Source organism: Salvelinus namaycush, chromosome 19 (genome assembly GCF_016432855.1).
Source record: "Salvelinus namaycush isolate Seneca chromosome 19, SaNama_1.0, whole genome shotgun sequence".
NCBI classification, from domain to species: Eukaryota; Metazoa; Chordata; class Actinopteri; order Salmoniformes; family Salmonidae; genus Salvelinus; species Salvelinus namaycush.
In genome coordinates, this window is record NC_052325.1 from 46,254,976 (window position 1) to 46,831,691 (window position 576,716).

At 42.6% G+C, this 576,716-nt stretch overlaps 4 protein-coding genes across 5 annotated transcripts; 1 reads left to right on the plus strand and 3 right to left on the minus strand.

Moving 5' to 3' along the window:
• Window positions 1–4,268: 4,268 nt before the first annotated feature.
• On the minus strand, window positions 4,269–8,082 carry klf5b (Kruppel-like factor 5b). Its single transcript, XM_039014349.1, has 4 exons — window positions 7,383–8,082; window positions 7,221–7,307; window positions 4,857–4,916; window positions 4,269–4,447 (listed from the first exon to the last, which is right to left on the minus strand). The coding sequence occupies exons 1-4, from the start codon at window positions 8,080–8,082 to the stop codon at window positions 4,269–4,271; spliced, it is 1,026 nt and encodes a 341-aa protein (XP_038870277.1).
• A 147,347-nt stretch (window positions 8,083–155,429) lies between these two features.
• Window positions 155,430–451,456, plus strand: dachd (dachshund d). The gene is made up of 10 exons (XM_039014350.1): window positions 155,430–155,974; window positions 330,430–330,545; window positions 345,105–345,257; window positions 375,705–375,877; window positions 376,249–376,384; window positions 376,845–376,985; window positions 425,133–425,278; window positions 431,129–431,276; window positions 444,861–445,004; window positions 451,380–451,456. The coding sequence occupies exons 1-10, from the start codon at window positions 155,430–155,432 to the stop codon at window positions 451,454–451,456; spliced, it is 1,779 nt and encodes a 592-aa protein (XP_038870278.1).
• An 83,239-nt stretch (window positions 451,457–534,695) lies between these two features.
• gpr18 (G protein-coupled receptor 18) lies at window positions 534,696–539,172 on the minus strand. 2 transcript variants are annotated; one of them, XM_039014183.1, is made up of 2 exons: window positions 539,047–539,172; window positions 534,696–536,971 (listed from the first exon to the last, which is right to left on the minus strand). In XM_039014183.1, the coding sequence occupies exon 2, from the start codon at window positions 536,937–536,939 to the stop codon at window positions 535,893–535,895; it is 1,047 nt and encodes a 348-aa protein (XP_038870111.1). In that variant the 5' UTR covers window positions 536,940–536,971; window positions 539,047–539,172; the 3' UTR covers window positions 534,696–535,892. The 2 variants fall into 2 exon arrangements, with proteins under 2 accessions (XP_038870111.1, XP_038870112.1); XM_039014184.1 differs by having other exon boundaries at window positions 535,339–536,968.
• Window positions 539,173–542,204: 3,032 nt separating this feature from the next.
• On the minus strand, window positions 542,205–554,297 carry LOC120063868 (G-protein coupled receptor 183). Its single transcript, XM_039014185.1, has 2 exons — window positions 554,190–554,297; window positions 542,205–544,152 (listed from the first exon to the last, which is right to left on the minus strand). The coding sequence occupies exon 2, from the start codon at window positions 544,117–544,119 to the stop codon at window positions 543,019–543,021; it is 1,101 nt and encodes a 366-aa protein (XP_038870113.1). The 5' UTR covers window positions 544,120–544,152; window positions 554,190–554,297; the 3' UTR covers window positions 542,205–543,018.
• Window positions 554,298–576,716: the final 22,419 nt, after the last annotated feature.

The following is a 576,716-nucleotide window of genomic DNA, read 5'->3' on the forward strand; positions in this document are numbered from 1 at the left end:
GAAAACCTTGTGCAGACCTCTTCTGAATAGCGTAAGAAGCACCGGATCGTTCCATCTGATGGATGCTGCTACTGTCCGGAAGGTGAGTGCGTACTCAGCAGCCCCTCTGCCGTAATTGGAGTCGGCACTTGAACCTCTCATATGAATCTAGCTCCTCCTCTCCTCTCTCCCAAATGGCTGTGGCCCATTCCAACGCCCACTCTGTCAGCAGAGAAATAACCATGGCAACCTTGGACCTCTTTCTTTCAGTAAAGAGGCAGAGAAATTATTTTTAATAAGAATGACCCCTCCACCACCTCTACTCGGTCAGCTCTGAACACATTATTACCCTCAATATTAATATCAGAGTCCAGAATGCCCCCAGAGATCCAAGTTTCAGTCAACACCAGAATGTCCGGATTCGTCTGCACAGCCCAGATCTTGATGTAATCCAGTTTAGAAACTAAGCTCCTAATGTACAGATGCATCAACCCAAGTCCTTTACGATTTTTTAAGTCACATGGAGTCTCCAAATCAAACAAGCTAGGTTCAAAAGGCAGTTGCAGGCCCTGTCTGATGGTTGATGGAGATGGAGAACTGCACCATTTGGTCTATCCCTATTAGCAATAAAGGAAGGAGTAGAAATTGCAATTAATTTTCCAAGGAGCACCATAGGGCCTGAGGCCGCAGCCAATGTCAATATGAGTAACCAATGATGGAATGTTATAAACTGACTTACGTGGCCTTTGGTTGCTATCGTGCAACAGCCCAAGCCCTCTATATGATTTGAAAACCGAGGGGGTATTCAAAGTTATGGAATTCATATTTGAACTAAAAGCCCACAGTGGGGTCTCTTTACAGCTAACAATATCAGATGTAAGAGCGGAGTTCCAACAACAGTACAACAATAACGCTTAGAAAGGATGGGAGGTATTACCTGAGCAGGGCTTGGTCTTTCTCTGAGTCAATATCTTAAAGCAGTGTTGAAATGTGAAGAGAGGGTCCAGGCTCTTAGATGCAATGCCTTCAGAAAATATTCGTACCTTTTTGACTTATTACACATTTTGTTGTGTTACAGACTGAATTCAAAATGGATGAAATAGATTTTTGTCTACACACAATACCACATAATGACAAAGTGAAATGATGTTTTTAGAAATGTTTGCAAATGTATTGAAAATTAAATAGAGAAATATCTAATTTACAGAAGTATTCACACTGGCAACCTGTGGGGCCAGCAGGGAGCTACAAAGGAAGGAGCAGGACCATGGTCAGCTCCAGAGTGCTCGAGAGGCCAAGGTGAGTCAGCACCATGGACAGCTCTACAGGCACTAACTGGGGCTGGTTATTCAACACCAATACTGTGGAATAAGTCAAGGGGTATGGAGACCTTCTGAAGGTTGGGATAAAATCATTTTTATGGCCATATAATTACCAAACAGCTAGGTGGAGTTTGCGAGGGTGTGGCAACTTCAGAATGATTTGTACTGTACGCAAAGGTATATCAATCGTAGGGTTGGCATTGCTCTATGAGAAACCGACAGAAGGCATTTAAAACACAATAGTTCATGTTCCAATGAAAGCGCAAATGTCTTGAAAGGGTATTCTTTGTTAAATGTCTATGCGGATCATTGCTGTTCTTTTCTCACAGAGCAGTGTCAATACAGTGGGTGTGAGGTTCACAAATGCTTTGTTTCTATGGCAAGAGAATACTACAGTATATCAATCCACACATCCCACATGTACCTTGAATACTGAAAACACAACTTTTTCTATGGTAAACACACAGTTTATTTAAATGTTCTGTTGCTCACATAGCAATCTTGGCACAGATTCGCCATTATAGCCTACAAGTATGTCATCTCAAAATGCTGAACCCGAACATTTTTGAAGGACTACATACAAGTATCCTTTAAAGTCTTTGTGAACTTGACGTTTAAAGGTGTAAGAAACAAAACATTTACAATAAAATCAGAAATACAGAGGATATAAAATGTACATTTCAATAAATTGTCACGCCTGCTCCCGCTCCCCCTCCCTGGCGCTCGAAGGCGCCAGGCTCCCCAGCGTGACACAATCCGGCCACCATCATTACGCACACCTGCCTTCCCCCTGTCACACGCATCAGCGATTATTGGACTCACCTGGACTCAATCACCTCTGTCATTACCTCCCCTATATCTGTCTGGTTCCCTGCTGTTCCCTGCTTCAGCATTAATGTTCGTATGACTTTGTATACCCGTGTGCTGACGCTGGTCCTGTTACCTGTCTGTTATGCATTAAATGTTAACTCCTGCTTCTCAACTCCGGCATCGGTCCTTACAGAATGCAGAAGCCATCATACGAAGCATCGGGGAGTACTGGCGTTCCGGTTGGTGGTGACGTCGGGTCCAGGGGCCGCCACCGATGGAACCGGGGGTGCCTAAGCCAGCTCGTCGGGCTGTCACGCCCTAGCTGGCACGAGAGGTTCTTGCCTCGGTTGGCTCGGAAGGCGCCCATCCCACGTCGGGACTCAGCCGGATCGTCAGGTTTTTACGCCCAGCCAGCTCGTCAGGATGCTATGCCTCCGCCGGATCATCGGGCTCCCACGCCTCAGCAGGATCGACAGGCTTTCACGCCCCAGCCGGCTCGCCTGGCTCTCATGCCTCTGCCGGTTCGTCGGGAGTTTACACCCAGCCGGCTTGTCCAGCGCCCATGCCTCAGCCAGCCCGTCAGGCTCGCCCAGGTGGGACGCCGGGTGGCGCCCCAAAAGAGTGGGGTACTGTCATGCCTGCTCCCGCTCGAAGGCGCCAGGCTCCCCAGAATTACACACTCCTGCCACCATCATTAAGCACACCTGCCTTCCCCCCCATCACGCGCATCAGCGATTATTGGACTCACCTGGACTCAATCACCTCTGTCATTACCTCCCGTATATCTGTCTGGTTCCCCACTCTGTTCCCTGCTTCAGCATTAATGTTCGTATGTCTTTGTATACCCGTGTGCTGACGCTGGTCCTGTCCTGTTACCTGTCTGTTCCGCATTAAATGTTTAACTCCCCGTACCAGCTCCTCATCTCCGGCGTCGGTCCTTACATAAATATTGGTAACCTGAAATGATAGCTCTTATTAAATGTATTTAATCAAATTATCATGAATAAATAAACATTTTACAACACACATATGCTGGCTCCTTTCCTGTTTCAAAGTTGTTACGGGGAACGTATATATTTCCCAAATTGACCTTCTCCTGTAACATACAGTATATATATGTAACACATGTAAGCCCTTTACTATACAGTATCTTACATTTTTGTATAGACAAGAAAGGCAGTAATCAAGTTATTTTTACAGTGTACCAGACTGTCTTTTACTTCATCTTTAATTAATTTATAAAACATTACAGGTAGAATCTTTAATTAGACAATAACAAAGCGTACTCCTGCTCGTTTTGTTAGAAATCGAAGGGATGGGGCTGGAGAAATGCACCCACTCAAATTCATAGACATAGATGTAAGGACTGACCATTCATGACATCAAATGTATAGTTTTAACCATGTTTGGAGGCTACATACAGTGTTTCACATTTATGCTGTTTACAAACATTGGAGTAAAACAAGTTGAACTAAGCTCATGAGGCATTTATAAGTTATATACCTCAAGAATCAATGGTTATATGTCATTCATTTATGAGTCCAAAAATGGATGTAGCAACTAAGGAGTCTAGCTTTAAAAGGCACTTAGAAAATCAGTATAATCAGTATAATGTGTGATATTATTTTTTAACTTAAACGTCAATAGCAATACATTGTCAAATAGTGTCTTTCAGTGCCAATACTCAGTAGAAAAGGAAGCGATGATGCAGTAGATCAGGGTTTACATTTTCTAAACCTCTCATTGAGTACCCCCAACTGTTACACTTGTTCGATATATTCCAGTATTAGCACACCTGATTCAACTGGTCAACTCATCATCAAACATGATTCGTTGAATCAGATGTGCTAGTTCCGGAATAGATCAAATACGTGGAATGGCTGGGGGAACTTGAGCAGAGGTTTGGGAAACACTGCTGTAGATAAACCATAGAGATACTAAAAGTAGCTCGTTTGTCATTTCAGCTTGACTCAATCCACCTTTGAGCTCTTATTAAAAAAAATCGAACCATGGCAGTATTTACTCAAATAAATACATGGAAAATCTACACCCATGTTACAGTCACAATTGTATTGTGAAATGTGTTGAGATGTACTTAAATATAATGTTTCATTTGACTTCGATCTAATAAAAAAAATACGATTCATGTAGGTTTCCCTATCTCTGGTGCCTCTTCGTGTGTAGAGCCAGGTGGTCAGACCGGGAGAAACAGCGGTTACACACACCACACTGGAAGGGCTTGGCCCCTGTGTGTTTCCTGAAGTGGCGAGTCAGCTCGTCGGAACGAGCGAAGCACCACTCGCACCCCTCCCAGGAGCATTGGTATGGCTTCTCTCCTGGAATGCAGCACCGAATTAGATTATACTACAGCAGCAACAGGGACGATCATGTTACATCATAAAATGTACAGTAGTAACTAAATCATTTAACTATACTACTTATGTTGATAGGGTCAGTAAAGATAAAATGTCAATATTAACATCAAAAAGTATCTTGAATGAATTAGAATCCATAATTTAAAAAAATAAAGACTTAAAACACAAACCGGTTTAGTTTGCTTACGCTCTTTAAAAAAGCTTTCCCATTCGACAACATGCAGCAACATTTGGCGGGCCATATTTCAGTCAGCATAAAAAATGAAAAAGCATTCTTCTGCCTAGTAACATAACATACTGCCTCCTCCCGAAAATAAAATATGAGTCACCCATGACAGGACTTTTATAATGTTACCAGTTAAACACTTACCCGTATGTGTCCGCAAATGGGCCTTTAAATGGGAGGACTTGGTGTAGACTTTCTTACATGCTGATGAAAAAGAATGGAACAAAATGTATGTCATTACAACATAACTATAATTGATTCATAAGCTTTTAACATCCTACATCTAACAGAGTGGAGTTAATGGTCACGATTGAATTATAAACCACACATTGCATTAGTGACATCCCACTGACCTCTAACACTCTCCTGTGGAGCCAAAATGGAACCCACACGCTATTTCTGTCTCTTAATTTGTCGTGTTTTTAAAGTTTTGTAATGTGCAAAAGTCCAATCTAAGTCTCAACAATAGTTAAATAACATTGTAATGGAAATGTTGTGAGTTTTATGACAATTTAGTCATGTTTATTGAATGAGTTGGAAAACATATTGACATTGTGCCAGTGCCTAGCTAGCTACCTAGCTACATTAGTGAATAATGCTAACTAGCTAGCTAGCTTTACCACCCTGTGTTTGTACATTTTACTAACTAAAATAGTTATTGCTTTGAGTCTGAAATGTGGAATTGAATTTGAATGGTTTGAATCTTTGTCAAATCCATCAATGAAAAGTCCAACTGAAAATGTTTCCTTATTGCTCCTGGTAAGCCTAAGCCAATTGTCTGCAGAGGTTGTTACATTGTAACTACATAGTAATTATAAAGGTTATACCTTACTGAGTTTTACACTAAAGGGAAACTTCACAAGTTTTCAACTTCATATTCATAATCTCCAGCACCCCCCCCCCCAACATCAACAGATGTGAAAATGGTGTGTTTCTATGTTTTGTAGTAAAAAAAATAGAGGAAGATAAGTGTTTCCAATGATAACGGTGTGCATTTTGTGATTTTGACCAAATGTGACTAGGCAGTACCTACTAACTGTCTACCAATTGGGTGATAATGTCATTGGAAACACGTATCTTTTTGTATATTTTTTCACATATGTTGATGTTGGGGTGGTGCTGGAGATGATGAATATAAAGTAGAAGTAGTTGTTTTAAATTTCCCTTTAAGTCGCTTGCTCCTGGGTAGGTACATGATAATTACAAGTATATCCTATGTAACTAAATTGTTCTTACATTACACTTCATTTGGTATAGCATTTGAACCAGGTCATAACATAGAAATAAATCATTTTAAAAGGCTGGTAGTTAATAACAGGGTCTGCCATATTCCAATTGTTGTTTGTGTGATCTTTACGATTTAATTCCATGGGTTTCAAAAACGTCATCATCTAATCTGCTCCTAGTTTTTGACTTAACAGCAAACCAAAGCCTCTCTCCCACTATATGTTCCTTTTGAAAAGCATATTGGCAAATGTAACTCCCATAAGTGAGGCGCATGACCCATAGACTCAAGGTAAGGAAACATTTAAGTAATTCTCTAAATGAGCACCTAGACTCTTTCCCCTAGACACTAGTGTAGCTCTGAGACTATTGGACAAGTGTAAGCAAAATGGATCCTCCATCTTCCCCTCTGATAGGCCAGGTGGAATTGTTGCCATATTAAATCAAAATGTCGATCCAATCCTCTCATATCTCCTAGGGGTTGATTTGGGATTCAGGAAGTTTGTCATCCCTGCAATATCTATCCCTGTAAGCAGGGATGCAGTGCTGCCGGAGCACGAGGGAGCACTCCCTCACTGTTTTCAATTTGAGAATCCACGTAGCTGGTAACAACATTTCGGGAAAATTATTTCCCGCAACATCACATAATGATGAATGACTATTTAACATAACAGAACCGAATGAAATAGCATAGTAGGACTGTAACGTTACTGTGTTACACCAAAAACACCTAATTTCTCGTGAGATTTTAGGATGGTTAGCTGAAGCTGAAGTCACACTTCTTGTCTCATGTGCCCAAAACTCAACAGCGCGTGCCACTATGTATGCTTTGATTGAAACAAAATACAAGAAGGCTAATAGTTGAACACCATCTTCTCTAATTCACTCACAAAACAATAATTAGAGAAGATATAATTGCACATTCCCATGAAACTGATTGACATTCAATGATTGGCATGCAGACGCAGTTCGTACATTTCACCGGTAAAACCTTGATGATTGCCTATTTAGAAAACAAGTATGCCTGACTTGGTGTTTGAGGGTATTAAAAATATACTATTTTCTTGAGACAATATGTGTTGGCATAGGCAGACGTTACATTGGGACGATGCGTTTTATGCATGTTCTATAATAATATTCAATAGTCTACATCTGTCAGTACAAACTTTGATTGAGAAATGATGAGGTAATTATTTTTTCAAAAATTCACACTCCCGCACCTAAGAAAATATCACTACACTATTGCCTGTAAGTGTAATGAGACTCCCTGTCAGTTCTTCTCACCTGGAACATCACAGTGATGTATCCTCCTTCTCTCCAGCTCAGGGTTATTCCTACGGTTACACCTCCCTGGACTTGTCTGGGCCAACGCTGGGGACATTGGCCCAACACTAGGGCTCAGGCCTGCTCCAAGACTAGAACTTTGGCCTTGTCCAAGACCTGGACTCTGAACAAGTCCTGAGTTTTGGACTGGCACAAGATCAGGACTCAGATTCGAGGCAATCCTTGCTGCATAAAATGGAGGCAGAAACAGATTCTGGATCAGCTCTTTCCCTCTGTCCGGGCTCCCTGGCTTGGAGTTGGGCGGGGACAGAGGAAGATAGGCTGGTCGCTGCTGCGAATGGCTTGCGAACTGGGTTTGCAGAGTATAGCCACCATTTTGTGGGCATCCCATAGATTTGACAGCACTTTGGGGGGATGATAAGTGGACGTTGCTGAAAGGGAACGACATGGAGGACACGGGGACCCCGCTGTGGAGGTCTGAGTTCACTGGATGGCTAGGCACCAGCTGCTCTAGCTCAGAGTTCAATAGCTGGAACAACGGAACATCTGGGAAGTCCAGGGTGTGCATTTCCTGTTTGATGAACATGCTACTTCCGGTGTCTGTTGAAGCACCAAAAAGCCCAGGGTGTTCTGGAAGTGTTGTTGGAACAAGGTTGCCGTGGCAACTGGGGTGCATGAGGGAGTGGGAGAGAGACTCTGTCTTGATGGGTCTCATAGGCCGACATATGCCCGGGCTCAGGTAAGTGACGTCAGGGAAGAGAAGGCTCATGTTGATGCTGTATGGGGAACTAAGGTCCTCTGTGAAAGATGTCTGTCTGGAGTCTGGGACTTTCTGAGGATAAGGGGACAGATATTTGTCCATCTCAGATTTACCCTGTAATGAAAAAATAGATAATGGTGAGTGTTCAATATGAGTATTTGTAAGTTACATTTAATACAGTTTTGTGTTAAATCATTAACTTGTGAATATCCATGATTCTATCATTGTAACATCATGAAAAGCAAGGAGGACTATAACTTAGTTCTAACAATCCAATCCTTCACTGAAATGGCCTATAAAGTATTCACAGGGCTATCACTGAAATAGACCCATGTGAAGGAACATGGTGTGGCGTGGGTCATCGCTTAATCTCTGTTTATATTTTTTTTGCAGCCCTACCAGTGCTCATAGGAGTGAAAAGAGAGAGTGGTGACCATGTTCATATCAACCAGTCTGCAGTGAAACATTTATCATGTAGGCTACACTGTACTCCACAATGGCCTTATGCTACATTCACCCTTCTCCCGTAAAGCCATTCATTCCACATCCCTAAAAAGACTACGCTAGCCTCCCGGATGGTGCAGTGGTCTAAGGCACTGTCTAAGGCACTCTGTGCCACCAGAGACTCTGGGTTCGAGCACAGGCTCTGTCGCAGCCGGCCTAGCATCGTCCGGGATAGGGAGGGTTTGGCCGGTAGGGATATCCTTATCTCATCGCGCACTAGCAACTCCTGTGGCGGGCCGCTAGGTGTACGGTGTTTCCTCCGACACATTGGTGCGGCTGGCTTCCGGGTTGGATGCTCGCTGTGTTAAGAAGCAGTGCGGCTTGGTTGGGTTGTGTTTCGGAGGACGCATGGCTCTCGACCTTCATCTCTCCTGAGCCCGTATGGGAGTTGTAGCGATGAGACAAGACAGTAACAACTAGAAATTGGGGAGAAAAAGGGGGTAAAAAAAAATATATATTTTTAAAGACTACGCTGACCAGCGCAAAACAAGATCACATTGCACAATGTTATATCTGTCTCCATGTGTCAATCAACTGATATTGAAACATGTACAGTATTTGGATAAAACAACTGGAACCGGGCTTCTGAAGAGTAGCCAGGCTTCTGAGGAAGGCCTAGTGCTCCAACCTGGTCACAGAGCATTTCGTATTATTATGTAGTCCATTTAGGGTGATATGTTACATTTCGTATGGAATGTATTAATCTGTGGATGTCCATTTCGTATGACATGTTACAAATTACAATTGGTATTATATGTAACGAATTCGCTAAACGTATGACATGTTACAAATTCTAGCTAGGTGGCTAACGTTAGCTAGGGGTTGGGGTTAAGGTAGGGTTAAGCTTAGGAGTTAGGTTAAAGGGTTAACGTTAGGGGAAGGGTTAAGGCTATGGTTAGGGGAAGGGATAAGGCTATGGTTAGGGGAAGGGTTAGCTAAAAGGGTTATTTCAAGTTAGGGTTAGCGACATGCTAAGTAGGTGCAAGTAGCTAAAAAATGGTAACTTGTTGAAAAGTAGGCTAATTAGCTAAAATGCTAAAGTTGTCCAAGATGAGATTCAAACTCACAACCAATGGGTTGCTAGACGTTTGTGTTTATATGCCACTCTACTTTCGTTTTTGCCTTATTAAGTAACAATCTGTCTTATATAACCATACCAAACATAACATATAATACAATTGTGGGTTTTTCAGATTGACATTTATTATGTTACGTCTAGTCTATGAAACCAGGCTGGGTGTCCCTGTCTAGGCGATGGAACTCTATGACTGATTTTAGACTGGCCAGCTGCTGCATGCGCTGCACATATCTATCCTAAGAGATGGGGGGAAACGTTTCATCTCAGTCCACTATCTACCTGTCTGTACATGTAGGCTATTTTGCCTGGCAATTAGATATCAGAATAGTATAATATAGCCTAAATATCAAAGTGTTCCTTTGTCAGTTCAGTACGAACCAGGCTGCAGGGAATTTTGCATACCACCTAGACTACTGTAGACCGACAACCTGTCTTTACAGTGATGTGGGTGCATAACGTCCCGTACTATTTTACAAAAATCACATGGGTTACATCTACGTACGACTATCAATACGAATACCCGAGGCTTCGATACACTCTTTGCCGCTACGCTTCTCTTCTAAAACGGGGTGTGTTGTTGTGGCTGTGCGCCAACGATTCCATGCAATCTACTTGCTCAAACTGTAAACTCGCTTTCTAATTGAATAACGTACCAGATTGTAGTCGTGAAATGAAGCGCTGCCACTGATTGTATTCCTTATGTTGTAGAGGACTTGTCCATGTCTATGACCTTCTCCTTCTTCTCCTCCTCCTTCTCTTCTCAGCCAGTGTGCCAGTGGTGGTGCAGCGAGTTTATGGTTGTCGAGAGCGTCCTGACCCAGAGCATACCAAACATTATTCGTTAACAAGTCAGTGGCCATAAACGCTGATAATGTTACGTTCAGTATTCCGCGAAATTAGGCAAAATGAATAATTTATCATCGAATAATTCCGATTTCAACAAAAAGCTCAAGCCAGGCAGCTGTCAAATTCTGCATATGCTATCTTGTTTTGTGTATGTGCTTATCAAATTACACAACTGCATGATAGCAGTGTCGGCGGAGCTGGACATGTATTGGCCATATACCACGAACCCCCTAGGTGCCTTATTGCTATTATAAACTGGTTATCAACATAATTAGAGCAGTAAAAATAATTTTGGGGTCATACCCGTGGTATACGGTCTGATATACCACGGCTGTCAGGCAATCAGCATTCAGGGCTCTAACCACCCATTTTATAATGCAGAATAGACAGAACATAAATCTTAAAGTATTGAGTAGCTTTGCCTTTAGATTACATTTCAAGGAAGGGAGGAGTGAAAAGGAAAAAGACAGCAACGTGATTGTGGGATGATCAACTTGTCAAGTGGGGAAACCTATTAATTAATTCAGTTACTTATTAACAGCCTCTTAAAATAACATTGTGACACATAAAACATATTCCCCTCCAGCAGTATATGAGAATGACAATACCTTCTTATTGACCTAAAATAGGACACTTGAATGATTCAGCAGCACATTGTTGTTCCTTTGTGACACCAGGCTTTTTGAGGGCCAACTGTGGATGATACATTCTATACAGGCCCTTGGAATCAATCCCACAAGTTCCTATTCAAGTAATATTGAACTTAGCATCAATATAATTTACCAGATACAATGCTTTTTTTTTTGTCCCTAGCCTACTTAAAAAGTGTCTAGGAAACCGGGCCCATGAAGTTTGACTTGATGATGAATGCTTTGTATATTTAATGTGTCAGTGTGTTTGTTAGGAGATGTTCTTGTGTTTCTAACTGTTCCTCCTGTCCAGGAAACTGTCCCTTATGTCCGTCTTAGTTGTTCACTCTAGTCTTGTTTATACCTGGTGCTAAAATGCATAATTTGTTCTGAACTTGTCTACATTCTGATTGTGCCCACATTTTCAGACATGCATCTACACATGGTATTAAAATGGGTTTCGTATCTGTCCACTGTGTCCGCACTGTGTCCACATTTCCCTGTCCCTCCCTGTATGCAAATTGTTTGACAGTCATTCTTTCAAAATAAAATATATGTATTTATTTTAAGATACATATTTATGATATACAGTGAGCTCCTAAATTATTGGCTCTGTACCACAGCACTTTGGATTTGAAATTATACACTGGCTATGATGTTAAAGTGCAGACTGTCAGCTTTAATTTGAAGGTATTTTCACTCATATTGGGTGAACCGTTTAGAAATTAAAGTACTTCTTGTACTTTAATTTCACATTTTAGGAGACCAAAAGTGTTTGGACAAATTAACTTATTTGTGTATTAAAGTAGTAAAAAGTTAAGTATTTGGTCCCATATTCATAGAATGCAATGATTACATCAGGCTTGTGACTCTACAAATTTAATTGCTGCATTTGCTGTTTGTTTTGGTTGTGTTTCAGATAATTTTGTGCCCAAAATAAATGAATGGTAAATAATGTATTGTGTCATTTTGGAGTCACTTTTATTGTAAATAAAAATAGAATAGGTTTCTGAACACTTCTACTTATTATGGCTGAGATCCCGTTAACGGGATCGACTTGACAACAGCCAGTGAAAGTGCAGGGCGCCAACAGAAATCTGATAATTATACAAGTATTTTACACCATTTTAAAGATAAACTTGTTGTAAATCCAGCCACAGTGTCCGATTTCAAAAAGTCTTTACGATGAAAGCACACCAAACGATTATGTTAGGTCAGTACCTAGTCACAGAAAAACACAGCCATTTTTCCAGCCAAAGAGAGGAGTCACAAAAAGCAGAAATAAAGATAAAATGAATCACTAACCTTTGATGATCTTCATCAGATGACACTCATAGCACTTCATGTTACACAATACATATATGTTTTGTTCGATAAAGTTCATATTTATATCCAAAAATCTGAGTTTACATTGGCGCGTTATGTTCAGTAATGTTTTGCCTCCAAAACATCCGGTGATTTTGCAGAGAGCCACATCAATTTCCAGAAATACTCATAATAAACATTGATAAAAGATACAAGTATTATACATGGAACTTTAGATAAACTTCTCCTTAATGCAACCGCTGTGTCAGATTTTAAAAAAAACTTTACGGAAAAAAAACACCATGCTATAATCTGAGTACAGCGCTCAGAGCCCAAACAAGTCATACAGATATCCTCCATGTTGTGGAGTCAACAGAAGCCAGAAATAGTATTATAAATATTCACTTACCTTTGATGATCTTCATCAGAATGCACTCCCAGGAATCCCAGTTCGACAATAAATGTTTGTTTTGTTCGATAACGTCCATAATTTATGTCCAAATACCTCCTTTTAGTTCGCGTGTTTAGTACATTAATCCCAATGCGCAGGCACTAGGTCCAGACAAAGTCAAACAATTCCATTACAGTTCATAGAAACATGTCAAACGATGTATAGAATCAATCTTTAGGATGTTTTTAACATAAATCTTCAATAATGTTTCAACCGGAGAATTCCTTTGTCTTCAGAAATGCGATGGAACGCAGGTCGCTCTCACGGGAGCGCGTGTGGTCAGCTCATGCCAGATACCTGACTCAAAGAGCTCTCCTTCCCTCGTTCTTCACAGTAGAAGCATCAAACACGGTTCTAAAGACTGTCTACATCTAGTGGAAGCCTTAGGAAGTGCAATATGACCCCAAAGACACTGTATATTGGATAGGCAAACCTACAAACCTCAGATTTCCCAATTCCTGGTTGGATTTTTTCTCAGGTTTTTGCCTGCCATATGAGTTCTGTTATACTCACAGACATCATTCAAACAGTTTTATAAACTTCAGAGTGTTTTCTATCCAAATCTACTAATAGTATGCATATTTTAGTAACTGGGACTGAGGAGCAGGCCGTTTACTCTGGGCACCTTATTCACCCAAGCTACTCAATACTGCCCCCAGCCATAAGAAGTTAATGTGGATGCTACCTTGATGAAGGATAATCCTGAATGAATCGTGAATAACGATGAGTGAGAAAGTTACAGATGCACAAATATCATCCCCCAAGACATGCTAACCACTCACCATTACAATAACAGGGAGGTTATCATTTTGGGATGGGTGGGTGTATGATAAAACACTCTGAAATGGAATGAGATGGGGAGGTACAATCTGTGACATGTCAGAATCAGTTCCCACACTTGACTTGTGGCAGCGTAACCACTGAATAATGGCAGGGATCAGTGTAACCTGTCAAAACAGGAAACACAGGTATGTCCATGTGTTGGCACAGCATACAAAACATCAGGTTAAGGGTTCAGTTAATTGCCCAAAACACCCAAACAAACACACACACACACACACACACACACACACACACACACACACACACACACACACACACACACACACACACACACACACACACACACACACACACACACGCACACAGACAGACACACTAGTGGCGGTCAGTGCCGTTTATGATGACAGAGGACAATTTTAGTTTTTCATGAGCATGGTCTTATTTCTATCACAGCATATTGGATGACTGTCATTCATATCCCATTCATCCAGTTCAATGTAACATCGATAGGTTTAGGCTACTACATGATACTCACATTTTCCCTATACCCATCATGAGGTTGCTTCAACCTAGCCTATGAATGAAAGTTTACATTGTAGGTAGATACAGGTCGAGAGAAAAATTTGAGACGACAAAAAGTGACACATGGACAGACAGTGACACATTAAATACCGCCTTGCACATTCTTGCCTGCATCTAGCTTATCTAGGGTGTAATCATTAGCCCAACAGTTGCAAACAAGAGTTTCTAATGGATGAATTGTGATATTTCTATCCCCGTTTCATTGATTTATATTTTATTTAACTAGGCAAGTCAGTTAAGAACACATTCTTATTTACAATGACAGCCTACCCCGGACCAACCCGGATGACACTTGGCCAATTGTACGCCACCCTATGGGACTCCCAATCACAACTGGATGTGATACAGCCTGGAATCAAACTAGGGACTGTGGTGACGCCTCTTGCACTGAGATACCGTGCCTTAGACCGCTGCGCCACTCGGGAGCACTATGCTTCCGTTTAAGAAACGTTATTCAACAGAATCGGTGTAATGAATATACCCCTGACCATGCATAAACACAGTTCACTTTCATAGCAGCCACATTGTATTCCTTCTCGCCTCTATGCACTCTCCTCCTCTCACCTTTTTCCATTTTTTTTGGACTTCAATGAATAACACATCAGCTGTATGTGACCAGGCGAAAAACCTTTCCAAGACAAACCATGTCATAACCGCTACACACAGCCTACATTGTTGTCGCCATATTAGCTAAAGTAACGTTCTAGTCAACATAGCTAATAGAACTAATGTATTAGTAAACCCGCTACAATCTTTCAGTAATGTTACAGTGTATAGTCAGTAAGCAGTTACACCGGCGGGCTCCGGTGGCAATACATTAATAAAACTAAAAACGTACCTTTACTCAGAAGAGTTTCAGTGAGTTGGATAGTCATAGTCAGCTAGCTAACATAGCATCCCTCTGTTTGAGCCGGGTGTTTGAGTAACTAAACTAGCCAGCTGCATTTGCTAGCTAAGTAAGTGAAACTGAAAGTGAAAATGACAAAATCTCTTTCTCTTGCTTCTCCTCCATTTTTGAAGAAATTAATTTGTTGAAAACTGTTCAACTATTGTCTTTCTGTCTTAAAGTCAACTACTCACCACATTTTATGCACTGCAGTGCTAGCTATCTGTAGCTTATTCTTTCAATACTAGATTTAATCTCTGCTCCTTTGATTGGGTGGACAACATGTCAGTTCATGCTGCAAGAGCTCTGATAGGTTGGAGGATGTCCTCCGGAAGTTGTCATAATTACTGTGTAAATCTATGGAAGGGAGTGAGAACCAAGAGCCTCCTAGGTTTTGTATTGAAGTCAATGTACCAAGAGGAGGACGGAAGCTAGCTGTCAGAGTGCTGTTGAGGCTACCTACTGTAGACCATTGCAAAACAGTGTGTTTTAATCAATTATTTGGCGACATGTGAATATATTTAGTATAGTTTTATCTAAAAAGGATAACTTTTTCAATGTTTTACAATGTTTTATTTTCATGAAATTCACTGAGGAGGATGGTCCTCCCCTTCCTCCTCTGAGGAGCCTGAAACACACATGCATGCATTCACAAATGCTCAGAAAAAGTATATTTCACCATTCTGTCTGCTCAAGCAAATTTGCAAACTGCTAAACTTGGAGCCAATCAGAACTCCCCTACATACCCTTTGTGATGAAGGCAGCAAGTGGTCTGCTTCTATCTAATATGTAAACACAGCCTCACATGAAATTGTGATCTGCTCTCAGTGTGTTAAGCGAAACTAACGTTAGCTCCCAAAGACTGAAATAAGATAAATATCTGTTTTCGAGTGCACTTGAAATATGCAGCATGCAATACGAATGGTCCTGATCATATGAGAAGGTAAGTCTGTTGACCATTTAGCCAATTTATTGAAAGCTAGCCAATGTTACAGTTGACTAGCCTAGTCAGCTAATACTGTAAATGTCAATGTGCCTGCTCCGGAAGCTAGTATTTCGTTAGCTATCTCTCTCTCAGTGAAATCAATTTTGAATCATGTCTCACTTAAAGTAACTAGCTGCAGGCTTAAAGAAACACTCAATAATATAATTTGCATAGAAACCCAAATAAAAACATATAGATAGAAAGATGTGTGTGTCATGTATCCTAGAATGGAGGTTTAAAAATTGGATGCATATTAGACAATTGGATGCTTAACAAACTGCGTATGCATATTAGCCAACACATATGGCAAAGCCTACACATATAGCAACACAATCGTCTCTGAAAAGAGTTGTACAATGTGCTCTGCAATAAGTTTGATTTCCAAACCAGATGAGTTCTCAAATAGCAGCTGCACAATACCATGGCGGGCATGTATAATGTTGGATGCAGTGGAATAAGGTAAGGAGAATGATGAAGAGCCTGTAGGATTATAGAAAAAGCAGTTGGTAAATGAATGTTTGAGTTTCAAGGTTCAGTTAATGTGAGTATATTTAGGTGGTTTAAATGATGAACTTTCCTGCTAACCTTTTAAAAGTGAACGTTGCCAAAATCTTGACTAAGTGTGAGACATGTTTTCCATAATATAGGTTCCATGCATATACATTAGAACAAAGAACACCATCACAAATAGTTTCAACGTGTATTAAGTAGGGAGTCAAATAGCAAAGGTGTCTCAGGCAGTATTTGAAGTATCTAAAGTGTAAACTACCAATCAATGTATATAAAGAGCCGTGGAGGGAACAATCTTACAATGTTGCAGTCCAGAAATGAGAGCATTACTATCTATGCCAAAAGATTGGGCCTCTGATGGAGACTGTAGAACTGTCATCAACACATGCTTCAGTGTTCCTCCTTCTCTCTAGGAGCGTTTGTATGCTCAGCACACATAGGCGTATCGAAAGGATCCCACTATGCTCCGCAATATAGCTGACCGATGTAGTGAGAGACCAGTGCCTTAGCTGAATGCAATCTAAGCTGGTCTAAATAGTAACAGCAGGGCTTTGTGAATAGATCATGAGAGACAAAGTGAGGGACAATAATAAAACAAATATGCTCAAACAAGCATGTGTATCTGTAGTGGGTGTTCTTCAACTCTAAAATGCACTAGACTGTGTAAGACAAAATCCGCAAAGAAAAGACTTGCAAGTGTATATGTGGCCCCAATGTCTAAATAGTGATGTCAGGGCTAGTTCAAACTGCAGTAGGATGGTTCTCCTCACAGGTGAGGGAATCAGCTCATGCTAAGTGATCTTCCTGTCCGGGTTGGCGCCCGCCTCGGGGTGGTGCCGTGGGGGAAGTCTTCGTGGGGAATACTCGGCCTTGTCTCACGGTAGTAGGTTGGTGGTTGAAGATATCCCTCTAGTGGTGTGGGGGCTGTGCCTTGGCAAAGTGGGTGGGGTTAAATCCTGCCTGTTTGTCCCTGTCCGGGGGTATCGCCGGACAGAGCCACAGTGTCTCCCGACCCTTCCTGTCTCAGCCTCCAGTATGTATGCTGCAATAGTGTATGTGTCGGGGGGCTAGGGTCAATCTGTTATATCTGGAGTATTTCTCATGTCTTATCCAATGTCCCGTGTGCATTTAAGTATGCTCCCTCTAATTCTCTCTCTTTCTCTATTTCTTCTCTCGGAGGACCTGAGCCCTAGGACCATGTCTCAGGACAACCTGGCCTGATGACTCCTTGCTTTCCCCAGTCCACCTGGTCATGCTGCTGCTCCAGTTTCAACTGTTCTGCCTGCAGCTATGGAACCCTGACCTCTTCACTTGACAAGCTACCTTGTCCCGGACTTGCTGTTTTGGACTCTCTCACTACCGTACCTGCTGTCTCTAACTCTGAATGAATGGCTATGAAAAGCCAACTGACATGAATGATCGGCTATGAAAAGCCAACTGACATTTATTCCTGAGCTGCTGACCTGTTGCACCCTCGACAACAACTGTGATTATTATTATCTGACCCTGCTGGTCGTCTATGAGCGTTTGAACATCTTGGCCATGTTCTTTTATAATCTCCACCCGGCACAGCCAGAAGAGGACTGGCCACCCCTCAGAGCCTGGTTCCTCTCTAGGTTTCTCCTAGGTTCTGGCCTTTCTAGGGAGCTTTTCCTAGCCACCGTGCATTGCTTGCTGTTTGGGGTTTTGAGTTTGAGTTTATTTTATTTTTACAGGGACAGTGCACATTAATCAACGTTTCAGTAAAAGTGCCGGTTTTAGCCAACCGGCAAATTTTCAACCGCAGTCCCTGAGAAGGTTATTAAAAACAATTACAATATAGACAATCATTGAGCAGTGAGCACACGCAGAGCAACATAGGACAAGCAAGACATAGCATACGAACAGAGCAACATAGGACAAGCAAGACGTAGCATACAGACAGAGCAACATAGAACAAAAAGCAGCAAGACAAAATTCATAAAAGCAACAAAGTGTTTCCACACCTCACAAGCTACAGACAACAGACAACATGGAAAGTGGCAATACACAGCTAGGGATTATGTTCGCAAATCTGATTGACCTTTAGCCATGTCTTCATGCATTTTGTGAAAGTGTGATATGTGGTGCAGTTATGTGTGTCTGATGGCAGTGTATTCCAGACATGGGAAGCTCTCACAGAGAAAGTGGATTTACTAAAGGTGCTTCTCCTCAACTTCTTATGGCTGAGGGCAGTATTGAGTAGCTTGGATGAATAAGGTGCCCAGAGGTGCCCAGAGTAAATGGCCTGCTACTCAATCCCAGTTGCTAATATATGCATATTATTAGTATATTTGGATAGAAAACACTCTGAATTTTCTAAAACTGTTTGAATAATGTCTGTGAGTATAACAGAACTCATATGGCAGGCAAAAACCTGAGAAAAAATCCAACCAGGAAGTGGGAAATCTGAGGTTGGTCGTTTTTCAACTCATTCCCTATTGAAGATACAGTGGGATATGGGTCATGTTACACTTCCTAAGGCGTCCACTAGATATCAACAGTCTATAGAACCTTGTTTGATGCTTCTACTGTGAAGTGGGGCCGAATGAGAGGGGAATGAGTCAGCGGTCTGGCAGAATGCTTAGAGCTCGTGACGCTCGTTCACGTGAGAGCGAGCTCTGTTTCATTTGCTTTTCTGAAGACAAAGGATTTCTCCGGTTGGAACATTATTGAAGATTTATGTTAAAAACATCCTAAAGATTGATTCTATACATCGTTTGATATGTTTCTTCGGACTGTAACGGAACTTTTTGACATTTCGTCTGCTCCTAGTGACTTTGGATTTGTTTACAAAACGCGCTGACAAAAGAAGCTATTTGGACATAAATGATGGACATTATCGAACAAAACAAACATTTATTGTGGAACAGGAACTTGATGGTGTTGGAGTCGTGCCTGGCCATGCAGTTATGAGTGAACATGGAGTACAGGAGGGGTCTGAAGGGGTAAGCAGGGTTGGCTCTAGAGTCTAGACGACAACGGCTATTCAACTCTTACTCTATGAGGTCCGGAGCCTTCTGGTTTTCTGTTGTCAGGGTCGGCCTACCACAAAGCAAAAGGCCTCCTGCAGGGATGGGGACTGGGATTAAAATTTTTAAATAAATAACATCAACACATCACGACAAGAGAAACAACACAACACTACATAAAGAGAGACCTAAGACAACAACATAGCAAGACAGCAATACATGACAACACAACATGGTAGTAGCACAAAACATGGTACAAGCTATATTGGGCACAGACAACAGCACAAATGGCAAAAAGTTAGAGACCATAATACATGACACAAAGCAGCCACAACTGTCAGTAAGAGTGTCCATGATTGAGTCTTTGAATGAAGAGATTGAGGTACCCGATGATTGATTACACCGACCTTTCTAAATCAGTGTCTGATTAAAGCGGAACAATGGGTGGAACTGGCTTCGAGGTCCAGAGGTCCAGAGTTGAGTTTGATGGGTCTAGATGATCCTATCCACCAATGTAAATATATTAAAATGTGTATCAGACGGAGCATTTCAATGGCAAAAGGAGACTCAGGGAAATAAATTACTACAAATATATATTTGGAATTATATTCATGAAATAAACACACAGTGATTTATTAGACACGGTGATGATTTAAAATGTTTATTAAAAAGACTGCACGGGGGCTTTAAGAAAGGCCACTGGTTTGTGGATAATAATGTTAAGATCTTTGATAGGCTGATGCGGAATTTGTTACAGGAAATAATCACTTCCACCTGGTGAGGTTAGCATGTGGCTAAATGTTTCAGGTTATGTAATGGGAGCAGCTAACATGTAGACTTTGATCAGTTGCCACTATGTAGACAATTTGAATTGCTTAAACTTAAACAAAAACTTAAAATTGTTCTAATGTTCGCAAGTATGGCCCACTACATTTGCCAATTAAAAAAACTTCAAAACAGACATCATGCCATTTCAGAGACATACTGCACAGTATCATCTTGACATGCCATCTAAAAGCACTGTATCCAATACCATGTGTCACGTTCTTGACCTTATTTCCTTTGTTTAGTCTTTGTTTAGTTGGTCAGGACGTGAGCTGGGTGGGCATTCTATGTTTTGTGTTTCTATGTTGGGTTTGTTGTTTGGCCTAATATGGTTCTCAATCAGAGGCAGGTGTTTGTCATTGTCTCTGATTGGGAACCATATTAAGGTAGCCTGTTTTCACTGTTTGTTTGTGGGTGATTGTTCCTGTTCGTGTGTTCATCTGTTCTGTGTTCCCATGTTCAGGACTGTAGCATTTTCGGTTCCTTCTGTCAGTTTCTTGTTTTTGTTCGTCGTTTAAATATCCTAATTAAAATATGGATTATCATCACGCTGCATTTTGGTCCTCCTCTCTTTCCTCGGAAGACAGCCGTTACACCATGTTAAAAACCTATGGTGCTAATTGTCCCAATCCACACTTGCGGTTGGCCGTATTAGTCATGACCACGAGAGAGACAATGATTGTATATGGGTGGTTATGATGTGATCAGCACATTCTGGCATTCCCTCTGATCTATGGTCCAGTTGCTAAGTATATATTTGAAGTTTTAATACTGGGGATCTGTGGGAGGGATCGGCTCACATTTGCAGTAGAAGAAGACCCAGGGCCAAGTACAACAGTTGGTCCGCTCGGGTGCTGAGTTGCTCCGGGATTTAAATAGCATCAGTAAAGGTCACCCTCCTTTGTCACAGTCAAGCCTTAATGAGGCAATCACCATTCATATACATTTGAGATTTCGATAACCCTTCATAATAATAATTTCCAAGAATAAGCTATGCTTATGAATGTTTATACATGCTTATAAGTGCTTCATTTTTTTATTACATTTTAATGTAACCTTTATTTAACGAGGCAAGTAATTTATACATTAATACAAATGCAATGAATTGTAATGATTATAAATGTTTACGAAGAAATTAGTTAGCATAAAGTATTACTGTGGTTTTAAACATAGCTATATTTTTGACCAGTAAAGAAATGTAAGCAATTCATAGATCTTAAAGCTTTGATCAATATAGGTGTATATTTAGACATCCATGTGGCATGTACATACCATACCCACCAGATGGCAATGGTAAGCTGTAGAGTAGAGGCATCTGTGCATTTTGTATGTCTGCATTAGAGGACAACTGTGTTGTATGTCGTCAGTAATAAAAGTATGGACACATACAGTATCTGCAAATATGCATGTCGACCACACTTGACATTACCAGTGGAATTACCTATGTAGTTAATCTGTAATAGACCAATAAGTACATACAGTTATATAATACATTTATTTGTATTTACAGTACAGTATTTACAGTATTTACATACCTGGAATTCAATCATTACATAAGGTTATCCAGTTTGGTTACTCCTACAGGGGGATATGTATAGACCTTTTTTTATTTTTCCTTTATTTATCGAGGCAAGTCAGTTAAGGACAAATGCTTATTTACAGTGACAGCCTACCCTGGACCAACCTGGACAACGCTGGGCCAATTGTGCGCCACCCTATGGGACTCCCAATCACGACCGGATGTGATTCAACCTGGATTCAAACCAGGGACTGTAGAGACACCTCTTGCACTGAGATGCAGTGCCTTAGACCGCTGCGCCACTCGGGAGCCTTTAAGTAGCCAAATATTGTTTGATTTAATATGAGTTTTGATTGAATCTGAAACTCTGTTATTTTATATTGTATGCAAATATATACCAAGCATTGAATATAATATTTAATAAACTGTATTTGAAAACTGTACATACTCTGTAGTACAGACAAAGCAGGTGTTCAGTTGTAAAGAAATAACTAGCAAACAATATCACTTTCTAAGAAATGTTTCAATAAGTGCACTCTTAGAAAAAAAGGTGCTATCTAGAACCTAAAAGGCTGTCTCCATATGAGAACCCTTTGAATAACCCTTTTTGGTTCCAGGTAGAACCCTTTTGGTTCCAAGTAGAACCCTTTTGGGTTCCATGTAGAACCCTTTCCACAGAGTTCTACATGGAACTCAAAAGGGTTCTACCTGAAACCAAAAATGGTTCTACTTGTTCTAAAAAAGTTATCCTATGGGGACTCTTTTGGAAGAGTGTAGAATGGGTATCCTCACCAAAACAAACAGGCTCCTGGCGAACTTTGCGGCAAGCTCATAATTTCACACTCAACATTTTTTGGTGGCAAACTGTTGAGGAATATTTGCGGCAATTTGTGAACTTCTGGCACACATTCTACTGTTTGCTGCAAATTTGCTGCAAAGTCATTATGAATATGCAAATTAGATCATGTTTTTGGTAACTTAGTTTATTAACAACGTTGAAATGTTGTATTTACATCAAACAAATCACATACTGTATAACTTTAAATGAACTTGCTTCTCACAGAGGGGAGAGATATGGATATGGCGGCTCTGTGGTATCCGGAATCAAGGTAAGACACAAGTGCAGACTGTGTGAAGTGGCAATGGTTATTGTAACCACAGGGGCAGGTAAACAACAGGTCAAGGCAGGCAGGGGTTGATAATCAAGAGGTGGAGCAAAGGTACAGAACAGGCAGGCAGGGTCAGAAACATGCAGAGGTCAGGCGGGCGGGTACAGGGTCAGGACAGGCACAGGTCAAAAACCAGGAGGACTAGAAAAAGAGAGACTAGGGAAAAGGAGCTGAGACAAACCGCTGGTAGGCTTGAACAAACAAGATGGACTGGCAACAGACAGACAGAAAACACAGGTCTACGTAGCCAGGGGATAATGGGGAAGATGGACGACACCTGGAGGGGGGTGGAGGCAAGTTCAAAGACAGGTGAAACAGATCAGGGCGTGACATGTGGAAGTCTTTAGTCCAAATGCATACACCGAAACAGTCAGAAAACACAAAGCAAAATCAACTTTAGGATACTGAAAACAGTTACTTAAAACATTTTCTATTTTGGCATCTTAAAAGGCAGACTCAGTGGCTAATGGATAGATTTAGCTTGGGAAAAACGGAGTCAGCTGTTGCAAAGTTGCCTTGATGTTGCTATGCTTCTCATTGAAACTGTCATTCTATGTATTTGTCAGCAAGGAAACAATGTTTCTGATTTGTATGTATGTTATATAAACAGACAATGTAGCTAACATAAACTTGGCCTAGTAAATCTACCTTTACATGTGTGGCCAACTGTTCCTAGAGAGCCAAAGTATACAATAGTTTTCTCCAGCCAAGCCTCAACACAATTGAATCAAACTAATCAACTAATGAGGACGTCATCATTAAGAGCCAGTCGCCTACTAGTTGTCTCTTCTTCCTGACTCAGGTGTATAAGGCTTAGGTGAAAGAAAAACCAAATCAAATTGAGTTATACCTAATACGGCAATTCATGTTATTTCTCCAATATGAATTATTGTTAACTTACATCTCAAAGCCATCCATGCAAGAAGCACACATAATTTATCTGTCTTCAGTTTGATTAAAGGCTGCAATTTGTCTTTTTGCCTTATAACTGATTGCTTCTAGAAAGATAGAGAGAAGGAGAAACACATGTTTAATATGAGCTAGCTACTAGTTTAAAGCAAAAGAATGAATGAGGCTACATTTATGAGAATAATACATGCATTTGCTTACGTTATCAAGCTTGAAGACGATACAGTCATTTATCACTCAAAAAAAGTGTTACGAGTGAGTGCACCACAAACATCTTTCCAGGGTGTTGATGCATCATCTTCCCAATGCAGCATCTTCCAACATCACATGTAGGGGAAGGCATAATGTTGCTGCTACCGTCTCTTATTACCGAAAAGAGCTTCTGGACATCAGACCAGCGATTACTCACCTCGAATTGGACAACAACAAAAAATTATTTAATGATCGGACGGGAAGGATATATTCCAAACACCCGTACAGGCCCTTATCCCCGTCATTCGCTGGAGAAAGAAACTGAGATTTCGCGGAAAGAGATCGGAGTGCCTTGTGAGGATCAGGCGACAAGTGGCTAATCTGCCTTTGCCATCCGCACAGTTAGCCAACGTTCAATCGCTGGAAAATGAATGGAATGAACTGAAAGCACATATATCCTACCAACGGAACATTAAAAACTGTAATATCTTATGTTTCACCGAGTTGTGGCATTAATGGCATACAGCTGGCGGGTTGTACCCTCTACCGGCAGGATAGAGCAGCAGCCTCTGGTAAGACACAGGTTGGGCAGCTGGTGCACGATATCTGAGGAAGTCTCAAGGTTTTGCACGCCTGTGGTAGAGTATCTCATGATAAGCTGTAGACCACACTATTTACCTAGAGAGTTTATCTGTATTTTTCGTAGCTGTCTACATACCACCACAGACCAATGATGGCACTAAAACCGCACTCAATGATTTGTATACCACCATAAAAACAAGAAAATATTCATCCAGAGGCGGCAATCCTAGTGGCCAGTGACTTTAATGCAGGGAAACTTAAATCAGATTTACCTAATTTCTATCAGCATGTTAAATGTGCAACCAGAGGGGAAAAAACTATTGACCACCTTTACTCCACACACAGAGGCATGCCCTCCATTTGGCAAATCTGACCATAAATCTATCCTCCTGATTCCAGTTTACGAGCAAAAACTAAAGCAGGAAGCACACGTGACTCGGTCCATAAGAAAAGTGGTCAGATGAAGCAGATGCTAAACTACAGGACTGTTTTGCTAGCAAAGACTGGAATATGTTGCGGGATTCTTCTAATTGCATTAAGGAGTGCACCACATCAATCACAGACTTCATCAATAAGTGCATCGATGACGTCGTCCCCACAGTGACTGTACGTACATACCCCAACCAGAAGCCATGGATTACAGGCAACATTCGCAATGAGCTAAAGGGTAGTGCTGCCGCTTTCAAGCATCGGGACTCTAACCTAAAAGCTTATAAGAAATCCCGCTATGCCCTCCGACGAACCATCAAACAGGCATAGCATCAATACAAGACCAAGATCGAATCGTACTACACCGGCTCCGAAGCACGTCGGATGTAGCAGGGCTTGAAAACTGTTACACGCTACAATGGGAAGCACAGCCAAGAGATGCCTAGTGACATGAGCTTGCCTAACTTCTATGCTTCCTTCGAGGCAAGTAACACTGAAACATGCATGAGAGCACCAGCTGTTCCGGGTGATTGCGTGATCACGCTCTCCACAGCCGATGTGAGTAAGACCTTTAAACAGGTCAACATTCACAAGGACGCAGGGCTAGACGGATTACTAGGATGTGTACAACAGTGGTAGGCCTTATCACCGACAACGATGAGACAGCATATAGGGAGGAGGTCAGAGACCTGACCGTATGGTGCAAGGACAACAACCTCTCCCTCAACGTGATCGAGACAAAGGAGATGATTGTGGACTACAGGAAAAGGAGGACAGGGCACACCCCCATTCTCATAAACGGGGCTGCAGCGGAGCAGGTTGAGAGCTTCAAGATCCTTGGTGTCCACATCACCAACAAACTAACATGGTCCAAGCACACCAATACAGTCGTGAAGAGGGCACAACAAAACCTATTCCCCCTCAGGAGACTGAAAAGATTTGGCATGGGTCCTCAGATCCTAAAAATGTTTTACAGCTGCACCATCGAGAGCATCCTGACAGGTTGCATCACTGCCTTGTATGGCAACTGCTCGGCCTCCAACCGCAAGGCACTACAGAGGGTTGTGCATACGGCCCAGTACATCACCGGAGCCAAGCTTCATGCCATCCAGGACCTCTATACCAGGTGGTGTCAAAGACTCCAGCCACCTTAGTCAGTGACTGTTCTCTATGCTACTGCACGGCAAGCGGTACCGGAGAGCCAAGTCTAGATCCAAGAGGCTTCTAAATAGATTTTACCCCAAAGCCATAAGACTCCTGAACATCTAATCAAATGGCTACCCAGACTATTTGCATTGCCCCTCCCCCCTATTATACGCTACTGCTACTCTGTTATTATCTATGCATATTCATTTTAATAACTCTACCTACGTGTACATATTACCTCAATTACCTCGACACCGGTGCCCCCGCACATTGACTCTGTACCGGTACCCCCTGTATATAGTCCCTCAATTGTTATTTACTACTGCTCTTTAATTATTTGTTTTTCTTATCTCTTACTTTTTTAGGTATTTTCTTAAAACTGCATTGGTTAAGAGCTTGTAAGTAAGTATTTCACTGTAAGGTTGTTACCTGTTGTATTCGGCACGTGACAAGTCAAATTTGATTTGATTTGAAGTTTAATTAATCAGTTAAACACTCACCAGACAACTTCAGTCGATAACTTGGTTTCCATTTTCCAACTGATTTTTCATCTCTCACTGACTGGTCGCCAACAGTTACTGGTCTTGGAACTCATGTAATTACCAGAAACAGCTTTTGGTAAACTGTTTGCCGCTAGTGGTAGTAAAGATTTTTGCCCCAGATTCAAATAGCGTCTTCAGAGAATTGTTTGCCAGAAAAAAACTTTGGCAAACTGTTTGCCACTAGTGGCAATAAATATTATTGTTGCCAAAGGTTTTCTGTAGATTCACCACTAGTGGTAAACATTTGCAAACATTTTGTGGAACACTATTTAGTTTGGGATTCAACCAATTGCAGATTGTGGAATGCAGGGGATGGACACTTGATGAAGAAATTGTTAGCATGGATGACTTCTCAGCCGATTTGCTTTCAGAAGGAAACGGGTCACGCCACTGGACTAACAGTTCCTAAAGCCCTTTTTATACCTTGCGCTAACATGTGGTCTATGCAGATCACACACACAAAAACAGTGCTCTCTGGGAAATCCCCTATCTGCAATAGATTTGTTATCAGCCTTTAAGTCTATTCTTGAAATAATCAGGAATTTCCATTTTAGATTTACTCACTTCCACTGACAATTGGCGGAATAGTTATTAGGTATTTATCTCATCTAACACCATATTTTTGACTTTAGTTTCCACGCACGCGCGCGCGCACGCACGCACACACACACACACACACACACACACACACACACACACACACACACACACACACACACACACACACACACACACACACACACACACACACACACACACACACACACACACACACACACACACACACACACACACACACACACACACACACACACACACACACACACACACACACACACACACACACACACACACACACACACACACGTTACTCAAGCTAATGTTTGTAAAACAGCAGATGAGGCTAATGCCGTTCTCTAAGGAAAAGTTCAATATAGTTTGTTAATTAAATTGAATAATTGAATTACACTAACTCCAGAAGTATTCATCAATATAATTGTTTCTGGAGCCAACCGATCTAATTGAGCTCTAAGTGAAAACAACTCTGTTTTCTAATATTGGTAACGCGCCGACTGACACAGTAATCTCGCCCTGCATTCGGTCTTTGCTCTGATCATTTTACCATGCCTTTCTATCTACGCTGTGTTCCGTTTGATATCCAGCTATAGCACATCAGTGATACCAAAACAGTTATTACAGCCATTTAATTTAACCTAAAAAGGTGTAGACAGAGGGGACCCAAATGGAACGCTATTCCCTTAATAGTGCACTACTTTTGACCAGGGCACATAGATCTATTGTCAAAAGTAGTGCAATATATAGCGAATAGGCTGTCATTTGGGACAGGCCTGATAGAACTTGTCCTAATAGGCCCTCGCTGTTCACTTTCTAATCTGATCCTCTCTCTTGCCTTTTCATAAAGACTGGCCCCCGAGTATTACCCTATACCTGGACTCCAAACATACCTCCACCACCATTTAAACTGTCTTGGATTTCACCACAAAGACGAGCCAGACAGGCCAGATAAAGTCCAATTCATCCTCCAGGGGCCAAAATAATAAAACATAATTTTGCCTCATCTGCCTGAAGAATGTGTGCTGTTTGAAGTTGATAATGTTCATAATCTTCTGAGAGGGAATAATTGCATATTGACTGTAACCGTAGTGCCCACTGAGGTAAGCCTCTCTGGGGTCTCCACCTTGCAGGTGTGCCCTTGGACAGACTGCTGGCTCCTTGTTTGAGAAAGGGAGAGAGGAGGAAAAAAATCCTTGACTGAAAGAATACATCTGACAGTTGAAACTTTGCAACACGAGACAAGATTCAAGAAAGGATCTAAGCCAAATTGAGCTGAACAAAGACGTTGGTTCTCTGTCATTCTTCCTGTCTGATGCAGCTGCAAACGTCTTGTTAATAATGTTTTATCGGTTTGTTTGACAAGGTCTCCAAAATGCTCTGGGTGTAGTCTGTTTGATTTGGGCACTGATATTTCTGGTGAGTGTCACGCCCTGACCTTAGAGAGACTTTTTATTTCTCTATTTGGTTAGGTCAGGGTGTGATTTGGGTGGGCATTCTAGTTTGTATATTTCTGTGTTGGCCCGGGTATGGTTCCCAATCAGATGCAGCTGTCTATTGTTGTCTCTGATTGGGGATCATACTTAGGCAGCCCTTTTTCCCACCTTCAGTTGTGGGATCTTGTCTTTGTATAGTTGCTGTTTAGCAATACAGAGCTTTACGTTCGTTTGTATTTTGTTGTTTTTGTGGTGTCATTTAAAATAAAAGGAAAATGTACACCTACCACACTGCACCTTGGTCTCCTTCTAACAACGGACGTAACAGTGAGAGAAAAACAACTGGAAAAGAAAACATTTTAACATTATTTTACAGTTCCCTGTGTCGTGTCTTTGGCTATGCCGGATTAAGTGATATGACATGCTATTCTATAAAATCCTTTCTCCGTAATTAATATTACCTGATTGAGCTAATCATGTAAATGTAATTACCTAGAAAGTCAGGGCACCACAAAATAATATTTATAGAGCTGTTATCTTCCGAATAAACTCTTAAAGACCTAGTAATATTTTACATCAAAAGCAGTCAATATTAATCGTCACCTTATTTCAGTATCATCTGAAAGTTGTAAATTCTTGGTTATCTTCACGAACCCTGGCTAACAAGTTGAATCAGCAATACAAAATTGGGTTTAATTATTTATTTACGAAATACCTAACTAATCACACAGAATTACATATACACAGAATGAATCATACTGTAACGTCCTGACCAGAGTTCTTATGTGTTTTGCTTGTTTAGTGTTGGTCAGGACGTGAGCTGGGTGGGAATTCTATGTTGTGTGTCTAGTTCGTCTGTTTCTATGTTCAGCCTGATATGGTTCTCAATCAGAAACAGCTGTCAATCGTTGTCCCTGATTGAGAATCATATATAGGTGGCTTGTTTTGTGTTGGGGATTGTGGGTGGTTATTTCCTGTCTCTGTGTTTGTGTTCTGCACCAGCTAGGACTGTGACGGTATGTTCTTTTGTTGTTTTGTATAGTGTATTGTTTTGTGTTGATTAAATTCATTATGGAAAATTACCACGCTGCGTATTGGTCCTCTGATCCTTCTCGCCTCTCCTCGTCTGAGGAGGAGGACGAAGTAGACTGCCGTTACACATACCTTGATTACAAATTACGTCATAAGGAAAAATATCCCTAGCGGACGGAACAGATATGACAGCTGGTTACACAAAAGAAAAGGGGGCTGGGTTTGAGTGAAAGAGCGGGAAGATTTGAGGAACAAAGGGAGAAGCCATGCTATCGTAAATACAGTATCTTATGCATTCTAAATTACCGCCCATTTGGAAAAGGAAAATGCAATAAATATTTACTCTGACCTGGTAGGTTGGTGGTAGATGGAAGGCCGTGTTGCCCAATAGAGTCCTTTGTCCTTTGAAGAATGTATCTGCTGGTAAATTGAATACGTTGTAGTAACATCGTTGTGTGGTAGACGGGATACTCTGTCTGTTCTTTCCTAGCCCACGTTTGCAGCTGCTGTTGCTAACTCAACTCACCAATGCTCTGGATAACATGAAAACAGCCTAACCAGCTCTGCTAGGGTGACTAAAATGGTCAGAGTGGGGTGTTCTCTCATTATGTGTCTGGAAGTAGCTAGCCAATGTTAGGCAGTTAGCTTGGGTGCGTGACTGTCGTTTTGAGGTCAGAGCTTTCGATCAACCCTACTTATTGGCCAGAGCGTCCAGCGTGCGCTCTGAATGAAATGCTCTGCATTTACAAACGGACAATCTGACAGCACAGTTGCAGTCACCAATGCTCTGCTAGGGCGAGTAATGTTCAGTGAGCTGTTCTCTCTCTCTTAAATGGCTGGAAGTAACTGGCAAGTTGGTACAGAATGCTCGGATCAACCCTTAAAGAGATGGGTGGGGCTAGGGCTTAAGATGGTGTGATCAATGCTGAATGTGTGTAGACATAGAAGGGCTCTCCAATAGTTTTACCAAAACATTGAAAGACAGTTTTCTCAAAAGTGAGTTTACAAGTTGATCAACTTTCAAAGCAGAATTACTTTCCAATTGTTTCCTCAAATGCAGTGTATGATATACTGGACTGGGATATGTTCCGCATAGCGTCGGACAATAACATTGATGAATACACTGAACCGGTGAGCGAGTTTATTAGCAAGTGCATCGGTGATGTTGTACCCACAGCGTCTATTAAAACATTCCCCAATCAGAAATCATGGCTTGAGGACAGCATTCGCGCAAAACTGAAGGCGCAAACCACTGCTTTTAATCAGGGCAAGGTGACCGGAAACATGACCGAATACAAACAGTGTAGCTATTCCCTCAGCAAGGCAATCAAACAAGCTAAGCGTCAGTATGGAGACAAAGTAGAGTCGCAATTCAACTGCTCAGAAACGAGAGGTATGTGGCAGGGTCTATAGTCAACCATGGACTACAAAAGGATAACCAGCCTCGTCGCGGACCACGATGTCTTGCTCCCAGACAAACGAAACAACTTCTTTCCTCGCTTTGAGGACAATACAGTGCCACTGACACGGCCCGCTACCAAAACCTGCGGGCTTCTCCTTCACTGCAGCCAACGTTAACACGTTTAAAACGTTTAAACGTGTTAACCCTCGCAAGGCTGCCGGCCCAGACGGCATCCACAGCCGCGTCCTCAGAGCATGCGCAGACCAGCTGGCTGGTGAGTTTACGGACATATTCAACCATCCTTATCCCAGTCTGCTGTTCCCACATGCTTCAAGAGGGCCACCATTGTTTCTGTTCCCAAGAAAGCGAAGGTAACTGAGCTAAATGACTATTGCCCTGTAGCACTCACTTCTGTCATCATGAAGTGCTTTGAGAGACTAGTCAAGGACCAGTCTCTCAAAGGGCACTGTGCGCAATCGCAATCACACACAGTGCCCTAACCCATCTGGCCCAGAGGAATACCTATGTAAGAATGATGTTCATCGACTACAGCTCAGCATTTAACACCATAGTACCCTCCAATCTTGTCATTAAGCTCGAGACTCTGGGTCTCGACCCCGCCCTGTGCAACTCGGTCCTGGACTTCCTGACGGGCCACCCCCACATGGTAAGGGTAGGTAACATCTCCATCCCACTGATCCTCAACACTGGGGCCCCACAAGGGTGCGTTCTCAGCCCTGTCCTGTACTCCCTGTTCACCCATGACTGCGTGGCCATGCACGCCTCCAACTCAATCATGAAGTTTGCAGACGACACTACAGTGGTAGGCTTGATTACCAACAACAACGAGACATCCTACAGGGAGGAGGTGAGGACCCTCGGAGTGTGGTGTCAGGAAAATAACCTCACACTCAATGTCAACAAAACAAAGGAGATGATCGTGGACTTCAGGAAACAGCAGAGGGAGCAGCCCCCTATCCACATCGACAGGACAGTAGTGGAGAAGGTGGAAGGTTTTAAGTTCCTCGGCGTACACATCACGGACAAACTGAAATGCTCCACCCACACAGACAGCATGAAGGTGCAGCAGCGCCTCTTCAACCTCAGGTGGCTTAAGAAATTCGGGTTGTCACCAAAAACACACAAACTTTTACAGATGTACAATCGAGAGCATCCTGTCGGGCTGTATCACAGCCTGGTACGGCAACTGCTCCACCCACAACCGTAAGGCTCTCCAGAGGGTAGTGAGGTCTGCACAACGCATCACCGGGGGCAAACTACCTGCCCTCCAGGACACCTACACCACCCGATGTCACAGGAAGGCCAAAAAGGTAATCAAGGACAACAACCACCTGAGCCACTGCCTGTTCACCCCGCTATCATCCAGAAGGCAAGGTCAGTACAGGTGCATCAAAGCTGGGACCGAGAGACTGAAAAACAGCTTCTATCTCAAGGCCATCAGACTGATAAACAGCCATCACTAACATTGAGTGGCTGCTGCCAACATACTGACTCATCTCTAGCCACTTTAATAATGAAAAAATGTATGTAATAAATCACTAGCCACTTTAAACAATGCCACTTTATATAATGTTTACATACCATACATTACTCATCTCATATGTATATACTGTACTCTATACCATCTACTGCATCTTGCCTATGCTGTTCGGCCATCGCTCATTCATAGATTTGTATGTACATATTCTTATTCATTCCTTTACACTTGTGTGTATAAGGTAGTTGTTGTGAAATTGTTAGGTTAGATAACTTGTTGGATATTACTGCATGGTCGGAACTAGAAGCACAAGCATTTCGCTACACTCGCATTAACATCTGCTAACCATGTGTATGTGTATGTGATTTGATTTGAATTGATTTACCAATTTGTAGCTCTGAGTCTCTGCTTTTATCCAAAATAAAAATCAGAAAATCAAATGTTGCTACATAAGACCGAATCTAGGTGGTGAGTCACAATTAAGGTAATCGTCAGTCAGTGTCCGAGTTTACAAGCGACGAGGCTGCTGGTTGGTTTGGTGTCCATGAGGCCAGTGGTTTGTTTTTGAGTCTTGAGTTTGGGCATCCTTGTTTGTAGTTTCCTATTTGTACATATTTATGTTTCGTGACCATCTGAACAAATAATAATCTGCTTGTACTGGCTGAGCCAGAGGTCAAGAGACATAGATGGCCCTGGACCAAGTTAAGGTTGCTGTCTCCCTGGGCACATGTACATTCAACACCTAGGCGTATATGCTTATTTATCACTAGATGCACATCTTGAAACAGATTACAGACCATTTAACTAGGCCTACATTAGGACCCCTAGACACAATGAGTGCAGAAAAATCAGTAGGCTAGTTATTGGTTTCTTAACACTTATATCTTTCTTATTGCAAGAACAGACACATTTTCCACCACCGTCTTTAAGACAAGCTGTGCGTGAGTCTGTATCATTCGTCAAACCTCCCCCTGACTTTCATGGGGCCTATTAATTGAAAGTAGAAATATGTTCCTCTCTAAACATGGCGAACAGCTGTCCCAGCCCCGGAGAATCATATGGAAGAATGCATTATCGGCCTTGTTTGAATATTCCCTCCAATTTGGAATAATTATGCAGCTATTCAGTTGGTGCGATGGGCAACACAGATGCCAAAGCACAGCTGAGGGGAATGGCTAATGCTGTTGCTGTGCCACTGACTCACCGAACACAACCATGGGACACAAGAAAGGAAACAAGGAACCAAACAGAGGTGTGCTCCATTAAAAACGGTACACTTATTGGTACAATGTGTAGACTCCTTGCTTCCTACTCGCCTACATACTGTACCTAGAATCATAAAAGGTTCTTCAGCTGTCGCTGTAGAAAAATCTTAGGTAGAATCTTTTCAACAATGGGTTCGTTCTACCTGGAACCACAAAATGGTTATACTACAGAGACAGCGGAATAACCTTTTTTTAAACCTTTTTTCGAAGAGTTTACTTTCCTTATTTTCTTCCTTACTTACTTGTTGACTTTCCTCTGTTCCTTCTTAAAAGATTTCCTTCATGTCTTCCTAACACCTAACAAGGTGATCTATAGCCTGTGCCTTCAGAAAGTATTCGTACCCCTTGACTTATTCCACATTTTGTTGTGTTACAGCCTGAATTTAAAATGGACTAAATATATTTATGTTGTCACCCATCTACACACAATACCCCATAATGACAGTGAAAACATGTTTTTAGACATTTTTGTACATTTATTGTAAATTAAATACAAAAATATCTAATTTACATAAGTATTCACACCCCTGAGTCTAAACTTTGTAGAAGCTCCTTTGGCAGCGATTACAGCTATGAGTCTTTCTGGGTAAGTCTCAAATGGCGCCGACAGATATAGTCGCCTCGCTTCGCGTTTTTGGGATACTATGCAGTATTGAATTTTTTTTATGTATTATTTCTGACATTGTTACCCCAGGAAATCTTAAGTCGGGAAGAACTATTGGATATAAGAGCAACGTCAACTTACCAACGTTACAACCAGGAATACAACTTTCCCAAAGCAGATCCTCTGTTCGGACCATCACCCAGGACAATGGATCTAATCCCAGCATCTAACCGAAAACAACGGCGACGAGGAAGAGGAAGACGGAACGGTCTTCTGGTTAGGCTTTGAAAACGGGCACATCGCTTTCCACTCCCGAGTATACTACTCGCCAATGTCCAGTCTCTTGACAACAAGGTAGACGTAATTCGAGCGAGGCTTGCCTTACATAGAGACATCAGAGATTGTAACATTCTCTTTTCACGGAAACATGGCTCTCTCGGGATATGTTGTCGGAATCGGTTCAACCACCGGGCTTCTCCATGCATCGTGCCGACAGAGATAAACATCTCTCTGGGAAGAGGCAGGGCGGTGGTGTATGCTTCATGATTAACAACTCTTTGTGCAATCATAACAACATACAGGAACTCAAGTCATTCTGCTCACCCGACCTACAATTCCTTACAATCAAATGTCGGCCATTCTACCTACCAAGATAATTCTCTTCAGTTATAGTCACAGCTGTGTACATCCCCCTCAAGCGAACACCAAGACGGCCCTCAAGGAACTTCACTTGACTCTATGTAAACTATATATCCGGAGGCTGCATTTATTGTAGCTGGGGATTTTAACAAAACAAATTTGAGAACAATGCTACCTAAATTGTATCAGCATATTGATTGCACGACAGGTAGGGCTGATACTCTCGACCACTGCATCTCTAACTTCCGCGATGCATACAAAGCCCTCCCCCACCCTCCCTTCGGTAAATCCGACCACGACGCCATCTTGCTCGTCCCGGCTTATAGGCAGAAACTCAACCAGGATGTAGCAGTGACGAGAAACATTCAACGCTGCTCTGACGAATCGGAAGCCAACTTCCAAGATTGTTTTGATCACGCGGACTGGAATATGTTCCGATCAGCCTCAGAGGACAACATTGACCTATATGCTGACTCGGTGAGTGCATTTATAAGTAAGTGCATTGGAGACGTCGTACCCACTGTGACCATTGAAACCTACCCTAACCAAAAACTGTGGGTGGATGGCGACATTCGCATAAAACTGAAAGTGCGATCCAATGCATTTAACCGTGGAAAGAGGTCTGGAGATATGCCTGAATATAAACAGTGTAGTAATTCGCTCCGCAAGGCAATCAAACAAGCGAAATGCCGGTACAAGGACAAGGTGGAGTCGCAATTCAATGGCTCAGACACGAGACGTATGTGGCAGGGTCTACAGGAAATCACGGACTACAAAAACAAAAACAGCCACGTCACTGATACTGATGTCACGCTTCCAGACAAACTAAACACCGTCTTTGAGGATAACACAGTGCCACCGTCGCGGATCTTTAACCAAGACTGCGGCCCCCCACCCCTCCTTCTCCATGGCCAACGTGAGTAAAACATTTTAACTTGTTAACCCTCGCAAAGCTGCTGGCCCAGACGGCATCCCTAGCCATGTCCTCAGAGCATGCACAGACCAGCTGACTGTTGTGTTTACAGACATATTTAGTTGCTCCCTATCCCAGTCTGTTGTCCCCACATGCTTCAAGATGGCTACTATTGTTCCAAGACCCAAGAAAGCTAAGGTAACTGAACTAAATTACTACCGCCCCGTAGCATGGGTTGAGTCACTGACGTGATCTTCCTGTCTGGGTTGGCGCCCCCCCCCCCCCCCCCCTTGTGTTGTGCCGTGGCAGAGATCTTTGTGGGCTATACTCGGCCTTGTCTCAGGATGGTAAGTTGGTGGTTGAAGATATCCGTCTAGTGGTTTGGGTGCTGTACTTTGGCAAAGTGGATGGGGTTATATCCTGCCTGTTTGGCCCTGTCCGGGGTTATCGTCGTGTGGGGCCAAAGTGTCTCCCGACCCCTCCTGTCTCAGCCTCCAGTATTTATGCTGCAGTAGTTTGTGTCTGGGGGCTAGGGTCAGTCTGTTATATCTGGAGTATTTCTCCTGTCTTATCCGGTGTCCTGTGTGAATTTAAGTATGCTCTCTCTAATTCTCTTTCTCTCTTTCTTTCTTTCTTTCTTTCTTTCTTTCTCTCGGAGGACCTGAGCCCGAGTTCCATGACTCAGGACTACCTGGCCTGATGACTCCTTGCTGTCCCCAGTCCACCTGGCTGTGCTGCTGCTCCAGTTTCAACTGTTCTGCCTGCGGCTATGGAACCCTGACCTGTTCACCGGACGTGTTACCTGACCCAGACCTGCTTTTTTCAACTCTCTAGAGACAGCAGGAGCGGTAGAGATACTCTGAATGATCGGCTATGAAAATCCAACGGACATTTACTCCTGAGGTGCTGACCTGTTGCACCCTCGACAACCACTGTGATTATTATTATTTGACCCTGCTGGTCATCTATGAACATTTGAACATCTTGGCCATGTTCTGTTATAATATAAGCCAGAAGAGGACTGGCCACCCCTCATAGCCTGGTTCCTCTCTAGGTTTCTTCCTAGGTTCTGGCCTTTCTAGGGAGTTTTTCCTAGCCTCTGTGCTTCTACACCTGCATTGCTTGCTGTTTGGGGTTTTAGGCTGGGTTTCTTTACAGCACTTTGAGATATCAGCTGATGTAAGAAGGGCTTTATGAATACATTTGATTTGATTTGATGACACAACAGTAGTGGTTCTTGATCACCAACAATGACGAGACAGCCTACAGGAAGGAGGTGAGGGCACTCGGAGTGTGGTGTCAGGAAAACAACCTCTCACTCAACGTCAACAAAACAAAGGAGATGATCATGGACTTCAGGAAACAGTAGAGGGAGCACCCCCTATCCACATTGAAGGGACATCAGTGGAGAAGTTGGAAAGTTTTAAGTTCCCCGGCGTACACATCACAGACAAACTGAAATGGTTCATCCACACAGACAGTGTCGTGAAGAAGGTGCAACAGCGCCTTTTCAACCTTAGGCTGAAGAAATGTGACCTGTCACCCAAAACCCTGACAAACTTTTACAGATGCACAATCAAGAGCATCCTGTTGGGCTGTATCACAGCCTGGTAGGGCACCGCCCACAACTGCAAGGCTCTCCAGAGGGTGGTGCGGTCTGCACAACGCATCACCGGGGGCAAACTACCTGCCCTCCATGAAACCAACAGCACCCGATGTCACAGGAAGGCCAAAAAGATCATCAAGGACAACAATCACCCGAGCCACTGCCTGCTGACCATGCTATCATCCAAAAGGCGAGGTCAGTACAGGTGCATCAAAGCTGGGACCGAGAGATTGAAAAACAGATTATATCTCAAGGCCATCAGACTGTTTAATAGCCATCACTAACTCAGTGAGGCTGCTGCTCACACTGAGACCCAATCACTGGACACTTCAATAAATGGATCACTAGTCACTTTAAAACCTGTTTGGGAAAGGCATGCCGCTAGCGGGACACCTCGACAACATCCGGTGAAATTGCAGAGCACCAAATTCAAATTACTATAATTTTTTTACTTTCATAAAATCACAAGTGTAATACATCAAAATAAAGCTTAACTTGTTGTTAATTCAGCCGCAGTGTCAGATTTCAAAAAGGCTTTACGGCGAAAGCAAACCATGCGATTATCTGAGGACAGCGCCCCACATACCAACACATGAAAAACATTTCAACCAGGCAGGTGCGACACGAAAGTCAGAAATAGCGATATAAAAAATGCCTTACCTTTGATGATCTTCTTCTGTTTGCACTCCAAAAGGTCCCTGTTACATCATAAATGGTCCTTTTGTTCGATAATGTCCTTCTTTATATCCATAAAAACTCAGGTTAGCTGGCGCGCTTCAGTCAATAATCCATCCAGTTTCCCTCCATCAAAATGCATACAAAATGAATCCCAAAGGTTACTAATAAACTTTTCCAAACAAGTCAAATAACGTTTATAATCATACCTTAGGTATCCTAATAAGCAAATAAATTATAACATTTAAGACAGAGAAATTACCGGAGATAAATTACCGGAGATAAATAAGAAAGAACGCGCTTTCTTCCACGCGCTTGGAAACACTACAGCCAAAATGGGAGCCACCTAGAAAAACTACATTTTCTGGGTCATTTTTCCAAAAACCAGCCTGAAACTCTTTCTAAAGACTGTTGACATCTAGTGGAAGCCCTAAAACGGCAATTTGGGAGGACTTGGGCTTATAATTATAGTACTAGCCATTGAAAATAGTGGTAAACTGAATTATTTTGGGGGGGGGGGGTGGTTTGTCCTTGGGGTTTAGCCTGCCATATCAGTTCTGTTATACTCACAGACATCATTTTAACAGTTTTAGAAACTTTAGAGTGTTTTCTATCTAAATCTACCAATTATATGCATATCCTAGCTTCTGGGCCTGAGTAACAGGCAGTTTACTTTGGACACGCTTTTCATCTGGACGTTAAAATGCTGCCCCCTATCCCAAACAAGTTTTAAGACTGTTAATACATATATGAAGCAACTTTTTATAGAGAGGGTAGAGTTGAGATTGCGTAGGACTTTTCTTTCTATTCTGTATATATCAACTTGAAGTTTATATCAATAAATGCCAGGGGGATACAACACCTGTTGAAGAGAAAATACATTATTTTTCTGCAATGCAGATCTTGTATTCATTCAAGAAACACATTCATGCAAAGAGGACTGTAATTCTTGGAAAAATCAGTGGGGCAATGCCATTTTTTGGCCCACAGGACTAATCATTCAGCTGGGGTTGCAAGTTTAGCACATAATTTCAAAGGGAAATTTTGTTTACTCAAATGGACTCCAATGGACATTGGCTAGTAGCAGTCATCAACCACATGGACAGATTATTTGTGTTGTGTAATGTATATGGATACTGTTCTAGTCCTCCAAATAACTTACTTCTAGAGGAAATTGAAGAAATTCTTAAAAGTCTTCTGAGAAAATATCCATCCAGTCAGATTATAGTTGGTGGAGATTTTAATATGGTTTATTCTAATGAGACTGATAGATTGCCTCAGAGGCCTAACATTGGTGTGAACAAGTACTCTGCCAAAGCCTGGACTTAATTGACATATGGAGAGTTAAAAACCCTGGAGAGATACAATACACATGGAGTAATAGAGATCGTTCTATACAATCAAGAATTGACTTGTGGGTGATAACCTCTAGCCTTGAGCCCAACACTGTAGAGGTAAAAATACTGCCTGCAGTCCTGACGGATCATAAAGTCATATGGTTGACTGTAAGAATGTGCAGTAATGATGGTAAGAAATACTCGGGTGGTTATTGGAAATTAAATAACTCATTGTTATTGCATGATGATTTAAAAAATGTGATTAAGAATCTAATTTCTGTTTACTGGAGTTTAGCTACATCTAATGCAGGATATGGGAAATATTGGGAACTGCTGAAATTTAAAATCCGCTCAGCCTGTATTACTTATGGAAAACGGCTTGCTTTAAGAAGGAGATGTGAGGTAGCTGAACTCTCTAAGACAATTGCGGATATCACAGAGATTGAGCATCTTGATCTTAATGAGAAAGCTACATTTAATGATTTGCAGAATCAACTAGATACATTTTTAATGAGGAAAAGGCTAGAGGAGCCTTCATAAGATCCAGAAAACAATGGCTTGAAAAAGGTGAAAAGAACAGAAGATACTTTTTTAATTTGGAAAAGAGGAGAGGGGAACTCAACACACTTCGGAAATGTAAGATTAATGGGGTAACCACTGAGGATAGAGAATTGTTATCAGACTTTAGCACTAAGTTTTATGAGAATCTTTACTCCTTAGATAACAATTTGAGTGACACTAAGGATCTCCTTGATTCTAAAGAGAATGTTAATTCGGTTAGTGAAGAATTACATCGGTCTTGTTGTCAAGATTTATCCATTATGGACATCCAGTATGGGGTTTCTCAGTTAAAAAAATAACAAATCTCCATGTTGTGATGGATTAACCTCTGAATTTTACAAAACCTTCTCTGAAGAAATAGCACAAATTTTTACTTGAAACCTTTAAGGGGGCTATAAAGAAGGGAGAAATACCTGCCTCTCTGAAGCAAGGGGTTATTAGTCTTAAACCTAAACCACACAATTATCTCTTAAATATTGATAATTGGCATTCAATCACACTCCTAAATAACGACTACAAAATTATAGCCTTAATCTTTGCGAAAAGGTTAAAGTCTTGGTTGAATGATCTGATTGATGAAGGATTTATGGGTTTATGAAAGGGCGCGATATACAGTTGAAGTCGGAGGTTTGCATACACCTTAGCCAAATACATTTAAACTCAGTTTTTAACAATTCCTGACATTTAATCCTCGGAAAAATTCCCTGTCTTAGGTCAGTTAGGATCACCACTATTTTAAGAATGTGAAATGTCAGAATAATAGTTGAGAGAATGATTTGTTTCAGCTTTTATTTCTTTCATCACATTCCCAGTGGGTCAGAAGTTTACATACACTCAATTAGTATTTGGTAGCATTGCCTTTAAATTGTTTAACTTGTTTCAAACGTGTCGGGTAGCCTTCAACAAGCTTCCCACAATAAGTTGGGTGAATTTTGGCCCATTCCTCCTGACAGAGCTGGTGTAACTGAGTCAGGTTTGTAGGCCTCCTTGCTCACACTCGCTTTTTCAGTTCTGCCCACAAATGTTGAATAGGATTGAGGTCAGAGCTTTGTGATGGTCAATCCAATACCTTGACTTTGTTGTCCTTAAGCCATTTTGCCACAACTTTGGAAGTATGCTTGGGGTCATTGTCCATTTGGAAGACCCATTTGCAACCAAGCTTTAACTTCCTGACTGATGTCTTGAGATTCAGCCGTCGTCTTGCTTCAATATATCCAAATCATTTTCCTTTCTCATGATACTATCTATTTTGTGAAGTGCACCAGTCCCTCCTGCAGCAAAGCAATACCACAACATGATGCTGCCACCTCCATGCTTCACGGTTGGGATGGTGTTCTTTGGCTTGCAAGCCTCCCTCTTTTCCTCCAAACATAGTCATTATGGTCAAACAGTTCTATTTTTGTTTCATCAGACCAGAGGACATTTCTCCAAAAAGTATGATCTTTGTCCCCATGTGCAGTTGCAAACCGTAGTCTGGCTTTTTTATAGCGGTTTTGGAGCAGTGGCTTCTTCCTTGCTGAGCAGCCTTTCAGGTTATATCGATATAGGATTCGTTTTACTGTGGATATAGATACTTTTGTACCTGTTTCCTCCAGCATCTTCACAAGGTCTTTTGCTGTTGTTCTGGGATTGATTTGCACTTTTCACACCAAAGTACGTTCATCTCTAGGAGACAGAACGCGTCTCCTTCCTGAGCGGTATGACGGCTGCGTGGTCCCATGGTGTTTATACTTGCGTACTATTGTTTGTACAGATGAACATGGTACCTTCAGGCGTTTGGAAATTGCTCCCAAGGATGAACCAGACTTGCGGAGGTCTACATTTTATTTTCTGAGGTCGGCTGATTTCTTTTGATTTTCCCATGATGTCAAACAAAGAGGCACTGAGTTTGAAGATAGGCCTTGAAATACATCCACAGGTACACCTCCAATTGACTCAAATTATGTCAATTAGCCTATCAGAAGCTTCTAAAGCCATGACATAATTTTCTGGATTTTTCCAAGCTGTTTAAAGGCACAGTCGACTTACTGTATGTAAACTTCTGACCCACTGGAATTGTGATACAGTGAATTATACATTAAATAATCTGTCTGTAAACAATGGTTGGGAAAATGTATTGTGTCATGCACAAAGTAGATGTCCTAACCGCCAAAACTATAGTTTGTTAACAAGAAATTTGTGGAGTGGTTGAAAAACGAGTTTAGATGATTCCAACCTAAGTGTATGTAAACTTCTGACTTCAACAGTATGTCTCAATATGTCTTCCCTGTTAAAATTAATATTGAACCAAGCATTCCTTTAGTAATTTTCCTGTGCTTAGCTCTATTACGTTTTTTTAACAAAATGTGGAAAAAGTAATGTAATGTAAATGCAGCATGTAAAGTTTGATGTCAACATTGTGAACAGAGTGCCCCGTGGTACCGGTAGGGTTATGGTAAGTCAAGGAGTAAGCTACAGACAACGAACACAATTGCATTTTATTGATGGCAATTTGAATGCACAGACAAACCATGACGAGATCCTGAGGCCCATTGTCGGGCCATTCATCCCCCGCCATCAACTCATGTTTCAGCATGATAATGCACAGTCCCATATTGCAAGGATCTGTACACAATTCCTGAAAGCTGAAAATGTCCCAGTTCTTCCATGGCTGGCATACTCACCAGACATGGCACCTACTGAGCAAGTTTGGGTTAGTCTTTTGTTCTGTTTGCAACATTCTTTACTTTGTTTGGGAAGCACTGTTACACTTTTACTTTATTCCTAGCAACATAACTAGGGTTGTTTTTAAATCACTGCATTGTCCCTGGCGTTCCCATTTATGTCCTCAGCAACTGTATTTGATATTATCATGACATTATTTGGCTCCAACATCCAACACACCAGTCAGCTGTAATGGTAATCACACACAGTCTTAAGAAGACAACAACTCAAAAGGTTGTAGAGAAATGGATATCCATATCTTGGGAAGGGGCCCGGGGTGAGAACATAAACAAACAATATGTACTTGCTGTTGCCTCTCTCTCTCTCCATCTCCATCCTCCTCTACTAAACAACACAATCACACAATCAAAGCCTTTCGCCGCTTTTTTCCCCCTCATTGTTTAATTTTCTATCTTCGATATCTCTAGCTAGCTGTTCTTATCTATGACCTTCAGCTTGTTGCTCTGTCGCCTCTTCCACCTCCTACTCAATGCGACCTTCACATGGGTGTCATTACTCCCTGACCCCATTTGACAGTCCCCTCATGTGGAATGTGCATATGCCCGAATCACAGCGAATCGGCGCAGCATGGGGTGAGGTGAAGTACTTACAGAAATATGACTTGACATGCTTTATCAAATCGGAAAGATGAAGACGAAACAGCTGCCGTTGCTGTCGCAAGCAATCTGGCCGTGATTGAATAAAAGTGTCAGGAAAAGGTCTGCTTGATGGTCTTTTGTTCTCCCCATCCACCTTGATGTTAGTTTGAGCTGTCAGATGGGAATCACAGCTGGGTGATTTATCAATACTCGGAGTGACCTTGCAGCCACACTGCTCTGGTGTGTGTGTGTGTGTGTGCGCGCTCGCAGGCAGCCAAATTAAAAATAGCTAATCAAGAGAACATTCTTAAACAGTTGGCACACACACACTCTCAGACATGCCATTGGGTTGACAAAGTCATTTTTCTTCTAAGACATAGTAAGTGGATTGTTCTGCCATCACGATAAGAGAAACATTTTGCTTTGGATTTTTCAGCACATCAATGTGCTCAGAAATACCACAGCGAGATCAAATGTTAACTTTGACACAAGTATCTCCTGAAACGAAGAGGTATTTTTCTGTCTCGCACAACCTTTACATCTATTCCCGGACCGGCAGATGCCAGACATGCACTTTCTTTGAGATGGACATCTCCTTTCATTTAAGACAATGTGTTCCTTCTGCTACTAGTAGAGACGAGCTCTGTTGTGATTAAACAGATGTTATATAGTAGTCTGGCACAGTTGTTACTCCCATAAACCCATCTGTGGAATTACTTTTTATGCAAATGTGAGAGGAATCTGCATAAATAAAGTTATAATTAATACCTTTCCGCAAACCTCCAGTCTCTTTAATTCTAAAGTGTTTATACTTGTTTACACACAGGTAAAAAGTACAAATAACTAGTAATTATGAGCATGTGGTTCATTTGTTTTTTAATCAGAGCAATAGTGATTAGGGAAAAGAAGTATGTTCATGTTTGTTTCGAAAACGCCTTCTTAGCCATAATTCTTAAAAGCATACTGTAAAAATCTTTAAACTAGCACAATATCATGCTAAATCAATCCTGTGAAATTATTGACCAGATGAAGTCATCCATCCATCCTCATTTATTTATCTCAATATCTTTAAGCAGAAAAATATTTATATCATGGTAACATTTATACAATATAAACTTGAAGTGAGTTTTATTTACAACCCATTGTTGGTTGGGTTACAAGGGAAATGAAATAAAAGCTGCTGTTAGCTGCTGGTTGATTGGGAACTAGTGAAGAGTAAAGTGTCCCTGAGAACATTATGCTACTTTATAGATCCCTTTGTTGTGTGGGTGCCAATGGAAGCTCGTTAATTTCCCCAGGTTACTTTACGAGGAGTGTAGAACATGTGGCCACATATGCCTTCGGAGGACCCCGGTGATTGGCAGGCCCAGCTTTGCAAGGATGCTGAGCACTTTCATCGTGAAGGTGCCCCCTTTGTTTAGCCTGATTTCACTTCACAGCCTCAGACAAGAGGATTGTAGTGTGTTCTGTTAGCTAATATTATCTGGAAATCTAAAGCATATCTTTGTTTGTGTACAAATCATGAGTGGCCTCGTAACACCACCAACTGTTACTTTATGGGTCCCCCCTCCCCCCCTTTTTTTTTTTATAAAATAATTTGATTAGAGGAATTAAATGGGAGAAGGTTAACAGAGACTAAAATAGCTTTTTATTTGCAGATTTGTATAGTATTTCTACTACCTATTACGTTCTTTCTTGTAAATTCAGCATGGAAGTACATAAAAAAAATTAAACCAGATTAGATTAACAACAAGGCTGGTATTTACATGGTATTACTTAAAAAACGATGTGGTACCAATGGATACTTTCCGGAATTTACCTTAAATAATTCAAACAAAATTGGTAACTACCTCGTACTAAATGTCGATGGATCTTTTTTTTAACCTGGGCAAGTCAGTTAAGAACAAATTCTTATTTACAATGAAAGCCTAGGAACAGTGGGTTAACTGCCTTGTTCAGTGGCAGAACGACAGATTTTTACCTTATCAGCTCGGGGATTCGATCTAGCAACCGTTCGGTTACTGGCCCAACTCTCTAACCATTAGGCTACCTACCGCCCCGGTTATCTTCAAGAAAATAACAAAATAATTTTTAAGTAACTACTTGGTAAGTAGCAGGCTGTAAAATAAAGTGTTACCAACTCATATTTTATGTAGTCATTTTACGGACAGACGTATCTAGGGCGACCATATAATACAGACCATGTACAGTGCAGAGTGTATACTTTACTGTAGATTGTCCCTTGCTTGTGAAACCCAATTATTTCTCTGAAGGTTTCTCACCAGTGGGTGGTGCTGGAAGACAGAACCTAAATCATCTTTAATGGAGCAGATGCTCTGGTTTATGAGGGGAATTTGTTTACTAAAGCTAATGGAAACATACAGGGGAAGTTAAACACTGCCAATGTAACTCACTGTTAACCTGTGTAGCATCATATTTCCCATCGTAGTTCTCTTAGTGGTTGTTACGAGATTGTAGTTGTTCGGAGAAGGTTGTGATCATTTACGGTAATATGGTCATTTAGCTTTTGTCCAAAGCGACAGAACTATCCACATTGGCATATTATTCAGTATATATGGCCCATGCAGGAATCAAACCCACAACCCTGGCACTGTTGTGTTTGCCTATAGGGGTATCACATCAATCTGTTGTAAGTGTTTAAAACTTCTTCTCAATAGGGGGTGCTATTTGCACTTTGTAATAATTTCGTTCCCAAATTAAACTGCCTCGTACTCAATTCTTGCTCGTACAATATGCATATTATTATTACTATTGGATAGAAAACACTCTAGTTTCTAAATCCGTTTGAATTATATCTGTGAGTGAAACAGAACTCGAGTTAGAGCATTTTTCCTATGAGGATGTGAGAATGCAGAAATCTTCTTGCTGTTCTGAGATCTGTTTATAAATCTGCCTGTCTTCTATTGGTTGAGATGCACTGCATACGTCTTCCCCTGGGTGTCAGCGAATAGTGAGAGTTGAAATGGGGTTGCTAGGCAGAACTGAGAGCTTATAAAAGACCTCGGAACAAAGTGTCGGGCCTTTTTTCACTTCGCTCTGACGCATGGAGGACATCTGGCTGTGGCTCTAGAACGCTCCGGTTATAGGCCTTTAGATATATCCGGTCATGTTTTTATTCGTTATAGGTGTTAAAGACATCATAAGGTAGTTAATTTAAACCGACTTATAGCAGTTTATATCAGTTTATTGTGATTTTCTGGAATTCTTTGTCACGCGCTTTCACGAGTTGGACACCTCTCCAGCACATAGCTAGCGTTAGCTGCTATTTCTACAGGAGAAGAGGACATCTTTCAACCAAAAGACGATTGTTCTGGAGAAAGGACACCTTGCCCAAGATTCTGATGGAAGCTCGTCAAATAGTAAGAAGTCTTTATGCTGTTAATTCGTATTTATGTTGACAAATGTTAAACAATAATTCCGCCATGAATTTCGGTGCGGTCTCGCTTTAGCGCACGCTGTATTGCGCAGTAACGTTAATTTTAAAAATCTAACACAGCGGTTGCATTAAGAACTAATGTATCTTTCATTTGCTGTCCAACCTGTATTTTTTAGTCAAGTTTATGAATAGTTTTCGATTAGATTAGGTGCCTCTCCAAGATGGCGCCGGACAGATTGCTTGAAGTTTTGGCCACTACTGTCACACCCTGGTCTCTGTTATATTGATTTTCTTTATTAGTTTAGTTAGGTCAGGGTGTGACATGGGGGATGTTTGTGTGTTTTTTCTAGTTTAGGGTGTGTGTATTGTTTAGGGGGTTTTGTAGTAGGTATGGGGTAGTGTTCAGTGTAGGTGTTTAGGAAAGTCTATGGTTGCCTGATTTGGTTCTCAATCAGAGACAGCTGTTTATTGTTGTCTCTGATTGGGAGCCATATTTAAGGCAGCCATAGGCTTTAGGTGTTTGTGGGTAATTGTCTATGTCTAACGTTAGTAGCTGTGTGTGCACTTTCGTTTGTAGCTTCACGTTCGTGGTTTATTGTTTTTGTATTAGTTTGTATAGTGTTCGTTTTGTCTTCGTCTCCAATAAAAGAAGATGTATTCATATCACTCTGCGTTTTGGTCCGATCCATGCTCCTCCTCAGACGAGGAGGAGAACGAACGTGACAGAATTACCCACCAACAAAGGATCAAGCAGCGGTGTAACGGGAGAAAACAACAGGACCCACCTACACAGGATTTTTGGACATGGGAGGAAATACTGGACGGTAAAGGGCCATGGGCTCAACATGGAGAATATCGCCGCCCTCGTGAAGAGCTGGAGGCAGCTAAAGCCGAGAGGCGGCGGTATGAGGAGGCAGCACGGAAACAGGAGAAGGATCTGGGCTACACTACGTGGGAAGAGATCGACAGATGGGCGATCGACCCTAAGAGAGTGCCGGAGCCCGCCTGGGATTCTCTGGCGCAGTGCGAGGAGGGATACCGGCGAATGGAGGCAGCACGGCGAAACGGTAGGAAGCCCAAGAGACATCCCCCAAAAATTATTGGGGAGGGGCATTTGGAGCAGTCGGCGAAGTTGAGGGGTGAGTCTGAGATTGTCGAGGATTTATTGGACAGATTGGAGGAGAGTGAACGAAGGGGAGATTATGAGACATTCGAGGAGTTGTTGACGAAATTGGAGGAGAGTGAAGAGAGAGAGCTGTTGATTTGGCAGAGTATGCATGGCATTCTCCCTGAGGAGCGTGTTAGCTGTCCGATGCCACCTGTGTCAGTTCCTCGTACTCAGCCTGAAACTTGTGTTAAAGTTCCGGAAGATTTGATGCCGGCTATACACACCAGGTCTCCAGTACATCTTTACAACCCGGTGTGTCCTGTTCCTGCTTCTTGCACTCATCCTGAGATGCATGTCCCCAGCCCGGTACCACCAGTTCCGGCACCACGCACCAAGCCTCCTGTGCGTCTCCAGAGTCCTGTGCGTCCTGTTGCTGCTCCCCGCACTAGTCCTGAGATGCGTGTCTCCAGCCCGGTACCACCAGTGCCGGCACCACGCACTAGGCCTAATGTGCGTCTCCAGGGTCCAGTATGCCCTGTTCCTTCTCCCCGCACTAGCCTTCAGGTGCGTGTCCCCAGCCCGGTACCACCAGTTCCGGCACCACGCATCAAGCCTCATGTGTGTCTCCAGAGCCCTGTACGCACTGATCCTTCTCCCCGCACTCGCCCTGAGGTGCGTGCCCTCAGCCCGGTACCACCAGTCCCGGTACCACGCACCAGTCCTATAGTGCGCCTCGAGAACTCAGTGTGCCCTGTTACTGCTCCCCGCACTAGCCTTGAGGTGCGTGTCTCCAGTCCGGTACCACCAGTTCCGGCACCACGCACCAAGCCTCATGTGCGTCTCCAGAGCCCTGTACGCACTGATCCTTCTCCTCGCACTCGCCCTGAGGTGCGTGCCCTCAGCCCGGTACCACCAGTCCCGGAACCACGCACCAGTCCTATAGTGCGCCTCGAGAACTCAGTGTGCCCTGTTCCTGCTCCGCGCACTAGCCTGAAGGTGTGTGTCCTTAGCCCGTTACCTCCAGTTCCGGTACCACGCATCAGGCCTACAGTGCGTCTCAGCCGGCCAGAGTCTGCCGTCTGTCCAGCGGCGCCTGAACTGCCCGTCTGCCCAACGGCGCCTGAACTGCCCGTCTGCCCAACGGCGCCTGAACTGCCCGTCTGCCCAACGGCGCCTGAACTGCCCGTCTGCCCAACGGCGCCTGAACTGCCCGTCTGCCCAACGCCGTCTGAACTGTCCGTCTGCCAAGCGCCGCATGAACTGCCCGTCTGTACTGAGCCTTCAAAGCCGCCCGTCTGTACTGAGCCTGCAAAGCCGCCCGTCTGCCATGAGCCTTCAGAGCCGTCCGCCAGACAGGAGCCGCTAGAGCCTTCCGCCAGACAGGAGCCGCCAGAGCCTTCCGCCAGACAGGAGCGGCCAAAGCCTTCCGCCAGACAGGATCGGCCAGAGCCTTCCGCCAGACAGGATCGGCCAGAGCCTTCCGCCAGACAGGATCGGCCAGAGCCTTCCGCCAGACAGGATCGGCCAGAGCCTTCCGCCAGACAGGATCGGCCAGAGCCTTCCGCCAGACAGGATCGGCCAGAGCCTTCCGCCAGACAGGATCGGCCAGAGCCTTCCGCCAGACAGGATCGGCCAGAGCCTTCCGCCAGACAGGATCGGCCAGAGCCTTCCGCCAGAGAGGATCGGCCAGAGCCTTCCGCCAGAGAGGATCGGCCAGAGCCTTCCGCCAGACAGGATCGGCCAGAGCCTTCCGCCAGACAGGATCGGCCAGAGCCTTCCGCCAGACAGGATCGGCCAGAGCCTTCCGCCAGACAGGATCGGCCAGAGCCTTCCGCCAGACAGGATCGGCCAGAGCCTTCCGCCAGACAGGATCGGCCAGAGCCTTCCGCCAGACAGGATCGGCCAGAGCCTTCCGCCAGACAGGATCGGCCAGAGCCTTCCGCCAGACAGGATCGGCCAGAGCCTTCCGCCAGACAGGATCGGCCAGAGCCTTCCGCCAGACAGGACCGGCCAGAGCCGTCAGCGAGCCATGACCGGCCAGAGCCGTCAGCGAGCCATGACCGGCCAGAGCCGTCAGCGAGCCATGACCGGCCAGAGCCGTCAGCGAGCCATGACCGGCCAGAGCCGTCAGCGAGCCATGACCGGCCAGAGCCGTCAGCGAGCCATGACCGGCCAGAGCCGTCAGCGAGCCATGACCGGCCAGAGCCGTCAGCGAGCCATGACCGGCCAGAGCCGCCAGCCAGCCAGGATCCGCCAGAGCCGCCAGCCAGCCAGGATCCGCCAGAGCCGCCAGCCAGCCAGGATCCGCCAGAGCCGCCAGCCAGCCAGGATCCGCCAGAGCCAGCCAGCCAGGATCCGCCAGAGCCAGCCAGCCAGGATCCGCCAGAGCCAGCCAGCCAGGATCCGCCAGAGCCGTCAGTCAGCCAGGATCCGCCTGAGCTGCCCTCCAGTCATGAGCTGCCCTCCAGTCATGAGCTGCCCTCCAGTCATGAGCTGCCCTCCAGTCATGAGCTGCCCTCCAGTCATGAGCTGCCCCTCAGTCATGAGCTGCCCCTCAGTCATGAGCTGCCCCTCAGTCATGAGCTGCCCCTCAGTCCGGAGCTGCCCCTCAGTCCGGAGCTGCCCCTCAGTCCGGAGCTGCCCCTCAGTCCGGAGCTGCCCCTCAGTCCGGAGCTGCCCCTCAGTCCGGAGCTGCCCCTCAGTCCGGAGCTGCCCCTCAGTCCGGAGCTGCCCCTCCGTCCAGTGGCGCCCTCTGGGATGGTATTCAGTCCGGGACTCGCCGTTCCAAAGGCGCCACCAAAGCGGTTAGTGACTATGGTGGAGGGGGGTCCACGTCCCGCACCCGAGCCGCCACCATAGGAAGGCCCACCCGGACCCTCCCCTTCTGTGTCAGGTTAGTAGCTGTGTGTGCACTTTCGTTTGTAGCTTCACGGTCGTGGTTTATTGTTTTTGTATTAGTTTGTATAGTGTTCGTTTTGTCTTCGTCTCCAATAAAAGAAGATGTATTCATATCACTCTGCGTTTTGGTCCGATCCATGCTCCTCCTCAGACGAGGAGGAGAACGAACGTGACAACTACTCACATTGTATAACCACGATTTGTGCCGCTACATATGCACATTTACGAACAAACCCTATATGCATTGTGTAATATGATGTTACAGGACTGTCATCTGAAGAAGTTTATGAAGGTTAGTCAAATTATATATCTTTTGCTTGCTTGTTACGATCGCTAACCTTTGCTGCTGGTAAATGGTGTTGTGTTTCTGGCTATTGTGGTAAGCTAATATAATGCTATATTGTGTTTTCGCTGTAAAACACTTAAAAAATCTGAAATATTGGCTGGATTCACAAGATGTTTGTCTTTCATTTGCTGTACGCTGTGTATTTTTCAGAAATGTTTTATGATGAGTATTTAGGTAATTCACGTTGCTCTCTGTAGTTATTCTAGTCGCTTTGGTGAGAGTTGTGATGGTGGCTGCAATGGTAAACTATGATTTATACCTGAAATATGCAAATTTTTCTAACAAAACATATGCTATACAATAAATATGTTATCAGACTGTCATCTGATGAAGTTGTTTCTTGGTTAGTGGCTATTTATATCTTTATTTGGTCGAATTTGTGATAGCTACTGATGCAGTAAAAAAATGGTGGAGTAAAAAAAGTGGTGTCTTTTGCTAACGTGGTTAGCTAATAGATTTACATATTGTGTCTTCCCTGTAAAACATTTTAAAAATCAGAAATGATGGCTGGATTCACAAGATGTGTATCTTTCATCTGGTGTCTTGGACTTGTGATTTAATGATATTTAGATGCTAGTATTTACTTGTGACGCTATGCTAGGCTATGCTAGTCAGCTTTTTTACTGATGGGGGTGCTCCCGGATCCGGGTTTGGGAGGAATTAGAGGTTAATATTGGTTACCATTGCACCTAGTGGCAGCCTTGGTAGTTTACTTTTGTAAACTTGTCCATCATTATTTATTTGAAGTGTTTTTATGTGCTTTGTTTTTTATCTATTTTGTGTTTTTTTTATAAAGTTAAACAAGTATTGAACACAGAAATCTAGATAGTTTTTTTTCAACAGCATTAAATAAGTTAACATATTTGATTACTTTTCCAATCAACAAGCTAATTGTTTGGATTCAAATACCAGCTCAGATCCTCCTAGATCCTCATCTCATATATACTGAACCAAAAGCTGGACCAAAATATACAGAAATGGCAAGAACTATTACTCACTACACCCAATCATTCCTCAGAAGTTTTGAATCTGTCACGATCGTCGTAAGAAGCGGACCAAAGCGCAGCATGGTTTGAATACATTCTTCTATATTTAATGAAGAACACTTAAACAAAAAACAACAAAATGAATAAGACGAACGTGACCGCTATATAAACACTGTGCTAACATGCAACATAACATAGACAATAACCCACAACCCACGATACAAAACAGGCTACCTAAATATGGTTCCCAATCAGAGACAACGCAAAACCCCTGTCTCTGATTGAGAACCATATCAGGCCAAACACATAGAAATAGAAAAACCAGACAAACAACATAGAATGCCCACTCAGATCACCCTGACCAAACAAAACATAAAACATACAAAGCAAACTATGGTCAGGGCGTGACAGAATCACCCTATGCAGGGAGCAGAAGAACAGTCTGTTGCAATACGGGATCCTCTGGTAAAAATGCAGACAGGGAGGACAACGGGTGACTAGTGAACAACCTTAAGTCTATTGTGTGCACTCGCAATGCAAGCAGTACATCATGCACACCTGAGGTGGATGATAAAGGACAGTTCTGCAGGCTGCTTCCAAAGTAATTCAACTGGGGCATTTAAATGCAAGATCCATAAACAACATACATACAACATACATGTCGACTCCCCCGACTGCAGTCTCTCTACCGGCCTGGACTTTCCCACCCACAACAAAGGCCATACACTGGACCTGATCTGTACCACATGCGTGGATATTCACAAATTGAAAGGAAATGTGTAGGGGCTGTCCGACCATAAACCCGTCATCTTGCTATCACCCTTGCAATTCCTCTACATTCTCGGCCCAAGAAACACTCAATTCAGTTTAGGAGTTTGAAAACAATAAACACCACCCAGCTTACTGAAGCCATCTCCTACCTGCCAGTTACAGTGGCTTACAAAAGTATTCACCCCCCACGGCATTTTTCTTATTTTGTTGCCTTTCAACCTGGAATTAAAATAATTTTTTGTGGGTTTGTATCATTTGATTTACACAACATGCCTACCACTTTGAAGATGCAAAATATTTTTAATTGTGAAACAAACAAGAAATAACACAAAAAAACAGTAAATGTTTAGCGTGCATTTTTTTCTGGCCTCTCTTCCGTAAAGCCCAGCTCTGTGGAGTGTATGGCTTAAAGTGGGCCTATGGACAGATACTCCCATCTCCGCTGTGGAGCTTTGCAGCTCCTTCAGGGTTATCTTTGGTCTCTTTGTTGCCTCTGATTAATGCCCTCCTTGCCTGGTCCATGAGTTTTGGTGTGCGAAACTCTCTTGGCAGGTTTGTTGTGGTGCCATATTCTTTAAAAAAATGTATAATGGATTTAATGGTGCTCCGTAGGATGTTCAAAGTTTTGGATATTTTTTAATAACACAACCTTGATCTGTACTTCTCCACAACTTTGTCCCTGACCTGTTTGGAGAGCTCCTTGGTCTTCATGGTGCCGCTTTCTTGGTGGTGCCCCTTGCTTAGTGGTGTTGCAGACTCTGGGGCCTTTCAGAACAGATGTATAAATACTTAGATCATGTGACAGATCATGTGACACTTAGATTGCACACAGGTGGATTTTATTTAACTAATTACGTGGCTTCTGAAGGTAATTGATTGCACCAGATGTTATTTAGGGGCTTCATAGCAAAGGGGGTGAATACATACCGTATGCACGCACCACTTTTCAGTGGAAGAATAAAATATGCCTTCTGGAGTGGCCCAGTCCTAACCTCAACCCAATTGAGATGCTGTGGCATGACCTCAAGAGAGCGGTTCACACCAGACATCCCAAGAATATTACTGAACTGAAACAGTTTTGTAAAGAGAAATGGTTCAAAATTCCTCCTGACCGTTGTGCAGGTCTGATCCGCATATACAGAAAACGTTTGATTGAGGTTATTTCTGCCAAAGGAGGGTCAACCAGTTATTAAATCCAAAATTTTGCATACTTTTTCCACCCTGCACTATGAATGTTTAAGCATGGTGTTCAATAAAGACATGAAAACATATACTTGTTTGTGCTACAGTATTAGTTTAAGTAGACTGTTTGTCTATTGTTGTGATTTAGATGAAGAACAAATTTGATGACCAATTTATGCCGAAATCCAGGTAATTCTAAAGGGTTCACATACTTTTTCTTGCCACTGTAAGTTTACAAACATTGGTTGTGGTAAGTATAAGTGAAACTTGGGGATCATTATGGTAAGTGTGGAAATAAGTATAGCCAGTTATAATTGTAATGCCTTAGCAGATCATAGCAAAATAGGATTCATTTTTACCTGGCTAAAAGAGAAAGAATATATCTATTGTTTACAGGAAATTCACTCAACAAATATAGATAAGTTGAGTGGGAAAAGGACTGGGAGGGACAAATATATTTTTCTCTTGAGAAAAAGAAACTCAAAAGCGGTGATTATATTAAACAATTATGATGAAATTGTGTAAACAGATCCTTAAGGAAGATGGATCCTTTTAAATATACTATTGGACCAAAAACAGATCTGTCTAATTAATCTATATGTGCCAAATAATAATGATCAACACTTCTCTGAAAATATATACAACAATCTATTGACTTCCCAAGCAACAAATACATCTATTATTATGGTGTGAGATTATAAAACCGATTTCAATACCTCAATGGATTTGAAATATTTGTATATTTTTTTAACCTTTATTTAACTAGGCAGAGTCAGTTAAGAACTAATTCTTATTTACAATGACGGCCTACACCAGCCAAACCCTGGCGACGGTAGGCCAATTGTGCGCCGCACTATGGGACTCCCAATCACGGCCGGATGTGATACAGCCTGGATTCAATTCACATCAAATTTTATTAGTCACATGCGCCGAATACAACAGGTGTAGTAGACCTTACAGTGAAATGCTTACTTACAAGCCACCAACCAACAATGTAGTTAAAAAAAATACGAAAAGGACATAAAAGGAACAAGTAATTAAAGAGCAGCAATAAAATAACAATAGCGATACTATATACAGGGGGTACCGGTACAGAGTCAATGTGCAGGGGCACCGGTTAGTCGAGGTAATATGTACATATAGGTAGAGTTATTAAAGTGACTATACATAGTGAGTAGAAACGGTGTAAAAGTGGGGGGTGGGGGTGGGCAATTCAAATAGCATGGGTAGCCATTTGATTAGATGTTCAGGAGTCTTATGGCTTGGGCGTAGAAGCTGTTTAGAAGTCTCTTGGACCTAGACATGGCGCTCCGGATCCACTTGCCGTGTGGTAGCAGAGAGAAAAGTCTATGACTAGGGTGGCTGGAGTCTTTGACAATTTTTAGGGCCTTCCTCTGACACCACCTGGTATAGAGGTCCTGGATGGCAGGAAGCTTGGCCTCAGGTACTACTACCCTCTGTAGTACCTTGTGGTCGGAGGCAGAGCAATTGCCATACCAGGCAGTGATGCAACCAGTCAGGATGCTCTCGATGGTGCAGCTGTAGAACCGTTTGAGGATCTGAGGACACATGCCAAATCTTTTCTCCTGAGAGGGAATAGGTTTTGTTGTGCCCTCTTCACGACTGTCTTGGTGTGCTTGGACCATGTTAATTTGTTGGTGATGTAGACACCAAGGAACTTGAAGCTCTCAACCTGCTCCACTACAGCCCCGTTGATGATAATGGGGGCGTGCTCCACAATCATCTCCTTTGTCTTGATCACATTGAGGGAGAGGTTGTTATCCTTGCACCACTCAGCCAGGATTCTGACCTCCTCCTTATAGGCTGTCTCATCGGTGATCAGGCCTACCACTGTTGTGTTATCGGCAAACTTAGTGATGGTGTTGGAGTCGTACCTGGCCATGCAGTCATGAGTGAACAGGGAGTAGAGGAGGGGACTGAGCACGCACGCCTGAGGGGCCCCCGTGTTGAGGATCAGCGTGGAGGATGTGTTGTTACATACCCTCACCACCTGAGGGCGGCCCGTCTGGAAGTCCAGGATCCAGTAGCAGAGGGAGGTGTTTAGTCCCTTAGCTTATTGATGAGTTTTAAGGGCAATATGGTGTTGAACACTGAGCTGTAGTCAATTAATAGCATTCTTGCAGAGGTTTTATTTTTGTCCAGGTGGTAAAGGGCCGTGTGGAGTGCAAAAGAGATTGCATCATCTTTGGATCTTTGGAGTGGGTCTAGGGTTTCTGGGATAATGGTGTTGATGTGAGCCATGACCAGCCTTTCAAAGCACTTCATGGCTACGGGTCATTTAGGCACTTTCGCTTAGGTGTTCATGGGCACAGGGACTATGGTGGTCTGCTTAAAACATGTTGGAAATGACAGACTCGGACAGGGAGAGGTTGAAAATGTCACTGAAGACATTCGCAGTACATGTCCTTGTAGTCCGTCTGGCCCTGCGGCCTTGTGAATGTTGACCTGTTTAAAGGTCTTACTCACATCGGCTGCGGAGAGCATGATCACACAGTCATCCATAACAGCTGGTGCTCTCATGCATGTTTTAGTGTTATTTGCCTCAACGAGAGCATAGAAGTAGTTTAGCTCTACTGGTAGGTTCGTGTCACTGGGTAGTGAAATGGACACGGCGGTTCGAACCAGGGTGTCTGTAGTGTCGCCTCTAGCACGGAGATGCAGTGCCTTACACCACTGCGCCACTCGGGAGCCCAGAAATTCTAACTAAAAACTATCACCCTCATGCACTTAAGGAGATCACGAATATCATGGATACATTAGAACTAATGGTTGTATGGATGCTGAAAAACGCTGACCTAGTGAGAAATACATGGAGGAGGCTAAATCAAACTAGCCATCTTGGCATACAGTACCAGTCAAAAGTTTGGACACACCTACTCATTCAAGGGTTTTTCTTTATTTTCTATATTGTAGAAGACATCAAAACTATGAAATAACACATATGGAATCATGTAGTAACCAAAAAAGTGTTAAACAAATCAAAATACATGTATATTTTAGATTCTTCAAAGTAGCCACCCTTTGCCTTGATGACAGCTTTGCACACTTGGCATTCTCTCACCTGGAATGCTTTTCCAACAGTCTTGAAGGAGTTCCCACATATGCTGAGCGCTTGTTAGCTGCTTTTCCTTCACTCTGCAGTCCAACTCATCAAAAACCATCTCAATTGGGTTGAGGTCGGGTGATTGTGGGAGCCAGGTTATCTGATGCAGCACTCCATCACTCTCCTTCTTGGTCAAATAGCCCTTACACAGCCTGGAGGTGTGTTGGTTCATTTTCCTGTTGAAAAACAAATGATAGTCCCACTTAGCTCAAACCAGATGGGATGGCGTATCGCTGCAGAATGCTGTGGTAGCCATGCTGGTTAAATGTGCCTTGAATTCTAAATAAATCATCACCGACAGTGTCACCAGCAAAGCACACCCACACCATAACACCTCCTCCATGTTTGACGGTAGGAACCACACATGCAGAGATCATCCGTTCACCTACTCTGCATCTCATAAAGACAGAGCGGTTGGAATCAAAAATCTCACATTTGGACTCATCAGGCCAAAGGACAGATTTCCACTGGTCTAATGTCCATTGATCGTGTTTCTTGGCCCAAGCAAGTCTCTTCTTCTTATTGGTGTCCTTCAGTAGTGTTTTCTTTGCAGCAATTTGACCATGATGACCTGATTCACACAGCATCCTCTGAACAGTTTATGTTGAGATGTGTCTGTTACTTGAACTCTGCAAAGCATTTATTTGGGCTGCATTTTCTGAGGCTGGTAACTCTAATGAACTTATCCACTGCAGCAGAGGTAACTCTGGGTCCTCCTTTACTGTGGTTGTCCTCAAAGCCAGTTTCATCATAGCGCTTGATGGTTTTTGTGACTGCACTTGAAGAAACTTTCAAAGATCCTAACATTTTCCATATTGACTCACCTTCATGTCTTAAATTAATGATGGACTGCTGTTTCTCTTTGCTTATTTGAGCTGTTCTTGCCATAAATGGGCCTGATCTTTTACCAAATAGGCCTATCTTCTGTACACCACCCCTACCTTGTCACAACATAACTGATTGGCTCAAACGGATTAAGAAGGAAAGAAATTCCACAAAAAAACAAGGCACACCTGTTAATCGAAATGCATTCCAGGTGACTACCTCATGAAGCTGGTTGAGAGAATGCCATGAGTGAGAACCTGTCATCGAGGCCATAGGTGGCTACTATGAAGAAGCTCAAATATAAAATATATTTTGATTTGTTGAACACTTGTTTGGTCTCTACATTATTCCATAGTTTTGATGTCATCACTATTATTCTAGAATGTAGGAAATAGTAAAAACAAATTTAAAAATCCTGTAAAGAGTTGGTGTGTCCAAACTTTTGACTGGTACTGTGGGTACAGCAGATCCCCTTTTAAATGTACTTTGAGAGGCCTCACAGTACAATACTCATCATAAAAAAGCAGTTTAGTTAAAAAAAGATTAGACTAATAAAGGAAATAGAAGAAATAACAGTGCAGGTAGATGGTAATGGAACTGTACTATGGAGGCACAAAATAAGTTAGAGGAAAAACAAAAAGAATTGGAGGAACTTATTCAAGAACGACCAAGTGTCATTTATTCCAAAAATAAAGCGATTTGGAAGGAAAATGGTGAAAAAAGCTTTGCTACCAAAAATAATTCACAGAAACTCGTTACGAATGACGTCATCCATGATTCTTCAGATGACACTTTATAAGACGAAGCAAAAAAGGAAGCAATATACCATCTCCACTGAATGATGTTAACTGTAAGCATTTTTTCTTCATAATAATATTATAAAATGTAACAAATATACAGAAACTCCTGTGTGAACGCCAACTTACAGAAGAGGCAAATACATATTTTCAGTCTGGAAAAACACTAGGACTTGATGGTTTCCCAGTAGAGGTATAGCATACCTTTTTTATGTACTCAAAGATCCATTATTAGCATGTTTTATTTACTCCTATAAAAATGGTAGACATTCAGGTACTCCACAAGAAGGTTTGACACAGGAAACAGGTGGTAAGTATAAAGATCCAGTCCATTTAAAAAACTGGAGGCCTCTTACACTTCAGTGTTATGATGTGAAAATCCTGGCGAAATTTGGTATTTTTGGTATTTTATTAGGATCCCCATTAACTGTTGCAAAAGCAGCAGCTACTTTTCCTGGGGTCCACCGAAACATGATATAATACAGAACATCAATATACACGAACAGCTCAAGAATGGAACTACGTAGCACATATATACACACTGCTCAAAAAAATAAAGGGAACACTTAAACAACACAATGTAACTCCAAGTCAATCACACTTCTGTGAAATCAAACGGTCCACTTAGGAAGCAACACTGATTGACAAGAAATTTCACATGCTGTTGTGCAAATGGAATAGACAAAAGGTGGAAATTATAGGCAATTAGCAAGACACCCCCAATAAAGGAGTGATTCTGCAGGTGGCAACCACAGACCACTTCTCAGTTCCTATGCTTCCTGGCTGATGTTTTGGTCACTTTTGAATGCTGGCGGTGCTTTCACTCTAGTGGTAGCATGAGACGGAGTCTACAACCCACACAAGTGGCTCAGGTAGTGCAGCTCATCCAGGATGGCACATCAATGCGAGCTGTGGCAAGAAGGTTTGCTGTGTCTGTCAGCGTAGTGTCCAGAGCATGGAGGCGCTACCAGGAGACAGGCCAGTACATCAGGAGACGTGGAGGAGGCCGTAGGAGGGCAACAACCCAGCAGCAGGACTGCTACCTCCGCCTTTGTGCAAGGAGGAGCACTGCCAGAGCCCTGCAAAATGACCTCCAGCAGGCCACAAATGTGTACTGGCCTGTCCTCCATATTCTGACCTTTGTTCCTTTTTTATGTCTTTATTTTAGTTTGGTCAGGGCGTGAGTTGGGGTGGGCATTCTATGTTGTTTTTCTATGTTTTGTTCTGTTGTTATATTTCTATGTGTTTGGCCTAGTATGGTTCTCAATCAGAGGCAGGTGTCAGTCGTTGTCTGTGATTGAGAGCCATATTTAGGTGCCAGTTTTCTATTGTGTTTTGTGGGTGGTTGTTTCCTGTGTCTGTGTTTGCACCATACGGGACTGTTTCGGTTTGTTGTTTGTTTGTACTTTTGTTAAGTGTTCTGTTGATTTATTAAATATCTCATTATGGACACTTACCACGCTGCACATTGGTCCGATCCTTGCTACTCCTCTTCAGACGAAGAGGAAAACCGTTACAGCCCAATCGATTGGCAAACATACTGCAAATTAAGAAATCATGTGACTAAACTAAATAAAAATAACAATAAAGTACACTATGAAACAAAAATAAATTATATGAAGAGTGATAGTAAAAAGCTTTGGAGCACCTTAAATTACATTTTAATAAGCCAAACTCGAAGATCAGGCTGCCTTGTGAGAATTCAAAGGCGAGTAAGTAAACTTCCACAACCGTCCATACTATTGGCCACTGGAAAATAAAATGGATGATCTACGATTTAAGAATATATCTTACCAATGGGACATTAAATACTGTAATATATTATGTTTCCCCCGAGTTGTTGTTGAACGACGACACGGATACTATAGAGCTGGCGGGTATTCCATGCATCAGCAGGACAGAGAAGCTACGTCTGGTAAGACAAGGGGCGGGGGTGTGTGTCTATTTGTAAATAATAGCTGGTGAGCGATTTCTAATATTAAATTTTTCTCCAAAATTATGCTCGACTGCAGTAGAGTACCTCATGATAATCTGTAGACCACACTATCTTCTGTAGACCACAGTATATTATTACAAATAATATTTACCGCCACAAACCGATGCTGGCACTAAGACCACACTCAACCAGCTGTATAAGGCCATAACCAAACAAGAAAATGCTCATCCACTAGCGGCGCTCCTAGTGGCCGGGGACTTTAATGCGGGCAAACTTAAATCCGTTTTACCAAATTTCTACCAGCATATCATATGCATGCCACATGTACAAAAAGTCTAGACCACCTTTACTCCACCCACACAAAGACGCATACAAAAATTTCCCTTGCCTTCCATTTGGCAAATCTGACCATAATTATATCCTCTTGATTCCTGCTTACAAGTAAAAACTAAAGCAGGAAGTACCAGTGACTCGCTCAATACGGAAGTGGTCAGATGACGCGGATGCTAAGCTACAGGACTGTTTTGCTAGCACAGACTGGAATATTGTCTGGGATTCCTCCAATGCCATTGAGGAGTATACCACCTCAGTCAACGGCTTCATTAATAAGTGCATAGACGATGTCGTCGTCTCCAGTGACCGTGCGTACACATCTCAAATAAAAGCCATGGATTACAGGGAACATCCGCACTGAGCTAAAGGCTAGAGCTGTCACTTTCAAGAAGCGGGACACTAATCCAGATGCTTATAAGAAATCCCACTACGCCCTCTGACGAACCATCAAACAGGCAAAGTGTCAATACAGGACTAAGATTGAATCCTACTACTCCGGCTCTGATGCTCGTCAGATGTGGCAGGGCTTGAAAAGTATTACAGACTACCAAGGGAAACCTAGTCGCGAGCTGCCCAGTGACATGAGCCTACCAGACGAGCTAAATGCCTTTTATGCTCGCTTCACGGCAAGCAACACTGAAGCATGCATTAGAGCACCAGCCGTTCTGGATGACTGTGTGATCACACTCTTGGTAGCCGATGTGAGCAGGACCAATAAACAGGTCAACATTCACAAAGCAGCAGGCCAGACGGATTAACAGGATGTGTACTTAAAGCGTGCGCGGACCAACTGGCAAGTGTCTTCACTGACATTTTCAACCTCTCCATGACCGAGTCTGTAATAGCTACATGTTTCAAGCAGACCACCATAGTCCCTTTGCCAAAGGAATTGAAGGTAACCTGCCTAGATGTTTACCGTCCAGTAGAGCTCACAATGGTTGCCATGATGTGCTTTGAATGGCTCACATCAACACCATCATCCCGGAAACCCTAGACCCACTCCAATTCGTATACCGCCACAACAGATCCACAGATGACGCAATCTCATTTGCGTCATCTGACAAAGGAGACAAAGGAGCTGATCGTGGACTACAGGAAAAGGCAGGTTGAACAGGCCCCCATTAACATCGGTGGGGCTGTAGTCGAGCGGGTCGAGAGTTTGAAGTTAATTGGTGTCCACATCACCAACAAACTATTGTGGTCCGAACACACCAAGACAGTAGCGAAGAGGGAACGACATCACCTTTTCCCCCTCAGGAGACTGAAAAGATTTGGCATGGGTCCCCAGATCCTCAACAAGTTATACAGCTGCATCATCTAGAGCATCCTGACCGGTTGCATCATCACCTGGTATGGCAACTGCTCGGTATCTGACCGTTAGGTGATACCGAGGGTAGTGCGTACATTACTGGGGCCAAGCTTCCTGCCATCCAGGAGCTATATATTAGGTGGTGTCAGAGTTATAGACTGTTCTCTCTGCAAGTTATAGACTGTTCTCTCTGCTACCAGAAATATCATCAGCCGGTGATTGTCAAGCAAATAACTGTTGGACTCATTTGACCGTTAATTAACATAAACAAATTGATCCTGGCTTCCACACACCTAAAACATAATAGCATACTCTGAGTTGTCCTTATGTTACAGTGCCTTGCAAAAGTAGTTACTCCCCTTGGTGTTTTTCTTATTTTAAATAGATTTTTATTTGATTTCATGTAATGGACATACACAAAATAGTCCAAATTGGTTAAGTGAAATGAAAAAAATGACTTGTTTCAAAAAAGTCAAAAGAATAAAGAAACGGAAAAGTGGTGTGTGCATATGTACTCACCCGCTTTGCTATGAAGCCCCTAAATAAGATCTGGTGCAACCAATTACCTTCAGAAGTCACATAATTACTTAGATTGCACACAGGTGGACTTTATTTAAGTGTCACATGATCTGTCACATGATCTCAGTATATATACACCTGTTCTGAAAGGCCCCAGTCTGCAACTCCATTAAGCAAGGGCCACCACCAAGGAGCTCTCCAAACAGGTCAGGGACAAAGTTGTGGAGAAGTACAGATCAGGGTTGGGTTATAAAAAACTATCAGAAACTTTGAACATCCCATGGAGCACCATTAAATCCATTATAAAAAATGTAAGAATATGGCACCACAACAAACCTGCCAAGAGAGGGCCACCCATCAAAACTCACGGACCAGGCAAGGAGGGCATTAATTAGAGAGGCAAAAAAGAGACCAAAGATAACCCTGAAGGAGCTGCAAGGCTCCACAGGAGAGATTGGAGTATCTGTCCGTAGGACCACTTTAAGCCGTACACTCCACAGAGCTGGGCTGTATGGAAGAGTGGCCAGAAAAAAAGCCATGGCTTAAAGAAAAAAATAGACAAACACCACTGGTGTTCGCCAAAAGGCATGTGGGAAACTCCACAAACATATGGAAGAAATTCATCTGGTCAGATGAGACAAAAATGTATCTTTTTGGCCATCAAGGAAAATGCTATGTCTGGTGCAAACCCAACACCTCTCATCACCCCGAGAACCACATCCCCACAGTGAAGCATGGGGGTGGCAGCATCTTGCTGTGGGGATGTTTTTCACCGACAGGGACTGGGAAACTGATAAGAATTGAAGGAATGATGGATTGTGCTAAATACAGGGAAATTCTTGAGGGAAACCTGTTTCAGTCTTCCAGAGATTTGAGTTTGGGACGGAGGTTCACCTTCCAGCAGGACAATGACCCTAAGCATACTGATAAAGCAACACTTGAGTGGTTCAAGGGGAAACATTTAAATGTCTTGGAATGGCCTAGTCAATTCCCAGACCTCAATCCAATTGAGAATCTGTGGTATGACTTAAAGATTGCTGTACACCAGCGGAACCCATCCAACTTGAAGAAGCTGGAGCAAAAATCCCAGTGGCTAGATATGCCAAATTTATAGAGACATACCCCAAGAGACTTGCAGCTGTATTTGCTGCAAAAGGTGTCTCTACAAAGTATTGACTTTGGGGGGGTGAATAGTTATGCACGCTCAAGTTTTCAGTTTTTTTGTCTTATTCCTTGTTTATTTATTTTTTTTAAATGTGTATCTTCAAAGTGGTAGGCATGTTGTGTAAATCAAATTATACAGCCCCCCCCCCCAAAAAAAACGACCCGTGACTCTATACAAAATAGTGCAGACAGGCAACTAAACATAGTCAAGATCCCACAAACACAAAAGGGAAATGGCTACCTAAATATGGTTCCCAATCAGAGACAGCTGTTTATCGTTGTCTCTGATTGGGAACCATATCAGGCCAACATAGACATACAAAAACCCTAGATGACCCACTCTAGTCACTATCACGCCCCAACCAACACAGAGAAAAAACAGCTTACTATGGTCAGGGCGTGACACAGCTTCATGAGGAAGTCTTTTCAAACAGACTTGAAGGAGTTCCCACATATGCTGAGCACTTGTTGGCTGCTTTTCCCTCACTCAGCGGTCCAACTCATCCCAAACGATCTCGATTGGGTTGAGGTCAAGTGATTATGGAGGCCAGGTCATCTGATGCATCACTCCATCACTCTCCTTCTTGGTCAGTGAGTGGCGCAGCAGTCTAAGGCACTGCATCTCAGTGTTAGAGGAGTTAATACAGACCCTGGTTTTATTCCAGGCCATGATTGGGAGTCTCATAGGTTGGCGTACAATTGGCCCAGCGTCATCCGGGTCAGGGTTTGGCCGTGGTAGGCCGTCATTGTAGATAAGAATTTGTTCTTAATTGCCTAGTTAAATAAATTTAAAAAATCACCCTTACACAGCTTGAAAGTGTGTTGGGTCATTGTCCATTTGAAAACAAATGATAGTGGGACTAAGCGCAAACCAGATGGGATATTGCTGCAGAATGCTGTGGTAGCCATGCTGGTTATTTTATTTAACTAGGCAAGTCAGTTAAGAACTTATTCTTATTTACAATGATGGCCTAGGAACAGTGGGTTAACTGCCTTTTTTCAGGGGCAGAACGACAGATTTTTACCTTGTCAGCTCAGCGATTCGATCTAGCATCCTTTCAGTTACTGGCCCAACGCTATAACCACTAGGCTACCGGTGACTTGAATTCTAAATAAATCACCAACAGTGTAACCAGCAAAGCACCCCTACACCATCAAACCTCCTCCACCATGCTTAAAGGTGGGAACCACACATGCAGAGATCATCCGTTCACCTACTCCGCGTCTCAAAAAGATAAGGCGATTGGAACCAAAAACCTCAAATTTTGACTCATCAGACCAAAGGACAGATTTCCACCGTAATGTCCATTGCTCGTGTTTCTTTGCCCAAGCAAGACTCTTCTTCTTATTGGTGTCCTTTAGTTGTGTTTTCTTTGCAGCAATTCGACCATGAAGGCCTGATTCACACAGCCTCCTCTGAACAGTTGATGTTGAGATGTCTGTTACTTGAACTCTGTGAAGCATTTATTTGGGCTGCAATCGGAGGTGCAGTTAACTCTAATGAATGTATCCTCTGCAGCAGAGGTAACTCTGGGTCTTCCTTTCCTCTGTCGATCCTCATGAGAGCCAGTTTCATCATAGCGCTTGATGGTTTTTGTGACTGCACGTGAAGAAACTGAGTGAATGAGTAGGTGTGTCCAAACTTTTGACTGGTACTGTAGATGTTTTAGTTACCCATCATCTGCTCTCTTTCTAGATGTACTAAGTAATGTCAGCAGCTATTGGATTCATTACTGAAAATACCAAGAGAGCTGCAAATTCCAATGAAACTACATCACGTTTTGAAGTTCATTTTCTTTGCTTTGTCTAACAACACTCATGAATGTAGCAAAGAAGTTTTGTGTGTCAGAGTACATTATCTATATAGTTTCAAAGCACAAACGTACTGTATGTTAGCATGTTTCTCACATTGTCTTTAGCTATGGAGCGAGCAGGCCTGCCAAAGCAACTGTTGCCTAGCAACACATGTTACTCCCCTTCATATTTCACCCAAATCATCACACGCAACAACTGTAGTTTAGACAATGAACACAACTACTGACAACCACACAACTACTGACCACAACAGCACAACTACAGACCATAGCTACTGACCACAACTACTGAACATAACTCCTGACTACAACCACAACTACTGTGCTTTCAGAAAGTATTCAGACCGTTTGACTTTTTCCACATTTTGTTACGTTACAGCCATATTCAAAAATGTATTAAATAGTATTTTTCCCTCATCAATCTACACACAATACCCCATAACGACAAAGCAAAAACAGGTTCATAGACATTTCTGCTAATTTCTTATATATAAAACGCTAAAATATCACATTTACATAAGTATTCAGACCCTTTACTCAGTACTTTGTTGAAGCACCTTTGACAGCGATTACAGCCTCGTGTCTTCTTAATAAGTATGACACCACAAGCTTGGCACACCTGTATTTGGGGAGATTTTCCCATTCTTCTCTGCAGATCCTCTCAAGCTCTGTCAGGTTGGATGGGAAGCGTCAATGCACAGCTATTTTCAGGTCTCTCCAGAGATGTTCGATCGGGTTCAAGTACCGGCTCTGGCTGGGCCACTCAAGGACATTCAGAAACTAGTCCCCTAAGCCACTCCTGCTTGGTCTTGGCTGTGTGCTTAGGGTCGTTGTCCTGTTGGAAAGTGAACCTTCGTCTCAGTCTGAGGTCCTGAGTGCTCTGGAGCAGGTTTTCATCAAGGATATCTCTGTACTTTGCTCTTTTCCTCGATCCTGACTGGTCTCCCAGTCCCTGCCGCTGAAAAACATCCCCACAGCATGATGCTGCCGCAACCATTTTTCAACATTTTTCCTCTAGACATGACGCTTGGCATTCAGGCCAAAGAGTTCAATCTTGGTTTCATCAGACCAGAGAATCTTATTTCTCATGGTCTGAGTCCTTTCACTGCCTTTTGGCAAACTCCAAGCAGGCTGTTGTGCCTTTAACTGAGGAGTGACATCCGTCTGTCTGTCCACTCTACCATAAAGGCCTGATTGGTGGAGTGCTGCAGAGATGGTTGTCAATTAACTTCTGGGCCACATCCTGACTGATGGAAGCCCAATCTTGCATAATCAATGCTTGGAGTTTGTCAGAATTTGTGGGTTTTTGTTTGTCCACCCGCATCTTGAGGATTGACCACGAGTTCTCAATGGGATTAAGGTCTAGGGAGTTTCCTGGCCATGGACCCAAAATATCGATGTTTTGTTTCCCGAGCCACTTAGTTATCACTTTTGCCTTATGGCAAGGTTCTCCATCATGCTGGAAAAGGCATTGTTCGTCACTAAACTGTTCATGGATGATGGGAGAAGTTGCTCTCGGGGGATGTGTTGGTACCATTCTTTATTCATGGCTGTGTTCTTAGGCAAAATTGTGAGTGAGCCCACTCCCTTGGCTGAGAAGCAACCCCACACATGAATCGTCCCAGAATGCTTTACTGTTGGCATGACAGAGGACTGATGGTAGCGCTCACCTTGTCTTCTTCAGACAAGCTTTTTTCCGGATGTCCCAAACAATCGGAAAGGGGATTCATCAGAGAAAATAACTTTACCCCAGTCCTCAGCAGTCCAATCCCTGTACCTTTTGCAGAATACAGTCTGTCCCTGATGTTTTTCCTGGAAGTGGCTTCTTTTCTGCCCGTCTTGACACCAGGTCATCCTCCAAAAGTCTTCGCCTCACTGTGCGTGCAGATGCACTCACACCTGCCTGCTGCCATTCCTGAGCAAGCTCTATACTGGTGGTACCCCGATACCGCAGCTGAATCAACTTTAGGAGATGGTCCTGGCGCTTGCTGGACTTTCTTGGGCGCCTTGAAGCTTTCTTCACAACAATTGAACCGCTCTCCTTGAAGTTCTTGATGTTCCGATAAATGGTTGATTTAGGTGCAATCTTACTGGCAGCAATATCCTTGCCTGTGAAGCCCTTTTTGTGCAAAGCAATGATGACGGCACGTGTTTCCTTGCAGGTAACCATTATTAACAGAGGAAGAACAATGATTCCGAGCACCACCCTCCTTTTGAAGCTTCCAGTCTGTTATTCGAACTCAGTCAGCATGACAGAGTGATCTCCAGCCTTGTCCTCGTCAACACTTACACCTGTGTTAACTAGAGAATCACTGACATGATGTCAGTTGGTCCTTTTGTGGAAGGGCTGAAGGTGGGCTCAGAGTCCGGACAGGCGAGGGTCAAAGCAAGGAGGGCGAGAAGAAGAGAGACTGGGAAAAGCATGAGGTGAAACACAAAAACGCTGGTTGACTTGAGCAAGCAAGACGAACTGGCAACAGACAAACAGAGAACACAAGTATAAATACACAGGGGATAATGGGGAAGATGGGCGACAACTGGAGTGGGGTGGAGACAATCACAAAGACAGGTGAAACAGATCAGGGTGTGACACTTTCTTAGCTAGCAAATGCAATTAGCTAGCTAGTTTAGCCTACTCAAACACCCGGCTCAAACAGAGAGGGCTGCTATATTATCTAGCTGGCTATGGCTATCCAGCACTGGAACTCTTCCAAGTCAAGGTAAGCTTTTGGTTTTATAAATGTATTTCCGCCGGTGTAACTACTTGGTAACTGTACACTGTACTGAATTAGAGTATGTTGTTGACATGACGTAAGCTAGTATGGTGACAACGATGTAGGCTGTGTGTAGCGGTTGGAAAGGTTTGACTTGGAAAGTTTTTTTTGCCTGGTCACAGACAGCTGATGTGTTGTGCACTGAACTCCACAAGAGAAGGTGAGAAGAGGAGAACGCATAAATACAAGAATGAATTATACAACGATCTGGCTGCTATGAAAGTGAACTGCTTTTGCGTGTGATCAGGGGTGTATTCATTCCGCTGATTCTGTTGAAAAACATTTCTTAAATGGAAGCAAGCGGACGAAACGGGGTTAAACATACTTGAATTTATCCAAAAGAAACTCTAATTTGCTACTGTTGGACTTAATGATCCTAGATCAGCTAGATGTAGACAAGATTGTGCAAGGCGGTATTGAATGTGTCAATGTCCTTCACCTCGATGACGCAAATGTTTCTCAACCTGTGCACCTACAGTACGTTGTAAATTTTAATTCATAGGATAGGTTGTAGCAACCTCATGGGTATAGGGAAAATGTGAGTATCAAGTAGGAAGTAGCCTGAACCTATCCATGTTACATTGAGCTGGGTGAATGGAATATGAATGACAGTCATCCAATATGCTTTAATAGAAATAAGGCCATGCTCATAAAAAATAAAATCATCCTCCCTCATCTTAAAAGACACCAACCGCCACTGCTGTACCTATTAAATGAACTATTATTATTATGTTTGAGCCCTACTTGGATTTGATATCATGCTGCATGGTGCCAACACTGAGTCAAGAATATAGGTTGTTGCTTTGGAGGCGACAAACACCTTCAGGTGTCAGGTAAGGTGCCCTAATGCCCGCCACAAGTGTAGCCTAATAGTTTAATGTAGGTAGCTAAACAAGGTACCATCTCCCTTTGGCATCATACATGATCATATAAGCTCCGCAAGGCAGTCCAAACCTACCAAATGTTCTGTGAATAAGACCTTGAAATCTGCTGAAAAATGGATGCTTATATCAAGACCAGGACAGCTCACTCCAACTCGGCGTTAGCCGAGCTCCCAGGAATGCAGTTAGCGAGCACACAGTCACCGCCTATTCACGGATGCACAGCTGCTGTGGACTTCTGTTCTCCACTAAAGGAGGATGACTTCAGTAGGCCCACCTTGCTCAGGTTAACAGATGAATGGCACACACACTCTCTCTCTCTGTCCCCTTTTGTGCTTGTCCAATAGCTAGATGCCCTATGCAGAAATCGCTCCACCATTTCCTGTTTGCTAAAATTCTAATAGTTTGCCTAATTTCAGGTATAGTGTAGAGAATCATTGTGAAATATATTTTTCATAACCAAATATTTTGTATTTTCAGCTGTTTGAAGCTGGTGTACAAAACTGAAAGTAAAAGATGCAAAAACAAAACATAAGAACGGAAAGCATAGAAATAGCGTACATAGAACAGATCTACCGCTTCTTAGAATTGCTTCAATGAGAATGACAGATTTCTGACTCACATTTCTATGTGAATTTGGTCGGGTCGCCCAAAAAGTTGCATATTACAGCTTTAGGTTTCCATCAGAATGAGGTGGAAATACTAAACTTGTTCACTCGTCCATGGCAGATTGGATAAAGGTTAGAAGTTTTTTTTTGTCAATTCACATAAATGGGAGTGGGTATTATTTGGATATAAAAATGTAAACTATTCTGTTGGATTCAATCTCTATTTCCCAATGTGCTAATAGATCTGAAAAGTATGCTATATGATATGCAGCTAATGTCAATCGTTACTCATTAGATGAGCAATAGTGAGTTGTCACATTGTTTCAGCGACTAGCTTGTCATCTAAACACTTCATGTTTTTGGGATATTACTGACAAAAGCTGAGCACACACTGTACACCACATGTCCATTGCCTTTGTATTACAGCAAGAGCATATTGCTTTTCTTTTTATTCATATCCTACTGTCATAATGGAAAACTGCAGAAACCGAATGCCCACGTTAGAATTTTCCTTGGCTGTCATTTGACAACATCATATATTTTTCACAATCCATTACTGACTGACTAACTTGAGCATCCTTGGACAGCTGGAAAATAAGAAAGTGTTGAAATCATCGAAACGATGAGCCCAAGGATCTGTGTGCATTCGTTTCTGCCTATCTCGCATCTTCTCTGGGCTTTATGAAAGGAGGTGAGCGGGGTCAGCTCAATATGCAATTTGGGGTTACAGACAATTAAAAGTTTGGGTCTAAGCTCCTTGATGAAAGACGGCTATGAATAAATGTAATCTTTCCTCTTCATTTCTGGTCATTTGGAGCCCCAGGCTGGGAACAGATCTTTGTTGGCTCTGTTAAACGAGCCCTAAAATATGATGATTGCTGTAGTCTACTTCTGAGACAATTGGAATATGATATGACGGTTAGAAATTGCATTGATTTCATGCATCTTATTTGCATTTATGCATATTATTTGGGTTGAATCAATTGCCAATTTAAACAGAAAAAAATGATTTTACAATGCAAAAAAGTTAAACAGTGATTTACTGGTGAACTTCACACACATCTTCGCCAGTTAAAGGCCCATTGCAGTCAAAAAATGTGTTTTACTGTGTTTTTTATATATATATTTCCACACTATGAGGTTGAAATAAAATACAATTATGATAATGGCTTAGTGTAAAGGGTAAAAAAAATAGGTCAAAACTGTGAAACCCCACACTACAGTGACAGGGCATTATCCCCTATTTGTACATATACATTTTCCAACCATTTCTACAACTGCAACCAACAGCTCTACTGAGACAGCCTTTACGGAGCCTCTAAAGGTTGTTCTTTGTAACGTTCACAGCAAGAGACCCTAGAGTCACATGGCTTAAGCTCTCCATCATCGCAACACTTATGGTGGATAATGGTTCCCAGTGATCCCAAAACATTCTCTGACTGAGTAAGCATTACATTTCCTTTTCCCCCTTATTCCTATTACCGTGCCCTAATTAAAGTGTAAAATATGAGCAGATCCCATATAAGTGACATATTTATAAGTGGAGTATAACTCCATGATGTATTCATCAGACCAATAAATGCTTTTGCTGACCATAAATGCCTTGGGATTGACAATGTCTGTGTGACATGGGTTCGAATCCCGGGTCCACCGGGCAGGGATGGACCACGATACAGTGGTTAATTGAGAGGTTGCTCCGGTGAAAGGGGACGTCCTGAAGTACTGTCTGTCGTCATCGACCCACGTCTTATCGTTTATGTGTCAACGGTATTGACAGTGCTTTGCGTGGGAACACTGTGTTGTTGTGACATGGGTTCGAATCCTGGGTTTGCTTTGACAGAGGTGACACTGCCATTGTTGTTGAAAGAAGCTTACATTTATGAATGTTTACGTAATGTTGGTCAATGTGTTATAAATGTCATATGTAACTGTTGGATCCTTCCTTACTCTACCATACCATTACCATCCCATCGAAATCCACCATCAATGGAGAGAGAGGTGAACACTGAATTTCATCCCTCAAACCAAATAGAAAACTATTGCAAAGTAACTAGACTAGACAGGGACTGTGTATCCTGTTTCAAGCTGTTAGGGGTTTTAGCTGCAGGAATGTCTCTTTCTCTCTCTCTCTCTCCCTTCCTTCCTTCCTCCCTTCACTCGAAGAGATATAATGATTTCCCAATTAGAGTTTTGAGACCTGTTTATTAAGGCTAATTCATCTCTTCATTGTGCTGAGCATATCAAATGTAATACTGGAGAATTGTCAATGTGTTCATTAAGGGCTGCATTTGTACTGGGCACAATGAAATCTTGCATTTCACAGATGACTGTGAGGCTCTTCAGATAAATTAATTAGCAGGCAATGGTGTTGGCATTATTCATTCTAAATGTATTTTCAAAAGCCAGTCTAAGTCGACTATAACTCACAAAATGCATTGTTGGACGTTCCTGTTTCTGTATGTTATATTGTAAGTAAGAGTAGAATAGAACGTACGGTTATGAATATAACTACTGTTCCCTGAAGGAGGGAACAAGGTATAATATACTAGGGGGAGTCAACGACCAATCCTATTAACCTGAAGCAAACTTCCTGGCTTTAATACAGGGGCTCACATCCATTTCCTCAATTCAGTACTGTTCTTCAGCGAGCCCAAAACACCTGAAAGCAAGGGCCAAAATATGTTATACCTTGTTCCCTCTTTCAGGAAACAAGTAGTTATATTCATAACTGTATGTTCCCTTTCAGTCGGTCACTCGGTATAACATAATATGGGGACGTACAATCACGCCCCAAGCATATATATGTATACAACCCTCACATAAAGGGCGCACGTGCTAACTGTACAGTCACAATCACGTTCGAGGGTAAACCCCTAGCCGTCAAATTCAATTACGACAATTCGCGCACTCATGATCGGCCCTGCCGAACCGGTCCCATAACTGGGCCACCACTGACAGGGTGCAGTCTCCACTCAGACAAGATAGGACCCCCCTCCCTCTGGAAAGTATCTCCGCAACCAAGATGTTATTATTATTTAACCTTAATTTAACTAGGCAAGTCAGTTAAGAACAAATTCTTATTTACAATGACGGCCTAGCAAAGGCAAAAGTCCTCCTACGGGGGCTGGGATTAAAAATAAAAAATAAATAAAATATAAATATAGGACAAAACACACATCATGACGAGAGACAACGCAACATTACATAAAGAGACCTAAGGCAGCAACACATGACAACACCGCATGGTAGCAACACAACATGACCACACAGCATGGTAGCAACACAAAACATGGTACAAACAATATTGGGCACAGACAAATCAAATCACATTTATTTATAAAGCCCTTCTTACATCAGCTGATATATCAAAGTGCTGTACAGAAACCCAGCCTAAAACCCAAAACAGCAAGCAATGCAGTTGTAGAAGCACGGTGGCTAGGAAAAACTCCCTAGAAAGGCAAAAACCTAGGAAGAAACATAGAGAGGAACCAGGCTATGAGGGGTGGCCAGTCCCCTTATGGCTGTGCCGGGTGGAGATTATAACAGAACATGGCCAAGATGTTCCAATGTTCATAAATGACCAGCATGGTCAAATAATAGTAATCACAGTGAACAGGTCAGGGTTCCATAGCCGCAGGCAGAACAGTTGAAACTGGAGCAGCAGCACGGCCAGGTGAACTGGGGACAACAAGGAGTCATCATGCCAGGTAGTTCTGAGGCATGGTCCTAGGGCTCAGGTCCTCCGAGAGAGAGAGAGAGAGAGAGAGAGAGAGAGAGAGAGAGAGAGAGAGAGAGAGAGAGAGAGAGAGAGAGAGAGAGAGAGAGAGAGAGAGAGAGAGAGAGAGAGAGAGAGAGAGAGAGAGAGAGAGAGAGAGAGAGAGAGAGAGAGAGAGAGAGAGAGAGAGAGAGAGAGAGAGAGAGAGAGAGAGAGAGAGAGAGAGAGAGAGAGAGAGAGAGAGAGAGAGAGAGAGAGAGAGAGAGAGAGAGAGAGAGAGAGAGAGAGAGAGAGAGAGAGAGAGAGAGAGAGAGAGAGAGAGAGAGAGAGAGAGAGAGAGAGAGAGAGAGAGAGAGAGAGAGAGAGAGAGAGAGAGAGAGAGAGAGAGAGAGAGAGAGAGAGAAAGAAAGAAAGAAAGAAAGAAAGAAAGAAAGAAAGAAAGAAAGAAAGAAAGAAAGAAAGAAAGAAAGAAAGAAAGAAAGAAAGAAAGAAAGAAAGAAAGAAAGAAAGAAAGAAAGAAAGAAAGAAAGAAAGAGAGAAAGAGAGAATTAGAGAGAGCATACTTAAATTCACACAGGCCACCGGATAAGACAGGAGAAATACTCCAGATATAACAGACTGACCCTAGCCCCCTGACACAAACTACTGCAGCATAAATACTGGAGGCTGAGACAGGAGGGGTCAGGAGACACTGTGGCCCCATCCAATGATACCCCCGGACAGGGCCAAACAGGCAGGATATAACCCCACCCACTTTGCCAAAGTACAGCCCCCACACCATTAGAGGGATATCTTCAAACACCAACTTACTATCCTGAGACAAGGCCGAGTATAGCCCACAAAGATCTCCGCCACGGCACAACCCAAGGCGGGGCGCCAACCCAGACAGGAGGGGGCGCCAACCCAGACTCAACCCACTCAAGTGACGCACCTCTCCTAGGGACGGCATGGAAGAGCACCAGTAAGCCAGTGACTCAGCCCCTGTAATAGGGTTAGAGGCAGAGAATCCCAGTGGAGAGAGGGGAACCGGCTAGGCAGAGACAGCAAGGGTGGTTCGTTGCTCCAGTGCCTTTCCGTTCACCTTCACACTCCTGGGGCAGACTACACTCAATCATAGGACCTACTGAAGAGATGAGCCTTCAATAAAGACTTAAAGGTTAAAGCCGAGTCTGCGTCTCTCACATGGGTAGGCAGACCATTCCACAACAGCACAAAGGGCAAGAAGGTAGAGACAACAATGCATCACGCGAAGCAGCCACAACTGTCAGTGAGTGTGTCCCTGATTGAGTCTTTGAATGAAGAGATTGAGATAAAACTGCCCAATTTGAGTGTTTGTTGCAGCTCGTTCCACTCGCTAGCTGCAGCGAACTGAAAAGAGAAGCGACCCAGGGATGTGTGTGCTTTGGGGACCTTTAACGGAATGTGACTGGCAGAATGGGTGTTGTATGTGGAGGATGAGGGCTGCAGTAGATATCTCAGATAGGGGGGAGTGAGGCCTAAGAGGGTTTTATAAATAAGTATCAACCAGTGGGTCTTGCAACAGGTATACAGACCAGTTTACAGAGGAGTATAGAGTGCAGTGGTGTCTTATGAGGAGCATTGGTGGCAAATCTGATGGCTGAATGGTAAAGAACATCTAGCCGCTCAAGAGCACCCTTACCTGCTGATCTACAAATTATGTCTTCGTCATCTAGCATGGGTAGGATGGTCATCTGAATCAGGGTTAGTTTGGCTGCTGGGGTGAAAGAGGAGCGATTACAATAGAGGAAACCAAGTCTAGATTGAACTTTGGCCTGCAGCTTTGATATGTGCTGAGAGAAGGACAGTGTACCATCTAGCCATACTCCCAAGTACTTGTATGAGGTGACTACGTCAAGCTCTAAACCATCAGAGGTGGTAATCACACCTGTGGGGAGAGGGGCATTCTTCTTACCAAACCACATGACATTTGTTTTGGAGGTGTTCAGAACAAGGTTAAGGGTAGAGAAAGCTTGTTGTAGAGCATTTAACACAAAATCTGGGGAAGGGCCAGCTGAGTATAAGACTGTATCATCTGCATATAAATGGATGAAGAGCTTCCTACTGCCTGAGCTATGTTGTTGATGTAAATTGAGAAGACCTAGGATCGAGCCTTGGGGTACTCCCTTGGTGACAGGCAGTGGCTGAGACAGCAGATTTTCTGACTTTGTACACTGCACTCTTTGAGAGAGGTAGTTAGCAAACCAGGACAAAGACCCCTCAGAGACACGTTTTCCAAAACTTTTGATAAACAGGGCAAAATAGAAATAGGCCTATAACAGTGAGGATCAGCTTGAATAAAGGATGAACCGTGGCTGCCTTCCAAGCAATGGGAACCTCCCCAGAAAGGAGAGAGAGGTTAAAAAGGTTGGAGATAGGCTTGGCGATGATAGGGGAAGCAACCATACAGAAGAAAGGGTCTAAACCATCTGACCTAGATGTTTTTTGGGGGTCAAGTTTCAGGAGCTCCTTTAGCACCAAGGACTCGGTGACTGCCTGCAGGGAGAAACTTTGTAGCGGGGCAGGGGAAAAGGAGGGAGAAGCATCAGGGATAGTCACATTAGAAGGGAGATGAGGAAATGTTGCATGGGCAAGGAGGCATGGCTGAGTCAAATAGGAATCCTGACTTAACTTCTTTGGGATAGGGGGCGGTATTTTGACGTCCGGATGAAAAGCGTGCCCATAGTAAACTGCCTGTTACTCAGGCCCAGAAGCTAGGATATGCATATACTTGGTAGATTTGGATAGAAAACACTCTAAAGTTTTTAAATCTGTTAAAATAATGTCTGTGAGTGTAACAGAACTTAAATGGCAGGCGAATCTCCGAGTACAAAATATCGTAATTTTCTTTTTTTTAATCATCCTACCACTGATTTCAATGGCTGGCAATTTTATAATAGGGCGAAATCGTGCCCGATTGCAGTTCCTAGGGCTTCCACTAGATGTCAACAGTCTTTAGAAAGAGTTTCAGGCAGAATTTTAGAAAATGTAGTTTTTCTAGTTGGCTCCCATTTTGGCTGTAGTGTTTCCAAGCGCGTGAGTGAAAAAGACAATAATGATTCTCCGTCTTAATTTTTATTGTTAATTTACATATTAGGGTACCAAGGTTTGATTATAAACGTTGATTGACTTGTTTGGATAAGTTTATTGGTAACGTTTGGGATTCATTTTGTATGCATTTTGAAGGAGGGAAACCGAGTGGATTATTGACTGAAGCGCGCCAGCTAAACCTAGTTTTTATGGATATTAAGAAGGACTTTATCGAACAAAAGGACCATTTGTAATGTAACTGGGACCTTTTGGAGTGCCAACAGAAGAAGATCTTCAAAGGTAAGGCATATATTATATCGCTATTTCTGACTTTCGTGTCGCAACTCCCTGGTTGAAAATGATTTGTTATGCATTTGTGCTGGGCGCTGTCCTCAGATAATCGCTTGGTTTGCTTTCGCCGTAAAAGCCTTTTTGAAATCTGACACGGCGACTGAATTAACAACAAGTTAATCTTTATTTTGATATATTGCACTTGTGATTTCATGAAAGTGTAATATTTATAGTAATTTAATTTGAATTTTGGCGCTCTGCAATTTCACCGGAAGTTGTCGAAATGGGACGCTAGCGTCCCACTGATCCGCAGGAAGTTAATGAAGTGGTGAGAGATCTGGGAAGATATGTCACCCTGAGCGACAGGAAATGTGCACTGCTCCACAGCAGATAATGGGCCAGTGTCACGATCGTCGTAATCACATTCGGACCAAAGCGTAGCGTGATATGGGTTCCACATGTTTATTGAATGAAACGCACAAAAACAATAACGAACGAACGAAACGTGAAGTAACTGAAGTGCTCACAGGCAACTACACATAAACAAGATCCCACAAAACACAGAGGGGAAATGGCTGCCTATATATGATCCCCAATCAGAGACAACGATAAACAGCTGCCTCTGATTGGGAAGCATACCAGGCCAACATAGAAATAAACAACCTAGATTACCCACCCTAGTCACACCCCGACCTAACCAAAATAGAGAATAAAAAGGCTCTCTATGGTCAGGGCGTGACAGCCAGGTTAGGAGAGTGAGAGACCGTGTCCATCCCTGCCTGTTGATGTACACCACCACCATCCAGACACATCAAAAGAAGCACCAGAGCTATCATAGAGGCCATCAGATCCAATAACCGCAAGCTAAAGCGAAATGGCACTTAGTGCCACAGCTGAAACCATGCCAGACAGAGCCCGAGTGTGACCGTCCTCTGTTCAGACAAAAATGCATTATTACAAACCGAGTCCAGAACAAGACCCAGAAACTGAATGCGCTGAGCCGGAGTCAAACAACTTTTCTTGTGATTCACTATGAACCCCAGAGACTGAATATGGGAAACTCCACCTGTTCCCTCGACAACGCTACAACCAGCCTTATCGTCGAGATAGGCCAATACTCTGATCCCCTGGCAATGCACCAGTGCCATAGGGAGATGCATTGTACATGAATATAATGCATCCTTCAGATCTATGGTAGTGAACCAATCGCTGGGACGCACCGACTGCAATAGCCAGCGAAGTGTGAGCATTTTTAACTTGCAACGTTCCATCGCTTTTGGGAACTACGAAGTACCGGCTGTACCAACCAATCTATACTTCGGACACAGGGAAATCTCCTCTCTCAAGACAGGTTCTGAACCTCGGGGATCATTGACGTAATGACACCACAAAAACAAGAATGATGCACAGCGAACTGCAGACCGTACCCCCTCATCACCGTCCTCATCACCCATGGTGAAACTGCGCATGACCACCACTGGATGAACACTGCCAGTCTCCCATATATTATCTCCTGAAGGGGCTGGGAGGACTGGGATGGGAAATTAAGTTGTCATGCTTGTTTTCATTTCCACCACTCTTGACAACCGTGTGTCTGATCGTAGGAAAGGAACTGTGCGTTCTGATACCCGGCCCATACCACATTCGGGGAACTCGGCAACCAGTAACTTGCCCCAATTGACCGAGCAATTTGGGAGCATTGTTTTCACAGTAAATGCTTGGGGAGGAGGGCCCCGGGGCAAACAACCTTTTTGTCAAAACTGGCTCATCCAAATACATCCGCCTATCCTTCTCAGGAATCCCGATAACTATCGCTGTTTATTCAGAAGCACCGTGCTAGGATTAGCTCCCTTGTTAGCCTCTGGAGCTAAGTAACTCGCCACTTATCAGTGAAATCTTTAAACAGGGATAAGCACTTCATCGCTGCAGGGACAGGAGGTAAATACTTTCCCCCAAACCTGGAGGAATTCCGAACACCATCAATGGCACTTTCACCCCTAATGGTAAACTCTCCCCCGCCAAAGCCGGGGCTTCAAGCTGCCCCGGACTCATATCATCCGATTCACACTCTGAAAACCCTCCAGAGCCAATCAGGGATATTATACAGTATCATCCCCGGAATCCGGACTCTGAACACTGCCAGAGAATGAGCTTTACTCTGCTGGGATTATACTGCTATCAAGTCCAACCACCAGTCTTCCTAACAAAGTCAGCCCGACTCCCAATGGAAGTCAAACCCGTCCGGAGACAATGGTCACACAAACTGGTCCAAGCCAAGTCATCCTGAGCATGTTTCCACCCCAGGCAACAGGACAGCACTTGTGATTACTTTTTTAAATTTTCATTGTAAAACCACATGCCCTAGGGCACTGTCGGAGGTTCAAACTCGGCTGATTAGCCTTTTTTAAACTTATTCTTACCACTGGCCATCTTACTCAAGCAAGGAAACACTGGCTACACAAGCTGAGCAGAAAAAACTATACCAAGACCCTATTAAAGCCAGTAAGGCAGGGCTTCCGAGGGCGGGCTCGGCATCCATTGGCCCGTTGGATATGATTTCAGTTTGCTTCAGGTGAATAGGATTGGTCGTTGACTCTCCATTGTATATTATACCGAGTGACCAACTATATTAACTGTTGTTTCAAGCACAGGAATCTATATGGGGTACTAAGTAAATGCCAACCTTATAAATGTAAAAGTGAGTATGATTAATCACGATGACATGATGGGAGGTTTTATGGTAAAACTAACATTTTGGCAGTTATTTTCCATCGATAAAGTTGCCCTCTTGGCAAATCTCAAAATGCCACCCATCTTTTAAGGCAAACGAGACAATTTGGCACATTTCCCCAATTTAGGAACCGACAAAGCTGCTGATAAAGAGAAACTATAGGATTTTATAAGACATCTAAGTGTGATGGACTAGGAACCTAATTTCCTATCCAGCCAGACCAGACCCTATTGGACACATTACTATCTCCAGCAATGACTTGTGCAACACTAAAGAAGAAAAAAAACTAAAATGATTACAAAACAGTGGAAAGGAATGACAAGTATTATCATCCCAAAAAAATTCATGAACTCATATAATAACGTGAAACAACTGCCTCTTTTTTCACCCTTATTTTTCTCCCCGGGAATGAATTAGTAGAGAGAAGGTCAGGCATAAGATGCTGACATCACTCATCAGACCGTTATGGCAGTTCTAATTATTTGTCTTCCAGGCTTGTCTGATTAAAAATTACTGCCATACCTGAGCAACATTTAGAAGGGGGGGGGGGCACTATTTTGTTTTAATTAGACCTGCTATTTGATTAATGCATTATAAGCATTCGGGATTGGCCTCCACATCAGCTTTTTCTGACAAGTTTTGCGGGGTATTGTTGTGTGAAAGACGTTTCATTAACGCTAACCGACTGTTCAGTATCTAATTCGTTCACTTTGCTCACAATTAAAAAGCTATTTACTGACGAGAACTTGATGATATTAATAAAGATGTTGTAAAATTTGACAAAGCAGCCTGTATCAATACTTGAGCAAGCCACCAGTGCATTAAAGAAGGTGGTAATGACACCAAAATAAACCCATGCAGGGTATTACTAGTTATCCTGTTTGTTCTCGTGATACATTGTTGTATATGTGACTTGTTCCTTTAATAGAATAAAAACAGCCATAACATGTTACACCATCCTTGAAGACCACAACCCACCAACGTTTGATGACAGAAAACCACCAGTGGATATTATATTCCACAAACTAACTATAATAAGGTTGATTTGAAACCTAACTAGACAAACACACATTCTGTAGCCTCAACTGCACACATTGGTCGCTTATACTCGGAATGAGCGAGTGTTGCTTCGAGTTTGTCTGGCCCTCTGCAATGTATTACAAGCTGTAATTAACACCATTGAACAGAGATCATTTTAATCCAACACAATTACCTAACCCCTGTTTATAATATCAAAGAAAAGTCAACATAAAGTAACTACTGTGGCTCTTATTCACACGAGGGAAAGACATTGTAAGCTATGATAAAAGTCGTATTTTGTATGAGGTATGTTGGCCAATAGCTTATGCATACAGGCCTGTAAGTGTAGCAGACCTGGGTTCAAATAGTGTTCTTCTTTCAAATATGTTGTGTTTTAATGAGCCGGCCTGGAGTGCCAAATGGGTGAGAACTGCACGTTTGGGTCTATTTCATTGTTCCTACTGCAGGCAAGCTCGATCAAGTGCAGCTAAAGCATTTGAAAGTACGGAAATACTACTTGAACCCAGGTCTGTAATGTAAGCCTTCTGGCACACAACTGTCTCCACGTACTTTCCCGCTGGGCTGCCTTACAGTGTCACCCGAAGTATCTCCAACAACCCTAACTACATCAATTCCCATTACCTGCCAATTAGCAAAGTTCTACTTCTCCAGCGTGTAAAGTCAGTTTGATCCAAATAGACTCTAAATGCCATTTCTCTTCCTATTAACCTGCAGATCGGTGTGGCAGATATTTCCACGATGTTCCCGGGGAGAAAACCTGAGGCTAATGGCTTGCTTGTGACAGGGCTATTCATGATGATTTATGATTCTGTGTTTAAGTTGATTACTCCCACTGCTAACTCAGAATACTATTTCAATCAGTGCAGGTCACTATGTAATCCCTCCATAATCTATTCCTATTAACAGTAATGCGCTGACTATCCATATCTGTTCACCCTTGTTAATTCGAATCATCCCTAGTCCTAACGGCCGGCTTGTTCACCAGTTTACTGGTTCGGACGTATCCTGGGCTCAAGCACAGTTCAGACGCCAAACTTACGGCGAGTCAAACTGAATAGAAATGAAGAGGACGCTGGCATTGTTGAGAGCTTTCCCTTGACGTATCGATTAGTTTAATAAAACCACTCTCAACACTGCAGACTTCCTTGTTGGTTTTGGATCGAATTGAGACATAACGACCTCGTCTGTATTAAAGAAACTAAGTTTATTGCACTAAAAAGGCAAAGAAAGACGATTCACACACCTGTACATTTATGGAACAGCGAATATGATAGGTTTAATGTTTCTCGGTTAACGTAACGTCTTGCCTAATATAAACCACGAGATATGATATTGCTGTGCAACATAGCCCATCAGTTATTATTGTTTCAATCTCTGTGTTGAGAAGTTGTGTTTTTTACCGGCAGTTGCTGGTTTCAAAGAGCACCAAAAACGAATCATTAGCCATGGGTCTGTTTCAACGTGTCCACCTGCGAATCCAAGGCCACGATTTTGCTTCTGTTGTGGGTGTGGTAGCCAAGCACCTTTATTTGCATCTAATTAATATATATTAATATGCATTACCATATCTCCCGACAGTGGAATAACTGCTCTGGCGTGCTGCATGAAACAGAGGCCTGATTCACCCCCGCCGCATCAAAAGAACGGCAGAGAATGCCCTCAAAAGTCCGACAAGGCGCATTGTGTGGTTTCAGATGGCACTCTTTCCCCACTTTTCCAAAGAGAAAGGAATATATTTTTTAGTGCGGGGATGGAGCGGTGTTTGAAATAGGGCTAAGATGGTAATTTTTCTTGAAATCCTTGCTGGATCATTAATGTGTGCAGTTTTTATATTGATAGGAGGGACATCTCAAAAGTGTGTGTGTGTGTGTGTAAGTTTCGCTAATGCTTTACTTTAAGTTCCCCCTATTACTATGTAACTACACAGTAACAACTGTAGTAACAACATAGGCGCTACTGTGTAATTACATGATTATAAGGTTATAGCGCCTATCAGCTATTACACAATTGAAACAAGTAATGTGTAATTACACCATTTGCTGAAGGTTATTCCACATGTGTAATTAATGATATTCCACATGTCCTTGTTCCATTATGTAACTCATGTTTTTTGTTATTACACGTTTGAAAGTCACCTGTGAATTACCATGTTAATAACTCAAACCAAAATCTGACCCTGTTACATGTAACAAAAGGTGCCACTACCATCAAATCCACATGTAATGTCAGGGTTGATAAATGGGCTAGGTACCTGGTAACAACAATTGTAACAAGGCATACCCTGCCGTTAACCACTGGTTATTTTCAATGTGTTTATTTCTATGTTATGTCCTGGCTCAAAGGCTATACTGAATCAAGTGTAAAGTAAGAACAATGTAGTTACATAGGATATACTTGTAATTATCATGTACCCACCCAAGAACAAGTGGAACTGACAGTGTTGTAATTACTTTGTTTCATATCTGCAATCATAATATCAGCCAAAAATATAAAATTCCCAATTTATGCTACAACACCAACTTCATAAGAGGTTTAAAAACTAGGTTTTATTTGACTCAACATTCCATGACGTAGAGTAAGGCATTGTTGGCAGAATATATGCAGTACAATGCATGATCAATATAATTCACCAAAACATTTCTTGGTAGTCCAACAAATATTGCTGTCAGGTTGTAAATCACAGCTGTCCTGGTACTGTAACGATTGTCGTCGGGAGAAGGAGAGGAGGACCAAAGTGCAGCGTGGTACGTATCCATAATACTTTTAATCAAGACGAATACACGAACAAAAACAACAAAACGACCAACGAACAGTTCTGACAGGTGCAACAAACACTAACCAGAAAAGAATCACCCACAACTCAGTGGGAAAACAGGCTACCTAAATATGGTTCTCAATCAGAGACAACGATAGACAGCTGCCTCTGATTGAGAACCACACACGGCCAAACACAAAGAAATAAACAACATAGAACACCAGACATAGAATGCCCACCCAAACTCACGCCCTGACCAACCAAAATAGTGACATAAAAAGGATCTCTACGGTCAGGGCGTGACAGTAACCCCCCGCCCCCCCCCCCCCCCCCAAAAAAAAGTGCGGACTCCGGCCGCAAAACCTGAACCTATAGGGAAGGGTCTGGGTGGGCATTTCACCGCGGTGGCGGCTCTGGTGCGGGACGTGGACCCCGCTCCACCTTAGTCTTGGCCCACTTAGGTGGGGACCCTTACCGCCGACCCCGGACCGGGGACCCTCGCAGGGGGCCCCGGACAGGAGGGAGACTCTGGCTGCTCCGGACAGGAGGGAGACTCTGGCTGCTCCGGACAGGAGGGAGACTCTGGCTGCTCCGGACAGGAGGGAGACTCTGGCTGCTCCGGACAGGAGGGAGACTCTGGCTGCTCCGGACAGGAGGGAGACTCTGGCTGCTCCGGACAGGAGGGAGACTCTGGCTGCTCCGGACAGGAGGGAGACTCTGGCTGCTCCGGACAGGAGGGAGACTCTGGCTGCTCCGGACAGGAGGGAGACTCTGGCTGCTCCGGACAGGAGGGAGACTCTGGCTGCTCCGGACAGGAGGGAGACTCTGGCTGCTCCGGACAGGAGGGAGACTCTGGCTGCTCCGGACAGGAGGGAGACTCTGGCTGCTGCTGACTGAAGCCCGTCGCTGGAGGCTCCGGACTGAAGCCCGTCGCTGGAGGCTCTGGACTAGAGGGCTTCGCTGGAGGCTCCGGACTAGAGTGCGTCGGTCCGTGGATCGTCGGTCCGTGGATCACCACTGGAGGCTTCTTGCCATGGATCATCACTGGAGGCTTCGTGCCATGGATCATCACTGGAGGCTTCGTGCCATGGATCATCACTGGAGGCTTCGTGCCATGGATCATCACTGGAGGCTTCGTGCCATGGATCATCACTGGAGGCTTCGTGCCATGGATCATCACTGGAGGCTTCGTGCCATGGATCATCACTGGAGGCTTCGTGCCATGGATCATCACTGGAGGCTTCGTGCCATGGATCATCACTGGAGGCTTCGTGCCATGGATCATCACTGGAGGCTTCGTGCCATGGATCATCACTGGAGACTTCGTGCCATGGATCATCACTGGAGACTTCGTGCCATGGATCATCACTGGAGACTTCGTGCCATGGATCATCACTGGAGGCTTCGTGCCATGGATTATCACTGGAGGCTTCTTGCCATGGATTATCACTGGAGGCTTCTTGCCATGGATTATCACTGGAATGGAGAGACACACAGGAGGCCTGGCTCTGGGAGAAGGCACAGGACTCGCCAGGCTAGAGAGACATGCAGGAGGGTTAGAGCTTAGCACAGGCACAGGACTCACCAGGCTGGGGAGACATGCAGGAGGCCTTGTCCTTGGCCGAGGCACCGGATGCACTGGACCGTGGAGGCGCACTGGCGGTCTCGAGCGCAGAGCTAGCACAACTCGTCCTGGCTGGATCCCCCCTGTAGCCCGGCAAGTGCGGGGAGTTGGAACAGGCCGCACTGGGCTGTGCTGGCGAACCGGGGACACCGTGCGCTTCACCGCATAACACGGTGCCTGCCCAGTCACTCTCTCGCCACGGTAAGCACGAGGAGTTGGCTCAGGTCTCCTACCTGAGTCCGCCAATCTCCTCGTGTGCCCCCTCCCAAAACATTTCTGGGGCTGCCTCTCGTGCCCGTTACCTCGAGCCAATTCCTTGTAGTGTCGCCGCTCTGCTCTAGCTGCCTCCAGCTCCTCTTTCGGACGGCGATACTCCCCCGGCTGTGCCCAGGGTCCCTTGCCGTCCAATATTTCCTCCCATGTCCATTTCTCCAGATCGCGCTGCTCCTTGTTACCACGCTGCTTGGTCCGTTTGTGGTGGGTAGTTCTGTAATGATTGTCTTCCTCTTCTGATGAGGAATAAGAAGGATTGGACCAAAATGCAGCGTGGTAAGTGTCCATGTTACTTTAATATAACAGAACGCGAAAAAATACAAAAATAACAAAGTGAATGACAACGAAAACCGAAACAGTCCTGAATGGTGAAACAAACACAAAACAGGAAACAAAACATAGAATGCCCACCTCAACTCACGCCCTGACCAAACCAAAATAGAGACATAAAAAAGGAACTAAGGTCAGAACGTGACAGTAACAATTAAATATACTTAGTGGATTAAATAAATATCAGTCATCAGATTAAGAAAATGACTAAAATATGTTAAATCCCTGTGGATTGACGAGGAATTAAAAAATTGTATGGTTGAGAGGGATGAGGCAAAAGGAATGGCAAATAAGTCTGGGTGCAAAACCGATTGGCAAACGTATTGCAAATTGACAAATCATGTGATCAAACTGAATATAAAGAAGAAGAAACTATACTATGATGCAAAGATAAATGACAAAGTATGACAGTAAAAAGCTTTCGAACCCCTTCAATGAAATGTTGGGGGAAAAGGCAAACACAGCTCATTCATTTCAAAACAGCCTGTTATTGCCAACTAATGTAATGATTTTCATTTTCAAGATTAGCAAACTTAGGCTTGACATGCCAGCAACAAACGCTGACACTACACAGCGTTTGTATATCTGACCAAATTATGAAAGACAATAACTGTAATTTTGATTTCCGTAAAGTGAGTGTGGAATGACAAGCCACCGGGGTCTGACAACTTGGATCAAAAATTACTGAGGATAATACTGGATGATATTGTCACTCCTATTTGCCATATCTTCAATTTAAACCTACTAGAAAGTGTGTACCCTTAGGCCTGGATCGAAGCAAAAGTCATTCCGCTACCTAAGAATAGTAAAGCCCCCTTTTTTGGCTCAAATAGCCAACCAATCAACCTGTTACCAACACTAAAAAAGGTTTGTAAAAAGGTTTGAAAAAAATTGTGTTTGAACAGATATAATGCTATTTTACAGTAAACAAATTGACAATGGACTTTCCGCACGCTTATAGGGAAGGACATTCAACAAGCACAGCACTTACACTGATTACTGATGAAAAATGTATGATAAAATTATTGTAAGCGCTGTTTTTGTTAGACTTCGGTGCAGCTTTTGACATTATCGAACAGTCTGCTGCTAGAAAAATGTATGTGTTATGGCTTTTCAACCCCTGCTATATTGTAGATAAAGAGTTACTTCTCTAACAGAACACAGAGGGTGTTCTTTAATGGAAGTCTCTCCAGCATAATTCAATCTTTGCTAACGACATGCCACTGGCTTTGAGTAAAGCCAGTGTGTTTATGTATGTGGATGACTCAACACTATACATGTCGGCTACCACAGCGACTGAAATGACTGCAACACTTAACAAAGAACTGCAGTTAGTTTCAGAGTGGGTGGCAAGGAAGACATCAGTCCTAAATATTTCAAAAACTTTGTACAAAGCATTGTATTTGGGACAAATCATTAAAATCACTAAACCCTAAACCTCAACTAAATCTAATGTGGAAATTGAGCATGTTGAGGAGACTAAACTGCTTGGAGTAACCCTGGATTGTAAACTGTCATGGTCAAAACATATTGATACAACAGTAGCTGAGATGGGGAGAAGTCTGTCCATAATAAAGCGCTGTTCTGCCTTATTAACAACACTATCAACAAGGCAGGTCCTACAGGCCCTAGTTTTGTCGCACCTGGACGACTGTTCAGTCATGTGGTCAGGTGCCACAAAAAGGGACTTAGGAAAATTACAATTGGCTCAGAACAGGTCAGCACGGCTGGCCCTTGGATGTACACAGAGAGCTAACATTAATAATATGCATATCTATCTCTCCTGGCTCATAGTGGAGGAGATATTGACTTCATCACTAATTGTATTTGTGAGAGGTATTGACATGTTGAATGCACCAAGCTGTCTGTTTGAACTACTGGCACACAGCCCGGACACCCATGCATGCCACCAGAGGTCTCTTCATAGTCACCAAGTCCAGAACAGACTATGGGAGGTGCACAGTACTACATAGAGCCTTGACTACATAGAACTCTATTCCACATTAAGTAACTCATGCAAGCAGTGAAACTAGATTTAAAAAACAGATAAAAATACACCTTATGGAATAGCAGGGACTGTGAAGCAACACAAACATAGGCAAAGGCACAGACACATGCATACACACACACGATAACGTATGCACTACACACACGTATACATTGATTTTCTGTTGTAGATATGTAGTGGTAGAGTAGGGGCCTGAGAGCACACACTTAATATGTTGCGAAATCTGTTGTGAATGTATTGTAATGTTTTTATTTATTTTTTAAATGCCTTAATTTTGCTGGACCCCAGGACGAGTAATGGGGATGAATAATAAATACAAATACAAAAATACAAATACTAAGGTCCTTCGGCAGGAAATGCAAACCATAGAACTTTGGCTGTGGAGGCATGTTCAATCCATATAGGGCCTGTGATCCTTTGAACGCGTTGGGGGGGGTGAAACGGAATGTAGAGAAGCGGAATGGGAGGAGGGGCAATTTGCACGTGGAGCTTGGCAAAAGGGGGCATGATTTGTTGACATTGTTATCCAAACCCAACATTCATTTACTCATTGTGATGCACTGGGGTTTTAGGGGCACCTTTTTAAACCTTTATAAACACAACAAATTAGTGTCCAATAAAAAATGCATATTTTGAGCAGTGGGTAAAATAACTGTCCAAACATAATGCTATCATAATCCGTTCAGAAGTTAATTCTGTTTTTATGTTTTTAAGATTGCCAAAATTAGGGGGACTAAATCAATGGAGGCCTGAGAAAAAAATCTGGAAAATTTCATCTCAAAAATAAGACTAAACATTTTTGTATGCACTGTAATTTGCATGGGGTTTATTGTAATTCAGTAAAACAATATAGAATTGTTTTTATTACATTGTGTAGAATATCAATTAATCAATTAAAATACAATATGTCCCAAAGAAAATCTAAATGGCTGACAATAAAACTGCAACTGCAACACGAAAGACTACAGGGTAAGAGCTGAAAAGTTATATTCATCAATATCTAATTATACATTTATACAGTGTGTTTTCATGTCTAAAAGCAATAAATAATTCAAGGGGCAGAAAAAGATGACTTGTGTAAATCGGCTCAAACCTGCGACTTCTGCTTTACAAATACACGTGACCGGTTGCACCACTCAAAAGCAGCACAAATGTGGACACTTAAAGGAAAACTCCACCAAAAATGATATTTTGGTATTTGTTTCATTAGTCCATTGTTGATATAGCCCCAAAATGTTTTGCTTGTCAGCAATCAAGTTTTCAAGATATGTAACTTTCAAAATACAGAAATATGGCCCATATGATGCATTTTGCGTCACATATTTTTTGTGGTATTTTCCCTTTAAAGGGTTTGATCTTTCTACATTGGTCCTTTCAGCATACACTCAAACCGGTGTGATTAGAACACTTTTTTAGAACGTCCAGTTCTGATTTAGTATTTGTATTTGGTCCCATGTTCCTAGTACGCAGTGATTACACCAAGCTTGTGTCATGAACCGGCTCAAAGCGCGTAACAAAAGGGAGACAACGCGGAGACAAGGAATACCAAAATATATTTATTAACTTCTCTAGGGTAGGGGGCAGCATTCGGAATTTTAGATGAAATGCATGCCCAAATTAAACTTCCTGCTTCTCGGGCCCAGAAGATATGATATGCATATAACTGGTAGATTTGGATAGAAAACTCAAAAGTTTCCAAACTGTTAAAATAGTGTCTGTGAGTATAACAGAACTGATTTGGCAGGCGAAAACCTGAGAGAAATCCAGTTTTTTGGGGGGGGGGATTTGTAGTTTTCTATTCAATGCCATTACAGTATCCATTGACTTAGGACTCAAATTTCAGTTTCTATGCTTTCCACTAGATGTCAACAGTCTTCAGAAATTTTTTCAGGCTTGTATTCTGAAAAATGAAGAAGTAAGAGCAGTCTGAATGAGTGGACCCTGCCGTGTCACAGAGCTTTTTCTTGCGCTCGACCAAGAGACTGCGTTTCTTGTTTACCTTTTAAATTGACAACGTTATTGTCCGGTTGAAATATTATCGATTATTTAGGCTAAAAACAACCTGAGGTTTGAATATAAACATCGTTTGTCATGTTTCTATGAACTTTACGGATACAATTTGGATTTTTTTGTCTTCCTGTTTTGACTGCGTTTGAGCCTGTGGATTACTGAAGAAATGCGAACAAAACGGAGGTTTTTGGGTATAAAGAGACATTATCGAACAAAAGGAAAATTTATTGAGTAAATGAATGTCTGCTGAGTGCAACCATATGAAGATCATCAAAGGGATTCATTTTATCTCTATTTCTAAATTGTGTAACTGTTCTACCTGGCTGGCTACTGTTTGTAATGATTTGTCTAGTGGGCTATGTTCTAAAATAATGTAAGGTATGCTTTCGTCGTAAAGCATTTTTTAAATCTGACACCGTAGTTGGATTCACAAGAAGTTAATCTTTAAACCTATGTAAAATATGTTTTGTTTTCTGAATTTTTATAATGAGTATTTCTGTATTTGAATTTGGCGCCCATCAGTTTCACTGGCTGTTGAAGAGGTGAGACGCTACCGTCTCACGTCCCCAAGAGAGGTTAACTAAGGTAACCTAAGTGCAATTAACAATGGTGTGTGTAATCAGTAATGTAAGTGAGTGTTTTGCTTGCATAAATGTGATAATGCGGGGTGTTGAAAGGTGCCAAAGCAAACAACCAAAAGGCCACAAAAATACCACAACAAAATCTATGACGTGTCTGCATGGAGAGAGTCTCCCCAATGAATGTGGAAGAGGTCTATTTATCCTGGGACACACCCGGGCCCAGGTGTTTCCCATGTAGCTGACGACCCTCCCAACTCCGCCCACCGGCATCCTAATAAGGAGACAAGAGCAAAGAGAGAATATGGCAGACAGAGTGGGAGGGTCGTCACATTTGTGACTCTACAAACTTGTTGGATGCATTGTGCGTCTAACTTTCACACTCGTCATTATTCACGATTCATTCAGGACTATGCGTAATCATGGTAGCATCCACATTAATGTAGAAATGTTTAGAACCATATTCTATTCTTATTTACAATAAAAGTGACTCCAAAATGGCACAATACATTTTTTGCCAATCATTTCTTTTGAGAACAAAATAATCTGAAACACAACCAAAATAAGCAGCAAATGCATCCAACATGTTTTAAGAGTCGCGACCTTGATGGGACCAAATACTACACTTTTGAATACTTTAATAAAGATATAACTTTATTTGTCCCAATACTGCATGGCAACCTCAAAGGAAATTTGCAGGTTACGTTTTTTTTATGACTGTTGTCAGGACCAGGAGTCAAACATTTTTAGCACTCTCTTACTTCATTTGTATTGCGACCATCCTCACAGGTGGATATCAAGTCACTTTCTGTGAGGTTGATGGCAGACTGTAGTTCTGTAATTGTGCTTTCTAATCTCTTTCTCTATCTCTATTTGTGCCGTCTCGTTTCCAGTAGTATCTCTCCTCTTGTGCTTTGAAAGACGTATCTTGCCTTTCTCTGTTTCTTTTGCATCTTGTCCCGCACTGTCTTGTTCTCTTAGCTTGTTACTTGATCCAGAAGTTCATCTTTCTCCTCTGTAGCTTGTTGTATAAGATTTTGAAATCCTTCAGTGTGGCCCTCAGACATTTTATTGTGTTATCATTTAAAAGTCAAGTGCTCTTTTTCTAGATTTAATATCAGACATCTTTGATTTCAATTGCACAATGTTTCTCACAGCATGATCAGATTGTTCTGTTAGAAGAGAGTATTCCTCATCCACGTCTGCAAGTTGTTTCACACATTTATTTCGATCCTGCATAGCATTGTTTGATGCTTCTATATATGACAAAATGATTGTGTCACATCGGGCTTGCATCTCAAACTCTCTCCTCCAAGCTGGAGCTGCAGTGCAGACTTCTGATAATTTCCTGTTTCCAGTTCCTTTTCAGGGATTTGTTTCCTTTGTTAATTTATTTAAGATGTTAAGGTTGTGTTTGTGTTGATTAGAAATCCTCTGATAATAAATAAGCTAGTTCCTCACTTTTATTCTCTCAATTTTGTTATTGTGTCTGAACATTTATAGGCCACTGTTTTAATGGGACACAATTCATATTTCTTGTCATTTATTATAAGTGCTTGGGCAATGTCCATCACTTTCTTGCCATGCTGTGTCATTTAGGAGTTACCCAGCCATTTTGTGACACATTTACTTTATGACTGATTGATTGCTCTGTCCCTGTCACTGTGTGCATCTGACATGTTTTCACTTTTCACTCATTGAATATTCCCCTGCAAAGAAATGAACAAGTAATAATATCACAGCAGCAGGATACAAAATGACCTGTATGAAGTAGCCTATTGCCTATATTTTAGGACATACTATGAACTACTTAGTTTAAAATTGAATCCAGCTCATGTGTCTTAATCTTTAATAGCAATTAAGCATATTACACCAATGAGCGACTAAGTTTATATCCCCAATTAGATATTAGTGCAACTACTGTAACTCTTGTCTATAGCATATACAGTAGATATCAATAATGAAACATATTCTAGTATAAGCTTCATATTATTGCGAAATTCCTGTTCTATTTCGAATATTTCTTACAAAAACAGGCATATCTCTGTGAAATGTCAACCCGAGCACTGAGCTTTTTATATTCAAAGCCTTTCATATTTAATTCAGCTTGGGTCATGCAAATGTTGCTTTTTCCAATCAGCGGAAACAACTTCGCAGACGACCACCGCAGCATGTAAAATCCTCAAAAGTTGCTGCGAGAAATCTGTACCGCTCTGTCAAGAGGTCAGTGCTTATTATCAGATGTATTAGGTTACCAAATCTGACTTTTTTGATATAATGTTAATGATATTTTAGAGAAAGACCCCAATGAATGATTCAGAACATGAAGAATGATATTTGTCTTGGTGAAATGTATTTTATGACATACAGTAAGTGAAATGTCATCACCAAAGCTCGTTTCTGTGTAGTTGGACACCCTACAAATTAAGAGACAGAAATAGTATGTGGCTTCCATTTTGGCTGCAGAGGAGAGGGTGAGAGATCAGTGTGACGTCACTTACTGACATCACTTCACTTCTCACCTCTGCCAAATAGTTAAACCTTAACCTTTTTCGTTCACTATTTAGTGACTGACATTGTACAATTGCACATTCAAAAGAATAAAAATAAGAAGCCCGAAGAACATTGTGGTGTCGCCAGGAAGTGACATCACACTGACTTCACCCCTCAGAATCTCCTATGCAGCCGAAATGGAAGCCACAAGCTATTTCTGTCTCTTAATTTGTTGTGTTTATAAAGGTTTGTAATGTGCAAAAGTGCCATGTAAGTCTCAAAACATGTTTACCCAATTGTTTCATGAGTTTGTCATTTTTGTCAAGTTTATTGACTGACTCTTCTTATTCAAACTCGTTATTTCTCCTGGTTAACCGATTATCTGCTTAGGTTGTTACATTGTAACTACAAAGTAATTACAAATGTCACTTCAAATTAAGTTGTTTGCTCCTGGGTAAGTGCATTGAAAATACATGTATATCCCTTGTAACAACATTGTAATTACAAAGTTGGTTGTTAAAGATTGTTACATTGTAAGTGCAATGTAACTAAAAGGGTTATACCTTATGTTCTAACGTCTCCTAATTTCTCCTGGTTAGCCTATTGCCTGCAAAAGTTGTTACATTGTAACTACATAGTGTAATTATAAAGGTTATACCCTACTGGGTTTTACTTTAAGTTGCTTGCTCCCGGTTAACTAGATGATACTTACAATTAAATTCGATTTAGTATATTCGACCGTATTACCTCCCAAGATAATTATTTTCGGTTATAGTCACAGCCATCTATATTCCCCCTCAAGCCGATACCACGACGGCCCTCAAGGAACTACACTGGACTTTGTGCAAACTGGAAACCACATATCCTGAGGTTGCATTTATTGTAGCTGGGGACTTCAACAAATAACATTTGTGTAAAACGCTACCGAAGTTCTATCAACATGTCCATCACTTTTGACTGTAGTACTTGTGCTTCAAAAACTCTCAACCACTATCAACTCTGCTTTACATGTGGATTCGATGGCAGTGTCACCTTGTAGTTCAGGAATTCTTCAAAGACGGGACAATCTCAATATTTGAAATATATGTTTTGCTCGACCAACACATCAGCCTTCACACCATGTAAAAGAACAACCTCCTATTATTCATTTATTTCAGTAAATGCAAATAACTTGTCAGACACTGTAAAAGGCATTGAATTTGTTTTTATTTATGTCCAACAGTCCTTAATTGTTGAATTCGAACATTATTCAAATATGTAATACAAATCTCCAAACTTCCTTTTGTTTTGTTTTATAGCACTAGTAAAGGAACATTATCCCTAATTTCGTTAGCATTTTGGCATGTTTTTCTAAATGTAGAACATAAAACAATATTTATGATGCAAACATTATCCCTTAGGTCTAAATTATTCATTTGAAAATCCACAATAAAAATACATTTTATTAAAACTTTCGGCACTCTGACGGAGTTGACGCTAGACAACAATCTAACGGAGTTGATGTTTTACGGAGTTGACAAAAATATTTTTCTCTTCTTCATTCAAGTGTTATACACAGTAGCATTTATATTTTTCCTCAGTTGCTTAATGACTCTAAAGCCTAATTAAATGTAACATATTTTAACCAAAATGCTTATTATATCAGTCAGATGAAGTTGACAGTGTATGGTTGTTACCATGGTGATTCTAATACTGTTTGTTTAAATCCATCAAAAGTAGAGAACTTTACAGAACATGAATGGTCAATACAGTACATTTAATGAGGGCGTGAAGGGGTCCTTATGGTACAGGGGACACTGCTCATACCTGATTAATTCAGGGTTTTAAACAAATCTGACAGTTGACCAAATCTCTGGACACAGATTTAAGGAATCACAGTTTTGAGAAATATTCTTAAGTCACAGAGGGCTATTAGAAGAAACTACATGAGATAATTTTTCAGTTAATATTTTGGAGGGTTTGAAAATTGGATACTTTGCTGAGAACAAGGACATTCCAGGCATAGAGCAGACATGGAAATTAGTAATATTGAAAGTATAAATAAAAAATGATGTCCCTTCACCTAAATGTAATTGTTAAGCTTAAATAATGCAACAACATATATATTTTTTCCTGTAAAAATAAAGTTTCCCTGCCGGACAAGGATTGTCTCGACATTCAAGAATTTTAGATATTAACGAGGCGGCAGGTAGCCTAGTGGTTAGAGTGTTGGACTTGTAACCGAAAGGTTGCAAGATTAAATCCCAGAGATGACAAGGTAAAAATCTGTCTTTCTGCCCATGAACAAGGGGCCATCATTGAAAATAAGAATGTTCTTCTTATAGATCAAATCCCGTTAGCGGGATCGATTTGACAGAGCGCCAAATTCAAATTAAATTATTCGAAATATTTAACTTTCATAAAATCACAAGTGCAATACATCAAAATGAAGCTTAACTTTTTGTTAATCTAGCCACCGTGTCAGATTTCAAAAAGGCTTTACGGCGAAAGAAAACCATGTGATTATCTGGACAGCGACCCATCATACAAATGCATGACAAACATTTTTTCGATATAATTCATGCCTTAGCTTTGAAGATCTTCTTCCGTTGGCACTCCAATATGTCCCAGAAACATCACAAATGGTCCTTTTATTCGATTAATTCCTTCGTTATATCCCCAAAATGTCAATTTATTTGGCGCGTTTGATTCAGAAAAATACCGGTTCCAACTCGCCCAACGTGACTACAAATGATCTAATAAGTTACCTGTAAACTTGGTCCAAACATTTCAAACAACTTTCCTAATCCAACCTTAGATATCCTAAAACGTAAATAATCGATCAAATTTAAGACGGAATATACTGTGTTCAATAGCGGATAAAATGAAAGTGGAGCGAGCTCCAGGTCGCCCGCCCCAAACAAAACAGTCCACTTGGCTTGACACCCAGAAAGGAAAGGGCTACTTCTTCATTTCTCAAAGGAAAAACAACAACCGATTTCTAAAGACTGTTGACATCTAGTGGAAGCCATTGGAACTGCCACCAGATGCCTCATAAATCTAGTATCCCATAGAAAAACACAGTCATCTCAAAAAATGTTTTTCCTGGATGGTTTGTCCTCGGGGTTTCGCCTGCCAAATAAGTTCTGTTATACGCACAGACATGATTTTAACAGTTTTAGAAACTTTAGTGTTTTCTTTCTAAATCTACCAATTACATGCATATCCTAGCTTCTGGGCCTGAGAAATAGGCAGTTTACTTTGGGCACGCTTTTCATCCGGACGTGAAAATACCGCCCCCTAGCCCAAAGAGGTTCTTAATTGACGTGCCTAGTTAAATAAATGTAAAATATATATTTTTTTAAAACATGGTAATTTACAGGTGGCTTTCAAATGTGTAATTAAAAAACATTAGTTAAATAGTGGAACAAGAATGTGTAATAACATCAGTAAATACACATGCGGAATAACCTACAGCAAGTGGATGTGTAATTACACATTCCTTGTTCCAATTGTGTAATAACTGATAGTTACAATCTTGTTATCATGGAATTACATAGTAACAACTATGAAACTGCATTGTTAGTACAGTTATTATTATGTAGTTAACTACAAATATGGGAAACTTAATGTAAAGCGTTACCTATGTTTTTTTAATGGCTTTTATTGTTTCTAATTTGTTTAACAGATCAAGTTTTACTTATGCTGAATGAAATTGATACTGAAACCCACGGTAGGTGCGAGCGGAATTGGTGCAAGGTATACAGACACCTCGGTTGACTTGTCATCATGTGAACTAAAACCATGTGTTTGATATATTTGATATCATTCTACTAATTTCGCTCCAGCCATTACCACGAGCCCGTTCTCCCCAACCTCCTGTGGTATCAGCCCTTCCTGGATATAATGGTAGGCTTCCAGCAACATTCCTCACTCTGAAACCATCAGTCCAACTAAGCCAGGTCAGCTTCTATGTTTTGGGAGCAATTGCTTAGGGAAGGCAACGCCACTGTGTGAGTTCTCTGGCTATGACTATTTTACCACTATGTAGCAGTGGTGGTCCAGACTCCAGAACCACGTGAGGAGTAACTTAGTTTGATTTTCTGGGCTTTAGATCAGATCTTCTATTGTAGAGAAAGAGTTGACATAACTTTACATGTGCATCTCAATTCTGATATTTGTTCTTAATAAGTATTCAAAAGTCATGCCAAAGCAAAACTCTTCAACTAAGTGACCTCCTCATGAAAAAAGTTTTAAAAACCAATTTTACACTTAATGGGCCTAAAGGGGACAAACAGCCTTTTTGAAGAGAAGGATAAAAGTGCTGACATTGTCACAGGTTGATGGGACTCTATCCGTTGGATGGGTCAAAACACTTTGGCATGACGACACCAATTTTCAACATGATTTAACAACCACGCTAGTGCGTTGAAGGAGAAAAACACCAGAACCCTGATTTACCTCCCATGACAGCCCACGCAGCCTCACCGAAACAATGTTTCCAAGGCTACTAACGAATGACGAGTGGTCACATCTGTACAGCTGTCCCCCATTGGCTTGATGGATGGGCCGGCGATCCAATAAAAATGGCAATCAAATCAACCCAGCCACTTTACAGGTAGAGGGGCTGTCTGATTAAGTTGTCTAAGGCATGGCTGAGGCTCAGAATTATTATTCTGTGGGGAAACTGAGAGGGGGCCATCTTTCTCGCTAACCAACAAGGACACCATACATCTCTCCCTCTCCACTGTGAAATGTATCCAAAATAACTGCAAACTACCACTCAACTGCCTGCCTCCCCTTTAGTGAAGGTTATTTGTCGTCAAGTGAAGGACTCCACCTGTCAGTGTGTGATAAATACCATGTACACAGACAAGGGGGAGCGTCTATAGGACTAGAGCAGGATTAGCCCGGAAAACTCACTGATCTGTGAATAACCTAAAAAAAAAGAGGAAAGCTGAAAGATTAGAGCTGGCGCTTTTAGGAATGATCCATCAAACTCAACTGCCTCAGTCACTCAAATGAATCATCCCACTTGATTCGTTCACCGAGGCAGGAAGTGGCGCGCGACTGTGGCACCAGCACTAGGTCACGGAGATCATTCCGAGGATGTTTATTAAATCGAGCTATCAATTCTCTCCCTCTGATCATCTTTCATCTGTCCTTGACTGAACAAATGAGGAAAACCAATGATGTGAAAGGTTGCAATGTTAAACTTATGGGTTTTGTATTCCTGTTTCGATCACAAGAGCAATATTTATTAATAATAGGCTACAAGCAATAGGCCACAAAAGGACCAGTAGGCTACATTGCAATATACTGTAAGAGCAATGTTGACAGTGCTGAAATAGGCTACATTGTAATGCCATTGATATAAAGTAGGTCTCTGGAATATGACTTGTGGGAAGACCTGTAATTTGTGTAAACTCGCTTCTGTTATCAGAGTCATTGTACCAATAAAATGGTCTGACGGGGATGTGGACGTTCTCGGTATACATATCCCCGAAAGAAATGATCTCACTACAATACATTTTAATAGAAAGTTTGCAAAAATAGATAAGAGCTTGCCATGGAAGACCATGGAAAGGAAAAATCACCCTGATTAACTCTTTAGTCATATCCCAGTTTACCTATTTGCTTATGGTCTTGCCTAAACCAAGCGACCTGTTTTTTTAATTATATGAGCAAAAAAGATTCCATTTTATTTGGAATGGCAAGTCAGACAAAATTAAACTGGCCTATTTATATAATGAATATGAGTTCGGAGGAAAGAAATGATTAATTATTAAAACTTTAGACCTCTCACTAAAGGCTTCAGGTCATATAAAAGTTATACTTAAATCCAAACGGGTTCTCGGATTAGTAAGAATGTCTCACCCCATGTTCAAGAATGGCCTTTTTCACTTTATTCAGATTACAACCTCACTTTCGGTTACATGAAATTAAATCACCAACATTTCGCTATTTTTAAAACAAACCATAGAAAGTTGTTTGCAATTTCAGTTTAATCCACAAGAAAAGACAAATGATACAAAAAAATATTGTGGTTAAACTCAAATATACTAATTGATTAAAAAAGGTATAATCTCTGTAAATTATATTATAAATAGGACTGGTGGAGTTATGTCACACATGCAGCTTACAAAAATATATGGAAATGTCTGCTCTACCCAAAATACAACCAATTGCAGCATTTCCGCAAAAATGGAAGAGGCAAGTGGAAGGGGGGAAAAGTAGGGAACTAATGTTGGCCCTGCATTAAAGATCAAAATTGGTTAAAGAAAATTGTGATAAATAAAAAAGTATACCAGTTTCATTTAAGGACCAAAACATTGACAGCTGTGTGTAACGGTTGTCATTGGTGGAAGGAGAAGAGGACCAAAGTGCAGCGTGGTATGTATTCATAATAATTTAATAAAGAATGAATACTGAACAAAAACAACAAACCGACAAACGAACAGTTCCGTAAGGTGCAAACAAAAACACTAAACAGAAAATAACTACCCACAACCCATAGTGGGAAAACAGGCTACCTAAGTATGATTCTCAATCAGAGACAACGATCGACACCTGCCTCTGATTGAGAACCATACTCGGCCAAACACATAGAAATATAACGACTAGAACAAAACATAGAAAAACAACATAGAATGCCCACCCCAACTCACGCCCTGACCAAACTAAAATAAAGACATAAAAAAGGAACTAAGGTCAGAACGTGACACTGTGCCATATAGATTCCAAAATAGTTGGGAAGAGATTTTCACTGTACTGATTCCATGGCACATGGTTTATGAAGTGATATGCAAAACGACACCGGATTCAAAACTTTGAATTTTTGTATTTAAATTATTAAACAAAATTCTTGCAACCAATAGAATGCAGATTTTGCTGCGAAGAGACAGAATCATTAGGTCATTTGTTTTGGTACTGTCCATATGTAGGTGATTTTGGTCACAGGTCCAGGAATGGCTGTAGAATTGCAACATTTACCTGGAGCTAACTCTGCAGATAGAACGACTGGGTGATCTGAAAAGTCACAGTCTATCAATCAATAATATAACAATACTTTTAGAAAAAAAAATCTTTAATTTACAATCTGTAGAAACTCTGAGAATAGAAAGGTTTTGAACTTTTGTGAAACATCACAGCACAGTTAAACTATATGCCACATAGAAGTCCAATATGGATGGTGTTAATAGATAGATGGGAGGGGTTGTGTAGAGCTGAAAGGTGGGACTAATAACAACAAGATAACTCATGTAAAATATATTGGGTCAGTAAAATGTATTTAATATAGTACCAGTTAAACGTTTGGACACACCTACTCATTCAAGGGTTTCTCTTTATTTTTACTATTTTCTACATTGTAGAATAATAGTGAAGACATCAAAACTATGAAATAACACAAATGGAATCATGTAGTAACCAAAAATGTGTTAAATAAATCAAAATATATTTTATATTTGAGATTCTTCAAATTAGCCACCCTTTGCCTTGATGACAGCTTGGCACATGCTTGGCATTCACTCAACCAGCTTCATGAGGAATGCCGCCGCCAATGGAACCGAGGGTGCCTCAGCTGGCTCACCGAGCTTCCTTGCCTCAGCTGGCTCACCGAGCTTCCTTGCCTCAGCTGGCTCACCGAGCTTCCTTGCCTCAGCTGGCTCACCGAGCTTCCTTGCCTCAGCTGGCTCACCGAGCTTCCTTGCCTCAGCTGGCTCACCGAGCTTCCTTGCCTCAGCTGGCTCAAAAGGTTTCCTTGCCTCAGCTGGCTCAAAAGGTTTCCTTGCCTCAGCTGGCTCAAAAGGTTTCCTTGCCTCAGCTGGCTCAAAAGGTTTCCTTGCCTCAGCTGGCTCAAAAGGTTTCCTTGCCTCAGCTGGCTCAAAAGGTTTCCTTGCCTCGGTTGGCTTGGCAGGCTCCCATCCCACGTCATGCCTGATATTGACTTTTTGAATGTTGCACACTCCCTTCTTCTGTATTCCCCCTCAAACATTGCCTGCCCCCCTTACCTCTTCCCTGTCTACTGTACCCACGTGGAAGAGAAAAGGTTACTGAAAAATTGTCCAGTGAAATCATAATCAATCCTATCACTTATAATGAGTTTATATGGTCACTGACAGTGTTTCATAATGGTCTCCCACCAATATATTGGCATATTTCTGTATTTCAGTCATTTATGAAATTTGTATCTGTTGATTTGTGAATGCTGTACATGCTAGCTAGCTACTGAACTTTCTGTAGGCTACATGTTGTCATTGAGCTAGCATCGCTATTCATGTCCCCTTTGTCAAATGTGTACTTTGCAGAGGAGTTAGGAGTATTATGGCAGGACAGTATTTGTTTAAGTTTTTCGTCATTATCATGTGTTTGTTTGTCAACTTACGTTGATGATATTTAACTGTTAGTTTGCAAGTGCACATCATGTACTGTACGTAACACCTGGCTGTTATAGAGAAAATTGGCTAGCCTAGGCCTATAGGTTATACTGTACATTAGCTACATTTATACTGTACATTGCATTACTTTGTCGTTGCCAAATTAGATTACTGTTATTGTTTCCCTTTCTACTGTACCCATGTGGAAGAAATTAGTTTGGCATATTAGGGAATCACAGTATTTGTTCATGGAAGTCTTTCCTCTCATTATCAGAGAGTAAAAGATCAACACCAACTCTGATCCTTTGGTCAAAAGCCGAACAAAACAAGTTCTAGGTATTCGTTATAAAATGACAACAGTGCATGATGTAGTAGTTAAAATGCCACTCAGAAACAGCGATACAAGGATTTGGGCACTCAGACGCAGTGTAGGGGCGGGGGCACTCACAGAGGCCAGAGGAAGGGTTGAGACACTCAGAGGCCAGTGCAAGGGCCCTCACAAAGGCTGTAGACAACTTGGCTGGGCTATAGACATCTTGTGTCTACAAAAAATATGTAGTTGCTTTAGGATTATTGAAGATTATACCGTTATAAAAACAGACCAGCTTGCATTTTATTTACCTGAACAGGCTTCCGTGCCAAGTTAAGGTTTGGTCTTGCTGCAGACACACGAGAGCCCCCAAACCTTTTCTTAGTGAACTGCAAAAGAGAGAAAAAACCTAATAGTCACAATGAATCGAGGATGAATCCAAGTCACCTGTCAAAAGGATTATCTGAATCGGTGTTCTATTATGGCAGCAGCGCCATAGTAATTGAGGGAAAATAATGTGACAAAAATTCAATATTTACTATTGACGAGTTCATTGCAGTCCTCAATGGAGGAGTCTAAACAGCAGATGCTGGCGGAGTTGTAGGTGCTGGCCCAGCAGGACCACTAATAGAGACCTGCTTAAAATATAGAGGGTGAAATACAGAGACAACACGAGAGTACGATATCTCATTTCAGTAAATCAGAAAAGAGATTGCATGTTGTTTTAAGCTTAATTCATTTTACCTCCTGGGGTTAAAATCCACAGATACATCTCTGAAGCTCCGTGAGCAGAGATGTCCAAAAACCTGCACTGGACAATTCTATATCTGTAACAATACATAACAAGGCCTGTGTTAGGAAGTCCCCTGCTGGTGACGTCACGATCTCACAGCACTCTCAAGCAGCTCATCCCCCATACCCGAAACTGGGAGTGAAGGCAGCAGTAGTAGCAAGAGCGGCAGGTAGCCTAGCGATTAAGAGTGTTGGGCCAGTAACCGAAAGGTCGCTGGTTCGAGTCACCTAGCCGACTAGCTGACAAATCTGTCAATGCACTCTTCAGTAAGCGTCTGCAAAAATGTGATGAATTCTGGCTCTCTGGTACTTTCCTTAACCTGTTGTGATTTGTTGACAAGATCCCAGCTTGGGACTTTGACATTGCGCACACTCTCTTTGGCAATCCAATTGTCTTTGCATGTTGTTACAATGTTATAAAGATGCTGTTCATTACATAGCCTAGTTTTACATTACATTTGCTAATACAGTCAGCCTACAAGAATACATGGTGTTATTGGGAAATTAGTAGGCTAATCAAACATGTCAATTTAGGCCAGGGGTTCCCAAACGTTTTGGCCCACGACCCCATTTTGATATTTGAAAATTCTCGTATTCCCAACCATGTGAAAAAAAATCATTAAAAGTTTACTTTTTTAATTACGACTATGGCAGTCAATTGCAAAACATTCTAACAGTATTTCTGATCGTATTTTCAACTCACCATCATATACTTTTAATGTGGGGCTATGACAGTCAATTGCAAATTAGTCTGACTTAATTTATCTTATCTCACCACCACTAATGAGATGGGTGTGCTTGATGCATGTCACGTCGGAGCTTCTCAAAGTCAGAGGGCGTGGTCAACAGTGCACACTTCATCTTTGTCACATCCAACCTGGATTTTTTTGTTTGTTATGCAGTCGAGAGCACTGAATCAGCGTACCATGAGTTAAGGATCGGAGGGAGACGGCACAGTATTTTTTCCCTTTGATTCAGGAACCAAAACTCATCCATAGTGACCCGTGAATGCGTTGTCTGCAACAGTTGGTCACACGACAGCTCGATCAGCTGTTTGATTTCCCTTACTGGCATGTCAACTGTACCAGACTCATAGTCAAAGGGATTTTGCTGATTCGATCACTCATCTGTAGAATGTTTTTATATTTCACCTGCATGCTTGCGTTCAGTTCCCCAAATATGTCTGTTGCATAGGCAAGGAGACACATTGTCATTACATTACACAGAATGTCTGTCTTTTTTTACATCCATTGCGAATTACAACAGTTCCTCTCTCAATTGAATTTTTTTTCCAGCACTCCCCCTCGATAACCACCAGGTCTCGGTGTGAAATAGAACAGTTTTGCAAACAGGCATGTGCAATGTGCAATGTTACCTGCTGCATAACTCAGAGTTCTGTGCTCAGATCTTTTGCTGCCAGTTGCTCTCGGTGTCTCCATTATAGCTCAGTGGGTATATCATACAGTGTGTCCATATGGCAGAGGGAGACACATTTATAATTAGAGTGCAGAGGCCTGCCCGCCGTCCCGTGATAGATGGAGCCCCATCTGTGCAAAAGCCTGACATTTGAGCCCATGGAATCTGTTTTTCGTCTATATAGCCACGCAGCACACTGAACATCCCCTGTGCCATTTCATGCTCTGGAATCGTGAGACAGAACAATATGTCCTCATGAATAGCATCACCCGACATGTAGCGAACAAAAGTCAATGCATCTCGGCCCTCACAGCTAACGTCCATTTGGAGAGCATGAGGCGGGGAGTATGAGTCGTTCAGTCAGAGCTTCCTCTTGACTGCTAGCTAAAGCATTAATTCTTAGTTTCACAATGTTACCTGTCAAATGTATTGATGTGAGTTTCTGTGCCTCTGCCTCCCCACACATTGTTCTCACCACACATTGTTCTCACCATATCAATTGCAGCAGGTAATATAAAAGTCTCTGAAATAGTGTGTGGTTTCATAGTGTAGCTGGTTTATCCATTCACCGTGGGAATGATTCAAGTACAACGGTCAAGTGCGGCCTTTTTCCACGATCTAAGGGCGCGCTCTAGTTTTGGATTTTAATCATTTGTATTTAGATCTTTAAGGTTAACCACAGTGCAATGATTGAGAGACAAAGACAATATTATCTTTTTTTTAACCAGGATTTTGGAAATTCTCCTGCGACCACATTTTCATATCAGGCGATCCCACATGGGGTCGAGACCCATAGTTTGGGAAATTAGGCTATATCATGGACTGACTGATTTTAATTAATAAACAAATACATAGTATATACAGGTAACGTTAGCTATGGCTAGACATGTTTCTAACAAGAGAAAAAGTCATCCCCTGGATATCAAATTATCTAACTTACCTGGCATAATAATATAGCTACATAGCTAAGTAGTCAAAAGAAAATCAGGTGAAACTAACTCTGAAAGCTCCCCCTGTCACGGCCGTCGAATGAAGTAGACCAAAGCGCAGCGTGGTGAGCGTACATATTCCTCTTTAAAAACAACAATAAACAATACAAAAACAACCGTGAAGCTTAAGGCTATGTGCCACAAACAAAGTTAACTTCCCACAAAGAAAGAAGGGAAAAGGGCTGCCTAAGTATGGTTCCCAATTAGAGACAACGATAGACAGCTGTCCCTGATTGAGAACCATACCCGTCCAAAACATAGAAATACAAAATCATAGAAAACAAAACATAGAATGCCCACCCCAAATCACACCCTGACCAAACCTAAGAGACATAAAAAGGCTCTCTAAGGTCAGGGTGTGACACCCCCATTGAAAGTGAAGGCTACTGTAATGTTACCAAATGATACTCGTGACCGTACTGTAAGCTGTTTAGCTAGCTATATAGCTAGAAAATGTTAGCTAGATAGCTATCAAACTTAGCTAGCTAAATAGCATTTACTAAAATCCACAATAACTTATTAACTGGTAACGTTAGCAGATTGCATTATATTTTAGATCTCACCAACTTCGTCAGTTCTCTTACCTATGAATATTTATGCTAGAGCTACGGTAACATTAATGTACTGTTACCATGCTAACTAGCTACCATTGATTGATACAAGTTAGCAGTTGCTATTTAAATTCTACTGTTGGAAAACAAGTTGGCTCTGGTTAATATCACCATTGCAGTATAATTCATGTTTTTAATCTTACCTTGTAGTATGAAAAGCTGATAGTCTAGGAGAAAGTTGAAGAAGGTTGACTAGCTAGCTACAGTTCTGTCTCAATTGTGCACTGTCTGGACGTCTGTAACATAATACGCCGGGAGTCAAGAAGCAGGTGCAGAAGGTGAGTTTAATAACGAAGCTCTGCAGATGAACAAAACATGAGGTATACAGAATGTAAGAGGATAAAACAATACCACCTAGTGATTGCTGTCTACTGAGAGCTAAATAAAAGGGGAGTAATCAAGGAGATAATGATGACCAGGTTTACGTAATGATGGGGAGCGGGTGTGCGTAATGATGGGGAGCAGGTGTGCGTAATGATTGTTGCCAGTGCTGGTGGTTAGTAGACCGTCGAGGTCTGGAGAGAGGGAATGGGGGATACAACTGAATGCATTCAACTAAAATGTGTCTTCCGCATTTAACCCAACCCCTCTGAATCAGAAAGCGGGAGTAGGCATGACAACATCACCCTTTTTTTTACCCCAGATGGTTGGCTGAGTCAACCAATAGCTTCACACCCCTCGATCTTTTAAACGATGGAGGTGTGCGAGGCTATTGGCTGTGTCTTTCTTTCAAAAGCTATACATGATTGGCTTATGAAAGATGGACAACTGGATGGTGATTGGACATGTTTAACAGCCTTACATGAGTTAAGTGGTGCCATGCTCTACCATCTGAGCTACAGAGGAACACTATATGGGTAGTGGAAAAGTGCACACTTCAGGAAAAAGTATGGAGTATTGAGATGCATAGCCAGCAGGGAGCTCCAACCCTCCAAAAGCCCAAACATTAAAATTATGTTTGGACCATACATACTCGTCTATAAAGGGCTGTATTGTAATGTACTTTACACAACAATACTGTGCTCTAATGTACTATACCGTACTTCCCTATACTGTACTGTACTCTACTGTATTCCACTATAGAGTACAGTACACTCATAGCCAGCAGGGAGCTCCAACCCTCCAAGAGCCCAAACATAGATGCATATTTGGCCCAAACATACACGTCTGTCCAATCCTATACTCTACTCTGCTCTACTGTGCTGAACTTTACTGTAATGCACTGTACTCTAAAGCCCTCTTGCATAAACTTCCGCCGTACCTTACCTCATAGTTAACCTTCAGTTACCTGCATAAGTTACCAGACCCGTACTCAGGGATAGCTAATCCAATCAATCTCCCTTCAATCTCCACTGAGTAGTTTTTTTTGCACCTCTCATATGAAATTATCACCAAAAGTCCTTACATTTTCTAGTTTTGGTACCTCTAGGGCAATTCGGATGGATTTTAGAGGGCTTTTTTTACTGAAGAATGTGTTTGTTTCATATGATTGTGTTTTACATCTCGTGTTTTCTGTTTGCATTTTATGTATTGTGTAATTGATGTGTTTAGATACAGTTCCTACAGAAAGTTACACCTCCTTGAACTTTTGTCACATTTTGCTGCCTAAAAATGAATTCTAAAATGTATTAAATACATTTTAAAAATCCCAACAGATGTGAAAAAAAGTTATAGAAACTTTTCTGGAAGCACCTTTGGCAGCCATTACAGCTGTGAATAATTTTCATTATACCAACTTTTCACAATTCTTAGGGTAACGTACAGTGCCTTTGGTAAGTATTCAGACCCCTTCACTTTTTCCACATTTTGTTACATTACAGTCTTATTCTAAAATGGATTAAATAAAACAATTTCCTCAGAAATCTACTTACAATACTCCCATAATGACAAAGTGAAAACGTGTTTTTAGAAATGTTTGCAAATTTATTTTTAAAAAATGTGAGTTTGCCGAAAGTCACCTAAAGACTCCCAGACCAAGAGGATAAAGATTCTCTGGTCTGATGAAACCGAGATTGAATTCTTTGGTCTGAATACCAAGCACATAGCCAAGACAACGCAGGAGTGGCTTTGGGACAAGTCTCTAGATGTCCTTGAGTGGCCCAGCCAGAGTCTGGACTTGAACCCGAATGAACATCTCTGGAGAGTCCTGAAGTCCTGAAAAAAGCTGTGCAGCAACACTCCCCATCCAATCTGACAGAGCTTGAGAGGATCTGCAGAGAAGAATGGGAGAAACCCCCCAAATACAGGTGTACCAAGCTTGCTGCGTCATACCCCAGAAGACTTGAGGCTGTAATCGCTGCCAAAGGTGCTTCAACAAAGTACTGAGTGAAGGGTCTGAATACTTATGTAAATGTGATATTTCCGGTGGGGCGGGGGGGGGGGGGGGTGGGGGGGTTGTTGTAAGTTTGCAAAAAGTTCTAAAAACAAGTTTTTGCTTTGTCATTATAGCGTATTGTGTGTAGATTGATGAGGGAGGGAAACGATGTAATACATTTTAGAATAAGGCTGGAACCTAACAAAATGTGGGAAAAGTCAAGGGGTCTGTATCCATAATTTTGTCAAAATTGCTCAGGCTCAGTAAATTTGGTTTGGGATCATTGATGGACAGCAATATCTAAACCTTGTCACTGATTTTTTTAAAGAAGATTTAAGTCAGGACTGAGATTAGACAAATCAGGAACACCTCTTGGAAAGCCATTCTGGTGTGTCTTTTGAAATCACACATTGTGTAATTGTCCAGCAGAGAAATAAAACCCCATCCCAGGGTTTTACTCTAACTTTTTACCTGGGCTTTGCTCCTTTCTTATTTATTTTGATCCTAACAAACTCCCAAGTCCCTGCCGGTGACAAGCATACCCATAACCACAATAGTTTAAAATAAAAAGGGATCCACAACATTGCATTCAATCCATAATACTGGCCTGTATGACAAAGTGAAAAGAACGAACCCTGTGTTGAAAACAACCACTCCAAATCATCCATTCTGTTTGCAACAAGGCTGATAAGTAATACTGCATGACAACACGGCAACTAAATAAACTCGTTGGCCTAAATTAAAAACTACAGGGTTCGGTCAAATCCAGGAAAACACAACACTGAGTGAAACCCTCTCTATTTTCAAGAATTGTGTTGGCAGCATCATGTAATGGGTATGCTTGTCATCGGCAGGGACTGGGGAGACATGAAAGGAGCAAAGCCCAGATAAAGAATTTGAGGAAAACCCGCCTCAGTCTTCTTAAAACCCTGGGGAAGAGTATTTTCTTCAGCTATGCAATTACACAAATTTGAATGCCAAAGACACACCGGAATGGCTTTCCAAGAGGTGTTGAGTGGTCTAGTTTCAGTCCTGACTTAAATGTGCTTGAAAATCAGAGACAAGATGTGAATGTTGCTGTCCATCAATGATTCCCAATCAAATTTACTGAGCAATTTTTACAAAAACTATGGATATATGTGGCCCAGTGCAAAGATGATTCACAGCTGTAAAGGCTTCCACATGTGCTTCCACCAAGTATTTCACCAACTATTAACACAGGAGGGTGGAGACTTGTCCAATTATGATACACTACATGACCAGAAGGATGTGGACACCTGCTCGTCAAACATCTCATTCCATTAATATGGAGTTGGTCCTCCTCTTTGCTGCTATAACAGCCTCCACTCTTCTGGGAATGCTTTCCACTAGTTGCTGAAACATTGCTGTGGGAACTTGCTTCCATTCAGCCACAAGAGCATTAGTGAGGTCGGGCACTGATGTTGAACGATTAGGCCTGGCTCGCAGTCAGCGTTCCAAATCATCCCAAAGGTGTTCGATGGGGTTGAGGTAAGGGCTCTGCACAGGCCAGTCAAGTTCTTCCACACTGATCTCGACAAACCATTTCTGTATGGACCGCGCTTTGTGCTCGAAGGCATTGTCAAGCTAAAACAGAAAAGGGCTTTCCCCAAACTGTTGCCACAAAATTGGAAGCACAGAACCGTCTAGAATGTCATTGTATGCTGTAGCATTAAGATTTCTCTTCCCTGGAGGGAAGGGGCCTAGCCCAAACCATGAAAAACAGTTCCAGGCCATTATCCTTCCTCCACCAAACTTTACAGTTGGTACTATGCATTCGGCAGGTAGCATTCTCCTGGCATCCTCCAAACTCAGTTGTCCTTCGGACTGCCAGATGGTGAAGCGTGATTAATCACTCTAGAGAACGTGTTTCCACTGCTCCAGAGTCCAATTGCGGTGAGCTTTACACCACTCCAGCCGACATGCTTGGCCATGGAAACCCATTTCATGAAGCTCCCGATGAACAGTTCTTGTGCTGATGTTGCTTCCAGAGGCAGTTTGGAACTCAGTAGTGAGTGTTACAACCGAGGACAGATTATTTTTCCAGTTGTGTGAGGTTGTGTGGCCTTCCACTTCCCAATAACAGCACTTACCGTTGACCAGGGCAACTTGTTGGAATGGTGGCATCTCATGACGGTGCCACGTTGAAAGTCACTGAGCTCTTCAGTAAGGCCATTCTACTGCCAATGTTTGTCTATGGAGATTGCATGGCTGTGTGCTCGATTTTATGCATCTGTCAGCAACGAGTGTGGCTGAAATAGCCGAATACACTAATTTGAACAGAGGTCCACATACTTTTGTGTATTTAGTGTATTTATGTTTTTCATTCAATAACTTTCTTTCACTTAGGAAATGTGGAGTAGGTTGTGTTGATCTGTAGGACCACACCCTAATATTACATTTTTATGTTTACTTGTTGAAATACTAATATTAATGGACCAACATTTTATTTTGGCCTGTGGTGACTGGCCTTAAGGCAAAACATTTGAAAAAGGTTGAATGGGGGTGTAGACTTTTTAATGGCACTGTATTGTATAATGTAATTGTTGTTTATTGATATGTTTGACAGGTCATCATCGTAAGTAAACGTTTGTTCTTAATTAACGTACTTGTTTATAAAGGTGAAAAAAATACTGTACTGTACCTTACTGTACTGTACTGAACTATACTGTACCTTACTGTACTGTACTATACTCTACTCAACCGTACTATACTTTACTGTACTGTACTATACTGTACGGGACTATACTGTACTGTACTATACTGTACTGAACTATGCTGCGCTGTACTGTACTGTACTATACTGTACTGACCTATACTGCGATGTACTGTACTGAACTATACTGTACTGAACTATACTACGCTGTACTGTACTGTACTGACCTATACTGCGATGTACTGTACTGTACTATACTGTACTGAACTATACTGCGCTGTACTGTACTGTACTGAACTAAACTATACTCAAGTTTACTCTACTGGATCTTGTTTTTTCCCATTTAAACTGGTCTTGGCCTGGTCATGGTCTCCATATGTTGTTCCTTGGTCTGGGTCTCAGAAAGTCTTGTCTTGGTCTGGACCTAAAGGGTCCCGGTCTTGATTTAATCTCTGGTACTCAGTCCAATGTATACTTTTGAATCCATGTGGGTAGTGGACAAGTGCACGCTTCAGGAAACTTTGTAGAGAAATGAGATGCATAGCCAGCAGGGGGCTTCATTCCCTCCAAGAGCGTTTGAAAGACTTGAATTGTCAGGCTCAACCCCTTCATTGGCTCACAGCGGCCATGACGTTGAAGAAATCAACTTAATTTATTATACATATAAAGATCTTGGTCTATAGATGCTGTACACCAAGTTTCTGAGAAATCGGCATAGCGGTGACTGAGGAGATGTTTAAAAATCTACACCATTTTCAAAATAGTCGATGAACCATCATGGTGACATTATCATTCCAGGAAGCAAATGTGTTCCTTTGGTAGAGAGGAAACGATGTACCAAATTCCGGAACTCTAGGTCAAACGAGGCCGCGGGGCTGACATTTTCAAGTCAAATGTATTCAGCCACCAGTTTACACCATCCCATCCAGATTGGTCTCTGTAGGTCTTACCATTTTAGAGCTATAGCTCTCCAAAAATGGGAAAATAATCATAATAATCCCTACAATAACAATAGGGTTCCAGCCCCTTTGGGGCTTGGACCCATAATAATAATAATAATCCTAACATTTATAATAAGGCCTTCTATTGGGTAAACCTGTCATTTGTGTTAATGTGCTTCTGTTAACAAAGGCATTGTAGCCTCCACCAGTCTACATATTTAATCGCCAGAGCAATGTTGACAACAGTGAATTATTACCACTGATATACTACAATGCAAATTAGTATCTGAAATTGTCATATGCCATTGGGGTAAACCTGTCATTTGTGTGAATTCGCTTCTGTTAACAGCCATATTGTACTGTACAACCCAGCCTAGCAAAACAAATCGAGCAAATAATCATGTGAAGTATTTGCTTTGGCTTTGAGCTAATGAGAGCATACTTAGACCTGTTTACTGTGCATGAGGAAGCACACATTCAGGAAGCAAATTGGATCAAAGTACAAGCATCTGCTTAAGTACTTACTCGCTCCGATAAGCAGAGCGAAATCACCATCATTGTTGCATTAGAGTGACTTGTCTCAGTCACCAACAGGAAGAGTTGCAGGAAGAGGAGAATCGAGGAGCCTGGTAGTAGAGCAGCTCCATGTGTCATAAAAGAATGCCTGGAATGTCGCCAACATGGACGAAAACAATTGAACGCCAAGGAGGCCAAGGCTTTTGGGGATGGAAAACCAGGCAAGACAACAATCACCTTCAAGGAGTTGGAGAGTAATGCATTACACAACAGGTACAGACAAGTCCTCTTGGGCATTTGCCAAACACATGAAATTAAAGAAGTACTGTTGTCAATCATTTTTTTGAGAAATAGATATGCCACAAGTGGGAAACATTGCAGTATAGACATGTACTTAGGTTTCGAACACACCGACAGCGTCAGTGCATTTTGGTACACCAGAATTACATTCATTTCCAATGAAACGCTGCGTTTTCCTTGCAGCATTGCGTTGCAGAGGCAGTTGCAGTGCGTTCGGTGTGGTGCATAAGTTGGATTTATATGCGTCAAACTGTACGAATAGACGGCTTGACAGGAATGGTAGCAGAAGGGGAATGTTGGACTGTTGTTGCACACATATCCAGATGATGCCGCGAACTATTTTGCTCAATGATGTTGTCGGTGTGATCGAAGCGTTATTAATTGATGTAATACATGCACATGTAGGCCTAAGTGTGTGTAACAGCATGCATCCGACATGTTTTGTGTGATGTTTATTGCCCCTCCCTGTTGATTTGTTAAATCACACACCCATACAATTGAGCTAAACTTAAGACAAGAGACTGGGGAGTAAACTGGATTACTGTACATCAACTACTGTAATGCAACATAGTAGACTAGGTAGGACAAATGGTATAATGTAACCTAATTTCATAGCACTAAGTGCTATTTCATCTACTGCTTGTAAAGGTGACATACATGTGTTATAGAAAGTTTACTTTCTTGTCAGCCCTAGACTATGGCGATATAATCTATGTGAAACCACCTGCCTCTCCTATTCAAGGTATTGGATGTTGTTTATCATAGCACCGAGTTTGCACACATCACTTTGATCTGTGTCAGAAAGTGGGCTGGCCATCTGTCACATAAAGTAGGCCAGAAGGCTAAACTGAAAAACCTAACCTCTATCAAATAAAAAGATGGCAGAGCCGCAAAGGTACTTCTGTGCTTCTGGGGGTTTATTTACATAGTGAATCCGGAAGGAAAACAGTACTGCCATCCAAAGTATACATTATGGGGACAACTTAAAAACTATTCTGCCCCATCAACAGCTCAATCCAAAATGGTCCCCCCTTTGAACTGAAAGAGAGGCTCCTTTTGTAGGGGAAGCCCCTCCCATCAGAACATATCCAGCACTAATTAATTAAGCAATTACCTTCAACAAAGCCTACATTTCCCACTCAGCTAAATTACTGTAGCTCTGGTCCTTATCCCAGCATACCCGGAAGCTACAGAGACGGAGAGAGAGGATCAGAACCAAACAAACAACGTGCTCATCCATAATAATGATAAGTACAATAAACGTTGCTTAAATTAAACACGAACGCTTGTCTGTAAATTCTTCATGCCATAAACTGTTACTGACGGGAAGTAAGAATAGCGTGTGTAATGTATGTACTAAGATAGGGAAGTTAACTTGTGTGATAACGGAGCAGGGAGGCGCGATGAGTGTGTGTGTTCGTGTACCAAACGCTACCCGCGGCCAGTGACGGACTTCTCCGTCACACCATCTCTGACGTCATTGCCTTCTGTTCATTTACAAAGCTATCCTGCAAAAAACGACCATGTTGTCTCACATCACTCCTAACCTACAGATTTACGAAATACCTTACTCGCTCTTAGGAATGGCTAACCCTTGATATTCCGTTTGTCGCTACCAATTTAGCAGAAACGGCCTTCAGATTCACTGTTGACATTGAGACTGGTGTTTTGATGGTACTATTTAATGAAGCTGCCAGTTGCGGACTTGAGGCGTCTGTTTCTCAAACTAGACACTCTAATGTACTTGTCCTCATGTTCAGTTGTGCACCGGGGCCTCCCACTCCTCTTTCTATTCTGGTTAGAGCCAGTATGCGCTGTTCTGTGAAGGAAGTAGTACACAGCATTGTACGAGATCTTCAGTTTCTTGGCAATTTCTCGCATGGAATAGCCTTCCTTTCTCAGAACAAGAATAGACTGACGGGTTTCAGAAGAAAGTCTTTGTTTCTGGCCATTTTGAGCCTGTAATCGAACCCACAAATGCTGATGATCCAGATACTCAACTAGTCTAAAGAAAGCAAGTTTTATTGCTTCTTTAATCAGGACAACAGTTTTCAGCTGTGCTAACATAATTGCAAAAGGGTTTTCTAATGAACAATTAGCCTTCTAAAATGATAAACTTGGATTAGCTAACACAACGTGCCATTGGAACACAGGAGTGAACAACGACATGGATAACATACGGCTGGGGTTTACGCTGCATTGGCAAGATAGAACAGCTACCTCTGGTAAGACAAGGGGTGGCGGTCTATGTATATTTGTAAACAACAGCTGGTGCATGAAATCTAATACTAAGGAAGTCTTGGTTTTGCTCATCTGAGGTAGAGTATCTCAAGATAAGCTGTAGACAACACTATTTTCCAAGAGAGTTATCTATATTTTTCTTAGCTGTCTATTTACCACCACAAACCAATACTGGCACTAAGTCCGCACTCAATAAGCTGTATAAGGCAAACAGGAAAACGCTCATCCAGAGGCGGCGCTCCTAGTAGACTTTAATGCAGGGAAACTTAAATCCGTTTTACGTCATTTCTACCAGCATGTTAAATGTGCAACTAGAGGGGAAAAAAGCTCTAGACCACCTTTACTCCACACACAGAGATGCGTACAAATCTCTCCCTCGCCCTCCATTTGGAAAATCTGACCATAATTCTATCCTTCTGATTCCAGCTTTCAAGCAAAAACTAATGCAGGAAGCACCAGTGACTCGGTCAATAAATAAGTGATCAGATGACGCAGATGCTAAACTACAGGACTGTTTAACTAGCACAGACTGGAATATGTTCCAGGATTCTTCCGATGGCATTGTGGAGTACACCACATCAGCCACTGGCTTCATCAATAAGTGCATTGATGACATCGTCCCAACAGTGACTGTACGTTCATACTCCAACCAGAAGCTATGGATTACAGGCAACATCCGCACTGAGCTAAAGGGTAGAGCTGCCGCTTTCAAGGAGCAGGACGCTAACCCAGATGCTTTTAAGAAATCCCGCTATGCTCTCTGACGAACCATCAAACAGGCAAAGCGTCAATACAGTACTAAGATTGAATCGTACTACACCGGCTCTAACCCTCGTTGGATGTGTCAGGGCTTGCAAACTATTACAGACTACAAAGGGAAGCACAGATGCGAGCTGCCCAGTGACATGAACCTACCAGACAAGCTAAATTACATCTATGCTTTCTTCGAGGCAAGCAACACTGAAACATGCATGAAAACACCAGCTGTTCCGGGCAACTGTGTGATCATGCTCTCCGTAGCCGAGGTGAGTAAGATCTTTAAACAGGTCAACATTCACAAGGCCGCAGGGCCAGACGGATTACCAGGACTTGTACTCCGAGCATGTGCTGACCAACTGGCATGTGTCTCCACTGACATTTTCAACCTGTATCCGTGTAATACCAACGTGTTTTATGCAGACCACCATAGTCCCTGTTCCCAAAATCACTAAGGTAAACTTGTAGCGGTATCAATTAGAGAAAGGTAAAGAAGATTTTGTTCGGGCGCCAGGCAGGTATTAACCCTGCCGAAAGGAAAATAGTAGAACAGCGAGAGTACCACTACCAGACCCACACACATCAACAGAAGAGACTGCCTAGAGTGTAGCCTGTTGACCAGATAGCCAGCGGAGAGAAAAAAGAATACACACCCTATAGATCCCACATCACATCAGTCCTTCCACAATTCTTGGTAACCCCACCAAACATACCTCATATAACAATAATGGCAGAGCAAATAAACAGCAACTTCATACAATAATGAATGAACCCAGTCATCACACAGAGGATTTGCAATAGTTTGTATTTTCTTCCTGGGAAGGAGTGCAGAGGGTATGAATGTGTGGTGTTCATATACACACTAGTCCAGCTCCAATGAAACTTCAATGTATACTTAGGAAATAGAGTCGGTTTCAGTGTAAAGCACTGGAACATAGCGTGAAGAGAAAGAGAGAAAGAGAACAAGAGAGGGCTTAGCTGTGGTCTTGAGGGTGCAGGTATCCGGTCTGACTGTCCGATGGTATGTTGGGTTGTAGTTGAACGCTTCGCAACAAATGTTGCTACTAATCCATTTGATCCATAACCATCGCGGTCCCAAATGAGAACAACCACGTCGTCGAGCGATCACACCGAGGATTGATCCAAAAAACTGTACAACCACATACGGTGAAGACAAACAAAAAAACCTCTGCAGCATAGCACACACAAACCAAACTGTCGCGCCAACAAGAGCTCCTCCCCAATAGAGCTTAACGAGCTCTTTTATCTCCTCCTTCCTACTGCTCATGCGCTCTTAAAGTGGCAGCGCACTAAAGTGCAGGATTTCGCCACAAACTGCTTAAATGACTACCGACCCGTAGCCATGAAGTGTTTTGAAAGGCTGGTCATGGCTCACATCAACACCATTATCCCAGAAACCCTAGACCCACTCCAATTTGCATACCGCCCCAAAAGATCCACAGATGATGCAATCTCTATTGCACTCCACACTGCCCTTTCCCACCTGGACAAAAGGAACACCTACGTGAGAATACTGTTCATTGACTACAGCTCAGCGTTCAACACCATAGTGCCCTCCCTCTGCAACTGGATCCTGGACTTCCTGACAGGCCGCTACCAGGTGTTAAGGGTAGGTAACAACACATCTGCCACGCTGATCCTCAATACGAGGTTCCCTCAGGGGTGCATGCTCAGTCCCCTCCTGTACTCACTGTTCACTCATGACTGCATGGCCAGGCACGACTCCAACACCATCATATGTATGCATGCGTGTATGTATATGGATATATATATTTACCCAAAACATATATGGGGGATTGGAAATGATGCAGACAATTACATTGATGGAAGCAACATTCTTTCCGCAATAGTAAACTGATCCACCCCTTAAATAAATACTTTAAAAAAAATTGGTGGTCATCAGCCTGTTTCAACCCCTCTCAGATCAGGTAGAAGAAACAGCCACATACTGTTTCAACCCCTCTCAGATCAGGTAGAAGAAACAGCCACACACTGTTTCAACCCCTCTCAGATCAGGTAGAAGAAACAGCCACACCCTGTTTCAACCCTTCTCAGATCAGGTAGAAGAAACAGCCACACACTGTTTCAACCCCTCTCAGATCAGGTAGAAGAAACAGCCACACACTGTTTCAACCCCTCTCAGATCAGGTAGAAGAAACAGCCACATACTGTTTCAACCCCTCTCAGATCAGGTAGAAGAAACAGCCACACCCTGTTTCAACCCCTCTCAGATCAGGTAGAAGAAAGTTAAACTGTTACATTGATGCTGTTGACCCGGATCACTGGTTGCTGCGAAAAAGGAGGAGGTCAAAAGGGGGGTGAGTGTAACCGATGTGAAATGGCTAGCTAGTTAGCGGTGATGTGCGCTAATAGCGTTTCAATCGGGTGACGTCACCCGCTCTGAGACCTTGAAGTAGTTGTTCCCCTTGCTCTGCAAGGGCCGCGGCTTTTGTGGAGCGATGGGTAACGATGCTTCGTGGGTGTCAGTTGTTGATGTGTGCAGAGGGTCCCTGGTTCGAGCCCAGGTAGGGGCGAGGAGAGGGACGGAAGCTAAACTGTTACATATTCAGACGATAGGCATGCGTATTAACCTTTATCTATTTTTCATTGCATTTGAATAAACGGCACCAGAGGTCTTTTTACGATGGTTGCTATCAGACTCTAACATCACAGTGTCGTTATGCAGAGCAATACAAAATAAAATGTTACAATCTCAACAATTTCTCTACTTTCAGTTATTTTACTTATTTTTGTACATCAAAAACTGTATAATATCCATGTTAACAAATTGCAAATTAATAATATAGTAATGACTGCATGACCCCTGGGGGTTGAGAACAAACAGTAATGACCCCTGGAGGTTGAGAAACAAAACAGCTTTGTACTCTTTTGAGGACTGACACATCTTTAAAGGGGCACTCTGTGATTGGTTCATAATTTTTTTAACTTTCAAATTAGTGATATAGAGTGCCCTCTGTAGTTATTGAGACAGTGAAGCATCTTTTCTTCTTATGGCTCTATACTTCAAAAGTGTGGATTTTAAATCAAACAATGAGAAAGTTACATACCACCCTCCAAAATGCTAACCTACCCTGTTATTGTAATGGTGAGAGGTTAGCATGTCTTGGGGGTATGATATAAAATGCTAACCTACCCTGTTATTGTAATGGTGAGAGGTTAGCATGTCTTGGGGGTATGATAATTGTGTGTCTATAACTTTCTCACTCATCATTATTGACGATTCATTCAGGATTATCTGTAATCATGGTAGCATCCACATTAATGTAGAAGTGTTTGGAAACATATTCTATTCTTATGTACAAAAAAATTACTCCATAATGGCACAATACCTTATTTACCATTAATTTCTATTGGCCACAGAATGATCTGAAATACAACCAAAACAAACAGCAAAAGTATCCAATAAATGTGTAGTCACAAGCTTGATGTAGTCATTCCGTGCTATGAATATGGTAACAAATACTTACATTTTTACTACTTTAAGACACTTAAGTGAATTTATCCCAATACTTTTGTTCCCCTAAAATGTAGACAAAGTGATGGAATTTCTAAACAGTTTAACCGATATGGATGAAATGAAAGCTGAAAGTCTGCCCTTTAACCTCATAGTCATTGAATGATTTTAAATCCAAACGTTTTGCAGCCAAAAGAAGAAAAAGATGCTTCACTGTCCCAAATATTACGGAGGGCACTCTATACCATAGCTCTGTCAATGAACATCAGTGGTTACATTTCCCCATTCCGCAGCTGTTTACTGTTTACAAAAAAAATAACAACATATTGCCCCTTTAATTGTGTTACACTGGTGGTATCTGGTCCCAGAGTTGAACTGGTAAAAGTGAAGTCTCAAACAGATTCTCAGCACTCGGCCTGTTTAATATTCAAATGGTATTAGCATTCACCCAATCAATACGTAAGATTTAAGTTGTATTATGCGTCCCGTTCACATGCATGATGTAATACACCAACACAAATTATTCCTCATTTTATTGCCAGCCATAAATTTACATTAATTATGCAGATATTGTCACACTTCGTTCTGTTACACCTGTCTTTGTGCTTGTCTCCACCCCCCACCAGGTGTCTCCAATCTCCCCTCATTATCCCTTGTGTATTTTTATACCCGTGTTTTCTTTTTGTATGTTGCCAGTTCGCCTTGTCCTGTCAAGTCCTACCAGCGTGCTCCCGTGGTTCCTGTGCTCTAGTTTTTGGTTTTCTTCATCTTCCCAGTTCTGACCTTTCTACCTGTCCTGACCCTGATCCTACCCCCATCCTGTACCTGCCTGACTCTGATTTGGATCAGTACCTGCCCCTTGAACAAAAAATCAACTCTGAGACTTGTACTATCCGCATACTGTGTCTGCATCTGGGTCTTAGCCTGAGCCGTGATAGATATCCACAATTAACAATGACAAATGCAGATTCTTATAATTACTTTAGCATTAATATTGTTTTCAGCCCAGGATCAATGTGCTCTGTTTATGCTCTTCAACATCTACTAAAACACACAGACAGCTTCATTACATTTGATTTGCTTTAGGGGGAAAAAAGGGATTGACAAAAATACGCAGCTCTTTTGGAATCTCTCACCATGCATAGTTAAGCAAATTTGATTGGAATTAAGCATGACTTCTTTTGGTTGGGTTTTAATGAATGCAAATCAGCCATCTACATCCCTAAGATTAATTTCAGCCAATTAAAAAACAAAGCTTGTTGGAAAGGGTAAAATGTTTCAAAGCAGGGGTAGCAAAGCAGTTTCTCTCTCTTTCTCTCTCTCTCTCTCTCTCATTCTCTCTCTCTCCTCATCTCATCTTCGTAACTTGCACTCAGGAGATCACCCCCCCTCAACTTTGATCATTAGCATGAAGTTACAGGCAAGCACTATGAATACCAATGTAGTGGAAAAGCACTGTCTCTTTTGCTGTTTGAATCTTAAAGTTGCCCCCATCACCCCAAACACGGAGACGCACATTTGAATACATTCGTAATGTATTATGTAGCAATACACTCCAGTGATGCATAAACAGTGATGCCTCAAGAGACAGGTGTGTGCTAAATATAGTGCCAAATAAATGTATGGTACCTTCTTGGAATGTCGCCTTTTGAGCAAGGTCGTAGGATTGAATCCCTACCTTACGTAAGTGTTCACAAACTCTCATTCAGTCTGACGTAAACCTTTATGACGGCTCATTGCGATATATTGGCCGTACAACAATGTCATAGTGCCATAGGACACAATGCCACATGCAGGAGACAAAGAGCTTATAAACGTTAACAAATGTCAACGTAAGAATGTGTCTCTGTCAGGCTCACTCTATCATTACGTACCGTTACGACAACCTTATTCGTTCCCTTTCACTTAAAACATAAAGGTGTTAGCGAACCATTTCCAGCTGCACCTCGGTCACCGCTCTCTTAGTAATGAGTAAATCTGGATGTTTTTAAGAGTCCGATGTAAAGGCTAATGATTAGTGGGGTGAGGCAGTTAGGCCACGCTAGGCTAATGCTAATCGGTTCGTGCATCTCTCGCCGAGAACCTTGTTCATCGATTTGATCTCACACATCAAAAGACAAACAGCCATGCCAGTCAGCACCTTGCTCCGTCAATGTCACTCCTTGAAGTGATTCCTACCGCATGTGAATCTTTGTGGAGGAATCCCAGAGCAGGGACAAAGGTAAGGATAGAGGGATGGAGGGAGGGGAATGGAGTATTAGACAATCAGATCTATTGATATTTTCTGAAGGTGATTCATGTACGGGAGGAAAGAGTGAAAGTGAAAAAAAAGTGTTTCTCCCCTGTTCCTGCACCTTACCGAGCAGCCGGAGAGCATTGATGCTATAATTCCACTGTTTCTCCCTGCTATGGGCCTTTCATTACTGTTGTCTTTTCAATGAATTCTCCTGAAGAGTGAGGGGATAAGTTGAGAGTGTAATCAGAACTCTGCTGAAAGTTCAAAGTGCCACGAGAAATCCTTTGTGCTCCTTCCCTTAATCATGCCACTTGCGTAGATCTGCCACCCGTCGTACGATGGCGAGAATTAATATTTGGCCTCTGATGCATTCTTTTTGAAAGAATAAAGGAAAGTGAAGGAAAAGCATTATCTATTCAAGGAGCGCAGGGAATACTCCTTCTCTCTCGTTCTCTCTATCGGTGTGAGCCACACATTTCTGTTGTAGCTGCTGCATCTCATTTTGTCTAGTGAAGATCACAGAGTCGCATATTTCAGAAAGGAGAGTGGAGATTGAGGAGAGTGGGAAATTGTTCTCTTTTATTAGAACCCTGTGGGAGAGTTTAGTAGAGAAAAGCACGCTATTGAGCCTATTTGCATCATGCAGCGGTGAATAGATATGATTTTATATGATGTTACCTTTAAATTAGCTACTGTACTGTAGCTACTCATACAACTAGGCCTAGTTTGTGTCATATTTTTGTCTAACTATCTTGATTTTTTTTTGTGCAGTAAAAATGTACAGTCATTATGTGATAGCATCAGAGTGATGATGTCCACATTGACCATTTTTATAATACCACTTCATGGTACATTTGGCATCAGAGAAAAGCTTTTAAAGTGTTTCGTGAATACTGTAATGTAAATGCCCAAACTGTAGCGTAGTTGTTTCAATGCTCCCCTCTGTCACATTCTGTATGTATTTTCATTCTCTCTGGCCCTGTTTAAATAATCTATTAGCTATGATGCCCTAGGCTCTCTCCATTTTGTTCGGCAAAGGCTCATTGCGATACAGTTGGCCTTATGCTTACTTTATGCACCACGGACTACATATTCAAGTTCACCAGAGCAGAAGGGTGCAGCCTTTTGAAGCATTTTGACTGAGTCATTATGAAACGAATGGCGTTCATACATTTGTAACACTGCAATTGCAACCCAGCCATCAGTGCAAAATGTGCCTAGCCCGAGTTCCCTGAATGCAGCAAGACAGAAAGTGCAGAGCAAACACATGTATCCCTTTATTTCCACACATAATGCTACAACAGATGTTTATTATTCCGAGGGTGAAATCAGTGAAAGGCTATTCAGGCCATTTGTTTCAGGCCCGGCTTGGTTTAACGACATAAAAAAAAGAAAAGAGGAATAATTTGCACAGTCTTTGAGAATCCACACAATCAGCCTCAGTGGCTTTAAAAGCATTTTAATTAATCTTCTTCAAATTGCGTTTGACTATTTAAAAAAGAGGGCGAGCGGAAGGAGAAAGAGAGACCGAGAGTGAGAAAGATAATCTTTTGGGTGTTGGGCTACATTGTGCGACCGTGAAGAGATGCGGAGGAGAGATGGCGAGCCCAGGGGACAAGCGCAAGGACAATACTGTCTCATGGGAGGATTTGATGCTGCTGAACAGAATTTGAATACGTAAAGAACAGGGAAAAGGAAAAAAGGGCACAACATAGTCCTGTGTTCTTCTCATGGTCCATAGAGGAACAGAAAAGGGACAAATTATAGGACATTTTGTGCCAGATCTGGGTCCTGTACTCAATTGGTACCTGATTTTGTATGGTTTCATGAGTTTAAGGACTAGACATGAATATTTACTGAGGAAATGGAATGGATGTGAGAATGAGGACCAGATGAAACCAAGGGCTGCAGATGAAGGATCCGGCGGGGTTAACTCTGTAGGGTTTGGCTTGGAGTCTCAGGTAGACCTCGCCATCAGGTCATGGCAGTTAGGCTGCTGTGATGAAGGCAACCCCTCCCCAGAAGATCCTTGAAGGAACCTAAGTAAAAAGGAGAAAGAAGGTGGAGAAGGGGTGTCATGCCATGATCTGTTTCACCTGTCCTTGTGATTGTCTCCACCCCCTCCAGGTGTCGCTTATTTTCCCTGGTGTATATATCCCTGTGTTTCCTGTCTCTGTGCCAGTTCGTCAACCAGCGTGGATTTCCCGTGCTCCTGCTTTTTCTATTCTCTCTTTTGCTAGTCCTCCCGGTTTTGACCCTTGTCTGCCCTGACTCTGAACCCGCCTTCCTGACCATACTGCCTGCCCTGACCTTGAGCCTTCCTGCCACTCTGTACCTCCTGGACTCTGACCTCTCTTGCCTGCCCCTTGGATACTAATATATATCAGAGACTAACCATCTGCATCTAGGTCTTCCCTTGTGCCCTTATAGTACAAACTGGCCATGACAGACCCAGCAGACTTGGACAAGCTCCGCCACGCTGTCTCCCTGCAGGGAGCCACCATTGGGAAGCGTGAGGAGCTACTACTGGACCTTTTGGAAGGTCTTCGTTCCCTGACGGAACGCTACGACCAAGGGTTTAAGGCTAATATGGAGCAAATCAGGGAATTAGCTCATAGGCAGCCTGCCACCTCTGAGAACCCCCAACCACCCAGTAACCTTTTTTCTATTATTGGTGAGTTTGTACAGCCTACCCCGGCTCCCCGAGAACCCCGCGAACCCCTGGAACCTGCCGGGGTTTTCTTTCTCAGTGCTCCCTTATTTTTGATCTACAGCCATCTTCGTTCCCTTCGGACTGATCGAAGATAGTGTATATTATTACACTAATGTCAGGAAGGGCACTCTCCTGGGCTACGGCAGTTTGGGAGCAACAATCCGCCATTTGTCGTCATCTAGAGGATTTTTTGGCAGAGGTGAGGAAGGTGTTCGCTTCTCCAGTATCCGGGAGAGAGGCGGCCCGAAAACTACTGGAATTAGTGTGGCAGACTACGTAGTGTGGCAGACTACGCTGTAGACTTTCGCACGTTGGCCGCCGAGAGTGCCTGGAATCTGGAATCCCTTTCGATACCTTCCTCCACGGATTATCAGAGGTAATAAAAGATGAGCTAGCTGCTCGGGAATTACAGGTTGACCTCGATTCCCTCATCGCTCTCACCGTTAGGATTGATGGATGTCTACGGGAAGGTAGGAGTGAGAGGAGGTCTGGCCTAGGTCACACTCGTCCATCCTCTGTGGCTCGCTTACCTCCGAGGGAATCCGGAAGTCCCCGAAGACTCTTTTTCCGAAATGATCCGAAGCCACACGAGCTCCCTCAAGAATCATCAACGACGGGTGAGTCGAATAAACCGGAAACTATGCAACTGGGAAGAGATAGATTATTGCCTAGGGAACGATCACATAGGCTAAGCTCCAATAGTTGTCTGTATTGTGGTGCTGTCGGGCATTACATAGCCACCTGCCCAGTGAAGAGACCTAAATAATTGGTAGGTACAGGTACGCTGGTGAGCCAGACTGGGAACCCTCTAATTTCCATTATCCAAACTCCTTTTCATGTGATCTTGCTGTGGGAGACCAGTCTAAGTCTCTTCGGGTGCTCATTGACTCTGGGGCTGATGAGAGTTTCATGGACGCTACCCTGGTATCGGAACTAGGTATTCCCACTCAACTCCTCTCCTTTCTGTTAGAAATGTATGTTATTCTTCAATAACACAAACTCCAAAGCAAATCAGGGGGAGAAAGATAGGTTTATTCAGAGAGGACAAATCAAGATGCTATGCCGGGAGTCAGATGTTCAGTCTCCCTGTCCTCAGCTTTCCCCCCAGAACAAAGGACAGGACAGGACAGGATGCCACTTATAACACCCCCCCCCCAGCCTGGGATTGACCAAGCCGAAGTCCTTGCAGTACAACTTGGCTAATGCCCAAATAACAAGTATCCCACTCCAGACTCAATGTACAGACCAATGAAAATGTGGCCCACGTAGCACACGTCGCTCTGAGTTTCTGACTGACATTCCACTGATTCTGAACAGATGTTGAACTGAAACCAAACTCCTATTTACAACTCGCTATTGACCATTAGTTCTCTAGTTTTTAGTCCTCTCATCCTCTCAAACTCTCAAAATCTTAAACTCTCAAACTTTCATTCTCTGCGTTGTGTATTTATCTTCAAAATATTCTTATAGTTCCCATGGATGCCAGAGCACAGGACGGCTGTTCCATTGGTAGAGTCACGCACAGTTCCCATTAGTCTGCCTATATCTGTTAATCACAGTGAGTCAATACAGCTTCTCCTCATTGAGTCTCCTCACATCCCTGTTGTTTTGGGATTTTCTTGGCTCCAGAAGCATAATCCCGATAATGACTGGACCACAGGTTCAAATCTGGGTTTGAGCCTGTTCTGCCATTCACACTGCCTAAAGATGGCGCAGCCTTCCCCGGAACGTCTGCCTCCAGGGTTAAGTACGGCCTCGGATCTCTCTGCCGTTCCCGCAGTGTATCATGACCTCCGAGAGTTTTCAGTTAGGCTTGTGCTACCTCCCTCCCTCCACATGGTCCTTACGATTGTGCTATTGACCTCCTCCCGGGCACCACACCACCACAAGGCCGGCTATATTCCCTGTCTGGCCCTGAGACCAAGGCCATGGAGTTGTACATTGAAAACTCTCTGGCTGCTGGGAGCATTCGCTCTCCTGCCGGCACAGGGTTCTTCTTTGTGGCAAAGAAAGACAAGACCCTGCGTCCATGTATTGATTACCGGGGCCTCAATGACAACACGATCAAGAATCGGTACCCGCTACCACTCCTCGGCTTTCAAACCTCTCCAGGGGGCTACCATCTTTTCTAAACTCGACCTCCAGAATGCCTACCACCTTGTTCGGATACACGAAGGGGACTAGTGGAAGACGGCTTTCAACACAGCAAGTGGACACTATGAGTACCTGGTCATACCGTTTGGACTCACTAACGCTCCTACTGTCTTCCAGGCCCTGGTCAGCGATGTGCACTGGGACATGTTGAATTGATTTGTTTTTGTCTACCTCGATGACATCCTGTTTTTTTCCCGTTCTGCCCAGGAAGACGTTCTCCATGTTCGACAAGTCCTTCAGCGCCTCCTGGAGAACCAGTTGTTTGTAAAGCGGAAAAGTGCGAGATCCACTGCTCTACAATCTCTTTTCTGGGACACATCATCACTGAAGGGAATGTTCAGATGGATCTGGAAAAAGCCTAAATCCACATCCAGAGTGCAGCTACAATGGTTTCTGGGGTTTGTTAATTTTTACCAGCGTTTCATTCGGGGCTACAGCAACCTGGCGGCTCCCCTCTCTGCACTCACCTCTCCCAAGGTACCATTCACATGGTCCCCAGCAGCGACAAGGCTTTTGTGGATCTGAAGCAACGATTCACCACGGCCCCCATCCTCATCCATCCGGATCCGACTCGTCAGTTTGTGGTGGAGGTTAACGCGTCCGACGTGGGAGTATGGGCTGTCCTTTCCCAGCGATCCGTCCAAGACCAAAAGCTTCATCCCTGTGCCTTCATGTCCCATCGTCTCAACTCGACGCAGAGGAACTATGACGTTGGCAACTGGGAACTCCTAGCGGTTAAGATGGCTCTGGAGGAGTGGAGGCATTGGCTGGAAGGGGCGGGAACATCCATTTTTGGTTTGGACAGACCATAAGAACTTCGCACTGCCAAGCGCCTTAACTCAAGGCAAGCCCGTTGGGTCTTGTTATTTACCAGGTTTAATTTCACCATCTCCTACCGCCCAGGGTCCAAAAATGTGAAGCCAGACGCCCTTTCCCGCCTGTACAGTTCCGCAGCCACACCCTCGGAATCAGAGACCATCCTCCCTGCCTCATGTTTGGCGGCTTCGGTTGTCTGGGGTATTCAGGCTCTGGTCCGCAAAGCACAACGTTCCCAGCCGGACCCTGGGGGGCCCCGGCTAACCGGATGTTCATTCCTGATTTGGCCTGGCCTCGAGTCCTGGAATGGGCTCACTCCTCCAGGCTTACCTGTCATCCTGGTGCTCATTGTACCCTGGCTTTCCTCCGACAACGCTTCTGGTGGCCCGACATGGCTCCTGATGTCTCGGCCTTCGTCGCCACATGCATGGTCGCTCAACGCAACACTCCATGGCACGCTCCGTCTGGCCTCCTTCAGCCACTTCTTGTTCCTCATCGCCACTGGTCCCATATTTCCCTGGATTTTGTCACTGGGCTTCCTCTGTCAGATGGCAACACCACCATCCTGATGGTGGTTGACAGGTTCTCTAAGGCCGTCCATTTCACCCCTCTTCCTAAGTTATGGGCCGTCAAGGAGACGGCCCAGCTCATGGTGCAGCACGTCTTCCGACTCCATAGACTCTCGGTCGACATTGTCTCAGATCGGGGTCCTCAGTTTTCGTCCCGATTCTGAAAGGCATTCTGCACCGTTATCGGGTCGTCGGCCATCCTGTCCTACGGGTTTCAGTCCCAATCCAACAGCCAGTTGGAGCGAGCCAATCAAGACATGGAGATGGCACTCCAGTGTCTCGTGCAAGTAACCCCACCACCTGGAGTCAGCATTTGGTCTGAGTGGAATATGCCAGGAACACTCTCCCCTGCCCGGCCACGGGACTCTCCCCCTTCGAATGTTCCATGGGGTATCAGCCTCCGCTCTTCCCAGCGCAAGAACTTGAGGTCAACATACCTTCAGCCCAGATGTTCATCAGCTGCTGTTGGCGTACCTGGAAAAGAGCTTGGGTGGCTTTTCTCAAGACCCCTTCCAGGTATCGTCGACAAGCGGATCACCACTGGACTCAGGCTCCCCGCTATTGTATTGGGCAGAGGGTATGGTTGTCCACTCGTGATCTACCCCTCCGGGTAGAATCCCGCAAACTTTCATCTGGTTTCATTGGTCCTTTCCCCATTTCTTGAGTCCTTAGTCCCAGCTGTTGCCCCGTACTCTCCGTGTTCACCCTACTTTTCATGTGTCCAGGATTAAGTCCTTGTCTAACTGTCCTCTGTCTTCTGTTTCTAGGCCCATCCCTTCCCCCCGTGTCATCGATGGCCAGCCAGCGTATACGGTGAGACGCCTCCTGAGGGTTCGCCATCGAGGTAGGGGTTTCCAGTACCTGGTTGACTGGGAGGATTATGGCCCGGAGGAGAAGTAATGGGTTCCTGCTAAAGAGATCCTGGACCCGGCCCTCATTGCCAATTTATACTGCCGAAACCCTGGTCAGCCAGGTATGCGACCAGGTAGGACGCCAGGTGGTGTCCCTATGGGGGGTGTACTGTTACGCCCTGATCTGTTTCACCTGTCCTTGTGATTGTCTCCACCCCCTCCAGGTTCGCTTATTTTCCCCAGTGTATTTTTCCCTGGTGTATTTTCCCCACTGTATTCCCCGCTGTGTTTCCTGTCTCTTTGCCAGTTCGTCTTGTCTTGTCAAGTCAACCAGTGTGTATTGCCCATGCTCCTGCATTTTCTATTCGCTCTTTTGCTAGTCCTCCCGGTTTTGACCCTTGCCTGCCCTGATCTCGAGCCTGCCTGCCACTCTGTACCTCCTGGACTCTGACCTTGTTATGATCTTTTTGCCTGTCCACCACCATTCTCTTGCCTGCCCCTTGGATACTAATAAATATCAGAGACTCAAACTTTTTGCCTCCCACGTCTGCATCTGGGTCTCGTCCTGTGCCCTTGTAAGGGGAGGAAAATGGATGCGATGTAAAACAAAACGGGTTTAAATAGGGTGGTAGTGGGGATTAAGGGACTGATGCGGTAGGTGGAGAATAGTAGGGAGGGGAAGGGGCCAATCATTGTGGTGTGGTTTTCATATAAGCCCTTGGGCTTCCAACCACACCTGCACACTGTTTAAAAAAATGTTTTATCTGTATTGTCTATCACTTGTTTTCTTTGGTATAAAAAAAAAATAATAATCCTAGTCTTCTCCCTCCTTGGCCAAGAGGGAAAATACCACTTCTGTCTCGTTAAGTGCAGAACAGAGGTTTGAGCAGAAGTGAGGAGTGCTAGGAGTAGAGATGAGGCTGGGAGAAAAAACTAAATGCAGGCTGTCAAGCAAATATCGGACAAATGAGGGGTCAGGGTGAAAGTCCAAGTCCGCAGCCATGGCAGTAACATTGATGGGGGTGGCGAGGTTGGCCAGCAGTCATTTCTCAGCAGAAAGAGGAGTGGGTTAACCTGTTATGGCTGCAAGGGAAAGTATTGAGTAGCCAGATAAAAGATGCCCATTTCAAACGGCCTCGTACTCAATTCTTGCTCGTACAATATGCATATTATTATTACTATTGGATAGAAAACACTCTCTAGTTTCTAAAACCGTTTGAATTATTTCTCTGAGTGAAACAGAACTCATTATGCAGCACTTTTCCTGACCAGGAAGTGGAATGTCAGAAATATATGCTCTGTTCAACTTCCTGCCTATACATGGTCATGATACGTAAGAGTCTATGTACACTTCTTACGCCTTCCTCTGGGTGTCAAGAGGATGTGAGAGAAGAAATGTTGTGTTTATCTTGGTCTGAGGTGGAATAAAAGCTATTTCTTTGACGTGACCGTCCACTTCCGGTACTCTGAAGCGCGCGACTTGGACATGGATATGCGTTCTGTTTTGCTCCCGTTATGGACGACTAACATCTCCGTCTTAGATTTTATTTGATACATGTGACCATATCATAGTAACGTATGTTTTTTCAATATAGTTTAATCAGATTATTGAAATTTTTTCGGGAGTTTTGCCGTGTTCCGCTCTCTTCCGTTTGTTTACATGGAGAGATCCGTGCAACCCGGCTAGCACGCTTGCTAAATGGAGAGAGAAAGTTGCCATTCTGAATCCAAACAACGACTCATCTGGACAAAGGACACCTTGTTCAACATTCTGATGAAAGATCAGCAAAAGTAAGACCCAATTTATGATGTTATTTCATATATCTGTCGTAGTCGCCGGCGCCCAAGTGTTTCTATTGTGCTAAGCTAAGCTAATATAACGCAACATTTTGTTTTCGCTGTAAAACACTTAATAAATCGGAAATATTGTCTGGCATCACAAGATGCCTGTCTTTCATTTACTGTACACTATGTATTTTTCAGAAATGTTTTATGATGAGTAATTAGGTATTTGACGTTGGTGTCTGTAAATATTATGGCTGCTTTCGGTGCAATTTCTGAATGTAGCTGCAATGTAAACTATGATTTATACCTGAAATATGCACATTTTTTGAAAAAAACATATGCTATACAATAAATATGTTATCAGACTGTCATCTGATGAAGTTTTTTCTTGGTTAGTGGCTATTTCTTTCTTTATTTGGTCGAATTTGTGATAGCTAGTGATGGAGTAAGAAACTGATGGAGTTAGAAAAGTGGTGTCTTTTGCTAACGTGGTTAGCTAATAGATTTACATATTTTGTCTTCCCTGTAAAACATTTTAAAAATCGGACATGTTGGCTTGATTCACAAGATGTGTACCTTTCATATGCTGTATTGGACTTGTTAATGTGTGAAAGTTATTTCGCGCCCTGCACTTTGAGCTGGCTGTTGTCATAAGTGTACCGGTGTCGGGCTTGCAGCCCAAACAGGTTTTAATTGGGGCAGGAGGTGTGGGCGTTGGCACCACTACAAAATGTGCAGATGTGGAGGAGCAGGCATGAGGAAGAGCTGAAGCCATAGTTATTGACATTTTTGCAGATAATGCTACCTCTGGAGAAGAGCATGGTACGACCACGGTGGTCCTTCCTTCTGGAGGAGGCAGCGAAGTCAGAATTTTTTCAAGGAGGAAGAGAGTAGGGAGGAACATCTGCAGAGCGAGAGCAGAGGGAGCGTCAGGGGCTGTTGAGCGTGGGGCAGAAAGGGTGCAGGTGATGGCAGGGTGGAATGGCCAGCCACAGAGTTCGCAGGTGAGGGACACTTTACCGGCAACAAGCTTCCACATCGAGGGCACCCCAGTATGTCATGATGTTCCACTGCAGGAGCCTGGAGGCAGTGGCAGCCGAGAAACAGCGATGGTAGACGTAAAAGGTTGCACCACCAAAACGGACAGCCAGATCCATGATGATGGATTGGTAGTTGTCCAACTCATGCCCGGCAAGAGCGATGGGCTGAGCACATGACATCTCTGTAGTGGAAGAAAGCCAATCAAAAATCTGGGAGAGTGAAAACCCTGAAACCCTGGAGTGGTGAGGGTCAGTGGAGCGCAGGGGCACCTTGAAGAAGCTGCAGTCGATGATGCAGGGTAAGACCTGTGCGGGAGATGGAGTGAGGAGAGGGGCTAGAGACTGGAGGCGGATGGAAAATGAGGGAGTTGGGTGGAGGATGAGCTGGGGTGGCTGTAGAGAGGGAGTGGTGGGCCAGAGGGCGGGTTGGGCTGTGGCCGGCAGCGAAGACTGGAATAGAAAGGCAGTCAGTTCACTGAACTGGTACAGGGTCGCAGCTTGGAGGGAGGTGGACCGGTAACTGGCTGAGTCAGTGGGGATGTGAGGTCGTTGCTGGCAGAGAGAAGGTGAGACACTGCAGTTGTGGCAGCGGGACCTGAGAGAACAAGAGAGGTCAACACCGGCAGACACTGGCATATGCTGGAGCAGTGGTCACGGGGCCATCAAGACCTGAGATGGGGAGGGGAGTCGGAGGCTCTTAAGATAGAGCATGCAGGGTGGCCGGGAGGTCAGCAAGACCTGAGGGAAAGAGAAAGGTTGACACTGGCAGATATAGAGGGTGTTCCACCCACACGAGTTAGTGGCTCCAGGTGGTGGGGTTGGCGGAGACGAGGCAACGAAGGGCCGTCTCCAGATCCTGATTGACTCACTCCAACTGGCCGTTAGATTGGGGGTGGAAACCAGAGGACAGGCTGGCTTGACGACCCAATGATGGTGCAGAACGCCTTACAGAACAGGGATGAGAACTGGGGACCCCGATTGGAGACCATGCCGAGCAGAAGTCCATAGATCCAGAAGACGTACTGCACCATGAGCTGAGCTGTCTCCTTGGCTGAGGGTAACTTGGGAAGGGGAATAAAATGGGCATCTTTAGAAAACCTATCCACCGCCGTCAGGATAGTAATGTTGCCTTTTGACGGGGGAAGCCCAGTAACAATGTCCAGGGATATATGGGACCAGGGCCGGTGAGGAACAGGGAGTGGTTGGAGAAGGCCAGCTGGAGCTTGCCACGTAGTCTTATTTTGTGCACACACCGTGCAGGCAGCGATGAATGCGGAAACATCTGTCACCATGGAAGGCCACCAAAAGCACCGTCGGACGAAAGCCAGGGGCCGACGGGAGCCTGGATGACAGGTCAGTCTGAAGGAAGGTGCCCATTCCAGAACCGGGGAACGGGCAGAGTACAGAACAAACATCCGGTTAGCCGGAACCCCTCTGGTCTCTCTATACCCCAGACGACTGCAGCCGCTAGACAGGAGGTAGGGAGGATGATCTCGGTGTCAGACGGAGTAACAGCAGGTCAATACAACCGTGAAAGTGCATCCGGCTTTTAAGTTCTTGGTCCCCGGGCAGTAGGAGAGAGTGAAATTGAACCGGGTGAATAACAGGGCCCAACGAGCCTCCCTAGAGTTGAGGCACTTGGCGGTGCGGAGATATTCCAGGTTCTTATGATCAGTCCACACTAAGAATGGGTGTTCCGCACCTTCCAACTAGTGCCTCCACTCCTCCAACGCCATCTTGATGGCGAGGTGTTCTCGATTTCCCACTTCATAGTTCCTCTCAGCAGGGGTAAGATGATGGGAGAGGAAAGTGCAGGGGTGCAGCTTTTGGTCCTGGGCAGAATTCTTGGACAGGACAGCCCCCACTCCGATATCTGAAGCATCGATCTCCACCACAAAATGACGGGACGGGTCGAGATGGACTAAGATGGGGGCTGTAGTGAATCGATGTTTGAGGTCCAAGAATGCCTGGTCAGCTGCTGGTGACCATGTGAAGGGAACCTTGGGAGAGGTGAGTGCTGAGAGGGGGCAAGCCAGGATGCTGTAACCCCGGATGAAGTGGCGGTAGAAGTTAGCAAACCCCAGGAAACGTTGCAGCTACACTCTGGATGTGGGTTGAGGCCAATCCACCACCGCTCTCACCTTGACTGGATCCATCTGTATATGTCCTGCAGCGATGACATATCCAAGGAAGGAGATAATGGAGGAATGGAACTCACACTTCTCCGCTTTAACGAAAAGCTGGTTCTCCAGGAGACGCTGAAGGATGTGTCAGACATGGAGGACGTGTTCTTGAGATGACCGGGAAAAGACCAGGATGTCGTCGAGGTACACAAACACTAACTGGTTCAGCATGTGATACTCGTAGGTCGATAGGAATCGTATTGCGACTGACTCAACCAGTAGAGCGCCCATAAAGCGCTCTGACGTCCATGGGAATGGAGAGGGGCTGAGTGGTGGTACCAGGCTCCGACACCAAGGTAGCATCGATAAAGCTTTCATCGTCCCAGAGTCAATGAGCACCCGGAGTGATTTGGCCTGGTCACCCCATAACAGGGTGGCATGGAGAGGGGTGTGAGTAATGGGACATTGGAAAATCCCCGTAGTGCTCACCAAAGTACTTGTGACCTACTGACGAGCCTGGTATTTTCAATGAACAGGTGGAAATATAATGTCCTCAAAACAGACAGCCCCTGGTGTTCAGTCTGCGTAAACGTTCATCCGGAGACAATCAAGCCCTTCCCAGTAGCTTGGGCTCTGGAGGAGGCTAGTAGACTGCCCTCGGCAATTCCCTGAGCACTCAGGTGACGTCGGAGTCTCTCGGGAAATGCCTTCGGGGGTTTCCGGGATTCCTCGGCATCAAGGTGGGAATCGAGGGCGAGCGAAGGCGACAGGGGACAGATTTCCTCTACCTCCTATGTTCTCATAGCCACCCATCGATCCGAATAGCTATGAGGGAGTCGAGGTCCATGGGAAACTCCCGGGCTTCGCGCTCATATTTGATCACCAACAATCCGTGAAGAAACATATCGAACAATACTTCCAGGTTCCAGGCACTCTCAACCGCCAACGTGCGAAAATCCACCGCGTAGTCTGCCAAACTGCGGGAGTCTTGACGTAGCTGGAGCAGCTTACGAGCAGCCCTCTCCCAGACAACGGAGAATCGAACACCTTCCATACTTCCACCAAACAAACTCCTCCAGACTGAGTCAGACGGCGGACTGTTGCTCCCACATCGCCGTAGCCCAGGCGAGTGCCCTCCCGGACATCAGCGTTATGAGGTACCCTTTCCTCGAGCGATCCGAGGGGAATGAAGAAGGCTGCAGCACGAAGACGACGGAGCACTGGGAGAGAGAGGCCCGGCAGGTTCCAGAATCTCCAGCATAAGGCTCGGAGGTAACCGGGGTACTCGGGACCCTGGGGGTAGGCTGGGAAGAAATGCTACTGGTGGCGGGGTTGCTGAGAGTCTGGGGAATTACTGGTGTGGTTTGCTGCCTTGTAAGGAATTGCAATCCACGGAATTGCAATTGACAACATGGGAAAATCAAAAGAAATCAGCCAAGACCTCAGAAACAAATGTGTACACCTCCACAAGTCTGGTTCATCCTTGGGAGCAATTTCCAAACGCCTGAAGGTACCAAGTTCATCTGAACAAGCAATAGTATGCAAGTATAAACACCATGGGACCACCCAGCCGTCATACCACTCAGAATGGAGACGCGTTCTGTTGCCTAGAGATGAACGTACTTTGGTGCGAAAAGTGCAAGTCAATCCCAGAACAACAGCAAAGGACCTTGTGAAGATGCTGGAGGAAACAGGTGCAAAAGTATCTATATCCACAGTAAAACGAGTCCTATGTCGACATAACCTGAAAGGCCACTCAACAAGGAAGAAGCCACTTCTCCAAAACTGCCATAAAAAAGCCAGGCTACGGTTTGCAACTGCACGTGGGGACAAAGATCGTACATTTTGGAGAAATGTCCTCTGGTCTGATGAAACAAAAATAGAACTGTTTGGCCATAATGACCATCGTTATGTTTGGAGGAAAAATGGGGGAGGCAAGCTAGCTGAAGAACACCATCCCAACCGTGAAGCACGGGTGTGGCAGCATCATGTTGTGGGGGTGCTTTGCTGCAGGAGGGTCTGGTGCACTTCACAGAATATATGGCATCATGAGGGAAGAAAATGATGTGGATATATTGAAGCAACATCTCAAGACATCAGGCAGGAAGTTAAAGCTTGTTCGCAAATGGGTCTTCGAAATGGACAATGACCCCAAGCATACTTGGCATAAGGACAACAAAGTCAAGGTATTGGAGTGGCCATCACAAAGCCCTGACCTCAATCCCATAGAACATTTGTAGGCTGAACTGAAAAAGCATGTGCAAGCAAGGAGGCCTACAAACCTGACTCAGTTACACCAGCTCTGTCAGAAGGAAGGGGCCAAAATTCCCCCAATTTATTGTGGGAAGCTTGTGGAAGGCTAGCCGAAACGTTTGACCCAAGCTAAACAATTTAAAGGCAATGCTACCAAATACTAATTGAGTGTATGTAAACTTCTGACCCACTGGGAATGTGATGAAAGAAATAAAAGCTGAAATAAATCATTCTCTCTACTATTATTCTGACATTTCACATTTTTCACATAAAGTGGTGATCCTAACTGACCAAAGCTCCACAGCAGAGATTGGAGTATCTGTCCATAGGAACACTTTAAGCCGTACACTCCACAGAGCTGGGCTCTACGGAAGAGTGGCCAGAAAAAAGACATTGCTTTCAGAAGAAAATAAGCAAACACGTTTGGTGTTTGCCAAAAGGCATGTAGGAGACTCCCCAAACATATGGAAGAAGGTACTCTGGTCAGATGAGACTAAAATTGAGCTTTTTGCCATCAAGTAAAACATTATGTCTGGCGCAAACCCAACACCTCTCATCGCCCTGAGAACACCATCCCCATAGTGAAGCATGGTGGTGGCAGCATCATGCTGTGGGGATGCTTTTCATAAAGCAACACTCGAGAGGTTTAAGGGAAATCATTTAAATGTCTTGAAATTGCCTAGTCAAAGCCCAGACCTCAATCCAATTGAGAATCTGTGGTATGACTTAAAGATTGCTGTACACCAGCAGAACCCATCCAACTTGAAGGACCTGGAGCAGTTTTGCCTTGAAAAATGGGCAAAAATCCCATTGGCTAGATGTGCCAAGCTCATAGAGACATTCCCCAAGATACTTGCAGCTGTAATTGCTGCAAAAGGTGGCCCTACAAAGTATTGACTTTTGTGGGGGGTGAATAGTTATGCACACTCAAGTTTTCAGTTTTTTTGTCTTATTTATTGTTTGTTTTACAAATGTTGTGTAAATCAAATGATACAAACCCCCCAAAAATCAACTTTAATTCTAGGTTGTAAGGCAACAAAATAGGAAAGATGCCAAAGGGGGTTAATACTTTCGCAAGCCACAGTAAATGATGGCCTGGTTTCGAGAGAAGAACTGCTGCTTGTCTTTAGAGTAAGTCAGAGCCATGTCCAGTACCAATCAAAAGTTTGGACACACCTACTCATTCAAGGGTTTTTCTTTATTTTTACTATTTTCTAAATTGTAGAATAATAGTGAAGACATCAAAGCTATGAAATAACACATATGGAATCATGTAGTAACCACATGTGTTAAACAAATCAAAATATATTTTAGATTTTAGATTCTTCAAAGTAGCCACCTTTGCCTTGATGACAGCTTTGCACACTCTTATGATTTTACACATTTGCTACTAGAAATGTGTTCAACATCCACTGAAGTAGCTAGCAAGTTTACTAGATAGCTACAGTAGTTGTTGTGGTAACCAAACAAACAGACTTTGATAAATCAAACCATCAGTCGTAGCTTTTGAAAATGAAATTCAACAATGCCAATAATGTTTTGCAATTCGACTTTTACTTTCAAAAGCAGCTCAAACATAGAACATGTAAGAAATCATTGTATCCATTGAATTCTACCGTGCAAATATACCGTGCGTTATACGGAAACAACTATGCAATAATGCCATGGTATAAATACAATATGTACTGTATATGGCTCTGGAGAAAGCTGGGTAGCTTCCATGATACACATGTACTGTATTCATATAATTCCAACATAATCTACAAGGATGGTTCAGTTTGCGTAAGTTTTAGTCTACACATAGGTACTGTAAATATGATATAGAGTGATCGAGAACATAAAAAGAACATACAGTGTGCAGGTGAAGCATATATGTGCATTAAGACACATAGCTATGGTTAAATAAAAGTAGTAGATAGACTGCTCACAGGTACAGTCTTCAGTACTTTCAGTTTGAAGTCATATTACTGTCATACAGCTAGCATTGAAACAACACCGTTGATGAACAGGCCATGAAGAGAAAATGCTACCGTGTCCCTGGTATCGACCATATAGTATGGAAGACCAATATCCATGGGTCGCTGGTTCAAATGATGGAGCAATACACTACTGTAGTGCCCTTGAGAAACACACATATGCTGAATAGCCTCGGTGAATAGCCTTCGGCATAACGGCTATTAAGATGTATTCTGTAGCTCTACTACCGCCTATGTTGCTTTGCATAAAGCTATTGGCTGAGCAAAGAAATTATTAAATCATATCATTATGTATTGGATCTATCAGATAAGGCAAATGTCCCTGTCCCCATGTGCATTCCCTCCCTCCCCCACCCTCTCTTTCCTACTCTCTCCCTCTCTCCCACTCTCACTCTCGCTCTCTCTCTCTTCCTGTGTGTTTGCTTTGCTCATACTGAGCTTTATGTATGCCAGCAGAGCTGATTTCTTGATTCCAAAAGGACAAGGCATCTCATTTCTTGTCACTTGTCTCCTGAATTCCTAAAGGTACAATTAGCATTTTCTTTGATGAAATGTTGAAAGGTTCATAGATTGATATTTGCAAAAATGCAGCAAGATGTTTTTTCAAATGCTAATGCTGACATTTATTAACTTGTATTTCAGGAATGCCGTACTACAACAACTGTGTTTATGGATTGTAAAACTACTGCATACATTTAATGGAAATAAAGTAAAAATGACATTGTTTAGACACAATCACCATGCGATAGCTGTCACGCCCTGACCATAGAGAGCTTTTTATTCTCTATGTTGGTTGGGTCAGGGTGTGACTAGGGTGGGTCATCTAGGTGTTTGTGTGTCTATGTTGGCCTGTTATGAATCCCAATCAGAGGCAGCTGTTTATCGTTGTCTCTGATTGGGGATCATATTTAGGTAGCCATTTCCCCGTTGTGCTTTGTGGGATCTTGTCTATGGATAGTTGCATGTCAGCACTATTATTAGCTTCACGTTTCGTTTGGTATTTTGTTGTTTTTGTTCGGTGTTCATTTAATAAATGAAAATGTACGCCTACCACGCTGCACCTTGGTCCATTCCTTTTGACGAGCGTGACAATAGCCTATGCACTGAGTGTGTAATTTAGTGTTCCGTGGCAGTGAAATATTTTTACTGGTCTTGATTTACGTCCTGTACATGGCATTTATAATGAGACCGACCAACCAGCGTTCATTTCAGTGTTCCAGGAAACTACATTTGTTGCAGCTCTGTTTTTCCCTCCCTGCCTCCCTCCTGACAGTTTTTCCATTGTGAAATAATGTCAGCACTTTCCCACCTTCAAAGTCCTTTTGTTTTCCGATCTATTAACAATTCTAATTATACAGGAACACTTGTTAAGTAAGCCCTGGTAAATAAGGCAGGAAACACATTATTTCCTTTTAGTGCAGATTAAAGGTATTGTGTTGTGCGGTGTTGAAGCTCGTTAATGAGGTAGTTTTAAATATAAATGTTGGCAGCAGGGACTTTAGTACACCGCTGACTGCTTTAACGGTAGTCGCCTACGCAGTTGATTTGCCTTGATGTTTTTAATTGGGGAATGTTATTTCTCTCCCGTAATAATAAAATACATCTTTCCATGGTCCTATCTGTTAATTAAGCTGTTTGTGTGAAGAAAGAAAAAGAAAAAAACAGGATAAAATCACATTCTATCTGATTAGAGTAAGTGATAGGCTACATAATAGCTTCCTTGTTTTTCTTGTGTCCTTCTGTTAATTAAATAGCTTCGCATCGTTCCTTGGAATGTTTTCCCCAGTCACAACACGCGCTTGCCTCGACTACGCTTCTTGGGATAGGCTCGTATCTTAATTGTGGATCGGTTTTCCAAATGCGGTTCAATTTCCTCAACAAGACAGCTTCTTTTAACCGCTGGTTTTAAGGCCAACAACAACGTCAAAGCTGGGGATGATTAAAGCAATTAAAGTTTCCCTTTTGTTTTCCCAGCGCAGTGAGATAGCGGACCGCTGTGTTTGTACAGCATTTATTCAACATTTACTAAATGGAATTGAATCTGTCATTGGCAAACGTTTTTCAGAGACAATTACCTTTTAGCCTGGCAAACACTGGTTTCACTCAGCCTCGCGTCTCTCAGCTGGTGGCTGTTTCTCATTAGCCCTTCGATGTCATCAAACTGAACTCCAAAATCCTCCAGCAAAGAGAGAGGGCGAGAAAGGAAGTAGCCTAGCTTAAGCATAATTTTACTGTCAGAGTTTTTCAATTAGCATAGCACATTTTCCCCATTAGATAAACTGCCTTCAGAGAGCTGACTGGTCTAATCGGTTTAATGTCCGTGTCAACTGTAATCTCCCGATTCTAAAAAGAAATCCCTTAAGGACATCACTCGCATACACACTCTATCATAAGATAGTTTTTTAAAAAGACATGATCAAGAGAAGCTTTTAAGGAAGGACTGAATGGTGATGAGATGTTATGTATGTGTGTGGTATATTATGTTTTTTCTGGCTTTAAACCTTCATGGAGTGTGCAAGTGCAAGTGGGGTAGGCAAGTTGGATCAATTGTTCTCCAATGTTACCCCACTCCCCCTCGCATCCACTACAAGACCATGGTACTTGCCTATGGCGCAACAAGAGAAACTGCCCCTTCCTACCTTCAGGCTATGCTCAAACCCTACACCCCAACCTGAGCACTCTGTCCTGCCACCTCTGGTCTCTTGGCCCTCCCGCCCCTACAGGAGGGCAGCTCCCGCTCATCCCAGTCAAAGCTCTTCTCTGTCCTGGCACCCTGCCCATCTTCCGAAAACATCTGAAAACCGCACCCCAATTTCTTTTAAATAATAATTTAACGAAATGCCTTTCGCGAATTAACACTCGCAGTCAACGTTCCCCCCTGCCCACTAGACTTGACTTTGCTGATAGCTACTTTACTGAGGACAAATGTACTTACTATGACTGAGATGTGTTGTTGTCCCATCTAGCTCTCTTAAGATGAATGCACTAACTGTAAGTCACTCTGGATAAGAAATTACAAAAATGGAAAATGAAAATGTAGGCTCCATCCATTCTCCAGGATCTATCTATCCATTCTCAATCCATTTTCCATCCTCCATCCACCCCTTTCCTTCAGGCTGTCACTTTGTTCACTGTCACTCCTGGGCTACTGGACTCCTAAATGTTTTACGGTCGTAGAGGACAGGTTAGTTCTTTTTTTTTTTTTACAAAATCTTTATTTTTGATATAAATGGCATGCTATAGAAATGTTCAGAAACTTTTTTGTGTGATTTTACTCGGTTTGGAGAAACTTACCCCACAAGCGATAGACATTCTTAGGCTGGTTCGGCAGTTCGTTTGTCTGCCGGCATGTATACGACACAAACAAGGGCTCAAAAAACACCCCAAAACGTCCTTTAAGAAACGGCAAAGTTCCCAGTATAGTAATGCAGGCCTTAAAAAGCTATTTTTCTATGGCGACCATATTGCCTACATGCCTAGCTTGAGACAGTTAGCATGTAGCGACTATACAATATATACAAATCACACATTGTTGCCCTATTGAACGATAAGGAGAGCAGGAATCAGACCATTTAAATACAGCTCATTGCCCCTATCATACACTACTTGAGACTGTATGATTTAGGGTCTCTTCTATCCAAGGACTCATTGTCCCCTCTCTCTCTCTCTCTCTCTCTCTCTCTCTCTCTCTCTCTCTCTCTCTCTTTCTCTCTCTCTCTCTCTCTTTCTCTTTCTCTCTCTCTGTCCACCAACCCTCTCTCTCGGCATCACTCTCAAAGAGTCACTCCATTGATTACCCTTCCTAAGGCCCGGGAAATGGCTCATGCATCTTGTGTACATTATAACAAATGTTCTCTTTGCATTACAATTGAATTGTGATTGTTATGTTCAATCAATGGGGAAAGGTCACGGGATCGCTCCTGTCAGCGCTTTAATGGAGAAGTCGATGGGGATTCATTTTAATCACTGCGGCTGTGGCAGAATGAGCACAACACCACGAGGCTGTCGATGGCCCGGTAATTACTGCTGTTTATACAGGTTTTACCTCCTCGCCACCGCGATTTAGGTCTCCACAGATCTCTCTCTCTATGTAAGCGTAACTGTTTTAAAGGTGCATGGCATCCAATTCAGTAGGTTATGGAACCATTATGAGTGTTCTAATTCTGGCTCTTACCTCCTTGCCCACTGCTATATACACTGAGTGTACAAAACATTAACAACAGCTTCCTAATATTGAGTTGCACCCCCTTTTTCCCTCGGAGCAGCCTCAATTCGTCAGGGCATGGACTCGACAAGGTGTTGAAAGCTTTCCACATGTTGACTCCAAGGCTGGATGTCCTTTGCGCGGTGGACCATTCATGACACACACGGGAAACTGTTGAGTGCGAAAAACCCAGCAGCGTTGCAGTTCTTAACACACTCAAAACGGTGCGCCTGTCACCGACTAGCATACCCCGTTCAAAGGCACTTAAATATTTTGTCTTGCCCATTAACCTTCTGAATGGCACACATACACAATTCATGTCTCCAATCCAATTGTCACAAGGCTTAAAAATCCTTCTTTAACCTGTCTCCTCACCTTCATCTACACTGATTGAAGTGTATTTAACAAGTAACTTCAATAAGGTTCATAGCTATCACCTGGATTCACCTGGTCAGTCTATGTTATGGAAAGAGCAGGTGTTCCTAACGTATTGTGTACTCAGTGTAGCTATCCACAAATCAATCTCTCTCTCTCTGTCTCCCAACCCTCTCTCTCCTGGACTTTCTGATGGGCCGCCCCCAGGTGGTGAAGGCAGGAAACAACATCTCCACCCCGCTGATCCTCAACACTGGGGCCCCACAAGGGTGCGTTCTCAGCCCTCTCCTGTACTGCCTGTTCACCCATGACTGTGTGTCCATGCACGCTTCCAACTCAATCATCAAGTTTGCAGATGACACTACAGTGGTAGGCTTGATTACCAACAACGACGAGACGGCATACAGGGAGGAGGTGAGGGCCCTCGGAGTGTGGTGTCAGGAAAATAACCTCTCACTCAACGTCAACCAAACAAAGGAGATGATTGTGGACTTCAGGAAACAGCAGAGGGAGCACCCCCCCATCCACATCGACGGAACAGTAGTGGAGAAAGTTTTAAGTTCCTCGGCGTTCACATCACGGACAAACTGAAATGGTCCACTCACACAGCGTGCTGAAGAAGGTGCAACAGCGCCTCTTCAACCTCAGGAGGCTGAAGAAATAGGCTTGTCACCAAAAACACACAAACTTTTACAGATGCACAATCGAGAACATCCTGTCGGGCTGTATCACCGCCTGGTACAGCAACTGCACCACCCTCAACCACAAGGCTCTCCAGAGGGTAGTGCCGTCTGCGCAACGCATCACCGGGGGGCAAACTACCTGCCCTCCAGGACACCTACAGCACCCAATGTCACAGGAAGGCCAAAAAGATTATCAAGGACAATAACCACCTGAGCCACAGCCTGGTCACCCCGCTTCCATCCAGAAGGCGAGGTCAGTACAGGTGCATCAAAGCTGGGACAGAGAGATTGAAAAACAGCTTCTATCTCAAGGCCATCAGACTGTTAAACAGCCATCACTAACATAGAGAGGCTGCTGCCAACATACAGACTTCGCGTTCCTTGTGTATGTGTATGTGATGTGTATGTGACCAATACAAATTTAAATTGATCTCTCTCTTTACATGTGAACCTGAAAATACAATTCTCACATGATTGATTTTCACATGTGATTGATTTTCACATGTGAATGTTTTTCACATGTTAAACTGCATATCCGATTCTCACGTGAAAATGTTGTGTTAACATTTGAACAGGGTGGACAGGCAGTAGCTCGGGTGGTTGTTGTCCTTGATGATATTTTTGGCCTTCCTGTGCTTCTACACCTGCACTGTTTGCTGTTTGGGGTTTTAGGCTGGGTTTCTGTACAGCACTTTGTGACATCAGCTAATGTTAGAAGGGCTTCATAAATACATTTGATTTGATTTTAAATGTAATACATTGAAAATATAGTTTTATGTGAAATTTCAGCTTTACATGTGAAAAAAAGGGTGGCTATACAAGGGTGGCTATATTAATCCTGGGTTCAAAATACTATTTGAAATCTGTTTAGCATTTGCTATACGCTGCCCCTTGAGTGCCAGTTGGGCGGGGTTTTGCAGTTTATTTGGTTCCATTGCGCCAGTCAATCTCAATAAAGCACAGCTAAAGTATTTTAAATTATTTCAAATAGTATTTGAACCCAGGCCTTAGATACACTATATATACAAAAGTATGTGGACACCCCTTCAAATTAGTGGATTTGGCTATTTCAGCTATTTCAGTGTGCTGAAACGCGTAGCACGTAAAAATTGCCTGTCCTCGGTTGTAATACTCACTATCTAATTCCAAACTGCCTCTGGAAGCAAAGTCAGCCCATGAACTGTTCGTCGGGAGCTTCATGAAATGGGTTTCCGTGGCCGAGCAGCAGCACACAAGCCTAAGATCACTATGCGCACTGCCAAGCGTTGACTGGAGTGATGTAAAACTCGCCACCATTGGACTCAGTGGAAACGCGTTCTCTGAAGTGATGAATCACGCTTCCCCATCTGGCAGTCTGATGGACGAATCTGGGTTTGGCGGATACCTGGAGAATGCTACCTGCCCCAATGCATAGTGCCAACTGTAAAGTTTGGTGGAAGAGGAATAATGGTCTGGGACTGTTTTTCATGGTTCGGGCTAAGCCCCTTAGTTCCAGTGAAGGGAAATATTAACGCTACAGCATACAATGACATTCTAGACGATTCCAACTTTGTGGCAACAGTTTGGGGAAGGGTTTTTCCTGTTTCAGCATGACAATGCCCCGTGCACAAAGTGAGGTCCATACAAAAATGGTTTGTCGAGATCAGTGTGGAAGAACTTGACTGGCCTTCACAGAGCCCTGACCTCAACCCCATCGAACACATGCAAGTCCCTGCAACAATGTTCCAACATCTAGTGGAGAGCCTTCCCAGAAGAGTGTAGGCTGTTATAGCAGCAAAACGGGGGACCAACTCCATATTAATGAGATGTTTGACAATCATACAGTGCATATTAGTAGAATCTGCATGGTGTCCAGTGAAGTATAGTTGGATGTGGGTTAGAGGCTGGAGCCATTATGAGTGTTCTAAAGTGTAGGTCGGTTCTGTATCTGTGGGGTCGGCCTCTTCGAAAATGAAATGAGTTGTCTCTTGGCTTGTTCTGTTCTCCCAGAGGGGTTGTGTTTGTGTGTGCCAGCCAGCCAAGCTCAAAAGGCTAGATTCTCCGGCTCTCTATATCTTTGTTGTCTTGTATGGATGGAGATTTGTAGATGTGTTTTCCATTATGTGCAACCACCACCTCTTCTATAATGTGATACCTTGAATACAAGTGATTGTATGGTGTCATGGATGATGATGAATGGGATGAGTGTGATGGGCATTAACACCCCTCTTGATGCAGGTGATCAATGACACCAAAGGAGCAGGTGGACTTCACTTCAGGCATCTGCTTCCCTGAAGGCCCCCAGGATCTGTACCCATTCTCTTTAATGGTCTTCCTTCCTTATCTCCTTTCCTTATAAAACTGCTGATCAGTGTGGACCAGGGCTCTCCAACCCTGTTCATGGAGAGCTACTGTCCTGTAGGTTTTCACTCCAACACTAATCTAGCACACCTGTTACTAATCATTTGCGGGTTGATAAGCTGAATCAGGTTAGTTACAACTGGGGTTGTATTGAAAACCTACAGTACTCTAAGAACAGGGCTAGAGAGCCCTGGTGTGTACTATATGGATAAGGTATGGCCAAAACTGTCACTTGAACTGAGACTAAGCAATATGATGTGACTATGAGCAGCAGTGAAGCCAAAGATATTGCAGAGAAAGTTTGAGACAAGAGGCTGAACTCTTCAGCATACTTATAAGCACCTGTGCATGTGTTTAGGAGTTCTTTCCCCTCTCGTATAATGTACTAGCTGTGTGAAAAGAAATGCTGGCGAGTCTAGCCTCATGCTTCATCCTCTTTGTTTGTGTTAGAAGTTGCATCGCTTCTTGTGGTAATGCCATATCACTGAGTCTACCTTTAACTTCAAGTGCTATATGCTGGATAATATTTACAGGAGGTTGGTGAGGGGAGGACGGCTCATAATAATGACTGAAATGGAGTAAATGGAATGGTATCATGGAAACCATGTGTTTGATACCATTCCAGCCATTAGTATGAGCCCGTCCTCCCCAAATGAGGTACCACCAGCCACCTGTGCTGGATATCTATCATACAACTTTATCTTAGCAAATTTGTTGTATTCACAGGAGAGAAGGTAAAGAAAATAAGTTATTGAAACCTAACCACAGCCTTTGACCAGTTGGCATGTTTGCGTTGGGTGGTGGTGGTGGTGGCGTTGCAGAAAAGATGGGGTCAAGCCAGTGTAACCTTGGAGAAACAAATATTCAAGATCAATACCGGCCTTATTCCGAGCATCTAAATGTTTGAAGCTCTGGAAGCACCTTCTCCCTCATTAGCCTTGTGTAGAAGAATGGTTAGGTGATTAATGGATGTTGGGTGAAGGGACATTTAAAAGACTACACAATGTCCTGCATCCCAAATGGCACCCGATACCCTATATAGTGCACTAGTTTTGACCAGGGTCCATAGGGCTCTGGTGAAAAGTAGTGCCCTATATAGGGAATAGGATGCCATTTGGGATTAAGCCCATCACTTCGGCTTTCAAATGTCATGTAATCATAGTAGGGGAGAGTGGTTTGCCACCAAGTGCTAAGTGATGTTGCCGATAATAAATTGCGGTGGAAATATAATATATGGTGAGTATGATTCTTTGTTCGGCTGCGTACACCAACTCGGCACAATTAAAGTTATTCATCTCCCCGTTTTTTTTTCATCAATTATATTGTGATACACTTAATGTCCATAAAGGGATGATATATGATTGGTCTAATTATTTCTTATTTACCATGCTTTCTAAAGCATATCAATTATGTTAATACCATGTAATTAAAACACGTTAGCGCACTACAAGTTGCTGGCTGTATTACTGACTATGAAAATTGTTTTAATTAAATAGACAATTATAGAAAAATCCTAACCATGAGAATTGACATTTAAATTAATTTAATTTAAATTGCTTTTCAACATTGTTTTATCAACGCTTTATGGGGTGAATAAATTATTACATCAAACAATATACAGTGTCATTGATCATGCAGAAGTCTTGTCTCATATCTATACATATTTAAATACTTGGCTGATGCCATGCCATACATCAGTTTTGGGGTGACTACAGTTGGACAGTACTCATTTGTTAGCAACACTCTCATTTTGTCGACGTTCATGTACTTGTTGAAACTCAACAGAGTATGTAGAGACTGGCAACCAACTACACACCATGACGGTTGTCAGAGTTGATCATTTTCTACCTGCTAGTTGTGGTAGGGAGAAATGACAACATTGACATAATATTATGCTTTCCACAATCAATTACTGTATTTTAACGCTGACAAAAACAGTTTCCATCTTCTTTCAGCCCACAAAACACTACTTGCCAAAGAGAATCATGATCGACTGGCACTTATAATACATAAGAAGGAAATTCATTGTTGTTGTTCAACATACGGGAGAAAGAAATATGTTATGTTTTTTCTGCCAATGTGCACTCATACATTTCAAGATCCTGTACAACTTTTCAAGGCTTGACATGAAGAAAATATACAGAGAAACCATGTTTTCTACAAGTGGTAAGTTGTCCATGTGAGCTATTTTGGCGGCGTGTAAGGTATGATGAGGCTACACACAAAACACCACAGTACATACTTCATCTGGACAGCTGCATTGGATTGAGAGTAACAGTAGGTATCACACAATACATGTTTATATATATATATATAACAGTAGGTATCACACAATACATGTTTATATATATATAACAGTAGGTATCACACAATACATGTTTATATATATAACAGTAGGTATCACACAATACATGTTTATATATATAACAGTAGGTATCACACAATACATGTTTTTATATATATATAAAACAGTAGGTATCACACAACACATGTTTATATATATATATAACAGTAGGTATCACACACTACATGTTTATATATATATAACAGTAGGTATCACACAATACATGTTTATATATATATATACCAGTAGGTATCACACAATACATGTTTAAATATATATATATATATATATATATACACTGCTCAAAAAAATAAAGGGAACACTAAAATAACACATCCTAGATCTGAATGAATGAAATATTCTTATTAAATACTTTTTTCTTTACATAGTTGAATGTGCTGACAACAAAATCACACAAAAATTATCAATGGAAATCAAATTTATCAACCCATGGAGGTCTGGATTTGGAGTCACACTCAAAACTAAAGTGGAAAACCACACTACAGGCTGATCCAACTTTGATGTAATGTCCTTAAAACAAGTCAAAATTAGGCTCAGTAGTGTGTGTGGCCTCCACGTGCCTGTATGACCTCCCTACAACGCCTGGGCATGCTCCTGATGAGGTGGCGGTCTCCTGAGGGATCTCCTCCCAGACCTGGACTTAAGCATCCGCCAACTCCTGGACAGTCTGTGGTGCAACGTGGCGTTGGTGGATGGAGCGAGACATGATGTCCCAGATGTGCTCAATTGGATTCAGGTCTGGGGAACGGGCGGGCCAGTCCATAGCATCAATGCCTTCCTCTTGCAGGAACTGCTGACACACTCCAGCCACATGAGGTCTAGCATTGTCTTGCATTAGGAGGAACCCAGGGCCAACCGCACCAGCATATGGTCTCACAAGGGGTCTGAGGATCTCATCTCGGTACCTAATGGCAGTCAGGCTACCTCTGGCGAGCACATGGAGGGCTGTGCAGCCCCCAAAGAAATACCACCCCACACCATGACTGACCCACCGCCAAACGGTCATGCTGGAGGATGTTGCAGGCAGCAGAACGTTCTCCACGGCGTCTCCAGACTCTGTCACGTCTGTCACATGTGCTCAGTGTGAACCTGCTTTCATCTGTGAAGAGCACAGGGCGCCAGTGGCGAATTTGCCAATCTTGGTGTTCTCTGGCAAATGCCAAACGTCCTGCACGGTGTTGGGCTGTAAGCACAACCCCCACCTGTGGACGTCGGGCCCTCATACCACCCTCATGGAGTCTGTTTCTGACCGTTTGAGCAGACACATGCACATTTGTGGCCTGCTGGAGGTCATTTTGCAGGGCTCTGGCAGTGCTCCTCCTGCTCCTCCTTGCACAAAGGCGGAGGTAGCGGTCCTGCTGCTGGGTTGTTGCCCTCCTACGGCCTCCTCCACGTCTCCTGATGTACTGGCCTGTCTCCTGGTAGCGCCTCCATGCTCTGGACACTACGCTGACAGACACAGCAAACCTTCTTGCCACAGCTCGCATTGATGTGCCATCCTCGTTGAGCTGCACTACCTGAGCCACTTGTGTTGGTTGTAGACTCCGTCTCATGCTACCACTAGAGTGAAGGCACTGCCAGCATTCAAAAGTGACCAAAACATCAGCCAGGAAGCATAGGAACTGAGAAGTGGTCTGTGGTCACCACCTGCAGAACCACTCCTTTATTGGGGGTGTCTTGCTAATTGCCTATAATTTCCACCTGTTGTCTATTCCAACAGCATGTGAAATTTATTGTCAATCAGTGTTGCTTCCTAAGTGGACAGTTTGATTTCACAGAAGTGTGATTGACTTGGAGTTACATTGTGTTGTTTAAGTGTTCCCTTTATTTTTTTGAGCAGTGTATATATATACAGTATATATATATATATATATATAACTGGGGTCAGATTTATAAGGAAAAGCCCACCCAGTGTGTTAAAGGGCTTTTGAATAACAAAAAATTACAAGCATCCTGTGGTGCTTTTAAAGGTTTTAAATGTATTTAATTTCATATTTTCCACCCTATTTTTTCTCCTCTTCAAGAACGCTAATGGGAGTCATTTTTCAGATATTACAAGCGCAATGATTTGCAGTTAACCCATGCAAACATGAAAAATAGTGGGCAAGCTGTTGTGACATTCATTGTATATAATGAAATCTTAATATGGTGCATATTTAAGCGAAAGGTTAGCAACATAAAGGGCAAATGGATTGCCTGGCGTTGAATTTTAAGTAGCTATTGATTTTACACTACAAGCCACCTCTTTCTCTGAATGATAATTTGTAAATGGCACACAGCTTAACGCTGATCTGACACACAACAAGGATGCACTTGGTGTTAATTCAGAGTATGTTTAATAAACTAATTACACATGTCCTATAAATGATCTATTAATGGCTCATGAATTAAAGTTATTCATGTGTTATCGCAATTTGTTAGTCAATGATGATTTTGAATTGCATGTATACATGAGTATCAGTGCAGTTTGCTTATGATATTATTGTTACAAAATGTAATTAAATCAAAATACATACAAATACGCTAATGGTTTTTGGTTGCCCCAGTGGAACACATTCATTAGACAATATGCTGCCTGGCTATTTTATTAAAGTTATGATATAAGGCTTGGAAATAAAGTTGGCTGTACCTAAATATGAATACCAACATACAAAAGGAGAAAATTGGTGTAGCTAGTGTTAACTCCTGATTATTTAATAATAAATAAATGTAGTTTTTGTAAATCATTAACACTAGAGATTTGTTATTAGATATTGTCTAACTTTTAAATGTACAGCTCTGCTCTCCATCTCTGTCTTACAGTTAAGTGTGACACACATTGGCCTGACTTTAACACATACAACCCTGTAAGAAAAACAACAATTTAATCATAACACTTGTGTCTGCTCTTCAGAGCATGAATACTATTTATTATTTTAAACTGTTATCCCATTCGTCACATTACACTTATGCGACACCTGGTTACCAGCATGCATTACTAGCTTCCAGAAGCACCTCTTTAAGAGGTGTTGAGTTTAGGGAAGTGAATGCATGGGAAGCAATCCATTTTATCAGTCAATTTCACACTTCACCTGTCACAGAGTACTCACTTATGACAACCGTCTTCATATTCAATGAGTACCTAGGCCTATGTGTATCTAGATAGCTGGTGCAGAATTTAATTGAGATAATGGCACTAAACAGTTTGCAAATATAAACCAATCTAAAAAGGGTGGTATGTTTTACGGACTTCATTTTGTTATGTGTTAAAATCAAAGTTGGAGAATTTTTTTAATTTAAATTTTCGAATTGAACCTTTATTAACTAGGCAAGTCAGTTAAGAACAAATTCTTATTTACAATGCCGGCCTACACCGGCCAAACCCGGACGACGCTGGACCAATTATGCGCCGCCCTATTGTTACCCAATCACGGCCGGTTGTGATACAGCTTGGATTTGAACCAGGGTGTCTGTAGTGACGCCTCTAGCACTGAGATGCAGTGCCTTAGACCGCTGCACTATAAATAAAATTGTATTTTACTTAGTCCTGTTCTTTAACTTTGATTTTTGGTTGAGATGGAGAACTGAATCCAACATATTATGTATTAATTTGTAGACAAACTGGAATTAAAGCCAGACTCAGTCAGTGGCACAGATGGAACTATCCAAGCAGAAGATACATCTCCTTCACATTTTGATACAGTATTTGATTGCGCTGACAACCAAACACAATTCAATACCACTAAATATCATTACATTTGAAATCAACCAGAACTTGAAACCCTAGGCCTATTGTATATGTCTATTTTTAGTTGAATTCTGGGTTGAATTCAAACATTTCCTGTTGATGACTTTGCAAGTGCCTTCAGAAAGTATTCACACCTCTTGACTTTTTCCACATTTTGTTGTTACAGCCTGAATTTAAAATGGATTAAATGTCGTTTTTGGTAAAAGATCTACACAAAATACTCTGTAATGTCAGAGGAAGAAAAATGTGAACATTTATTAAGTATTTATGAAAAATAAAATATGAATACATATTGATTAGATCAGTATCCAACACCCCCTTGAGACAATAAACGTTAGAATCACCTTTGGCAATGATTACAGCTGTGAGTCTTTTTGGGTAAGTCTCTAAGAGCTGTCACACCTGGATTGTACAATACTTCCCCATTATTCATTATTCTCTAACCACTATCATTGAACACAGAATGAATCCATGCAACTTATGTGATTTGTTAATAAGCACATTTTTACATCTAAAAGGATTTAGGCTTGCTATAACAAAGCGATTGAATACTTATTGTCACTTGTCAGTGACACAAAATCTCAATTTAATCAATTTTAAATTAAGGCTGTAACACAACAAAATGTGGAAAAAGTCAAGCGTGAATAACTTCTTAAGACACTGTGGTCCTAAATAGCATCATTGATGATTGATAAAGTAAGGTCACATTTCATTTGCTCTGCTAAACATACCCTTTGGAATGACAACAGTGACTCTATTTCATTTTTAAGTGGAGCTCTTCGCAACAATCATTCTCACGATGTCACATCGGTAATAGTCAGTGACAATTATCATAGCTCAGCAGGGCTGGGCTTGGTTAAACCTTGGCTGGGAGAACAAAGGGTAGCTGTAGTTTCATTCTCAAATAGAAGGTGCTGACGTTGTTTTAAAGGTACAAATTCAACATATTTTATGTTGGTTACCGTGATGACATAATCTCAGGCACATGCACAGATAGGGCTCTACCTGTGCAAAGCACAGGCCCTTTGCCCTTCCAGCCTCTAAGAGCCTTTTTGGATGGTGGTATAATTCTTCCACAAATATTTTGGGGGTATTTCTACATATTCTGTAATTGTTGTCCACTGCCCGCAAGTTGTCATCAAGTTTTCCACCACCCACCACGTCCTTTGTTTGCCCGGTTGTGCGATTTTCCCAGTCTGCCCTGTATGGAGATTGGTTAACGCTGGTATCCAAACATGCATGGCTTGAGAGATGCGGTCACCGGTCAAGTGTGTGTAGCTACCTACCAGGGCTGTAACCAGGGTGATTCTCATTGACACGTAGCAACAATGACGAAAACGTATGACAATTTTAGAACAGTATTGTTTGCATTTTGATTGCATTTTAATGTAGGACTAGGTCTATAGGGAAGATAGGCCATGTGGATATGTTCATATAAAAACATATCTTATTTTCTTTAAGTTCCTAACTTGTTTGATAAGATTAGCCCCGACCCCAAATTTGGGAACCACTGCTCGATTCCTCTCACTCTCTGTATCCTCTGCTTCCTCCTGCATGCATTGCAGCCTGCCTCAGCCTCACCACTGAGCCCCACATCATTGTCTGTCTCAGCAGCCTACTCTCTGTAAAGCAAAGTTATTATGAGAACTTAGTAGTGTATTTTTTGCTGCTGATGAGGTAGGCTCCATTTAACATTATCTTCTTAATTCATCCTTCAAACTGGCTAAGTAATACTAGCCAGAGCCCTTCAACGACTACTGCAATAGAAGTCTCTGCCGGCAGCAAGTCACCTGACTGACTGTCATAAGCAACTACGCTACACGGCCACTGCTCATCGAACATCTCAATCATGGGCATTAGTATGGAGTTCGTGTTCAATGGGGTTGAGGTCAGGGGTCTGTGCAAGCCAGTCAAGTTCTTCCACAGGCTGCTCGGACACGGAAACCCATTTCATGAAGCTTCCAACAAACAGTTATTGTGTTGACGTTGCTTCCAGGGGCAGTTTGGAACTTGGTAGTAAGTGTTGCAACCGAGGGTTTTTACGCACTACCCACTTCAGCACTCGGCGGTCCAATTCTTTGAGCTTGTGTGGCCTACCACTTCGCGACTGAGCTGTTGTTGCTCCTAGATGTTTCCATTTCAAAAGCAGTGATTGATGACATAGCGCTCACAAAATTTACTTTTTCGATCATATACCGAATAAAAATCTAAGGTTCAATTGCATTTTCAACTCTACCGATTAAATAGCAAATGTGCCTGATTTGGTCTTGGCATGTGTCCTCTAGCCAACAGCTTGCAGATACAGTGCAGGTAGGCTAGTCTAGGCCACATGATGGATAAGCGCAAGAATATTTTTTGTTGTCAAATGGCAGTCAAGCATCAATCATCATGTCACCAGAATAAGATCCTTGCTATTCTTCGGCTGTCCCCATAGGAGAACCCTTTGAAGAACCCCTTTTGGTTCCTGGTAGAACCTGTTTGGGTTCCATGTGGAAAGAGGGTTCTACATGGAACCAAAAAGGGTTCTCCTATGGGGACAGCCGCAGAATCCTTTTGTAACCCTTTTTTCCAAGAGTCTAATCCTGTATTAGCGGACCGATATAGCCGTCTGTAGAAAACTGATATAGCCGTCTCATAAAAACTGTTGATGGAAACGTGGTTACTGTAAGCAGTGTCTCTATTGCATACTTGCGAGCTTGGGTAGTTCGTTTCACGTCTCAGGCCCTCAACCTGTGTCACGTGAGGGCGGAGTTAGTCTTTTGAAAGAATAGTGAAATTGCTGCTAACAAGCGAATCCATGAGGCAAATCCAGGGGACGCAGGCAAACGTAGCGAACAAACTACCGTTCAGGATGCCACGTGTTTGCAACTCCGTCAGATCAAGAATGGTCCGTGCTATCTGGGAACCTTGGGACGTCCCTATCCCATTTAAGTTTACATTTAAAGTAGTTAATCTAAAGGTTAAGGTTAGATAAGGGTTGTGGTGAAGGTTAGGGTTTGTGGTAGGGACATCCCAAGGATCCCGGATAGCACTGATGATCAAGAAAATAAGCATTCTGAGCATTGAGCAATGCTGGGAGCAATATTTAGACATTGACCCATAATTAACTTTCTTTATTGTGTACAATATATATATATTTTTTATTTATTTAGTTTAAAATTAGAAAAAATTACCAAGGTCCGGACATCAGTGTCTTCATATGTAGTTATGGCCATGCTAGCTACCTAGTTTAAATATCAACAGTACTGCCACAGCAGCATAACATTTAATTAACACTTGATTTAGCCTACATCATCATCAATATTAGGTCTGGTTGGCTGATATAGGCAGCAGAGGCAAAAAGATAGCGTTCAATCAAAATCAGTAAAAGAAATTGAGCTAGCTAACTAGCAGATTTACATAAATCACCAACATCAATGATCAGCTGATAGCCCCCCTCTTTTCCCAATGTCAATCATGTCTTTAGGAGGTACTGTAACTAGCTTACTTACAATTTGTGATGATGAGTGTGTTGTTGCAGAAATAATTGGCCTATGCAACAAAAAATGTGTTTTTTTGTTGCTAGAGGCATTTGGTATGCTATGAATTTCGAGAGTATTTTTTTTCAAGAGGGGAAGGGGGTGCCCTTTTTATCATTTTGAGCACCTGCCCCCTGAGAGGTAATCCTTTGGTTGAAATTTCACCCTCAAAACAATGTTGATTACTTTTTTCAAATCCAATGCATTTTCCACGTAACGTACACTCCACGTCACAATACGTTGACAAATTATGTTGAAACAACGTTGATTCGACCAGTTTGCGCCCAGTGTTGTCTGTCTGTTCTTCAAAGGTTTCCACTGTCCCCTAGCTCCTCCCTCTCTGTACCTTGTGACAACAACAACTCATCCATAGAGCTTAGCGGTCTAGTGGAGCCGCACTTTCCAGCTCATTCTCCTCCGGTCATTCCTCCTCCTATCTTTGATCATTGTCTCTCCGTGCTCAGCCAAAACCCTCATTCACCACGTCTTTTCAGCATATCATTCTACTCCACAACTCATCAGAGGAGCTAAACTCCCGTGGATTATTTCATTTGGAAATTCTCGACAGCTGCACTTTTTTTTCTGCAGGACTGGGTTTTATACTTTGAACTTACTCTTCTTCCCCTAGGTGACCATGGCCGTACCGGCTGCTTTGATCCCGCCAACCCCTCTGGTCCAGCCGCCTTCGATCTCTACTCCTTCAGCGACCACCTCCCCGCCGTCGACAACTTCACCCCCGTCTCCCTCAATGGCCCCCTCCGGACAGAACCTGTTCCGCTCGGAGCTCCTCGGCACCAGTAGCCCCGGCATCCTGACCCCGACCGGGGCTCTGCCCAGCAAGCCAGTATACTTGACTCCGTCGCCTGTTGAGAACACCCCGCAGAACAACGAGTGTAAAATGGTGGAGTTGCGGGGGGCGAAGGTGGCGTCTTTCACCGTGGACGGGTGCGAACTCATCTGCCTGCCCCAGGCTTTCGATCTGTTTCTGAAGCACCTGGTCGGAGGACTGCACACCGTGTACACCAAGCTGAAGAGACTGGAGATCACGCCGGTGGTCTGCAATGTGGAGCAGGTCCGCATTCTGCGAGGGCTCGGAGCCATCCAGCCAGGAGTCAACCGCTGCAAACTCATTTCCAGAAAAGACTTCGAGACTCTGTACAACGACTGCACCAATGCCAGGTGAGTGGAGACAGGAGAGATGATAATGTCATCAAATGATTTATGCTAGTTGAAGTTTAGCGCGTCAAGGTAGAAAAGCAGTAAACAAGGATGGGGGAGACATTTTCCATTGTGTGGAAGTCAATGTTTGACATGTCATTTAGCTGTAATGACTCAACTTTAGCTCATATTTTTTAATGCTCTATTGGGCCAATTATGACTAGAGGCCCATGTCAGCCTTTCTTAAAGTATGGGTCACGGCCGATCTGTTAATAGTGAGTCGCGACGTGTCAGAGTAAATGTATAATTCTTTCATGAATCACTGGAATTGATTTGGCCAAGTGCTTCTGCGCTCTCGACTTATCAGCGGTCTCCGCTCGGGTTGGCAGCTGTGTGAGAGGGAGATGCCCATGTGCTTCGCGGTTCACCGGATCTTTTTTCTGCGGGTTTCTGGAAGATCACTCCGCGACACACACGACGCAGCGCTGTCGTTCAGCAGCAGATGATGCGCTGTCAATTACCGACTTGTCATTCACACTCGCTGTCACTCACCGCTGTCGTCAAGTGGACAAGTTCTGACTGAGCTCAATTGTCATGAAACGAGTTTCTCTCTCTTTCATACAAACTTTGAGAAATAACGAGGAGCGCACACAATGTGTTTTGTGCGGGGAAGTGCTTAATAATGAATCTCTCAAAACGAACAACTTAATAAAACGACACGTCCTGACCAAACATCCACAGCATGATGGTAAACCCAGGGAGTTCTTTCAGAACAGGGCAGAATGCTTCAGGAAAAGTAAGTCAACTAGCAAGGCATTGTCATTTTATAACAGGAATAAGGGAGTACTAACTCTCATATTAGTCGATGTGAGTTTCTCTTTCAAACAATCCCCAGGCCTTGTAACGTTACACAGCTAATAGCTAACATTAGCCAACGCAAGCTAGCTAGTTACTGATAGTGCAACCCATAGTAACAGTATAGATGAAGATGAACAATGATCAGGCCTACTGTACATCTTACTGTAGAAATTATTGTTGAAAACTAGTCTACGTTGAAACTGTTAAAATACAAGTAATAATTTGGATTCTGAACTGGAATAAATTGATTGAGGCAAGGTGCTTTTTGAGGCAAACACACTCACACAGTCCAGGGTTTCTCATCTACAGCAGGAAGCAGTCTCCTGCCTGACAGAGAAAGCAGTAGATGTTCTGGTCCAGTTTGGCACCACATACCTATGTCAGTCAGGGTTCTCAACTCTGACATACTTAAAACAAGTACAGAAACAGTGTCAATGCTGAGCTTGACCTCAGTGTTACACTGTCTAAAGCAGAGCCCAGAATAGACATGCTTGTTGAAAACTTCAACCAGTCACACACCTCTCATTAGGACTGTGTGTGTTTTCAGATCTACATCTGTGTGATGTGACCAATCAGTTTATTCCAGTTCAGAATAAAACTTATGTATTTTAACAGCAACAGTTCCAACCTAGACTTTATTTTAACAATAATTTCTACAGTAAGATGTACAGTAGGCCAGATCATTTTTCGTCTGTACTGTTAATTAGGGTTGCACGATCAAAAAGCCTGTGTGTGTGTTCTGTTATACATCTGTGTGATGTGATCAATCTGTTTATTCCAGTTCAGAATTAAAATTATTTATTGTATTTTAACAGCAACAGTTCCAACCTAAACAGATATGTAAGAGTGTTTTTAATGGGGGAAAATAAACATGAATATATGTTTATATGAATATTTAATTCATTGTTATTTGTTTTTGTCTGTATTGCATTTGTTTTAGGCATACTGATAATGCATATTTTCTTAAGTTTGGGTCCCAGGAGAACACAACATTTCTAATTTGGGTCCCAGGCTGAAAAAGTTTAAGAACCCCTGGCCTATGCTGTTATGCAGTTTTTAGTAGGCTCAACAGGAAAACATGGATGGACATGTTTGGGGCGCACCCCTCGAAAAAGTTGTGGCAGGTTGATGGCAATTGCATTCATTCCTATTGCTAAACGTTGTGTCAGTGACTTGCTCAATCCAAACTACTGTTAAAACGCAACAGTCACATGTGAATCAGTTGAAAATGTCACTAAATTAGGCTATGTGAGGAATTTCACAGCCTGAAATTCAAGTGCTCAAAACGCACAGCAAGTTGAAAACCATTGCCTGAAGGGAAAGCTCTCATCCACTGTGTGTGCGGGCCCAACCGCATTTCCACTCTAAATTAAGCTCACTATTAACTCTACTTTATTTTTAAATGACATTGAAATAAAAGTAGGTTATCCTAAATCCGCTGTCCTAGCCATAGGGGCAGTAATTTCAATGATTTGAACTATAAATTAATTAAACAACATCTTAAAACATGAAACCATAGTGAATTTAAATAATTTGATTCAAATTGCTTAATATACAGTACTGTTTGTCTTTAGATAGATAAATACTTTTCATAGGGAAGGCAGTTGTTTTTTTGTCCCTAGTTCAAATTACACCTGATCCAACCTTCTACTGTCATTGTTGGTAGATATATTATGTTTACTTATTGATTTGAAATATATAATGTGACATATATATATATATATATAGATATTACTTAGATATCTGAAATATATGACAAATGATACATTTAAATACCAGCTTCACATAAACACACATGATGGAATGTTTGTAATTAGTAATAGGCCTAATGTCTCCAAACTCTAGTTCCACCCAACATTTTTATTTCAAAGGCCAGTAATTTATCCATTTATTACTCAACGCATTATCTCTCATTACAAAATACACTTGGGATTTTATCCCAGCCTTGCTAATATGTAGGATAATTTTATAGGTGAGAAATGTAGGTGCAGATCAATATTTGATTCAAATACATTTCTAGTGTCCTGTTTCTCATATGCTGTGATGTATTGCTCAATCTGATAGGATGGGTTGAGTCTGGTCAAATATGCCATTTCATCTGTCATTATGATTGATTTAATATTGATCTCCCATCGCAAAATGAGGCGGAAATGCAAATATGATGGAAAGTATAACATGAGCGGAGATCGATCTTTTAGTGGGGTTATAATAGTCTGTTAGGTAAAAACAAGAGAATCTGTGCACATCGTTAGTCACAATGTTACTGGTGAATTTGAGGATGATGTTGATTGTGTAAGTTAATTGTTTTATTACATTTTGCTGTAAGACACACACACACACATTTATTGTCACAGACAAATTGGAATTTATGGGTGGGTTAAAATGTCTGAATACACATATTCAGCTATTTGCAGTATAGTAAAACAATTTTTTATTTTTCTGCTGCTGTTAAATCAATATACTGAAATGAATGTACTGACATTTTATTTATTTTTTCTAAGTACATATGAATGAGCCCACAATGAATTTTGAGGAAGACACAGCGATGTTTGCAATGCATATAAAGCAGAATAGGCAGACATGACATTTTGTGACATTTGACCATATGTATGGGCCCCTGTTTCCTTAGTTATTTATTTGGATGGAAAACGCATGGCTTTTATACAATTATATTATTAGCTTTCATCAGTGTTTTGAGACTCTTTTCAATTAGCTATTCAGATATGCTGTGCATGCATACACGTTGATACCTATGGATTCATAAACTACTGCATTTCAACATTTGATCACTACGTCTGACCGTGACCCTATTTTTAGTAGCACACAATTATCCTACCTCTATTACCCTATTCTCATTCGCACACTGCGTCCATACAATTCACTTTTACCCCCTCTCCCCATGCAGCATTTACACCACCTCTCCCCCACGACCTCCCGTTGAGAAAGAGAGTTCTAGAGCAGCTCTAGAGCAGTTCTAGACCACTGTAGTTCCTCTTCCCAATGAGTGTTCCACCTCTTTGCCCTGTATTCTCCAGGTGACTGAGTGTGTGGGTTGAACTCCCCGGGTTGTGAGCGGCGAGGTAGGGAACAGAGGGATGGCCAGGGGAATCCAGGGTACCCGGGGGGGTTAACGGATAATGCAGAGCTTCGCGTCACTTTAATGACGCTAAAGTGGCGGGCTATTATGGGCACACAGAGAGCACTGTAATTGTCTCGGAAAGCAGACAGGTTCTTTCTTCCGCTCCACACAGAGGAGAGACACACACACACACACACATACACACGTGCACGCATACAGATGGGGATACACACATGGACAGACATAAGAATACACACACACACCATCATCATAATCGTCATGGTTTTGAAACACTGGATGTAGTCAGGTGTTCAACTTCTAGAGAGGAAGAGTAGCTTGTATCTACAGTACTTGGTTGATCTATTTCTGTTGTTTGGAGCTCAGTCAGGGAAGTTGTAATTCAGAGCAATCAGGGCCTGACTACCGCATTGTAAATCAGCGAACTTACTGCATTTCAACACATTTTGCCATGGTGCAGAGAGAAACATTTTCAATTTTATAATGCTATTCTTCAGGCTAAGAGAAAATGTTGCAGTTTAAAGCTAAATTCCTTCAATTTGACACATTTTCCTATCATATGCTATCTGGTGGCCCCGGGGCACGTGCCCTGCGTGACCGCTTGGTAATCCATGCTGAAAAGTGAAAATAATATCTCCCACATACGCTGGGTGATTTGTGGGCTTTTTATTTAGTGAACAAAAAAAGTAGCCCGTGTAGGACAATGATACAATTTACTCGACACTAGTGCTGTTGCCTGACATAGTTCTTTTTCACAATGATGTTCTACTCTTTTATACAGTGGCGGTTTTTGTTGACAATGGAGCACATAATACTCCTGTACAATAGGTCTTACTATTTCACATGGCTATTTTTCCCTTTCCAGGGCCTATTGTGTTAAAACAACGGCCAATCTCATTTCAGCCACTGTGTGAATAGCGACACGGTGTCACTGCTAGGCCCATGCTTTGTTACAAGACCAGGCCAGGCATTGGGTGGAAATGTTGCAACTATTTGTATTATGCTCACTTTAGATTTCAACATTTTGAATATGTTAGAATATGTATTGGGTGTGTAACTCGGTGTGAAGCTTTCACTACACACTGGTTTTGTTGGTGGCACTTTTTTTGACAGGTCACTTATTACTTGGTGTTTACTTCAGATTTGTATTAATTTAAGTAGGTAATATGGTAATTACTCAGCAGTTGATAGATTATTGGTGTGCTTACATCACTTTGTGATATCCTATAGGTCTGATGCTTCTCGTCCCCAATGTCAACGTCTAGACGAGCTGCATAGGCTACTGTAGATGTATGTATTTCTGTGTTCAGAGTGCAATGATTTATTATCCCCTGCTGCTTCATGCACTTTCAAGGGACAATCTCAGCAGATTATCTGGGTTGCAGACACATCCTGGGTCTCTCCCCCTTCTCTTTCACAGTTCCTGGGTCAGTAATGATACATCCCTACTGTCACCCCTGCTCCTTCACACATACACAGACTCTAGGTCAGTTATAATGTCCCTATTGTCACCCCAGAGTACCACTCCTTCCCTTTCACACATACACAGACTCTAGGTCAGTTATAATGTCCCTATTGTCACCCCAGATTACCACTCCTTCCCTTTCACACATACATTTAATTTATATGCGGATGATACTATTATGTACGCAATTGCCCTGACTGCTGACCTGGCTGCGACAAGGCTACAGTCCGATTTTGTAGCTGTACAGGAAGCCCTTACTGATTTAAAACTCTTACTTAATACAGGCAAAACTAAATACATGTTGTTTTCAAGTTCTCGTAAGATTGTTACAGATGGATTACATCTTCACTCATTGGATGGTTCCTATAATTGAACGAGACCCTGCATACAATTATTTTGGTATTTGGATTGACAATGATTTATCGTAAAAAAAAACATACGACTAAGCTTGTTAAGAAAGATTTAATTGGGCTTTATTTGACAGAAACAGATCTTGTCTCTTTCTAGTCAGCAGGAAGCAGATTGTGCAGTCAACATACCTGTTGTTGATTATGGTGATACTATTTATCAAAGTGCATCTGCCTCTACTCTTAAACCCCTGGATGGTATTTTTCAAAGCACCCTTTGTTTTATCACAGGAGACAGTTTTTCATAGCGCCCTTTGTTTTATCACAGGAGACAGTTTTATTACTCAGTCTTTACTCAAAGGTTGGCTGAACCTCTTTGAAGTCACATAGATCACATCATTATGCTCTTTTTGTTTACAAAGCCCTGCTCCACAAACGTCCTACTTACCTAACATCACTGTTAAGATTTAAAAGGAAAGTTATTGGTTAACTCTGGAGACTCCTTTGGTTTCCTTGCGCCTTGCGTGTGGAATGATCTACAATACACTTTAGAATGAGAGGAATTGGTTGCTCTCAGGCATTTCAGACAGTTGTTAGGGGACCTTTTTACTGAAGAATGTGTCTGTGTTTTATGATTGTGCTGAGCTTTTTGTGTATTGTTTTGTGTATTGTATAACAACTTGTATATGAATCCGCTCATCATTAAGCTCGAGGCCCTGGGTCTGAACCCCGCCCTGTGCAACTTGGTCCTGGAATTTCTGACGGGCCGCCCCCAGGTGGTGAAGGTAGGAAACAATACCTCCACTTCGCTGATCCTCAATACAAGGGTGCGTGCTCAGCCCCCTCCTGTACTCCCTGTTCACCCATGACTGCGTGGCCACACACGCCTCCAACTCAGTCATCAAATTTGCAGACGACACAACAGTAGTCGGCTTGATTACCAGCAGACAGCCTACAGGGATGAGGTGAGGGCCCTGGGAGTGTGGTGCCAGGAACATAACCTCTCACTCAACGTCAACAAAACAAAGGAGCTGATCGTGGACTTCAGAAAACAGCAGAGGGAGCACCCCCTATCCACATCGACGGGACCAGAGAAGGTGGATAGCATACACATCACTGACAAACTGAAATGGTCCACCCAACAGTGCCTCTTCAACCTCAGGAGGCTGAAGAAATTTGGCTTGGCACCAAAAACCCTCACACACTTCTAGAGATGCACAATTGAGAGCATCCTGTCGGGCTCTATCACCGCCTGGTACGGCAACTACACCGCCCTCAAACGCAGGGCTCTCCAGAAGGTGGTGCGGTCTGCCTCTACGCATCATCGGGGGCAAACTACCTGCCCTCCAGGACACCTACAGGCCCCGATGTCACAGGAAGGCCAAAAAGATTATCAAGGACAACAACCACCTGAGCCACTGCTTGTTCACCCCGCTATCATCCAGAAGGCGAGGGCAGTACAGGTTCATCAAAGCTGGGACCGAGAGGCTGAAAAACAGCTTCTATCTCAAGGCCATCAGACTGCTTAATAGCCACCACTAGCACATTAGAGGCTGCTGCTCTACATACATAGACTTGAAATCACTGGCCACTTTAATAATGGATCACTAGTCACTTTAATAATGTTTATATATTTTGCATTACTCATCTCAATGTATATACTATATTCTATTCTACTGTATCTGTGCCTCTGACATTGCTCGTCCATATATTTATATATTTTTAATTCCATTCCTTTACTTAGATTTGTGTGTATTGTGACATTGTTAGATATTACGTGTTAGATATTTCTGCACTGTTGGAGCTAGAGACACAAGCATTTCGCTACACCTACAATAATATCTGCTGAACACGTGTATGTGACCAATAAAATTTGATTTGATGTGTAGTTTAATGTGTTTATTGTATTTTGATGTGTATTGTGGTGCTATACAGGGCTCATCTGGAAAAGAGACCTTGGTGTCAGCATTGACTCCCTGTCAAAATAAAGGTGAAATAAAAAATAAATAAAACACAGACACAGATCCTAGGTCAGTAGTAATATCCCTTATCTCACCCCCATCTAACAATACCACTCCTAATCCTTCACACAGACACAGAGCCTAGGTCAGCTAATATCCCTTTCCCCGTACTGTACATTATTATGACACCAGGCCCACGAGAAGAAGCCCCATCATACTTCAGCGACTTGTTTTCCTTTTTGCGTCCACCCTTGGGGGAACAGAGAGGGCTTTTCAGTACCGACTGTGACACTTGAACTCTGGGAAAAGGTTATTATAACACAGGGGATTTGGCACACTGCCTATCACAGCTATCACAGCTCTCTCATTAGATGGTTCGGTTAGAGGCAGGCTATCCGGTGGCAGGGCAGAAATGCAGCGGTTAATTGACAATCATTGTCTACCCCTGAAGGTTAGACACACTAACACTCCAGATGACGCTTTGGTCCACCGTTGGGAATGGGACTTGCTTTTCACTTACACACCATTTTTAAATACATTTTCCCCCTTCCCTTTTAAAGTCCAATTTTTCCTCTTCTTTTAAGTCTGAGATGTTAGATATGGTGGTGAGGTTTAGGTTCAGTGATGTGGTAGAGTGGCATTGATGTGATGAACAGACGTCATCCCTCTCTCTCTTAAGGTTCAATGATATGTTACAGTTTTATTGATGGGATTAACAGACATCTCTCTCTGTCTTATTTTGGGGTGTTTACGCCTAAACAAACATATTTGCAAATGACCGTAATTGTTTTGGTTAGTGCTCAGTGTGAGCCTGGTATTAAGGGTACCAGCTTGTCTACCCTCTCTCTCCTTTCTCTCTCTTGACTGAGCTCTCTCTTCTAATATATTTGTTTTCGACAAGGCACGGGTGTGTTTACAGGTACTCAGGGGAGATTTCTGGATGCGATTCAAATCACTCCCCAGTCTGAGTGGGTGCTAAGATACCCGTCACCCGGCAACCACATCCAACAGGGAGCCGAGGCGATAATAACTTACAAAACAGCAGAGTGACAGATGCCTGATGAGAGAGAGAGGTTTAAAGGTTTGTTAAAAACACAATTGAAATTCCACTCTCGCACTGTGTATTTTCTGCGTTATTAATTAAGTACCTTAATGTGATTGTTTTCAATTATAGTGGTCAAAAATAAACAAAAATTGCTTCTTAGCAAGAGCAATTTCTCAAGCAACAATTTTGCTAGGAGTGGTCTGAGTGGGGAGGGGAAAATGGAAAACTAGCTGGCAGAGAGGTTTTGAACTCTGTTGGTCTATTAACTAATTTACCACCTGGTGATGTCACATGGCAGGCCAAAAGTCCATTCCACCAAAACAGGCTGAAACTTCAGGTGGTCTTTTCAAACAGCTCTTACACTAAATGGGCATAATCATAATTTTCACAATTTTATAGTATTATTCCAACTGCATAGTGTGGAAATATACAGTTGAGGTCGGAAGTTTACATACACCTTAGTCAAATACATTTAAACTCAGTTTTTCACAATTCCTGACATTTAATCCTAGTAAAAATTCCCGGTCTTAGGTCAGTTAGGATCACCACTTTATTTTAAGAATGTGAAATGTCAGAATAATAGTAGAATGATTTATTCAGCCGTTATTTCTTCCATCACATTCCCAGTGGGTCAGAAGTTTATATACACTCAATTAGTATTTGGTAGCATTGCCTTTAAATTGTTTAACTTGGGTCAAACGTTTCGGGTAGCCTAGTGCTTTTTCAGTTCTGCCCACAAATGTCTATGGGATTGAGGTCAGGGCTTTGTGATGGCCACTCCAATACCTTGACTTTGTTGTCCTTAAGCCATTTTGCCACAACTTTGGAAGTATGCTTGGGGTCATTGTCCATTTGGAAGACCCATTTGCGTCCAAGCTTTAACTTCCTTACTGATGTCTTGAGATGTTGCTTCAATATATCCACATCATTTTCCTCCTCATGATGCCATATATTTTGTGAAGTGCACCAGTCCCTCCTGCAGCAAATCACCCCCACAACATGATGCAATCACCCCCGTGCTTCACGGTTGGGATGGTGTTCTTCGGCTTGCAAGCCTCTCACTTTTTCCTCCAAATATAACGATGGTCATTATGGCCAAACAGTTCTATTTTTGTTCATCAGACTAGAGGACATTTCTCCAAAAAGTACGATCTTTGTCCCCATGTGCAGTTGCAAACCGTAGTCTGGCTTTTTTATGGCGGTTTTGGAGCAGTGGCTTCTTCCTTGCTGAGTGGCATTTCAGGTTATGTCGATATAGGTCTCGTTTTACTGTGGATGTAGATCATTTTGTAACCGTTTCCTCCAGCATCTTCACAAGGTCCTTTGCTGTTCTGGGATTGATTTGCACTTTTCGCACCAAAGTACGTTCATCTCTAGGAGACAGAATGCGTCTCCTTCCTGAGCGGTGTGATGGCTGCGTGGTCCCATGGTGTTTATACTTGCGTATTATTGTTTGTACAGATGAATGTGGTACCTTCAGGCATTTGGAAATTGCTTGTAGAGGTCTACAATTTTATTTCTGAGGTCTTGGCTGATTTCTTTTGATTTTCCCATGATGTCAAGCAAAGATGCACTGAGTTTGAAGGTAGGCCTTGAAATACATCCACAGGTACAGCTCCAATTGACTCAAATTATGTCAATTCGCCTATCAGAAGCTTCTAAAGCCATGGCATAATTTTCTGGGATTTTCCAAGCTGTTTAAAGACACAGTCAACTTAGTGTATGTAAACTTCTGACCCACTGGAATTGTGATACCGTGAATTATAAGTTAAATAATCTGTCTGTAAACAATTGTTGGAAAAATGACTTGTGTTATGCACAAAGTAGATGTCCTAACCGACTTGCCAAAATTATAGTTTGTTAACAAGAAATTTGTGGAGCGGTTAAAAAACGAGTTTTAATGACTCCAACCTAAGTGTATGTAAACTTCCAACTTCAACTGTACACTCAGTGGCCAGTTTATTAGGTAAACCCATCTAATACTGGGTCGGACCCCCGCTTTGCCTCCAGAACAGCCTGAATTCTTCAGGGCATGGAAACGTTGCTCAACTGGTATCAAGGGACCTAAGACGTGCCAAGAAAACATTCCCCACACTATTACATTACATCACTGCCACAAGCCTGTACTGTTGACACCAGGCATAATGGGGCCGTGGACTCATGCTGCTTACGCCAAATCATGACTCATTCATCAGAATGATGCAACAGGATCTGGGATTTGTTGGACTAGGCAATGTTTTTCCACTCCTCAATTGTCCAGTGTTGGTGATTGCGTGTCCACTGGAGCTGCTTCTTCATGTTTTTAGCTGATAGGAGTGAAACCCGGTACGGTCGTCTGCTGCAATAGCTCATCCTTGACAAGGACCGACGAGTTGTGCGTTCTGCGATGGTCACTCGTTTTGCCCATTCTAACGTTCAGTCAAACAGTAACTGAATGCCTCGATGCCTGTCTGCTTGCTTTATTTGGCCAGCCATGGCTACGTGACTCACTGTCACCATTTTTGTCAACGAGTTGGTGTACCTGATAAATTGTCCAGTGAGTGTGTATATAAAACACAGGAAAGTCACTGGGCCTTTTAAAAATACAAATTCATATGTGAACATTTATCCAAGTTGTACATGTTATCTTTTCAAAAGGAAGGCTTTGTTTGATATTTGGCTAATATCATTGCTGGATTTATGCTTATATGCATGGTGAAGTGGCTTGCATTGTTTATTTGCCTGTTGGATGCAGAAGCTGTCCAGGCGCTTAGTCTATTTGCATGCTTTCACTGGATGGATGGGCTTTTGTTAGTAGCACAATTACCGTTGTGTCCAGGATGCTAGATCCTTTTACAAAATTACTAAGTACTGCTAAAAATTGATGCATCTATACCTGTTTTAATATCATGATTTTCCATTCTGAATTTGTGAATACATTGAAGGAATGCAACTTTTCTCTTTCTAAGTTGAAATCACTCGAAAGATATTTAGACACCAGGAACTGTTTTTATTAAACCCATCCATCGAATTGAATTATCAAACTGGATTGAACTAGTTTCGTTATGTGATATTTCACTCTCTGATCCACAGCTGAGACTGACTATCTCTTTTTTCCCCTCTGAGCTCTGCTCAGCTCAGTACTCTCTGCCTCTCTTTAGGCAACATACTCATCACATTACTGGTACATTTAAAGAGCCATGGTAGAAGTCACTGGTGCTTGTTCCAGGATGCTAAATGCTAGTGACAGAAGTTAGAGGAGAGCAGATGAGATTTCCAGATTGGAGAATGAATGCCGGGGCCCTAGCCTAGGCTCTGTCTAATATGGTCACGTAGAGAAATTGATTTTCCTGCAAAATTAATTAATTTTTCATATAGCCCAAAGCTGAAGAGTTTAAAAAGATTGTGCACTTGCTGCTTTTCTCCTATTTCCTCCCTTTAAAAAAATATTTATTGCCTAATCATATTAATACTTTGCCCTAAGGATGTAAAGATAATTGTACAAATGCATTTGGATATATGTATCACTGAGTATTTAGGATTAATTTATGCAAATAAGCGCACACCCATCCTTCGCGGGCCCAGATTGTCTAATTAGGATTGATATGAGGAATAGATGTAGTGGAATCTGAATACAAGCATGTCCAAAGAGCAGAACATTGAAAATGACAAGGCTGGAATGCTTAAAAAGTGTGTAGCGTTGGTTGCCTTTTTTTCTTCCCCTCCCTCTACCTTTCCCTCTCACACACATACTCGCTGTCTCTCTCTCTTACACACACACACACACACACACACACACACAAACACACACACACACACACACACACACACACACACACACACACACACACACACACACACACACACACACACACACACACACACACACACACTTTCTCTCGCTCTCTGTCTCCCCCCCCCCCTCTCTGTCTAATTCACCGTGGCCGTATCAGGAGTTAATTTCTCCGGCTTCATTTCTCGTCTGACTTGACAGGAAGAAGAACCCATTAGGGATGGAATCTCAGATGGGATTCTGCAAATTTCCTCTTGTTTTTTTCTTTCTCCCCCCTCTTTCTCTTCTCCTCCCCCTCTTCAATTCTGCAGAGGGGCTATCAGGTACGACTCTTCTCCTGAATAAACACTCCAATTTTATTCCTGCAGTATAGTATCAATGTTTCTATTTTCACCCTGCGCTGGATACTAAGAATATATCCCAAATGACATCCTATTCCCTATACAGTACACTACTTTTGACCAGAGCCCTTTGAGTCCCAAATTGAACCCTATTCCCTATATAGTGCAGTTCATTTGACCAGATCCCATGGGTCCCAAATGGCACCCTGTGTAGACGAGTACTACTTTTGACCAAAGTAGTACACTATAAAGGGATTTGGGTGCCATTTGGAACGCATCTTAAGGGTCTTCCCCTCCTTATTAATGTGGAGTGTAATAAGGCAAGAGAATGTCATCGGACAAAAAGGCCCTTTGTACTGGTTAGAATTCTGTAATTCATTAATGCCATTTTAATTAAGATCATTTTATTATGTGTTATTGTGGTCAGAGTAAGCTTGTGCATATAGGGAGGGTGGTAACATATATTTTTTGTAAATTAAAAGTGAAATTCTCTGGTATCATAGATCTGTATCTTACTATACAGAACACTCATTGTCAGCAATCTAATTATTATAATTCATTATTTACTGGTTTGAGTTATTTGCCTTGGATGTGCTTATTGCATGTCTACCTTTTCCCCACTACTTTACTCAAATGTCAGGTGACTTTTGTGGTTGTTAGGTTGTTTTGATTTAGGGCGGTATTCAATGGTGGAAATTACCTTTAAATTGTGCGTTGTCCAAATCTACAATTAGGTCAGGAAATTAGTGAAGGACAAGGCAAACTCCTCCTACTCAATCATAACACCATGAGCTGCAGGGAGCCCTCCTCCCCGCTTGAAAAAAACAACTTTCAGAATTCATATCTGGAAATTCAGAACATATTTGTAGCGATTTTTTTTGGGGGGGGGGCCTAGTTATTTCTGCAACAACACACTCGTCATCACAAATTGTCAGCAAGCTAGTTACGGTGCCTCCTAAAGACATGATTGACATTGGGAAAAGAGGGGGGCTATCAGCTGATCATTGATGTTGGTGATTTATGTAAATCTGCTAGTTAGCTAGCTCAATTTCTTTGACTGATTTTGATTGAACTCTGTCTTTTTGCCTCTGCTGCGTATATCAGCCAACCAGACCTAATATTGATGATGATGTAGGCTAAATCAAGTGTTAATTAAATGTTATGCTGCTGTGGCAGTACTGTTGATATTTAAACTAGGTAGCTAGCTACACACTTCACCGGTGACTGCATCTCTCAAGACATGCATGTGTGGATACCGGCATGCACAATCTCCACACTGGACAGACTGGGAAAAAGGTGCAACCGTCCGCGCGTGAGCGCCGTACAGGGCAGATCAACAGGCTCAACCAACGGACAGGGTGGGGTTGGTGAATTTGATGACTACTTGCGGGCAGTTGGTTCCGAAGAACAATCACTAAACATTTTTGGGGTAAATTATACCACCACCAAAAAGAGCACTTTGGAGACTGGAAGGGCAAGGGGCATGTGCCCACAGGTAGAGCCATATCAGTGCAAGTGCCTGATGAACCGTCTAACTGTCCTAGTAAAAAAAAAAGAAGGAGTGGCTGCAGTTCCGGAGACTTGTGTCTGAGGCCAGCTCTCGACCCTAACCCGCAAATATAGAAAATGCGCTGTAGGCTACAGTCAGAGACGGTGAAACGATTTGGACTAATTTAGACCTATTTCTGCTTATAATTTACGATATTTCGGTAGGCTATTTGTTAGTCAGCTTGTCTATAATCAGATACATGCAGCTTCTCTTCTGTCATTATATGTTGCCTTAGACTAAATACACCCTTAATCACCAGAATAATGTCATAAATGATAGAATGAATGCTTCAATCTAGTTGACATCGGTAAAGCTCTCGGTCATCTCTGCTTCTTTCCTGGAGCAAAGATGTTAGGGACCATTTTAGAAAGTGCAATTTAAAAAAAATCCAAATGACATCAGTTTGATTGTTGTAAGGAAATAGAAAGCTTTGAAAATGACCCAACATGTTTCTGATAAGATTTCATTTTGGCTTGGATGCATATTTTATGTGGTTGAAATACTATCATATTTTATGATGCTGATAAAGATTGTACCTCTACAGATGGTCCCTAACTGTGCATTCGCATAAGATTCTGAAATAAATAAATACTATTTCTGTTAATCATATTTCTGTTATCATATTTCTTTCCTGAGTCAAAATGTACATTTGGTGTATCAATTTACTGCAAGAAATGATTAATTCTGCAGGAGTTAGTCTTTATATTATGTGAGAGGTTATAGACCTACAGTCAGTGTCCAGATTTCAGTTTCCATTTAACCCATCTGAACAGTAGGCTACAGTTCCCTTTACTTGCCATAGGCCTATTTGAAGTCCCGGTCTTGTGACTCAAATTTGTATAGCACCTCACAATCATCACTCCAAATATTTCCCAAACATGACTTTTCTTGCCCTACCTTCTCTTTATTTTCAACTCTCCATTTCACAGCTTTCCTTTTATTGAATTAAACTCGTCCTTTTTACTTCAGTGGAATGGATCGACATGAACTTTTTCTGCCAGTTCCCAAAAGCATTTGGCGATTGGCGTGTGTAAAGTTAGGCCCCAAAGCGTAGGCTGCCGCACTAATGCCAGATAGTCCGAAAAAGTATGAAAGCAAAACCTAGAGATTTAAAAAAAAATCCTGCACATTAGTGATTTATGTAGCTGCTGCCCACTCTGCTGCTGCCTCGGCCAAGTCCCCAACAACCGGATGTTCCGGTTTTCAGGGGAAATGGAAAGAGAGCCTGTGACTTCCGCTTTTGGATGTTAACAAGCTGACACTCCATCTTAACTCCTCCATGTTTACTAGATTGGTTGAACAGTGCAGAAGAGAACCTCCCTAGACAGTGTTTTTTTCTTCTCGTCAAGACCAGTATGTAGGGGGATCTAGTTTCAGGTGTTTGTTTTACGCCTGTTACTTTAGGTTGCTCCCACTGCCTTTTCCCCCTCCTTGATATGGAGCGGGAAACTATGCATTCCATGCCTCAGGCTCGATTTCATGTTCTTTTTGTGGAAGGCTACCCGAAACGTTTGACCCAAGTTAAACAATTTAAAGGCAATGCTACCAAATACTAATTTAGGGTATGTAAACGTCTGACCCACTGGGAATGTGATGAAAGAAATAAATGCTGAAATAAATCATTCTCTCTACTATTATTCTGACATTTCACATTCTTAAAATAAAGTGGTGATCCTAACTGACCTAAAACAGGGAATTTTTACTAGGATTAAATGTCAGGAATTGTGAAAAACTGAGTTTAAATGTATTTGGCTAAGGTGTATGTAAACTTCCGACTTCAACTGTATCTTGTGGAAGGATGAAATAGTCTGAATAAATTCATAAAAATAAAAATGTTGTATGAAAATATGTTCATCATTATTTGAATATCTTGGTAACAGTTGTATACAAGTGAAAATGCCCGATACTTTCTCTCGGGCCTAACAACACCCGTGCCAATATATCCTCCAAACAATGGCTTCTCTGGCATTACCATTTAAGTATCTCTATGGAACCTTGGGGAGTCTTTTACCACACACTACAGAGTCTCCTGCCAGCAGCTTCCATAGAGAATCATCATCTCCACCAACCAAAACATTTGTGAACGTCATTAGTTAACACCCAAATTGAGTTGAATAAACTGTTTTGAATCTGCGGTCTAGGCGGATTTGAGTCTTCACTCTTCACATTAAGAGCTTTTCTTGGTGTGTTTTTTCTTGTTTTCGTCATGAGGTATTGAGTGAGCAGATCCTTTGAACAACCATAGGATGTGGTCCATACGAGTGCCAGGTAAAGGTTAAATAACAATCGATACTGTCGGAGGCAGTGGAGGCATTAAATCATCTTTAATAGATACTGTTGGAGGCAGTGGATCCTGAAGCTAACAACAGAAGAAGAGAGGAGAGGAGAGGGCGGAAAACGATGTCATCTACTATGTAGTTTTCACTGAGCCCTAAAAATGTGTTTGTTTCAAAGTAGTGAATAGAAATGTAGAACTAGACTCGGCTCATACACTAATTTCAAATCTCTTCATTTTGTTCAGCAGCAAATCAAATCCTGAACGAAGGTTTTGAGATAAAAAAAAAAATGTAATACAAAATAATAGTTGGGTAGCAACATTCACAGCCAAACACAGCACTGATAGAGAGTAAACATCATCCAATGGGTTACAATGCTCCAAATGAACAGTATGTGACAAACAACATGTACGAATGATAATTAGGAAAATGTTCACATCTGCAGCCAGTCAGTGATGTTTTCCATACAGCTAGCTATCACCCAAAGCTGCCTCCTGACCCCACAAGGGACACCTGTAGCTATTATGAACAGGGCATCCATATACCGGGTCAACACATTTTCACCTATCATTGACTCTCTCGCTCTCTCTATCTCTATTTACAGTATCTCTCTCTCTGACACTCGGTCTCTCTGTCTCTCTTGTCTTCTCCTTTCTATCCCTCTCTCTTTCTCCCTTCTCCCCTTTGGGAGTGTAACTTTGTCGTTTTAGCTGCAAACCCTTTTTAAGAAACGCCTGTGCCATCACTACAGTACAGTAACCATGGCGCCCGGCTATTGTTACCCTCCTCTTAAAGAGTGACTGTCGCGTCCTCGGAGACGTGACACCCAACTCTGCTGGAGGAACTCTAGAGCTGCGTCAAACCACACGTCCTTGGCCAATCAGATATGAGGATTCATGCTACTGTACACCTGGTTGGATAGAAGGTAAACGGTGCACAGAAAATGTGTTCTTTAGTTTAAATTGGTTCTTTCAACATACTGGTATTAGTTATGGAAAAATGTGATGTGTGGGTGCTTTTGACAGTAATCACTAATATCCTATGTACAGTATATTACAGGCTGTTGAAGTTGGTCCCTAGCTCTGCCTACTGTGTGTGTTCAACATAAGTGGTCAGTAGCTCGTTTTTCTGGTATTTCACAGTAGAGCAGAAAACACACAGTGGTGCATGTTGGCTCTGGAAATAAACAGGGTTATGAAAATACACTGCCTTTTGGCTGAAATGGTCCACATTTAATGGTTTCCTCCTTTCACATTAGGAACTTGTGTGTGCGTGACACCCCTCAACCCACAACTTCATAGAGATTTATTGCATGATTGACAATTATAAGAAGCTGACCCGGTTCTTAGTAATGGAACAAAAATGTTGCAGTCTGTTGTGTTGTACATTTGGCTAACTTCTTTGGAAGGAGGGCTTCTGTAGTCCGTGCAATGAAATAATTTTTTCCTTCTCCCTTCAAACTATTGAAACTCATACGTTTTCGCAATGGCTTCATATATTTTGCATAGCATCGTATTGCACAGTATGTCTGTTTTCAGGCACATGAAAAAAATTGCATTTCTTACCCCATTAACCCTTTAGATCCCAATAGAATTCTGGAATGCTGCTGTAGATTACTGATCATTTTCAAGATAAAGCTAATTTTCTCACACATTTCAAACAGACATACAGTGCATTCTGAAAGTATGCAGACCCCTTTTCCACATTTTGTTACGTTACAGCCTTATTCTAAAATAGATTAAAGTAAAAGAATCCTCATCCATCTACACACAATACCCCATAATAATAAAGCAAAAACAGGTTTTTAGAAGTTTTTGCAAATGTATATAAAAAAACAAACTGATATCACATTTACACAAGTATTCAGACCCTTTACTCAGTACTATGTTGAAGGACCTTTGGCAGAGATTACAGCCTCGAGTCTTCTTGGGTATAACGCTACAAGCTTGGCACCTGTATTTGGGGAGATTCTCCCATTCTGCGTAGCTGCACAGCTATTTTCAGGTCTCTCCAGAGATGTTTGATCGGTTTCAATTCCGGGCTCTGGCTGTGTCACTCAAGGACATTCAGAGACTTGTCCCGAAGCCTGCATTGTCTTGTCTATGTGCTTAGGGTCGTTGTCCTGTTGGAAGGTGAAACTGTCGCTGAAAAACATCCCCATAGCATATGGCTGCCAACAGCATGCTTCACCGTAGGGATGGTGCCAGGTTTCCTCCAGACGTGACGCTTGGCATTCAGGCCAAAGAGTTCAATATTGGTTTCATCAGACCAGAGAATCTTGTTTCTCATGGTCTGAGAGTCCTGTCATGTCCCTTTTACTGAGGAGTGGCTTCCGTCTGGCCACTCCACCATAAAGGCCTGATTGGTGGAGTGCTGCAGAGATAGTTGTCCTTCTGGATGGTTCTCCCATCTCCACAGATGAACTCTGGAGCTCTGTCAGAGTGACCATCGGGTTCTTGGTCACCTCCCTGACCAAGGTCCTTCTCCCCTGATTGCTCAGTTTGGCCAGGCGGCCAGCTCTAGGAATAGTCTTGGTGGTTCCAAACTTCTTCCATTTTAAGAATGATGGAGGCCACTGTGTTCTTTGGACTTTCAATGCTGCAGAAATGTTTTGGTGCCTTTCCCCAGATCTGTACCTCTACACAATCCTGTCTCGGAGGTCTATGGACTAGTCCTTCAACCTCATGGCTTGGTTTTTGCACTGTCAACTGTGGGACCTTATATAGACAGGTGTGTGCCTTTCCAAATCATATCCAATCAATTGAATTTACCACAGCTGGACTCCAATCAAGTTGTAGAAACATCTCAAGGATGATCAATGGAAACAGGATGCACCTGAGCTCAATTTCGAGTCTCATAGCAAAAGGTCTGAATACTTATGTAATAAGGTTTTAGTTTTTTAAATGTTTAATACATTTGCAATAATGTCTCAACCTGTTTTCACTTTATCATTATGGGTTATTGTGTGTAGATTTATGAGAATTTGTATTTATTTAATCAAGTTCATGATATGGCTGTAAGATAACAAAATGTAGAAAAAAGGAGGGGTCTGAATGCACTTTTGCTCAAAAACAAAGAACAAATTACAGTTAGTTTAAAAAAACAAAAACTTTCATCTCTGTAAAGATGCTCACTGTCAAAAAAACATAACAATCAATGCAACAAAATACTTACATTGTTGTACATTTCACCAAATTACTTACTATATATTATACTATATTTACATAATCATATTCAAAAATGTATTCAAAAATGTAGAAATGATTTCATAACCCACACAAAGTATACTATTGGATTGGCAAAGATTCTTCCTGCTGTTACAATGTAAAAATGCAAACAACTATTCAGATAACCTCTATCAATACAATTTAGTAAAAAGCAGGCCTGACACAAAATGTAGAAATAGTACTTTGACAACAATTTACTGAATGCAACAAGTATTAGACAGAGAAAGATTCAAAGAATAAAAGAATCATAGGCATAATTATGGAGTAAGTCCCCCCCTTGCTACAGGTTCCACACTTCTGGGAAGGGTTTCCAATAGATTTTGGAACATTGCTGCGGGGACTTGCTTCCATTCAGCCACAAAAGCATTAGTGAGGTCGGGCACTGATGTTGGGCGATTAGGCCTGGCTCACAGTCGGCGTTCCAATTCATCCCCATTTTGTTTGACGAGGTTGAGGTCAGGGCTCTGTACAGGCCAGTCAAGTTCTTCCACACTGATCTCGACAAACCATTTCTGTATCGACCTCGCTTTGTGCACAGGGGCATTGTCATGCTGAAACAGAAAGGGCCTTCCCCAAACTGTTTCCACAATGACATCATCTAGAATGTCATTGTACGCTTTAGCGTTAAGATTACCCTTCACTGGAACTAAGGGGCATAGCCCGAACCATGGAAAACAGCCCAGACCATTATTCCTCTTTCACCAAACTGTACAGTTGGCACTATGCAATGGGCAAGTATCTTGTGCTCTCCCTCTTCCTCCTCATCCTCATCTCCCTCTCCCTGCCCTCCGGGTACCGTACATCGCAAGTAAAGGGAAGGAGAGGGGGAGGGAGGGAGGCCATACAGACTTGTGCTAGTTAGACAAACTTGTAGATTCCATAGGTTATCTGTCCATCCTATCTGGTAGTGCCTGCCTAGAGCTCTAACAGAACAGACATTTGACTATTTGACTTGTTGGATAGCATCCTGTTAAGGTGCCACGTTGAAAGTCACTGAGCTCTTCAATAAGGCCATTCTACTGACAATGTTTCTTTATGGAGATTGAATGGCCGTGTACACGATTTTACATCTGTCAGCAATGGGTGTAGCTGAATCCACTAATTTGAAGGGGTGTCCACATACTTTTGTATACAGTATATAGTGTTCCAAGTATTAGCTGGGGACAGTTTTAAAACATTAACAATTTGCCTATAAGATTCGTAGGACAAATTCATGTCACACTGTCAATTGAGTATTTGCATTTAGCCTACAACATGTCATAGAAGCATGTCCACATCCTACAAAGTGGCACAAAATGTACAAATAATACTTTGACAACAATTCAGTAAGTGCAAGTATTAGAAAGATAAAGAGAGAACATAAACACTGTGTTAGGCTAGATTCAGATACTTTTTTTGTTGTTTTTAGTTTACAATTTGCCTATGAGATTTGTAGTACAAATTCCTATTTTACATTGTCACTTTAGTGTTTGTATTTAGCCTACAACATGTCATGGAACTTCTGGAAGCAAGGCACCACCCTGCAAAGTGGCACAGAACATGTAGAGCACCCAAAGGAGGTTTCTACACAACTCCCACTGTTTGCCCTTCGTCCAATCCGGATCACACTCTCTTGTGCCCTTCGAACTTCACCAGGGAGTGGCCTGCTTTCAAATGATGAGTTACAACTCTGTCCACAACCCCTGGTGCCACACTCGTAGCTCCCCGCTTCCTGCCACTGTAGCCATCACAAAGCGAATGCACGAATTGTATTTTGAATGCCTTCAGGGTCACGTGCCTGCGGTTCCCGGGAAGGGGCCTTTGCAGGGTTCCTCACACAATGTAAGCATTGATAATAGCAATTTTGAGTGTCCCCAAAACACATACTTCCACCATTTTCTGCCTGTGCGTCCAACATTGTAGTGGCTCCTGAGCTGGTTGAAATGGTCCCCACCTGTTTTGTTGTTTTAATCCTGGAGCAGCTCTGGAGCAGATATGAGTTCATTCTGCCTGTATTTTGATCCGGGTTTACGATGTCATTCCCTGAGCTGGTTGAAATGGTTAACCCCATCTGTTTTGTTGTTTTAATTACTTGCGATGTACTGTACCCTGAGGGCAGCGTCCTTGGACCAGTAGTCGATGAGAGGCGGTAGGCGGATGCCCATGAGAATATTGATTCCAATGAAGCATTCAATCTCAGCTTCAAATGTGTCAAACCATGATTGGGAGTCATTGGATCAAATCAAAGTTTATTTGTCATGTGCGCCGAATACAACCGGTATAGACCTTACAGTGAAATGCTTACTTACAGGCTCTAACCAATAGTGCAAAAAAGGTATTAGGTGAACAATAGGTAGGCAAAGAAATAAAACAAAGGTAAAAAGACAGGCTATATACAGTAGTGAGGCTATAAAAGTAGCGAGGCTACATACAGACACTGGTTAGTCAGGCTGATTGAGGTAGTATGTACATGTAGATATGGTTAAAGTGACTATGCATATATGATGAACAGAGAGTAGCAGTAGCGTAAAAGAGGGGTTGGCAGGTGGTGGGTGGCAGAACACAATGCAGATAGCCTGGTTAGTCAATGTGCGGGAGCACTGGTTGGTCGGGCCAATTGAGGTAGTATGTACATATGTACATGAATGTATAGTTAAAGTGACTGTGCATATATGATAAACAGAGAGTAGCAGCAGTGTAAAAGTAGGGTTGTAATAGTACAGGTAGCCATTTGATTACCTGTTCAGGAGTCTTATGGCTAAGGGGTAAAAACTGTTGAGAAGCCTTTTTGTCCTAGACTTGGCACTCCGGTACTGCTTGCCATGCGGTAGTAGAGAGAACAGTCTATGACTGGGGTGGCTGGAGTCTTTGACAATTTTTAGGGCCTTCCTCTGACACCACCTGGTGTAGAGTTCCTGGATGGCAGGCAGCTTAGCCCTCTGTAGTGCCTTGCGGTCGGAGGCCGAGCAATTGCCGTACCAGGCAGTGATGCAACCAGTCAGGATGCTCTTGATGTTGCAGCTGTAGAACCTTTTGAGGATCTCAGGACCCATGCCAAATCCTTTTAGTTTCCTGAGGGGGAATAGGCTTTGTCGTGCCCTCTTCACAACTGTCTTGGTGTGTTTGGACCATTCTAGTTGTTGGTGATGTGGACACCAAGGAACTTGGAGCTCTCAACCTGCTCCACTACAGCCCTGTCGATGAGAATGGGGGCGTACTCGGTCCTCCTTTTCCTGTAGTCCACAATCATCTCCTTAGTCTTGGTTACGTTGAGGGATAGGCTGTTATTCTGGCACCACCCGGCCAGGTCTCTGACCTCCTCCCTATAGGCTGTCTCGTCTTTGCCGGTGATCAGGCCTACCACTGTTGTGTCATCTGCAAACTTAATGATGGTGTTGGAGTCGTGCCTGGCCATGCAGTTGTGGGTTGACAGGGAATACAGGAGGGGACTGAGCTTGCACCCCTGGGGAGCTCCAGTGTTGAGGATCAGCATGGCATACGTGTTGCTGCCTACCCTCACCACCTGGGGGTGGCCCGTCAGGAAGTCCAGGATCCAGTTGCAGAGGGAGGTGTTTAGTCCCAGGATCCTTAGCTTAGTGATGAGCTTTGAGGGTGTTTGGTGTTGAACGCTGAGCTGTAGTCAATGAATAGCATTCTCACATAAGTGTTCTTTTTGTCCAGGTGGGAAGTGCAGTGTGTAGTGCAATAGAGATTGCACCATCTGTAGATCTGTTTGGGCGGTATGCAAATTGGAGTGGGTCTAGGGTTTCTGGGATAATGGTGTTGATGTGAGCCATGACCAGCCTTTCAAAGCACTTCATGGCTACGGATGTGAGTGCCACAGGTCTGGAGTCATTTAGGAAGGTTGCTTTTGTGTTCTTGGGCACAGGGACTATGGTGTTCTGCTTGAAACATGTTGGTATTACAGACTCAATCAGGGACATGTTGAAAATGTCAGTGAAGACACCTGCCAGTTGGTCAGCATATGCCCGGAGCACACGTCCTGGTAATCCGTCTGGCCCCGCAGCCTTGTGTATGTTGACCTGTTTAAAGGTCTTACTCACGTTGGCTACGTAGAGCGTGATCACACAGTCGTCCGGAACAGCTGATGCTCTCATGCATGCCTCAGTGTTGCTTGCCTCGAAGCGAGCATAGAAGTGATTTTGCTCGTGTGGTAGGCTCGTGTCACTGGGCAGCTCGCGGCTGTGCTTCCCTTTGTAGTCTGTAATAGTTTGCTAGCACTGCCACATAAGACGAGCGTCAGAGTCGGTGTAGTATGATTCAATCTTAGCCCTGTATTGATGCTTTGCCTGTTTGATGGTTCGTCGCAGGGCATAGCAGGATTTCTTGTAAGCTTCCGGGTTAGAGTCCCGCACCATTAAAGCTGAAGCTCTGCCCTTTAGCTCAGTGCGAATGTTGCCTGTAATTCATGGTTTCTGGTTGGGGTATGTGGGGATGTCGTCCTCGATGCACTTATTGATAAAGCTAGTGACTGATGTGGTGTACTCCTCAATGCCATCGGAAGAATCCCGGATCATGTTCCAGTGTGTGTTAGCAAAACAGTCCTGTAGTTTAGCATCTGCTTTATCTGATCACTTTTTAATAGGCCGAGTCACTGGTGCTTCCTGCTTTAATTTTTACTTGTAAGCAGGAATCAGGAGGATAGGGTTGTGGTCGGATTTACCAAATGGAGGGCGAGGTAGAGCTTTGTACGCGTCTTTGTGTGTGGAGTACAGGTGATCTAGAATTTTTCTCCCTCTGGTTGCACATTTAACATGTTGATAGAAATTTGGTAGAACTGATTTAAGTTTCCCTGCATTAAAGTCTCTGGCTACTAGGAGCGCCGCCTCTGGGTGAGTGGTTTCCTGTTTGCTTATTTCCTTATACAGCTGACTGAGTGCGGTCTTAGTGCCAGCATCTGTCTGCGGTGGTAAATAAACAGCCACGAAAAGTATAGCTGAAAACTCTCTAGGTAAGTAGTGTGGCCTGCAATTTATCACAATATACTCTACTTCAGGCGAGCAAAATGTAGGGACTTCCTCAGATTTCGTGCACCAGCTGTTGTATACAAATATGCACAGACCCCCCCCCCGTCTTACCGGAGTGTGCTGTTCTATCTTGCCGGTGCAGCGTATATCCCGCTAGCTGAATATCCATGTCGTCATTCAGCCACGATTCCGTGAAACATATGATTTTACAGTTTTTGATGTCCCGTTGGTACGATATTTGTGATCATACCTCGTCTAATTTATTGTCCAATGATTGCAACTAATATTTACGGTAATGGCAGCTTTCCCACTCGCCTTCTGCGGGTCCTCACGAGGCATCCCGCTCTGTGTCCTCTATACCTGCGTTTCTTCCTCTTGCAAATAACGGGGATGTTGGCCCTGTCGGGTGTTTGGAGAATTTCCTGTGCGTCTTGCTTGTTGAAGAAAAATTCTTTGTCTAATCCGTGGTGAGTGATCGCTGTCCTGATATCCAGAAGCTCTTTTTTGTTATAAGATAGTTGCAGAAACATTATGTACAAGATAAGTTACAAATAACGTGAAAACCCCCCACAAAGTAGCACAATTTGGTTGTGCGCCCGTAAAACTGCTGCCATTTCTTCCGGCGCCATTTTAATAATGGGGTGGCGGACAGGTTGGTGTTAAACACCAGATCAGAAAAAAATAAATACTCCAATACTAAATCAAATCAAAGTTTATTTGTCACGTGCGCTGAATACAACAGGTGTAGACCTTACAGTGAAATGCTTACTTATAGGCTTAAACAATAGTGCAAAAATGGCTGTTAAGTGAACTTTCCAAAACAACTCCAAAACACCTGCCACTGTCACTTTAGGCCCAGGCTGTGTGGTGTGAGGGTTGATGGTGGGACTTAGGGCAGACGCACTCCACGGAAACGTAGGCTGGGCTGTTGCCCCCATAGATACCCTTTTCTTGTGGGCTCTCCCTCTTCCTCCTCATTTCCCTCTCCCTCTGCCTCCTCCTCTCCCTCTCCTAATTCCTCTTCCTCTCCATGCTCCTCTTCCTCCACTCCCCTCCCACTCCACAACTATCCCTCCAATCATCTCCAACTCCTACCCCTTGTCTTCTACTGCTAGCAAACAATGTAAAAAAAAGTATAATTTCGTATTTGAAAAATACTGTATCAACAGGCTCTGCATTTCAGGAATCACAGTAGCAAGTACCTCTGGTGCACTGTTAAATGATTTAGCCATTTAAACATTTTGTTTTTGTAATGCCCTCAATGGCTTCCAAATGTTTCAAATGTTAGCTTGTTGGAGGTGTTGGACTTGACAACAGTTGCTATCCATTGGAGCGCTGCAATTGGTTGCTCAAAATTCAGGAAGATAATTTTTCTCTCCCTCTCACCTCGTCTCTCTCTCCCTCCCTCTTCCTTTTTCTCAACCACACACACACACACACACACACACACACACACACACACACACACACACACACACACACACACACACACACACACACACCACACACACAGTATCATCATGATCTATACAGCACTTTCAATCGATCAATCAAAATTATTTTATGAACCCCTTAGTGGCCAGATTGTTTCTCAGTTCATGGTGTGCATATGTATATCAGACTGATGTATATTCAGACAGCACAAAAAAAGACGTTCATGAATTTGTTCATAGATGGGTCAGATTATAACCATAAGGGGCGCAGCGGTCTAAGGCACTGCATCTCAGTGCTTGAGGTGTCACTACAGACACCCTGGTTTGAATCCAGGCTGTATCGCAACCGGATGTGATTGGGAGCCCCATAGGACGGCGCACAATTGGCCCAGCGTCGTCCGGGTTTGGCCCGTGTAGGCCGGGATTGTAAATAATAATTTGTTCTGAACTGACTTGCCTAGTTAAATAAAGGTAATAAAATTAAAAAAAAGTCTAAATAGGGTACTTCACACACTCAAGACCCATGGTCAAGATAACTTTTCATCGATGGTAAGAAGTCAAAGTATGTGGCACTGTTTACAGATTCAACACATCATCAACTGTTGTTAATGTATTTAGGATGTTGAAAGTAAAAGATTTACTTCAGCCAAACAAATTTAGAATATTTCTTAATGTATTTCGATGGGCGAATTGGGGCGGCAGCTAAATGCTGGTTGTTTTTGTAGGGAGGGAGTGAGATGATCAAGTGACAGCGTCGCGAGCGAAGCACAATGTTGCCTACAATCAACTCTGGTTTTCTTGCCTGACAGACTAACTACAGGGTTTGCAAATGCTAGTTGATTAGTTATGAAGCTGGGACAGTTTCGAAACAGGACAAAACAACACATTTCTTAGCTGGCTTTGCAAACTAATATCACTGCAACTCAATATCATATCAATTCCCCCTGTACCAACCAAGTGTTCATGACAGGGTTTGCTAATCTGACAGCTGTTCCCCAAATTTCACAGCATCAATTATCGACAACACCAAACATACACTGAATGCACAAGACATTAAGAACCTTTGCCCTCAGAACAGCCTCAATTGGGGCGGCATGTAGCCTAGTGGTAAGAGCGTTGGGCCAGTAACCGAAAGGTTGCAAGATCGAATCCCCGAGCTGACAAGGTAAAAATCTCTCTTGCCCCTGAACAAGGCAGTTCAGTTCAGTTCACTCTTCCTAGGCCGTCATTGTAAATAATAATTTTTTCTTTTCTAAACTGACTTTCCTAGTTAAATAAAAAAATGTTGACTCCAATGCTTCCAACAGTCTTGATACACACGGGAAACTGTTGAGTGTGAAAAACCGGCAGCGTTGCAGTTCTTGACACAAACCAGTGCCCCTGACACCTACTACCATACCCCAATCAAAAGGCACTTCAATCTTTTGTTTTGCCCATTCACCCTCTGAATGGCATAGAGTATATACACAATCCATGTTTCGATTGTCTCAAGGGTAAAAAAAAATCCTTCTTTAACTTGTCTCTTCCCCTTCATCTACACTGATTGAAGTGGATTTAACAATTGACATCAATAAGGGATTATACTTTGGTAATGTAGGCTATGTGGACACCTCGTCAAACATCTCATTCCAAAACCATGGGCATTCATATAGAGTTGCTGCTATAACAGCCTCCACTCTTCTGGGAAGGCTTTCCACTAAATTTTGGAACATTTCTGCAGGGACTTGCTTCCATTCAGCCACAAGAGCATCAGGCCAGTCAAGTTCTTCCACAGCGATCTCGACAAACCATTTCTGTATGGACCTCGCTTTGTGCACGGGGACATTGTCATGCTGAAACAGGAAAGGGCCTTCCCCAAACTGTTGCCACAAAGTTGGAAGAACAGAATCGTCTAGAACACAGGTGTCAAACTCATTCCACGGGGGGCCGAGTGTCTGCGGGTTTTCGCTCCTCCCTTGTACTTGATTGATGAATTAACATCACTAATTAGTTAGGAACTCCCCACACCTGGTTGTCTAGGGCTTTATTGAAAGGAAAAACCAAAAACCTGCAGACACTAGGCCCTCCGTGGAATGAGTTTGACACCCCTGGTCTAGAATGTCATTGTATGCTCTAGCGTTAAGATTTCCCTTCACTGGAACTAAGGGGCCTAGCCCAAACCATGAAAAACAGTCCCAGGCCATTATTTTTCCTCCACCAAACTTTACAGTTGGCACTATACATTCGATCAGGTAGCGTTGTCCTGGCATCCGCCAAATCCAGATTCGTTCATCGGACTGCCAGATGGTGAAGCGTGATTAATCACTCCAGAGAGCGCGTTTCCACTGCTCCAGAGTCCAGTGGCGGCGAGCTTTACACCACTCCAGCCAACGCTTGGCATTGCGCATGGTGAATTTAGCCTTGTGTGCAGCAGCTGGAAACCCATTTCATGAAGCTCCAGACAAACCGTTATTGTGCAGACGTTGTTTCCAGAGGAACTCGGTAGTGAGTATTGCAACCGAGGACAGATGATTTTTATGCAGTACGCACTTCAGCACTCTGCGGCCCCATTCTATGAGCTTGTGTGGCCTACCACTTCGCGGCTGAGCCATTGTTGCTCCTAGACGTTTCCACTCACAATAACAGCACTTACAGTTGACCGGGACAGCTCTAGCAGGGCAGAAATTTGGCGAACTGATCCTATGACGGTGCCATGTTGAAAGTCACTGAGCTCTTCAGTAAGGCCATTCTACTGCCAATGTTTGTCTATGGAGATAGCATGGCTGTGTGCTCAATTTTATACACCTGTCAGCAACTGGTTTGGCTGTAGTAGCCAAATCCACCAATTTTTACGGATGTCCACATATTTTTGTGTATATATAGTGTATCTTTCATCTGGATTCACCTGGTTAATCTATGTTATTGAGCAGGTGTCCTTAATGTTTTGTACACTCTGCTGTTTACTTATTTCACTCACCTTGACATCATCATCGCTTTCAAAAATGCAAGGACGTGTCCAAATCCGTATCACCAACCAACATAGATACAGCCTCTTCCACAGTGAAAAGTCGTGGCCACTTCGGTGCCGTTATTTTGAGAAATACGACGACAGGTTGTTAGCAAGTAAATTTTGTGATATTGACACAGATATTATTGTTAGAAAAACAAGGTGGTTCGCGGCCGCTATAGTAGTTTAAAGATAGGCCGTCAACAGCCGCTATATGGTTTCTAAAGGCTTAAGCAATATAAGGTGTCCAAGTGTATTTCGCTCTCTCTTGTCATTTTCTTATGTATGTGCTTTAATTTCCTGTCTTTATAGAATGTATTTTTAGCACATTTTCATCACTGCACGTCTTCAGCGCGTGAGCAGTAGTTAGCCATTTCTCAAGTGCTTGGTTCACCAAATTATTAACCACCAATGCCCCACCATCATATTTTGGTCATAGCCAAACACAGTTTTTATTTTTATTTTATTCATTCGATATTTAACAGGTGAGTTGACTGAGAATACGTTCTCATTTACAGCAAAGACCTGGGGAAAGTTACAAAACATAGTAAAAATACATAGTTAATAAACACAAATGTGACTCGTTTCAGGAAACTGGGTATATGTCTCACGTCACTACTTCACAGGAGCAGCATTGGAACGTAAACATTTCATTTTTATCAAAATCCGTTTTTGGGCAGAAATGCCTTCTGGAACATGTGAACTTTCATTTGCCTTAATAACAAACTTGTGTTCCATCCATAAATACGAATAAAATTGTTAAATTACGAGCTTCGTTAGCTTAGCTGTTGAGAAAGCCAGGAACCTTCCCGCTAGAAAATGGATGGGCTGGACATGCCGGGAGATGAGTTTGAAATGGTCTGCCATGTACCATGCTTCTGTCTATAACATGAGCTTTTGAGTGTGTTGACAGTCCTTTCTACAGCGCCATTTTTGAAAGATTTAACGTTAGCCATCGAGAACGACAAAAATGTTGCTACTTTTCTCAACAACATTGATGCCCTGAATTTAGCAGGCGCTATCGACAGATCAGTAGGAAAAAGTGAATGGCTACTTTCTGCACATGCAACGGTCAGTGTGAACCAGAGTGACTTGACACAATGCTGGCCAAACAAGATGTAGCTACAAACAAAACAGTTAAATAGTTAAATAGTTCCAGTCTGCCGTGAAGCGTTCATCCATGTATACGGGTAAGAGTCTAGCTACAATTTCCAGATATAAGTCATTTTTATTGCAAGTTAAAGTGTACTGTTAGTTAGCTAGTTACGTGTATGATCTGTGTAGTAATATGATTTGAATCAGAAATCCGTTTGCAATGCTAGTTATAGCCTAATGTTAGCTAGCTAACATTGAACCTAGTTTGTTAGATTTAGCTACCTGCCGATTCATACTATACAGCTATGACAATGTTTGTGTTGGCAGTAGTATGAGTTGGGATTACGCCGGTTAATTGTTCATCTAGCTAGCTGGGTAGCTAGCTACATGTCTAAACCAAAGACTCCACTTCGCATTGATTATTACATGACCCATCAAATTAGCCGGGTGTTTCTGGGGGTGATTATGGCCTCTTATTTTATTTCATGAAGATATCTAGACAATAGTGACCCATCCACTTACCTAAATTTGGCTTGGGGGTGGTTATAGCATTTCCTTCACATGATCCATCCATTTAGACAAGTGTGTCTGGGTAAACATATTTGTACAATATTTTTTATCTGGACACTTACTGTTTTTGATAATGCTACTATGCAAGTAACCGTTTACACCTTCTGTATCCTGTGCACGTGACAACTAAACTTAGATTGTATTTGATATAGGGTGTGTTTACCACATGGCCTCACATGTGAATCCTAAAAGAGATGGGTGGGGCTAAGGCTTAAGAGGGTGTGAACGATGCTGAATGGGTGTAGACAAAGGAGAGCTCTCCACTAGGTACCAAAATATTCATGTGCCATTTTCTCAAAAGTGGGGTTACAAGTTTATCAACTTTCAAAGCAGAATTACTTTCCCATTGTTCCTCAACTGCAGTGTGTGATATACCATTTTCTACCTCTAAGTCTCTACTTTTATCCAATGTAAAAAACACAATTTCAAATTTTGCTACATAAGACTCGAGGCAGTAGGTCACAAATAAACAACAACATTAGACCAGGCATAGAATCATAAGAAACAAAGACATTCTTCCTTAAAATGGTCCTCACCAATTCATCAATAGTTTTGCAAACTCTGTAGATCATTACACAAGAAAGGTGCAAAATAGCTAAAGGCAGATTTACCTAACTCTGTCGAGATCGAAGGGATCTCCAGAGTTGGCCATCCCTGAGACCGTGTCTCACAGCTTGTATTTCTGTAGGTTAACAAAGAAGTGAGATACGGTGGTGGATTATGCAAGAGTGCTTTATAAACAAATAGTGTGCAATGCATCGATCTTCAAGACTTCAAATAGGGCCAGCCTACTTTCTGATAACTCCCAAGTAGAACCTATTTAAACTATTGTGATTTTTTTCACTATCCCTTCAATGGTGGCTAATATCTCTACCGATTCTTCCATGGTGAAATATGACCTGTCAATTCTCTCTCTTTTCTCTTTCTCTCTCTCGACCCAGTGAAGCCTATATTACTACCACTGTGAGTGGGAAGAACCTCTCTCTCCAGGCTCTCCTGGGACTCCTGCTTGACTGGCCTCTCAAATGATACAAGCTCGGGTTTTAGTTGGGAGTTAATATCCTGCAAAATTGTCCTGCGCTGGCCCCAGTAGAATGGGGATGATTAAACGACACGAGCATATCAAAAACATTTTTCTCTGACTAGTGGGTGTTAAGTGTCGCACCGGTGCAGTCCTTCTCCTCCCAAGGTTGCTATTAAACAGAGAATAGGGATTCATAAGGTGGGGGGGTGGGTGTTATTGAGCTACGGTGCGTGTCGGTGCGTGCATGCGTCCGCTGCTGTGTTCAGTGTTTCATAGGTTTAGTGAAGAAGAAGATCTTCAGTGCTTCATCCATTTGATCCTTTTTTCTTTCAAAAGATAAAACGTCATGTTTCTCCATATGCTGGACAGGAGATGAAAGGTGGTGCAATAAAGCAAAACTTGCTTTTTGTGTCTAGCAATGCCTTCTCACTCTTGGCCTTTGAAATGCCACAGTAGGACTGTGAGATGATTCCCGACACACTGATCTAATTGCTAGGATCAGACATCCATTGGGTACTGGCTGTTCCATTAGGAAATCATTTTGGGACTGAAGACAGTGCATCATCAACCTTGAGTTTTGTTACAAAGTGGTCAATAACACAGCGAAGACTGGTCACCAGCAAAACCACAGCGAAGACTGGTCACCAGCAAAACCACAGCGAAGACTGGTCACCAGCAAAACCACAGCGAAGACTGGTCACCAGCAAAACCACAGCGAAGACTGGTCACCAGCAAAACCACAGCGAAGACTGGTCACCAGCAAAACCACAGCGAAGACTGGTCACCAGCAAAACCACAGCGAAGACTGGTCACCAGCAAAACCACAGCGAAGACTGGTCACCAGCAAAACCACAGCGAAGACTGGTCACCAGCAAAACCACAGCGAAGACTGGTCACCAGCAAAACTACAGCGAAGACTGGTCACCAGCAAAACCACAGCGAAGACTGGTCACCAGCAAAACCACAGCGAAGACTGGTCACCAGCAAAACTACAGCGAAGACTGGTCACCAGCAAAACCACAGCGAAGACTGGTCACCAGCAAAAACAGCACTAGTCACGAGCAAAAACAGCACTAGTCACGAGCGTATGCTGGTGACCAGCATGACCAGCCTATGCAATGGTGACGTTCCATGTCATCTAATTTGCAGTCACGCTGCACAGATTTCACTAACCCTAACCCTAACCCTATACCGATCTTCAGAGATGTGTGGAGCGATGAAGATGATCTGGAACGCCACCAATAAGAATGTCAGACAAAGAGGGAAATAAAATCAGGTCTACAGTACCCTTTTCACCATCAGACTGAATAGAAGGACAGGCTGGGATAGCCCATAGCAGAGCGTAGATCATCTGGCTGTAAAGATTTTGAGAATGTTTTTACATCAATGGATGGAACCTCTTGAGTCAAGATTGAGAACAAGTTGCTCTGGTCTATGTTTTTCCATGGCTGTTAGAGGCCACTATCAGGGTCAGGTCTGCTGACAGCCCCTTGGCACTGTTGTCTCAGCAGGAAGCAACAGTAAGAGAAACAGAGAATGGGGAGGGCGGGGAGGGGTAGGAGGAGAGTAGAGAGGATGCAGTAGTAGAAGATTTGGAGTCACCCCCAGGCCATTGGGTTCCCAGGGCAAGCAAAAGGCCTGGACGGACGGACGGACGGACGCACGCACGCACGGAAAGTATTCAGACCTCTTCACTTTTTCCAAATTTTGTTACGTTACAGCCTTATTCTAAAATGGATTAAATAAATAAAAAATGATCATCAATCTACACACAATACCCCATAATGACAAGGCAAAAATATATATATTTTTTTTGAGCAAATGTTACATAAGTATTCAGAACCTTTGCAATGAGACTCAAAATTGAGAAATTGAGCTCAGGTGCATCCTGTTTCCATTGATCATCCTTGAGATGTTTCTACAACTTGATTGGAGCCAACATGTGGTAAATTCAATTGATTGGACAGGATTTGGAAAGACACACATCTATCTATGTAAGGTCCCACAGTTGACAATGCATCTCAGAGAAAAAACCAAACCATGACGTCGAAGGAATTGTCCGTAGAGCTCCTAGACAGGATTGTGTCGAGGCACAGATTTGGGGAAGGGTACCCAAAAAATTCTGCAGCATTGAAGGTCCACAAGAACACAGTGACCTCCATCATTCTTAAATGGAAGAAGTTTGGATCCACCAAGACTCTTCCTATAGCTGGCCGCCGGGCAAACTGAGCAATCAGGTGGAGAAGGGACTTGGTCAGGGAGGTGACCAAGAACCCGATGGTCACTCTGACAGAGCTCCTGAGTTCCTCTGTGGAGATGGAAGAACCTTCCAGAAGGACAACCATCTCTTCAGCACTCCACCAATCAGGCCTTTATTGTAGAGTGGCCAGACTGAAGCCACTCCTCAGTAAAAGGCACATGACCGCTCGTTGGAGTTTGCCAAAAGGCACGTAAAGGACTCTAAGACCATGAGAAACAAGATTCTCTGGTCTGATGAAACCAAGATTGAACTCTTTGCCCTAAATGCCAAGTGTCACATCTGGAGGAAACCTGGCACCATCCCTACAGTGAAGCATGGTAGTGGCGCAGCATCATGCTGTGGGGATGTTTTTCAGGGACTGGGAGACTATTCAGGATCAAAGGAAAGATGAACGGAGCAAAGTACACAGAGATCCTTGATGAAAACCCGCTTCAGTGCGCTCGGGACCACGGACTGGGGCGAAGGTTCACCTTTCAATATGGTAAGGACCCTAACCACACAGCCAAGACGATGTAGAAGTGGCTTCGGGACAAGTCTCTGAATGTCCTTGAGCGACCCAGAGCCCAGACTTGAACCTGATCGAACATTCTGGAGAGACCTGAAAATACCTGTACAGCAACGCTCCCCATCCAACCTGTCAGAGTTTGAGAGGATCTGCAGAGAAGAATGAAAGAAACTCCCCAAATACAGGTGTGCCAAGCTTGTAGCGTCATGCACAAGAAAACTTGAGGCTTTAATCGCTGCCAAAGGTGCTTCAACAAAGTACTGAGTAAAGGGTCTGAATACTTATGTAAATGTAATATTTAAAAAAATTATACAAATCTAAAAGTAACTTCTATTGCCATTGCCAAATATGTAAAAATAGACGACATAAAGCCAACAAACAAAAACTGTCATTCCATAACACATTGAGGAACTTTTGTCATTCTCAAGTAATTTTTAAAACAGACTTTGTTTATTTGCTGTTTGAGGTGAAGATGTTTGTTTTTAGAAGCTCCACAGCTCATTAGTGGTGGTGAGTTAAAACAATCAGAAATACTATCTAACATCCCCAGTTGGGCACATTGATAGGCCTACATTTGCATTTGTGACTGACCAGCTCGATTCGGTCTTATGTAGCATCATTTAAATGGTGTTTTTTACATTGGATAAAAGTTGATCTCAGAGTTAGTATATCATACACTACAGTTGAGGAACAATGGGAAAGTAATTATGCTTTAATAGTTGATAAACTTGTAACCCCACTTTTGAGAAAATGGCCCTTGAATGTTTTGGTACCTACTAGAGAGCTCTTCTACACCCATTCAGCATTGTTCACACCCTCTTAAGCCTTAGCCCCACCCATCTCTTTTAGGATTCACATGTGAGGTCATGTGCTAAACAGAGTGAGCACGGTAGTGTACTAAACAACAAAGATTTATAGACTAAAGGCTGGTTTATACTACGTCTATCGACATGTCTGTAGACAGTTGTCTCAGTGACATCATGAACATTCTATTGTGGTACGACATCTAACTTGTCGTTGTTGTTAGGAAAAAGTATAAACACAAAAATGACAGGCTACATGACATCAGCAGTCTGGTGGTCCAACATAGCATAACTGGTGTATATATTATTATTATTATTATATATATTTTTTAAAGTGTTTATTATTTCAATTCATACGATACATTTATAGATATATATATATTTTAAAATCCCACCCACCCCCCACTGGCAATCTGATAGCATGTAAAATAAATCATAAGAATAATTTTTTAAATAATACTACATAGTAAATCTACTGAAAAATACATAATCTAGTCTCAGAAATAGTGACAAATTATTGATACACATTCATAGATGTAAAGGCCCATTGGTTTAGAGTTCAGAAATGTCCGCTCCTGCTTTTTTCCATGTGTCCAGAGTGCACACCTTGGTCCTGTGGATCCTGGCCATGGAGAGCTCCATAATACAATTTTCTTAAATGTGAGCAGCCATTGTTGCAATGGTAACTGATGAGGTGGAATCCACCTTTGTACAATCATTTTCTTAGCAGCTGTGGTTCCTGCCAACCACACTCTGACAAATGCAAATCGGAGTCATCAAGGAGCAACATTACTATTGGATCTAATGGCAGCATTGTATTGTACAGAGCATTGTACAGAGAGGACATGGTTGACTTTCCCCCAGAATTCAACCACCCCTGGACATTTCCACAGCGCATGCTGAAAAGTACCAAGGTCCCCTGTGGTGCAGAACTCACATAATGGCGATGGACTAATACCCATGTCATGTCTTTTTTTAGATGTTAGATAAGTTCTATGGCAAATGTTTTAATGAATTAATTGGTGATTTGGGTTTCTAGATAATCCAAATTGACTATAGATATAAGAAACAACTCCTTTTGAGGGGTGTCTGTCCGTTAGAAGTTTGAACAATGGGTGTACTGCTAGTTCTGCTCCCCAGAGGACCCCATATAGGCGGAGTTGAAGGTTAAGACAATGATGAACCTGGGACATTAAAACACTGGCCGATTTCCTGGAAACTGAGTAGTCCATTCACATTGAATATGTCTTTGAAAGTATAAATACCCTTCTTACACGCTAAGAATTCTTTATTATGCCATATTGCAGAGTATGAATGCCATTTAAGATTAGATCTCATATGCTTCTCCACACATTTACTGAGTGTGCTATAATGGGTCCAAACAATAAGGCACATGTTTTAGGAGTCAATACAGAAAATTATAAATCTTGTAATCTAATTGGTGAAACGATTGACTCTTCTATAGCACGTCAAGGAACAGAACACTCTGGGTTTAACCAGGTCTTCGGGAAATTCATTTGGAATGATAGGTGATAGCATTTTAAATTTGGAACTGCAAGTCCACCTGATGCTTTTGTTCTCTGTAGTGTTGCATATTTAATCTGTGGTCTCTTTCTCCCCCAAATGAACCTCTTTATGACAGAGTCAAGTTTAGACCAATAGTCTATAGGAGGAGGCAGTGGTGACATGGAAGTCATAACATTGATACGAGGGAGGACATTCACTTTAATAATTGAGATTCTAGCATGCAAAGAAGTGGCCATAGCGGACCATCTTTTTATGTATTTTTGGATCTTTTGAAAGGATTCTAAGTAGTTCTTCCTGCAAGTAGTGTGGAAAGAAGGGGATATGGTGATGCCTAAGTAGGTGATTTGTTTCTTCACTGAGATCATGAGTGGTAGTTGCACGCTTCCCATAGCTGAGTTAAGAGGTAGTAGAGCTGATTTAGACCAGTTGATCTTGTAACCAGACCATTAGCTGAATGCTGTGAAAAATAGACATTATTGGCTGGAGGGATTTATGAGCGTTTACGACGTAGAGCAGTATGTCATCTGCATACAGAGAAATTGCTTGTTCAGTTTGTTTGATTTTGATATGTGAGGAAGCCGAATTTTGACGTATACTTTGTGCCAGCGGTTCAAGAGAGAGCAAATAGCATAGGGGACAACCGTGTTTACATCCTCATTGTATGGTAAATGGATTAGAATGGGTAGTGCCAGTAGGTATATCAGAAGAAGGATTCACATACATGATGTGGATCATATGTATAAATCTAGCCCCAAAATCAAAATGTTCAAGAACAAGACATAAATATTCCCACTCTAAGCAGTCAAAGGCTTTCTCTGTATCTAATGATAACATGGGGTTTCCAGATTGGAAGCCTCAGCAACCACATGAACCAAGCGGCCCTTAATACACCCTGTTTGGTCAGGATGTATGAGCTTGTTAATAACTTTCTCTAGGCGCATGGCTAGAACTTTGGCATACATCTTAATTTCTGTTCCGATTAAACTGATTGGCCGAAAATTTGCACAATTTGCAAGGTCTTTTCCTTGATTAGGGATTTAATAGCTGTATTGATGTCTATGTGGAATTGTCCTTTTTCGATAGCAATGTTTAGCGAGTAAAGAATAACTTGTCCTAGCTCATCCCAAAAATTGAGAATGAGTTCAGGAGGTATTCCATCAATACCAGGCGCTTTATCTTTCTTCAAATTAAAAATAGCAGCTTTCAGTTCAGATAAAGTGAAAGGTTCCTCTAATAAAACTGTTTCTTCTTGAGAGAGTTTGGGCAACGCAAAGTTCTCCAGGAACTTCCGACAAGCAGAAGTATCAAAGCTATGTGAGGAACTGTAGAAATCGGAATAATATGCTCTAAAAGCTGCAGGATCAGATATCAGTCCCTTAGTAGGGGATCTGATCAGCTGTATTGTTTTGAAGTCTATGGACATTACCCTCTAAAAGATGTGTCTCTTGCAGTAGAGCAATGCCATCTTTATTCCTATGTAATAAGTCAAGACATTTAATTAGCTTATTTGGCTCATTAGAACCCCTCAGATTACAGGAAATGATCACTGAATTAGCCATGATCCATCTGTGGTGAATACCAGTTTGATGGATAAAGGGGAGAAATGTAACTTATGATAGCTAAAAAATTACTATTCAGTTACCAATTAAATAATTGTAAACCAGATGTTCCAGAAAAAAACAGTAAGCATATCCATTGTTGGATAAAATTATATATAAAATTACCTTCAAATTGCCATTCCACCCCAATAACCCTGCAAAATGTATCAAAACAATTGAGACAAATTATCCCTCCCCTCCCTGACAGGTTAGGACACAACGGTCCTTCCTCTCCACTCAATGTTAGAACCCTAACTGAACCCAGCAGTGTCTATCACTAAACCCTTCCAATACCCCTGAATATCTCACTTCATTTCCTAAATATCTTGCATTAACTGACACAATGGAGAAATGAGAACGGCAAGAAATGCTCAATTGACTGAATGATTAAACCTTGACGTAGCACAAACATGGAGAACTAACTTGCTAAATAATTCAATGGTCATAGTGATAGTTGACTTCTTTAGCTATGCAGTTGTTGTCATAGCAACATGAGACAAGCTAGCTAGCCAGCTAACACTACTGAAGAGATAATCAGTTAGCTAGTTAACTTGCTGGTGTTCCGTTGTCGAAGTTCATAATGATCTCAAGTATTTTGATCATATGTTCCTCAAAACTCCTTGGAGTTGTGGTTAAATCCACTTGACCAGTTCACTTATTCCATAGGTTCCCTGGTGCTTGCATGTTCCCATTGTTGAGTTTTCCTCCTCACATCAGGACCAGTGGAGTGGTGCTCACTGCGGTGCTAGTGGTTGTCCTCTTCTAGTGATGCCACAAACTCCTCTGCGTCTTGTGAATGACAGGCGCTCTCCCCTGTGTGTGGCCCGGAGCGTTGCTGGATAGACGAGGAATGACTGGATGCCCCTCCGTCTGAGTTTGTTCCGGACCTCGTTGAAGACTTTGGTGTTGGGAGGTGTGCATGCTGTAGTCAGGGAAAAACCACAGTACCTCACCGGCATGGTGAATGAGCTCTGCTGCTCTGGGTCCTTGTAGAATGTCTTGGCGGTTGTTGTACCGGAGGACCCTGAAGATCAGCGTCCTCGGTCTGTCTGAAGCATTACTGGTCCCAGGTCTTGAGTAGATGCGATGGGCTCTTTCTATCTCAACCTTGTGAGATATGGATGGGATCCATTTAGGGATCATTCTCTGTAGGAATTTGATTTGATCATCAGTCTCATCTCCTTCTTTTAAATAAATTAATCTTACATTTGAGCGACGTGAATGGTACTCCATTTCAGCCATCTTGAGCTGTATCTTCTCCAGTTGTGAAGAACAGTCATTGATTTTCGTTTGCTTTCCTTATTTTCACCTTGCAGATTGTCCACTTTAGGAGACAGATTCTTCTTTCAACGCCAATTGTAAGAGCTTCAACAGCTGCAAATTTCTCTTGAGATGTTTTCTTTAAGACATGTAGGTAAGTCACTGTGGAACATTTCAGGAACTTTGAAAGTTTCTACAAGTGCAGTCGTAAAAACCATCAAGAGCTTTGATGAAACTGGCTCACATGAGGACCGCCACAGGAAAGGAAGACCTCTGCTGCAGAGGATAATTTCATTAGAGTTAACTGCACCTCAGATTGCAGCCCAAATAAATGCTTCACAGTGTTCAAGTAACAGACACATCTCAACATCGACTGTTCATAGGAGACTGCGTGGATCAGGCCTTCATGGTCAAATTGCTTGAAAGAAGCCACTACTAAAGGACACCAATAATAAGAAGAGACTTGCCGGTGCCAAGAAACACGACAATGGACATTAGACCGGTGGAAATCTGTCTTTTGGTCTGATGAGTTTTTGGTTCCAACAGCCATGTCTTTTTGAGAGTAGGTGAACGGATGATCTCTGTATGTGTGGTTCCCACCGTGAAGCATGGAGGAGGATGTGTGATGGTTTGGGGGTGCTTTGCTGGTGACACTGTCTGATTTATTTACAGTTTAAGGCATACTTAACCAGCATGGCTACCACATCATTCTGCAGCGATACACCATCCCGTCTGGTTTGCGCTTCGTGGGACTATAATTTGTTTTTCAACAGGACATTGACCCAACACACCTCCAGGCTGTGTAAGGACTATTGGAGAGTGATGGAGTGCTGCATCTGATGACCTGGCCTCCACAATCACCCAACCTCAACCCAATTGAGATGGTTTGGGATGAGTTGGATCGCAGAGTGAAGGAAAAGCAGCCAACAAGTGCTCAGCATATGTGGGAACTCCTTCAAGACTGTTGGAAAAGCATTCCTCATGAAGCTGGTTGAGAGAATGCCAAGAGTGTGCAAAGCTGTCATCAAGGAAAAGGGTGGCGAGAATCTCAAGTATAAAATTTATTTTGATTTCTTTAACACTTTTTTAGTTACTGCATGATTCCATATGTGTTATTTCAGTGTTTTGATGTTTTCACTATAATTCTACAATGTAGAAAAGAGTAAAAATAAAGGAAAACCCATGGTTGAGTAGTTGTGTCCAAACTTTTGACTAGTACTGTATATATTTGTGACTGCTCTACCAGAAAAATCTTGGTCGACCAACAGCCGACCAAACAATCGACCAGTTGACTAAATGGGGTCAGCCCTAATATACACACACACACACACTAGGCTTCGGCGATATACTCTTTATACCGTATACCGGGGTATTCCGAAATACAGACGTTAAGATTTTCAATACCGCAAAAAAATTATATGCGGGGGTGTGTGCTGCCGCTGTAGTTAAATATAACTATAAAACATTTTAAGATGTATCAAATTATATCCAGCTCAGGGCTCCAGCTATGTTTTTGGTTTGCTAACTGTAGACCACACTATCTACCAAGAGAGTTCACACCTATATTATTCGTAGCCTTCTATTTACCACCACAAACTGATGCTGGCACTAAGACCGCACTCAACCAGCTGTATAAGCCGTAAGCAAATAAGAAAATGCTCATCCAGAAGCGGTGCTCCGAGTGGGCAAAGACTTTAATGCAGGCAAACTTAAATCCATTTTACCTCATTTCTAACAGCACGTTACATGTGCAACCAGAGGAAAAAAACTATTGACCACCTTTACTCCACACACAGAGATACAAAGCTCTCCCTCGCCCTCCATTTGGCAAATCTGAACATAGTTCTATCCTCCTGATTCTCGCTTAGAAGCAAAAACTAAAGCAGGAAGTACTGGTGATTTGCTCAATTCGGAAGTGGTTAGATGACGTGGATGCTAAGCTACAAGACAAGAATATGTTCCGGGATTGAGGAGTATACCACTTCAATCATCGGCTTCATCAATAAGTGCATTGACGACGTTGTCCACACATTGACCGTACGTACATATCCCATCCAGAAGCCATGGATTACAGGCAACATCCGCTTTGAGCTCAAGGCTAGAGCTGCCACTTTCAAGGAGCGGGACACTAATCCGCACGCTTATAAGAAATCCCGCTACGCCCTCAGTCGAACCATTAAACTGTGTGATAACGCTCTCGTTAGTCGATGTTAGCAAGGCCTGCTATGTAAAAGAGACAGAAGAATGCACAATCAAGAGGGATAGAGTAGAGAGCAATTGCTTCACGAGGTATCTCTTCCTGAAATTCATATTTCATGTTGCTGCAGGATTATTTTCTGCTGTAGCAAACTGGCTCAAATTAAGATGTAGCAGACCTGGGTTCAAATACTATAACGAATGGCGCCGGAGGGGATGGCTGCTGTTTTACGGGCCCCTAACCAACTGTGCTATTTGTTAGTTTTTTTCACATTGGTTTTAACTTGTTTTTTAACTTATTTTGTACATAATGTTGCTGCTACAGTCTCTTATGACCAAAAATAACTTCTGGACATCAGAACAGCGATTACTCACCTCGAACTGGACAAAGATTTTTTCTTTAACGAGTCCGACCCGAAGGATATAGTGCAAGGCCTTTAAACAGGTCAACATTCACAAAGCCGTGGGGCCAGACGGATTACTAGGATGTGTTCTCAAAGCATGCGTGTACTCAAAGTGGACCAACTGGCAAGTGTCTTCCCTGATATTTTCAACCTCTCCCTGACCTAGTCTGTAATATCTACAGTACATGTTTCAAGCAGACCACCATAGTCGGTAGCCATGATGAGCTTTGAAAGTCTGGTCATGGCTCACCTCAACAGCATCATCCCGGATACCCTAGACACACTTCAATTCGCATACCGCCCCAACAGATCCACAGATGACACAATCTCAGTCACACTCCACACTGCCCTTTCCCACTTGGATAAAAGGAACACCTATGTGAGAATGCTGTTCACTGTCTACAGCTCAGCGTTCAACACCATACGTCCCACAAAGCTCATCACTAAGCTAAGGACCCTGGGACTAAACACCTCCCTCTGCAACTGATTCATCCAGGACTTCCTGACGGGCAGACCTCAGGTGGTAAGGGTAGGCAACAATACTTCTGCCACACTGATCCTAAACACTGGGGCTCCTCAGGTTTGCGTGCTTAGTTCCCTCCTGTACTCCCTGTTCACCCACGATTGCGTGACCAAACACGACTACAACACCTTATTAAGTTTGCTGACGACACAACAGTGGTAGGCACAACAGTGGTAACTGATTAACGACAACAACGAGACAGCCTATAGGGAGGAGGTCAGAGACTGCCAGGACATCAACCTCTTCCTCAATGTGAGCAGGACAATGGAGCTGATCGTGGACTACAGGTAAAGACGGGCCGAACACGCCCCCAATAACATTGACAGGGCTGTAGTGGAGCAGGTCTAGTGTTTCAAATTCCTTGGTGTCCACATCACCAGCGAACTATCATGGTCCAAACACACCAAGACAGTCGTGAAGAGGGCACGAAAAATTTGACGAACTGACTGGAAGGTGGCATCCTATGACTGTTCCACGTTGAAAGTCACTGAGCTCTTCAGTAAGGCCAGTGTTTGTTTAGGGAGATTGCATGGCTGTGTGCTCGATTTTATACACCTGTCAGCAACGGGTGTGGCTGAAATAGCCAAATCCACTAATTTGAAAGGGTGTCCACATACTTCTGCATATATAGTTTATAACATTTTAAAGGTGCAATGCAGATGTTTCTATCTGTAACGGCTGTCTAATTCCTCCTCCTCGGATGAGGAGAAGGAGTAAGGGTCGGACCAAAACGCAGCGTTGAATGAAGACATAATGATTTAATTAAATTGACAAGACGAACACTGACATGAAATACACTTGAATAAGCTACAAAACAAGAAACGATGTGAACAAACCTGAACGAGATAACATAACGCACGAACAGGAACGAACACATACACGAACACAAACGAAACAGTCCCATGTGGTGCGACATACACAGACACAGGAACAATCACCCACCAACAAACAGTGAGAACAGCCTACCTTAATATGGTTCTCAATCAGAGGAAACGTCAAACACCTGCCTCTAATTGAGAACCATATCAGGCAACACATTTAACCCAACATAGAAACACATAACATAGAATGCCCACCCCAACTCACGTCCTGACCAACTAAACACATACAAAAACAAGGAAAACAGGTCAGGAACGTGACAGTATCTCAATATCAAATCATTTCTGGGTAACAATTAAGTACCTTAATGTGATTGTTTTCAATTAAAATGGTAAAAAAGAAGAAAGAAAAAAATCCGGAGCAAATAGCAATTTCTCAAGCAAGAATTCTGCTAGGACTAGTGATGCACCGATATTACATTTTTGGCCGATACCGGTATCCAATATTTTCCTTGCCAAAAACCCCCCGATACCGATAACCAATATTTAAAATTTTAGCGGCCTTAAGCATTCTAGTACAGTTAAATAGTTTACACATGGACGCAGCGGTCTAAGGCACTGCATCTCAGTGCAAGAGGTGTCACTACAGTCCCTGGTTCAGATCCAGGCTGTATCACATCTGACCGTGATTGGGAGTCCCATACGGCGGCGCACAATTGGCCCAGCGTCGTCCGGGTTTGGCCGGGGTAGGCCGTGATTGTAAACATAATTCTTAACTGACTTGCCTGGTCGCAGTTGCAAATGAGAACTAGTTCTCAACTAGCCTACCTGGTTAAATAAAGGTTAAATTAAAATAAAGGTTACACTCACACACACACCACACTGACTTAAAAGTAATTTTATTGTCATTTACATATGTCCCCATTACCAGTAAAGCATAATCAAAACCTATTTCTTTCACTTACTTGCTGTGCTGATTCGTTGTTCATTTGTTCAGTCGTTTCATTCTCAACCAGGATTTCTATGGAACGCATTTTGGGCCTTTGCTATGGAACGGCGTTTGGTCTTTGCGTGTCAAAAAAGGTACTATTTAACACTGGTCAACTTGACACGCCAAATAATCAGGACCTGAATTTGACTGCACGTCACATAATAATTTAACACATTCATACATTTTTTACACATTGATTACACTATCACTCGTATTTCATATGTCACAATGATTCATCGATACGTATGCTACATTGTTGGTAAAGTTGTCTCGCGCACCTACAGTGCTGCTCATTAAAAAAAAGCTAGCTAGCTCATGGATGCAAACAATGTTATGACATAATGACATAATCTGTTTCAGTAGCTATAGTTAGCAAGGTGTCATCATCTAAAATAACCCTAATTTATAAGACAGTTCTTATTTGATTAATGGTGGTTGGACCCATCTATGTGAAGCTAGCCACAATAAGGATTAGCCACAGTAGTGGACTTTGCAGTTGGCCTTCAAAATAAAAGTATGGCATAATTCTACTATTTGTATTCATCTGCATCACTGTCAATTACATACTTTTGTTTTGAAGGAAAAATAGCGCACTTGGTAGTGTGTACCGGTGCTCGACTCGTCAACGAAAGCCAACACGGCAGAGAACAGTTGATTGTCAAGGGCAATGAATACCATTATCTTGGCTTGAATGGATTTCGCCTTTGAGTTGTCTCGCTAAAATTTTGTTACTCTTTCAAATGACTGCTCGACTTGTTGACTGCTCGACCCATACAGCAGACATTGTGGGCTAGTTTAGGAATGCTGTGTTGCACGTATTGCACCAAATTTTACATGGCGTCATTATGTCATGTACCTACGTTATATAGGTATGCACGTTAGCTTTAACGGTTTTGCACATCCGCGTTAAACTAGACATCAGCCGATACCGATGTTGGCATTTTTAGCTAATATTGTCCGATTCCAATATGTTCACCGATATATCATGCATCCCTAGCTGGGAGTGGTCTGCGTGGGGACGGGAAACCTTGTAGTTATTGGCAGAGAGGTTTGGAACTCTATTTCTTGTTGGTCTATTAACATTTTTAAACTACTTACACTAAAAGGACAATATCACAGTAAAATTCCAACCTCATAGTTTGGAAATGGATGTAAAACACAGGAAAATCTACTTTTGACTGCAATGGGCCTTTAATGTCCTACTTTACACTATCTACCAAAGTTCAAGTTTAAGTTTTTTTAATACCCACATGGCAGTCCTAGGCAGTGAAATACATGAACATGGAAAAACATCAAAAAATAAACTAACACACAATTTCCATGAGACGATTTCAAGGGACAGATAATCCCATCATGCTATTTCAAAGCCCTCAGGTTGGTTTCCTCATTCAACCTTTTCATTTGTGTTGTGATACTGCCGGCTTGCACTGCCAGTCACTGCCAGTCATATCGGCCTATTGATGTCAAATGAATCAACACATTCATATCAACTCACTGGATAATACTTATGTATTGTATTCATAAGGTCGACTGATTCCCAACACACTGGCTGGCACCCAACACAAGTCTTTCTCACCTCAAGTGATGACTGGGGTCAGGGATGTGTTTGTAAAGGAAACTCATACGGTAGATACATATAGCGTTCCATCTGTGATCTGTGAGGTTGGGTGTTCGATATCAGTCGTGGACACTGTTTGTTCATTTTGGTTTTTAAACCTACCCCAAACTTTAACCCTTACCTTAACCATTCAGAATGAGTGCCTAAACATAACCCTTAACTTAGAAATTTGACATTTGGAGAAATGGAACGATACAGAGCAGCAGGAGTAAATAAAAGCACTTTGATGTTTGGAGAACGTGGATGAAAGTCTAATTCTGCAGTGAGACTGTGAGAGCTTGTTGCGTATAAAGCAGCGGTGTGACACTTTCCCTTTTGTCTTTAACGGCTAACTGTATTTAATTTCACATCTTATCGGGCCCAGGCTTTGTCTGTCTGTGTCTGCCGCGCGGCTGGACGGCAACGACCCCGGGCGATAAACTCTGTCAGGCTTCAGGGGTGATTTATTAAATTCTGATTTCTGTGAAGGACTTTAATGTCGAGGGGTGTGTGCTTGTGAGGGAGAGTGTGTGTGGTTTGTGGTGTGTGTGTGCATTTGAATGTCTGAGGGGGAGTGTGTGTGTGTGTGTGTGTGCTTGCGTGCCGAAGGGATAATGTGTCTGTGTCTAAGGGATAATGTGTGTGTGTATGTGTGGAAGAGAATCCATTGCAGGTGTCTCTTGCCAGCCCGGGCACTGTTTTTGTTCTCCATTTTCAGCGAACTATGTGAAGTAGAGAGATACAGAGGCAGAAAAGAAAAGCGAGAAGTAGGAATCTATGCTGGCCTTCCTGTCTTTGTTGTAGCAGAACAGAGGTCTCCTCCTATTCCAGGGCAGAACAGCGGTATCAAATCTCTCTCCCTTGTTTAGATTAGAGATATCAGGGGGAAGGTGGACCTGTTTTAACCACACACATACACTAGAGCTGGGTGATATAGACATCTATATCGGGATAAATTGACAAAATAATTTACGATAACGATGAAGCAGCGGTAAATTGCAATAAATACTTTTGGGGGGACGTGCTAGAGCTGAGCGATATGGACAAAAAATCATTGTGATAAATGTAATTATTTTGCTTAGAAAAATGTTTTAATGGACTATTACTTTAAATTAGCGGTAGGGCTCAAGACAATTTTTTTCCCAATTAAGAGAAATGAGATGGTAGCCTATGATTTAGAAGTAAGCAATTTCACCTAACATATCCAGTGAATGAATGATTGATATTTTGGTAACACTTTATTTGACACCCACTGTCATAACACATTAGGACACGGTCATAACCGTGTCATAATATGTTATAACAGCTGACATAACTTGTCATAACCTGTCATAATATGGTCATGACACTGTGATGACCCATGTATTTACACCTGTTGTGACATATATTGAGTTATTTTATGGCTGGTTATGACACCTACATAAGAGTGTCAAAACCCACATTTATTAAAATGTGTTTTTTCCTGCCAAGAAGTTTCCTTTCGTTTGGAAGTTTGTTCCTTAAAATACACACTGTCAAGAAGCATTATGACCATCATAATGCCAGATAGGCCTATCACGTACATGCTCTTATATCATTCATCTGTAAAAAAGGATCTGGAAAAATGTTGTATGGAGGAATGATCTAAGATCCCTCCCAATGTGTTCTCCAATCAGATTATGTATGGTGGAATGGTCTAAGATCCCTCCCAATGTGTTCTCCAATCTCATCAAACTTTTTAGAAAAAGGCTCAGTGCTTCGCAAGGAGAGGTATTGAAAACACAATAATTTTGACCTGTATCTTTTTGAGGAAAACAGTATTACTTGTTAAACAAAATATCTTTCTCTGAGTAATTGTGTTAGTATAAAATATACTTGACCAATTTCTTTGTTGCTATAACTTTTATACAGTATTTTTTGCTCATCTTTATGGTTCGGGTTAATTTGGGACCTGACTGTATATACACTGAGTGTACAAAACGTTAGGAACACCTGCTCTTTCCATAACATAGACTGACCAGGGGAATCCAGGTGAAAGCTATGATCCCTTATTGATGTCACCTGTAAAATCCACTTTAATCAGTGTAGTTAAAGGGGAGGAGACAGGTTAAAGAGGGATTTTTAAACCTTGAGATTATTGAGACATGTATTGTGTATGTATGCCGTTCAAAGGGTGAATGGGTAAGACTAAATATTTAATTGCCTTTGAATAGGGTATAGTAGTAGGTGCCAGGTGCATTGGTTTGAGTGTGCACAACAGTTTCCCGTGTGTATCAAGAATGGTCCACCACCCAAAGGACATCCAGCCAACATGACACGTGTGGGAGTTAACATGGGCCAGCATCCCTGTGGAACGCTTTTGACACCTTGTAGAGTCCCTGCCCCAACGATTTGAGGCTGTTCTGAGGGCAATAGGGGGTAGAACTCCATATTAGGAAAGTATTCAGACCCCTTGACTGTATCCACATTTTGTTGCATTAGTGCCTAAAATGGATTTAATACAAAATGTTCCTCATCAATCTACACACTACCCCGTAATGACAAAGATAAAACATTTTTTTTGTAAATGTTTTAAATCTAAAACATAAGACTTCAGTTGCTATGAGACTCAAAATTGAGTTCAGGTGCATCCTGTTTCCATTGATCATCCTTGAGATGTTTCTATAACTTGATTGGAGGCCACCTCCGGTAAATTCAATTGATTGGACATGATTTGGAAAAGCACACACCTGTCTGTATAAGGTCCCACAGTTGACAGTGCATGTCAGAGTAAAAATAAAGCCATGGGGTCGAAGAAATTGTCCGTAGAGCTTTGAGACAGGATTATGTCGAGGCACAGATCTGGGGAAGGGTACCAGAAAATTTCTGTAGCATTGAAGGTCCCCAAGAACACAGTGGCCTCCATCATTCTTAAATGGAAGAAGTTTGGAACCACCAAGACTCTTCCTAAAGCTGGCCGCCCTGCCAAACTGAGCAATCGGGGGAGGAGGGCCTTGGTCAGAGAGGTGACCAAGAACCCGTTGGTCACTCTGACAGAGCTCTAGAGTTCCTCTGTGGAGATGGGAGAACCTTCCAGAAGGACAACAATCTCTGCAGCACTCCACCAATCAGGCCTTTATTGTAGAGTGGCCAGACAGAAGCCAATCCTCAGTGAAAGGCACATGACAGCCCGCTTGGAGTTTGCCAAAAGGCACCGAAAGACTCTCAGACCATGAGAAACAAGATTCTCTGGTCTGATGGTACCGAGATTGAACTCTTTGGCCTGAATGCCAAGCGTCAAGTCTGAAGGAAACCTGGAACCATTCCGAAGGTGAAGCATGGTGGTGTCAACATTATGCTGTGGGGATGTTTTTCAGTGGCAGGGACTGGGAAACTAGTTAGGATTGAGGGAAAGATGAACAGAGCAAAGTACAGAGAGATCCTTGAAGAAAACCTGTACCAGAGTGCTCAGGACCTCAGACTGGGGTGAAGGTTCACCTACCAACAAGAGAACGACCCTAAGTACACAGCCAAGACAATGCAGGAGTGGCTTCGGGACAAGTCTCTGAATGGCCTTGAGTGGCCTAGCCAGATCCTGGACTTGAACCCAGTCGAACATCTCTGGAGAGACCTGAAAATAGCTGTGCAGCAATGCTCCCCGTCCAACCTGACAGAGCTTGAGAGGATCTGTAGAGAAGAATGGGAGAAACATTCCCCAAATACAGGTGTGCCATGCTTGTATACCCAAGAAGACTCGATGCTGTAATCGCCGCCAAAGGTGCTTCAAGAAAGTACTGAGTAAAGGGTCTGAATAGTTATGTAAATGTGATATTTCAGTTTCTTTTATTTTTAGTACATTGCAAACATTTCTAGAAAACTGTTTTTGCTTTGTCATTGTGGGTTATTGTGTGTAGATTGATGAGGGAATAATTTTTTTTTTTTTTTTTTTAGAATAAGGCTGTAACATAACAAAATGTGGCAAAGGTCTAGGGGTCTGAATACTTTCAGAATGCACTGTATATGCTGTATAACAGCACAAAACATTCTAACAAGAATTCAAATAATACACATATACTTTTTTACTTAAATACTTTGTACTTAAAAAACATTCCACCGTGTTAAACACATATCTCAACTGCATATTAATTCAAACAATACCTGCTTTCTCTACATGGACGTAGCATGTGTTGTTTTTGACTGATTGTACAAAACCTGACATCCTTGGTTTGATTGAGAGGGTCTTTCTTTGGATCTTCTCTTACCATTGTTTTCAGCTAGTCAGCATCTTTTGTCTCTCCACTGAGTTGTCTTTTGAACTGCATCAATCAGCATGGAATCATTTTTATCCTCCATCCCCTCCAGGACATTTGGAATGAGCCTGGCCTAACCTTGCCAGGACAAACAAAAGCCTGCGAGCTTATCTAATGTATTTTGATGCAGTTTTCCTGGTGACTTACAGAGGGGAAAGTAGGGGGGGAAACAGGGTTGTCCATGAAATATACCTTTACTCCAATTCCCATTATAAAAACAATATTCTCTCAGATCTACATTAAGGATGGTTAGGACCAGAAAAAAGGACCAGGAAAAACTCTTAGCTCTTATGAGGTACTGTAATATGGATATATTTTTTGACTGCCTAGTATTTTTCTATGTACCTCACAAAATGAATATGTAATGGACAATAAACCTCTCTTATCATAGACATATACTTCCAGTACTTTCACCCTGTCTAGTACTCTACACAGAGGCCCTAGTAGTAGCCCTCTCCCACATGCAGTAGCTGAGACCAGCAGAAGACTGGTGGTGTGCTTGGCCAGGGACTGTAATATCTCCCGACTGCAACCGTTTTTCCTCTGTTTGCCTGTTTGAAAGGGAGGGGATTGGAGTTGACAACCATTAGGGGATAGGAACTGTTTGCCTTGTGTGTTTTTTCCCCCAGTCCGCCCTCATATGCAGCTGTTAAAATCTCATCCCAGCTGCTGAGATAGAGGGAACATGAGAGGGGGAGGGAGAATGTAAACACAGGCACTCAACACATGCTGCCCCGTGGGAAGAAAAGTTATACCGGAGGAAAGGAAAGGGAGAGAGGGAAAGAGGAGGATGCTATGCAGGTAGGCTCAGTCCTGTACATTGGTCTGAGAGATATTGAGAAAGAATGGGAGAAAAGGGATGTAGAATTGGGTAGGTAACCAGGTAGGTTGGTAGCCTAGGTAGGTAGGTGGGTACTGTAGGTACAGTACCAGTCAAGTTTGGACACACTTACTCATTCCAGGGTTTTTCTGTATTTGGACTATTTTCTACATTGTAGAATAATAATTAAGAGATCAAAACTATGAAATAACACATGGAATCATGTAGTAACCAAAAAAGTGTTAAACAAATCAAAATATATTTTAGCCATCCTTTGCATTGATAACAGCTTTGCACACTCTTGGCATTCTCTCAACCAGTTAGGTAGGTAGTTACAGTGCAGGGTTATCTAAGTCAGTTTTAACTTTTCTTACCTACTTATCCAATAAACAAAACAGTTGAAAAATACTACAGTGTAATTTGAGTGTTTTTTTTTACATGGGATAAAAGCAGAGACACAGAGCTACAAAATGGTATATCATACACTGCATTTGAGGAACAATGGGAAAGTCATTCGGCTTTGAAAGTTGATATAATTGTAACCTCACTTTTGAGAAAATGTCCTTTGAATGCTTTGGTCCCTACTGGAGAGCTCTCCTTTGTCTACACCCATTCAACATTGTTCACGCCCTCTTAAGTCAGCCCCACCCATCTCTTTAAGGATTCACGTGATAGTTAGCTTGAGTTCCATTGCATTTCTGAAGACAAAGGAATTCTCCGGTTGGAACATTATTGAAGATTTATGTTAAAAACATCCTAAAGATTGATTCTATACATCGTTTGACATGTTTCTACGGACTGTAACGGAACTTTTTGACTTTTCGTCTGGACCTAGTGATCGCGCCTCATGAATTTGGATTATTGGGCTAAACGCTCAAACAAAAAGGAGGAAATGTATATGGACATAAATTATGGACTTCATCGAACAAAACAAACATTTATTGTGGAACTGGGAGTCCTGGGAGTGCATTCAGATGAAGATCATCAAAGGTAAGTGAATATTTATAATGCTATTTCTGACTTCTGTTGACTACACAACATGGCGGATATCTGTATGGCTTGGTTTTGTGTCTGAGCGCTGAACTCAGATTATTGCATGGTGTGCTTTTTTGAAGTCTGACACAGCGGTTGCATTAAGGAGAAGTGGATATACAATTCCATGCATAACAGTTGTATCTTTTATCAATGTTTATTATGAGTATTTCTGTATATTGATGTGGCTCTCTGCAAAATCACCGGATGTTTTGGAGGCAAAACATTACTGAACATAACGCGCCAATGTAAACTGAGATTTTTGGATATAAATATGAACTTTACCGAACAAAACATACATGTATTGTGTAACATGAAGTCCTATGAGTGTCATCTGATAAAGATCATCAAAGGTTATTGATTCATTTTATCTCTTTCTGCTTTTTGTGACTCCTATCTTTGGCTGGAAAAAGGGCTGTGTTTTTCTGTGACTTGGCTCTGACCTAACATAATCGTTTGGTGTGCTTTCGTCATAAAGCCTTTTTGAAATCGGACACTGTGGCTGGATTTACAACAAGTGTATCTTTAAAATGGTGTATAATACATGTATGTTTGAGAAATTTTAATTATGAGATTTCTGTTTTTTGAATTTGGCGCCCTGCACTTTCACTGGATGTTGGTCAGGTGGGACGTTAGCGTTAGGTTAAGACATCTACTTTGCGCATGACACAAGTAATTTTTCCAACAATTGTTTACAGACAGATTATTTAACTTATAATTCGCTGTATCACAATTAGCCTTTAAACAGAAAATTCTGTTTCTGAAAGGCTAATTGACATAATTTGAGTCAATTGGAGGTGTACCTGTGGATGTATTTCAAGGCCTACCTTCAACTCAGTGCCTTTTTGGTTGACATCATGGGAAAATCAAAAGAAATTAGCCAAGACCTCAGAAAAAACATTGTTGACCTCCACAAGTCTGGTTCATCCTTGCGAGCAATTTCCAAATGCCTGAAGGTACCACGTTCATCTGTACAAACAATAGTATGCAAGTATAAACACCATGGGTCCACGCCGCCGTCATACCGTTCAGGAAGTAGATGCGTTCTGTTTCCTAGAGATGAACATACTTCGGTGCGAAAAGTGCAAATCAATCCCAGAACAACAGCAAAGGACCTTGTGAAGATGCTGGAGGAAACAGGTAAAAAAAAGTATCTATATCCACACGCTCAGCAAGGAAGAAGCCACTGCTCCAAAACCGCCATAAAATAGCCAGATTACGGTTTGCAACTGCACATGGGGACAAAGATCATACTTTTTGGAGAAATGATGAAGCAGAAATAGAACTGTTTGTCCATAATGACCATCATTATGTTTGGAGGAAAACGGGGGGAGGCTTGCAAGCCGATGAACACCATCCCAACCGTAAATCACGGGGTTGGTAGCATCATGTTGTGGAGGTGCTTTGCTGCAGGAGGGTCTGGTGCACTTGACAAAATAGATGGCATCATGAGGGAGGAAAATTGTGGATATATTGAAGCAACATCTCAAGACATCAGTCAGGAAGTTGAAGCTTGGTTGCAAATGGGTCTTCCAAATGGACAATGACCCCCAAGCATACTTCCAAAGTCAAGGTATTGGAGTGGCCATCATAAAGCCCTGACCTCAATCCTCTAGAAAATGTGTGGTTAGAACTGAAAAAGCGTGTGCGAGCAAGGAGGCCTACAAACCTGACTCATTTACGCCAGCTCTATCAGGAGGAATGAGCCAAAATTCACCCAACTTATTGTGGGAAGCTTGTGGAAGGCTACCCAAAACGTTTGACTTAAGTTAAACAATTTAAAGGCAATGCTACCAAATACTAATTGAGTGTATGTTAACTTCTGACCCACTGGGAATGTGATGAAAGAAATAAAATCTGAAATAAATCATTATTCTGACATTTCACATCCTTAAAATAAAATGGTGATCATAACTGAAAAAGAGTGGTGCTTGTAACACGCAGACCATCTATGGGAGGAAGGATTTTAGTGTTGCACAGCGCAGCAGCTGAGACCTGGTCCCGACTGAGTCCGACTGCTCCTTGGCGACATCAACACCAGTCTCCATGGCATCGAAGCTGTTAAACAGGAAATAACAAAAACATGATGTGAGATCAATCAAGTTGATCAAAACATGTTTTTTATGCTTTACATACAAGGTGTTGTCATCAATTCCTTGTAGATATGACACACCGCTGCTTTTATCACATAGGATGGCAGCAGCTTTCCACCAGTGTTTGTGTTCTGGGTGGCATCCTGGTAATAATATTGCATTATCCTCTGCGTAGTTGTTGATGAAATTCACAACTCGCTGCAAGTCCTCATGCTTCAGGTGTAACTTGTGCTTGCTTGGGCCAGCTCTCTTTTTGATGGGAGGCATTAGACCATTCTCCTTGTATGACTGGGGGAGGAGAGTCAGGCGTGTTCTACTGATGCTGAAAGATAAATTCCCGATAGTTTGGAATTATTATACAATGGATATCCGTAATCACCGTCAGGCACACCTGGCTATCTTCATGGTTCATGTAATCATCTGGCGAAGTGGTGTCTTTTGTTTAGACATTGTAGCTAAACAATGAACCATAATCCTAAACCATAGAGTACTAGCAATACAAACCGATTGTCATAGCTACCTAAAGTTAACCAAATAGATTAAATGTTAGCTAGCTAACATTAGGCTATAACTACCAATGCAAATGGAATTTTGAGATAACATTGCTACACAGATCATACATGTAATGTTAGCTAGCGAGCCAGTCATCTAACATCAGCTTGCTAGCTAACAGTAAGCTTTAACTTGGGGTCTTTTGTTTAGACTTGTAGCTAGCTAGCTAAACAATGAACCATAATCCCAATCCATAGAGTACTAGCAATACAAACCGATTGTCATAGGATATAACTAGCAATGTGAAATGGCATTCTGAGAACATTACTACACACAGATCATAAAAGTAATGTTAGCTAGCGAGCCAGCCATCTAAAGTCAGCTAGCTAGCTAACAGTAAGCTTTAATTTGCAAAGAAAACAACTTTCTGACAAAATTAGAAATGTATAATATCTGAAATTGTAGCTAGACTCTTATCCGTATACATGGATGAACGCTTCACGGCAGACTGCAACCCTTTTCATTAAATGATACATCCTGTTTCGTTTCCGTTTTGTTTGTACAGCTTGCTTGGCCCGTTGTGTCAAGTCACTCTGGTTAACACTGACCGTGTGCAATGCCATAAAAATCTGAAGCTTTAGCCCCCACCCAAACTCTGACCATTTTACTCATCCTAGCAGTGCTGGTTATTCTGTTTTCATGTTTTCCAGAGTGTTGTTGACTGTAACTGTACTCCTGGCAACAATTAAATTATGCTTTTTTTGCCCACGTTTACTGACACCGGCCATATTCAACTGGTATTGAGCGTTCGTAAATTCATTAGTTATTCTGCGCTCTGGCACACTCAGACGTGAGTGCAGTGACATTCTATTTAAATGGATACTTGCATAGTGGAGTCTTTTGTTAAGTTTTACCACGCAATACATTTTTAAAAAGCTGCGTTAGACAGGATTACCTACACATACTGACCAGCTCAAATCGACAGAAGCGAGCTACATGGCAGACCAATCCAAACTTATGTCTCAGCATGTCCATTGACCATGGGCAATACGATCGGGTCGCTTGCAGCTGCGCTCTGAATTGATGATTACGGGGGTTCTGCCAGCTGTGGGAATGTGGGCAGGATTGAAATAAACCCAACCCAAGGAAAAATGTTACGGTACCCTACATTCCGTTAAAAAAAGAATCCTATCATCTAGGGATGCCACATAGGCCGTTTTCAAAACGAGAAGTTGCTTTTTAGAGGCAGTTGCTCTTTAACACAGTACAACAAAAAGGCGTCCTTTATCTTTCTTCTACTCAGAACCACCTTACGCTTGCCTCCTCTTCACTTGTTCTGTTTAGCCATTAGCCCTCCCCCATCCCCCAGACCCCCAGGCGACAGAAGGCATCAAGGACACACAACCGACTTTATTAAAGTCTGAAATGAGAGGTCAGACACACGGCCGTCTCCCACACATGACATCCTGCTGTTAAGAGTCTTTCTTGCCCCTCCTGGCTCTGCTGAGTTTCTCCGTCAAAGTATGTTTTCATTAAAACCCCAGAGGGGGAGCCTTGCGAAACCCCCTTGACGGCTCCTTTCTACGTCTGGTAGGAATGTAATTCCTGATCGGTTCCTTTCTAGATGGAAGCCGCCGAGCTGTCTATCAAGGCTTTCAATTTCCGTGCTTGCCGTGGTTCTCTGTGTATCGCGCCCGTGTTTATCTGAAAGGAATTCCTGACCGTGGTGAAAGTTGAGTGGATTTGGGGATTTTCTCAAAGATGGCTTGTTTCCTTTTTTTGATATGTTGAGATGTAAATTTTGAATTTGACATTCTTTTTATTCTGATGTGTTACAGGCTTTGTAATGGGTAAGTGTGTGTGTTTGTGTATGTTTGAGTTGTTCTGTTAAAATACATGTAATACAATTCATGTATTTCTTTAGTTATTAAAGCCACTGTAGTTTTAAGGAAAACAAAAAACACCTACACAGTGCCATTATCACTGAATTATTTGGGCTTCGGTGTGAATCTGGACTCTGACAATGGGCCTGCACAGACTGCTATTCACATTGGCAGACTATTTCCACTCTAATAGCTATACAGTTTCACTCTCAGCGTCTTATCATCGCGTGCACAGCATTTTCTGACACGCGCACCTTACTGTGTGTGTGTGTGTGTGCGTAGGGGTGTTAATGTGTGTGTGTGTGTGTGTGAGACTGTTTGTGTGTGCATGCATCAAATCAAATTGTATTTGTCACATCCACGTGTTCAGCAGATGTTATTGCGGGTGTAGCGAAATGGTTGTATTTCTAGCTCCAACAGTGTAGTAATAACTGACAGTAATATCTAACAATTTCACAACAATGCACACAAATCTAAAGTAAAGGAATGGAATTAAGAATATATAAATATTTGGGTGAGCAATGTCATAGACTAATATACAATAGAATAGAATAGAGTATATAAATATGAGATGAGTAATGCTAAATATTTAAGCATTATTAAAGTGACTAGTGTTCCATTATTAAAGTGGCCTGTGAGTCCAAGTCTAATGTGCCTTATGGCTATTTAACAGTATTTAACAGTCTGATGGACTTGAGATAGAATCTATTTTTCAGTCTCTGGGTCCCAACTTTGATGCACCTGTACTGACCTCGCCTTCTGGATGATAGCGGGGTGAACAGGCAGTGGCTCGGCTGGTTGTTGTCCTTGATTATCTTTTTGTCCTTCCTGTGACATCGGGTGCTGTATGTTTCATGGAGGGCAGGTAGTTTGCCCCGGGTGATGCATTGGGCAGACCGCACCACCCTCTGGAGAGCCCTGCGGTTGTGGGCGGTGCAGTTGCCGTACCAGGTGGTGATACAGCCCAATAGGGTGCTCTCAATTGTGCATCTGTAAAAGTATGTGAGGGTTTTCGGTGCCAAGACAAATTTCTTCAGCCTCCTGAGGTTGAAGAGGTGCTGTTGCGCCTTCTTCACCACACTGTCTTTGTGGGTGGACCATTTCAGTTTGTCAGTGATGTGTACGCAGAGGAACTTTAAGCTCTGCACCTTCTCCACTGCGGTCCCGTCGATGTGGATGGGGGGGATGCTCCCTCTGCTGTTTCCTGAAGTCTATGATCAGCTCCTTTGTTTTGTTGACGTTGGGTGAGGTTATTTTCCTGGCACCACACTCCCAGGGCCCTCACCTCCTCCCTGTAGGCTGTCTCGTCATTGTTGGTAATCAGGCCTACTACTGTAGTGTCGTCTGCAATCTTGAAGATTTAGTTGGAGGCGTGCATGGCCACGCAGTCATGGGTGAACAGGGAGGACAAGGGGCTGAGCACGCATCCTTGTGGGCCCCAGTGTTGAGTATCAGCGAAGTGGAGGTGTTTTTTCCTACCTTCACCTCCTGTGGGTGGCCTGTCAGGAAGTCCAGGACCCAGTTGCCACATGGCGGGATTCAGACCCAGGGCCTCAAGATTAATGATGAGCTTGGAGGGTACTATGGTGTTGAATGCTGAGCTGTAGTCAATGAACAGCATTCTTACATATGCATTCTTCTTTTCCTGATGGGATAGGGCAGTGTGCAGTGCGATGGCGATTGCATCGCCTGTGGATTTATTGAGGCGGTAAGCAAATTGAAGTGAGTCTAGGGTGTCAGGTAAGGTAGAGGTGATATGATCCTTGACTAGTCTCTCAAAGCAATTCATGATGACAAAAGTGAGTGCAATGGGTCGATAGTCATTTAGTTCAGTTACCTTTGCTTTCTTGGGTACAGGAACAATGGTGGACACCTTGAAGCAAATGTGGACAGCAGACTGGGATAGGGAGAGATTGAATATCCGTAAACACTCCAGCCAGCTGGTCAGTGCATGCCCTGAGGACGCGGCTGGGGATGCTGTCTGGGCCGGCAGCCTTGCGTGGGTTAACACGCTTAAATGTCTTACTCACATCAGCCACGGAGAAGGAGAGCCCACAGTCCTTGGTAGCGGGCCGCATCGGTGGCACTGTGTTATCCTCAAAGCGGGCGAAGGTGTTTAGCTTGTCCCGGAAGCAAGACGTCGGTGTCCGCGACATGGCTGGTTTTCCCTTTGTAGTCCATGATTGTCTGTAGACCCTGCCACATACGTCTCGTGTCTGAGCCGTTGAATTGCGACTCCACTTTGTCTCTATACTGCCATTTTTCCTGTTTGATTGTGTTACAGAGGGAATAACTACACTGCTTGTATTCGGCCATGTTCCCAGTCACCTTGCCATGGCTAAATGCGATGGTTCACGTTTTCAGTTTTGCGCGAATGCTGCCATCTATCCACAGTTTCTGGTTAGGGTAGGTTTTAATTGTCACAGTGGGTACAACATCTCCTATACAGTTCCTGATGAACTCAGTCCCCATATCAGTGAATTCGTCAATATTATTCTCAGAGGCTACCCGGAACATATCCCAGTCCGTGTGATCAAAGCAATCTTGAAGTGTGGATTCCGATTGGTCAGACCAGCTTTGAATAGTCCTTAGAAAGGGTACTTCCTCTTTGAGTTTCTGCCTATAGGAAGGGAAGAGAAAAATGGAATCTTGGATCAGATTTGCCTAAAGGAGGGTGGGGGAGGGCCTTGTAGGCATCTCGGAAGTTTGAGTAGCAGTGGTCGAGTGTTTTAACAGCGCGAGTACTACAGTCAATGTGTTGATAGAACTTCGGAAGCCTTTTTCTCAAATTTGATTTTTTAAAATCTCCAGCTACAATAAATGCGGCCTCAGGATATGTGGTTTCCAGTTTGCATAATGTCCAGTGAAGTTATTTGAGGGCCGACGTGGTATCGGCTTGAGGGGGATATACACGGCTGTGACTATTACCGAAGATAATTGTTCTTGGGAGATAATACGGTCAGGATTTGATTGTGAGGTATTCTGCGTCGGGTGAACAAAAGGACTTGTATTCCTGTATGTTATCACAATCACAGCATGAGTTAGTCGTTAATCATGGAACATACACCCCCACCTTTCTTCTTCCCGGAGAGATATTTATTCCTGTCTACGCGATGAACTGAGAACGCAACTGGTTGGATGGACTCAATCAGTATATCCCGAGAGATCCATTTTCCCGTGGAACAGTGTGTGTTACAATCCCTGATGTCTCTCTGGAAAGAAATCCTCGCCCTGAGCTGGTCAACTTTATTATCCAGAGACTGAACATTAGCGAGTAATGTACTCGGAAGCGGTGGTTGATGTGCGCGTCTCCTAAGTTGGACTAGAAGACCACTCTCCTCCACCGGCGGTGTTTTGGATCGTTCAATTGCCCTGGGGAGTACGAACAAAGGATCCGATTCGGGAAGGTCGTATTCATGGTCGTAATTCTTGAAATGCTGGTGAGTTTCCGCCGCTCTGATATCCAATAGTTCTTCCCGGCTGTATGTAATTACACAAAACATTTTCTGGGCTAATAATGTAAAAAATAACACATAAAAAAAAACACTGCAATGTTTCCTAAGATCTAGAAGCACGGCAGCCCTCTCTGTGCATGTGCGTGTGTGTGTGTGTTCAATGGCCCCCACCCCCACATTTAGAACCGAATATAGTAGATGAAATAGTAGATGATGAAAGCTCAATCTACTGATGGACTCTATACATATCTGACAGAACATAACCAAGGCACACTTTTTTAGCGCTACCCCTTGCCCTCCATCTGCTGTTGCACCAGTGTTGAGACTCATTTGTATGCTGTCCTCAACAGTGGTGTTTGTGCTAGGCTAGCTCAGAGTCCCCACAAAGCCTTTAATTGTGAGCTTTAACACTTTGCAATTAAAATCTCCCCTCGTCGCTCTGAGGACTGAATGAGCCTGGCTTTGATGTGCTTTAATCAGCCTGAGATGTATTGTATTTTAAGGAGCATAAAGATGCCAGATACATTTCAGATTTCAAATTGACACACTCTCTCCACCTTTGAAGATGATAGCGTTTCTGGCGTTTAAAGCTAGTTGATTGCTCACTCAGTCCCTTGAACCCTTCCCTGTCCTTTTTTCTCTTCTCCTCCTCTCAGCTCATACATCCCCAGATCTTTGTCTATCTCTCTATCTGTCTCTCATTCTAAAGAGGACACGTGGGATTGTAGAAGAGAGGAGTGTTTTATTTTTATTTACAAGAACGATGCAGGGATTCGGCAGAGCTTGACTAAAGATCTTAGAGAAACGACCGTGACTACGTCTGAGGTAGAACCTTTTAAAAAAATGGTCTTCCGATATAGATACTGGTTGATGTTATCTGTGGCACTGTTGAAACAAACATACTCCAATACTCTGACTGCCATGTTTCTTCTGCGTGTATAGAACATTCATTACTAGAGGACTTAGCCCTGACTGCACAGCCCGGCAGCTCTTAACCGTGTGTGTGTGTGTGTATATGTACACTACCATTCAAAAGTTTGGGGTCACTTAGAAATGTCCTTGTTTTTGAAAGAAAAGCTATTTTTTTGTCCATTAAAATAACATGAAATTGATCAGAAATACAGTGTAGACATTGTTAATGTTGTAAGTTACTGTTGTAGCTGGAAACAACAGATTTTTTTGTGGAATATCTACATAGGCGAACAGAGGCCCATTATCAGCAACCAACACTACTGTGTTCCATTGACACGTTGTGTTAGCTAATCCAAGTTTATACTTGTGTGTGTGTGCGGGGCAGTGCGTGTGTGTGTTTGTATTCACGCCTGTGTGTGTGTACACTAAACCCCAAGGCATTTTTAACTCAAATACTTCTAGTAAGTTGAACTCGAAGCCAATGAAAAGTCATTATTACTTAAAATGTTTTGAGGTACTGACTCAAAAACTAAATGAGAAGTCACATCAACTCAGTTTTTTTTTTAAAGTTATGATACATGTAAACTTTTTCCCCTGCATGCTCTACTGCAGGTAGATATTTTGGAATTGTTTTTAATATCTGTGTTTTTGCATGTACATACAGTTTGTAGGGCCGGGCGATATAACCTAAAAGTCGTATCTTGACTGTTAACCTTATGGCTGATTCACAATATACAGTTGAAGTCAGAAGTTTACATACACTTAGGTTGGAGTCATTAAAAGTTGTTTTTCAACCACTCCACACATTTCTTGTTAACAAACTATAGTTTTGGCAAGTCGGTTAGGACATCTACTTTGTGCATGACACAAGTAATTTTTCCAACAATTGTTTACAGACAGATTATTTCACTTATAACTCACTGGATCACAATTCCAGTGGGTCAGAAGTTTCCATACACTAAGTTGACTGTGCCTTTAAACGGCTTGGAAAATTCCAGAAAATGTCGTCATGGCTTTAGAAGCGTCTGATAGGCTAATTGACATCATTTGAGTCAATTGGAGGTGTACCTGTGGATGTATTTAAAGGCCTACCTTCAAACTCAGTGCCTCTTTGTTTGATATCATGGGAAAATCAAAAGAAATCAGCCAAGCCACGTTCATCTGTACAAACAATAGTACGCAAGTATAAACACCATGGGACCACGCAGCCATCATACTGCTCAGGAAGGAGACACGTTCTGTCTCCTAGAGATTAACGTACTTTGGTGCGAAAAGTGCAAATCAATCCCAGAACAACAGCAAAGGATATTGTGAAGATGCTGGAGGAAACAGGTACAAAAGTGTCTATATCCACAGTAATACGAGTCTTATATCGACGTTACCTGAAAGGCCGCTCAGTAAGGAAGAAGCCACTGCTCCAAAACCGCCATAAAAAAGCCAGACTACAGTTTGCAACTGCACATGGGGACAATGATCATACTTTTTGGAGAAATGTACACTGGTCTGATGAAACAAAAATAGAACTGTTTGGCCATAATGACCATTGTTATGTTTGGAGGAGAAAAGGGGATGCTTGCAAGCCAAAGAACACCATCCCAACCGTGAAGCACGGGGGTGGCAGCATCATGTTGTTGGGGTGCTTTGCTGCAGGAGGGACTGGTGCACTTCACAAAATAGATGGCATCATGAGGGAGGAAATATTATGTGGATATATTGAAGCAACATCTCAAGACATCAGTCAGGAAGTTAAAGCTTGGTCGCAAATGGAAAATGTCCCCAAGCATACTTTCAAATGTGTGGCAAAATTGCTTAAGGACAACAACGTCAAGGTATTGGAGTGGCCATCACAAAGCCCTGACCTCAGTCCTATAGAAAATGTGTGGGCAGAACTGAAAAAGCAATGTGCGAGCAAGGAGGCCTACAAACCTGACTCAGTTACACCAGCTCTGTCAGGAGGAATGGGCCAAAATTCACCCAACTTATTGTGGGAAGCTTGTGAAGGCTACCCTAAACGTTTGACCCAAGTTAAACAATTTAAAGGCAATGCTTCCAAATACTAATTGAGTGCATGTAAACTTCTGACCCACTGGGAATGTGATGAAAGAAATACAATCTGAAATAAATCGTTCTCTCTACTATTATTCTGAATTTTCACATTCTTAAAATAAAGTGGTGATCCTATTTGACCTATAACAGGGAATTTTTACTCTAATTAAACGTCAGGAATTGTGAAAAACTGAGTTTAAATGTATTTCGCTAAGTTGTATGTAAACTTTCGACTTCAACTGTATACAATGTCTTCAAAGTGTTCACACCCCTTGACCTTTTCACATTTTGTTGTGCTTGAATTTAAAAAGGATACAATTTAGATGTTGTCACTGGCCTAAACACAATACCCCATAATGTCAAAGTGGAATTGTGTTTTTAGAAATGTTTACAAAAAAAGCAGACATTGAATATCCCTTTGAAGATGGGGAATTGATTAATTACACTTTGGATAGTATATCAATACACCCAGTCACTACAAAGATACAGGCATTCTTCCTAACTCAGTTGCCGGAGAGGAAGGAAACCGCTCAGGGATTTCACCATGAGGTCAAAGTTGACATTAATGCAGTTACAAAGTGTAATGGTTATGATAGGAGAACTGAGAATGGATCAACAACATTGTAGTTACTCCATACTAACCTATATGAAAGAGTGAAAAGAAGGATGCCTGTACAGAATTAAAATATTCCAAAACATGCATCCTGTTTGCAACAAGGCACTAAAGTTTAATTGCAAACAATGTGGCAAAGAATTTACTTTCATGGTGGTGGCTGCATTTTCTTTTATAAAAATAAACAGAATAAAGCGTAGTACAAAATCCTAGAGTAAAACTAGTGAGTAGCCTCTTGGCAGGTTTGTTGTGGTGCCTTATTCTTTCCATTTTTAAAAATAATGGATTTAATGGTGCTCCGTGAGATGTTCAAAGTTTCTGATATTTTTTTATAACCCAACCCTGATCTGTACTTCTCCACAACTTTGTTCCTGACCTGTTTGGAGAGCTCATTGGTGGTGCCCCTTGCTTAGTGGTGTTGCAGACTCTGGGGCCTTTCAGAACAGGTGTATACATACTGAGATCATGTGACACTTAAATTGCACACAGGTGGTCTTTTTTAAGTAATTATGTGACTTCTGAAGGTAATTGGTTGCACCAGATCTTATTTAGGGGCTTCATAGCAAAGTGGGTGAATACATATGCACACACCACTTTTCCATTTTAAATTTTGTTACATTTTTTGAAACAAGTAATTTTTTTCAATTCGCTTCACCAATTTGGACTATTTTGTTTATGTCCATTACATGAAATCCAAATAAAAATCAATTTAAATGACAGGTTGTAATGCAACGTAATGTGGAAAAACACCAAGGGGGTGAATACTTTTGCAAGCTAGTATATTGTGACTTGCAGATAGGGTTGCAAAATTCTGGTAAATTTCCCAGGTTTTCAAGAAAGCCCGGTCGGGAAGATTCTTCCTGGTTAAATAAAAATTAAAAAGTAATAATATAAAAGATTCCTGGAAATCCTTCAACCAGGATTTTTTTTTCTTTTTCTGGGAATCTTGGGAACGTTACTGGAAGTTTCCAACCCTACTTGCAGGCCTGATGTGGCCTGTAAACCATGAGTTTCAGGCCACTGTATTGCGTTAAAGCTAGGTCTCAAAATAAGGCCTCATGAGATATGTAATGTATTGTCATGAAGTGTTTATTTATACTGATAACATTCACATAGGAACTCACTTGGTGAAGGCCACAGGATTGAAAATGAACGACTTCAACAACCATGTCTGTCACTAACAAATACGGTCATGGGTGATAACGCCACAATTCACATGAAAAGGCAAGGCACACTGGGAAATGATATTGGAGGCGTGGCTAAGTGGGGTTGAAGTTTTTAGTAACATTGGGGTTTACAGTGTATGTGTCTGCGCGCTTGTATGTGTGCGTGCTTGCCTGTGTGTGTGTTTTCATCGCCTGTGTAGGTCCTAGAAACTGAACATCTCCCAGCAAGCAAGTTAATGCAGCAGTGATTCGGTAATAATGGAGCGTTGCAGCTTTTGTTTCTTCTGTGAGAGATGGACAGTGTGTGCGCCAATTGAATGTGCCTTTAATTGCATTCTGGCATTTATAATGTATCTGCTCCACAGATTCTGTTTACAGGTTTATGGGGTCCTGAAGTGTGTGTTTGTGTGTGAGCGTGCCTGCCTTTGTGTGTGTGTTTGTGCATATACGTGTGAACGTGTGTGTTTGCATACGCGTGTGTGTGTGAGGCAGGTGCTTTTTCATCCTCCACTACAGCGGGATAAAGGACACTGTAATTCTGGGAGAGAGTGTGGTGTTCATTACCGTAGAAGTTTGGCCTCCAGGGTGAATGTGTTCAATAGGGCACATTGTCCTTTTTCCAATATACACTTAAACGGCATAAAATTGCAAATGTAAGCTACGGAGAGCCTGTCTGCTCCAATGGTCCAATAATTTGAATCACTTGGATAGGTGAACACAATATAATAAAATATCTCTCCTTTTGAATAACTCCCTCGAATGCACATGAACACAGTGGACAGGCACGGACATGCACACACACACATGGATAAACACACATAGACACATTACACAATACCCTACTTGAGTATATTGTCATCTGTGTGTGCCTATGTAATTCTACATCTGCTCAAGTGCTTCTTGTGTGTTCAGCTCCTGTTGCTACTTTCTCGTAATGGAAATAGAATTAGGCACTTGTACAGGTAACTACCAGAATAATGGAAACACTTGAGTAAACGAGGGATACAAAGTATATTAAAACCAGGTGCTTCCACACAGGTGTGGTTCCTGACTTAATTAGGCAATTAACATCCCATCATGCTTAGTGTCTTGTATAGAAATGCTGGGCAGGCCATTATTTTGGCTATCATGGCTATGCCCCCATAGGATGACAATGCCCCCATCCACAAGGCACGAGTGGTCACTGAATAGTTTGATGAGCATGAAAACGATGTAAACCATATGCCATGGCCGTCTCAGTCACCAGATCTCAACCCAACTGAACACTTATGGGAGATTCTGGAGCGGTGCCCGAGACAGCGTTTTCCACCACCATCAACAAAACACCAAATTATGGAATTTCACATGGAAGAATGGTGTCACCTCCCTACAATAGATGTCCAGACACTTGTAGAATCTATGCCAAGGTGCATTGAAGCTGTTCTGGCTCAAGACACTTTATGTTGGTGTTTCCTTTATTTTGGCAGTTACCTGTATATTTGTGATTGTTTTTCAGTATTATAAATTCCAGTAATTCTCTGATGTGTGTTTGTTTCTGTGTGTGTGTAGGTAGGAGAGGTTATTGTGTTGTGTGTGTGTGTGTGTGTGCGTGCGTGCGTGCATGCAAGCGTGTTTGTGCGTGCTCCCACTGCATCAAACATTTTCCATAGCAAATGACCTGAACTAATGCTGAGATGTCCTGTGCTGCTAAGACATATTGACACTGAAACCAGTATTTAATGTCAGTGTTTTGTATTGTTAGACTTTGTCGTGGTTTTGATGATAATATTCTCCTCTTTATTCACCTCCTCTCCATCTCTCTTCTTGCTCCTGCTTATAGTATTCTACAACTTCTATCGCTCCTTCTCTATTTAATCTGCTGTAATATGCCTCCTTTCTGCTCTCTCCTGCCTCCTCTCCCGTTACTCTAATCTAACCATCTCCTCTCTCTCCATCCACTGCCTGCTCTCCACTTTCTCCCTCCATCCTCCTTTCTGCTCTCCCCTATCTCCTCTCCCTTTACTCTAATCTAACAATCTCCTCTCTCTCCGTCCACCGCCTGCTCTCCCCTTTCTCCCTCCATCCTTCTTTCTTCTCTCCCCTGCCTCCTCTCCCTTTACTCTAATCTAACCATCTCCTCTCTCTCCATCCACCGCCTACTCTCCCCTTTCTCCCTCCATCCTCCTTTCTGCTCTCCCCTGCCTCCTCTCCCTTTACTCTAATCTAACCGTCTCCTCTCTCTCCATCCACCGCCTGCTCTCCCCTTTCTCCCTCCATCCTCCTTCTGCTCTCCCCTGCCTCATCACCCTTTACTCTAATCTAACCATCTCCTCTCTCTCCTTCTCTCCCCTTTCTCCCTCCATCCTCCTGCTCTCCCCTGCCTCATCTCCCTTTACTCTAATCTAACCATCTCCTCTCTCACCATCCACCGCCTTCTCTCCCCTTTCTCCCTCCATCCTCCTGCTCTCCCCTGCCTCATCTCCCTTTACTCTAATCTAACCATCTCCTCTCTCACCATCCACCGCCTGCTCTCCCCTTTCTCCCTCCATCCTCCTTTCTGCTCTCCCCTGCCTCCTCTCCCTTTACTCTAATCTAACCATCTCCTCTCTCACCATCCACCGCCTTCTTTCTCCCTCCATCCTCCTTCTGCTCTCCCCTGCCTCATCACCCTTTACTCTAATCTAACCATCTCCTCTCTCTCCATCCACCGCCTTCTCTCCCCTTTCTCCCTCCATCCTCCTGCTCTCCCCTGCCTCCTCTCCCTTTACTCTAATCTAACCATCTCCTCTCTCTCCATCCACTGCCTTCTCTCCCCTTTCTCCCTCCATCCTCCTGCTCTCCCCTGCCTCATCTCCCTTTACTCTAATCTAACCATCTCCTCTCTCTCCATCCACCGCCTTCTCTCCCCTTTCTCCCTCCATCCTCCTGCTCTCCCCTGCCTCATCTCCCTTTACTCTAATCTAACCATCTCCTCTCTCTCCATCCACCGCCTTCTCTCCCCTTTCTCCCTCCATCCTCCTGCTCTCCCCTGCCTCATCTCCCTTTACTCTAATCTAACCATCTCCTCTCTCACCATCCACCGCCTGCTCTCCCCTTTCTCCCTCCATCCTCCTTTCTGCTCTCCCCTGCCTCCTCTCCCTTTACTCTAATCTAACCATCTCCTCTCTCTCCATCCACCGCCTTCTCTCCCCTTTCTCCCTCCATCCTCCTGCTCTCCCCTGCCTCATCTCCCTTTACTCTAATCTAACCATCTCCTCTCTCTCCATCCACTGCCTTCTCTCCCCTTTCTCCCTCCATCCTCCTGCTCTCCCCTGCCTCCTCTCCCTTTACTCTAATCTAACCATCTCCTCTCTCTCCATCCACCGCCTGCTCTCCCCTTTCTCCTTCCATCCTCCTTTCTGCTCTCCCCTGCCTCCTCTCCCTTTACTCTAACCGTCTCCTCTCTCTCCATCCACCGCCTGCTCTCCCCTTTCTCCCTCTATCCTCCTTTCTGCTCTCCCCTGCCTCCTATCCCTTTACTCTAATCTAACCATCTCCTCTCTCTCCATCCACCGCCTTCTCTCCCCTTTCTCCCTCCATCCTCCTTCTGCTCTCCCCTGCCTCATCACCCTTTACTCTAATCTAACCATCTCCTCTCTCTCCATCCACCGCCTTCTCTCCCCTTTCTCCCTCCATCCTCCTGCTCTCCCCTGCCTCATCTCCCTTTACTCTAATCTAACCATCTCCTCTCTCACCATCCACCGCCTGCTCTCCCCTTTCTCCCTCCATCCTCCTTTCTGCTCTCCCCTGCCTCCTCTCCCTTTACTCTAATCTAACCATCTCCTCTCTCTCCATCCACCGCCTTCTCTCCCCTTTCTCCCTCCATCCTCCTTCTGCTCTCCCCTGCCTCATCACCATTTACTCTAATCTAACCATCTCCTCTCTCTCATCCACCGCCTTCTCTCCCCTTTCTCCCTCCATCCTCCTGCTCTCCCCTGCCTCATCTCCCTTTACTCTAATCTAACCATCTCCTCTCTCACCATCCACCGCCTGCTCTCCCCTTTCTCCATCCATCCTCCTTTCTGCTCTCCCCTGCCTCCTCTCCCTTTACTCTAATCTAACCATCTCCTCTCTCTCCATCCACCGCCTTCTCTCCCCTTTCTCCCTCCATCCTCCTGCTCTCCCCTGCCTCATCTCCCTTTACTCTAATCTAACCATCTCCTCTCTCTCCATCCACCGCCTTCTCTCCCCTTTCTCCCTCCATCCTCCTGCTCTCCCCTGCCTAATCTCCCTTTACTCTAATCTAACCATCTCCTCTCTCTCCATCCACTGCCTTCTCTCCCCTTTCTCCCTCCATCCTCCTTCCTCTCCCGCCTCTTCTTTCTCTCCACCCCTCGTCTCCATCCCCCTGGTCTTATTGTACCTTCTGCCACTGTCTAATTGATGCACCCCAGGCAATTGACAGGCCAACCCTGCCTGCCTCTGACCCATGACCCCTATTAAGTACCAGCCCTGGCTCTCTCCTCAGGCCCAATCAACTCCTCTTAAGGCTAATGCCAAACACAGATGTATATTATTTAGAGCCAGAGAGATTACTGTACTGTAACTTTACCCTCTCTCCCTTAATACTGTATCAAACTTCTTTATCTGCTGAGTGGGTGCGATAAGGAAAATAGATACTATGTGTTCCAGCAGCTTTGAAGTGTGTGTGTGTGTGTGTGTGTGTGTGTGTGTGTGTGTGTGTGTGTGTGTGTCTCAGCTCTCAGTTATTTGTGGTTGGCTTAGCCAGGCATTCCTACTAATTCTGGCTTTCACTTGAACCTGGCTTGCTTCCCAAACAACAACCTATTCCCTATATAGTGCACTACTTTTGACCAGAGCCCTATGGTAGTGCACTTAATAGGGACTAGGGTGCCATTTGGGGCGCATATCAATGTTATGTCATCATGCATGGTCCCCGGGGTCCAGGCACTAGGCTGATTAAAGGACAGCAGTGTGTGTGTGTGTGTGTGTGTGTGTGTGTGTGTGTGTGTGTGTGTGTGTGTGTGTGGACAGTGAATAGTTCCGACCTTCCTGTTTTATTTAGATAATATAGCCAATTGAAGTGGACATATTTGGAATACCATGGGCTGGATACAAACACAGAAGAGGAATAAGTCTTGGAATACCATGGGCTGGATACGAACACAGAAGAGGAATAAATCTTGGAATACCATGGGCTGGATACGAACACAGAAGAGGAATAAGTCACATAGTTACATACAGTGAGCTCCGAAAATATTGCTATTACTGGCATATTTTTTGTTGTTTTGGCTCTATACTCCAGCACTTTGAATTTGAAATAATACAGTAGCTGTGAGGTTAAAGTGCTGTGACTAAGCTTTAATTTGAGGGTATTGTCATCCATATCAAGTCTGGTTTAGAAATTACAGCACTTTTTGTACATAGTCCCCCAGTTTTAGGGGACCCAAAGTATTGGGACAAATTCACTTATGTGTATAAAAGTAAAAAGTGAAGTATTTGGTCCCATATTCATAGCACGCAATGGGTACATCATGCTTGAGTGAGAAAGTTAGACACACAAATATCATACCCCCAAGACATGCTAACCTCTCATCATTACAATAACAGGGGAGGTTAGCATTTTATATCATACCCCCAAGACATGCTAACCTCTCATCATTACAATAACAGGGGAGGTTAGCATTTTATATCATACCCCCAAGACATGCTAACCTCTCATCATTACAATAACAGGGGAGGTTAGCATTTTTTGGGGGGTATGATATTTGTGCGTCTAACTTTCTCACTCATCATTATTGATGATTGATTCAAGATTATCCGTAATTATGGTAGCATTAATGTAGCATTAACATTCATCTAAGTGTTTAGAAATATTCCATTCTTATTTACAATAAAAGTGACTCCAAAACGACACATTACATTATTTACCATTAATTTCTATTGGGCACAAAATAATCTGAAACACCACCAAAATAAACAGCAAATGCATCCAACACATGTGTAGAGTCACAGGCTTGATGTAGTCATTGCGTGCTATGGATATCGGACCGAATACTTAACTTTTTACTACTTTATTACACATATAAGTGAAATTGTTCCTAAAATGGGGGGACTATGTTCATTAAGTACTGTAATTGCTAAACGGTTCGCCCGATAGGGATGAAAATACCATCAAATGAAAGCTGACAATTTGCACTTTAACCTTGTAGTATTGTATAATTCTAAAGTGCTGGAGTACAGAGCCCAAACCTTTTTTTTAAAGTGTCACTGTCCCAATACTTTTGGAGCCCACTGTAGTTGTGGCCGAGATGGTATCATCTCTACAAGGTAATGAAGTTATAGCAATCACACTGTGCTCTTGATTAACAGTCATCTAAAACTTACTCAAGCTTGAGAAAGCATTCTGTTGCTGATATTGTTCCTGGTGAACTCAGAGTAGATGGGATGTAGTGTTTTAATCAACTTTAACGTATATTTTTTATCTGCTAACTATATTATTCATTTGTGGATTTATTCAGTTAATGTGTGTATTGTTTGCGTTGTGTCTAGCACAAGCAGTGTAAAGCACAGTGCTTTGTGTTTCTCTCTTTTCCTCTTTCCCCTCTGAGTGGCATCATAGCCGTTTAGAAACATTTTTCTCAGGGCAAATTGTTTTTCTGACCTGTGGAATGTTCAAGGAAATGTTTGCTTCTCATTGGTGCTCCCTCGGGTGTGGGGGCCACGGCTTCTGTCGTCGGCCCCGGGATCACACACACATACTCTTTCAGGATCATCATCACGCACACACACATACAGGAGCAGTGAGTGTGAAAGAGCTGCTTTGGTGACTCTCACTCTTTCCCTTCTCTATCATGCTCAAATACGACCTCCAGAGTATCTCCATAATCCTCCGTAATACTCCTCATTCTGTTCAAGGTGAATGAGGTGTACCTGTGGATGTATTTCAAGGCCTACTTTCAAACTCAGTGCCGCTTTGCTTGACGTCATGGGATAATCAAAAGAAATCAGCCAAGACCTCTGAAAAAAAAGTTGTACACCTCCACAAGTCTGGTTCATCCTTGGGAGCAATTTCCAAATTCCAAATGTACCACGTTCATCTGTACAAACAATAGTACGCAAGTATAAACACCATGGGACCACGCAGCCGTCATACCGCTCAGGAAGGAGACGCGTTCTGTCTCCTAGAGATGAACGTACTTTGGTGCGAAAAGTGCAACCTTGTGAAGATGCTGGAGGAAACGGGTACAAAAGTATCTATATTCACAGTAAAACGAGTCCTATATCGACATAACCTGAAAGGCCGCTCAGCAAGGAAGAATCCACTGCTCCATATCCAACAGCCATAAAAAAGCCAGACTACAGTTTGCAACTGCAAAGATCGTACTTTTTGGAGAAATGTCCTCTGGTCTCATGAAACAATAATGGAACTGTTTGGCCATAATGACCATCGTTATGTTTGGAGGAAAAAGAGGGAGGCTTGCCCTTTCCTGTTTCAGCATGACAATGCCCCCGTGCACAAAGCGAGGTCCATAAAGAAATGGTTTGTCGAGATCTGTGTGGAATAAGTTGACTTGTCTGCGCAGAGCCCTGACCTCAACCCCATCGAACATCTTTGGGATTAATTGGAACGATGACTGCGAGCCAGGCCTAATCACCCAACATCAGTGCCTGTCCTCACTAATGCTCTTATGGCTGAATGGAAGCAAGTCTCTGCAGCAATGTTCCAACAGCTATTGGAAACCCTTCCCAGAAGGGTGGAGGCTGTTATAGCATCAAAGGGGGGAGCAACTCCATATTAATGCCCATGATTTTGGAATGAGATGTTTGACCAGCATGTGTCCACATACTTTTGGTCATGTAGTGTAACTTACGAAATTACAGTAAATTATACATTTACATTTAATTCAGTTCAAACTAGTGTACAGAATCTACAACACCAGAGACTTATACAGAAAAACAATAACACAATGGCAGTGTAAATCAGAAAACGACTCAATATTCCATACCTTGCCACAAATGCCACAAAATCCAAAAGATTTCAAAACATGGGGGAAGGTTGAGATTTACAATGGGTTGGGCAAATCTCTCTTTTTTTTCTTTTTCTCAATTCTATTGAAGAAGCTATTACTTAAACACGAGAAGCCAAATTATCCTCAAACTTTCAAAGAAAGAAAGAACCAAATTCTTTATGTAAATACTGAAATAAATTTGGCTACAGACAGAAACAACATTGCACAATTTGAAGGAATACGGGGCAGAGTCTTGCAAGCATGGGAAACAAACAATGCCTGAAACCAATGGCTGTTGATTAAGAGAATAATTAAGAAACAATATCAGAAATGAACAAAACATTGAACACATCTGGATAAGTACTGATATGGTGGCAACGTGTGGGTCTCAGTTTTTTTCTGACTGTTGTGCAGTAAATCATTGCCTGGTCATGTATTGTCTTGTGGATCTACAGTATGTCTGTGAAATGTTAAGGTAATCTCTAAATGTTTAAATAATTGTGGGAAAATGAAATCAAATATTTTATAGAGGCCATCGTAAAACCCATAGTTCTCATTTTGTGCACTCAGTCCTGTGGCTCCCCTCCTTTATAAACAGACATTAATTAAAGCCACCGTAGAAACAGGGCTCTGAGCTTGCACTATGGTAATGAAGATATGACCCCAAAAAAAGAGGTGCACTAAGGGGTCAGAGAAGAAAGTGCACGAGCGGATTTTAATGCCAGGGCTTAGCTGATATGCAAAGAACAGGGTCTTAACTGGTCCAATTCAAATTAGGGGGTGGTGTGCTTATTAACTGGCTAATTTAGATGTAGATTCATTTTCCAAAAGTGAGGGAGATTTTTCCCCCATTATTGGCCGTGGTGTTGGTGGTCCATCTGCTCCGTAAAAAATAACAATGATGAGGGTCAAGTTGGTAATTTTTTGGTGTCAGCAGCGGGGAGATGGCATGGTGATCGTTTTTGCATATTGACATTTGCACATTCTGACAAGCAATCAATGGGTTCTAGCTGTACAGGACATTCATTCTATTGGAATGAGGATTGTTTTGTGGTTTATGATTCAGTTTATTCACTAAATAGTCATTGCGAATTGTATTCTTTAGTTTGATTGATTAAGTTATTTAGTTATCATACATACAGTATGTGTCTGTTCAGCCCCATTTGCTTTGCTATACACAGTGACTCTAATCCCCTTTTCACACTACTGAGCTGAGCCAAACCAATCTGTGATGGTTACCCATCCACCACAGTTCCTGGAACTGTGCTGGAAAGGACAATGTAATAGGATAATATTAAAGCCAGCACAGTACAGTTTAGGTCTGCAGGATAGTGTGAAAAGGGTATAAGTCGCTTGAGATATGACCCTTCATTCACTAATGTAGGTTTATATGGCTCCCTGAAGCACTGGTAAAAGACCAGCTTACTTAAACCCACCTACTCAACAATACTCACCCAACTGACCTTAGGTCAGGGCTTAGGGGCTCACCTCTGAGTGTGGCTATGCGACGGTAGGTCCCTAGTAGCCCTATTGTATCTGAAGGAATTGGATGGGTGTAAGTAGGGGTATGGGTTCGTGTCCTTGGTGGAAGAAGAGTTCCTCTGAAGTACAGAGGAAGTGTAGATGATTTATTTCACCTTTATTTAACTAGGCAAGTCAGATAGAGGAGAGTAAATGTAGATAGTGGAGAGGGATGAGGAGGCGGTGTAGATGAGAGGCAAGGAGATGGAGGAATAATAGAGATGCCGATGAGTGTGTCCCATGTCACAGAGAATCAAAGACTCCTGTCACATCGCTAGCTCAGCCACTTCAGCACCCTGACAGAATAAGAATACACTACGTAATGGTCTTTTAACCTTAATAAAGATGATTGGACACACTGAATCTGGACTTTCTATTAATAAAAGGTAACACTTAATTTTACACTAAGTTCATGAATGACAAGGTCCTGACTACTAATTCAATTGTAAATAAGATGGTGTTTATACAGTAATAACTTGTGAATTGCTTCTTTGTCTCCATGGGATTGAAACAAGATCCACAATTCAGCATTTGGTCAGTTGGCAATTGTATGGAATACTTTGAAGTAAGTACCAGAAGGTACCCATTGCTACCACACAAGATCCTATCAAATATCAGGTGTTTACCTGGTAACCTGCTGTTTGACAGCAGCTTGTGAGGTAACAATGGGTAACTTCTGGTCACTTGGCAACCAAAAGAAAAGTGATTAAATGATTGTGCTTCTCTTAAACAACTTTAATTTAGACCTAACTGCATATTGGTCCATCATCTTCTTCGCTGAGAAGCTATAATGAAGACCATTCTATAGTTTGTCTCGTAGCAGTTTAGACACCATTTTTTTCACTGGTAAACACCAGAATATGATGGACCAGTATGCAGGTCTAAATGAACTATGCCAAAATGAAAATATGAATTAAGAATACAGTATAGGATGTTGATTAAGAGAAGCAAAATCATTTAATCACTTTTGTTTTGGTTGCCAAGTGACCTTTATTTAACAGCTGGGTATGTTTGTTTGAGTGGCTCAAGCTGAGCTCGATGTGTGCTTGAGGAGTCAATAATTATTACATGATAAAATAACTGTGACCGTCTTCAAACTATGGAGTTCTTTGATGTAAGACTGCCCTATATGAGAGAGTTGATGATGGCTTTCCTTGAATTATGTATGTAGTGTTAGTACATTTGTAGCAGGGGGGAGAGAGTGGAGGACGAATGAACAGTCAAAACCTATTCAGCCATATTCAAAGATGCCATTTCCATTTTTTTACACTGATGGAAAGGTGCGTTGATCATCAGTACCAAAGGGTGCCAAAAGGGTTCTTTCAGCTGTCACCTTAGGAGAACCCTTTTTGGTTCCAAGTAGAACTGAAACCGTCTGTGGAAAGGGTTCTACATGGAACTCAAATGGGTTTTACGTGGAACCAAACGGGTTCTACCTGGAACCTTTATTTACATTGCTCTCTCTCTCTCTCCCTCTCTTTCTCTATCACTTTGTCTCTATCTTTTTGTCTCCCTCCCCCTCCATTTTACTCCTCTCTCCTCCCCTATCTCTATCACTATATCTCTATCTATATATATATATATCTCTCTCTGTCCAGTTCTCCCTCTCCTTCTCTTTCGCTCTGTCTTTTCTTCCCCTTCTTAGTTGGAGAGAAATCTCCTGACGGTGTAAAATGGCCCATGATGACATATGCGGATGCAGGCTTGTTCATATCTTTGTGTGGGGGCCTTTAGGGAAATAAATATCTGAGAACATTCAGTGAAATGAAGCTCACTCAATAAATCACTGTGAACCAATAAACACATCTGGCACATGAGCACCCCCACCGTCCCCCTCGCCCAGCCCCCTCCTATGCACGCACGCACGCGCACGCACGTGCACACACACACACACACACACACACACACACACACACACACACACACACACACACACACACACACACACACACACACACACACACACACAGTCTTCCCAGACACCACCTACCTCTTGTCGCCTCTTGTGCTACCAAATGGTGGTTCCCCACAGGCCTGTAAATCAAATTGCAGTACAAATACAGTGGGAATTTATTTGGAATGGACTTTTGTTCTCCTTAACGTCTGATTGTTAGGCCTAGCAGGGTAAGATGATAAATCTGCAGCTGTGTTGGGCTGTAGCTCAGAGCCCTACACATGTTGCTGTCTGGATCTGAAGATAAATCACACTGTAGGCTAGCTAGCTACACCTGATCCCACCGACCAATGACTTTGGATTGCCACTGCTACCACGCGGAAAGGAGAGAGAGAGGAGGGATCTCTCCATCTCCTCATCCCTCCATCTCTTCTCTCAATCTTTCCTCCAGACCAAGGCAGTGACATGTCAGAGTAATATTGTTGGATTAGTTGAGGAAACAAGTTAATTCCTGAATCTGTTAAACCCATGGGAATTGGCTTATATGGATAGGGCTAAATTAAAATGTTTCTTACAGGAAGAAATATTGAAAACATATGCATAACCAAGGTGGCAATTAAAAGGGAACAGTTCAGAGATTACGGGAAAATGATTAGACTAAAGGCGAGGACACAACAGTTCACCTGACACGAGACTGAATCCAAACATTACACTGTTGATTTTACATTTACTGTATTTTTCACCACATTTATTGATAGCGAAATCTGAAAATACTCTGGATACATTCATTGACATGATAAGAATATTCTTGGAACATTTTGGGAAGCAGCAACATAAAACATAAAATGACAAGGGTTTGAGTGAGACGTCTACTGGTGTTTCCAAGTGGCCACACTCCTCTCCAAAGTGTGCACAGTTATTTCAATCCACTTTTATGACTCAAGGAAGAGTCTTCAACTATAAGGTGCTTTTTTTTGAGCTCTCCTAGCTTTGCCGATGAGGAACTAGAACAAGACACTTGTAGTTGATTGGAACACAGCCCTGCATCCCCACCTTTACACAATTACTCTTGTTGTTTACACAATCCGAAAACAGTCCATTATAAATCACAATCTGGGTCAGATGGGAATCATTTGAAAGCTCGTTCTAGTGCCAACATAACTAGCTAAAATATGAAATACAGTGCTGTCTTAGTGTTAGGCTTTCACAAGGTAATTCAGAGAAGCATATCGTCATTTTGTTGCGCATAGAATGAAGTCACGAGTGCATTCAGATGCGTGGTTTGTGTGAAACGGTCTTCGCAATACAACAAACGGGCTCATTCTGTTCAGGACGAACCAGACAAACCACGCCTTGTCATCTTGTAACTGTACATCACGCATAGTGATCATAAACGTTGACACTGTATATCACATACGTTTTGTTATGTTGAAATGTGAAGTGCACATTTGGACTCACGTGTGTTTGGCTTGCTTTAGTGACATCGAAGCGGTATTTATTATAATCCTCAACTTCTCATCTTTCAAAATACATAGTCATCTTAATTTACAGCATTTCCCACACTGACAACCAAACCATTTATTAAAGTTGCCCAATTAGCGGGATGGATGGGGTGAAACTTCTTGTCGCACGGTGCTCAAGTTCAGAACAGTTGTCAGTTGAAACCCATATAGGGAAATTTTTATTTAATTTTTTTATTTAACCAGGCAAGTCAGTTACGAACAAATTTTTATTTACAATGACGGCCTACCCCGGCCTAACCCTAACCCGGACGACGCTGGGCCAATTGTGCGCCACCCTATGGGACAAACACGACCGGTTGTGATACAGCCTGGAATCGAACCAGGGTCTGTAGCGACGCCTCTAGCACTGAGATGCAGTGCCTTAGACCGCTGCGCCACTCGGGAAAGGGGAAAGGGGATACCTAGTCAGTTGCACAAGTGAATAGATTCAACTGAAATGTGTCTTCCTCATTTATCTCAACCCCTCTGAATCACAGAGCTGTAAAACATAGACCCTGAGATCTGACGTCATGCATAGCATGTTGCTGTACAGCCACTGCGTTCCAATTTAAGCGCTTATCAGTGTCCAAATCTGCCATGTTCAACCCGTATACATGTACGAGTGTAAAGGGCTACAGCCTGAGTCATTAACAACGCTAAATAAACAATTAATAACAGTTAGAACTGGGACACTCATATTTCTACAAGTTACGTATCCACATCAGTGAGAGAGAACATTTGCAGTTTCACATGTGAAAATCACATTAAATTGAGAGTTCATATGTTGACCACACCTTTTCACATGTGAGGAGAATAGCATGTTTTCACCTCATGTGAATTGCAGTTTCAAATCAGATATGCAGTTTTACATGTGAAAAATCTCACTTTCACATGTTGAATTGCATTTTCACATGTGGAAAAACATTCACTTTTGAAATCATATTTGCAGTTTCTTAAGTTCAAAACTTCCACGTGATTTGTTTTTAACTTGCAGTTCCACATGTTAAATTTAAAATCTCACTTTCACATGTGGATTTGCAAGTTTGCAAAACAATCCCATGTAGAAAACAATCACGTGAAGATCAAATGAGCAGTTTCACATGTAAGAAAACTCAGACTGTGAAAAGATTTTCACAATGGAATTTTACATTCACATGTGCGGTTGAAATAATTTTATTCTCATTTTATATGAAAAGATGGTGTTAACATGTTGCAGTAGTAATGTTTCCACCGGTGGAATTAGGTGAAAACATCTAAAAAGCCCAAATGTGGGACAAGGGAACTATTTTGCTGGATATTCTCGGAACAGTGGACTGTCGTGACGTGACTATCATTAATCTGATGACTGTTATTTATTTGATCAACTAACTATGTTTAATTGTTACTCGATTAAATTAAACATGTAACAATAAACTCATTAGGAATTTGGGGCACCACGGGAAAAGCTGTTTAACGAGTTACTATCTCCTGAATTAAACTAAAACAGATAAACAAAAGATATAACTAAAGTTAAACTAAAGATGTATGGATACAGTTGAAGTCGGAAGTTTACATACACTTCGGTTGGAGTCATTAAAACTCGTTTTTCAACCACTCCACACATTTCTTGTTAACAAACTATAGTTTTGGCAAGTCGGTTAGGACATCTACTTTGTGCATGACACAAGTAATTTTTCCAACAATTGTTTAGACAGATTATTTCACTTATAATTCACGGTATCACAATTCCAGTGGGTCAGAAGTTTATATACACTAAGTTGACTGTGCCTTTAAACGGCTTGGAAAATTCCAGAAAATTATGTCATGGCTTTAGAAGCTTCTGATAGGCTAATTGACATAATTTGAGTCAATTGGAGGTGTACCTGTGGATGTATTTCAAGGCCTACCTTCAAACTCAGTGCCTCTTTGCTTGATATCATGGGAAAATCTAAAGAAATCAGACAAGCCCTCAGAAAAAAAATTGTTGACCTCCACAAGTCTGGTTCATCCTTGGGAGCAATTTCCAAACGCCTGAAGGTACCACGTTCATCTGTACAAACAATAGTACGCAAGTATAAACACCATGGGACCAAGCAGCCGTCATACCGCTCAGGAAGGAGATGCACTTTGTCTCCTAGAAATGAACGTACTTTGTTGCCAAAAGTGCAAATCAATCCCAGAACAACAGCAAAGGACCTTGTGAAGATGCTGGAGGAAACAGGTACAAAAGTATCTATATTCACAGTAAAACGAGTCCTATGTTGACATAAAATGCCGCTCAGCAAGGAAGAAGCCACTGCTCCAAAACCGCCATAAAAAGCCAGACTACGGTTTACAACTGCACATGGGGACAAAGATCGTACTTTTTGGAGAAATGTCCTCTGGTCTGATGAAACAAAAATATAACTGTTTGGCCATAATGACCATCGTTATGTTTGGAGGAAAAAGGGGGATGCTTGCAAGCCGAAGAACACCATCCCAACCGTGAAGCACGTCAAATACACCATGACAGCGCAATACACAAGGGGTGGAACAGTGGCAAAGGTACCCACAGGACAAACAGAATAATATTAGTCTGAGGAGAGATTAAATAGCATTAATACAACAAAAATAATTCTAAACACACCTTTAGTTTACAAAGTTAAACAGATTGTATTTTTTCTTCATAATAAGCAGGAGTAATATTGTTAGATCAGAATGACAGCAGACTGTACTTCTATCCTTGTCACTAAAGACTAACAGAAACAAAAGACAAAATTAACTAGAATGGCGTGAAGTACGGATGAAGCAGCATCGTGTTGTGGGGGTGCTTTGCTGCAGGAGGGACTGGTGCACTTCACAAAATAAATGGCATCATGAGAAGGAAAATGATGTGGATGTATGAAGCAACATCTCAAAACATCAGTCAGGAAGTTAAAGCTTGGTCGCAAATGGGTCTTCCAAATGGACAATGACCCCAAGCATACTTCCAAAGGACAACAAAGTCAAGGTATTGGAGTGGCCATCACAAAGCCCTGACCTCAATCCTATAGAAAATGTGTGGGCTGAACTGAAAAAGCGTGTGCGAGCAAGGAGGCCTACAAACCTGACTCAGTTACACCAGCTCTGTCAGGAGGAATGGGCCAAAATTCACCCAACTTTTTGTGGGAAGCTTGTGGAAGGCTACCAGTAACGTTTGACCCAAGTTAAACAATTTAACGGCATTGCTACCAAATACTAATTGAGTGTATGTAAACTTCTGACCCACTGGGAATGTGATGAAAGAAATAAAAGCTGAAATACATCTTTCTCTCTACCATTATGCTGACATTTCACATTCTTAAAATAACGTGGTGATCCTCACTGACCTAAAACAGGGAATTAATTTTTACTAGGATTACATGTCAGGAATTGTTAAAAACGGATTTTAAATGCATTTGGTTAAGGTGTATGTAATCTTCCGACTTCAACTGTATATGAGATACAAGTCCCTGGTGGACTGACCCGGTATGACGGCTTGTTACACAATGGAAATGGGGTGGGGAAAGCTAAAGCGAGGGAGAGTCAACTTATCGTACATACATTTGGAAACTACGCTCACAGTAACCAGAATACTTAGCACCCTAACCACCGCTCATTCAAATTAGAATTGCAATATATATATTTACGCGTAGCTGTCTCTCTCTGTCGTCTCTCTGTTGAAACCAATCGATCCTTCTATGGGTGGTGGCTCGATGTAAGGCTCTGGATGTCCACCAGAGGTCACAATGTCCTTAATTGTAGAGCTTCTCTGGTCTTGGATTGTTCGTTAGGATAGATACTGTAGACATACCAACAGTTGTATCAGATGGGATTGTCTTCCTTCCCACCTCGTGTCTTTAGTCAAAGTTCTAGGACTACTTGTTCATGCACAACTGCAGACTGTGAATGTTCTGGTCTAGTCTTTACCTTCTTCACTCCTGTCGAGAGTTTCAGAGATTCTAACCATTTCGTAACGTTCAGCTCACGCTTTACGTCGGCTGGTCTGCAGAGTTTAAACCATTTTCAGCCGTGTAGCCACCGCTCCACGCTGTCTGGTCTCAGTACAAAGTTTCTAACCATTTCAAAGTGTGGACCCAGGCCTCACCTTGTTTTGGTCCTGTAGTTTTAACCATTCGTGATATCCGGTTTTCACCGTCCGTCTGCTTGGTCTGTATGTTAATTCTTAGCGAGTCCTTTTAAGCACTCTGGCCAAAGGAGGGCGTTCCGTCATGCTGACACAAACTCTGAGCTCACTTGGGGCTGGCTACTGACTGGGCATAAGTTTATATGAAAAACAATTATCTCATTTAGAAGGCTAAACTCACATTGCTATCTTCATAAAAGTATTCTCATATTTAATCGTATATTTTATACCACATTTACACCACCATTCAAAAGTTTGGGGTCACTTAGAAATGTCCTTGTTTTTGAAAGAAAAGCAATTTTTTTGTCCCTTAAAATAACATCAAATTGATCAGAAATACAGTGTCGACATTGTTAATGTTCTAAATGACTATTGTAGCTGGAAACAGCAGATTTTTTATGAGCCCATTATCAGCAACCATCACTCCTTTGTTCCAATGGCATGTTGTGTTAGCTAATCCAAGTTTATAATTGTAAAAGGCTAATTGATCATTATAAAACCCTTATGCAATTATGTTAGCACAGCTGAAAACTGTCGTCCTGATTAAAGAAGCAATAAATCTGGTCTTCTTTAGACTAGTTGAGTATCTGAAGCATCAGCATTTGTGGGTTCGATTACAGGCTCAAAATGGCCAGAAACAAAACAACTTTATTCTGAAACTCGTCAGTCTATTCTTGTTCTGCTTTTCCATGCGAGAAATTGCCAAGAAACTGAAGATCTCGTACAACGCTGTGTACAACTCCCTTCACAGAACAGCGCAAACTGGCTCTAACCAGAATAGAAAGAGGAGTGGGAGGCCCCGGTGCACAATTGAGCAAGAGCACAAGTACATTAGTGTCTAGTTTAAGAAACAGACGCCTCACAAGTCCTCAACTGGCAGCTTCATTAAATAGTACCCGCAAAACACCAGTCTCAACGTCAACAGTGAAGAGGCGACTCCGGGATGATGGCTTTCTAGGCATAGCTGCAACGAAGATGCCATATCTCAGACTGGCCAATAAAAATATAAGATTAAGATGGGCAAAAGAACACCGACACTGGACAGAGGAACTATGCCTAGAAGGCCAGCATCCCGGAGTTGCCTCTTCACTGTTGACGTTGAGTCATGACAAGACAGAATACATTTTTAGGGGGCAGGTTAATGGATCAAGTTCAATTGGCATTGACATATTTCTGCTGTATGAATGTCACTACCTGTTAAAGGGGCAATCCATAGTTGCTACATACATTTTTGGACTTATAAATTAATGATATGAACCCATTGCAATTTTGAATAATATAAAGTATAAATGCCTCATTAGCTTAGTTAAACTGTCCTACCCCACCAGAACCCAAAATATAAGCTTGTTTTACTCCAATGTTTGTAAACAAAGTAAATGTAAACCTCCACTAAAAACATGGTTAAAACTATCATTTTGATTTCGTAGATGGTCAGTTCTGTCATTTTTAGTATAGTCTCTGGATTTGAGAGTGGTTGCATTCCATCATTTAGGGGCGGCAGGTAGCCTAGTGGTTAGAGCACTGGGCCAGTAACCAAAAGGTTGCTAGATCGAATCCCTGAGCTGACAAGGTAAAAATCTGTTGTTCTGGCCCTGAACAAGGCAGTTAAACCTACTGTTCCTAGGCTGTCACTGTAAATAAGAATTTGTTCTTAACTGACTTGCCTAGTTAAATATATTTAAAAAAAGCTTTTGCTGAAACTGTGGCAGAGAGTAATAGTGCTATTATATGGTGCAATACTCTAGTGAGTGAGTTACTTTTATTCCCTTAATTTCAAGTAAAACTTCTGAAGTTAATAACAAAATTCTTAGTATTGCGAACAAAGAGAATGATATTTACTTTATCAATGTTTGCTATGGTAACACACATGGAAACCGGTCCCTTTTAAACTCTTTATATTTTTAAACTCTTGGCCAGCATATATTTTCCTTTATCTAAGGCTGTGGTGGATATGATTGCTAACTGTTATAAATCGCACATAGTTTGTACCATAGAGAGAAAGACATTGTTTACTCTGTCCAGTGTAAGGTAATCTTCAGTACTAAGCTCCATTTGTTTTGTTTAGCTTTTAAGCTGAGGGCAGAGAGGAAGGGAGAGAGGAGAAATCTCATTTCAAAACCTTTGAAAACATTCTTATCTCTATTTGTTCAGTTGTTGTTAATGCCACATACTGAAAGAATTTCAATGGCTGTTTTGCCATGAAGTCATTTGTTATCCTTCAGCAGGCCTTTGTCTCCCTATTGTGTGACAGGCCTCCGAGTGCTCCAATCCTCCAGATGGAGCAGGTACAGGCACACACACGCACGCACACACACACACACACACACACACACACACACACACACACACACTTGCACGCACGCACACACACACACACAAACACAGACACAAGCACACACTTGCACGCACACACACACACACACACACACACACACACACACACACACACACACACACACACACACACACACACACACACACACACACACACACTCACAGACACTGGCAGTTTGACAGGCACAGAAGAACACACACACTTACACTGAAAAGACAGGTTCACACGCACACCCTCACACAGCTTTTGGCATTTGACATCAAATATCCATGGCTTTTGGTAGAAAGGGAAAATTATATCATATATTACAACGCCTCTATTCCCAAATATATATAGTTGAAGTCGGAAGTTTACATACACTTAGGTTCATTAAAACGAGTTTTTCAACCACTCCACAAATATCTTGTTAACAAACTATAGTTTTGGCAAGATATCATTTGAGTCAATTGGAGGTGTACCTGTGGATGTATTTCAAGTCCTACCATCAAATTCAGTGCCTCTTTGCTTGACATCATGGTAAAATCAAAAGAAATCAGACAAGACCTCAGAAAAAACATTGTAGACCTCCACAAGTCTGGTTCATCCTTGGGAGCAATTTCCAAATGCCTGAAGGTACCACGTTCATCTGTACAAACAATAGTACGCAAGTATAAACACCATGGGACCACGCAGCCGTCATACCGCTCAGGAAGGAGACGCGTTCTTTCTCCTAGAGATGAACGTACTTTGGTGCGAAAAGTGCAAATCAATCCCAGAAGAACAGCAAAGGACCTTGTGAAGATGCTGGAGGAAACAGGTTACAAAAGTATCTATATCCACAGTAAAACGAGTCTTATATCAACATAACCTGGAAGGCCCCTCAGCAAGGAAGAAGCCACTGCTCCAAAACCGCCTTAATAAAGTCAGACTACAGTTTACAACTGCACATTGGTACAATGATCATACTTTTTGGAGAAGTGTCCTCTGGTCTGATGAAAAAAATAGAACTGTTTGTCAGGAGGAAAAAGGGGGAGGCTTGCAAGCCAAAGAACACCTCCCAACTGTGAAGCACGGGGGTGGCAGCATCATGTTGCGGGGGTGCTTTGCTGCAGGAGGGACTGGTGAACTTCACAAAATAGATGGCATCATGAGGAGGAGAATGATGTGGATATATTGAAGCAACATCTCAAGACATCAGTCAGGTAGTTAAAGCTTGGTCGCAAATGGGTCTTCCAAATGGACAATGACACCAAGCATACTTCCAAAGTTGTGGCAAAATGGCTTAAGGACAACGAAGTCAAGGTATTGGAGTGGCCATCACAAAGCCCTGACCTCAATCCTATAGAACATTTGTGGGCAGAACTGAAAAAGCAGTGTGCGAGCAAATATGTCTACAAACCTGGCTCAGTTGCACCAGCTCTGTCAGGAGGAATGGGCCAAAATTCACCCAACTTATTGTGGAAGGCTACCTGAAACGTTTGACCCAAGTTAAACAATTTCAAGGCAATGCTACCCAATAATAATTAAGTGTATGTAAACTTCTGACCCACTGGGAATGTGATGAAAGAAATAAAAGCTGAAATAAATCATTCTCTCTACTATTATTTTGACATTTCAAATCCGTAAAATAAAATGGTGATCCTAACTGACCTAAGACAGGGAATTTTTACTAGGATTAAATGTCAGGAATTGTGAAAAACTGAGTTTAATTGTATTTGGCTAAGGTGTATGTAATCTTTCCGACTTCAACTGTATCTCCCACTATATGCTGGAGATGTGTAAACTAAGAACCACTGTGTTACAAGGTTGCACAATGACACTGGTGTTTACAAACAGTGTTTTACAACTTTATTATTTTCTTTTGGAGTACATTGTCGGTGGATATATAATCCCCAATGGAACAGACACGTTTTATTCCATAAAACCACTCAACTGAGAAGTAATGCATGGTATAATGCAATCTGAAATACTCTTACTGTGGAAGTGCAAAATCATTACCTGTGTGTCTGCAGCTGTGTGTTCACTCTTCTTCACGTCTTAGTTGCATAGAAAAGAGGTATATGTCTCGTAGACTCAAAATGACTATGTAACTCATGTATACTTGTTGACAACGAGTATCAAGTACATGTAAATTAAACGTTTTTAACTATCGCTAATTTTTATTTCATTTGTTTCTCTCTTTTCTTTCACATGTGGGTCCTGTCCTGTGGATGTCCTCAAATACAGGTTAGTACTCATTACTTTTCAGAATCAATCATCCCCAAAATCATCCACAAGTGGGATTGTGTATTATATTTCCCCCCCCGCATAAAATGTCAGCCTCAATCATTATTGTCTTATTACCCTGATTGATCAGATTTTGGTAACGTCTCTCCGCTGCTCTCACGACCTACACCAACACTGAAAGGGAGTTGGTTTAAAAAATATGGCACCAGTTTATTCACGTTAGTAGAAAACCATTCATTTGTTTATGAAATACTAAGATAATAATACGATGTGCGTATTAGTATGTCCTGTCCCTGCACAACCTCTACCGTATTATCCTTTAACAAAGAGACAGGTGGAGACGACCGTATCTGTAAAGATGACACATTTTCCTTCTTCGCTGGTCGAAAGTTTCTCCTAAACGTATTGCCATGGTCGAGACAGCATGGTTTCTGTCAGCGATTCGGGGAATCAGCCGCGCAGTGCAAGCTCTGAGCACTGTTTTGTACGATGAAACAAAATATCTTTAAAAGTCAACTTATAGAACTCTCAGGATGGAGTCAAACCTTTACCAACAGACGCCATTCGTTCACATTCTTATTCCCTTTGCTGTAAGAGTCCTGTCTTTTTACTGAACCTTTATTCAAGAAGGGAGTCGTGCTGAGACCACGCAGATGAGCCCTGCATGAACATATCAATAAACAACCATTGCACTTTACATGAAAAGCAAACACAAAACAGGAAAAGCAGAACACAATCATATGAAACAAACCCTCTTAACATCCACCTAAATTGGCCTAAATGTAAGAGCAGGTTCCATACCAAGCGGGACGTAATAACGGTTACAGTTTGTTCGTAAATTATTTGATTGACTCGTGCTAGACCTCGCCGCTCCATTCTAAACTCGAATGGGGTCTGGCTATAATTTGTACCTCACTTTGATTGACACCCCCTGTCTCTATCTTAACTGTGACCCTTGACAATGTACATTGGAGTCAGATTAAAGGCAAGGTGCTAACGCATATTAGGGAGAGAAAAAATTAAGCTAAGTCAGTGGACTGACAAAGCTCCCCCCCCCCCCCCCCCCCCAGTACATTATACAGACGTAAACAGTGGTGATACAGCACCTTGTGTAGGGGGAAAAGCAAGGGTATAAACATAAACTATAACAATGTAGCCTTCATAAATAGGTGCTTTATTTGTCAAAACGCCTCACTTTGGGGTCGGGACATACTTTAATGCACCTCGAGCCCTTGGCATATTTAAAAGGGAGCTGTTTTTTTCCTGCAGCAAAGATATAGGCTTATTGTGCTCTACGTCTGTACGTCTGTCCAGGCTGTAAATAGTTGTAAGTCTTCGATGGAACATTTATTTTAGCGAGACACCAAAGCCTTCCACTCGAAACGATTGAATGCTACTTATTTGATTATGTTTCCCTTTTCATTTTGGGGGATTTTGTGAAGAGTCTGGTTTGAAGACAATGAACCAACAACAGATTGTTTTAACAGCTGCGTGTCTTTGATTGTGCTCTGTCTTTGAAGTATCACTTTAAGTTAGCCTTTGAACTTGGATAGAGATCAGCAATTAATTGGGTCTTCTTTTTGATGTAAGACGCAGGGATTTGTATTGTTGAAACGTTCATAAATGGCCTCCAAGCGACTGGACAACAAGTCCGGTGTTGATTTTCAATTGAAGCAGTGGAGAGGAAGGGAGAAAGGGAGAGAGAGAGACTAAAACTACATCTTGTTTTTCTGCTCCTAGTACTGTATTATTGTATCATCTGCTAAGTACATGCTGAGAGCGAGAGAGAAAATTGGGGACAAATCTTGGACAATGACTCATCAACATGGACTTAGCCCCTCCTGTTAGTTGGTTTCAAGTTCTCATACACGTTATAAGCCACAAGTTAATAAAACACAATTAATTTCTCTTCAAAATAGGACCTTTAAAAAAAATGTTTTTATACATATACAGTGCTGTCACTCAGACCCTACACGTTGTTATGTGGCTCAACAATGCATTGTGTTATCTACACTGAGTGTACAAAACATTATGAACACCTGCTCTTTTCATGACATAGACTGACCAGGTGAAAGCTATGATCCCTTATTGACGTCACTTGTTAAATCCACTTCAATCGGTGTAGATGAAGGGCAGGAGACCGGTTAAAGAATGATTTTTAAGCCTTGAGACATGGATTGTGTATGTGTGCCATTGAGGGTGAATGGGTAAGACAAAACGATTTAAGTGCCTTTGAACGGAGTATGGTAGTAGGTGCCAGGTGCATTGGTTTGTGTGAAGAACTGCAACACTGCTGGGTCTTTCACGCTAAACAGTTTCCCGGTGTGTATTAAGAATGGTCAACCACACAAAGGACATCCAGCCAAGAAAATTGGCCAGCATCCCTGTAGAGCACTTTCAAGACCTTGTAGAGTCCATGCCCCAACGAATTGAGGCTATTCTGTGGGCAAAAGGTGGGGTGCAACTCAATATTAAGAAGATGTTCTTAATATTTTTTACACTCGGTGTGTATGTTTCATTAAATCAGCGACGGTTACAGCCCCCAAGGCCCTCCGAAGAGTTGGATCCGCCTGTAACATTTATACTTAGTCTGGCTTTTGCTTTTGACAGCAGTAATAATGTGCCGTTTGAGGTACTTGTTATTTTGCAAAAACTCAATCTATTATAGGATTAAGTAATTGAACACTAATCTAAAGGACTCGGGGTTCCCACTTGTTTGATATTGCCTTTAATCTTTGAGCAGTTTGAGAGAGGCAGCGAAGGACAGAGTCACTGGGACGGAAAACAGATTAGTTCAATTTCATGTTTTTAAGGAAGAGCTACTAGCTTTATTGGGATTACTGTTGAATCAGTCAATTTAAATGTGTTTAATGACACATGGATTATTTTCGCCTCTTTATATACACGTGGCTTCGTGTAAGGAGATACACTCATACAGTGATGGCTGGTTCTTACAGTTGTCCCCCTGAACATATAATCCTATAGGGCAAAAAGGTGAATCCATCTGGGTTTCTTTCTTTTCATATGAACAATGTTATACAATGTACGGGATCAATGCCTGAACAAATGGGCTATAATGATCTCTACTTACAGTCCCTAGTCAAAGCCTATTGCACGGTGTTCACTTTTTGCAGCCTTAAAATAAAACATATCAATATACACAACCTACTCCACGTTTTCAAAGTGAAAGACAACTTTTAGAACATTTTCCAAATGAATAAGAAATACAAAATGAGGATGAATTGATTGCGTATGTCTTCACACCCCTGAGTTAATGCTTGGTCGAAGCACCTTTGGCAGCCATTACAGCTATGAATCATGTTGAATAAGATTCTACCGACCTGAGGGAAACATACTGTATATCCATTGTTTTCGTCAAAATTACTCAACCTCAGTCAATTTCAAATCAAATCCAACTTTATTTGTCACAAGCGCCGAATACAACAATTATAGACATTACCGTGAAATGCTTACTTATAAGCCCTTAACCAACAATGCAGTTCAAGAAGAAGACAATATTTACTAAGTAGGCTAAAATACAAAGTAAAAATAAAAGTAACACAATAAGAATAACAATAACGAGGCTATATACAGGGGGGGCACCGGTACCGGGTCAGGCTAGTTGACGTAATCTGCACATGTAGGTGGGGGCGAAGTGACTATGCATAGGTAACAAACAAACAGCGAGTGTACAAAGGGGGGGGTGGTCAATGTAAATTGTCCTGTGGCCATTTTATTAATTGTTCAGCAGTCTTATGGCTTGGGGGTAGAAGCTGTTAAGGAGCCTTTTGGTTCTAGATTTGGAGCTCCGGTACCGCTTGCCATGCGGTAGCAGAGAGAACAGTCTATAATTTGGGTGACTGGAGTCTCTGACAATTTTATGGGCTTTCCTCTGATACCACCTACTATATAGATCCTGGATGGCAGGAAGCTTGGCCCCAGTGTTGTACTGGGCCATTCGCACTACCCTCTGTAGCGCCTTATGGTCAAATGCCGAGCAGTTGCCATACCAGGTGGTGATGCAACCAGTCAGAATGCCCTCGATGGTGCAGCTGTATAACCTTTTGAGGATCTGGGGACCCATGCCAAATTTGGTTGGGAATCATTGATGGACAGCAATATTCAAACATTGTCTCTGTTTTTTTTAAGCATATTTAGGTCAGGACAGAGACTAGACCATTCAGGAACACTCAACACCTCCTGTAAAGCCATTCTGCTGTGTCTTTGGCATTAACATTTTGGTAATTGTTAAAAGAAATATGAAAAGAAGCAAAGCCCAGGTAAAAAGTGAAAGGAAACCCTGCCTCAGTCTTCTGAAAACCTAACCCTCGGATAGAGTTATTTTTCAGCTAGACATTTACACCGATTTGTATGCCAAAGACACACCATAATGGCTTTCCAAGATGTGTTTGAAATTCAGAGACAAGATTTGAATATTGTTGTCCATGAATGATGGATCCAAATGTACTGAGCTTCAGTAATTTTGACCAAAACAATAGATACTTGATAAAGAGCAATAACAACAAGGTGCTACAGTGCACCTTGCATTCAGAAAGTATTCAGACCCCTTGACTTTTTCCACATTTTGTTATGTTACAGCCTTATTCTAAAATGGATTACATTTTTTTTTTTTTTAATCCTCATCAATCTACACACAATACCCCATAATGACAAAGCAACATTTTTCCAAATTAATAGAAAACAGAAATACCTTATTTACATAAGTATTCAGACCCTTAGCTATGCTTCCATTGATCATCCTTGAGATGTTTCTACAATTTGATTGGAGTCCACCTGTGGTAAATTCAATTGATTGGACATGATTTGGAAATGCACACACCTGTCTGTATAAGGTGTAGAGAAACAAGATTTTATGGTCTGATGAAACCAAGATTGAACTCTTTGGCCTGAATGCCATGCGTCTGGAGGAAACCTGGCACCATCCCTACGGTGAAGAATGGTGGTGACTGCATCATGCTTTGGGAGTGTTTTTCAGCGGCAGGGACTGGGAGACTAGTCAGGATCGAGGGAAATAAGAATGGAGCAAAGTACAGAGAGTTCCTTGATGAAAACGCTCAGACTGGGGCGAAGGTTCACCTTCCAACAGGGCAACGATCCTAAGCACACAACCAAGACAATGCAGGAGTGGCTTCGGGACAAGTCTCTGAATGTCCTTGAGTGGCCAAGCCAGAGCCCGGACCTGAAACCGATCGAACTTCTCTGGAGAGACCTGAAAATAGCTGTGCAGCGACGCTCCCCTCCCAACCTGACAGAGCTTGAGAGGATCTGCAGAGAAGAATGGGAGAAACTCTCCAAATACAGGCAGTGGTGTAAATTACTTAAGTAAAAATATTTTAAAGTAGTACTTAAGTATTTTTTTTGTTGTTTCTGTACTTTATTTTACTATTTCTATTTTTGCCAACTTCTACTTTTACTTCACCACATTCCTAAAGAAAACGATGTACTTTTTACTCCATACATTTTCCCGTACACCCAAATGTTCCCGTTACATTTTGACTGGAAAATTGTCCACTTCACACACTTGTGATCCCTACAGCCTCTAATCTGGCGGACTCACTAAGCAAATTATGTCTGAGTGTTGGAGTGTGCCCCCTGGCTATCCGTCAATAAAAAAAAGAAGTAAATTGTGCCGTTTGGTTAATATAAGGTATTTGAAATGGTTTATACTTTTACTTTTGATACTTAAGTACATTTGAGCAATTCCATTTACTTTGATACTTAAGTATATTTAAAACCAAATACTTTTAGACTTTTACTCAAGTAGTATTTTACTGGGTGACTTTCACTTTTACTTCTATTTAGATGTCTTTACTTTGACTCAAGTATGACACTTGAGTACTTTTTACACCACTGAATACAGGTTTGCCAAGCTTGTAGCATCATAACCAAGAAGACTTGAGGCTGTGATCACTGCCAAAGGTGCTTCAACAAAGTCCTGAGTAAACGGTCTGAACACTTATGTAAATGTGATATTTCAGATTGTTATGTTTTATAAATTTGCAAAACAAAAAAAAATAGCTTTTGCTTTGTCATTATTGAGTTGTGTGTGTAGATTGATGAGAAAAAACTAAAAATGTAATCCATTGTAGAATAAGGCTGTAACGAAATGTATTTTTTTAAGTCAAGGGATCTGAATACATTCTGAATGCATGCTTAAAAAACAGAGAAATTAAATTATTTTATAATATAATACAGTTGCTCAGAGAAAGATTTTGTTTAACAAGAAATAAAAAGGTGGGGGTCAAAATGATTGACACCACTAAATATTCTTATAAATAAAGTAGTCACTTTTAGTATTTGGTCCCGTATTCCTAGCGCGTAATGACTACATCAAGCTTGTGACTCGACAGATTATTTTGTGCCCAATAGAAGTTAATAGTAAATAATGTATTGTGTCATTTTGGTGTCAATATGTTTCAAAACACTTCTACATTCGTTTGGATGCTACCATGATTATGGATAATGCTGGATGAATTGTAAATAATGATGAGTGAGAAAGTTAGAGGGTCAAATATCATAAGCCCAAGACATGCTAACCTCCCCTCTTATTGGTAATGGTGAGAGATTAGCATGTCTTGAGAGTTGTGCAAAGTTGGTAGAATATTATTCAAAATAATTCACTGTTATTCTGAAATAATTCACTAATTCAGCTGTAATGTCTTCCTAAGGGGCTTTCACCAAGTGTTAACTCTGAGGTGTGAATAAATACGCATATTCTGTAACTTTCTTTCTCTTTGAATGTGAGTACGTTGTGTAGCTCTGTAGGGGGAAAAAAATCAAATGTATACCCTTTTTAGATGATATTTTAAAGGTCAACTGCCTTTGAAAACAAACTTCTTCGATGTTAGTCAAAAACATTTATTCTAGTGTCAAAATGTACTACAAAGTGTAAATAGGATCATTTTGGTCATTAAGTCAGTCTCGTCTAAAACAGAGTTTTGACTTTTTGAGGCTTTGGTTTGGATTACCATTATGTCAACTATACATGCCACCTTTTGCCTGTTAATATGTGGTGGCACCGTGTTTTCTGGGAAAAGACTGGGTGGGTTCGCTTTGCAAGGCCCGGTGCCTCGGGTGGCGGGGGGCTCGCCTTAGGAGGACCAATGGAATGGTCGAAAATGAACTTGCCCAGTGGACCGTCTTCCCCAGACAAGACGTGTGGTTAGTACTTGCCCTTGCTCGGGAAATGTTCCACAATCTTGTGCAGATGGTCAGGATATGGATTACATCCGACGAGCTTCTACGTGGGCTGTCAACCGTCAAACCTGAGACTGTATATCTACCTGAGTCTACTTATACATAGTTCTACATCATTTATCAAAGGACACGTCATATTATCATAATATCATAACTGTTAGATGTACTGTACAGTATGTATTCTTTATGGATTATGTATTTTTAATTAATCATGCTCCATATTATTACCTCTCCCTCAACACAAGTACAACAACATAGAAACAAAAAGTTTCAGATCGTGCCCTATATCTGTCAAAGCCATCGGGAGCCTGGGCATAATAGTTGATTTATATTCTGCTCCGGAGATATGCAATTTCTGTGGTAAAATTCCCATTGAATCAAGGACAGAAGAAACGGCTGACCTCAACACACAAGATGACCCACATAAGACAATATATGGAATTTGTGATCCACTTAAATGACAATCAGCAGTTTATACAAATAACAAAGTGTTTCCGCGCCCCCTGTTTCTGTCAAATGCTGAGAGATGGGGCTGGAGAAATGTAACCACTCTCAAATTCATAGACAGAGCAATAGATGCAAGGGCTGTCCATTCATGATATCAACTTACTAGTTTTTACCATGTTTTGAGGCTATATAGTGTTTGTTTTGTTAAAAAAACAATTTTTTGAGGCTATATAGTGTGATGGGGTATGGCAGTTGAACTAAGCTCAATATGTGATATTCTTCAAGAATCAATGGGTACATACTGTATCATTAAGCAACTGCAGATTGCCCCTTGTAATTAACTATTCTAATGAGACTATGTTGAATACACATACTCTAGTCCTTTACTATCCTTATGGACAAAATATTTTTACATGATGTCCTACATTTTGTCAGCTAAAATCAGGATATTGCCTAAGCGAGGTTGTGCGGTGTTCTCCAGTTGTCAAAAGGCAGTAAGTAATGATTAAAATAGCAGTGTGAAACGCGGGGATATTAAAGTGATGCTAATGATAAGTGAGAGAAGAAAAGGCCAAGCTATATTTTAATTCCTCGGAGAATGGTTAATGACTTCTATCGCCTGAGATTCTCAAAACTGATGAGACAGGTTTAGTTTAGAGAGAGAGAGAGAGAGAGAGAGAGAGAGAAATTACATTTATTAAACTCTTTTAAGGAAGCACATTGATCTGCATAGGTTAAACCTTTGAAAAAAATGGCCTAAAAGCCACCCAGACATCCTGTAAAGCTGTCATCTAGAGCCAGGGCTGTTGAGTTGCTCAAGGCACACTAAAGAATTCATTACCTGCGAACTGCCACGTTTAATCAAAAAATATCAATTATTTAAATGGAAAGGTTTGCTCCTGTTTAGAGCACAGTGTTTTTACAGTTTGTTATAATCAACACTCCATGTTGTTAACTTACATATACCTTTATTTGTATATAGCCTAACTATATTATTTTACTAGAATGTGTCCCAATGCCCCAGCTTCCCTTAACAAATCAGCAGTACCATACCAAAAATGAGCCAAATATTTATCTCTTGTTTGAGGCCTCGCTCGGTTGAGACTATAGACATTTTAAGCAGGACAATAACACAGGAGCCTGCGTGACCCGAGTAATGAAATGTATGGCTCGTGTTGACATGGCATTAAAGCAATTCAACACCATTCATTAATCTTTGTTTTCCCGGGAAACCTTCTGGCATGTCCTTCACCAAGGTACTACCATAGCAATGACAGAAATTGTAAGGCTCAACACACATAGTTCCTGGTGGCAATTAACATGCATTCCTATGCACTGAGCCCCTTGCATAGCAGCCCCAATCCGTACAGCCGCAAGACTCTTTATCAGCGCCGGGGTGATAGAAATCGCTGAACATTCTGCTGACAGCAGATCATTTTTGTTTTGATACAGATGTCAGGCTTGACTTGGTGGTGCTTTCCACTCTTACAGCTACAGGCCCCGGTAGCTTTATTCAGTAACAGAGAGAAAAAAAAGGCTTTCACTCTTTTTCTTTCTCTCCCTCTTTCTCTCTCCATCTATCTATTTCCTTTTCTTTCTGTTATTTCTTTCTCTCTCTCTCGCTCCTTCTCTCCATCTATCTATTTCCTTCTCTTTCTGTTATTTCTTTCTCTCTCTCTCTCGCTCCTTCTCTCCATCTATCTCTCGTTCTCCTTCCATCTCCATCTTCTTCTCTCTCCATGTCTCTCGCTCTCTCTCTCTCTCTTTCTGTTATTTCTTTCTCTCTCTCTCGCTCCTGCTCTCCATCTCTCTCTCGTTCTCCTTCCATCTCCATCTTCTTCTCTCTCCATGTCTCTCGCTCTCTCTCTCTTTCTGTTCCCATCTCCCGTTCTCTCTCTCACTTCATCTATCTCTCTCGCTCTCTCTCTCTCTCTCACACACACACACACACACACACACACACACACACACACACACACACACACACAATAAATAGGTCTGATATTTAAAGCACTGGTAGGAGTGACTGTCATCATCCCAGAGAGGACGAATAACAGGACTCATCTAACACTAAAACCTTTAGTGTAGTCTAAACAGAGCACATCTCTCTTTGCTAGGCCACAGGCCTGCATTTAGCCCTGCTATTATACCACAAATCTCAATGGGAGCAGAAAGCTGCAGCAAAACAGGATCAAGCAAATCAGCCCCAGTTGATTATTATACTTTTTTTGTTACATCAATCTTAAGTAGTGCTTCTAGCATATCGCTAAAGTGTTGAAAACAAATATTCACTTGAAGTTGACTGATTTTTCATCCTGCCAGCTAGAGGCTGGAAGAGGGAAGAGCATTCGATTGACTGACCAGGGCAGCTCCGGCTTCAAGATGACATGCCTGAGGGGGCATTTTAAATCAATGTGGGGGGCACAACTCGTTTTGCTTTGGAGCCCCAATAAAACAAGGTAGATTGGTCCGACTACTGTTCAAATGGAACAAAATAATGATCTGAATTGTAGCCGTACACATCAACAACCGTTGTTTTATAGAATAACATAAGAAAGATGTGCGCCCCACCACCACATACTGTACAAGTGTGTCCGAATTTCAGCCGTAGCTGCAGTAGGCCTACACATCATTTCAGCCGTAGCTGCAGTAGGCCTACACATCATTTGATCTGAATTTCAGCCGTAGCTGCAGTAGGCCTACACATCATTTCAGCCGTAGCTGCAGTAGGCCTACACATCATTTGATCTGAATTTCAGCCGTAGCTGCAGTAGGCCTACACATCATTTCGGCCGTAGCTGCAGTAGGCCAACACATCATTTGATCTGAATTTCAGCCGTAGCTGCAGTAGGCCTACACATCATTTCGGCCGTAGCTGCAGTAGGCCAACACATCATTTGATCTGAATTTCAGCCGTAGCTGCAGTAAGCCTACACATCATTTCAGCCGTAGCTGCAGTAGGCCTACACATCATTTGATCTGAATTTCAGCCGTAGCTGCAGTAGGCCTACACATCATTTCAGCCGTAGCTGCAGTAGGCCAACACATAATTTGATCTGAATTTCAGCCGTAGCTGCAGTAGGCCTACACATCATTTGATCTGAATTTCAGCCGTAGCTGCAGTAGGCCTACACATCATTTCAGCCGTAGCTGCAGTAGGCCTACACATCATTTCAGCCGTAGCTGCAGTAGGCCTACACATCATTTCAGCCGTAGCTGCAGTAGGCCTACACATAATGTGATCTGAATTTCAGCCGTAGCTGCAGTAAGCCTACACATCATTTCAGCCGTAGCTGCAGTAAGCCTACACATCATTTGATCTGAATTTCAGCCGTAGCTGCAGTAGGCCTACACATCATTTCAGCCGTAGCTGCAGTAGGCCTACACATCATTTCAGCCGTAGCTGCAGTAGGCCTACACATAATGTGATCTGAATTTCAGCCGTAGCTGCAGTAAGCCTACACATCATTTCAGCCATAGCTGCAGTAAGCCTACACATCATTTCAGCCGTAGCTGCAGTAAGCCTACACATCATTTGATTTGAATTTCTGCCATAGCTGCAGTAGGCCTACACATCATTTGATTTGAATTTCTGCCATAGCTGCAGTAGGCCTACACATCATGTGATCTGAATTTCAGCCGTAGCTGCAGTAGGCCTACACATCATGTGATCTGAATTTCAGCCGTAGCTGCAGTAGGCCTACACATCATGTGATCTGAATTTCAGCCGTAGCTGCAGTAGGCCTACACATCATGTGATCTGAATTTCAGCCGTAGCTGCAGTATGACTACACATAATGTGATTTGAATTTCAGCCATAGCTGCAGTAGGCCTACACATCATTTGATTTGAATTTCAGCCATAGCTGCAGTAGGCCTACACATCATGTGATCTGAATTTCTGCCATAGCTGCAGTAGGCCTACACATCATTTGATTTGAATTTCTGCCATAGCTGCAGTAGGCCTACACATCATGTGATCTGAATTTCTGCCATAGCTGCAGTAGGCCTACACATAATGTGATCTGAATTTCAGCCGTAGCTGCAGTATGCCTACACATCATGTGATCTGAATTTCAGCCGTAGCTGCAGTAGGCCTACACATCATGTGATCTGGATTTCAGCCGTAGCAGGCCTACACATCATTTGCGCCTACCAACATGCACAGATCAACTCGACAGAATTAGCACCACTAGGCTACCAAAGATTCTTACAGACTTCATAGCTTAAACTTCAATAATGTCAAACTTGTGACCCTACTCAATGAGCGCAACCAAGCCTCCACTTCTCCAGGTGCTCAATATTTTCTGTGTGGGAGAGTTTCACACACACACACACACACACACACACACACACACACACACACACGCTAAAGCAAGAGAGTATTGACATCACTTTTACAGTAGCCTATCACACAACTAATGTTTAATGCAAATGAATGATAACAGAGTGAACGTTTGCCTACTTCTTTTAGTAGGTTACAAACGGTATTGGTCTTAATACTGCGACATACAACATATTGCAAAAAAAAGTCTGCCTCTCTGAAATGCAGCCATATACACAACAACTGTAATTTTGCACACAGGAAAGCATGCAATGTTGAAGAGAAGTCCTACGAAGACTGGTAGCCCAAAATGCGCTCGTTAAAACGGCACACGCCACACGGCGTAACCATCGAAGCAGGACCATCCGTGGACAGAAGGCTATCGCCAGTCAAAGCGCTGGAAAAAATAATGGTAGATGCGCTGCCAATTTCAGCACCACCGGAGTGGACAGCCAGGACAACAGGAGCGCTACGCTTGGGCTCACCTCAGAGCACAACCAAATAGGCTGCATTGGTCATTGTCCCTATATCCATCGAATAACGCAAAGCTGTATATCTATCAATAGCAATTAGATCCGTAAAAGCAAGTAGCCTAATGGCACTGTCACAGATAAACCTAAAAGATGCAATGAAATAAAAAGCAAAGGCCTAAACTATACATTACATTAAAAAAAAATGAGCCAAACAACCAGTAGACTTACATGAGGGAAAACCAATGAATAAATAATTCTGACATGGCGGCCAGGGCCATAAAGGTTGAATCGAACCATTTAGAACAGTTGTAGCCTCCTCGATGCTGTGTTGAACCTCATGAGAAGTTTCTGATTCCATTGTCCTTCCTGGCAAAATGTACTTGTCAGTACCCTCTATAATGCCAGCTGGACAAGCTGGGCTTTTTTTTTGTTGATGTAACATTCTCTGTGTTCCGAGTCTCTGTTCAATGAATCCGTTCTTCAGGGTGGAGAACAAATTTCCGCACATTGCTGTAGATGCCCCGGAAATGTTAGTCATGTTTCAGTGTCAACAGCACAGTCGGCATTGCTGACAAAGGCCCCACCGTATCTTTGAGAACACTGAGTGGGGGTCCATTTGTTGTTGCTGGCTGTGGTTGCGATTTCACTTTGCAAGAATGTGCGCGCCACAATAAACTCTGCTTCCGCTGGTTCAGTTTTGGTTAGGTTCAACAGGTCGTCAGGTGCTGGTTGCTGGGGTAACGGAGTTGCAGGCGCTTGTTGTGACGTAACCCTCGTGTTGCTGGTGATAGGCCCTTCTCGATCTTGTTAGTCAGCAGGCGGTGTGGGGGGATGGGCGGGTATTACATTTGCTGCTAGGCTCCTCAGCCTCTGTGGTCGGGCCTACAGGCTGGTTGGTGAGCTTGGCATTGCGGTCCTCAGTTTTTTTGCTCTTGGCAGTGCCCAGCCATTTTTGGATATCCATGCTGATCAAAGCCAATGTCGTGATGTGACTAAACATTAATCTGATTACTGTTATGTATGACTCAACTAACTAGGTTTAATTGTTACTCGATTAAATTAATCATGTAACATTTAACTCATTAGGATTTAGGGCACCACGAAATAGGTTTTTAATGATTTACCATCTCCCGAATTAAACTCTAGAAGATATATAATATATGTATTGATAACAGTCACTTATTAATCATTACCTCATATCAGTCTCATAATTCTGAACGTCACATACTCCTTGCATCTGCACAAACCCCAGCTTTACTGATCATTCCGTACCACACAAATGTATTTATTTATTTAGTAACTAACTAAATGAAAACACAGGATACACACACACACACACACACACACGGTACAGGTTATTGATTAGAAACTTAATACGATGGAAACAGGTCCCTAGCGTACTAACGACAACATGACTGCTTGATTATCAAAAGAGGGAGGAGCAGAGAGGGGAAAAAGGGGAAAGAAAGAGAGACAACACTTATACACTTGTAACTACGCTCACAGTAATCCTAATACTTTGCCTCCGAACCGCCACCCGTTTGGGGTAAGAAATAATGAATGTATTTACGGGGAGATAAATAGAAACGGAATACAGCTATAAACACAGGCAAAATCCTAGAGAAAAACCTGGTTCAGTCTGCTTTCCAACAGACACTGGGAGACAAATTCACCTTTCAGCAGGACATTAACCTAAAGCCCAAATCTACACTGGAGCTGCTTTTTAAATTTATTTTACCTTTATTTAATTAACTAGGCAAGTCAGTTAAGAACATATTCTTATTTTCAATGACTGCCTAGGAACAGTGGGTTAACTGCCTTGTTCAGAGGCAGATTTTTACCTTGTTGACTTAGGGATTCGATCTAGCAACCTTTCGGTTACTAGTCCAACGCTCTAACCACTAGGCTACCTGCCGCCCCATACCAAGGCAACATTGAATGTTCTTGAGTGGTCTAGTTACAGTTTTGACTTAAATCATCTTAAAAATCTATGGCAAGACTTGAAAATGGGTGTTTAGCAATGATCAACAATCAACTTGACCAAGCTTGAAGAATGTATTAAAGAATGATGGACAAATATTGTGCAATCCAGGTGTGCAAAGCACTTAGAGACTTACCCCAAAACACTCACAGCTGTAATCACTGCCAAAGGTGTTTTTACAAATGTATGACTCAGGAGTGTGAATACTTCATTTTCAACACATTTGCTGAATTTTATAAAATCATGTTTTCTCTATGGGGTATTATGTGTAGATGGATAATTCAATATTTATTTATTTATACATTTTGAATTCAGACATAACACAACAAAAAACATAGCTGCTGCTCATGTTGGTATCTGTACTGATGGCGCAAATGCCATGACAGGGAGACGTAGTGGAGTGGTAACGTGCGCGCAAGCAGTTGCTCCCAACGCCACTTGGGTACACTGCAGCATCCACCGAGAGGCTCTTGCTGCCAAGGGAATGCCTGACAGCTTGAAAGATGTTTTGGACACTACAGTGACAATGGTTTGTTAAACTTTGTTAAAGCAAGGCCCCTGAACTCTCGTGTATTTTCTGTATTATGCAATGATATGGGCAGCGACCATTTATCAAGGGGCAAAGTAATGACACGTACCTGAGTGAGTTGGGTGTGCAATTACACAGGTACTTTCCCGAAACGGATTTGCCTTGGCAATGTTAAGACACTGATGCCCTTTGCAACCACGTACCTATGTGAGAGTGGATTCTCGGCCCTCACTAGCTTGAAAACTAAATACAGGTACAGACTGTGTGGAAAATTATTTAAGACAGAGACTCTTTGAAATACAACCCAGCATTGCAGAGTTATGTGCATCCTGTCAAGCACACCGTTCTCAATAAGCTGTGGTGAGTTATTCACAATTTCCGATGAACAAATAAGGTTTTATATGTAAGATGGTTAAATAAAGAGCAAAATGATTGATTATTATTATATTATTATTTGTGCCCTGGTCCTATAAGAGCTCTTTGTCACTTCCCACGAGCCTGGTTTTGACAAAAACTCACATTAAACTCATTCTTATGTTTAATAAATGTATCGTGTGTGGCAGGCTTACAATGATGGTAAAAACAACATTTGAGAGTGCGCTGACCCTGGTGCTAGAGGGGGTATGCAGCTGGAGGTTGAATGTTTGAAGGGGTACGGGACGATAAACATTTTGGGAACCACTGGTGTAGAGCAAGACGCAGTAGTTCTCCGGTACTCGTCGGTGGGATTTGTTAATCCAGGAAAGTGGTCTAAGGTAGTATCATCAGTAACATCCTCACCCAGAATTATCCCCTCGGTCATATAGAGTTGTCACATCAAAAACAGCATGCAGTCTTGAAGTCTCCTTAGCCAGAGCGAGATGTTCTTTTAGGACCCCGTTCTCCTCTAGTAGTTCAATAATCCGGTATTTTGAGGCAGTGAGTTGTTTACACTTTTCACAAGTGTTTCAACTACAGTGAACATATCACAGGTCTCACATTTTACGGCTTTACTATCCATCTCCTGATCCGACTCCAAATCAAAAGAGTCCGACATGCTTATACTCGACCCTGGCTACAAGAACCAACCGCAATGTAAGACTGGCTTTGCCGGTGACAGCCAGACAACCTAGCTAGTCGGAGCTAGCTGTTGCTAGCCTGCTAAAGTTAACGCCAGAAGACTGTATAATCCAGCCAAAAATGTTGTGTTAAGTACAGCACTTACACCGTGGTCCCAAAATAATAAAACACTAAAACAAAAAGTTTTAAAGGTATAAAATGTATAAGTGTCTTAGAAATATAGAACATTATAGCGTAGTGTTTTGAACAGTATTAAACACTGAAGCGCTGTATCGCCACTACAAACTTTCTTGCTCTAACTTCCTGGTATTTGGTATTTATTAGGATCCCCATTAGCCGCTGCAAAACCATCAGCTACTCTTCCTGGGGTCCACATGAAACATGACATAATGCATAGTAGAGAACAGGTCAAAAATACACCTTATGGAACAGTGGGGACTGTGAAGAGACACACACACAAAGGTAGAGACATACACACACAAGCGCAAGCATACACACTTTGTAATATTGTTGTATGGATTTTATTATACATTTGGTATTGTAGATATGAAGTGGTGTAGTAATGTAATATGATGTACTGTTTTATCTTTTGTTTTATATGTAATGTAAGTGCCTTAATGTGTTTTTACCCCAGGAAGAGTAGCTGCTGTCTTGGCAGCAGCTAATGGGGATCCATAATAAATACAAAAATACAAAAAAACATTATTAGTCAAGGACTGAAATACATAAATTTTAATTTGTACACATAGCATACATATCCGTACATACACACAATATCTAGGTCTAACACATAGTACAGTGCAAATTACAATACAATATATATTAGGGGTGCACAATATATCGGTAAGCATATCTGAATCAGCCGATATTAGCTAAAAATGCCAACATCGGCATCGGCCCGATGTCTAGTTTAACGCCGATGTGCAAAACCGATGTCAAAGCTGACGTGCATACCTATATAACGTAGTTAGATGACGTAATGACGCCACAAAAAATACAGCGCTACACAGAACAAAATCAGAAAAATACTAAGTGCACACTTCCAAAAACTAAACAAGTTCAAGTCGAGCAGTCATTTGAAAGAGTAAGAACATTTCAGCGAGACAACTCAAAGGCGAAATCCATTAACTTCTTATGGCTGAGGGGCAGTATTGAGTAGCTTGGATGAATAAGGTGCCCAGAGTAAACTGCCTGCTACTCAGGCCCAGAAGCTAAGATATGCATATTATTAATAGATTTGGATAGAAAACAGTGAAGTTTCTAAAACTGTTTGAATGATGTCTGTGAGTATAACAGAACTCATATGGCAGGCAAAAACCTGAGAAAAAATCCAACCAGGAAGTGGGAAATCTGAAGTTTGTAGGTTTTCAAGTCTTTGCCTATCCAAGATACAGTGTAAATTTGGTCCGATTGCACTTCCTAAGGCTTCCACGAGATGTCAACAGTCTTTAGAACCTTGTTTCAGGCTTCTACTGTGAAGGGGGAAAGAATAAGAGCTGTTTGACTAAGGGGTCTGACAGAATGCCATGAGCTAAGTCATGCGTGCGTCCGTGAGAGCGAACTGCGTTCCTTTTCATTTCTAAAGACAAAGGAATTGTCCGGTTGGAATATTATTGAAGATTTATGATAAAAACATCCTAAAGATTGATTCTATACATCGTTTGACATGGTTCTACGAACTGTAATGGAACTTTTTGACTTTTCGTCTGGACTAAGTGCCTGCGCTTCGTGAATTTGGATTTGTGAACTAAACGCACGAACAAAAGGGAGGTATTTGGACATTAATTATGGACTTTATCGAACAAAACAAAAATGTATTGTGGAACTGGGATTCCTGGGAGTGCATTCCGATGAAGATCATCAAAGGTAAGTGAATATTTATAATGCTATTTCTGACTTCTGTTGACACCACAACATGGCTGGTATCTGTATGGCTTGTGTTGGTGCCTGAGCGCTGTACTCAGATTATTGCATGGTGTGCTTTTTACGTGAAGCATTTTTGAATTCTGACACAGCGGTTGCATTAAGGAGAAGTATATCTTTAATTCCATGCATAACACTTGTATTTTCGTCAACATTTATGATGAGTATTTCTGTAAATTGATGTGGCTCTCTGCAAAATCACCGGATGTTTTGGAGGCAAAACATTGCTGAACATAACGCGCCAATGTAAACTGAGATTTTTTGATATAAATATGAACTTTATCGAACAAAACATGTATTGTGTAACATGAAGTCCTATGAGTGTCATCTGATGAAGATCATCAAAGGTTAGTGATACATTTTATCTCTTTCTGCTTTTTTGTGACGACTCTCTTTGGCTTGAAAAATGGCTGTGTTTTTCTGTGACTTGGCACTGACCAAACATAATCGCATGGTATGCTTTCGTCGTAAAGCCTTTTTGAAATCGGACACTGTGGTGGGATTAACAACAAGTTTATCTTTAAAATGGTGTATAATACTTGTATGTTTGAGGAATTTTAATTATGAAATTTCTTTTGTTTGAATTTGGCGCCCTGCACTTTCACTGGCTGTTGTCAAATCGATCCCGTTAACGGGATTTCAGCCGTAAGAAGTTAACGCAAAGATAATGGAATTCATTGCCCTTGACAATCAACAGTTCTCTGTTGTTGATGATATTGGCTTTCGCCGACTGGTCGAGCACCTCGAGCCCTGGTACACACTGCCAAGTAGGCACTATTTTTCAGATGTTGCCCTACCAGAGTTACACAGTATTGTTGAAACGCACATCTATGCTATGGTCGTCACTGCCATTAGCTTCACGACTGACATTTGGACCAGCGATGTCAGCCCCACGAGCATGCTGTGTCTGACAGCACAGTGGGTCCATGAGGATTTCGTACTGAGGAAAGCCATATTGCATGCTTAAGAATGTGCTGGTTCTCATACCACTGCTGCCATTTCAATGACATTTGAGAACATGTTTGAAACTTGGAAACATGAACACACACCTAGCGTCATTCGAACAACTGACTCGAGAAATAAGCTAATCAACTGTGTCTGCAGTAGACGTGATACCCTCTGTCATGGCATTGAAACGCCTGCTCAACAAAACTGCCGACACAGACCGTGGGGTTAAAACTTGCAAAAGTACTCGAGGCTGTGAACAAGCGATTCAGTGGCATTCTCTCTGAGCCTCTTTACTGTGTTGCCACCATCCTCGATGCTAGGTACAAGGACCGCTACTTCGATGCAGACAAGAAACAAGGTTTATGTGAAATGTTAGACACAGCTGGAGAAGATGGAAACGGACACAGTGACAGTGTGCACCGAGGAAGAGAGGCCATGGACAGACAGAGCTGAAACTTCACTGCTTGACATGAATGATGAAATCCTGGTTGAGAATGAGACGACTGAACAACGAAACAGCACAGCAAGTAAGTGAAAGAAATAGGTTTTGATTATGTCTTACTGGTAATGGGAACATATCTTACTGGTAATGGGAACATATCTAACTGCCAACAAAATAACTTTTTGGTCAGTGTGTGTGTGTGTTTCAACTATTTAAATGTACTAGAATGCTTAGAAGGCAGTAAAAATGTTAAATATCGGTTATCGGTATCAGGTTTTTTTGGCATGGAAAATATCAGTATCGGCCGAAAATGTCATATTAATGCATCCCTAATATATATAAAATCTCTGTGTTTCTTCACACTTCCATTTGTGCAGTAAGGTGTTCTTTTATCTGTTTTTTGAAACTGATTGTATTGCTAGCTTGAGTTTCCTGGGGTGGCAGAGAGTTCCATGTAGTCATGGCTCTATTTTATACTGTGCATTTCCAAGCCTCTGTTCTGGACCTGGGGACTGTGAAGAGACCTCTGGTGTTGCATGTCTTGTGTTGTACCGGTGAGTGTCCAAACTGTGTAGAACATGCAGTTCAGTACCTTGAACACATCAATACCTCGTACACATCAATACTTCGTACAAAGACCAATAGTGATGCAGTCAATCCCGACCTCAACTTTGAGCCAGGAAAGACTAGCATGCATGTTATTGACACCTTCCCTTCGTATACATCTAAGTGCGACGTGCTGCTGCTCATGTGACAACTTGCATGTACATGGAACATAGGCAGTAATATCATTGGGATATATACATGAATATTTAAGCTTGGTGAACATACTGTATCTCAAGGTAGAATTGAGTACAACATGGCTGATTTCTATATGAGGAGATGGAGTTATAACAAGTGCAGCTTAAGGTCTGCTCTCTGTAGTAGTTGCCATGGCTGTGATCGATATCATCAATGGCTATTGCTACTGGTGTGCAGAATTTGGTATGGGTGTTTCATGCTAACGTTCACACCTGTGTCAGAGACAATGTAATCTCCTCCCTTTGAATCAATGATACCTTTTATGGTCTCAACGCTTTTCCATTATTTGAAGGTAGCGTAACAGTATGCTATGCTTGAACCCACCGATATGCTGTAGAGGCTGCTTAAGTGATACCATAAGTGACGACAATATACAGATGTCGGAAAGCTATGTTATATGTTATAACAACTCAATCAATTAATCAATCAAATGTATTTATGAAGCCCTTCTTACATCAGCTGATGTCACAAAGTGCTGTACAGAAACCCAGCCTAAACCCCAAACAGCAAGTAATGAAGGTGTAGAAGCACGGTGCCTAGGAAAAACTCCCTAGAAAGGCCAGAACCTAGGAAGAAACCTAGAGAGGAACCAGGCTATGAGGGGTGGCCAGTCCTCTTCTGGCTGTGCCGGGTGGAGATTATAACAGAACATGGCCAAGATGTTCAAATGTTCATCGATGACCAGCAGGGTCAAATAATAATAATCACAGTGGTTGTAGAGGGTGCAACAGGTCAGCACCTCAGGAGTAAATGTCAGTTGGCTTTTCATAGCCGATCATTCAGAGTATCTCTACCGCTCCTGCTGTCTCTAGAGAGTTGAAAACAGCAGGTCTGGGACAGGTAGCACGTTCGGTGAACAGGTCAGGGTTCCATAGCCGCAGGCAGAACAGTTGAAACTGGAGCAGCAGCACGACCAGGTGGACTTGGGACAGCAAGGAGACATCAGGCCAGGTAGTCCTGAGGCATGGTCCTAGGGCTCAGGTCCTCCGAGAAAGAAAGAAAGAAAGAAAGAAAGAAAGAAAGAAAGAAAGAAAGAAAGAAAGAAAGAAAGAAAAAGAGAGAATTAGAGAGAGCATACTTAAATTCACATAGGACACCGGATAAGACGGGAGAAATACTCCAGATATAACAGACTGACCCTAGCCCCCCCACACATAAACTATTACAGCATAAATACTGGAGGCTGAGACAACTGAGGTAGCTAAAACCTTTTTGGTTGATGCCGCAATAATCAAACTTCTTTAATTCTGTTTAGTTTGTTAGTTGCTTACACAACTATTAGTCAGGCTAATACTGTTCTAGCCATTGTAGCTTATGATGGAATGCTACGCTATTAGTTATGACACAATTATGCAGTGGCTTCAACTACGTACTGCTCAACCCAGCACTCTACTACCAAAGGTAATATTTATAAAATGTAAGTGCAACATGTAAAGTGTTGGTCCCATGTTTCATGAGCTGAAATAAAATATCTCAGAAATGTTACATGCGCACGAACAAACTTATTTTTTCACTTCCACATCCGGCTTCTTCACCTGCGGGATCGTCTGAGACAAGCTGATGAAACTGAGGATTTATGTCTGTATAAATAAAACCCTTTTGTGGGGAAAAACAAATTCTGATTGGCTGGGCCTGGGTCCCCAGTGGGTGGGCCTGGGTCCCAAGTGATTGGCCTTTGCTCTCCCAGGCCCACCCATGGCTGCGCCCCTGCCCAGTTATGTGATATCCATAGATCAGGGTCTAATTTCTTTATTTCAATTGACTGATTTCCTTATATGAACTTTAACTCAGTAAAATCGTTGAAATTGCTGCATGTGGCATTTAGATTTTTGTTCAGTATGAATCAAAATTGTCATAGGTTCATGAAGAGATGTTTTAAATCCAAATAATTGCTCAACGCCCGAGATGTCTTGTCTCTTTAAGCCAGAGGAAACATCTTCTGTCTCATTTCCTTGACATATTTAAGACAAAATCCTCATTTGTTTTCTCTTTTTTTTTTCTCTTTCCGAATTAAGGAATATCTCTGTTTCAGGGTAGATATTACAATAATGCATTAAGAGATCACATTAATAATGCACATATTTTTGTCACATATTTATAGCTATCCCCCAGACATCAACAGAGATCACAGTTGCCACAGTTGTTGTTAGATCCCCATTGGTTTCAATTAAAGTCTCGCTGAGGCAATAGAAATAGCCAATTAAATTGGAGCAGGCTCTTCAGAGGTAGAAATAGACTGATTAGATTAACCTTGGGTTAAAAATAAGCTTAATTGTATATTTAAATCGACACACTATATTTTACGGTAAACTATCCTAAAGGTAATACTCTATTTTTGTATAAGTCACTCTCTCACACTCCCAATGTAATGGCTTTAGAGTGTCAAGCTTTTCTCACCGCCACTGCCTCTGGTGCTGCCTACAGTGCACAGCTCTACTCACACCCCACCTGGTAAAGCCAAGCATCCCGACGCTAAAAATACTGCCTGACACTCATGCCGCACCCTGCTGCCATTTCTAGCACCCATTTCCCAAACCCCCTCTCAGCCGTCGTTGTGTGTGAAGGGGAGGAAACATGGGAGCCGAGAGTTTGAGCTGACATCTTTGTAATTATTTTATTAACATGTATAAATGGGCAAGGGGTCTCTATCATGGCCCTGCAAGCAGAGTGCAGAGCTCACACCACCTAGGGGCTGGTGGTATGGAACGCCTGATTCATCCAACATACCGTGAAGTGGGTTAATTTAACTCTTCATTAAGAATGGGTCGCGGCATCTTTTTCTCCTGGACGGTAAGCAGTGGCGGCCACCCTCCTTCTCCTCCCTCCTCCTCGCCTTGCGCCCTTGTCAAATGAAAGGTCAAAGATGCCGCAGTGATTAATGAACAGCTAGACTCTGGGATCTCTCTCTGTCACAATCCTCCTCTTCCCCCTCCTCATCTCCATCCCCCACTGTCAGCCTCCCACCCTCCTCCCCACCACTCTCTTATTATTTCATCTGCTAATTTTTACTCCCAAGACTGCTTAGTTAAGTCTGTTTGTTTGGGTTGGATGGAAAATTATTGTCTGTCTGTCACAGATAGCGATTGTATGTTTTGTAGCGTGTGGACAGGGTGGGTAGAGGTGGTGTTCTGTATGGGGTGGAAGTTGGTAGAAAGTTAATGGAGAATGTTGAGGAATGTGTGTGTGTGTGTGTCATGTTCCCACCAGTGAGAGGGAAGTATAAACAGTAGGCTGCCTTTTTTTTCATATATTTTTTTTTTATACATTTAAATTTCTCTCCAATTTTTCGTGGTTTCCAGTCTGGTCTCATCGCTGCAACTCCCGTACGGACTCTGGAGAGGCGAAGGTCGCGAGCCATGCGTCCTCCGAAACACAACCCAACCAAGCTGCACTGCTTCTTGACACAATGCCCACTTAACCCAGGAAGCTACCCGCACCAATGTGTTGGAGGAAACGCCGTGCACCTGGCAACCGTGTCAGCGTGCACTGCGCCTGGCCCACTACAGGAGTTGCAAGTATGCGATGGGACAAGGACATCCCTTCCGGCCAAACCCTCCTCTATCCCGGACTACGTTGGGCCAATTGTGCACCGCCCCATGTGTCTCCCGGTCGCGGCCGGCTGCGACAGAGCCTGGACTCCAACCCAGAATCTCTAGTGGCACATCTAACACTGCCTTAGACCACTGTGCCACTCGGGAGGCCGCCTTTCTGTTTTTCTTCAAAGAGTTTGTTGCTGAAGTGTAATGATTTTAGTAGCTTGCTCTCAGCACAAAAATGTCAGTCCACAACCTTTTTATGGTGTAAATGAACTCGGATCCTCAGAACTCTATTGACATGGCGGATGACACTCCACGGCCCCAGACTAACTGTTTATATTGAAAAAATGTATGTGTGTGTGTGTGTCAAGTGTTTGAGTTCCCTGTTTGTGTGTGCGTTTTCGAGAGGGCCCCTCTTTGAATGCAGATCCTGGGCCACAATAGCCCTTCCTGCCTGTCACTTTCTCTCCCGTGTTGCTTTTTCTTTCAGCAGATAAGTGGGCCCTAATGTTGAACAAATAGTGGAAATCAGAAGCCACTGAGAATCATTCGCTTCTCCTTTTCCCATGGCACCCAAATAGTAACCCGGTCTCACAGGCAGTGATATCGAAGGAGCGAGAGGGAAAGAGGGGGAGTAAAAAAAAAAAAGAGAGGGAGAGGGGGAAGAGAAAAAACTCTCCAACGGGCAATTTTTTTGGGTCACCACAAGCAGATCCAATTGAAAAGTGTCCTAGAAGGGAGAGAAGACGGAATGGAGAGTTGTCAGATCAGGCCCAAGGCAATGAATAGAGCCAAGCGGGCTAAATTGGCATCAGGTGTGGGCTCTTCAGGCTGCTGATAGGTTCCCACATTGTGCTGGCGAGACAGTCGGCCATTTCCAACAATATAATGGGATAAATTAATGCAAATGAGCAGTAGTGGACTGAAATGTATTTAAATGCAGATTGAATGGGGGGGATTTCTCTCTGTGTAGCGCCTGATAACAAGTTGCTTTAGGAGAAGGGACACATTGTGTTGGATCATCCCCTCTCCACCCCCCACCACTTCTGCTCCCGTCCCCACACCACATCATCAGTCCCTTTTCTTCTCTACTCTTTCTGCCTCTCTCTCTCACTTGTCTCATAAGCGTTCATTGTTCAGAGGTTAAACTGGCCCTCTAAACTTCAAGGGTGGCACGTTTAGTCCCAATATTGTTTTGAACATTGACTGATGCCCGACTGACACACTACTCAATGCATTGTCAATGAGCACTGATGACGATTTAATCAAAAGTGCATTACAGTGGCTTGGAAATACAATGACATTTCAAAATGAGGCACATAATTAGTAGGACAACCTTTTGTCAACAACCTTTTGATGTTGCCAGATTTGTATTTAGTGTTTGTATTTATTAGGTTGGGGATCCCCATTAGCTAGCAAAAATAGCTAGCAATGCTCAAGTTAGCTAACTAAAATCAGGTATGAATTTATAAAAATAAAAATACATTATATCTGATCTAAATGTGTTTGGACCACTGGAAGAGTAGCTTCTTTCTAAGCAGCTATTCTTTCTGTGGTCCAAAAACATTTACATGCAGTATAACGTTAGCCAGCTAGCTAAGTTTGAGGGAGACCACCGGATTTTAGATAGATATAACTTTAGCATTGCTAGCTATTTTTGACAAACTTTGCTAGCTAATGACAACATTGCCATCTGTCTAAAGTAAAGTGATGGCGAAGTTATTTCCTAAATATTTGCATGCTTAAGTAATGTCATTGTATTTAAAGGCCACTATTGTGTAATGTAGACGAAAAAGTCATTAGCCTCCATTCAGAATGACTGGGCTTATCACAACTTTTGGGCACCACTATGGTGGAGGGCGGCTTGAGAACGATCATAACAATGGCATGTTGCGACAAATTTGCATTGCTCATTTATTTTGAATTTCACAGGATTCTGGTGTGTGTCTCTCTCTCTCACACACACTAACACACACATCCACGCACACTCTGCCGCCTTGGGTCATCAATGCAAAATGTTAATTGCAAAAGGACAGGGGGGCGAGGGAGTGAGAAAGTGAGTGAGAGAGACGAGGAGATGGGGTTCAATCAGTAATGTTCCTGTTGTGCCCAAAGCCTCATTAGAGGCAGCAGAGGGAGAAGGCAGGAGAGCAAGGGTTACACAAACAGGGTTTACCCCAACCAACCCGCTGCTGCTACAGCCTTCCTGCCCATCTACTAGCCCTGTAGCTGTCCATCTTCTCAGACGTCTCTATATTTAAAGAGCTCTTGTTACAAGCCCTTTAGCAGACCTCTGCTGACTGTTGATGGGCTAATTGAATTTCATAAGAACAAAAATTCACATCAAACTCACACCAAGTTCTATTAACAATTCTGTTAACAATTCCATATCAAAGCTCACTGGATAGAAGAAGAGTAAAATATGTCGTTGAATATCAAAATGTGCAGAGCTATTTGATTTCAATAAAGCTTGTGCTTGTGTAATCTGCAGCCTGTTGCAGTTCTTATGAAAATGGATGATTCAATAAATGAATACATTCCGCTCTGTGTCCTGCTCAACCTCGAGAAGCAGCAGCAAAACTGAAAGGATGGCTTTGCCACCTCAGAAAGCACTTCAATTTTTTTTTCTCTGGATTCAAATATACATTTCATGCAATTAATTAGACTCATTGACCCCTGCTTATTCTGTGCAGTAATTTTCTTGCATTTTAATGTCAGCCAGCTCATGTTGACTTTGATTATATTCGTTGATTACCTACTGTAGCATACCACTTCCTTGAGAGTTTTCTAAAGATAAGAAAGGATAGTAAGATATTATTTTAAACAACCCTATTTGCTTTACTGGCCAGTCAGTCTGGAAGATCAATATTTTATATTTAATCTGCAATGTGTATACTGTACATCATAGACATTTATGCATTTATAAACACTGCTAGAAGGACCCTATAGTGGTTGATGCATACATACACAGGTGCTTCACAAAAGTGTTTAGAAATAAAATCACATTATTTGTCACATGCTTCGTAAAATACAGGTGTAGACAAACAATGAAATGCTTTCTTACGGGCCCTTCCCAACAATGCAGAGAGACACATTTTTGAATAATAATAACACAAGGAACATGTACGCAATGAGTAACGATAACTTGGCTATATACACGGGGTACCAGTTCCCAGTCGATGTGCAGGGGTACGAGGTAGTCGAGGTAGATATGTACATATAGCTAGGGATAAAGTGACTTGGCAACAGGACAGATAATAAACAGTAGCAGCAGCGTATGTGATGAGTCAAAAAAGTTCAATGCAGATAGTCTGGGTAGCGATTTGGTTAACTGTTGGTTCTAGACTTGCATTGGTATTGCTTGCCGTGCGGTAACAGAGAGAACAGTTTATGACTTGGGTGGCTGGAGTCTTTGACAATTTTTAGGGCCTTCCTCTGACACCGCCCGGCTTAGAGGTTCTGGATGGCAAGGAGCTTGGCCCCAGTGATGTACTAGGCCGTTCGCACAACCCTCTGTACCGACTTGCGGTTGGATGCCAAGCAGTTGCCATACCAAGCGGTGTTGCAGCCAGTCCAGATGCTCTCAATGGTGCAGCTGTATAACTTTTTGAGGATCTGAGGGCCCATGCCAAATCTTTTCAGCCTTGGTGTTCTTGGGCACAGGGACTATGGTGGTCTGCTTGAAACATGTACAGTGCCTTCAGAAAGTATTCACACTCCTTGACTTTTCCATATTTTGTTGTGTTACAGCCTGAATGTAAAATGGATTAAATTGAGATTTTGTTTCACTGGCCTACAGTTTCACTGGCCTACACACAATACCCCATAATGTCAAAGTATAATTATGTTTTTAGAAATGTTTACAAATTAATTAAAAATGAAAAGCTGAAATGTCTTGAGTCAATAAGTATTCAACTCCTTTGTTATGGCAAGCCTAAATAAGTTCAGGAGTAAAAATGTGATGTAGAAGTCACATAATAAGCTGCATCGACTCACTCTGTGTGCAATAATAGAGTTTAACTACCTCCTCTCTGTACCCCACACATTTAATTATATGTAATTAGGGATCCCCATTAGCTAGCAAAAATCAGGTGGTCCCTCAGTAGAGCATTGAATTTCCAACACATATTCAACCACAAAGACCAGGGAGGTTTTCCAATGCCTCGCAAAGAAGGGCACCTATTGGTAGATGGGTAGAAAAAAAGCAGACATTGAATATCCCTTTGGTGTATCAATACACCCAGTCACTACCATGATACAGGCCAATGGTGACTTTAAAACAGTTTAATTGCTGTGATAGGAGACAACTGAGGATGGATCAACAACATTGTAGTTACTCCACAATACTTACCTAATAGACAGAGTGAAAAGAAGGAAGCCTGTACAAAATACAAATATTCCAAAACATGCATCATGTTTGCAATAAGGCACTAAAGGAAAACTCCCCAAAATGTGCCAAAGACGCATTATGTTTGGTGCAAATCCAACAAAACACATCACTGAGTACCACTCTTCATATTTTCAAACATGTCATCGGCAAGGACTAGGGAGTTTTTTAGGATAAAAATAAACCGAATAGAGCTAAGCACAAGCAAAGTCCTAGAGGAAAACCTGGTTCAGTTTGCTTTCCAACAGACACTGTGAGACAAATTCACCTTTCAGCAGGACAATAAACTAAAACACAAGACCACATCTACACTGGAGTTGCTTACCAAGACGACATTGAATGTTCCTGAGTGGCCTAGTTACAGTTTTGACTTAAGACTTAAGAGCATTTGATGCATTTCTGTGTGTGGAGTAAAGGTGATCTACAGTTTTGTCACTGCTAGTTTCACAGGTGAAATGCTGGTAAAAATGAAAAATGTCAGTTTAACTGCATAAAATCACCGTCACCTCTGGATTTGCATTTTCTTGTTTGCTTATGGCCCTATACAGCTCGTTGCATGCGGTCTTAGTGCCAGCATCAGTTTTTGGTGGTAAATAGACAGCTACGAAAAATATAGATGAAAACTCTCTAGGTAAATAGTGTGGACTACATCAATCGTCACCAATCTTTTCTGAGTCAAGATCACTTTCGCAGTCTAAAAGCAAGCCGAGATCTACCGCTCAGTGGTCAAATCATGGCGTCAGTGATCTTTAGGTCGGAAAGTTAAAGCTCTAGAAAGAGGCCCGAGTTCCCCAGTTGGAATTCCGTGTTGGATGACCGTTCAAATGTTTTTTCTACCAGTTTGTATTTGTATTTATTAAGGATCCCCATTAGCTGCTGCCAAGGCAACATTCAGGCAGTTAAAATATTACATGACATTACATTTCATAACACTTTTCACAAAAAATTAAGTGTGTTACTTCAGGTCACTAGCACATATCTACAATCCAAAATCCATGTGTACGTGGTGTAGAGTGCGTGTCTTATCATGTGTATGTGTACGCGTGTGTCTTAAGAGTTGTCTTGAAGGCACTGAAATCGGTCTCTCCCGGTCCCTGCTCTCTCCTTCCTTTCCTCCGGTGAGACTGACCAGAGAGAGGGGACACCGTCTTCCACCTGATGGCGAAACTCGAGTCCTACCGCATCTGCCTCATGCACAAATTCATGTTGTTCCTACGACCAGAGAAAGTGAAATATTCCTCGATATTAAAATAGACACGACGCTAATAATAATAAATGCAGGGCTATCGATACACTTGGCTACTCATTCATTGCAGCTGCAGCGCGAGTGGAATTAGGGAGATGCATATTTTATGTTTTGTAATAGTGTTGAATAAAAACAGTATTGACAGTGATGAATAAAAAGTTAAACATGAACTCCCAAATAAAAACTCTTTGTTGTATTCTTTTCTCTTTGTGGTCATGGTTTTAAAAGTTATTAAATCTTAAGTAGGGTATTATATAACTTTGCTTTTAGCTAGGGTCGTGCAAGCTGTTTAGGCAGGGTAATTTGTGCTATCCGATTGGCCAGTGCAGTAGGCACACTTGATTTAGCCACAGATCTCCAGGCGGAGTTTGTCTTTTCATACAAATTAAATGGTTTGAAATGGGAACACTTTGCTGACCCGGTGCGCAGGGCTTCTGAATCAATTGCACCAACCGTCAACAGCGCAACACACAAAAAAAGGAATGCAAGCCTTTATGGTTGGCTTTGTGACAGAAATGTTTGGTGATCGACTAGGAATGCCTTGAAGACGGACCAGTCGATCGCGATCAACCGGTTGGTGACCACTGGTCTTCAGCTTGTCATGAGGTATTCTAATTCAGGTGAGCAAAACCTAGAGACTTCCTTAAATGATCATTTCATCCTGGGGGAATCTGGGCTTGTTTTCATCATCTCTGAGGCATTTCTAGGACAGTGAGATGTGTTTCACACATAATTGCCCAGGAGGAAGACATGTCTGGGCTTCACTCGCTGAATGATACATCTAATTCTAATGACGGCTTCTGGTGTACTGATCTAAAAATATATGTAGTCCTGCTTTGTGGCATTTCACAATACGTTTTGATATGTGTAGATATGGTTGTCCTTGTTCGATAGAGCCATCGGACGTCTTTCAGCAATGTTTCTATCGGCGGATTCATTGCTAAATATACAAGCAGACACATTTTTTCCCAGTCTCCGAAAGACTACAACTTGTGTTGGGCGGTGCTTCATACTCTGGTCTCCGTCCTTCCCCCAAGGCGGGCTTTTTTGAAAAGGAGGCGGACACTAACAGCCCAATCCTTTGGGCAAAACTGAAAGTACTGATTAGAAGCAATGGCTTGTGATTCTTCTCGTCAACATGAATTCAACAAAAACATTTTTTTTTACAGTGGTTCTTCCCTTAAAAGTTGCGTCGTACTGCAGCACAGTTTGCGGGCTGCTGCATAATTCTATGGCACGTTATTTAAGTGTCGGCCATCGTTGGCATTAATGCTAGTTAGTGCTAGTTTGACCACCAGAGGGCATCTTTGAGAAGCTTTTGACTGTTTTTAAGCTTTTGACTGCTGTAACTAGAGAATTTAAAACATTTTTTTGTAAGAACATAGTATTGTGGATTGATTTTAAGAAATGTAGCTTAATTAATTAGATTAATATTATGGTGTTTCTATTCCAAGAAAAACTAAGAACAAAACCCTGAAGGTTTCCGTTGTGGCGCTGCACAACGTGACCGGTCGGGAGTAGGCTACTAAGTGACTGCGAGTGAAGGGCTAAGTAATCCTAACATTTCCACACCCTAATTGTAGTCTAACCAATACCAAAACGGAGATTCAGTGAAAATAAAAATCTCATTGATTTATCTAGACCAGTCCCCATGCTCGTCTCCGAAGAGCTGTCGAACTCACCAGATATTTTGACCTTCATGTGCACCTTCATCAGATGGACCGCAACATGTCGGCTAAAGCAATTTAATTAATTCATGCATTTGAATGCTTTTAATATTGTGATAGTGAAGAGCAAAATAATCCTAACATTTCCATATAAAAGTCTCATTGATTTATCAAGACCAGTCCCCACGCTATGTCATTCAGTGATATTTATTCCCATAGTAATTCGTTATGGATCCATTAATATATTTAAAGGGACTAAACTCGACAAGAGTCTATTGTCCTGCTGATAGTTTAAATAAAAATCTGCATTTTGAAAGAGTATTTGTATCATTATTTTATTAATTTTCGTTAAGATATTGATGAAGAAATAATGTACAGTATATTCTTTATCCGACATTTTGCGGTTGTATGATGTTTGGAGTTAGAAAGTAAAAACTTTAGAGTACTTAATACATTACAAATTGGGGGAATATTTTTCACACTTAGCCAAGCTATCCTTTCGTAAAGGTTGAAGAGTCTATTGTCCTGCTAATAGCCCGTCGTGGAAACATTATTTGCACCAATAGGTTTTAGTCCTGCAGTAGGTTATAATAATCCATGCCTTCTGGGAATGTTTAAAATTCCAAAATTAATGGGTAGAGTTAGAATTTTGGCTGTCAGAAGTATTAAAATCAACCAATGTCAGTCTTTAAATGCTTTAATATCCAAATGTTTAAAGTGCAACACAAATCTGATTATTCAATATGAATAGGAATTATTTTGTTTACGTTCTTCATTATAACCACAATTTCACAAATAATTGAACACACAACATGAGCAGATGACCTTGGTCAAAACAGTCTAAACATTTATTTAATAATGTAGAGACAAACGATTGTGCATGTTTTTTTGTCATAAAGTTCATTTACCAATATCCCTATTTAGCAAGTTTTTTTCAGACGATTGTGGCTAAAAACACAATCTATTGGAATCTTTAACATGTGGAAAGGGGAAAATGTATTATTATTAGTTTTTCACATGCTAGCAGGATGGGCTATAAGCTGAACAATAGACTATTCAACCTTTACTAAAGAACTGCCCCTCACCTCCCCTCCCAAACTTGAGCTACGGGTGAAACCCCCCTCCCCAACTTGCAACAACTCATTTTCAGGACGATCTAGAAAAAGCTGCGGAGATGTGCAATAGTTCTCTAAGAAGAGGCCATTCTCCACATTGTGTGGATGAAGCTCTTAATTTGGCATTGGGGATAACACGAGATGAACTGCTACAAAAATGACTCACTACAGCTAAAGAACACTCTGTAATGTTCACAACCACATATACTTTGAACTCACGAAAAGTGGGAGATGCGGTCAAGAAACACTGGCATGTTTTATCATCTGACCCAGCTTTGCCGGCTGACTTTAAAAATCCACCACCTATTATATATAGGAGAGGTGGCAATTTACGCGATACATTGGTCCATGCCAACTGCCAGCCACAAAAGAAAATCAGCCAGGCTCTTTTACATTCTCTTCCGAATGGTAGCTATAAATGCAGAGGTTGTGCACAATGCAGCAATATGATGAAGTGTGAATATTTCTGCCACCCACATACAAGAAAACGGTTTCAAATAAATGACATTATTACGTGCTCCACCACCCATGTTATCTACATTATTACATGTCCATGTGGGCTGTGCTATGTAGGTAACACCTCTCGTTCTCTCAAACAGAGAATCAGTGAACATAAAAGTTCAATCAGGAGAAACGACAGGGATTATCCAGTCGCAGTACATTTTAATGACATTTAATGACCTAAAACATGACATTTCTACCTTTTAGATTTTGTGGCATAGAGAAAGTTAAGATATCAGACAGGGGAGGTGATATTAATAATACTCTGAGTAAAAGAGAATGTTTTGGGATTTTCACCCTCCAGACATTATTTCCTAAAGGTCTTAATGATGAAATGCCTATATGTTATGTTGTGAATTTGAACATGAATTATGTCTCTATTTAAGATCACTCTGACGTTTTTCTTATACTGTACCCAGTGATTTATGAAAACTTGCTTGGTAGGTCGATGTCCTCATTGTGGTTTCACAGACGTGTTTAATACGTTTTATGTACACACTTTATTTGATTATTTATGAAATGCATATTGTTATATTTGGTAGCACCTTATTTGTTTTTCCTTCGCCTCCAACCCCTTTTTGATGCGTGGAACGGATGTGGGTGGGGCTAGGTCTACATAGGTCTACATCACAAAAGCTCTGACGAAGGCCGCGAGGCCGATACGTAAAGCTTATTAAAGATCAGTGACGCGATCAAGAGCAGTGTGCGGGTTCCTTCTTCTTTTTCCTCGTCTTATCCGGCTGTTGCCATGCAGCTGCAAAAAAGATAGCTCAGATGTGTGAGTGCCTTTGGAATTTTGAATTTGACTTTCAAACAACAAGAGGGCTTAATTGTAGTGTATTTCTTCGGAGCCTAGACCTATATACAGTAACTTAACTGGCTGAGGTAGGCGAACAGGCTTAACAGCCTAATAGAAGTAGGATTTTTTTTTATTAGGCCTACTTACAATTGCAACTGGTCAAAAATGTAGCATCCTACGTAAAACAATCATTTAAAGAAAAAAAGTCTGCACTTTCGAACTAAAACAATGTAACTAAAAAGAAAGCGCACATTTGTAATTCCCAAACTCTAAAAGTAATTGGAAAGGTAGATATAAATTATGTGTGACTTTGTGGTTACAATAAAGAATGTAGGCCATCATGCAAATGTTTCCTATTCGCAGGACAATATACTTTTTATAGCCTGGCTACTGTTGTTAAAATCCCTCAACTTGCAATGTATTCCATGCGTAAGTACTCTGAAGTGTTACCGTTATGCTGTTCTGCTTTTTCAAGAGAGATACCACGAGTGGGCACAGAATACATAGCCTTCCCGCTGTGGCCGTCTATTTCAGCACCGTTTCACGCTGCTCTTTGACAAGCATGGAGAAACGAAAATGTTCAAAAATCCCATGATGTTCTTAAGATATATGTTGACTGAATATAAGCAAGTGATGTCTGCTAAATAATCAAGTTAGGTTTCTCCAGAAATAAATAATTCAAAATAACTGGCTTTATTGACAAATTTGTGAGAATGTCTCACCCCATGTTCAGGAATTGCCTTTTTCTCGCTCGCTCTAGGTTAAATGAAAACGAAATCTCCAAAATATCATTACTTTTTAAACAAAGCGATTATTATTATTAATTAATTTAGAATTATATAAAAGCCCCTTACATATTCTCAGATATTCCCACAGATCCTATTTGAAAATGCCCCTTAGATATTGATATAGAGTCCTCCAATCCTCTAAATGTAATTAGTGTAACCTTAATTTAACTAGGCAGTCAGTTAAGACCAAATTCTTATTTACAAGGACAGCCTACTCCTTCCTCGTAAATAGCCCAGTACTGTACTGCTGTCCGTCATTTTCCATTCCAGCAAGTACCAGTCAAAAGTTTGGACACACCTACTCATTCCAGGATTTTTCTATATTTTCTAAATTGTAGAATAATAGTGAAGACATCACAACTATGAAATAACACACATGGAATCAGTTAAGAACAAATTCTTATTTACAAGGACAGCCTACTACTTCCTCCCCGTAGGGGGATTGAACCCTGGTCTCCCGACTGCTCGACACAGGGATTCTTTAGCTAACTAGCTTAGTACTGTACTGACGACCGTCACATTGTACAGCGCCATATTTTCCGTTCCATTCTAACAGAAACCCAGAGGGTTTTTCGTTTTTCATGGAATAGAAACACCATAATATTAATCAAATTAATTAAGCAAGTACCAGTCAATAGTTTGGACACACCTACTCATTCTAGGATTTTTCTTTATTTTTACTATTTTCTACATTGTAGAATAATAGTGAAGACATCACAATTATGAAATTACACCGGTCTCCCGCGTGCCCTGCATTCTGTAGTACAGACATGGTCTGCTCTCCCTTATGTAAGGAATTAGTCACTTTCCCATGTTTACTACAGTATGTATTGTAGACTGCACAGTAGCCTAATAAACAAATAAACACATTTTGTTAATGAAATCATGATAAAAAATAATCTTTCAAAATGCAGATGTTGATTTAGTTATGGATCCATAACGAATTACTATGGGAATAAATATCACTGATTTACAGAAATATTGGAACAAAGTTCTCTCGTGAAGGCAAACAATTTAGAATCCTCCAATCCTGTAGCCTACTCCCGACCGTTACGTTGTACAGCGCCATATTTTCCATTCCATCCAAACGGAAACCCTGAGGGTTTTGTTTTTCTCTGAATAGAAAACACCATAATATGAATCAAATTAATTAAGCCAAATTTCTTAAAATCATTCCCATATACTATTTTATTACAAAAAAGGTTTTAAATTCTCTGGTAATTCCAACACAGAATACTATCAAATGCTTCTCAAAGATGCCCTTTGGTGGTCAAACTAGCAATAACTTACAGTAACAGAAAAAATGGCTGAGAATGAAATGACGTGCCACAGAATGATTGGGCAGCACACAAGGTGTGCCGCAGTATGACACAACTTTTAAAGGAGGAACCACTGTAGATGTATTTTATCCATGTCAGTGACTATCCAGCTAGATATACACCATCTAGATTCATATTATCCATGTCAGTGATTATCATCCATGTAAGTTATTTTGAAGAGACCATTTTAGGATCGATGGCAGTTTGGGGGCAGATAGCGGTAGCTGCAGAGATGTGCCTCTTATCCAGAAGTTTGTTTGGCGCGGTGCTACAGTGCAGGTTGTGATTAATAGCTAGATAATGTAGTGTTGAAATGAGTAAACACTCCCTTTGCTCCCTGGCTTTGTGCTTCAGTGGCTTGATGACAAGGGCAGAGCAAGGTTAGAATTAAGGCACTGGCTACAGAACAAGAGAGAAAGAAAGAGAAAAGAAAGAAAGAGGAGTGAGGAAGGAGGAGGAGTAAAGCATGACAGACCTGGGCAGTGTGTTTGGAGGCGGAGAGGATAAGGGAAGGACCATCGGGACTTGGATATAAGCGTTTAAGAAAAGTGGATGTGGAAGATGGGAAGTTCTTCCTCTTCTCCTCCTTCTGAATAAAGAATAATTAAAAGCACTGAAGGGAGGGCAGCAGTTTTTATTTCACATGTAGGGGGCTAAATATTTCATTTAAAGGCACGGTGAGCAGGAGGGAAGGTTAATAAGATGAACAAAACAATGGAAGGCGAGAGGAACACTCAGTGGCAAAGAGGCTCGTTGGACTTTCACCTGACACGTTTTTAATTATCCCTCCCAGCTCCTGATATTTCGAAGAGAGAGGAGGTGAAAAAGACAAGATTACCAGATTAACGGTAATGGTTACCACTGAGGTAGCTATTTTAGCAGCTAACTGTACACTAACGCAGCTCCTTTAGCTCTTAAACACCATTTAGAACAACCCGTTTCCTTAACGAGGATCCCTAAAATAACATTTTAGCCTTTTTACGCCTGAGTTCCAAATATCTGTAACGGTTCGGAGTTTTTTTATGCGCGCGATGTCAGAATGCGCTCACTGTTCCCCAAAAAAGGTATTACACAACCCGAGAGTTAACTCGCGCTCCCCTTAAACCAAGGCACGCTGTCCTGCAACTTGTTTATGGGCTATGTTCCAACATTTCAATCAATTACCTGAAATTAGGTGAATTTAGCCTCCTCATTAATTCACAAAGAAGTAGCCCATTTCACTGTGGCGGACAATTTATGTTTGAGGCACGCTATGCTTATGTTGGGCGAGGATTATCTAGATGAGCCGGACAAACTGCTCTCTTCGATGAGAGCCCAAGCACTCCCCCAGTCAAGTATGCAGACATTTGCGCATCTCCAATCAGAACAGAACCTGCCTGGACATTTTCCTACTGGTGCCAGCATTATTTTCCTTACTGATAATGACTTTGGACATGTGTGCATTCCTATCAAAGTAAGTGCCTTATTACGTTATTATAATCGTTTCTGTAAATCCTTTCATGTCATTTGTACTGTAGCACACCGTATGTATGTAAGTATGGAGCATAATGTATTCTGCGTATATTCCTTTATAACCGCGGACACCTGAGGTACTCATTTCTTAACCTTTTATGGTGTTATACTCTATTGTGCTTATGTAACTACATTCTTCTATTAGCTCTGTAAAACAATGCTAATGGCGTCAGAGAATATTAGCTTGTATTGTATCCTTTGAAGGTGCCCTAACCTTATCATGACCATGGCCTGCACATGTATTTGGCCAGTTTAGCATAGCATCTACCCTGCCCCCTTGTGGTGCCCTTGTGAAGCTCCTCAGTTAAAGTTTCTTACTGTGTCTTATGTATATCATTCATAATTGCCATGTTGTCAATGCAACTTATTATTTTTATAGCAGTGCTATTACATTACTTTATTGTTTTATTGCTATATCCTGATACTGTATACTGATTAGTAATAATTCCTCTTTATTCTGTGCTTTTAGAAACCACACACACAAACGGTACTGAACATTATTTGCCTGGAACTGGACATATTTCTAGCTGAAGTTTCAGGCCAGCTAACAACATACTGTTTGAACTCCTTTACAGTGTTACTGGAGCAGCCTGAAAATGAATATCCATATATGCTTGTCTGTTGTATTGAAGTAGTAGTAGTGGTTGAACAACAAAGACAATATTTTTACTAGAAAGATAAAAAAAAAACAGCAAGTAAAGACTGACAACTGCCGTTTCAATATAAACATGCATAACCCATATTTAAATATTAATTTAGTTTAGAATATAAAAAGGTATCCTGGCAGGTCACCTGTCAAGTCAGTCAGTCAGTAGTTGCTGCGGATGTGCCTAATAGTGCTTGGGTTTGTCACAAGGCAAACACATGAGCTGTGTTTGAATACTCTAACCGTACTAACCATACTAACCGTACTATTTGTGACTTGAATTGAGTATATAGTATGATGGGTCAAAGTATGGATATAGTTAGTATGCCAAAAGATCCCGGATGTCGTGTTATATTCACCAAAATACGAAGTATACCTGCAGGGGACACTATTTCCGTGCTTTTAGGGCCCATAATGCAAGTCTCCCGAAAATGGCCGTGGCCTCACAACATTTTTCGATTTGAAGCAAATGGCGGAAAATATGCAGCCGAAGTCCGACAAAAGCGGATACAAATTCATTGCTTTAACTAATTATTACACATTTTAAGAAAATGTTCAGCAATGTAATAAAGTAATGACTTTTCAAATAAGTTACATTACACGTTATGTTGGCTGACAATTTGTTAGCTATGCTATCCTTACGAACCGTATAGCATTACAGCAGTAGGTACCGGTATCGGCTACTAATGCATCGAACTTGCCAGGCAGTATTATTAACTATCTGCTATCTAACTAACTACCCAACGTTTATTGACTTGATTATTCACGTCATTCTTAGCTACGTGGTATAGTCGTTTCAATGGACATTGTTCATTCTGGCTATCTACTCCGATTTCAAATCCCTCTCGCGCAGAATAACTGGTGAATTTATGAATGCTCAACACCCGTTGAATATGGCCGGTGTCAGTAAACGTTGACAAAATAAAGCATCATTAAATTGTTGCCAGCAGCACAGTTACCAACGCTCTAGATAACATGAAAACAGCCTAACCGCTCTGCTAGGGCGAGTAAAATAGTCAGAGTGAGGTGTTCTCTCAGTCTCATTTGTGTCTGGAAGTAGCTAGCCAACATTAGCCAGTTATCTTGGGTGCTTGACTGCTGTTGAACGCTCAAATCAGCCCTACTCCTCGGCCAGGGCGTCCAGTGTGCGCTCTGAACGTTCCGAATTTAAAAACGGACAATCTGACACTCCAGATTTGAATTTACGAAAACAACCAAAATCGTACAATTTTTAGCTAGTCATTTGTTCTGCTAACAAGCTAGCAAGAACTTGCATAGCAACAGCATCAACTTCCGGGTAAACAGGCGACGCTCTAGTATGCTCATTTGAAACGATACAGTTCGTTTACAGTACACTAAAATAATAGTATATAGTATGTAGTAGTGTGCGACTGCCTTGAGAAGCAGTTTGAGGGACTTCGGAGGGAAAATGCCATGCAGTGAGACGTAGGGAATTGTCTGCAGCAGGACGGCCCGCAGTGGATGGACGCCGAGGGGTGCGGTGCTCCTCCAGCAGCTCTTATGAGGTCCTCTCTGTACTTTTGGTAGGTAATCACCTCACCTATGTTGGAGTGGAGAGGATGATGAGGGAGTGGGTAGGTGGCTGCGATGTTGCCAATATAATTCCAATATGGAACTATATGTGATTTGTATGGGAACTGTATATCCAATGACAAAACACCTAGTTCAGTATCCATCTCACCTGTTAGCTGGCGGTGAACTATGTGGCCACTGAGGACAGCAGTGTCGATCAGATGAAAAAATGTCGTCTTCTGGTAGTTTTTCGAGCGCATTCCACAAAGCTGTTTATCATGTCCGCCATATCCACTGCCCCCATTTTGAGGTTCTAGTCAAGCACACAGTCTGGTTTGATTTTTCTCTCTGCCGTCAGGTGGCCCACCTTCCCTGTGGCCGACATGGTTGCTGTATGGACAGTGGAGAGGACATGGACGTCTCATTTGTCATGCCACTTTACTGCCAGCTGTTGATCGTTCTTCTTGAACTCCACCTCCCCTCTATGCATCTTCCTGCATCCGAATGCCGGCATTCCTTCCTGTTCGACCTGACTGAGCTACAGGCCCAGTGCTGTTGGAGAGCAGATGCTGGAAGAGTGTGGGACTGCTGTAACAATTGTCCACACACACAGTGTGACCCTTCACGAGATGAGGAGCCACCATGGTCATCACCGTGGACCCGGACACCCCAAGCCCCTCATAATGTTGGATGTCAGTGGTGGACCCTGTGTAAAAAATTATGTCCTGGACAAATCCTGTCTTCACGTCGCACATAACAAAGACCTAGACCCCAAATCTGTGCCTTTTGGAGGGAATGCATTGACGGAACGCCAGCCTACCTTTCCATACCAACAGGGACTCGCCAATGCATAGGTTGTTGTATGGCACAAAGACCTGGCCACAAGGTTGGAGGGCAGCTCCTCACGGTCACTGTCAGAATCTGATTCCTAACTTTCATACTCATTGTCAGAATTGAGAAAAAAAATCGCCCGAATTTCCACATTTGTGAGTCTCCTTTTGAAAGACATTGCTAATGCTACAGCTTAGCCCATTAGCTACATACTACATGAACAACTACACTGAATGGCTCGGAATAAGTGTCAGGGGTTACGTGATTGACTGCCGAGAAGCCTCCCTTATCAATTTTTTTTTTTTTTTGTGATAATTTATTTACTGTTTTATTCACATTTTCAAGAACTGGTGACAAATCATGCATTCTGATTATTGCATAGATTGTATTGGACACATGATTTGTGTCAAATATTTTTTGAAGGCTGTACTGATTTTGATGAGCTAATTGCCAGCTATTTGTGAAGCCATGTTTGTTGACATCATACAATGCATTCTGGGTGTCACGTAAACATCTGTCAGACCAAAGATATTATAACAAAACAAGGTGAAGGGATGGTTAACTGGTCTTTCAAGTAAACTTACGGAATTTAATGATGAGAAATGAATGATGCTAGACGACACAGCCCCTCAACATGCACACAGCAAACAGACCCAACTCATCTTGTTACCTCTCCTTATCTTTGGTTGACGTGGAAAAACAAACATGGCGGCGCTCACAAACTCTACCCACCGTCGGTTTACTTTAGACTTTGATAAAGTGTTTTACGCAATTATTTCGATCACTTGTGAACTCACCCATGATGTGATGAATAGTAATTGCTATTAGCTCATTGAAATGATGGTTTCTGTCAGCCGAGAGTTAGCTACTGTAAATGTGACCGCTTGTGTTCGCGCACTCTTTCCTCATTTAGCACTAGAACTAACGTAGGCTACATTTTCCGAGTCGGATGACTGTGTTATGCTGTTGCTACTTCTGCGAATGTCCTAACGTTGCACCACAAAAATAAACTGCCCACATTGAGGACATAAAGTTGTAAAGACTGTTAGTGCAAAAATGTTTCTGTGAGACAATTGTGTGGTCAGCTCAAAACGTTGACTGTTGCGTCAATCTTAACTAGAAGTTCCAATAAAGTGTTCTGATCACACCGATTTGAGCGCACTCTGCAGGGACCGCTGTAGAATGATCACATCCAAGTGCTTGTACGCATCAAAGTTAAGAACCCTTTGCTGAAAAGGTTCCACCCGGAACCCAAAAGGGTTCTACCTGGAACCTAAAGGGCTCTACCTCGAACCCAAAAAGGGTTCTAGCATAGCCGAAGAACCCTCTATGGTTCTAAGTAGTCCCTTTTTTCTAAGAGTGTAGTTATTCAACTCCATAGAGTATTGTACAGGCGTTCGCGCCGGAGCTGAAAGCACACAGGCGGTATCAGTAGACAAATGCCTATTGGGAATACAGCGGAGCATGCAATGCCTCCAGGCTCCTCTTAAAAAAGTGAAGCTTTGTTCATCTCATATAGTCCAAATAGTGCTGTTCATCACAAAAAAAATTCTCTCCATTAGTTTTGTCTGAAGTTATTTTTTATGGTAGTAGCAGCTTGTTCCTATATACATACTGTAGCATCGTCCTCTATCTTATTGTTACACTATGATCAAAAGGGAGTTTAGAAGCCGGCTCAGAGTCCCAATGGTGGGCTAGGTTGACCAGTAATGTGAACCAAAGTATTAACATTATTTGAATTGAAATTGAGGTTTTTATTATTTTATTTGGCCCATTCTGGTATTGATATTCAACAATAGGGATATGCCAGACTGTCCTAACAATGGCTGCTAGCTTGTCTGACTTGTCCCCCTCTTTACTCTGTTGAAGAGAAGAAAAACGTCAATGTTTCCTGAGCTTATCCCCCCTAACAGTCACTCGTACTTTCACTTATTTTTCTCTCTCACTTTGCTCTTTCTCTCTGTCTCTCTATTTATTTCCGTTTCTCTCTCCCTCTCCCTCTCTCTCCTTATTTCTGTTTCTCTCTCTCTCCTTATTTCAGTTTCTCTCTCTCTCTCTCGCTCTCTCTCTCTCTCCTTCTCTATTTTTTTCTCTCTCTCTCTCTTTACGTTTATCTCTCTCTCTGTCAATTCTAAGGGCTTTATTGGCATGGGACACATATTTTTACGTTGCCAAAGCAAGTGAGGTAGATACTAAACCAAAATGTAACATTACACTCCCAAAGGTATGTTTCAAAATAATTTTGACATTTCAAAAGTTATATTATGGCTATGTACAGTGTTTTAACAATGTGAAAATAGTTAAAATATAAAATACACTGAACAAAACTATATACGCAACATGTACTGTGTTGGTCCCATGTTTCATGAGTTGAAATAAAAGATCCCAGACATTTAACATACACACAAAAAGTGGTATTTATCTCAAATGTTGTGCACCCATTTGTTTACATCCCTGTTACTGAGAATTTCTCCTTCTCCAAGATAATCCATCCACCTGACAGGTGTGGCATATCAAGAAACGGATTAAAAAGCATGATCATTACACATGTGCACCTTGTGCTGGGGACAATAAAAGGGCACTCTAAAATGTGCAGTATTGTCACACAACACAATGCCACAGATGTCTCAAGTTTTGAGGGAGCATGCAATTGGCATGCTGACTGCAGGAATGTCCACCAGAGGTGTTGCCAGAGGATTGAATGTTCATTTCTCTACCATAAGCCGCCTCAAGTCGTTTTAGAGAATTTGGCAGTACATCCAACCAGCCTCACAACTGCAGATCATGTGTAACCACGCCAGCCCAGGACCTCTACATCTGGCTTATTCACCTGTGGGATCGTCTAAGATCAGCCACCCGGACAGCGGATGAAACTGGGTTTGCACAACCAAAGAATTTCTGCACAAACTATCTCAGGGAAGCTCATCTGCGTGCTCGTCGTCCTCACCAGGGTCTTGATCTGACTGCAGTTTGGCATCGTAACCAACTTCCTTTGATGGCAACTGGCACGCTGGAGAAGTGTGCTCTTCACGGATGAATCCAGGTTTCAACTGTACCGAACAGATGGCATACAGTGTGTATTGCGTCGTGTGGGGAAGCGGTTTGCTGATGTCAACGTTGTGAACATGGTACCCCATGGTGGTAGGGTTATGGTATGGGCAGGCATAAGATACGGACAACGAACACACCTGCATTTTTGCGATCACTATTTTAATGCACAGAGATACGGGGACGAGATCCCGAAGCCCATTGTCGTGCCATTCATCTGCCGCCTCATGTTTCAGCATGATAATGCAAGGCCTTCTTCCATGGCATGTCATCCATTGAGCATGTTTGGGACGCCCTGAATCGACGTCGACGACAGCATGTTCCAGTTCCCACCAATATCCAGCAACTTCACACAGCCATTGAAGAGGAGTGGGACAACATTCCACAGGCCACAATCAACAGCCTGGTCAACTCTATGTGAAGGAGATGTGTCACGCTGGATGAGGTATATGGTGGTCACACCAGATACTGACTGGTTATCTGATCCATGCCCCTACCTTATTTTAAAGGTTACTGTTACCAACAGATGCATATCTGTAATCCCAGTCATGTGAAATCCATAGATTAGGGCCTAATGCATTTATTTACATTGACTGACTTCCTTATATGACAAGTGTTTTAACTGTATCTTATGTACGGTCTGAATCACAATATTAGATACACACCCTAAACTACAATGAGAGTAATGTAGTAGCTAATGTTAGACATGACTTCAAGTTAAGAGTACATTCCCTTCAGAAGGTATTCCCTTCACTTATTCCACATGTTGTTGTGTTACAGCCTGAATTCAGAATGGATTAAAAAACAATAAATCGCATCCATCTATATGCAATATTTTGTTTAAATGTTTGCTAATTTATTACAATTGAAATACAGAAATATCTAATTTCAATAAGTATTCACACCCTTGAGTCAATACATGTTTGAATCACCTTTGGCAGTGATTGCAGCTGTGAGTCTTTCTGGGTAAGTCTTTGCACACTTGGATTGTACAATATTTTCACATTATTCATTTTCAAATTCTTCAAGCTCTGTCAAGTTGGTTGATCATTGCTAGACAGCCATTTTCAAGCAACTCCAGTGTAGATGTGGCCTTGTGTTTTAGATTATTGTCCTGCTGAAAAGTAAATTTGTCTCCCAGTGTCTTGTGGAAAGAAGACTGAGCCAGGTTTTTTTCTTGGATTTTGTCTATGCTTAGCTCTACAGTGGCTTGCTTAAGTATTCACCCCCTTGGCACTTTTCCTATTTTGTTGCCTTACAACCTGGAATTAAAATAGATTTTTGGGGGGGTTTGTATCATTTGATTTACACAACATGTCTACCACTTTGAGGATGCAAAATATTTTTTATTGTGAAACAAACAAGAAATAAGACAAGAAAACAGAAAACTTGAGCGTGCATAACTATTCACCCCCCCCAAAGTCAATACTTTGTAGAGCCACCTTTTTCAGCAATTACAGCTGCAAGTATCTTGGGGTATGTCTCTATAAGCTTGGCACATCTAGCCACTGGGATTTTTGCCCATTCTTCAAGGCAAAACTGCTCCAGCTCCTTCAGGTTGGATGGGTTCCGCTGGTGTACAGCAATCTTTAAGTCATACCACAGATTCTCAATATGATTGAGGTCTGGGCTTTGACTAGGTCATTCCAAGACATTTAAATGTTTTGGAATGCTTAGGGTCATTGTCCTGCTGGAAGGTGAACCTCCGTCCCAGTCTCAAATCTCTGGAAGACTGAAACAGGTTTTTTCAGTCAAGACTTTCCTTGTATTTAGCGCCATACATCATTCCTTCTATTCTGACCAGGCTCCCAGTCCCTGCCGATGAAAAACGTCCCACAGCATGATGCTGCCACAACCATGCTCCACTGGGGATGAGGTTCTCGGGGTGATGAGAGGTGTTGGGTTTGCGCCAGACATAGCGTTTTCCTTGATGGCCAAAAATCTACATTTTAGTCTCATCTGACCAGAGTACCTTCTTCCATATGTTTGGGGAGTCTCCCACATGCCTTTTGGCGAACACCAAACGTGTTTGCTTATTTTTCTCTTTAAGCAATGGCTTTTTTTTCTGGACACTCTTCCATAAAGCCCAGCTCTGTGGAGTGCACGGCTTAAAGTGGTCCTATCACAGATACTCCAAACTCCGCTGTGGAGCTTTGCAGCTCCTTCAGGGTTATCTTTGGTCTCTTTGTTGCCTCTCTGATTAATGCTCTCCTTGCCTGGTCTGTGAGTTTTGGTGTGCAGCCCTCTATTGGCAGGTTTGTTGTGGTGCCATATTCTTTCCTTTTTTAAATAATGGATTTAATGGTGCTCTGTGGGATTTTCAAAGTTTCTGATATTATTTTTAACCCAACCCTGATCTGTACTTCTCCACAACTTTGTCCCTGACCTGTTTGGAGAGCTCCTTGGTCTTCATAGTGCTGCTTGCTTGGTGGTGCCTCTTGCTTAGTGGTGTTGCAGACTCTGGGGCCTTTTAGAATAGGTGTATATATACTGAGATCGTGTGACAGATCATGTGACACTTAGATTGCACACAGGTGGACTTTATTTAACACATTTTGTGACTTCTGAAGGTAATTGGTTGCACCAGATCTTATTTAGAGGCTTCATAGCAAAGGGAGTGAATACATATGCACACACCACTTTTCATTTTTTTTTTTCTTTTTTGTTGTTGAAATAAGTACTTTTTTTTCATTTTTCTTCACCAATTTCGACTATTTTGTGTATGTCCATTACATGAAATCCAAATAAAAATCCATTAAATTACAGGTTGGAATGCAACAAAATGTGGAAAAAAACCCAAGGGGGATGAATACTTTTGCAAGGCACTGTATTCCATTTATTTTTATCAACAACGAAAACTCCCTAGTCCTTTCCGATGACAAGTATAACCATAACATGATGCAGCCACCACCATGCCAGGAAATATGAAGAGTGGTCTCAGTAATGTTTTGTGTTGAATATGCTACAAACATAACGCATTGTATTCATGACATGAAGTTAATTTCCTTGCCACATTTATTTTGCAGTTTTACTTTAGTGCCTTATTGCATGTTTTGGAATTTAAAAAAATCTGCACAGGCTTCCTTCTTTTGACTGTCATTTAGGTTAGTATTGTGGGGTAACAACGTTGTTGATCCATCCTCGGTTTTTCCATTAAACTCTGTAATTGTTTTAAAGTCACCATTGGCCTCATGGTGACTGAGCGGTTTCCTTCCTCTCCGGCAACTGAGTTATACAGGTGTCATTCCTCTTTGTAATAACTGGGTGTATTGATACACTATGCAAAGCGTAATTAATAACTTCACCACGATCAAAGGAATATTCAAGGTCTGCTTTTTTATTTTTACTCATCTACCAATAGGTAGTCATTCAAAAATCATGTTCAACTCTATTATTGCACACAAAGTGAGTCCATGCAACTTATTATGTAACTCGTTAAGCACATTTTTACTCCTGAACTTATTTAGGTTTGCCATAAAAAAGTGGTTGAATACTTATTGACTCAAGACATTTCAGCGTTTAATTTGTTGTTACTTTGTAAAAAATTGCTGCTACAACTGGTCTGGTATCAGAAATTCACTCTCATTTTAAATATTGAATCAATTTGTAACCCTACCACTAATTACCACTGCTCTTAATAGCCTGAACTGTCTGAACTCTCTATCAACATTGTGACAAAACTTTCAGAGCCACTTCATGAGTAACGGCCTGTTACGCTCCTCGCCAGTTGACGCTCCTTGCCATTCATTCGCCATTCATCCCCGTGTCAAACACGCCATTTTGGTGGCTGCGGTTGGCGGTGTCACATGCTATGCTAATCCCAAGCAGATGCATCTGGCTACAGTTCAGAGAGCCATGCTATGATCAGTTTACACGCAGTTCATGACGCCAAGTGTGTAAAGCATCGCCGTACGAGACTCCCTTACTCCGCAAAATGAAATATATTCCAGGTTCACCGCAAGTGCAGAGCGGAGAGAAATGTATCCCGTCTGTAATACACTGTGTAGACTAATATCAGACACCTATTCTCTGATATTGCAGGCGAGATATCGATCGGGCAATATTGTCCCATATTGGAGCTGTCTGTTGTGATATTCGTCATGCTGTCACCCCTCTCCCGGCACCTAGGCCTTATTACAGACCCGGGTTTTAAGAGGTTGAAGGGTTTTAGTCTCTGAGATGTAGCAAACAATTCATCATAGAGAGGTTGGGAGAGATACGTAGGGTAGAGAGAACACACAAAGCGACAGAGCGGGAGAGAGAGTAAAAATGTCAGCAAGAGAGAGAAAACTCTCAGGTGTTGCCTTGGCTTCAGATATATATCTTGTCAGGTTATACATAAAAAATGACATCATCAAGCGAGAGAAAGTGAGCGAGAGAGAGAGAGAAAACTCTCAGGTGTTGCCTTGGCTTCAGGTATATGTCTTGTCAGGTTATACATAAAAAATGACATCATCAAGCGAGAGAAAGTGAGCGCGAGAGAGAAAGCCAAGACACCAAGAGTTTGCTCTCCTATCTGCTGAGTAGGCCTACTTGCTCACCTGCCAGACTTAACTTTAGTTTTTATTTTCATCTCAAATCAAATGTTATTCGTCACATGCACCAAATACAACACAGTACAGTGAAATGCTTACTTACAAGCCCTTAACCAACAATGCAGTTGAAAAGGAAGTGTTAAGTAAAACATTTTTAAATAAAAGTAACAAATAATTAAACAGCAGCAGTAAAATTACAATAGCGAGGCTACATACAGGGGGTACCAGTAGAGTCAATTTACAGGGGCACCGATTTGTCGAGGTATTTGAGGTAATATGTACATGTAAGTAGAGTTAAAGTAACTATGCATAGATAATAAACAGAGAGTAGCAGCAACGTAAAAGAGGGGTCTGGGTAGCCTTTTGATTAGCTGTTCAGGAGTCTTATGGCTTGGGGGTAGAAGCTGTTAAGAAGCCTTTTTGACTTAGACATGGCGCTCCGGTACAGCTTGCCGTGTGGTAGCAGAGAAAACAGTCTATGACTAGGGTGGTTGGAGTTTAATTTTTTTTTTTGAGCCTTCCTCTGACACCGCCTGGTATAAAGGTCCTGGATGGCAGGAAGATTGGCCCCAGTGATGTACTGGGCCATACGCACTACCCTCTGTAGTGCCTTGCGGTCGCAGACCGAGCAGTTGCCATACCAGGCAGTGATGCAACTAGTCAGGATTCTGTCGATGGTAAAGCTGTAGAACCTTTTGAGGATCTGAGGACCCATGCCAAATCTTTTCAGTCTCCTAAGTGGGAATAGGCGTTGTCGTGCCCACTTCACGACTGTCTTAGTGTGTTTGGACCGTGATAGTTTGTTGGTGATGTGGACACCAAGGAACTTGGAACTCTCAACCTGCTCCACTACAGCCCAGTCGATGAGAATGGGGGCTTGCTCGATCCTCCTTTTCCTGTTGTCCACGATCATCTCCTTTGTCTTGATCACGTTGAGGGAGAGGTTGTTGTCCTTGCACCACACGGCCAGGTCTCTGACCTCCTCCCTATAGGCTGTCTCATTGTTGTCGGTGATCATGCCTACCAGTGTTGTGTCATCGGCAAACTTGATGATGGTTTTGCAGTTGTGCCTGGTCATGCAGTCATGACTGAACAAGGAGTACATGAGGAGACTAGGCACACCCCCTTGAGGGGCCCCCGTGTTGAGGATCACCGTGGCAGATGTGTTGTTACCTACCCTTACCACCTGGGGGCGGCCCGTCATGAAGTCCAGGAACCATTTGCAGAGGGAGGTGTTTAGTCCCAGGGTCCTTGGCTTAGTGATGAGCTTTGAGGGCACTATGGTGTTGAACGCTGAGCTGTAGTCAATGAATAGCATTCTCACGTAGGTGTTCCTTTTGTCCAGGTGGGAAAGGAGAGTCTGGAGTGCAATAGAGATTACATCATCTGTGGATCTGTTTGGGCAGTATGCAAATTGGAGTGGGTCTGTGGTTTCTGGGTTAATGGTGTTGATGTGAGCCATGACCAGCCTTTCAAAGCACTTCATGGCGACAGACGTGAATGCTACGGGTCGATAGTCATTTAGGCAGGTTACCTTAGTGTTCTTGGGCACAGGGCTATAGGTCTTCTTGAAATATGTTGGTATTGGTAGACCCAGTCAGGGTTGGTTGGAAAATGTCAGTGAAGACATGCCACCACATTTGGTCAGCACATGCTCAGAGTACACGTCTTGGTAATCCGTCTGGCCCTGTGGCCTGACCTGTTGAATGTCTTACTCACATTGACTACGGAGACCGTGATCACACAGTCATCCGGAACAGCTGATGCTCTGATGCATGTTTCAGTGTTATTTGCTTCGAAGCGAGCATAGAAGTAATTTAGCTCGTCTGGTAGGCTCGTGTCACTAGGCAGCTCTTGGCTATGCTTCCCTTTGTTGTCTGTAATATTTTGCAAGCCCTGCCACATCCGACGAGGGTTGGAGCCGGTGTAGTACGATTCAATCTTAGTCCTTTATTGACACTTTGCCTGTTTGATGGTTCGCCGGAGGGCATAGCAGGATTTCTTATAAGCTTCCGGGTTAGAGTCATGCTCTTTTTTAGAAGCGGCAGCTCTACCCTTAAGCTCAGTGTGGATGTTGCTTGTAATCTATGGTTTCTGGTTGGGGTATGTACGTACTGTCACTGTGGTGACGACGTAATCGATTCACTTATTGATGAGGCTAGTGACTGATGTGGTCTACTCCTCAATGCCATCGGAAGAATCCCGGAACATGTTCCAGTCTGTGCTAGCAAAACAGTCCTGTAGCTTAGCATCTTCTTCATCTGACCACTTTTTTATTGATCTAGTCACTGGTGCTTCCTGCTTTCGTTTTTGCTTGTAAGCAAGAATCAGGAGGATATAATTATGGTCAGATTTGCCAAATGGACGGCGAGGGAGAGCGTTGTATGTGTCTCTGTGTGTGGAGTAAAGGTGATCTCAAGTTTTTTTCCCACTCTGGTTGCACATTTAACATGCTGGTAGAAATGAGGTAAATCGGATTTAAGTTTCCCTGCATTAAAGCCCCCGGCCACTAGGAGAGCCGCCTCTGGATTAGCATTTTCTTGTTTGCTTATGGCAGAATACTGCTCATTGAGTGCGGTCTTAGTGCCAGCATCGGTTTGTGGTAGTAAATAGACAGCTACGAAGAATACAGATGAAAACTCTCTAGGTAAATAGTGTGGTCTACAGCTTATCATGAGATCCTCTACCTCAGGCGAGCAAAACCTTGAGACTTCCTTAGATTTCGTGCACCAGCTGTTGTTTATAAATATACATAGACCGCCACCCCTTGTCTTACCAAAGGCTGCTGTTCTATCCTGCCGAAAAAAAGCGTAAAACTTGCCAGCTGTATGTTATTCATGTCGTCGTTTAGCCACGACTGTGAAACAGATACTACAGTGTTTAATGTCCCGTTGGAAGGATATATGTGCTTGTAGTTCGTCTATTTTATTATCCAATGATTGTTCGTTGGCTAATAGGACCGATGGTAAAGGGAGATTACACACTCACCGTCAGATCCTTACAAGGCACCCAGACCTTCGTCCCCGATATCTCCATCTCTTTCTCCTATGAATGAAGTGGAAGAGGGTCTTGTCTTGGATGAGGGTCTTAAGTAAATGCTTCCCGTCCGACTTGTTGAAGAAAAAGTATTCCTCCAGTATGGGGTGAGGTATTGCTGTCCTGATATCTAGAAGCTCTTTTCGCTCATAAGACACGGTGGCAGAAACATCATTTAGTCTTACTGTGTGTTCTTCAGTCTGATGCCAATCAGTCATTGTGGAGTGAGTTAACTTGTACAGTGTACGTGCCACGTTCAAATTGGCCCCCGTGAGGGTGGGAATCCGTCTTTTTCAGTTCCTGTTGTTTTCTTTCTCTTGTCTTGCTGGTGTTCCCTGTGAGCCAGGGCAGGAGCCTAGCTTTTACTCCCATAGATGAGAGGTATACCCAGGGCACCCCCAACTGTGGGTAAAATCTTACTCGGTGTAGGCAATCGGTACCAGATTTGCCAAGTCGAACATGTACAGAGAATATTGCTTTTTAATGTAGTTTAACAATGATTTAAGCACGTGTTATCTACCATGATGAACATAAGCTTGTATAAGGATACATAAATTCATACCTGCAGTTACAAGGCAAGGCCTAAACTATATAGCTATATAGCATAGCAATGCAGTAAATAATACATGCAGACAAATGACGGGGTGTAGCCTATAAATGGATAAATTGTATCACAAATTGTTTAAACTACGATGCTTTGTATTGAATACCTGTTTCGACTGTTATTTTGTATCTGCCCTCATTTTTTTGAAATATGTATCCATATACAATACCTGTTCAGTGGTGAGATTTGGTGTGAATTTTTACCTCCAACGATTTTCTTTTAAAGAAGCTGATTTACTGCATTTCTACACAATTATTTAAAAGCTCTAAATTGCTGAGAACAAGCAAAAATGACTCCAGCCATTATAACCGTGGCTGCTTAGCTTCATTCACATTAGTCGATAAGGGACATGCTTAACATTGTAGAACAAACACGCCATAGTCTACACCAATAAACTGCTGAACACCAGCTCAGCACCGGGATTATAAACAGTTCCTGTTTGTTCAAACAGCAGTTACCTAGCCATCTTCTACCGCTGCACTGCTTTTATCAACTCAACTGAGAGAGAAGTCACGCGGTTCTCTCACTGCAGCTCTGCTCTCCGTAGTCCCAAAAAAATGCCAGCTAGCCAATCAAACAGCCTTCCCGGAGGCTCTGAGCCGTCTGCACGGTCCTATAGTCAGCCTCGAAATACCGCTAAACTGCCAGAACAAACACACCGTCTATTCTGCTTGTGACAATGTTTTAAAATATATATGACAAACCTTCTTGGGGACTCTCATTGGCTGCCATAGGTGCTTCTGTGAGCTCAGTCAGCCTGAGATTGTTCCGGAAGGATCACAGAGAAGTACACATAGATGTAATTGGATCACAGAGAAGTACACACACATGTAATTGGATGTTTCCTCGTTGTGACGAGGAACAGTGGGCTTTGATTCCTCTTTAACAGGAGCACAAATGCTCGTCTGGGAATGTTGCGCTTATTGGTGGTTCCTTCTGAACTTCCCTGCGAAGAAGTGTGTTTGTGTGTTTGTGTTTACTTGTATGTGTCTGCCTTCCTGCTTTGTTAGCTGGGATGTTATTGTTGTAAACAGCATTTAAAGCACAACTGGCCAAATTGGTCAGTTCCCTGCTTTGGAGTGAACTATAGCGGCGCGAGAGTGGGGCAACATAAACAGGCACTGTGCATGTATCTAAATATGCAAACCGCTTCCTCTCTCAACTCAATTTCAATTTCAATTTAAGGGGCTTTATTGGCATGGGAAACATATGTACATGGAATGTGTTATGTCTCTCTCTCTCTCTCTCTCTCTCTCTCTCTCTCTCTCTCTCTCTCTCTCTCTCTCTCTCTCTCTCAATTCAATTTCAATTTAAGGGGCTTTATTGACATGGAAAACATATGCACATTGAGTGTGTTATGTCTCTCTCTCTCTCTCTCTCTCTCTCAATTCAATTTAAGAGGCTATATTGGCATGGGAAACATATGTTTACATTGCCAAAGCAAGTGAAATAGTTAATAAACAAAACATTTAGAAAAATGACAGTAAACATTACACTCACAAGTGCCAAACGAATAAAGACATTTCAAATGCCATATTATTTGCAAATATTATATATATATAATTTTAAATAAACATAAATATGGGTTGTATTTACAATGGTGTTTGTTCTTCACTGGTTTTTTTTACCATTATAATTGAAAACAATCACATTAAGGTACTTAATTAATAACGCAGAAAATACACAGTGTGAGAGTGGGATTTCAATTGTGTTTTTAACAAACCTTTAAACATCTCTCTCTCCTTTCCTTTCGTCCTTCCTTGATCTCTCTCTCTCCTTTCCTTTTTTCCTTCCTTGATCTCTCTCTCTCCTTTCCTTTTGTCCTTCCTTCATCTCTCTCGCTCTCTCTCCTTTCCTTTTTTCCTTCCTTGATCTCTCTCTCTCCTTTCCTTTCGTCCTTGATCTCTCTCTCACCTTCCCTTTCTTCCTTCCTTGATCTCTCTCTCTTTCCTTTCCTTTCTTCCTTGATCTCTCGCCCTCTGCTGTTAGTCATTCTCCTGCCTGCCCATATTATGGTTACATCATCCTTTCTCTGTGTTGTGTACATTTAGACCTGAAATTAATCACATCCGACAATCTGGTTGTACAATTACCAAGTTCAAACGCTCTAGTGGCAGAGAAGGAGAGAGAAAGATAGTGTGTGTGTGTGTGTGTGTGTGTGTGTGTGTGTGTGTGTGTGTGTGTGTGTGTGTGTGTGTGTGTGTGTGTGTGTGTGTGTGTGTGTGTGTGTGTGTGTGTGTGAGAGAGAGAGGGGGAGAGAGAGTTCGTATGTATGTGCGTTTTCTGTGTACGTGTGTTTGCGTGAGAGATAAAGGAAACCCAACTAATTATTTAGTTGCTGTGTGTGCTCTGTCTAAGTGCGTTAAATGGAATTATTATTTGTGATGTTGACTAATTGCTTGTCAGCTATTGATTTTGAAATAATTTCTCATCCCATTCGTATAGATTAATCTCTCACAGCTATATTGTTCCAATCAAGCAGGTTTCATAATTGTAACCCCGTCGAATCACAATCAAATGAAAACATCTTAATTATTGCCTCGATCTAAAGTCAACTCTCAAGGACAATAATATTTAGACAATGAGGTCAGGATTCATTTGAAATTCCAAATGCCGCTTAATGTCGGTGGAAATGCAGCTGCTTTTTTTATTTTGCTACGGGGAACCAATTAACTACCCTTCAGGATGACTTTCGCTCCTTACTGTCGGCCTGTTCCGCTGCCAGAAACCCAGATTAATTCTCAATTAATCCTTCTACACAGAACAACTCTGCCTTTGTCTGCTAGGGGAAGACATGCACACATAACATTGAGGTGAACCCTAGCCTGTTTAGGTGAAAGGAAAGAGGAAAAGGGAGAAAGGGAACATGAGCACACCCCTCCTGAAGATTGATAAGCACCGCAAGGCCGAATCTCCTCAAGCTGAAAATAAGGGGCCATTAAAGGGAAATGGTTGACAATGATTTTTGTTTTAGGATTTGCACACTGCTTTATTAGCCGTGCATATTAATGAGTCAATTAATTCCCCTTCCTCCTCCTCGCCGACTGGTCCTCTGTTTGTTTTTGACTGACCTTTTCATCTTAGACGCATTTCATGCTCGGCTCGCTTTAAGCACTTACTCGATACTGCATTTCCCCCGTCCCAAAAAAAAGGGAGTTTTTTTTTTTTCATGTGTTTAGCAGTAAGCCTCTCTTCCCTCTTTCTTTCTCCCTTACTCGTTCCTGTCTCTCTCCCCCTCTTTCTTTCACTGTCTCTTTCTCCCTCCATCTCTTTCGATCTCCCTCCCACTCTCTCTCTCCTCTCTTCAGCTTTCTTTCTCAGTCTCTCTCTCCCTCCCTCCTCCCCCCTTCTCACTTTCTCTCCGTCAGCATGCCTGGTGGATGTATCCTACTCCACATAGGACAGGAACTATTACGGCATGCTGAGTGTTTGCCTGACAGCATTCACAATAAAACAGCTAAATGACCCTTCCATTAGGTTCTCTTTAAACCCATTCTCTCTCATTTATGAACATCCAGTGTTAAATACATAAAGACTTTGACTATAGTAGCCCCCCAGAACCACATTACATTTTTGCCCCGGTCTGTATTTCACTCTGTTAGTTGTGAGGACAGGGTAAATAATTGAAAAATGCAGCTGGACTGTGTAGAATCTTGTAAGGGATGGCTCCGAAATGAGATTAATCAGTGCCGCAGACATTGTGGAGAAAGTTTGTGCTGAATGCCTGACAGTCGTGCTATTTCTCCCATTTCAAATGTTGGCAGGCTAGCAGGCAGCTCCGAGGAAAATGTGCTCCTTTCATACTTGAGTAATTGATGAATTGTATGCAATATGCAAATGAGAATCCATAAATCTTGTGAATGACAGCTTAATTTATGTGAGCCTTAATGATTGCGGGATTAGATTTTAATTAAATGTCCTCAAAGGCACCCTGACTGGATACGTTTTTTAAAGCCTTGTTTTGAAGACTTGTTTCATATGCATCGCAGTTCATGAAAAAGAGAGATCAGTCGGTGTGTGGTTATATGACACTTCCTCACAGTTTGAAAATGAGACTTGCTGACTTTTGCTGAAGCGAAGGGAATTGCAATTAATAAATATTGGGTAGGAGTAAAAAATTTTTTTTTTAAACATCTCACGATCTCATTTAGGCTTTCCTGGAACTGTTAATTCTCGTACATTTGATTAATGGCGTTTTACTTTGAGCCCTATCTGATTTATAACATTTGGTACAGTATATTTGGTACAGTTTTTAATTAAGAGACTCGTCCATTAGGCATGGATAAGTCAACCAATTAGAAGTTAGCTCATCAATTCCCAGGATGTAGGACGTCGTCTCCTTACTCCTTATCAAAAACCATAGAACTCGTACTACACAATCTAGGCATCGCCGTTGTGGAACGCTCAATTATGATATCAGTTTTTAAACCATTAATGATGTGTTAGAATAAACAGCAATTTTTTAATGCAGATTCTTTGGTTGTAATGTACTTTAAATTGAGTACATTTTAATGGACGTTGTCAGTAGCTAGCATACCAGACATTTCATAAGAAATAAATGAGCTCAGGTGACATACAGATGACATATAAGTACACTGTCACGTTTCTACAAGTTCAAATGAGACCAAGTTGAGCATACAGCACCACACCAGCATCGGGTCTGGTTGGTTCGTTACAGAGTACACCATAGGTAAATACAGACAAAAGGAAGGACCCACATTACGTGGGCATGCTTTCCTCTGTACCACCATCCTATCTGATACCCACCGTGTTGCTAATCAGTCGGTTACCGCCGACAAAAGGAACCAGGAAGAAAGAACACTCAGAACTCCCCATTCATCTAATCTGAACATCATGGAGCCGTCCCAAATGCCACTTTATTACCTATACGGTACACTACTTTTGACATGGGCTCTGGTCAAAAGTAGTGTACCATATAGGTAATAAGGTGCCATTTCGGGAAGGAGCCCATTGAGTAGAGCCAGGCACTGAAGCAGGATCTAAAGACATGCCCTTTCAGAAGTGTGTTTTAGTGGGATTGATGCTGCTAACTCTATACCCTTCTGTGATTCCCCTGCATTTGATCTGTGATATATTGTTCCAGGACAAAAGGTCTCACCATATACCCACGGATGCAGCTGTTTCAGCTGCTATTAGGAAATATTTTTTTTTTTGTAGACACACACACACACACACACACACACACACACACACACACACACACACAATAATAATGCAGCTATCTGGATGTGATAAGGGAGACGTGGCTACCTGTGCCAGGGACTATCTGCCAGGTGTGAGGAAAATCTGATGGCGATAAAGCAACAGAGGCTCAATGCAAATATATGATACAGATAAGAGATGAGGATGGATGAGAAAAAGAGATGGATGGATGAATATGTTCTCATGTATCATGTGTTATGTGTACATAACTATTTGTGGGCTGGGAATGTGTGAAAAGCAAATGTCCTGTTATAGGGTGTCCACCCACTCTGCCCGGAGTGGGTAAAAACGTACTTTGGTGATGATATTTCACTTTCTTATGTTATAAAATACGTTTTACCAAGACAACAATGATCGTTCATGTTCTGAATCGTTCAGTGGGGTCTTTTATATCCAACATGTCAGATTTCCTAACCTAATACATCCTATAATAAGCACCAAGCTCTATTGACAGAGTAGTGCAGCTTTATCACACAAACTTTTTAGGATTTTACATTTTGTGGTCATTGTCTTCTAAGTTGTATCCGCGGGTCGCCAATAGCAATATTAGCATGACATGAGCTGAATTAAATGTAAAATACTTTGACATTTCACAGAGATACACTTGTTTTTGTGAGAAGTCTTTGAAAATGAACAGGAACTTCGTATTAATATGAAAAGTGTGTACTAATATATGAACATGCTACATGTCATGTCTCAGAATCGATATCCATCTTACCTCTCTATTGTTTCATGTCCCCCGGATTTGAGAAGAAACATGACGACTTCAATGGTAAGCCTGTCAGGTAGCCTTAATACTCACACAGCATCCAAACCGCTTAGGGATTTCATCATGATGCCAATGGTGACTTTAAAACAGTTACAGAGTTTAATGGCTGTGATAGGAGAAAACTGAGGATGAATCAACAACATTGTAATTACTCCACAATACTAACCTAAATGACAGAGTGAAACGAAGGAAGTCTGTATAGAATATAAATATTCCGAAACATGTACGTATCCTTTTTGCAACAAGGCAGTAAGGTAATACTGCAAAGAATGTGGCAAAGCAATTCACTTTTTGTTCTGAATACAAAGTGTTATGTTTGGGGCAAATCCAATATAAAAAATTACTGAGTACCACTCGCCATATTTTTAAACATACAGTAGGGATGGCTGTATCATGTTATGGGTATGCTTGTAATCGTTAAGGACTGAGGATTTTTTCAGGGTAAAAAAGAAACAGATTGGCCCCCCGAGTGTCGCAGTGGTCTAAGGCACTGTATCACAGTGCTTGAGGCATCAGTACAGACCTGGGTTTGATCCCAGGCTGTGTTACAACCGGCCGTGACCGGGAGTCCCATAGGGTGGCGCACAATTGGCCCAGCATCGTCCGGGTTAGGGGAGGGTTTGGCCGGGGGGGCTGTACTTGGCTCATCGCGCTCTAGCAACTCCTTGTGGTGGGCCGGGCACCTGCAGGGTGACTTTGGTCGTCAGTTGACTTCCGGATTGGTGCAGCTGGCTTCCGTGTTAAGCGGGCGGGTGTTAAGGAGCGCGGTTTGGCGGGTCATGTTTCGGCGGACACATGACTCAACCTTCGCCTCTCCCGAGCCCGTTGGGGAGTTGCAGCGATGAGACAAGATCGTAATTGGATCGCAATTGGATATGACAAAAAAAATGAAAAAAATCCTAGAGGAAAACCTAGTTCAGTCTGCTTTCTACAAGACACTGAGAGATGAATTCACTTTTCAGTATGACAATACCCTAAAACACAAGGCCAAATTTACACTGGAGTTGCTTGCCAAGAAGACAGTGAGTGGTCTGCTTGAAAATCTATGACAATACCTGAACATGGTTGTCTAGCAATGATCAACAACCCATTTGACAGAGTTTAATCATTTTTGGAAGAATAACAGGCAAATAATGCACTATCCAGGTGTGGAAAGCTCTTAGAGACTTACCCAGAAAGACACAGCTGTAATCACTGCCAAAGGTGATTCTAACATGTATTGACTCAGGTGGTGGAATACTTATCTAATCAAGATATGTTAGTGTTTTATTTTTATTTAATATTTTCCTACAAATATTATAATTTTTCTTCCATTTTGACATTACAGATTGTTTTGTGTAGATCGCTGACAAAACAACTACAATTAAATCAATTTTAATCCCACTTTGTAACACAACAAAATCTGGAAAATTTAAGTGGTGTGACGCAATGGCATTTTCCTGATTTATGACCACTTTTTATTCTCTGGCCTCCATTGATTTAGTCCACCTAATTTGGACCATCCGACAAATTAAGTCAAATAAAATGTTAATTGTCACATGCTTTGAAAACAGCAGGTGTGGACAGTGAAATGCTTACTTACGGGCCCTTCCCAACAATGCAGAGAAAAAGAAAATAGAGAAATAATAGAAAAGTAAAACACGTAATAATAAAAAGTAATAATAGATAAACAATGAGTAGCGATAACTTGGCTATCTATATACAAAGGGTACCCGTATCGAGTCGATGTGCAGGGGTACGAGGTAATTGAGGTAGATACAGTATGTACATATATCTAGGCATAAAGTGACAGTAAACAGTAGCAGCAGCATATGTGATGGGTCAAAAAAGTTAGCACAAAAATGGTCCATGCAGATAGTCTTGTAGCTATTTGGTTAACTACAGTATTTAACTACCTATTTAGCAGTCTTATGGCTTAGGGGTATAAGCTGTTCAGGTTTCTGTTGGTTCCAGACTTCTTCCATTTGTACCGCTTGCCATGCAGTAGCATAGAGCTTTGTGTGGATGCTTTTGACAATTTTTTGAGCAGTCCTCTGACACCACCTGGTATAGAGGTCCTGAATGCCAGGAAGCTCAGCCACAGTGACAGGTGCGAGTGTAAAAACTCCAATAAGTTTTGAACGTATTATGATAGAGACATGAGGTTTGGACTATTAGTTTTCTTAGAGGATTATCTACGCAATTCACATATATTTCACCCATTGGTCGAAATATGCATTTTTGATTGGTCACCCTTTGATTGGTCACCCTACCTGTGGGGCGGCAGGTAGCCTTGTGGTTAGAGCGTTGAACTAGTAACCGAAAGGTTGCAATATTGAATCCCCGAGCTGACAAGGTAAAAAATCTGTCGTTCTGCCCCTGAACAAGGCTAACCCACTGTTCCTAGGCTGTCATTGAAAATAAGAATTTGTTCTTAACTGACTTGCCTAGTTAAATAAAGTTTTTTTTTTTTTTTAAATGAACATACATTGTCTATTTTAATTGTATTTTCGAAAATAGGTTTTTAGATCCCAAACAACTAAAATAAACAACATGACGGTATACTTAATTACTAAATTCCTTCCCATTACTATAAAGTTAAATGCTTCATTTGAGGGTGTATCCCCTCTACAAACAATCCTATCTTATCTGCAGGGAGGGTAAATTGCTTGTTGTTTCCTGTCCTTCAAACAAACACAGAGATAACCTCTTTGGGGAATCGCATGCATATTAGAGCAACTTGATTGAACCGAAAAAGAAATAGATAAATTCAGCACATTCAGACCTGGTGTTTCTATCTAAAACGCTTCCTAACATATTTTATTTTTCTCCCTTTGACCGCCCGAGTTAGAAGGGTAGGAAGTGCGTTTTGGTTCTATCAATAGGACCTTGTTTCCATCGCTGGTATTGGTCACCACCTCAGCAAACCAATCAATGGGCCTCACTCTGCTATCGCCAGGTGGAGAAATTAAAAATAAACCCCAGATAATCCCTCAGTTAAAAGGTTAATGCGGGAGCGATAAAAACTATTTTGTTAATTTATTTACCCGCTGCTCTGCCGAGATAAAGAAAAAGGAACAATTAGGGAATTCTAGGTGAGAGATTTTGAAAAGGGCAATGACATTGGGTTAATATTTTATAAGGCTTGATTGGCAGAGGCCTGGAGAGGGGAAGCTTTGTTTACACACGTAATGATTCACTCGCTTGTTTTGGCCGACCGGGTGGAAATTGTAATAAATATCTCTCTCTGTTACTCCTTACCTTTCAGAGACATCATCCAGAACACAGAGATAAAAAGGTTAATGGCTCGATTTAAGCAACACAAAATAATAGTTTGTTCAACCTGACGTCCAACTGACATAAAATTGACCCAGACTATGGCCTACGTTGATCACCTAATCTGATGTCACTGTTCGATGATTTGTAAGGAACAATTTGCTTACTTGGAGATAAAGACACCGTGCTCTGGTTTATATTGATTTCTAGCAGATCATAATCACCACATTTAATGTAATTTTCTGTAAGAATAATAATCACATCATTCACCGTAACAGGATCCTGTTCATTCGTAGCTGTTGTCGACGGGAAAAGTCCGATAGGGCGGAGGTGCACTATTGTTCCATGCGATCTGAAAGACTGATGTCATATCTGATGTATTGTTATTATACAGTATCACCTCATGTCTGCTTTCTTTTAAAGGGGAGTGACAACATGAATTTAATTATTGGCCTTTTATTGCGTCGCTGCATGGAAATTGGACTCGCACAGCAAAGTTAATAGTTCAGCCTTGTGTAATCTGATTGCCTGGGCAGCGAAGTGTGTTGGATAGTATCAGGTTCCGTGACGTTCGCTGTATGGTCAACACAGACCCAGTCCGTGAAAGAAAGTGTGGTGGTTCAAGGAAAGTTGAGCCACTATATTTTCTTTTCACCATGGAAGCAAAACTGACAAAGGAGAGCCATTGAGAATTCCTGGGTTCGTAACGTATTTTACTGGCCCACGCCCCTGGGTTTGGTGGCATTCTATTTAATTTCCTAAATTGAAGCCTGAGATACAGTATGAGACCTCACTGATTGTGGAGCACACAAAAGGAGGAGTGGCTGTTAGTAATGGATGCTTAAAGGGTTTGTTATTGGACCCAAATTAAAGGGACACTTCACCCACATTACAAAATGACTTTACAGTGCCTTCAGAAAGTATTCATACGCCAAGACTTATTCCACATTTTGCTGTGTTACAGCCTGAATTCAAAATTGATTAATTATATTTTCTCATTCATCTACACACAATACCCCATAATGGGAGTGAAAGTGAAAACATGTTTTTACAGAATTTATCAAATTTTTGCATATTAAATACAGAAATATCTACTTTACATAAGTATTCACAGCCATGAGTCAATACTTTGTAGAAGCACCTTTGGTGACGATTACAGCTTTGAGTCGTCTTGGGTATGTCTGTATCAGCTTTGAGTCGTCTTGGGTATGTCTGTATCAGCTTTGAGTCATCTTGGGTATGTCTGTAACAGCTTTGAGTCATCTTGGGTATGTCTGTATCAGCTTTGAGTCATCTTGGGTATGTCTGTATCAGCTTTGAGTCGTCTTGGGTATGTCTGTATCAGCTTTGAGTCGTCTGTATCAGCTTTGAGTCATCTTGGGTATGTCTATCAGCTTTGAGTCATCTTGGGTATGTCTGTATCAGCTTTGAGTCATCTTGGGTATGTCTGTATCAGCTTTGAGTCATCTTGGGTATGTCTGTATCAGCTTTGAGTCATCTTGGGTATGTCTGTATCAGCTTTGAGTCGTCTTGGGTATGTCTGTATCAGCTTTGAGTCATCTTGGGTATGTCTGTATCAGCTTTGAGTCATCTTGGGTATGTCTGTATCAGCTTTGAGTCATCTTGGGTATGTCTGTATCAGCTTTGAGTCATCTTGGGTATGTCTGTATCAGCTTTGAGTCATCTTGGGTATGTCTGTATCAGCTTTGAGTCCTCTTGGGTATGTCTGTATCAGCTTTGAGTCATCTTGGGTATGTCTGTATCAGCTTTGAGTCATCTTGGGTATGTCTGTATCAGCTTTGAGTCATCTTGGGTATGTCTGTATCAGCTTTGAGTCGTCTTGGGTATGTCTGTATCAGCTTTGAGTCATCTTGGGTATGTCTGTATCAGCTTTGAGTCCTCTTGGGTATGTCTGTATCAGCTTTGAGTCATCTTGGGTATGTCTGTATCAGCTTTGCACATCTGGATTTGGGTATTTTCTCCCATTCTTCCTTGCAGATTATCTTAAACTCTGTTAAATTAGATAGGGAGTGGCGGTGAACAGCAATCTTCAAGTGTTTCCACATATTTTCAATGCGATTCAAGTCTGGGCTTCAGCTGGGCCACTCAAGTGTTGCTTTGGCTGTATGCTTGGGTTCATTGTCCTGTAGGAACGTAAGTCCCCCCCCCCCCCCCCCCCCCCCCCCCAGTCTAAGGTCGTTTGCACTCTGAAGCAGGTTCTCATCAAGGATTTGCCTGTGTTTGGCTCCATTCATTGTTCCCTCTTATACTTACCAGTCTCCCAGTCCCTGCCGCTGAAAAGTATCCCCATAGCATGATGCTGCCACCACCATGCTTCACAGTCGGGATTGTGTGAGATGTGTGATGAACTGTACCTGGTTTTATCCAGACATAGCGCTTTGCATTCAGGCCAAAGAGTTACATTTTGTCTCATCAGACCACATAATATTTTGCCTTACGATCTCAGAGTCTGTAATGTGCCTTTTTGCAAACTCCAGGCATGCTGACATGGACCTTTTTCTCAGGAGTGGCTTCCGTCTGGCCACTCACCCATAATGCACCTATTGGTGGAGAGCTGTAGAGACAGTTGTCCTTCTGGCAGGTTCTACCATCTCAGCCAAGGAACTCTGTATTTCTGTCAGAGTGGTCGTTGGGTTCTTGGTAACCTCCCTCACCAAGGTCCTTCTTGCCCGGTTGCTCAGTTTGGTTGGTTGGCCAGCTCTAGGCAGAGTCTAGGTTGTTCAATTTCCCAATGATGGAGACAACTCTGCTCTTGGAAACCTTCAACACTATAGAAATGGTTTTATACCCTTCCCCAGATATATGGCTCATCACAATTCTATCTCGGAGATCTACCGACTTCATGGTATAGTTTCTGCTCTGACATGCATTGTCGACTGTGGGACTTTATATAGACATGTTGTTATTTTCCAAATCATGTCCGAACAATTTAATTGGCCACAGGTTGATTCCAATCAAGTTGTTGTAGTGACATCTCAAGGATGATCAAAGGAAATTGGATGCACCTGAGCTCAATTTGGCATGTCATATCATAGGGGTATGAATACTTATGTAAATTAGATATCTGTATTTCATATTCAATAAATTAGCAAACATTTCAAAAACATGTTTTCACCTTGTCGTTATGGGGTATTGTGTGTAGATGGGTGAGAAAAAAATGTCTTTTATCCATTTTGAATTCAAGCTGTAACACAACAAAATGTGGAATAAGTCAAGGGGTATGAACACTTTCTGAAGGCAATGTACAGTGCCTTGCAAAAGTATTCATCCCCCTTGGCGTTTTTCCAATTTTGTTGCATTACAACCTGTAATTTAAATTGATTTTTATTTGGATTTCATGTAATGGACTAACACAAAATAGTTCAAATTGGTGAAGTGAAATTAAAAGAATTACTTGTATCAAAAAAATGAAAAATAAAAATAAAAAAGTGGTGCGTGCACATGTATTCACCCCCTTTGCTATGAAGCCCCTAAATTAGATCCGGTGCAACAATTTACCTTCAGAAGTCACATAGATTGCACTCAGGTGGTCTTTATTTAACAAATTAAGTGTCACATGATCTGTCACATGATCTCAGTATATATACACCTGTTATGAAAAGCCCCAGAGTCTGCAACACCACTAAGCAAGGGGCTCCACCAAGCAAGCGGCACCATGAAGACCATGGAGCTCTCCAAACAGGTCAGGGACAAAGTTGTGGAGAAGTACAGATCAGGGTTGGGTTATAAAATATATCCGAAACTTTGAACACCCCACAGAGCACCATTTAAATCAATTAATACATTTTGGAAATAATATGGCACCACAACAAACCTGCCAAGAGAGGGCCTCCCACCAAAACTCACAGACCAGGCAAGGAGGGCATTAATCAGAGATGCAACAAAGAGACCAAAGATAACCCTGAAGGAGCTGCAAAGCTCCACAGCGGAGATTGGAGTATCTGTCCATAGGACCAGTTTAAGCCTTACACTCCACAGAGCTGGGCTTTACGGAAGAGTGGCCAGAAAAAAAAGCCATAGCTTAAAGAAAAAAATAAGCAAATACATTTGGTGTTCACCAAAAGGCATGTGGGAGACTCCCCAAACATATGGAAGAAGCTACTCTGGTCAGATGAGACTAAAATGTAGATTTTTGGCCATCAAGGAAAACGCTATGTCTGGCACAAACCCAACACCTCTCATCACCCCGAGAACACCATCCCCACAGTGAAGCATGGTTGTGATGTTTTGTGGGGATGTTTTTCTTCAGCAGGGACTGGGAAACTGGTCAGAATAGAAGGAATGATGGATGGCACTAAATCCAGGGAAATTCTTGAGGGAAACCTGTTTCAGTCTTCCAGAGATTTGAGACTGGGACAGAGGTTCACCTTCCAGCAGCACAATGACCCTAAGCATACTGCTAAAGCAACACTCGAGTGGTTTAAGGGGAAACATTTAAATGTCTTGGAATGGCCTAGTCAAAGCCCAGACCTCAATCCAATTGAGAATCTGTGGTATGACTTAAAGATTGCTGTACACCAGCGTAACCCATCCCAACTTGAAGGAGTTGGAGCAGGTTTGCCTTGAAGAATGGGCAAAAATTATAGTGGCTAGATGTGCCAAGCTTATAGAGACATACCCCAAGAGACTTGCAGCTGTAATTTCTGCGAAAGGTGGCTCTACAAAGTTGTCACTTTGGGGGGTGAATAGTTATGCACGCTCAAGTTTTCAGTTTTTTTGTCTTATTTCTTGTTTGTTTCACAATAAAAAATATTTTGCATCCTCAAAGTGGTCAAATGATCAAATGATATCAAATGATGCAATCAAATGATACAAACCCTATAAAAATCCATTTTAATTCCAGGTTGTAAGGCAACAAAATAGGAAAAATGCCAAAGGGGGTTAAAACTTTCGCAAGCCACTGTGTAGCCTGATAGCAGTCTATATACAAGGAGAGACTGTAATCCACACTTTGGTTTTGCTCACCTAGCCACTGCCACCAACTGCTAATATAAAAAAAATACATGATTGAATGAAAGGAAATGTATCTGTAGAGATAGACACAGCACTTTCATGATCAAACAAAAATCCAAATCATATTGAGTCTTTAGTTTAAACTATCTCTCCCTTCAATAATGCCCTACTTCTGAGGAGTTTCTGTGCCAACCTATTTAGGAGTCAGCATCTGCAGCTTGACAAATAGCTCTTTTGTTTTGGGCCAGGTAGAGTTCCATTGTGGATCTACTGTAGAGCTGTACAGACCCAGTAAATCTACTGTAGAGCTGTACAGACCCAGCAGATCTACTGAAGAGCTGTACAGACCCAGTAGATATACTGTAGAGCTGTACAGACCCAGTAGATCTACTGTAGAGCTGTACAGACCCAGCAGATCTACTGTAGAGCTGTACAGACCCAGTAGCTCTACTGTAGAGCTGTACAGACCCAGTAGATCTACTGTAGAGCTGTACAGACCCAGTAGCTCTACTGTAGAGCTGTACAGACCCAGTAGCTCTACTGTAGAGCTGTACAGACCCAGTAGCTCTACTGTAGAGCTGTACAGACCCAGTAGATCTACTGTAGAGCTGTACAGACCCAGTAGATCTACTGTAGAGCTGTACAAACCCAGTAGATCTACTGTAGGGCTGTACAGACCCAGTAGATCTACTGTAGAGCTGTACAGACCCAGTAGATCTACTGTAGGGCTGTACAGACCCAGTAGATCTACTGTAGAGCTGTACAGACCCAGTAGATCTACTGTAGAGATGTACAGACCCAGCAGATCTACTGAAGAGCTGTACAGACCCAGTAGATCTACTGTAGAGCTGTACAGACCCAGCAGATCTACTGTAGAGCTGTACAGACCCAGTAGATCTACTGTAGAGCTGTACAGACCCAGCAGATCTACTGTAGAGCTGTACAGACCCAGCAGATCTACTGTAGAGCTGTACAGACCCAGCAGATCTACTGTAGAGCTGTACAGACCCAGCAGATCTACTGTAGAGCTGTACAGACCCAGTAGATCTACCGTAGAGCTGTACAGACCCAGTAGATCTACTGTAGAGCTGTACAGACCCAGTAGATCTACCGTAGAGCTGTACAGACCCAGTAGATCTACTGTAGAGCTGTACAGACCCAGTAGATCTACCGTAGGGCTGTACAGACCCAGTAGAAACATGAAAAGTATGCACATCCAATAGTGAGTTGCTGGACAGAAAAAAATGAACATATGACAAAAGTGATATTCACAACTCCACAGTGAATTAGAAATATATTAAATATACAGTACATTAATTGAATATATAAAATACATAACATATATTACATTGGGTATATACAGTGCATTTAGAAAGTATTCAGACCCCTTGACTTTTTTCTAAGTTTGTTACATTAGTCTTATTCTAAAATGTATTACATTGTTTGTTTTTTCACTCATCAAGCTACACACAATAACCCATAATGACAAAGCAAAAACATTTATTTTGTAAATTTGTGCAAATGTAATACGACATTTACATAAGTATCCAGACCCTTTACTTTGTTGAAGCACCTTTGGCAGCGATTACAGCCTTGCGTCTTCTTAGGTATGATGCTACAAGTTTGGCACACCTGTGTTTCGGGAGTTTCTCCCATTCTTCTCTGCAGATCCTCTCAAGCTCTGTCAGGTTGGATGGGGAGTGTCGCTGCACAGTTATTTTCAGGTCTCTCCAGAGATGTTCTATCGGGTACAAGTCCGGGCTCTGACTGGGCCACTCAAGGATATTCAGAGATTTGTCCCGAAGCCACTCCTGCGTTGTCTTGGCTGTGTGCTTAGGGTTGTTGTCCTGTTGGAAGGTGAACCTTCTCCCCCAGTCTGAGGTCCTGAGTGCTCTGGAGCAGGTTTTCATCAAGGATCTCTCTGTACTTTGCTCCGTTCATCTTTCCTTCGACCCTGACTAGTCTCCCAGTCACTGCCGCTGTAAAACATCCCCACAGCATGATGTTGCCACCACCATGCTTCACTGTAGAGATGGTGCCTGGTTTCCACCAGACGTAACACTTGGCATTCAGGCCAAAAAGTTCAATCATGCTTTCATCAGACCAGAAAATCTTCTTTCTCATGGTCTGAGTCATTTAGGTGCCTTTAGGCAAACTCCAAACGGGCTGTCATGTTCCTCTTACTGAGGAGTGGCTTCCGTCTGGCCACTATCATAATGGCCTGATTGGTGGAGTGCTGCAGAGATGGCTGTCCTTCTGGAAGGTTCTCCCATCTTCACAGAGGAACTCTGGAGCTCTGTCAGAGTGACCATGGGGTTCTTGGTCACCCTCCTTGACCAAGGCCCTTCTCCCCCGATTGCTCAGTTTAGTCGGTTTCTTCCATTTAAGAAGGATGGAGGCCACTGTGTTATTGGGGACCTTCAATGACGCAGACATTTTCTGGTACCCTTCCTCAGATGTGTGCCTCAACACAATTCTGTGCCAGAGCTCTACGGAGAATATCTTCGTCCTCATAGCTTGGTTTTTGCTCTGACATGCACTGTTAACTGTGGAACCTTATATAGACCGGTTTGTGCCTTTCCAAATCATGTCCAATCAATTGAATTTACCACAGGTGGACTCCAATCAAGGATAATCAATGGAAACAGGATGCACCTCAGCAAAATGTTGAGTGTCGTAGCTAAGAGTATGAATACTTATGTAAATAATGTTTTTTTATTTTTTTATTTTAAAGACATTTGCATAAAATTCTAAAAACTGTTTTTGCTTTGTCATTATGGGGTATTGTGTATAGATATTTTTTTTATCCATTTTAAAATCAGGTTGTTACGTAACAAAATGTGGAAAAAAGGAAGGGGTCAGAGTACTTTCCGAATGCCTAGTGAAAGTGTACACAACCCTTGCACAGTCTGCATTTTGCTGCCTTAAAATGTTATATTAAAAGGGAATAAATTAGATTTTTCTCTAACTGATCTACACATGGTGAACTATGTTGCTGACCCATCCTCACTTCTCATTTCACAGGCATTAAACTCTGTAACTGTTTTAAAGGCACCAAATCCCTGAGTGGTTTCCTGCCTCTCCGGCAACTGAGTTAGGAAGGACGCCTGTCTCTTTGTAGTGACTGGGTGTATTGATACACCATCCAAAGTGTAATTAATAAATTCACTGTGCTCAAAGGGATATTCAATGTCTGTTTTTTTTTTTATTTGTACACATCTACCAATAGGCGCCCTTCTTTGCAAGGCATTGGAAAACCTCCCTGGTCTTTGTGGTTGAACCTGTGTTTGAAATTCACAGCTTAACTGAGGGACCTTACAGATAATTCTATGTTTCTTTAATATATATATATATATATATATATACAGTTGAAGTCGGAAGTTTACATACACCTTAGCCAAATACATTTAAACAAAGTTTTTCACAATTCCTGACATTTAATCTTAGTAAAAATTCCCTGTCAGTTAGGATCACCACTTTATTTTAAGAATGTGAAATGTCAGAATGATAGTAGAGAGAATGATTTATTTCAGCTTTATTTATTTCACATTCCCAGTGGGTCAGAAGTTTACATACACTCAATTAGTATTGGGTAGCATTGCCTTTAAATTGTTTAACTTGGGTCAAACGTTTCGGGTAGCCTTCCACAAGCTTCCACAAAAATCCACAAGTGAATTTTGGCCCATTCCTCCTGACAGAGCTGGTGTAACTGAGTCAGGTTTGTAGGCCTCCTTGCTCGCACACGCTTTTTCAGTTCTCCCCACACATTTTCCATAGTGTTGAGGTCAGGGCTTTGTGATGGCCACTCCAATACCTTAACTTTGTTGTCCTTAAGCCATTTTGCCACAACTTTGGAAGTATGCTTGGGGTCATTGTCCATTTGGAAGACCCATCTGCGACCAAGCTTTAACTTCCTGACTGATGTCTTGAGATGTTCCTTCAATATATCCACATCATTTTCCTCCCTCATGAAGCCATCTATTTTGTGAAGTGCACCAGTCCCTCCTGCAGCAAAGCACCACCACAACAAAGCACTGCCACCCCCGTCCTTCACGGTTGAGATGGTGTTCTTCGGCTTGCAAGCCTCCCCCTTTTTCCTCCAAACATAACGATGGTCATTATGGCCAAACAGTTATATTTTGTTTCATCAGACCAGAGGACATTTCTCCAAAAATTATGATCTTTGTCCCCATGTGCATTTGCAAACCGTAGTCTGGCTTTTTTATGGCAGTTTTGGAGCAGTGGCTTCTTCCTTGCTGAGTGGCTTTTCAGGTTATGTTGATATAGGTCTCGTTTTACTGTTGATATAAATACTTTTTTACCTGTTTCCTCCAGCATCTTCACAAGGTCCTTTTGCTGCTGTTCTGGGATTGATTTGCATTTTTCGCACCAAAGTACGTTCATCTCTAGGAGACAGAACGCGTCTCCTTCCTGAGCGGTATGACGGCTGCGTGGTCCCATGGTGCTTATACTTGGGTACAATTGTTTGTACAGATGAACGTGGAACCTTCAGGCGTTTGGACATTGCTCCCAAGGATGAACCAGACTTGTGGAGGTCTACAATTTTTTTTGTGAGGTCTTGGATGATTTCTTTTTATTTTCCCATGATACAGTGTATTATAAGTGAAATAATCTGTCAGTAAACAATTGTTGGAAAAATTACTTGTGTCATGCACAAAGTAGATGTCCTAACCGACTTGCCAAGACTATAGTTTGTTAACAAGACATTTCTGGAGTGGTTGAAAAACGAGTTTTAATTACTCCAACATAAGTGTATGTAAACTTCCGGCTTCAACTGTAGATTTTTTACCTTTATTTAACTAGGCAACTCAGTTAAGAACAAATTCACATTTACAATGATGGCCTACCCCAAGACATTTCAGCTTTTCATTTATTATACATTTTTACAAATTTCGAAAAACATAATTCCACTTTGAAATTATGGAGCATTGTGTGTAGGCAACTGACCCCCAAAAAATCTACATTTGCTCAATTTGAATTTCAGCCTCTAACACAAAAAAGATGTGGGGTCAATATTGCTGAAGCTCAGTGAATTTGGTTGTGAATCATTGATGGACAGCGGTATTCAAACCTTGTCTCTGTTTTTCAAACAGATTTAAGTCAGGACTGAGACTGGACCCCTCATGAACACTCAACACTTCTTGGCCTTTCTGATGTGTCTTTGACATAAACATTTGTGTAATTGTGACCGGCCAGCTCAAATTGGATTTATGTAGCCAAATTTGAAATTGTATTTTTTACATTGGATAAATGTAGAGACCCAGAGCTACAAAATGTTATATCATACACTGCATTTGAGCAACAATGGGAACGTAATTCTGCTTTGAAAGTTGATTAACTTGTAAACTCACTTTTGAGAAAATCTTTGTCTACACCCATTCAGCATCGTTCTCACCCTCTTAAGCTTTAGCCCCACCCATCTCGTTTCGCTCTCGGAGCATTCAGAGCGCACACTTGACGCTCCGGCCGATGATTATTGTCCTGCTGAAAAATATAAACTCTTTCCCAGGGTTAGGTTTTCAGAAGACTGAGATGGGTTTCCTCGAACTTTTTAGCTGTGCTTACCTCCTTTCATACACTATATATATATTTATATACAAAAGTGTGTGGACACCCCTTCAAATTAGTGGATTCAGCTATTTCAGCCATACCTGTTGCTATAAAAATTAGCACACAGCCATGCAATCTCCATAGTTAACATTGGTAGTAGAATGGCCTCACTGAAGAGCTCAGTGACCAAGTACTGAAGCGCGTAGCGTGTAAAAATGGTCTGTCCTCGGTTGGAAAACTTGGATGCCAGAAGAACATTACCTGCCCCAATGCATAGTGCCAACTGTAAAGTTTGGTGGATAATAAATATTGGTCTGTGGCTGTTTTTATTTTTATTTTTTAATGTTTTATAGGTCTGGGGCTGAAATCTTAATGCTACAGCATACAATGGCATTCTAGACAATTCTGTGCTCCCAACTTTGTGTCAACAGTTTGGGGAAGGCCCTTTCCTGTTTCAGCATGACAATGCCCCCGTGCACAAAGTGAGGTCCATACAGAAATGGTTTGTTGAAATCGGTGTGGAAGAACTTGACTAGCCTGCACATAGCCCTGACCTCAACCCCATCGAACACCTTTATGATTAATTGTAAAGCCGCCTGCAAGCCAAGCCTTATCGGCCAACATCAGTGTCAGACCTCACTAATTCTATTGTGGATAAATGGAAGCATGTCCACGTAGCAATGTTCCAACATCTAGACAAAAGCCTTCCTAGAAGAGTGAAGGTTGTTATTGCAGCAAAAAGGGGACAAAATCCATTTTATTGCCCATGATTTTGGAATTAGCAGGTGTCCACATACTTTTGGTCATGTAATGTATTTCTTTTGATCTGGACAAACTCCCCACTCCCTACAAGCATACCAATAACATGATGCTACCACCATAAGGGTTGTGTAGACTTTCACTAGGAACTTTTTGATTTGTTTAACACTTTTTTTGGTTACTACCTGTATCCATATTAGTCATTTCATAGTTATGTCTTCGCTATTATTCTACAATATAGAAAATAGTAAAAGTAAAGAAAAACTCTGGAATGAGTAGGTTTGTCCAAACATTTGACAGATAGTGTATATATAAATATAGCCATTTATAATTTTTGTTCAGTCTTATATATATATATATATTATATATATATATAGACTGAACAAAACATATAAACTCAGCATGTAAAGTGTTGGTCCCATGTTTCGTGAGCTGAAATAAAATATCCCAGAATTTTCCCATATGCACAAAAAGCCTATTTCTCTCAAATTTTGTGCACAAATTTGATTACATCCCTGTTAGTGAACATTTCTCCCTTGCCAAGATAATCCATCCATCTGACAGGTGTGGCATACCAAGAAGCTGATTAAGCAGCATGATCATTACACAGGTGCACATTGTGCTGGGGATAATAAAAGCCCACGCTAAAATGTGCAGTTTTGTCACACAACACAATGCCACAAGTCTCATTTTTTGGGGGGGCGTGCAATTGGCATGCTGACTGCATGAATGTCCACCAGAGCTGTTTCCAGATAATTGACCGTTCATTTCTCTACCATAAGCTACCTCTAATGTTGTTTTAGAGAATTTGTCATTATGTCCATCCGGCCTCACAACCGCAGACCACGTGTAACCACGACATCCCAGGATTTCCACATCCGGCTTCTTCACCTGCTGGATCGTCTGGGACCAGCCAACCGGACAGCTGATGAAATTGAAAATGAAAATGTATTTCTCTAATAAAGCCCTTTTGGGGGGGAAAACTCATTCTGATTCCCAGTGGGTGGGCCTGGCTCCCAAGTGGGTGGGCCTATGCCCTCCCAGGTCCACCCATGGCTGCACCCCTGACCAGTCATGTGAAATACATAGATTAGGTTCTAATTTATTTACTTCAATTGACTCATTTCCTTATATGAACTCTAACTCAGTAAATTGATTCAATTGTTGCATGTTGCGTTCATATTTTTGTTCAGTATACCTTTTTTTGCATGGGGTAATAGAAAATAATGGTTAACGTGACCAAATTCTATATGGAGAATTTACAGTCATGCTAAATCTAGCCTATTCTAATCTAAACTATGCTGAGATGCATGGTTATTAATTATGTCCCAGACAGTCTTCATGACTATGACCACAATGTGCAGTGGCCAAATGATATCTGTTTCAGACAATATCACGCATCCTATTTTGGTTGTCGTATAGCGGTCACCACCAGTGCTGTGTAGTCCACTGCATCCCAAGCTGAAATACTACCCCTCTATATCATCAGACAGATCTTCTTCTAGCCTATCTAAATATTACTACCTCTAAACTGTTCTTTTCTACCGGCACCCACATCCTCTGGCCTCCTCTGGGCCATCAGATCCAAAGTTGCTGTAAGTTTTTCTTTGTTTGATAAAAAATCCTTTTACCCGTCACATGCCGTCTATTGAGGTCTTTCATAAATAATTCAGATGGAGTACAAGTGAAAGTGATGACAGCAAAACTGTCTGCGATCTCTCCCTCTCAAAAGATCAAAGAGATAGTGGCTCTGTAGAAATGGGAATTATATTTTATATTATATATTATCCCCAGGTTGAACGGACACTCATTTGAGCTTTCTGTCTCTCGCCCCCCCCCCCGCTCTTCCGTTAGGTTTATTTACCTCTATGCAACCTCACATAAAGGACTGAATATATTAAACTGCTGAGACGGTCTGAACTGACACACTGCACTGACAATTAAATCATTGTGGAAATGTCAATTGAGTTCAACCTCTACTCCTGTTGTTTGAGCATAAAACCTATTTCCTCAAAAGTAAGTAAATGCCATACTGCTGTTGATACTCTTTAAAAAAAAAAAAAATAGGTTTCCAAAAGGGTACTTTGTCTGTCTCAAATGATAATCCTTTTTGGTTCCAGACAGAATTGTTTTGGGTTCCATGTAGAACCCTTTCTTCAGAAGGTTCTACATGGAACCCAAAAGGGTTCCACCTGGAACAAAAAATTGTTCTTCAAAGGGTTTTCCTATGGGGACAGCCAAATAACCATTTTAGCTTCTAGATGGTGCCTTTTTGTCTAAGAGTGTAGATCTGAGGAGACGATTCCATCCACATTTTTTTTTACACATCTCGATGATGTGATAAAATGCTATGTCTGCTAACTGGTCACCTATATAAGTGAAATATTTTCCGGCATGGGGAAGGAAACAGTACTGGTGCTTAAAATGGACTTTTGTCACTGAAATAATGCATGAAGCCAATATGTCAGCAGTGTCAGGACTTATCAATTTAACTTCTCTCCCATAGACACCTCTTCGCTCCTCATCTCATAAGGGAACGGGCCCAATAAAATCACTGTGCCTTATATAGCATGTATGTTAATAACTGCTCAATGGATGTAGGTGTGTGTGTGTGTATGAATCGGTGTGTGAGGGAAAAGTGAGGGATGGTGAATATGTACAGGAAGGTGGGAGAGAATGGGTGTGTGTACGCACGCGGTATATGTTGGGCTGGTATGAATGACAATGGATGGATAGATGGGTGTAAGTGGGTCAGATGAAGGGAGGGTGACAAAAGATGGGAGGTTGGGACAAGCATAGCTTGGGTTGGCAAGGATGGGAGGTTGGGACAAGCTTTGCTTGGGTGGACAAGGGGGGTTAAGGATGAGAGGTTGGGACAGGCTTGGCTTGGGTGGGGTAAAGGGGGATGAAAAATGGGAGGTGGAGAGGGACAGGTTTGGTCTGGGAAAGAAGGAAGAAAGGATTTAATTATACTACAATGTAATTGTAATTATTTTTGTGACTTGCAAATCTGCTGTAAAATGATTAAGAGTTCTGGACAGATTGGGAGAAGATGTCGAGTCATTATTATTCCTTGTTTGTCATTATAGCTAACATTCAATGGTGGTTGTTGGTGAGAGTGAAGAGGGGCTCTATCCGAGGGATTGGGATGAGATTACTGGCCCTTGCATCAGACACTTTTCTGAAGTACTGTAGGTATGTGGCCTCCTCTCATCTCACTTCAGTCTCTCGGTGGACCCACTCTCCCTAAGTAGACCCCCACCAGCCACTATACTTTAATTTAATTCACAAGGTAATATAAACTCTCCAATGTATGTACACTGACAAAATCCACATACTTTTGGTACATTAGGAGAGGAGTTGGAGTTTAAAAGCCCTAAAAAGGCATAGCGCCTCAAAGTACAAAGTGCTTTATGTTTTTTGTGTGTTCTGTTAAATGTCGGCTCCGCCTACACGCTCACACGCTCTAAAAATGGGTCTTTCTATAAATAATGGGGCCAATGTGTGACATAGGGATCAGCATTTCTAAATGGTTTGAAACAAAAATAAAATATTTTCATGCAGTTCCATATGTGTACTTTGAGGAATAAAATGTCATTTATGCAAATTGACCCATAACTTCACCTATACAACAACAGAGGCCTAGGACAGGGTTTACCAACCTTGGTCCTCAGGATTCCAAGGGGTGTACGCTTTGGTTTTTGCCCTAGCACTACACAGCTGTTTCAATTAATCAACTAATCATCAAGCTTTGAATCAGCTGTGCAGTGTTAAGGCACAAACCAAAACGTGCACTCCTTGGGGTTTGGCCGAGTTTGGAAAACGACGGCCTAGGACTATACATCCTTAAAGCGGGGTTCATACCAACATTGGCAAGTCAAATTCAAGGAATTTCAGGGACTTTTTAAAGCACTTCATTGTCATTTTCAAGGACCTCAATGTTATACAATTGCATAACTTATATAATTGTACGTATAGAGCCTAATATAGAACCCCCTCCCCCCAAAAAGCATGCAAAAGATATAAAAGAAAAAGTCGGCCATTACCACTTTAGGCCTTGATATTAAAATTACTATTACATTCTATAATATTTGAGAATAATGTGGACATTGACTAAATAGATTGGATGCATGCATGGCGATCTTTCTGTAGCCTATGTGGCGACGCAGGCACACATAATGAGGCCGTTAATAGCGGTAGCATTAATCTCACCGTCGCTGTTTTTATAACGAGAAAGTGACCAAAAACCAGGTAACTGTTTTAATGGAAGGAATTGTATGGAAGGCCAAGTTGAAGCCAACATTAGATGGTGTCATCCTAATGATAACCGCACATAATTTTACCACAAAAACTGATCAAAGATGAAATCACAGGATCATTTATAAATTGGCTACAATAATTACAAGGACTTTTCAACCACCAAATTGAGGTAGGCCTAGTCCAGTGCTTGGATGTCTAAGCTCCAAATGCAAGTTCAAATAGGCTACTTCAATACCCTTGTATTGTTTCAAATTGCAGGTGTAACATGGAATAGAACATGTATGTGTCATGCTATTTCATTACCCAATTCATATTGTGAATAAGCCCACTAGGCTACGTCATTTCTTGTCATTATATCCAGGGCAATTCATTAGAAGAGCGTTGGGTGATGCGCAATGGTCTATTCTACACTATTGCACACAGTAGACTCGGTGTCCAATCCGAGGAACACAAACCCGATGAAAACATGAACTCATTACCTTTGTGCTTTCTCTGTTAAATCTAACGAGACCCTGCTGTAAATCAGGCTGACAACCACAGATGATCAACATCCATTCGCTAGGGATATTAGAATCCAACGTGGATCCAGGCACAACTGTCGTCACCGGCATAACGAATGATACACCAACATATTCTGGACATTCCTCACAAACACTTTTTTTTTTTTTTTTTTTACAGCACTTGGGATGTTGTTACGTTGCGTGCACTATCACAACAGCTGTTAATCACTTGGCTGTTATTCGGGAACAGTCCTTCCTGGATGAGATGATGATATGTGAAACTATTACGATGTAATTAAACAGCTCTACTCCAAATGCACATCCAACAAGTATCGTGCATAATTATTGAAGAACCATGTTAATGACAGTATCGATTTTAGGTTTTAAGTATCAAGGTATGCCGACTCTTTCGGTTAGAAGCATTCGATTCTTCTGTTGCATTTATTCTTTTGGATTTGTGTGCCCATGAACATTGTTCTCATCACATAACACTACATTTCTGAGATCTCTATACACACAACTGTCTGACAGCTAGATTCGGGATTGTTACAGGGTTCAAGTTAAACGCCTGATTTAACTGATTAATGCTTAATATATGATATAATGACAATTTACACTGCCATAAATGCAAGGACAGAAAAGTAAAACATTTTGTCACACGATTTTGGACAAATCCGTCAAGACACCAACCATGATAAAGGGTTAAACATTTTAAATCAACTTGTGAATATTATTGCTAATAGATATGATTCCCCTTATATCTTCATGTAATGACATTAAAAAAAATGGCAGATTATTGTCAATGATTTATAACAGCTGTAACACGTTGTTCAGTGTAGGAAATCCTCACTGGTACCATAGTTTATTGATAGACCCATATGTAATGTATACAATAACTATGTATTCATACTACGACTCTCTCATTCCATGGAATGACAACTGGCCTCATATGACATGTCTGGCAAAATGTTGTATCTGGTTATTCAATGATAGATGGAACAGACCAGGTTAACTTTGAATTTATACAAGTAAAGACCAACAAAATCCTACTTATTACATGGAATGTACACGAGCTTCATGACGGGGGGAAAAAGCATATGGTTCTTGAACACTTAAAGAGGTTGTCAGCAGATGTGGTTGTCCTGCATTTCAAAAAAGGAAATGTTTTATATTTAACACTAGAACCGCTAAAGCAGTCTTTTTTTAAAGTCTTGACTTTTCCTAAATAAGTCTATGTAACGCACTGTCGGTGTTAGAATCTTAATATCATAAACAGAACTGGAGTTATAACCAGTTTGAGGAGGGCATGTCATTTTCTTGTGCTTTCCCGTTGACCCCCCCCCCTTTTCCCGAAGAACGATGCATAATTAGGAAATCACCAATTGTGAATGAAGAACAGAGAGGGCCATTCTATTGTATGTATCTGTTCGAATTCTAATCTCAAAACGGTATGTACCCTATATCAGTCCACCGATTCCAAACAGTTTTATCAGTCTACGATGGCCTACTTGGAGTAGGCTACACAGTGAGAGCGTGAGTAATTGTACATGCTGAACAGCTTTCAATATCTGGGGAAAGATCCGCTGCAGGTGTCGGAGAAGGTGGTGATGAGGCTTGTGGAACCTTATGTCGGCAAGGGGAGAAATGACACCATGGACAAGGTTTTCAGTTCACCGTCAATGGCGAACAAGTGGCTTGCAAAGAAAAGAAAAGAATCCCTGCCAGAATTCTCCCCCCTTCGCGTTCTTCATTGCTGAGATTTACTTGCTAGTTGAGATTTCTGCTCTTCACTCTGCAAGATGCCGCCCTAGGCGGCTGCCCATGTTGCCCGTACCTAAATACGCTACTGATTTGTATTAGTCTATAAATAAATCTCTTTGCCAAAATTCGTCATATCTCCCATATCTTATTCGACTAGTATAGTGTAAGGATAATAATTCAGCCATAGCTGTTCGACTAGCCACAAAATTAAGGAAATTAGAAATGCCATTATTGCTTTTATGCTGATTTTCACTATTTGTCATGGCCACTTGCACTTCTAATGATGTTTAGGCTACTGATATGTTTGTCATTTGACCATGCTTCTTGCATGCTTCGTCTTGGTGGTTTGGGTATTTATTTTATTTTGTCATTATAAAAATAAGCTGTTACCTTCTTCCCACACATATGCTTTCTATTTCATAGTTGTAACAAAGGCACTCAATGAATAAAATTGATTGAACCCTTGAAAATAAAAATAGTGTTTTTTAGTTTTTGCATATAGCTTACAGTAACATAAACAAACAAAAATGCTATTGTGTTATTTTAAATAAAATACAAATTGTATATTAATGTTAAGCCAATGCTTTCATAAACACAACCAAATGATATATATTTTTTATAGCATAGATGAAATGTATTAATTACACTGTTAGAATGTTGCAGTCAGAATGACTGCTCATTAGCTTGAAGGGGGTCCCCACCCAAGGCTCAACGGGTCTAGTGTTAAAGAGGAGCTGGGTTGGAGAGACCTATGCTGCCATCTACTGTGGTAACAGCAGAGGTGTAGGCATCCTGATAAATAAGAATACACCGTTTTCCCTTATATACCAGCACACGGACCAAGAAGGACAAATACAAACTAATGTTAAATTGTACTTTACATCGTGCAAAATAATCATTGATTTCATTGTATATCCCACCAGGGGCAAATCTAGTGTTTTTATATATAATTTAAGCTATAATATATAAAATCCAGAGAAGAACTACTATTTTAACAGATTACCTAAATCATACGTTCAGTAGCATTGACAGACGTAGCAAAAAAATAGGCAAATTCAAGGAACCTCCAAAGAGGTTGAAACATTTCATCTCTACAAATAATTTACAGAACAACTGGAGATTACTATTCCCAAATACAAAATACTACTCCTTTTTTTCTCAAAGTAAGAAAAGCTATTCAAGAATTTACTACATAAAAAAATGCACTCAAGCATTTACTGGGTTAAAAAGCCATGACAGTGATATTGGATCATTCTCCAGGATCCCTAGAAGGACAGTGTCCCGGAGTCGCCTCTTCACTGGCGACGTTGAGGGTATTATTTAATGAAGCTGGCAGTTGAGGACTTGTGAGGCATCTGTTTCTCAAACTAGACACTCTAATGTACTTGTCCTCTTGCTCAGTTGTGCACCGGGGCCTCCCACTCCTCTTTCTATTCTGGTTTGAGCCAGTTTGCGCTGTTCTGTGAAGGGAGTAGTACACAGCGTTGTACGAGATCTTCAGTTTCTTGGCAATTTCTCACATGGAATAGCCTTCGTTTCTCAGAACAAGAATAGACTGATGAGTTTCAGAAGAAAGGCTTTGTTTATGGCCATTTTGAGCCTGTAATCGAACCCACAAATGCTGATGCTCCAGATACTCAACTAGTCTAAAGAAGGCCAGTTTTATTGCTTCTTTAATCAGGACGACAGTTTTCAGCTGTGCTAACATAATTGCAAAAAGGGTTTCTAATGATCAATTAGCCTTTTAAATTGATACACTTGTATTAGCTAACACAACGTACCATTGGAACACAGGAGTGATGGTTGCTGATAATGGGCGTCTGTATGCCTATGTAGATATTCCATAAAAATCTGCAGTTTCCATCTACAATAGTCTTTTACAACATTAACAATGTATGCACTGTATTTCTGTTCAATTTGATATTATTTTAATGGCCCAAAAAATAGCTTTTCATTTGAAAACAAGGACATTTCTAAGTGACCCCAAACTTTTGAACGGTAGTGTATATATGTCCTTAATCAGTATAAAGAAGGAAATGTTGCTTCCTTGTTGAGCAAAATCAAAGCTGTAATGCATCCTGATGTCTTTGCTTGCTGGTTCAGTAGGGCCCCCCAGAGACAACTGCAGGTCTTGACAGGTGGTCTAGCAGTCAGCAGCCATCTTCTGGTAGGCAGACTGCTCACTCTGAACAATCAGGAGATGCTGCTCTTGCTTCTTCAGCTTTGCTGATTTAACAGTTTCTGGCAGATTGGCAGATCTGAAGACCTGATAGTTGTTCCTCTGGCAGTGCCAGCACAGGTCTGTCCTGGGCTTAGTGCTTGAGATGTGGGGCAGAGATTTTCTCCACAGATTCCTTAAGGAAAGACAGTCCACCTTCACGTACCTCTGGAAAATACAGAAATGATGTGAGATCAATAAAAGTAGTGCCAATCGTGTTGTAGGTAAAGGAAATAATCGAAATATGTTTTGTTTATGCTTTACATAACAATTGCTTTTGTCACAAGAGATGGCAGCAGCTTCCCACCAAAGTGATTGTGTCCTAGGTGGCGTCCTCATAATGCTGATGCATTATCATCTGAATAGTTGTTGATGAAGTTCACAAATCGCTGAAAGGTGTAATGCTTCAGGTGTAACCTGTGCTTGCTTGGGCCAGCTCTCTTTTTGATGGGAGGCATTAGACCATTCTCCTTGTAAGACTGCTTGAGGAAAGCGTGTTCTACTGATGCTGAAAGACACATTCCAGATACAAATATGTTAGCATTATAGATTATACAATAGATGGCCGTAATCACCGTCAGGCACACCTGGCTATCTTGATGGTTCATGTAATCATCTGGCGAAGTGGTGTCTTTTGTTTAGACATGCTAGCTAAACAATGAACCATGATCCTAATCCATAGACTACTAGCAATACAAACTGATTGTCATAGCTACCTAAAGTTAACCAAATAGGTTAAATGTTAGCTAGTTAGCTAGCTAACGTTAGGCTATAACTAGCAATGCAATTGGCTTTCTGAGATGATATTACTACACAGATCATACACGTAATGTTAGCTAGCGAGCCAGAAACCTAACGTCAGCTAGCTAGCTAACAGTACGCTTTAACTTAGGATATTTTGTTTAGACATGTAGCTAGCTAGATAGCTCAAGAATGAATCATAATCCCAATCCATAGAGTACTAGCAATACAAACCAATTGTCATAGCTAGCTAAAGTTAACCAAATAGGTTCAATGTTAGCTAGTTAGCTAGCTAACATTATGCTATACCTAGCAATGCAAATGGGTTTCTGAGATAATATTACTACACAGATCATACACGTAATGTTAACTAGCTAGCTAACAGTAAGCTTTAACTTGCAATGAAAATAACTTTCTGACAAAATTAGAAACGTATCATATCTGAAACTATAGCTAGACTCTTACCCGTATTCATGGATGAACGCTTCACGGCAGACTGCAACCCCTTTCATTAAATAAGACATCCTGTGTCGTTTCCTGTCACAGGCTAGAGGTCATCATGGAGTGTAATCCCTGAGGGTGCCACTGGAGGGCACCCGTATGGTTGTAGTGACCAGTTGAGCCTGATTGGGATTATTGGGTTCACCTGGTTTAGGAATATTTCGGTTCCTCTATGGAACTGGGCCGGTTGCTCAGGTCTCTTGTCTGGTTTTGTGTTTTACTCATGTGCACTTACTTTGTTTTTTTTCTGTGAATACTTCTGTAAACATTCTGAATTTAACCTCACCTCTGCCTGCTGTGTTTCTCTGCGCCTGGGTCTGAGTTCGTACAAGAGTTATTGTCACAGTAGACCTGAGTCAAAAATGGACCCAGCAGAGATTTCTCCATCTTCTGAGGGACACTCCGAGCTCCACCACTTGCGGTCGGCTCTCACTCACCATGGAACTGTGATTAGTCGCCACGAGGCGCGGCTGAAGACATTGTCGGAGGATTTAGGAACTCTTGTGTGCACTCTGCAGACCAGACAGACGGGAGCAACGGTTGCTGCACCTTCGGTGGTTCCTAACCTTCCACTTCCTACCAGTTCATCGTCTTCCTCCCCCCGGGAGCCTCTTTTCCTGGCAACGGAGCGCTATAAGGGGCATCCTGGGAGGTGTCATGGGTTCCTGCTCCAATGTTCACTGGTCTCCGAACTGCAGGCATCAATGTTTCCCACCGAGCGTTCCAGAGTGGTATATGTCATCGCCTTGCTCTCAGAACAGGCTCTGGCCTCGGCCACGGCCATATGGGAGCAGCAATCAGACATTTGTTTCAATTGGAAAAGCTTCACCCAGGAGATGAGGAGGGTTTTTGATCACGCCATCAGTGGCAGGAATGCTGCTCAAAGACTCATTGCGCTTTGGCAGGGCAGCCGGAGCGTAGCGGATTACGGCATTGATTTTCGGACGCTTGCTGCTGAGAGCAGTTGGAATACAGAGGCACTTCACTCAGTCTTTCTGAACGGACTCAGCGAAGTTCTCAACGATGAACTGGCTTCCCGAGACAACCCTGACACTCTGGAGGAGCTTATTGTTCTGGCCATCCGGATTGAACACCGGCTTCGGGAACGTTGTCATGACAGGACGGATGGATTCCCGAGTTGGTTCCAGTGTTTCTAGCTCTGCTAAGGGAGGCGATTCTTCATTTGGGCCATTGTCTTATGCTTGACCTGCTGGTCCGGTATCCCGTCAGAGTTCTCAATTCAGCTCTGGTTCCACCTCGTATCCTTCCGAGGAGTGGAGAGAAGGCGCAGGATTAACGAGCAACTTTGCCTTTACTGTGGACAGTCTGGACATTTCCGGGCCTCCTGTCCCGAGCTGACGGGAGAACGGGATGACTCGTGAGTAAACGGGAGAATACTGGCGAGTCAGATACAGTCTCCAGCTGCCGACAAGGCATGCACCTTGCTTCCAGCCAACATGCGATGGGACAATGGGCAGTTGGACATTTCTGCTTTCGTAGACTCTGAGTCTACCGGCTGTTTTCTGGATCGTACATTAGCTCGCCAACAGAGGCTTCCACTCACTAAGCTAGGACATTCCGTTGTCGGTCACTGCGCTGGATGGTCTACCCCTAGGGTCTGGGAAGGTGAAGCAACTCACCATGCCTATTCAGCTACGAGTTCTGGATGATCATGTGGAGCTTATCCAGTTACATCTGGTGCACTCTGCTGAACTTCCCCTGGTTCTTGGACATCCGTGGCTTTCCACCCATAATCCTCAGATTGACTCGTCTTCAGCAAGAGTTCTGGGATGGAATCTTTCATGCCAGTTCCCCCGCCATCAACTCTCTCCAGACCTTTCCGGTCCTGCTCGTCTGGAGACTTCCGACTCTAGTGTTTCTCTGGCTGGGAGTTACAAGCCTGATCTTTCCGGCATACCTCGGGATTACTGGGATTTGGGTCAGGCCTTCAGCAAACAAAGGGCCAGCAAACTACCTCCTCACAGTCCCTATGATTGTGCCATCAACCTCCTGCATCCAGGCCAGATGGTCTGGCTTCTCTACTAGGGACCTGCCTCTATGCATAGGATCTAGGAAGTTGGCACCCCGGTACATTGGGCCATTCAAGATTCTACGGTGCATCAATCCAGTGGCCTATCGTCCATGAGGGTTCATCCCACCTTCCACATCTCCAGACTCAAGCCTGTGGTATCCAGTCCTCTGGTTCCGGCCACTCGGCCTACACCTCCGCCCCGCATGATAGTGGGACAGCCAGCCTACACGGTGCGAGGCATCCTCTCCAGCCATCAGATCCGGCAGAGGACTCAGTATCTTGTGGACTGGGAGGGTTACGGCCCTGAGGAACGGTCCTGGGTTCTGATTGGAATGATTGGGTTCACCTAGTTTAGGACTATTTAGGACTCTATGGAACTGGGTCGGTTGCTCAGGTCTCTTGTCTTGTTTTGTATTGTACTCATGTGCACTTGCTTTTTTTTTTTTTTTTGTGAATACTTCAGTAAACGTTTTGGATTTACCCTCACCTCTGCCTGCTGTGTTTCTCTGCGCCTGGGTCCGAGTTCGTACTAGAGTTATTGTCACAGTTTCCGTTTTGTTTGTACAGCTTGCTTGGCCCGTTGTGTCAAGTCACTCTGGTTCACACTGACCGTGTGCAATGCCATAAGAATCGTCTTCCTGAAATTAGTCCATCACAGCTTTTTCCCACTGACCTATGTCGATAGCGCCTGATAAATTCAGGGCAGTAATGTTATTGAGAGCAGTAGCAACACATTTGCAGTTCTCCATGACTAACGTGATATATTTCAGAAAACTGCAGTAGAAATGATTTCACATAACGAACAGCTCATTTTATAGACACGAGGCTACACCGCAGAACAATCTGAAAATCATCTCTCAGCATATCGAGCCCATTCATTATCTCAGCCAATCATGGCTAGTGGGAAGGTTCCTGACTTTTTCTGTGACTAAACCAACTGGACTCGTAATTGAATAACTTTCTTCGTATTTACAGATTACATACAAGTTTGTTATTAACTTCTCTAGGGTATGTGGGACGGTAGCGTCCCACCTCGTCAATGAAACTGCAGGGCGCCAAATTCAAAACAACAGAAATCCCATAATTTAAATTCATCAAACATACAAGTATTTTACACAAGCTACACTTGTTGTAAATCCAGCCAAAGTGTCCGATTTCAAAAAGGTTTTACGACGAAAGCACACCAAACGATTATGTTAGGTATGAGCCAAGTCACAGAAAAAGACAGCCATTTTCCCAGCCAAAGAGAGCAGTAACAAAAAAAAGAAATAGAGATAAAATGAATCACTAACCTTTGATGATCTTCATCAGATGACACTCATAGGACTTCATGTTACACAATACATGTATGTTTTGTTCGGTAAAGTTCATATGTATATCAAAAAATCTGAGTTTAGGCGGGACGCTACTGTCTCACTTAGCAAAAAGCCTGAGAAAATGCAGAGCGCCATATTCAAATTAATTACAATGAAAATTACTATAAAATCAAACTTTCATTAAATCACACATGAGAGATACCAAATTAAAGCTACACTGGTTGTGAATCCAGCCAACATGTCAGAATTCAAATAGGCTTTTCGGCGAAAGCATACGATGCATTGTAAACCAAGATAGATAAGCATATTCCAACCCTGCAGGCACGACACAAAACGCAGAAATAAAAATATAATTCATGCCTTACCTTTGACGAGCTTCTGTTGTTGGCACCCCAATATGTCCCATAAACATCACAAATGGTCCTTTTGTTCGATTAATTCCGTCGATATATATCCAAAATGTCCATTTATTTGGCGCGTTTGATCCAGAAAAACACAGGTTACAGCTTGCTCAAACGTGACGACAAAATATCTCAAAGGTTACCTGTAAACTTTGCCAAAAAATGTCAAACTACTTTTGTAATACAACTTTAGGTATTTTTTAACATTAATAATCGATAAAATTGAAGACGGGATGATCTGTGTTCAATACAGGATTAAAACCAACCGTAGCATGCCTTCTGGTCATGCGCTTCTATCTCACAGGACACCTAGAGTGACTCGACCTCAAGATAGCCGTATTTCTTCATTACACAAAGGAATAACCTCAACCAATTTCTCTAGACTGTTGACATCCAGTGGAAGCCGTAGGAACTGCAAGTAAGTCACTTAGAAATCTGGTTTTCCAATGAAATCTCATTGAAAAGAGAGTGACCTCAAAAAAAAAAAAATCTGAATGGTTTGTCCTTGGGGTTTCGCCTGCCAAATAAGTTCTGTTATACTCACAGACATGATTCAAACAGTTTTATAAACTTCATAGTGTTTTCTATTCAAATATACTAATAATATGCATATCTTATTTTCTGCGGATGAGTAGCTGGCAGTTTAATTTGGGTATGCTTTTCATCCAAACATGAAAATGCTGCCCCCTACCCTAGAGAAGTTAAGGCACATGAAAGTTAAAATGTTCCAGAAGGCATTTCTGCCAAACAAACGCATTTTGAGAAAAAAATCGAATAAACATTTAAATGTCTTTTCTGTAAAGTCGTGACTTGTGACATACGCCTAGTTTCCTGAAACAACTCACATATTATTACGATTCAACCCCATAGGCTTTTTGTAACTATAACTAATCCATCTCGACTAGATATCGATTGTGATACTTAATAAGTGACTGAGTAAGATATGGGGGAAATACATACCCAGGGAACATCAGCCTAGCTCTGAAGGCTTTTTTCTGCTTCTACAACAGTAAGCCAGAGGAGTAATTTATCACTTCCAAGTCTGTGCCCCTTCTCGTTTGCAGTAATAAAAGAGGGCCCATCAGAAACGTCCAACAGGTCTGAATCACCAAATCACCTCGTCTCTCCACCGCCTCCAAGCTACGACGTCGCATTAAATCAAGCAAGAGGAACATTTCCCAAGGCAGCCAGTGGCTTTTAATTTCCTGAAGAACCTTAAAATATCATTCATTACCAGAACTACACATACATTTTTTATTTTTTTTCTCCAAAGTCCCATAAATCAATAGTGTGGCCTGACTGCAATAATTATAACAGGTTAACATGTCATTTCCAGGCCGAGAGGGCTGCCAGAATGCAGAGGTGATGGCTAAGTTTTAGTATATGCAAACGAGGGAATTCAAATAGTGTGCTGAGATATTAATACATGGGAGCAGGTAACGAGGTATGGCCGATGAATTATGCATAAAAAAGTGGTTGATCTTCAATAAAGCAAAGGAATTCAGCATGTAATCTAATTAGTTATGGGAAGTCTATTATGTTGGAGTGGCAGATCGTGACTCCTTGAAAAGGGAGTTTATTTATAGTACCATGTTGTGTTGGCTTTCTGGAATGGAAATGCATCCTGGAGTGGTCCAAAATGTTAACACCTCTTTCTCCCTCTCCCCCTCTCACTCTCTCCCCTCCTCTCATCCCCACTCCTCCATCTCTAATCCCTCTTTATTTCCACATCGTCTTTCTTCATCCATCTCTCTTCCTAAATGTATTTCTCTATCTCCCTCATCTCTATATCTCTTCATCATCTCAGTTGTTATCCTTCTTACCTCTTCCTCCCACCTGTCGTCTTCCTCTGTAATGTCTCTCTCTTTTTCACCCTCTTTCACTTGCCAATCTCTCCTTTACTCATCCCTCTTGTCTCTCTCACCTCCCCCGGTCTACACCTGCTTATCCCGTCCCTCTTAAATCCTCCCTTTCCATCATTCTCTTGGACTTTTTAGGGTGGAGTGGGAGAGGTTTCACAGAAGGGTATTGTGGTGTTTTTAGGTAAGTCTCGATAGAAAACATCGAAAGTTAAAGCCCTTTTTCTCTTCTGTCTCGTCCAGCTCCAGACCAGGCAGACCTCCTAAGAGGAGCCAGAGTGTGACATCGCCAGAGAACCCGCACATCATGCCACACTCTGTCCCCGGCCTCATGTCCCCTGGAACATTCCCATCCTCAGGTATGTACTGTAGTCACACGCAAACAGACAGGCATATACATAAGCACATGCGTTTGCATATGCTGAATGTATATACACGCGCACACATTTGTCCTCTTTACACACGCGCTAAGTGTTTACACCCAAACACACACTCGCCACTGAAGCAACCCTCCATACCCTCAACATCCCCATAGCACTCTCCGCCTCCCTCTAACTTGTCCTTTTAATGGCAAGCAGAGCGAAGTGACACATGCGAACACACCACTGCCAGACAACCATCAGACAACCAGCCGCTCATTTAAACTCTTTTACACACAACTGAACTCAAAGAAAGAGAGAGAGAGACCGAGGGAGATGCCAGTCCAATATATTGTCGTGGCATCCTTTTTCTCTCTGATTGTTTCCAGTCGATGTTGCGTTTCGTCTTGAGAGCATTCTAATTAGTATGTGATTAAATCCACTTCACTGGTGTATGTACATAGGCATGGTTGATGCTAAAGTAAGCTTTATCACCACAAGAATCAACAACAACCGTTTGTTCCCAAATGCGCCCCCGGTGCGAGTCTTATTGCGGCTAATGCTTTTGTTCTGTTTGTGGCTGGTTGCATTGTGACGGCTTTGATGTAAGTGCTCTGATTTACATCTTTTTTTTCTTCCCTTCTTTTCCTTTTTCCTTCTTTACTAATATTGTGCCGTGATTAGGGTTTTCTTAACTCTTATTTTCGCTGTATTCAACCAAGCAGAAAGAAACCGTGACAACTACAGTACATATCATTTGCTGTTTTCTCTGCAACCTTACGAGTTTGCCTCCAAGAGTTGGCTGCACTCGAGTAGTTCCGAATGGCTTCCTACCTTACGTACGTACACATTTTCTCATCTCTTTCTTTCGAAGCCAGAATAAAATACATGCATCTGAGAAGTGTTTCGGATTCAATAGCAGACACAAATTGGCTACGTCCTTAATAATGGAGGCTCGCAGATCAACGCGCAGCATTGAACTCTGGGAGTGTGGTGATGTCACAGACTCTATGTGTCTTGTTTGGTGAAAGGGGGGGGGGGATTCAAAGGCTATTTGGAACAGCAAAGATGAGAAAGCCGTGGTTTTATTTTGTGGAACATAAAGCAACAGAAAAGCCTTTTGATGTCCCTCCCCTTTAAGCCTGGAGGGAATCTATGATCTTGACATTTAGTCAGGGTATTCAGGGGAGAGAGATAAAGTAATAGAGTTTTTTTTTTTTTTTGTGCAACTGCCTTTCTGTTTGTGGCTGCAAAAGCCAAGATGGCTGAACTTCCTCCCTAACTGCCTTCTGTGGTTTGATTATTGTACGTATTGAAGAACAAGTTCGTAATAAAGTTACCACAATTTACACTTCAAAATGATGCAAAGTGATCATATAGATTAGTATATATTTTTTTACTAGCAATGGAACACACGTTTTTGCATGTGTCCGAACACATTAATCGATCCATCACAAAACTGACACACTGCAAGCTGTCGTGAATGGTTAATACGTGCAGCGGAAAAAAAAGAGAATAAAATAACATGTTTTGTACACAGTGGCATGTAATTGTTCCTGATGTTAGATTTACAAATGAAGTTCCCCATCGATCTCTCCGCTGACTACCCAGTCCCCCCCGTCTTCGCCGAGCAGGTGACTCCAATTAACAAAAACGAGCCCTGAAAATTCACCCCATGATGCATTGCACCAAATCCGGCAAATCACCCAAATAACCTAATCTAACATGGCTGCCTGGGGGCTTTAAGTGAAGTGCCATAACTAATGCATGGAAACTTCACTCACTGTAATAAAAGTTTTATTTGGGGAGGTGGTTTGATTGGTTTAATTGCCCACAGCAAGCTTTTCAAAGGGTGACAGAGATTGGTTGAACAATCTTTGAAAATGGGGACTTTTGATGTTTTGCCGGGAATCCAAGTTGATGTACAGTACATTTTGAAAGTATGCTATCCACACAATGACTCATCTTTGGAGAGAACTTTTATGTGAGAGACATTCTTGCTATGTGTATGTTTTGCACCTGACACCAGTTCCACTTGCTGTGGTTTCCATTTAATGAAACACCCTTTGTGTATTTGTGTGTATGTGTCCGTTGGTGTGTGTGTGTGTGTATGCATTTGTGTGCTTCCGCGCACTCTTGTGTGCACATTTTTTAAATTTATTTGTTAACCTTCATTTAACTAGGCAAGTCAGTTAAGAACAAATTCTTATTTTACAATGACGGCCTACCCTGGCCAAACCCTCTAACCCAGACAACGCTGGGCCAATTGTGCTCCGCCCTATGGGACTCCCGATTTCGACCGGTTGTGATACAGCCTGGGATCAAACCAGGGTATGTAGTGACGCCTCTAGCACTGAGATGCAGTGCCTTAGACCGCTGCGCCACTCTGGAGTTTGTGTGTGTTAATGTGGGTGTGGGTGCCGTCCAGATACAAAGAAAGTGACATTACACAGTAGATAAAGCACTGCCTTTCTATAGAGAGAAGGGCAAAAGAGCCGTAAAAGTCAGTCTTTCTTTTGTGTACCGATGAGGAGTTAATACTGATTTTGATGTAATTGAATTGCGCACGTTGGTGTTGCGGAGGGCTGTGGCACCAGGGTGGGCGTGACATTGGGCGCAGGTACGGGCAGCTTCGCATGTTAATTAACGATGACGACCCTGACAATATGCGGAGGCATGGCAGCATTCAGCCAGTCGGCTGCCGCTTCCTTTGCATATTAATAGACGCTTCATTATTATTTAATATGACATCTGCTTCGAGGGCTACTATCAGACCTCGTCACCGTTATTCCCCGTTTTCTCCTGCCGTGATATTCTCCATTTGTTGAAATGGGGGGCGGCGCTCAGCAAAATGCCATTTTTCTTCCAGCTGGCGTGGTGTGGCCGTCTCTGTACAACGCAACACTGGATCATGTGCATTATGCACCAAATGAAAGGAGACGGACTGAAACAGCGATGGACTACCTGGTCCAATGAGAAGCACACATTTTGTTTTTCCTGTTAATGATTTTTTTTTCAAACGTTGCCTGTTGCCTGCCCTAATGAACATGACCCTGTTGTGCTGTTTGTTTGTGGCCAAAGAGGATTGTCTCTGTGTGTGTCTATGAGATGAGTCTGGCTGTCTGAATTTTTAAAGGTGACTTTGAAAGAATCCATGATGTCGGGATCATTTTGTTTGCATAGTAATGAATGCAGATTAGGAGTAGGGAGTGGGATGGGCCGTTCGACATTTAGACGTCCAGTCATTTGAATAGTTTGGAGATCTTGATACCTCCTTGTTAGATTGAGTGTTAGGCGGGTGCGAGTTACTGTATGAGCAAGTGACAATTGATCAGCCGAAATGAAACAATTATAGGAACAAAGGCGCCGATGTATGGAGTCTGTCACATGTTCTATGAAGATAGTGTGGGGGTCGGGGTGGGTGGGCAGTGTGATGGATTGAAAATGATAAAGGCGATAATCTACCTGTTTCAAACCATCTGCTTCAAATGAGACCAAGTCCCGTTTACCTCTTGGCAGATCTTGGTAAATTTGCCCGTTTTTGTAAAACTTTTCAAATGTTCTACCAAAAAGTATCTCCTGGCAGACACACCTTTTAATAATTTCTATCAACGTCACAATGGCTGCTAGAATAGATTCATATCGCTGATGATTTGATCACATTTGGATAATATTTGTTATTCACAATATACACCGAGTGTGCAAAACATTAAGAACACCTGCTCTTTCCATGACATAGACTGACCAGGTGAATCCAGGTGAAAGCTATGATCCCTTATTGACGTCACTTGTTAAATCCACTTCAGTCAGTGTACATGAAGAGGAGGAGACAAGTTAAAGAAGGATTTTAAGTCTTGAGACAATTATGTATGTGTGTTATTCAGAGGATGAATGGGCAAGACAAAAGATTTAAGTGCCTTTGAACAGTGTCTAGGTACCAGGCGCACCAGTTTGTGTCAAGAACTGTAATGCTGCTGGGTTTTTTCATGCTCAACAGTTTCCCATGTGTATCAAGAATGGCCCACCACTCATAGGACATCCAGCCAACTTGACACAACTGTGTGAAGCTTTGGAGTCAACATGGGCCAGCATCCCTGTGGACCGCTTTCGACACCTCCTAGAATCCATGCCCGAAGAATATAGGCTGTTCTGAGTGCAAATGGGGGAGGGGTCAACTCAATATTAGGAAGGTGTTCCTAATATTTGGTATACTCAGTGTACGTCAATCCTACACTGTAGGTGAAAGAAACATTCAAAATGCGTACATCACAAAGCATCCGAGAATGCCATATGCTGAAGTCTAACAGTCCTTTGAGCTGCACCTGATTTGTGGCGGAATTTATTTTAGCAACAGCCCCGGAGGTGATTTCAATATTTACTCTGTAGTCTGCTCTGCATACGTCTCATTTGGAAAACAGTTGACTCTCAGCCATTAGACAGAAATAAAGGTGACCTTCAGGCTGGGCAGAGGCCACATTTATTATGTGGAGAGAAGTATCACCTTCCTACCAAGCCTCCTGTGTGTGTGTGTGTGTGTGTGTGTGTGTGTGTGTGTGTGTGTGTGTGTGTGTGTGTGTGTGTGTGTGTGTGTGTGTGTGTGTGTGTGTGTGTGTGTGTGTGTGTGTGTGTGTGTGTGTGTGTGTGTGTGTGTGTCTCTCTCTCTCTCTCTCTCTCTCTCTCTCTCTCTCTCTCTCTCTCTCTCTCTCTCTCTCTCTCTCTCTCTCTGCGTGTGTGTCTCTGTGTGTGTGTGTGTGTGTTTTTGTGTGTGTCGTTTCTATGCATATGGAACAGCAGAAGAGCCAGTGCAAATGAGAGGGCCCTCAGTGACATGATGTGTACTGTTTGTCAATATGGTCCCAATATATTTTAAGATGCAAACAAGGCTTTTAAATGATATGCACCTCCATGTCAGTGGCTCAGAGTGGCTATTGCCATCTGCATATCTGTTGCTTGAGAGAGGAGTTTAGTGTGTGTACATTTGTGTGTGTGTGTGGTTGTGAATTAGAGGTACATGTTCCATTTCTGCCTCTCCTTGTACTTACGTCACACAGCTAATAGCTGCTCTCGAGTCACGCCTCTGAAATGTGACAGCTAAGATAGACACATATGTTGGCTTGTCCTGTGAAGAGTCTACATGCAAACCAAATTCCACATGTACACTGTTTGTTTCAGGGCAGATTTTTTTTCAATCTTTCAGCGGCAGACCATTTTACCTCAACGTTTTGGTTGAACTGTTATTTAATGGAACGTAGTATCTACAGTTGAAGTCGGAAGTTTACATACACCATAGCCAAGTACGTTTAATATCAGTTTTTCACAATTCCTGACATTTAATCCTAGTAAAAATTACATGTTTTAGGTCAGTTAGGATCACCACTTTATTTTAAGAATGTGAAATGTCAGAATAATAGTAGAGAATTATTTATTTCAGCTTTTATTTCTTTCATCACATTCCCAGTGGGTCAGAAGTTTACATACACTCAATTAGTATTTGGTAGCATTGCCTTTAAATTGTTTAACTTGGAGAGTTAAAGAGAGGGATATCTTCAACCACCAACTTACCATCCTGAGACAAGGCCGAGTATAGCCCACAAAGATCTCTGCCACGGCACAACCCAAGGGGGGCCGCCAACCCAGACAGGAAGACCACGTCAGTGACTCAACCCACTCAAGTGACGCACCCCTCCTAGGGACGGCATGGAAGAGCACCAGTAAGCCAGTGACTCAGCCCCTGTAATAGGGTTAGAGGCAGAGAATCCCAGTGGAGAGAGGGGAACTGGCCAGGCAGAGACAGCAAGGGCGGAGTCAGGTTTGTAGGCAGGTAACTGAGTCAGGATTGTAGGCCTCCTTGCTCGCAAACGCTTTTTCAGTTCTGCCCACACATTTTCCATAGGATTGAGGTCAGGGCTTTGTGATGGCCACTCCAATACCTTGACTTTGTTGTCCTTAATCCATTTTGCCACAACTTTGGAAGTATGCTTGGGGTCATTGTCCATTTGGAAGACCCATTTGCGACCAAACTTTAACATCCTGACTGATGTCTTGAGATGTTGCTTCAATATATCCGCATCATTTTCGTCCGTCATGATGCCATCTATTTTGTGAAGTGCACCAGTCCCTCCTGCAGCAAAGCACCCCCACAACATAACGCTGCCACCCCCGTGCCTCACGGTTGGGATGGTGTTCTTCGGCTTGCAAGCGACCCCCTTTTTCCTCCAAACATAACGATGGTCATCATTGCCAAACAGATCTATTTTTGTTTCATCAGACCAGAGGACATTTCTCCAAAAAGTATGATCTTTGTCCCCATGTGCAGTTGCAAACCGTAGTCTGGCTTTTTTATGGCGGTTTTGGAGCAGTGGCTTCTTCCTTGCTGAGCGGCCTTTCAGGTTATGTCGTTACAGGATTCGTTTTACTGTGGATATAGATACTTTTGTGCCTGCTTCCTCCAGCATCTTCACAAGGTCCTTTGCTGTTGTTCTGGGATTGATTTGCACTTTTCACACCAAAGTACGTTCATCTCTAGGAGACAGAACGCGTCTCCTTCCTGAGCGGTATGATGGCTGCGTGGTCCCATGGTGTTTATACTTGCGTACTATTGTTTGTACAGATGAAAGTGGTACCTTCAGGCGTTTAGAAATTGCTCCCAAGGATGAATCAGTGGAGGTCAACACATTTTTTTCTGAGGTCTTGGCTGATTTCTTTTGATTTTCCCATGATGTCAAGCAAAGAGGCACTGCGTTTGAAGGAATACCTTGAAATACATCCACAGGTACACCTCCAATTGACTCAAATGATGTCAATTAGCCTAGCAGAAGCTTCTAAAGCCATGACATAATTTTCTGGAATTTTCCAAGCTGTTTATTAGCACAGTCAACTTAGTGTATGTAAACTTCTGACCCATTGGAATTGTGATACAGTGAGTTATAAGTGAAATAATCTGTCAGTAAACAATTGTTGGAAAAATGACTTGTAGATGTTCTAACTGACTTCAAAAAACTATAGTTTGTTAACAAGAATTTTGTGGAGGTGGTTGAAAAATGACTCCAAGCTAAGTGTATGTAAACTTCCGACTTCAACTGTAAATGTTAGCTACAGAAGATACCATTTCCTTTATCAACTGTTTCCTTCATACAACTGTTTTCCTTTACCCTTTTCGTCGCATGGACCTAGGTTTGCTTGCACCCTTTTCATCTCAGTGATATCTGCATCATTGAATGTGGAATACTGTACTCAAGTCATGTTTTGTTAACTGTATCCGAATTTGGATACAGGGTATGTAAAGAAATAATGCTCTCATAGAGTTTGTTTCGCCCTGGCCCTTTACGTAGGTGAAATTTGTTGATGAGCCTTTGTTCTTTATGTATAACACTGTTTCTAAAAAATAAAATAAATAAATTGCAAAATCCTAAATTAGCTCTGTGACCATAGTACCCTCCAAGCTCACCATTAAGCTCGGGGCCCTGGGTCTGGACCCCGACCTGTGCAACTGGGTCCTGGACTTCCTGACGGGCTGCCCTCAGGTGGAGAAGGTGGGAAACAACACCTCCACTTCGCTGATCCTCAACACAGGGGCCCCACAAGGGTGCGTGCTCAGCCCCCCCCCCCCCCCCCCCATCCTGTACTCCCTGTTCACCTATGACTGTGTGGCCACGCACACCTCCAACTGAATCATCAAGTTTGCAGACGACACAACAGTAGTAGGCCTGATTACAGACAGTGACGAAACAGCCTACAGGGATGAGGTGGGGGCCCTGGCAGATTGGTGCCAGGAAAATAACCTCTCCCTCAACGTCAACAAAACAAAGGAGCTGATTTTGGACTTCAGGAAACAGCAAAGGCAGCACGTGTCTATCCACATTGACGGAACCGCAGTGGAGAAGGTGGAAGCTTCAAGTTCCTCGGCATATACATCACTGACAATCTGAAATGGTCCACCCACACAGACAGTGTGGTGAAGAAGGCACAACATCGCCTCTTCAACCTCAGGAGGCTGAAGAAATGTGGCTTGGCCCCTAAGACCCTCACAAACTTTTACAGATGCACAATTGAGAGCATCCTGTCAGGCTGTATCACCGCCTGGTACGGCAACTGCACAGCCCGCAACCGCAGGGCTCTCCAGAGGGTGGTGTGGTCTGCCCAACGCATCACCGGGGGCAAACTACCTGCCCTCCAGGACACCTACACCACCCGATGTCACAGGAAGGCCAAAAAGATTATCAAGGACTACAACCACCCGAGGCACTGCCTGTTCGCCCCGCTATCATCCAGAAGGCGACGTCAGTACAGGTACATCAAAGCTGGGACATGGAGACTGAAAAACAGCTTATATCTCAAGGCCATCTGTTAAATAGCCATCCCTAGCCGGCTACCACCCAGTTACTCAACCCTGCACCTTAGAGGCTGATGCCCTATATACATAGAGATGGAATCACTGGCCACACTAATCATTTTAATAATGTTGAAATACTTCTGTACTCATCTCATATGTATTTACCGTATTCTATTCTACTGTATTTTAGTCAATGCCACCTCAAAATTGCTCTTCCTAATTTTGATTTATTTCTTAATTCCATCATTTTACTTTGAGATTTGTGTATTGTTCTGATCTGTTAGATACTACTGCACTGTTCGAGCTAGGAACAACATTTGATTTGATAAAATAAGTGTTTCTCTTACATAGAACAGAGATGGCATTGACCAAAAAGCCCTATGATTAATAAATATTTTTACTAATTACATTTCACTCACTTGAAAACAGTTCCAGTGCGGCTTTGTTCAGTCATTACAAATGACATATAAATGAATTAGTGAAGGTCAGTCAATACAGAACATGTGCAGTTGCAAAAACCATCAGGCGCTATGATGAAACTGGCTCTCAAATAAATTCTTCACAGAGTTCAAGTAACATACACATCTCAATATCAACTGTTCAGAGGAGACTGAATCAGGCCTACTAAAGGACACCAATAATAAGAAGAGACTTGCTTGGGCCAAGAAACACAATCAATGGACATTAGAACGATGAAAATTTGCCCTTTGGTCTGGAGTCCAAATTTGAGATTTTTGGTTCCAACCGCCGTGTCTTTGTGAGACGCGGTGTGGGTGAACAGATGGTCTCTGCATGTGTGGTTCCCACTGTAAAGCATGGAGGAGGAGGTGTGATGGTGTGGGGATGCTTTGCTGGTGACACTGTCTGTGATTTAGTTAGAATTCAATGCACACTTAACCAGCATGGCTACCACAGCATTCTGCAGCGATACGCCTTCCCTTTTGGTTTGGGCTTAGTGGAACTATAATTTATTTTTCAATAGGGCAATGACCCACCACACCTACAGGCTGTGTAAGGGCTATTTGACCATGAAGGAGATTGATGGAGGGCTCCATCAGATGACCTGGCCTCCACAATCACCCGACCTCAACCAAATTGAGATTGTTTGGGATGAGTCGGACCGCAGAGTGAAGGAAAAGCAGCAGCAAGTGGGAACTCCTTCAAGACTGTTGGAAAAGCATTCCAGTTGAAGCTGGTTGAGAGAATGCCAGGAGTGTGCAAAGCTGTCATCAAGGCAAATGGTGGCTATTTGAAGAATCTCAAATCTAAAATATATTTTGATTTGTTTAACACTTTTTTGGTTACTACATGATTCCATATGTGTTATTTCATAGTTTTGATGTCTTCACTATTATTTTACAATGTAGAAAATAGTAAAAATAAAGAAAAACCGTTGAATGAGTAGGTGTTCTAAAACTTTTGACCAGTGTGTATGTGTGTGGAGAGTGATTGTGCTGGCATGTGTGTGTTTGTATGCAAGTGTGCAACTGAGACATGGCCAAGATAAAGCAAAGCAGTGCGACACAAACAACAACACAGAGTTACACATGGAATAAACAAAAATACAGTCAATAACACAATAGGAAAAACGTCTATATGCAGTGTGTGAAAGTTAGGTAAGATAAGGGAGGTATGGCAATAAATATGTCATAGTGGTGAAATAGTTACAATTTAGCAATTAAACACTGGAGTGATAGATGTGCAGAAGATGAATGTGCAAGTAGAGATACTGGGGTGCAAAGGAGAAAAAAAAGAACAGTATGGGGATGAGGTAGTTGGATGGGCTATGTATACAGAGAAAAGAGTCGGCCCGAGAATTGAACCCTGTGGCACCCCCATAGAGACTGCCAGAGGTCCGGACAACAGGCCCTCCGATTTGACACACTGAACTCTGTCTGAGAAGTAGTTGGTGAACCAGGCGAGGCAGTCATTTGAGAAACCAAGGATGTTGAGTCTGCCGTTAAGAATGTGGTGATTGACAGAGTCGAAAGCCTTGGCCAGGTCTATGAATACAGCTGCACAGTATTGTATCTTATCGATGTAGGTTATGATATCGTTTAGGACCTTGAGCGTGGCTGAGGTACACCCATGACCAGGTAGGAAACCAGATTGCATAGCAGAGAAGGTACGGTGTGATTCGAAATGGTCGGTGATCTGTTTGTTAACTTGGCTTTCGAAGACCATAGAAAGGCAGGGTAGGACAGATATAGGTCTGTAGCAGTTTGGGTCTAGAGTCTCTCCCCCTTTGAAGAGGGGGATGACCGCGGCAGCTTTCCAATCTTTGGGGATCTCAGACGATACGAAAGAGAGGTTGAACAGGCTAGTAATAGGGGAATATATTTCCATGTGGTCATGTCTCTGTGTAGTACTGTGCATTTTCCAGAATCCGTTCTGGACTCGGGGACTGTAAAGAGACCCCTGGTGGCATGTCTTGTGGGGTATGCATGGGTGTCTGAGCTGTGTGCTAGTCGTTTAAACAGACTGCTCAGTGCTTTGAACATGTCAATACCTCTCACAAAGACAAGTTGTGATGCAGTATTTTGAGCCAGGAGAGATTGATTTGATTGCATGTCATTGATATTAGCTCTCTGTGTACATTTAAGGGCTAGGCGTGCTGCTCATTTGTCGGCCAACTGTAATTTGCCTATGTCCCTCTTTGTGGCACTTGACCATATGACTGGGCAGTAGTCCAACAAAAACTAGGGCCTGTAGGACTTTTTGTTTATAGCAATGTAAAGAAAGTAGAGCAGCACTTTATCACGGAACGACCTATCCCCGTCTTAGCTACCGTTGCATGTATATGTTTTGACCATGACAGTTTGCAATCCAGGGAGTTTACACCAAGCAGTTTAATCTCCTCAATTTGCTCAATTTCCACATTATTCAAAAACATGCGTCCTGTTTGCAATAAGTCACATAATAAGTTGTATTGACTGACTCTTTGTGCAATAATAGTGTTTAAAATGCTTTTTTTAATGACTACCTCATCTCTGTACCCAACACATACAATTATCTGTAATGTCCAGTGGTGGAAAAAGTACCCAATTGTCTTACTTGAGTAAAAGTAAAGATTAATTAATAGAAAATGACTCAAGTAAAAGTGAAAGTCACCCAGTAAAATACTACTTGAGTAAAAGTCTAAAAGTATTTGGTTTTACATGTAGTTAAGTATCAAAAGTAAAAGTATAAATCATTTAAAATGTCTTATATTAAGCAAACCAGACAGCACAATTGTCTTGCTTTTTTAATGTACGGATAGCCAGGGGCACAGTTCAACACTCAGACAAAATTCACAAACAAAGCATTTGTGTTTAGTGAGTCTACCAGATCAGGCGCAGTAGGGATGACCAGGGATGTTCTCTTGATAAGTGCGTGAATTAGACAACTATCCTGTTCTGCTCAGCATTCAAAATGTAACGAGTACTTTTGGGTATCAGGGAAAACGTAAGGGGTAAAAAGTACATTATTTTCTTTAGGAATGTAGTAAAAGTTATAATAATAGTTATAATATTAATTGTAAAGTAATGTAGAGATACCCCAGAAAACGACTTAAGTCTTACTTAAGTATTTTTACTTAAGTACTTTGCACCACTGGTAAGGTCCCTTAGTCGAGTAGTGAATTTGAAACACAGATTCAACCACAAAGACCAGGGAGGTTTTCCAGTGCACTCACAAAGAAGAGCACCTATTAGTAGATGGGTCAAAACAAAAGCAGGCACTGAATATCCCTTTGAGCATGGTGAAGTTATTAATTACACTTTGGATGGTGTATCAGTACACCCAGGCACTACAAAGATAAAGGCATCCTTCCTAACTCAGTTACCGGAGAGGAAGGAAACCGCTCAGGGATTTCACCACGGGGCCACAGAGTTTAATGGCTGTGTTAGGAGAGAACTGAGGATGGATCAACAACATTGTAGTTACTCCACAATACTAACCTAATAGACAGAGTGAAAGGAAGGAAGCCTGTACAGAATCTAAAAGACACTTTGTCATTATGGCGTGTTGTGTACATCAATATAATCTATTTACAATTCAATCTCTAACACAACAAAATGTGGAATAAGTCAAGGGGTATGAATACTTTCTGAAGGCACTGTACACACGCATACCCACACACACACACACACATACAACAGCCCCCCGCCCAGAAATAATGGCATGCCATTGCATATATGTTTTCCTGAGTCCATATGTTCCTATCAAAGCACACGGTGACGTCAATACAGTGTTAGTTGGGAGAGATGGAGCCAGCAACACGTTCATAGCAACCACATGTGCAGAACAACATCTCGTCTACATGTTAACCTGCTGAAAAGCTATTTCATGTCATAAGATGACATATTTACCAGCCAGTGGGGGGAACCGGCTACGTAGAGTTACATAGTCACGTTGTGATGTTGTTAGCAGCATGAAAAGCTATTTCATATCATATTTACCAGCCAGTGGGGGGGAACAGGCTACGTAGAGTTACATAGTCACGTTGTGATGTTGTTAGCAGCATGAAAAGCTATTTCATATCATATTTACCAGCCAGTGGGGGAACAGGCTACGTAGAGTTACATAGTCACGTTGTGATGTTGTTAGCAGCATGAAAAGCTATTTCATATCATATTTACCAGCCAGTGGGGGAACAGGCTACGTAGAGTTACATAGTCACGTTGTGATGTTGTTAGCAGCATGAAAAGCTATTTCATATCATATTTACCAGCCAGTGGGGGGAACCGGCTACGTAGAGTTACATAGTCACGTTGTGATGTTGTTAGCAGCATGAAAAGCTATTTCATATCATATTTACCAGCCAGTGGGGGAACAGGCTACGTAGAGTTACATAGTCACGTTGTGATGTTGTTAGCAGCATGAAAAGCTATTTCATATCATATTTACCAGCCAGTGGGGGGAACCGGCTACGTAGAGTTACATAGTAACATTGTGATGTTGTTAGCAGCATGAAAAGCTCCTCATAGAACATGGGACTGGTATTTTGGGTTTCGGATATTTGTCATTCTTGTGTTCCATGCTACGCCAACATGTTTTCTGTTCAGGTATTTATGTTTTGATACGGTATATAATACGTTTGTAATTAAACATATATACACTACCGTTCAAAAGTTTGGGGTCACTTAGAAATGTCCTTGTTTTTGAAAGAAAAGCATATTTTTTGTCCATTTAAAATAACATCAAATCGATCAGATATACAGTGTAGACATTGTTAATGTTGTAAATGACTGTTGTAGCTGGAAACGGCAGATTTTTTTATGGAATATCTACACAGAGGCCCATTATCAGCAACCATCACTCCTGTGTTCCAATGGCACGTTGTGTTAGCTAGTCCAAGTTTATCATTTTAAAAGGCTAATTTATCATTAGTAAACCATTTTGCAATTATGTTAGCGCAGCTGAATACTGTTGTTCGGATTAAAGAAGCAATTAAACTGGCCTTCTTTAGACTAGTTGAGTATCTGGAGCGTCAGCATTTGTGGGTTTCAGCTACAATAGTCATTTCCAACATTAACAATGTCTGCACTGTGTTTCTGATCAATTTGATGTTGTTTTAACGGACAAAAAAAATGGGCTTTTCTTTCAAAAACAAAGGCATTTCTAAGTGACCCCAAACTTGTGAACGGTAGTGTACATATAGTTTAATTCTTGATTTATATACTGTACTTATTCAGTATGTAAAATGTTGTATGTATGCGTGACTTGTTCTCTTATCTCTTTGACCTTCCGACAACACATATAGAACGTCTTCGGGTTATGTTCAATGTGTTCTGTGTGATGCACTTTCTTTTGATGCGCGCACATTTTGTTATGCTGTAGGACACAGACAGAAGAGTAACAAGAAGTGTGTGACAGAATGGCAGTGGGACTGGGGTACGCAGGTGTATATGTGCTGTAGGAAGTTGCTCTAACCTCTAGACCAGGAATAGGCAACTAGATTCAGCCATGGTCCGAGTGGATGGTCGGGGGCCTTGAACATGATTGTAATAATTTCTACACAGCAAATTGCCCGAACACTTTATGATGAAGTTCCATAATAAATCATTTATATTTGTAAATGCTTGTTGCTCATTAAGTGTGAATAATTCCTAAGATCATTCACACGATGTTTAGTATATAACCTTTTTGAAAGCCTTTAAAAAAGATGCCGATCCTTGTTCTAGACCAACTAGCATTCTAAGTGTGTATCTAACTGTGTCCTGTCCTCTCTGGTGCGGTGTGTCCAGGGCTGACGGCGGCGGCGGCGGCAGCTGCCAACGCGGCCATCGCCGAGGCCATGAAGGTGAAGAAGATCAAGCTGGAGGTGATGAGCGGCTACCGCAGCAACGCCAACCAGCATGGGGCCGATGGCGATAACGGAGATCTCAGCTCCGGCGTGGGTGAGTCAGTCAGTGTGACCTTCACACACACAGATGCACGTGAACGTGCGTACAGGTGCACACACTCACACAAAGACATGCATCCAGATAGCAATGCAGGTATGAATGCAGACGCTCAGACGCACGCACGCACGCACACACACATGCATAAGCAAGGCGAGGATCACAGTTTGCAGATCTCAGCTACATACAGCTTGTGTTGAAACAATGCTGTACATTTGTACAATGCCACTCCAAGAATCAATGCACCCGTACAGTAGCTGTCAAGCTAAGGTACTGGATTCCCATCATACCTATTCTTGCAAGTGTGGAGCACAATGTAGGTAGTTCAGAGAATACAGGTCCAGTTGAAACATCTACAAACTATTTTTGTTTTCCTTTTATTTATTTATTTGTCCAACTATTGTGCATTTTAATATAGAGCTAAACACATTGTCTAAGTCTTTGTAAGGCAATGGTACATTCTGTCTCTGCTGCACTGTAAAATCCAATCTAAAAACAACACAGAGATTGTTAAATACTACATTTAATCCATAAACACTGTATCCCAAAGCTATTCGCCATTAACTCAGTCTCTAATTTCTTTAATTTAATCATTGCTTTTTCAATATGTGCCATTTCAATTAATTATTAGCCCAGAAATACAGACAGATTTAGCTAATATTGCCACCGAGCCACTTAGTGTACTGTGGAAAATGATAATATAGTGGTGAATTATTATGAGCCCATTACAAATTATAGGATCCATGTAATCCCTAAAGCTTTGATTCGCTAAATAGTGTTTTCGATTCACTTACTCTTGCTAAGTGTCTCGATTCATGAATACATTTCGACAGAAGTACTAAGCAGTATGAACAAAGAAGCACAATTCTTTAAAAAAAAACGTTGTACGGTTTTATTTGATCTTTTATAAACAATACAAGACATACACATACAAATGACAACATCATACAAACATCAATTACATCACACCTGCCCAGACTCACTAGCCCACACCCCCCCATCTCCAGCGCCCACATCACTTTCCACTACATGGCCTGAAACGTCACCATTTTGTTTCTCTCCGTAGCCCACGCGGTTTCAATATTGAAATAATAGATTATTTGATTTTTCCATTGTGTTAATAATGACTGATTGATTTCCAGGTTTTTAGTATACATTTTATCAAGATGAGTGATGAGAAGAGAATTGTCCTGTCCACTGGGTATCTCACTACACCCTCCTATGTCATGTCTTGAAATATGCAGATAGATGGATTAAAAATACGTTTACATTATCATACTTCTGACACCCAACGCTCTAGCTTCGCCCACGACTCCCAGACTTGATAGCGTTCCCTGAAAGCATGGATTATTGAGTCATTATTTGTTTTACACTTATGACATGACTCTGCCGTTGTGCTGTAGAATTTGTGAATTGTGTCTCCTGTATAATACATTCTATACATTAGCTTATACCGGGTTAAGCATAACTTTTAATTAACCGTAATTTCGTTAGTTATGCTCCAACTTTCCCTCCATCTACATTGGTCAGTCCAAAATGACGTATTAATTCTGTCATGGGAGTCATTTACGGTTTCTATGCCTTTCGTTTTCCATGTGGACCAATTTATCAGTGAATTGTGAAAAGCTGTCCAAGGATTGTTCCAGAAGGTTGTGTTTCTAGGAAGAGATATTGGTGATTGTAGAACACGTTTCATTTTCTTCCGTATTGTTGTAGTGTTGTTAACTATGAAGCTGTTCATGTCCTTAGCTTTGTCTATGAAAATAGACACGTAAAAAGATTCTGGGAATGAGCATGCACATCTTCAATATGTACCCATTGTTCCTCTTTAGTGCATTTAACTACGTCCCAGGTAAAAGCCTTGGGTAGCGAGTTTATACACTCCGAGTCTGGAAGGTTAAATCCACCCTCAGACTTAGGAAGATGTAAAATGTCTGTAATGATGACTGAGTATACTTTTTTAAAGAATGTCTTCGGTGGGGCAATTGTTATTACCGAGAATAAATATAAAAACTTTGGGGAGCCATGCTATTCTGAAGAGGTTTATTCTACCTGTAAGATTTTTGGGAAGATTGTTCCATTTAATTAGATCTGCTTTCGTATTGTTGAAATGGGATAAAGTTATCTTTATATAGCTGTGTGTTTGTTGTCACTTATTGAGTATCCTAAATATTTGGTATTTGTTGTGGTCTACTGAAAGGATTGCTGATCTGCTTTTGTACTCTTCGAGAAGCACAATTCATGAGCTCTGAGGTCATCAATCCAAGAGAATAGACCAATAGAAAGAAAGAGAACGACAAATGAGAAAACAAGGCTATGAGATGACCAAAATCAAGAGAAATGTGAATAAGAGCTAACAAGAATGACAATGGAGCTAATAAGAAACTCTTTTATCTTTTTACAATTTCAATTGAAACCTTGAGCACATGGCCTGCCAGCCACGCATAAGAACGCACTCCCTGAAGAATTATAATTCTGTTGAAGGGAGCAGTGGTGTGTGTGCGTGTGTACATGTCTGTGTGTGTGTGTATGCACGAGTGTGGATCCGCATGCATGTGTGTGTGTCGGTGTGGATACGGGGGCCAGGGCATTAGCTCCCTGAGTGAAATATATGGCGGTGACGCCTCTCGGCCCCATCCGCAATCAATTGGATTATTTTCCTTTAATATTTACTCACAGCGATGAGATGCTCGCGTGCATGGTGATGAACAGTCTGCCACTGGCATTTGAAGGTGACCTGTCACTGTGTATGGACAAATCTCTCGCTCGCGGAAATGTAGAAAATAAATCATTCGGGGCCTAGGCAGGGAGACAGACATTCTCTCTCTCCATCTATTTCTCTCTTTCTATACCCGTCTCCCTCTCTCTCTCTCTCTCCTTCCTCCCCTTCTCACTTACTCTCCCCGGATTTAAATCGCTCTCAGACGTACGATTTGAATAAATGCTTTGTTTCGTTAAAGCAATGGCTTGCTGAGAAAAATAATGTTTGGTACTGAAGCCGTCCTCATATTGATTACTGGGTGACAGACATGTCTCGTGTGACAAGGTGTCCAGTAGAAGTCATCTTAATCAGTGGTTCTCTAACCTCTCCTAGGGGACCCCCGGCCTGGTGTTGGATCTATTCCAGAGACGGTACACTTAATTCAACTCATTATGTCAATCAGCTCGTTGAGGGCTACAACAACATTGTGAAACGTCTGGGGGTCCAGGGTTTGAGGGTTTAAGGACAGGGTTTGAGAACCATTGATATATGGCCCTTGTATAGTTTCTTTAGATGGACAACGGAGAGAGAAATGAATGTTTAACCAACATTTATGAAGGGACAAATCAACATTCCTGTAATGTTATGGCCTACAGTAGTATAGTCTGTTCAGATGGACTGCGGAGAGAGAGCATTTTTTAAAAAGGGAAAGCAACATTCCTTCGATGTTCCTTCAACATTATGTAGTTAGTATTCTCTCTTCAGATGGGCCAAGGAATGAGAGCAACATTTAAGCAATGTTTAAAAGGGAAAGCCAAAGTTTCTCCATCATTTAAAAAGGAAAAAGCAACATTCCGTCTATGTTTAAATTGCTAGTTGTACATAAAGGTTTGTTTGAATAGACCGGGAAGGGTCAGCTATTGTCAAATGGAATTTCTCCTCAGATACTTAACGGGTTAAATGAAGTATGTCACGTTCCTGACCTTGTTTTCCTTTTGTATAGTTGTGTTTAGTGGGTCAGGACGTGAGCTGGGTGGGCAGTCTGTGTTGTTTGTTCTATGTTAAGTGTCAGGTTTAATTGACCTTGTATGGCTCTCAATCAGAGGCAGGTGTTTTACGTTTTCCTCTGATTGAGAACCATATATAGGTAGGTTGTTTCACATTGTTTGTTGTGGGTGATTGTCTTCCGTGTCTGTATGTCTACCACACGGGACTGTTTCGTTTGTCGTTCGTATATGTAGTCTGTTCCTGTTCGTGCGTTCTTCGTAGTTTGTAAGTTCTCAAGTCAGGTCTGTCTACATCGTTTATTTGTTTTGTAGTCTGTTATAGTGTTTTCGTGTTTCGTCTTACTTTAATAAACTTCATTATGTCATATAACAACGCTGCGCTTTGGTCCAATCCCTACTCCTCCTCTTCGGACGAAGAGGAGGAGAACGACCGTTACAAAGTAGTCATGTTTGTGAAGGGATCTCTTTTACTGAAAGGAAACGTATTGCGTTAAAACAAAAAAGTTACCTATTCCACTGTAGCATTAATATGGCGCCAGAGAACAAGGCTGACGTTTTACGTATTCCGAACCAATTGTGCTTTTTTGTTTGTTTCTTTGCGCTGTTTATCTTATTTTAACTTATAACTTACTGCATTTCAACAATTCCGAACCGTCTCTTATGACCGAAAATAATCTTTGGAAAGGTTAAACTACCAATGGGAAACTGTCGTATCTTTTGCTTCACGGAGTCGTGGCTAAACAACCACATTATCAACATACTGGTTTGGTTATACGCTGTATCGGCAGGATAGAACAGCGGCATCTGGTAAGACAAGGGGCGGCGAACTATGTATTTTTGTAAATAAAGGCTGGTGCACGATATCTAAGGAAGTCTCGAGGTTCACCTGAGGTAGAGTATCTCATGATAAGGTGTAGACCACACTATCTACCTAGAGAGTTTTCATCTGTATTTTTTGTAGCTGTCTACATACCACCACAGACAGAGGCTGGCACTAACACTGCACTGAATGAGCTGCATTCTGCCATAAGCAAACAGGAAAACGCTCACCCAGAGGCGGCTCGCCTAGTAGCCGGGGACTTTAATGCAGGGTATCTTAAATACGTCTTACCAAATTTCTATCAGCATGTTAAATGTGCAACCAGAGGGAAAAAAACTCTGCACCACCTTTACTCCACACACAGAGACGCAGACAAAGCTCTCCCTCGCCCTCCATTTGGCAAATCTGACCATAATTTTATCCTACTGATTACTGCTTACAAGCACAAATTAAAGCAGGAAGCACCAGTGACTCGATCAATAAAAATGTGATCAGATGAAGCAGATGCTAAGCTACAGGACTGTTTTGCTAGCACAGACTGGAATATGTTCCGGGATTCCTCCGATGGCATTGATAAGTACACCACATCAGTCATTGGCTTCATCAATAAGTGCATTGATGATGTCATCCCCACAGTGACCGTATGTACATACCCCAACTAGAAGCCATGGATTACAGGCAACATCCACACTGAGCTAAAGGCTAGAGCTGCCGCTTTCAAGGAGCGGGACTCTAACCCGGAAGCTGAGAAATCCCTCTATGCCCACCAAAGAACCATCAAAAAGGCAAGGCGTCAATACAGGACAAAGATTGAATCGTACTACACCGGCTCTGACGCTCGTCGGATGTGCAGGGCTTGCAAACGATTACGGACTACACAGCCGAGAGCTGCCCAGTGACACGAGCCGACCAGACAAGCTAAACTACTTCTATGCTCGCTTCGAGGCAAATAACACTGAAACATGCATGAGAGCACAAACTGTTCCCGGAAGACTGTGATCACGCTCTCCTCAGCCGATGTGAGTAAGACCTTTAAACAGGTCAACATTAACAAGGCCGCAGGGCCAGATGGATTACCAGGACGTGTACTGCGAGCATGCGCTGACCAACTGGCAAGTGTCTTTACTGACTTTTTCAACCTCTCCCTGTCCGAGTCTGTAATACTAATATGTTTTAATCCGACAACCATAGTCCCTGTGCCCAAGAACACTAAAGTATCCTGCCTAAATGACTACCAACCCGTAGCACTCACGTCTGTAGCCATGAAGTGCTTTGAAAGGCTGGCATGGCTCACATCAACACCATTATCACAGAAACCCTAGACCCACTCCAATATGCATTCCGCCCTAACAGATTATGCCATCTCTATTGCACTCCACACTGCCCTTTCCCACCTGGACAAAAGGAATACCTATGTGAGAATGCTTTTCATTGGGGCGGCAGGTAGCCTAGTGGTTAGAGCGTTGGACGAGTAACCGAAAGGTTCCAAGATCGAATCCCCGAGCTGACAAGGTAAAAATCTGTCAGTCTGCCCCAGAACAAGGCAGTTAACCCACTGTTCCAAGGCCGTCATTAAAAATAAGAATTTGTTCTTAACTGACTTGCTAGTTAAATAAAGGTAAAATAAAAATATATTGATGACAGCTCAGCGTTCAACACCATAGTTCCCTCAAAGCTCATCAATAAGCTAAGGACCCTGGGACTAAACACATCCTTCTGCAACTGTATCTTGGACTTCCTGACAGGCCACCCCCAAGTGGTGAGGGTAGTTTTCAACACATCCGCCGGGCTGATCCTCAACACAGGGGCCCCTCAGGGGTGCGTGCTTAGTCCCCTCCTGTACTCCCTGTTCACTCATGACTGCACGGCCAGGCACGATTCCAACACCATCATTAAGTTTGACTATGACACAACACTGGTTGGCCTGATCACCGACAACGACGATACAACCTATTGGGAAGAGGTCAGAGACCTGGCCGTGTGGTACCAGGACAGCAACCTCTCCCTCAATGTGATCAAGACAAAGGAGATGATTGTGGACTACAGGATGAAGAGGACCAAGCACGCCCCCATTCTCATCGATGGGGCTGTGGTGAAGCAGGTTGAGAGCTTCAAGTTCCTTGGTGTCCACATCACCAACAACCTAACATGGTCCAAGCACACCAAGAAAGTTGTGAAGATGGCACGGCAAAACCTATTCCCCCTCAGGAGACTGAAAAGATTTAGCATGGGTTCTCAGATCTTCAAAAGGTTCTACAGCTGCACCATCGAGAGCATCTTGACTAGTTGCTTCCTTGCCTGGTATGGCAACTGCTTGGCCTCCGACCGCAAGGCCCTACAGAGGGTAGTGCGTACGGCCCAGTACATCACTGGGGCCAAGCTTCCTGCCATCCAGGACCTCTATACCAGGCGGTGTCAGAGGAAGGCCCTAAAAATGGACAAAGACTCCAGCCACCCTAGTCATAGACTGTTCTCTCTTCTACCGCCCGGCAAGCGGTACCGGAGCGCCAAGTCTAGGTCCAAGAGGCTTCTAAACAGCTTCTACCCTCAAGCCATACGACTCCTGAACATCTAATCAAATGGCTACCCAGACTAATTGCATTTCCCCCCTCTTTTACACCGCTGCTACTCTCTGTTGTTATCATCTATGCATAGTCACTTTAATACCTCTACCTACAGTACATGTACATATTGCCTCAACTAACCGGTGCCCCCGCACATTGACTCAGTACCGGTAACCCCCCCCCCCCCCCCCCCCTGAATATAGTCTCGCTATTGTTATGTTACTGCCGATCTTTAATATTTCTTATTCTTATTTGTATTTTTCAAACTGTATTGTTGGTTAGTGGCTCTTAATTAAGCATTTCACTGTAAGGTGTAAACCTGTTGTATTCGGCGCATGTGACTAATACATTTTGATTTGATTTGATTTGAATTACAACAGCTCATTTGACACATGCCGTGAAGAGCATAAACATTTTGCTCATGTTTGCAACATAATCTGCTTCACTCTCAGCACTCAGGCCCTTGTTGATGACACTGCTTCTGCTAATGCTTACACTGCAGGGCAGTGCTGATGAGGAAGTGAATTAATGCTCTCTTTTAAAGAAAGAGAGTTCATAGAAATTCAAAAGGTGTTGATAGTGATAATGACATTGTAACTATTGAAAATACGTAATACTACTACTAATAGTTTCAGACTAAAGCAGAGACAGTGGCAGAGACAGAGAGGCAGATTCATGCATACAAGTCAGAGGCAAAGCAGAGGCAGATACAGGCATACAAGTCAGAGGCAAAGCAGAGACAGAGAGATAAATGCAGAGGCAGATACAGAGGTGGCATTCGAGGCTGAGGCAGGGACAGAAACAAAAGGAGGGACAAAGGCAGAGGCAGACACAGAGGAAGACACAGAGGTGGCATTCGAGGCTGAGGCAGGGACAGAAACAAAAGGAGGGACAAAGGCAGAGGCAGACACAGAGGAAGACACAGAGGTGGCATTCGACGCCGAGGCAGGGACAGAAACAAAAGGAGGGACAAAGGCAGAGGCAGACACAGAGGAAGACACAGAGGTGGCATTCGACGCCGAGGCAGGGACAGAAACAAAAGGAGGGACAAAGGCAGAGGCAGACACAGAGGAAGACACAGAGGTGGCATTCGACGCCGAGGCAGGGACAGAAACAAAAGGAGGGACAAAGGCAGAGGCAGACACAGAGGAAGACACAGAGGTGGCATTCGAGGCCGAGGCAGGGACAGAAACAAAAGGAGGGACAAAGGCAGAGGCAGACACAGAGGAAGACACAGAGGTGGCATTCGAGGCCGAGGCAGGGACAGAAACAAAAGGAGGGACAAAGGCAGAGGCAGACACAGAGGAAGACACAGAGGCAGACACAGGCAGAGGTCGAACCAGAGAGACAGAGACAGAGCTAAAAACAGAAGCAGAAGCAGAAACATTTACAGAGGTAGAGAAGGAGGCAGACAAAGCCTGAGGTAGAGACAGAGGCTGAGACCGAGACAGGGTGTGAAGGACACCTTGTTCTGTTGGTGGAGTAGGATTGCGTTGCGTCTTTGTGTTGACGTCAATGGAACAGGCTAAAGTTTCTCTCCCCCACATCAGAGAGAGAGAGAGAGCTTGTTCGCTGATTAGACAAACAGTTTGTCTCTCACTCTCTTTGATTCTACCTGGCAGTCTTGCGAATGAGGTGGTGTGTGTTGGTTTCAAAGGGGGTTCAGAGGCCCTCTCGATGTGTACAATGTGGATTGTTCTTGTGGCTTTCAGGAAATGCCACAATTACAGATCACAGACCCAGGTAGAGCATGTGGGGCACTAGGCCTTTCAGTTGAATAAACGTCCAGCCAGCTAAATCACATCAAAATGTATTTGTTGCGTACACAGTTTAGCAGATGTTATAGTGGTTGCAGCGAAATGCTTACGTTACTAGCTCCTAACAATGTAGTAAAATGTCAAACAAAAAATGAATTAAAAAAACAAGAAAACAGAAAGAACAACAAGAAATGTCAGAACGAATCCAATAACAGCCTAATTAGCACTGTAACAGTGATCCAAATGCAATCTACAGTTGAAGTTGGAAGTTTACATACACCTTAGCCTAATACGTTTAAACTCAGTTTTTCACAATTCCTGACATTTAATCCAAGTAAAAATTCCCTGTTTTAGGTCAGTTAAGATCACCACTTTATTTTAAGAATGTGAAATGTCAGAATAATAGTAGAGAGAATGATTTATTTCAGCTTTTATTTCTCTCATCACATTCCCAGTGGGTCAGAAGTTTACATACACTCAATAGGTATTTGGTAGCATTGCCTTGGGTTAAACGTTTTGGGTAGCCTTCCACAAACTTCACACAATAAGTTGGGTGTATTTTGGCCCATTCCTCCTGACAGAGATGGTGTAACTGAGTCAGGTTTGTAGGCCTCCTTGCTTGCACACGCTATTTTCAGTTCTGCCCACAAATTTTCTATCGGATTGAGGTCATGGCTTTGTGATGGCCACTCCAATACCTTGACTGTGTTGTCCTTAAGCCATTTTGCCACAACTCTGGAAGTATGCTTGGGGTCATTGTCCATTTGGAAGACCCATTTGCGACCAAGCTATAACTTCCTGACTGATGTCTTGAGATGTTGCTTCAATATATCCACATAGTTTGCCTTCCTCATGATGCCATCTGTTTTGTGAAGTGCACCGGGCACTCCTGCAGCAAAGCACCCCCACAACATGATCCTGCCACCCCCGTGCTTCACGGTTGGGATGGTATTCTTCGGCTTGCAAGCCTCCTCCTTTTTCCTCCAAACATAACGATGGTCATTATGGCCAAACAGTTATATTTATGTTTCATCAGACCAGAGGACATTTCTCCAAAAAGTACGATCTTTGTCCCCATGTGCAATTGCAAACCGTAGTCTGGCTTTTATATGGCGGTTTTGGAGCAGTGGCTTCTTCCTTGCTGAGCGGCCTTTCAGGTTATGTCGTTACAGGATTCGTTTTACTGTGGATATAGATACTTTTGTGCCTGCTTCTTTCAGCATCTTCACAATGTCCTTTGCTGTTGTTCTGGGATTGATTTGCACTTTTCACACCAAAGTACGTTCATCTCTAGGAGACAGAACGCGTCTCCTTCCTGAGCAGTATGACGGCTGCGTGGTCCCATGGTGTTTATACTTGCGTACTATTGTTTGTGCAGATGAACGTGGTACCTTCAGGCGTTTGGAAATTTCTCCCAAGGATGAACCAGACTTGTGGAGGTCTACAATTTTTTTTCTGAGGTCTTGGCTGATTTCTTTTGATTTTCCCATGATGTCAAGCAAAGAAGCACTGAGTTTGAAGGTAGGCCTTGAAATACATCCACAGGTACACCTCCAATTGACTCAAATGATGTCAATTAGCCTAGCAGAAGCTTCTAAAGCCATGACATCATTTTCTGGAATTTTCCAAGCTGTTTATCAGCACAGTCAACTTAGTATGTAAACTTCTGACCCACTGGAATTGTGATACACTAAATTATAAGTGAAATAATCTGTTTGTAAACAATTGTAGGAAAATGTACTTGTGTCATGCACAAAGTAGATGTCCTAACCGACTTGCCAAGACTATAGTTTGTTAACAAGACATTTGTGGAGTGGTTGAAAAGCTAGTTTTAATGACTCAAACCTAAGTGTATGTAAACTTCTGACTTCAACTGTATATGTATCTTCACTGGATGAATTTACAAAAGATATACAAGGAATGCAATATACAATAGCAGAAATATTTGAATGAGCTATGTCGAGAAGTATATAAATACACAGTAAAGTACAGTATATAATTACACTGTACAAAAGGAAATTAGAGTCCGGAATATAAATAATATACATGTATTTGAATGATGTGTATAGACAGTATGTGAATATACAAGGTGTGAATAACAGTAGTTATATAATTAGCCATGACTAGAATACAGTATGTGCAGTGCCTTCGGAAAGTATTCAGACCCCTTGACATTTTCCACATTTTGTTACGTTACAACCTTATTCTAAAATTGATTAAATCATTTCCCCCCCTCATTAATCGAACACAATACCCCATAATGACAAATCCAAAACAGTTTTTTATAAATTTTAGCAAATGTATCAAAAATTAAAAACATAAATACCTTTACAAAACTATTCAGACCCTTTGTTTCCATTTTTCATCCTTGTGATGTTTCTACAACTAGAATGGATTCTACCTTTGGGGAAATTAAATTGATTGGACATGATTTGGAAAGGCACACACCTGTCTATATAAGGTCCCACAGTTGACAGTGCATGTCAGAGCAAAAACCAAGCCATTCAAAGGAATTGTCCGTAGAGCTCCTAGACAGGATTGTGTCGAGGCACAGATCTGGGGAACGGTACCAAAAAATGTCTACAGCATTGAAGGTCCCCAAGAATACGGTGGTCTCCATCATTCTTAAATGGAAGGAGTTTGGAACCGCCCGGCCAAACTGAGCAATGGATGGAGAGCGGCCTTAGTCAGGGAGGTGACCAAGAACCCAATGGCCACTCAGTGCTCTATAGTTCCTCTATAGTTCCTCTGTGAAGATGGGAGAACCTTCCAAAAGGACAACCATCTCTGCAGCACTCCACCAATCAGGCCTTTATGGTAGAGTGGCCAGACGGAAGCCACTCCTCAGTAAAAGGCACTTGACAGCCCGCTTGAAGTTTGCCAAAAGGCACCTAAAGACTAGACTCTCAGACCATGAGAAAAAAGATTCTCTGGTCTGATGAAACCAAGATTGAACTCTTTGGCCTGAATGCCAAGTGTCACGTCTGGAGGAAACCTGGCACCATTCCTACGGTGAAGCATGGTGGTGGCAGCATCATGCTGTGGGAGTGTATTTCCACAGCAGGGACTGGGTGACTAGTCAGGATCGAGGGAAAGATGAACGGAGCAAAGTACAGAGAGATCCTAGATGAAAGCCTGCTCCAGAGCGCTCATGAGTGGCTTCGGGACAAGTCTCTGGATATCCTTGAGTGGCCCAGGCAGAGCCCGATCTTGAACCTGATCGAACGTCTCTGGAGAGACCTGAAAATAGCTGTGCTGCAACGCTCCCCATCCAACCTGACAGAGCTTGATGCTCTCAATGGTGCATCTGTAGAAGTTTGTGAGGGCACAAGCCAAATTTCTCAGGTTGAGGAGACGCTGTTGCACCTTCTTCACCACACTGCTGCAGGAGGCACTCACCTCCTCCCTGTAGGCTGCCTCGTTGTTGTTGGTCATCAGGCCTACCACTGTTGTGTCGTCAGCAAACTTGCTGGTTGGGTTGGAGACTTGTGTGGCCACGCATTCATGGGTGAACAGGGAGTACAGGAAGGGCTGAGCATCACCTCTGTGGGGCCCCTGTAATGAAGATCAGCGTGACGGAAGTGTTGTTGCCTACCTTCACCACTTGGGGTCAGAATGTCAGGAAGTCGAGGATGCAGTTGCACTGGGAGGGGTTCAGACCCAGGGCCCTGAGCTTAGTGATGAGCTTGGAGTGCGCTATGGTGTTGAAGGCCGAGCTGTATTCGATGAACACCACTCTTACATAGGTATTCCTCTTGTACAGGTGGGATAGGGTAGTGTGCAGTGCAATGGTGATCCTGTCGTCCGTGGATCTATTGGAGTGGAATGAAAACTGTAGTGGGTCTAGGGTGTCAGGTAAGATGGAGGTGGTGTAGTCCTTAACTAGCCTCTCAAAGCACTTCATGATTAGAGAAGTGAGTGCTATGGGGTGATATTCATTTAGTTCAGTTACATTCACTCTCTTGGGTACAGGAATGATGGTGGGCATCTTGAAGCAAGTGGAGACAACAGACTGGGATAGTGAGAGATTGGATATGTCCGTAAACCCTCTAGCCAGCTGGTCTGCGCATGCTCTCAAGATGTTGCTTGGAATGTCTTCTTGGCCAGCAGCCTTTCGAGGGTTAACACTCTTAAATATCTTACTTACGTTAGCCACGAAGACCTTGTGAGATGCGGGGGACCATGTCAGCGGCTCAGTGATGTTTTCCTCATAATGGGTGAAGAAGGTGTTTAGCTTGTCCGGAAGCGCGGTGTCAGTGTCCGCGATGTAGCTGGCTTTTGCTTTATAATCCATGGTTGTTGGAGTCCCAGCCACATGTGTATTGTGTCAGAGCCATTGAATTGCCACTCCACGTTGTCTCTATACTGACATTTTGCTATTTTAATCGTCTGTTTGTACACGTCCATGTTTGCAGTCAACCGGGATGAATGGGGCTGCCTCGGGATTGACACCTTATTAGTGTCAATAATTTATAAGGCAGCAATAACTTATTTTTCTGTGAGTTGAAAAAAATAAAAACCCTGAATACCATTTCCCAAGTCACGTGAAGTTGACTGATCATCCATCGAGGCAACTGGACGCTGTATGTGGGAGGAACAGTCAACTGGAGGCTGTATGTGGGAAGAACAGTCAACTGGAGGCTGTATGTGGGAAGAACAGTCAACTGGAAGCTGTATGTGGGAGGAACAGTCAACTGGACGCTGTATGTGGGAGGAACAGTCAACTGGAGACTGTGTGTAGGAAGAACAGTCAACTGGAGGCTGTATGTGGGAAGAACAGTCAACTGGAGGCTGTATGTAGGAAGAACAGTCAACTGGAGGCTGTATGTGGGAAGAACAGTCAACTGACTGACCAAGACCAGTATGACCACCATTTCTTTCATTTTGGGAACCAGCTGAGATAAAAGCTCTGAATAATAAATATAATGATGGAATGCCTGGGGCGAGAATTAGTATTATTATTATTAGAGTTTTTCAATTTGGTATCTCTAATGCAAGCAATAGGACAGTGGTAGCTGATATAATTTGCAAAAACACCACTAGCAAAATATGTATGGGATAAGGTCAATTAATGAGGAGTTTGCTCGATTTTTTACATTCATCCGAGTGGGTTTCTTTATCAGCTGAGTCAAGTTTAAAACAGATATTCTTAAACTGATCTGAGGCATGTGTAAGCCAGTCAAGATTTAGATCTCCTAACACAACCAGTTCAGATTCCAGAAAGGGTTTTATACAATCAGAAATAATATCAACAAAGATGTTTAGAGAGCATGATGCCATAAGAGGAGATCTTACATGAATAGGGGCCCCGGTGGTGGGAGAGATGATGAGGAGACATTGTACTCTCTTCCTGGGGTCGTCCAGTGAACTTCGGGAGGACCCGTCTATGTTTGAGAAGATGGGGGCCCTGTGTTTGTGCCTGTGTGTGTTAGTGTGTGTGGGCCGGGGCCGGGGCCCCCGAGAGGGCTCCATGAGAAGGAGACCACAGCTGTATGCAGCAAGCAACTAATTGGCCCTTATCTGGCTGTCCCATTCATCTTCATTTTTGACCAATTACTGAGCATTATCTGTGTTCTTAGTTGGCTATGGGACTTAATCCTTTTTGGTTAAGCTGCTGGTAACGGCTTGCCAAATTTCAAATGGGGAAGGAGAGCGGGAGGAGGAGAGAAGCCCCCCCCCCCCCCCCCCCGAGGAAGGAATCAATAAACAGTGACATGACGAGAGAGAGAGAATTAGGCCAAAATCCACTAATAATAAAAACTCAAAAAAGAGCAAATCAGTTTTACAAACATCTAAAATACAGTGACACCCTCTGATATCATTACCAAGCCCTGCAATGCCAAGAGCTGAGCAAAGAAAAGAGTCCCCTCATCCAGCTGGTCCTGGGGCTGAGTTCACAAACCTGTTCTACTAACACACTGAAGCCTCAGGACCAGAACATCCAATCAATCAGAATAAACCAAATTACAACACAATCATAACAAAACTACATTGCTTATTGGGAAGCACAAACACAAAGCAAAATGCAGTGCTATCTGGCCCTAATCGACAGTACACCGTGGCTAAATATTTGACCATGGTTACTGATCAAAACCTCAGAAAAACCTTGACAAAGTACAGGCTCAGTGAGCACAGCCTTGCCATTAAGAAGGGTAGACACAGGAAAACCTGGCTCCCTGTAGAGGAAAGGCCGTGCAACCACTGCACAACAGCAGAACCTGAGACGGAGCTGCATTTCCTGACAAAATGTCAAAAATATTAAATAATTTGAGAGTGTCATTTTCCCAAATTTGAAACCCTTATTCAAGGTTTCAAAGACCTCTCTGATGAGAAGAGGCTACCCGTCCTGTTGAGGGAGGACGCAGAGAGCTGTGGGTTGGCAATCTGACAGACCAATCAACCTGCACATGTCCTCTACTGTATGCTTATTGTTATTGTTGAATGTATGGTTATTTTGACCCTTGGTTATTGTTGTTACTGTTGTCCCGTTGACAATTTTGATTCTTATTATTTTCATATTGTAAATATCCAAAGTACGCTTTGGCAATATGTACATTGTTACGTCATGCAAATTGAGTTGAGAGAGAGAGAATCGGCATTATAATTCAGGTCCTTGTTTGGAAACGCAGCGGCTTCATTGATTAAGCTTGCTCCGGTTGCTCTTGCCATTATTGACTTGTTCAAACCATATTTTCTCCTCATCAGTGGGTTTTGCTTTATCGGTTGTTGGCAGGCAGATTGCAATTATTTTGAAAGACTTCATCAATTATTCAGGATGTATTAATTTTAGCGAGCTCCAAATGCCCCCTGTTAACTGTGTGGGTGGGTGTTTATGTTTATAGCGGTAGAGAATAGAATCAGGACACATTGTTTCTCCAGACAGTATACCAGTTAGCCCTTATTATCTGAGATGAATGCAAAGCTAGGTTTCTCTGGTAAACCCCAGACTAGGCCACATGTCATTGCTTGTATTGCAAACTGAGTTAGAATATGTGTTAACTGTTGTAGTATGTACTCCGTACTTTGTCCTCCTCTGTGTCTGCGCGTCATCCCATACACGTACTATAGAGGAACAATGATAAAACCATTGGCATTACAATGCATATATTACAGGACGAATGTGAGTTGTCAAGTCTAGTAGACAATACTGTGCATTAAATCACACATAATAATCCAAGAAAATAATCATCGAAATGAAATCAAAAGCAATCAATCTCATTGAGAGAAACCTGGATAAAAAAAGTTGATTATAACGTAATAATAAATACTGTAAATTAAATAGGTCCATCTTTATGCAGTCTGCAGTGCCTCCTGCTCTTTGACAGGGATCTGTTTGGTCACACGCTCTGCGCCAGCTGTCAGCCTGGCTCCACTGCTGCGATTTAATTAGTCTGTTTATGTCCTTTCTAATAATAAAGTTCTCAGGGTGGAAGGACACATCTAGCTAGCAGCTAGTGCCTGGCTTTATTAGCCACATTAGCCGGGTTGGCACTGGTGGCCTGAGACGTTAGCTGTGATAGCACGGGTAGCCTAGGATGTTAGCTTAGTTAATACTTGTAAGCAGACTTTCTTAATTGTACCCGAGTTGATAAATAAAGTTGAATAAGGACTCTGCTGGCCTAGGACGTTAGCTTGATTAGCACTGATGGCCTACTGTAAGAGCTTAGTTTACCATTGGTATCTTAGGACTGTAGCCTGGTTAGCACAGGAGGCCTAGGATGTTAGCTTGGTTAGCACTGCTGGCCTAGGATGTTAGCCTGGTTAGCACAGGAGACCTAGGATGTTAGCTTGGTTAGCACTGCTGGCCTAGGATCTTAGCCTGGTTAGCACAGGAGACCTAGGATGTTAGCTTGGTTTGTACTGCTGGCCTAGGATGTTAGCCTGGTTAGCAATGTTGGCCTAGGATGTTAGCCTTGTAAGCACTTGTGGCCTAGGATGTTAGCCTGGTTAGCAGAACTGTAGGAGGTTAGCTTAGTTTAGCATTGGTATCTTGGAACAATATACTTTTAAACAGGCCAAGACGTGAACTCAGAGCATGCGCTGACCAACTGCCAAGTGTCTTCACTGACATTTTCAACCTCTCCCTGACCGAGTCTGTAATACCTACATGTTTCAAACAGACCACCATAGTCCCTGTGACCAAGAACACCAAGGTAACCTGCATAAATGACTACCGGCCCGTAGCACTCACGTCTGTAGCCATGAAGTGCTTTGAAAGGTTGGTAATGGCTCACATCAACACCATCATCCCAGAAACTCTAGACCCACTTCACATACAGAGGAGAGAGAGAGAGAGAGAGAGAGAGAGAGAGAGAGAGAGAGAGAGAGAGAGAGAGAGAGAGAGAGAGAGACTGACTGTCTGTCTGCATATACTGTCGACTGAACAGAGCTATAGAGCAGGATTGGTCTCACTCTCTCTCTTTCACTCTCTCTCTCGCTCTCTCACTCTCTGTGTCTCTCACTCTCTCTCTTTTACTCTCACCCTCCCTCCCTCGCTCTCTCTCTGTCTCTCCCTCCCTCCCTCCCTCCCTCCCTCCCTCGCCAGCAGGATTGGTCTCTCTCTCTCTCCCTCCCTCCCTCTCTCCCTCGCTCTCTGTCTGTCTCTCTCTCTCGCTCTCTCTGTCTCTCTCTCTCACTCTCCCTCCCTCCCTCCCTCCCTCCCTCCCTCGCCAGCAGGATTGGTCTCTCTCTCTCTCTCTCCCTCCCTCCCTCCCTCCCTCCCTCCCTCCCTCCCTCCCTCCCTCCCTCGCCAGCAGGATTGGTCTCTCTCTCTCTCACTCTCCCTCCCTCCCTCTCTCCCTCGCTCTCTCTCTGTCTCTCTCTCGCTCTCTCGCTCTCTCTGTCTCTCTCTCTGTCTCTCCCTCCCTCCCTCCCTCCCTCCCTCCCTCCCTCCCTCCTGGGCTTGAGCCCTCCCCATCTCTTTATTAGTCACTCAGGCCCAGGGGAGCCAGGTAACAGATAAAGCAGAAAGCGTCACACACATTTTTTTAATAGACATTTCAAAAGATAAACTCGACAATCTTTTTTTTTTTGGTCTTTTAATGAAGTCAAATGTCCTCATTCTAATTCCTCTTGCGTTTGGCTGTTAAGCATCTGCGTTAAAATGTGAATATGCATGGTTGGGAAACTGTGTGGAGGGCTGATGTTCAATACAAACAAATGCAGGCGAATGCAGAAATAGATTAGAAAAACAAGGATAATTGATTAATCATAATTCCCATAATGATCCACATCAAGTTCTATCATATCTTGTATGGCAGTGGTGGTGTGGCAGTATTATTACAGCTGAGAGAGAGAGAGGAAGAGATGGAGACAGAAAGTGTGGAACACTACAGAAACCTCATGTCATGCAAATATTTGTACAACTGTCTCTTGTTGTTACCTCGCCACGAAAGGGCGAGGCTAAATAAAAACAACTGACTAGTCGACTTGTCAGCCCTCATCAACATTAGGGCTTCATTCTTCATTAATCGGAGGGATTAATTTGGAGGGCTTTGATGCAGCGGGCGATGCATGCGTCGGGGCTGTCCCCTTTGTATCATCCACTGTCAAGTTGCATTTAGCAGGGATAGGGGTTGACCTTTGGGAGAGATCAGGGCAATTTGAAAAGACAGTGTCACTCGGTGTCAACGTAATACCGTGTAACAGATGACGTTCCAACCTTTTCAGGTTTTTGAGTCATGTGAAATAATGTGGAATATTGTATTGAAATATGCACGCGTGGGGCTGTGGCGTTTGAACGTTGATGATGTCGACGGGGTCGTTTCACGACAAAACAAAGCCACTAAGATGCAGGAGAGTCCGCGCTAGTGTCATTAGTTGTCCCCACTTAAAATCTTTGTCATATTTCTTATTGTTCTTATTATTTGGAATGCTACTCCTCTTACAGTGTTTAAGACGTCATTCAAACATTAACACTTGCAGAGCGATCAGGACCAGTGTGATTGCATAAACCTCTTTGACATAGCCCCACGCAGGCAAAGGGTGACTACTTTGAAGAATCTAAAAAAAAAAATGTTTGATTTGTTTAACACTTTTTCGGTGACTACATGATTCCATGTGTGTTATTTCATAGTGTTGATGTCTTCACTATTATTCAACAATGTAGAAAATAGTAAAAAAATTAAGAAAAACCCTTGAATGAGTAGGTGTGTCTAAACCGTTGTCTGGTACTGTAGTAGTCTATCAAAGTCATCATACCAATTGTTTTACTTAATTTAACATTACTATTTAAAGCAAAGGGGTTACATATAGTCAAAGTCAAACATTTTAAACTTCATCCACTGCCTCAAAAACACTTTTAAAGAGCTAATGCAAGCCCCGCAACGTTACGTCATGTCAAGTTACCATCTCATTTATTACCATCTTGCTGTGATGAACGTGACCGAGCGGATTGATCGTGTTTATTTTGCATAATAAATGGACGGATAAGAGTAATTATGATGTCATGGTCGTGTTGGAATATGGACAATAATCATGACTATCCATGACCTTCCAATACTGTATTTTCTATCATATAGGATGATATCATTGTGTCCTGTGGCTGGGCTTGTTGGAATCATAAAGGTATGGCATGTTGCATGTATGCTCAGGGCTCAATTAAGGGCCATTCAAGTGTTATAGAGTACATCCCCCTTGATTTAAAACATTTCTCTTTGTCAAATGTGATGCAGCGGACACACTGTAGGGGTTATTGAACTATGATAAAGAGAAGGAGTTTAGACAGAGTTAAAGGATTTCACAATTACTGGATGTTCTTCACACTGTGAACAAACGGGCATTTCTATTCAATTCAACCTTCACACTGTGAACAAACAGGCATTTCTATTCAATTCAACCTTCACACTGTGAACAAACAGGCATTTCTATTCAATTCAACCTTCACACTGTGAACAAACAGGCATTTCTATTCAATTGTGTGTTTCAATTTCTTCAACAAATATGTCGAGAGAAAGCAGGTTTTTACTGTTAAGACACATTTCTAAAAACCTATAGACAAATAGATTTAAGTTGCTAATTTTAACATTACTGTTTACACATCACTCCGATTCAGATATAAATTAATATAATACAGATATGAATAGAAATAATACACACTTCACCTAATTGCGTTTGCGATATTCACATAAGTGACATCACATCATCCCGATGCATTGAAATCGTTAGCATTATGACAGATTGTACACATTTTCTCTGAAGGACCAATGGTTATGAACGGAGCGAGTGAAGCTAATTTTATAATTAAAATAGATGATCTGGAGACCAGCACAATCAAACCAATCCTCAAATGGCACCTTATTCCCTATGAAACCGATGGGCACTGGTCAAAAGTAGTCCACTACATAGGGAATAGGGTGCCATTTGTAACGGAGGTAATGTGACGGCGGAGAGGGGCGTGATGGATAGCGTTCGTCAATATATTTCACTTGGGGAGCACGAGTCAAACGGCTCGCCAATTGACTGAAAGCAATCTTTTTAAAACAGGGAGAGGCCTTTTGCTAAGTATCCCATGGACTTCATCTCGCTGTCTGCTCGGGTTGTCACTGTCATCGAGAGGAGAGCTCTTTTGATTGGCCGGGGATATATTCCACCCTCAGTAGTAACAGCTGCAAGTAATGGGTTGTGTGTGGGTATGCCTGTGTTTGTGTCTGTGTGCATGCAACAGAAAGTGAAAATAAACCTTTCTTACTGGACAAGTTCAGGTAGTCCCTCAAGGTTTCAGTCGGTTTTCTAACGTTTGGTGCCCAATGAACATCACCCTGGTCTATATAATCTCTGTCCCTCAAGTTGTCTACTGCGTTACATGGATGCTGCCATTGGTCATTTAGGGTCAACATTTAGCGTGGCTTGTTATTTTCGAACACGTGTTTCAATTGTAAAATTAGAATTTGTGGAAGTATCTGGTGAGAAAGAGTGAGACCTTATGAAAGACCTATCATCTTGTTTTTTGTTTCTGACATATGTAATGCTCATCAAATCACAGAGAGATACTGCATATATATTCCACGACAGAAGGATCTAAACAGAATTATAGTTTTACTTGCAGCTGCTTCGACAGCTGCATTGTTTTCTCTTTGGGGTTTTAGGCTGGGTTTTGTAGAAGCACTTTGTGACATCCACTGATGTACAACGGACTTTTCAAATATATTTGATTTGTCAGTAGTGTGATGTGGATTGAATCAATCAATCAAATGTGTGTGATTCGATTGATTATCCCAGATGGAGGGAGTTGACACTTTATTTTCAAACACAGTTCTGAAAGCGATACATCCGTGGAAAAGCGCAATCTGCAGCTGATTGGATCCCAGTCTCAGTCATCTGGAGTAGGCGGCTGGCGGAAGCATTTTCATACACTTACAGGAGAAACAACATGGTCTGTCTCCTGGGTAATTGCGACCACATGCTACACTGGATGTGTGTGTGAGTGCATGTGTGCGTACATGTGTGCATACCGGTCAAGGGGGAGGCAAGTCATTATGCTACCTCATCAAACTAAACATGTTTTCTTATCATTACTTTCTCTAACATTCAATTACATGACATTACATGACGTAAGTTGGAAAGTGTTCCCACGTGAAACATTCGAAGGTGTGTGTATCTCTTTAATCACGACAAGGTAAACAAACCCACCGTTCTGTTTGTTGATGTGAATTAGCTGCTAATGTAGCCATTTGCTATGGAATTGGTGTGTGTGACTGTGTGCGTGCCTGTGAGTGTGTGCGTGCTGTACTGTGCTGTTTGGAGACATTTACACATAATTGTCTCAGTGTGTGTCTGCACATGTACGTTTACATGCTTACACCTCTTTGTTTGTGCAAATAGCTTTCCGCCGTCATGTGTGTAACCGAGTGTATATGTGAGAGGACGGAAGGTCGTCTCACGTACACACATGATGTCACGATCGTTGTTAGAAATGGACCAAGGCGCAGCGTGCGCAGAGTTCCACATGTTTGTTAGATGAAACTCACAAAAAAAAACAATAAACAGTAACGAAACGTGAAGCAAATGCAGTGCTCACAGGCACTACACAAAAACAAGATCCCACACAAAACAGGTGGAAAAAGGCTGCCTAAATATGATCCCCAATCAGAGACAACGATAGACAGCTGCATCTGATTGGCAACCATACCAACATAGAAATGCAAAAACTAGAGTACCCACCCTAGTCACACTGTGACCTAACCAAAATAGAGAATAAAAAGGATCTCTAAGGTCAGGGCGTGACACATGAGAGGTCCTGCCCCGCTACAAAGTTTCTCCCTGCAGGCGGTCACTGAGTCCGAGGGGCTAAAGGAGCACCTGAAACCTGACCCCAAAAAAACATCTGGGTCAGATGGTTTAGGCCCTTTCTTCTTTAAGGTTGCTGCCCCTGTCATCGCCAAGCCTATCTCTGACCTTTTTAACCTGTCTCTCCTGTCTGGGGAGGTTCCCATTGCTTGGAAGGCAGCCACAGTGCATCATTCAGTTTAAAGGGAGAGATCAAGCTGATCTTAACTGTAAAAGGCCTTTTTCTATTTTGTCCTGTTTATCAAAAGTGTTGGAAAAACGTGTCAATAATCAGCTGACTGGCTTTCTTGATGTCTGTAGTATTCTCTCTGGTATAGAATCTGGTTTCCGCTCAGGTTATGGATGTGTCACTGCAACCTTAAAGGTGCTAAATGTTGTCACTATTGCCCTTGTTTCTAAGCAATGTTGTGCTGCTATTTTTATTGACTTTTATTTTATTGGCCAAAGTTTTAGATATGGTAGACCATTCTGTTCTTGTGGGCCGTCTAAGGAGTATTGGTGTCTCTGAGGTGCTACCATGTTGTGCTGCTGCCATGTTGTGTTGCTACCATGTTGTTGTTATGTTGTCTTGCTACCATATTGTTGTCATGTGTTGCTGCTCTTTATGAAGCATTGTGGTGTCTCTCTTGTCGTGATGTGTATTCTGTCCTATATATTTATTATTATTGTTTATTTTTTATCCCAGCACTGTCCCTGCAGGAGGCCTTTTGCCTTTTGGTAGGACGGCATTGTAATTAAGAATTTGCTCTTAACTGACTTGCCTAGGTAAATAAAGGTTAAACATTTTTTATAAAGGTATAGCACACAAAGCCAAGATGGTTTATTTACTTTCAACATTAAGTGTGTAAACACAAAAGGCTTAAAAGTACCCCTCAATGACACACGGGCTGTGGGTAGCTAAATCAAAGACCAGTACCTTCCTCCCTCACCCCATTAATGAGCTACAGGACTCACCAGCCTTGACTGAGCGTGTGCGTGAGTATATGTGTGTGAGTATGTGTGTGTGTGTGTGTGTGTGTGCGTGTGTGTGTGTGTGCGTGTGTGCGTGTGTGCGTGTGTGTGTTTGTGTGTGTGTGTGTGTGTGTGTGTGTGTGTGTGTGTGTGTGTGTGTGTGTGTGTGTGTGTGTGTGTGTGTGTGTGTGTGTGTGTGTGTGTGTGAGAGAGAGAGAGAGAGAGATAGAACAGCCCATTGCACTGCCACAATAGCAGGCTACACTATGTTTATTTTCTATTTCCTATGGCTTCCTCTCCCTTCTGATGGAATTTCATGGCCCATCCACCTAATAAGGCTGTGCTGTTGCATTCTAAAGAGATTAGTATTTACAGTAAAGATATACTGTATGGTACTGGGAGACCACTAAAAGTACCCACAGCCTCAGAGCCATTGGCTGTATCCTGAATGGTATCCTGTTCCCTACAGTGCACTACTTTTGACCAGGGCCCATAGAGCTCTGGTCAAAAGTAGTGCACTATGAAGGACATATGGTGCTATTTAGGACGCAACCATTTTCTTTCCATTAGCCATTTGTTTCCTTATGGGATTTGGGTGCAAAACCCAACCAAATCCCCCAACAATTCAACGGCTCAAACACAAGACGTATGTGGCAGGGTCTACAGTCAATCACAGATTACAAAAAGAAAACCAGCCCCGTCGCGGACACCGACGTCTTGCTCCCAGACAAATTAAACAACTTCTATGCTCGCTTTGAGGACAATACAGTGCTACTGACACAGCCCGCTACCAAAGACTGGGGGCTCTCCTTCACCACAGCCAACGTGAGTAAAACATTTAAACGTGTTAACCCTCGCAAGGCTGCCGGCCCAGATGGCATCCCTAGCTGCATCCTCAGAGCATGCGCAGACCAGCTGGCTGGTGTGTTTACGGACATATTCAATCAATCCCTATCCCAGTCTGCTGTCCCCACATGCTTCAAGAGGGCCACCAATGTTCCTGTTCCCAAGAAAGCTAAGGTAACTGAACTAAATGACTATCGCCCCGTAGCACTCACTTCTGTCATCATGAAGTGCTTTGAGAGACGAGTCAAGGATCATATCACTTCCACCCTACCTGACACCCTAGACCCACTCCAATTTGCTTACCGCCCCAATAGTTCCACAGACGATGCAATCGCCATCACAATACCTATGTAAGAATGCTGTTCATTGACTACAGCTCAGCATTTAACACCATAGTACCCTCCAAACTCGTCATTAAGCTTGAGACCCTGGGTCTTGACCCCGCCCTGTGCAACTGGGTCCTGGACTCTTCACCTATGACTGCGTGGCCATGTACGCCTCCAACTCAATCATCAAGTTTGCAGACGACACTACAGTGGTAGGCTTGATTACCAACAACGACGAGACGGCCTACAGGGAGGAGGTGAGGGCCCTCAGAGTGTGGTGTCAGGAAAATAACCTCTCACTCAGCGTCAACAAAACAAAGGAGATGATTTTGGACTTGAGGGAGCACCCCCCCATCCACATCGACGGGACAGTAGTGGAGATGGTGGAAAGTTTTAAGTTCCTCAGCGAACACATCACTTACAAACTGAAATGGTCCACCCACACAGACAGCATCGTGAAGAAGGCGCAACAGAAATTTGCCTTGTCACTTAAAACCCTCACAAACCTTTACAGATGCACAATCGACAGCATCCTGTCTGTCTGTATCACCGCCTGGTACGGCAATTGTTCCGACCACAACCGCAATGCTCTCCAGAGGGTAGTCTGGTCTGCACAACGCATCACCGGGGGCAAACTACCTGCCCTCCAAGAAACCTACACCACCCGATGTCACAGGAAGGCCAAAAAGATCATCAAGGACAACAACCACCCGAGCCACTGCCTGTTCACCCCGCTATCATCCAGAAGGCGAGGTCAGTACAGGTGCATCAAAGCTGGGACCGAGAGACTGAAAAACAGCTTCTATCTCAAGGCCATCAGACTGTTAAACAGCCATCACTAACATTGAGTGGCTGCTGCCAACATACTGACTCAAATCTCTGGCCACTTTTATAATTAAAAATGGGATGTAATAAATGTATCACTAGCCACTTTAAACAACGCCACTTTATATAATGTTTACATACCCTACATTACTCATCTCATATGGATATACTGTACTCTATACCATCTACTGCATCTTGCCTATGCCGCATGGCCATCGCTCATCCATATATTTATATGTACATATTCGTATTCATCCCTTTAACCTTTTGTGTATAAGGTAGTCGTGAATTTGTTAGATTACTTGTTAGATGTTACTGCACTGTCAGAACTAGAAACACAAGCACTTTCCTACACTCACATTAACATTTGCTAACCATGTGTGTGTGACCAATAAAATTTGATTGGATTTGATGTGAACGCGACCACAAAAAAGTCCCACACCTATAGACCATGTGTGTGCACCACAGCTTTCCCACCAGCAACATGTGGGCATTTTTTATGAGATTAATTAGTAGAATAGCCTAGATTGTTTTGGAGTATGTGAATACTGTATATTCATACACAGGAAGTAATTCTAGCAGTTTGATTAAAATGGTGCCATTTATAGATTCCGACAGATCAGAAGAGAAACACGTCTCTGTACCATGAATGCAAAAAGAGACTTATTAACAACACAGTACAAATCAATCCCAATCCAAATCAAAGGGACCGACCACATACGAATGAGCTTAAGTTTGACAACAGCATTTACCAATCCGTTGTTCCGAAGCCCTGAGCCCCTTGCTAAAACAAAGAGGGATAGGCTTGAAACAAGCCATTTAATTAGCTAGCGTACGGATCCCTCAGCTTTGGCTGCGGCATGCAACCAATTACGCATTCCACAGACGTCCGCACGTTCCTACTTCACCAATGAGAGAGAGAGAGAGAGAGAGAGAGAGAGAGAGAGAGAGAGAGAGAGAGAGAGAGAGAGAGAGAGAGAGAGAGAGAGAGAGAGAGAGAGAGAGAGAGAGAGAGAGAGAGAGAGAGAGAGAGAGAGAGAGAGAGAGAGAGAGAGAGAGAGAGAGAGAGAGAGAGAGAGAGAGAGAGAGAGAGAGAGGCCTGGAGAGATCCTCTCTAGCCCTTGCTGTCTCTTACAGTACATCTCATCCCCTTTTCCAGTTAAAAGAAGGTAAATAGCAGAGTTAGACAGCTTCATTGGCCCTAGCGTCTGAGGAGGCCGCTCGGCCCCAGATAGAGCTGATTGTCGCTTTAATAGGGGAGCTTTTACCCGAGGCCCGGGCGCCGACCTCTGATCAATTACAGCTGACATTATTGTTTGTCGGGAGCCTTTTTCCTGGACAGATGGAGTTAGAGAAAGAGTCTGCGCTGTGGCTGGAAATGTAATCTCTCTCTCTTTCGTTTCTCTATCGTTCCACAAACAATAAATCATTCAGTTGAAGAGATAATAAAGTGACAGAGAGCTGGTTTAAATTTTGTCAAGGGAAATCTAGCCATTCCGTAGCTAAAAGGAGACAGGACTGCTGGTTGGTACCTAGACAGAGGTCTGTGGGCTTTTTGGAAGGCTAGGTATACAGTCCGATATTTTTGGATTAATATGCTATTAATACCCAGAGGATGCCCTGTTGTTGGAAAAGGTGGTTACAATAGCTGTCTCCATCGGGACTCCTGTTAACACACACACACAAATAAACGTATACACACACACACACACACACACACACACACACACACACACACACACACACACACACTTGTGTATGCATTTAGGCACAGTTACACACACACACCGCTAGAACACCAGCAGGATTAACGATAGAGGAGATTGCTTCGCTGCAGGTTAATGGCCTAGTCATTTTTATCATTGAAAAAGGTTGCAATTATTGTCCTCTTTCTAATCATTTTAAACCCTTCATCAACTGATTTTGTATTAATGCTTGATCCCGCTTGTCGTTTTCCAGACCTACACAACACCTTTTTCATGGTGATCTCTCCAAACGGTATTTGAATTCATTCCCATTTATCCTCCATGATTTGGATCGTTGCTGATTCACGCGTGCTCTCCCGAAGTGCTGTGTTACCCAACCTAATAGCTTGAGCTGTTTCTCTGAGTAATACGTGATTGGAGTTGGAGTTTTAATGGCGGTAGCTAAGTAGGAGTTCACCTTTGGAAGTCCCTAGGGATTAGGCCTACTTCAGGTCAATGACTTGTTTATGCCCTCGAATAGGGAAGCAACACATGGGAATTCAACTCGCATCAGTTGGACTACTGTACTGGGGGAATGACAGTTCTGACAAATGGAATGCATCTGGAGATATGGTTGAATTAAAACCTCACGTACTTAAATGTTGATCAAGTTACATCCTTTTTCAGTTTGTCCAAAAACATGTATATTGACTTGATTTGTTCATGTGGTAATGTTGGAGAATTGTTACATTACAATGAATCACTAGAAATTAGACTTGTCGTAGGCGGTAGGAGAAGCAACAACAAAAAATCCACAAAAGTCTATACACACACACACACACACACACACACACACACACACACACACACACACACACACAAACCACTATACACACACACACACCAACCTAATTCTAACCCATTCCCTATAAATCCACCATGTAAGTACCTGGGAAAAGTACCTGCATCGCTTCCGAAACAAAGAGAGAAACAATATGTCTGAAAAAACATCCACTCAAAATAAACAGACACTCAGCTATTTCCCAACAACACCTGACATCTATGACATTGAATCCAACCAATCCAAACTGCGCCCAGTGCCTTTCAGTTCCCAATGAAAGGACTAGGTGAACTCGTCTTGGCCTACAGCAGGTTCCCTTACAGTCAACCGAATGGGCCTTTATGGAGGAATCATCGCTTGAGGATGGTGGAATGTGAAAGGGGGGCCAACACATAAGGAGTGAGATTAAGACCCCTAGAGTCCTCTACTGTATGCCCATCCGTCTGCCCTTCAGAACAAGACATACCATAGGATCACAGCGGCTAGCACACGAGATCACTCAAGGATGTGTGTGTTTTAAGTTTATAGTTTCAAGTTTTTATTTGTCGTATGCACGCGATACAATTGGTATATACCGTCCAAATAAATGCTTACCTGCAGGTTCCTTCTCGACCGTGCATTTGAATGACAGAAGCGAAGTCACATCAGTCTCAGGCTATCTCTCTCCCCTTCTGTGTGAGTTGGTTTCCTTAAGATGTAGTCGGACGCAGTGTGTGTTTTCAAGTCTGCATGTTCTTGCACATGCCTGCTTTGGATGTGTGTGTGTGTGCGCACTTGCCCGTGCGTATCCCTCAAAGGCAGGATCACACTCCCCTTTCTGGCCCTTGAGTACCTTTGAAACGTAGATACAGACATAGTGGGCCTCTCCATGTTGTCTCACTGTAAGTACCCCTGCCATCAGGCCCACTGTGGTGCTGTTTTTATTGAGCCCACGAGGTAATTGTTTCAGAGTTGGTACTCGAACGAGAATGGTGGCTGGACCTTTAGGTGCACCCTTGCCTTATGCCTTTAATCTCCCTTGCTTCTTCATGCTTGGGGATGCTCACCACTCGGGATATGCATGCCATCTTTCTTATGGAAATCAACATGATTCAGGAGGAATAGGAGAGAACAATGGAGAGAAGGAGTACCTCCTTGCCTTTCATTTCACAAACAGTGTCCTTGTCTTTTGAGGATTTCCTTGCGGTGTTGATCGCCTTGTCCCTTGTTGCCAACGGATGTTTTGTCGCAAAAGCAGAGTTGTTTTGTGGATTAGCTTTCTGTGGTGGTGGTTCTAGTGGTGTTTGTTCTCGTCTTGTTCTTTAGGCTTTTTACCTTGAGCCAAGTTGCCAAAAGAAAATCTACAGCGGGGCTTAGTCAGATTCAGTAGCTTCTGTGAGGCGTTGAGATTTTTTTTTAAAGCACTTCAGTGGGAAACATCTGAGTGGCGAAGGAAGAGGACAAAAATATTCCCAGTCACTTTTGAGCCCACCAAGTTCAAAGCACTCCAAAAAGGAGGTGGGGGTGCTGAAAGGAGGAGAGCTGTGGTTTCGGGGACAGACACCTAGCTCTGACCTTCTGTGTGTGTTCGTGTCCTTTGAAAGGTGTTCATTATACTGTATCATCTAAAGGCAGAGTGGAGCGCCGGCCTACACTATTCCCAATGCTATTCCTCACATTTTTGTCCGACTAACGTCTTGACTTTGACCAATTAGAGTACTATTGCCGAGCTGAAATGGAACAATTTTAAACATTTGTAAGATATCTGATCTGGTGATGAGGTAATGTAATACAGGTTACAGAACGGAGGCGAAATGAAAAATCCCTGCTGTTTGTAAGAGTTAAAAATCAGACTTGCTTGAACTGTGGTGTAGCTCGTTCAGCGTGGAGAGGTTTTTCCGCAGTGAAGTGCTTCCCAAATGGCACCCTATTCACTATATAGTGCACTACTTTTGACCATGGGTCCAAGGGTAGCACACGATAAAGGGAATAGGATACCATTTGGGACACAGACTGAGATCATTCCTGATGTGTAAGTAGCAAGCGTTATTTCCACAACGTGGACCTTTTGTTCAACACAGAATCATTTACGTGTATTTTATGAAGGATCGCCAAGGCAGCAGCTACTCTTCCTGGGATCCAGCTTCATGAAGAGAGTTATATACAGTTTAAAACATGACATGACATTACATTTCATAACACTCTACCCAGTACATTTAGTGTGGCTTTGAATTATTGTGTACATATAGTTATCACCATTGCCATTTTCATTACAATTATTGTAACGGTATCTATTATTAACATGTGTTAAACATTTACGTCTCTTATGTTAATATGGAATGATACCCCGTGAAGTGCTTGGGATAAGGTTTTAAAAAATATACTGTAAGGAAGGACCAAGTTTAATACATTCTGCTGATATTATTACAGGAAATGAGTGCGATGTTGTTTGATGATAATTATTTGATGTAGTTATTTTTGCATTCAATGGCATGAGAAGGCATGTCAGTATCAGTATCAGGTTATGCCAGCATGGCCATCTTGATTCAAATCAAATTGAATCTTGATTCAATTAAAACGTTTTATAGTTACTTAGTTACTTTTTAAGAGGTCAATAAGAGGTCAAATAAGGTCAAATAAAAATATTAACAGTCTAAAAATAGCGGGCATGCTTCTCTCAAAGGTATAGTGAATGACCCCACATAACCGTTACCAAGACAGGTTTCGACTGAACCCAGACCTTATTAGTTACCTCTGTCAAATTACCCAAAATTTAAAAAATCAACGTCCTCCAATCGAGATGAACCAACCACTCATGGTTTCCATTAACCAATCACCTTTCTCCCCTGTTGTAGGTTTGGAACTGCCCTTCATGATGATGCCCCACCCCCTGATCCCTGTCAGCTTGCCCCCTGCTTCTGTTTCCATGGCGATGAGCCAGATGAACCACCTCAGCACCATCGCCAACATGGCCGCCGCCGCACAGCAGCAGAGCCTGCCCTGCAGAATGGTCACCTCAGTCATCAAAGTAAGCTGTAATAATAATAATACCAAACTATAAAGTAAGACATTATATGACAGTGTTTCCCAATCCTGATCCTTGGGAACCATAACTGTGTTAATATATATATGCAAAACACTGTTATATTCCAACATGGAAGATGTGGCACAGAAACAGAGCCTGCCCTGCAGAATGGTCACCTTAGTCATCAAGGTAAAGTGGCAGAATAGACACAAACTGTGGATAACAAACACACAGCTCTAGGCATTTAAAGTAACTTATAATGAACTTTTGACTGCGACGAAGGAGAGGGAAGCACTATGGAAATGGCCAGTTGATTACACAGCATCTACTTTCATGGACCTCATTTGTCACTGATGTCCCTCTGTCGCTGACAGGAGCGTGTCCCAGATAGTCCCTCCCCCGCCCCTTCCTTAGAGGACGGAAGGAGGCCCGGCAGCCACCCATCGTCCCACCGCAGCAGCAGTGTCTCCAGTTCGCCGGTCCGCACAGAGAGCTCCTCAGACAGGATACGTACGTCCCCCTATTCCCTCCCCATGCAACGAGTCAGACTGGCTAACTGCGTGTTCAGTGCCGCAAGTAAACACACCGACTCTGCTAACCCAATTTTGTTGTTGTTGTACTGAACCGATAGATTTTAGAGTTGGAATTTTGTGGTGCTCTTCATTCCTGGGTGTGTAGTTTTTTGTTCCAGCCCAGTGGTTACACACCTAAATCAACTACTCAAGTTCTAGATGATTCATTTGATCAGTTGTATCAGGTATATTAGTGCTGGGCTGGAACAAAACCCTGCATGCCATGGGTCCCTGGGACCAGGATTGAAGAACAGTTATTTTGAGTTGTCCACATGTTCAAAATTCAAAAATGTGTTAGCTAGCTGTTCATTTCCAAAGACAGGGCATGGACTTGTGAACTCGGAACAGACAAAAGACATCTTCTAGCTCACCTGTACTACTCTCTCTCTCCTCTCCAGCCATACATCAGAATGGTTTGTCTATGAACCAAATGAACCAAGCTCTGCTGGGACTCTCCCCGAGCATTCTGCCTGGGCCTAGAGAAGGAGACCTGGCCCACGACATGAGCCACGAAGCAAAGAGGATGCACGTCGACAAAGGTAAGACGTGTCCTATTGCAACACTTTAAAGAGCAACTGAACTTCCTGATTTGGCCTTGTTTTGACACTTTGCGATTAAGAAATGCTGGCGGCCATGGCGGAAGCCAAACGAGAGTTGTCTCGGGGGTGTGGTTTGATGTGTATTTTTCTTGGGCGTGTCTTTCCCATTCAATCACAACAAACAAGGGCGGTAGTGAATACAGCGAGGTAAGCTAAGTTAGCTTTTCTATAGAGAGATCAAAGTTTTGAAGTTGCGCACTTCTCCCTTCCCGACTGATTCACCATTTTAAGATTGTCTGCTAATGCAGTTCTATGTGTAGGCCAAAGCCTGCACTGACCGTGTGTTTAGCCAAGCTGACAGCAGCTAGCGAGCATAGGCTAGCCAGCTGCAGCTATCCCAAGCTATCTAGCTGATTATTTCTCTGTCTCTCGTTCTACAACGCATTGCTACGAAAGTAGCTTGCAACTTACTTTCAAAGTGTCAGCACATCATGTAAAGGCAGGTTGAATGCCCAGTCTTCTGGCTAGTTTCGTCTCGTCTCTCCTTACGTCCGCCGTGAGATCTTTCCCGGGGAAAACCTACTAATATCCCTACAGGTGTGGCCAAAACATTTTATGTTGTAAATATCATATTGATGTGCTTGTGAAAAGAGTATGCCTACACTTTCAAGTTTCGGGTTTCAAGTGTCGTTGTCACGTGCGAGCTCTTTCCCAACAATGGATTCATCAACATCAGTAGTGCACATATTATACTATGAAATAAAGTAAAGGGAAGTAAGAAGAACACGAGAAAGTAAGTAAGCTATAAACAGGGGCAGTTCCAGGGTCAGTGCCAATTCCATTTGCAGGGATAGTGGAGTGATAGGGGAAGATATGTAAAGGGACAAGCTGAGTAGGCATCAGGATAAATGATAAACAGAGTAGTAGCAGCGTATATGATGATTGTATGTGAGTGTGCGTGTAGAGTCAGTATGAATGTGTGTGTTGTGTGTGTGTGTGTGTGTGTGTGTGTGTGTGTGTGTGTGTGTGTGTGTGTGTGTGTGTGTGTGTGTGTGTGTGTGTGTGTGTGTGTGTGTGTGTGTGTGTTGGAGTGTCAGTGAGAGTGTGTGTGAGTGCAAAAATAAAAGGGTCAATGCAGATAGTCTGTGTAGGCATTGTGTTAGCTATTTAGCGGTCTATGGCTTGGGGAAGCTGTTCAGGAGCATGTTGGTGTCAGACTTGTTGCTCCAGTAGAGAACAGTCTATGGCTTGGGGAAGCTGTTCAGGAGCATGTTGGTGTCAGACTTGTTGCTCCAGTAGAGAACAGTCTATGGCTTGGGGAAGCTGTTCAGGAACCTGTTGGTTTCAGACTTGTTGCTCCAGTAGAGAACAGTCTATGGCTTGGGGAAGCTGTTCAGGAACCTGTTGGTTTCAGACTTGTTGCTCCAGTAGAGAACAGTCTATGGCTTGGGGAAGCTGTTCAGGAACCTGTTGGTGTCAGACTTGTTGCTCCAGTAGAGAACAGTCTATGGCTTGGGGAAGCTGTTCAGGAACCTGTTGGTTTCAGACTTGTTGCTCCAGTGGAGAACAGTCTATGGCTTGGGGAAGCTGTTCAGGAACCTGTTGGTTTCAGACGTGTTGCTCCAGTAGAGAACAGTCTATGGCTTGGGGAAGCTGTTCAGGAACCTAGCTGTTTGTTTTAGTTTAATCAACACACATGATGGAACATTGGTTTCATCACAGCATTTGAAAACAAATGTTTTTACCTCCCTCTCTGAACCGAGCCCAGAACTGCTCCTTGGTCTTGGTTTTCTCCACCTGGCCTCTCCTCCTCTCCCTATCCTCATCCTCTCCTCTCCTCCTCCTCCTCCTCCTCCTCTCTCCTCCCTCTCCTCCTCCTCCTCCTCTCCCTCTCCTCCTCCTCCTCCTCTCCTCCTCTCCGTCTCCTCCTCCTCTCTCCTCCCTCTCCTCCTCCTCCTCTCTTCCTCCCTCTCCTCCTCTCCCTCTCCTCCTCCCTCTCCTCCTCTCTCCTCCCTCTCCTCCTCCTCCCTCTCTGATCCGAGCCCAGAACTGCTCCCTGGTCTTGGTCTTCTCCACCTGGCCTCTCCTCCTCTCCCTATCCTCATCCTCTCCTCTCCTCCTCCTCCTCCTCTCTCCTCCCTCTCCTCCTCCTCCTCCTCTCCCTCTCCTCCTCCTCCTCCTCTCCTCCTCTCCCTCTCCTCCTCCTCTCTCCTCCCTCTCCTCCTCCTCCTCTCTTCCTCCCTCTCCTCCTCTCCCTCTCCTCCTCCCTCTCCTCCTCTCCCTCTCCTCCTCCTCTCCCTCTCCTCCTCTCTCCTCTCGTCCCTCTCCTCCTCCTCCTCCTCTTCCTCCCTCTCTGAACCGAGCCCAGAACTGCTCCTTGGTCTTGGTCTTCTCCACCTGGCCTCTCCTCCTCCTCACTCTCCTCCTCTCCTCCTCCTCCTCTCTCCTCTCCTCCCTCTCCTCCTCCTCCTCCTCCTCCTCCTCCTCCCTCTCTGAACCGAGCCCAGAACTGCTCCCTGGTCTTGGTCTTCTCCACCCGGCCTCTCCTCCTCCTCACTCTCCTCCTCTCCTCCTCCTCCTCCTCTCTCCTCTCCTCCCTCTCCTCCTCCTCCTCCTCCTCCTCCTCCTCCTCCTCCCTCTCTGATCCGAGCCCAGAACGGCTCCCTGGTCTTGGGCTTCTCCATCTGGCCTCTCCTCCTCCTCCTCCTCTCCTCCTCCTCATTGATGTTGAATGAGCCCAGACCCATTGGGTCATCGAGGTCCTGGTGGAGTTGGCTCAGAAATGACCCTGGGAATCACCAGAATGTTTTATGGCGAGGAGTGATGCCATTGTCACAGGGACCTACAAAACGAGTTGTTTTGCTTGAAGTTATTATACTGAAGTGTCAGTAGTTCTTAAATATTTCATTGAGTAGTGCTGTCCTGTTACTCTGTTAAATTGAGACAGTTGCACATGTTTGAACATGCTCTTTTATGGCCAGGAAGTTTACATCCTCCTTTTGGAATACTTTTGAAAGCGGCGTCAGGTGGGGCATCACGTCTGCCTGCAGGTAAAGTGCTGCCACAAATCTGTAGAGCTAGAAAAAGTTTGTCACTCCACAATGATACATCAATTGACAATACAAAACAGGTTATTTGGGATAGGGGGCAGCATTTTCACATTTGGATGAAAAGCGTGCCCAGAGTAAACTGCCTGCTACTCAGGCCCAGTTGGTAATATATGCATATGATTAGTAGATTTGGATAGAAAACACTCTGAAGTTTATAATACTGTTTGAATGATGTCTGTGAGTATAACAGAACTCATATGGCAGGCAAAAACCTTGGGAAGTGGGAAATCTGAGGTTTGTAGTTTTTCAACTCATCGCCTATCGAATATACAGTGTCTATGGGGTCATATTGCACCTCCTAAGGCTTCCACTAGATGTCAACAGTCTTTAGAACCTTGTTTGATGCTTCTACTGTAAAGGAGGGGGGGATGGGAGCTGAATGAGTCAGAGGTCTGCCAGAGTGGCATGAGCTGACCACGCGCGTCCACGTGAGAGCGACCTGCGTTCCATTGCAATTCTAAAGACAAAGGAATTCTCCAGTTGGAACATTATTGAAGATTTATGTTAAAAACATCCTAAAGATTGATTCTATACATCGTTTGACGGACTGTAACGGAACTTTTTGACTTTTCGTCTGGACCTAGTGATCACGCGTCATGAATTTGGATTTGTGAACTCAAGGCGCGAACAACAAGGAGGTATTTGGACATAAATGATGGACTTTATCGAACTAAACAAACATTTATTGTGGAACTGGGATTCCTGGGAGTGCATTCTGATGAAGATCATCAAAGGTAAGTGAAAATTTATAATGCTATTTCTGACTTCTGTTGATTCCGCAACATGGCGGATATATGTTTGGCTTGTTTTGGTTTCTGAGCGCCGTACTCAGATTATTGCATGGTTTGCTTTTTCCGTAAAGCTTTTTTGAAATCTGAAAAAGCGGTTGCATTAAGGAGAAGTATATCTATAATTCTGTGCATAATACTTGTATCTTTTATCAAAGTTTATTATGAGTATTTCTGTAAATTGATGTGGCTCTGTGCAAATTCACGGGACGTTTTGGAGGCAAAGCCAAATGTAAACTGAGGTTTTTGTATATAAATATGAACTTGATCGAACAAAACATACATGTATTGTGTAACATGTTGTCCCGGGAGTGTCATCTGATGAAGAATATTAAAGGTTAGTGATTAATTGTATCTATTTCTGCTTTTTGTGACTCCTCTCTTTGGTTGGAAAATGGCTGTATGCTTTCTGTGACTAGTTGCTGACCTAACATAATGATATGTTGTGCTTTCGCCAAAAAGCCTTTTTGAAATTGGACACTGTGGTTGGATTAACGAGAAGTTTATCTTTAAAATGGTGTCTAATACTTGTATGCTTGAGAAATGTGAATTATGAGATTTCTGTTGATTGAATTTGGCGCCCTGCAATTTCATTGGCTGTTGGCGAGGTTAAAAGCCACATTGTAGACCAATCAAATAGAGTTTTGAGACACTGAAAGCAGTAATAGCAACATAGCACATGATTTAATTTGGAGTCCACTATAATCTATAATACATGTAGGCCTACCTGTACATGGCACAGAACGCTTAGAGGCCCTTAGCAGTTGGGCACCGGTTCCCTCTTGGTCCATGTATCTGGAAAACATTATTACTCATGGATGACTGTAGAAAAAAATATTTTGTAACTCTTATTGAAATAATACCTGACATGTAAATCCAGCTGCTTATTAGTTGCCACATCTGTAGTTTCATCAGCCTCCAGGCCAATGGCTACAGATGTCTGGATGGCATGAAGGATAGGCTCCTCCACAACTTGAGCCAGAATCTTCAACATTTCGTCCACTATTATGTGTGACCTGCAGTTTGTGTTATTGCCCATCTTCAAGTAAACGAGAATGATGTGAAACAAGTCAGGTGACATTTAACTAACACGTGAAGAAAATATGAACAAAAACACGAACAAAAAACACAGAATTGTGGAGCCCACATTCACTTTGAGCTTTGTGAAATAGTCACAACCCAGCAATTCAGCAAGGTCCAGCAGTTCTGGGAAGTTTGTGTGATGGGCCTGCTCCCGCTTTGTTAGATGGTACAGACATGTAAAACCCCCAATGACGGCCTCGTGCTCAAGCAATGTGGTTGGCTGGAATGCAAGCATGACTGAGGAGCCTGTGAACAGCACAAGCATAATGCATTACTATTGAGCCACGGTTAGTGCACAATCTCAGACATCTTTTCCATTAGACGACATGAGAAATGGAAGGATCCAATGGAACAATCTTTTCCTTTTGTCAGCATTGCATGAGCCCTCTCACTTTCCATGTGGTTCTCTGTCCCTGGGTACTGTTTAATATAGTCCAGCCGATGAATCTGGGCCCCTATTTCAATAAAAGGGCACTTTGACACACCCCTTTTAGCAGCCTGCCTATGTTGACGGCACAGGCGGGAGAACGTTCCTAGACAGGATGAAGACTGTAGTTTAGTGGAATTACTCGTGGCTGGGGCAATACCTATTATAGATAGCAAGCATTACAACACTACACATAATGCTGTAGACTAGTACAGACTAAATATGCACAAATATTTTTAGCCCTTAGCCTAATTAAAGGAAATGTGACTAACCATATGGCGTATTATATAGCCACGGCTTCAGTCTGTCAATTTTAAGCCACTTTGGGTCCCATCCGGATTGGCGGAGGTGCGCACTTGGCCTTACTCCTCTCTCCTCCTTTTATCTACTCCTCTTTCTTCTCCTTCTCTCAATCACATTTCAATCAAATGTTTTTAATGTCACAAAGTGCTGTACAGAAACCCAGCCTAAATCCCCAAACAGCAAGCAATGAGGGGTGGCTCTTCTGGCTGTGCCTGGTGGAGATTATAACAGAACATGTCCAAGATGTTCATAGATGAACAGCAGGGTCAGATAATAATAATCACAGTGGTTGTAGAGGGTGCAACAGAGAATCTCTGCCGCACCTGCTGTCTCTAGAGAGTTGAAAACAGCAGGTCTGGGACAGGTAGCACGTACAGTGAACAGGTCAGGGTTCCATAGCCGCAGGCAGAACAGTTGAAAACGGAGCAGCAGCACGACCAGGTGGACTGGGGACAGCAAGGAGTCATCAGGCCAGGTAGTCCTGAGGCATGGTCCCAGGGCTCAGGTCCTCCGGGAGGTGAGGGAGCATACTTAAATTCACACAGGACACCGGATAAAACAGGAGAAATACTCCAGATATAACAGACTGACCCTAGCCCCCCGACACATAAACTACTGCAGCATAAATACTGGAGAATGAGACAGGAGGGGTCGGGAGACACTGTGGCCCCGTCCGACGATACCCCCGGACGGGGCCAAACAGGCAGGATATAACCCCACCCACTTTGCCAAGGCACAACCCCCACACCACTAGAGGGATATCTTCAACCACCAACTTACTATCCTGAGACAAGGCCGAGTATAGCCCACGAAGATCTCCCCCATTATTTTGCTTCTAGTAAAGATTCTAGCAGCCGTGTTTTGCACTAACTGAAATGTATTTAGTGTTTTATCCGGGTAGAGGGAAAGTAGAGCATTGCAGTAGTCTAACCTAGAAGTGACAAAAGCATGGATACATTTTTCTTTTGCAAAATTATGTAGATGGAAAAAAGCTGACCTTGAAACAGTCTTGATATGTTAGTCAAAAGAGAGATCAGGGTCCAGAAAACGCAGAGGTCCTACACAGTTTTATTTGAGACGACTGTACAACCATCAAGATTAATTGTCAGATTCAACAGAAGATCTCTTTGTTTCTTGGGACCTAGAACTAGCATCTTTGTTTTGTCCGAGTTTAAAAGTAGAACATTTGCCGCCATCCACTTCCTTATGTCTGAAACACAGGCTTCCAGGGAGGGCAATTTTGGGGCTTCACCATGTTTCATCGAAATGTACAACTATGTGTGCAGTGAAAGTTAACATTATGTTTCCGAATGAAATCACCAAGAGGTAAAATATATAGTGAAAACAATAGTGGTCCTAAAACAGAGCCTTGAGGAACACCGAAATGTACAGTTGATTTGTCAGAGGACAAACCATCTACAGAGACAAACTGATATCTTTACAAAAGATAAGATCTAAACCAGGCCAGAACTTGTCCATGTAGACCAATTTGGCACGAGCACGAGAACAGATGCAGAGCCTCGGTCTGACGCCATTAAAAGGTAATTTACCATCTTCACAATTGCAGTCTCAGTGCTATGATGGGGTCTAAAACCAGACTGAAGTGTTTCGTATACATTGTTTGTCTTCGGGAAGGCGGTGAATTGCTGTGCAACAGCTTTTTCAAAAATGTTTGAGAGGAATGGGAGATTCGATATAGGCCGATAGTTTTTTATATTTTCTGCGTCCATGTTTGGCTTTTTCAAGAGAGGCTTTATTACTGCCACTTTTAGTGATTTTGGTACACGTCCGGTGGATAGGGAGCCGTTTATTATGTTCAACATAGGAGGGCCAAGCGCAGGAAGCAGCTCTTTCAGGAGTTTAGTTGGAATAAGGTCCAATATGCAGCTTGAAGGTTTAGATGCCATGACTATTTTAATCAATGTGTCAAGAGATATAGTATTAAGAAACTTGAGTGTCTACCTTGATCCTAGGCCTTGGCAGTGTTGTGCAGACTCAGGACAACTGAGCTTTGGAGAAATACACAGATTTATAGGGAGTACGTAATTTTCTATGAATTTATCACTGCTAAAGTGAAAGCCATCCTCTCTCGGGGAATGCTACTTTTTAGTTAGCTTTGCGACAGTATCAAAAATACATTTTGGATTGTTCTTATTTTCCTCAATTAAGTTGGAAAAATAGGATGATCGAGCAGCAGTGAGGGCTCTTGATACTGCACGGTACTGTCTTTCCAAGCTAGTCGGAAGACTTCCAGTTTGGTGTAGCGCCATTTCCGTTCCAATTTTCTGGAAGCTTGCTTCAGGGCTTGGGTTTTTTCTGTATACCCGGGAGCTAGTTTGTTATGACAAATGTTTTTTGTTTTTAAGGGGGTGACTGCATCTAGGGTATTAAGCAATGTTGAATTGAGTTCCTCAGTTAGGTAGTTAACTGATTTTTGTACTCTGACGTCCTTGGGTAGGTCAGCTCTCCTCTCTTCTTTTCTCCTTCCATCTCCCCTCCTGGCTCTCTCCTCTCCTCTGTTCCACTCTGCTCTCCTCTCTCCTTTTCTCCTTCCATCTCCCCTCCTGGCTCTCTCCTTTCCTCTGTTCCACTCTGCTCTCCTCTCTCCTTCAACCTCCCTCCTCTCTCCTCTCTCTCCTCTCCTCTGCTCCACTCTGTCCCTCATGCATCCCTACCTCACTCCCGGGATTCTGCCTCTTCTCTGTCTTGTAAAGTAAGCCATACACTTGTTATAAAAATTATAGCTTAAACTTTTAAAGAGCTAACTAAAGAAAGTTTAATTTAATTCATGCTGATTTGACGTTAGCTAGCTAAGTTAACATTACCTGACAATTTTGTCCCTGCTCCCCCTTTCTCTTTCGCTGCTGGAAATATTAAAATAAACTCATCTGAGGAAAAAAAAAAACATCTAATCAAAGACAGATAAATGTAGCTATCTTGCTTGCACTTGATACAGTTCCAAACAAACAAGCTAACTTGCTAGACTAGTAACTTTAGTTTTGTCATCAAAATACTTGTGGATATTATATAGCTAACTGCCGTTACAATTGTGGCAGCAATATTATAGATCTAAATCATATTAGCAGAGTTTATAGGTTATAGCTAGCTTATGTAGTTAAATCAAAATCAAATCAAGTTTATTTTATATAGCCCTTCGTACATCAGCTAATATCTCGAAGTGCTGTACAGAAACCCAGCCTAAAACCCCAAACAGCAAGCAATGCAGGTGTAGAAGCACGGTGGCTAGGAAAAACTCCCTAGAAAGGCCAAAACCTAGGAAGAAACCTAGAGAGGAACCAGGCTATGAGGGGTGGCCAGTCCTCTTCTGGCTGTGCCGGGTGGAGATTATAACAGAACATGGCCAAGATGTTCAAAATGTTCATAAATGACAAGCATGGTCAAATAATAATCAGGAATAAATGTCAGTTGGCTTTTCATAGCCGATCATTAAGAGTTGAAAACAGCAGGTCTGGGACAGGTAGGGGTTCCATAACCGCAGGCAGAACAGTTGAAACTGGAACAGCAGCAAGGCCAGGTGGACTGGGGACAGCAAGGAGTCATCATGCCCGGTAGTCCTGACGTATGGTCCTAGGGCTCAGGTCCTCCGAGAGAGAGAAAGAAAGAGAGAAGGAGAGAATTAGAGCGAGCCAAGATGTTCAAAATGTTCATAAATGACAAGCATGGTCAAATAATAATCAGGAATAAATGTCAGTTGGCTTTTCATAGCCGATCATTAAGAGTTGAAAACAGCAGGTTAACTAGCTAACGTTAGTCAAACAAACAAGATAACGTACCTTTCGTGCAGTTTCTCACACAGGTGCATTCTGAAGTGATTCAAGTGAATTGTGTTTCGTGCAGCAGAGTGTCTGTATCGAGCGCTGGTCACTGGCGCGCTGTGCTTCTTACATTGCAGACTGACAGATATAACCTTCAGAACTGTGTTGAACCCAGACAGATTAACTATTTCCAAAGAAAAGTCAATGTGCTTTACAGAACTTTATTGAAACTATGTTTGGTAGAAATAGGATATTTATTTTGGTGTGGCGGCGATATTTCTGCCTTGGCGCAGCGCCATACTTAAATGAACGCAGAGGAAATGGTGAAGTGCATCAACGATTTGTAATATGCTGAAAAGTGGCTAAACTAATTTAACATTTTTCAGGCAATGAGTTCAGCCATTTTTGACTTTGTTTATTTGCATTTTATAGTGAATGGCATTCTGGGATTAGGGAGTTTTCGCCAAGTTAAACAGGATAATCCCAGAAACACCATTATCCCAGAAACCCTAGACCTACTCCAATTTGCATACCGCCCCAACAGATCCACAGATGATGCAATCTCTTTTGCACTCCACACTGCCCTTTCCCGCCTGGACAAAAGGAACACCTTTCCCTACTGTATTTATTTATTTATTTTGCTCCTGTGCACCCCATTATTTCTATCTCTACTTTGCACATTCTTCCACTGCAAATCAACCACTCCAGTGTTTTACTTGCTATATTATATTTACTTCGCCACCATGGCCTTTTTTTTGCCTTCACCTCCCTTATCTCACCTCACTTGCTCACATTGTATATAGACTTATTCTTCTACTGTATTATTGACTGTATGTTTGTTTTACTCCATGTGTAACTCTGTGTTGTTGTATGTGTCGAACTGCTTTGCTTTATCTTGGCCAGGTCGCAATTGTAAATGAGAACGTGTTCTCAACTTGCCTACCTGGTTAAATAAAGGTGAAATAAATAAAAAATAAAAAATAAAAACCGCATTTCGATTTTTTTTAAAGTTAAAATGCCTCTCCTCTGAAGTAGTGATGTACAACATACGCCTAGTTTCCTGAAACGAGTCACAAATCATGCAATGCCATGGTATTGCTAAGCGATTTGTGCTTTTTGATGTCAGTTCAGTTTCGGTTTGATTATTAAAAAATAATCGTGGCTTTTCAGTTTCTATATATATTTTTAGACATTAAATTCACTACGCATTATGTTGGTTGAATGTTGTAACAACACTGAATAAAATAATTAATAAAAGTCCTGTGATGCTAGTGACTGCCCTTTACTGCTTATCACTTAATATCCATCATTTGTTCACATTACTTTACTTTAATAAAATATTTGTTTTAATTGAAGACTTTATTATGTTTATTATGTCATTCCAAGTCATCATCTCATCTCTATAGAAATATTGCCTATGCTGTCTGACAAAATCACTATTTTATTTGTTCTTTCAAGTAAATTAGGCATACTTTTATGACTGCTGAATAACAATTACCAATCACTTAGATCATGTATTTTCAGACTTGCAAAGCAACTGTTTTCTTTCCCTCTCGATTAGGCATTCTCTCTTCTCTCAGTCTTGGTGTTTGCCACACACAGACTGGACAAGTTTAAGCGGGCGCGCAATGGATTATGTTCAGTGTAGTTAATTACCACGTTTTCTGCGCTAAACTATGTAGAATATTGGCCTGTTGGAAACTACACCTCCCTACTACATTGCACAGTTCAGGCTTGATATGATTTATCTCTACAGAAACTGCACATCGAGCTAACAGGAAAAAACTAGCAAAATGGAATTGAAATAATTGTAGCAAAGTCGGTCAATTAGTTGTTTAAAAAGTAGTTGTTTAAAATGTTTGGTTAATCGCTCAACACTATGCCATGGTAATATTTTGGTACAATGGCAGTACCATGGTAATATCATCATACTTCAAGGCCAAAACCATGCTACATTTCCATGATTTAGACAATACTATAGTTTAAGTGAAAGCAACATAGTAGTACCATGGTATAAATGAAATGACCATAGTAGGACCATGATGCTTGTTTGTAAGGGTATACTGTAGAATAATTACACTACCAGATCCCTCTTTTTGAGCAAGATTGTTCAAAAAATGTAATAACAATTAACTCATACAGGGAGCAGATAATAGAAAGATACAGTATGTCTAGTGCTGTGAATTCAATACAAAATGAAGCAAATAATAGATTTGAGTATTCTCAGATGGTTTAGCTGTGCTGGCGTAGGGTTTGTGTGGGGTGGGGTGGGGGTGGGAGGTTGATAATGATATCAAAACCACAGTGGAAATCATTGGGTTGTGTGTTCCCTGTTGGTAAGCCCAAAGTGGAGATCAGCGCTAGACCTTCCACTCAGAGTGTGAAGTTGGGAATAGTAATAATTAGAGTGATCATGCTCTGAATTCATAGGTTAAACACCACTGGTGTATCTGTGTGTGCGTGCGTGCGTGCGTGCGTGCGTGCGTGCGTGCGTGCGTGTGGAGGGGGGATGTTTGTGTGTGTGGGGGAGGGGTGTTCGTGGGTGCGTGTGTTACGGCGTGCAGAGCTGCGACCATCGGGGCACATAGTGGGGGTACATAGTGCAATAATAGTGAATATAAACATGATCCTCCCCCCCTCTTTACTACTCTGCTCAGCGCTCACCTCAACACATTCAACCAGGCTTTACATAAACAAAGACATAACACCTAAACCTCAGCCTATTAACACCATGCTGTTCTACCATACACATTATACAGTTGTGTTGACAATTCAACCAGAGACCTCCTGGTTGTGAGCGAGAGAGAGGGGGGGGGTACATTATTATTGAGATTGTCAATTCCTAATGTGTCACGGATGTTGATTAGGATTCTGGGTTGCACCAGAGGTCTCAGTTCTGCAAAAAAAAAAAAAATTTTTTTATAAAATAACCCATTAATGCAGAGGAGTGCAACGAAATTAGTTACCAATTTGCTGAGCATGAATTAATGAAGAGAGCTTCTCGCAGCTCCCACAGTTGTAATTTTCATAATAACCCCGGACCTTTATTTGGCAGGTTGTTTTAGTTTTTTCGTTTGAAGGTTTTCATTAGTCTAATGAGGAGTGTGCAAGGGCGAGCAGTCAGTACAATTTACATGAGGAAGCTATCATAATAAATGAGGCAATTTGAATAACACGCACAGGCTTATGCTGCGAGATAAGAGAGATTGTAGTCGTCCGGCTGAGCCAGTGCCGGTAGCCAATACATTAGATCCCAACTAATAACCAAAGTAATCCCAATAAAAGCTTTAAGTGAAGGGAACAAAATGTATGATCGATATATTGAACTGTAATGATATGATACATGATGCATTAGATTAACAATGTAAATGTGTTCCATTTTTAAAAAGATTGGGATGAGGAGAGAGGGAGGGATGGAGAGGAGGGGGGGTTCTGCCATTCTCTGCTTTGTTTATGGCACGCTTTTTAATTAGGCGTGTTCATCAGTTTGTTTAGACAAATGAGATAACATTCCGATGGTTTAATGATATCTCTCCACTTGTTTGATCTTTTGTGGTCTTGGTAGTGCATTAAATTCATGTCATGCATTATACTCACAGAGAGAGAACAGAGGAGGATACTGTAGTATGCATTGTCCTGCTGCTGCCTCCATAATAATATCTGCTGGTATCTCCTATCGAAGACAAACTGCACAGATACTGACACTGTAATGCAACCAATCATTTTGTCCTCGTAAAGATCTCTCATCTGCAAGTATCTGCTTTCGCAGACAGTCAAACTACACAGATACGACACTGACCAAAAACTGTTGACAAAGGACAAAGCCTGTTTGTTGTCGTTGAAAACGAAATGATTACTTTAAGTCCAGTCAATCCTCGCTCTAGTATAGCGTTCGGGTTTGTCTTTTCAACTTTTTTTACTACATTATTGTTTGCAGGTAACGCTCGGTTGCAAAGAGGATTTGGTGATTTGATGATGTTTCATGAAGAAGTAGAAAGGCCGGCTATTTATCTCACATCAAACTAATTGAATCGCTTCACAGAGGGAAGTCTGTGGTGATTGTTCTCGACGAGCCCGCGTCTCGTGAAACAGCAGGTAGTTGACAAATAAGGGCGGATATAAAAGGTACGGAAGCCTTTGGCTGTAAACTCATTTTAGACATCAAACATGGAACATGATTTTATTTCCTGAGGGAAAAGCCTTTTGAAACACGAGTATAGCAGTGTTGGGTGTTGCCCTAGAAACCATGTGGCAGATGTGAAGCACATATTTAGATGAGCCAGACAACAATATCTCATCATAACAAAGTACCGGATGTACGGAGACAGACGTTTCATTTTACCAGTGTAGCTGACTGTCATTATGACAAGACAATTGACTCATTTATTTGTTCATTTATTTAATGTAGATATGTGATAAATCCCTTATCATCTCGTTTTCACGCTGGTCTTAAAAACCATCAAATCTATCGAACTGAAAATTGATCAAATGCGCTAGGTGTGTCAATCCACTTACGTTTTGTTGGATCTGAGAGTGTGGCGCAATGGAATACTCCCAAAGTGCAAACCCTGCCCATCTGGCACTACAAGCACCAATCTAATGCATTTGAAAGAGAGCAAATACTTATTTATTAATTTCACCTTTATTTAACCAGGTAGGCCAGTTAGAACCAGGTAGAACAAGTTCTCATTTACAACTGCCACTTGGCCAAGATAAAACAAAGCAGTGCGACAAAAACAACAACACAGAGTTACACATAAACAAATGTATAGTCAATAACACATTATAAAAATATATGTACAGTGTGTGCAAATGTAGAAGATTAGCAAGGTAAGGCAATAAATAGGCCGTAGAGGCGAAATAATTACAATTTAGCATTAACACTGGAGTGATAGATCTGCCGATGATGATGTGCAAGTAGAGATACTGGGGTGCAAAAGAGCAAAAATAAATGGGGATGAGGTAGTTGGGTGTGCTATTTACAGATGGGCTGTGTACAGGTACAGTGATCGGTAAGCTGCTCTGACAGCTGATGGTTAGAGATGGACATAGGTCTTCAGCTTCAGTGATTTTTGCAATTCGTTCCAGTCATTGGCAGCAGAGAACTGGAAGGAAATGCGGCCAAAGGAAGTGTTGGCTTTGGGGATGACCAGTGAAATATACCTGCTGGAGCGTGTGCTACGGGTGGGTGTTGCTATGGTGACCAGTGCGCTGAGACAAGGTGGGGCTTTACCTAGCAAAGACTTATAGATGACCTGGAGCCAGTGGGTTTGCCGATGAATTTATAGTGAGGGCCAGCCTGCGAGAGCATACAGGTCGCAGCGATGGGTGGTATATGGGGCTTTGGTGACAAAACGGATGGCACTGTGATAGACTACATCCAATTTGCTGAGTAGAGTGTTAGAGGCTATTTTGTAAATGACATCGCCGAAGTCGAGGATCGGTAGGATGGTCAGTTTTACGAGGGTATGTTTGGCAGCATGAGTGAAGGAGGCTTTGTTGCGAAATAGGAAGCCGATTCTACATTTCATTTTGGATTGGAGATGCTTAATGTGAGTCTGGAAGGAGAGTTTACAGTCTAACCAGACACCTAGGTGTTTGTAGTTGTCCACATATTCTAAGTAAGAACCGTCCAGGGTAGTGATCCTAGACGGGCGGGCGGGTGCGGGCAGCGATTGGTTGAAGTTTTACTTGCATTTAATAGCAGGTGGAGGCCACGGAAGGAGTGTGGTATGGCATTGAAGCTCGTCTGGAGGTTTGTTAACACAGTGTCAAAAGAAGGGCCAGAAGTATACAGAATGGTATCGTCTGCGTAGAGGTGGATCAGAGAATCACCAGCAGCAAGAGCGACATCGTTGATATATACAGAGAAAAGAGTTGGCCCGATAATTGAACCCTGTGGTACCCCCATAGAGGTCAGAGGTCCGGATTTCAACCTGGGTCTGGAACTAGTCTTGCCTTGATGTCACACAACTGTAGCAGCTAGAATGACTGACAGGTCTCGTATGACACACAGAGTACCGGAAAGAAACCAATCTGTAAAATGATTCTGAAGACCATATTTTAAAACGGGAGCAGATATAGTCTCCCTTCCTGTGTAAATGTTACATATGTGTGTTACAAAACATTAATACAAATATATGTTGCCTAGTGGTCACTGAAATTGACTCATTTGTGCTGATAGTTTCAATGTAGCACTATACTGTATCTCTCTTCTCGTTACCCCAGTGTTTCCTAAACTCGGTCCTGGGGAGCCCAATGTTTTATACTGTATCTCTCTTCTCATTTGTCACGCCCTGACCATAGAGAGCCCTTGTTTCTCTATGGTGTAGTAGGCCGCGGAAAGAGCCAGAGACCGTCAGGGAGGCAATGGAGAAGTTGGGAGAGAGAGAGATGAGAGAGATGTTGTGCAAGTGTGTTCTGCTCAACATTCGACCAGAAGGTCCGGTTAGCAGTCTGGTGAAACCTGTTCCGGCTCCACACATCAGATCTCCAGTGCCCCTTCCCAGCCCGGTACGTCCAGTGCCTGCTCCCTGCTCTCGCCCTGAAGAGCCAGAGACTGTCAGGGAGGCGATGGAGAAGTTGGGAGAGAGAGGAGAGAGATGTTGGTTTGGTGTGTTCGGCACCGCATTGGTCCTGAAGAGCGTGTTACCAGTCTGGTACAACCTGTGCCAGCTCCACGCACCAGGTCTCCAGTGCACCTCCCCAGTCCGGTACGTCCTGTTCCTGTTTTCTGTACTCGCCCTGAAGTCCGTGTCACCAGTCCGGTACCACCTGTGCCGGCTCCACGCACCAGGTCTCCAGTGCGCCTCCCCAGTCCGGTACGTCCTGTGCCAGCTCTCCCCACTCGCCCTGAAGTGCCTGTCACCAGTCCGGTACCACCTGTACCGGCTCCACGCACTAGGCCTTCACAGTCCAGAGCTTCCGGCGAAGGTTCCCAGTCCAGAGCTTCCGGCGACGGTTCCCAGTCCAGAGCTTCCGGCGACGGTTCCCAGTCCAGAGCTTCCGGCGACGGTTCCCAGTCCAGAGCTTCCGGTGACGGTCCACTGTCCGGAACCTCCAGCGACGGTCAACGGTCCGGACCTCCAGCGGCGGTCAACGGTCCGGAGCTTCCAGGCAAGGCGTCCAGGGTAGGAGCCTTCCTCTGCGCCGGTGTCCAGTCCAAGCACGGTGTCCAGTCCCGCTCCAGGGCAGGAGCCTTCCTCTGCGCCGGTGTCCAGTCCAAGCACAGCGTCCAGTTCCGCTCCATGGCGGGAGCCCTGCTCTGCGCCGGTGTCCAGTCCAGACACGGCGTCCAGTCCAGTCCCGCTCCATGGCCGGAGCCTTCCTCTGCGCCGATGCCCAGTCCAGACACGGCGTCCAGTCCCGCTCCAGGGCAGAAGCCTTCCTCTGCTCTGGTGGCCAGTCCAGGCACGGCGTCCAGTCCAGCTCCATGGCCGGAGCCTTCTGCGCCGGTGCCTAGTCCAGGCACGGCGTCCAGCCCAGCTCCAAGACTGGAGCCTTCCCCTGCGCCGATGCCCAATCCAAGCACGCCGTCCAGTCCCGCTCCAGGGCCGGAGCCTTCCTCTGCGCCGATGCCCAGTCCAGACACGGCGTCCAGTCCCGCTCCAGGGCAGAAGCCTTCCTCTGCTCTGGTGGCCAGTCCAGGCACGGCGTCCAGTCCAGCTCCATGGCCGGAGCCTTCTGCGCCGGTGCCTAGTCCAGGCACGGCGTCCAGCCCAGCTCCAAGACTGGAGCCTTCCCCTGCGCCGATGCCCAATCCAAGCACGCCGTCCAGTCCAGCTCCAAGGCTGGAGCCTTCCTCTGCGCCGGTGCACAGTCCAGGCACGGCGGTCAGCCCAGCTCCAAGGCCGGAGCCCTCCTCTGCGCCGGTGCACAGTCCAGGCACGGCGTTCAGCCCGGCGCCATGGTCGGATCCGAGGTCTGGGGGGGCTACGACCCGCACCGGAGCCGACACTAGTCACCCCCCCTAACCCCCCCATTTGGTTTCAGGTTTTGCGACCGTAGCCCACATCTTTGAGGTCAGGGCGTGACTAGGGGGTGTTCTCGTTAACATTTTCTATGTTGGTGTTTTTTATGGTTCCCTATTAGAGGCAGCTCGTAATTGGGGATCATATTTAAGTAGCCATTTTTCCCACCTGTGTTTGTGGGATGTTGTTTTGTTTTTTGTTTATGTAGCACCACGTAGTTACGTTTCGTTGTTCGTTTATTGATTTATTGTTTTTGCTTAAGTTTCACTCTGAAATAAATTTGTGGAACTCAACATCCGCTGCGCCTTGGTCCCGTTCTTACGACAGCCGTGACATCATTACCCCAGTGTTTCCTAAACTCGGTCCTGGGGAGCCCAATGTTTTGGTTTTTCAAATAATGAACTCGTCATCAGGCTTTGATTATTTGAATCAGCTGTGAAGTGCTAGGGCAAAAAAAACTAGATTTGCAACCCTTGGGGTCCCCAGGACTGAGTTTGAGAAACGCTGCATTACCCCTTTAACCCTAGTTTACTGTCATTCAGATCCATTCAGATCCAGGCAGAGAAGTCTGTTCATAAAACTAATACACAAACACATGCAGTGATGCACGCACACACACCAATTACTGTACCCTTAACATTTAAACAAAACCGAAATAATTGCCACATTTGAAGCAAGCGTTGAATCAAGCATTAGCATAGTAGTTTGCTGTGCTAGATCAGAGAAACAGTATCGTTTTTGTGTCTAGTCGGACATATCGGTGTCATTGTATGGCATTGCAATCCCACAGGGAGTATCTGATGCTGTTCTTTTCTTTCTGTTGCGTTGTATACTGCCGACCAGCGACATTAGCTGGCGCTAATCCAGACTGACCGAGCCGCTTTTAAAGGCAAAATAGGACAAAATAGGAACTAGGAAAGGGACATTTTTCGCAAACTCTTGAAAGGCTCTCTGTGACTGCTACCAGCGTAAAAGGGGGCTTGAAAAACGGACGAAAATCCATTAGCAGGTCTCGGTTTCACTTTTATAAAAAGACTTAAGGGCATCTTAGCGTGGCGCGATGTGTTAAATGTGTGGACATCTGCTTTGATAACATTATTCATAACATTGGGCTTTGACAGAAGAAAGCTGGCGTGCTGTTTACAGTTAAAGAGATTAATTGACAGGCCAATAAGCAATAGACGTTGTAAGAGACGGCCGTGCGGCAAAGTCAAGGTGGAGAGAGAGAGAGAGGAGAATTAGTCATCAAGTACTGTCCCTCCAACCCCTATTATTACTCTCTCTCTCTCTCTCTCTCTCTCGCTTTCTTTCTCTTTCTCTCTCTCTCTCTTTCTCTCTTTCTCTCTCTCAATTCAGTTTCAATTTAAGGGGCTTTATTGGCATGGGAAACATATGTTTACATTGCCAAAGCAAGTGAAATAGTTAATAAACAAAAGTGAAATAAACAATAAAAAATGAACAGTACACATTACACTCACAAAAGTTCCAAAAGAATGAAGACATTTCAAATGTCCTATTATGTGTATATACAGTGTTGTAATGATGTGAAAGTACAAAAAATAACAAATAAAATAAATAAATCAGGTTCTGTTACAATGGTGTTTGTTCTTCACTGGTTGCCCTTTTCTTGTGGCAACAGGTCACAAATCTTGCTGCTGTGATTGCACACTGGAGCGACAGGTAGCCTAGCGTTGGGCCAGTAACCGAAAGGTTGCAGTATCGTATCCCTGGGCTGACAAGGTCAAAATCTGTCGTTCTGCCCCTGAACAAGGCAGTTAATGCCCGGTATGCCGTCATTGTAATTAAGAATTTGTTCTTAACTGACTTGTCTCGTAAAATAAAGGTTAAAATAAAGGTTAAATTAAATTTCACCCAATAGATATAGGAGTTTATCAAAATTGGATTAAATTTGGATTTGTTTTCAAATTCTTTGTTAGTCTGTGTAATCTGAGGGAAATATGTGTCTTTAACAAGGTCATACGTTTGGCAGGAGGTTAGGAAGTGCAGCTCAGTTTCCACCTCATTTTGTGTACAGATAATTAGTGGGTATTGGCCTAATTTGGCCTGTCTTCTCTTGAGAGCCAGGTCTGCCTTCAGCTGCCTTTCTCAATAGCAAGGCTATGCTCACTGAGTCTGTACATAGTCAAAGCTTTCCTTAATTTTGGTCAGGTATTCTGCCACTTTGTACTCTCTGTTTAGGGCCAAATAGCATTCTAGTTTGCTCAGTTTTTTTTGTAAATTCTTTACAGTGTGTCAAGTAATTATCTTTTTGTTTTCTCATTATTTGGTTGGGTCTAATTGTGTTGCTGTCCTGGGGCTCTGCGGGGTCTGTTTGTGTGTGTGAACAGAGCCCCAGGACCAACTTGCTTAGGGGGCTCCTCCAGCTTCATCTCTCTGTAGGTGATGGCTTTATTATGGAAGGTTTGGGAATCGCTTCGGATTGATAATTAGCGGGTATTGGCCTAATTCTGCTCTGCATGCATTATTTGGTGTTTTACGTTGTACACTAAGGATATTTTTGAAGAATTCTGCATGCAGAGTTTCAATGTGGTGTTTGTCCCATTTTGTGAATTCTTGGTTGGTGAGCGGACCTCAGACCTCACAACCAAACAGTTCTATAACTGATTCAAGTATTTTTAGACAGATCCTAATTGGTATATCGCATTTTATGTTCCTTTTGATGGCATAGAAGGCCCTTCTTGCCTTCTTTGTCACTCAGATCTTTCACAGCTTTGTGGAAGTTACCTGTGACGCTGATGTTTAGGCCGAGGTATGTATAGTTTTTTTTGTGCTCTAGGGCAACGGTATCTAGATGGAATTTGTATTCGTGGTCCTGGCAACTGGACCTTTTTTGGAACACCATTATCTTTTTCTTACTGCGATTTACTGTCCGGGCCCAGGTCTGACAGAATATGTGCAGAAGATCTGGGTTCTGCTGGAGGCCCTCCTTGGTGTAATGTCTGCTTCCAGCTCACACTCTCAAACACATAGATCCCCTGAACTCAGCTCACTCTCCAGCCCACTTTCCAGCTCACACCCTCAAACACATAGATCCCCTGAACCTCTGTTTTTTGTTTTTCCATAGTGTATTTCTGTATTGTTTTAGTGATTCACCATAGTGAAGGCGTAGGCTCAGGTTTTCTGGGTAGGTTTCTCAATTTCAATTTCTTCATCAAACTACTTGTCATTGTTGTTAATTTTCTTAGGTTGCACGCTTGAAAGTTTTAGATTTGATAGGGAAGCTGCGAGGTCAAATTTACTGTTTAGGTTTTCTACTACCAAGTTTACCTTTACTTTTAGAGTGAAACATTTTGTCTAAAAATAATTGAATTTGTTGTTGCCTAATTGTTTTTTGGTAGATTTCCACACTACTTTCTTTCCATCTACAGCATTTATTATTCAGTTCCTTTTGCTTTGATGTCTCATGATTTGAGTATTGATATGTTCAAGTAAACTGTGGTTTACTGCTGTGATCTGATAGGGGTGTCAGTGGGCTGACTGTGAACGCTCTAAGAGACTCTGGGTTGAGGTCAGTGATAAAGTAGTCTACAGTACTACTGCCAAGAGATGAGCTATAGGTGTACTTAGGAATCCCCTCGAAGCCTACCATTGACTATGTACTTACACAGCGTCCGACAGAGCTGCAGGAGGTGTGACCCGTTTTGTTGGTTAAGTTGTCATAGTTATGTCTAGGGGGGCATATGGGGGAGGGAATGCTGTCCCCTACAGGCAGATTTTTGTCCCCCTGTGTGCTGAGGGTGTCAGGTTCTTGTCCAGTTCTGGCGTTTAGGTCGCCACAGACTAGTACATGTCCCTGGGCCTGGAAATGGTTGATCTCCTCCCTAGGATGGGGAAGCTGTCATCGTTAAAGCATGGGGATTCTATTGGGGGAATTGTTCTCTGTTGAGATCATTTCCTCATTCATTTCTATCCAGATGTAAAATGTTCCAGTTTTGACTAATTTAATAGAGTGGGTTAGGTCTGCACTATACCAAATTAGAATACCCCCTGAGTCTCTCCTCTGTTTCACACCTGGTAGTTTGGTGGATGGGACTACCAGCTCTCTGTAACCTAGAGGGCAACCAGTGGGTCCGCCTCCTTTATACCATGTTTCTTGTAGGATGACAATGTCTGTATTTTCAATTTCTTTGATGACGTCTGGCTTCCTGCTCTTTAGGCCAAAGGCAGTTGACCTCAGACCTTGTATATTCCAGGATGAGATAGTAAAAGCTTTGTGTTCCATAGTGTCTAGAGTTGTTTTCGCGTGGTTTAGGCCCGGACCATCACAGTAGGTGTGAGCAGAGCATGTTGAGCATATGATACATACCTCTTCGGTCGCAGGATGGGGCTTGGGTGGGTGTAAAAGTGGTGGTTGGGTCTGTTGCTCTGTTCACGACCTGGGCATATGTCCTGCTGTCATTTCCAGGTCCTTGCTGCAGGGGCGAGGGGCATGGGGTGGGCAGAAGGGGCATAGGTCTGATATGGGGTGGCTTATAAAGGGTTTTGCCAGGTTTTGCTTGGGGCATTCTTAGCTGGTTGGGGTGTCGCTGGTGATGCTGTGGTCTGGGATTAGGTCCTCTTGGTGCGGGTTCTCTCGGTGCAGGTCCTTCGGGAGGGGATCTTGCAGGTCATGGAGGGTGTCTCGCTGGTCTGGGGGGGTTGTCTTTTGCTCCTGTGTGAGGTGCTGGGGCTACGGTTGAGGGTGACGTCCTTCAGGGTCCTGGGAAAAAGTTGGGATTGCTGCCTTGTAGAGGTGGACCTGGTCGTAAAGTCTGTTCAAGTCCAGGGTGGAGTGTTGGTTTTGAGGCACAGTCTCGTGAAATGATTGCATTCACCTGCTGTATGGTGGCAGGTCTTGTTTTCGTGTGTGTGTATTGTTTTGTATTGTTAGTTATACTGCACTTTTGGAACTAGAAACACAAGCATTTTGCTGCACCTGCGATAACATCTGTAAAATATGTGTACGTGACCGATTTGAATCTCTCTCTTTATTAGCAATGATTTAGTTACCTGGGGTATAGCAGTATAATTACTGTAGAAAATGTGAAGGTTTGACTCGGAATGTCGTCAAGTCAGCTAGCTACCAGATTGCAATAGGATAAGGGCCGCTGCTCTGAACAACTCCTGCCACCAACAGGCTGTTTCCATGTTTTATAGGCCTTTCCTAGGAAAAGCACACAAATGTCACTCGTGGTGTGGCTAGTCTGTAAACGTGATGAACTGTTAGCAGAGTCTTAGACTGCTGAAAGCTAGGAATGCGTTCCAAAGGGCACCCTATTCCCTATGGAGTGCACTACTTTTCTATTCCCTATGGAGTGCACTACTTTTCTATTCCTTATGTAGTGCACTACTTTTGAGTCCTATGGGATCCCGGTCAAAAGTATTGCGCGATATAGGGAATATGGTGGCATTTGGGACGCGACCCTGGTGTTTACCTCGGCTGAGACCGTGGTGCTTGGCATGTTGGTAATGTAGCATCGCCTAATTACTATTTACATGTAAACATGAAGCGAGACAAACAACCTCACAGAACGGCTATTTAAAATAAGGCGAGGGAAAATACAGTAGTTCATATTCAGGGTCAACCTTATCTGACTGTAACAGTTGTTGAAGTGCTCTGGGTTGTTATTTTGAATCGCAAATTTCCTAGCATTGGACATAATCCTACTAATTGTTTTCTGCTTCTGTCCAAGGACACGCAGGTAAGATATGAACCGGCTATAATATGCATAATAGCAGATGCTCGGATATGTAAATTGTGTGTGGGGGGGGGGTGGGGACCAACTGCTTGGTTATACAGTTGGTTATTATACATAATTCTGTCTTATTGAAAATAACCCTTTGTATGCTTTGGTCTCCTCCAGTACGGTGAGTGATATTCAATCATATTCTAGCCAATGTATTTATAAAGACCTTTGTTTTAAATCAGCAGTTGTCACAGCGTTTTTTTGTTGACAATCCGGAGTCGAATAACATGCATAGCATAGCACCGATGCCTTGCGCCTTAGTGCATCCCTCTCACGCCTAACTAAGGCACTCGTTCGTTCCCCGAAGGGTAACATGAAACAGAGGCCTGCTGCAGTGTGTTCCGCTGAAGGACAGGCAGATTTCACCTTCGCCGGTGAATGATAATGCATTATTACAATTGCCTCTGCCGCTCGCCTAGATACCCTAGGAGCTGACCACAGCATATTTATCTCCCCATCGGAGGCTCAGGTCGGCACGCATCTTGGCAGCTGGAGTGCATTCTGTCACTTTTGAGGCATTTCAAAGATTGAAAAAGAAACCCTCTTCTTTTTTCATTGTACCATAAAAAGCATCAACCCCCCTCCAGCCCCATTCTCTCTTTTTCTTCTGTGAAATGTGATTAGCAGGTAGAAGAGGTTGTCACGCCATGGAACATTAATGATAAAGGTCGGGGGGGAACAAATTTCCAACTGCCCCCCCCCTCTACCCCACACCCCCCTCTACCCCCCACACCCCCTACTTCCCTGTCCTGAAGGAATAGCCCCCTCTCTGCACGATCAGCAATATCTCTCTCTCTCTCTCTCTCTGATCCCTTCTCTCACAGGGGGCCAGGGAAAATTTGATTGATTCTCTATAGATTTTTGTTGTTGTTGCACTCTTTCATTTCGACGGGCGTACGCACTGACAAGTTGTTTGATCGTAAAGCATTATTGTCTGCCAAGTCGCATTCCGGGGCTTGTGATGGCTAATGATCGGGCCTCCTCCTGACTTAGGGGAAAGTCAGGTAGTCAGCACAGCGTTTGAAGCCCCCCCCCGCAATACGCCAAGGACACTAGGTTAGACCGAGAAGGCTGTTGCAGAGCAGAACAACACCATGGAGTGGGAGGAAGTAGCCCGAGGGAGTCAAGGAGATGAAAATAAGTCGCTTACAGGACAGATAGCTGTGTTTTAATGGTACTCTATGTGAAGTGAAAACCCATGAATAGCTGTACGTTGTGAAGTGTTTGGGTCGAAATCTTTCGAGTCGCGTAAATCAACCACCCCCCAACAAACAAACAAAGTAGCGTGAGGTGTATATAAAAACAACCTTACCTTGTACCAAACACTACTTTGGTACAAGGCATATGAGCCCTTTTGAAGCCAGACAAACATACTGTACCTTTGCACTTATACTCGTAACTATTAAAATGCATGTAGAAAAAAAAAACTCAAACTTTTGTTTCATTCCCCTTTGATGTTCTTGAGGATGAGGTATACTGTACTGTATTTCAGCTTCCTCTGGCATCATCTCGGGGTGATGGCAAACACATGCGGGCCTGTGCTCTGAGCAGCTGGTGAATTATCTTTGCTGCATTCCATCAGTCATACTGTAGACAGAGTAGGACTGCAGACAGAACAGGTCTGCTAGCAGGACAGGACAGATCTGCTAGTAGGACAGGACAGGTCTGCTAGTAGGACAGGACAGGTCTGCTAGTAGGACAGGACAGGTCTGCTTGCAGGACAGGACAGATCTGCTAGTAGGACAGGACAGGTCTGCTAGTAGGACAGGACAGGTCTGCTAGTAGGACAGGACAGGTCTGCTAGTAGGACAGGACAGGTCTGCTTGCAGGACAGGACAGATCTGCTAGTAGGACAGGACAGGTCTGCTAGTAGGACAGGACAGGTCTGCTAGTAGGACAGGACAGGTTTGCTAGTAGGACAGGACAGGTCTGCTAGTAGGACAGGACAGGTCTGCTTGCAGGACAGGACAGATCTGCTAGTAGGACAGGACAGGTCTGCTAGTAGGACAGGACAGGTCTGCTAGTAGGACAGGACAGGTCTGCTAGTAGGACAGGACAGGTCTGCTTGCAGGACAGGACAGGTCTGCTAGCAGGACAGGACATTAAGGGAAAGCCCTGACTGTAGTAGGTAGTGCCTTAGATAGCTCAAACTCTCATGTAAATCTTTTGGAAGCACAATGTGAACAAATGTTTGAATACTTTGTGTTTTTATTTATAATAAATGGTGCTATTCACCTTATATAGCCAAGCCCACTTTACCCAGAGCCATTTGAGCACGTTTGTCTTCCAACTTCCGGCCCATTGACACACAAGGACAACCATAGTTAAATATTAATTACATTTGTCAAAACTATTAAATAAAGTGCACAGCATGTGAAAGCTGTGTTCCTTCTCTGTGGAGGATTATCAAAAAAGTAACATTTGTTTACATGTAGAATACCCACTACAGCGCCTTCAGAAAGTAATCCCACCCCTTGACTTTTTCCACATGTTGCTTTGTTACGGCCTGAATTTAAATTGATTAAATAGAGATTTTTTTGGTCAATGGCCAACACCCAAAACCACAATGTCAAAGTGGAATTATGTTTTTCTACATTTGACAAATTAATTAAATGAAAAGCTGAAATGTCTAGAAGTATAAATTGAGTCAATAGGTATTCAACCCCTTCGTTATGGCAAGCCTAAATAAGTTCAGGAGTAAAAATGTGCTTAACAAGTCACACAATAAGTTGCATGGACTCACTCTGTGTGCAATAATAGTGTTTAACGTGATTTCTGAATGACGACCTCATCTCTGTTCCCCACACATACAATTATCTGTAAGGTCCCCGGTCAAGCAGTGAATTTCAAATATAGATTCAAACACAAAGACTATTGATACACCCAGTCACTACAAAGATACAGTCGTCCTGCCTAACTCAGTTTCTGGAGAGGAAGGAAACCGCTCAGTGATTTTACCATGAGGCCAATGGTGACTTTAAAACGTATGCAGAGTTTAATGGCTGTGATAGGAGAGAACTGAGGACAGGTTAACAACATTGTAGTTACTCCACAATACTAACCTAATTGAACAGAAACATGCATCCTGTTTGCAACAAAGCACTTCCCGAATACAAAGTATTATGTTTGGGGCAAATCCAAAACAACACATTACGGAGTACCACTCTCACATTTTCAAGCATAGTGGAGGCTGCATCATGTTATGGGTATGCTTGTAATCGTTAAGGAATGGGGAGTTTTTCAGGGAAAAAAAACAGGAATTGAGCTAAGCACATGCAAAATCCTAGAGGAAAACGTGTTTCAGTCTACTTTCCATCCGACTAAGCAATGAGGTTTCATAGTAACATTAGAGTAAAGTAAGAGTAACACTAGCCAGGGTGATTAGGAGAGTATTCAGTACACATGATCTTCTTTGAGAGTTTAGCGATAGAGGTTAAACACTTGATCAATAGTCAAAGCTCATTTCATCTCAAGAATTCTACTGTCAGTTCAATGAGTGGTTTTGGTCAATGTCTGTCGATTGGTCAAAGACACTGTACACACCCTCTAATGTGCTCATCATTTGGTCTCTTGGTATCAATGGCATGTCTCACTACCGCATTACAGCATCTCTCCAATGTCAAGTATTGTTCAAGTTCAAGTGAAGTTAACTGCCGTTGGTAAGTACATAGATTAGATTTATAAAGGTCTTTATCAAAATGCAACATCAAGTACAGGGGCCAATAAATCCAATGCAATACATTTTGTATTGACGACTCTAACCTTTAACACGTTAAAATGGCGAGGAGTCCTTTAAAGAGCTAATTTCTTCTTTCAACTACTTTTACCATTTGCTTTAGGCTGCCTGGAGTGCCAGATGGGTGGGTTTGCAGTTTAGATTTTTTTTTATCTGGTGTCATTGCGCCCAGCCTGCTCAATCTAGCTAAGTATAAGTATTTGAAATCATTTCTAATAGTATTTGAACCCAGGTCTGGTGCTCCGGCCTGCCAGAAACCGAAGTCCTGTAGGCTTTTCTGCAGTTAGTAGAGCCTGTAATCCTCGACGGAGCGATAATGACATAGCCCCGTGCATTTATTACATGGAGGAGAGTGAAGAGAGGGAAAACGCTGACTTTGAATAAATGAACACCCTGACCTTTATGCAATAAATATGACATGGGCCGTATAAAAAGACAAGATATCTTCTTCCCCTCTCCAAATGGGTGTCAACACTGATTCGCTACTGCCGTCTCTCGCTCTCTCTGTTCTCTCTTTCTTGCTCTGTTCTCTCTCTCTCTCTCTCAATTAAATTGGCATTATTGGGTGGTTGCTACTGTTGCCAAAGCAATGTAAATTAAGTTTTACATAAATTAGCATTATGTTTGAGCAACAATAATATGTATCAACAAAAACAATATACATGGAAAATAATACACAAAAAAGAAGCAGTTGAGGAATGAAATCTACAAGGGCTCATGTGTATGACATGGCAGGAGCTATCATCTCTCTTATATTATGACAGGCCAGGACATAATCTGCAGCAAGATCTACTGTCTCTGTTTTCTCCCCCAAAAAACAGATGTTCACCTTAATTAACAGGCCGTTCAAGAAATCCTGCAGTTCTTTCTTTAAATTTCAGGAGATAGATACCTCTGAGTAGGGCTGGGCGATATGGCCAAAATATCATATCACGGTATACATTTTTTTTTTTATGTGTTTGACGGTATTTTATGTTTTTGAATAATAAAAGTTCAAAGTTTGCTTTATGAGTAGTGCGTTACCCTTGGGTGGCAAAACGTACATTCTAAGTGATTTCAATGGGTCTTTCTCCATTCCAAAAATATTTTTCATACATTTGAGATCATTTCCACACTGTCACTTAGTGCGGCAAGATATGGGCAAAAAATGAAGGCCTCGTTTTTAACAAAATGTTGCAATTGCGATTTGACTTGTGATTTAGAGCAAAACACTTAGGTGAACTGTTGGAATCATGGAAATGGAAATTCTATTTAAGTAATTATGCACTCACAGCCGGTGTTTGGAGGATATGATGGCACAGGTGTTGTTAGGCCCGAGATAAAGTCGAGGGCATTATCACTTTTATACAACGGGTTACCAACATATTCAAATAATTATTTACATATTTTAATTAAAAACTTTATTATTCATACTAGTCCCGACACAAATCTAGGTTTGCTACCCAAGCCGGCTGGTCGTTCGTTCTGACGTTAAAATGTCTATTTACTCTGTTCCATCTAACTGCGCAATCCGCTGTCTCATCAGTCTAGACAGGCAAATTATAAACTTGATCTCCACTATAAAAAGCATTTAAGACATTATCTCACATTTCTTTTAAGACTAACATTTAGTTTTCAACAGTGGTGATTTGTTTAAACATTGCTGTCTGTCTCTCTGACATTTGCAACATTGTTTCAATATTCAAATTCGATCTCCAGCTGTCCCGTAGTAATGAATATGTCGGGGTCGGGACGAAGCAGACAGACAGACAGGCAGCGTTTCTCAGCCAGTCGAAATCATGAATCAGCTGGCATTATTTTTATGGATATATACCAAGAAATGTCAATTGAAAAAATGTACAACGAAATGAAGTGCAGCTAGTTTGCAGTCTTTCCAGCTTCAGTTTGAAGTGATCGTGTTAGCTATATTGTTGGCTAGCTCCTCTGAACAACAGTGTCCTGACGAGAGAGCACATTTTCTGTGCCAGGCGAAATCGCACCTCATTAACTCATTGTTATGGATGTAAATAGACATTTCAACGTCCGAGTGAACGACCAGCCGGCTTGGGTAGCAACGCTATATATGTGTCGAGACTACAGTGCCTTGCAAAAGTGTTCATCCCCCTTGTTTTTTTTCCTATTTTGTTTAATTACAACCTGTAATTAGATTTTTATTTGGATTTCATGTAATGGACATACACAAAATAGTTCAAATTGGTGAAGTGAAATGAAAAAAATTACTTGTTTAAAAATGGAGAAGAAAAAAAACGGAAACGGGACAGTTGAGCTAACGTAGGCTAATGCGATTAGCATGAGGTTGTAAGTAGCAAGAACATTTCCCGGGACATAGACATATCTGATATTGGCAGAAAGCTTAAATTCTTGTTAATCTACCTGCACTGTCCAACTTACAGTAGCTATTACAGTGAAAGCATACCATGCTATTGTTTGAGGAGAGTGCACAGTTTTGAACATGAAAAGTTATTAATAAACAAATTAGGCACATTTGGGCAGTCTTGATACAACATTTTTAACAGAAATGCAATGGTTCATTGGATCAGTCAAACTTTGCACATACACTGCTGCCGTCTAGTGGCCAAAATATAAATTTCAGCTGGGTTGGAATAATACATTATGGCATTTCAAAGATGATAGTACAAAAAAAATACAAAATAACGTTGTTTTTTTCTTAGTATTATATTTTACCAGATCTATTGTGTTATATTCTCCTACATTCCTTTCACATTTCCCCAAAATTTAAAGTATTTCCTTTCAAATGGTACCACCAATATGCATGTCCTTGCTTGAGGGCCTGAGATACAGGCAGTTACATTTGGGTATGTCATTTTAGGTGAAAATTGAAAAAACGGGGCGGATTCTTAAGAGGCTATGAAACCAATTACCTTCAGAAGTCACATAATTTGTTCAATGAAGTCCACCTGTGTGCAATCTAACTGTCACATGATCTCAGTATATATACACCTGTTCTGAAAGGCCCCAGAGTCTGCAACACCACTAAGAAAGGGGCACCACCAAGCAAGCGGCACCATGAAGACCAAGTAGCTCTCCAAACAGGCCAGGGACAAAGTTGTGTAGTGGTACAGTTCAGGGTTTGGGTTATAAAAAATATCAGAAACTTTGAACATCCCACGGAGCACCATTTAAATCCATTATTAAAAATGGAAAGAATATGGCATCACAACAAACCTGCCAAAAGAGGGCCGCCCACCAAAACTCACAGACCAGGCAAGGAGGGCATTAATCAGAGAGGCAACAAAGAGACCAAAGATAACCCTGAAGGAGCTGCAAAGCTCCACAGCGGAGATTGGAGTATCTGTCCATAGGACCACTTTAAGCCGTACACTCCACAGAGCTGGGCTTTACGGAAGAGTGGCCAGAAAAAAGCCATTGCTTAAAGATAAAAATAAGCAAACACGTTTGGTGTTCACCAAAAGGCATGTGGGAGACTCTCCAAACATATGGAAGAAGGTACTCTGGTCAGATGAGACTAAAATTTAGTTTTTTGGCCATCAAGGAAAACGCTATGGCTGGAGAAAATCCAACACCTCTCATCACCCCGAGAACACTATCCCCACAGTGAAGCATGGTGGTGGCAGCATCATGCTGTGGGGATGTTTTTCATCGGCAGGGACTGGGAAACTGGTCAGAATTGTAGGAATGATGGATAGCGCAAAATTTTTGAGGTAAACCTGTTTTAGTCTTCCAGAGATTTGAGACTGGGATGGAGGTTCACCTTCCAGCAGGACAATGACCCTAAGCATACTGCTTTATCAACACTCGAGTGGTTTAAGGGGAAACATTTAAATGTCTTGGAATGGCCTAGTCAAAGCCCAGACCTCAATCATATTGAGAATCTGTGGTATGACTTAAAGATTGCTGTACACCAGCGGAACCCATCCAACTTGAAGGAGCTGGAGCAGTTTTGCCTTGAAGAATGGGCAAATATCCCAGTAGCTAGATGTGCCAAGCTTATTTGCTGCAAAAGGTGGCTCTAGAAAGTATTGACTTTGGGGGGGTGAATAGTTATGCACGCTCAAGTCTTCTGTTATTTTGTCTTATTTCTTGTTTTTTTTCACAATATTTATTTTTTTGCATCTTCAAAGTGTGTATATCAAATAATACAACCCCCCCCAAAGATCTGTTTTAATTCCAGGTTGTAAGGCAACAAAATAGGAAAAATGCCAAGGAGGGTGAATACTTTCGCAAGCCACTGTATATCTTGTGGAAGGATGAATTAGTATGAATAAATTAATCTAAATAACATTTTTAAATAAGATATGTCAATCATTATTTGAATATGCTGGTAAGCCATTGTATAAAAGTGATAATGCCCTCGAAGCCGGTGTTTGGAGGATATATTTGCACGGTTTGCCGGCCCTCAACAAACAACACCCATGCCAATATATCCTCCAAACACCGGCTTCGATGGCCTTATCAATTAAATATAATGGTGTGCACTTTGAATACGGTGTTTGACATAAAAATAAATGAAAATGCTAGGGAGGAATTATTGCGACAGGCAGGGTGGGAACCCAAAGAGTTGACAAGTGTGTTCTAGGGCACCCTATAATCTTTGGCTACATTGAATGTTTTCTCTTAGGCTACTTCCACTGGGCAGTTCAACATCTAGTTTAGATTTACATTTGATTGAGTTGTCAACTACTGTGAATTCAACGTGAAATCAACAAAAACTGTCACCATGTCATTTGATTTAGGTTAAAAGTTGGGTTGTTGAGGCCTCCCGGGTGGCGCAACGGTCTAAAGCACTACGTCGCAGTACTTGAGCCGTCACTACAGACCCGGGTTCAATCCCAGGGAAGGGTTTGGCCGGCCGGGATGTCCTTGTCCCATTGTGCTCTAGCGACTGCTGTGGTGTGCCGGATGCGTGCACGCACGCTGACTTTGATTGGCTGTTGTAGGGTGTTTCCTATGACACATTGGTGCTTCTGGGTTGTGAGCGGGTTGGCAGGGTTGTGTTTCTGAGGACGCATGGCTCTCTCCCGAGTCCGTACGGGAATTCCAGCGATGCGACAAGACTGTAACTATCAATTAGACATCATGAAATTTAGGAGAAAAAGTACAAAATATATATATATACTGTATATTTTTTTATGACTTTGCAAATCAAATCATTTTTCCACTTTGATTTAACCCTCATCACATATTCTTTTCTTTTTTCTGACGTGGAAACATTATTAACATGCAAATAGTTTTAATATCGTATCGGTTATTATTCATCCAGCTAAGCGGTTGGTGTGTCTGTGCTGAAGAAAAAGCTAAAGATCGGTGTGTCATATCTGTTTTGAGCAGAGTTAACGTCGCTTCCTTGCGTCTCCTCTGACAGCCCCTCAGACACTGAAGGATGTATGAATAGTTCCTCCATGTAGCCCGTCCATCCGCGTGCCACTGTCTACCCATGGCCTTGGGAATATGTTTCAATCTATTAAGGCAAACCAAAGGCGTCATTACATGAAATAGGTGGGGGGGTTGGGGAGAATGGGCTAAAGAGGGGTAGAGAGAGACCGAAGGGGGTGAGAAAAAGAGAGGGGAGAAGTGAGGAGAGAGAGAGAGAGAAAGAGGGAGGGATGGATGGAGTGACACACTGAATTGGTTATTAATGGAAAAGCTCAGCCCATAGGGCAGTTGAAATTCAATGACATCCTACGAGAAAATATGAGGGTGTCACTTTCCCAAAAGTCATGGTAAATGTCAGCGTTTTAAGGTCCCCGGCGCTAATTTTATGGCAGTAATGTTTGGAGGAGAGAGTTTAGGAAACACGGCCCACTGGCCACACTGATTATTCCGCTCACCTTCTCTCTCTCTCGCTCTCTCTCTCTCTCTCTCTCTCTCTCTCTCTCTCTCTCTCTCTCTCTCTCTCTCTCTCTCAAATGGGTTTGGGCTGCAAGCGATTTCATCTCTAAGTGAAGGGAACATTAGGAAAGTGGAGGAGAGAGAGAGGGGAAGAGGACAGAGCGGGAGACAGAGGAAAATAGCGAGAGGGAGAAAGAGGGAGACGAATCAGGGGGAGAGGGGGAACGGGAGAGAGCGGGAGGGAACTGGTGAGACAGAGGGTAAGATGGAGAATAGAAAGATAGAAGGAGGAGATAGAAAGAGAGAGAACACAAGGCTTGATTTTCCTGCTGCGATTAAGAGGTTGGAAGCCAAATGTTACCTGTAAAATCCTGCCCAAAACATCTGGAGGCCTGCGTGCCTATGTAGTGTGTACCCAGATGCAGAGTTGATCTCCTGACCTTGTAGGGTATATATTTCAACCAAACCTGGACATATGCACAACATATGCAGGTCTTAGTCATGGTAAAGGAATCTCTCCTGTGTGGATGTACACGTTTCTGCAATATGTTCTCTCTATGTATCTACACACCTGCTTTAGGGGGAATCCAAAATCATCCTATGGATACACCGTTTGTAAATGGTGAAAGCCTACTTTAGGTGTTTTAACTACAATGGTTAAATGTCACTATTTTATGGACTACATGCTGGCGTGTCCTGATTGACCATATTAGACCGGGGCGGAAAAACACTACACCATAGCTATCCGTGGTGGGACAGAGGGTTAATGATTTTGACTGCAAAGCTGAAGATTGCAGGTTCAATTCCACATGTGTAATAACACATGCGTCTTTTGAAATGAACAGAAATTGAGGCTCAGATATAATCTACTAAAAGAGAGGATGTCGTTATTTCGTTCAGATTTATAAATCCAGTCAGAAGTGCAGAATTTAGACTAAATATACATAAATTAACATTGGGTAAAAATTGACTGTTCAACTATGTCTGATTGGCAGTCCTTCAGACATAAAAATCAGACAAAAAAATAAAAAAAAAGCAAAATCAACATATTTTGTCGAAGAGTGTTGGTAATCCAGTTTACTTCTGGAAAGTGGTAAAATCTGTTAAACAAAACTCCACCCCCTCATTTCCCCAGCAGGTTCTGACAGCCTCTGGTCCCATACTAGACAAAATTGAAATTTGTTGTGCTTTTGATTACCATTTTTGTTTGAAAGGATAGGGAGCCCTCTAGTCACCTCAGAACAGATTGTAGAGAATGATGCACTAATAGATTTACAAACTTTATTTTAATTTATGTTTGATGTCTATGATGTACTAAGTGCTTTGCTAAAGATTGATGTTAATACATCCATAGGGGCTGATTCACTTAATCCCTGCTTACTGCGGCTCACTGTCCCACTTATTGCAGAACCATTTACCTATATCTTTAATTTGTCAATTGTTTCTGGTGTTATCCCTAAGACCTGGAGAGCGGCACATGTCCTTCCCAAAAAGGATGAGATCCTTCTGACTTAGATAACTACCATCCAATCTCCAAATTATCTTGCCTTTCCAGAGTTTTAGAATCTCTGGCCAACTGTCAGTTAAGAACTGTTTTTACTTCCCGCTCTATTCTTAATGTGCACCAATCCGGTTTTAGACCGGAATCGTTTCAGCTGCTACACTTCTTTTAGAAGATGTGTTCAATTGCTTAGATCATATAATTCCTTGTGCTTATAGACCTTTCCCAGGCCTTTGACACTATTGACCATCACAGTCTCATTCAAAGGTTGACTGATATAGGCCTGGATCAGGCTTCTTGCACATGGTTTGAGAATTATCTGTCAGACAGGACAAAATGGGTGATTTCTAGTTTCCTGGATATTATGAAAGGTGTACCACAGGGGTAGGTATTGGGATCTGTTCTCTTGACAATGTATATATACATTATTTATTTTTTTACCCTAGTTTCATGGTATCCAATTGGTGGTTACAGTCTTGTCTCATCGCTGCAACTCCCATACGGACTCGGGAGAGGCAAAGGTCAAGAACCGTGCATCCTCTGAAACACAACCCAACCAAGCCTCACTGCTTCTTGACACAATGCCCACTTAACCCGGAAGCCAGCCGCACCAATGTGTGGGAGGAAACACCATAGACCTGGTGACTGTGTCAGTGTGCGCTGCACCCAGCCAGCCACAGGAGTCACTAGTGCGCGATGGGACAAGGACTTCCCTACCGTCCAAACCCTCCCCTATCCCGGACGACGCTGGGCCAATTGTGCGCCACCCCATGGGTTTCCCGGTCGCTGTCAGCTGCGACAGAGCCTGGACTCGAACCCAGAATCTCTAGTGGATTTATATAAATAATATAGGTCTATCTGTTAAAACTTGTAATACTCATCTGTATGCAGACAATACTGTTATGTATGCCACTGCTCCAACTGTAGACCAGGCGTTGTTAGAGCTGCAATCTGACTTTGTTGCCCTAGTTGGTTTAAAACTTTTACTTAATGTGGAAAAGACTAAGTTGTTCTCTAATTCTCACCCCAAAAAATCATATGGACTACATATTTATTAATTGAATGGTTCTCCCATCGACCGGGTTCCCACCTATACATATATGGGCATTTAGATTGACAAGGATTTAACATTTAAAAAACATATTGATGAGCTAAGATTTAAAGTGGGCTTCTTTTTTTTAGAAATCGATCTAGTACAGTTAACTTTCCTGGCAGTTCTTGACTATGGTGACACCATTTACCAGAATGCAGCAGCCACTACTCATAAACCTTTGGATGCCGTCTACCATTAACGCCCTTCGTTTCATCACAGGTGACCGTTTTAATACTCATCACTGCTTCCTGAATCAAAAGGTTGGCTGATCCTTCCTCATTAAAGTCCCGTAAATCACTTCACTTTTCCCTTTTTTGTTTACAAAGCTCTTCTACACAGGCTTCCGACTTCAACTTCGTTGTTGACGTATAAAATCATGAGTTGCCAAACTCGTTCACAGGGTTGGTTAACTCTTGAGGTTCCTCGGGTCTCCACCCAATCCGGCAATCTGCTTTTGTTTTAATGCACCTCACTGCTGGATACATTTTCGGAACTCATTACAATTAGGTGTTCTGTTGCCACTCGTGCAGTTTAGGGTGTTAATTGAGGACCTAGTGGCTGAGGACTAACGGTTTTTCATACGTTTGTGTTTTGTATGACGTTGTATTGATTGTTGTATTGTTGTGATCAAGGCACCCTTGGGAATGAGACCATGGTCTCAATGGGTTTTCCCCTGAATAAATACAAATAATACAAAAATGAAGTGTAAAATATATGGTTGAGTTTGTATGATTTAAATGTCCTATGAATGAAATAATGTGTAGATTGTCAACATATGAATTGTAAAAAATATGTTTACGTTTGATTAAATGCTGTTTAATTGTCCTATGAAAGTAATGTGCCACGTGTCTCTATATCACCTACAATACAGTCTTCAAATGTGAATTGCCATTAAATCTGTTGAGAAACATAATGGGGATGTATTCCAATCTGCTTTCTTATGCTTTAAGGAGCTACAACTGTGCTGAGAATGTTGTGGTAATAATACGGTAAAACCTAAATATAACAATCTGTACATTTTCTTGAAATGATCTGAGGACCTCCAAGACAAAGTAAAATGTTTATTACGTAAACATCAATGGAACATTATGTTAAACCTAAAACAAATATGCTATGAATGTCATAAAAACGGACTTATTTGGGAATTGGGGAACATTGTGCAACATTGTGGGAATGTTCTGTGCAACCTATGTGAATATCACACGAATATTCTTGCAACATCCCAGACAACTCCCATACCTAAATGTAATGTTCTGGGAACCTTTAAAGAACTTCGACTAGGACTTCTGTCAACATCAAGATAGTGTCCTGTGCAACCTCACTTTAACAATGTATGAATTTCATCACAACTGAGCATAGTTTGTGTTTTGGGAACCTATCTCTTGTAATGGACCCACACTGTTCCCACAACATGTTTTGGGAACCTTTAAAGAACTCAGAAAGGCTGTTCTGTCAACATTCTTGCAACATCAGATGAATATTTTGTACACCCTGAAACAAACATTATCTGAACGTCAGCACAACTGGAGAGTTAAGTCCAACTTAGGTGACATACGCTGTAACTATACTGACCAAAAATAGAAATGTAACATTGCAAAATGTCAATGATTTTACTGAGTTGCAGTTCATACAAGAAAATCTGTACATTCTTCATAAATTCATTAGGCCCTAATCTATGGATTTCAAATGGCTGGGCAGGGGCGCAGCCATGTGTAGGCCTGAGAGGGCATAGGCCCACCCACTGCGGAGCCAGGCCCAGCCAATCAGAATTACTTTATTACAGACATAAATACTCCTCAGTTTAATCAGCTCTCCGTGGGGCTGGTCTCAGGCGATCCCGTAGGTGAAGAAGTCGGATGTGGAGGTCCTGGGCTGGCGTAGTTTCATGTGGTCTTTGGTTGTGAGGCCGGTTGGACATACTGCCAGATTCTCTAAAACAGCGTTGTAGGCGGCTTATGATAGAGAAATAAACATAAATGATCTGGCAACAGCTCTGGTAGACATTCATGCAGTCACCATGCCAATTGTACCCGCCCTCAATATTTGAGACATCTGTGGCATTGTGACAAACCTGCACATTTTAGAATGGCCTTTTATTGTCACCAGCACAAGGTGCACTTGTGTAATGATCATGCTGTTTAATCAGCGTCTTTATATGCCCCACCTGTCAGGTGGATTGATCTTGGCAAAGGAGAAATGTTCACTAACAGGGATATAAACAAATTTGTGCACAAAATTACGAGAAATCAGCTTTTTGTGGGTATAGAACATTTCTGGAATATTTTGTTTCAGCTCATAAAACAGTAGACCAACACTTTACATGTTGCGTTTATATTTTTGGTTCAGTATACAACAGTTAAATATCACTATTTTGACATACAATGCAACCATGTTGCTTATTTCAAATGCTACTTTCTCGATTGAAGCAAGGTGCGCTGTGCAATTGTTTCGCGAGCTAACGGCCCATAGGGTTTATTTGACAAGGTGAAGTTAAAAACAATCTAATAACTACTGCTACAGTCGCGCGGTGCCATCATCTTCTATTAGCAGCCTAAGAGGTCACAGCCACTCCATTTGAAAGAGGACAACTTCCTCCCTCCTCAACCACTCTAATGGCAGGTCAAATAAAATGTAATTGTGCCTGGCTGAAAGGACGCCGTCCGGCTTTGTGTCGGCCCCACTGACAATTTCCAGGTTTTAGCACTCCGTTATCTTTTTGGGAGGAACACACCGTTTGCAAGGACACAAACTTCACCTGTCAATATATCACACTGACTTCCCTGGCCCCAGCTAAATGCACAGCCTGCAGAGAGAGGCTGTATTTTTCTCGATCTCAATTTTCTATCTCTCTTGCGCTCTCGCCTTCTGTCTCTGTGTCCTGCTCTTCTCTTGCCTGGGTCGGTCTCTCTTTATCTCTCTCTCGCTATCTTCCCACTGGGCACAGATGTCAGTTCAACATCTAGTTTTGATTTACATTTGGTTGAGTTGTCAACTAACGTGGATTCAATGTGAAATCAACAGAACATTTCACCATGTCATTGGATTTCAGTTAAAAGTTGGGTGGAAAAAAATACAATATTAGCTTACGTTGATTACTTTTTGCAAATCCAATCAGTTTTCCACATTGATTAAACGTCATCATATTCAATTATTTTGTTGAAATGACGTGGAAATAGGGAATAAGGTGCTATTTTGAATAACTTAGTGTTGACATGAACAATGGACTGATGAAACTTGACTTTCAGTTGATATGTATTTATACATTTTATATTCTTGTCGATTGTGAATTTAGCATTATATGAATCATTTTATTCATTCAACCAGTTTTTTCCCAGTTGGGTTGTTCTTTCTCTCCCACTCTCTCCCTCCTCCTGCCTCTTTCTCTCTACTGGCTTCTCACTATATATTTTTACATTACCCTAATCTATCATTTTATCTACAGTATCTTATACTTCCATCTGTCTCCTCTCTCTCTCTCTTTCTCTCTCTCTCTCTCTCTCTTCATGTGTCATTTTCTCCTCATCTCTTTCCCCCCCTCAGCTGAAAGCTCCCGAGGGAGCTCCGGATTCAAACACAGGAACCAGAAAACATATGGCACATTTTCAAACTCCCAAGGTCAATTACAGCTATTTATCCAGAGATTGTGGCTCAATTTCCCAAGGTTTCCTGTTGATTTACCGCAGATAGCCAATGCATGTCTGTCATATTGAAATCCGAGGCAGTATTTAGTTGCGTCCTCCTCTCGCTTTCCCTTCTCTGCGACTCTCCATCAAACGTTTCAAAGGCTTTCGAGTGGATTTGAGACATGTTTTATCTTCCATTATTGTGCAGACCGTCTTCTTCTCCCTCCTCAGCATAGCTAGGTCCGAGTGGCGCTCCTCGCACAACACAAATCTAATAACATGTAAATTGGAGATAAGCCCAGATTCCTCTGAGTGATCTTTTTTTTTTTACATCCGTAGTTTGTCAAATAAATTCCATGGCCTCCTGTTTTAGAGGCACCACAGCACATTGTGAAGTGAGAAAATTAACTATAGGTGATTCATCATTGCTATCCCACTGTCAAGGACTCCCAACTGCTATTGAGGGCTGGAGGGAGGAGAAGAGGAAGAGAGGGATGGGGGCTTTCTTTTTTAAATGATGGTATTTCATTCGCCATTGTATTTAGGCCTACTGCATCCCCATTTTTCATTTGTGGCTCCTATTATCCAGCCAAAACAGTTGTGGCATGAAATGTTATTTGTGACATGGCAGACACGCGAGAGGGAGGTTTGTATTTCACAGCGGAGGCCCTTTACCACACTTTTACCATAGAGAGTAGCCTACAGTACATATAGCACAAGAGGCTGTCACAGCTGCTCGCTGGAGGAGACGTATCACCTGGAAACGCGGCACTCCACTCCAGCGGCCCCATCACTCCAGCGTCTGTCGCCGTAATTAAGTTTAAGTCAATGATGCCGGAGCGATGGTGAGGAATAAACATGCAAACACATGCCAGAGGAGAGGAGGAGAGGGGTGGTAGGGGAGAGGGAAGGAGAAGATAAGAGGAGAATGTGGGAGGAGAGAAGAGGAGAGGAGGAGATTGTAGGAGATGAAGTGAAGGGAGTTGAGGACAGACCTGGTGAAAGCCTGAAGAAGAAAAAACAAATCTGGAGTTTCACTGCAATAAACACGGAGTTGAACAAACAGTGATTACTGAATATTGATTGAATTAACTGTTTGCTTCCATGTGCTCTTGTCAACCTGCCTGTATTTGCGCACACACCTCTTTTGTTGAAAATTACACGTACTCTGACAAGCGGTGCAGTTCAGCTCTGTAGTTGTGAGTCTATCTGGAACAGAACACAAAGCTGTTTGCTTTTCCCGTGCCGCGTGACAGGTTGTTTCCTCTGCAACAAAGTGATCAAATATTCTCTGTGATCTGCCGGCGTGTTGCAGAAGGGGAGGCCTGCTGAGTGCAAAGCCGTAGTTTGTTAAAGCAATGATTTATGATGAATGCCAAAACTAAATAAGGGACAAAGTGCATACAGTACAAATCAATTACAAAGCTACAACAACAGGCCTTCTATCAAATCAATGTTATCGCAGGTGCAGCTAAATGCTTGTGTTCCTAGCTCCACCAGTGCAGTAATACCTAGCAATAAAATAAATAAAAAAAGAATACACACAATAAATAAATTAAGACATTTCAGGACGAGCAATGACAGAGATCAGAATATATATATATTATATATGTATATATACATGACCGTTCAAAAATTTGGGGTCACTTAGAAATGTCTTTGTTTTTGAAAGAAAAGCATATTTTTTGTCAATAAAAATAACATAAAATTTATCAGAAATACAGTGTAGACATTGTTAATGTTGTAAATGACTATTATAGCTGGAAACGGCAGATTTCAATTCAATCTTGCAACCTTACGGTTAACTAGTCCAACGCTCTAACCACCTGCCTCTCATTGCACTCCACGAGGAGCCTGCCTGTTACGCGAATGCAGTAAGAAGCCAAGGTAAGTTGCTAGCTAGCATTAAACGTATCTTATAAAAAACAATCAATCAATCATAATCACTAGTTAACTACACATGGTTGATGATATTACTAGTTTATTTGGCGTGTCCTGCGTTGCATATAATCGATGCGGTGCGCATTTGCGAAAAAGGACTGTCGTTGCTCCAACGTGTACCTAACCATAAACATCAATGCCTTTCTTAAAATCAATACACAAGTATATATTTTTAAACCTGCATATTTAGTTAATATTGCCTGCTAACATTAATTTCTTTGTGTCACTTCTCTTGCAACAGAGTCAGGGTATATGCAGCAGTTTGGGCCGCCTGGCTCGTTGCGAACTGTGTGAAGACTATTTCTTCCTAACAAAGACAGCCAACTTCGCCAATCGGGGGATGATTTAACAAAAGCTCATTTGCGAAAAAAGCACAATCGTTGCACGACTGTACCTAACCATAAACATCAATGCCTTTCTTAAAATCAATACACAGAAGTATATATTTTTAAACCTGCATATTTAGCTAAAATAAATCCAGGTTAGCAGGCAATATTAACCTCTTTCAGCTAGGGGGCACTATTTTTATGTTTGGAAAAATAACGTTCCCAATGTAAACGGACTATTTCTCAGGCCCAGATGCTAGAATTTGCATATAATTGACAGATTAGGATAGAAAACACTCTAAAGTTTCCAAAACTGTCCAAATATTGTCTGTGAGTATAACAGAACTGATTTTGCAGGCGAAAACCTGAGGAACTCCAACCCGGAAGTGCCTTTTATTTGGAAAAATCCCTGTTCCATTGCCTGCCCCTCCTCCATTTAAAGGGGTATCAACCAGATTCCTTTTCCAATGGCTTCCTCAGGCCGTGACCAGGCTTTAGACATCGTTTCAAGCTTTTATTTTGAAAAAATGAGCGAGATTTATCAAAACGCGTCAGGTGTCCTTTGATTAGTTCATGTGCCCGAGAGTTGTAGCTCGACATTTTCTTTCTCTGTAGTATTGAATAGTTTACCGTCCGGTTGAAATATTATCGATTATGTATGTTAAAAACAACCTGAGGATTGATTATAAAAAACGTTTGACATGTTTCTACGAACATTACGGATACTTTTTGGAATTTTCGTCTGCCCTTCAGGACCGGAACGAGCCCGTGGTTTTCTGAACATAACGCGCAAACCAAATGCCGGTTTTTGGTTATAAATCTAATCTTTATCGAACAAAAATAACTTTTATTGTGTAACTGGGAGTCTCGTGAGTGCAAACATCCGAAGATCATCAAAGGTAAGCGATTAATTGTATTGCTTTTCTGACTTTCGTGACCAAGCTAATTTGCGGCTAGCTGTTCTTACTGTTTTGTCTAGTAATTGAGAAACTCACAAACGCTTGGATTGCATTCACTGTAAAGCATATTTTCAAAATCTGACACAATAGGTGGATTAACAACAAGCTAAGCTGTGTTTTGGTATATTTCACTTGTGATTTCATGATTATAAATATTTTTTGTATTTTTTTTTAACTTGGCGCTTCGCTTGCGTTCATTGCACGCAGAGTCAGGGTATATGCAACAGTTTGGGCCGCCTGGCTCGTTGCGAACTAATTTGCCAGAATTTTACGTAATTATGACATAACATTGAAGGTTGTGCAATGTAACAGGAATATTTAGACTTATGGATGCCACCCGTTAGATAAAATACAGAACGGTTCCGTATTTCACTGAAAGAATACATGTTTTTTTTTTGAGATGATAGTTTCCGGATTCGACCATATTAACTTCTCTAGGGTATGTGGGACAGTAGCGTCCCACCTCGTCAACAGCCAGTGAAACTGCAGGGCGCCAAATTCAAAACAACAGAAATTCCATAATTTAAATTCCTCAATCATACAAGTATTTTACACCATTTTAAAGATACACTTGTTGTAAATTCAGCCAAAGTGTCCGATTTCAAAAAGGTTTTACGACGAAAGCACACCAAACGATTATGTTAGGTATGAGCCAAGTCACAGAAAAAGACAGCCAAAGAGAGCAGTAACAAAAAGCAGAAAGAGATAAAATGAATCACTAACATTTGATGATCTACATCAGATGACACTCATAGGACTTCATGTTACACAATACATGTATGTTTTGTTTGGTAAAGTTCATATTTATATCCAAAAATCAGAGTTTAGACCGGCCGCTACTGTCTCACTTGGCAAAAAGCCTGAGAAAATGCAGGCTTTGTTTTTACTATGACAATTACTATAAAATCAAACTTTCATTAAATCACACATGAAAGACACCAAATTAAAGCTACACTGGTTGTGAATCCAGCCAACATGTCAGATTTCAAATAGGCTTTTAAGCGAAAGGATACGATGCTATTATCTGAGGATAGCACCATTGTAAACAAAGAGAGATACGCATATTTCAACCCTGCAGGCGCGACACAAAACGCAGAAATAAAAATATAATTTATGCCTTACCTTTGACGAGCTTCTGTTGTTGGCACTCCAATATGGCCATAAACATCACAAATGGTCCTTTTGTTCGATTAATTCCATCGATATATATATACAAAATGTCCATTTATTTGGCGCGTTTGATCCAGACAAACACAGGTTACAACTTGCTCAAACGTGACGACAAAATATCTCAAAGGTTACCTGTAAACTTTGCCAAAAAATGTCAAACTACTTTTGTAATACAACTTTAGGTATTTTTCAACGTTAATAATCGATAAAATTGAAGACGGGATGATCTGTGTTCAATACAGGATTAAAACCAACTAAAGCCAGCGATCAAACAGGACACCTAGAGTGACTCGACTTCAAGATGGCCGTACTTCTTCATTACACAAAGGAATAACCTCAACCAATTTCTCAGGACGATTGACATCCAGTGGAAGCCGTAGGAACTGCAAGCAGGTCGCTTAGAAATCTGGTTTCCCAATGAAATCTCATTGAAAAGAGAGTGACCTCAAAAAAAAATCTGAATGGTTTGTCCTCTGGGTTTCGCCTGCTAGATAAGTTCTGTTATACTCACAGACATGATTCAAACAGTTTTAGAAACGTCAGAGTGTTTTCTATCCAAATCTACTAACACTAATGCATATCTTATCTTCTGGGGATGAGTACCTGGCAGTTGAATTTGGGTATGCTTTTCATCCAAACGTGAAAATGCTGCCCCCTACCCTAGAGAAGTTAATGACATAAGGCTCTTATTTCTGTGTTTATTATATTATAATTATTATAATAATTAAGTCTATGATTTGATAGAGCAGTCTGACTGAGTTGTGGTAGGCACTCGCAGGCTCGTGGTGCCTACCAGTGGCATTCATTCAAACAGCACTTTCATGCGTTTTGCCAGCAGCTCTTAGCTGTTTAGGACTTCAAGCCTATCAACTCCCGAGATTAGGCTGGTGTAACTGATGTGAAATGGCTAGCTAGTTAGCGGGGTGTGCGCTAATAGCGTTTCAAACGTCACTCGCTCTGAGACTTGGAGTAGTTATTCCCCTTGCTCTGCATGGGTAACGCTGCTTCGAGGGTGGCTGTTGTCGATGTGTTCCTGGTTCGAGCCCAGGTAGGAGCGAGGAGAGGGACGGAAGCTATACTGTTACACTGGCAATAAAGTGCCTATAAGAACATCCAATAGTCAAAGGTATATGAAATACAAATCATATAGAGAGAAATAGTCCTATAATTCCTATAATAACTACAACCTAAAACTTCTTACCTGGGAATATTGAAGACTCGTGTTAAAAGGAACCACCAGCTTTCATATGTTCTCATGTTCTGAGCAAGGAACTTAAACGTTAGCTTTCTTACATGGCACATATTGCACTCTTACTTTCTTCTCCAACACTTTGTTTTTGCATTATTTAAACCAAATTGAACATGTTTCATTATTTATTTGAGGCTAAATAGATTTTATTGATGTATTATATTAAGTTAAAATAAGTGTTCATTCAGTATTGTTGTAATTGTCATTATTACAAAAAAAAACAAAAAAACGTCCGATTAATCGGCATCGGCTTTTTTTGGTCCTCCAATAATCGCTAACGGTATCGGCGTTGACAAATCATAATCGGTCGACCTCTAGTAAAGACAGTATGAACAGTATATGAATAGAAAAGATATGTACAGCAGTAGTTATATAGGACGAGCCATGACTAGAATACAGTATGTAAACATTGTTAAAGTGACCAGTGTTCAATTACTCTATGTACATACATCTCTAAGGATCATGGTAGAGTACAGGCTGGTAGCCAGCGAGAACTGTGACTAAGGCTAGTGGTGACTGTTTAACAGTCTGATGGCCTGGAGATAGAAGCTGTTTCTCAGTCTCTGGGTCCCAGCTTTGGTGCACCTGTACAGTCTCCACCTTCTGGACGGTAGCAGGGTGAACAGGCAGTGGCTCGTGTAGCTGAGGTCCTTGATGATCTTCTTGGCCTTCATGTGACACCAGGTGCTGTTGATGTCCTGGAGGGCGGGCAGTGTGACCCTGGTGATGCGTTGGGCTGACCACACCACCCTCTGGAGAGCCCTGAGGTTGTGGACGTTGCAGTTGCCGTAGCAGGCGGTGATACAGCCCGACAGGATGCTCTCAATGATGCATCTGTAGTTCTTGAGGGTCTTAGGGGCCAAGACGAATTTCTTCAGCCTCCTGAGGTTGTTGTGGACGCCGAGGAACTTGAAGCTTTTGACCCTGTCCACCCTCTCCATATGGAGCCCCCGTGTTGAGGATCAGCGTGGTGGAAGTGTTGTTGCCTACCTTCACCACTTGGAGTCGGCCCATCAGGAAGTCCAGGACCCAGTTGCACAGAGAGGTGTTCAGACCCATGGCCCTGAGCTTAGTGATGAGCTTGGATGGCACTATGTTGAAGTCTACTAGCATTGGTAGCAGTTCTGATGATTTGATTGGACAGAGATATTTGCAGTAGTCATCAGAGAGGGGGCTATATGAAGTGTAATGTAATGAATGCAAATGGTATATGTTGTACATGTATATGAACATCAGAGGTCGTTGGAGTTCGGTGGTTATGTTTATAGTGTTGTCAGCCGCTTTAAGGCATTGGGCGCCATTCCAATCATGTGCCATGCCAAGTATTTTAAATTATATAGTAGTTATTCGTAACATTTCAGTGTAACAGTAAAACAAAAAAACAAAAAAAAAGTGTATTTCTTGCTTCAAATGAGTTTTTCGCTGGAGCTCTTGTTAGAGAGGGTGCCATTTTTTCATATGGTCAGTCATCCCACAGTAAAGCAGTAAAAACATGAACCACAGCAAATTACCACAGCAGTGACTTCTTAAACGTTCATTCTTTTTTCATGAGGTCAAATGATAAACTGATTTGAATCCATTAGGTATCCATTCAACAAGAGTGAAAGTATAAAACAAGAGGAGGAAAGAAGAGCAGAGAGGCTGTTGCCGCTCTCCACGGACCAACAGTGCATATTGCACTCTCTTTTTCCCTCTCCCCAAAAATTACAATTCTAATACTCCACTGCCTGCTGGTGAGCCCATGTTTCCAGGGCATTTGCAGATGCTCTAAATAATCTCCAATGTTTTTGCTCAATCTGCTCTGAGGATGGGTGAAATAAATACTTTAAACTAATTAATGGCCGACCAGCTGTTCCTACCACTTTGCTGGCGTTAGTGAATATTGATGGGAGGAGAGAGAGAAAGAGAGAGGGGGGGAGGGAGCGAAACCGTGAGGAGGGAAAGAGAGAGACTGTGAGGAGGGAGCTTGTCTGTTTTTGTGCAGCGTTCACTCTGCCACGTACACATGTATGAATAGTGGATGAGAGAGGAGAGAGGGGACCTGCACAGAGCACAGTCAGGGTGCAGCATTAGAAGAATAAGAGTGGATTTGATAAAAATGGAGAAAACAGGGACAACTGATGGCACATATAACATATCATTTTGAGGCGTGTGTGAGTACTTGTTTTCCTACCTTATCAGGACCCTAATGTCCTAACAATTCACCTGAATGTTCTGAAAAGGTAGGGAAACAAATCACTTTTTTTGAAAAGTCAGGACCTCATGTCCTGAATTTTTTTCAAATGCTATTTTAAGGATTAGGTTCAGGGTTTTGGGGTTGAGGTTAGGGTTAAGGTTAGGATTTTGGGGGTTAAGGTTAGGTTTGGTTAGGGGTAGGGTTAGGTTTAGGGTTAGGGAAAATAGGATTTGTAATGGTCAAACATTTTCACTCCCCAAAAAGTCCTGAAATGTTACAAAAATAAATCTGCGCGTGTGCGTGGTATAAGTGGTTGACTTACACAAAGTGAAACCTCTTTCTGACAGAGTGTAATGTCTCTCTCTCTCTCTCTCTCTCTCTTTCTTTATCTAGCTATCTCTCTCTCAATTCAATTTAATTCAATTCAGAAGTTTTTATTGGCAAAGTGGAACCTCTTCCCGACGGAGTGTAATATCTCTCTCTTTCTGTATCGAGTGCTCTCTCTGAATTCAATTGAATTAAATTCAGAAGTCTTTATTGTTATGGAAGTGTTCAACACATACACTACCAAAGCAAACATATAGAAACATATCAATGATGACACAGATAGATATTTTGCACATACACACGCATACACACACCACTCTCTCTCTCTCTGGTGTGTTATGGATAGTGTGTACAGCAGATGGCAGGGCCCTGCCTGGCCCTCTGTTGGTGATGAATGGTGGATGATGTCATCCTGTAGGTTTGACAGGCACCCGTGCGTGCGTACACAAAGGAAGCTGAACCAGCCGAGGTAATGGAGCTCTGTGGGCCTGCTTCTTCTTATTTGGGAATCCACATGATTTACTCCCTTCAACGGGAAAAGCTGAATTTGTGTCCTGGATGGATGAAGGTTAACCCTTTGGTTAGACCCTGAGAGACAGTGTAGAGTAGACAATGCAGACTGGAGTGAATCTCAATAGTCTTTTTGTGATTTCTTGTGATCTCTCTCCTCGCCTCATTCTCGAAAAACATTGGATGTGAAGAAACCTTGAATCTTCTCATCCATGGCGATTTGAGAAGGAGGCACTGCTTTTTTTAAGAAATGCTTTTCAGATTTAGCCCTGGACTGGATTTTCTATCAGAGTGGACCTGAGAACTCTGATTGACTGAGTCATAGAGTTCAATACTTATACAACTACTGTTGTCAACCAATAAGAGCCAAGCTACTGTTTGGATGCACAGTAGGATCATTAAACATATGATTCGAAATGTCTCACAGCAGAAAAAAAGTATTTAAACCACTATGTAAGGTACTGTGTTTAATTTCAAAGCTGTCAGTAAAGAATCATGTGCTTCCTTGTTCTTTATTCCAGATGACAATCATATGTGCACCCCGACGGCGAGAGACAGCTACGAGAGGCTGTCACTGGCTGGACAAGGTCTACCACCTGGCTTCCCTTCGCCATTCCTGTTCCCAGACGGCCTGTCATCTATTGAGAATCTCCTCACTAACATACAGGTACAGTAGGTCTGACCAATCGAGGTGCTCCTCACTAACATACACTTACAGTACCAGTCACAAGTTTGGACACAGCTACTCATTCCAGGGTTTTTCTTTATTTTTACTATTTTCTTACTTTGTAGAATAATAGTGAAGACATGAAAATTATGAAATAACACATATGGAATTATGTAGTAACCCAAAAAGTGTTAAACGAATAAAAATATATTTTATATTTTATATTCTTCAAAGTGGCGCCAGAGGGGATAGCTGCTGTTTTACGGGCTCCTAACCAACTGCTATTTTGTTAATTTTTTCGCATTGTTTGTCACTCATTTTGTACATAATACTGATGCTACCGTCTCTTATGACACAGAACCCAAACCGGCTCCGCGGGTGCGCCATTGTGCATAAATGTATTTTGTCCCCCCACACCAAACACGATCACGACACGCAGGTTAAAATATCAAAACAAACTCTCAACCAATTATATTAATTTGAGGACAGGTCGAAAAGCATTAAACATTAATGGCAATTTAGCTAGTTAGCTTGCACTTGCTAGCTAATTTGTCCTATTTAGCTTGCTTGCTGTTGCTAGCTAATTTGTCCTGGGATATAAACATTGAGTTGTCATTTTACCTGAAATGTACAAGGTCCTCTACGCCGCCAATTAATCCACACATAAAATGGTCAACCGAATCGTTTCTAGTCATCTCTCCTCCTTCCTGCTTTTTCTTCTCTATACAGGAAGGCCTTAGCAATACTATACAGGTAGGCCTTAGCAATACTCTACAGGTAAGCCTTAGCAATAGTTTACAGGTAGATCTTAGCAATACTATACAAGTAGACCTTAGAAATACTCTACAAGTAGGCTTTAGCAATAATCTCTACACATATTAGGTCCATCAATAGAGAATACCCTAGCTAATACACAGGTAGATCTTACAAATAGTAATAGAGTGAAGAAAACTTCAGTTAGTATAGCCGTTTGTCTTAAGTACCATTTAGGCTGCAATTGTAAAGACCAAGGTCTGTATTCACAAAGCATCTCAGTATGGGAGTACTGATCTAGGATCAGGGCACCGAGTTCCATATAATCTTATTCACTGTGAGGCCTCCCGAGTGGCGAGTGGTCTAAGGCACTGCATCGCAGTGCTAGCTGTGCCACTAGAGCTCCTGTTTCGAGTCCAGGCTCTGTCACAGCCAACTGCGACCGGGAGACCCATGGGGCGGAGCATAATTGGACCAGCGTCGTCTGGAATGTTCTTGTCCCATCGCGCACTAGCGACTACTGTGGCGGGCCGGGTGCAATGCACGCTGACACGGTCGCCAGTTGTATGTTATTTCCTCCGACACATTGGTGTGGCTGGCTTCCAGGTTGTGTCAAGAAGCAGTGCGGCTTGGCTGGGTTGTGTTTCAGAGGACGCACGGCTCTCGACCTTCGCCTCTCCCGAGTCCGTACGGGAGTTGCAGCGATGAGACAAGACTGTAACTACCAATTGGAGATCATGAAATTGGGGAGAAAAAAGGGCATATAAAAAAATGTAATGTTTTGAAAACATTTATACAAAAAAGTTAATAATAGGTAACCTGCGTTCAAATAAATTAATATCTTGGCGTTCTATACTGAACAAAAATAGCACGATCATTACACAGCTGCACCTTGTGCTGGGGACAATAAAAGGCCACTCTAAAATTTGCAGTTTTGTCACAAAATACAATGCCACAAGTTTTGAGGGAGCAGGCAATTGGCATTCTGAATGCAGGAATGTCCACCAGAGCTGTTACCAGAGAATTGTATGTTCATTTCTCTACCATAAGCCGCCTCCAACGTCGTTTTAGAGAATTTGGCAGTACGTCTAACCGGCCTCACAACCGCAGACCACGTGTAACCACGCCAGCCCAGGACCTGCACATCCAGCTTCTTCACCTGCGGGATATTCTGAGACCAGCCACCCGCCAGCTAATGAAACTGTGTACAACAGAATCATTTCTGCACAAACTGTCAGAGGGAAGCTCATCTGCGTGCTCGTCGTCCTCACCAGGGTCTTGACCTGACTGCAGTTCAGCGTCGTAACTGACTTCAATGGGAAAATGCTCACCTTCGATGGTCACTGGCACACTGGAGTATGGCATCGCGTGGGCGAGTGGTTTGCTGATGTCAAAAGAGTGCCCTATGGTGGTGCTGAGGTTATGGTATCTGTATTCCCAGTCATATCTGTATTCCCAGTCGTGTGAAATCCACCGATTAGGGCCTAATGAAGTGATTTCAATTGACTGATCTTCTTATATGAACTGTAACTCAGTAAAATCTTTGAAATTGTTGCATGTTGCTTTCATATTTTTGTTCAGTGTACTTAATAATGATGTGGATACAGCACTCCCTTGCTCGCTGCTCCGATACCCCGATACCACAGACATCAGAGTCCTCCACGGTTACCCCTTTGGTCTGTGCATTAATTAGAAAACAACACACAGCTCCAACACTAAAGTAAGTCATCTCTGATAATGATCTCGGCATTTAATATTTATATACAAATCAACAAAATGAAACCGAGCAGATAATTGAGATAAAGCAACTACGTCTAAATTGGGGTCATGGGAACCGACAATTAGCATACTATAGCCCACTGCATTTGGTGTAATTACATGTAGACTGAGAGTAATTGTTGTGGAAACAGACACAGAATGGAGACTGTAATAATGAGTAGTCAAACAGTAGTAGCAGGGCTGTAAAAGCCTGAGAGAGATTTTTGTATCTCAGTTGGTATCATTCATAGATAGTTAGTCTCAGAAATCCCAGACCTAGGGCAATAGCCATGAGTCTGAGAAAAATGGGGTGTGGGTCTTGGTGTGATAGATCCTTATCGAGGTCAAAAAGGATTATACAGTGCATTCAGAAAGTATTCAGACCCTTGACTTTTTCCACATTTTGTTACGTTACAGCCTTATTCTAAAATGTATTAAATCGTTTTTGTCCCTCATCAATCTACACACAATACCCCATAATGACAAAGCAAAAGGTTTTTCTTTATTTTTTCTTTAAAAAAAAAATACAATAAAAACTGAAATATCAAATCAAAGTTTATTTGTCACGTGCGCTGAATACAAGAGGTGTAGACCTTACAGTGAAATGCTTACTTACAGGCTCTAACCAATAGTGCAAAAAAGGTGTTAGGTGAACAATGGGTAAGTAAAGAAATAAAACAACAGTAAAAAGACAGGCTATATACAGTAGTGAGGCTATAAAAGTAGTGAGGCTACATACAGACACTGGTTAGTCAGGCTGATTGAGGTAGTATGTACATGTAGATATGGTTAAAGTGACTATGCATATATGATGAACAGAGAGTAGCAGTAGCGTATAAAGAGGGGTTGGCGGGTGGTGGGACACAATGCAGATAGCCCGGTTAGCCAATGTGTGGGAGCACTGGTTAGTCGGCCCAATTGAGGTAGTATGTACATGAATGTATAGTTAAAGTGACTATGCATATATGATAAACAGAGAGTAGCAGCAGCATAAAAAGAGGGTTTGGGGGGGGGGGGCACATAATGCAAATAGTCCGGGTAGCCATTTGATTACCTGTTCGGGAGTCTTATGGCTTGGGGGTAAAAACTGTTGAGAAGCATTTTTGTCCTAGACTTGGCACTCCGGTACCGCTTTCCGTGCGGTAGTAGAGAGAACAGTCTATGACTGGGGTGGCTGGGGTCTTTGGCAATTGTTAGGGCCTTCCTCTGACACCGCCTGGTGTAGAGGTCCTGGGTGGCAGGTAGCTTAGCCCCAGTGATGTACTGGGCCGTACTCACTACTCTCTGTAGTGCCTTGCGGTCAGAGGCCGAGCAATTGCCATACCAGGCAGTGATGCAACCAGTCAGGATGCTCTCGATGTTGCAGCTGTAGATCCTTTTGAGGATCTCAGGACACATGCCAAATCTTTTTAGTTTCCTGAGGGGGAATAGGCTTTGTCGTGCCTCTTCACGACTGTCTTGGTGTGTTTGGACCATTCTAGTTTGTTGTTGATGTGGACACCGAAGAACTTGAAGCTCTCAACCTGCTCCACTACAGCCTCGTCAATGAAAATGGGGGCGTGCTCGGTCCTCCTTTTTTACATAAGTATTCAGACCCTTTACTCAGTACTTTGTTGAAGCACCTTGACGGCGATTACAGCCTCGAGTCTTCTTGGGTATGACGCTACAAGCTTGGCACAGCTGTATTAGGGGAGTTTCTCCCATTCTTCTCTGCAGATCCTCTCTCTTTGTCAGGTTGGATGGGGAGCGTCGCTGCACAGCTATTTTCAGGTCTCTCCAGAAAGTTAGATCGGGTTCAAGTCCGGGCTCTGGCTGGACCAGTCAAGGACATTCAGAAACTTGTCCCGAAGCCATTGCTGCATTGTCTTGGCTGTCTGCCTATGGTCATTGTCCTGTTGGAAGGTGAACCTTCACCCCAGTCTGAGGTCCTGAGCACTCTGGAGCAGGTTTTCATCAAGGATCTCTCTGTACTTTGCTCCATTCATCTTTCCCTCGATCCTGACTAGTCTCCCAGTCCCTGCCGCTGAACCACCCCACAGTATGATGTTGCCACCACCATGCTTCACTGTAGGGATGGTATTGGCCAGGTGATGAGCGGTGCTCCAAGTGGGCTGTCATGTGCCTTTTACTGAGGAGGGGCTTCCGTCTGGTCACTCTACTTTAAAGACCTGATTGGTGGAGTGCTGCAGAGATGGTTGTCCTTCTGGAAGGTTCTTTCATCTCCACAGAGGAACTCTGGAGCACTGTCAGAGTGACCATTGTGTTCTTGGTCAGCTCCCTGACCAAGGCCCTTCTCCCCCATTGCTCAGTTTGGCCAGGCGACCAGCTCTTGGAAGAGTCTTGGTGGTCCCAAATGTATTCCATTTAAGAATGATGGAGGCCACTCTGTTCTTGGGGACCTTCAATGCTGCAGAAATGTTTGGGTACCCTTCCCCAAATCTGTGCCTCAACACAATCCTGTCTCGGAGCTCTGTAGACCGTTCCTTTGACCTCGTGGCTTGGTTTTTGTTCTGACATGCACTGTCAACCTTATATAGATAGGTGTGTGCCTTTCCAAATAATGTCCAATTAATTGAATTTACCACAGGTGGACTCCAATCAAGTTGTAGAAACATCTCAAGAATGATCAATGGAAGCAGGATGCACCTGAGCTCAATTTCAAGGCTCATAACAAAGGGTCTGAGTACTTATATATATAAGGTATTTCTGTTTTTTATTTTATTTTTCATATAAAAAATATTTAAAAAACGTTTTTGGTTTGTCATTATGGGCTATTGTGTGTAGATTGACGAGGGGAAAAAATAATTTCATCAATTTTAGAATAAGGCTGTAATGTAACAAAATGTGGAAAAAGTCAAGGGGTCTGAGCTCTGTAGATGAAAAGATGATAGAACAGGCCTTAACAAGATAAAGATGAGCTAGATACTCCTCTATCCGTCCACCTGTATTTCACAACTATGACCAAGAGGGGTCAGACAAACCTCAATCACTCCATCTCGCGCGCTTGACACATTTTTTTAAATGAACTCAATTGTTACTATGAAGAAATACAATGATAACACATACAAAAAACGTACTGTAACTGATAAAACATAACAATCCCTCATTCAATAGCAGTTTATTTTACCTTTAAATGTTGCTCTGTAATTGTGTGTGTGTGTGTGTGTGTGTGTGTGTGTGTGTGTGTGTGTGTGTGTGTGTGTGTGTGTGTGTGTGTGTGTGTGTGTGTGTGTCTCTGTGTCTCTGTGTCTCTGTGTGTCTCTGTGTGTGCATGCACTTGTGAGTGTATTTGTACTAACTGGTGTGTGTGTGTGTGTGTGTTTGTATGTGTGTGTGCAGGGCCTGCTGAAGGTGGCAATTGACAACGCGCGGGCCCAGGAGAAGCAGGTGCAGCTGGAGAAGACGGAGCTGAAGATGGAGCTGTTCAGGGAAAGAGAGCTCCGGGAGACCCTGGAGAAACAGCTCGCTATCGAACAGAAGAACAGAGGTAGGTGTGTGTGTGTGTGTGTGTGTGTGTGTGTGTGTGTGTGTGTGTGTGTGTGTGTGTGTGTGTGTGTGTGTGTGTGTGTGTGTGTGTGTGTGTGTGTGTGTGTGTGTGTGTGTGTGTGTGTTTGCACACAGAAGAACAGAGGTACTGACAACCACCTGGCAGAGAGAGTGAGAGAGATGGATATAGAGATAGAGAGAGAGAGAGAGAGAGAGGGAAAAGAGAGAGGGAAAAGAGAGAGAGTGAGAGTTTGTGTATGTGAGAGAGAGACTCAGAGTCTCTGTGTGTGGGTCACATAGCAGTACAGTCTACTAGCTGCTGCTCACAAGAACAACAATTACACTACACCAGGGATATTCAACCAGGGTCCACGGCGGTACTGCAGGGGGTCCGTAAAAATATATAACAAAATTAAAATAATATTAAAATACATTTTCTTTAAAATGTTTTCATGAATATTGCTAGCAACAACAGAATAAACACATTTTGCATGAAATATATACAGTAGAAAATAGAATATATATATTTCTCAACTCGTAATATTACACTCATTGGAGCCAATTACACTCACTGAAGTCAAATGATGAAAACATCAGTAGCCTAAACATCATTATAAGCACCAAGTGGCCTTGATAAATAGGGAAACCCGGCACAAAAGCAATAAGGGCATTATAATGAATATAAATGTCAATATGACAGCAGTCAAAAATAGTCAATTATTGTCAGTGTCACGGTCGTTCTCCTCCTCGTCTGAGGAGGTGCATGGATCGGACCAATACGCAGCGTGATATGAATACATATTTTTAATAGTTAAGATGAAACACGAAACGAAACACTTTGACTAACTAACAAAAACAACAAACGACCGTGAAGCTACAAACGTTAGTGCATACACAAGCTACAAACGTTAAACATAGACAATTACCCACAAACACCTAAAGCCTATGGCTGCCTTAAATATGGCTCCCAATCAGAGACAACAATAAACAGCTGTCTCTGATTGAGAACCAAACCAGGCAACCATAGACTTTCCTAAACACCTACACTGAACACAACCCCATACATACTACAAAACCCCCTAAACAATACACACACCCTAAACTAGACAAAACACACAAACATCCCCCATGTCACACCCTGACCTAACTAAACTAATACAGAAAATCAATATAACAAAGGCCAGGGTGTGACAGTCAGTTCTTCACGCAATGGCTTCAGTTGGATTTAATTTAGCTGTTATCCCACAATTTTCGGAATTTTCACTTGCTTGACACACTTTGACATACTTTTTTGTTGTTGTTGTTGTGTGTTTTGGATCATTGTCTTGCTGCATGACCCAACTGCACTTCAGCTTCAGATCACAGACAGATGGCCTGACATTCTCCTGTAGAATTCGAGCGGAATTCATGTTTCCTTCTATTAAGGCAAGTTGTCAGGTAATCCGTCTGTGAGCTGAAGCCGAAGGTCAGTTGGGTCATGCAGCAAGACAATGATCCAAAACACACAATCAAGTCTAAATGAAAATGGCTAAAAAGAAACACATTTTGAAGTTTTCGAATGGTCTAGTCAGACCTAATCCCCATTGCGATGTTGTGGCAAGACTTGAAACAAGCTGTTCTTGCTCGAAAACCCACTAATGTTGCTGAGTTACAGCAGTTCTGCACGGAAGAAAATTCTTCACAGCAACGTAAGAGACTGATCAACAACTACAGGAAGTGTTTGGTTGGAGTCGTTGCAGCTAAAGGTGACACAACCAGTTATTGAGTGTAAGGGAGCAATTACTTTTTCACACAGGGGCATTAGGTGTTGCATAACTTTGTTTATTAAATAAATGTGATCCGATTCAGGAAACTAGGCATATGTCGCAAGTCACGACTTCATGGAAGCCGTTTGAAAATGCGTTTTTTGGGGCAGAAATGCCTCCTCGAACATGTGAACTTTCATGTGCCTTAATAACAAACTTGTATGACATCTGTAAATACAAATAAAATTGTTCAATTATGAGCCTTGTTGGTTAACCTGTCTAGCCCCCGGGTCCCCCCCCACATTCCACTGAAAAGGCAGCACGCGAAATTCAAAGAATATTTTTTAGAAATATTTAACTTTCACACATTAACAAGTCCAAAACAGCAAATGAAAGATAAACATCTTGTGAATCCAGCCAACATGTCCAATTTTTTTAATGTTTCACAGCGAAAACACCACGTATATTTATGTTAGCTCACCACCAAATACAAAAAAGCACAGACATTTCTTTCACAGCACAGGTAGCTTGCACAAAACCCCCAAATAGAGATAGAATTAGTCACTAACCAAGAAACAACTTCATCAGATGACAGTCTTATAACATGTTATACAATAAATCTATGTTTTGTTAGAAACATTTGCATATTTCAGGTATAAATCATAGTTTTACATTGCAGCTACAATCACAAATATCACCAAAGCAGCTAGAATAACTACAGAGAGCAACGTGAAATACCTAAATACTCATCATAAAACATTTATGAAAAATACATGGTGTACAGCAAATGAAAGACAAACATCTTGTGAATCCAGCCAATATTTCAGATTTTTTAAGTGTTTTTCAGCGAAAACACAATATAGCATTATATTAGCCAACCACACAATAGCCAACCATTCACCGCAAAGGTAGCGATAGCGAAAAAAACAGCAAAAGATATAAATTTATTCACTAACCTTGACAAACTTCATCAGATGACAGTCCTATAACATCATATTACACAATACATATATGTTTTGTTCGAAAATGGGCATATTTAGCGGTACAAATCGTGGTTTTACAATGTGAATACGTAGTCAAAATGCACAAAATTGTCCGGAGAAATCTTGGAGAGTCACCTAATCTAATCAAATAACTCATCATAAACTTTACTAAAAAATACATGTTGTACAGCAAATGAAAGATACACTAGTTCTTAATGCAACCGCTGTGTTAGAGTTTTAAAAATAACTTTAGTACGACATACAGCTTACGTTATAGCGAGACAGCGCCCAAAATAAGGACGGAAAATATGACTAAACATTTTCAACAGAAATACGAAATAACATCATAAATGGTTCCTACTTTTGATGAGCTTCCATCAGAATGTTGTACAAGGGGTCCTTTGTCCAGAATAATCGTTGTTTGGTTGTAGAATGTCCTCTTCTCCTGTCGAATTAGCAACCAAAGCTAGCCATGTGGCGCAAACGTGCCCAACTTCACATGACGCAAAGAAAAGAAAATTCCGAAAATCGCAATTAAACGTTCAATAAACTGATATAACTTGGTTTAAAATAACTACTTTATGATGTTTTTATCACATATATCAAATAAAATCAGAGCCGGAGATATCTAACGTCTATACCGAAAGCTTTTCAGAACGCAATCTGGGGTTCCTTCTCGCGCCTTCCAAGACAATGAAAATTCCAGACACGTCATTCCAAAAGCTCTTGTTCGGCCTCAGATCAAGCTAGACACCCCATTCCACCTCTCACTGCCTGTTGACATCTAGTGAAAGGCGTATGCAGTGCATGTAGATCCATAGATTTCAGGCAAATTAATAGGAAGGCCCTGGAACAGAGCCTCGATTTCAGATGCTTCACTTCCTGACAGGAAGTTTGCTGCAAAAATGAGTTCTGTTTTACTCACATATATAATTCAAACGGTTTTAGAAACTAGAGAGTGTTTTCTATCCAATAGTAATAATAATATGCATATTGTACGAGCAAGAATTGAGTACGAGGCCGTTTAAATTGGGCACGATTTTTTCCCAAAGTGAAAATAGCGCCCCCAATCCCAAAGAAGTTAAGCCACAGAAAAAGTTAGCAACCTTCCCACTAGCCATGATTGGCTGAGATAATGAGTGGGCTGGACATGCCAAGAGAGGAGTTCGAATTGGTCTGCCATATTGAAGGCTTCTGTCTATTTGAGCTCGTCAGTCTGGGTTGGTAATCCTGTCGAACACAGCTTTTTTTATGTATTGTGTAGTGGAGCTGCATAAATGTTGCTCTCCACTTTCTGGAGGATCAAGTTTTGAAATCAGTGGAATTAGAGTATGATAGCTAAAGTGATGGAGAAAACACCTGTCTCTGGATTACATCTTCAAACTAAGGACGTGGTATGAAATTCCTGACAGGGAGATGCGTCCATCATGCATGATGATGTATACAGGTAAGATAGTCTAGCGTTAGCTAGCTACATTATCAGATATTACACGTTTCTAATTTTGACAGAAAGTGATTTCATTTCAAGCTAAAGTGTACTGTTAGCTAGCTAGCTAACGTTATCTGGCTGGCTCCCTAGCTGATGTTATTATTCGTATCCCAGAGCTGTTTGCTTTTCTAGTTAGAGCCTAATGTTAGCTAGCTAACATTGGACCTAGTTGTTTAGCTCCCAGCACAGTGGCATTGTTGGCACTTTGTTCATTGTTGTTTAACTAGCTAACGTTAGCTGGCTGGCTCGTTAGCGAATGTTACATGACGTGTGTACATCACCCGTTGAATTTGGCCGGTGTCAGTAAACGTCTGCAAAAAAGCGTAAGAAAATTGTTGCCAACAGAGCTGGTTAGGCTGTTTTCATGTTATCCAGAGATAAACAAATGATCGGCCAGAACGTCAAGTGTGCGCTCTGAATGCTCCGAGAGTGAAACGTTATGGGTGGGGCTAAAGCTTAGAGGGTGTGGACGATGCTGAATAGATGTAGACAAAGAAGAGCTCTTCACTAGATACCAAAACATTCAAATGCGATTTTCTCAAAATTGAGTTTACAAGTTGATCAACTTTCAAAGCAGAATAACTTTCCCATTGTTCCTCAAATGCAGTGTATGATATACCATTTTATAGCTCTGAGTCTCTACTTTTATCCAATGTAAAAAAATAAAAAAAACTTTTCAATTGTTATGTTATTTGTTCACTCAGGTTTCCTTTATCTAATAGTAAGTATTGGTTGTAGATCTGATAACATTCAGTATCAAAATATGCAAAAGTATAGATAATTAGAAAGGGTGCAAATACTTTTTCACGGCACTGTACCATTTTAAGATTATAATTCAAATGGATCAATACAATAGAATGGTCCGCTCTTTTCTTCACTCACTACTGGTGATTACAGAATTATGCATCGTTCTCTTCACCTCGCTCATCAACTCACCCATACTCGCCTTTCTCCCCATCACACTTTACTTAATTTATTTAATCCATTGTTATATGTGTGAAATTAGTTTCGGTATAGTTTAGGTTCAGTTTCGAGGACTGCAATTTCAACTGTCTGAAGGAAGGAGTAGAGCAGGTGTCACGTAACTAGGAGTGGTGGGTGCGGAGTCAGGCGCAGAGAGCAGAGGTTTAAGGAAAAGCGTATTTATTCCGGTGAGAAAAGGTCATGCCAAAACAACAGGCGAATAAATGACCGACAAAAACAGTCCGGAAAAATACAAACAATACCATCCACAAAACAGAACAGAGAAACAAGCCCGCACAAAATCAGGCGGGAATAACAGGCTTCAATAGCCCTAAACCAAACCCCAAACGAGAAACAGGTGAAACCAATAAGACATAACCAACAGAAAAGGAAAAGGGAATCGGTGGCAGCTAGTAGACCGGTGACGACGACCGCCGAGCGCCGCCCGAACAGGAAGGGGAGCCACCTGCGGTGGAAGTCGTGACAGCAGGCCCTACTGTTGGGAGAAGGAGGAGCAATGAGGGAAAACCATTCAAACCTCCTAAAACTGGTTCTGTTTGTGATATTACGATTCTAACACCGACAGTGCATTATATAGTCTTATTTAGGGTAAGTCAAGGGCGGAGGGGGTATCGAAATAAATACATAAAAATCATGAGCAGTCAAAATTACTGCTTTAGTGGTTCTAGTGTTAACCAGCTAAACAGCTGCTCTTAGCAAAAATGTGTTTGGAGTTACCTTTTTAGCTCATTATAATGTGGGTAGGTCAAAATAGTGAAAAACTATCTACCAAATCTATTCATTTTAAAATGTTGATTACTTCTCCTCGCCATTATCATTCAGCTGATGATAAGACAAGACGTGAAATTGTTGGGGGGCTAATGCAATCCCTGGGCAAGAAAAGGTTGAAGACTGCACAATATACACACAGCACAGTACATGAACCTACATACAGAATCTAAATGAAAATACATTGTGTGTGTGTCCTAAATGGCACCATATTCCCTATGTAGTGCACTACTTTTGACTGGGTCCATAGGGTACCATTTGGGACACAGCCCTTGAAATTCAATCGAGTGCATGTTTCAGAGCTCATTAAAACAGTTTAACACACATATCTAAATAATGAACAGGGTCATACATACATAAGAAAACTGCTGTATGTTTCTATGGCACTGCTTCCAATGAACGAACCACTTAGTATTGTTCCCCACAACTGCGAGAGATCAGATAATTATGGATCCATATTGAATTATAGAAATGAATGATTCACTGTTATTCTAAACAAAAGTGACACAAATAGAACTTAAGTTAACACGTTTGCGTTAATCAAGTACTTTATTATTTAATGAGCCAATTTCATAAAAACAAGCTTAGAAATGACCTCATTTTCTTTAAGTCCCTCCAGCTGTTTGCTGATTTGAATTCAATATAGTTTTGCTAATTCAGGCAGTCTTATTTCCAGCAAATCCAATCAAATTGTATTTGTCACATGCTCCGAATACAACAGGTGTAGTAGACCTTACCGTGAACATGCCTACTTACAAGCCCGTAACAAACAATGCAGATCAAGAAATAGAGTTAATGAAATATCTACTAAATAAACTACAGTAAAAAAACAAAAAACAGTCAATAGGTAACACAAAACATTTACATAACAATAAAGAGGCTATATACAGGGGGTACCGGTACTGAGTCTATGTGCGGGTGTACAGGTTAATCGAGGTCATTTGTAAAGTGACTATGCTTAGGTAATAAACAGCGAGTAGTAGCAGTGTAAAAACAAAGGGGGGGAGGTGGGGGGGTAAATGTAAATAGTCCGTGTGGCCATTTGATTATTTTAGTTGTTGAGCAGTCTTATGGCTTGGGGGTAGAAGCTGTTAACCTCTCTAGAATAGGTGGGACGGTAGCATCCCACTTGGCCAAAATCCAGAAAAAATGTAGCGCGCCAAATTCAAATATATTACTATAAAAATCAATCTTTCTTGAAATCACACATGAAAGACACCAAATTAAAGGTACACATGTTGTGAATCCAGCTAACATGTCTGATTTCAAAACGGATTTACGGGGAAAGCACACCAAACAATTATGTTAGCTCAGTACATAGCCACAGAAAAACACAGCCATTTTCCCAGCAAAAGATATTACTAACAAAAACCAGAAATAGAGATATAATTAATCACTAACCTTTGAACATCTTCATCAGATGACACTCATATGACATCTTGTTACACAATACATTTATGTTTTGTTCGATAATGTGCATATTTATATCCACAAATCTCGGTTTACATTGGCACCATGTTCAGAAATGCCTCCAAAATATCCGGAGTAATTACAGAGAGCCACGTCAAATAACAGAAATACTCATCATAAACTTTGATGAAAGATACATGTTTTACATATAATTAAAGATACACTTGTTCCTAATGCAACCGCTGTGTCAGATTTTTTTTTAACTTTACGTAAAAAGCACACCATGCAATAATCTGAGATGGCGCTCAGATAGTAACAACATTTCTCCGCCATGTTGGAGTCAACAGAAATGCGAAATTACATCATAAATATTCCCTTACCTTTGATTATCTTCATCAGAATGCAGTGCCAGGAATCCTAGTTCCACAATAAATCGTTGTTTTGTTCGATAATGTCCATTACTTATGTCCAATTAGCTAATTTTACTAGCATGTGTAGTGCACGTGTCCAAACTCTCGCGCAGATGCACGCGACCAAGAACTGGCAATCTGCCAGACCACTGACTCATTCCCCTCCCATCCGGTCCCACAACACAGCATAAGCTTCATTCCACGTTCTACTGACTGCTTACATCTAGTGGAAGGCGTATGAAGTGCAAACAGATCCATATATCACAGGGAATTGAATAGGCGATGACTTTAACTTCTTCTGGCTGCAGCCCGGTGTCGGTACACTTATGACAACAGCCAGCTCAAGTGTAGGGCGCGAAATTCAAAAGATATTTTTTAGAAATATTTAACTTTCACACATTAACAAGTCCAATACAGCAAATGAAAGGTACACATCTTGTGAATCCAGCCAACATGTCCGATTTTTAAAATGTTTTACAGCGAAAACAGCACGTATATTTATGTTAGCTCACCACCAAATACAAAAAAGCACTAACATTTTTCACAGCACAGGTAGCATGCACAAAACCAACCAAACTAACCAAGAACCAACCAAACTAACCAACAAACAACTTCATCAGAGGACAGTCTTATAACATGTTATTCAATAAATCTATGTTTTGTTCGAAAAATGTGCATATTTCAGGTATAAATCATAGTTTACATTGCAGCTACAATCAGAAATTGCACCGAAAGCAGCCAGAATAATTACAGACACCAACGTCAAATACCTAAATACTCATCATAAAACATTTCTGAAAAATACATAGTGTACAGGAAATGAAAGACAAGCATCTTGTGAATCCAGCCAATATTTCCGATTTCTTAAGTGTTTTACAGCAAAAACACAATATAGCGTTATATTAGCTTACCACAATAGCCAGAAACACAAGCCATTTACCCGCAGCAAAAGTTAGCGATCGTAACAAACCAGCAAAAGATATATAATTTTTGACTAACCTTGATAAGCTTCATCAGATGACAGTCCTATAACATCAGGTTATACAATACACTTCTTTTTTGTTCGAAAATGTGCATATTTAGAGCTGAAATCAGTGGTTATACATTGTGCTAACGTAGCATCTTTTTCCCAGAATGTGCGGATATTTTTATGACACTCAACTATTCTGACCAAATAACTATACATAAACGTTACAAAAAAATACATGTTGTATAGGAAATGATAGATACATTAGTTCTTAATGAAATCGCCGTGTTAGAATTTTAAAAATAACTTCATTACCACATCCAGTTTACGTTATAACGAGAGAGAGCCCAAATCTGGGCGCAAAATAATTGTCAACATATTCCGACAGATATATGAAATATCATCATAAAATGGGTCCTACTTTTGATGAGCTTCCATCAGAATGTTGTACAAGGGTGTCCTTTGTCCAAAACAATCGTTGTTTGGTTTTAGAACGGCCTTCTTCCCTCTCGAATTAGCAAGCTAACTAGCCAAGTGGCGCGTAGCTCTCCATCTTCACCATACCCAGAGAACGCAAGATGCCTAAACTCCCGAAAATATTTCAATAATCTGATGAAACTATATTGAAAAAACATACTTTACGATGATATGATCACATTTATCAATTAAAATCAAAGCCGGAGATATAACACTTTTCAGAAGCCATTACCGGTGACCTCTATGCGCTTCCTGGACAGAGGAATTCTGGGGTCATGTCATTCCAAGAGCTCTCTTTTCACCATAGAAACACCTAGAAACCCCATTTCACCTCTCACAGCCTATGGGACATCTAGTGGAAGGCGCATGAAGTGCATGTATACTCATACATATCAAGCACATTTATAGGCAGATCCTAGAACAGAGCATCGATTTCAGATTTTTCACTTTCTGTCAGGAAGTTTGCTGCAAAAGGAGTTCTGTTTTACTCACAGATATAATTCAAACGGTTTTAGAAACTAGAGAGTGTTTTCTATCCAATAGTAATAATAATATGCATATTGTACGAGCAAGAATTGAGTACGAGGCCGTTTGAAATGGGCACCTTTTATCCGGCTACTCAATACTGCCCCTGCAGCCATAAGAAGTTAACAACGACCACTCTCAGATTTTTCACTTCCTGTTTGGATTTTTTCTCAGGTTTTTGCCTGCCATATGAGTTCTGTTATACTCACAGACATCATTCAAACAGTTTTAGAAACTTCAGAGTGTTTTCTATCCAAATATAATAATAATATGCATATATTAGCAACTGGGACTGAGTAGCAGGCAGTTAACTCTGGGCACCTTATTCATCCAAGCTACTCAATAATGCCCCCAGCCATAAGAAGCTAGCCCAGCGGCTTTGTAAATGTTGACCTGTAAAAAGTTCTTGCTCACATCGGCTACGTAGTGCGTGATCACACAGTAGTCCGGAACAGCTGGCGCTCTCATGCATGCTACAGTGTTGCTTGCCTCAAAGCGAGTATGAAAGGCATTTAGCTCGTCTGGTCGGCTCGCGTCACTGGGCAGCTCGCGGCTGAGTTTCCCTTTGTAGTCCGTAATAGCCACATCCGACGAGTGTCAGAGCCGGTGTAATAGGGTTCAATCTTAGTCCAGTATTGACGCTTTTCCTGGGTGATGGTTCGTCTGAGGGCATAGCGGGATTTTTTCTAAGCGTCTGGATTAGTGTCCCACTGCTTGAAAGTGGAAGCTCTAGCCTTTTGCTATGTGAGGATGTTGCCTGTAATCCATGGCTTTTGGTTGGGGTATGTACAGTGGGGCAAAAAAGTATTTAGTCAGCCACCAATTGTGCAAGTTCTCCCACTTAAAAAGATGAGAGAGGCCTGTAATTTTCATCATAGGTACACTTCAACTATGACAGACAAAATGAGGGAAAATCAACAAAATGAGGGAAAAAATCCAGAAAATCACATTGTATGATTTTTTATGAATTTATTTGCAAATTATGGTGGAAAATAAGTATTTGGTCACCTACAAACAAGCAAGATTTCTGGCTCTCACAGACCTGTAACTTCTTCTTTAAGAGGCTCCTCTGTCCTCCACTCGTTACCTGTATTAATGGCACCTGTTTGAACTTGTTATCAGTATAAAAGACACCTGTCCACAACCTCAAACAGTCACACTCCAATCTCCACCATGGCCAAGACCAAAGAGCTGTCAAAGGACACCAGAAACAAAATTGTAGACCTGCACCAGGCTGGGAAGACTGAATCTGCAATAGGTAAGCAGCTTGGTTTGAAGAAATCAACTGTGGGAGCAATTATTAGGAAATGGAAGACATACAAGACCACTGATAATCTCCCTCGATCTGGGGCTCCACGCAAGATCTCACCCCATGGGGTCAAAATGATCACAAGAACGGTGAGCAAAAATCCCAGAACCACACGGGGGGACCTAGTGAATGACCTGCAGAGAGCTGGGACCAAAGTAACAAAGCCTACCATCAGTAACACACTACGCCGCCAGGGACTCAAATCCTGCAGTGCCAGACGTGTCCCCCTGCTTAAGCCAGTACATGTCCAGGCCCGTCTGAAGTTTGCTAGAGAGCATTTGGATGATCCAGAAGAAGATTGGGAGAATGTCATATGGTCAGATGAAACCAAAATATAACTTTTTGGTAAAAACTCAACTCGTCGTGTTTGGAGGACAAAGAATGCTGAGTTGCATCCAAAGAACACCATACCTACTGTGAAGCATGGGGGTGGAAACATCATGCTTTGGGGCTGTTTTTCTGCAAAGGGACCAGGACGACTGATCCGTGTAAAGGACAGAATGAATGGGGCCATGTATCGTGAGATTTTGAGTGAAAACCTCCTTCCATCAGCAAGGGCATTGAAGATGAAACGTGGCTGGGTCTTTCAGCATGACAATGATCCCAAACACACCGCCCGGGCAACGAAGGAGTGGCTTCGTAAGAAGCATTTCAAGGTCCTGGAGTGGCCTAGCCAGTCTCCAGATCTCAACCCCATAGAAAATCTTTGGAGGGAGTTGAAAGTCCGTGTTGCCCAGGAACAGCCCCAAAACATCACTGCTCTAGAGGAGATCTGCATGGAGGAATGGGCCAAAATACCAGCAACAGTGTGTGAAAACCTTGTGAAGACTTACAGAAAACGTTTGACCTCTGTCATTGCCAACAAAGGGTATATAACAAAGTATTGAGATAAACTTTTGTTATTGACCAAATACTTATTTTCCACCATAATTTGCAAATAAATTCATTAAAAATCCTACAATGTGATTTTCTGGATTTTTTTCCCTCATTTTGTCTGTCATAGTTAAAGTGTACCTATGATAAAAATTACAGGCCTCTCTCATTTTTTTAAGTGGGAGAACTTGCACAATTGGTGGCTGACTAAATACTTTTTTGCCCCACTGTACGTACAGTCACTGTGGGGAAGATGGCATCGATGCACTTATTGATGAAGCCAGTGACTGATGTGGTGTACTTCTTTCTCAATGCCATCGGAAGAATCCCATAACATATTCCAGTCTGTTTTAGCAAAACAGTTCTGGAGTTTAGCATCTGTTTCATCTGACCACTTTTTTATTGGCAGGGTCACTGGTGCTTCCTGCTTTAATTTTGAAGTAACTGGAATCAGGTGGATAGAATTATGGTCAGATTTGCCAAATGGAGAGCTTTGTACATGTCTCTGTGTGTGGAGTAAAGGTGGTCCAAAGTTTTTTTCCTGGTTGCACATCTGGTTGCACTTTTAACATGGTGGTTGAAATTTGGTAAAGCAGATTTAAGTTTCCCTGCATTAAAGTTCCCGGCCACTAGGAGCATCACCTCTGGATGAGCATTTTCCTGTTTGCTTATGGCGGTATACAGCTCATTCAATGCTGTCTTAGTGCCAGCATCAGTCTGTGATGGTATGTAGACAGCTACGAAAAATACAGATGAAAACTCTCTAGGTAGATAGTGTGGTCTACAGCTTATCATGAGATACTCTACCTCAGGCGAGCAAAACGTCAAGACTTCCTTAGATATGTTGCGCCAGCTGTTGTTTACAAATATACATAGACCGCCACCCCTTGTCTTACCAGAGGCTGCTGTTCTATCCTGCCGATACAGTGTATAACCTGCCAGCTGTATGTTATTTATGTCGTCGTTCAGCCACGACTCGGTGAAACATAATATATTACAGTTTTTAGTGTCCCGTTGGTAGTTTAATCTTGCTCCAATGATTCAACGTTGGCCAATAGAACGGATGGCAGTGGGGGTTTACTCGCTCGCCTACGAATTCTCAGAAGGCATCCACCTCCTTTTTTTCCGTATTCTCTTCATGCAAATGACGGGGATTTGGGCCTGTTCCCGGGAAAGCAGTATATCCTTCACGTCGGACTCGTTAAAGGAAGTTCGTGGTGAGTAATCAATGTTCTGATGTCCAGAAGTTATTTTTGGTCATAAGAGACGGTAGCAGCAACATTATGTACAAAATAAGCTAAAAAATAAGTTACAAACAATGCAAACAAACAAACAAAATAACACAGTTGGTTAGGAGCATGTAAAACGTCAGCCATCCTCTCCGACACCATTCTAATTGCAGGTAATTAACTTTTGAACAAAAATGTTTCTCTCCGCCGTCAGGTGGGGGATCCCCAAAACAAATCTCGCTTAAGGCCCACAAAAGGCTTGAGCCGGCCCTAATATGTTTATCTTGTCTCTCACCACACTTGCCACTTGCCAAGTCATTGTAAATAACAATTTATTCCTAATTGATATGCTTAGATAGAAAACGATTAAATAAAAGTAATTTGATACATTTATCCTCTTCTCTCTTTTCCCTCAGCAATAATCCAGAAGCGTTTGAAGAAGGAGAAGAAGGCTAAGAGGAAACTGCAGGAGGCTCTGGAGTATGAGTCCAAGAGGAGGGAGCAGGCCGAACACTGCATCAAACAGCCGTCACCCTCAGAGAGCCTGCGCTCAGTCAATGGTTAGGGTTGTTTTTTATTCTCTTTCACTCTACTTTCATGTTGTCAAGGCTCAGGAGAAGACCCAGATGCAGACAGTTTTGAAGTTATTACAAAAACAGGGGGGCAGGCAAACGACAGGTCAAGGGCATGCAGAGTTCAGTAATCCAGGGTGATGTGACAAGGTACAGAACGACACGCAGGCTAAGGGTCAGGGTAGGCAGACTGGTCAAAAATCGGGAAAGCTAGAAAACAGGAACTAGAGACAGAAAGGAGCACGGGGAAAACGCTAGTAGGCTTGATGTATCAAGACGAACTATCAACAGACAAACAGAAAACACAGGTATAAATACACTTGTGATAATGAGGAAAATGGGTGACACCTGGAGGGGGGTGGAGACAAGCACAAAGACAGGTGAACAGGTTGTGATAGTACCCGCCCCCCCTCTAGGGGCGCCACCTGGCATCCTACCTGGACGCATACCTGGTTGACCGGGATGATGAGGCCTGGGTCCAGGATGTTCCTAGTGGGGACCCAGCACCTCTCCTCTGGGCCATAACCCTCCCAGTCAACCAGGTACTGGAATCCCCTGCCTCGTGGTCGAACCTTCAGGAAGCGCCTCACCGTGTACGCCGGTTGGCCGTCGATGAGACGATGGGTGGCCCTAGAAACAGGAGACAAAGAGCTGTGAGACATATGTGAGGTTTAATCCTAGACACATGACAAGTCAGATGTATATGGAGTGTACGGGGCAACAGAAGACAAACCGCTTTCACCCCCATCTTTGAGATGGGGGGAAAGTTTGCGGGACTCCTCCCGGAAGGGCAGGTCTCGAGTGGACAGCCATACTCTCTGCCCGACAAGATACCGGGGAGCCGGGTTCCGGTGGCAGTCCGCTTGTCATCGATACCTGCAGGTGGTCTTGAGAAAAGCCGACCGGGCTCTCTTCCAGGTACGGCGACAGCGGCGGACAAACATCTGGGCCGAGAGTACACCGACCTCTTCCGCTTGCTCCGGGAAGAGCGGGGGCTGATAACCCTTTGAACACTCGAAAGACGAGAGCCCAGCGGCAGAGCAGGGTAGGTGTGGGGGGAATATTCAACCCACACGAGTTGCTGGCTCCAGATGGTGGGGTTGGCGGAGACAAGGCAGCGAAGAGTCATCTCCAGGTCTTGATTGCTCGCTCTGACTGGCCGTTGGACTGAAGGTGGAACCGATGACTCAATGAGCGTTGGAGACCATGTCCACCGGGAGTCCAAGGATCTGGAAGACGTGCTGCATCATGAGCTTGGGGAGTGGAGTGAAGTGGGCAGCTTTGGAAAACCGTCTTTGGAAAATTCTACTGTCAGGATGGCGGTGTTGCCATCAAACGGGGAGACCCGTGACCCGTGAAGTCCAGGGATATGTGAGACCAGGGACGGTAAGGGGCAGGCAGTGGTTGAAGGAGACTAGCCGGAGCTTGTCGGGAGTCTTGTTCTGTGCACAGACCGTGCAGGCGGAGACGTCCTGGACCATGGTCGCCCATCAAAAGCGTTTCCGCACAAATACCAGGGTGTGACGGGAGCCCGGGTGGCAAGAAAGCCTGGAGTAGTGGGCCCACTCCAGGACCGAGGAGTGGACAGTGTTAGGAACAAACATCCGGTTATTAACGGAACCTTGGGAGGGGTGTGTGCAGAAGGGGGAAAGCCAGGGTGCTGTAGCCCCGGATAAAGTGGCGATAAAAGTTGGCAAGTCCCAGGAAATCTTGCACTGGCACTCTGGACATAGGCTGGGGTCATTCCACCACCATTCTCACCTTTTCGGGATCCATCTGTACATTCCCTGCAGCGATGATGTAACCAAGGAAGGGGATGGTGGAGCGATACAATTCGCATTTCTCAGCTTTCACGAAAAGCTGATTCTCCAGAAGGTGCTGGAGGACCTGTCGGACGTGGAGCACGTGTTCTTAGGCTGAGTGGGAGAAAACAAGGATGTCGTCAATGTAGACGAAGACAAACTGGTTCAACATGTCGCAGAGAATATCATTGACCAGGGCCTGGAACACTACTGGGGCGTTGGTATGGCCAAATGGCATGACCAGATAGTCTTAGTGATCGCTGGCCATGTTGAAGGCAGTCTTCCACTTGTCCCCCTCCCGTATCCGCACCAGGTGGTAGGCATCCGCAGGACCAGCTTGTAGAAGACTGTGGCCCCCTGGAGCGGCTTGAAGGCCGAGGCGATGAGTGGTAGTGGGTAGCGGTTCTCCACCATGATGTCATTGAGGCCCCGGTAGTTGATGCATGTGCACAGGGTTTTGTCCTTCTTCTTCAAAAAGAAGAACCCTGCGCCGGCGAGGGAGGCAGAAGGACGGATACACCATGCAGCTAGGGAGTCCTCGATGTAGGTCTCCATAGCCTTGGTCTCCGGACTGGACAGTGAGTACAGTCGTCCCTGGGGCGGTGTGGTGCCTGGGAGAAGGTCGATTCCGCAATTATAGGGTCGGTGCAGAGGAAGTGAAGTGACCCGGGCCTTACTGAAAACCTCCCGGAGGTCCTGGTACTCCTAAGGAATGGCGAAGATGTCCTGGGGTAGGTTGTGCTGACTTCAGGCAATGGGCATGGCAGAATGGTCTCCAGCCCATGATGGCACCAGGTCCAGTCAATAAGGGGATTGTGTCACTGGAGCCAAGATAATCCCAATTCTAACGGGAACCTGAGGAGACTTAATTAAAAAATATATATATTTCACCTTTATTTAACTCGGCAAGTCAGTTAAGAACAAATTCTTATCTACAATGACGGCCTACCGGGGAACAGTGGGTTAACTGCCTTGTTCAGCGGCAGAACGACATATTTTTTTACCTTGTCAGCTCGGTGATTCGATCCAGAAACCTTTCGGTTACTGGCCCAACGCTCTAACCACTAGGCTACCTGCCACCCCAATAATTAGCATGAATTGGATAGCCTCGCTGTGGTTCCCCTGACACTCGTAGGTTGATAGGAGTGGTATTGTGAGTGACCCAGCCTATAGAGCGCCCATCCAGCACTCTAACATCCATGGGAATGGAGAGGGGCTGAGTGGGGATGCCCAGCTCGGACGCCAGGGTAGCGTCTATAAAACTCTCATCGGCCCCAGAGTTGATGAGTCCCCGGAGAGATTTTGACTGGTTCCCCCACAGCAGGATGGCATGGAAAGGGGTGTGAGTAAGGGGAGAGTAAATGTTCTCCGTATGGCCCACCAGACTACTTGCCCCTACTGGTGAGCCTGGTCTTTTAGTGGACAGGAGGACACAAAATGAACAGTAGTGCCGCAATACAGGCAAATCTTTGTGTGAAGCCGGTGTAGACGTTCGGCTGGGGACAGCCTATCTCTGCCTAGTTGCATTGGCTGAGGAAGAGGTGATTCGGCAGACTTCGGAGACAGGCAACGAAGACGTCGGGACTTCCGGGAGGCAAGGTGGAATCCTTGGGCGGGCAAGTGGAATCAGACCCCCTCTCCTTCCTGCATTCCCGTTGCCGCCCATCGATCCGGATGGTCAACGCAATGAGCGAGTCGAGATCCGTCGGTAGTTCCCGGGCTGCTAGTTTGTCCATAACCTCCTCCGATACTCCTTGCAGGAACGTGTCGAACAGCAATTCCGCACCCTGGTTCCAGGCACTCTCAGCTGCCAACGAACGGAAATCCGCATAGTCTGCCACACTGCGGGAGTCTTGCCAAGGCTGGCGTAACTTCCGGGCAACCTCTCTCCCGGACAATGGAGTATCAAAAATCGTCTTCACCTCCGCCACGAACTCTTCCAGACTGAAGCATATGGCCGACTGTTGTTCCCAAACGGCAATAGCCCAGGCAAGAGCGCTCCTGGACATCAGCGTGATGAAGTACGCTATCTTCGAGTGGTCCAAGGGGAAGGAGGAGGGCTGCAGCTCAATGATGAGAGAACTCTGCGCGAGAAGCGCTCAACAGGTTCCTGACTCTCCAGCGAAGCGTTCTAGGGGAGGTAAGCGGGGCTCTCGGGAAACCGGGGGGCCAGGGAGGCCGCGCTGCTAACAGCCAGGTTACTAAGGGGCTGGGAGGTTACCGTTGTGGTGGGCTGCCTGACAAACAACCAGCAGAATTGCTCCAGCAAAGTGTCCAACCCGCGTTCATTGCATTCGGCCAAGGTCTGGAACCCATCCATAAGACCACGAAGCAACTCTTTGTGCTTTCCAATGGTGGCTCCTTGGGAGGAACGGCATTGCAGAGGTGGTCCGAGTCTGCTGGGTCCGTCATGGCCAGTTCAGAGTGGTGTGACAAGGTACAGAACAACAGGCAGGCTCAGGGTCAGGCCAGGTAGAATGGTCAAAAGACAGGAAATCTAGAAAACGGGAACTAGAGACAGAAGGGAGCACGGGGGGAAACGCTGGTAGGCTTGATGAAACAAAACGAACTGGCAACAGACAAACAGAGAACACAGGTATACATATACTGGGGATAATGTGGAAGATGGGCGACACCTGGAGCGGGGTGGAGACAAGCACATAGACAGGTGAAACAGATCAGGGTGTGGCATATTTATATGCTTTCTGTTTATCACTGTTTGCAGCAAAGAAATGTGCTTCTTGGGGGATCATAGAGTGTTGTCCTGTCCTATCCTGTCCTGTCCTGTCCTGTACTGTCCTGCCCTGTCCTGTCCCGTACTGTGCTCTACTGCTCTCCTCTTTTCTTCTTTCCTTTGTTTTGAGTGCTAGCTAAAGACAATAGATCGCAGTTACACTCAATCACAGTGTTGTGCTAATAACTCATAGTGTTATAGGTTATTGTCTTTACATTTTGTAAGTTATATCAAGCTAAATCATGATTCAGCAATCTGACTGATCATTCAATGTCTTATTGTATTTTTCACTTACAGGAAATTGAGTTTTTAAGTAAAAGCTTTTAGTTTTAGTGTGGCTGGTCCATGTGAAAGATGTTTTTAAGCGGAACAGACAACATTTGAACTACGTTGCAGATATGAAACTAACAGACAATCATAATATCAGTCAAAAAGATCAAATTCCCAGTTTATGGTTCAAAACAAACTTTATAAGAGGTTTTAAATCTGTTCTATTTGACTCAAAATTCCATGACGTACAGTAAGGCATTGTTGGCAGAATAGATGGATGCAGTTCATTGCATGATTCATATAATTCACCAATACATTTCTTGTAGTTCAACAGCTATCAGGTTGTAAATCACAGCTGGCCTGGTACATTGTTTGCTGCCTCCACCCATTCGGGATGCACTGTTTCAGTTTAAATGACTCAATATTTTGAACTTAAACAGATGACTGTAACTAAGGCTGGGAATGTCAATACAATCAAACTAGCCAGGGCAATGATCACAAGTCAGTCATAACGTGACTAATAGGCTAGTGCACATGTGTCAAACACAAGGCCCGCTGGGCCGCATAGGACACACGTGCGAGTATAAATGAGACAACAGTTAAGTCATCTACTTTATGAAATTACAGCCTGATGTGCGCACATCGGTGAATTCAACTTAAATTGCATTGCATTTGAGCAGTAGCCTAGGCTGGCTACTCAACTACAATACATTTTGAATGCACCATACAGCAATGCTGCGTTCAACCGCACTGGAGATCCATGCAGTGCCCCCCCAAAAAAAACTCTATGTTAAAATGCTATATACAGCATCGTATGCGTTTGGACAATTAATTGACACTGCAGTAAATAAAACCTAATAAAAACATCTGTCTTGTTCAGGACCGGAGTCTACGCAGACCGGTGCACCCATAGCCAATCAGAGCTACAGTTGGCCTATATGCAAATAAGCCATTTGCCACACAGGTCTGTCATCATTCACTTTGAACTGGACTGTGTGTTTTCAGGCAGTAGAAACAGCACAACTTCAGATCATCAGAACACATTCACCAAAAGCCACAAAAAAAACACCTGAATGGGTTTCTGCAAATATTTAAACACCACGGAAGTGCTCTTACATTGTGAAACGTCACAGTCCTATTGATCAAACAACCATGAAAAGGTAGGTTCTCTCTCCATCAGTTGTGCACATCAACAACAAAAAAGATCAACAACTAATGCTAGCCAGAGCGAGATGAGATAACGTATCATAAGGGAACATTAGATTAACCCTCTAAACCTTTTTCAGCTATTTGGCCATCAGCATTGCACTGATAAACAATGGAGAATAGTATCCGGATGCTTTCCCACTCTATATTGCTATATCATTTTCACAAATGCCATTCCCAAACATTCTATGAATGTATGAAAACGTGAAAACGACCATGTCTAAGTGCTCGCTTGTCAGAAAATGTATTCCTGGGGGTGTAAATGAACAAATTTTAATAAGGTTTCATGTTGCTAAAACACTGTCAGTTCCACTTTAACAGCGGTTCTGTTCTATCCCTCTGCTGTCCCAGACTCACTGAACCCAGAGATGGAGAGTGACCGCAGCACTGGAAGAACAGATGCTGAGAGGGCAATACAAGGTACATGAACCTGATCTCTCTCTCTCTCTCTCTCTCTCTCTCTCTCTCTCTCTCTCTCTCTCTCTCTCTCTTTCTCTTTCTTTCTTTCTTTCTTTCTTTCTTTCTTTCTTTCTCTCTCTCTCTCTCTCTCTCTCTTTCTCTTCTCTTCTCTTCTCTTCTCTCTCTCCTCTCTCTCTGAGCATTAGTGTTAACTCTGCCTGCTGTTGAAATGTACAGCTTGCCATCTGGGCCACAGCACTGGGGGGGGGCACATTAATCACTTGTTTGTTTGCCTTGTGGGGTCTTGGAAATGAAGTGGAGGGTGGTGATAACCTCAGAAGACTGCAGCCCAGTCTCTTTGTTTGCCTTGTGGGGTCTTGGATATGAAATGGAGGGTGGTGATAACCTCTGAAGACTGCAGCCCAGTCTCTTTGTTTGCCTTGTGGGGTCTTGGATATGAAGTGGAGGGTGGTGATAACCTCTGAAGACTGCATCCCAAATTACACTTATTTCCTATATAGTGTATGCCCTATCTAATGCACTACTTTTGACCAGGGCAAATAACTTTTGTTTATTCAGGGGCACCCACTTGAGAACAGTTTCCCGTTTACAATGGTGCCCTGAAGACAAAAATTGAGCAACAAGAAAAATATTAAACAATACAAGAGAGCTATAAATACATGACATCAGGTTATTACAACAAGTTAGAGTAATCGATTGAAACAGTCGCACACTTCAGTAAACTCATTTACAGTGGGGCAAAAAAGTATTTAGTCAGCCACCAATTGTGCAAGTTCTCCCACTTAAAAAGATGAGAGAGGCCTATAATTTTCATCATAGGTACACTTCAATTATGACAGACAAAATGAGGGAAAAAAATCCATAAAATCACATTGTAGGATTTTTAATGAATTTATTTGCAAATTATGGTGGAAAATAAGTATTTGGTCACCTACAAACAAGCAAGATTTCTGGCTCTCACAGACCTGTAACTTCTTCTTTAAGAGGCTCCTCTGTCCTCCACTCGTTACCTGTATTAATGGCACCTGTTTGAACTCGTTATCAGTATAAAAGACACCTGTCCACAACCTCAAACAGTCACACTCCAAACTCCACTATGGCCAAGACCAAAGAGCTGTCAAAGGACACCAGAAAAAAAATTGTAGACCTGCACCAGGCTGGGAAGACTGAATCTGCAATAGGTAAGCAGCTTGGTTTGAAGAAATCAACTGTGGGAGCAATTATTAGGAAATGGAAGACATACAAGACCACTGATAATCTCCCTCGATCTGGGGCTCCACGCAAGATCTCACCCCGTGGGGTCAAAATGATCACAAGAACGGTGAGCAAAAATCCCAGAACCAAACGGGGGGACCTAGTGAATGACCTGCAGAGAGCTGGGACCAAAGTAACAAAGCCTACCATCAGTAACACACTACGCCGCCAGGGACTCAAATCCTGCAGTGCCAGACGTGTCCCCCTGCTTAAGCCAGTACATGTCCAGGCCCGTCTGAAGTTTGCTAGAGAGCATTTGGATGATCCAGAAGAAGATTGGGAGAATGTCATATGGTCAGATGAAACCAAAATATAACTTTTTGGTAAAAACTCAACTCGTCGTGTTTGGAGGACAAAGAATGCTGAGTTGCATCCAAAGAACACCATACCTACTGTGAAGCATGGGGGTGGAAACATCATGCTTTGGGGCTGTTTTTCTGCAAAGGGACCAGTACGACTGATCCGTGTAAAGGAAAGAATGAATGGGGCTATGTATCGTGAGATTTTGAGTGAAAACCTCCTTCCATCAGCAAGGGCATTGAAGATGAAACGTGGCTGGGTCTTTCAGCATGACAATGATCCCAAACACACCGCCCGGGCAATGAAGGAGTGGCTTCGTAAGAAGCATTTCAAGGTCCTGGAGTGGCCTAGCCAGTCTCCAGATCTCAACCCCATAGAAAATCTTTGGAGGGAGTTGAAAGTCCGTGTTGCCCAGGAACAGCCCCAAAACATCACTGCTCTAGAGGAGATCTGCATGGAGGAATGGGCCAAAATACCAGCAACAATGTGTGAAAACCTTGTGAAGACTTACAGAAAACGTTTGACCTCTGTCATTGCCAACAAAGGGTATATAACAAAGTATTGAGATAAACTTTTGTTATTGACCAAATACTTATTTTCCACCATAATTTGCAAATAAATTCATTAAAAATCCTACAATGTGATTTTATGGATTTTTTTCCCTCATTTTGTCTGTCATAGTTAAAGTGTACCTATGATAAAAATTAAAGGCCTCTCATCTTTTTAAGTGGGAGAACTTGCACAATTTGGTGGCTGACTAAATACTTTTTTGCCCCACTGTAAACGGCCCTATTGGCACCAGGGAATCCAGGTGTAATTTGTTTTGTGAGGTCTAACTGCGGTGCATTTAAACTGAAGGCGGATAGTGGAGACAAGTGGGACCTCAAGAGTTAACCAACCCTGCGAACAGGTTTGGTGTCTCATATTTTTATTTTTCAACAGGGAAGTGAGGCATGTTGTAGTCTTGTGGAGCAGAGCTTTGTAAACAAGAAGGGAGTAATGAACGTGATCTAGGGGATTTTAGTGCGGTCCAGCCGACCTTCTGATACAGGATGCAGTGATGAGTATTAAAACTAGCACCTGTAATGAAGGGAAGGGCGCTAGGGTAGATGGCATCCAAAGGTTTAAGAGTAGTAGCATTTGCATTCTGTTAAATGGTGTCACCATAGTCAAAAACGATACAATCTGCTTCTTGCTGTTCATTCCTGAAAAAAAGCCCACTTTAAATCTTAGCTTTTTAACTAGCTCATCGGAATGTTTTTTAAACGTTAGATCTTTATCAATCCAAATATTTATAGGCAGGAACCCGCTCGCGAGAGAACCATCCAATGACTGAATGTGTAGCCCATCTGAAACATTTTTCAGTGAATTAGAGAACAACGTATATTTCGTTTTGCCAGTATTAAGTACAAGTTTTAAATCAACAAGGACTTTCTGTAATGTAACAGAATCAGATTGCAGCTCTAACATAGCTTGGTCAACAGTCGGTGCAATGGCTTACATAACCGTATCACCTGCATGCAGATGAATATCACAGCATTTAATACTTAGACCAATATTATTTATATAAATAGTAACGAGAACATGTCCCAAAATCAACCCCTGTGGTACACCTTTTATAATATCGAGGAAACTAGACTTGACACAATCAGAAAACACATGTTGTGTCCTGTTGATCAAGTAGTTCTTAAACCATTTGCAAGACTCCCTATCCATTCCCATTTCAGACAGTTTTTGAATGAGTAGGGAATGGTCAACGGTGTCAAATGCCTTGAAAAGGTCTATAGATAAGGCAGTGTAGGATCTAGGCAATTGAACACGTCATGTAAAAAAAGCATAGAGGCTGAAACTGTGCTATGTCCAGATCTAAAAGCAGATTGGTGCATATTTAGAATAGAGTGAGAAGTTAAAACCAGATTGGTGCATATTTAGAATGGAGTGAGAAGTTAAAACCAGATTGGTGCATATTTAGAATGGAGTGAGAAGTTAAAACCAGATTGGTGCATATTTAGAATGGAGTGAGAAGTTAAAACCAGATTGGTGCATATTTAGAATGGAGTGAGAAGTTAAAACCAGATTGGTGCATATTTAGAATGGAGTGAGAAGTTAAAACCAGATTGGTGCATATTTAGAATAGAGTGAGAAGTTAAAACCAGATTGGTGCATATTTAGAATAGAGTGAGAAGTTAAAACCAGATTGGTGCATATTTAGAATAGAGTGAGAAGTTAAAAAAGTTCTCAGCTGGGAGTTGATCAGGGATTATAATACCTTGGGTAGGCAAGATAACTAGGAGATTGTAGGGAAAATGGTGCAATTTGGGATCACAACACCTCTCACTTCTTTATTAGTATCATTACGTCTTCCTCTAATAATCCCCAACAGTGTCTCTCCCACCCTCCTAACATCACCGCTTTATCACTGACAGAGGTCTACATTTCCCCTGGAAAATAGGAAGATTACACAGTAAATCACTATGATACCAGGAACTAGACAAAAGCTTCAGGGGACCATGACACAATATCCTGAGAACGTCCAACAAATGTGCTCAGGACGTCCCCGGGACCAACCCGGGAACTACATTAAACATCCAGGGAACAATGACAGAATGTCCCAAGAACGTTCAGGGGACCTTCAGGGGACCATGACACGTACCTGGCACAAACTGGGAACTATAAAAAGGTTGCACAGAGAACGATCCCTTGGGATCATCACACGATGTTCTAAGGACTAATAAAATGTATGTCCTTGAGAACGTCCTAAAAGGGTCCTGACATGGTCCTCAGTGACATCCTGGTAACTTACAGGGAACTATACAAAAGGTTTCTCAGAGAACGTTTCCTTGGGACCATCACGCGATGTCCTAAGGACGAGTAAACTGTATGTCCTGAGAATGTCCTAAAAAGGTCCAGACGTTGGTCCTTAAGTGATGTCCTGGTAACTTACAGGGAACTAGACAAAAGGTTTCTCAGAGAACGTTTCCTTGGTACCATCACTCAACATTCTTAGATCTTTCCAAGAACGTCAATAGGATAACGTCACACCGAAACCCTTAAAGGACCTAAAGGCAACGTTAGGATTTGGAAGGGAAACAGTGTCGTTTATTAGGACAGAATACTGCCTTTGACAACCATTTATGGTAAAAAGTAAGATAGAAGGTTATCTCTCCAAATGAAGCCAGAAAGGACAACCAAATATTACTAAAAGTAAGTTAGAGGTTTTCCATACATAGGAAACCTACAAAATAGTAACAAAATATATATGTTTTTGATAGCAAAATACTCCAACTTGGATTGGTCAACTTGACAAATGTGTATATTTTAGACAAAACATTAATTTCAAATATATATACCATTAGACAATATGTTATATCACATGTAAATGCTTTTGATCCATTTTGATGTGATTTTAATATAATTTCACAGTTTTCTTACCACAGATGTTTTGCTACCATTGAAGCACAATGTTGCATTTTTTGCCACGTTTCCATAAATATTTTCTACAAACTTCAAATTTATAATATTCATAATCAGAGGCCTATTAGCCTTGCTGAGGGGTAATAAAATGCTTGGGTCTCACAGGGTTAAAAATATATTTTTGTCAAATAAGAAATAATAAGCGAACAAATTGAGCAATTTGTACCGTAAGGAGAGAGGATTCTTGCTTAATGAAATGTCATTCAGTCAGTGGAGAGATGTGAAAAGGGTGGCTGTCCCAAAAAAGGAAAACCAAATGTCATAATTTCACTAAAAATATTCACTTTTGGATAGAGAACATTTATAGCCCCCCATGTGATGCTAAATTAGTATATTTAGCGGCCTTAATTTGAAATGAGAAGAATTAAGATTGACATTGAAGAGCTCTTTATAGTTTAATTGTTAAATGGATTCTTAACTTTTCAAACTTCCTTATTATATTGCATTACAATTTTCTTTGTATGTGATCAAAGAAATAGTCATTGCCATGTACCAACTATTGCCATGGTAGATTGACAGTGTCATAGACAATAAACATACATATTGTCTCTAATGTAGCAGATGCCTTTCTGACTGTAGCTATGAAGCATAATTTCTTCGGCTCACAATGCCAGTGATCATGGCTTTAAAGAATAGACATAGGAGAAGGTTGAGTTAACACGGAACAATGTGTGCTTTTGTTCAATTAGAGAAGCATTTGTCTGCCACCCATGTCTCCTCTGCTCTCCCCTCCTCTGCCACCAGCCTAGTAAACCGTAATTACCCTCAAATGGCCAAAAATGATGTTGATAAATTACACAAGCAAAGAAAACGCGTGAAAAAACACCCAAGCCTATCACACGCATAAAAGCCAAGAGAAATTTATGTTATATTTTCAACACACAACTCAGGCTAGGGCGAGAGAGAGCGAGAAAACAAATTAACGAGAGCATAATTTTTAAGATAACTAATTATTTCTATTTGTCTTTTGTCACACTTCTCTAGTTCTGCGATATTAACACAGTCTGTGTTTATTAATTGCTTTTGCAGTGTTTTTGAATCGGTTCCAAGAGGCAGTTCTGGCTGTTGTAGCAGCTACCAGACAGCCATGCAACTGGGACTGCAGCTCTCGCCTGAATATCTTCCCCAGTATCTCTTCTCTGGTTCCAACCTGTTTTCCCTTCGATGTGTTGGGCAGGTTAACATGACTCTGCGCCGAGAGATAAAGTTCTTTGTTGCGAGATTAAACATCAAAACAGTTAATGTAAAATAAAAATGTAATTGATGAATGTCAGTGAAGCAAAAAAAATGAAAAAAGTCCTTTAATTGTCTTCATAAAATATTTGCATGAGCTACATTTGCATAATGTAAATGTATTAATTAATCTTTCAAAGGGAATTTTATGCTGAGAAGCCCAAAAAGCATTGTTTTATTCAGAATCTAATGAAATATTTATCCCCTTTAATGAACTTTTCATCTTGATTTCATTCTACAAATGGCTAAAGTTTTTACATATTTTAATGAGTCTTTCTTTTATCAATATTTCTCACTCAAAAATGTAAATCAGTATGTTTCAACATTTGCAGTAATATTGCAAACTGGAGGCGTTGTAAGTTGATTAAAACAGAACAAACATGTAAGGAGTTCCACCAATTTGTTTGCCCAAATTGAAAATGGTATCTACAATTTCCAAGAGAACCTTATGTCAAAAATACATTTCTTAATTCTCTCCTGATCATTCTTATTTTCCCTGAGCAATGTGATGTTTTGCACACTACAATGCCTGATGCGTTACTTCACAACTTATCAAAAGTGATAATCAGCCACACTTTCACCTCCCCATACCATTCTCACAATTCCCTATAAACAGCTGTGACAGTGAAGCCGATCAGACAGAAAGGCAGAGAGAGGTGGCATGCATAGCATTTCATCCACCATGGATGTGTCTATACTCTCCTCCCCATCAAACACCCTCCAACCACCATCACCTTCCTCTCTTCCCTTTATTTTTAGCCCTTTGCATTCACACTGTAATGGCTTTTACACATAACTCTGCAGTGTTGCTTGAATAGAGGCGGCCAGAGTGCAATGCCTTGGAGACCCACGACAGTGTCGGATAATTATCCCCTGTGTTTGTCTTTCCCCTCCACCTCCCCACAACAAGCCTTTGTTCTTTTTCCACCCAGCTTTTCATACACGTACATACAGCACGCTGATGCATCGACGACAGAAGGCTAGGTATTTAGGTACACGGTGCAGTGATGGATGCTGTCCTATCATAAAGTGTTGTATCATTGGTTGTGAGATTTAGGAAATTAGTGAGCGAGAACATGTACTCATCAAAATGTTTATGGAGGAAGGTTTCATCATATTCTATTGCATTTTCCATATAGAATTGAGAGGCTCCTCTGATTCATATATGGCTCAAAATATTGCCAGCGTGCCATGGGCCTTAAGAGGCCAAAGGTTAAATAGTCCAATAGTGAGATTCCAGAAGATCAATGAATGTGAGTCTCTTCGAAGCCTATAACAAACGTACAATTTTCTACTAGATGTCGCTCTATGTCTCGGACCTCACATTGTGTCATATCTGACTGCCAGGCAGCAACACATCGCTCTCCTCAAGCTATCGCTGCTTTAAGTCTTTCGGTGTGCTTTCCCTTCTAAATGTAATTATTTAGGTTCACTGCCAGAGAGAAGAAAGGGCTGCTTAAAGCACAGTAATGCAGCGCAGAGGAAATACGGGGGTAATAAATGTCAAACATGCTCCTGAGCTGCGCCTAACAGATGCTTTTACCAGCCCCGCGTCAGAGGCAGCGGCGCTCGCTCAGGCATACCACTCAGAGACGAGTGTTCTTTGAAAATGGACAAAGCTCGTTAGGTTGCAGGTGTCTGGAGATAGCATCAGAGAAGAATGGCTCTGCCTTTTTCAAGAAACACTTTTTATTGAATATCCGAAACATACAATATACTTGCAGTGAAGCCACTCAACAACTACATCATACCAGTCATCCAACAGACTTCCATTCAGAGTGACACACAGAAGCATCCAGGGTCAATGCCCTGCTCAAGGGCACGTTAACGGATCTCCCACAAGGCCCAAAAACTTGAACCCGAACTCTCCAAGATCCCCTACACAGTTCCCCAATAGCTGTCCCTCAATCCCCCCCAAGAAGAAAAAAAATTACAATTCATTCCATTCCCCCCCAAGACTGCACCAACAACCAAGAGGATGAACTAAAGAGAAAAAAGACAAGAAAAACAGCAAACAACAATGCATTTTCTTTTTTAATAAACATAATTTAAAAAATGTTTTAACAAAGTACATCATGGACAACTAAACATTAACGTAACATTAATGCCAACTGTATATGTTTGTGCGCATGTCTGGCACTATTACATGTATGTGTCTGTTCTTGTATGCGTTTCTTTGAATGAGAGTGTGTGTATATGCATGTGTACAAACACCTGCACGGCATCAGCCTCAGGCAAACCGGCATTAGTTGTAAAAACACTGCCACTCAGTGTCATTCAAATGTACTTTTTATTCTGTTTTATTTAGACTTTATTTTTTTACTTTTATCTTTGACCATCATTCTATCTCCCGCACAGCAACTCCACTCCCACTTGTCTCCAATTCCACATCCCAACCCTCAGCTTCCCTCAGCCCATCCCACCTATCTCTGCTGGCCACCCACTTCGGGTTTTTACGCAACACATATCTTTCAATAAACACTCCTTCCGTACAGGAAGTGTCATGTGTAAAGCTCTTCATGTGTGAGTGCAATATTATGTTCAAACAAGCGTGTCGGGTGAGATGTCTTAAACACATCTGACGTGCAATTGTCAGGTAGACAGCGTTGGATAGCGCAGTTCCTTGTACGATTTGCCTTTTGTCGAAGATTAAGTGTGTAGACAGTTGTATCGGCCTGGTTTTATTTCCCTATTTCAATGCATGAGACAGACAAACGCTGGCATAAGGAGTCTCTTCAACTGCTGCTGCTCGATTCCAGTTTGATCATGAAAATCATTCAAGCAACAATTATAGACTTGACTTTGTAGGATAAACAATATTAATATCTGTTGTTAAATCTACAATTGTGAGTGATGATATGCTTGAGTAACTTAGATTTTCCAGCAAATAGGGACACTGGAAGAGTATTGGATAAAAGTAGGCCTATTCCATGTGCATTGGAGGACCTCAAATCAGATTTTCTGTTTTCAAGATTTTGTCAAATCAGAATACACCTCTTCAAACATTTCATGTAACATTATTATTCAGTTAGGTTATTGTGGGAAAGCATCACGCACGCTAGCAACCACACTGGTTGTGTTTTTGTCGACTATCGGGACAAAGCTAAACCCCATATTTTCAGGTTGAGTCAGCATGGCCAGTACGCTGTTGGCTAATCCCTCTCTACTGTGTCCTTTCTTTCAGATGGAAGACTGTTCTTGAAAACCACAGTGATGTACTGATAAGAAGACGATGAGCTCAAGGAGAAAAACAATCTGATGAAGATTGTCAAGAGCCCAGGTGGATTTCGTAGCAGATAAATAGGTCACACTGTGTGTACTGTAGCAGTTCAATGGAAGTGTGTTTGGCCAAACACCGGAAAAGGGTTGTGTCTGAATGTAGAAACTCTTATTCTCACAGATATCAACATTACATAGTCGCTAAAGCAGGTTTTGATGCATTGAGGTTGGTTGTTTAAAAAAAAATCAATTATTGCACAGTAAAAATGTACCAAGGGGTACACTGTTGGTAATATCGCAAAGAAATTCACAGCACTGAAGATTTTTTATACTGTATTTCAACCAGCGACAAAGCTTTGAACAAGATCAGACTCAGAGGTTGTGTTTTGTATTTCAAGTTTAATTCCGAGATGTAAAAACAAATATATAACGCTTGGAAAGAACCTCTGTGATTTTTTTTATTTATCCGTATGTTGATCAAAAGAGACGACTGAGATTTGATTTGAATGTTTTCTAAATTAGAAGAAAATACAATAAAGTTTCCTTTTTACCATTGTTGTATATACCGGAACTGATGCTAATGACACGATAACTCACTCTATCAAAAGCTGAGTTGATTAATATGGTATGTGTATATAAAGTTAAGAGGCGGTATTGTGTATGCAGTAGATCTATTAGGAAGACAATACCGACATTCATATGAATTTATAGTTTGTTTTTGTTTTGTTTCTGAGCCATCATTCTTTCAAATAGCTGCCATTTTGGTGAAAAAGCATGCAGGCATGTAAATGTTTGTCCTGAAATTATGATATTTAATAAATCCTATATTGTGCTGAACAAATACGTAGGGTTGATTCACTTAAGCCCAACTGAAAATCGAACATTTTGCTTTTAAATAAATAACTTTTGCTGTCAATGGTAACCCTTTGCAAAACAGTTAGTATCGCTTTTTATTGAAACACTTGGGGCCACTTTCCTAGACACAGATTAACCGTAATCCTGGACTAAAAAGCATTCTCAATGGAGAATCTCCATTTAAAATGAAAAAATCCTTTTTAGTCCAGGATAAGGTTTCATATTTTGTTCCTAATGTGTGGCTGTTCATTTGTTACATGGACTGGTGATAATTACATATTAACACTAGTTAATGAATCTCCTCATTTAAGCCAATTTATTCAGAAGTCAAGTGAACAGTTTAATTCCAAAACACTATATACAGTGCTTTCTGAAATTATTCAGAACCCTTGAGTTTTTTTAGGTTACAGCCTTATTCTAAAATTGATTAAATAGTTTTTTTCCCTCATCAATCTACACACAATAGCCCATAATGACAAAGCAAAAAAAAATGTTTTTATGTTTGCTCATTTATTTATTTTTAAAAACACTGAAATATTACATTTACATAAGTATTCAGACCCTTTACGCAGTACTTTGTTGAAGCACCTTTGGCAGCGATTACAGAATCGAGTCTTCTTTGTTATGGCGCTTCAAGCTTGTCAAACCTGTATTTGGGGAGTTTCTCCCATTCTTCTCTGCAGATCCTCTCAAGCTCTGTCAGGTTGGATGGGGAGCGTTGGTGCACAGCTATTTTCAGGTCTCTCCAGAGATGTTAGATCAGGTTCAAGTCCGGGCTCTGGCTGGGCCACTCAAGGCCATTCAGAGACTTGTCCTGAAGCCATTCCTGCTTTGTCTAGGCTGTGTGCTTCGGGTCGTTGTCCTGTTGGAAGGTGAACCTTCACCCCAGTCTGAGGTCCTGAGCGCTCTGGAGCAGGTTTTCATCAAGGATCTCTCTGTACTTCATCTTTGCCTCGATCCTGACTAGTCTCCCAGTCCCTGCCGCTGAAAAACAGCCCCACATCATGATGCTGCTTCCACCATGCTTCACCGTAGGGATGGTGCCAGGTTTTCTCCAGAAGTGACGCTTGGCATTCAGCCCAAAGAGTTCAATCTTGGTTTCATTAGACCAGAGAATGTTGTTTCTCATGGTCTGAGAGTCTTTAGGTGTCTTTTGGCAAACTCCAAGCGGGCTTTCATGTGCCTATTACTGAGGAGTGGCTTCCGTTTTGGTCACTCTACCATAAAGGCCTGATTAGTGGAGTGCTGCAGAGATGGTTGTCCTTCTGGAAGGTTCTCCTATCTCCACAGAATAACTCTAGAGCTCTGTCAGAGTGATCATTGGGTTCTTGTTCACCTCCCTGACCAAGACCCTTCTCCCCCATTGCTCAGTTTGGCCGGGCGGCCAGCTCTAAGAAAAGTCTTGGTGGTTCCAAACTTCTTTCATTTAAGAATGATGGAGGCCACCGTGTTCTTGGGAACCTTCAATGCTGCAGAAATGTTTTGGTACCCTTCCCCAGATCTGTGCCTCAACACAATCCTGTCTCGGAGCTCTACGGACAATTCCTTTGACCTCGTGGCTTGGTTTCTGCTCTGACATGCACTGTTAACTGTGTTAACCTTATATAGACAGTTGTGTGCCTGTCCAAATCATGTCCAATCATGATTTGGAAAGGCACCACAACTGGAGTCCAATCAAGTTGTAGAAATATCTCAAGGATGATCAATGGAATCAGGATGCACCTGACCTCAATTTTGAGTCTCATAACAAAGGGTCTGAATAGTTATGTAAATAAGATATTTCTGCTATGTATTTTTATTAATTTGCACAAATTTCTAAAAACCTGTTTTCACTATGTCATAATTGTGTATTGTGTGTAGATTGCTAAGGATTTTTATTGATTTAATCAATTGTAGAATAAGGCTGTAACGTATCAAAATGTGGAAAAGGTCAAGGGGTCTGAATATTTTCAGAAGGCACTGTATATATAATTTTTCAGAAGTGTTTGTAAATTAACTTTTATTGTTTAAAGAAATTATGAAAGAGATTGGTATGTTTATTCACTATCTAATCATGGCATGGGGTTGTTCAATGACAGACATGTATTTGTTTAAAATCTATCACGTGATGGTTTCATTTCAGAGGGAAAAATAATCATGTATTTTTTGCCAAAATGCTATATATCCGCCTCACTCTGAGATAAATAAGTAGTACTGCTAGGTTTTACACAGTTAAATGTAAGAAATAACTACTTTTTTTGGTAAAGAATTGTATAAATGATACATTTGTGAGATCAATCTGTATGTAAAACATTTACATTTAACATTTTTGTCATTTAGCAGATTCTCTAATCCAGAGCGATTTACCGTACATTTTAAGATAGCTCGGTGTGACAACCACATATCACAGTCAAATATGCTGGATATGAACATTCCATTCCAGCTAAACAATGGATATATAGCGTTTTGAACACACAAAAAAATATTCATACACATCTACAATCTATGAATAAAAAATCTGAGAACAGTAATATTTTACACACACATGAAGGTACCCATAAGCAATCGTTTCTGATGAAAAAACACAAATGTGGATATAGCGTTTGGGGAAATATACAGACAATGCAGCAGCTAGAAAGAATGACTAGGAAACAACTAGCCAACCTTTTCAGTTGTAGAATATTTGTTTAAAAACTCAAGCAAATTGCATTGCATAACATCAGTGGCTGATGGATATAGGATTAAATAGTATATTAGCTTGTCCCTTACAAATCAACAATGTATGTTAATGCCATCCTGATGCAGCAAAAATTAGGCATTTTACTTTATGGAAAGATGTGCCTCATTTTTAGGGTTAACCCTAACCCTAACCCTAACCCTAGCCCTAACCCTATTCAAAAGGAAGGTTGAATAGTTTCCCACACCGGCTGAGTCAACTCCTATACAGTATGTATGAGTTCATTCCTGAGACAGGAACTGATGTCTGTCATATACTGTAAAAGAAACAGGCTATGTGTTTGAAAAAAAATGTAAGGAAAAGAGTGTCCCATGTTCACACTTTGGCCTAGATTCAATCAGATCAAGTGTTATCGGACCATAGCCAACACCCGCATAGCTGATGTTTTGGCAGTGTCGGAGGTGTGACTGGGTTAGAGCCGTCAAATCGGTGAGCAGCTGCTCTTGATCATTGTCATGAAGCCCCACCCTTTCCACTCGTGTTAGAAGTTCAGAACGAGAAAGTGTAGGCTACATAGAAATAATGACACTCTAATGTAAAATCGTTCAATTAAATCATGAGGATTTCTGTCAGCCAATCGAGATGTAGATCACATCACATTCCAGTGTTTGAACTTGTGAACAAGGCTGCATGGGATTTCTCTTAACACGACTCCGTGCAGCCAATGGCAATGTCCGATTTAGGTATAATGCCAGGAGCCTCTTGTGGATTTGACAGCTCTAATGCAGTTCCAACACTGACAAAACACGGATGTCAGCGGAATTGGATCCGATTGAATCCAGAGCCCTTTGCTGTTTTATTTTGAACGTCTGTTGCGATGGAGTTTTGTAGGTTTGTTGTTGACTTGTCGTGAATAACTTACATAGCACCCCTTCATTGTACTTCAACTTTGAATAAACGTCAAATGTTGATGAGCACCAATGTGAGTTAATTATGTTGCCCAAAGACTGGACCTGATTCACTTAAACCCTGCACAGTAGATACAGTACCATTTTTGTTTTAATTGGTACAAAATCAAAATACAGGCAGAACCTGCACCGAAACAGAAGAAGTAGATTTGTTGATAGACTCACAATATGTTTCTGCATGGACTATTAATATCATATTTACATCATGAAAATCAAGCCCTTTAATCAACAATATGTCAAAGTTTTCATCAACAATATGTTATTGTTAAAAGTGTATATATATATACTATATATATATATACAGTATATACTATACTATATACTCACCACTGGAGCAATAGTTAGAGAACAGTGCAGTGGTCATGAAGCTCATGATTCAGGTTATTTGTTACAGGTGTATACAAAAAAATATACTGGGCAGCTATGCATTTAATTATCACCACTCCTTCACAACTAATTATAGTCATAATTATATATGTATGTGTCTGGTCTTTTACATTTCAATATTTCCTTTTGACTTAAATGTGGTACATTTACACAACGCTAAGCGCAAACACGTAAACAGATGATCTAAATGGCTCATATTTCAGGTATCTAAGCACATTTTCAATTGATTGAGTACAACAAACAAATTCCCAGTCACTTGTTCACTTCACCGAATCACTCTTTCAATGTGGATACGTGTTCAATCTATGTATCTGCTTTTCAAAAATGCAATAGTCACTTTACCTTTGATATGATTTTCTTGTTCTTAAAAATACAATGAACTACTCAAAATGTATTACTACTGAACAAAAATTATGTATTGCGAGTATCTAGTTTGATAACTGCTGAGCACTGTACAATTCTATATTTTTACCTCTTAAATGTATCTATTTTACATCAATTTATGTTGGAAGAACAAATAAAATCATATATGGATGTGGCTGTAAATAACACATCATCATTCTACTTCAGCCAGTGTACTTCAAGAGAACAAAGTGGAGTCACTACATGCTACCATTTGGAATGATAGTGTAGCGTTCAATGCACTGTTGAAATAGATTCCATTCCTGGGTTGTGTGCAAAAATATATTCCACTCATTATCTGAATTCCTTTGCTGGACTGTAAACTGATGAATTTCAAGCAGAGAGACAAGCGATACCGTTTTTATTGTATTTTTTTTTTCACCTTTATTTAATTTAGCAATTAAACACCTGAGTGATAGATGTGCAGTAGATGATACTGGGGTGCAAAGGAGCAAAAAATTCATAAATTGTCATGCCCTGACTTGAGATATCTCTGTTTTCTTTATATGTTGGTTAGGTCAGGGTGTGACTAGGGTGGGTACATTAGTTTTTGTATTGTCTAGAGTTTTTTGTATGTCTAGGGTTTTGTAGGTCTAGGTGATTTGTATGTCTATGGTGGCCTGATATGGTTCCCAATCAGAGGCAGCTGTTTATCGTTGTCTCTGATTGGGGATCATATTTGGGGATCATATTTAGGTAGCCATTTTTCCTTTGGTGTTCGTGGGTTCTTGTCTGTGTGTAGTTGCCTGTCAGCACTCATTTTGTATAGCTTCACGTGTCGTTTTGTTATTTTGGTTCATTTGTTCAGTGTTCATCCTTATTATATTAAAGAATGTACGCATACCACGCTGCGCCTTGGTCCGATTCATACGGCGAACGTGACAGAAGAACCCACCATTAAAGGACCAAGCAGCGTGTTCAGAAGGAGCAGACATCATGGACATGGGACAAGATTTTGGATGGTAAAGGATCCTGGACGTGGGAGGAAATATTGTCAGGAGAGGATCGCCTACCATGGAAACAGGTGGAGATAGCGCAGGAGGAACGGCGACGATACGAGGGGACACGGTTAGCAAGGAAGCCCGAGAGGCAGCCCCAAGAAATATTTTGGGGGCGGCACACGAGGAGATTGGCTGAGTCAGGTTGGAGACCTGAGCCAACTCCTTGTGCTTACTGTGGGGAGCATGTAACTGGTCAGGTACCTTGTTATGCAGAGATGCGCACGGTGTCTCCAGTTCGCATTCATAGCCCGGTGCGCTCTATTCCAGCTCCTTGCATTTGCCGGGCTAGAATGGGCATCCAGCCTGGACGGATGGTGCCGGCTCAGCACTCCTGGTCTCCAGTACACCTCCTTGGACCAGGATATCCTGCGTCGGCTCTGCGTACTGTGTCTCCGGTGTGTCTGCACAGCCCAGTGCGTCCTGTGCTTGCGCCCCGCACTTGCCGGGCTCAAGTGAGCATCCAGCCAGGACGCATTGTGCCAGATCTACGCTCCAGATCTCCAGTGCGCCTCCACAGTCCAGTACGTCCTGTGCCTCCTCTCCGCACTCGGTCTGAGGTGTGTGTCCCCAGCCCGGTACCACCTGTTCCAGCACCACGCATCAGGCATCCAGTGCGCTTCCACAGTCCAGTACGGCCTGTGCCTCTTCCCCGCACTCACCTAAGCTTCCGGTGACAGTAGCCAGTCCAGAGCTTCCGGCGAAGGTACCCAGTCCAGAGCTTCCGGCGACAGTTCCCAGTCCGGAACCTCCAACGACGGGCCACAGTTCGGAACCTCCTACGACGGGCCATAGTTCGGAACCTCCTACGACGGGCCACAGTTCGGAACCTCCTACGACGGGCCACAGTCCGGAACCTCCAACGACGGGCCACAGTCCGGAACCTCCAACGACGGTCCACAGTCCGGAGCATCCAGCGGCGATCTCCAGTCCGGAGCATCCAGCGACGATCTCCAGTCCGGAGCCTCCAGCGACGCCCCCCAGCCCGGAACCTCCAGCGACGATCCCCAGTCCGGAGCCTCCAGCGACGATCCCCAGTCCGGAGCCTCCAGCGACGATCCCCAGTCCGGAGCCTCCAGCGACGGTCCCCAGTCCCCAGTATTTCTATGTTTTGGCCGGGTAGGGTTCTCAATCAGGGACAGCTGTCTATCGTTGTCTCTGATTGAGAACCATACTTAGGTAACCCTTTTTCCCACCTGTCTTTGTGGGAGGTTGTCTTTGTTTGTTGGCACTATAGCCTTTAGCTTCATGGTTGTTTTGGATTGTTTATTGTTTTTGTCCGCGTCATATAAATAAAGTAACATGTACGCTCACCACGCTGCACCTTGGTCCTCTTCATTCAACGGCCGTGACAGAACCTCCCACCACCAAGGGACCAAGCAGCCTGGTAAGGGGGAGCAGCGCTATCTGGAGAAATGGACATGGGAGGAGATACTGGACGGTAAGGGACTCTGGAAGCAGGCTGGGGAGTATCGCCATCCACGGGGGGAACTGGAGGCAGCGAAAGCAGAGTGGCAGCGTTATGAGGGAACACGGCTAGCAAGGAGGCCCGAGAGGCAGCCCCCAAAAAAAACATTTTGGGGGGGCACACGAGGAGATTGGCTGAGTCAGGTTGGAGACCTGAGCCAACTCCTCGTGCTTACCGTGGCGAGCATCGTACTGGTCAGGCACCGTGTTATGCGGTGGAGCGCACGGTGTCTCCAGTGCGCGTTCACAGCCCGGTGCGATACATCCCAGCTCCCCGCATCTGCCGGGCTAGGTTGAGCATCCAGACAGGACGGGTTGTGCCAGCCCTGCTCTCCAGACCGCCAGTGCGCCTCCTCTGCCCTCGCACTGTGTCTCTGGTACATCTGCAAAGCCCAGTGCGTCCTGTGCCAGCGCCCCGTATTTGCAGGGTGAAGATAACCACCCAGCCAGGACGGAATGTGCAGGCTCTAAGCTCGAGACCTCCAGTGCGCCTCCACGGCCCAGTGTATCCGGTGCCTCTGCCAAGGACAAGGCCTCCTGTATGTCTCTCCAGCCTGGTGGGTCCTGTGCCTGTACCCAAAACTAAGCCTCCTGTATGTCTCCCCAGCCTGGTGAGCCCTGTGGCAGTTCCACGTACCCCATGTACCAGAATGCTCATATGTCTCCTCACTCCAGTGATGATCCATGGCAAGAAGCCTCCAGTGATGATCCATGGCACGAAGCCTCCAGTGATGATCCATGGCACGAAGCCTCCAGTGATGAACCATGTCAAGAAGCCTCCAGTGATGATCCATGGCACCAAGCCTCCAGTGATGATCCATGGCAAGAAGCCTCCAGTGATGATCCTTGGCACGAAGCCTCCAGTGATGATCCATGGCACGAAGCCTCCAGTGATGATATATGGCAAGATGGCCCCCAGCGACGGTGCCCAGTCTGGGGCCCGCAACGAGGGTGCCCAGTCCGGGGCCCGCAACGAGGTTGCCCAGTCCGGGGCCCGCAACGAGGGTGCCCAATCCGGGGCTCGCAACGAGGGTGCTCAGTCCGGGGCCCGCAACGAGGGTGCCCAGTCCGGGGCCCACTACGAGGGTCCCCAATCCGGGGCCCGCAACGATGGTCCCTAGGTCGGGGTCGGCGACGAGGGTCCCCGCACCAGAGGTGCCACCAAAGTGGGGTGAGCCAGTGGTGGAGCGGGGTCTACGTCCCGCACCTGAGCTGCCACCGCGGATAGATGCCCACCCAGACCCTCCCCTATAGGTTCAGGTTTTGCGGCCGGAGTCTGCACCTTTGGGGGGGGGGGGGGGGGGGGGTACTGTTACGCCCTGACCTTAGAGATCCTTTTTATGTCTCTATTTGGTTTGGTCAGGGTGTGATTTGGGGTGGGTATTCTATGTTCTATTATTTGTATTTCTATGTTTTGGCCGGGTAGGGTTCTCAATCAGGGACAGCTGTCTATCGTTGTCTCTGATTGAGAACCATACTTAGGTAGCCCTTTTTCCCACCTGTCTTTGTGGGAGGTTGTCTTTGTTTGTTGGCACTATAGCCTTTAGCTTCATGGTTGTTTTGGATTGTTTATTGTTTTTGTCGGCGTCATATAAATAAAGTAATATGTACGCTCACCACGCTGCACCTTGGTCCTCTTCATTCAACGGCCGTGACAAACGAACGTGACATAAATAAATAACAGTATGGGGATGAGGTAGTTGGATGGGCTATTTACAGATGGGCTATGTACAGGTGCAGTGATCTGTGAGCTGCTCTGACAGCTGGTGCTTAAAGTTGACAAGTTACGCGGAAAAGATGATCTTGTACAATGTTGCCTCGGGCAGAATTAGCATTTTTACAGTAGCCAACTGCTTTATAATACCGCTATTTCTGATCATTTTGTCAAGTATGTACTGTAGGATAATGACACTGTAAGACTGACATATTTCTCAACACGCTCACAACCTGCCATTGGACACAAATAATAAACAATAAAAAAATGCATGGCACGTTACAGTCAAATACTGTATGGAAAATGGCATTTACCATCTACTATTCTTTCTATCCAGCCCTTCAAAAATACGTTTAGAAATGTTTATCTTGAATACAATGCTATTGGATTAAATGACTCTTAAAATTACTAAATGGTGACCCCGTCATTATCTGATGTGTTGGTGACTAAACAAAATGTTAGCATTGTATTTCATGGAAAACTTTTTGGGCATAATAGCTCAGGGGTGAAAGATGTGAAATCCCAATGAATGCACAATCAAAGGTTCTAATCATAAGTTGGAGGCATTCCAAGTGTCATCAGTTTAGAGTTTTGTACTTAGAGTTTTGAAAATATACCACCTCCTGAGTGGCGAAGCAGTCTAAGGCCCTGCGTTGCAGTGCTAGAGGTGTCACCACAGACCCTGGTTCAATCCCAGGCTGTATCACAACCGGCCCTGATCGGGAGTCCCATAGGGCGCAGCGTCGCGGGGTAGACCGTCATTGTAAATAAGAATATGTTCTTAACTGACTTGCCTAGTTAATTAAATAAAAAAAATATTTTAAAAAACTACATCTGAAAAATGTGCCAAAGTGATTGAAAAAAACTGTAACACACCAATGAAGGTGTCAAATTTAGTTTTGAGGTTTCATACATAGAATGCACGTATGTCATGCAGGTCTATTGTACACTAACAAGATGAATGAGTGTATTGTTCTCAGTAAAGGAACATGTATGAGTATTGAAATTATGAGAATGTTTTGTAAAAGTACACTACATGGCCAAAAGTATGTAGTTGATCGTCGAATATCTCATTCCAAAATCACGGACATCAATATGGAGTTGGTCCTTCCTTTGCTGCTATAACAGCCTCCACTCTTCTGGGAAGGCTTTCCACTAGATGTTGGAACATTGCTGCTAGGACTTGCTTCCATTCAGCCACAGGAGCATTAGTGAGGTCAGGCACTGATGTTGGGCGAGTAGGCCTGGCTCGTTGTCGGCGTTCCAATTCATCCCAAAGGTGTTCGATGCCGTTATCCAATGCATAGGCTATATGATATAGAGTTATAGACTACTTACTGCACATTACACACGACTTCAAAACATAAAAGCCCATAGATGTAGCTAGCTACAGTATATGGTATCTTGAGTAAATAAATGAAACACGCTCCTGTAGGCTAATCGTTTTGAGTGTGAACTGTATTACTGTACCGTATTGTATTATACTGTATTATATTGGCTGGGATTACGCACCTCGTTCAAACCATGATAAAGCTGAGAACATGCAATTCTGGTGCAGCACATGCGGTCTAGCGGATTTGATTTTTGTTTTGAAATATAATAGGACCTATTTGTATAAGTAGTAAGCTGACGCATGCATACAGTACCTTTCATAAGATGGCTTTCACTTCTCTTCATGAAGGTTGAATGGTTATGGGTCTAAATAGATCACTGCTAAGCCTACCGCCATCACGCGTTCGCTGTTTTTAGCGTTCAGCAAACAAGAGCTTGCGTCCCTCTTCAAATCGTCTATTGGTATAAGAAATGGCAACATTTCCAGCAAGCTATTCTAGTATAGCTTTTCCTGCATGGGGCTCCAATGATAGTTTTTTAATAAGGAGTGAGGCCAGCGGAAAACAGGTGCCTGCATAATGCGCAAGAGACAGGATATAAGTTAGAAGCTTATTATGCATAACACATCATTCATTAGCTAAATTTAAGGCTAATACTGCATTGGATGTATTACCTGAAAGACGTAGGCTAAAATATCTTGAGCAGATTATATATTTAGCTATCTATTGCATCTTAGCCGCTCTGTCACTGCTCATCCATATATTTTATACTTATATATTCTCATCCCATTCCTTTACTAGATTGTGTAGTAGGTTTAGTTGTGAAATTGTTAGATATTACCTGTTAGATACTGCTGCACTGTCAGATCTAGAAGCATAAGCATTTCACTACACTCGCAATAACATCTGCTATGTGACCAATAACATGATTTAGCTATGGAACCCTGACCTGTTCACCAGACGTGCTACCGATCATTCTCTCTCTCTCTCTCTCTCTCTCTCTCTCTCTCTCTCTCTCTCTCTCTCTCTCTCTCTCTCTCTCTCTCTCTCTCTCTCTCTCTCTCTCTCTCTCTCTCTCTCTCTCTCTCTCTCTCTCATCACCCATACCACTACTATTTGGAATAATACTAATAATAACTAAGTTACTGTTTACTATGCAGATGTTATTATTCAGTGTCCCTCAGGCCATGGCAGGCAAATACTTATTTGGCTTCAAGAGGACCCATTGCACCTTCGCCATTGCTCCTTTTCCTCTGGGTTTAATGAGTTAAAATTTGGAATAAATGTATTAGTTTATGTGAATAATGAATCTCTTGGGGAGGAATATTTATCACAGTAAAGGAGAAAGTGCATCTCTGTTTATACCTCCACTGCGGTAACCACATTCACACTCCTTTTTGAGTAGCCATGTCTTTTTATGTCTGCCGGTTTCTATTGTCAATTGGTGGTCACTCAGCCTGTACTTGGTAAGGATCTGTCTCTGCTTCGTATCTCTGACAGAGTAGAGATAATCAGCCAATTCATATTCTCTGTTTAGGGCCAGATAGCAATTTAGTCGGATTTGGGATTTTGGTTCGTTTTTCCAATGTTGTAAATATGAATCCTTTGATTGGTTCATGATTTTGTTTATTGGAATTCTTTCTTTAGAAGCAGTGGTGATGTCAGCCTGGTTGGTTCTGTCCAACGCCAGCTAACTGAGAGGGCTCGTTTCTGGGCTCAGCTCCTGGGTTTGAAGTGCTTTAAACTGCAGACTTGAATTTGGACTTGAATTTAGATGTAGCCAACATTTTAATTATGTTTTCTCTATTTTTATTACCACTGAAAAGCGGCCCAATTCTGCCCTACATGCATTAGTTGGTGTATTTCTTTGGACTTGTGGGATTTCCCGACAGAATTCTGCATGTAGGGCTTCAATTGGATGTTTGACCCACATTTTAAAGTCCAGTTTATTGAATGGCCCCCAAACCTCAATTCTGTAACGAGCTATCGGTAGGATTACACTGTCAAATATTTTGGTCCAAATTCTAATTGGGATGTTGATTTTGAATAATTTCATTTTTATTACATAAAATGCTCAGCGGGCTATTTCTTTGAGCAGATATGATTAGACTAAGGTATGTGTCATTTTCAGGGTGAATTTATATTTGTGTTTCTGACATCTGGGATTTAAAAAAAAAAAATGTACTGCCAGGGCACAACTTTGGCAATATTGCTCTAGAATGTTAAGGTTCTGTTGAAGACCTTCTTTGGTTGGTGATAGAAGAACCAAATCATAAGCATATAGCAGGTATTTTACCTCTGTGTTAAATAGTGTGAGTCCTGTGGCTGGAGAATGGTCCAACTTGTCTGCTAATTCATTGATATGAATGATGAAAAGATTTGGACTCAAACTGCAGCCTTGTCTCACACTTCGACATTGTCAAAATAATTCTGTTCTTTGGTTTTTGATTTTTATTGCACACTTGTTTTCTGTGTACATAGATTTTATTAAGTCATACACCTTACCACCAAGCCCACTTTCGAGAATTTTGTAGAATAGCCCTTCTTGCCAAATAGAATCGAATGCTTTTTTAAAGACAATAAAGCAAGCAAATATTTTGCCCTCTTTTTCTTTGTGGACGTGTTTATTAATTAGTGTGTGTAAGGTATTTATTTTGTTTTTTTCCAATGTACTTCACTCTAAAAACCATGTAAATTTCAATATTTGTAGGAGCTCATTTTTTTCAGCAGCTGATGCTCAATCTCTCTCTCTCGAAAGCCAACTGACATTTACTCCTGAAGTGCTGTCCTGTTGCACCCTCTACAACCACTGTGATTATTATTTGATTCTGCTGCTCATCTATGAATGTTTGAACATCTTGAAGAACGATCTGGCCTTTATGGCCATGTACTCTTATTATCTTCACCTGGGCAGCTAGAAGTGGACTGGTCACCCCTCAAAGCCTGGTTCCTCTCTAAGTTTCTTCCTTGGTTCCTGCCTTTCTAAGGAGTTTTTCCTAGCCACCATGCTTCTGCATTGCTTGCTGTTTGAGGCTTTAGGCTGAGTTTCTGTATAAGCACTTTGTGACATCTGCTGATGTAAAAAGGGCTTTATAAATACATTTCACCAGTTTACTTATAGCTAACTAGTCAATTTGTCGTAAAATTTGGAGGGCCATTTTTCTTGCCAACTTTTTCAGTCACCAATTAATCAACAAACAGGCAGTGGAATGAAGTAGTTTGACAAGTGTTCAAAAGTCAGTAACAAGTCCTTAAAATATAGCTAGCAAATATATTGTTTTTATTTTCTAGAAACCTAGCTAACATTAGCTACACTGCAGTGATGCTGGCGTGGGTTACCTAGCTAGTTAGCTTTCCCCCAGCACTTTCAATTTAGTTAGATAGCTAGCTAAGTCATGTAATTTATATCAACTTTATCAGTCAGATGGTTAACTAGCAAATATATTTGTTTTCCCCTCACATCTAAAGCTGGCTGACAAAGCTTGCCAGTTGATAGTAAAGCTAGGATGAATGTCAGAGGCCAGCTAGCTAACCCAATAGCGGCTGTCAATGCAATGGCTGGTCTGGAGTTTGTCTGAAATGTACCATTATATTTCACATGATAAGCAAACTGCTGTCATGCCTTCTCACAGAAAATTAAATATACGCAGATAAAAGAGACGATCACCTACCTTCAAGTAGATAGTTTTGGTTTTATTTACTTCATCGTCTCTTGTTCATGTGGGTAGCTACTTCCTGAAATTTGATTGATGGAACAATCCAGTCCTGGTTAGGCGGCTGTGGTTTTGGCAGAGGGAACTGATTGGTCAGGAGTAAAAGGTCCTGCCCCCAGAGCTGCACAAATCAATTTTTTTACTTGACAATCTCTTTCTACAAACTTACAAAACATTCTACAAGCTTACTAATCTCTTGGTAGCATGGCAGCAGTGGCAGAACTCCAAGTGTGCACAGATTCAAAATCTGCAAGTGTATTTCTTATTCACAGCAGAATATTCATACTCGTAAATGGATTTGTAACAATATTGAAAATAAATGATACTTGCAAATCTAATTGAATGTATTCAAATGTCAAGTTGCTAGTTTGAGACCATTAAATCTTTCACAAATAATGATACAAGCTTGCGAAATTAAATTACACATTTGCAAATCATACTTGCAACCACAAATCTCAATATGCAACCATGAAATTCTAAATACAAACGCACGTAGTTCTATCATCATTATTATCCCATACAACAAGTGCACTTTCACCACCCAGTGAAGTCCATTATAATCTATTTCATCTGTAGCCTAATAAACGGCATGGTTTCCCGAGTCTTAGTGGGAGAACCACACAACATACTGTATCATCACGTGACTCCACGTTTACTTCGAAATGATGGTTATTGCATAAATATTTGAGCTTAAAGGCTTTCCCACTGCCATTTCTCTCATAATTAATTTTACCGACCAAATAAGATACCCCCATGTCAAATGAACAAATTGGCTATCGGCATTTATAAAATTGTATGGGCATATCCTGTTTCCATCATCCCGGTCATGACTTTTTCGTGCTTCAGGTAATTCATCTGCATGAAATGGTTGGATGGAAACCTGGTTAGTGAGGACTAATTATCTTCCTAAAACCAGTGGAGTAAAAAACTCATAATTATCAGCTTCCATTGAGTCAGCGCATGAAACCGCTTCACCAGGCCAAATATATACTCTCCTTTCTTGAAACATTAATATCTTATCACCTATTGAAGCCTGGGCTACCTATTTGACGCGTAACATTACTGTCCTTTACTTTCATTGAAAAATATCCCCAAACTTTGTCAGCATTTCCTTGACTCGCTGGTAGGAAAGAGTAGGGAAAATTGTTGGAAATTTGCACGCTTACTATTAGTATAAAGTGTTGGCCCCATATTTCATGAGCTGAAATAAAATATCCCAGAAATGTTCCTACGCGCAAAGAGCATTTTCTTCTTTGCCAAGATAATACATCCACCTGACAGGTGTGGCATATCAAGAAGCTGATTAAACAGCATAATCATTACACAGGTGCACCTTGTTGGGACAATAAAAGGCCACTGTAAAATGTGCAGTTTTGTCACACAACAGAATGCCAGAGATGTCTCAAGTTTTGAGGGAGCGTGCAATTGGCTTGCTAGCTGCAGAAATGTATACCAGCGCTGTTGCCAGATAATTGAACATTTGTCTCTCTATCATAAGCCGCATTCAACGTTGTTTTAGAGAATTTGGAAGTACTGTACATCCAACCGGCCTCACAACCGCAGACCACGTGCATGGCATCGTGTGGGAGAGCAGTTTGCTGATGTCAGCGTTGTGAACAGCGTTCCCCATGGTGGGGGTGGGGTTATTGTATGGGCAGGCAAAGCTACAGACAATGAACTGTTGGGTTCTAGTTTGAAATACTTGCAATACTAGAAGTTAATGGTTACATGTATGAGGAATGTATATAGTGGGGTAAATAGAGGTTGTATAAGAGCCAGGGCCCTGAAAAGTTACTAAGTAAGGGTTAAGTCACATGGCTTACTTCCTATGGCTACAAAATAGAAATAAAGACAATTGAATAAAGGATAATAACAGTATCCATAAATATGAAATGGTCACTGATAAGTTCACTGATAAGGTTGGATAGCTGTGGATTAGTTTGTGGGCGGAGGTCAGGTCAGGTCACATGAAGGGAGAATGAACAGTTTATTACCCACATCACTTAACTTCCTGCCTAGCAACAAGGATGAAGAAAAGGAGAGAAAAGGAGGAGACTCCACCTAAAGGGGCATTATAAATATGTGTTTGTGTAAACAGGTCTTTGTCTTTGAAGCTGTTTGACCCAGTGGGTGAATAAACTTGGCTTGAGCTTTTCCTAGTTGTTCGTTCGTTTTTAATCTGGTTATTTAGAATCTACCAGTTGGTGCTGCGAGCAGGGTTCACCACGATTTACAGTCGAAGTAGAGAGTCTGAATCACTGAAACAGAAGCCGGCACCAAAAACAAGGTAGGAACAGTTCCTACACCTGTTACGACTCATTCTGACATCTTGGGGTGATGAATTGTAGGCTGAACCAAGTATAGGATACGGACCTAGAAAGCCTGAACTTATCCAGTAGTCCCATGGTATATGGTGGTAGATTTATGATATGTGACCAACGACCTGGATTCGATCTTATGTAGCAAAATGTGAAATTATGTTTTTTTTTTTTACATTGGATAAAAGTAGAGACTCAGAGCTACAAAATGGTATATCATACACTGCATTTGAGGAACAATGGGAAAGTAATTCTGCTTTTAAAGTTGAGAAAATCGCATTTGAATGTTTTGGTATCTAGTGAAGAGCTCCTCTTTGTCTACACCCATTCAGCATTGTTCACACCCTCCTCTTTGGGAAAGGCGTACCGCTAGCGCCCGGCCTCGACAACATCCGGTGAAATTGCAGAGCGCGAAATTCAAAAATACAAAATTCGTAATATTAAACATTCATGAAAATACAAATGTTATACATCGGTTAAAAGCTTAAATTCTTGTTAATCCAGCCGCTTTGTCAGATTTAAAAAAGGCTTTACGGCGAAAGCATACCATGTGATTATCTGAGGACAGCCCCCCACGTACAAAAGCATTAAAAACATTTTCCAACCAAGCGAAAGTCAGAAACAGCGATAAAATAAATCACTTACCTTTGAAGATCTTCCTCTGTTTGCAATCCAAAGGGTCCCAGCTACATCACAAATTGTCGTTTTGTTCGATAAAGTCCTTCTTTATATCCCAAAAAAAGTCTGTTTAGTTGGCTCGCTTCATTCCCCTCGTTCAAAATGCATACAAAATGAATCCCAAACGTTACCAATAAACTTGGTCCAAACAAGTCAAACAACGTTTCGAATCAATCCTCAGGAACCCTAATATGTAAATAAACAATTAAATTTAAGACGGAGAATAGTATTGTCATTGCCGGAGATAAATAACGAGGTGTGCGCCCTCACTTGAACGCGCTACAAACACTACAGCCAAAATGGGAGCCACTTACAAAAACTACAAATTCTAGCTAATAAAAAAAAAACAAGCCTGAAACTCTTTCTAAAGACTGTTGAAGCCCTAGGAACTGCAATCTGTGAGGTATTCATTTTATATTCCCATTGACAGTCATTGTAATCAGTTATGAGCTGGAAAAAAAAATTCTGGATGGATTGTCATCGGGTTGTTGCCTAACAAATCAGTTCTGTTTTACTCATAGACATTATTTTTAACAGTTTTGGAAACGTTAGAGTGTTTTCTATCCAATACTACCAATTATATGGATATCCTAGCTTCTGGGCCTGAGTAAAAGGCAGTTTACTTTGGGCACCTCATTCATCCAAACTTCCGAATACTGCCCCCTATCCCGAAGAAGTTAAGACATATAGCTAGCTAGCTGGCTAGGTACACAATGAACCTAGCTAGGTAAACAACGTTTAAGATCACACACGTCACCTAACATTAACTAACGAACCAGCCAGCTAACGGTAGCTAGTTAAAAAACAATGAACAAAGTGCCAACAATGCCTAATATTAGGTTCTAACTAGAAAAGCAAACAGCTCTGGGAAACAAATAATAATGTCCGCCAGAGAGCCAGCCAACTAACGTTACCTAGCTAGCTAACAGTACACTTTAGCTTGAAATGAAACCACTTTCTGTCAAAATTAGAAACGTGTAATATCTGAAAATGTAGCTAGCTAACACTAGACTATCTTACCTGTATACATCATCATGCATGATGGACGCGTCTCCCTGTCAGGAATGTCATACCACGGTTGCCCTTAGTTTGAAGATGTAATCCGGAGACAGGTGTTTTTTCCCATCTCTTTAGCTATCATAGTCTAATTCTACTGGTTTCAAAACTTGATCCTCCAGAAAGTGGAGAGCAACACTTATGCAGCTCAACTACACAATAATATTTTTTTATAAGCAGCGTTCGACATGATTACAACACAGAATGACTAGCTCAAATAGACAGCAGCCTTCAATATGGCAGACCAATCCGAACTCCTCTCTCGGGCATTTCCAGCCCACTCATTATCTCAGCCAATCATGATTAGTGGGAAGGTTGCTAACTTTTTCTGTGGCTTAACCACCAAGGCTCGTAATTGATCAATTTTATTCATATTTACAGATGGTATACAAGTTTGTTATTAAAGGCACATGAAAGTTCACATGTTCGAGAAGGCATTTCAGCCCCAAAAAATATTTTTTACGTTCGAACGGCTCTCCTGTGAAATCGTGACTTGCGACATATGCCTAGTTTCCTGAATCGGGTCACATATATGGTAAGTCCCGGAAGGTAAGCCCAAGCAGGCTGGTACCTTCAGGCTGGTACCTCCTAGGGGGTAAATCCCGAGTGGGGTTGGTTCCCTACTAGACCCGTAAAGGGAGGGTGAAAGCCCAGCCACGGTGGCCGTGAGGCCGTGTGCGTATGGATAAATTGTCTTTCTTGTGTACTAGTACGGTAGGTTGTAGAGAAGTAGTCCATGGAGAAGGACAACCGAAGGGAATGTGGATAGTGATTAAAGGTTGCCTATAAGTTCTGGAGGAGAGCCACATTCATGGTTAGAAAAGCAAGAAGATATTCAAACGTTGGTTGAACAGGATTTGTGTGTATTAGCAGTAGAAATAAAGAGAGGTTGGTTTATGCCCTATTGGGACGGGGAACCGTGACATCATTTTGGTAAATTGTGTTGTCAACAACAGTGATCTTTGAGGCATAACACTGGTATAAGATATTAGGACACCCGTATTCTCCAGTAATAAATTGGCAGATGCTTTAGTATTGGTTCTAATACAAGGTATCAGGTCCCTTGACCAAATTATTAGGCGCCTATACCGTAATTACTCTCCGGGAAGTGAGTACCGCACTACCTGAAAAATATATAAAATCAGTGTGTATTAGAGCCATGGGTGAGGAGATCTAAACACTCTGGACACCGTCGGGAAATGGGTCGGAATAATAACTATTAAAATGGCGACCGGCGGCCCCGATTCTCCCTGTAATTATAGACATTAGAGATTTAAGTATAATATGAGTCAGGGACACATGTCTTTAGTCTATTTTACCATTACCTTATGAGATGCAATTATTTATTTAACAGGCAGTGTTGTTGTTGTAAGGTTCTCTATTTCTTTTCTTAGTCAACCTTTTGTTCTGTTTCTTTGTGTTCTTGAACGCAGCTCTGTTTTCTTTGTGTTCTTGAACGCAGCCCTGTCTTTCATTTTTGTTCATTTATATTCACCTGTGTTACTCACCTGGTCTCATCAGCTCCTTATTTAGTTCAGTTCATTGTGTTTGTGCCTTTGTGAGGTATTGTTCGTTTTGACTCTACTAAGCCTTTTCCCAGCTCGTTTCTGAGAACCAGTTATAGCCTTCAGTCCTAGTTTTGATTCACCTGCCTGTTTGCCTACTTGTGTATGACCATTGCCTGCCTGTGACCATGATTCCTGCCTTCTGCAAAGGCAAAATAAACACCTGCCGCGCACTGCGCGTGAATTTACACCTTTTTCTCCCTAAGTATTCATTTCACTTATTTTTTATTACACATAAATCACGATATGTATCAGGTATCATGTATCCAAAAATGGAAATTACGAGTTCTCTGGGGCATTGGCTCTTTGGTAAATATGCAAATTCATTTTGTTTACATCTGACTATAAAAGGAAAAGATTTGTTGAAAATGGTTAGACAGTTACTCCAAAGGGATTGAGGTTTTCCACACCTTGAGTGATATATGTGTATTGCTGTTATGTGTATTGCTGTTGTTGTTCTGGTTTTTGACTTTGTTTCAATACAAATCTCACCCGATTGGGCCTGCTGTATGGCCGGAATTTCTCCCTAAGGGTTAGCGCTCTACCATCCTGACCCTGCAGCCCTGCCGCGAGGTGCCAGTATGATAAGAGAGTATGAGCACATTTGCAAAATGGTTTAAACAAGTCTGTTAAGCTCTCTGAGATTTGTGTTAGAGATTTTGCTATTAAAGAAAATTAGGGAATGTAATAATTTGACATACGGTGAATAGTTCTTTCTGATTCTGTAAATGCAGACCGTCTTAAAATTGTGTTTTGGTCTGTCCTCTCTCGAATGATGGCGAAGGTGACCACAGCGTCTTGATGCATGGAAGGGATCCTTTGATCAAGAACAGTGTGAACCTCAACCCCCCCCCAACTGGCTGAAGAAAGGGCTTCATTACGGCCCTGTCCTGCACCACTTCTACTGAGACCTGAGTCTGAGGCAGCAACCTGTGTACGAGCGGCAGGAGTGCGGCATGAGTCCTGAGACTGTGCATGTGGATGGAGAGAGATGGGCTTTCCTCTCACACCGCCTACTACATAGGTCCTGGATGGCAGGAAGCTTGGCCCATCATACGCATTACCCTCTGTAGCGTCTTACGGTTAGATGCCGAGCAGTTGCCATACCAGGCAGTGATGCAACCCGTCAGGATGCTCTCGATAGTACAGCTGTAGAATTTTTTGAGGATCTGGGGACCCATGCCAAATCTTTACAGTCTCCTGAGGAGGAAAAGGTTTTGTTGTGCCCTCGCCTCGACTGTCTTGGTGTGTTTGGATCATGTTAGTTTGTTGGTGATGTGGACACCAAGGAACTTGAAACTCTCGACCCGCTCCACTACAGCCCCGTCGATGTTAATGGGGGCCTGTTCGGCCCGCCTTTTCCTGTAGTCCACGATCAGCTCCTTTGTCTTGCTCACTTTCCCACGCATCTCTCACCTGAGCCCCCTTCACCATTCTGTAAAGTCCATTCTCTCATGCTGCTGGTGTACTGCTGGGAAAATGGAACAGACAGAATGGACTTTACAGAATGGTGAAGGGTGCTCAGGTGAGAGATGCGTGGGAAAATCGGATTATTCCCCAGAGATTGACATCGGGACATTATCATGGGCCATCAGCTGTGACAGGCATGAGTTTTATATGTGCCGGTGGGAAGATGAATTATAACGCTATCTGAAGAAGAAAATGAAGAATACGCCAGAAGATGAGAAGGGGGGGGGTGGTCAACTGTGCCTGTAAATTGATTTAGGGTTACCCTAAAATTTGAGGCATCAGGTTGATTGTGGACGTCTACACACTGAGAAATGTATGGTAATTTTGGTATTAAATGCATTGAGATACCGATCTGTCATTAACATGCCACTTGCGACAGTGAAAGACAGGGATAGACGGGCTGTAATGAGAAGTTAATACTGGTAAATAAGTAGTACATAGTGTTTATATAATTTCCTTGTTTGTAAATGTACATTCTAACTGTGTTGGTGTGCTAAGTTGAGGGTCTCGAATTCGAGTGATAGACTCAAGTTGAAGCACTAAGGATTGTCATTCCAAATTTAGGATGGATAAGGTATCAAGTGTTTTAATTATGATTCGGAAAGGAGAGAGAGAGAGAGAGATCACTGCCCATAAGCTGTGAGGAGAGCACAAAGTGAGGGGAGGATGCTTGCTCGAATGTATTAAATCAAATCAAACTTTATTTGTCACATGCGCCAAATACAACAAGTGTAGACTTTACCGTGAAATGCTTACTTACAAGCCCTTAACCAACAGTGCAGTTCAAGAAGAGTTAAGAAAATATTTACCAATTAGAAAAAACTAAAAAGTAATAATAAAAAGTAACACAATAAGAATAACAATAACGAGGCTATATACAGGGGGCACCGGTACCGAGTCAGTGTGCGGGGGTACAGGTTAGTTGAGGTAATTTGTACATGTAGGTGGGGGTGAAGTGACTATGCATAGATAATAAACAGCGAGTAGCAGCAGTGTACAAAGGGGGGGGTCAATGTAAATTGTTTTTATTGATTTTAAATTGATTTCATTAATTATTCAGGAGTCTTATGGCTTGGGGGTAGAAGCTGTTGAGGAGCCTATTGGTCCTAGACTTGGCGCTCCAGTACCGCTTGCCGTGCGGTAGCAGAGAAAACAGTCTATATCTTGGATGACTGGAGTCTCTGACAATTTTATAGGCTTTCCTCTGACACAGCCTACTACATAGGTCCTGAATGGCAGGAAGCTTGGCCCCAGTGATGTACTGGGCCGTACGCATTACCCTCTGTAGCGCCTTACGGTCATATGCCGAGCAGTTGCCATACCAGGCAGTGATGCAACCCGTCAGGATGCTCTCGATAGTGCAGCTGTAGAATTTTTTGAGGATCTGGGGACCCATGCCAAATCTTTACAGTCTCCTGAGGAGGAAAAGGTTTTGTTGTGCCCTCGCCTCGACTGTCTTAGTGTGTTTGGATCATGTTAGTTTGTTGGTGATGTGGACACCAAGGAACTTGAAACTCTCGACCCGCTCCACTACAGCCCCGTTGATGTAAATGGTGGCCTGTTCGGCCTGCCTTTTCCTGTAGTCCACGATCAGCTCCTTTGTCTTACTCACATTGAGGGAGAGGTTGTTGTCCTGGCACCACACTGCCAGTTCTCTGACCTCCTCTCTATAAGCCGTCTCATCGTTTTCGGTGTTCAGGCCTACCACGTTGTAGCGTCAGCAAACTTAATGATGGTGTTGGAGTTGTGTTTGGTCACACAGTCGTGGGTGAACAGGTAATACAGGAGGGGACTAACTACACACCCCTGAGGGGCCCCAATGTTGAGGATCAGCATGGCAGATGTGTTATTGCCTACTCTTACCACCTGGGGGTGGCCCGTCAGGAAGTCCTGGATCCAGTTGCAGAGGGAGGTGTTTAGTCCCAGAGTCCTTAGCTTGGTGATGAGCTTTGTGGGCATTATGGTGTTGAACGCTGAGCTGTAGTCAATGAACAGCATTCCCACATAGGTGTTCCTTTTGTCCAGGTGAGAAAGGTCAGTGTGGAGGGCGATTGAGATTGCGTCATCTGTGGATCCGTTGGGGCGGTATGCGAATTGGAGTGGGTCTAGGAGGATGCTGTTGATGTGAGCCATGACCAGCCTTTCTTGGCTTCCGACGTGAGTGCCACGGGGCGGTAATCATTTTGGCAGGTTACCTTCGCTTCCTTGGGCACAGGGACTATGGATGTCTGCTTGAAACATGTAGGTATTACAGACTTAGTTAGGGAGAGGTTGAAAATGTCAGTGAAGACACTTGACAGTTGATCCGCGCATGCTTTGAGCACACGTCCTGGTAATGCGTCTGGCCCAGCGGCTTTGAGAATGTTGAATGTTGAGTCTAGGGAGGGTTTCCTACTTCCTGTCCTCCGAGACGGAGGTTATTAGAGAACCCACTAGATGGTAGCTTGGATTAATCATGAGGGGGACATTGATAGTAGGGGTTTTCGTTTTACCGTGTCATCAGAATCCTAATGTTAAAGTTCATCAATACATAAGGCTTGCTGGATGATACAGTACAATTAATTACGTACAAGCTCATTGTCTGTGTCTTGCTTTGACACCCGAGGATGGATGAGGATAAAGGAGACTGGCATGGAGACTGGCCTTATATTTTTCTTATATTTGAATGCACAGAAATAAGGCGACGGGATCCTGAGGCCCGTTGGAACACGCCTCCATCAGCTCATGTCTCAGCATGATAATGTACGGTCCCATGTTGCAAGGATCTGGACACAATTCCTGGAAGCTACAAATGTTATATATTCTGTACACATTATATGCTGTCATTCTGATCCTTTTTTACTTTTTTGACATGCTTTTTTAAAGCATAAAAAAAGCACACGTGTACTGCTTATCAGACTTGCTTTCAATGAGAATGACAGATCTTTAACTCACATTTCCATTTGAATTTGGTCAGATCGTGCACAAGGCTACATATTGCACATTTATCTAAGCTTTGTCTGCCATAAAAAAGTTTGCTTTGTACACCAACAACAATATATTTACCTCATTATTATCTTGATTTGAAGCACCGTCAGAGAAGGTATTAAGGGCTGTCCAGACAGCCCCGTCTCGTTATGGGCAATTCTCACTCAGGCTATTTATACCTGGTAGGAGGAGCACATTGCAGCACTCTGATTGGTGCTTCACACAACCACACCTGACGTTTGTCTACACTGAGTAGGCACACATCTCATGCTGTTCCCTAATTCCGCACCAGCCATTACCACGAGCTCGTCCTCCCCAAATAAGGTGCCACCAACCTCCTGTGATAGGTAGCAAACAGTGTGACTGGGGTGTAATTACTAGGAACCAAACGGAAGCAAACAGGCTGAAACGGAGAGGAACCTACCTGAATTTGTCCATTAAGAAACTCTTGTTGTTGTTGCAAAACATTTTGCTACGGTGTGCACTAAAGAATATACCCCTGGTAGCATCATGCATACCTAAATTGTCTTTGCTAATTACTGTACATTTCTCTCTTTTTTATTTGATTGGAATAATTAACTGTGACTGTTGATGCAGATCTTACATTTGTACAAATAATAACACATTTACGGTGTTATACCATCACCCACACCAAGACTTGATTATTGATACGGACGTGCGTGGCCATTCATTTGACTTCATCCCCTAGTTATTCGGTTTCTTTGGGGGATCATACCACTGATCTGTAACAGGTACAGCACTCTAAACTTGTTAGGAGAAAAACTGAATCAACATTGAGGGACAAATTTCTATTGTAAGCAATTCTGAGATGAATGTGTTGACACAGCATTGCTTGGCACGGTCCCATTTTGCATGCCTTTTAAAGCATAGCCGTAACACAACCACAGAGATGAATAATTCACTGATCGCTGCATAATTCAACACAGCATTGTACAAATTCAAGGTCTGAAACATTTCAAGCTTTTCTCCCCTTTATTAAAAATGAGGTTAAAGTTTCAATCAACCTTGAGGGAGCAATACGACACACAAATAGGCAATCAATCCTGTTGTGGAAACGCCTTATTGTCCAGTTCAGCCTTTTAGTCAGCAATAAGGCCTTCCGCTGTCGCTGAGAAATGAAGTTATAACTACAGTTATACAATGAGATCACGTGCTCTGTGTCTATCCAATTATTTCCCTTACCAACACCTGCCATAGGTATCCAAGCTTTGGAATGCAATTTATTCTGTATGTAGGGCACTAAGTCTTGCCCTTTATGGGGAATAGTTTATTTATTCTGTATGTAGGGCACTAAGTCTTGCCCTTTATGGTGAATAGTTTATTTATTCTGTATGTAGGGCACTAAGTCTTGCCCTTTATGGTGAATAGTTTATTTATTCTGTATGTAGGGCACTAAGTCTTGCCCTTTATGGTGAATAGTTTATTTATTCTGTATGTAGGGCACTAAGTCTTGCTCTTTATGGTGAACAGTTTATGTATTCTGTATGTAGGGCACTAAGTCTTGCATTTTATGGTGAATAGTGTGTCACTTGAGACGTAGCCATCGTCCCCACTAATTTTCGCTGACTTTGTGAAATGTGGCTTGTTCTCATCTATTAGTCAGAAATGCTGTTTATTTCTCAATTTGATGCACTGGCAACTGAGCAAAGGGCCCCTGAAGCTAGATGTTTCATATCAGTGCACATTTTGTAATGAATTAAATTCAGTAAAAATATGACCATAATGCACAAATACTTTAAATATCAAACGTGTATTCATTGTGTTGTACTGTACTGCGGTAGTTACATCAAGTAGGTTCATTATGCACGCTGGCTGCATATCCAAAACAGGGGCTGTGTTAGTATACGAGCTGTGTGGTGTATTTGCTTGGCTTGCCATGGAGATGTGTCCATACACACATCATCCAGTGTATTCTGCATGGTCCTGTCACTGTCTGTCTGTTCCCTTTGCTAAGTTAACACTGCTCAATTTGACGTTGTTTTGTGACTCTAAAAGGCTCTGCATGGTCAATCCACATCTGCAGTGGCTATACAGCATTTACTGAGATGCAGCATCCGCAGAAGTCAGAGCATTCATGATTCTTGCCCTTCGTGGAGCTGTCATATGCATCCAATAACTTGGTCTGAACCACACCACTCGTAATGATTCAGGGCTTGTTTATATAGCCACCCCCCAAAATATAAAATAATAATATCTATATAGCCATCCAGCTATTTACAAGCAACTGGCTAAACATAAAGACACAACCTTACCTCTTCTGAGATGTTGGAGGTCCGTTTTTCAGTGCTTGACATAGGAGCTCAGCGAAGATGGCACCATTTTCCCACCTGCATCTTCATCCCGAATTTCCCCATTGCCTGTCAGCAAAATGTGCCTACATTTAGGCTATTGTTATATATTTGTATTTAACTTTATGTTGAGGTAGAAATCGGAGTATAATGCTTGTATAGATCATGACAGATTTGACAAATATGCTCCAATCCAGCATCCTTCTATCTCCACGGTCTGCATTCCATTGACCTCTTCGTCGCATCTATACCCGATCTCTTTCCAGGAGTTCAAACTAATTTTGTGTCTTTGAAATACCTACACGAGGTATCATAAAGATGTTTTTTATTTGTGAACTTGTTCTGATAGCCTCCATGTTTACTGTCAAATAAGTTGTCAAGGAAGTGAGTTTGTGTTTATACAGGATATATCGCCACCACCTACCGTAAACCAATTATGTCAACGCTGAGCTATACAGCCCTATGCTGAGCCTTCCGCATTGTTAAAAAATGTGGGAGGCGCACGTCATCGCCGTACGTAGCTCTATTTGGCCTCCGCGAGCCTCTGGAGGCTCCGCAATTGCGTCGCCTCCGTACCACATTTCAGATCAAGCATAAATTACGTTTTCAGTGAGACTCCAAGGCAGTAATTCTCCTTCAGATCTTGAAAACTCTAAAAGTTTGAGGAAGAATACAGTACCAGACAAAAGTTTGGACACAGCTACTCATTCAAGGGTTTTTCGTTATTTTTACTATTTGTAGAATAATAGTGAAGACATCAAAACTATGAAATAACACATAAGGAATCATGTAATAACCAATCAAAATATATTTTAGATTTTAGATTCTTCATAGTAGCCACCCTTCGCCTTGACGACAGCTCTGCACACTTGACATTCTCTCAACCAGATTCACCTGGAATCATTTTTCAACAGTCTTGAAGGAGTTCCCACATACAGTTGAAGTTGGAAGTTTACATACACTACACCTTAGCCAAATACATTTAAACTCAGTATTTCACAAGTCCTGACAATTAACTTCTTATGGGCAGGTGGGATGGTAGCGTCCCACCTGGCCAACATCCGGTGAAATTGCAGAACGCAAATTCAAACTACAGAATTAAAAATATTTAACTTTCATAAAATCACAAGTGTAATACATCAAAATAAAGCTTAACTTCTTGTTAATCCAGCCACTGTGTCATATTTCAAAAAGGCTTTACGGCGAATGCACACCATGCGATTATCTGAGGACAGCGCCCCGCATACAAAAGCATGAAAAACATATTTCAACCAGGCAGGTGCGACACGAAAGTCAGAAATAATGATATAATAAATGCCTCACCTTTGATGATCTTCTTCTGTTGGCACTCCAAAAGGTCCCAGTTACATCACAAATGGTCCTTTGTTCGATGTCCTTCTTTATATCCATAAAAACTCAGTTTATCTGGCGCACTTCAGTCAATAATCCACCCAGTTTCCCTCCATCAAAATGTATACAAAATGAATCCCAAACGTTACTAATAAATTTTTCCAAACAAGTCAAACAACGTTTATAATCAAACCTTAGGTTTTTATGGCGGTTTTGGAGCAATGGCTTCTTCCTTGCTGAGCGGCCTTTCAGGTTATGTCGATATAGGACTCGTTTTACTGTGGATATAGACACTTTTGTACCTGTTTCGTCCAGCATCTTCACAAGGAAGGTCCTTTGCTGTTGTTCTGGGATTGATTTGCACTTTTCGCACCAAAGTAAGCTCATCTCTAGGAGACAGAATGCGTCTCCTTCCTGAGCGGTATGACTTCTGTGTGGTCCCATGGTGTTTATACTTGGTACCATTGTTTGTACAGATGAACGTGGTACCTTCAGGCATTTGGAAATTGCTCCCAAGTATGAGCCAGACTTGTGGAGGTCTACAATTTATTTTCTGAGGTCTTGGATGATTTCTTTTGATTTTCCCATGATGTGGGAAAGAGGCACTGAGTTTGAAGGTAGGCCCTGAAATACATCCACAGGTAAACCTCCAATTGACTCAAATTGAGCCTATCAAAAGCTTCTTAAGCCATGACATCATTTTCTGGTATTTTCCAAGCTGTTTAAAGGTACAGTCAGTACAGTCAGACGTGTTGCTGTGCGTTTTGTTGCTGTGCGTTTTGTTGCCAACTTTACTTTGCTAGCTGACAACTTTACGTTTAAAAAAATAAATAATTAATTACCGTTTATATTTTTTGTTTTTCCATCGCAACTTTTTTCCCTCATTCAACTTTTTCACTCCGTACGCTTTATCTGGACATGGTTCGTCAGCACCTTCAACAGCCGAAGCTAAGTAGTAACATTAACATGACGTCTTCTAATTGCAGTCGCTGTACTCATAATATACAGGAGAACGATCGCCTTATGGCGAGGATAGCTGTGCTGCAAGCCCAGCTTCAGACGCAATCGTTAGGCAAGGGTAATTTCAGTGTAGGAAAGGAAGAAACAGCGTCTGTGCCACCAGTAAGTACAGATAGTAACGTTAGTATAAATCCCCCCGCACAGTCCCCGCAGCCGGACAACTTTCTCATGGCTTCTGGAGGGAAATGCTGTTGGAATGCTCAACTGCTGTCGCTCATTCAGCCGACAGAAACTTTCAACCGGTTTTCCCCATTAAGTAGCGAGTCGGAGTCTGAGGCTGAGTCTTCTCTTGTCTCTACTCCTCCCGTTACGGGGTCTGAGACGCCGAAGGCTCCAACCATTAGCTCTGACAAATTGAAAACCCTAGTCATTGGCGACTCCATTACCCGCAGTATTAGACTTAAAACGAATCACCCAGCGATCATACACTGTTTACCAGGGGGCAGGGCTACCGACGTTAAGGCTAATCTGAAGATGGTGCTGGCTAAAGCTAAATCTGGCGAGTGTAGAGAGTATAGAGATATTGTTATCCACGTCGGCACCAACGATGTTAGGATGAAACAGTCAGAGGTCACCAAGTGCAACATAGCTTCAGTGTGTAAATTAGCTAGAAAGATGTGTCGGCATCGAGTAATTGTCTCTGGCCCCCTCCCAGTTAGGGGGAGTGACGAGCTCTACAGCAGAGTCTCACAACTCAATCGCTGGTTGAAAACTGTTTTCTGCCCCTCCCAAAAGATAGAATTTGTAGATAATTGGCCCTCTTTCTGGGACTCACCCACAAACAGGACCAAGCCTGACCTGCTGAGGAGTGACGGACTCCATCCTAACCTGCCATCTTAGTGGAGTCTGCCAATAGCACAGTCAGTGTAGTCAGCTCAGCCATCCCCATTGAGACTGTGTCTGTGCCTCGACCTAGGTTGGGCAAAACTAAACATGGCGGTGTTCGCCTTAGCAATCTCATTAGGATAAAGACCTCCTCCATTCCTGCCATTATTGAAAGAGATCGTGATACCTCACATCTCAAAATAGGGTTACTTAATGTTAGATCCCTCACTTCAAAGGCAGTCATAGTCAATGAACTAATCACTGATCATAATCTTGATGTGATTGGCCTGACTGAAACATGGCTTAAGCCTGATGAATTTACTGTGTTAAATGAGGCCTCACCTCCTGGTTACACTAGTGACCATATCCCCCGTGCATCCCGCAAAGGCGGAGGTGTTGCTAACATTTACGATAGCAAATTTCAATTTACAAAAAAAAAAAATACGTTTTCGTCTTTTCTAGTCATGAAATCTATGCAGCCTACTCAATCACTTTTTATAGCTACTGTTTACAGGCCTCCTGGGCCATATACAGCGTTCCTCTCTGAGTTCCCTGAATTCCTATCAGACCTTGTAGTCATAGCAGATCATATTCTAATTTTTGGTGATTTTAATATTCATATGGAGAAGTCCACAGACCCACTCCAAAAGTCTTTCGGAGCCATCATCGACTCAGTGGGTTTTGTCCAACATGTCTCTGGACCTACTCACTGCCAGAGTCATACTCTGGACCTAGTTTTGTCCCATGGAATAAATGTTGTAGATCTTAATGTTTTTCCACATAATCCTGGACTATCGGACCACCATTTTATTACGTTTGCAATCGCAACAAATAATCTGCTCAGACCCCAACCAAGGAGCATCAAAAGTCGTGCTATAAATTCTCAGACAACACAACAATTCCTTGATGCCCTTCCAGACTCCTTCTGCCTACCCAAGGACGTCAGAGGACAAAAATCAGTTAACCACCTAACTGAGGAACTCAATTTAACCTTGCGCAATACCCTAGATGCAGTTGCACCCCTAAAAACGAAAAACATTTGTCATAAGAAACTAGCTCCCTGGTATACAGAAAATACCCGAGCTTTGAAGCAAGCTTCCAGAAAATTGGAACGGAAATGGCGCCACACCAAACTGGAAGTCTTCCGACTAGCTTGGAAAGACAGTACCGTGCAGTACCGAAGAGCCCTCACTGCTGCTCGATCATCCTACTTTTCCAACTTAATCGAGGAAAATAAGAACAATCCAAAATTTCTTTTTGATACTGTTGCAAAGCTAACTAAAAAGCAGCATTCCCCAAGAGAGGATGGCTTTCACTTCAGCAGTAATAAATTCATGAACTTCTTTGAGGAAAAGATCATGACCATTAGAAAGCAAATTACGGACTCCTCTTTGAATCTGCGTATTCCTCCAGGGCTTAGCTGTCCTGGATCTGCACAGCTCTGCCAGGGCCTGGGATCGGGAGAGACACTTAAGTGTTTTAGTACTATATCTCTTGACACAATGATGAAAATAATCATGGCCTCTAAACCTTCAAGCTGCATACTGGATCCTATTCCTACTAAACTACTGAAAGAGCTGCTTCCTGTGCTTGGCCCTCCTATGTTGAACATAATAAACAGCTCTCTATCCACCGGATGTGTACCAAACTCACTAAAAGTGGCAGTAATAAAGCCTCTCTTGAAAAAGCCAAACCTTGACCCGGAAAATATAAAAAACTATCGGCCTATATCGAATCTTCCATTCCTCTCAAATTTTTTTGAAAAAGCTGTTGTGCAGCAACTCACTGCCTTCCTGAAGACAAACAATGTATACGAAATGCTTCAGTCTGGTTTTAGACCCCATCATAGCACTGAGACTGCACTTGTGAAGGTGGTAAATGACCTTTTAATGGCGTCAGACCGAGGCTCTGCATCTGTCCTCGTGCTACTAGACCTTAGTGCTGCCTTTGACACCATCGATCACCACATTCTTTTGGAGAGACTGGAAACCCAAATTGGTCTACACGGACAAGTTCTGGCCTGGTTTAGATCTTACCTGTCGGAAAGATATCAGTTTGTCTCTGTGAATGGTTTGTCCTCTGACAAATCAACTGTACATTTCGGTGTTCCTCAAGGTTCCGTTTTAGGACCACTATTGTTTTCACTATATATTTTACCTCTTGGGGATGTTATTCGAAAACATAATGTTAACTTTCACTGCTATGCGGATGACACACAGCTGTACATTTCAATGAAACATGGTGAAGCCCCAAAATTGCCCTCGCTAGAAGCCTGTGTTTCAGACATAAGGAAGTGGATGGCTGAAAACTTTCTACTTTTAAACTCGGACAAAACAGAGATGCTTGTTCTAGGTCCCAAGAAACAAAGAGATCTTCTGTTAAATCTGACAATTAATCTTGATGGTTGTAAAGTCGTCTCAAATAAAACTGTGAAGGACCTCGGCGTTACTCTTGACCCTGATCTCTCTTTTGACGAACATATCAAGACTGTTTCAAGGACAGCTTTTTTCCATCTACGTAACATTGCAAAAATCAGAAATTTTCTGTCCAAAAATGATGCAGAAAAATTAATCCATGCATTTGTTACTTCTAGGTTAGACTACTGCAATGCTCTACTTTCCGGCTACCCAGATAAAGCACTAAATAAACTTCAGTTAGTGCTAAATACGGCTGCTAGAATCCTGACTAGAACCAAGAAATTTGATCATATTACTCCAGTGCTAGCTTCCCTACACTGGCTTCCTGGGCAAGGGCTGATTTCAAGGTTTTACTGTTAACCTATAAAGCGTTACATGGGCTTGCTCCTACCTATCTTTCCGAGTTGGTCCTGCCGTACATACCTATACGTACGCTACGGTCACAAGACGCAGGCCTCCTAATTGTCCCTAGAATTTCTAAGCAAACAGCGGGAGGCAGGGCTTTCTCCTATAGATCTCCATTTTTATGGAACGGTATGCCTACCCATGTGAGAGACGCAGACTCGGTCTCAACCTTTAAGTCTTTACTGAAGACTTATCTCTTCAGTAGGTCATATGATTGAGTGTAGTCTGGCCCAGGAGTGTGAAGGTGAACGGAAAGGCTCTGGAGCAACGAACCGCCCTTGCTGTCTCTGCCTGGCCAGTTCCCCTCTCTCCACTGGGATTCTCTGCCTCTAACCCTATTACAGGGGCTGAGTCACTGGCTTACTGGTGCTCTTTCATGCCGTCCCTAGGAGGGGTGCGTCACTTGAGTGGGTTGAGTTACTGACGTGATCTTCCTGTCTGGGTTGGCGCCCCCCCTTGGTTTGTGCTGTGGTGGAGATCTTTGTGGGCTATACTCGGCCTTGTCTCAGGATTGTAAGTTGGTGGTTGAAGATATCCCTCTAGTGGTGCGGGGGCTGTGCTTTGGCAAAGTGGGTGGGGTTATATCCTTCCTGTTTGGCCCTGTCCGGGGGTATCATCGGATGGGGCCACAGTGTCTCCTGACCCCTCCTGTCTCAGCCTCCAGTATTTATGCTGCAGTAGTTTATGTGTCGGGGGGCTAGGGTCAGTTGGTTATACCTGGAGTACTTCTCCTGTCTTATCCAGTGTCCTGTGTGAATTTAAGTATGCTCTCTCTAATTCTCTCGTTCTCTCTTTCTTTCTCTCTCTCTGAGAACCTGAGCCCTAGGACCATACGTCACGGCAAACCGGGCATGATGACTCCTTGCTGTCCCCAGTCCACCTGGCCTTGCTGCTGTTCCAGTTTCAACTGCTCTGCCTGCGGTTATGGAACCCCTACCTGTCCCAGACCTGCTGCTTTCAACTCTTAATGATCGGCTATGAAAAGCCAACTGACTTTTATTCCTGATTATTATTTGACCATGCTTGTCATTTATGAACATTTTGAAAATCTTGGCTCTCTCTAATTCTCTCCTTCTCTCTTTCTTTCTCTCTCTCGGAGGACCTGAGCCCTAGGACCATACGTCAGGACTACCGGGCATGATGACTCCTTGCTGTCCCCAGTCCGCCTGGCCTTGCTGCTATTCCAGTTTCAACTGTTCTGCCTGCGGTTACGGAACCCCTACCTGTCCCAGACCTGCTGTTTTCAACTCTTAATGATCGGCTATGAAAAGCCAACTGACATTTATTCCTGATTATTATTTGACCATGCTTGTCATTTATGAACATTTTGAAAATCTTGGCTCTCTCTAATTCTCTCCTTCTCTCTTTCTTTCTCTCTCGGAGGACCTGAGCCCTAGGACCATACGTCAGGACTACCGGGCATGATGACTCCTTGCTGTCCCCAGTCCACCTGGCCTTGCTGCTATTCCAGTTTCAACTGTTCTGCCTGCGGTTATGGAACCGCCACCTGTCCCAGACCTGCTGTTTTCAACTCTTAATGATCGGCTATGAAAAGCCAACTGAAAATTATTCATGATTATTATTTGACCATGCTTGTCACTTATGAACATCTTGGCATAGTTCTGTTATAATCTCCACCCGGGACAGCCAGAAGAGGACTGGCCACCCCTCATAGCCTGGTTCCTCTCTAGGTTTCTTCCTAGGTTTTGGCCTTTCTAGGGAGTTTTTCCTAGCCACCGTGCTTCTACACCTGCATTGCTTGCTGTTTGGGGTTTTAGGCTGGGTTTCTGTACAGCACTTCGAGATATTAGCTGATGTACGAAGGGCTATATAAATAAACTTGATTTGATTTGATTTGAACTTAGTGTATGTAAACTTCTGACCCACTGGAATTGTGATACAGTGAATTATAAGTGAAATAATATGTCTGTAAACAATTGTTGGAAAAATTACACAAAGTAGATGTCCTAACCGACTTGCCAAAACTATAGTTTGTTAACAAGAAATGTGTGGAATGATGAAAAACGACTCCAACCTAAGTGTATGTAAACTTCCGACTTCAACTGTATGCTGAGCACTTGTTGGCTGCTTTTCATTCACTCTGCGGTCCAACTCATCCCAAACCATCTCAATTGGTTTGAGGTCAGGTGATTGTGGATGCCAGGTCATCTGTTGCAGCACTCCATCACTCTACTTCTTGGTCACATAGCCCTTACACAGCCTGGAGGTGTGTTGGGTCATTGTCCTGTTGAAAAACAAGTGATTGTCCCACTAAGCGCAAACCAGATGGGATGGTGTATCGCTGCAGAAATCTGTGGTAGCCATGCTGGTTAACCTCTAACGCCTACCAAACCCGGATCCGGGATCCCCCCCATCACAAAAGCTGACTAGCATAGCCTAGCCTAAAGCCACAGGGATATCATATAATAAAATGTTCATGAAATCACAAGTCCAAGACACCAAATGAAAGATACACATCTTGTGAATAAAGCCATCATTTCTGATTTTTAAAATGTTTTACAGGGAAGACACAATATGTAAATCTATTAGCTAACCACGTTAGCAAAAGACACCAGTTCCATACTCCACCATTTTTTGTTACTCCATCAGCAGCTATCACAAATTCGACCAAATAAAGATATAAATAGCCACTAACCAAGAAACAACCTCATCAGATGACAGTCTGATAACATATTTATTGTATAGCATAGGTTTTGTTAGAAAAATGTGCATATTTCAGGTATAAATCATAGTTTACCATTGCAGCCCCCATCACAACTCTCACTAAAACGACGAGAATAACTACAGAGACCATCGTGTATTACCTAATTACTCATCATAAAACATTTCTTAAAAATACACAGCGTGCAGCAGATGAAAGACAGATCTTGTGAATCAAGACAATATTTCAGATTTTCTAAGTGTTTTACAGCGAAAACACAATATAGCGTTATATTAGCTTAGCACAATAGCGAACATCACACCAGCATTGATTCAAGGCAAAAATAGCTATAACGTATAAACCACCAAAATATATTAATTTTTTCACTAACCTTCTCAGAATTCTTCAGATGACAGTCCTGTAACATCATATTACACAATTCATATAGAGTTTGTTCAAAAATGTGCATATTTAGCGGCACAAATCGTGCTTATACATTGAGAATAGTGTCCAAAATATCAAGCAATCTGTCCGGCGCCATCTTGGAACGGCACCTATTCTTATCGAAAACTATTCATAAACTTGACTAAAAAATACAGGTTGGACAGCAATTGAAAGACAAATTAGTTCTTAATGCAATCGCTGAATTACATTTTTAAAATTAACCTTACTGCGCAATACAGGCTGCGATAACGCAAGGCTACACTGCCAGAAATGGCGTCTCATGCATTTTACTTTTTTCAACAGAACAATGAATTATCAGCATAAATAGTTCTTACTTTTCGATGAACTCTCATCAGAATCTTGGGATGGGTGTCCTTTGTCCAAAAGAATCGTTGCTAGGTTGGAGAACGTCGTCTTCAGAGTTGCAATTAGCAGTAAACATTAGCACGAAAGAGAGAGATACCCAAATTCCTACAGCGCCAAGGAAATAAATACCCGAAAATCGCAATATACTGACATAAACTGATATAATTTGGTTCAAAATAACAAGATTATGATGTCTTTAAAGCCTATATCGAATAAAAACACAGCCGGAAATGTCAAAGACCTATAACCGATGTTTCCAAAAGAACGTCCCAAGGTCCTTTGTGCGCCAGAGCGAAGGTGAAAAGAAAGAGCCACCTATTTCCCAAGCAATTTATAAACTTTGGGAACTACGTAGAAACTCCATTTCAAGTCTCCCTATTCGCTAACAACCAGGGGAAGGCGTATGCAGTGCATCTCAACCAATAGAGGACAGGCAAATTAATACACAGGTCTCAGAACAGCCAGCAAAATTCTGCATTCTGACATACACATAGGAAAATTGCTCTAAGTCGAGTTCTGTTTCACCCACAGATATAATTCAAACGGTTTTAGAAACTAGAGAGTGTTTTCTATCCAATAGTAATAATAATATGCATATTGTACGAGCAAGAATTGAGTACGAGGCAGTTTAATTTGGAAACGAATTTGTACTATGTCGAAATGGCACCCCCCTAGTGGCAAGAAGTTAAGCGTGCCTTGAATTCTAAATAAATCACTGACACCAGCAAAGCACCCCCAAACCATAACAGCTCCTCCTCCATGGTGGGACCCACACATGCAGAAATCATCCGTTCACAAAGACACAGCAGTTGCAACCAAAAATTTCACATTTGGACTCATCAGACCAAAGGACAGATTTCCACCGGTCTAATGTCCATTGCTCGTGTTTCTTGGCCCAAGCCAGTCTCTTCTTATTATTGGTTTTCTTTAACAGTGCTTTCTTTGCAGAAATTCGACCATGAAGGCCTGATTCACGCAGTATTCTCTGAACAGCTGATGTTGAGATGTGTCTGTTACTTGAACAATATCCTCCCGAATACCCTAGACCCACTCCAATTTGCATACCGCCCCAAGAGATCCACAGATGACGCAATCTCAATCGCACTGCACACTGCTCTTTCCCACCTGGACAAAAGGAACACTTATGTGAGAATGCTATTCATTGACTACAGCTCAGTGTTCAACACCATAGTACCCTCAAAGCTCATCACTAAGCTAAGGACATTGGGACTAAACACCTCCCTCTGCAACTGGATCAAGGGCCTCCTGACGGGCCGCCCCCAGGCGGTAAGGGTATTCAACAACACGTCTGCAACGCTGATCCTCAACACGGGGGCCCCTCAGGGGTGTGTACTTAGTCCCCTCCTGTATTCCCTGTTCACCCACGACTGTGTGGCCAAACACAACTCCAACACCATCATTAAGTTTGCTGACGACACAACAGTGGTAGTCCTGATCACCGACAACAATGAGACAGCCTATAGGGAGGAGGTCAGAGAACTGGCAGTGTGGTGCAAGGACAACAACCTCTCCCTCAATGTGAGCAAGACAAAGGAGCTGATCGTGGACGACAGGAATAGGTTGGCTGAACAGGCCCCCATTAACATCGACAGGGCTGTAGTGGAGTGGGTCGAGAGTTTCAAGTTCCTTGGTGTCCACATCACCAACGATCTATCATGGTCCAAACACACCAAGACAGTCGTAAAGAGGGCACGACAAAACCTTTTCCCCCTCAGGAGACTGAAAAGATTTGGAATGGGTACACAGATCCTCCAAAAGTTTGACAGCTGCACCATCGAGAGCATCCTGACGGGTTGCATCACCACCTGGTAATGCAACTGCTCGGCATCTGACCGTAAGAAGCTACAGGGGGTAGTTTGTACGGCTCAGTACATCACTGGGGCCAAGCTTCCTTCAATCCAGGACTTATATAATAGGCTGTGTCAGAGGAAAGCCCAAGTCATAGACTGTTTTCTCTGCTACCGCACGGCAAGTAGCACAGAAGAGCGCCAAGTCTAGGACCAATAGGCTCCTTAACAGCTTCTACCCCCAAGCAATAAGACTGCTGAACAATTAGTCAAATGGCCACCGGACTATTACATTGACCTCCCACCCTCCATTTGTTTTGTACACTGCTGCTACTCGCTGTTTATTATCTACGTATGCATAGTCACTTCACCCCTACCTATATGTACAAATTACCTCTAACCTGTACCCCCACACACTGACTCGATACCGATACCCCCTGTATGTAGCCTCGTTATTCTTATGTTATTGCGTTACTTATCATTATTTTTTACTTTAGTTTATTTGGTAAATATTTTCTTAACTGTTCTTCAACTGCGCTGTTGGTTAAGTGCTTGTAAGTAAGCATTTCACTGTAAAGTCTACACTTGTTTTTATATTTGGCGCATGTGACAAATAAGGTTTGATTTATTTAGGCTGCAATTTCTGAGTGCTGGTAACTCTAATGAACTTAGCTTCTGCAGCAGAGATAACTCTGGGTCTTCCTTTCCTGTGGCGGTCCTCATGAGAGACAGTTTCATCTTAGCGCTTGATGGTTTTTGGGACAGCTTTTTTTTAACGGATTGACTGACCTTGACTGACCTGTCTTAAAGTAATGATGGACTGTCGTTTCTCTTTGATAATTTGAGCTGTTCTTGCCATAATATGGACTTGGTCTTTTACCAAATAGGGCTATTTTCTGTATACCACCCCTACCATGTCACAACACAATTGATTGGCTCAAACGCATTAAGAAGGAAAGAAATTCCACAAATTAACTTTTAACAAGGCACACCTGTTAAGTGAAATGCATTCCAGGTGACTACCTCATGAAGCTGGCTGAGCGAATGCCAAGAGTGTGCAAAGCTGTCATCAAGGCCAAAGGGTTGCTACTTTGAAGAATCTCACATATAAAATATATTTTGATTTGTTTAACAATTTTTTGGTTACTATATGATTGCATATGTGTTATATCATATTTTTGATGTCTTCACTATTATTCTACAATGTAGAAAATAGTACAAAATAAAGAAAAACCCTGGAATGAGCAGGTGTGTCCAAACTTTTGATTGGTACTGTCTGTCATCCCATGTGAAGTGTTTCCTGCTGTGGATCATCTTACCAGAGCGTTACTCAATGTTCATTTTGACTTATTTTAGTCTACTAAGAAGAATGGTGGTGCAGCTTGATCGGACCAGAAAACACTCGCTAATGTCATCTAATCAGATAGACCATTACGTGTTAGGGAAACTACAAAACAAAATGATCTGACAAGGGCCAGGCCACATTACCTAAATTAACATTTTGCAAGCGTGAACATGAAGGGCCATGGAGCCAAAGACGAAGACTATGGGACTATGGTCTGCGTTTAGACATTCAGAATGAAAGCCAGGAAAGTGAACAGGGGAGGGATAATGTGGCGTGAAATTGCGTTTCATTTGCATTGGGGCCACCTTTTAACTCACCACTTCTCCAGCGGAAATGGAGCAGAGCGCTGGGCTCTTTCTCCTGAGAAATGCATTTCAGGGTTTTATCATTCTCTCTCTCTCTCGCTCCCCCTCTCTCTCTCCTTTCAGTCAAGGCATGGTATCCTTTTGTGATATATGGAGCCAACCCGCCTTGCCTTTTCAAAATGACAATTGGCCCTCTGAAGTCTTGACAACTCTGTCAACAAGTTGCTTCAGCAGAAATGCCTCTGTAACGCACTTCTTTTGAATTTTAGCAAAGGAACTATGGAGTATGGAGTGGGTATGCAAATGAGCTGTCTTGCAGTTTGAAGTGTGCCTGTGTGAACCATGTTAATATTTACCATGCTTTAGATATAACGCTAAAAGTAATAGTACTTTAGTCTCCATTGTCAAGTTAATTCTACCATGCCAACTAGAGCTCCCGGGTGGCACAGCGGTCTAAAGCACTGCATCTCAGTGCTAGAGCTGTCGTTACAGACCCTGGTTCAATCCCGGGGTGTATCACTGATGGTGATTGGGAGTCCCGTTGTTATTGACTGGAAACCTTAGCCAGTGGGCTAAATAACAAGCCAGAGGATAGGAAGATATCTGCTTTGCTACACTGCATCGGTGATGACGCATTGGAGATATACAACATGATGGAGATCCCATATGCTGGCCCGGAAAACAAGAAATTGCCCGAGGGGATGAAAGTGTTTAAAAACTACTGTTCGGCACAGTTCAATGAACGGGCAGGTATTGACAAGTTTATAAAATTGTGTTTAGCGTCACAGATAGTGGGCTAAGACAGAAACTGGTCTTAACCCTAGCTAAGGCAACAGATGTTTGCCGTTCACAAGAAGTTACATTAGCTCAGGCTAAAGCTGTGTCAGCTAGCAGTAGCACAGAACAGTTTGTGTATGCTGTGGAGAAAAAGGGCTGCAATGTTAAGCAATTAAGAGCACAGTCAGAACAAAGGCAGGCTGCACACTCAACCAGCGAGCAGCAGACAAAGACTTGTGGCAAATGTGGAAACACACACAAACCAAAGAGGTGTCCCGCATTCAATGTTGAGTGTAAAAAACGTGGCAAGAGAAATCCCTTTGCAGCTGTGTGTAGGTTAGGGACAGATACTGCACCTATTGAGACAGAGGTCAAGGAAGTGGACATCTTGTTCATAGCTGCAGTAACACAAGCATGCAAAAATGATACCACAAACTTGCGTATAGGGGGATAGATGGTCAACGTTAAGAAGAACACAGGAGCTGAAACGTGCTTCCACAACCAATAGCAGACAAATTGCCCAAGCAATTCAAAGTGAAAGAGACAGAGACTGTACTCATAGCCTATGGGGGCACCTGCATCAAACCAAAGGGCATCATGACATTGCAAGTGCACACGCGACACAAACAAGCCCATCTACAGTTCTATGTTACAGATGCATTTGACACACTACCACTAGGCAGAGTTGTTTGGTTGCAGCTTGACCTCATCAGAAAAGTTGAAACAGTTGCAAGCCAAGTCATAACAGAAAAGTTGCAGCCTAGTCATAACAGAAAAGAAAAATGGCTCTGTAAGGGTGTGTTTGGATCCTAAGGACCTGAACAAGGCCAGACAGCGCCAACACTTCTCTATTCCCACCTCTGAGGATGGGCAATACAAACAAGCAGGCAAGAAGATCTTCACTATACCACAATACCAGGTATTGGCAAATCAAGCTAGATGAGGATTCAGCTGATTTCTGCACATGCAATACCTCATTGGTGAGTTACCCGGCTTAATCGCTTACCTTTTGGCATAAAAGTGCCAGCAAGGTATTTCAGCAGATAACTCAGAGAGTTTTGGTGACATTGATGGTGTCTATGTAATTGCAGATGACATGATACATTGAACAAAAATATAAACATGTAAAGTGTTGGTCCCATGTTTCATGAGCTGAAATAAAATATTGCAGAAATGTTCCATACGCACAATTAAATACACTGCTCAAAAAAATAAAGGGAACACTAAAATAACACATCCTAGATCTGAATGAATGAAATATTCTTATTAAATACTTTTTTCTTTACATAGTTGAATGTGCTGACAACAAAATCACACAAAAATTATCAATGGAAATCAAATTTATCAACCCATGGAGGTCTGGATTTGGAGTCACACTCAAAATTAAAGTGGAAAACCACACTACAGGCTGATCCAACTTTGATGTAATGTCCTTAAAACAAGTCAAAATGAGGCTCAGTAGTGTGTGTGGCCTCCACGTGCCTGTATGAACTCCCTACAACGCCTGGGCATGCTCCTGATGAGGTGGCGGATGGTCTCCTGAGGGATCTCCTCCCAGACCTGGACTAAAGCATCCGCCAACTCCTGGACAGTCTGTGGCGCAACGTGGCATTGGTGGATGAAGCGAGACATGATGTCCCAGATGTGCTCAATTGGATTCAGGTCTGGGGAACGGGCGGGCCAGTCCATAGCATCAATGCCTTCCTCTTGCAGGAACTGCTGACACACTCCAGCCACATGAGGTCTAGCATTGTCTTGCATTAGGAGGAACCCAGGGCCAACCGCACCAGCATATGGTCTCACAAGGGGTCTGAGGATCTCATCTCGGTACCTAATGGCAGTCAGGCTACCTCTGGCGAGCACATGGAGGGCTGTGCGGCCCCCCAAAGAAATACCACCCCACACCATGACTGACCCACCGCCAAACCGGTCATGCTGGAGGATGTTGCAGGCAGCAGAACGTTCTCCACGGCGTCTCCAGACTCTCTCACGTCTGTCACATGTGCTCAGTGTGAACCTGCTTTCATCTGTGAAGAGCACAGGGCGCCAGTGGCGAATTTGCCAATCTTGGTGTTCTCTGGCAAATGCCAAACGTCCTGCACGGTGTTGGGCTGTAAGCACAACCCCCACCTGTGGACGTCGGGCCCTCATACCACCCTCATGGAGTCTGTTTCTGACCGTTTGAGCAGACACATGCACATTTGTGGCCTGCTGGAGGTCATTTTGCAGGGCTCTGGCAGTGCTCCTCCTGCTCCTCCTTGCACAAAGGCGGAGGTAGCGGTCCTGCTGCTGGGTTGTTGCCCTCCTACGGCCTCCTCCATGTTTCCTGATGTACTGGCCTGTCTCCTGGTAGCGCCTCCATGCTCTGGACACTACGCTGACAGACACAGCAAACCTTCTTGCCACAGCTCGCATTGATTAGCCATCCTGGATGAGCTGCACTACCTGAGCCACTTGTGTGGGTTGTAGACTCCGTCTCATGCTACCACTAGAGTGAAAACACCGCCAGCATTCAAAAGTGACCAAAACATCAGCCAGGAAGCATAGGAACTGAGAAGTGGTCTGTGGTCACCACCTGCAGAACCACTCCTTTATTGGGGGTGTCTTGCTAATTGGCTATAATTTCCACCTGTTGTCTATTCCATTTGCACAACAGCATGTGAAATGTATTGTCAATCAGTGTTGCTTCCTAAGTGGACAGTTTGATTTCACAGAAGTGTGATTGACTTGGAGTTACATTGTGTTGTTTAAGTGTTCCCTTTATTTTTTTGAGCAGTGTATATTTCTCTCAAATGGTGTGCATAAATTTGTTAACATTCCTTTTAGTTAGCATTTCTACTTTGCCAAGATAATCCATCCACCTGACAGGTGTGGCATGTCAAGAAGCTGATTAAACTGCATGATTATTACACAGTTGTACCTTGTGCTGGGGACAATAAAAGGACCATCTAAAATGTGCAGTTTTGTAACACCTCACAATGCCACAGATATCTGAAGTGTTGAGGGAGCGTGCAATTGGCATGCTGACTGCATTAATGTCCACCAGAGCTGTTGCCAGGGAATTGAATGCTTATGTCTCTACCATAAGCCACCTCCACTGTCTTTTTTTGAGAATTTGACAGTACGTCCAACCGGCCTCATAACCACAGACCGCATGTACGGCGTTGTGTGGGCGAGTGGTTTGCTGATGTCAACGCTGTGAACCGAGTGCCCCATGGTGGCTGTGGGGTTATGGTATGAACAGGCATAAGCAATGGACAATGATCACAATTGCATTTTATCAATTGCAATTTAAATTCACAGAGATACCGAGATCCTGAGACCCATTGTTGTGTCATTCATCCACCGCATCACCTCATGTTTCAGCATGATAATGCACTGCCTCGTGTTGCAAGGATCTGTACACAATTCCTGGAAGCTGAACATGTCACCAATTGAGCATGTTTGGGAGGCTCTGGATCGACGTGTACGACAGCGCGTTCCAGTTCCCGCCAATATCCAGAAACTTCACACAGCAATTGAAGAGGAGTGGGACAACATTCCAAAGGCCACAATGTGAAGGAGATGTGTCTCTGTGCTGTGATAATGACGACATATGTACTGTACACTGAGTATACAAAACATTTAAGAACACCTGCTCTTTCCTTGACATAGACGTATCAGGTGAATCCAGGTGAAAGCTTTGTTCCCTTATTGATGTCACTTGTTAACCCTAGAGTCGATGTCCACGCCCCTGCAACAGTTTTTTTTGTTGGTATTATTATCATTACATTTTTTGGTATTTCACCCCTTTTTTCTCCTTAACACCCACCCACCAGCTGCACCAATTTGTCGGAGGAAAAACCATTCAACTGATGACCAGAGTCAGCCTGCAGGCACCCGGCCAACCACAAGGAGTTGTTATAGCGCGATGAGCCAAGTAAAGCATCCCCGGCCAAACCCTCCCCTAACCCGGACGACACTGGGCCAATTGTGCGCCTCTCTATGGGACTCCCAGTTGTGACACAGTCTGGGATCGAACCTGGGTCTGTAGTGACGCCTCAAGCACTGCAATGCAGTGCCTTAGACCGCTGCACCACTGTGGAGGCCCTCCCCTGCAGAAATCTAATTAGCGTAACAAAAATAAAAAAGAACAAATCCTTCAGTTTAAGCTAGATTTTTTGCATTGGATGCGATGTTTGTCAGACCATGAGGCATCCCTAAAATTGGTCTTCTCACAAAATAGTGTCCGAGCTGTTTGGACTACAAACTATTATGACCTCTCTTCGTCTGAAGAGGAGGTGTAGCAGGGATCGGACCAAGACGCAGCATAGCTTGTGTTCAACATGTTTAATAAACGAATAAACAGTGAACACTTACAAATACAAAATAACAAAATGTGGCAAACCGATACAGTCCTAGCTGGTGAAGAGAAAACACAGAGACAGGAAACAACCACCCACAATCCCCAACACAAAACAAGCCACCTATATATGATTCCCAATCAGAGACAACACAAAACATCTGCCTCTGATTGAGAACCATATTAGGCCAAACATAGAAACGGACAAACTAGACACACAACATAGAATGCCCACCCAGCTCACGTCCTGACCAACACTAAAACAAGCACAACACACAAGAACTATGGTCAGAACGTGACAGGTTCCATGTAGTGATTCTGTTATTGACTACGTCTATCTATGGGTAACAGGGTTGACTTGTTATGCTCGATCCACTCAGTTTTCCACCACAAAACACCAGAAAATTGCCAAAAATAATAGTTTCACCATATTAAACAAAAGTTCATTTAACGTAACAGGGTTTACCTTAAAATCAGGGACAGATGTAAATCATTCACTCATCACATTGAATAAATAATACAGTTCAGAAATGACTTTCTCAAATCAACAAAATAACTATGGCTTTACAAAGATGGGGAAACTTTGTGAATTTTTTTGATTAAGTGGGTTAAAAATATTACTAGAAGTGACACAGTGTTGACGGAGGGACATGTCAAAATGTGGAATTTTGGCACTTTAGCAAGCATTCATTCATATAAAAAAATCGATTTTTTTTAAATTCTCCATGTGGTCTATATTAAAGGGCACTTCATTTAATATAACAGGCTTTTAAAATTGAATATTGATGAACAAGTTCTTCTTAAAATATCAAAGAGAACGACCCAGTAATTTGCTCAACATTTGTATTTATTACTACTCTATATAAAACAAAAGATAAAACAGTACATCATGTAACATTATAACACCACTACATATCTACAATACCAAAAGTATAATACCACCATACAATATTACATTGTACATGTGTGTAGTGTGTTTGCTAGCGCTTGTGTGAGTGCGCATGTGAACCAGAGCAACTCGCTATATAACATTAAACAGAGTATACGGTATCTCTATCTAAAACATTGGTGTAGAATAAACACACATTATAGGTGGGACTGAGTGGAACAGTTAATTTGGCCCAAAATTGTTTTAAACAAGGAGAGACATATGGGTGAGCCCGGTGTCCACAGGACCCTAAAGATCATTCTTAATTTGTCACCTTTGTCATAAGGGAGAAGGAACGGCTGGAGACTGCGTGGTAAAAGAAAAACAACACACACACACACACACACACACACAGGCTATTAACCTTCCCCCAGCTCATCAACTTTATTTTGCAATCTTCCCTTAGAACCATTAGAATACCCTGAAGAAATGGCTTTCCAATTAAAGGGGATCTAGGAGGAGGGCCTTTTTATCCGTGGCTCCTTTAGTTCTTTACTCTAATAGTTTAAATTGGAATTGGTTTTTGGACACACTTTATTTTGATACTCTACAGATGGTCATGCTATCAACAAACTATCTGTTGATAAGCAACTGCTTCCTAGGGTTAGGGTTAGGGTTAAGTTTAGAATAAGGGTTAGGGTAAGCGTTAGGGTGAGGGTTAGGGTATTGGTGAGGATAAGGATTAAGGTTAGGATTAGAGCTTGTGTTAGCGTTAGTAAATACTTAGTTGAAATGTTACTGATAGTCTGTAGATAGTTTGTAGACCATCCAAATAAAGTGTTACCTGATTTTTCAATTTAGCCACTGACCGCTGAGGACATACAGTTGAAGTCAGAAGTTTACATACACTTAGGTTGGAGTCATTAAAGCTTGTTTTTCAACCACTCCAAAAATGTCATGTTAACAAACTATAGTTTTGGCAAGTTGGTGAGGACATCTACTTTGTGCATGACACAAGTAATTTTTCCAACAATTGTTTACAGACAGATTATTTCACTTATAATTCCCTGTATCACAATTCCAGTGGGTCAGAAGTTTACACACTAAATTGACTGTGCCTTTAAACAGCTGGGAAATTTACATAATTTGAGTCAATTCGAGGTGTACCTGTGGATGTATTTCAAGGCCTACCTTTAAACTCAGTGCCGCTTTGCTTGACATCATGGGGAAAAACAAAAGAAATCAGCCAAGACCTCAGAAAATAAATTGTAGACCTCCACAAGTCTGGTTCATCCTTGGGAGCAAATTCCAAATGCCTGAAGGTACCACGTTCATCTGTACAAACAATAGTACGCAATTATAAACACCATGTGACCATGCAGCCGTCATACTGCTCCGGAAGGAGACGCGTTCTGTCTCCTAGAGATGAACATACTTTGGTGCGAAAAGTGAAAATCAATCTCAGAACAACAGCAAAGGACCTTGTGAAGATGCTGGAGGAAACCGGTACAAAAGTATCTATATTCACAGTAAAATGAGTCCTATATCGACATAACCTGAAAGGCTGCTCAGCAAGGAAGAAGCCACTGCTCCAAAACCGCTTTAAAAAAACAGACTACGGTTTGCAACTGCACATGGGGCCAAAGATTGTACTTTGGTCTGATAAAACAAAAATAGAACTGTTTGGCCATAATGACCATCATTATGTTTGGAGGAAAAATGGGGAGCCTTGCAAGCCGAAGAACACCATTCCAACCGTGAAGCACAGGGGTGGCAGCATCATGTTGTGAGGGTGCTTTGCTGCAGGAGGTACTGGTGCACTTCACAAAATAGATGGCATCATGAGGTAGGAAAATGATGTGGATATATTGAAGCAAAATCTCAAGACATCAGTCAGGAAGTTAAAGCTTGGTCGCAAATGGATCTTCCAAATGGACAATGACCCCAAGCACACTTCCAAAGTTGTGGCAAAATGGCTTAAGGACAACAAAGTCAAGGTATTGGAGTGGCCATCACAAAGCCCTGACCTCAATCCTATAGATAATTTGTGAGCAGAACTGAAAAAGCATGTGCAAGCAAGGAGGCCTACAAACCTGACTCAGTTACACCAGCTCTGTCAGGAGGAATGGGACAAAATTCACCCAACTTATTGTGGGAAGCTTGTGGAAGGCTACCCGAAATGTTTGACCCAAGTTAAACAATTTAAAGGCAATGCTACCAAATACTAATTGAGTGTATGTAAACTTCTGACCCACTGGGAATGTGATGAAATAAATAAAAGCTAAAATAAACCGTTCTCTCTACTATTATTCTGACATGTCACATTCTTAAAATAAAGTGGTGATCCTAACTGACCTAAAACATGGAATTTTTACTAGGATTAAATTTGAGGAATTGTGAAAAACAGTTTAAATGTATTTGGCTAAGGTTTATGTAAACTTCCGACTTCAATTGTACATCTAACTAAAGTTTTTGGTGCTGTATTTCTCACGTAAACAATTGTGCGACGTGTTGTCTTAGATTAACGTCTGGATGGAGAGCAATCACCACAGCTGTTCACCCAATTTTAGTGGGAAAATGCATAATGTCAAATCAAAACCCAACCTTCATTTACCCGTGACTCACGGATATTCCAAACTCTGTTTTAGAAGAGGCTGACTTTATGACCAAAACCTATTTACACTTTGTAGTCAATGCTGACATTAGAATAACTGTTTTTGACTCATATCAATGCCACATAGGCCGTTTTCAAAAGGATTCATTACTTTTTAAAGGAAGTCGCTCTTTTAGTCAGTTCTTGCAATCAATTCTATCTCGAGTGATGGTTATATTCTCCAGGCTCCGAGCAACAACCAAGTGGAAGGGTGGTTTCAACAGTAATACAGTGCATTCGGAAAGTATTCAGACCCCTTGACTTTTTCCACATTTTGTTACATTACAGCCTTATTCTAAAATGTATTAATTTGTTCCCCCCCCATCAATCGACAAACAATACCCCATAATGACAAAATAAAACAGGTTTTTAGACATTTTTGCAAATGTATATAAAAAAAAATGAAATATCACATTTACATAAGTATTCAGACCCTTTACTCAGTACATTGTTGAAGCACCTTTGGCAGCAATTACAGCCTCTAGTCTTCTTGGGTATGATGCTACAAGCTTGGCAAACCTGTATTTGAGGAGTTTCTCCCATTCATCTCCGCAGATCCTCTCAAGCTCTGTCAGGTTGGATGGGGAGAGTTGCTGCAAAACTTTTTTCAGGTCTCTCCAGAGATGTTAGATTGGGTTCAAGTCTGGGCTCTGGCTGGGCCACTCAATGACATTCAGAGACTTGTCCCGAAGCCACTCCTGCGTTGTCTTGGCTGTGTGCTTAGGGTTGTTGTCCTGTTGGAAGGTGAACCTTTGCACCAGTCTGAGTTCCTGAGCGCTCTGGAGCAGGTTTTCATCAAGGATCTCTCTGTACTTCATCTTTGCCTCGATCCTGACTAGTCTCCCAGTCCCTGCCACTGAAAAACATCCCCACAGCATGATGCTGACACCACCATGCTTCACCATAGGGATGGTGCCAGGTTTCCTCCAGACCTAATTATTGGCATTCAGGCCAAAGAGTTCAATCTTGGTTTCATCGGACCAGAGAATCTTGTTTCTCATGGTCAGCGTCCTTTAGGTGCCTCTTGGCAAACTCCAAGCAGGCTGTCATGTTCCTATTACTGAGGAGTGGCTTCTGTCTGGTCACTCTACCATAAAGGCGTGATTGGTGGAGTGCTGCAGAGAGGGTTGTCCTTCTGGAAGGTTCTCCCATCTCCACAGAGGAACTCTAGAGCTCTGTCAGGGTGACATTCGAGTTCTTGGTCACTTCCCCTGACCAAGCCCCTTCTCCCCCGATTGCTCAGTTTGGCCGGGTGGCCAGCTCTACAAAGAGTCTTGGTAGTTCCAAACTTTTTTCATTAAATAATGATTGAGGCCACTGTGTTCTTGGGGTCCTTCAATGCTACAGAAATGTTTTGGTACCCTTTCCCAGATCTGTGCCTCGATACAATCCTGTCTCGGAGCTCTACGGACAATTCCTTCGACCTCATGGCTTGGTTTTTGCTCTGTCATGCACTGTCAATTGTGGGACCTTATAAAGACAGGTGTGTGCCTTTCCAAATCATGTCTCATCAATTGAATTCCAATCAAGTTGTAGAAACATCTCAAGGATGATCAGTGGAAACAGGATGCACTTGAGCTCAATTCCGAGTCTCATAGCAAAAGGTCTGAATACTTTTTTTAATACATTTGCAAAAAATTCTAAAAACCTGTTTTCGCTTTTTCATTTTGGGGTATTGTGTGTAGATTGAATTTTTTTATTTAATCCATTTGAGAATAAGGCTGTAACGTAACCACATGTGGAAAAAGTCAGGGGTCTGAATACTTTCCGAAGGCACTGTACACATGACCTTTATGACCCATTCCCCAGATCGGCAATAGTTGCCATTGCTTCGTCATATGTTTCTTATTTAGCTCTGCAATCTGTGACTGTAAGTCAACTACACGGTTACCCTCACCACCAGAGGAGGCATCACCATAGCATGCTGGAACTGACATTGTGAAATGTTTGTACTCAAACTCAGTTCAACGATAAACTGTAGAAACAGTCTCTGAAAGTTGCTGGATGGATAGAGATGATGGCAGATGGTCGTCTGTGAGGGTCCGCGATGGTTTGCGATGAGCTACAGTGGTTCACGGCGTTCTCTGGTTAATGAAGTTCCACAGCAACCCCAGGCAGGCCTCACTGCCCGTTTTCAGATCCCCCCCCGCGCTGTCCCTCGTCAGATCTCTCTGGCCCTGTAGCACTCCTCACCACTACCGTAATTATGCACTTCACTACCCAAACAAAGCTATCAGAACCCCACTCCTGGTACTAAAATGTGTAGACTAGCGAAGGTAGACCCAGCACAGGACACAAACTAATGTGGGGTTGTTTATTCTGTCGAGGCTTAAATGTAAAATTAGATCATGTAGGAGGGAAACCACCGCAAGGCACAGATCTGGGAAAGGTGCAAAATATGTTATATTCCGGTACAAGAGTGAGATAAAAAGTGTTATTTACCCATCTAAATTAATGTTGGACCCACAATGGATTTCAACAGCTCTCCAGTGTAATTGCTCTCACGCTTACGATCCCATAAATGCTTGCACACATTTTTATTTATAGATCTAGTGGACATAAATGCTTTTACCACCTGGCTACATCAATATCAAATCCTTTCTGGGTAACAATGGTGTACCTCACTGTGATTGTTTTCAATTAAGATGGTCAAAAAGAAACAAAAATAACTTCTTAGGGATGATGTTTTTGCGGTGTCGCTGTGAGCTGCTGCTCTTGCGATCATTATCACAAAACCAAAACCACACCCACCCACAAAACCCACTCACGTTAGAAGTTCACAACGAGAAATTGCAGGCTATATAGAAATAATTACGCTCAAATTGAAAAATCATTAAACTAAAATAATGAGGATTTCTATCATGTTAATTTAGATGTTAATTATATCTCATATTCCAGTGTTCGAACTCATAGTGTGGAAATATATATTAAACACAGGTAAATCCCATTTTTGACTGCACTGGGCCTTTAAGGTTAGGGATCTGCCAGTTTGAAATTCACATATTTTTCTCAATCTTGGGCCTATGAAGCCATCTTCTACAGCTTGGTACTTATTGTATCTCTACGACAGCTACCACTTTTATATGGCTGGGTTCAAGTTGAAAACCATCTACTTTAGTACAGATGCATTGCGAAAACAAGTCTCGTCTATCATGGACAGATGGCTCTCTCTTTAGCTTCTGACAGCTGCATTGGGCTGCTTGTTGTTCGCTCTCTCCTGTGTTAGTTTAATAAAGTTGTGCTGCTGCAGGAGAAGTGGGAAGAAGATTAATGGATGCACAGGAAGTGTGGCAGTTGTGAGAGGATACAGGACATAGCAGGCCAGCCGCCATCTGTTCCATTCGCCTTTACAGCTCTCTCAACGAAGAAACAAACCCTGAGCAGCGTGGATCTTTTCAGCCCCCCAGACAAACACACAGGCACATCTCTCTATTTAGTCTATGACATATGGCTAAACCTCTATGTGAATGAGACAAGAGCTAAGGCTTTGCTTGTTGTCGCTTTGTTTTGTTCTCCCACTTGTGTTGTGTTTTTCTACCTTTTAGCGGAATAAATATGGGCTTCGAGCCAAGGAAGCTAGTGGGGTAGTGGAAGGTAAATGCAGTTTACTGCCCTTTCACATTTTTGCTCAACAGTTTACCCAACGTTTGTGGAAAAATGCATTGAAAGTAAAACAAAATGCTTATTGAGAGGAAACCGATATCAAATGATAACGAGACGGGTTATTGCTGTTGTGGATTGTGTGTTCTCTGGTTGTGTCGTGTTTGAAATAAAAAAAGAATGAAACATGGCAATACAGACCTGTGTTCACAGACAGTGATCAGGCTGATTGAGTTATATTTCACATTGTTTGGTACAATTGATTGTTTTTTATGAACGGACAAGAAAGCTTTCATTTCAAGACATTCCGTGGTATTTCTATGAAAAAGTATGTGCCATTGCCCTGACCACACATTATCAATTGTACATCAATCCTCCGTGTTCTTCATTTGTCAATGAACGAGAAACAATACAGTGTCCAATTGCGGGTCTGTTTGTTTAATTGTCGAAAGAGGGAGATCTTGTCAACGAACCTATGCGCTCTCTCTCGCTTTCATTCTCTCGCTCTCGGTCTCTCTCCCGCGCTTTCATTCTCTCTCTCTCGCGCGCTTTCATTCTCTCTCGGTCTCTCTCTCCCGCGCTTTCATTCTCTCTCTCTCGCTTTCATTCTCTCTCTCGGTCTCTCTCTCTCGCGCGTTCATTCTCTCTCTCTCGGTCTCTCTCGCTCAGTGAAGACATCTGTGCGACATGATGAAGTTTCCTCCGAGTATCAATCATGTAACTGAGCTCAGGGAGGGAGGACGTGACATTAACTCAATTCAAATTTGATTTGTCACACGCGCTGAATACAACATGTTTAGACTTACCGGGAAATGCTTACTTACAAGATCTTAATAACCAACAACTGTAAGAAATTGTATTAGATATTGGTAACTTGTTTTAACAACTTCTCAACATTAGCTATATTTGACACAACATGCACACACCCCCTCTTTCTCTTGGACATATGCTGGTCTCATTAGATGAAAACCACCGACACACACAACTCCCTTCCCCCATGACTACCACCGACACACACAACTCCCTTCCCCCATGACAACCATAGGACACACACAACTCAAGGTTGGAGCACAAGACAAAAGACTGTGGGAAGAACCAATGGAATGTCGACATCAGGCCCGGACAGGACAACCCACGACCCAGATCGACCAATCGGAAGGCCAGACGACAAGATCAACCTACTTTGCTAGTTGCCTATATAATCTGAATGTACTGTTTAGAGCGTCCTCTTTTCCTGACGATTCCATACGAATCAGACAGAAGGAGCCGTGCTGCACGCTTTGCCTAATATTTTTACACTTGAATAAACCTGCCTTATTATACAATTATCCACCTCGTCCTATGTCTCCACTTGTTCTCCTGTCTCCAGTAAACGTTTTATCAACACAACGCAGTTCAAGAAATAGAGTTAAGACAATATTTACGAAATAAACTAAAGTGAAAAATAAAATAAAACACAATAAAATAACAATAAATCAAATCAAATCAAATGGTATTGGTCACATACGCATATGTCATGACTGCCCTGTTAGGGTCAGGTTAACATGGACCCCAATCCTACAGAGAGATCTTTCACACCCACCAGACGGGAAGAGATCGAGAGGTATGGAGGTGGGGGGTTTTATGACACCTCACGCCCATTGTACATCTCAAGGCAGCAGACAAAATTCCTTTGTCCTCTCACTATGGAGGAATGGAATGTATGATGGGCCTATGAATAACCTGCCTCAGAACACTAACATGAAATAAATTGATTTTGGGACAATATGTTTTGTCAGCCAAAATGGTAGTAGTGACGATAGATGGAATATGAAAATGAATGTAGTTTTTGTTATGTTATTAAAAGTTAAATGATGACGTTATATAGAAAACATTGCAACTTGAAGAGTTGTTCACACTATGTACTTGAGGTACTTGAGGTTTGCATACTGTACGTTGTGTGTACAATGTCCAGATCAAACAGAATGTTTTTGTAAAGATCAATTGTGAAGTTAGTCGTCTACATTGGATCTGAGTAAAATCCAGACCTTGCCTCGTAACTTGGTACGCCCAGAGAATTGTCCCAAAGGCGGAAACGCCAATTTCTGACCCGAGGGTATAAAATATGTGAGTTAAGAGTTAACATACCAGACGAAGTGACCCTGAGCTGCAGCCAAGGTCTGAGTGGTAAACAAACCCAAACGCAACACGAGGTTGAAGAAGAACAAGGAACCTTTTAACAACCTATGCTACGGAGTAGCTGTATCTCAAGGGAGTGAAATCAAGCAGGACCACCCGGTCACCACTCTCCAAGGAATCTGTGTCTACACGGTTTTAATTCCCACGATGGAACCATCCACACGGCTGTTTAGCCCTCCTCCGAAAACCCCTTTTCATTGCAAGGGAGAGGAAACAGACCACTAAGAGAAAGGACACTGACATCGTGTGGACAAACAGAGAGTTACACCCGGTAACCGAAGACGGACCGTCATCAGAGAAGTCGGAATCCGGTCCACGCAGAGGCACCCCATCGGAGACCTTCAACACGTAATTACATCACTATATTCTGACTCATATGAGGGGCAGTTCAGGGCAAGGTTAGGGTTAAAATAAGCATAGCTGACAAATGCAGCCAAGTGTGTTTTTCTCTCGCGCAAACTCTCTCTTTCTCTCTCTCTTGAAATCCCCATTTTGTTTAACACGTGTCATATTTTGTTGGCCCACTAGGGACCTGTTTCATCATACTACGTTCTAATCAATAGCCTAGACTGTGTGTTTGTGTATGTGTATGTGTATCTTATATTATATTATCATTTTAGCTTGTTAGTAAATAAATAATCAACTCAATTGGTGTGGTACGGACTTATTTGGTGAGACTCAGGTTTGTGCAGATTCCCGGATTATGTGATGTTCAGAATGAGACGGTAGAGGAAATTGATTAATTATCGACTGTTGTAAAATCGATATTCTGATATTCTTTGAGTATATTTGGGAAATAGAAACTCAGTAAAGCTAAAACTTTCCCATGGTGCCCCAGGTTAATAGAGTTAATAGTTGCCTTATTCATGAGCTTAATGATGAGCATGGAGGGTACTATGGTGTTGAATGCAGAGCTATAGTCAATTAACAGCATTCTTATATAGGTATTCCTCTTGTCCAGATGGGAAAGGGCAGTGTGCAGTACGCTGGTGATTGAATCATCTGTGGATCTATTGGGGCGGTAAGCAAATTGAAGTGGGTCTAGGGTGTCAGGTAAGGTAGAGGTGATGTGATCCTTAACTAGCCTCTCAAAGCACTTCATGATGACAGAAGTGAGTGCTTTGGGGCGATAGTCAGTTACCTTTGCTTTCTTGGGTACAGAAACAATGGTGGACATCTTGAAGCAAGTGGGGGCAGCAGACTGGGATAGGGAGAGATTTAATATGTTCGTAAACACTCCAGCCAGCTGGTCTGCACATGCTTTGAGGACACGGCTAGGGATGCCGTCTGGGCCGGCAGCCTTGCTAGGGTCAACAGGCTTAAGTGTCTTACTTACGTTGGCCACGGAGAAGGAGAGCCCACTGTAGACCCTGCCACATACATCTCATATCAGAGCCATTGAAATGCAACTCCACTTTGTCTCTGTACTGACGGTTTGCCTGTTTGATTGCCTTAATGAGGGAAGAACTTCACTGTTTGTATTCAGCCATATTCCCAGTCACCTTGCCATGGTTAAATGCGGTGGTTTGAGCTTTCAGTTTTGCGCGAATGCTGCCATCCACGGTTTCTGGTTTTGGTAGGTTTTAATAGTCACAGTGGGTACAACATTTCCTATACACTTCCTGATGAACTCGGACCAGCGTTGAATAGACCTTAACACAGGTCCTTCCTTTTTGAGTTTCTGTCTATAGGACAGGAGGAGCAAAATGGAGTCGTGATCAGATTTGCCGAAGGGAGGGCGGGGGAGGGCCTTGTAGGCATTGCAAAAAGTTGAGTAGAAGTGGTCCAATGTTTTACCAGAGCGAGTACTACAGTCAATGTGTTGGTAGAACTTCGGTAGCATTTTTCTCAAATTTGCTTTGTTAAAATTCCCAGCTACAATAAATGCGGCCTCAGAATAAGTGGTTTCCAGTTTGCATAAAGTCCAGTGTAGTTCTTTGAGAGCCGTCGTGGTATCGATTTGAGGGGGAATATACATGGCTGTGACTATAACCAATGAGAATTCTCTTGGGAAGTAATACGGTCGGCATTTGATAGTGAGGTATTCTAGGTTGGGTTAACAAAAGGACTTGAGTTTCTGTATGTTATCACAATCACACCATGAGTGATTAAGGATGAAACATACTCCCCTGCCTTTCTTCTTCCCGGATAGTACTTTATTCCTCTCTGTGCGATGTACTGAGTACCCAGATGGCTGAATGGACGGGGAGAATATTTCCTGAGAGAGCCATGTTTCCGTGAAACAGAGTATTTTACAATCCCTGACATCTCTCTGGAAGGAGATCCTTGCCCTGAGCTCATCTACATTATTATCCAGAGACTGAACATTAGCGAGTAATATACTTGGAAGCGGTGGATGGTGTGCACGCCTCCTGAGTCAAACTTGAAGTCCACTCTGAATACCTCTTCTCTGCCGGCGGTGTTTTAGAGCAGCCTCTGGAATACGTTAAATTGCCCCGGGGGGTACGGGAAAGTCATATTCCTGCTCATAATGCTGGTGAGTTACCGCTGCTCTGATATCCAAAAGATCTTTCCGGCTGTATGTAATAACACAAAAAAATTCTGGGCTAATAATGTAAGCAATAACACACAAAAAAACAAAATACTGCAAAGTTGCTTAGGAGCTAGAAGTAGAACTCCCCTTATCCTCCACATACAACACCCGTTCTGGCAGTCACATTCTGTTAAAGGTCCTCAAAGCACACACATCCATGGGTCGCTCGTCTTTTCAGTTCGCTGCAGCTAGCGACTGGAACGAGCTGCAACAAACACTCAAACTGGACTGTTTTATCTCAATCTCTTCATTCAAAGACTCAATCATGGACACTCCTACTGACAGTTGTGGCTGCTTTGTGTGATGTATTGTTGTCTCTGCCTTCTTGCCCTTTGTGCTATTGTCTGTGCCCAACAATGTTTGTACCCTGTTTTGTGCTGCTACTATGTTGTCCTGCTGCCATGTTGTGTTGCTACCATGTTGTTTTCATGTTGTGTTGCTACCATGCTGTGTTGTCATGTGTTGCTGCTATGCTATGTTATCATCTTAGGTCTCTCTTTATGTAGTGTTGTGTTGTCTCTCTTGTCATGATGTGTGTTTTGTCCTATATTGTTATTTAATTTATTATAGTTTTTTCCCAGCCCCCATTCCCGCATGAGGCCTTTTGCCTTTAGGTAGGCCGTCATTGTAAATAAGAATTTGTTCTTAACTGACTTGCCAAGTTAAATAAAGGTTAAATGAAAAAATAAATACAAATACAAATAAATATGTCGGCGCCATTAAAACAAGGCTATATACAGGAAATATCGGTACAGAGTCATGGTAATTTGTACATGTAGGTAGAGGTAAAGTGACTATTCATCAATAATAAACAGCGAGTAGGAGCAGTGTAAAAACAAAGGGGAGGGGGGGGGGGGGGGGGGGGGGGCACGGTACCGCTTGCTGATCAGGCCTACCACTTTTGTGTCTTTAGCAAACTTAATGATGGTGTTGGAGTCTTGCTTGGTCACACAGTCGTGGGTGAACAGGGAGTACAGGAGGGGACTAAGCACACACCACTGAGGGGCCCCAGTGTTGAGGATCAGAGTGGCAGATGTGCTGTTGCCTACTCTAACCACCTGGGGGCGGCCCGTCAAGAAGTCCAGGATCCAGTTGCAGAGAGATGTGTTTAGTCCTAGGGTACTTAGCTTAATGATTAGCTTTGTGGGCATTATGGTGTTGAACGCTGAGCTGTAGTCAAAGAACAGCATTCCCACATAGGTGTTCCTTTTGTCCAGGTGAGAAAGGTCAGTGTGGAGGGCGATTGAGATTGCGTCATCTGTGGATCCGTTGGGGCGGTATGCGAATTGGAGTGGGTCTAGGGTTTGAGTCATGACCAGCTTTTCAAAGCACTTCATGCCTAACAACATGAGTGCTACGGGGCGGTAGTCATTTAGGCAGGTTACTTTCGCTTTCTTTGGAACATGGATTATGGTGGTGTGCTTGAAACATGTAGGTATTACAGACTCGGTCACGGAGAGGTTGAAAATGTCAGTGAAAACACTTGCCAGTTGGTCCGCGCATACTCTGTCCTGGTAATCCGTCTGGCCCAGCGGCCTTGTTAAAGTTGACCTGTTTAAGGTCTTGCTCACGTTGTCTACGGAGAGCGTGACCACACAGTCGTCCGGAACAGCTGGTGCTCTCATGCATGCCTTGGTGTTGCTTGCCTAGAAGCGAGCATAAAAGGCATTTAGTTCGTCTGGTAGGCCCTGTCACATCCGACGAGCATCAGAGCTGGTGAAGTAGGATTCAATCTAAGTCGTGTACTGACGCTTTGTCTGTTTGATGGTTCGTCTGGCATTGCAGAATTTCTTATAAGCGTCTGGATTAGTGTCCCGCTCCTTGAAAGTGGCAGCTCTAACCTTTAGCTCGGTGCGGATAATGGCCTGTAATCCATGGCTTCTGGTTGGAATATGTAAGCACGGTCACTGTTGGATGACGTCGCCAATGCACTTATTGATAAAGCCGGTGACTGAGGTGGTATACTCCTCAATGCCATTGGATGAATCCTGGAACATATTCCAGTCTGTGCTAGCAAAACAGTCCTGTAGCGTAGCATCCGCGTCATCTGGCCACTTCCGTATTGAGTGAGTCACTGGTACTTCCTGCTTTAGTTTTTGCTTGTAAGCAGGAATCAGGAAGATATAATTATGGTCAGATTTGCCAAATGGAGAGGTGGTCGGTCGACCCAAGGAGAGTACCAGAGCCCGCCTGGGAGTTGATGGAACAGTGTGAGGAGGGATACCGGAGAATGGAGTTGGCTAGGAGTATGCGGCAACGCAGGCGTTTGGAGGAGCGTGTCATCAGTCCGGTGAAACCTGGGCCAGCTCCACGCATCTGGCCTCCAGTGCGCCTCCCCAGTCCGGCACGTCCTGTGTCTCCTCCTCGCACGCTCCCTGAAGTGCGTGTCCCCAGCCCGATATGTCCTGTGCCTGCTCCCTGCACTCGCCCTGAAGTGCCAGAGACTGTCAGGGAGGCATTGGAGAAGTTAGGAGAGAGAAAGATGAGAGAGATGTTGTGCAAGTGTGTTCTGCTCAACATCCGACCAGAAGATTCGGTTAGCAGTCTGGTGCAACCTGGGCTGGCTCCACACTTCTGGCCTCCAGTGCGCCTCCCCAGTCCGGTACGTCCTGTGTCTCCTCCTCGCACTCGCCCTGAAGTGCGTGTCCCCAGTCAGGTATGTCCTGTGCCTGCTCCACACACTCGCCCTGAAGTGTGTGTCACCAGTCCGGTACCACCTGTGCTGGCTCCACGCACTAGGCCTCCAGTGCGCCTTCCCAGTCCGGTACGTCCTGTGCCTGCTCCTCGCACTCGCCCTGAAGTGCATGTCCCCAGTCAGGTACGTCCGGAACCTCCTGCAACGGTCCACAGTGTGGAACCTCCAGCGACGGTCCACGGTCCGGAACCTCCTGCGACGGTCAACGTCGTGCCTGGACACCTTCCAGAAAAGGTGTCCAGTCCAGCTCCAAGGCCGGAGCCTTCCTCTGCGCTGGTGCCCAGTCCAGGCACGGTGTCCAGTCCCGCTCCATGGCCGGAGCCTTCTTCTGCGCCGGTGCCCAGACCAGGCACGACATCCAGTCCAGCTCCAGGGCAGGAGCTTTCCTCTGCGCCGATGGCCAGACCAGGCACGACATCCAGTCCAGCTCCAGGGCAGGAGCTTTCCTCTGCGCAGATGGCCAGTCCAGGTACGGCGTCCAGTCCAGCTCCATGGCCGGAGCTTTCTACTGCGCCGGTGCTCAGTTCAGGCACGGTGTTCAGCCCGGCGCCATGGTCGGATCCGGGGTCTGGGCAGGGGATACAACCTGCACCGGAGCCGCCACCGACACTAATCACCCCCCTACCCTCAGGTTTCAGGTTTTGCGGCCGCACCTTTGGTGGGGGGGAGGGAGGGGGGGGGGGGGGGGGGGGGGGGGTACTGTCACGCCCTGACCATAGAGAGCCCTTGGTTCTCTGTGATGTAGTAGGTCAGGGCGTGACTAGGGGGTGATCTAGTATATCTATTTCTATGTTGGTGCTAGTGTGGTTCCCAATTAGAGGCAGCTGTTTATCGTTGCCTCTGATTGGGGATCATATTTAGGTAGCTATTTCCCCACCTGTGTTTTGTGGGATATTGATTGTTTGGTAGTGTGTTTGGGCACTACGTCCTCACGGTCTTTGTAAGTTTTGTTATTTTGGTTTTGTTAGTTTCACTTAAATAAATATGTGGAACTATACTCACGCTGCGAAATGAGTCCGCTCATTTCGAAGATCGTGACACACGGACAACCCAGCCATCTGTTTCTTATCCGTGTCTTCGTTCAGCCACGACTCGGTGAAACATAAGCTATTACAGTTTTTAATGTCCTTATGATAGGATAATCTCGAACGGAGATCATCACGTTTATTTTCCACTGATTGCAGGTTGGCCAATGGAATGGATGGTAGAGGCGGGTTACCCACTCGCCAACAAATTTTCACAAGGCACCCCGATCTCCACCCCCTGTATTTCCGTCTTTGATTCACTTGAATGATGGGGATTTGGGCCTGGTCTCGGGGAAGCAGTATATCCTTCACATCGGTGTCACGCCCTGACCATAGTTTGCTTTGTATGTTTCTATGTTTTGTTTGGTCAGAGTGTGATCTGAGTGGGCATTCTATGTTGTATGTCTGGTTTGTCTATTTCTATGTGTTTGGCCTGATATGGTTCTCAATCAGAGGCAGGTGTTTGTCGTTGTCTCTGATTGGGAGCCATATTTAGGTAGCCTGTTTTGTATTGTGGGTTGTGGGTGATTGTTCCTGTTGGTGTGTATTAGTGTTCGCTATTTCGGGACTGTTACGTCTTCGTGTATTTTGTCTGTTTATTTTTTTGTTCTTTATTTAAAGTATTCGAATAAATATGAATACTCACCACGCTGCGTATTGGTCCGACATTTCCTACTCCTCAGATGAGGAGGACGAAGACTATCGTTACAGAATCACCCACCACAACAGGACCAAGCAGCGTGGTAACGGGCAGCAGCAGCAGCAGCGATCGCAGGATTCCTGGACCTGGGAGGGACCCTGGGCACAAGCTGGAGAGTATCGCCGCCCCAAGGCTGAGCTGGAGGCAGCGAAAGCGGAGAGGCGGTGGTATGAGAAGGCTGCACGAAGACGCGGCTGGAAGCCAGAGAGGCAGCCCCAAAAATGTATTGGGGGGGAGGGACACGGGGAGTGTAGCTACGTCAGGTAGGAGACCTGAGCCAACTCTCCGTGCTTACCGTGGAGAGCGAGCGTACGGCCAGACACCGTGTTATGCGGAAGAGCACACGGTGTCTCCAGTACGTGTGCATAGCCCGGTGCGGTACATAGCAGCGCCTCGTATCGGCCAGGCTAGAGTGGGCATCGAGCCAGGTGCCATGAAGCCGGCTCTACGCATCTGGTCTCCAGTGCGTCTCCTCGGGCCGGTGTACATGGCACCAGCCCTACGCATGATGTCTCCAGTACGTGTGCATAGCCCAGTGCGGCCTATTCTACCTCGCCGCACTGGCAATGCTACGGTGAGCATTCAGCCAGGTAGGGTTGGGCAGGCTCGGTGCTCGAGACCTGTAATGCGCCTCCACGGTCCGGTCTATCCGGTGCCTTCTCCACGCACCAGCCCTCCTGTGGCAGCCCCACGTACCAGCTCTCCTGTGGCAGCCCCTCGCACCAGCCCTCCGGTACCGGCACCACGTACCAGGCCTCCAGTTCCTTCTCCCCGCACTCGCCTAGAGGTGCGTGTCCCCAGCCCGGTACCACCAGTTCCGGCACCACGCACCAGGCCTACTGTGCGCCTCCAGGGTCAGGATGCCCTGTTCCTGCTCCCCGCACTCGCCCAGAGGTGCGTGTCCCCAGCCCGGTACCACCAGTTCCGGCACCACGCACCAGGCCGACAGTGCGCCTCGGCAGGCCTGAACCGCCCGTCTGTCCAGCGCCGCCTGAGCCGCCCGTCTGTCCAGCGCTGCCTGAGCTGCCCGTCTGTCCAGCGCCGCCTGAGCCGCCCGTCTGTCCAGCGCCGCCTGAGCCGCCTGTCTGTCCAGCGCCGCCTGAGCCGCCCGTCTATCCAGCATCGCCTGAGCCGCCCGTCTGTCCTGAGCCGTCAGAGCCGCCCGTCTGTCCTGAGCCGCTAGAGCCGTCGGTCAGTCAGGAGCCGCTAGAGCCGTCCGTCAGTCAGGAGCCGCCAGAGCCGCCCGCCAGTCAGGAGCCGCCAGAGCCGCTCGCCAGTCAGGAGCCGCCAGAGCTGCCCACCAGTCAGGAGCCGCCAGAGCCGCCCGCCAGTCCGGAGCTGCCAGAGCCGCCCGCCAGTCAGGAGCTGACAGAGCTACCTTTCAGTCCGGAGCTGCCCTTCAGTCCGGAGCTGCCCCTCAGTTCGGAGCTGCCCTTCAGTCCGGAGCTGCCCCTCAGCCCTGAGCTACCCCTCAGTCCTGAGCTACCCCTCAGTCCTGAGCTGCCCCTCAGTCCTGAGCTACCCCTCAGTCCTGAGCTGCCCCTCAGTCCTGAGCTGCCCCTCAGTCCGGAGCTGACCCTCAGTTCGGAGCTGCCCCTCCGTCCGGAGCTGCCCCTTAGTCCGGAGGTGCCCCTCAGTCCAGAGGCGCTCCTTAGTTGGGGTTCCCAGTCCGGGATCTGCGACGAGGGTCGCTGCTCTGAAGACGTTACTGAAGCGGGTAATGACTATGGTGGAGTGGGGTCCACGTCCCGCGCCAGAGCCGCCACCACGGAGAGATGCCCACCCAGACCCTCCCCTATAGGTTTAGGGTTTGCGGCCGGAGTCCGCACCTTGGGGGGGGGGGGGGGGGGGGTACTCTCACGCCCTGACCATAGTTTGCTTTGTATGTTTCTATGTTTTGTTTGGTCAGGGTGTGATCTGAGTGGGCATTCTATGTTGTATGTCCGGTTTGTCTATTTCTATGTGTTTGGCCTGATATGGTTCTCAATCAGAGGCAGGTGTTTGTCGTTGTCTCTGATTGGGAGCCATATTTAGGTAGCCTGTTTTGTATTGTGGGTTGTGGGTGATTGTTCCTGTTGGTGTGTATTAGTGTTCGCTATTTCGGGACTGTTGCGTCTTTGTGTATTTCGTCTGTTTATTGTTTTATTCTTTATTTAAAGTATTCGAATAAATAGGGCACTTCAGTCAATAATCCACCCAGTTTCCCTCCATCAAAATGCATACAAAATGAATCCCAAACGTTACTAATAAACTTTTCCAAACAAGTCAAACAACGTTTATAATCAAACCTTAGGTACCCTAATACATAAATAAACTATAAAATTTAAGACAGAGAATCGTTATTATCTTTACCGGAGAAAAATACCAAAGAACGTGCTCTCTTCTCCCCCCTTTGGAAACACTACAGCCAAAATGAGAGCCACCCAGAAAAACGACAATTTCTGGCTAATTATTCCAAAAACCAGCGTGAATCTCTTTCTAAAGACTGTTGACATCTAGTGGAAGCCCTAGGAACTGCAATCTGGGAGGATTTCACCTTATAATAAAAGTGACAGCCATTGAAAACAGTGGTAGGCTGAAAATAGTTTTTTTTGGGATTGTTTGTCCTCGGGGTTTCGCCTGCCATATCAGTTTTGTTATACTCACAGACATAATTTTAACAGTTTTAGAAGAATGTTTTCTATCCAAATCTACCAATTACATGCATATCCTAGCTTCTGGGCCTGAGTAACAGGCAGTTTACTTTGGGCACGCTTTTCATCCTGACGTGAAAATACTGTCCCCTACCAAAGAGAGGTTAACATTAAGTACAAAATAAGTTACAAACACCGCGAAAAAACTAACAAAATAGCACAGTTGGTCAGGAGCCCGTAAAACGGCAGCCATCCCCTCCGACGCCATTATCCATTCATACAGAGGGACACCTCGGACTGGCAGATCACACACACACACACACAGACAGTGCACAAACACATACTGTGTGCATACCCTCCTGCATGCATACACATGCATACACCACCTCATGCTGTTGTACTGAAGGGCTTGCCGCTAACACATGGGGCCCCAAACTCTAATGTGTTAAATTCAAAGTGTAAGCAGTAAGATAATTCAGTTCTAACAAACCCTGACACAAACACTGAGGTGAATATCAAATCATATTTAACTGGTATACCGTCGCCTCAGCAGGGTAACACAGTGCTGCCAAAGTGGTTCTCTGCACTCAGCTCTCTCTCTCTCTGTCGTTTGTTCAATGCTGTTTAACAACAGTCCTACTCATGTCTTCCTCTCAGTACAGCATCCCATTCGAGGCCGCGTTTAGGAATTTCAATGCCTCTACCCGTGTCCCTTTAGCCGTCTCGTAACGTAGCCCTCCACGTTCGCCAGCGCGATACCACGGATAATGAGAAAAGCGATGTGAGACACGATGGAATATGAACTCCCCTGACACAGTCCCTTCTATCCCAATTCACAGGATACAATTAAAAACATTCCCCTATGCGGCGGGCGGAACACCCGATTCCCTCTGTACACTGTCAGGAACAAGCCACTTTATGGCGACTTAAAATATGTATTGTAATAATCAATGGAGGGCCTGACAAGAGCGAGGCTCCAAAGTTTTCCAGGCTCCTAGCTGAGTAGAGGTGAAAAAGAAAGCTCCCTTACATTATAATGGTGCAACGATTCACTGTGTGTGTGAATCAGCTTGCTTCATCACAATCTACTAAAATAGACACACAGCTGTAATCAATGCCATACATTTCTCTCTCTCTCTCTCTCTCTCTCTCTCTCTCTCATATTGCTAACGACTAGGTCAATTGTAGTCAGTTTGATAGCGCAGAGAACTCTTTACGACAGAATATATTTTTTTATGGATATTGAGACTTGGTTTCATTTGCCAAAGGAACAGATGCCATATTGGTGTGTAAGAGACTGAAAGTAAATACCATTGTAATGTAACGTACATCACAGCGCTTGTAGAGGGGGGCATTACTGGGTGAGCTCTGACATTCTGAATGAACAGCAAACACAAATGAGAATTCCTTCTGTATCAGTGGTAGTACTGTAGCTCACTGTAGTTATTTCCCCCCCTGGTGTAAAAACTCTGTCACCAAGTAGATTCCCTTTACCGATACATGTTTCAAGTTTGTAGAATGTGCGTATGTGTACTTGTGTGTGTATGGGTGCACGTGCATACAGTACGTGTGCGTATCTGCATGCAGAGAGCAGTTTGTGAGTAAAGACACTACCTTAACGTTGCTCTCTGATTGAATTCCAGCTCTGAAATTCTAGCTATCACAGATAAACAACAATACCTTCTGAATAATAGAGCGCCACCAACTGTTGATGGAAAATCTAGGTGCTGCTTTAGTTGAGGAACAATCGCTCTGGGTACCTGGTAAGAGGCACAATGACAAACAGGACAGGGACTCACGTTCAAGGTTACACTGAATCTAGGACTCAAGTTTAAGGTTATACTGAATCTAAACCCAGCATGGGCCGACTCACCTCTTACATTATATAATGGTCCCGCCTAACCTTGTGATTGAGGCAGGGCAGAGGTGGTGATTGACAGGTCAAAGGACCCGTGAGAGGTCAGAGGTGTGTCATGTAACTAGATACTTGGCACAATCTGAGGAGGGGGGTGGAGCACTCCCACACTGCAGCAGATTTACATCAGAAAACAAAGCAAGATCTAGTGTATGTACTATGCAGCCATGGTGTAATCTGAGATAAAAGGAACCATTACCATTCTCAGTGTCCTAAACAGCTCCTCACAGGGGGTTGCCATTGTTACAGTATGTGTGTACAGTACACCATTTAATCCACACACGTGCCTCTCATTTCATATGGTATCTTTCAACATCCTATTGTAAACTTTACCAGGGGAGAGGCTTTGTGTATTAAAGTGCCCCAGGAGAAAGTCCTAAATGATGTGCCATAAACACAGGCAGCTGCTTGATGTTAATGCCACAGACACAGACCCAGCAGAGTACTGTAGGAGTAGAGCAGTGTTTTGTTACTGTAGGTTTACCATTTTGCCATAGGTTTTCATGGGAACAATATGACAACACTGACTGTACGGTAAATGTGTGTGGAACCGTCGCTAGGAATATGCTCTGTGTGTTGTCAAGCATGAATTCAAATCTTGTTGAGAAATTGCCTAATTTTGGATAGCTGCAAAGTGTACTTTAACTGAATTCATGTGTTTACTGTATTCAATGCCTAATTTACCTTTGTGTAATAATTGATTTCTTAATATTAATTGATTCATGTTTGCTTTTCCAGATGTCCATAGCACTTTTATACTGTAAAGGACAAAGTCACCCTATCCGCCGTTTACGTTCTAAAAGTGAAGGTTACATCATTTCTGCAACAATGGTCAACACCCAACTGTTATCTTACTTCAGATCACCTTCATGTTGGTCATTCCCACATGTACAGTATGTCTAAGACTCACTGATACCCAGTAGCATTTACACATGACTAACTAATGTCGAGAAATCTACAGTGGTAAAGTCAAGTAAAATGCTACTAAAATCAGTGATGATTTAAAATGTTTAGTCACACACAGAATCCGCCATGACGGATAGTCCAACCAAGCATCATGTTGAAAACAAATACGGAGTCTCTGATCATCACTTGATAGTGTGCTGACACACAAACTCTATTAAGCTGTCTTCAAATATGCAAAATTATATGATTTTACAATGATTACATATTCACATCCCCAGCTGGCTGACTCTGCACGTCTCCATTTGTCATCGAATATTGTGTCCAATTATATGATTAGCTTTGAACACTCCAGCACTTTGAGAGCTCTTGTGTGTTCCGCCGTGCCGCGCGATTCACAAACAAAGTCATTACAACATGTATTCACACATATCAAATCACAAAACAGATGGCCACTGCGCCCGGCGCCTGATTTGTTTTCCACACGAGCGGCGGGAAAAAAATAGTATTTTCACAGAGCTTCGTTTAATGCTGACTGTTTTTCTACTCCTCGAGCCGAGCATCTGGCTGTCGCACTCTTAGATCAGCTCGAAGTGAAAGACAATTTTGTTTTCATTAATTTCTCGACAACAAAAGCACTTGTTGTGAAGATTCGGAATTACCGAGAGGGAAGCTTCCAGATAATTCATCACAGGAGTCTCGACAGGAAGCGTAATTGTTTTAAATGTAATTTTGCTGTTTGGAGAGGCGAGGCGGTGGGGAGTTTCTCTTTGATGTGGAACATGTAGCACAGACAGACGACCCTCTGGTACTTCACCTTCACCTTTGACCTCTAGTCAAGCTGTAGTACCTTTAGTACTTTATCAGTGGTAGTCCAAACCAAATCATGTATAAAGCACTTCTGCCGTATCTGATCTCTAAGAAGATACTGATCTCTGACCTGGGTTCAAATAGTATTTATTTTCTTGAAATAGTTTGAGTGTTTGATTGAGCCTGTCTGGAGTGCCAGATGGGTGGGGTTTGCACTACAGGACTATCCCAGTTAGCAAAACTGTTTGAAAAGTCCTAATTTCAGCCAGTTTTGCAGTTTAAATTATATATTTTCAACCAGTTTTGCTCACTGGGATTCCATTGGTTCCATTTTCCCCCAACTTTATTTATTTAGGTAAGTCAATTAAGAACAAATTCTTATTTACAATGATGACATGTCATTGCGCCAGGCAAGTTCAATCAACCACTTGGCCATGGCCTACATTTTACAATTGCAGCACAACCCGGGCATTGCACAAAAAATCTGTAACATTTTAATTTGACAGGATGCGACTGTCATTCAAAAACTAATTTGGAACACTGCAGCTTGCAGATATCACATGTAACACTTATTTTGCACTGTTTACATAATATCTACATAACTAATCTCCACCTTCTCCTGGACATTGTTATAAGGAAAGTTTGGAGACATCACACATGAGGATACAGTATGTAACTAATATAACTGTTTAGCCCAAACTGTGCCTGTTTTCTAAGAGTAAAATTATACGTTTTTTACCTCTTCAGTGAGTCATCCTCAAGGATGCTTTCCAGACCTCACAATGCCTGGATAGGTGTTTAACATATCAGCCAACCACATCATATAATCAAGCAATCTGATGCCCAACTGCATATAGTTGACCTAAAACACCACCAAAGGCTGTATTAGTGTGGCCTATAAACATATCATAGTGTGGTGAACTACAGTACCCAAAATTCGCTGTGTAATATATCTGGATTAAAGTGGCAATATGTAACTTTTTGGGCAACTCAACCAAATTCACATAGAAATGTGAGTTATAGATCTGTCATTCTCATTGAAAGCAAGTTTTTCTATGCTTCCCGTTCTTACATTTTGTTTTTGTGTCTTTTGCTTTCGGTTTTGAAGACCAGCTTCTAACAGCTGAAAATACAATATGTTGGGGTATTGAAAAGATATTTCACAGCGCTTTAGATGGTGCAATGATTCTCTATACTATACATTGCCTGAAACTAGGCGGACTATTACAATTTTAGCAACTGGGAAAGGGCGGAGCGATTTCTAAGTATTGCACCTTTTAAGACAGATTCAGCGATGTGCTATTACCATAAGTAGCGGAGTGACTTCCCACACAAAGAGTATGAAGCAAGAGGCTATTAGCATTGATTGTCACGTAGCTATCATGTTGAATGACCGAACAAACTCCAGTTCTAATGAGACGATGCTTCACAGTATCCGTGACTGGGGATTAAAACAGCCCCTTGCTAAGTAAAATGAGGTCTGTGGATATGCAGGTCTGCCATGTCATTTCGAGGCTGAAAGAGACCTGTGTGTACTCATATAGACTACTACAGGGCCCAGGATAATCACCAGGATGAATGATATTCAGTCATACAGTGACTAACATTACATTGATGACATGAGCTGTTAACCCTCAAATTACTGACTTAGGTCGTTTCGGCCATTGTCTTGATTACAACCATGTTAATGCTACCTGTAAGCCATTGGCCACTGACTCTCAGGGTCAATACAGGACTTGCATATTATCAATTAAAAAGCAAGTACATTTCTAATTTGGGTAAACTATTCCTTTAAATGACATTCATCAATATGGACATTTTAATGTTTACTGCAAAATTGCCGTGGGTCTAGGATTTGGGCATAGTATAATAAACCCACATGGAAAAGCCATTCCATCTGCCCTTAATGTGGTGCAGTATACAGTATAATAGAAATGTGAAATAGAAACACATTTGATGTATTTTCTTATCTGCATCATATACAGCATGTATCTTTGTTCATGACATTTCTGAATGTTTTGTACAATGTCCCCCCCTACACTATTCTTCTGTTTCATTATTTCCATCACTGTAGGCTACCCTGTATTCTGTAATGGTCTATCTTTGGTTCTATTTCCCAGTGAGCCAAATTTGGCATGGGATGTCATAATGATGTCATTTTCTGGTTTTAATTGTTTTTTCTGGTTGGAGCTACATTAGATAACCAACTTACTGTACAACCAATGTATTTTCCTTGCTACATTAAGATGCCTGGTAAAGTAATATATTGGTTAACTTCCACTATTCCGTATCTCAAGTTAATTTAAAACATTTGTCTGGTCATTGAAGAAAAACATGTGTCTGGTCATGTGGAAATGCAAAAAAAAATCATATTTTCAACCAAAATGTTGCTTAAAACTTCCTGACATGCTTGGACTACTCCACACAAATTAATTGAGCTGTAGCCAGATCAATGTTTGGACATACTGTACTACACGTGTGTTGAAATAATGGCCTTTTTGGTATGAAATATTAAGCATTGTAGATTGTCATCTATTTCTATTGAAATTCTTTACATTTTCCTTGTGCTGGACATGTGGCTCTATTGTCGTTTTCTGTGGTACATTTACACTGCCACTATCTGGTCGTGCTATGAAACAGCAGCTCAGAAGAAGAGAATACTTGTAATTTCCTGTATTATAGCGCCTCCCCTTGATTATTATCACGTTACATGGAGCATTTTGTTTAGCATTTTGAAATGGTTACTTTGAGGAGATTAAGATCATGTTTTGTCATAACAGAAGATACTATAAACAATGTACTGTAGCTATGATACAAAACCACAACCAAAGGCCTAAGAACACAGACCCTCTAACCTTTTACTGACTTCCGCCACTGTTTCCTGTTCGAGATGTAACACCGCTCAGAGATGACAGACGATTTATGCTGACTTTCCTGTTATGCGGCCAATGGTATGTGGACACCTGCTCGTAGAACATCTCATTGCAAAATCATGTGCATTAATATGATTTAACAGCCCCCACTCTTCTGGGAAGGCTTTCCACTCTATGTTTTGAACTTCGCTTCCATTCAGCCACAAGAGCATGAGTGAGGCCGGGCACTGATGTTGGGCGATTAGGCCTGGCTCTCAGTCGGCGTTCCAATTCATCCCAAAGGTGTTCGATGGGGTTGACATCAGGGCTCTATGTAGGCCAGTAAAATTATTTCACACCAACCTCGACAAACTATTTCTGTTATGGACCTCGCTTTGTGCCACAGGGGGGGGGTGCTGAAACAGGAAAGGGCCTTCCCCAAACTGTTGCCACTAAGTTGAAAGCACAGAATCGTCTACAATGTCATTGTATGCTGTAGCTTTAAAATGTCCCTTCACTGGAACTAAGGGGCCTAGCCCGAACCATGAAAAACAGCGCCAGACCATTATTCCTCCTCCACCAAACTTTACAGTTGGCACTACGCATTTGGGCAGTTTAGCGTTCACCTGGCATCCGCCAAACCCAGATTCGTTCTTTGGACTGCGTGGTGGTAAAGCGTGATTCATCACTCCAGAGAACGCATTTCTAATGCTCCAGTCCAATGGCGGCGCGATTACCACCACTCCAGCCGACGCTTGGCATTGCGGATGGTGATTTTAGGCTTGGCTGCTCGGCCATGAAAACCCATTTCATGAAGCTCCCGAAGAACAGTTATTGTGCTGAAGTTGCTTGCAGAGGCAGTTTGGAACTTGTTAGTGAGTGTTGCAACCGAGGACAGATGATTTTTACGTGTAAAGCGCTTCAGCACTCGGTGGTCCAGTTCTGTGAGTTTGTGTGGCCTACCCCTTTGCAGCTCAGCCGTTGTTGCTCCTAAACATTTCCACTTCACAATAACAGCACTTACAGTTGACCGGGGCAGCTCTAGCAAGGCAGACATTTTACGAACTGACTTGTTGGAAAGGTGGCATCCTATGACCATGCCACGTTGAACGTCACTGAGCTCTTCAGTAAGGCCATTCTACTGCCAATGTTTGTCTATGGAGATTGCATGGCTGTGTGCTTGATTTTATATACCTGTCAGCAACGGGTGTGGCTGAAATAGCCCAATCCATTAATTTGAAGGGGTGTCCACATACGTTTGTATATATAGTGTATAATACACACATACTCTTACTGTCCTTTTACAGTGATCAAATTCAGTAGTTCCGCAAATGTTAGATTTTAAATGGAGATGGTTAGGATAACCAGATTGACAGAATACAAATGAGACACCTCCCTGTCTCATGTGATGTGTACCAAGGTTTGTGTTATTGTATTTGGTTTTTTGAAGTTTGAAGATTTTTATTTGAAATTCGGTTTAGTTTGTTAGTTGTCAGATATGATTGACTAGTTCTTGTTTAGTTTCAGTTTTAGTTTTAGTATTGGGGACAGAAAGTTGCCTTTGCGTGGTAGGCTAGGAGACGTTAGTGTTTTTTTGGGATGTAACTTCTTGCCACTGTGGAGCACTAATGCATAAGGTGATGGGTCAGGTCACAGGTTCGGTTGAAAGGTAGACTCAGCGAGATGCCGTAGACGCAGGAAGTAAACACTAGCAGTGGGTCAATTTCTGCAACAACCAGGAGCGTTGAAGCGCGAGGCTAAACTTCTCAACTCTTCTGGTCCCATAGCTGTCACATTGTAGCAGCGTGAAGTGCACCCGTGTACATTCACAGATACTGTGTGACTGTTTGAGGACAAAGTATTGCATCAAGCTCATCTCACTGGGTGCGTTACTCTGCTCAGATGTTCCTGACGTGTGCCAGATATTACAACGGCTGGATAGTCATTTTACGTATCAGCTAAGCACGTCATGGTGGTGTTCCTCTGCTCAGACGTTGCATGCGTCAACCAATGGTTGTGTGCCATGTCATCAACTGTGCAGTAAGGTACCAGACTGCTATACCATATGATGTGGTTAGCTGATAGTTAAAACACCTATCCGGGCGTTGTAAGATCTGGAAAGCATAAGCAACATCGGAGTAGAGTAACACTACCGACATGTTATTGCAATCTGGTGCCCGACTGCACAGTCGAAGACGTGGCACGCAACCATTGGATGACTTATGCAACGTCTGAGCAGGGAAATGCGACCAATGTCTGTGGTGCTACTCATGGCAACGTCATCTCGCTGAGTCTACCTTTAAATACAAGTCAATCTCAACGTGACCCGTCAGATTCAAAAGCTTGAAAACCACATATGAAATAAAGGTTTGAAAACCCCATTAGATTTTTTCCCCAAAATGTAGAATAACATATATACTGTAAATAAACGGATCATAATTCCCAGTATAGTTTTACTTTTTCAAACGGGTTTGTTAATTATTTTATTTCACTTTAATATATTTTTTTTTCATGATTCGTTTTCATTTTAGTTTCAGTATTAGTTTACTCTAATAACCTTGATGTGTACATTTGCTGTATAGTAGTCTCAGGGTAATTCAATTAGTCTTGACTATTCCGAGATGTTTATGGTAAAACAATGCTCCCGTACAGTGAGTGTGAATTCAAATCCGTTTTTTTAATGAGTTGAACATGAAGCCCACAGCGAACACACACACAAGGATTTAATGAAATGTTATAAGTAAATCTATGGCCTACTTCTTAGAAGAAAACACACAAAACATGCATGATTCTTGTGTTTCTCACATACACTGTATATGTGACAACATGTAAGTAAAACAATTATGCTTCTTATATTATGCCTTTGTATGAAAGTGGACTACTTCTTAGAAGACATGTTTCAGGTGTACCCATATACGAATCATTATATGATTCATATAGATCCTTACCATATGGGTCAATTTAGTTAGGTTTGACACACCATGCCAAGTGTGTGTAAGTCATTTGCATGCTATCACTTTCTATTTTGGGAAGAGTAGTCCTTGGTGGGTGAGTTTATGTATCTGGCCTGTACCCAGTCTTTCGCCATGACCCTTAACCCCCTTTCCAACCCACGATGACCCTTAACCCCCCTTCCAATGCTATCACTTTCCATTTTGGGAAGAGTAGTCCTTGGCAGGTGTTTTTATGTATCTGGCCTGTACCCAGTCTTTCGCCATGACCCTTAACCCCCCTTCCAACCCACCATTTCAAATGTAAATGGGGATGAAGTTACTGAATCACCAGTCTGAACACACCTGAACACACATGTATAATTTACTCAATGTTAGAACACTCTGCCAGCAGTGGAGGCTCCTCAGAGGGGGAAGGGAAGGACCATCCTCCTCAACAAATTTCATGAAAATAAAAATAAGTGAAACATTAAAAGGTTATCCTTTTTAGATAAAACTATACAAAATATATTCACGTCACCAAATAATTTATTAAAACACACTGTTTTGCAAAGGTCTACAGTATCCTCAACAGCACTCTCTGGGGTAGCACCATGGTGTAGCCAGAGGACAGCTAGTTTCCGTCCTCCTCTGGGTACATTGACTTCAATACAAAACCTAGGAGGCTGATGGTCGTCACCCCCTCCCATAGACTTACACAGTAATTATGAACTTCTGGGGGACTGCCTCCAACCGATCAGAGCTCTTGCAGCATGAACTGACATGTTGTTCACCCAATCAAAGGATCAGAGAATGAATCTAGTACTGAAAGCATAAGCTACAGCTAGCTAGCACTGCAGTGCATACAATGTGGTGAGTAGCTGACTCAAAGAGAAAGAAAGACAATAGTTTAACAATTTTGAACACATTCATTTCTTTAAAAATGAAGAAGAAGCAAGTTTGCTGACTGTACACCGCACTGCATGATTGTACTATGATTTTACTAACATGTTAGTTGTAGTAGCTATGTTGACTATGACGTTAGCTAATATGGTGACAACGATGTAGGCTGTGTGTAGCGGTTAGCGGTTATGATATGACATTTTGGCTTGGGAAGGTTTTTTCACCTGGTCACAGACAGCTGATGTGTTGTGTTGTGCTCATGCTCTTTGTATGTGGCTGCTGTGAAGTGAACTGTGTTTGCGTGTGATCAGGGGTGTAATTCCTTCCGCCGATTCTGTTGAAAAACATTTCTTAAACAGAAGCAAACAGAACGAAATGGGGAAAAACGTACTGGCATATGTCCAATAGAAACTTTTGTTTGCAACTGTTGGACTAATGATTACACCATAGATCAGCTAGATGTGGGCAAGAGTGTGCGAGACGGTATTGAATGTGTCACTGTCTGCCACCTTGATAACTCAAATCTTTCTCTTGACCTGTGGTTGTAAACTTTCATTCATAGGCTAGGCTGTACCAACCTCATGATAGGAAAATGTGAATATCATGTAGGATGTAGCCTAAACCTATCGATGTTACATTGAGCTGGGTGAATGGTATATGAATGACAATCATCCAATATGCTGTAATAGAAATAAGGCCATGCTCATAAAAAAATGTATTGTCCTCCCTCATTATAAATGTCACCGACCGCCACTGTCTGCCAGATATGCATCTGTAAAGTCCCTGGGTCACCTTCTTTTGCACAGTTGAGTTTGGTTTCCGCCTTCAGATCATGGCGCTGGTCAAGTTACTGAACGACCTCACACTCCCTGTGTGTGTGCGTCTGCTCTTCCTCCGTACGCTACGCAGGTAGTTCCTGTACAGAATCACACTGATCACTCTATCTTGGAACTGCTTGGAGACAATGTAGTAAAGAATAATGTCCAGAACTGTACTCAGGTTCATCAGGAATGTTGTAAAGGCACCCCACGTGCTGTAGTCCGAACCATCACCACCTTCCAGCAACAGAACCACCAAACAAATGTGGAAGGGCACGAAACACACCAGCACTTGGACGATGAGCGTGATGATGATCCTGATGGACTTCTGCTTGACCTTGGGCTTGAGCTTGGAAGTCCGTCCGTGGACGAGATTATCCACGATGACCACATAGCAACCAATCATGATACAGGTCGGCACCAGGAAGAAGAAGAACAGGCGTGTGAAGTGGACGGGGTTGTCCGTTCGCAGGTGGATGATGTCACGCATCTTGATGCAGGTGGTGAAGTTGGAGGAGCGATCCGGGTCGTGGTCTGGGAAGAGCAAGGGGACAGTGCTACCCAGGGTCATGATCCACACCCCGATGCATGCTACCAGGGCTTTGGGGATGTTCTTGAGCTCCTTGCTGTGTTTGGGCTGGATGATGGCCACGTAGCGGTCAGTGCTGATCAGGGCGAAGAGCCACAGGGCCATGCAGGGGTAGAAGACAGTCAGAGCCGCGCTGACCCGACAGAAGATGTCTCCGAACGGCCAGTAGTCCTGGCCATAGTAAACCATCCGGAAGGGGAGAAGGATGATAAAGACGAGATCCACTATGGCCACGTTGATCATGTAGACCGAGACGGAGTTCCTCCTCTTGGTGGTCAAGGCAAATACCCATAATGCGGTGACGTTGACCACTATGCCAATGGTGAAGATGACACAGTAGAAGACCAGGCCTGCGATGCGGTATTCTGTAGGGACCTGTTCCACTGAGCGGGCTGAGCTGTACTCCATGGTTATATTAGATGTGTTCAGGTCCACTACTGTAGATAAGTTCTGATCCACTCCCATGATGCATCTAACTACCTCGTGAAATGGTACTGCTGAAAAAGAGCACATGATAAGTAAATGGATGAACATTAACACATAGAGATTTTGTAGTTTTATTTAACAACTAGGACCCGAACAGAAGACAGGAAAGGTTGGGATTCAGAAGGGCAGTGGGTCGGATTCATGTGCAATGCTCTGTGACACAAACCACTAGACCACATAAGTCACATGATCAAATAAATGTGGCAATAATCGTATAATATGTCTGCTGACTTATCGAAATACTGTCTGCAGAAAAATAACACATGAAATATCGAGCCAATTGGTTAATGTATGTAAAGAAACATAAAAATAAGAGATTAGAGCTTATTGTTTTCTTTTTTTTTTTTTTACGAAAAAAAAAAATCCCCATTTCTTTGGGAAAGTAACTTATAAGGATGTATTTAATGTGATTAGTTATTCATTTTTATTTGTCGTTTTAATATGGTAAAACCATTCCTTAATTTTTCTTCTTCAAAAGAGCATTGAATAGGCCTGGTCAAACCATAGTGTTTAAGCAGGTGAGCTGGTTGTAGTCAGGGCCAGAGTACTGCATTTGGGGCCCCGGGGCACCGTTTGAACCGGTTGAAACCAGTCAACCCTGTTACAGCCAACCCTGTCACTTTTATAGTCATTTTTCTTAATTTGAGATGGGAAAACATTTTGTTATGAAGTTGAACATGTGCTCTTTATGGCAAAATGTAAAAATTTGTTGAAATAAATCGTTTTTTTTTTTTACAAAATTGCACTACCATAAAAGGCACTCTATTTGTAGAATGGCCCAGCTGTGCACCTGCAGTATCAACAGTAGATGAAGAGGAAGGTGACAATTTGAGTGTACAATTGTCTTACTGTAAACATGTGTATACGTCTTACAGTAACAGATACAGAGCACAGAGACAGACATCCACGTGACATTGAGCCCTGTTCCCTTTTTACAAGCTTACGAGAGAAATCAGGGTTTTGAATCGGAGCAGAAAAGGAGAAGAGAGTACAAGAGATAAAGAAGTGAAAGTACAGTACTTGATTATCTTGACTGGAAAACACTTGAGGACCATTTACTGTAAATGGGTTAGGAACCCTCTCTCACTTAAAGAGATTATCCAGGACTTTCGTATACTTTTTAGCCAGTAGTTCTGAAAGTAGATAGATGATGCATGTATAAACTACACATAGAAACATCCAGGCCAAAAGCGGGAGGTTTTAGAAAACACCAAGGCCTAGATTCAATCAGATCAAGCGTTAACCGGCAATAGTAGACACCTGCATAGCAGATGTTTTGGCATGTCGGTGGTGGAACTGCGTTGAAGCCGTCAAATTGGTGAGTAGCTGCTCTTGTGCGTTGTTACGAAGCCACACCGGCACCACTTGCTTTAGAAGTTCCGCGCAAGAAAGTGTAGGCTGTATAGAAATAATTCGACCCAAATTGAAAAATCATTCAACAAAATAATGAGGATTTCTATCATCCCAATCAAAGGTGTAGATTACATCTCACATTCCGTTGTTCAAACTGGTAAACATATGCTGCATAGGATTTCTGTTAATGTGACTCCGCTTTAGGTATAATGCATGGAGCCACTTGTGGATTTGACAGCTCTAACACTGCTAAAACAACTACTATGCAGATGTTGGCTAAAGCGAATCTGATTTGAATAGAGCCCTAATTATTTGCCAAATTCCAGAGCATGTCTTTAACTTCCCCTTTGAGTTTGAAGATAGATCTGTAAATTGAGCTGGTGTCGAGAATGAATAGCTTAGTAGAACTGGTCTGCAGGCCCAAAAGTCTGATTATTACGACAATAATCATATCATATTATAGCATGTTATATTATTCAACTGTAATTATACTTTTATGTATCAAGATTTCACTCAGTGTGGTTTCATCTGAGACAACAGACAAAATCGAGAAACAGATGCTTCTCCCTATAATCGTATGTGTGTTTGTTCAACCAATACGTTCTGTTTATTTTTTTAAAACATTCCCAAAAAGTACCATTTAATCTCAAAACTAAATGTAGTACATTTCTTCAGAAGAGATTAGCTAGATCTAGATAGCGCTGGGAGCTCAGTAAAAAGGCAGCTACTTTACCTCATTTATTTGCATCATGTCCTCTCTCTCTCTCAGCATTCTACCAAAGAGGCCTCACAAGCACTTCAAGACACTTGAGAAACGATGAGGCATGCAGCCATATCTCTCTCTCTCTCTCTTTCTGTCTCTGAGCTCAACACACAAAGGGGGAAGTGAAAACAGTGCTATTTCAGAAGTACCGTTTTATTGGTTGCTACAGTGCAACAGTGTAAAACCCCCTTCACTTCCTGTGTTGTATTGTTTTCACTGTTGATATACACTTAGAAAAAAGTGTTCCAAATGTTGTTTTTTTGCGGTCCCCATAGGAGAACCCTTTGAAAAACCCTTTTTGGTTCTAGGTGGAACCATTTTTGGTTCCAGGTAGAACTATTTTGTGGAAAGGGTTTTACATGGAACTCAAAGGGTTCTACCTGGAATCAAAAAGGGTTCTTCAAAGGGTTGTCCTATGGGGACAGCTGAAGAACCGTTTTAGGCTCTAGATAGCATATTTTATTAAAGAGTTTAGTAGTTAGTTATGGAAGAAACACTAGAAAGTGATACGCATTTCCTAAACTTTAGTTAGCCGGTGCTGGACAAAAAGTATACTTAGATACAGAGATTATATTCCCGCACATTATTGCTGTGTGTGCGGACTCTCTTTTCTTTATCAGGGAACTCAAGAAAGATCTACAGCTTCAATCTGCAATTAGACACCCTTAAAGAAAATGATGTGCGATTAGAAGTGGGTAGTGCTTTTGGCAGGCGGAGAAGATGGCAGATTTAGGGAGAGTTATTGATTGGAAAAGTGGGGTCTGTCACAGCGCATTAGCTCTTGGGGGAGTAATCCGCAGCAGATTGCCACCAGAAGCATATGCTGCCGGAGAGAAGTAATTAAAAACAGGATGTTGAGGTAGTCGCCATATAAACAGGAAATAAGAACGGGTGGTAATACACTTAATACACGCTGATGCCGGGAGATGGTTTTTACAGAGCCACAGCTTTTTAATGGATGCAAACTGTCTGCACACCTTGAGTGAGATTCCTCAAGGTCAGGGATGGACCGGGACATGAAAACATAGCAGGGGATGTTGTTTGTGTGTGTGTGTGTGTGTGTGTGTGTGTGTGTGTGTGTGTGTGTGTGTGTGTGTGTGTGTGTGTGTGTGTGTGTGTGTGTGTGTGTGTGTGTGTGTGTGTGTGTGTGTGTGTGTGTGTGTGTGTGTGTGTGTGTGTGTGTGTGTGCGTGCGTGCGTGCGTGCGTAAATAAGATTTTTATGAACAAGCTTTAGTGGATTACAAAGTGGACACAGCAAATCACAAGTCTTGAGGGTCGTAAGGGCTAACTTGTTCTCTCCATGCAGACTCATCTTTTCCATTATCATCATAAATCATCTCCGCCACGGAGGATTGAGACACAATGGAGAGAAGCACCTGTAACACTTTCCCACACTAGGTGAAGTTTCCTACACTCAAGGAAACTATGCTGCAACACGTGGCTGCTGAACCATGTGGCTGCTGCACCATGTGGCTGCTGAACCATGTGGCTGCTGCACCATGTGGCTGCTGAACCATGTGGCTGCTTCCCCCATTTCTATGATCTCCTCAAAGATGAAATGTGTTGCATGTTTTGTTATGATGAGTCGGTTAGTTTGTGAGCTGATTAGTGTGTGGTACTGATATTAACCATGTCAGGGTGTCATCTCAATCCAGAGTAGGGACAATATGATACCCCTCTATGCATTAAGGGTGGATTAAAATGCCTAAACATAGTGAATACAGTCATATACTGTAAACCATATCAATGAGTTAGTTGATATTAATATATATTTGTTATATGCTTTGCTTCTGAAGTATAGTTGTACATAGTTGTACATCTCTTAGTTGTAAAAACATAGTTGTAAATCTCTTTTTCCCTCAGTCTGCTGTCTATGCCAGATGGTGTGGTGTGTTCTTAGTAATATGTTGTTGTGACAACAGTCTGCGTGATGTCTTCCTGGGACCGCCATCATGTGGTTGTCTGTGTTTCTGTCAGCACTTCTTTTAGGTTGGAGTCGGACTCATTACTTATCTGTTCAATCACCTGCTATAGGCCTATGGAGCCCAGGACTATGGAATTATATTAGAGAATTCAATTATTCTGATTCTTAATACAAGTTCAAAATAATTCCGATTCAATTTGTGGTGGCACTAATATCACTCCATACAGCACCCTCAGAAAACAACAATATAGGTTATTCTAGCAGATGTAAATGTTTTGGTGGACAGACGAATGTAGGCCTATCAATATAGGTTAGTCCAGCAGGTGTGAATGTTTTGGTGGACAGACAAATGTAGACCTATCAATATAGGTTAGTCTAGCAGGTTTAAATGTTTTGGTGGACAGACGAATGTAGGCCTATAAATATAGGTTAGTCTAGCAGATGTAAATGTTTTGGTGGACAGACGAATGTAGGCCTATAAATATAGGTTAGTCTAGCAGATGTAAATGTTTTGGTGGACAGACGAATGTAGACCTATCAATATAGATTAGTCTAGCAGGTGTAAATGTTTTGGTGGACAGACGAATGTAGGCCTATCAATGTAGATTAGTCTAGCAGGTGTAAATGTTTTGGTGGACAGACAAATGTAGGCCTATCAATACAGGTTAGTCTAGTAGGTGTAAATGTTTTGGTGGACAGAGGAATGTAGGCCTATCAATATAGGTTAGTCTAGCAGGTGTAAATGTTTTGGTGGACAGAGGAATGTAGGCCTATCAATGTAGGTTAGTCTAGCAGGTGTAAATGTTTTGGTGGACAGGCGAATATAGGCCTATGTGGGTTGATCATTCCAAACTAATAAAACATACCTTTCTTAGGCATGTCCCCAGGCTAATTTAGAAATGACTTTACAAACAAGCATCTGGTAAATAAAGGACACAATCGTGTTATAAAACAATCAATCTATATTTGCAATCTACTTTACAAGTTCATTTTCTACTGTATTCTATGTAACACTGCCCTCTTGTGGCTCAGCAAAGTTACTGCGTTGTGTTGGGCAAGCGTTGTGGGCCTACAGTGAAGTCAGGTCAACATTACCAATGTGGACAGATATTCATTGTATCTTTCTGAGAAATACCACATGACCTTGAACACCACGGGATCATTTATTTCTATTTCTTATTTATTTAAAATGACATGGTTTGATAGAACAATCACATTAATCAAGAACAGAGGGAAACCTTCATTGTGAACAAACTAATTCAAACTAATTCAAACTTATTCATATTCATACTTATTCATTTGAACATCTTGGTAAAAAATGTAATTGATCCTGATTCAATGAATTGAAGGACGTGGTTACATTTAGTACATGGTGTTGAAATATTTTACATTTAACAATAATCCCAAGGTTATGTTGAAGAATAATTCATTAAGTGTATATACAAAAAGTATAATCAACATGGTTTATAATCTTCATTCCTCAGCATTGTAACGTCCCAAAGCTTTCTATTCTTTGGTCAGAGTCTCTGAAACCATTAAGTAATATTCAGCCGTCCATTTCAAGACATCTTCTCATGCAAGTGGCCATGCTGTTTAATAATGTTCTTATGTGTTTATGTGTTTCCGCTTTTGATCAACTTGTCACTGTATAGGCAAGCACTTTGTTGGATCCAGAAACAGTCTGCTACCTGGGCTGTCCTAGATCAGTGGCTCTATTTCCAGAGGGTGTGAGATGCCTTTTTAAACTTGTAATCAGTTATACAGTTATAGTTCTCCTCAGAGATCCTCTGCAAATTTGCTGGTTTCTTGCTCACTGCTGTAACTGATTGTTGGCTGCTGAACTGTTGGTCATTGGCTCATCATTCTCACTGGTTGTTGACTGGTCATTGGCTCACCGGTCTGTTGGCTAATCGTTGGCTCACCGGTCTGATTGATGGTTGTTGGCTCTCCAATCTGTTGGTTTGTCTTTGGCTCACCAGCCTGTTGGTTGGTCGTCGGCTCACCTTTCACCATTCTCTCACTGTTTGTGTCTGGTGCTGTTGAGGTGGATCTTATTACCATTGCTGAAGTCTCTGGACGACCCCTCGGGCAATGTCCGTGCTGCGCTAGAGAAGGACACGCTCACCTGCCTCTTCAGGATTTTCAGCAACTTCGTCTTGTAACCCTTACAGGCAAAGAAGTAGATGAATGGATCCAGACAGGAGTTGAGGTTCATCAGACACACAGTGAAGTGTAAGGAGATCTGGAAGGCTGTGAGTTCAGCACAGTCTGGTGTGTAGATCAGCTTTCGGATCATGTATTGGAGGAGGTCGATGTGATAGGGGCTGAAACAGACCACGAACACCAGGGAGACGCAGCAGATCACCCCGATGGCTTTTTGGCTGCGCCCCGACTTGTCCGTCAGCTGATTGGCCTTGGCGGCGAGGCGGAGTTTATAGCACAATATGGAGTAGCACACCAGGATGGCCACCACGGGGACTCCGTAGCCTAGGAATACGGCGCCAATCAGGATATAGGAGATGTTGGGCACCGGTTCGAAGTTGGGATACTCCATACAGGTGATGAAGCCATCAGGTTCCTCGTTAGTCATGGGCATGGAGAGGAGGGGCAGAGTTTGCATTAAGACCAGCAACCACACCCCGACACAAATGTACCGGACATTGGAGACCTTACGGAAGCGTGCGAATCGGAGCGGCAAGACGACAGCAATGAACCGGTCCACACTGAGGCAGGTCATGAAGTTGACCCCGGCGTAAGTGTTGATGTAGAAGATCAGCCCTGTGATCTTACACAGGGTCTCCCCCAGGGGCCAGTGGAAGCCCAGAGCGTAGTAGATTATCCGTAACGGTAGTGACAGTGTGAACAGGATGTCAGAAATGACCAGGTTGGCAGAGTAGAGCGTGGTGGAGTTCATCTTCTTCACGTTGGGGCGGATGATGTGGAAGGCCAGGGCGTTGCCCAGCAACCCCACGGAGAAGACGATGCAGTAGAAGAGGGGCATGAGGACTCGTGCGTACCCCCGGTGGTTGTACAGGGTAATGCAGGTGTCTGAGTCGTTAAGGGTGGGGGTTGGATGGCTGGAGGTTGGAGGCTGGTTGAAGGTCCTCATCCCCTCCATCTTGGGGCCAGTGGAGAGGGAAGCTAGCTATATCTGTAAAAATAAGAAAAATGCAGCTTTGTCAATGCCAAAATGTTCATGTTTGCAGTTAGTAGTACACATCACTATTGACTGAATGGATGTAGATGTACACTGAGTGTACAAATCATTAAGAACAACTGTACTTTCCATGAAATAGACTGACAAGGTGAATCCAGGTGAAAGCTACAATCACATATTGATAAATCCACACAGGTTAAAGAAGGATTTTTAAGCTTTGAGACTATTGAGACATGGATTGTATATGTGTGCCATTCAGAGGGTGAGTGGGCAAGACAAAATATTTAAATGCCTTTGAACGGGGTATGGTAGTAGGTGCCAGGCGCACCGGTTTCTTTTAAGAACTGCAGCGCTGCTGGGTCTTTCACGCTCAACAATTTCCAGTGTGTACCAAGAATGGTCCACCACCCAAACGACATCCAGCCTACTTGACACAACTGTGATAAGCATTGGAGTCAACATGGACCAACATCCCAGTGGAACGCTTTCGACACCTTTTAGAGTCAATGCCCTAATAAATTGAATCTGTTCTGAGGGCAAAAGGGGGGAGAGGGTGCAACTCAAATTTAGGAAGGTGTTCATAATGTTTTGTGCACATAAAGTACATGCTAAATGACCCATTCCACTGCACACACCTGCGGTGGTCACATCACAGAAAAGTATTTGTGTTAAAAGGCACACTAGGAAGTCTGCATCCCTACACTCTACGGGCGCTTTCACATATCCTGGACCCTGCCCAGGCTGTGGGTCCAAGATCCAGGACCAGGGTACGAGGTATTGTGACGCGGCAACATCCTTTGCTGATGTTCGCATGCAAAAAACTTTAACATACGAAGTTGCAACCAAGTGATTTTTGTTATTTTCCGTTGGTCATTAAACTTTTGTTAGCCAGCTAACGTTAGCTTGACATACTATTGACTAACTTAATTAGCTAAATTAGTTGAGATACAACAAAATGAGTTCAAATAAGGGCAAAGGGGAGACATAAACTTTCTGTGAAACTGATACCTTATTGGAGATCTGGGATATTAGTGGAATTGACAAACACCCACAAAATACAGTCGTTTATGGGAATATTTGTGAACGTAAGGGGGCAAAAGGCTATTTAACCTTTTACTGCAGGGGGCTAAATCTGTGTCACAAAGACTGTTTCTTGGTAGTTTTAAAACAGATATAGAGTTGAGATTGCATCCCAATATTACACTTTATGTTCATTCTGAAAGTATTCAGAGCCCTTGACTTTTTACACATTTTGTCACGTTACAGCCTTATTCTAACATTGATTACATTATTTATTTTCCTCTTCAATCTACACACAATACCCCATAATGACAAAGAAAAAAACTGAAATATGACATTTACATAAGTATTCAGACCCTTTACTCAGTACTTTGTTGAAGCACCTTTGGCAGCGATTACAGTCTCGAGTCTACTTGGGTATGATACTATAAGCTTGCACACCTGTATTTGGGGAGTTTCTCCCATTCTTCTCTGCATATCCTCTCAAGCTCTGTCAGGTTCGATGGGGACTGTCGCTGCACAGCAATTTTCAGGTCTCTCCAGAGATGTTCGATTGGGTTCAAGTTCAGGCTCTGGCTTGGCCACTCAAGGACATTCAGAGACTTGTCCCGAAGCCACTCCTGCGTTGTCTTGGTTATGTGCTTAGGGTTGTTGTCCTGTTGGAAGGTGAACCTTTGCCCCAGTCTGAGGTCCTGAGTGCTCTGGAGCAGGTTGTCATCAAGGATCTCTCTGTACTTTGCTCCGTTCATCTTTCCCTCAATCCTGACTAGTCTCCCAGTCCCTGCCACTGAAAAACATCCCCACAGCATGATGCTGCCACCCCCATGCTTTACTGTAGAGATGGTGCCAGGTGCTCCCTTCCAGTTGTACTTGGCACTCCCTTCCAGTTGCATTGCTGGGAATTCTTTGTTGTTGTACTTCATCCTCCTCAAAAGACTCATTATAAATTTCACCAAAAATGATGCAGCACACGGACTGCCGTAATTAGTGTGTTCATTATGTCAATGTGAGAGTCATTGCGTTTAAGCAAACACCTCCATCTTCCCTTCAGTCGACCAAAAGCCCTCTCTAAAGTCATGTGAGAACTTACTGATCCTCTCATTAAAGTTGATCTACAGAGGTGTGATTGCTCTCTGAGTAGGGCTTCATCAGCCATGGAAGAAGTGGATATGCGGCGTCTCCTAATATTTCAAGTGGCACTTTCGCACCATGAAAGGTCTCAGTCCATCTTTGGAGTAGTCTGCCCTCCTGACCCTTGGCAAACCGTGCTGAGTTGGCCAGCACACAGGCATCATGTACTGTGCCGACCCAACCAATGTGGATGTCCGAAAACGTTCATTTGTGATCTACAACCTTGTAGGACCAAGAGTAAAACCTCTATCTGTTAAAGAAGTCCCACTTGTCTTGTGGTGGTGCTATGACGGGTATATGTGTCATCGATTGCTCCACAGAATTGATGTAATCCTGGTTGACGGTCCAGGAATCTGTTACTATGTCTCAGCCTCCGGTTGGTGTCTTGATATGAAGGTATTACATTTTCTCCCGGATGAGACTGGCAATTTGATTAGTGACTGTACATGCAGTTGACAAACCTAGACCAAACAATAACGAGATTGTTCGGTACTCTACATTAGTGGCAAGCCTCCACAGACAAATGGCAACAGGCTGCTCCACAGACAGTGCTTTCCTGTAATGACACTGTTGCTGGACAATATCACAGACTGAGGAATGTTGTCTTCCTCATCCTAAAGTTCGCTCTCCACTCGGTCAGTCCGGCCTTCAAATGCAGTCATCCACCACTGTGCCTCCCTTGGAACAGCCCGTATACTCCAGTGGAGGCTGGTGGGAGGAGATATAGGAAGACGGGCTCATTGTAATGGCTGGAATGGAATCAATGGAACAGTCAAACGTGGTTTCCATATTTTACATTTACATGTTAGTCATTTAGCAGACACTCTTATCCAGAGCAACTTACAGTACTGAGTGCATCATTTTCATACCTTTTTCTTACATATATAGGATGTGTTATTCTTTTGTAATTATTATTTTTTAAATGAAATATTAAAACATAGAATCTATCAACATTTACATTACATTCAGTCAACTAACCATCTCCTGTCCACAGGAGCAACCAGGGTCAAGCACCCCGCCCAAGGGCATGTTGACAGATCTCCCACCAAGTCAAAACGGGGATTCGAACCAGCGAACTGTCGGCCACCGTGTTTGATACCATTCCATGTATTACATTCTGGCCTTTACAATGAGCCGTCCTCCTATAGCTCCTCTCACCAGCCTCCATTGATATACTCTTGAGAATTACACTGTTTAGGCTTACTACTACAAAATTGTAAACAGGAATGGTAGACTACAATATAACAATTCTAGCCAAGATAGATCTGATCTAGACTTATTTGAAAACAGAATATAATTTTTTTGAAATTAAATCACATGCCTGCCATCATGTGTCATTTTGGCTAGTGTTCATCATAGATATTAGATTGCTGGTGCCACAAATCAGACAACATTGTAACTGCCCTTGTTGGTAAATTTTCGTTTTTATAGGCTATATAGAGGCAACAAGTTGGAGAGAAATAGCCAGGCATCTTTTTACTCACCTTGTTGCTCACCTCATTAGTATTTCAATCTAACCACGGTTTGTGGTCATCAGCTATTCCTTTAGCTCGAAAATCTATCGCCACTTTTGTACAACGTGACTCAGACCAGAACATACCGGACCTATTTTTCTCCATATCCCCGGATTTCAACCGCAAGCTCTGGACATTTACACCTGGATTTCGCAGCTAGCTAGCTGCTACCCGTGTGACTATTGGCTTACGTCAATCCCGGAGCAAACATCAATTATTCCGGAGCTAGCCAACTGAAGAGTTCCATCAGCCACTCCTGGGCTACAATCACCTATCCGGACCCGTTTTACTGCCAATGCGGAGCCCCACCGGGCCTTCACGACTGACTACCGGCGTTATCTGCCCGAGGGAGTTATCCAAATGGCACCTCCGTCGCGACGTTACCTGAACGCTCATCTGGGGCCCGCTAATCGTTAGCTGTCTTATCGGCTGCTATCTGAATAAGTCTATCGGACAATTTTTCTTGGGTCACTATAATTAGATCTATTTTGCCAATTGGATTGATCCCCTCTACCACACGGAACCCCACTAATCTACCGACGGAAACGCACGAGGTGGCTAAAAACAGACCTCCATCCTATGCTAGCTTGCTACCGATGGCCCGGCTAGCTGTCTGAATCGCCGTGACCCCAACCAACCTCTACTCACTGGACCCTTATGATCACTCGACTAAGCATGCCTCTCCTTAATGTCAATATGCCTTGTCCATTGCTGTTCTGGTTAGTGTTTATTGGCTTATTTCACTGTGAGCCTCTAGCCCTGCTCACTATACCTTATCCAACCTTTCAGTTCCACCACCCACACATGCGATGGCATCACCTGGTTTCAATGATGTTTCTAGAGACAATATCTCTCTCATCATCACTCAATACCTAGGTTTACCTCCACTGTATTCACATCCTACCATACCTTTGTCTACATTATACCTTGAAACTTTTTTATCGCCCTCAAAAACGTAATTTTACTCTCTGTTCTAGACGACCAATTTTCATAGCTTTTAGCCTTACCCTTATCCTACTCCTCCTCTGTTCCTCTGGTGATGTAGAGGTGAATCCAGGCCCTGCAGTGCCTAGCTCCATTCCTATTCCCCAGGCGCTCTCTTTTGATGACTTCTGTAACTGTAATAGCCTTGGTTTCATGCATGTTAACATTAGAAGCTTCCTCCCTAAGTTTGTTTTATTCACTGCTTTAGCACACTCTGCCAACCCGGATGTTCTAGCCGTGTCTGAATCCTGGCTTAGGAAGACCACCAAAATTTCAGAAATTTTCATCCCTAACTACCTTTTCAGACAAGATAGAACGGCCAAAGGGGGCGGTGTTGCAATCTACTGCAAAGATAACCTGCAGAGTTCTGTCCTACTATCCAGGTCTGTACCCAAACAATTTGAACTTCTACTTTTAAAAATCCACCTCTCTAAAAACAAGTCTCTCACCTTTGCCGCCTGCTATAGACCACCCTCTGCCCCCAGCTGTGCCCTGGACACCATATGTGAATTGATTGCACCCCATCTATCTTCAGAACTCGTGCTGCTAGGCGACCTAAACTGGAACATGCTTAACACCCCAGCCATCCTACAATCTAAGCTTGATGCCCTCAATCTCACACAAATTATCAATGAACCTACCAGGTACCACCCCAAAGCCGTAAACACAGGCACCCTCATAGATATCATCTTAACCAACTTGCCCTCTAAATACACCTCTGCTGTTTTCAACCAAGATCTCAGCGATCGCTGCCTCATTGCCTGCATCTGTAACGGGTCCGCGGTCAAACGACCTCCACTCATCACTGTCAAACGCTCCCTGAAACACTTCAGCGAGCAGGCCTTTCTAATCGACCTGGCCGGGGTATCCTGGAAGGATATTGATCTCATCCCGTCAGTAGAGGATGCCTGTTTTTTTTTTTTAAATGCCTTCCTCACAATCTTAAATAAGCATGCCCCATTCAAGAAATTTAGAACCAGGAACAGATATAGCCCTTGGTTCTCTCCAGACCTGACTGCCCTTAACCAACACAAAAACATCCTATGGCGTTCTGCATTAGCACCGAACAGCCCCCATGATATGCAACTTTTCAGGGAAGCTAGAAACCAATATACACAGGCAGTTAGAAAAGCCAAGGCTAGCTTTTTCAAGCAGAAATTGGCTTCCTGCAACACAAACTCAAAAAAGTTCTGGGACACTGTAAAGTCCATGGAGAATAAGAACATCTCCTCCCAGCTGCCCACTGCACTGAAGATAGGAAACACTGTCACCACTGATAAATCCCCTATAATTGAGAATTTCAATAAGCATTTTTCTACGGCTGGCCATGCTTTCCACCTGGCTACCCCTACCCTGGTCAAATGCACCCACAGCTACTCGCCCAAGCCTTCCCCATTTCTCCTTCTCCCAAATCCAGTCAGCTGATGTTCTGAAAGAGCTGCAAAATCTGGACCCCTACAAATCAGCCGGGCTAGATAATCTTGACCCTTTCTTTCCAAAACTATCTGCTGAAATTGTTGCCACCCCTATTACTAGCCTGTTCAACCTCTCTTTCGTGTCGTCTGAGATTCCCAAAGATTGGAAAGCAGCTGCGGTCATCCCCCTCTTCAAAGGGGGGGGACACTCTTGACCCAAACTGCTACAGACCCATATCTATCCTACCCTGCCTTTCTAAGGTCTTCGAAAGCCAAGTCAACAAACAGATTACCGACCATTTCGAATCCCACCATACCTTCTCCGCTATGCAATCTGGTTTCAGAGCTGGTCATGGGTGCACCTCAGCCACGCTCAAGGTCCTAAATGACATCTTAACCGCCATCGATAAGAAACAATACTGTGCAGCCATATTCATTGACCTGGCCAAGGCTTTCGACTCTGTCAATCACCACATCCTCATCGGCAGACTCGACAGCCTTGGTTTCTCAAATGATTGCCTCGCCTGGTTCACCAACTACTTCTCTGATAGAGTTCAGTGTGTCAAATCGGAGGGTCTGTTGTCCGGGCCTCTGGTAGTCTCTATGGGGGTGCCACAGGGTTCAATTCTTGGACCGACTCTCTTCTCTGTATACATCAATGATGTCGCTCGTGCTGCTGGTGAGTCTCTGATCCACCTCTACGCAGACGACACCATTCTGTATACTTCTGGCCCTTCTCTTTGTGTTAACAACCCTCCAGGCGAGCTTCAATGCCATACAACTCTCCTTCCGTGGCCTCCAATTCCTCTTAAATACGAGTAAAACTAAATGCATGCTCTTCAACCGATCGCTGCCTGCACCTGCCCGCCTGTCCAACATCACTACTCTGGACGGCTCTGACTTAGAATATGTGGACAACTACAAATACCTAGGTGTCTGGTTAGACTGTAAACTCTCCTTCCAAACATCTCCAATCCAAAGTTAAATCTAGAATTGGCTTCCTATTCCACAACACAGCATCCTTCACTCATGCTGCCAAACATACCCTTGTAAAACTGACCATCCTACCAATCCTCGACTTCGGTGATGTCATTTACAAAATAGCCTCCAATACCCTACTCAATAAATTGGATGCAGTCTATCACAGTGCCATCCGTTTTGTCACCAAAGCCCCATATACTACCCACCACTGCGACCTGTACGCTCTCGTTGGCTGGCCCTCGCTTCATACTCGTCGCCAAACCCACTTGCTCCAGGTCATCTACAAGACCCTGCTAGGTAAAGTCCCCCCTTATCTCAGCTCGCTGTTCACCATAGCAGCACCCACCTGTAGCACGCGCTCCAGCAGGTATATCTCTCTGGTCACCCCCAAAACCAATTCTTCCTTTGGCTGCCTCTCCTTCCAGTTCTCTGCTGCCAATGACTGGAACGAACTACAAAAATCTCTGAAACTGGAAACACTTATCTCCCTCACTAGCTTTAAGCACCAGCTGTCAGAGCAGCTCACAGATTACTGCACCTGTACATAGCCCATCTATAATTTAGCCCAAACAACTACCTCTTTCCCTACTGTATTTATTTATTTTGCTTCTGTGCACCCCATTATTTCTATCTCTACTTTGCACATTCTTCAACCATTCCAGTGTTTTACTTGCTATATTGTATTTACTTTGCCACCATGGCCTTTTTTTTGCCTTCACCTCCCTTATCTCACCTCACTTGCTCACATTGTATATAGACTTATTTTTCTACTGTATTATTGACTGTATGTTTGTTTTACTCCATGTGTAACTGTGTGTTGTTGTATGTGTCGAACTGCTTTGCTTTATCTTGGCCAGGTCGCAATTGTAAATGAGAACTTGTTCTCAACTTGCCTACCTGGTTAAATAAAGGTGAAATAAAATTAAAATAAAATAAAGTTGCATGTTTTTGGATGAGTATGCTGAGAAACATATTCAAACTCAACTCTTGATTCATCCTTAAAAACCATTGGCCTCAGAGTTGTGTGAGCCTCCTGTCTTGGTTTAGGCAGAGGGGGGAATTCCAACCTGAGTTAAGCATGCGTAAATGTAATGTAATTCCCCTTTGTATGCACCTTTCTCTCTACACATATTCTGACCTTGAACTTAAACATGAGAATAGCATGCTATTCGTTTTGGGTGGACATCAAAGAAATGAATGTGTGGTGGAGGCGTGTCTACAGATTCTGACCTTGACTTAATTTCCTCATAATTCCACCACCTTTACACGCGATTCAATTATGAATAGTTGAGCAACCTGTCGGATCCAAGTGAAAAAACATATTTATATTTTCTGATTGGTGTTATTTCTTTCTCCATGCACTGTAATTTACAAATTGATAATCTCTATTAATAAGAGCTAGGCGTATGAGTGAGCCGTTTGGATAAGGGGGCTGTAGATATAAATCACTAATGTTTTATACTTATTTTACTGAATGATCGCTGGTGGGATGGAGTGAGAGGGTGGGTGTGTGATGGTTGGTATATTCCTGCTCGTTGGCGACATCTGCTGGCCAGGAAGGGTAAGAGCCTAGTTACACACACCTGAATATAATTAGGTTGGAGGTTGGGTGGTAGCTGTTTATCCTGGCTTTGGCCAGATCTGTTTTTGGTCTGGAGCAGCAAGAGCTGACATGCAGAGCCCTCCAGCACGGAGAGGGATATCGGGACAGGAACCTACCAGACGTTACTCGGCCGTAGACCTGACCCCAGTAAAGATAAGCCTTGGCCAGATCTGTTTTTGGTCTGGAGCAGCAAGAGCTGACATGCAGAGCCCTCCAGCACGGAGAGGGATATCGAACCCAACGGGACAGGAACCTACCAGACGTTACTCGGCCGTAGACCTGACCCCAGTAAAGACAGACCTTGGCAAGATCTGTTTTTTGGTCTGGAGCAGCAAGCCTTTACTGACCCTCCACTGCTACACTGGAGACAATTGTGAAACCAGTCTCATGGCAGCAAACTGAAGCATATCAACACATCACCTTTTCCACAGTGAAGTTTTTAATAAACTATGTTTCCTCACTCGTTAACACAAGGCCAAATCCAAGGGCTCAGGGCTGTATTTCATTGTGATCTGTAGTTACAACCTTCACACAAGTTTTTTCTCTCTCTAATATATATATTTATATATATTTAAATATTTGCAGAAGTGCTATAGCCTTTTGTCTGGAGTAAGAACATGGTAAAAACAGTGTGGCCACTATAGAGGTCCTATAATTTGCTGTTCTATATGTAATTCTATGGATGCAACAGCATTAGAGTAAGGTGTTACAGAAGGTGCTATCTAGAATCTTAAAGGTTTTTTGGCTGTCCGCATAGGAGAACCTTTTGAAGAAGCATTTTTGGTTCCAGGTCGAATCTTTTTTGTTACAGGTAGAACCATTTTGGGTTCCATGTAGAACCCTTTCCACAGAGGGTTCTACATTGAACCCGAAATAGTTCTACCTGGAACCAAAAAGGGTTCTACCTGAAACCAAAAAGGGTTCTCCTATGGGTTATTTAAGAATGAGTCATTTAAGCATTAAGGGCCCCAACCTCTTAACCACTAGATATTTGAGCCACAACATTTAATTATATAGCTTCAGTATCAGTGAGCCACCTGGTTACATTTTTATTTATATATTACTAAGTTCTAAATCGGCCTGGTATAACAGCCAGGTCTCAAGGGTGTGCCCTTGGGTATGAGCTGCCTACGTTGTTTTGATGATGTGAACCTAATCATGAATAATCAATTGTACATTGAACCTGAGAACACAATATTGTTAGCCATAGTTTACAGTTCTCAATACCGCAACTTTTGTTTTGGAACAATTGTTGGGTTTATAATTTCGCTTCCCAATACTTTCCCAATTCTACCTAAAATGTCAAGTCAAACGAATGCTTTACTTGAAATAATGAATACACAATCAACAATTGAAGAAACCGAAACACAAATGTGCACCTACCAAAACCAGCGGTATTATGGCATACTTCCAAAGTGTCAGAGTAAAAGCGGGATAGTTCGTCCTTGGCGCGAGACAATTGTCCTCTCAGAGTTCAGCAGAGACCGTGTTCCCCCAGGGTTTTAGAGCAGAGTGACACAGAGTGACAAATAGGGAACTATGTTTGAGGCGCGGGCAGGCTCTTGTAACCATGGTGACATTATAATATTCTGTGTTGCTGTTATGTTCTTGAGTTTGTGGTTCTCTCTCTCTCGCATTCTCTCCTTCCACCCACCATGTCTCTTTTTCTCTCTCCCTTTCTTGGTTAGTGAAACTGTCACTCGTTGATGCCCACAAAGCTCAAGCTATCGCATATCTACACGGTCATTTAAAAAAAAAAATTGTCTGTTAAGACTATTTTGAATATTGTACAGAATATAGACAGGGAACTTAATCTCAGATTTAGTTGAGTAATTTACTGCTTGTGTTCACCATCTCTTTTAGAATAACAAACAGATTGCCCATATGTTAATAATTATGAGTTAATAGTGACTGTCAATTTAGCTACATATGATAGATAACTGATCAATAAGTGTTCAATGTTGCTATACGCTCGCCCTCAAAATCATTAGGTGTTTCTTTTGTTCATACACTGCCGTCAAAGTATTCACACCTCTTGCCTTTTTCCACATTCTGTTGCTTTACAAAGTGGAATTAAAATAGATTTAATTGTATTTTTTTTGTCAGCGATCTACACAAAATACTCTAATGTCAAAGTAGGATAATTTTTTAAATATTTGTTTGAAAAAATCATGAAAAACTACGTGGTTTTTGTGGTTGAATCTGTGTTTGAAATTCACTGCTCGACTGAGGGACCCTACAGATAATTGTATGTATTGGGTACAGAGATGAGGTAGTCATTCAAAAATCATGTTAAACACTATTATTGTACACAGAGTGAGTCCATGCAGCTTATTTAAGCAAATGTTTACTCCTAAACTTATTAAAACTTGCCATAACAAATATGTTGAACACCTATTGACTGAAGACATTTGTTATTTTCTTTTTTAATTAATAAAATCATAGATGATTACATGTTGAAATGATGCTGTATTTCTAGTCCAGTAATAAAAAATATACATTTAATCCATTTTAAAGTCAGGCTGTAACACAACAAAATAAGGAAAAAGTTGAGGGGTGTGAATACTTTCTGAAGGCACTGTGGTAATGTTGCTACATTGTAAGTTCTCTTGGCAACGGGGCGTGTCCTTGAGAGGATGTGGTTTCAGCCACGTGCGTGTTCATCCTCTATCTGTTTTTTATCTTGGCAACCATTGACATTTTCTTATTTTCGCTGTTCTTTGCTTTCGCAGTAAAGCTCTGGTTTTGTGGTTTGGTGTGAGTTCTCTTTCACGAACCTACAGGGCCTCCAGAAGGGGTGTGAATACTTACACCCCTTCACTTTGTCAACATTTTGTTGTGTTACATCATGAATATAAAATGGATTCATTTGAGTTTTTGTGTCACTGACCTGCACACAATACCCCATAATGTCAAAGTAGAATTATGTTTTTAGATTATTTTTTAAATGAATAAATAATGTGAAGCTGAAATGTCTTGAATCAATAGGTATTCAACCGCTTCGTTATGGCATGCCTAAATAAGTTCAGGAGTAAACATTTGCTTAACAGGTCCCATAATAAGCTGCATTGACTCACTCTGTGTGCAATAATAGTGTTTAACATACAGTTAATTGTGAGGTCCCTCAGTCGAGTAGTGAATTTCAAACACAGATTTAACCACAAAGACCAGGGAGGTTTTCAAATGCCTCGTAAAGAAGGGCACCTATTGGTAGACTAGTAAAAAAAAAATAAGCAGACAATGAATATCCCTTTGAGCATGGTGAAGTTATTAATTACACTTTAGATGTTGTATCAATACACCTAGTCACTAGAAAGTTACAGGCGTCCTTCTAACTACGATCGGAGAAAACTGAGGATGGATCAACAACATTGTAGTTACTCCACAATTACTAACCTAATTGTCAGAGTGAAAAGAAGGAAGCCTGTACAGAATACAAATATTCCAAAACATGCATCATGTTTGCAACAACACACTAAAGCACTACTGCAAAAAATGTGGCAATGCCATTATATTTTTGTTCTGAATACAAAGTGTTATTTTTGGGGAAAACCCAATACAACACATTACTGAGTACCACTCTCCATATTGTCAAGCATAGCTGTGGCTGCATCATGTTATGGGTATGCTTGAAAACCTGGTTCAGTCTGCTTTCTACCAGACACTGGGAGATGAATTCACCTTTCAGCAGGACAATAACCTAAAACACAAGGCCAAATCTAAACTGGAGTTGCTTACCAAGAAGACAGTGAATGTTCCTGAGTGGCTGGGTCTCAGTTTTGAGTGAAATCTGCTTAAAAATCTATGGCCTGAAAATGGTTTTCTAGCAATGATCAACAACCAATTTGACAAAGCTTGAAGTATTTTAAAAAGAATAATGGACAAATGTTGCACATTCCAGGTGTGGAAATCTCTTAGAGACTTACCAAGAAAAAAAATGATTTAATCAATTGTGAATTCAGGCTGTAACACAACAAAATGTAGAATAAGTCACACACACAAGAAAGTATGCATGCATACACATGGATCATTCTTGAATTGCAGTGGCATTTGCATTCCTCGCCTTCGCAACCATGAAAAGCACTTTCATATGAGAAATAGTTACACATCATACATGTTATTGTTTATATTGAACTGTTATTTATCAATGATAAAACATAATGCACTGCAACACTATACTGCAACACTTCATTTTTATAACATTTTTTAAGTACTTAGGACAAGAAAATTGGGACATGCAAACTCATTAGGACATGCAAACTCAATTAGAGCAAGCAAATTAAGTAGAGTTGTAGTGATATGTTTTGGGGATTTAGAGATACACTATACTGTATATAGAAAAGTATGTGGACACTCCTTCAAATGAGTGGATTCGGCCATTTCAGCCACACCCGTTGCTGACAGGTGTATAAAATTGAGTACAAAGCCATGCAATCTCCATAGACAAACATTGGCAGTAGAATGGCTTTACTGAAGAGCTCAGTGACTTTCAACGTGGCACCATCATAGGATGCAACCTTTCCAACATGTCAGTTTGTCAAATTTCTGACCTGCTAGAACTGCAAGTGCTGTTTGTGAAGTGGAAACGTCGAGGAGCAACAACGGCTCAGCCGCGAAGTGGTAGGCCACACAAGCTCAAAGAATAGGACCGCCAAGTGCTGAAGTGTGTCTGTCCTCGGTTGCAACACTCGCTACCGAATTCCAAACTCCCTCTGGAAGCAAAGTCAGCATAAAAACTCTTTGTCGGGAGCTTTATCAAATGTGTTTCCATGGGCGAGCAAGCCTAAGATCCCCATGCGCAATGCCAAACATCGGCTGGAGTGGTGTAAAGCTCGCCACCATTGGACTCTGGAGCAGTAAAAAATGCATTCTCTTGAGGGATGAGTCATGCTTTACCATCTGGCAGTCCGACGGACGAATCTGGGTTTGGCAGATGCCAGGAGAACGCTATCTCCCCGAATACATAGTGTCAACTGTAAAGTTTGGTGGAGGAGGAATAACGGTCTGGGACTTTTTTTCACAGTTTGGGCTAGGCCCCTTAATTCCAGTGAAGGGAAATCTTACAGCTACAGCATACAAGGACATTCTAGATGATTCTGTGCTTCAACCTTTGTGGCAACAGATTGGGGAAGGCCCTTTTGTGCTCAGCATGACAATGCCCCTGTGCACAAAACATGGTTCATCCAGAAATGGTTTGTTGAGATCAACATGGAAGAACTTGACTGGCTTGCACAGAGCCTTGACCCATCGGAATGAATTGGAACACCGACTGCGAGCCAGGCCTAATCGCCCAACATCAGTACCCAACCTCACTAATGCTCTTGTGGCTGAAATGGTCATGTAGTGTGTCATTCTAAATGTGAAGAGGGGATGTGTAGACTTTCACGAGGATTTCATATTTTAAATTTTACCTTTATTTAACTAGGCAAGTCAGTTAAGAACAAATTCTTATTTACAATGACGGCCTACCCCAGCCAAACCCGGACGACGCTGGGCCAATTGTGCGCAGCCTTATGGGACTCCCAATCATGGCCGGATGTGATGCAGCCTGGATTTGAACCAGGTAGTGTAGTGATGTCTCTTGCACTGAGATGCAGTACCTTAGACTGCTTCGCCACTTGGGAGCCATTGATTAGTTGGTGTTTCTAAATAGAAGTGTCATTGGTGTTAGTCAATTTAATTTAAGGGAAATTAAATTGTAAGCAAAATGATTAATCATATCACTAGTAAACTATTTTTAAAGGGTTCAAGATCTTACATTTGAGCATCTGTGGCCTCCATTTTAGAAAAAAATGTATTGCCAAAAATGTGTTATTCGTTTTACCATCATTGGTATTACTACTCCTACTGGTGCTACAATGACAGCATAGTGGTAAAAATTATTTAAGCTGCCATATTAGCTGATTCAGAATGAGACGATTTACCAAATTAATTTAAAATGTCAATCTGCAATTGGTATATACATTTTTGGACATTTAAAGTAATTATATTTACCCATTTATTGTTGAAGAATAGAACTTATAAATGCTGCATGAGCTTAGTTCAACTGTTGTAAACCCTCAGAACCCAAAATATCTTGAGGATATTCTGCCTTCGTGGATACCATCTGGCCTCACCAAAGAGTCTAGAGATGACACAGTTCCATTTGACCTACTTCAGTCTTTCTTCACCACCTGATGATTTGATCTGCGAGTGACGACCAAAGAAGAAGCCACTTGTAAAGGCCCCCTTCACACTTCAAATATGAACATTTCTTTTGAAGGGAAAAGTTATAGGACTTTTTTGCTCTTCAAATATCACTGAATGACATAGTGTATCAATGGGATGCCCATTCTCTGTACTTTCTACTATATGACCATTGAATCACATCTAAGGTGGCGGTGCTAAATCATTGATGTCCAAATAGCAGAGAATCAGATCCGTTTTCACCAAGTCGAGTAGCTTAACGTGATAGACAGAATAGCAAATGTGTAGTACTAGTGCAGTGTCGTGTGTGTGGGGTTGTGTCCAGTCCACTGTCTGTTTGACATACTCTCCTCCTGTCTTTCCTGTCCTCATCCATCCTATCAACAAAAGCACATCAAATACAAAAGGTAAATATCAAGAGCGACTATGTAAGACCAATGATATAGCATTATCTACTGTACACTGGGATGATTAAATTATGAACGTTTATCAACATAAAAGTGTGACACTGGTGTTTTCCATCATCAGGATCTCTTGTAAACATGCTGAGGTATCTCAGTATAGCGGCTGGGACATTAGGACCCGGAAGCCAGCACACCATCAGCAGTTTTACTCGAGCTAGACAATGGCGAGAGCCATTTCCCGGCAGGCCTGTTAGTTGAAACGGCTCTGTTAACCTTTGAAGAAGGGTTGGCGTATGTTACTGTGGTCAATGTTAGCACTAGGGTTCTGCATCTACAGCCTAGGATTACACAAGGATCGCTTCACTCAGTTGATACAATCCAACGTCAAGAGTCCACCATCTCATTCAACAAAGACACAACCACCTAAGGTCCCATTACTTGTGACATGTCACCAGACTTCAGTCGTAGGGACAAATTAACTGGAGTTGAATTAAATGGATCGATCTGGCTCGACCCCTCACGAACAAACTGCTGTTAAGAACATGCTGTTGCAATTAAAACATGTGTTCTCAAAAGAGTATAGTGACCTTGGCTATACATCCTTAATTGAGCACCAGATCCCAATGTTTGAAGACGACTAGGCAGTGTTTATGTCAGAAGAGCATGTCATCAGGGAAGGTTGTAGCCCCTACGGTTCACCTTTGATACTGGTTCAGAAGAAAGATGGCTCCCTAAGAATGTGCGTTAACTACAGCCAGTTAAATGCCAAAACTCGCAAGGAGGATGCATGCCCATTATCTATGATTGGATGCTCCAACAGGTGCCAAGTAATTCTCTACTCTAGATCTTGCCAGTGGTTACAACCAAGTCCCAGTAGCTGACCGTTACAAAACTGCTTTCTGTTTATTTGAGTTCAATAGGATGTCCTTTGGGCTATGTAGCACTAAGACCGCACTCAGTCAGCTGTATAAGGAAATAAGCAAACAGGAAACCACTCACAAAGAGGCGGCGCTCCTAGTGGCCGAAGGCTTTAATGCAGGGAAACTTAAAATAGTTCTACCAAATTTCTATCAACATGTTAAATGTGCAACCAGAGGGAAAAAAAATCTAGATCACCTGTCCTCCACAAACAGGACGCGTACAAAGCTCTCCCTCGCCCTCCATTTGGTAAATCCGACCACAACTCTATGCTCCTGATTCCTGCTTACAAGCAAAAAGTAAATCAGGAAGCACGAGTGACTTGGTCTATAAAAAAGTGGTCAAATGAAGCAGATGCTAAACTACAGGACTGTTTTGCTATCACAGACTGGAACATGTTCCGGGATTCTTCCGATGGCATTGAGGAGTACACCACATCAGTCACTGGCTTCATCAATAAGGGCATCCAAGACGTCGTCCCCACAGTGACCGTACGTACATACACCAACCAGAAGCCATGGATTGCAGGCAACATTCGCACTGAGCTAAAGGCTAGAGCTGTCACTTTCAAGGAGCGGGACTCTAACCCGGAACCCTATAAGAAATCCCGCTATGCCCTCCGACGAACCATCAAACAGGCAAAGCATCAATACAGGACTAAGATCGAATCGTACTACGCCGGCTCTGACGCTCGTCGGATGTGGCAGGGCTTGCAAACCATCAGACTACAGTACAAAGGGAAGCCCAGGTGAGAGTTTCCCAGTGACATGAGCCTACCAGACGAGCTAAACTACTTCCATGCTCGCTTCGTGGCAAATAATACTGAAACATGCATGACAGCACCAGTTGTTCCGTAAGGCTGTGTGATCACGCTCTCCGCAGCCAATGTGAGTAAGACCTTTAAACAGGTCAACATTCACAAGGCTGCATGGCCAGACGGATTACCAGGATGTGTACTGCGAACATGCGCTGACAAACTGGCATTTGTCTTCACTGACATTTTCAACCTCTCCCTGTCCGAGTCTGTAATACCAACATGTTTTAAGCAGACCACCATAGTGCCTGTGCCCAAGAACACTAAGGTAACCTGCCTAAATGACTACCGACCCGTCGCACTCACGTCTGTAGCCATGAAGTGCTTTGAAAGGTTGGTCATGGCTCACATCAACACCATCATCCCAGAAACCCTAGACCCACTCCAATTGGCATACTGCCCCAACAGATCCACAGATGATGCATTCTCTATTGCACTCCACGCTGCCCTTTCCCACCTGGACTAAAGGAACACCTTTGTGAGAATGCTATTCATTGACTACAGCTCAGCGTTCAACACCATAGTGCCCTGAAAGCTCATCACTAAGCTAAGGACACTGGGACTAAACACCTCCCTCTGCAAATGGATCCTGGAATTCCTGACGGGCCGCCCCCAGGTGGTAAGGGTAGGTAACAACACATCCAACACTCTGATCCTCAACACAGGGACCCCTCAGGGGTGCGTGCTCAGTCCCCTCCTCTACTCCCTGTTCACTCATGACTGCACGGCCAAGCACAACTCCAACACCATCATTAAATTTGCTGATGACACGACAATGGTAGGCCTGATCACCGACAATGACGAGACAGCCTATAGGGAGGAGGTCAGAGAACTGGACTCAACTGGCCTCAACGTGATCAAGACAAAGAAGATGATTGTGGACAAAAGGAAAAAGAGGACCGAGCACGCCCCCATTCTCATCGACGGGGCTGCAATTGAGCAGCTTGAGAGCTTCAAGTTCCTTGGTGTCCACATCACCAACAAACTAACATGGTCCAAGCACACCAAGACAGTCGTGAGGAGGGCATGACAAAACCTATTCCCCCTCAGGAGACTGAAAAGATTTGGTATGGATCTTCAGATCCTGAAAAGGTGCTACAGCTGCACCATCGAGAGCATACTGTCTGGTATGGCAACTGCTCGGCCTCCGACCGCAAGGCACTGCAAACGGCCCAGTACATGACTGGGGCCAAGCTTCCTGCCATCTAGGACCTCTATACCAGGCGTTGTCAGAGGAAGGCCCTAAAATTTGTCAAAGACTCCAGCCACCCTAGTCATGGACTGTTCTCTCTGCTACCGCACGGTAAGCGGTACCAGAGAGCCAAGTCTAGGTTCAAGAGGCTTCTAAACAGCTTCTACCCCCAAGCCATAAGACTCCTGAACATCTAGTCAAATGGCTACCCAGACTATTTGCATTGCCATCCCCCCTCCCCTCTTTACTGCTACTCTCTGTTGTCATCTATGCATAGTCACTTTAATAACTCTACCTACATGTATATACTACCTCAACTAACCGGTGCCCCTGCACATTGACTCTGATTCGGTACCCCCCTGTATATAGTCTCGCTATTGTTATTTTACTGCTGCTCTTTAATTACTTGTTACTTTCATCTCTTATTCTTATCCATATTTTTTTGAAACTGCATTGTTGGTTAGGGGCTCGTAAGTAAGCATTTCACTGTTGTATTCGGCACATTTGACTAATAACATTTCATTTTATTTTGATTTGATCCTTAACTAGCTTTGAAAAAGTGAATCCATTCTTCTCCAATATTTTTTTAAAATCATGCTTGTAACGTCAACAGTAGGCTACAGTAACCTATGCTTCCTGGCCTGGAACATAAAATAATGTTATTAACCGGTTCTCATGCTTTTAAAATAAAGTTTCTGTTCCAGAATGAGTATATATCACTTTTGTTCACGGTTCTGATTCTGTTTTCATTTGTGTTCCCTGAACCAGGTCCAACCCTTAACTTGTAATACCTTAGCCTAATATGATCCACTATTGCTAGCAATCATCAGGAACAACCACACAAACGTGACAGAGGAAAGAAAGGTAAACTAACGATGTAACAGAATGACGCGAAATGTCATTAAACGAACAATTAAGTGGCCGTTATGCACTGAGTATACAAAACATTAAGAACACCTGTTCTTTACATGACAAAGAATGACCAGGTGATTCCCGGTGAAAGATATGATCCCTTATTGATGTCACTTGTTAAATCCACTTCAATCAGTGTAGATGAAGGGGAGCAGACAGGTTAAATAATGATTTTAAACCTTGAGGCAACCAACTGCCAGGTGCACCTACTACCATTTGTGTCAAGAACTGCAATGCTGTTGGGTTTTTCCACACTTAACAATTTCCAGTGTGTATCAAGAATGGTCCACCTCCCAAAGGACATCCAGCCAACTTGACACAACTGTGGGAAGTATTGGAGTCAACATAGACCAGCATCCCTGCGGAACGCTTTCGACACCTTGTAGAGTATACAGTATGCCCCGATGAATTAAGGTTGTTCCGAGGGAAGTGAAGAAAGGTGTTCCTAATGTTTGGTATATTCAGTATTTGTGGGTATAACTGACGGTGGCTACCAATAGTGGCTAATATTTAACATGATGCAACGTGCAAAAAATACAGTGAAAAGTCCGGGAATATAATTAAAACATTCTAGAAATCATAAAACAGCTCTGTAAATCGGGCGCTATTCTATCATTTGCGCATACTGAAGCCTATAGCTTGGGTCTCAATTTCATCCCTGCAAGTTAGGTCAGAAGTTTATAATTTTACTAGGCAAGTCAGTTAAGAACACATTCTTATTTACAATGACGGCCTACCGGGGAACAGTGGGTTAACTGCCTTGTTCGGGGGCAGAACGACATGTTTACCTTGTCAGCTCGGGGGCTTCGATTCAACAAACTTCCGGTTACTGGACCAACACTCTAACCACAAGGCTACGTAAACTTCACTGTGGGAAATTGATATGTTGATATGCTTCAGTTTGCTGCCATATATTTGTCTCCGCGATCATAAGGTGCAACTTATATGTAGCTTATGGAGAACGCGTTCAGAATAGAGATCAATTAAATATAGTCATCAAAATATAATAATATTTAGCTCAGTTTCAGAACCCATGCGTAGATTTAAAAACACTAATTTCTCACAATATGTAGGTTTAGGGAATTTTTCATGATTTCTAGGCACTCGTGGAAAATGGGCTTTATGCAAGAAAAAAAAAGATTAATAGAATTAAACTGAACAAAATATAAACGCAACATGTAAAGTGTTGGTCCCATGTTTCAAGAGCTGAAATACAAAACCCCATAAATGTTCCATATGCACAAAAAGGTTATTTCTTAAAAAATGTGTTCACAGACAAATGAGGAGTATTTCTGTCTGTAATAAACCCTCCTGCCCAGTCATGTGAAATCCATAGATTAGGACCTAATGCATTTATTTCAATTGACTGATTTCCTTATATGAACTATAACTCAGTAAAATCTTTGAAATTGTTGCATGTTGCGTTTTGATTTTATTCGGTATGTAATAGGGAGAATAGTGTACAATACCCCTCACTGACTATGGAACTGTGTGATCACACAGTGAACTATTGCGCCAGGCTTCAGGTTCAAACTGCTTGGTCTGCGCTCAGCTCCATAATGATTTAATTAGCCTACATCTATTTTTTTTACATTAAATATCATCAACTGTTAGTGATCCTCAGCAACATCCACAAGGCTGTGAAGGTGTTTACAGCGGTAGCAAATGAAGGTAACGAAACCAGGTAACGAAACAATGTAATTAAATGGAATAAGAAATGTAGTCTATACCGAGGGAGCTGACAGTACATAGGCAGTTAAATATGTGTGGTTATTAGGCCTACTGTCGATACTGATAGTGGCTAATATTTAACATGATAGAAATAGGAAACATAGCAAGTCAGGGGGATAAAATGAAAACATTGGAGTGCCCAAAGGTTAAATTTGGCGCGGCTGTCATTTTGCAATACTTTGCATTGTCATCACATTCTCACATGTACCCATTTGGCTTGCTTCTCCAAGCTTCATCCCTTCAAGATAAACGGCCATGGATACAATACAAATTCTGCACAATGGCACATTTCATAAACATCACTGTGGGAAAGGTAGGTAAAGTTGATATGTTGATATGCTTCAGTTTGCTGACATATGACTGGTTGCGCAAGAAAACAGCGATCATAAGGTAAAATAGATCTAAAACAATTATAATTTATATTTACAATCCTCTTATCCAAACTGCATACTCATTTAAATAGCTCTTATCTTTTGCTCTAATCAATTAGTTAATTACAGAGCATGGAGAATGGTCTTATTTGTATCGGGAAAAAATAAGTAGATGTTGTTCCACTTGGAACAGACAGGTTGCTCGACCTTATTCATTGCGCGTAAAGTTGGTTGAATTATCAGGCTATGACGTATCCGTAGGCATCTCTGCACACATGTCTGTGATCTCCACCCAGAATGAATAGAATGAATAGCTGGCTGAAACATGCGTTACCTCATGCCTAAATCCATGGCCAGAATAAGGGTAGAGAGAAAAATTCATAAAAAGGGAATTAAGTTCCATTTATGCACGCATAACTCGGGTCCCCTTAGTGAGAACCATTGGGCATGTGAAAGAACAACTTCATTATTTTCCTGTTACGTCAGCAGTCATCATTATGCAACAACTTAGTGTCAACAACCTTATCCAAAAACAATATCAACCTCAGATTTCGGTTCAAATAGTATTCGTTTTCTTTGAAATACTTAGTTCTGTTAAAATAGAGCCCTAATGTACCGGTAAATCTAACCGCAGGCGGTAGCGCTATAGGTTCAGGGGTGTGTCAGAAATATTTTCTCCATTTTCACTAACACAATTATCCTTGCACTTGCTGGTTTTGGCACGAAAGGCCTGGTCTTGATAAATAAGCAAGTTATGGGTGTGTCAAAGCCCCTCACTGGCCAATCAGAACGTGCTCCATGACGAAATATGTGGTTGCTTCACGTTGTGTATGTACGGTCTTTTATGTATCGCTTGGAATCAACCACAATTCCAACGTTAGTCCGTTGTAGTTTGTTAAAAAATCTTACAGAAACGAAATAACAACATGTAGACCTATCTTTGCAAAATACGTTGACTTGAACCCAATTTGCAGTCCACATTGTTCTAAGTAATTGCATGGCTTCAATAGCATTCACACTGATATAAGGGGTAGGCCTACTGTAAATGTCATTATGGCTGAGCATGGACACGCCAAACATTGCCAATAAGCAAGATAACATAAATGGAACGAATAATTCTAATAAAATTGTTTAAAAAAGGAAACTTGTTTTTAAAAGGCTATATCACACTTACAGGTACCACAATTTCTTCCCGTGGCATGTAATGTTAACACAACGCAGACAACGGAGTGTTTTACGCACATCCAAACTTTTCTCAGTGGCTGGACCAAGATCCAATTCAATGAGAAAGGGAGAATGTCAACTCACCGTTATACTGCTCCCAAGTAGGCCTATGTTTTATAAACAATTATCAGAACCATTTAATAGAGCAGATCACATTCACACATCTCCAGATGTTGCATTGCATGCGCGCCACGGACGTTGTAACCGTAAAACAAGGAAGGTGATACATTCTAATAAGATTGCTTGTATTTCGTTTAATTTTATTTAAAAAAATCTGTATTAACAACAACAATGCATACACGTAAAAGGAAATGACATCATAAAATCACAAGGATAAAAATACACGCATTGCTCTTGAACCAGCATTCGTTATAATAGAGTTAAGGTAGGGCTTGGTTTTTGAACATATACAACGGAAAACAAGCAATTGTTACAGGTTACAGATAACTTCTAAATACGAGGCTCACCGATGTTTCATGATGGGCATAGCCTACACCATGGAGGGAGTTTGACGCATGTCCAAACGGAACCTAAATGGTTAAAATAATAATAAAAGGGAATTTCAGCTCAGTTTTACTGCTCTCAAACTTTATATTTTAATAACGGTTTGGTGATTAAACTTTACTTCCAAGCGGTCTCAGGAGCCAAACCATTTATCGACAGTCTAGACTACATCACGATTACTTTGAGCAGGACAAAAACGCCTTAAGTGAGAGGATAGTATGCTTGGTTTTAACAAAATAAAAACGAAATGGGGAAAAAAACATGAGTTTTTTATGTTTCTGAATACGAAGTATATGGGCACCAAAAGCACATTAGCCTACTCTTGTTCCATTCGCATATAGGCAGTGTGCTTCACGGCTGGATAGCATGCGTTTCCGCTGTCAAAATTCATGCCATAACCAATTGCGTTAAGGCTAAAACCTATGGAACGCCGTTTGGGTCTTTGCGTGTCAAAAGGAATACATAACACTATTTGAAGCGTTAAATAAGCTTTTAATTTGACATGTCAGCAAACCAAGCGTCACCACTACTACCAGTAGCACTGCCAAAGCTGTACAAAAACATCTGCAAACAAGCAAACACCTGCCACGAACGATGTATTTACAATACCGCGTTGGTAATAAAGCCTTATTTGTTCGACGGCAACTTCTGGGGTAGCTAGCTTTAGCTTGGTAACGTTACCTAGCTAGCAACAATATACAACCAGCCTGAAAACAATTATTTTCAGGCTGGTTGTCATTTTCATTATTCTTAGCAATGATTTAGGAATCCTTGTGAGTAAGTATTAGCTAGGTAGCCGCTTGTTGTTCACCTATTGAAATTGAAATTGAAAAATAATTAGAATCTGGGCTTGTTTTCATAAATCTATGAAGTATTGCTAGGACAGTGAGATGTGTTTCACACATAATTACCGAGGAGGAAGGCAGGACAGGAATTTGTGCTCTGAATGATACACCCTATGATGCTTCCAGTGTATTTCACAAAGGCTGCACAATACGTTTTTGTACATGAAGATATGGTTGTCCTTGTTCGATAAAGCCATTGGACGTCTTTCAGCAATGTTCCTATCGGAGATTTTATTGCTAAATATTCAAGCAGACACATTTTTTCCAGTCTGAAAGACTACAAATTATGTTGGGCGGTGCTTCATGATCTGACTCCCTTTTTTTTATTATGCTAGGTATTGTTGAAATGTAATCTGTGCACATGTATGCATGTTCAACTAGTCTAGCCTAATGTTGATGTTATGGTTCAACTGTTGTTCAAACTGTACAATACGGTATAATTGTTTTTGTTATTTGCTGAGGTTCGTTGTCTCTAATTGGGGATCATACTTAAGGGTTCCCTGTTTCCACCTGCTTTGTGGGATATTGTTTTGAGTTAGTGCATGTAGCACCTCTGATGTCACGGTTCGTTGTTTGTTTCCTTTTGTTTGGAAGTTTCGTGTAAATAAATAAGTGGAACTTTTATTACGCTGCGCCTTGGTCCGTCTCTCCACACAACCGTGATAGAATATCCCACCAACAAAGGACCAAGCAGCGTGAACATGAGGTGAGGAAGTTTTGGACTTGGGAGGACATGAGAGGGTGCGAAACCCTTCCTTGGTGGCAGACGGAAGGAAAAAATGGAGGACAGCGAAGATGCCAGGGTTCGCACCTACAGAAGGCCCAAGGACAACCCCAATACTTTTTTTTGGGGGGGGGGGGCACGAGGGGTGGTCGGCGGAGCTAGCGGTCGAGCAGCCAGGGCCTGTGTGGGAGTCGATAGAGGAAACTAATAAGAGATACCGGAGAGGTTTTGGCAAGGAGTATGCTGCAGTGCAGGCGCGCTGAAGAGCGCCTTCTCAGCCCGGTACCATCTGTGCCAGCTCCATGCACCAGGCCACCAGTGCGCCTCCCCATCCCGGTACGTCCTGTGCCTGCTCCCTGTACTCGCCCTGAAGAGCCAGAGACTGTCAGGGAGGCAATGGGGAAGTTGGGAGAGAGAGAGATGAGAGAGATGTTGTGCAAGTGTTTTCTGCTCAACATCCGACCAGAGGATCCGGTTAGCAGTCTGGTGCAACTTGGGCCGGCTCCACGCTTCTGGCCTCCAGAGCGCCTCCCCAGTCAGGTGCGTCCTGTGTCTCCACCTCGCACTCGCCCTGAAGTACTTGTCCCCAGTCCGGTACGTCCTGTGCCTGCTCCCCGCACTCGCCCTGAGGTGCGTGTCACCAGTCCGGTACCACCTGTGCCGGCTCCACGCACCAGGCCTCCAGTGCGCCTCCCCAGTACGGTATGTCCTGTGCCTGCTCCCCGCACTCGCCCTGAAGTGCTTGTCACCAGTCCAGTGCCACCTGTGCCGGCTCCACGCACCAGGCCTCCAGTGCGCCTCCCCAGTCCGGTACGTCCAGTGCCTACTCCCGCACTCGCACTGAAGTGCGTGTCACCAGTCCGGTGACAGTCCGTGACAGTCCGATGACAGTCCGGTGCCACCTGTCCGGTGCCACCTAAATGGGTGGGTTTATTGTTGATAAAATACATTAGTTATGCTATTTTGGACCACCAAGCTGCCGGTCGGTCACATACAGTATGTGACATACACTATATGGCCAAATACTTTTGCTCGCCAAACATCTTATTCCAAAATCATAGGCATTAATATGGAGTTGGTCCCCCGTTAGCTGCTATAACAGCCTTCACTCTTCTGGGAACTTGCTTCCATTCAGCCACAAGAGCATTAGTGTGGTCGGGCACTGATGTTGTGCGATTAGGCCTGGCTCGCAGTCGGCGTTCCAAATAATCCCAAAGGTGTTCAATGGGGTTGACGTCAGGGCACTGTGCAGGCCAGTCAAGTTCTTCCACACCGATCTCGACAAATCATTTCTGTATGGACCTTTATTCCTCCTCCAGTAAACTTTACAGTCGGCACTATACACTCGGGCAGGTAGCGTTCTCCTGGCATCTGCCAAACCCAGTTTCGTCCGCCGGACTGCCAGATAATGAAGCGTGATTCATCACTCAAGGGAACCCGTTTCCAAGGCTCCAAGAGTCCAATGGTGGCGAGCTTTACACCACTGCAGACGACACTTGGCATTGTGCATGGTGATCTTAGGCTTGTGTGCAGCTGCTCGGCCATGGAAACCCATTTCATGAAGCTCTCGACGAACAGTTCTTGTACTGCTAATGTTTGTCTATGGAGATTGCATGGCTGTGTGCTCGATTTTACACACCGGTCAGCAACGGGTGTGACTGAAATAGCCGAATCCACTAATTCGAAGGAGTGCCCACATACTTTTCCATGTAGAGTATGTAACAGTCTTGGTTATTAGCATGCATGTTGAACATGTTCAGACCTGGGTTCTAACCGTATTTGTTTTCTTCCATACAAATACTTTGAATGTTTGATTGAGCCTGCCTGGAGGTGCAGATTGCAGATGAAGTATTTGAAAGAAGAAGCAAATGCAGGTACAGGGGTCTATTTTTGACTGACGTTAAAGGGGAATTTCAACCTGGCTCTGCCACAGCATAAAGTCATTACTATATTAACATAATTACAAATTGTTTTAACCTCAAGCTAGAACTCGCACATTTTAATTTCACTGGTAGAATCTTAAAGTTTTGACTCCCTGTGTAATCGTCTGCTCACAGTGAACAACATCGTCTGGCATTTATAGTGAATACTGATACCGACCGCTAAGTAGAGGGGTGGTGCCCACAAATGTGAATAATGTTGTTTACTTCGAATGACCAAGGCACATTTTTTTTGGCTGAAACGCTTGTTTTTCACTAATGCTTGTCATCATGCCTGTGTGGTGTTCTGTGCCTGACTGTGCTAATTACAAACAAGTGCGAAAATGTGTTACCTTTCACCGTTCTACCTACCGGTTATCAAGAATGAGGCGGTGACCAAAGATTATCAGAGGGATTTTCATGCTGAACTGATGATGAATCCATTTTGATGACAGCTGAGAAGTGATGTGATACCATTACTTTTTCCCTTCACAAGTAAACAGAAGACTCTCAATTAGAGGTAAACTAACGTTAATTAGCTAGCTAGCCTAGCTGGACTAGCTGGGTAACGTTACAGTCCTGAATTGAACTCAGAAAGCCATCAGCTAAATCATATAGCTATCTTTCGGTATACACTCTGTCAATCAGTTTAGCTTATGCCCTGGTACTGGTAGTCACTGCTAGACTGGTAGATACCTACAGAAGAGTAAAGATGTTTGTTTGTTCGTTCTATCTTTAAATGACGTTAGCTAACATAAAGTAACTAATGTTACTCTTATTTGGTATCTCAATTTGGTAGCCATCTATTCCACCCTTGTCTAGATATACAGTGCACACCTGTCTATATAAGGTCCCACAGTTGACAGTGCATTTCAGAGCAAAAACCAAGCCATGAGGTTGAAGGAATTGTCCGTAAAGTTCAGAGACAGGATTGTGTCGAGGCACAGATCTGGGGAAGGGTACCAAAAAATGTCTGCAGCATTGAAGGTCCCCAAGAACACAGTGGCCTCCATCATTCTTAAATGGAAGAAGTTTGGAACTACCAAGACTCTTCCTAGAGCTGGCCGCCCGGCCAAACTGAGCAATCTGGCGAGAAGGGCCTTGGTCAGGGAGGTGACCAAGAACCCGATGGTCACTCTGACAGAGCTCCAGAGTTCCTCTGGAGGATATGGGAGAACCTTCCATCTCTGCAGCACTCCAATCAGGCCTTTATTGTAGAATGGCCAGACGGAAAAGACTCCTCAGTAAAAGACAAGACAGCCCGCTTGGAGTTTGCCAAAAGGCTCCTAAAGGACTCTCAGACCATGAGAAACAAGATTCTCTGATCTGATGAAACCAAGATTGAACTCTTTGGCCTGAATGTCAAGCGTCATGTCTGTAGGAAACCTTGCACAATCCCTACGGTGAAGCATGGTGGTGGCAGCATCATGCTGTGGGGATGTTTTTCAGGGGCAGGGACTGGGAGACAAGGCAGGATTGAGGGAAAGATGAACAGAGTAAAGTACAGAGATTTGATTACATTTTTTGGTGAGATACTGGTTGAAAACCTGTTACAGTGCGCTCAAGACCTCAGACTGAGGCGAAGGTTCACAGCCAAGACAATGTAGGGGTGGCTTTGGGACAAGTCTCTGGATGTCCTTGAGTGGCCCAGCCAGAGTCCGGACTTGAACCAGATCGAAAATCTCTGAAGAGAACTGAAAATAGCTGTGCAGCGATTCTCCCCATCCAACCTGACAGAGCCTGAGAGGATCTGCAGAGAAGAATGGGAGAAACTCCCCAAAGACAAGTGTGCCAATCTTGTAGTGTCATACCCAACAAGACTCGAGGCTGTAATCACTGCTAAAGGTGCTTCAACAAATTACTGAATTAAAGGTCTGAATATTTATGTAAATGTTATACACTGCTCAAAAAAATAAAGGGAACACTTAAACAACACAATGTAACTCCAAGTCAATCACACTTCTGTGAAATCAAACTGTCCACTTAGGAAGCAACACTGATTGACAATACATTTCACATGCTGTTGTGCAAATGGAATAGACAAAAGGTGGAAATTATAGGCAATTAGCAAGACACCCCCAATAAAGGAGTGATTCTGCAGGTGGTGACCACAGACCACTTCTCAGTTCCTATGCTTCCTGGCTGATGTTTTGGTCACTTTTGAATGCTGGCGGTGCTTTCACTCTAGTGGTAGCATGAGACGGAGTCTACAACCCACACAAGTGGCTCAGGTAGTGCAGCTCATCCAGGATGGCACATCAATGCGAGCTGTGGCAAGAAGGTTTGCTGTGTCTGTCAGCGTAGTGTCCAGAGCATGGAGGCGCTACCAGGAGACAGGCCACTACATCAGGAGACGTGGAGGAGGCCGTAGGAGGGCAACAACCCAGCAGCAGGACCGCTACCTCCGCCTTTGTGCAAGGAGGAGCACTGCCAGAGCCCTGCAAAATAACCTCCAGCAGGCCACAAATAGTGTATGTTTATATAAACTTCTGAGCCACTGGAATTGTGATACAGTGAATTATAAGTGAAATAATATGTCTGTAAACAATTGTTGGAAAAATGACTTGTGCCATGCACAAAGTAGATATCCTAACCGACTTGCCAAAACTATAGTTTGTTAACAACAAATGTGTGGAGTGGTTGAAAAACAAGTTTTAATGACTCCAACCTAAGTGTATGTAAACTTCCGACTTCAACTGTATAATGTCAGGCCAAGCCGAAGTCCTCATTTCAAGATGGCTGCTACCTACATTCCGGTTAGCGTTGTGAAGCATAATCAAAATAAACACGGAATACGTTGATACACACCGAAAGCCGGCACTCTACAGATCATAAGGATATGTTATTTGTCTGCCTGTGACCTACCGTCATGGATCACCAACCCCGAGAGTCCATATTTTTCACCAAACAGCAAACATCTTACAAGGTAAGCTTTGATTTGGTATGTGTTTGAGCTATAGCTACATGTAGGTATACTTAGGTTGGTAGGAACACATCTACCGTATTTCCAATGTTATCTGATGATGTATGACTTAATAGCAAAATCGAATGTTCACCGAGTGACTATATCGTTGCGCATCAAAAATATGATGTTGCCTGCTTACGAACTGTAGGCATCCATTACACAGGGGATTGGCTACTATGGCAGCTTGACAGTCTTGTACCCAATGAGATAGGCTTTCCAGAGGCATGCAGTTGACCTGGGTGGGACAAAGCAAGGCCTAGGACCTTTTATACGTAATGCAAACTTTTGCTACCTGGCTCAGATACTAAAACATCTGCCCATTCCTAAACTCGGCAACAAAAAAAACGTCCTCTCACTGTCAACTGTGTTTATTTTCAGCAAACTTAACATGTGTAAATATTTGTATGAACATAACAAGATTCAAAAACTGAGACATGAACTGAACAAGTTCCACAGACATGTGATGAACAGAAATTGAATAATGTGTCCCTGAACAAAGTGGAGGTCAAAATCAAAAGTCAGTATCTGGTGTGGCCACCAGCTGCATTAAGTACTGCAGTGCATCTCCTCCTCATGGACTGCACCAGATTTGCCAGTTCTTGCTGTGAGAAGTTACCCCACTCTTCCACCAAGGCACCTGCAAGTTCCAGGACATATCTGGAGGGAATGGCCCTAGCCCTCACCCTCCGATCCAACAGGTCCCATACGTGCTCAATGGGATTGAGATACGGGCTCTTCACTGGCCATGGCAGAACACTGACATTCCTGTCTTGCAGGAAATCATGCACAGAACGAGCAGTATGGCTGGTGGCATTATCATGCTGGAGGGTCATGTCAGGATGAGCCTGCAGAAAGGGTACCACATGAGGGAGGAGGATGTCTTCCCTGTAATGCACAGCGTTGAGATTGCCTGCAAAGACAACAAGCTCAGTCCGATGATGCTGTGACACACCGCCCCAGACCATGACGGACCCTCCACCTCCAAATCGATCCCGCTCCAGATGACAGGCCTCGGACTGGGGACCTTCGTCTCAGGCCCCGGACTGGGGACCCTCGTCGCAGGCCCCGGACTGGGGACCCTCGTCGCAGGCCCCGGACTGGGGACCCTCGTCGCAGGCCCCGGACTGGGGACCCTCGTCGCAGGCTCCGGACTGGGGACCCTCGTCGCAGGCTCCGGACAGGGGACCGTCGCTGCAGGCTCCGGACTGGTGACCCTCAATGGAGGCTCCGGACTGGGGACCGTCGCTGGAGGCTCCGGACTGGTGACCCTCGCTGGAGGGTCCGGACTGGGGACCGTCGCTGGAGGCTCCGGACTGGGGACCGTCGCTGGAGGCTCCGGACTGGAGACCGTCGCTGCAGGCTCCGGACTGACCCGTGGAGTAGGCACAGGATGAACCGGGCTGTGGGGGAGCACTGGAGATCTGACGCTTATCCTTAGCACCACTCTTCCAGGCTGAATGCCCACTTTAGCACGACACCTCCAGAGCGCAGGCACAGGTCGAACCGGGCTGTGGGGGAGCACTGGAGATCTGGTGCTTAGAACTTGCACCCCTCCTCGTGGCTGAATGCCCACTTTAGCCCGGCACGTGCGGAGCGCAGGCACAGGACACACTGAGCTGTCACAGCGCACCGGAGACACAGTGCGCAGAGCCGGCGCAGGATACCCTGGGCCAAAACAGAGCACCGGAGACCAAGAGCGCTGAGCTGGCACAATCCGCCCTGGCTGGATGCCCACTCTAGCGTGGCACTTGCGGAGAGCTGGCTCCGAGCGCACCGGGCTGTGCATGCGTACTGGAGACACCGTGCGCTTTCCCGCATAACACGGTGCCTGCCCGGTCACTCGCTCCCCGCGGTAAGCACGGGAAGTTGGCTCAGGTCTCCAACCTGACTCAGCCAATCTCCTCGTGTGCCCCCCCCCAATAATTTTTGGGGCTGCCTCTCGTGCCTGCTCCGCTGTGCCAACTCCTCGTACTGTTTCCGCTCTGCTTTCGCCGCCTCTATCTCCTCCCTTGGACGCCGATACTCTCCAGCCTTTGCCCAGGGTCCCTTGCCTTCCAAGATCTCCTCCCATGTCCATTCCTCCAGAAAACACGGCTCCTCCCGGCCACGTCGCTTGGTCCGTTTGTGGTGGGTAGTTCTGTCACGAACGTCGTCAGGGAAATGACCGGACCAAGGTGCAGCGTGGTCAGCGTACATTTTTCTTTATTAAGAATGTCGGCAACAAAACAAGAAACACCAAAAACGTACGTGAAGCTTACTAGGGCTATACAGCCCACTAACAAAGACAACTACCCACAACTAGGACATATCTGGAGGGAATGGCTGCCTAAGTATGATTCCCAATCAGAGACAACGATAGACAGCTGCCTCTGATTGGGAACCACACTCGGCCAAACACAAAGAAATACAACACAGAATGCCCAGCCCACATCACACCCTGACCTAACCAAATAGAGAAATAAAACGACTCTCTCAGGTCAGGGCGTGACAATGTGTTGTGTTTAAAAATAAAAATGTGATCATATAAAATGTGTTGTGTTTATATTACTTTTACAAATAAAAATACATGATAATATACAAACAAATCTAAACTAACAAATGTCAAATCATATTTTTCGCCAAGATGGCCAGTCAATTTGAGTAACGTTATTGTGTATTCTACGTAATGACGCAGTTTTACGTTATTACGTAATGACGTCATCACGCAATGACATCACAACGTCATTTAGCAACTTTTGCCAACAAATCGACCTGCCTCTAGCAACTTCCCCTGAAAATTAGTTGGCAACACTGGGACAGATACTCAAATCTCCGCTGTGGAGCTTTGCATCTCCTAAAGTGTTATCTTACGTCTCTTTGTTGCCTCTGATTAATGTCCTTAGACATGAATGACTCTTAGATTGCACACAGGTGGACTTTATTTAATTCATGATGTGACTTCTGAAGGTAATTGGTTGCACCAGATCTTATTTAGGGGCTTCATAGCAAAGGGGGTGAATACATATGCACGCACCTCTTTTCCGGTTTGTATTTTTTGAAACAAGTAATTTTTTTAATTTCACTTCACCAATTTGGACTATTTTGTGTATGTCCATTACATGAAATCCAAATAAAAATCAATTTAAATTACAGGTTGTAATGCAACAAAATAGGAAAAACGCCAAGGGTGGTGAATACTTTTGCAAGGCACTGTATACAACA

Excerpts from the sequence above, each read along its gene's own strand:
- klf5b (XM_039014349.1), bottom strand. The coding sequence starts at position 8,082 with ATGGACAAATATCTGTCCCCTTATCCTCAGAAAGTCCCAGACTCCAGA. Across the intron at positions 7,308-7,382 it reads AAACTCAGGACTTGTTCAGA|CGTTGGCCCAGACAAGTCCA; the intron begins GTCCAGGTCTTG and ends CAATGTCCCCAG. Across the intron at positions 4,917-7,220 it reads ACATCACTGTGATGTTCCAG|CATGTAAGAAAGTCTACACC; the intron begins GTGAGAAGAACT and ends CTTTTTCATCAG.
- dachd (XM_039014350.1), top strand. The coding sequence starts at position 155,430 with ATGGCCGTACCGGCTGCTTTGATCCCGCCAACCCCTCTGGTCCAGCCG. Across the intron at positions 345,258-375,704 it reads AGATCTCAGCTCCGGCGTGG|GTTTGGAACTGCCCTTCATG; the intron begins GTGAGTCAGTCA and ends CCCCTGTTGTAG. Across the intron at positions 445,005-451,379 it reads GAGCCTGCGCTCAGTCAATG|ACTCACTGAACCCAGAGATG; the intron begins GTTAGGGTTGTT and ends CTGCTGTCCCAG.
- gpr18 (XM_039014183.1), bottom strand. The coding sequence starts at position 536,939 with ATGGGAGTGGATCAGAACTTATCTACAGTAGTGGACCTGAACACATCT.
- LOC120063868 (XM_039014185.1), bottom strand. The coding sequence starts at position 544,119 with ATGGAGGGGATGAGGACCTTCAACCAGCCTCCAACCTCCAGCCATCCA.